The sequence below is a fragment of the Ctenopharyngodon idella genome, chromosome 1 (genome assembly GCF_019924925.1).
Source record: "Ctenopharyngodon idella isolate HZGC_01 chromosome 1, HZGC01, whole genome shotgun sequence".
Taxonomy (NCBI): Eukaryota; Metazoa; Chordata; class Actinopteri; order Cypriniformes; family Xenocyprididae; genus Ctenopharyngodon; species Ctenopharyngodon idella.
Window position 1 is genome coordinate 25095074 of NC_067220.1, and position 576716 is coordinate 25671789.

Here is a 576716-nt window from a genome sequence, read left to right on the forward strand (position 1 = left end):
ACATGACATTTTTCTTATGTGACTGATCATTCTTTTTCTATGAAACCTGTAAATTGCATTCCTCGGTTATTGACTCAAACACTGCAATTATTTCCCATTCACTAGAATAGGGGTTCTCAGCTCTGGCCCTTGAGGTCCACTTTCCTGCAGAGTTTAGCTCCAACCCTAATCAAACACACCTGAGTAAGCTAATCAATGTCACAATTATTAGAAAGTTACAGGCAGTTTTTTCTGCTGAGAGGGAACAGTGATTCTAGCCAAACCCATTATAATAAATATCTCACTTAGGGTGTACTCACACTAGGCACGGTTGCCTTAAACCAAGCCCACAGGCGATTGCTCCCCCCACCCGCCCTTGCTACAATGTAAGAAGTGAGTGTACAGCTTGTATAACAGTGTAAATTTGCTGTCCCAAAATAATCAAAATAACTCAACACACAGCCATTAATGTCTAAACCGCTGGCCACAAAAGTGAGTACACCCCTAAAAAGAAAAATGTCCAAATTGGGCCCAAAGTGTCAATATTTTGTGTGGCCACCGTTATTTTCCAGCACTGCCTTAACCCACTTGGGCATGGAGTTCACCAGAGCTTCACAGGTTGCCACTGGAGTCCTCTTCCACTCCTCCATGATGACATCACGGAGCTGGTGGATGTTAGAGACCTTGTGCTCCTCCACCTTCCGTTTAAGGATGCCCCACAGATGCTCAGTAGGGTTTAGGTCTGGAGACATTCTTTAGCAAGGCAGTGGTCATCTTGGAGGTGTGTTTGGGGTCGTTATCATGTTGGAATACTGCCCTGCGGCCAAGTCTCTGAAAGGAGGGGATCATGCTCTGCTTCAGTCTGTCACAGTACATGTTGGCATTCATGGTTCCCTCAATGAACTGTAGCTCCTCAGTGCCGGCAGCACTCATGCAGCCCCAGACCATGACACTCCCACCACCATGCTTGACTGTAGGCAAGACACACTTGTCTTTGTACTCCTCACCTGGTTGCCACCACACACGCTTGACACCATCTGAACCAAATAAGTTTATCTTGGTCTCATCAGACCACAGGACATGGTTCCTTGGTCTGCTTGTCTTCAGCAAACTGTTTGCGGGCTTCCTTGTGCATCATCTTTAGAAGAGGCTTCCTTCTGGGACTACAGCCATGCAGACCAATTTGATGCAGTGTGCGGTGTATGGTCTGAGCACTGACAGGTTGACCCCCCACCTCTTCAACCTCTGCAGCAATGCTGGCAGCACTCATACGTCTATTTCCCAAACACAACCTCTGGATATGACGCTGAGCATGTGCACTAAACTTGTTTGGTCGACCATGGCGAGGCCTGTTCTCAGTGGAACCTGTCCTGTTAAAACGCTGTATGGTCTTGGCCACCGTGCTGCAGCTCAGTTTCAGGGTCTTGGCAATCTTCTTATAGTCTACGCCATCTTTATGTAGAGCAACAAATCATTTTTTCAGATCCTCAGAGAGTTCTTTGCCATGAGGTGCCATGTTGAACTTCCAGTGACCAGTATGAGAGAGTGAGAGCGATAACACCAAATTTAACACACCTACTTCCCATTCACACCTAAGACCTTGTAACACTAATGAGTCACATGACACCGGGGAGAGAAAATGGCTAATTGGGCCCAATTTGGACATTTTCACTTAGGAGTGTACTCACTTTTGTGGCCAGTGGTTTAGACATTAATGGCTATGTGTTGAGTTATTTTGAGGGGACAGCAAATGTACACTTTTATACAAGCTGTACACTCACTACTTTACATTGTAGCAAAGTGTCATTTCTTCAGTGTTGTCACATGAAAAGATATAATAAAATATTTACAAAAATGTGAGGGGTGTACTCACTTCTGTGAGATACTGTGCAACTTTTTAAATGGAAGAAAACAGGAAGAAATGCACTTTCGCAGGGCTATTTATAATTTATGCCGCGAATTACACAACGATTTTCAATAGCATTTATCAGAGGATTATTACGAAAGCAGCTGACATTAATGGAGGAATTTGCAGCTTTACTCGCAAACTACAATTCATCTATGTTCATCAATAGGGTGAGAATCAGACCCATTATAAACCCAAAAACACAGAATTAATTACATGAATTGTGTACTATCAAAGTAGTAATAAAGATGTTTACTGTCATAATGATGACAGTAGTGCACACAAAAGTAGTAACTGTTCCATGCTCTGGCACAGTTAGCGCTCACACTGAATGTGAATCTTCCAAGTGGGACAGGGCCGGCTAAACGAACCGCGCCCGGGCACAGAACGGAGCGATCACACTTGTCAAACGAACCGGGCATTGGGGGTCAAACGCGCTCGGGTACAGTTCAGAGCACCTAGTGTGAGTACACCCTTAGTTGTGCCTTTAATACAATGTGTTTGATATCTCTGTCAATATTCTATTTTTATTCAAAAAGAGATAGAGGATGGACCGCTATCTCTTTTTGAAAAAAAATACTAGTTAAAACATTTGCTATCAGTCATTTTATGTATCAGTCTTCTTTATACAATGTCAGCATTACAAATATTTATACTTATATTTTGCACTTACACCTGTGTGTCTAATCACTGAGACAAGAACGTTACTGATAGGATCAAAAAATAGCCAGAGGTAGCTTGCACTGCTTGAGCGTCCTAAACTTGGGTATTGTACATTGTGCCCATCGGGTCTCCGAAGATTAGGATGCCCAGAAGAGTACAGCTGGGTACGCAGACCATCAGTCAGCTGCTCTCTTTGTGGAGCTATTAATCCTGTACTCTGTTAGCCAAAGTATATGGGAAAGAAAAATTAGCATATCTACTTCAGGAATTGGAAAAATATATTAATCACAGAAATTAACACAGCCTTTTAAATTGACAGCCTTAATTTATAAGTAGAAGTGTGTGTTATTTTACAAAGTGCTTAAATAACTAAAACACAAAACATGTTTACTTCTTAGGAAAAAAGTGCACCTACGGTCACAAGTGTAAGTTCTACCATCCAGAGCGTGGTACACAGCCACAGCGAACTGTGGCAGATGAGCTTCGTGCCAGTGCCAAGAGCTCCACAGTTAAAAATCTGGGAGAGACATGTCTTTTGAAGAGTCACAGTGTGCCTGGAGGTTCCTGTAATGACAAAGCCGGTGACGGTAGACAATCTCAGCCAAAGAGGCAATCTGACCCCAATATCCGTGCCCTCTCTTACAGTGATGTGGAGGATAAGCTGTGTTCAAAAACCAAAGCAGACCTGTATAAGAGCAACCTAGCTCTGCCTCCAGCTCAAGGAGGTCCTATTTTCTCTAATGAGTATAGCCAGGACATGGAGGATCACAATATTTGTTTGTTGAAGAATCAGGAAGGTCCATCATTGTCTCATGCAGAGCCCCACAAAACCTGTGAGTCTCCAGATCTTTATTACTCTATGGTTAGGGCATATTCTGGCCTATGCCTGCCCTCTCAGAGGAGTCCAGAGCGTCATGTCCTGTTCAATGCTGACCAACGGATCAACTCAGTGACATCAGACTGCAGCAGTGATGGCAGCATAAGCTCAGATTCTTATGGCATGGCAACCCACATGGATGAAGGTATGAAGTGTCATCACCACTGTCACCATCGTAGAAATTACCAGTTACTCCCTGTTATTCCTCGAGGGTGCATTCTCTCCCCTGCTACATCTAACAACCCAGGATTCCACCACAGCATACTTAGTGTTCACAGTTTTGCTTTAGAAGACCAGCAAGACCCCCACTTCCAGCACTCCATCTCCTACATGTCTCCACATCTCCAGCATCAAGTGGTAGGCACTCATTCAAGCTGTCCCCAAGACTACCCTCCTCTCTGCCAGGGGAACACTCACTCCCAGAACTCTCCACTGGGTCACAGCCTTTCCACAACATGTGTGGAAAGCATGTCAGACTCTAGACTTTATGAGCACTCTCCATTACTGCCTAGAAAACCCTACTTATACCAAGAGCAAAAGACCAGTTGGGATCCATATTACAGACAGCACCCACAACCATGCTATGAGCCCTTGAGCTTACAGGACCTTTCAAAGAACCGTGAACAGATGTGGCGGATGCCATGGGACTGTCGCTCCTCTCTGCCCCACCTGCCCCACATTTCATCACATCAGCACCAGGAGCCACTCGCCATGAGTCATTACCAGGAAGTACGAGAGAAAGTGTTTACCAACCTGTGCAACATTTTCCCCACTGAGCTAGTACAATTGGTCATGGGGTGGTACCCTCATGTGACTGATGCCCAGCAATTGGCAGCAGCCATCTTGGCAGAAAAGACTCACATTGAATACAAAGCTTTGAGGTGTTAAAAGGATACTCCATCCAAACATGAAAATTCTCTTTTACAGTGAGTTTAATAGGAGTAAATTATGTGAGAATTTTCATTCTTGGGAGGAGTATCCTTTTTTAACAGTGGCCTCCTCTCTGTAAACTTTGACTTTCTCTGCCAGCTTCTTGCACCCTAATGAAATTGAGGTAGCTGAAGTGAATGATCATCTATTTATGTAAAGCATTGCATTAAAAGTACCATGTTACAGATTTACTTTTGATGGGCTGACCTATGAGGAGAATACAACCATAAAAGTAATTTGTCTACCAGAGGTTCTGAATGTTGTAATGCAAGTGATATTTATTTTCTTCTATTTATTTTCAGAAATGTTTTTCTTTATATTAATGATTATGTTCAGTCGAGCATGTAACGAATCAAAAGGCACTTTTTATTGCTGTTCATCAAAATACATTTAGGTTACAGCAATCAAATAAGAGGAGATGGAATGTCAGAGTATTTGTAGGTGTAGGTAGTGTACAATGGAATCTAATAGGACATTTTTTTTAAAAGGACATTTTTTTATTGTTAAAAGCGCTATACAAATAAATTTAACTTGACATAATAGGTGTTTGAAGCATTGCATTGCATTGAACAGATCAAGGCATCAGTTAAATGCATATAAGGGATGGGACCCTCTTTGTTTTTCTAGAATGTTCAAGACAAGAATATCTTTGGTAAGACAAAATATTTTCAAGGAATATTTTTATATATTTATTCATATTGTTTCTGGAAGATAATCACCTTCAAATTCAGAGGTGATACAATGAAAATAGCTTTTTATTTTCTTTGCAGGTGAGGGGTTCAGAATTGTAGCCATAATCCTGCAGCTCTTTGCCTTTTCCTCTTCTTTCTGATGAAATCCCAACTTTCACTTGAATTTGTGTTTGCCCTCTTCTTTTCTTCGTTACTTTTTAATAACGTTCTCCATAATCTAGGTATATTTAAATTTGGAATGTTTTTTTATATGCAAAAGTGGCTTGTCCAGCAAAGTAACTTTGTATTGCCATTTTAATTATGATTTATTAATTGCATTTTGATGTTTTATTCTTTTACATTCTTTTACAGAAAAGCTTAATCATGAATGTGTGAGGGTGTGCTTGCTTGTAATTTGGGAAGTGGACTTGGGTATTCTGTAGATCTATCAGTGTTAAAATAGGATAAATGGTCTGAATATAGCCATAGTTGTAGTAAAGGCAGGTGCCATCAGCTCTGTCTGTGTACCTTAATTTTAATAAGGAACATTTCTGGCTTAGCTTATGGGTGCATGCTACTGTAAGCCAGTTTTATCCTGTTCTTGTTGAAAGAAACTGAGGTTGGGACCTGATTGGGTGAAGATTCCTTTTTTAAATTCTGTTTTCATGTTTTCATGCTTATCAAGCCTGAATTATTTAGTTGTTTACATTTTTATGTGACCCATGATAGCCAGAGAATACCTGTCCTTGCTGATACAAATTGTATCCGTTTAACTTAAAATAAGAGATGTTTATGTACATATGATTTATGGAAAAGTATTTTCACACACAAAGTTATGTACAATAGGTAATACATGTATAAAATAAGAAATATTTTAGGCAACATTTTATCATAAGGAGAACTTGTTCTTTTTTTTCTCTTTTTTTTTTTGAGGGAGAGGAAGAGAGGTAAATTCTTCTAAAATGGACATTACTATAGTAATTAAGGAGTTTATTTATTTTATTTTAAAGCAAAAGTATTTAAGAAATAAGATTGTACAGTAAATACTTTAAAAGTATTTACTGTACAATCTTATTTCTTAAATTCAAAATGTTGCAGATGAAATATAACAGATTTGGGCAGGATTTGAGAAACTTAAACATTGAGAAACAAACACATCTTGACAAATAAACAGCTTTCAACCACCTAAGAATTCCAAGGCCAGTCTGTACAAAGGCTAATTATTGCAGTCTGTGAGCTTGTGACACCAAATAATAGACAGCACTATTTTCAGCTGATCAGTGCTGCATCCTAATTTGCCTATTATACTATGCCCTAAAAATATGTACTTTTTTTTTTTTTTTTTTTTTTTTTGAGAAGAAAAAGTAGATATTTGTGTAGTGGAAGAGTAGTAAAGCTTTGGGACTTAGTACAATGTCACAAAATTGTGATCTGTCACATAGTTATGTGCATACTGTCACCATAAACCATCCTGTCAATCATCCTGTCACAGTTAATGTCCTCATATATACATTTCACATATTTAATACATACCATATTGGAGCGAAAACAAGTAGCATGTTGATCTGCTAGTTGTGGGTCTTTCGTGCTCAGAAGTGAACTCATGTGTTTTGAATAATAATGAATTTACAGTTTTTCTCGGTTGTTAACACACTATAACTGATTCATTTGACACAATTTCCCAAACCATTTATTAAATTCTCAAAACAAAGACACATTTCTCAAAACTATAAACATATTTCACTTGTTTTCACATACATTCCAATTTTCTTAATGATTTCTGCAAAACTCTACACAAAAATGCCCTTATTTTGCAGTGGTTTAACCATGTTCTCATTCAGAAAACACAAACACATAGTATAATTATCTCAAGTGTCACTATGTAAACTCAAATAGCACACATTTATCCATCAGTAAACAGTCAGCAGCAAAAATTATGAAACACCAATCAGAATCTCAGGATATCGGGATAATATAAACAGGAGCACAGGTGATTGTGCTTTAGAAATTGCATCCTAGAATCATCAACAGGGTTTTATACTACTTGCACATACAGTATAATTACAGTACACAGTAACAGTACTTTATATGAGAGAAATGTCACTATTCTGTGTCCAGTAAACTGTAGTACATGTACACTCTCAAATTTGTGATTGTCAAATAGTATTGTATACTGTAATGAAATTTGGCTGAAGGTGCAGAGGATGGCAAATGTATTTCTTTATTTATGAATTACTGTAATTGACAGTATACTGTACTGTTGCATACATTTCATATTCAGTTATATGGTTTTTGAACTTTTTATAAGAAGAAGAAATCAACTACTTCATCTACTTTCATCTCCTGTAAGATCACTTTACAGTAGTAAAATGAAAATAATTTTTCCTAAAGCTCATTGTTGCATTTTGTCTGCACTCTTCATTTATGTTGTATACTGTAATAGACACTGAGCTGCCAAATTATTCTTGAATACCAATAAGAGGTATTTTTGTTACAGTGTTATGAATTGATCTCACTAGTGTTCACTGGGCAGGAAAGTAATCTGTGTATTTGCAGGTTTTGTGTGTCATCTGAGCCCAAAGTTTGATTTTGACAGAAATGAATAAGTTTTTGACTGAAATATTTGATATTGACATGGAAGTTTGATGTTTGTACAAGTTGGTGTGTAGTTATGAGATTGTGTTTATAGTTGTGAGAAAATGGTGAATTGTTTCATGAATCGTGTGTTAGCAATTGAGAAAAACTGTAATAGTGGCCAAACTTATCTGTTATGCTATTGTGCTATTTGTACAATATATTTATAAAAGTTTGCAATGTTGTTGCAGATGAAATATAACACAAATAACATTAAATACATTTTTCATAAGGTTAGATATTGATTATTAATCTCTCAGACAACTTTCAGGGCATCTTTACTTCAGTCAGTCTCACATACTTCACCATACTTGTAGTTTTTTTTTTTTGTTTTTTTTTTTTTTTTTATGTTTATATTCTGCACCTAATCATTCTCCAAAGTGCAATGGGTTGTGGGCAGTATTAGCAATTAGAGTGTGCATGGATCCACACTTCAAATCTACCAGGAATAGTATAACAGTATATAAATACTGTTATATTTTAGGTGTTTTTAACATAAATCTCTCAAAAAAGAAATTTGATACCCCTACTGCAGATTTTCCTCTTATTATTATCTTCTTATTATTTTCCTCTTATTCATAAACCTATAAGAGTTAAATAAAACTCAGCAACATTGATTGATAACATTTTAACAAATTCTCTAAGTGGAGGAATTAAATCTGGTGTTTTATATTCAGACTTGTCTGATCATTTTCCCATATTTCACTATTCTGAAATTAGGGTTAACAGAGTTAAACTTTCAAAAGAAATACAGCAAAAGAGGATTATGAGTAAGTTAAATGTTTCTAAATTTAAAGATTTGATTGCTAGCACCTTTTGGGATTATCTGTATGAGGAATATGATGCTGATAGAGCATATCAACAATTTATGACCATTATTAGCTCTAGTTTTAATAAATGCTTTCCAGTTAGTAGCTCTGTTAAGAAATTCAATCAGGACTTCAATAAGCCTTGGTACACAGCTAGCTTACAAAAGATGTTGAGGACTAAGAACAAACTCTATAGAAAATATGTTCTAAATCCTACCCCTCTCACCTATGGGGTTTATAAATCTTACAGAAGAAAATATAATCATTTTATTAGATCTGCAAAAAAGCAATACTTTAGTGAAAAATTTAAGAGGTGTTCAAATGATATTAAAACCACATGGAAAGTAATAAATCAGTTGCTGCAAAAAGAGAAGATTACTTCAGAGCTACCTTCAGACTTTGTGGATGGCGACAATTCTTTTAATAATCCATTCAACATAGCTCAAAAATGTAATGAATTTTTTGCTAACGTTCGTCATACATTAGCTAATAGTATTCCTATTGGTAGTGGTGAACCCTTGGATTATATATCAGGAAATTTTCCTATTATCTCTATTTTTAAGCCACTTGAGATTGAAGAAATAAATGAAATTATTGATAAATTAAAATCTTCAGCTGGTCATGATAATATTTTTTGTGTTTCTTGTCAAACAGGCGAAATGTTCAATATTGCAGCCACTTGCTCATATTTTTTCTCTTTCTTTGAAAACAGGCATTGTACTAGAAGATTTAAAAAAAAAATAGCTAAAGTTATTCCTCTGTTTAAAGCAGATGATCCTCAATGTTTTAACAACCATAGACCTATATCTATTTTGCCATGTTTTTCAAAAAGTTTAGAAAAAAATGTATATAAATGGATTCTTTTTCATACAGATTCTAATTCTATTCTAAAAGTTGAAATGTTTCTATAAATGGTTGAAAAATTACATCTCTAATAGAAGACAGTTTGTTTGTTTTAAGGGTTGCTATTCTAGCACAGCAAGACTACTCTGTGGGGTTCCTCAGGGGTCCATTCTTGGACCCTTACTATTTCTTATTTATACAAATGATTTATCGAATGTTTCAAATATTCTTAATCCAATAATGTTTGCAGATGTTGCCAAATTTTAATTTATTGATTAAGAATGTAAATGATGGTCTAATCACTTATGCTAACTGGTTAAATTTAAATAAATTATCTTTAAATTTAAAAAAATCTTTTTAAAACTTTATTATTTTTAGTGGTAAAAAATTATACCCTAAGGATTTATGAAAAATTACAACTGAGTCTATTGAGGTGCCTCAAATGTCAACTGCAAAATTCTTGGGAGTTTTTGTTGACGAGAATCTGAGTTGGAGGGAACAAGCTGACTACGTGAGCAGAAAAATACATAAATCTACCATTATAATTTATCTTGTTACTACAGAGTGTCTTCTTACTCTTTACTATTGTTTAATTTATCCATATCTTTCATATTGTAATATAGTTTGGGCGAGCACTTTTCCTAGTACTCTTCAAAAAAATCTTTATCCTTCAGAAACGTTTTGTTAGGACTGCAACCCGATCAAATGCATATACTTCATCTGCTTCTCTATTTCAGAAACTTCAGGTTCTTACCATTTATGATGTTTCTCAAATTTGTTTTTTAATTTATAAGATGTATTCAGGAGAAGGTAACATTCCAGAGCAATTTAAGATGTACTTTAAAGTAAATTCACAGGTTCACTGTCACTTAACTTGTCAATTTTCAAATTTTCATCTTCCTTAAATTCTCAATTGTAGAGGTCAATACTCTGTAAGATTTAGGGGTATTAAATTATGGAACGGTTTATCCCATCTAGCAGAAAAATGTTCTTCTTTAATATGTTATAAAAGATGTATAAAGAATCATTTTATTTCTGCTTTGTAACTGTTTTGTTTGTTTGTTTATCGATGTTTTAAGTATTTTATGCACCCTATATGGTTTGTTTTTTGGAGTGTGTATATATATATATATGTATATATATATATATATATATATATATATATATATATATTCACATGTTGTAATTAACTTGTTGCAGTTGTATACATTTATATATTTATAATTTAGTTTTTTTCCCCTTTAATTTCACATTTAGTTTATTTTTGTTGTTGTCTAGGTGGAGGCTTTAAATAAGCCTTTTGGGTTTTCTGCCTCTCCCTGCACAGTATATGGATTGCATTTTTTAAATTTATTTATTTTATTTTTTTTTTATTATATTTATATTTGTGCAAATAAACTAAACCAAAAACTCTGGGACAGGCATAGTCTTTTCAGCATAATAAACTTAATTTAACTGAGACGGTTAATTTAATCTCACATTTTATTTACGATTGATAGTATGCACATTGAAAAGCAGGGTCAGACTCTTATCGGTCTTGCGCATTGAGGTCAGTTGGCTTTATGCTTAAGGACCAAAAGAAGCAGTGAGTTAGGTAACATTATCATTTTTTGCCACTGCCAATGATGCTTTAGTTTTTCAAAGCATAGTTTATTATAAAGAGTTATGCTGGTGGTAAATATTTGACTTGTTCAATAATGCTACAAATTTTGTGTTTGTCTCCAAATATGCATATTTTTTAGCAAAAAAAAAAAAAAAAGCTACAAAGAAAAACTTAATTTGCCCATTTCTTATGAACCTTATTGTCCTTTTATTTGACTTAGGGTTATCATTATTGTGTTTAAATCTGCTTAATATCAGGAAACACCTTTAAAATAATCTTAACCGGATTTGCATCTTTTTCACTCACTATGCCATTACTGAGGATCTATATGAGTCAGTCTTTTAACAGACCCTAGGACACATTATGCAATGTATGCATCAAAACTCAATTGCTCCATGTGCTTCTACAAATATGCAAAATTTTATTCACACATTCCCTTTAGGTCTTTCCTTTTTTGAATACAAAAATATAAATTGTACAATGATTATTTTGGTAGAAATACTGTATTTAATGATGTTTAGTCCAGACTGGAATTACCTAAACAGGAAAAACAAAAGATAAATGGCACAAAAATAAGCGGAAAATAAATATTTAATCTTTATTTTCAACCAAATATTTAGGTAATAGGCATTGTTCCAATGTGTTATTTCTATGTAACAGAAAGCTATATGAACAAAGCAAGCAAAAAAAAAAAAAAAAAAAAAAAAACCTAACAAATATGCATTGTGACCTTAAAGTGGTGTTTTATCCCCTTTTTAATAAATACAAATGCTGGTGGTTCAGTTTCAAAAAGCTTAAAGAAAAAAAAAAAAATGGAAGCACATTATTTATCTTGCTATGGCCATGGACACCTGCCTTGCGAAACAGCAGAACTTCGCCTCCACTTCATTAAAGGGTTAGTTCACCCAGAAATGAAAATTCTGTCATTAATTACTCACCCTCATGTTGTTCCACACCCGTAAGACCTTCGTTCATCTTCGGAACACAAATTAAGATATTTTTGATGAAATCCGAGAGGTATATGACTTGTCCATAGACAGCAATATAATCAACACTTTCAAGGTCCAGAGAGGTATTAAAGACATTGTTAAAAAAGTCGACATGACTGCAGTGGTTCAACCTTAATTTTATGAAGCAATGAACGTACCGTCCTTTTCTCTCGCACGCTCCTTTTTCGACTCAAGTCCATCAAACAACTGTGGTAAGTCGGATCACTCTACAAACATGGTGAGTCATGTCATCCTCTCCTTTTGTTGTTACTTGCACTGCCTGTCACATGCATAGTATAGCTCTCTCTGTCAGCGATGAGTTTTACACGTGATAAATTCAGGGAGATAGTCAGGCTGACAGAGAGAATCTCAGAATTAGAGACACGCATCCAAACTTTCATTGAGGATAGTAAGAATGCAAGGGCTTTAGATACTGTGTTGGATGTGACTAGCTTAGTAAACTCTGTACATTGTTCGGTTCCAGCTGTAGAGCCCGTTCAGCAGGGCAACTGGGTGACTGTGAGGCGGCCTAGTCGTGGGAAAAAACACCACTCTTCCGTTCCGATTAGAACATCAAACTCCCCACTCAGTGACCTACCCACTGAGAATCCTGTTGAAAGTGTCCTAGTTATTGGCGATTCTATTACACGGAACGTGAAAATAGAGACACCAGCCACCATAGTCACATGTTTGCCGGGAGCCAGAGCACCTGATATCAAAGCAAATTTAAAAGTGCTGGCTAATGCTAATCGTAAATTCTCTAAGATTATTATTCATGTTGGCACAAATGATGTTCGACTTCGCCAGTAGCTGTCTCACGTCACAGAAGTCTGATAATTCCCAACACATAGAAACTCTTTCACCTAGATATTATCACATAGAGACACTGTATCTGTACCCCAAATTAGTGAATACAAAAAACTTCCAAACCCATTTAAGGGTAAAAATTTTATTGATGTTCAAGAAATAAAAAACAGAAATAATACTGATAAACAAATGATAAAGCTTGGGTTGCTGAATATTAGATCCTTTTCTTCAAAAGCACTTATTGTAAATGATATTATCACAGACAATAATCTAGATTTGCTGTGTTTGACAGAAACCTGGCTAAAACCAGATGATTACATTACTTTAAATGAGTCTAGCCCTCAAGGTTACGATCATAGACACCATACTTATCAAATAATTTGCTGATTTTCTATAGGAGCTAGTACTAGCTGCGGATAAAGTCCTTGTTGTTGGTGATTTTAATATCCATGTAGATAATGAAAAAGATGCATTGGGAATGGCATTTATAGACATTCTAAACTCTATTGGAGTTAGACAACACGTGTCAGGACCCACTCATTGTCGTAATCATGCTTTAGATCTAATATTGTCACATGGAATCGATATTGATGCCGTTGAAATTCTGCAGCAGATCATTATTTAGTCTTGTGTATACTACATTTAGCCAAGGCTGCAAAAACGCCACCCTGCCACAAATATGGTAGAACCATCACTTCTACCACTAAAGATTGCTTTATAAATAATCTTCCTGATCAGTTTCATTGCCTTAGAATACCAGATAGCTTAGAAGACCTCGATGTTGCAACAGAAACTACTGATTATGTCTTTTCCAGCACATTAGACTCAGTTGCTCCTCTGCGCTTAAAGAAGATTAACGAAACTAATCCAACGCCATGGTACAACGAGCACAATCAGGCCCTTAAGAGAGCTGCCAGAAAAATGGAGAGCAGCTGGAAGAAAACAAAACTATAAGTTTTTCGCAATTCGTGGAGAGATAGAATGATTGAGTACAGAAAGGCCTTAAAAACTGCTAGATCTGCTTATTTCTCATATCTTTTAGAAGAAAATAAACACAAACCTAGGTATTTATTTGATACAATGGCTAAATTTACAAGAACTAGATCTTCAACTTCTGATGTCTCCAAACAGCACAGCAGTAATGACTTTATGAACTTCTTTACTTGCAAGATTGACAATATTAGAGAGAAAATTATAACCATGCAACCATCTACTACAGTATCGCATCAGACAGTGCACTGTAGTGTCCCTGAGGAAAAATTTCATTCATTCGTTGCTTAAGGACAGGAAGAATTGTTAAATCATCAAAATCAACAACATGTATGTTAGACCCTATACCGACTAAGCTATTGAAAGAGATGCTTCCAGAGGCCATAGATCCTCTTCTTAATATTGTTAATTCATCTTTATCACTAGAACCAAAAACTTTTAAGCTGGATATTATTAAACCTCTTGTTAAAAAACCACAACTTGATCCTAGAGAATTAGTTAATTACAGGCTGATCTCGAATCTACCTTTTCTGTAAAAAAATACTAGAAAAGGCAGTATCATCACAACTACGTTCCTTCTTGGAAAGAAATGGTATCTGTGAGGATTTCCAGTCAGGATAGAGTTACAAATGATTTGCTCTTATCAGATCATGGTTGTATCTCTCTATTAGTGTTACTAGTATCTCAGTGCTGCTTTTCGACTACAATATTCTTTTGAACTTGAAAATTATGTTGGCATTAGTGGAATTGCATTGGCATGGTTCAAATCTTACTTAATTGACTGCAAGGCTCAGTACTAGGACCGTTGCTTTTCACTCTGTACATGCTACTCTTGGGAGATATCATTAGGAAGCATGACACTAATTTTCACTGTTATGCTGATGATACTCAGCTCTATATTTCTTCGAGCCCTGACGAAACTTACCAATTCACAAAATTAACGGAATGCATAGCTGATATAAAAAATTGGATGACCAGTAATTTCTTACTACTAAATTCAGAAAAAAACAGAGATTCTAATTTTTGGACCAAAAACTTCACGTAATAACCTAGAATACTATCTAACACTTGATGGCTGCTCTGATAAGTCTTCGTCGTCAACTAGGAACCTGGGTGTGCTCTTTGATACCAATCTTTCATTTGAAAGCCATGTTTCTAGCATCTGTAAAACCGTGTTCTTCCATCTTAAAAATATATCTAAACTACGACATATGCTCTCAATGACAAATGCGGAACAGTTAGTTCATGCGTTCATGACCTCAAGGCTAGATGACTGTAACGCTCTACTGGGTGTTTGTGTCGCTCGCCTGTTAAACAAACTACAGCTGGTCCAAAACGCAGCAGCTAGAGTTCTTACTAGAACCAGGAAGTATGACCATATTAGCTCTGTTCTGTCAACACTGCATTGGCTCCCTATTAAACATCGTATAGATTTTAAAATCTTGCTACTTACTTACAAAGCACTAAATGGTTTAACTCCCCAGTACCTGAGCGAGCTCTTAATGTGTTATAGTCCTTCACGTCTATTGCGATCTCAGAATTCAGGCCAGTTGATAATACCTAGAATATCAAAATCAACTGCAGGTGGCAGATCCTTTTCCTATTTAGTACCTAAACTTTGGAACAGTCTTCCTATCACTGTTCGGGAAGCAGACACACTCTGTCAGTTTAAATCTAGACTAAAAACACATCTGTTTAAACTTGCATACACATAACACTTTATCTACTTCTATAATTCAAATCATGTAAATTGTTAGGCTGCATAGATTAGGTCAGCTGGAACCGGGAACACTTCCCATAACACCTGATGTACTCGCTATCATAAGAAGAATGGCGTCTACGCTAATATTAGTCTCTCTCTGTTTATCCCGAGGTTTGCCGCAGCCTGCCAGATCCAGGCCGTATCCAGATGAGATGAAGGACCTGCGCCTAGACATGACGATAACGCAGCCCTGACACTTAAACTAAATTATCCTCTGCAAAGGCCTCCTTCCCTTTCCTTTCCCCATGTATAGATAAAATGTTATCAAAATTATTCCAGTTTGCATAGATCTGTGGACACAACTAATTTTTCGGTATTATGTGGACCAGACATAATATCACTTTTTTTTTTTTTTAAAAAGACCAAGCTTCTGCGCACATACACACTCAAACACGCAAACCTATAGACTAAACACGTAAATGAATGGCAAGAATGCATTAAAGGTATTTGGTTTTCAGTAGGAAAGGTGTTATTTAAGCGGCCCCTAAAGTGATAATTAACAATTTTTACAACGGAAGTGATTCAATCAAAAACCAACTTTAGCTCGATAATTTTCCTATTGTCACTGTGAAGCTGCTTTGAAACAATATGTATTGTGGAAAGCACTATATAAATGAAGATAACTTGACTTATCGATGTCTCTAGTACCTTTCTGGACCTTGAAAGCGTTGATTATATCGCTGTCTATGGACAAGTCATATACCTCTCGGATTTCATGAAAAAAATCTTAGTTTGTGTTCAGAAGATGAATGAAGGTCTTACGGGTGTGGAACGACATGAGGGTGAGTAATTTTTGGGTGAACTAACCCTTTAAGCTCCCAAACAACTGCTTTTAAATTTCCTGAACATTCAGGTATGAAGATATGATTCAAACATTCACCTATTTTTATTAGCATAAAAACATCAAAAAATAAACAGTGAGGACTTTGGAAATTAAAATCCCAGGTATTAACCAAAATAGTCCTGTGAATAACTTTTAATAAGGTAAGCCTTTCAAAGGCATTGCATAAAAAGGGGGAAAAAATAAAATTAAAAAAGGAAATTTTTTTGGCCTGCTTTCACAACTACATTTTTTTTTAACAGATATGCTAAAGATATTTTATCATGCACAATGTGGAAGAAAAGGAGTGCAGGTCTAGAGGGGAGTATTAGAGGGGTTCTACTGCAATATAGCACACATACGCTAGCAGATAAAATATGGTTTGGTAAAAGACTAGAGGAGTCAACAGAACCAAGACCAAGAATTTTGAAAAGGTGGAAGAAAAGGAGTTCAGGTCCTGAGTACTGAGTATTAGAGGGGTTCTACTGCAATACAGCACACATACGCTAGCAGATAAAATATGGTGTGGTAAAAGACTAGAGGAGTCAACAGAACCAAGACCAAGAATTTTGAAAAGGTGGACGTAAAAAAAAAAAGTTCTGGGTACAGAACAAATTGAATGAAGTCTCATCAAGAAAAAGAATGGGGAAAAAAGTTAAACATGGGATGTTCTAGACAAATATGCTTCATTATGAGACACGATTAACACATTGGAGTTGGATCAGACAATGACAATTTTTGTCATGTTGTCATGTTGTGTTGTCTTTTGTTGTGTTTTGTAGACTCAAGTTGTATGTATCATACACATATCTTGGGCTGCTTAATACAACACAATTTCATATCACCCCCAACCAGCCAAAGCATCATTGAAGGATGACATCTACCTACAATAAAATTTCCAAGAGGAGTTCAAAACCAACTGACTCGCTCATAACAACAGTGCCTTGTCGCCACCTACTGGTGTAACAAAAGGATTACTGAAAAATACCCACTACAAATGCACAGACTGATAGCCTATCTAGGATGTGTAAACACAGACAAGCGGAATGATGCAAACAGTGAAAAATCCCAGTGCTGTTGGACCAGAGATTTTCTTAAAGTATCAGATGGCAACGTCCACATATATATCATTGCCAAAAGCCAGTGACTTGATTACCTTTCAGAGTTTTACGATGGCCAGCCTCAGTCACGTTTGCAGATTCCAAAGAAGTGAATCCATAGTGCCTTAAATTATATCCAACCTGTAGCAAAATTACTGCACTTCTCTATTTTTGCACTTTTTTTTTTTTTTTTTTTTTTGAAAACTCCCAATACAATTCTCCATGAACATGATTGGGCAATCCCTGGCCAATCAATGGTCAGATTCCTTATCAGTGCTGGGTAGTAACTGATTACATGTTCATCTGGATTACATAATCAGATTCCAAGAATTAAGCAGTGTTGGGGAAAGTTACTTTTAAAAGTAATGCATTACAATATTGCGTTACTCCCTAAAAAAAGTAACTAATTGTGTTGCTTAGTTACTTTTTATGAAAAGTATGATTTGGGTGATAACTCAAAAGGAAGAAAATTACAACACTTGCCTCTCTCTGCCATACAGTACACCAAGTGTTTGACTAACCAGTCACCATGTTTTACAGTAATGAGGTAGCGAGCCATCCCGAAACAGGACTGATGTTATCATATGTTAATATCCTTAGGCTGTTTCCCCACAATAACACAAATTACATTACAATCACAAATCTACTAAAACAAACTATTATCTGTCGGTCTTTTCACCTGTCAGCCCTGGCCTTTGTAAGCCTGTAGGCAGGGAAAACTATCGATATGGCGCCTGGACAAGAAACATTGGGTGTTCCCCTGTAGAGATCAAATGACTCATCCTGACACAATGAAAGAGTTCTTGCATTGTGTCACAGGGCCTCCATCAAATTGTCAGCTCGAAGCTACAGATTTTTAACCTGAATCAAATGTCTTGCACTGAATAAATAAAACTATAGCAACGAAGGACTTGTCTAAATCCACAGTAATTATGGATAAATGCACTTGGCTATCAAGAGTGATAGCCTTCCTTTGGTATGGTTCACATTCATTCACAAGACAGGTGCCTTTGTTCCTAAATTCGTCACTTGACATCTGAGCTGCTGTGTGGAAGGTGCTGTGTGTGCTCTTTAGGTATGTGGATGTGACACTGCTGACTCCCAAGTTGACATGACCCTTGCCCAACTGTTGCCAAAAAAAAAAAAAAAAAGACAAAAGCAAACAAACAAACAAAAATGGCTATTTCATAAAAACACTCATACACTTTACTTCAACTAATTTCAGGCTCTTCTAAAATACATATTTTCAAACATTTTAGTAAATCATCATTTAAGAGCTCATAAGGATACACCACTTGTTCCTAACTGGACGATATTGAAGTAAGGCTATGAGGAGCACAATATGTGTACACAGCCTGACAAGGCTGATCACAGGCGGAGAGCGCTTTGGCAAAGCTTGAAGAAGTGGCAGCCATGTCCTTCAAACCTCTCTGAAGGGGTCAAAGGTAAAGGATTACTGGTCTACAGGAGATGGGTGGGTAAGTAGAAGCTGTGCTTGTAAGCCACCCATCAAGGCATTAGGGCTACAGGGTAGAGAGTGGGGTGATTAAGGGGGATGGTATAGACCTCACATGGACTCAAACTCATCAATACGCTGCTTGGTGTTGCCCTGGCGGATCTGGCGTAGGGTCTTGTATTTATCCCGGCCGGCCTTCACATTCTCTGCATGCAAAACATCATTTTGGGTCTTCTTGGAATCGTCGCGGGCCTGGGCCAATTCTGAGCTCAAGGCCTGTAATGAAGACAACGTGTAAACTGCAGGTATATAATCTTTTTAATTTGTACTCATTCATTAGGGATGCACAATATTCTATATATCGATATCCAATATGCCAATATTTTTCAACTCATTTTGCCAATGGCCGATGCAATATACATTTCCCTTGTTACAAATAACATTGTTAGAACTAAATAAACAGTAATATTTGTATAATGTTTTGTAATATCTTTTTATAATGAGAGTACAATGAAAGCTTTGTAATAACAACAACAATAATAAAATCAATCATTGCTGCTTTTTTTCCAGACAGATGCAGTTGATACCTAAACTTTTTTTTTTTTTTTTTGAAGATTTAACATTTGTAGGTGGTCAACACATGAAGCCTTTAGCCTTAGTTAAAAGTTCTAAAATTCTTTTAGAGCTTATCTGATTAAAGTTATTTTCATCATCTTTTTGAATAAATTATATTATACATTAATATACAGTATATATAAAATTATTTTATTTTAATTTGTCATGTTTGTGATTATATTTATTCTGTTGACAGGTATTGCAAATCAGGTATTGCATTCACGTTCAAGGCCAAAATCTAATCACCATACATGCAAAAGTTGACTTCAAGAATGACCACACTGCTGATGTGATCTTATCACTAGCGCTCCTTGCACACGTGAGTTATTGCAGGGGCATATTTAACTCATCTTAATTGGCAATTCATATCAGTATAATCAAGCTGATGCCAACATTCAGTGCAGTACACAAATCAAAAACTTGAGTAAAATTACAGATACACTAAAAAAAAAAAAAAAAAAAATTGTCCAGTAGAAGTATTAAGTTGTCTTTTTCAATTTTACTTGAGTAAAAGTACAAAAGTACTTGATATTTAATGTACTTAAGTATTCAATGTAAAAAGTACTGATCGATGAATGTTTATTATTTTGCAGTTTTATATACTCCATTGTACTGATCAAAATATATGTGTGTGTGTGTGTGGAGGGGTGGCGGTTATAATGTTCTAGACCAGGGTTGGCAAACATCGGTCCTGGAGAGCTACAGTCCTGCAGAGTTTTACTCCAACCCTAATCAAACACATCTGAAAAAGCTAATCAAGGTCAGAGGGGTTACTAGAAAGCTACAGGCAGGTGAGTTTTTATCAGGGTTGGAGCAAAACTCTGCAGGACTGTGGATATTCAGAACCGACGTTTGCTACCCCTGTTCTAGATGCACAGATAGAGCTCAGTCTGACATCATTATGAATTATTATGAATTTTTCAAGTAGCCAGCACTAGAGGTCTTCATAGAGGACCTGAGGGTCGGGTCCCAAACAATTACTTCGGGTCTGTTTAACATTAAGTGTTATACCCGAGTTGATCGGAGAACACCCGGCCATGGTCAGAGTAAATCAGCACTGTGGGTATGTTTTGTAACTTGCAAACTGTAAAATTAGGATGATAAAAGTGTGAGCCGGGAAATAAGGTGAAAAAAAAAAAAAAACACGAGTAACCCCAGCCTTCTGAAGCAGAGCGGGCGGAGTTAATGCAAGTGCATGGTGATCATGAGTTCCCTTTCGAAAGGGAACTAGCACTGCGTCAAAAGCGTAGGAGAATGCCTCTACATGAACCGGTGTCTGAAACACTTATCAAATCTCAGCAATATCATATTGACCAGTGACAGCCCATGACATCATAACGGTGCGACCCGGCAGTATATAAGGGGCGGCTAGATAATATGTCATCGTCTTATCTTCTTCTGGGACTGTCATGTTTGAAGCACTTTCACTGGCAAAATGAAATGCACAGAGAAAACCAGACTGACTAGGAGGTTTGTTAAGCGTGTGGATCGTGTCCTCATTATCTGACACCAGATGACACACGTGACCTGTGTGTTCTCTGTCTGGGGGAAGAGCACGCACAGGAAGTTTTCGAGGGAACTACCTGTGTGAATTGCAAGCATTTTCCATTGAGAGCGCTCCGTTCTTGTCTGGCACTCTTTTCAAGGGGAGAGAGTTCAGCGTCTGGATCTGGTGGTTCTGGTCCCGCTTGCGGAGACTCAGATCATGGGATTCCCAGATGGAGCTCGACGAACAGTTTGAGAGGGGCGTGGACCTCTCCAGCGGTTCGACGTCTCACGAGGCAGAGCTGGTAGGAGAGGATGTGCAATCATCTGCATCCTCAGGTCAGTGGCCAGTGCTCTTCTAGCCGAGCAGGAGATGGCTGAAGTGGATAGAGAGGGTGAGTTTGAGTTTACTGAATCCTCTCAGCCACCCTGCCCCACGTATGCTGAGTTACTGGAGGTTATGGAACTGCACTGCCGGCAGTTCACAGTTGCCATGGCAGTGCGTTAGGAGAGAGATTGCATACAGTCGGCTTGATGATCGGTTTCTTTCTGGCCATAAACCTCCAACTCTAGTGAGCCTTCCATTCCTTCCTGACCTGCATACTGAGGTTGAGAAGGCATGGAAAAACCCGTATTCAGCATGAATCCTTCTAAATCAGCGGGCTAATGTTGAGGGATTGGCAGAGTATGGGTACGTGTTGATGCCACTGATTGACGAGACATTTGCAAACTATCTCGTATTGGGCCGGATATCGACACTGAAGCCTCGAACCCTGTCATCTAGACCTCTTAAGGTGACAACACATCTAAATTGCAGGGCATACATGGCAGCAGGCAAGGCTGGTGTTGCTCTGCACACAATGGCTGTGTAGCAGGTGTACCAGGCTGACCTGCCGAGGGACTTAGACCAGGGGCAGGGTCTCTCCCCTGAAGCGGTCGTGGAGCTGCGCCGCACCACAGATCTTGCGCTCTGGGCCACCAAACAGACCGATGCCACGATCGGACAATCGATATTGGCAATGGTGGACACAGAGCGCCATTTGTGGTTGAACTTGGCTGACATCAGGGAGAAGGAGAAGGCCTTTCTCCTCAATGCCTTGGTTTCGCCCTCTGAGCTTTTTGGAACCTCCGTTGAGGCGGTGATCGAAAAGTTCATAGAAGCGAAGGCGTGCTCTGCTGCATTTATGTCCGGTATATCACCAAGGTCTGAGTCCTCACACAGGCAGTCTGCTGGCCCGTCTAGGCCCAAGGGCCACAGACAGGGCCAGAAAAAGAGTGTCGCATCTCATGCTCCCCCTCCATGGAGGAGTAGGTCGCAGAAGAGGCGAGACTCTAGAAGATCTAAGGGAGGTGATCCATCAGAAACATGGTCAGCATCGCTGATGGATCTCCTCTCTCTGAGGGTTAAAAAGATCTAAACCCTCTCCATTCTTCTTTAGCTTCTTACATCAGGCCTGTGGCTGGGCCGATGGTGAGTATAATCATGATTCTGATGGTCTGCCGTTGGCAGTGAGAAGACCCTTTCAGGCTTGTAAGGGTGGTAGAGCCCACGTTTTTCCATGGTGGTAGGTCGCCACGCTGTGGCCGCAGGTGGAACTGTTCTCAGGTCTTTTAAGCTATTGGAATACTAATGTATTTCTTTGTAGACCGCGGTTCCCTGTGTAGGATTTTCGTGGGCATTCATCTAAAATTTTAATTTTTTTTATTTCATCTAAAAAAAAAAAAAAAAAAAAAGTGTAACTAGGGCCCTGAAGTTCCCTGTAGGTTGGCTAGAATGATTTTAGAGAGAAGTACCATTAAAATGGGTCTTCTTAGGTGAGTGTGCTGGTCTTGCTTATTATATGTTCTCTGGTGAGACCACCGCTCTTTTGTGTGTTCTCTTTATTAGTTGAGAGTGGTTTCGAGACCACTGCTCAGATGCAGGCTGGCCCTCTTCAGGCCACTTTGATAGCCACCTCAGGATAGAGTAGTTTGTCTCCTGAGGAGCGCCAGGTAGGTCTATGCTTTGTGGACTGGTCCTCACCGGGGTCACCCTGACAGCTGGCCTAGGCTAAGCACTAGGGATAGTGAAGGCGGTCTGCTAAGCATTTCTGCCTCTCACCCTTCATTATGTGAGGGTAGGTTTCCATTGGCATCCCTAGTGCTGGCCTCATCTCAATAGAGAGTCATCTGGCCAAGGCCTGCCCCCTTCTGCATTGGGGCGTAATGCAGGTTGGTGTAGAGGCAGATTAGGTAGCGACTAAGGTCGTAGGCCACTGGATAAGCCTCCCCGGTGCAGTTGTCTAATGGTGCAGTTGGCTCACTTTGTGAATAGTATGCTCTTTGCTGTGGCCCTGCATTTTAGAAGCTAGTTCCTGTTAGGCCCTCGCTAGGCTCTCTCTTAAGCCCACTGAACTAACGTTCAAGCGTAGGGTTGATTGTGGGTGGCTTTTCCATGAAACACCCCCTTTTCCCCTAGGGCTGATTACAGATATAATTTCTGTCATGACAAGGTCTTTGTGGTAGGCCTTCACCCTGTAACTTTCTCAGGGTCAGGTGGATAGCACTCCCTTGTAAAACAAGGTATTATTTGAGTGTTTCGCTTATAGCTCTGTTTTTATCTGCCCTGCACCATCGTGGCTCAGGTCGAGTGGTATTTGACCTTCACTGCAGGCTGGTCATTCAGTACACTCCCTTGTAGCCAGAGCAGTGCCACGAACTGATGCCCGTGTTTGTCTGGAGAAGTAGGGTGGGCCTCCTCCAAGGCATGTTGGCGTAAGTTTGTACTCCCCTTGCTTAAAGGGTAAAAAGTGCTTTTACTGAGTAGGGGGCAAATGTGTTAACTATGCTGTTCTCAGCTTTAGTTTCGCAATTTAGCGACCCCTAGTGGTGACATGCCTATATTTAAGCAGAGCATGTGCTGTTCAGCCATTTTGTGTGAGATGTTTGAGCATGCACACAGACGATACCAATCTCCATCTCTTGGAAAAGGCATTGTCTGTAAGTGTTTTTTAAATGAATGTTTTTTGGTGTTTTGTTAGATCATGGTGTTGTATTTGGAAATGTTAGATGAGTGTACATGTATATACAAGACTATCAAGAACTCTTTAGCTTGTTGGATTCATGTTGTAATCTGGGTATTTATTGCCAAGAATCTTTCAGTTATGTATTTTGAAGCTTGTGTGAACATTTGCATACTAAGGGAAATGTAAGCTGTGTGCCCTGTAATGTTTACGCTATTGCTATGCATGCTGTGCTATTTATTATTCGAAGTTGCTTATACTTATACTTCTACTATTGTCTTTTGCAGTTTTACACTGCTTCCATTAAATTGCTCTTGGATTCAGTTCTGTCTCAAGTCTTTTTTGGAGGAGTGTTAAGCTTGCTGCATAGCTATGTCTGCCTACACATAGTGAGGGCAGTAAATTAACATTTTAAGAAGAACGCTATGCAAAATACTAGTTTTACATCATTTGAAACTGCTACAGCAGTGGAGAAGAAGCATGGGCATTCATTTGCTTCTGTCAGTCACATTCAACATTGTGTCGAACTGACACTAGGGGTTGCTCTTGAGAGCCCCAATCACATCTGTCATATTCAGAAAAGGCCAATGAAATTGGCAAGCAAAATATGCATAGCTGGCCACACCCCGGACATATGGGTATTAAAGAGGCCATCATGGCATTGCTCATTAAAGGCACCTTTTTCTTCCAGGACATGATGAACCAATTTCTCTGTCCTCAGCACACTCGATAATGAGGAGGCGGTGGCGCGGGGGTACTCTGAGGTTCCCCAGGAGGGGAGAGCAACTGCGGTGCATTTCTGCCCGCAAAATACTGCCACTTGGTGGAATCGTCCGAGATTTCTGTCTAAGGCCTGTAAGTTTATCTCATCCCTGGTGGTGAGGGCTTACAGTGCCGCTGGCCAGGCCACCCTGTATACCATGACAATCCTGCAAGTCCACCAAGCTACGATAGCGGTCCTGATCCAGATGATCCTGATGGTGGCACAGGCTCTGGGTCGGGCGGCGTCCATATTAGTGGTCCAGGAGCACCAATTATGGCTGAACCTGACAGGGATGCAAGACAGAGAGAGAGTGTCCTTTCTCTGCACTCGTCTCCCAAGGTGTCCTTTTCGGCCGACACTGTAGTAGAAATTGCCCAGCAGTTCTCAACAGTAAAAAAACAGACAGAGGCCATCAAACACATCCTGCATCGGCTCAGATCAACTTCTACATCTGGACCCCCGAGGCAACAAGCCCCGCCTGCTTGTCACCAAGGGTGGCCCCTGCGAAGGTTACTCTGACCACGTCACAAGCGCCTAGACTGCCAACCAGCTCACCCCAGGACTGGGGCCGAGCCTCATCCCCGCTAGAGGGATGGGGCAATTTTTTTTCCATTGGCCAAATGCCATCAGGCAGATGGCTACCTCACAGTCAGTAAAAGAGCATTTTCCTCTTTCCCTGGGTCACACACACAAACATGGTTCATTGGCTCTCATTACCACAATGGCCAGGCATTGTTCAATGGCAACAGAGCCTGGATCGATGTGAACTTACACACCTCCTCACGTTCTCCTCCCTGTTCGCCTTAGCATACCAGATATCTCAGAAGAACTCAATGTTACAACAGAAACTATTGACTCTCTTTTTTCCAGCACATTAGATACAGTTGCTCCTTTGCGCTTAGAGAAGATTAAGGAAAATAGTCCAACACTGTGGTACAATGAGCACACTTGGGCCCTTAAAAAGAAACTGGAGCGCAGCTGGAAGAAAAGAAAACTAGAGGTTTTTCACATTTCGTGGAAAGAAAGCATTTTTGTCTACAGAAAAGCCTTAAAAACTGCTCGATCTGCTTATTTTTCTAATCTCTTAGAAGAAAATACCCTAGGTATTTATTTAATACAGTGGCTAAATTAACGAAAAATAAAGCTTCAACTTCTGACATTTTCAATTAGTACAGCAGTAATGACTTTATGTATTTCTTTACTTGCGAGATTGATAATATTAGAGAGAAAATTAAAACCATGCAACTGTCTACTACAGTATCCCATCAGACAGTGCACTGTAGTATCCCTGAGGGAAAATTCCATTCATTCGTTGCTATAGGAGAGGAAGAACTGTCTAAACTCTTTAAATCATCAAAATCAACAACATGTATGTTAGACCCTATACCGACTAAGCTATTGAAAGAGATGCTTCCAGAGGTCATAGATCCTCTTCTTAATTTAATTAATTCACCTTTGTCACTAGGATATGTACCGAAAACTTTTAAGCTTATTAAACCTCTTATTAAAAAAACACAACTTGATCCTAGAGAATTAGTCGATTACAGGCCGATCTCAAATCTACACTTTCTGTCAAAAATACTAGAAAAGGCAGTATCATCACAATTATGTTCCTTTTTAGAAAGAAGTGGTATCTGTGAGGATTTCCAGTCAGGATTTAGACTGTACCATAGTACTGAGACTGCTCTCATTAGAGTTACAAATGATTTGCTCTTATCAGATCATGGTTGTATCTCTCTGTTAGTGTTACTGGATCTTAGTGCTGCTTTTGACACTATCGACCACAACATTCTTTTGAATGGACTCGAAAAATATGTTGGCTTTAGTGGAATTGCACTGGCATGGTTCAAATCATACTTATCTGACTGTTATCAGTAAACGAAGTGGTCATATCGATCACATCCTTAGCTGCAGCAACACCACTCGGATTAATGCATATGAGACCGCTTCACCACTTGCTTCACGCCCAAGTCCCGAGATGGACATGGCACCATGACACACACGTGTGGCCATCACACGTGGTGTGTTGTCGCACAGTCAGCCCTTGGACAGAGTTTGCTTTTCTATGGACATGAGTTTCCTTAGAACAAGTGTCCAGGCATATTGTTGTGACAACAAATGCTTTCAAGACAGGCTGGGGTACTGTATGCAACAGGCATGCAGTTTCAGGGTCCTGGACAGGTCCTTGACTACATTGGCACTGTGCAATGGCTGTGCTTCTGGACCTGAGGAGGTTTGACCTTTGATTCAGGGCAAGCATGTGTTGATCCGGACAGAAAACACAGCGACAGTGGCTTACATCAACCACCATGGTGGTATTTGCTCTTGCTGCATGTCACAACTTGCCTGCCATGTCCTGAACTGAAGTCTCTGAGGGTCACTCACATCCCCTAAAAGAGCCGACTGTATGCTTTGGTGCCTTTTTGTCGCTTGATGCTCTTCCCGAGGAGAAGACCTATGGAGATGTGGTATTGGGTCAGTGCTATCCTTCCTCCAAGAGGGTCTGGAGAGACACCTACCTGCCTCCACCTTGAAGATGTTACGTGGCTGTAATAGCAGCCAGTCACAACACTGTGGATGGCTGATCAGTGGGAAAGCACAACCTAATTATTAGTTTCCTAAGAGGTGCTTGGAGGTTGAATCCTCCAAGAGCGACCCCTAGTGTCAGTTCGACGCAATGCTGAATGTTCCCTCCATCAGGGAACAAGGGTTACAACAGTAACCGAAATGTTTTCTACCCCGTTCAGATGGGAATACACAATTATGGACATGTCCACACATCCAAGCATTTCATAGAATGGGCTTAAACAGTTTTCCCTTTTACAGCAGATTTAGCTCAAAAACTGACAGCCGTGACCTAATTATGATTTTCATTTACAATAATAAATCCAAAATAATATACAATAATAATTCATTTACAATGATACATCCTACTGCATTAGTAAAAACAATTTGCGGCATCAGTTGCATACACACTCAACCGCCGAGGATCTCCCATGCTCTCTCATTTTGAGTCAGACTTGTGAATTCAGTCAATTGTTAACTGGAGACTCGCTCTTACCAGATCATTTGAATCAGTGAGTTGTTAGGTGTGTTCGACTTCAAGCAGTGCTGCACAGACAGATCGGTTTATGGCATCAAAGTACCTCGAAAGCAAATGGAGCCGTATGCTCTATAATCACTCTCTCGCGGTACTTTGATGTCATACACCAATCTGTCTGTGCAGCTCTGCTTTAACACTCTGGAGTCGGGAATTTTGCAGGATTTTTTTTCCACATTGCAGCAAAACAGACTTAAAATACTTTGTCATTTTTTGTCATAGAGAGAGAAGTAATATATCAATTGAATCTATAGAATGTTTTCTTTTATTTGTGTACACTCAGAGTAAAAACAAAATGGTGTGCTTTTTGCAAAATAAAGAAAACTAACATGATGCGTGATCTGTCGTCTCCCTCTGAACGAAGTCCAATCTGATAGTTCTCAGAAAATGAACTGTAACTTAGTGAATACTAATCACATAAAAATAAGACATATGTCTAAAGAATTGAAAACACAGTACATCGGAGTATCCAGCGCTCATAGTTATGACAATAAATATTGAATAAATATTACTCCTCTGTATAGAAAATTGACATAAACATATGAGAATCCATCAATATTTCTCCAAATGTGCATGCTTTTAAGCTAAAAGCCTATATGAAATGCCATAGAGGTAACATGAATGTTCAGACGCTTTGCATCACAGAAATACGTTATATTTTAACCCTCTGGGGTCTGTGGATTTTTGGGGCCCTGAAGAAGTTTTGACATGCCCTGACATTTGTGCTTCTTTCAGTTGTTCATAAACATATTAATGGAAAAGGTGTCATTACATTGTATTCAGCACGAACTAGGCTACCACAATATGTGAGGAACATGTATGTACATGTTTGTATCTATTAAGGAATAACGTTTATGCGTGGTTATTGAAAAAAAAACAAAAAAACTTAAGTCACTGAAATAAGGCCAAAAAATAAATACAAAATTTGTAGACTTCTGGGTATTGGAGGTTGTAGACTAGAGTTTTTGCTTCAAAAATTATGTAAAAATTATCCTGCCTACTCGTTCATATAAAACAATATATTCATTTAAATTTTGTAAGACACTTTTTGTCAAGAAACACAGTATGCATGGAGGCATGAATCTTTATGAATAATGCTGTGATTCACACCTGAGAAGACAAAGACCGGCATAATGAGCCCTTTCAGTCAGGTAGACTATGTGAAAAAAACCTTCTGTAATCATGCTGATAACAGTATTAATGTCCACTCTTGACCAAAAAAAACATGATTTTTGTGATCTCATGCATGCACGTATTATTGCACATCATGTGAAGAAAATTTTGTATAGGCCTAGTTTAAATTACAGTACCAGTCAAAAGATTGGACACATTACTATTATAATGTTTTTAAAAGAAGTCTCAAGTCTCAAACCAAATAATGGTTTTCTATTTTAATATACGTTGAAATATAATGTATTTCTGTGATGCAAAGTGTCTGAACATTCATGTTACCTCTATGGCATTTCATATAGGCTATTACATTCATTATATTATATAGCCTAAATGTTAATGTGCAGTTGACAAACTATACATCATTAAAAAGATCTAAGACTCAAGCTTCACATTTTGACCTCTGTTTTACTCTTATAGTGACCATAATTTGTTAATAGCCTATGCGTCAGGAGTTATGAATATGAAAAACGGAGTCGTTATCTTTGACAAAACAACATCCATCAGGGCTTTTAGCTTAAAAGCATGCACATTTGGAGAAATATTGATGGATTCTCATATGTTTATGTCAATTTTCTATACAGAGAAGTAATATTTATTCAATATTTATTGTCATCACTATGAGCGCTGGATACTGTGTTTTCAATTCATACTTGCAGCCTAACGTTAATACAGCCGATATGATCCTGTTATCAGCATGCTCACAGAGGGTTTTTTCACATAGCCTATCTGATTGTTAGGTTAGGCTCATTATGCGGGTCATTATGCGGCTCATTATGTGGGTCTTTGTCTTCTCAGGTGTGAATCACAGCATTATTCATGAAGATTCACACCTCCATGCATTCTGTGTCTTGACAAAAAGTGTCTTACAAAATTTAAATCAATATATTGTTTTATATGAACGAGTAGGCAGGATAATTTTTACATAATTTTGAAGCAAAAATTCTAGTCTACAACCTCCAATACCCAGAAGTCTTGTGAACACATATTTAATATTTGTTTATTGGCCTTATTTCAGTTTTTTGTTTTTTCAATAACCACGCATAAACGTTATTCCTTCAAAAATACAAACATGTACATACATGTTCCTCACATATTATGGTAGCCTAGTTCGTGCTGAATACAGTGTAATGACACCTTTTCCATTAATATGTTTATGAACAACTGAAAAAGCACAAATGTCAGGGCATGTCAAAACTTCTCCAGGGCCCCAAATCAGCCTCAGACTCCAGAGGGTTAAGTCGTACATACCTGTTGACTTGAGAACAGATGCAATCGGATTGGCCCAATTCACAAATTAATCGTTCAGTTGGATTTGAAACCGATTTAGCAGGTTCATTGAAAAAAATTCAGCTTGTTCATGAATCGTACACTGCCATTGTGTCTCGGAGTGGGTGACAATTTCTTCAGTTAAAAATAACGAGAAAACGATATGTTTTATGAAATGTAATGGTTAAAACTATGATATTATGCTTTAGAATTTAATGAAGTAAAATTAAAAATTTCCTAAAATAAAAATACTCCGATAAAGTACAGATACTTGAAATACTTAAGTACAGTAACAAAGTGAAAATACTTTGTTGCTGTCCACCACTGTCGATATTACATTTGAAGACTTTATCAGTCAATAATATAGACATTTCAATATATCGTACACCCCTATTTTTCATACCACAAAAAAAAAAAAAAAAAATGTTAGCACATTGTCTCACCTGTAGCTGCTTTTTGACACGTTCATTTTTGTGGGTTTCTGTGAGCCGTTCCTCCTCACTTCGCTGATGAGCAACTCCATCATTAGACAGCTCAGCACTAGCTTCTGCACTGTTCTCATCATGCTCGTCATGTTCGTTTTCCGCCGCACCACACACTGGAGCAGACATCACAGACTTCAGCTCCTCTTTGGTTTTTTCCAAATCTTCCAGAGCAGACAGTGCCTATGAGAAGAAGTGAAAAATGCATCAACAAGCAAACATACAGTTTTAACCGCACACAGTGGTAAGCGGTAAACTTGACCGGGAATCAGAGGGGAGAGTGCAACAGTTGGGTTCCGGAAGTAAAAACTTTTCTCCATAGGAAAATTGATTTTTAATGACAACTTATAAGCCTTTAAAAACACAGCCATACTGTGAGCTATGAGGTTGTTACACAGCAACTACTGTGAGCTATGAGGTTGTTAATCTATGGTATTTGCTTCTGTTGAAGCCATCAGCCCGCAAGGACAAAGAGATAGCCAAAAATTATTTTAAAAAAAAAACAAGAAAATCCCGCACACTATCTGTACTTACAAAAATATCAAAATGTTTTATTAAGAACAGCATTTCAGTCCCATGACCTTCATCAGGCATACACAAACAGAAAATTACAAAGCGATCCAATTTAAAATCTAACACCAATCATTGCGTTTCTTGACCACATTGTGACACATTAAACACGTGGACATGCACAAGTAATAACAGTTTTTTTTTTACCAGTTCTCAGATGACAAAAAAAAAAAAATAATGTTTTGAAGTACACTGCACACAATTCTCACATCGGTAATTTCCATTCTGTATTGGGCTAAGTAGTCTCTGAGATTGATGAGGAACTTTAATCTGGAATTGGGCATGAACTAAAATCTCTTAAGTATCTTAAGTTTCTCAACTGTTTGTACACAATCATCAACTGAGGGTACTGAAACAAAGAACTTAATTCAGTGTAGAGTTGTCAAAAGTACCAACTTCGGTACCAATCGGTACTGAAATTTAAAAAATGTGATGCTTTGAGTGCTATTGAGTGGATTCGTAAACACCTCTCTTTGGCCATTGTGTTTACGCGCTCCTCGGATATGTCTGTGATTAGCTACAATGATCAATGCATGGCAGTGTTTGAAAGCATACAGAAGTGTTTGAATTTGAAAGCGTTTTGAAAGCGGGAGTGGGAGCGTTTGAAAGCAGGCGTCTATCAGTGGACTGGTCTGCAATAGATGCCTGCTTTCAAACACTCTTGTGTCATTGATGATTATTTACAATGTTTTTACAGCACTGATCATTACAGCCAATCACAGACATATCCGATGAGCCGTGAACACAATGGTCAGTCAGAGGTGTTCATGAATATGCTCAATAGCACTCAAAGCGTCACGTTTTTAAAATTTTAGTACCGACGTCGGTACTTTTGACAACTCTAATTCAGTGTAGTGATTTTGGATTAGCCTCACACGAGGGCACCACAAATGTAGTGATTTATGGTCTTAAATATTAATATTAATATTTAGTATTAATATTAATATTGAGTTTTTGGTCACACATCACCTAAGGTGAGTGTGAGAGTGTTAAGATGATTCCTTCCTATGTTTTGGGGCACCAGGCAAGGAATCTCACCTTGACAATAAAGAACAATCATGGAAGATTGTTGACTGAATTAGAAATTTATAAATTGGAGGAAGTTTGTCATCTGACCAATCTAAAGGATTTAGTGAGATTCGGGCGAGCTTGTAAAGCCTCTGATTATCAACACAAGAATGACACAATTTGCAATAAAAATGAATTTATGGTAACACTTTATTTTAGGGTCTTTTAACTAGTTGTTTATTAAAGGATTAGTCCACTTTTAAATTAAAATTTCCTGATAATTTATTCACCCCCATGTCATCTAAGATGTCCATGTCCATGTCCTGGCACCACGTTCGTTCCGTAAGTTAAATAGGGAAGGTGTAGGACATACAGCGTAAGCTTTTAGAAGAATACGCAAGTGAGGTTTTGGCGGAACTACTTGAAGGCGATCATTTGTTTATATAAAGCATATACATTTAAAACATTTTTAGAAAATGACCGATCATTTCACTAGATAAGACCCTTATTCCTCATCTGGTATGGTTTAAAGCCCTTTGAAGCTCCACCAAAACTGTAATTTTACCTTCAACCGTTTGGAGACCATTGAAGTCCACTATATGGAGAAAAATCCTCTAATGTTTTCCTCAAAAACCTTAATTTCTTTTCGACTAAGGAAAGAAATACATAAACATCTTAGATGACACGGGGGTGACTAAATTATAATGAAATTTTAATTGGAAAGTGAACATGCATATTAATAGAATATTGGCTATTTACTTATTAAGCGCATATTAATGTCTTATTCTGCATGACCTTATTCTACCTTCTTAATCCTACAGAATTCCTAAACTTAACAACTACCTTACTATCTATTAATAAGCAATAAATTAGGAGTTTATTGATGGAAAAGTTGTAGTGAATAGTTTATATGTGTTCCCTATACTAAAGTGTTACCGAATTTATTAACAAAAAGATATACAAGAGTAAAATATCACACTCACTAAATACCACTAAGGAAAATGACTAAACAACTAAGGAAAATGACTAAACTACTAAGAAAACTGAATCAATAATCAAACAGAAACAACAAACTACTACACAAATGGACGTTAACAAAATGAATGCCAAGTAGATGAGCAATGGATTGGACGAAGCAATGAATGGATAATTAGCAGTCTATGGGGGAGTCAGTTGTGGTCTTTCTGGATGCTGGTATGAAATAGTTAATAAGCATTTACTATGAATACAGATAATGTGTCTGATGTATCTATATGTATTCCTCTGCAGAAGCAGTTGGGCTGCTTGAAGGTCCATGTGGTGAAAGGTTTCCTTGTTCTTGTTCAAGTATAACCTTGTTCATGCTGTTCTTCCCTCATTAGGTCAGAAACTCAGAACAAGGGTTTTTTTACTTGGGAAAGCTTTTATTCCTTCCTGTTGGGGAGGGGATTACTAATCCCCGCCTTTCCTGATGTGGTGATGTGATTGGGTCATAGCATTCCAGGTGTCCGACCATCATGTTCCACCTTTCCATCCTGTGGAACTTGTTGCTTTGTCCCAAAATACACAGTTAAATAAGTCTTTAGGACCTTGAAAATGCTTTATTTCTTTTCCAAACCTTTCTAAAAGTCCTTGTGGCAGTGTTCTGAACTCAGAGTCTAAACTTGATGTGAATTGGTTGAGGCATCACATTTCTTTCTCAGTGGGTGCGATTGCATTGGCTTTTATTCCGGGTGCAGTTTCCATGGTGTGTGCACAGTTTCCTGGATGAGTAAAAAGATGTATAGGACATGTTCCTTACAGTATTCCTGTCCATTTTTGGTGGTTTCAAGCCAATACGTTTAGAAAGTGTCTTTCTCTTGAGGCCTTTCTTTGTTCTTGCTGTGCTCTAGCCAGAACTGCTAGGGTGGCCCTGAGAGTCCATGATCGTTCACACATTAGTCTCAGGTATGGAGGGCTAAGATCAAGTCAAGTCAAGTCAAATTTTATTTATATAGCACAAATTTAACACAACTGTAGTTGATCCAAACTGCTTTACAGTAAATCAGAAATTAAGTCAATCAAACAAATTGTATATACATAAATAACATGGAACAACAACTATATAAAAAATAATATATATATATATATACACATGCACAGCATCACTCGAATGCTAAAGAGTAAAAATAAGTAACTATATAAATAACTGGTTTTAAAAACATCCAGTGATGGAGAGGCCCTGATACACAAAGGTAGACTGTTCCAGAGCTTTGGGGCGGCTACAGAGAAAGCTTGATCACCTTTTGATTTGCAACGAGAACGAGGGACAGATAAAAGTAACTGATCACAAGATCTTAATGACCTAAAAGCTGTGTATGGCTTAATAAGATCAGAAATATAATCTGGGGCCAAGTTGTGTAATGTAGGAACCGTGGACGAACCAGACAAATGAATCATTCAGATGATTCTTTCAAAACATAATTCCAGAAACCCAAACTCAGAGAATCTAATTTTCGGCTCCAGTCCGTCTACAGAAAAACCCTGCTAGGTACTTTTATGACACCCATGCTTCTTGACAGAAGGAAAGGTGACAAACTTAAGCTATTTGTGACAAACCAAATGGTCACCAAGAAGATAAAGAGTCTTTGATCTCCAGATCAAAAGAGACAGAGACAATGCAGATTTGTTTCTCTGAGTGACCTAACTTTACAGAAAAACCAACAAAGACTGTTCTACAACTAAAACTGCATCAAATTGCTCCAAACAATTTGAAATGGACTTATCAAACATCTTTTAACTGCATAAATTTTATATCATGTCTACACCTGCTACATGTGACCAGTTATGTTTTAGAACACCCACAACACATGTAACTGTGTAACTATTGAAACTTTTAAGCTGGCTATTATTAAACCTCTTATTAAAAAAACACAATTTGATCCTAGAGAATTAGTCAATTACAGGCGATCTCAAATCTCACTTTTCTGTCAAAAATACTAGAAAAGGCAGTATCATCACAACTATGTTCCTTTTTAGAAAGAAATGGTATCTGTGAGGATTTCCAGTCAGGATTTAGAACAGACCATAGTACTGAGACTGCTCTCATTAGAGTCACTAATGATTTGCTCTTATCAGATCGTGGATGTATCTCTCTTATTAGTGTTACTGGATCTTAGTGCTGCATTTGACACTATCAATCACAACATTCTTTTAAATAGACTCGAAAATTGTGTTGGCATTAGTGGAATTGCATTGTCATGGTTCAAATCATACTTATCTGACCGTTATCAGTTTGTAGTAGTAAACGAAGACATGTTCAATATGGAGTACCGCAAGGCTCAGTACTAGGACCGTTGCTTTTCACTCTGTACATGCTACCCTTGGGAGATATCATTAGGAAGCATGGCGTTAGTTTTCACTGTTACGCTGATGATACTCAGCTCTATATTTCTTCGTGCCCTGACGAAACTTACCAATTCACAAAATTAACGGAATGCATAGCTGATATAAAAAATTGGATGACCAGTAATTTCCTACTACTAAATTCAGAAAAAACAGAGATTCTAATTTTTGGACCAAAAACTTCTTCACGTAATAACCTAGAATACTGTCTAACACTTGATGGCTGCTCTGTTAAGTCTTCGTCGTCAGTTAGGAACCTGGGTGTGCTCTTTGATACCAACCTTTCATTTGAAGGCCATGTTTCTAGCATCTGTAAAACCGCATTCTTCCATCGTAAAAATATATCTAAACTACGACATATGCTCTCAAAGAAAAATGCAGAACAGTTAGTTCATGCGTTCATGACCTCAAGACTAGATTACTGTAACGCTCTACTGGGTGGTTGTTCTGCTCGCTTGATAAATAAACTACAGCTCGAACAAAATGCAGCAGCTAGAGTTCTTACTAGAACTAGGAAGTATGACCATATTAGCCCAGTTCTGTCAACACTGCATTGGCTTCCTGTTAAACATCGTATAGATTTTAAAATCTTGCTAATTACTTACAAAGCACTAAATGGTTTAGCTCCCCAGTACCTGAGCGAACTCTTAATGCATTTTAGTCCTTCACGTCTATTGCGATCTCAGAATTCAGGCCAGTTGATAATACCTAGAATATCGAAATCAACCGCAGGCGGTAGATCCTTCTCCTATTTGGCACCTAAACTCTCGAACAATCTTTCTAACATTGTTCGGGAAGCAGACACACTCTGTCAGTTTAAATCTAGACTAAAAACGCATCTCTTTAACTTGGCATACACATACAACATTATCAATTTATATTCTCAAATCCATTAAAGGATTGTTAGGCTGCATAAATTAGGTCAGCCGGAACCAGGAACACTTCCTATAACACCAGATGTACTCATCACATCAGAAGAAGAATGGCATCTACGCTAATATTAGTCTCTCTGTTTATCCCGAGGTTTACCGTAGTCAGCCGGATCCGGGCCGCATCCAGGTGAGATCGAGGACCTGCGCCTTGACACGACCACAACGCAGCCCTGAAGTGTCAGCAGAGATTGAGTCCTCTAGATCATCCACTGTGAAGACCTCATCGACACGACAGCCAGTGGCACAGTTCCTCAACAAACCATCTGTACCGCCGTGATAAATACGATCCTCAACTGGATGGAACTTGAATAAATACTTTGATTGTTGCGATCCCATCGGACTTGTGATAGCTGCCTGAATCATAACAAAGCACTGTTCGCCAGAGGAGAACTGGCCCCCCGACTAAGCCTGGTTTCTCCCAAGGTTTTTTTCTCCATTTTAACACCTGTTTGCCACCTGATGTCACCTGTTGGAGTTTGGGTTCCTTGCTGCTGTTGCCTTTGGCTTGCTTAGTTGGGGACACTTGACATTTGATATTCAACAGTGTTTTGATCTGCTTGCATTGACACCATTGTATGCGAACTGAACTGAGCTAGATGATGACATCACTGTTATTCCAGTACTGAATTTACTTAAGATGGTTACTGACACCATTTTCTTTAAGAGCTGCTGTGCAGCCAAAATTATATAAAAGTTATCACTGTAAAGCTGCTTTGACACAATCAATCAGACTCAATCAGAAAGATATGCTCTTCTAAAAATGTTTTCATTTAATTGCTGAATTCTCAATAAAATCAGAGTGACCAATCCTAAAAAATTATAAAGTTTTATTTAAAGTAATGTTATAAATGAATGGATAACATTTTAGTTTAGGGTCCAATTCTCACTATTAACTAGTTGCTTATTAGCATGCATATTAATAGGATATTGGCTGTTTATTAGTACTTATAAAGCACATAATAATGCCTTATTCTGCATGAACATATTCTACATCCCTTAATCCTACCCAATTTCTAACCAACACCTAAACTTAAAACTGATGTAAACTACATATATCCATTTCATACTTATTCAGAGAAATAAGTATTCTCAGTGACAGCTATTTGTAATGCAACATCTTATACAAATTCAGCTGTTGATGGACAAATGAGTGAATGCACAACAGTTCAATCTTTTGCCATCATGTTTGGTCTCTATTTGTTTAGAAAATTGCCAAATGTATTCTGGTGGTGGTTTGGAAAGTGAGAAATGCATTGTTAAACTTTAAAGACACTTTAAAGACTTCCATCTTTGTGCAAATGAGTTTCACAGGGGAAAGAAGGGTGGGCCACACTGTGTATGTCCCCTCTGATGCCAGCAGCCAATCACAGCACTGGAATGGAGAAGTGCCAAACTGCAATCTCCTCATCGGAAAGGGATAAAGGTACCCTTTCAACGGACACTCCTTGTTCTGTGTCTCCGGTTTATCCAGTGAGACAAAACAGATATGCTGTTATGAGTTTCCCATCGGATGAGACATAACAGATACACCATTCTGAGTCTCTGGCCTGTGAAGGTGAGACAAAAACAGATCAACAAGTTCTGAGACCCGGCTTGCGAAGCTTAGAGACTAACAGATATGCCGTTCTGGGTCTCAACTCCCATCGAGTGAGACATTAATAGATACATCGTAGCAATTCTGACCCTCTGGTTCATCCAGAGAAACAACAACAGATCCCATGATCTGAGTCCACAGCTTGCAAGGCAGCAACCGATACGACCACGTTCTGAGCCTCCAGCCTGTGAGGAAAGAGACATTAACAAACACTACGTTCAGAGTTTTCGTCCAGCGAGACAGTAACGACTACAGGGAGACAAAAGCGGATTGACCAAGTTCTGAGTGTCTGGCCCAGAGAGGCAGAAGACACACACATATATTTGCAACAAGGTTAAGCTCAGGAGAGAAAACCTTCCCTTCAATGTACCTTCGTCTGTGTGTTCCAGATTGTTAAGGATGTTGTGCAACTACGCTAGGGCCTCATCTGCGTGTTCCAGATTTTAGGGCCCTTTGGTGCTCCAGGAGATCAGCATCCCACAGAGCTTCGTGTTCAAGGCTGTTGAAACAGATTCCGGCTCCTCTCCCCACTGCATTGTCACCCAGCACAACCAGTGTAAGACGTCACCGTCATCTGACTCAACCACGTGGAACGTAAATATCACATTTTTTTTTTTTTTTTTCAGAGATTGGCATTGTTGTATATTATCAGTATATAATTTCCTAATTCCCATTAGATGTAATATTGCTGATGTTAGCTAATAACAAATAATCTATCGTTTATTTGTTTGGTGCATAATAAGGTTCTCCACCTTATTATTTTCAGAGAAACAGTTTATCTTTGAATAAGATAAAGTAACTCCTCCATAGCCACACCCAACTTAATCACTTGTATTTTATGTATCTTATGCACTTTATTCCTTTATCATTCACGGTATTCATTTAGTAGTTGTGTTAGTTATTCTTGTTTATCTTTTTGTTAATAAAATGTATTTTATTACACTTGTGTCTTCCTTGCACTGATAATACAGAAGAGGCTCTACAAGTTAGCAATCTCACCAATCTTTCAAATAAATCAGCTGACCTCTTTACATTAATTCAAAATGAATGAAAAGCCTCTGTTGAGAGTGTTCTCATACTGCCAAGGTAAAAGACCTTGACTGGTGCCCTGAACTAGGAAAAGGGTGGAAGTGGTCATCTGATGTACTCATAACCACACCATAAGAGACGTGTGATCCAAAAATCACTACATTAGATTTTAAACTGGATCATTTTTTAGGGTGTTTTCACATATCATTCGTTTTAAAAGAACCAAACCAAACCAAACCAAAACTTAAAGTGAACCAGAAAAAGAACTAGCCAAAAGTGACCTCAGTCCTTTTGATGTTCACAATAGTGGACTCAAAAGAAAACCCAGTTCTTTTTTTGGTCCTCTTCAGCACCGAAGTGATCTCAGACCCTTTCTTGTTCACACCATAACTTCATAAGAACACAGACCTCACCTTTCTGTGTTTTCAGTAACAATGCTGCACCTCTCCAATTGTGTGTGTGTGTGTGTGTATATATATATATATATATATATATATATATTTTTTTTTTTTTAAGTTATATTAATTTTAAATATATATAATTTTTTTTTTTTTTTTTAATATCTGTTTAAGCCGATAGCCTTGTATAGGCAGAGCTTCAGTTGTGCTTTAGTCCGAGCTTGAGTCTTGGCTCGAGGACATTTCTCGAACCTGATAAATATATATTTAAACATTTTCTAATTAAAGCAAACATAGTAAATATTTAATATCAGAAAATAAAGTTTTTTTTTTTTTTTTTTTTCCCCACAAGAGGAACTTTGTGTAGGGTATCCAGGAAACATGATGCATTAATAGACGTGAAATGAAAACATTTGGAATTTGAAGATCAAGGTAAACTGTATTTAATTTGTCTTCCGGGAAACATGAAAGTATCTTCTGTTGCTTCCGAAGGGCAGCACTAAATGAAAAAAAAAATGTATATTTAAACAAAATAAGAAAAATTTGGACATCTTCATCCTGTTCAAAAGTTTTCACCCCCCGAATCTCAATGCATTGTGTTTTCTTCTGGAGCATCAGTGAATGTTTGAACCTTTTTTAATAGTTGTGTTTGAGTCCCTCAATTGTGCTCAGTGTGAAAAGACGGATCTCAAAATCATTCAGTCACTGCTGTAAAGGGTTCAAATATGCAAAAGATGGTGGAAAACTGAAGAATCTGCAGGACCTGGAGAATTTTTCTGAAGAACAGAGCTCAGTTTAACTGTTCAGAACAAACAAAAGACTCATGAAGAACCATCACAAAACAAACAAACAGTCGAAGATCATCCAGGTTACCACACACAGTATTAAGAATCAGTGGTTCACATACTTATGATGGGGTTATTTTAATAAATTCAGCTATTTTTTTTGTCTTGTGGATTATATGTAAACATCTTTTATGTAAAATATCTTACTCAGGAGAGTACTAAATAAAAAATAACATGCAGTTTGTATTATCTCCTTTATTTTGTTAAAATTATTCACATTTTCAAGATTCTGCAAGTGGTTCACATACATTTTTGTTACGTACAGAAGGGGACGGAGACACAGATACGGGTTAACAGGTTTATTGAAGGTAATGCAGAGCGTGAACAGGATGCAGGTAAGTGAATGCAGATGAACAGAACAGAATGTTGAAGAGCTGGCACTGATACTTGACTGGATGATTCTTTCAGGGAGCGTGGATACCAGGAGACGTGGGAACGAAGACACACTGGAAAAACACTGGAGACGAGGAGACACAGGGAATCACAGAGAACGCTGGAGACAGGTAATTCGAGAGCTAGGGAGTCCAGGAGGTAAGTGAACACAGGTAAGTGTCAACGAGACCGGACAGTGACTGTGTGAACTGGTGTGTCTTTTATGTGGCTGTAGTGATGAGTGTGGATTGGCGTCAGGTGAGGCTTGTTAGTATTCAGGAGAGGGAGTGCGATGTGATTGGGTGACTGTGGAGCCTGGCGTGTCTGTGACATTACCCCCCCCTCCACGGTCCGCTCCTGAGGACCGTGGACCCCGACGTCGTGGTGGCCGACCTCTACCTCGGGGGGCAGGCTTACTGGGATGTCTGGCGTGGAAGTCGTCAAGGAGGCTGGGGTCTAGAACATCATTTCTCGGGACCCATGAGCGTTCTTCGGGACCATACCCTTCCCAGTCGACTAAGTACTCCAGGGAACCACCACGACGCCGGGAGTCCAAGATGTCTTTCACTTGATAGGCCACTCCGTCTTCTGCGATGAGTGGAGGAGGGGGATCTTCGGAATAGCCAGGCTCTGTGGAGGGAAGGACAGAGGGATGGTGAGGCTTTAAAAGTGACACGTGGAAAACTGGGTGAATGCGATACTCAGGAGGGAGTTGCAGGTGATAGGTGACGGGGTTGATCTGCCGGATGACGGTGAAGGGGCCAACGAACCTAGGACTCAGTTTCCTACAGGGCAGGCGCATCCTGATGTCCCTGGTTGACAGCCAGACCTTCTGCCCTGGTTGGTAGTTGGGTGCGTGGGAGCGTCGAAGGTCGGCTGTCAACCGGCGCCTGCGTAGGGCTCGCTGGAGTTGCAGATGTGCTGAGTCCCAGACCCTCTCGCTCTCCCGGAACCAGTAGTCCACTGCCGGAACGTCTGAGGGTTCCCCATCCCAGGGGAAGAGTGGGGGCTGGTAGCCGAGCACGCATTGGAAAGGTGTAAGGCCAGTAGTGGGTTGACGGAGGGAGTTCTGGGCGTACTCGGCCCAGCCCAGGAACTGGTTCCAGGAGTCCTGGTGGCCGTGACAGAAGGTACGTAGGAAACGGCCAATCTCCTGTATCTTCCTCTCCGTCTGCCCGTTTGTTTGGGGATGGTAACCAGAGGAGAGGCTTACGGTCACACCTAGGAGCTTGAAGAAGGCCTTCCAGACTCGGGATGTGAACTGGGTACCACGGTCCGAAACAATGTCCTCAGGTAATCCATAATAACGAAAGACGTGGTTAAATAATAGTTCTGCTGTTTCCATGGCAGTGGGGAGTCCAGGCAGGGGAATTAAGCGACAGGACTTGGAAAAGCGGTCGACAATGACCAGTACACAGGTGCAACCATCGGAGACAGGGAGGTCGGTGATGAAGTCCACTCCTAGGTGTGACCATGGACGAGTGGGAACGGGCAGAGGTAGGAGTTTTCCGGAGGGAAGATGGCGTGGGCTTTTGGAGATGGCACATTCCCTGCACCCTTGTACGTACCTTCTGACGTTGGATAGCATGCTGGGCCACCAGAAGCGCTGTTTCAACAGCGAGAGGGTTTCGTTGACCCCGGGGTGGCCAGTGCCCAGTGAAGTATGCGTAGAGTGGATGAGGGGTGTGCGTCGTGACCGGGGTACATACTTCAATCCGGGGGGGGCAACCCGGCGGAACGTTGGTGGAGGCATTGGTCTTGGGGAGCGTTTCTTCCAACCAGGAGATGGGGCTCACGATGAGTCGTTCGGGGATGATGGGCTCTGGATCTTCGTTGTTCTCTTCGACGCAATTGATACGGGAAAGAGCATCAGCTTTCACGTTCTTAGAACCGGGGCGGTAGGAAATGGTAAAATTGAACCTGGTGAAGAAGAGAGCCCATCTGGCCTGGCGGGGGTTGAGTCTCTTGGCATCACGTAGGTATCCTAGGTTTTTATGGTCTGTCAAGACCGTAAAGGGGTGTTTAGCTCCCTCAAGCCAGTGCCTCCACTCCTCTAGGGCGAGCTTGATGGCAAGGAGCTCGCGGTTGCCGATGTCATAGTTCATTTCCGCTGGGTTGAGTTTCCTGGAGAAGAAAGCACATGGATGGAGTTTGCTGGGATTCCCCTGCTGCTGGGATAACACCGCTCCCACTCCGGTGGTTGAAGCGTCTACTTCGACAATGAAGGGGAGTTCTGGGTCAGGGTGAACCAGGAGGGGAGCGGTCGTGAAGGCGATCTTGAGGGTCTCAAAGGCTTGGGTGGCGGCTGGGGTCCAGGACAGAGACTTTGGCTTGCCACGGAGGAGGTTGGTGAGTGGACTGGTGATGGAGCTATAGTGCTGGATGAAACGACGGTAGAAGTTGGCAAATCCTAGGAATCTCTGAAGTTCTTTAATCGTGGAGGGAATGGGCCATTCTTTGACTGCGGTGACCTTCCTCTCATCCATGCGGACGCCACTGTGGTCGATGATGTAGCCGAGAAAGTGCACGGAAGGCTGATGGAAGGTGCACTTCTCGGCTTTCAGGAAGAGGTGGTGGCTTTGTAGGCGTTGGAGGACCTCCGCAACGTGTCGGCGATGTTCGGCCAGGCTCCGGGAGTAGATCAGAATATCATCAATGTAGACCAGGACAGACCGGTGCAGGAACTCCCGGAGCACCTCATGCATGAAGTCTTGGAATACGGAGGGGGCGTTGACCAGTCCATACGGCATGACGAGGTACTCATAATGGCCAGTAGGGGTCACGAAAGCTGTTTTCCACTCGTCCCCCTCACGTATTCTGATGAGGTTGTACGCGCTGCGGAGGTCCAGCTTGGTGAACACAGTGGCACCGCGCAGATGTTCCAGGGCCGCTGGGACGAGAGGAAGGGGGTAACGGAACTTGATAGTAATTTGGTTGAGTGCTCGATAATCTATGCAGGGCCGCAAGCCTCCGTCCTTTTTAGCCACGAAGAAGAAGCTGGAAGCAGCAGGGGAAGTGGACGGACGGATGTAGCCTTGCTTGAGAGCCTCGTCGATGTATTCCTCCATGGCTTTCTCCTCCGGAATGGATAGGGAATAGATTTTCCCTCTGGGCACTGGCTCACCTGGGATGAGGTCAATGGCACAGTCCCATGGCCGATGGGGAGGCAGCTTGGAGGCTTGTTTGGGACAGAAGACATCTCTGAAGTGGGAGTAACAGGCGGGGATATCCGTGGAACAGTTCTCGAGAGGGCTTTCCACAGTAGTAGCCCCAACTTGGATTTTCGGGAACTCAGGATAACTGGACGTGGGGAGTTCAGGGAAACAGTCTTGGAAACAATGGTTACCCCACTTCAGGATCTCTCCTGTCCTCCAGGAGATGGTGGGGTTGTGCTGCTCAAGCCATGGGCGCCCTAAGATCACGTCAGTTGTAGACTCCTCCAGAACCAGCAGCTGAATTTCTTCTATGTGAAGCACTCCCACCTGGAGACGGAGGGGTCCCACGCTGTAACGCACTTTCCGTAGTGGTTTTCCTGTTATCGCGTGGACTTGGTAGATCTTCGGCGTGGGAGTGGTTTTGAGATGCGGCTGGCGACAGAGGGCTCCGGAGATGAAATTTCCAGCTGACCCAGAATCGAGGAGCGCACAGGCTGAAAAACAAAGTTCGGCGGCAGTAAGTGTTACTTCAATTGTGAGTGGTTTCATTCTATTCAGAGCAGGCAGAATGGCACTCACCATGGGCCGAGCAGGACGTAGGGGGCATTCGGCGATGTAATGCCCGGCACCACCACAATACAGGCAGAGATTCTGGGTCAGCCTCCTCTGTCGCTCAGCCGCTGAAAGACGTGAGTGCTCTACTTGCATGTTGTCATTAGCTGGTTCTGGAGGGCTGACGGACTCTGGCTGGCGGGAAAAAGAGGGGAATAATGGCTGGCCCTGGTGCTCTTCTAAGCACAGCTGCATACGAGTGGCGAATCTGATGGATAGTTGAATGAATTTCTCGAGCCCGATGGAATCCTCGTATGCAGCGAGATGCAACCGCACACGTGGATCGAGGCCCTGACGATACGTCGTGATGAGGGCCTGCTCATTCCAGCCACTTGCAGCAGCGAGGGTACGAAACTGGAGGGCATAATCAGACACAGTTAGTGCACCTTGTTTTAAATTGCATAATCTCTCACCAATCGACGAGTCCCAGGCGGGTTTGCCAAAAACTTCCTTGAAATGAGTTGTGAAACTTGACAAGGATGATACTACGGGGTTATTCAAATTCCAAAGAGGTTCAGCCCATCGCAGTGCTTTTCCGTGGAGTTGAGAGATTATGAAAGCCACCTTAGAACGATCGTCAGGGTACAAGTGCGGTTGCATCTCCAGGACCAGCGAACATTGCAGGAGAAAACCGTTGCAATCCTCCGCCAGACCAGAGAAGGGCGCCGGTTTGGCCATGGGACTGGCGACCACGGGAGGTGAAGGAACTGCGGCGGTGGATGCGGAAGTGTTCGCTGGTGTTGTTGCCGTGGAGGTGCTGGCGAAAGTGCGACGAAGAGCAGTGACCAACTCTTGAATGGGATCCGGGGTGCTCATGCTGTCGGTGTAGGTCCGGTCTTCTGTTACGTACAGAAGGGGACGGAGACACAGATACGGGTTAACAGGTTTATTGAAGGTAATGCAGAGCGTGAACAGGATGCAGGTAAGTGAATGCAGATGAACAGAACAGAATGTTGAAGAGCTGGCACTGATACTTGACTGGATGATTCTTTCAGGGAGCGTGGATACCAGGAGACGTGGGAACGAAGACACACTGGAGAAACACTGGAGACGAGGAGACACAGGGAATCACGGAGAACGCTGGAGACAGGTAATTCGAGAGCTAGGGAGTCCAGGAGGTAAGTGAACACAGGTAAGTGTCAACGAGACCGGACAGTGACTGTGTGAACTGGTGTGTCTTTTATGTGGCTGTAGTGATGAGTGTGGATTGGCGTCAGGTGAGGCTTGTTAGTATTCAGGAGAGGGAGTGCGATGTGATTGGGTGACTGTGGAGCCTGGCGTGTCTGTGACATATATAAATATAATATATAATATATATATATATATATATATATTTTCACAGATATCTGGAGACTGTAGTGAACCGATATTCCTCTGCTGACCAGCTTCTTTTAGTGGTCCCCAGATCTAAACTAAAACTACGAGGAGATCGGGCTCTCTCAGTAGCTGCTCCGAAGTTATGAAACTCACTGGCCCTTTCTATTAGATCTGCTCAGACAATTTCTAGTTTTAAATTGTTGCTAAAAGCTCATCTACTTACTATGGCTTTTAAATCTTCGGGTGATTAAGTCCTAGATGTGTATGTGCTTTATGTTTTGCATGTTTTGTATTAATTGGGCCTTTGTACTTTGTCTATTTTAATGTACAACACTTTGGACAACTTCGGTTGTATTGAAATGTGCTTTATAAATAGTAAATACAATACAATGCAATACAATATATATATATATATATATATATATATAAAAATGAAAATATAAATATTAGCTTTGTATTTTTGAAGTGTACTATAAAATAATTGTATTTTTATTTAATACTCATTTTTTATTTAAAATAAATAATAGTATATATATATATATATATATATATACGCGTTCTGATGACGGAAGTGATGTCTCGCGCCTATACTTCAATGAGTGCGAGACATCACTTCCGTTGTCAGAGCGCGTTCAGACCTCACCAACCGGATGTGCAAGGCAGTTGGACATAGTGGTGTTTTAGAGGTGAAAAATGATTTAAAAAAATTCTGTTCGGTTTCTCGCACAAACAGATCGTTCGTGTCTTAGGACATTAATGTGTCGTCACGAGCCGCAGGGTTTAATTTGGATTTGTCTGTGCATGTTTTTTTTACTCTTATAGATGGAGTAACCATTGACAAGCATTATACAACTGACAGACCGCAACGGTTGGAGTTAAAAATCATCATTTGTGTTCTACTGAAGAAACAAAGTCACCTACATCTTGGATGCCCTGGGGGTAAGCAGATACACATCTGATAAACAAGAAACAAATTTTCATTTTTGGGTGAACTATCCCTTTAAAGTGACACTAGTCTAATAAACCAGTTGATGTAATATCTGTCATTAATGTTAATCAAAAACAAAGGTAACAGAAAAAATTGTGGATAAGGATTAATCTATATTTAATTTATAATTTATGCAGTGAAGACTGTAAAGTGTTTTATAAATTGAATAAATTCCTGTGTATTTCCTACCTGACAGGAAGGAATGCCACAGGTAAACATGACATTTATTTTAATGGATTATATATGTGTGTCACAGTCTCCGTCTGTCCTGGACTTCATTTCCCATCGTCCTCCCTGGCCCTCACCTGCACTCACTTCACCATCAGCTAATCTCACACACCTGTTCCCCATCAGCACTCAATCACATGACTATTTAAGCACACCACTCACCTCCACTCAGTTGTCCGGTCTCATTTATGCGTTTATACTAAGGACTATTCATGTTGATCTCCAAGACTTCTAAGATACTTACCTGTTCCACTCCAGCGTGTTTCCCCAGTCTCCGTGTTTTGTCGTCTGTGTGAGTTTACCCACCTTCAACGTGTGTTCATCCTGTCTACTGTCATCCATCCATCCACGATCTGCAAACCTGTAAGACAAAGGACTGTATCAGTGTTCAGCTAGCACTTTACTAAGATTCCATCTCCTACCCACTCACCTGCATTTACTGTGTTTATCCTGCTGTTTGTGAAATAAACATCCCTCTCCGTTCACCTCTGTGTCTCCGTCCCATCTGTCCGTAACAATGTGTTTATGTGAAGATTAAGTTCACTTAAATTAAAAGTTATCTTTTTAAAAAGCCTAATAAATGTTGAAATTGGTAGCTTTCATTTATACTGTAATGTTGAATGTCTAAAATTAATGTTTTTTTTTTTTTAAATCAATTTCATAGAGACATCAGTAGCCTACCAGTATTAATATCAGTGATACTGACCTTCATTCATAAAAAGATGCCATTTAACAAATATTTAAAATATATCGTCTTGTTGTTTCTAAAGTTTGAACTAAATTGTCATATACAATATGCTAGTGCAAGTATATAAGAATTAGTTCAAACTTTGACCTGTGGAGGGCAGTAATACACTTAGCAGCATCTACACTGCCAGAATTCTACAAGAAGAAGAGGAAGAAGAGAACTAGTGCAAGACGAGCGTTTGGGGTTAAAACGTATATCATTTTTTTTTTTAGAAAATGACCAATCGTTTCACTAGATAAGACCCCTATTCCTCGTCTGTGATCGCGAAGAGCCCTTTGAAACTGCAATTTAGACCTTCAAACCAGTGAACCCCACTGAAGTCCACTAGACAGAGAAAAACCCTGGAATTTTTTCCTCAAAAACCTTAATTTCTTTTTGACTGAAGAAAGAAACACATGAACATCTTGGATTACATAGGGGTGAGTAAATTATCATGAAATTTGAATTCAGAAGTGAACTAATCCTTTTAAAAAATTATAATGTATTGTAAAATCTCATGAATAATCGTAACAGCTAATAATACTTACATTACATATTTGCAGTGGTAACTATTAAGAATATGATGATTTATAATACAAAATTAACATAATTTTATCGACTTAAGTTACAATGGATTATATATCCAATAGTTTAATATTTTAATTTCCCAAGTCTCATTTTTTGACATTGTTTACTAAAGATCTGCATAAAACCATAATTCATAAATCTTATGAGTGGAATTTGGTGACAAAAACAAAGTCTTCTTATAAACATCTAAAAAGCTTTATAATGTAGTTACAATATTTATAAGTGGTCTTTGTCTGCTTTAAGTAAAGTAACAAAAGTTAGGTATTCTTATAAACATCCAAGATATCATGAATGCTTTGAACTTTTTTTATTGTGATACTTAGAAAATAATGTTATGTAAGATCAACAAAACAATACCGCACATACACTTGAGTTATAACACTTCTACATATCAATTGTTTTTTTAATATAAAGTGTTCTTCTACCACATGTACATTTACTTTCACTAATTACTTACATATTAACAGCTTTAAAATGTACACTTCTTACGAATGAACAACTTTACAGATGTACAAATGCGTAGACATTTTTATTTACAAGTATTAAAATTGTGGCAGTAATGTTTTGATTCTACTGAAGGCATACACGTATTTTCAGTCGCATTTATTAAATGCAGTTTACTCATAGTACTAATATGAAATAGCATTCACTCTGTTCGTGACTTGTGCTGCACTTGTTTTGAAGGATTACATAATGTTAAATAAGCCTAAAACCTTAACATTTATGTAATTGCTTTAACATTATTATGTAACTAAATATTTATTTTGTTTGTACAACCATAAAATACACCAAAACGTAACATTAATTCACAAAAGACATACATTTGTTAGCTGTAATCCAAATCTTTAGAATCTGTAAGATTGCAAGAACAAATCCAATTTCAAGCCTTTTTTCCGGCGATTCTTATCTCCATCCTAAACAGCGTCATAAACATCAAAAATTCCGCGCTTGCTTTGAATTTAAATTGCCGTGTCAAGAACATAGACTGTAAAAAAAAAAAAAAAAATATGGACATAGTGTCCGTGACATCACCAGTAGGTTACTGAAGAGCATTTTTGAAGCCTAAAATGGGCCATCGCCATCTTGGCAGCGAGTCACCACATGCCACTCCCGGATAACTGAAAATGGGCAAAGAGGCGGGACGTGGTTAGAACTGAGGTGTCTGGTTGCTGAAACCACGCCTGCCTAGCTCGACGTGACCAAGTAAGCTGAGGCTAAGGAGCTAAAATGTTAATAAAGATAACAAGCTATATCATTTGAAATTTGCTATTATACTTTTCTTTATAACTGTACATATTTTTAAGAAATGGTTATAGGTAGGTTTAGAGGTAGTAATGTGATTAGTGGCTCAAAATATCTTTTTAATGCTATATTGTTTCTAAAATTGTCATTTTGCTACACATTTCTGTCCATTACATTGTATTCTTATATTCTAGAAAAATTATTTAGGTTTGGGTAGAGTTCAGGGATCTAAAATTATGTCTATAAATGGTAAAAGGGAAAATTATTCAGCTGACTTTATGATATGAAAAATTCATAAATATTTTTCCCTGGACTGGGCAAATGTCTACTGTCCACTTGATTGTGATACGACTGTTTTTGTTCATGTGAATCAACTGTCTATTATGCTAATGTTTTTGTAAACATTGAGCTCGTTTTTTATAAAAATGCACCACGTTATATTTAGTCATTTTAGCTTAGATCATTCTCAGAAACAGTCAATTTTTACAAAATAACCAATTAGCATGATAAGCTAACTAGCATAAGACAACAAACACAGGCAAGGTCACATTCATAGACAAATATCTCAGGAACGGTAGCGAATATCAAAAATCTGTTCAGTCATTTCTGTGCGGCTCGGTCCAAAGATCATCTGAGCTGAATTTGGACAAAATTTGACAAAAATTGTAGGAGGAGTAGGGAAAAAAAACTGTTTTTCATTTACTTTAATATGGCAGACAGGTACATTTAAGGAAAATGACAAATAACACATCGTTGGAATCGGCACAAAACAACACAAGAGAATACAAAATTTGGACAAGTTATAAGCGTTTTTGCAAAAATCGTTTTGCACACTAGTGGTGCTGTGTTCAAACTTCTCAGGTACCTTCAGGACATTCCGATGATGATACATACCAATTTTTGGGCTGATATGTCAAATTGTTTAAAAGATATTGTAATTTATGACAAAATTCAAAATGGCGGACACGTGGTACATTCGATATTGACAAAATCGGTATTGTCAGATTCAGCATGACCCAAGGAATCCATAGACACAAACATTATGATTTTCTGACAAACTGTTTGACTCCGTTAAATTTGTGACATCATAACTTTTGAACAAAGATAAATTAAAAAAACGGTTGAGTCATTTCTGAGCGGCTCAGTCCAAAGATCATCTGAACAAAGTTTGGACAAAATTGGACAAAATTTGAAGGAGGAGTAGTGAAAAAATTGAATACTGTACTTTGGAAAATGGCCACTATTGTATGTAAGATGTCATGATATAAGATGTTGACTGGCATCAGCATGAAGAAACGAATCAGATGTACTAAATTACATTTTTCTAGAGCAAATGGTTCAAATGGTATAACCTTTAGAAAATTTAATTTTTTAACTGGTGGTGGAGCTATAGAGTTGGTTCTAGAGACTCCAAATTTGGTCCAATGACTATTCATGACCATCTCTACAATTGTGCCAAATTTGACCATTTTCTCATGTTCCATTCATAGGGCTGCCATTGACTCCCACTGAATTAATCATGAAATACAATATGAATGTGTCAATAAAGCATTTATTAATACACTGAGTAACTATTATTATAAGTCTAAATGATAAGACGTATAAATGTACATTTAAATAGTTTATTAATCATTTACTTACACCTTCTAAATGACCTTCTGAACCACTGACAACCCTTAAAAAATTGGTTTGTAAAGAATGTAATAATTTAGAAATGATAAATTGATCATTAATAAAGTATGAAAATACAATATTAAACACATTATATATATGCTTATAAATCAAGAACAAAGCATTTATAGCTGTATTTATAAACTGCTGACTAAAATCTATTAATGTAGGGGATAATGCTTTATAAATTATAAATTAACTATTTATTAATGCTTAACTAATGATTCATAGCATGAGTTTTACCAATATCTTATGTTTACGTCACATTTCTGAGCAATTCTATTAATCTTCCTCGAAATTATATGATGATTACAATCTGAGGAGATTTGAGTGATCACTCCATCTCTCTGTACTGTTATCCTTTCAGCCACAAAGGGAGCTCATGAGAATAAAACAGGAGTTATGAGTTATACGAGTTAACCGGAGTGTGTGAAATATATGCAGATGCATTAGTCCGGTATCAACACAGGCACAGGGAAGAAACAGATAAAATATTAAACCAAATAAATACACGATTACAATCATATATGCTTTGTCTATGTTCCTCAAGCAGTTTCTGGTATTTTCCATAAAGTCTGTATTTATTATTGCAATGATTAGCATAAGTAGATTTTAGCATAGCATATAAATATATTTCTGCCTCATACGGTGATCAGAATCCCCATCGGATCACAAGGAAGTTATTTCAAACAGTCTGAAAGTGAGTTTTGAGCTGAAAATTGTTTAAAATGTCTTAAATGTTGAAGTTAGCTAGTAGCCTGATAACATGGGAAATGAGCAGCGGTGTTGACCGTCTCCTGACTCAGGTAAACTCCGGCCTTTGTTCATGACCACTCCTCAAGCCCCAGTTGGCCCGCTTTGGACCAAGGTATTCAGTGGGAAAGCTTAAAGCGAAGCAATGTGTTTGCGTAAAAATAAATAAATCCATATTTAACAAGTTATGAAGTACAATATGTAGCTTCCGCCAGACCTCCTTCCATATTCAAATTACGGAAAAAGCGGAACTGGCATTGCGTCAGTTCCGTAAGTTAAATAGGAAAGGCGTAGGACGTACAGCGTAAGCTTTTTGAAGAATACAGAAGGCGGTCTGGCGGAAGCTACATATTGTACTTCATAACTTGTTAAATATGGATATTTTTTACACACAAACGCATTGCTTCGCTTCAGAAGGCCTTTATTAACCCTCCGGAGCCATGTGGAATATGTTTATGATGGATGGATGTGGATGGAGACACTTTCTTCAGCTCATACTCATTTGGTAGCGCATTATTGCCATTATAAAGCTCGGATGCATCAGGATATTTATTAATATTTCTCAGATTGTCTTCATCAGAAACAAGAAAGTCAAACACACCTAGGATGGCTTCAGGGTGAGTAAAGCTTGGGGTAATTTTCATTTGAAAGTGAACTAATCCTTTAAAGAGGCCACAGCCACCAGGGAATACTGTTTCCATGAAAGGGTGTACATGGTCTGCAACAATGCATTGCCAGTCTTCGCTCCCCACGTGCATCAGCGAGCCTTGGCGGCCCATGACCCTGTCGCCAGTTCACCATTGTTCCTTCTTTGGACCACTTTTGATAGATACTGACCACTGCAGACCGGGAACACCCCACAAGAGCTGCAGTTTTGGAGATGCGTTGACCCAGTCGTCTAGCTATCACAATTTGGCCCTTGTCAAATTCTTACGCTTGCCCATTTTTCCTGCTTCTAACATAACTTTGAGGTATATATATATACACACACACACACAATTTGTAAAAAGTTTTTTTCTCTTGAAAATAAATCACAAACCACAGTGAAGCTATGCTATGCTTGCAGTTGCACGATCAACGCAGCTGATCACACCAAACTCCATCACCATATTGACGCAGTCCAACAAGATATGCTATGGCATGGAGTGCACTGTATGGACATTCACCGACCAGACATTCAGATGCTCGTTCTCCTTCACCCGACAGCTACAGAAGATCTCCCAGACTTTGCAGAGACCTTTGCAGACGGCGGGACGACACATATCAGCATAATGACAGAGTGGTTTTTTCGCCTCACCGTAGGGAGAGATTCCAGGATTGCTATTCTCCAAAATACTCCACTGCAGTCTGCACTGACTACTATGCGGATGACAGGCGGGGACAACAGAATGACACCATGTCTTACAACAGCTTGTCACTTCAACGACGCAGTCCAAGCACTCATCACAAGCGTGTCACCTTTGAGTAGTATAAAGGTCATCATTACAGATCTCAGCAGCACAGCCTGGATCTTCAGAGTGGTCCACATGGCATCTACCCAGATCATCACAGCCGTCATCAGGGAAACTTCCACTATTGTTTCACCTGTTTCACCACCAGCCCCAAACGAAATCATACAGATGACAAACACAGACACCAGCCGTCCAGAGACTAGACACTGTCCTGCTACAGACATGAAGGACACACATCAATGGCATTGTTGAAGGTACTGACATGCACATCATGATATACACTGGTTCTAGCATTTCATTCATTAATGAAACTACCCGTATGGCAATTCCTTCATTGTGCAAAAGACCACAAAAGACTAATTTCGTTCTGTCAAAGTCTGTAACTGGTCAGAATGTAGATACTCTGGGAACTGTGACTTTTAACCTGAGATTAGCCTAAGCTTGCTTGAGCCATATCCATCTAAGTTGGATGGTATTGCAGTTGCACGCACCCTTACATTAGCTGAAAATGGTCAAACTGTAGTGCGGGTCCTGAATCCAACAAACAGCCCTTTTGTACTGCAATCAGGTATGCATCTTGGTTTACTGGAGTGAACTCCCCCAGTTAATGTTGTTCAGCACTCAGATTCTGTATGCAATGATTCCACCCCTTCTACACAGGTGCTGCCTCTTCCATTTGAGATTCAAAGTGGAAATCTGTCTGACACTCAGGTGAACGAACTGTTGCATGAGTATTGTGACGTGTTTAGAAAGAGCCCTACAGATTTTGGAAGAGCGTATATAGTTACACACAAAATCAATACTGACAATGCAATTCCCATTAAAAAATGAGCCTATCATATTTCTCCTCAGATACAAGAGGTGATTCAGTCACAGGTGGGTGACATGTTGGTGAAAGGTACTGTGGATGTCAGTCATAGCCCTTGGGCTGCACCTGTCATTATGGTGCGGAAAAAAAGATGGCACCTGGTGCTTTTGCGATTATAGGGGCCTTAATTCTGTCACCATTAAGGGCGCCCATCCTTTACCCACAACAGAAGGCACCTTGGATGCACTTGGAGGTTCTTCTACATTCAGTACCGTGGATCTTTCATCCGGATATTGGCAAGTGCAGCTTTATGAGGCTGACAAACCAAAAACAGCCTTTACTACTGGTCGTTCTTTATATCAGTTTACAGTGATGCCAATGGGTCTTGTCAATGCTCCGCCCACTTTTCAACATTTGATGCAGCTAGTGTTGCAGGGTCTCTCCTGGAAAGCATGTCTTGTGTATTTAGATGATATCATCATCTACAGCAAGAATTTTTCAGAGCACATTCAACACCTGAGGGAGGTCTTCAGCAGCAAACTTGAAGCTAAAACCAGCTAAATGTTCATTTGCCCAACAGCAAGTGACATTTCTGGGCCATGTTGTATCTTCTACTGGTCTTCAGCCTGATGAGAAAAACATTGAGAAGGTTAAGGAATGGCCAACTCCTGGAAATCCTACAGAAGTTCGAGCCTTCTTAGGCCTGTGTTCATATTACAGGCATTTCATTTACTGCTTTGCTCAAATTTCACTCAGAAAGGGAAGTTGTTTGTTTGGACTGAGGCAGAACAGGAAGCTTTCAATTCTTTACGACATGCAATTACCAATGCTCCAATTCTTTGCTACCCATACTTTTCAAAGGAGATTTTGTTCTTCAGTGACGCTTCCAGCACAGCTATCGGATGTGTTCTGTCCCAGATAAATGTTGACGACAAAGAAAGTGTCATCACTTATGGCAGTCACATTCTGACATCTACTGAAAAACGATGGTCCACATATGACAGGGAGTTGTGGGCTATTGTTTGGTCCATTTGTCATTTTCGTCAATATCTCATGGGTGATTCTTTTCGAATCATCACTGATCACAAGCCTTTGCTTAGTCTGAGATGAATGGTTTTGGATGGTGATCCAACGGGTCACAGAGCAAGGCAGGCTCTGGAGATTGACCTATATGACTGGACCATTGAGTACCGACATGGTCACAAACATGCTAATGCTGATGCCATGTCTCATCGACCTGACAGCGAGAACAACATTTCCAATGACTTGGAGATCAAGCCTGTCCATTTTGTTACTGATTCGATGCAGACTGAGGTAGCCGAATCAAATCCTACTTCTGCAAAGCCTGTTTCTTCTGGTGCAGGCTCTGGGTTTGAGCCTTTAACCCCCTCGAGCCGGCGGTTGCGCCGGCAATACCACCTTGCTTTTTTTCTTATCAGTATGAAAGAGACTCAAAATACTCCATCAATTTTGCACATACAATTAAGAGTTATACTCTATTTTAATCTGTGAAATATCTTCTTTTATTTGTGTACAGTCAGAGTAAAAACAAAATGTGCTTTTTGGAAAATAAAGAAAACTAACATGATGTGTGATCTGTCGTCTCCCTCTGAACGAAGTCCAATCTGATAGTTCTCAGAAAATGAACTGTACCTTGAGGTTTATGTCTAAAGAAACGTTGAAATGTCAGGTTTTAAATCATGTAAGTCAAATCGAGAACAAATATTCTCTGTTTATGTAATCTGAATGAAAAGGGAGACATGTCAGACATCTGTGAGTCAGCTCATTATCCACCATTCGGCCACGCCCACGGAGCGAATGCTATTCAGACACAAATTCTGAGGCAATACATGTATACATCGTCGCAATCGTGTATTTATTATTTTCAAAAGTGTCTATCTGCATGTTATAGCCATGGTTAGCGATGTCTGGAAGCCTCTGTTAGTTCCTGGAATGCCACATGGTATGTCTGTTCTTCTAACGAGTCATTTGTGGACTAAATGTGCACAGAAAGCCCTCCGGCTGCAAGTATGAATTGAAAACACAGTATCCAGCGCTCATAGTGGTGATAATAAATATTGAATAAATATTACTCCTCTGTATAGAAAATTGACATAAACATATGAGAATCCATCAATATTTCTCGAAATGTGCATGCTTTTAAGCTAAAAGCCCTGATGGATGTTGTTTTGTCAAAGGTAATGACTCCGTTTTTCATATTCATAACTCCTGACGCATAGGCTATTAACAAATTACGGTTGCTATGAGAGTAAAACAGAGGTCAAAATGTGAAGCTTGAGTCTTAGATCTTTTTAATGATGTATAGTTTGTCAACTGCACATTAACATTTAGTCTATATAACAAATATAATAGCCTATATGAAATGTCATAGAGGTAACATGAATGTTCAGACGCTTTGCATCACAGAAATACATTATATTTTAAAGTATATTAAAATAGAAATGATTTGGTTTGAGACTTGAGACTCCTTTTAAAAACATTATAATAGTAATGCACCCAATCTTTTGACTGGTACTGTAATTTAACATAGGCCTATACAAAATTTTCTTCACATGATGTGCAATAATACGTGCATGCATGAGATCACAAAAATCATGTTTTTTTTTGTCAAGAGTGGACATTATATTAACGTGTTCCTGTTATCAGCATGATCACAGAGGGTTTTTTCACATAGCCTACCTGACTGAAAGGGCTCATTATGCGGGTCTTTGTCTTCTCAGGTGTGAATCACAGCATTATTCATGAAGATTCACGCCTCCATGCATACTGTGTTTCTTGACAAAAAGTGTCTTACAAAATTTAAATCTCTATATTGTTTTATATGAACAAGTAGGCAGGATAATTTTTACATCATTTTGAAGCAAAAACTCTAGTCTACAACCTCCAATACCCAGAAGTCTTGTGAACACATATTTTGTATTTATTTTGTGGCCTTATTTCAGTGACTTAAGTTTTTTGTTTTTTCAATAACCACGCATAAACGTTATTCCTTAAAAAATACAAACATGTACATACATGTTCCTCACATATTATGGTAGCCTAGTTCATGCTGAATACAGTGTAATGACACCTTTTCTATTAATATGTTTATGAACAACTGAAAAAAGCACAAATGTCAGTGCATGTCAAAACTTCTCCAGGGCCCCAAAAATCCTCAGACCCCAGAGGGTTAAATTCTGCTCCCTCTACCTTTTCCAGCATCAAATGCCTGGATAGTGGAGATGTATTACATGCTCAGAAAGCTGACCCTGTTTTGAGTGTTGTCTCCGAATGGGTGTTAACTAAGAAGAGACCCCCATATGCACCGCTCAAAGGTACTGCTAACGGATTCAGACATTTCTGGAAAGAGTTCCCAAAGCTTACCTTTGTGGATTCTGTCCTTTGTTGTAGAGTCTGACCTCCACCAGATGAACAGATTCTGCAGATTGTAGTTCCACCTGCACTACAGCGTAACGTGTTTGAGACTTCACATGGTAATTCACTCTCTGGACATTTCAGTGCACAAAAGACATTGCAAAATGCTCTGGTGAGATGCTACTGGCCCAAAGGTGTAAGTGTAAGACTTGATTTTCATGCTAAGTAACAATAACTGAGATAAAGCACCCTGCAATAAAGCAATAAAACTCATCTGGAGAGAAGATCTCAAAGAAATAGCATAGGACAACGCCTTGCCCTAAACTGGTCTCACACATCTACAGTATGCAACCCCCCCTCCCGTACACACACACACAAACAAACTCTCCTTCCCCCTGACTTAAGTCACTGAAAGTTTATATTCTATGTATAATGTAACTTGTATATCTATTGTTTTTTTCCTTTCGTGTTCCTTTCAGTGCGATTGGTAAAATGGTCTCAATTTCACAGCAGTCACTGGTATTATGAAGAAGACTGAAAACTAAACTAATGGTGTCTCTTCAAGACATCTGAAAAACCCACTCCTCTCCCCCCAAAACAGGTGTTTGTGTAATAAAAATTTACAATCCTTTTGTTCTGGTCTTGGTATATAAGGTAAAGTGCAAGGCAGTCATGTGGGATCTTCTGTAGCCAGAAACCCCCATGCAGTGATGGGCAAGTGTCTTAAAAAACACTAATCCACCACTGTGTGCATGTGCATTTCAATTGATGTTCAATTGAATCTTTATTTCTGAATTGGCTTCTAATTGTCCAACTATGTAATTGGCATGATACATTTTTACTTGACAAATAAAATGTTATATTTGATTTACTCGGGATTCTTCTGAAATCATTATGACTAGTAGATTATTGGAGTCCATTATTTCCATAAATCTGCGTCAGGACAGGTCCAACTAGAGAGCCTCATGAAAGGAGCATGTTAGCACATCATGGGACTTTTGAGTTTGTCTGTTGTTGAATTTGCAAGTTGAATTTGCAAGTTGCAGATTTGGAGAAAAAATCTAATTGCGATTTTTCTGGTTAAAATTGCAATATGCGATTTAAAATGCGATTTTATAAAACAAAAGAAATAAAATTACAAACAATACCAGGCTTGTATTGCTTGTTTGTAGGGTCGCACAATTTGGCCCGAAACTCTGCTAATATATTATTTTGACTAATTATTTTTATTATTATTATCATTATTGCTAAATAAAAATATTAAACCAAATAAGAAATATTACTGTTGTAATAACTTTCATTATTAAAGTATTTAGCATTAGTATATAATTATTAATATAACTATAATAATTAGAAAATAATATTTAAAACTTGTATGACAAAATGTGGAGTTACCTGTTAACAAGCAGTATGTCTATAAGTCATTAGAAAGGTCTAAGGATTTATTATCAAATATTATATTATTATGATAAAAATCTGTTTCAATAATTTCTTTATTTTTGTCAGGAGGTATGCAAAATCAAAAATGGAGTCCATGTATTTAGTATGAACTACGTGCCTCTTATGCATCCACTGTGGAAAAAAAAAACCGTACGTACACTTATGTACGCTGGAGAAAAACATATTGTTTATATGTTCCCCTCAAAGTTCTTTAGAGAGAGGAATTATTTTTCCTATTTTTACCCTGAATAGGATTGAGTGAGCTTTACTTGGCGCTAAACATGTCTGTTTCATACTGGACGCCAGAGGGCACCCTTGAGCAGATACTCCAAATACTCCAAATATTCGCAATATAACAAACGCTGTTCCAGGAAATCCCCAATGGGCATCATGCTATCGCTGTGACTGAATAAAAAGAAGGTAGAAACACTTTGATTGATTAAACATGAATAAAATAAACAGACGACTACAACAATACATGGTTTATATGTTTTCTTCAAGTCTTCTTGGTTATTTCCGTAATAATAAAGTATATTTATAATCCAGTGCTAATCAAAATGCTATTTCAAACACTCAACTGACATTATGAAGTGAGTTTGAAGTAAAAACACATTAAATGTTGTCTTTTGTTAGAAAAGAAGTTCATAAAGGCTTCTCATGTTTGGAAAGTTTGTATATTTGACGTGTGCTGCTTTTTCTAATGCAGTGATTTCAGATAGAGCGTCATTTACTACTGATCACAGAGCAGCTCTTCACTAACACGCTGTGTACATATTTATATAAATAAAAATCACAGCCTTTGCAATGTCATAATCGCACTAAGCCAAATCGCGATTGATTCGATTACGATTAATTGTGCAGCCCTAGTATCGTGACTAAGAAAACTGTATTTTTGTATGAACAAGCATGTGGCAGTTTGACTCAAATGCATTAGTAAACTCTGCACCCTCTGACTAAGAATCATAAACTGGCGAATTTATGTCCGTGACCATGCAGACGGCCGATGTGAATTCTCTGAGCGATGATGGGTCCGTAATGAACGAATAATTTAAAGTATGGGATACCTAGAATAATCAAATATCTAAATTAATACATAACCAATGATTAATTTCTAATTGGAAACACAACCTAAGACTAATAATCATTTGAAATTGGAGTCAGATTAAACGAGTGAAATTAAGTGAACTTCAGACCTCACCAACCGGATGCGCAAGGCAGTTGGACATAGTGGTGTTTTAGAGGTGAAAAATGATATAAATACTGTTCGGTTTCTTGCACAAACCGATCATTTCGTGTCTTAGGACATCAATGTGTAGTCACGAGCCGCAGGGTTTAATTTGGATTTGTCTGTGCATGTTTTTTTGACTCTTATAGATGGAGTTACCATTGACAAGCATTATACGACTGACAGACCGCAACGGTTGGAGTTAAAAATCATCATTTGTGTTCTACTGAAGAAACAAAGTCACCTACATCTTGGATGCCCTGGGGGTAAGTAGATAAACATCAAATTTTCATTTTTGGGTGAACTATCCCTTTAACCTAATGATCTTGTGTATGGGTTGATCTTTCAGCTATGTCAAGACACAAACTCTCTCCGAAATGGACTGGTCCATACAAGGTCTTGAGTAGACTGGATTCAGTGGCAGATGACATTGGAGTAACATTGGAGTTAAAGTGAAAGATTTGCTTGATTCTAGGTCAAAGCCTAAAGTGATTCACTATAATAGGCTGAAACCTTACCGCTCTGTGTGATCACCTGATTCACGCCCAGTTCTGACATCAGTTCTGGAGTATTTTATTTTTAATCCCCCAAACCGTACCCTGTATGTGTGTGTCACAATCACCAGCTCAGTCACCTTCTCTGCACTGCAGCTCCCAGCATTCTCCCAGCACCCTCGTTACCACTCATCAGCACTCCCTATATCTGCAGTCACCTTCCTCACTAGAGTTCTGGTCTCGTCGACGTGTACATTTAAGTGTACCTCTACGTCTATGACAAGATCCACCACCTACCTGTTATGCTCACCTGAGAAACCTACCTATTGTTCCTGACCCGTCTTCTGTCATCTGTCTTCTGTTCCTCGTGTCTTGTCCCTGGATCCTCCACTCAGCCTGCATCACCATCTTCCCCGTCAAAATAGCATCTGCAATACATGGACTGTTACCCTCCAGTTAAGCCATCCATAGACTCACTCTATCTGTTATACTCACCATTGCTGCATATTCAGATCCTGTCATTCATTCCAACCTGTTCAATAAACTCTGTTTATATTTCTACTCACCTGTCTGTTGCCTTCTGTTCCGTGACTGTGTGTGTGTGTGTGTGTATATATATATATATATATATATATATATATATACACACAGTGGGTACGGAAAGTATTCAGACCCCCATTAAATTTTTCACTCTTTGTTATATTGCGGCCATTTGCTAAAATCATTTAAGTTCATTTTTTTCCTCATTAATGTACACACAGCACCCCATATTGACAGAAAAACACAGAATTGTTGACATTTTTGCAGATTTATTAAAAAAGAAAAACTGAAATATCACATGGTCCTAAGTATTCAGACCCTTTGCTCAGTATTTAGTAGAAGCACCCTTTTGATCTGGACAGCCATTTTTAGGTCTCTCCAGATGCTCAATTGGGTTTAAGTCAGGGCTCTGGCTGGGCCATTCAAGAACAGTCACAGAGTTGTTGTGATGCCACTCCTTCATTATTTTAGCTGTGTGCTTAGGGTCATTGTCTTGTTGGAAGGTAAACCTTCGGCCCAGTCTGAGGTCCTGAGCACTCTGGAGAAGATTTTCGTCCAGGATATCCCTGTACTTGGCCGCATTCATCTTTCCCTCGATTGCAACCAGTCGTCCTGTCCCTGCAGCTGAAAAACACCCCCACAGCATGATGTTGCCACCACCATGCTTCACTGTTGGGACTGTATTGGACAGGTGATGAGCAGTGCCTGGTTTTCTCCACACATACCGCTTAGATTTAAGGCCAAAAAGTTCTATCTTGGTCTCATCAGACCAGAGAATCTTATTTCTCACCATCTTTAGCAAACTCCATGCGGGCTTTCATGTGTCTTGCACTGAGGAGAGGCTTCCGTCGGGCCACTCTGCCATAAAGCCCCGACTGGTGGAGGGCTGCAGTGATGGTTGACTTCCTACAACTTTCTCCCATCTCCCGACTGCATCTCTGGAGCTCAGCCACAGTGATCTTTGGGTTCTTCTTTACCTCTCTCACCAAGGCTCTTCTCCCCCGATAGCTCAGTTTGGCCAGACGGCCAGCTCTAGGAAGGGCTCTGGTCGTCCCAAACGTCTTCCATTTAAGGATTATGGAGGCCACTGTGCTCTTAGGAACCTTAAGTGCAGCAGAAATTTTTTTGTAACCTTGGCCAGATCTGTGCCTTGCCACAATTCTGTCTCTGAGCTCTTCAGGCAGTTCCTTTGACCTCATGATTCTCATTTGCTCTGACATGCACTGTGAGCTGTAAGGTCTTATATAGACAGGTGTGTGGCTTTCCTAATCAAGTCCAATCAGTATAATCAAACACAGCTGGACTCAAATGAAGGTGTAGAACCATCTCAAGGATGATCAGAAGAAATGGACAGCACCTGAGTTAAATATATGAGTGTCACAGCAAAGGGTCTGAATACTTAGGACCATGTGATATTTCATTTTTCTTTTTTAATAAATCTGCAAAAATGTCAACAATTCTGTGTTTTTCTGTCAATATGGGGTGCTGTGTGTACATTAATGAGGAAAAAAATGAACTTAAATGATTTTAGCAAATGGCTGCAATATAACAAAGAGTGAAAAATTTAAGGGGGTCTGAATACTTTCCGTACCCACTGTATATACAGGTGCTGGTCATATAATTAGAATATCATCAAAAAGTTCATTTTTTTATTATAAATTATTTTTAAAAATGAAACTTTCATATATTCTAGATTCCCTACATGTAAAGTAAAACATTTCAAAAGTTATTTTTTTTAAATTTTGATGATTAGAGCGTACAGCTCATGAAAGTCCAAAATCCAGTATTTCAAAATATTAGAATATTTCCTAAGATCAATCAAAAAATTGATTTGCAAAACAGAAAAGTTCAAGTTCTTTAAAGTATGTTCTTTTGTGCACTCAATACTTGATCGGCAGGACATATTACAGCAAATGACTTGCTCCTAGCACAAATTACTGCATCAGTGAAGTGTGGCATGGAAGTGATCAGCCTGTGGCACTGCTGAGGCACTATTGAGCCTTCAGATCATCTGTATATTGTTGGATCGACTGTTTCTCATCTTTCTCTTGAAAATATCCCATAGATTCAGGTCAGGCATATTGGCTGGCCAATAAAGCACAGTAATATCATGGTCAGCAAACCACTTGGAAGTGGTTTTTGCACTGTGGGCAGATGCTAAAGTCCTGCTGGAAAAGGAAATCAGCATCTCCATAAAGCTTGTCAGCAGATGGAAGCATAAAGTGCTCCAAAATCTCCTGGAAGATGGCTGCATTGACTTTGCACTTGATAAAACACAATGGACCAATACCAGCAGACGTCACGGCCCCCCCAAATCATTATTGACTTCAGAAACTTCACACTAGACTTCAAGCAGCTTGGATTCTGTGCCTCTCCAGTCTTCCTTCAGACTCTGGGACCATGATTTCAACATGAAATGCAAAATTTACTTTCATCTGAAAAGAGGACTTTCGACCACTATCCAGTTCTTTTTCTCCTTAGCCCAGGTAAGATGCTTCTGACGTTGTCTCTGGTTCAGAAGTGGCTTGGTAGTCCTTTTCCTGAAGATGTCTGAGTGTGGTGACTCTTGATGCGCTGACTCCGGCTTCATTCTACTCATTGTGAAGCTCTCCCAAGTGTTTGAATCGGCTTTACTTGACAGTATTCTCAAGCTTGCGGTCATCCCTGTTGCTTGTGCACCTTTGCCTACCCAATTTCTTCCTTCCAGTCAACTTTGCATTTAATATGCTTTGATACATCACTCTGTAAACAGCCACCCCATTCAGTAATGACCTTCTGTGACTTACTCTCTTTGTGGAGGGTGTCAATGATTGTCTCCTGGACCATTGCCAAGTCAGCAGTCTTCCCCATTAGTGTGGTTTCAAAGAACAAGAGATACCCGGAATTTATACTGTAGGGATGGTCATTTAATCAAACTCAAATGTAAATATTCTAATATTTTGAGATACTGGATTTTGGACTTTCATTAGCTGTACGCTCTAATCAACAAATTAAAAAAAAAAAACTTTTGAAATGCTTTACTTTACATGTAGGGAATCTAGAATATATGAACGTTTCATTTTTTAAAATAATTTACAATAAAAAAATGAACTTTTTCACGATATTCTAATTATATGACCAGCACCTGTATATATAAAATCAACAATTTTACATTTACCTGTATGTTTTTGATTCAGTTATACTTTTTGCAATGTAGTTCTTTCCCTCACTAAAGCGGTTAAGTACACAGTCTTGTACCTTTGTTTTTTTTGTCTGATTTACAAAAAAGTATTTGCTTCAAATAAAAATTTGTAATGATATGATTCATATCATAGCCGAATGACTTGTTTCATCGCTCATAACTCTTTAACAAATAGTTTTTTTTAAAATCCCTATGTGAAAAATGAATGGAAAAATACTTGCATGTCTAAAAAAGTGTACGAACACTAGTGCATTCTATTGTCATGTTCCTTGCTTTCAGTGCATAATTTATTCAAATTTGAATAGCAAAGTTTTTATTTTTCATGCTGCTATGAGGACCTGAAGACAAGAGGATATGAAGACAACAAACAACTGTATGTCAGGGTATATATTCATATTAGAAATGGGGCACTGTAATGCTTGTTAATTCAGAAATAATGGAAAATACAAACCAAGTGCAGTACACTGAGTTAATTAACAAAAATAAAAAGTAAATCCAAGCACAGAGAAACATAGGCAAAATAAAGTAAATCCAAACATGGGGAGAAAATGGAACCGAAAGCAACACAACACCAAAGACAACACCAGACATTCAACAAGGGACACACTGGGGTATAAATACACAGAGGGCTAATTGGTTAGTAGGGAGCCAGGGCAGAGTTGGCAGAGCTGGAGGACACCAAGGTGGAGCAAATGGGGCAAAGGGACAAGGGCGAAGCCGATGGAGTAAGGAACCAAGATGGCAGTTTAGGGAGCCAGGGCGGAGCCGGCAGAGCTGGTTAGTTTAGAGACGGCCTCCTTGGCAGTGTTGGAGCAGACAGAGAGCTCAGGTATGACCTCCATAGCCGTGATAGGGAGTGCAGATGTCTCAGAGGAAGCTGCAGCAGACACTGTCTCCTCAGGAGGAGCATGTACAACCCACACACACAAGATGGCGGTAGCCATCACAGGCAGTACAGATGACAGTGGTAGGACCTCCGGGACCACCAGACTTGGAAGCTCTTGGACCACTGGAATTGGAAACACTTGATTTGGAAGCGCTAAGACCCCTTGGCTTGGGTGCAGTGAGACCACTGAGCTTGGGAGCGCTGAGACCATTGGGCTTGGCCTGTGGGCCGCACAAACTGACATCAGAGCTGACATCACACTAGATGCCAGACTTATCTGCCCTGAGACAGATACAATAGCCAGGCTGATACTGGCAGATGATGTCTGTGGCGGCCCAAACTCTGTGGACGCCGAAGCTTGAGGTGGATGGCACCCCAAAAAATCATTAGGGGCTCCTCCGCCACTCCCACAGTGATGGGAGATCCAAAAGTCCACAAAGATTCCTTAAGGATCGTAACTAAACAGTTGTTATTTTAATGGTTCATTGAGTCCAGACTGATAGAAAACAATGAGAGACCTATCTGGAATGTCAGTTTGGTGGGCAATTCCTGGGTATGATCCTTGAGGGAGCGGTCGCCTTGACAAATAAGGGGGAGACGTACTCCCGCAGATACTGCTGGACCCATAGTGATTGTCTGGTGTTCTATAATGCTGGTTGATTCAGAAATAACGAAAAATAGGATCCAAGTACAGTACACTGAGTTTATTAACAAAAATAATAAAAATCCAAGCACAGGAATGAAAAGCAACACATGCGATACAGCCATCAAGGACAACACCAGAAGTATGTGAAGTATGCATAAAAGAAATATGTCTTTCTTACTTTATGCTGCCATTCTGTTGCCTCCTCTTCCTTTTTCCTCTTGGCATCCTCCAGCAGGGCAATTTTGGCAGTAAATTCCCCCAACTCAGCTGCCTGCAAAGACCAAGAAGAGCACTGTTACAGCCCCTATACACATACTACACAAATGATGTAGACACACTCATATACACAAAAACACATTTATGCCAACACAACTATTTCAGTACAAGCTCATTGTTATGTCCCTTGTAGTTAGGGCTGTGACGGTCGGCATGACAACCGCACCACCGTGGTCGTGGATTGTCACCGGCGGTAATGTGACGTATATATATATATATATATATATATATATATATATATATATATATATATATATAAAATCTCAAAGGTTGCGTTAAACGAAAATTTTCCGTCATTGACGGAATTTTTTTTAGCAGTGACGGAAAAACTCTGCAGCCCGTCCGTCATTTTGACAGATTACTGAGGCTGATGTTGCTTGTAACTGTAATTCCCACCCCTGTCCAGTTGGTGGTGAGTGCGCTCCAGTGTGGCAGCAGAGTGCGAGTTCAGTCTCCAGAATGAAATGAAATCGATGCGTTTGATTACACGCACCCAGTTTGTCCATTTTATTATATATTATAATACTTATACTTACATAATTAAGTTTCTAATCCAGTTCGTTTTGTTTTAAATAGTTTGTTTTTTTATTTTTCTTGCTGCTGACTAAGTTTATGGTCAACAAATGGCTTTTCTGAGGTATATATATGTGACATTGTTTGCAACACTGATTGAACTGACCTGATACAGATTTCGGTAAGCTACTGTATCTTTCAACATATTTTTTTGATTTTCATTCATGTTTATTTCATTCTGTAATGTAGTAAAGAGGAAAGGATGATCGTGTTCACTCACGATCCTCGACAAGTGTTCAAGATGAATATAAATAAATGCATCGCCAAGGCCTATTTGCTTATCCCATAAGTTCGTGAATAAAAATGAAAATGTGGACGAAATCAGAAGCTGTTAAATGTCTTATCATTAAGCCTCCTTCATCACTTCTTTCATTAGCCTTGTGCTCAATTGCTGTGCTTTCCTTGCCTGACTTTGCTAGTTAGTTCCAGAATGTATTAGTAAGCCTGTTGAGAGTGTTTATCTTTGGGTGTTCATTTAAGTGTTTGGCACACACATTGGAATCTGCGGGACCCAGGCGTAGCACAGGGGCTCTACGGCGTCCTCTAGAATGGGGTCCGAAAACTTGGTCCATATATCAAACACACTTCCATGTATTAGTATGAAACTCAGTACACATATAGACCTCATCGAGCCGAGCAACTTTCGTGCTTTAAGTTATACACCAGCCCAACAGGAAGTCAGCTATTATGAGTTGTTTGAAAAACGCATGCTCAGGAATTTGATATACTCCTCCTAGGCATTTAATCCAATCATCACCAAACTCGGTCAGCATGAAGCCAAGACATTGATGATGTTAAATTGCAAGCAGATTTTTGATATCTCAAACGGTTTGGCTGTGGTGAGGCAATGAATTTATGGCGAGAAAAGGGAAACAGGAAGTGTGTTGTAACTTTTGCATACATTGATTGATTTTGATGAAACTTTAGCTGTGTGTTCGTCGTAGTCTGATCACATGGATGTGACTATTGTGAGTCAAAGTTATAGCACCACCAACTGGCAGCAGGAAGTGTGTTACTTTCAAAATGCTTTAAGATCACCCTCTTATTTTTACCCGATTTGCTTTAAACTTCATCAGAATACTGACAAGACATGGCAAATGTACACCTGTGAAACGATTCTTGATATCTCAAACACTGGCAACACATCAAACTTTAATATTCGTTTTGGATGCTTTTGAGACTCTTAGCATGCTTCAAATAGTATGAAACTCGGTACGTACATCAGAGATGTCAACCAGTAGACATGGGCAAAACCTTAGAAATGGGTGGGTAGAAGGGCCTCTATAGCGCCACCTTTTGACAAAGGAGTCAAAAGGTGGGTAGTTTTACCTACAGTCACCAAACTCGGTACATATATTGTTCTCATTAAGCCAGACAACTTTCTAATTTACAGTCATTAGCTCCGACCAACAGGAAGTCAGATATTTTGCTTTGAATGTGGATTTTTTGAATAATCAAGCTCTGAGTTTTTATGTACTCCTCCTAGGGAATTCATGCAAACGTCACCAAACATTCTGAACATGATGACAGGACACTGAAGAAGCTAAACTGTAAAAGATTCTAGGATATCTCGAATTGTGTTGCCGAGGGATTAAAGTAAGGACAAAAAAAGGAAACAGGAAAGGTCTCATCTTGTAAAATCATTGTTTGATTTAAATTAAATTAAGATTGTATGTTTGGTAATTGAACCTGAATGAATTAAAATTTTTTTACTATATTTCAGATTAATATATTTGTTTTCTTTAAAAGTTAGCATTTTGAGATTAATTAATTACACTAAACAATATTCTCCTATTTATTTCTAAATAAAACGATACTAACATTGAAAAAGAAACACAAATGTGTTTTTTTTTTTCTAATCAATGTAGTATGTGTAACAAAAATAGGCAGATTAGTGATCTGTTTGAGGACAACAAATGAAAAGAAATGTATTATAGTATAACAAAAAGATGGCACTACAGGGTTATTTTTAAACAAGGTTGGAAATAATCCTGAGCAGTTTTAAAGTACAATTATTTGTTTTTATTCCCGTACCTCATTTGCATGTATAGTCATTATCAAAGACTACTTTCTGTTAGGGGTGTAACGGTACATGTATTCGCCCCGAACTGTCACGGTTCGGTTACTGCAGTTAGTGTCAGGACGGCGGTTTGATCTACCTTGTGTTTGTGTTTGTACCGCTGTTCGTCTGGAACGCATGGCTGTCTTGTTTGTCCGGTCATGCGCTTCGGCGTGTGGTGTTTGTGTTCGTTCGCCATGTGCTTTGGCACGTGTTGTTGTGGTGTTTGCGTCATGCGTTCAACTGTCTATTATTGCCCCGCCTTCTTGTTACCCTGTTAATTCATTATTAATCTCACGTTACTCCTCATTAGCTTCCCTTTATATTCCCTTTGTGTTTTTTGTTCCTTGCCAGATCGTGTTAATGCGTCTTGTTGTTCACGTCTTGTTTTTTGTGCTGTTCCTAGTTTTCTAGTCAAGCTTTATTTTCTTCAGTTTGAATTTTTTTTTGTGCCTCAGGTTATTTCTATGTTGTTTTTTGCTGTGACTAGAGTTCTGTTTGATTTCTAGTTTTATTTAGATTTTTAGTTTTAACCAACTTGATTTAATTTCTTTTTCTTTTCTTTTTTCCCCTTGGTATAAGTTTTTTCTGGTTACTTATTTTTATTTTATTTATTTATTTTTTTTCTCGTGGTTTTTGCCTTCAGATCAGTCAGTTTAGTTTTTCTTTTACTTTTTCTTTTTTTTTTATTTTTCTCTCCAGTCTCCCTGTTTCCCTGGCTGCTGGATTGTGCTCATCTTCCCGCTTCTTCTGGCTTCCTCGCTCAACCTGCCATCTCTGCCCATTGCTCCCCCCGTCTCATTTGCCATCATCCTTGACCTCCTGAACTGCAGACTGTTCTTGGTTGGGCATTTAAGTTCCATGGACTGTGTCTTGCTACCGGCCGTCATTGACTGTGCACATTATCCAGTCTAGCCCTTGCTGCTATTTTGTTACTCCTTGATCTGTTTCCCTAATAAACTGTGAATTACCCTGCAAATTGAATCCTCTTTTTTTCTGAACCCTAACAGTTAGACGACGAATACAGTCAGTCACAGGCGATCCACACTACAATCCAAAAGGGGGAGCGCACAGTAATGCTTTTTAGCCTAACCACTTTTAACCAGCATTAACCACCAATAATCGCAATAAGCTGTTTTTTTTTTTTTTTTTTTTTACTTTCGATTAGAAACAAAGTGCCATCTTCCAAATTCTGTCAATTTTATCAAAAAATTCAAACAATAAATGCCATTTTGCCACTTTTTGATGTGGCATGACAGATTGCTGTACAGGCGCCTCAGTTCAAATGGCAGCACGGAGCACAAGTGAACGCGATCATCCCTTCCTCTTCACTACTACACAATGAACATGAATGAACATCTGATGGTATGTTGAAAGATACAGTACAACTTAATGAAACGTATCATATCTCTTGTAATCGCTCAATAAGTGTTTCAACTGCGGAAAGATGTCAGTAAATCAGTTTGTAAACAATGTCATGTAGTATTACATTTACCTCAGAAATGCCATTCAGTGTCAACAGCTTGTTAGTACGCTAGAGAAATGCACTAAATATCACTAAATATATGCACTATATTAACCTATATATTAATTATATTTTACTTAACCTGTTAGTTAATGTAAGGCCTAAATAATTCCATCATGAAAACAGGTTATGACAGCCACTGTGCAAATGATAATATTTCAACAACGAATTGGAGAAACAGAAGTTAATGCAAAAACTGCCTTATGTGTAATTTACATGTTTACATACATTTTTTATTATTATTTGAGTGTTGATGATTATATTTAAAAAATAAATAGCAACTGAATTTAATTGTGCTGTCCTCAGTATATGTTCTGTATATAACCTGACAGCCAGGTAAACTCTTCCATAACATCAAGACTCTGAAGACAGTTCACTCCTTGTCCACAGGTTTATTGACGTTGCAATGGAAAGGTGAAACTGAAACATACATGAGCATAATCAGCACTATGTACAGATATCAACTCAAATCATGTGAATTAAATCCTTAGGTTTTTACTGTTACAGTACTTTAGTGGGTTTTTTTTTTTACTGTTTATGTATTTTAATAGACATTTCTGAATGTAATATATGGCATTATATTTTACCTGTAGTCAATCACTTATTTATATGTAATATGAACTTTCAAAGTCTAGGAACAGTACAACCATCAGCATATAATATTACTCTAGCACAATAGTAGTGTAGATAGTAAATAACAGACTTCTAACAATAAAATTTGCAAAATGAAAACGCACCAAATAATGATGTGCAATCGTAGATGTTGATAAAAACAATCAATACATACCCACGATGCTACAAAGGGCATAAGATGTAAGCAGATGTCACAGGATTAGCTCAGATACAATAAACATACTGCTCTCGTGCCATGCTTGACTACTTCCTGATTAATGGTCACATGACTCCTTACTGAAACCCAGGATTCTTAAAGGGACCATGGCCAAATAAAACAAAGGATCAATTAAAGAATAAAAACAAGACTAACATATTATGTGATAACGGAACATTAATAATTTGGGCTCTGCTGTTAATTGTAACCTTTATTATAGTAACGTGCAAGTAAGGGCTCCCAAATAGTTTGCAGTATTAGCAGAGATCGATTTTTTACCCTTAAGAAAATTTATTATAATTGAATAAATTTAAAGACAGAGACACAGTTTGTTCAGTAAAACATTGTTTAACAAAAAAAACAAAAAAACAATTGTTTTGTTTTCTCACCCTACAAATGATAACTTCACACTCATTTGAAATTGAACTATGAGAATTTATCACTATTCAGACAGGACTAGTTTTCTAAACAACGTTTTTCTTAATTCTTATCACCCAACATATGTGATTTCATTTGCTTATTCAGATAGGACTAACATCTGTGTGTTTTTTTTTTTTTTTTTTAACAGAGGAAAGAGTGTGTGTTTTCTAGACATGGGTGTTACACAAGTTTGTGCTGTGTTTGCAAGCATCACATATGACGCATATTATTTATTGATGTAATTTAAATTTATCAAAACAGAGAAAATTTAATATGATTTTATAGAAGTGGCTGTTTATCATAAACTTCCATAAGTGAGCAGAAAAATCTAGCCACGTATCTTACTCTTACCTGACACTGAAATTAACCCTCTGGGGTCTGAGGATTTTTGGGGCCCAGGAGAAGTTTTGACATGCCCTGACATTTGTGCTTTTTTCAGTTGTTCATAAACATATTAATGGAAAAAGTGTCATTACACTGTATTCAGCACAAACTTGGCTACCATAATATGTGAACAACATGTATGTACATGTTTGTATTTTTGAAGGAATAACGTTTATGCGTGGTTATTGAAAAAACAAAAAACTTAAGTCACTGAAATAAGGCCACAAAACTAATATTATATATGTGTTCACAAGACTTCTGGGTATTGGAGGTTGTAGACTAGAGTTTTTGCTTCAAAATGATGTGAAAATTATCCTGCCTACTCGTTCATATAAAACAATATATTGACTTAAATTTTGTAAGACACTTTTTGTCAAGAAACACAGTATGCGTGGAGGCGTGAATCTTCATGAATAATGCTGTGATTCACACCTGAGAAGACAAAGACCTGCATAATGACCTGCATAATGACCCGCATAATGAGCCCTTTAAGTCAGGTAGGCTATGTGAAAAAAACTCTCTGATAACAGGATCATATCAGCTGTACTAACGTAAATAAAATGTCCACTCTTGACAAAAATACAAGATTTTTGTGATCTCACGCATGCACGTATTATTGCACATGTGAAGAAAATTTTGTTTAGGCCTATTAGAATTTAAATTACAGTACCAGTCAAAAGATTGGACACATTACTATTATAATGTTTTTAAAAGAAGTCTCTAACCAAATAATGGCTTTCTATTTTAATATACTTTAAAATATAATTATTTCTGTAAAACAAAGCATCTGAACATTCATGTTACCTCTATGGCATTCCATATAGGCTATTATATTTGTTATATTATATAGCCTAAATGTTAATGTGCAGTTGACAAACTATACATCATTAACAAGATCTCAAGCTTCACATTTTGACCTCTGTTTTACTCTTATAGTGACCGTAATTTGTTAATAGCCTATGCATCAGGAGTTATGAATATGAAAAACGGAGTCGTTACCTTTGACAAAACAACATCCATCAGGGCTTTTAGCTTAAAAGCATGCACATTTGGAGATGATGGATTCTCATATGTTTTTGTCAATTTTCTATACAGAGAAGTAATATTTGTTCAATATTTAATGTCTCTAATGTCACTATGAGCACTGGATACTGTGTTTTCAATTCATACTTGCAGCCGGAGGGTGCTCTGTGCACATTTAGTTCACAAATGACTCCTAATGAAGAACAGGCATACCATGTGACATTCCAGGAACTAACAGAGGCTTCCAGAGATCGCTACAACCATGGCTATAATATGCAGATAGACACGTTTGAAGATAATAAATACACGATTGCGACGATGTATACATGTATTGCCTCAGAATTTGCGTCTGAATAGCGCTTGCTCCGAGGGCGTGGCCGCATTAGCGAACAATGAGCTGACTCACAGACGTCTGACATGTCTCTCTTTTCATTCAGATTACATAAACAGAGAATTTTTGTTTTCGATTTGACTTACATGATTTAAACCCTGACATTTCAACGTTTCTTTAGACATAAGTCTCTTTTGTGATTAGTATTCACTAAGTTACAGTTCATTTTCTGAGAACTATCAGATTGGACTTAGTTCAGAGGGAGACGAAAGATCACCCATCATGTTAGTTTTCTTTATTTTGCAAAAAGCACAACATTTTGTTTTTACTCTGAGTGTACACAAATAAAAGAAGATATTTCACAGATTAATATGGTGTATAACTCTTAATTGTATGTGCAAAATTGACGGAGTATTTTGAGTCTCTTTCATATTGATAAGAAAAAAAGCAAGGTGGTATCGCCGGCGCGACCAGCCGACCTCTGAGTGTTAAAATCATCTTTGCAGTTTCCGTGATGTGGCTCCATTTATTAATTTTATAATTAAATTTTTTCATTGGATACCACCCATATTGAAATTAAATGAAAGCATGCGTTTGATGCATAAGATTGGTGTGCAAATAGTAGCTCAGGTAGGTCAAAAAACATGCAGAGAAGTGTTGAGATAATATAACATCAGCATTTGGACAGCATTCTGCACTCATTTGAATGTGACCTATGACATCTTATGACATAAAATGAAGTTAAATTTAAATGATCTCACAGATGTGGCTGTTGTGGTTTGTGGTCATAGCGACACCAACTGCTGCTATAAATGTGGTGAATTGAAATGACTTTGACATAGTCCTTTTATGTTTTCCCGTTTTAAATGCCTATTGCCCCCCATGCACAGTTGCCCTGAAGCCACCGGGGTGGCGGTGGCTCCAGGGCTTGGGCCTATCATTGCTGCTTGCAGCTATATTTACTATTGGCATATTCAGCTATTGGAATTGCTCTGTTTTGTTATGTGTTAGGGAGGTCTTCTGCCTCAATTTATAGACAAACTGTTCTATAAATGAACATGCACCCCAGGACATTGTGTGTATTATTATAATTGTCTTGAAAGTGTCATTTGTATGGTATTTTGTTTTATGCATGTCTTATGAGCGAACTACTAGTTCACGTAACCTCACATATATCGTGTCTCCTATTAAATTAATGCTCATTTCAAAACTTACATTTTCATGTATGTGACTTCCTCGTCGGATGCAGTGTGTGTTTGTTGTATTAATTTGAGTATAAATGGACACAAACCCACAAGGCTCGGTTTAATCATGCTCAAAAACAAGAGCCATAAACTCCCCCACAAAGGAAGTTTCCGCTCAAAAATTCCACTTTCCTCATTGGTCAGGTCCACCCTGGGAGGCGTAACAAGGCCTGTAGGCCTAAACCTGCACCTCAGCCATGTGCTTATCTAGAAGAGAGAAAGAACTCTTTCCTACTACAAGAGTCAACTATCCACACAAGTTTGTCATCGTTTCTTCAATTCAACGCAGGAGAAATCGGTTGCAACTTTGACACCATCGGATTGAACTCTCAGGACTTTCTACTGCAACAGTATATTCGGACGCTCTTCAAACAGCTGAGGCAAGTATCGTACAATATACTAAATTGCTGCTAGTTAGTTAAAGTTGTGAACCTTTGCTAACAAAGGAGCTTTGTAATGATAAGCTGATGATTCTTTCCGGGTTAAGGACTCTTTCCATAGTTTCATTTTCTGTTCCCACTTCCGTTTTCACTCTTTCATTTCTCAGTTTACCTATGTACGTGTGCCGTGTGTGTATGTATGTGTATGTATGTGTCTGTTAGTTATGTGTTTGTGCTTTAAATAATAAAACTTATGCACAATACATATTTGGTTCTGACTCCCTGTCTGTGAATAAATTGTCACTTAAATGATCGATCTTATTACACGCTCTAAGCGTTGTAAATGCTAAGAAAGAATTATTTTTTTTTTTGTGGCCATGAAAAATACCCTTCTCTTAGAATTAATTAATAATCAATACTGAGTGTTCACAGGTGTCAGACACAGATGGGAACAAGAGGGTAAGTATTCAACAGGTGGTTTATTCAGAAACAGAGGCACGAACACAGGGACAACACAGGTGAGTAGTTTGCAGATATGAGCACGTTGAGTATAGTCACTTAGCTGAGCAATAACAGAGTCCTTTCTCTTTTGCAGAAGTATCAACGAGGGAAGACAAGACTTGACGAAGGAGTGGGAGCACGGAGACATCGGAGGAGAGGTAAGAAGTCCAGGTAGGTATAAACAAGACCAGACACTGAAGTGTGGGAAGTGAGTGTTCTTATAGTGCTGGTGTGATGAGGTGCAGGTGCCGCTGATCAGTACTCTGGTGATTGTGATTGTGAACGAGTGGACGGAGCGTGGAGGTCCGGTGACGATATGTGCTGAGTGATGGTGGTGGGAACTGACTTCGTGACAGTGAATCTTCCTCTCAGTCTGGCCGTTGATCTGCGGGTGGTATCCAGAGAACAGGCTGACTGACACTCCTAGGAGCTTGAAGAACGCCCGCCAGACACGAGATATGAACTGAGGGCCACGATCCAAGACGATATCTTCAGGGATTCCAAAATGACTAAACATGATTGAATAGGGCCTCCGCGGCCTCTAGTGCTGTGGGCAAACCCTTGAGAGGAATGAGTTTGCATGATTTGGAGAATCAGTCCACAATCACGAAGACGCAGGTGAAATTGTTGAAGGTGGAAGGTCCGTCATGAAATCTACTCCCAGATAAGTCCAGGGTCTTTGTGGTATGGGTAGCGGACCCTCTGGGAGCTTCCTAGGAGTGTCAGCAATGGCACAGACTGAACATGCCTTAAGAGGAGTGAGCTAAGTCCATGAGGGGCTGACGATGTGCCGGGGGAACGTAGAGAAGCCCCTCAGGACCTCCCGGTGGAGTTAGCCTCGGAGATCTGCTGGTTGATGGTCCATTGGATGGGGCTTATGATCATCGCTGGAGGGAGGATGGTTTCAGGGTCCATGTTCTCAGGATCACACTGGAACAGACGGGAGAGAGCATCAGCTTTACCATTTTTGCTTCCTGGACGGTAGTTAACTGTGAAGTTGAACCTTGTGAAGAATAAGGCCCAGCGGGCTTGGCGATGATTGAGTCTTCGTGCTTCTCTGAGGTACTCTGAGGTTCTCTGCGGTGGTCAGTGATGACTTCAAACGGGTGAAGTGCTCCCTCCAGCCAATGTCTCCATTCCTCCATGGCTAACTTTATGGCAAGCAGTCCTCTGTTACCAATGTCATAGTTCTGCTCCGCCGGGGATAGCTTGTTTGAGAAAAAGGTACATGGATGGAGTCGTGGTGGTTCACCCTGCCGCTGTGACAACACCACTCCGACCCCGGTGGATGAGGCGTCCACCTCCATGACGAAAGGGAGTTCCGGGTTCGGATGGACCAGGATCGGAGCGGTGAGGAAAGCTTCTTGGAGCTGATGGAAGGCTTCTCGGGCAGATGGATTCCAGGACAGAGACTTGGGCCGGCCCTTGAGGAGAGAAGTGAGGGGTTCACTGAAAAGGCTGTAGTTGTGAATGAAACGTCTGTAGAAGTTTGCAAATCCTAGGAAACGTTGTAACTCTTTGACGGTTGACTGAAGGGGCCAGTTGCGGATGGTCCACCTTCCACTGGTCCATCTAAATGCTGTGTTGATAGATGATGTAGCCGAGGAAGTGAACGGAGGTGGTATGGAAGTCGCACTTCTCCAGCTTGAGGTACAGATGGTGTTCACGTAGCTTCTCTAGGACCTGGGAGACGTGTTGGCAATGTTCGGCCTTGTTCCGGGAGTAGATGAGGATGTCATCGATGTACACTATGACAAACTGGTGGAGGAACTCCCGGAACACCTCATTCATATAGTTCTGGAACATGGAGGGAGAGTTGGACAGGCCATACGGCATAACCCTGTATTCATAGTGGCCAGATGGTGTAACGAAGGCAGTCTTCCACTTCGGCGGATACGAATGAGGTTGTATGCTCTCCTCAGGTCCATTGTACTTGAGGTTGATGTTGAGTTAACTCCCTCGGGTCGGCGGTCACGCCGGCGATACCACCTCGGTTTTTTTCTTACCAGTGTGAAAGAGACTCAAAATACTCTGTCAATGTTGCACATATAATTAAGAGTTATACACCATTAAAATTTGTGGAATATCTTTTATTTGTGTACACTCAGAGTAAAAACAAAATGATGTGCTTTTTGCAAAATAAAGAAAACTAACATGATGCGTGATCTCTCGTCTCCCTCTGAATGAAGTTTAATCTGATAGTTCTCAGAAAATGAACTGTAACTTAGTGAATACTAATGACACAAAAATGAGACTTATGTCCAAAAAAACGTTGAAATGTCAGGTTTTAAATCGTGTAAGTCAAATCGAAAACAAATATTCTGTGTTTATGTAATCTGTATGAAAAGAGACACATGTCAGACGCCCGTGATTCAGCTCATTATCCGCTAATGCGGCCACACCCACGGAGGGAGCGCTATTCAGACGCAAATTTTGAGGCAATACATGTATACATCATCTCAATTGTGTATTTATTGTCTTGAAAAGTGTTTTTCTGGATGTTAAAGCCATGGTTAGCGATCTCTGGAAGACATGCCGTTACTTCCTGAATGTCCTGTTCTTCTTTAGAGTAATTTGTGGACTAAAGGTGTACAGAGCGCCCTCCGGCTGCAAGTATGAATTGAAAACACAGTATCCAGCGCTCACAGTGATGACTGAAAGGCCTCATTAATATGCAGCTCATTAGAGGTTCTTTATGCTATTCTTTTGTCTTCTCAGGTGTAAATCACCCATTATTCATGATGATTCACGCCTCCATGCATACTGTGTTTCTTGACAAAAAGTGTCTTACAAAAACTAAATCAATATATTGATATAAATGAACGAGTATGCAGGATAATTTTTACATCATTTTTAAGCAAAAACTCTAGTCTACAACCTCCAATACCCAGAAGTCTTGTGAACACAGATTTAATATATATTTTTTGGCTTTATTTCTGTGACTTAAGTTTTTTGTTTTTTCAATAACCACGCATAAACATTATTCCTTCAAAAACACAAACATGTACATACATGTTCCTCACATATTATGGTAGCCTAGTTTGTGCTGAATACAGTGTAATGACACTTTTTCCATTAATATGTTTATGAACAACTGAAAAAAGCACAAATGTCAGGGCATGTCAAAACTTCTCCAGGGCCCCGAAAATTCTCAGACCCCAGAGGGTTAACTAGGGGCGTCCCAGGATGATGTCAGCTGTGGATCCTTCCAGCACCATGAACGTAATTTCCTCCGAATGCAGGCAGCCAATGCGGAGCGTCAGGGTGGGAGAGAAGTGTGTGATGCGACCACGACCCAGCGGTTTTCCTTGGATAGTTTGGACCAGTAGATCTTGTTGACATCGTTTTCGGCGTACGTTTAGTTTCTGAAGAACTTGGGCGCTGATGAAGTTTCCCGCTGATCCAGAGTCTAAGAGGGCTTGCGCTGAAACACAGACGCGAGAGTTTAACAGTTGGACTTTAGTTCTTGTAAGAGGTGCAATACGAGCTGGAACTTGAATAGTACTCACCGCTGGGCGTGGTGGTCGAATGGGACACACGGTGATGACATGTCCTTCTCCCCCACATTAGAGACACAGTCGTTGGAGAATTCTTCTCTGACGCTCTGCTCAGGTGAGGCGGAAGGAATCTACCTGCATTTGTTCAGGTGCTGGAGGGGTGACAGATGGTGAGGCAGGTGGAGAACTGGCAGCGGGTGGAGAACTGGCAGTGGGTGGAGGTACAGAACATGCTGAGATGCGTTGAGCCACATGTATAGACTTTTGTATCAGGCCTTCGAGACCCATAGTGTCATCGTACATGACCATTAACTTCTTTACTTTAGAAGTGAGCCCTTGGCGGAAGGCTGTAATCAGCGCGGTTTCATTCCATCCGCTGGCAGCTGCCAATACACCGTGCATACATACTCACGGTTTCTTCACCTTGGCGTAAATTGAATAGTTGGTCATGTACGGACAGGTCAGCTGTGCTTTGTCTGAAAACCTCCCGAAAATGGCTGAAGAAATCCCGAATAGTGGCTGTTACTGGAGCGTTAGATTCCCAGAGGGGTTGTGACCATTGCAATGCTCATCCAGACAGCAGAGAGATGATAAACGCCACCCTGGCACGTTCCATTGTGAAGAGATGGGACTGTGCTTCCAGATACAGCAAGCATTGGAGTAGAAACCCGTGGGTGCTGGGAGGAGGAGTGCTTGGCGAACAGCGTGCATGAGGTTGGGAGTGACTGCAGGTGACGTGCTCGTGGATGGTGCTGTGAGGGAGGATCGCACCGCGTTCACCAGGGAGGCAAACGGATCCGGGGTGCGATCCTCACCTGTGTTCGTGGAGCTCTGCATAAGGTCTGGTCTTCTGTCAGACACAGACGGGAACAAGAGGGCATTCAACAGGTGGTTTATTCAGAAACAGAGGCACGAACACAGGGACAACACAGGTGAGTAGTTTGCAGATATGAGCACATTGAGTATAGTCACTTAGCTGAGCAATAACAGAGTCCTTTCTCTTTTGCAGAAGTATCAACGAGGGAAGACAAGACTTGACGAAGAAGTGGGAGCACGGAGACATCGGAAGAGAGGTAAGGAGTCCAGGTTTGTATAAACAAGACCAGACACTGAAGTGTGGGAAGTGAGTGTTCTTATAGTGCTGGTGTGATGAGGTGCAGGTGCCTCTGATCAGTACTCTGGTGATTGTGAACGAGTGGGCGGAGCGTGGAGATCCGGTGACGATGTGTGCTGAGTGTTGGTGGTGGGAACTGACTCCGTGACAACAGGATGAACTGATTTGTTTATTGTAATGTTAATGTAGCTATATCAAGTTAATCTGATTAACTGTTCCAAATATTCATAATTAATCATAATGAATATTAATATTTCCCCTTTTGAGCTAATTTGTTAAAGCTCGAAGTTCAATTTCACCTATAAATGTGTAGTATTGTATGTATAGTATTTTTCTATTCTACTGTAAAATTTATGCAATTTAGATTTGGTACATTATTATGGTCAAAACGACATTGTACTTTAAAAATACTTTACAGCTCCGTTTATCAGTCCATTCAAATGTTTAACACTCAGGGGTCGGCTGGTCGCGCTGGCGATACCACCGTGCTTTTTTCTTATCAATATGAAAGAGACTCAAAATGCTCCGTCAATTTTGCACATACAATTAAGAGTTATACACCATTTTAATCTGTGAAATATCTTCTTTTATTTGTGTACACTCAGAGCAAAAACAAAATGTGCTTTTTGCAAAATAAATAAAACTAACATGATACGCGATCTTTCGTCTCCCTCTGAACGAAGTCCAATCTGATAGTTCTCAGAAAATTAAGTGTAACTTAGTGAATACTAAAACACAAAAATGGACACAAAAATGAGACTTGTGTCTAAAGAAACGCTGAAATGTCAGGTTTTAAATCGTGTAAGTCAAATCGAAAACAAAAATTCTCTGTTTATGTAATCTGAATGAAAAGAGGGTAATACTTTATTTTAAGGGTCCAGAATAATGCATTAGTTAAGCATTAATTAATGATGAACTTGTTCACAATTAAGCATTAGTTAAGAATGAACACACTAGTAATTAATGATTAACTTTACATTGTAAGGGTCAGAATTATGCATTAGTTAAGCATAAATAAACTAGTAATTAATGATTTACTTGTTCATAATTATGCATTAGTTAAGCATGGGCACAATAGTAATTAATGATTAACTTAACATATAGTAGGGCATATTAGCCATTATTTACAAATTATTAAACATTTGAAAGTTTATTGAGCCGAATAAACCCATAATTAAGGCTAAACTGCCATTAATACAGTACTAATAAAGGCAATTTGACCCCCTATTCTAAAGTGAAAGCTAAATCCTCATTAATTATGGCACTTATTGAGTGATATTCAAGTTTATTGACCAAAATAAGCCAATAATTAAGGCTAAACTGCCACTAATACAGTACTAATAAAGGCAATTTGACCCCCTATTCTAAAGTGAAAGTTAATCCTCATTAATTATGGCACTTATTGAGTGATATAAGTTTATTGATGAGAATAAGCCAGTAATTAAGGCTAAACGGCCCTTACTAAGACAATTTTACCCCATATTGTAAAGTAAAAGTTATATCCTCAATTAAGGCACTTATTGAATGATCTCATTGTTATATAAGTATTAATACATAACTTTTACAGACACAAAACATACTTTTTTTGTACGTTTGGATAAATGCTAAAAGATACAACATAGACGTATTGGCAACATTTGAACGTAAACATTGCACTTTTACAGCAGAAATACTTCGAATATTTACAAATCTTTTATATCAAAGATATCTGTACAATTTCCCTTTCACCGTTTTATGGATGAATGTTATATCCCTAAACCCAAACATAACCATTTTATAGAGAATATAAAATGAACGTAATGGACATTAATATTTAGGAAAATTACAATTTTAGTAACACTATATTGCATTAAAAGCCACTAAATCCACTCAAACCTCTAAACCTACTCATAACCATTTCTTAAAAATATGTAGTTATAAAGAAAAACATAAGACAGAAAAGTTTAACTTAATCACAATAATTTCTTTATTAAGAAAATGTCAAAAGCGATACCAATAGCAGTCCTCTCTGGTGATATATAATAGTTTTGTATCAGGTACAAGCAGAATTAAGTTGTTAATCCACGAAAATTCCACGAACTTCACATCATTCACGGCATGTCGCAATCTGTGACGAAGCAGGCGAGAGCCAATGAGCGTTGACATCACTGCCGTAAAACGTGTCGTGTAAAGCTTTTTGAGGCGGCAATTTTTGAATTCAAAACGATCGCTGGATGAGTTTACGATCACTGTTGAGGTGGATGGAGATGAAGATCGGTGGATAAAGAATTCAATTTGGATCTGTTGCTCGCAGTCGTATGGATTATAAAGATGTGGATTAAAGCGGATTAAATTGACGTTTTTTTGTGAATTTATGTTGCGTTTTGGTGTATTTTCTATTCCTGTGTCTGAGAAAATGCCTTTTGTGTCCCATGGCGAACAAAATAAGTATTACATGACAAATAATGGTTAGATGATTACAGAAATGTTATTCATTTTAAGGTTTTAAAGTGTAGTTTTGTTTAACGTAATGCTTTGAAACGAGTTTGCAGTGAAAGTCATGAACAGAACAAAATGGTTTCACATTTAATCATTTTTAGTGCTGTCAATATTGTACGTTTCAGTGTATAAAACGTAAGTAAATGTACGTGTTGTAGAACCACACTTTGCGTAAAAAACATACATTCTCATGCGATCACGTTGCAGAATAACTAAAACCAATAGTTTAAATAAGAACCTATATCTAGAATAAGGGATCAAATTGCCTTTATTAGTACTGTATTAGTGGCAGTTTAGCCATAATTATTGGCATATTCTGCTCAATAAACTTGAATATCACTCAATAAGTGCCATAATTAATGAGGATTTAGCTTTCACTTCAGAATAGGAGGTCAAATTGCCTTTATTAGTACTGTATTAATGGCAATTTATCCATAATCATTGGTATATTCTGGTCAATAAACTTGAATATCACTCAATAAGTGCCATAATTGATGAGGATTTAGCTTTCACTTTAGAATAGGGGGTCAAATTGCCTTTATTAGTACTGTATTAGTGGCAGTTTAGCCTTATTTATGGGCTTATTCGGCTCAATAAAGTTGAATATCACTCAATAAGTGCCATAATTAATCTGGATATACCTTTCACTTTGAGGGTCAAATTGTCTTTATTATACTATTTTAGCAATTTCTAACTGCAAAACCATCAGTAATTAAACATAACTACTAGTTTATTGTTCAGTTAACTTAATAGAATGGCACAGAAATATAATTACATCACTACACAAAAATAATATATGGCTTATTAAGTTGTAGATAATGACTAAAAGGTGTTTACTGTACATTCAGTTAATCATTAATTAGTAGGTTATTTTTGTTTATAGCTTAAATGTGTATCTTTCAAATGTTTAATAATTTGTAAATAATGGCTAATATGCCCTACTATATGTTATGTTAATCATTAATTACTACTGTGTCCATGCTTAACTAATGCATAATTGTGAACAAGTAAATTATTAATTACTAGTTTATTTATGCTTAACTAATGCATAATTCTGACCCTTACAATGTTAAGTTAATCATTAATTACTAGTGTGTTCATTCTTAACTAGTGCTTAATTGTGAACAAGTTCATCATTAATTAATGCTTAACTAATGCATTATTCTGGACCCTTAAAATAAAGTGTTACCGAAAAGAGACACGTTAGGCGTCCGTGAGTCAGCTCATTATCCGCTAATGCGGCCACGCCCACGGAGCGAGCGCTCTATTCAGATGCAAATTCTGAGGCAATACATGTATACATCGTCGCAATCGTGTATTTATTATCTTCAAATGTGTTTATCTGCATGTTATAGCCATGGTTATCGATCTCTGGAAACACAGTATCCAGCGCTCATAGTGATGACAATAAATATTGAATAAATATTACTCCTCTGTATAGAAAATTGACATAAACATATGAGAATCTATCAGTATTTCTCCAAATGTGCATGCTTTTAAGCTAAAAGCCCTGATGGATGTTGTTTTGTCAAAGGTAACGTTTTTCATATTCATAACTCCTGATGCATAGGCTATTAACAAATTACGGTCACTATAAGAATAAAACAGAGGTCAAAATGTGAAGCTTGAGTCTTAGATCTTTTTAATGATGTATAGTTTGTCAACTGCACATTAACAAAGTATATTAAAATAGAAAACCATTATTTGGTTAGAGACTTGAGACTTATTTTAAAAACATTATAACAGTAATGCGTCCAATCTTTTGACTGGTACTGTAATTTAATCTATAATAGGCCTATACAAAATTTTCTTCACGTGCAATAATACGTGCATGCATGTGATCACAAAAATCATTTTATTTTTGTCAAGAGTGGACATTACATTAACTTTAATACAATAGCTGATGTGATCCTGTTATCAGAGGGTTTTTTTCACATAGCCTACCTGACTGAAAGGGCTCATTATGGGGGTCATTATGCGGGTCTTTGTCTTCTCAGGTGTAAATCACAGCATTATTCATGAAGATTCACGCCTCCACGCATACTGTGTTTCTTGACAAAAAGTGTCTTACAAAATTTAAATTAATATATTGTTTTTGTCACGGAGACGAACTCCGCTATTCCCTCCTCTGACCATCGGAGGGAGCCCTCTCCCGAATACTAACACACACACACCCCACCACACACTACATTTCCCAGAAGCCCGTACATTGGACCAATCACCTCTCAGCTGTTGCCAATCACCCGGACTATAAAGGACTCTCTTGCACTTCTCGTTGCGAAGTCTTGTATTGCCATGGTGTACATCTCTGAGCGTTTTCTTGTATTATCTGCCTGCCTGTTATTGATCTTGTTTTGCCTCTCATTTACGATTCTCTGCTGCCTGCCCTTGTAACCCTTTGACTGTTATCTGGACTGAGTGTTATCTGCCTGCCCCGACCATTTGCCTGTACCCTGACTACGATTCTGTCTGTCCCTTGCCATTCCTGTTTGCCCCTGTCCGACCTTGCCTGTTGTACCACGCTTTCCTTTAATAAAAGCCTGCAAATGGATCCCAGCCTGAGTGACGAATCATTACAGAAGACTTCGCCTCTACAAGATCCAGCGGCTTTCACCCATCTGTGTTCGACCATGTCAGCCCAAGCCAGCCAGCTCACGGCTCACCAACATCAACTCAACCGCCTCACATCGGAGGAGCTGGTGAAGGCGCTACAAGGTCTCTAGGCACCTGCTCCAGCGGCCTCGCTACCACCCGCCGCGGCCGCCATTACCTACACGGTTGGAACGCCATCACAGGGGAATCCGCGCCTCTCTCTCCCAGAAAAATTCGACGGCGATCCCACCAAGTGTAAGGGGTTTGTTCTACAATGCTCCCTCTTCATTAATCAACAACCCACCATGTACACCACGGATGCTGGTAAGATCGCCTTCGTATGTTCACTGTTTACTGGTAAAGCTTTAGAGTGGATTACTGCTGTCTGGGGAGATGATGGGGCTGCTTTCCCTTCGTTTGAGTATTTCATGCAGAGATTCCGAGAGGTCTTCGACCACCCCAGTGACGGTAAAGGGGCTGGTGATCGGTTAATGGAATTAACCCAGGGGCTTAGAACAGCGGCTGAATATGCTCTTGCCTTCCGTACACTTGCAGCACAAACGAACTGGGTGAGTGATACACTTAAAGTATGTTTCCGAAGAGGATTATCTCATGAATTACAAGCGGAGCTTGCCTGCCGTGATGAAGGTAAAAGTCTGGATCAATTTATTGAACTCACCATTTGCATTGATAACTCCCGCAAAGCCCCGGACACCTGAGAAACAACTGCCCAGTGCGATCCCGTCCTGAGAATCCATGGTCGGTGAGTGACAGTAAACCCCATTACAACTCTGACTTGTGTGTATCTGTACCCATTACGCTGCTGTTTGATACCCAACGCTTGACCACCTCTGCGTTACTGGACTCAGGGGCAGCGGGAAACTTCATGTCCCAGAACTTTGCTCAAGAAAATAACATACCTTTAATTGAGTGCTCTTCTTCTCTCGCAGTGGAAGCAATAGATGGCCGGCCGCTGGGGTCCGGACGAGTCAATGCCATTTCACAACAGCTTACCATGATAACCGGTCTATTCCATACTGAGACGATTCAGTTCCATATCCTACCCACTTCCACTTCTTCCATCATCCTAGGTCTGCCCTGGTTGCGCACTCATAACCCCCAAATCAGCAACTGGAATGAACTCTGTCAAACTAAATGTTTATCTCACTCACCTCCCCTATCTGTCAGAATAATCCAGGCTGCTAATCCCAACGTCCTCACCGATCCTGCACCACTCCCCAACTTACCCAACCAGTACCAGGACCTGGCGGTAGCATTCAGCAAGGTGCGGGCCTCCCAATTACCCCACATCGAACCTATGATTGTGCCATAGACTTCATTCCAGGAACCACACCACCCAAGGGTCATATATTTCCCTTGTCACAACCTGAAACGGAAGCCATGAAGAAGTATATTGAGGAGGAACTAGCTAAGGGCTTCATTCGTCCCTCTACCTCTCCCACCTCCGCTGGATTCTTCTTTGTGAGTAAAAAGGATGGCGGGCTCCACCCTCCACCATTGCTCCTGTCTGCCTCGCTGCTCAGATTGGTTTGCGTCTGTAACTCCGTATATACTTTTATTCATTGTTGCTTATTTTTTTATTTTATTTTTTTATTACCTTATATGTAATATTGCCTACCACACTAATCTGACGTCGCTAGCTTGTAATCTTTGAATCTAAATCGCTGTTACAACGCATTTGCATTTGCAGCGCTAGCTTGTTAACTTGTTAACAGTCTCTCACGCGCTCCTTTTTCAACGCGTTCTTCAAACAGCTGTGGTAAGTCGGATCAGTCTACAAACACGGTGAGTCATGTCATCCTCTCCCAGCATTGCTACCTGTTCCATTTGCCACATGTTCACCATAGCTCTCTCTGTCAGCGACGAGGGATTTACATGTCATAAATGTAGGGAAATAGTCAGGCTGACAGAGAGAATCTCAGAATTAGAGACACGCATACAAACTTTAATCGAGGATAGTAAGAATGCAAGGGCTTCAGATACTGTTTTGGGTGCGACTAGCTTAGTGAACTCTGTACATTGTTCGGTTCCGGCTGTAGAGCCCGCGCAGCAGGGCACTTGGGTAACGGTGAGGCGGCCTAGCCGCGGAAAACACCACTCTTCCGTTCCAATAAGAACATCAAACAGGTTCTCCCCACTCAGTGATACACCCACTGAGAATCCTGTTGAAAGTGCCCTAGTTATTGGGGATTCTATTACACGGAACGTGAAAATAGAGACACCAGCCACCATAGTCACATGTTTGCCGGGAGCCAGAGCACCTGACATCAAAGCAAATTTAAAAGTGCTGGCTAATGCTAATCGTAAATACTCTAAGATTATTATTCACGTCGGCACTAATGATGTTCGACTTCGCCAGTCGGAGATCACTAAAATTAACATTAAAGAGGTGTGTGAACTCGCAAGTACAATGTCAGGAGAAGTAATTTGCTCTGGCCCCCTTCCTGTTCGTCGGAGTGATGAGATAGTTAGCAGATTATCATCACTCAATGGCTGGTTGTCTAAGTGGTGTCCGCAAAATAATATAGGTTTCATAGACAATTGGAAAAGCTTTTGGGGCAGACCTGACCTGTTGAAAAGAGATGGTATTCATCCCTCCCGGGATGGTGCTGCTCTTCTCTCTAGTAATATGGCACATAGTCTTAGAACTGAAACATGACAAACTGGGGCCCAAGTCAGGAAGCAGACAGACTGGCTAAACCGACCGTCTGCTAGCTGCCTCACGTTACAGAAGTCAGAAAATTCAGATAACTCCCAACACATAGAAACTCTTACACCTAGATATTTTCAAATAGAGACTGTGTCTGTACCCTGAATTTAGTAAAAACAAAAAACTTCCAAACCCATTTAATGGTAAAAATTTAATTGATGTTAAATCTTGAATAATCTAGATGTGCTGTGTTTGACAGAAACTTGGCTAAAACCGGACGATTACATTACTTTAAATGAGTCTAGTCCTCAAGGTTATGATTATCGACACAATGCCCGTCAGAAAGGCAAAGGGGGAGGTGTTGCTGTAATCTATAGTAATATTTACAGTATTAGTCAAAAGTCTTTCAAATATAATTCCTTCGAAGTGATGGTACTTTACGTAACATTATGTAGGTTGACATTTGTGCTGGCTACTGTATACAGGCCACCAGGACACGATACAGACTTTATCAAAGAATTTGCTGATTTTCTGTCGGAGTTAGTATTGGCTGCAGATAAAGTCCTTGTTGTTGGTGATTTTAATATCCATGTAGATAATAAAAAAGACACATTAGGATTGGCATTTGCAGATATTCTAAACTCTATTGGTATTAGACAACATGTGTCAGGACCCACTCATTGTCGTAATCATACTTTAGATCTAATATTGTCACATGGAATCGATATTGATGCTGTTGAAATTCTGCAGCAGAGTGAAGACATCTCAGATCATTATCTAGTCTCGTGTATACTACATTTAGTCAAGGCGGCTAAACTGCCTCCATGCCATAAATATGGTAGAACCATCACTTCTACCACTAAAGATCACTTTATAAATAATCTTCCTGATCAGTTTCATTGCCTTAGCATACCAGAAAGCTTAGAAGACCTTGATGTTGTAACAGAAACTATTGCCTCTGTCTTTTCATGCACATTAGACCTCAATTCATTTACTGCTTTAGGAGAGGAAGAATTGTCTAAACTTGTTAAATCATCAAAATCAACAACATGTATGTTAGACCCTATACCGACTAAGCTATTGAAAGAAATGCTTCCAGAGGTTATAGATCCTCTTCTTAATATCGTCAATTCATCTTTATCACTAGGACACGTACCAAAAACTTTTAAGCTGGCTATTATTAAACCTCTTATTAAAAAAACACAACTTGATCCTAGAGAATTAGTCAATTACAGGCCGATCTCAAATCTCACTTTTCTGTCAAAAATACTAGAAAAGGTAGTATCATCACAACTATGTTCCTTTTTAGAAAGAAATAGTATCTTTGAGGATTTCCAGTCAGGATTTAGACCGTACCATAGTACTGAGACTGCTCTCATTAGAGTTACTAATGATTTGCTCTTATCATCAGATTGTGGTTGTATCTCTCTATTAGTGTTACTGGATCTTAGTGCTGCATTTGACACTATTGATCACAATATTCTTTTAAATAGACTCGAAAATTATGTTGGCATTACTGGAATTGCATTGTCATGGTTCAAATCATACTTATCTGACCGTTATCAGTTTGTAGTAGTAAACGAAGAGATGTCATATCGATCACAAGTTCAATATGGAGTACCGCAAGGCTCAGTACTAGGACCGTTGCTGTTCACTCTGTACATGCTACCCTTGGGAGATATCATTAGGAAGCATGGCGTTAGTTTTCACTGTTACGCTGATGATACTCAGCTCTATATTTCTTCGCGCCCTGACGAAACTTACCAATTCACAAAATTAACAGAATGCATAGCTGATATAAAAAATTGGATGACCAGTAATTTCCTACTACTAAATTCAGAAAAAACAGAGATTCTAATTTTCGGACCAAAAACTTCTTCACGTAATAACCTAGAATACTGTCTAACACTTGATGGCTGCTCTGTTAAGTCTTCGTCGTCACTTAGGAACCTGGGTGTGCTCTTTGATACCAATCTTTCATTTGAAGGCCATGTTACTAGCATCTGTAAAAACGGATTCTTCCATCTTAAAAATATATCTAAACTACGACATATGCTCTCAATGGAAAATGCAGAACAGTTAGTTCATGCGTTCATGACCTCAAGGCTAGATTACTGTAACGCTCTACTGGGTGGTTGTTCTGCTCGCCTGATAAATAAACTACAGCTCGTACAAAATGCAGCAGCTAGAGTTCTTACTAGAACTAGGAAGTATGACCATATTAGCCCAGTTCTGTCAACACTGCATTGGCTTCCTGTTAAACATCGTATAGATTTTAAAATCTTGCTAATTACTTACAAAGCACTAAATGGTTTAGCTCCCCAGTACCTGAGCGAGCTCCTAATTCATTATAGTCCTTCACGTCTATTGCGATCTCAGAATTCAGGCCAGCTGATAATACCTAGAATATCAAAATCAACCGCAGGCGATAGATCCTTCTCCTATTTGGCACCTAAACTCTGGAACAATCTTCCTAGCATTGTTCGGGAAGCAGACACACTCTGTCAGTTTAAATCTAGACTAAAAACGCATTTCTTTAACCTGGCATACACATAACACATTACCAATTTATATTTTCAAATCTGTTAAAGGATTATTAGGCTGCATAAATTAGGTCAGCCGGAACCGGGAACACTTCCTATAACGCCTGATGTACTCGTTACATCAGAAGAAGAATGGCATCTACGCTAATATTAGTCTTTCTGGTTATCCCGAGGTTCACCGTAGTCAACCGGATCCGGGCCGTATCCAGGTGAGACCAAGGACCTGCACCTTGACATGACCACAACGCAGCCCTGAAGTATCAGCAGAGATTGAGTCAACTAGATCATCCACTGTGAGGGCCTCATCGACACGACAGCCATGACACAGTTCCTCAACAACCGTCCATACCGCCATGATGAATACGATCCTCAATTGGATGGAACTGGAATAAATACTTTGAATGTTGCGATCCTGTCGGACTTATGATAGCTACCTGAATCGTAACAAAGCACTGTTGGCCAGAGGAGAACTGGCCCCCCGACTAAGCCTGGTTTCTCCCAAGGTTTTTTTCTCCATTTAAACACCTATTTGCCACTTGTCTGCCACCTGATGTCACCTGATGGAGTTTGGGTTCCTTGCCGCTGTCGCCTTTGGCTTGCTTAGTTGGGGACACTTGACATTTGACTTGACATTTGATATTCAACAGTGCTTTGATCTGCCTGCATTGACACTATTCTTTTAAGAGCTGCTGTGCAGCCAAATAATGTACCAGTTATCAATGTAAAGCTGCTTTGACACAATCTACATTGTAAAAAGCGCTATATAAATAAAGGTGACTTGACTTGCATTGATTACCGAGGTCTAAACGACATAACTGTAAAGTTCAGATACCCCTTAGCTCTGGTCCCAGCAGCACTGGAGCAGTTACGCTCCGCCAAGTACTTCACCAAGTTAGATCTCCGCAGTGCCTATAATCTGATCCGTATCAAGGAAGGGGATGAATGGAAGACGGCTTTCTCTACAATCACCAGTCACTACGAATATCTTGTTATGCCCTTTGGGCTTGTCAATAGTCCTTCTGTCTTTCAGGCCTTCATCAATGACGTCTTCAGAGACATGCTGAACAGATTCGTGATTGTTTACATTGACGACATCCTGATCTACTCAGACTCCATGGAGGAACACATCCAACATGTCAGAATGGTTCTCACACACCTTATCCAACACCAACTGTATGCCAAAGCTGAAAAATGTGAATTTTATACAACTTCTACTTCATTCCTGGGATACATAATCAGTCCAGACGGAGTGGTGATGGATGAGAGAAAGGTTTCCACCATCCTTAACTGGCCTCAACCCTCTACTCTCAAGGAACTACAACGCTTCCTGGGGTTCTCTAACTTCTACCGCCGGTTCATCCGCAACTTCAGCACCATAGCATGCCCACTCACAAGTATGGTGAAAAAGGGACATAATCACCTTCACTGGACTCCTGCCGCAATCCAAGCCTTCCAGCTTCTCAAGAGCCGTTTCACTACAGCCCCTATCTTACACCATCCTGATCCATCTCTACCATTCACTGTGGAGGTTGACGCCTCCAATTCCGGTCTCGGCACAGTGCAAGGTCTATGTTCCTGAGGACTTCCGTGGTCGCGTGCTTGAAATGGTCCACAACCTGCCGGCGTCTGGTCACCCGGGAATCACTGCCACCATTCACCTACTGCAGAATCGCTTCTGGTGGTCCACATTGAACACTGATGCCACCCAATTTGTCAAGCAGTGCCCCATCTGTAACAGAAACAAACCTTCGCACCAGCTACCTGCCGGTCTCCTGCAACCCTTACCTCTGCCTCAGCGCCCCTGGTCCCATATCGCCATCGACTTTGTGACTGACTTACCCATCTCCAACAATCATACCACCATACTCATTCACTCATCGCTTCTCCAAGGCGTGTCGTCTCATTCCTCTGTCCAAGCTACCCACAGCCATGCAGACAGCAGAACAGCTCTGTAACTGGGTTTTCCGCATCTACGGCCTACCAGAAGATATAGTGTCCGACCGTGGCCCTCAGTTTACCTCACGTCTGTGGTCAGCCTTCTGCCAAACCCTCAACATAAACGTCAGTCTAACCTCCGGTTACCACCCACAATCCAACGGCCAAATCGAACGTCTGAATCAAGAACTGACCCGATTCCTCCGTTCATACTGCAACCACCACCAAAACGATTGGTCCAGATACCTTCTATGGGACGAGTATGCTCAGAACTCCATCCGCAAGCCAGCTACCGGAATTACCCCGTTTCAGTGCATCCTGGGCTTCCAACCTCCACTATTTCCCTGGTCCGGTGAGCCCACTAACGTACCCGCTGTAAATGACTGGATGAACCGGAGCAAAGCCACCTGGAATAGAGCACACACTCACCTGCAGCACGCAGTCCGCCGTTTGAGGGAACAGGCTGATCGACACTGCCGCCCTGGTCCTGAGTATCGTCCTGGTCAGTGGGTTTGGCTCTCCACCCGAGACTTACGTCTCAAGCTCCCCTGCAGAAAGTTAAGTCCAAGGTACGCTGGCCCATTTCAAATTGCCTGTCAAATCACATCTGTTTCATTCCATTTAGCACTCCCTAACCATTTACGCATATCTCCCACATTCCATGTGTCTCTGCTCAAGCCCGCCGATGGTCTCTGCAAGGAGGGGGAGGAGGTGTCCGGTGACCAGGGTCCCCCACCCATCATGATTGAGGGCGAGGAGGCCTATCGGGTCCGTGAACTGCTGGACTCCAGACGCCGAGGAAGAGTTCTCCAGTACCTAGTCGACTGGGAGGGCTACGGTCCAGAGGAACGCTCATGGGTCGACGCGGATGATATCCTAGACCCCAACTTAGTGGAAGAATTCCACCAAAATCACCCAGAGAGACCAGCCCCTCGACCTCGTGGGAGACCTCGGCGTCGGCTGCCTCCTCGCGCCAGGAGGCGCTCGCAGGGGGGGGAGGGGGCTCTGTCACGGAGACGAACTCCGCTATTCCCTCCTCTGACCATCGGAGGGAGCCCTTGCCACGGTGTACATCTCTGAGCGTTTTCTTGTATTATCTGCCTGCCTGTTATTGATCTCGTTTTGCCTCTCGGTTACGATTCTCTGCTGCCTGCCCTTGTAACCCTTTGACTGTTATCTGGACTGTGAGTGTTATCTGCCTGCCCCGACCATTTGCCTGTACCCTGACTACGATTCTGTCTGTCCCTTGCCATTCCTGTTTGCCCCTGTCCGACCTTGCCTGTTGTACCACGCTTTCCTTTAATAAAAGCCTGCAAATGGATCCCAGCCTGAGTGACGAATCATTACAGTTTTATATGAACGAGTAGGCAGGATAATTTTTAAAAAATATCATTTTGAAGCAAAAACTCTAGTCTACAACCTCCAATACCCAGAACTCTTGTGAACACATATATAATATTAGTTTTGTGGCCTTATTTCAGTGACTTAAGTTTTTTGTTTTTTCAATAACCACACATAAACGTTATTACTTTAAAAATACAAACATGTTCCTCACATATTATGGTAGCCAAGTTTGTGCTGAATACAGTGTAATGACACTTTTTCCATTAATATGTTTATGAACAACTGAAAAATGCACAAATGTCAGGGCATGTCAAAACTTCTCCAGGGCCCCAAAAATCCTCAGACCCCAGAGGGTTAAAATACATAGACACCACAATATGGTGCGATAAATAAACTAACGTTAGACAAAAGGTGCAGCTTGCCTACTCATCGTTCAGAGCATTTTTTGGGGGTGTAACCAGCGTACAAAATGTGCGACGAAGGCGCCTCCTTGATTGTCTCGTTAAGATGATGCAGATTGAATGATGAAAGATGAAAGATTTTTTTTGACACCTACACCCTTCATTCCTTCGAAGCTTCGGGGTGGGTGTCAGTGACACTTAATGGTTTTGAGTTTAACCCTTTCATTGCTGTGTGCTTTGGCCTGCATTAAATTATAAGAAATATATTAGGCCTTGTCTAAAAAATGCATAGAACCAGTTCATTTGTAGGGAATTGACAATATAATTGTATATAATTTGTTTGATAGTTAAAATATATATATATATATATATATATATATATATATATATATTATTAGACATGTGCCGATATTCGGTAATACGATATATCACGATAATGAATATGCACAATATTGTTATCATGGGCACTTCAAAATACCGTGAATAATTATTTATTACAAAATATTCAGATTTAAATAATACATTATAAGAACACTTTCCACAAAATGCACAACACTGCTGTATGCTGCTTCAAAGGAACACGCCACTCAAGCCCAACGTGCATGAGAAGCACATGGCGGAACAAGTGAAGGAGAAGCGCTGAATGAAAGTGCACATTCACTCTCTGACAGCAGAGGGCACTGATGGCACAGCAGAAATGCAGTGGTTACCCCAGAAACCCTGTAAACAAAGCAGCTGTGCTACTGAACACTATTTAAAATGCTTCAAACTGACAATCAGTTTTTTGTATTCGCAATGTTGTTTATCACAGCACCAAATACTTAATGCTTAAAGACTTAATAGACTATTTATTTTCAAACTTAAACATTTTTATATTTTAAGCTGGACTACAACATGCCCTGTAATGATTGAAAATGTTGTGATTATTTGTTATTGTTCAGTAACACTTACTGACATAAGGCTTTATTAGGTAACGTGTTAATTCATTATTACCAAACTGACAAATGAAAAATACTAATAAAGAATTTATTCATCTTAGTTAATGTTAATTTCTTAGTTAATGTTTAATAATATTACTAAAATCAAAAGTTGTAACTTATTCAATGGACTTGAGATAAAACCAACAATGATCAGTTATATCTTAACTAACCTTAAGAAAAAATAATATCTTCTGTAACAAATGTAGCTATTGCTCATTCTTAATCTTAGTTAATTGTAGCATCTGAATAGATCAAACACACAATTGCTCAACAAAACAGTTACTCCTCCAACCCTTCACACATGCAGGCCCTGTAATGTCTGGCTTCCCCACTAAGCGCTATCACCCTTCTGCTTCAGTCACCATTTGCTCTCCACATACACTTCAAAGACACTTAGAAGACAGGCCACTAGAATCATACATTGTCTATTTTGTGTATTATATCTGTTGGTATATTGTTCTTTTGTATATTGTAATGTTTTATAAATGCATGTGATGATACTTCTTGATATTGTAGTCCATCTAGGTGGTGTTTAATATCGAATTACTCCTTGTTTAATGACTTACATTTTGGTGGACATCACAGTATCATAGAATGCATTGTATGTTTGTTATATTTATCAGAGTATAAATGGACACAAACTTACTAGTTAACTCCCCCCATGCAAATGAACTCACTTTCAAACAAAGGAATCCCCCGCCAGAGAATTGCACCTTTCTCATTGGTCAAGCCAAGACTCGAAGGTGGTGACTTTCTGTAGAGTTCAAAAGGCTCCCATGCAGATCATTTTTTTGGTACTCTTCTGGTTCTTCTCTTTGTTCCTGCTGATACTACGGATTGCTGTCAAGTGAGAGCCCACCCGGCCCCCGAGCCAGGCTGGTAGGCCTCACACCATGCGTAACCTCCTCGACCTCTGAGAGTCAAATTAACAGTGCAAGTTTGTATGATTTTCTTCATTCAACGCAAAAGATATTGATTAAGACTTCAGCACCATCAGACCAAACCATCAAGGTTTTCTCCTGAACCTGCAGATCTGGACGCTCAACAGCCAAGGCATTTGCAAGTATCGTTTGAACACTAAACGGCGATTTAGTATTAAGATTGTGAACCCCTTTTGTTAACAAAGGTGCTTTATAGTATTGAAACTGATGGTTCGTCCAGCTCGTTATTTTTGACCCTTTCCATTGATTCATTCCCCCGCTATGATACGGTTCAAATTCATTTCCACTCTCTCATTTCCTATGTATGCATGAATTGTATGTTTGTGTTTGTTTAGTCTAGCTATGTGTTCATGATTTAGTTAAATAAAACTTATGTGCACATTCTTGCAAGTCGATTCTGATTTGCTTATAAACCAGTGTCACTGATAACGATTCGATCACAGCTACGTAAGAAAGAGTTATTTTCTCTGTGGCCACGGGTAAATATTCTTTCTGAAGAAGTTGATAGACGATCAATACTGAGTGTTCGCTGGCCGAACCAATTAACTGATTGTAATGTTAATTCAGCTATATCAAGTTAATTTGATTAACTTTATAGTTAATTAAAATGAGTTATGATAAATTATTCATATTTCTTTGAGCTAATTTGTTACTGTGATGAGCAGGGTGGGCGAGAGCCATGAGGGAACGGCGCAAGGCCGGTGACGCGAGTGATAATGAGCGCCAGCTGCGCGTTGCATCGGTCTCGAGTCTCTCACGGAGGAGCTCCGGAAGTATAAAAGGGGAGCAACGACAGTGAAGGATGAGAGAGGACCAGGCCTGGACTTTATGTTTTATTATGTTTGTGTGGCTGTCAGACGTCCGTGAGGGTCTGCCAGCATTACTTTCGTTTTGTATTTGTTTATTTTATATATTAAAGTTGTGTTTACCGTTTGCTGGTTCCCGCCTCCTTCTTCCCGTATCTATGTAATGTTACATTGGTGCCGGAACCCGGAAAGAAGGAGGCGGGAACCGGCGAACACAAACATAATAAAACATAAAGTAAAGTCCAGGCCTGGTCCTCTCTACAGTGTTGCCATGGCAAGCGATGAAAATAATGACAAAAAGGGAAACAGGAAGAGTCTCATATCTTGACATAGGTCTTTTACATTTACCCAGTTTAAATGCATATTGCACAGTTGCACTGAAGCCACCGGGGTGGAGGTGCCACTGGGGCTTGGTTATGATTTCTCATGATTTTTAGGGCCCAAGCCCTAAAAGGGTGAAGGTCCTACTGTTCTCCTAAGGTTTTTTTTTTTTTTTTTCAGGGATTTAGGCTCTTTTGGGGCACTTAACGTGCTAAAAACTTGCACACGGGTCAGAATCCGCAGCCATTAGGGTCGGGCCAAAGCTGGTACATGGGGCTCTACAGCGCCCCCTAGAACGGCATCTGAAATGTTGGATACATACGAGCATGTATGTATGCATTGTATGAATCTCAGTATACATATAGATCTTATTGGGCCGAACAACTTTCGCACTCTATGTCATTAGCTCCACCCAACAACAAGTCGGCTATAAAAGGTTGTTTGAAAAACACATGCTCTGGAATTTGATATACTCCTCCTAGAGGATTCATCCGATCATCACCAAACTCGGTCAGCATGAAGACAAGACATAGACATGCTAAACTGATTTTTTATATCTTGAACAGATTGGCTGTGGCGTTGAAACGAATTCATGGTGAGAAAAGGGAAACAGAAAGTGATTTATAACTTTTGCATACATTGGTTTTGATGAAACTTCAGCTGTGTGTTCATTGTAGGAGGCCGATCACATGGATGTGGCTATTGTGAGTCAAAGTCATAGCGCCACCAACTGGCAGCAGGAAGTGTGTCACTTTCAAAAATGCTTTGAAATCACCCTCTTATTTTTACCCGATATGCTTCAGAGTTCATCAGAATAATGGCAAGACACGCCAAATGTAGCCCATTAAAAGGAAAACTTGATATCATAAATGCTGTTGCCATGGCATAATTTTTTGGGGTGTTTTTGAGGGTCTTAGCATGCTTCAAATTACATGAAACATGAAACATGTTACTTTTACCTACAGTCGCCAAACTCGGTACATATATTGTTCTCATCAAGTCGGACAACTTTCTAATTTATAGTCGTTAACGAACTATTTTGGTTTGAATGTGGATTTCTTGAAAAATCAGGCTCAGTTTTTTTAAACTTTCACCCCCTGACTCTTAATGCACCGTGTTTCCTTCTGGAGCATCAGTGAATGTTTGAACCTTTTTTAATAGTTGTGTTTGAGTCCCTCAGTTGTCTTCAGTATGAAAAGATGGATCTCAAAATCATTCAGTCACTGCTGTAAAGGGTTCAAATATGCAAAGAATCCTCGAAAACTGAAGAATCTGCAGGACCTGGAGGATTTTTCTGAAGAACAGAGCTCAGTTTAACTGCTCAAAACAAACAAGCGACTCATGAACAACCATCACAAAACAAAAAAACAGTCGTAGATCACCCAGGTAACCACACACAGTATTAAGAATCAATGGTTCACAAACTTTTGAACTGGGCCATTTTAATAAATTCAGCTATTTTTTTGTCTTATGGATTATATGTAAACATCTTTTATGTAAAGTATCTTACTCGGGACAGTACTAAATGAAAAATAACATGCATTTTGTATGATCTCTCGTATTTTGTAAAATTTTTCACAAATTCTGCAAGTGGTTCACATACTTTTTCTTGCAACTCTATTTCATCAGGGTTTTTGTGGCTTTTGGGGCCCTTAACATGGTCAAAACTCTTAAGGCTGGGCCAAAGCTGGTACACGGGCATGGCAGGGGGGTTCTACGGCGCCCCTTTTAAATTACTACTCCTTGGCGGTTTATACGATTCACACCAAACTTTTTTCAACATGATGCCAAGACAGGGAAAATATAAAATATCTCAAACGGTGTTGCCATGGTGAGGGATTAAATTAAGGACAAAAAAAGGGAAACAGAAAGTGTTTCATATTTTGTAAAATCATTGTTTGATTTAAATTAAAGATTGAGTGTTTGGTAATTAAACCTGGATGAATTTAAACTGAATGTACTATATGTCAGATCAATACATTTGTTTTCATTAAACTTTTCCCCTCCCCTCACTCTCTCAGTCTCTCTCAGTCTCTCTCTCTCTCTCTCTCTCTCTCTCTCTCTCTCTCTCTCTGTGTGTTTTACAATCTTGATCAGATTTCTTGGAGACCCACTGTCCTACAGAGTTTAGCTCCAACCCTAATCAAACACACCTGAAGCAGCTAACCAAGCCAGTTCATTTGTTGGCCACTGACAACATAGTATTATATAATTAGTTTGATAATAAGATTAATTTAAAAAAAAATAAATAAATAAAAATAAAAATAAAAATGATAAATACTGATGTACTTATAAAAATTTTGAACTGCAAATGGTAAATTCACACTCATTTGAAATTGAGTTCTATGACACTATATCACTATCTGGACAGGACATCTGTGATTTCATGAACTGATTCAGACAGGACTAACATCTCTGTGTTTTTTTTTTTTTTTTACAGAGAGATTGTGTGTTTCTTAGTGTTTCTTAGGTCATGTGTGGTGTTTGCGAGCATCACGTATGACGCATATGTCTTTAAATGAATTATTTATTGACAATTGAAATTTATTAAAAACAGTAAATTTTTTATAATTTTATTTTTTGTGTGGCGCTGGGGCTTGGGCCTGTCATCACTGATTGCAGCTATATTTGACTAATTGTTTTCATGTCATTGTCAACTATTTTTATTAACTATTTAACAAAAATTATGATTTTATTAATTACTTGTTGCAGCTCAAAGATCTACACAAACCTTTCTTGATTGTTCATGTAACCATGCCCAAGTAGAAATACATACCAGTTGTTCCTGGTTCTTCATCTGGTCAGCTGCCTGTTTGGTCAGTACTGCTTTGGCCTCCTCAGCTGCCTGTTTCTCTTTCTCCAGCCTCTCTGCCTCCTCCTTTGCTTTCTTTCGCTCTTGTTCAAGCTCTAGAGCTCTGCGTGTTTGCTCCTCCAGCTCTAGACAAACACAGACACACATAGAGTATAACACATATTTTCACACCTCTCTTTATTCTCCAAAATTATTAACATAATCTTGAGATCAATAAATCTACATTAGTACACTGAGCGGGAAATCTGTGAGGACAACATTAATAGACAACATGAAAAATCTTAAACACTGGCATGGTACTACAAAATGCCTACAAAAGTGGTATTTTCTGGTTTAAAAAAATTACCTTCCTCAGAAGACAACCCTACGAGAGGCAAGAGATGTAGGTTTAGTTAGTATCACCTTCCACTCATGTGGAGAAAGTCATTTAGCCTCTGACATGTGTGCATAAGGTTCGAAAATACAGATGCTCTCAGCTTGGAATATAACACATTTCTACGAAAGTTAAAAATAATAACATAGGAGAGGAAAATAAATGGGATTATGAGCTTTTAAAATGCAGAATTATTGCTACTGCTATGTAGTTTATTGTTATAAAAAATAAATAAATAATAAAAAAAAAACATATTTATTATTGTGCGATAAACAATTTTGGTACTTTGTTAGTCGTCAAATTTAAAATTTGAGCCCTGAAGCAAAACCATTTGAGATCCACTAAAAGTAAGGTATTCTACTTCCTGGCATTAGAGGGAAAGAGAAGGCGGGATCAACTATGAGTGAAGTCCAGATACGTTTGTACCTTTTTGTGCCTTTATCGTCTGTTCCTCAATCTGTCTCAGTCTCTCGATTAACTCATCCTTCTCTCGCTCTATTCTCTCCTTCTCCTTTTCTGCATGCTCTCGTTTCTTCTTCTCGTTCTCAAGCTGAGCTCTGATGGGGACAGAGAAGGATGCAGTCAAATTTGATTTATACAACAAAGCCTGAAAATGACTGTCTGATGACTTAAGTCATTGCTTTAGAGAAAATGTAACTAGAAAAAAAGTTGCATAACATTGAAAGTCTATGTAACAAAAATGATTATGCTTCAAAAAGTTCAAGGAAACTAAGATTTAAACCGCTCAATTCATATGGATTTATGAACTTTTTGAAGCTTGAATGTTAAGAGAATAATGAAAATATGTTCATTAGTTTTCTGAAATAAGAACAGACTCTTATCGGTTTGAAATGACATGAGGTTGAGTAAAGGACAATTTTCATTTTTAGTTGAACTATCTATTTTAATACCAGAGGCACACAGAGGCATAGTAATTTTCAGAAATTTTTGAGTTCATACAACTTTTTGGCCAATAATAATTTTGAGAACATCTTCATCTGTCCTCAAGGTAAACATCTGAAACATTTGATTTTTCTAACCAGCAAGCTCCAGTGGGCAAAAATAAAACTGTATTATGCAAACTAACTTGTATAAACAATGATTAAACACCATTTAGTAATTAAACAATTTGTTTATTTAGATTTCTGTTCTGTTGGAGGACATTTAGCTCAGTGACATTCACTTTGCTACAATGTAAAGTAGTGAGTGTACAGCTTGTATAACAGTGTAAATTTGCTGTCCCCTCAAAATAACTCGACACACAGCCATTAATGTCTAAGCCGCTGGCCACAAAAGTGAGTACACTCCTAAGTGAAAATGTCCAAATTGCGCCCAATTAGCCATTTTCTCTCCCCGGTGTCATGTGACTCGTTAGTGTTACAAGGTCTCAGGTGTGAATGGGGAGCAGGTTTGTTAAATTTGGTGTTATCGCTCTCACACTCTCATACTGGTCACTGGAAGTTCGACATGGCACCTCATGGCAAAGAACTCTCTGAGGATCTGAAAAAAAGAATTGTTGCTCTACATAAAGATGGCGTAGGCTATAAGAAGATTGCCAAGACCCTGAAGCTGAGCTGCAGCACAGTGGCCAAGACCATACAGCGTTTTAACAGGACAGGTTCCACTCAGAACAGGCCTCGCCATGGTCGACCAAAGAAGTTGAGTGCACATGCTCAGCGCCATATCCAGAGGTTGTTTTTGGGAAATAGACGTATGAGTGCTGCCAGCATTGCTGCAGAGGTTGAAGGGGTGGGGGGTCAGCCTGTCAGTGCTCAGACCATACGCCGCACACTGCATCAAATTGGTCTGCATGGCTGTCGTCCCAGAAGGAAGCCTCTTCTAAAGATGATGCACAAGAAAGCCCGCAAACAGTTTGTTGAAGACAAGCAGACTAAGGACATGGATTACTGGAACCATGTCTTGTGGTCTGATGAGACCAAGATAAACTTATTTGGTTCAGATGGTGTCATCCTCAAATGGAAGGTGGAGGAGTGCAAGGTCTCTAACAGCCACCAGCTCTGTGATGTCGTCATGGAGGAGTGGAAGAGGACTCCAGTGGCAACCTGTGAAGCTCTGGTGAACTCCATGCCCAAGAGGGTTAAGGCAGTGCTGGAAAATAATGGTGGCCACACAAAATATTGACACTTTGGGCCCAATTTGGACATTTTCACTTAGGGGTGTACTTACTTTTGTGGCCAGCGGTTTAGTTGAGTTATTTTGAGGGGACAGCAAATTTACACTGTTATACAAGCTGTACATTCACTACTTTACATTGTAGCAAAGTGTCATTTCTTCAGTGTTGTCACATGAAAAGGTATAATAAAATATGTGCAAAAATTGTGAGGGGTGTACTCACTTTTGTGAGATACTGTGTATATATATATATATATATATATATATATATATATATAAAAATCATATACAGTGCATGTCAGAGCACAAACCAAAGCCATGAAGTCCAAGGAATTGCCTGTAGACCTCTGAGACAGGATTGTATCGTGGCAGAGATCTGGGGTAGGGTACAGAAACATTTCTGCAGCACTGAAGGTCCCAATGAGCACAGTGGCCTCCATCATCCCTAAATGGAAGAAGTTTGGAACCACCAGGACTCTTCCTAGAGCGGGCCGCCTGGCCAAACTGAGCAATTAGGGGAGACGGGCCTTAGTCAGGGAGGTGACCAAGAACCCAATGGTCACTCTGACAGAGCTCCAGCATTTCTCTGTGAAGAGAGGAGAACCTTCCAGAAGAACAACTATCTCTGCAGCACTCCACCAATCAGGCCTGTATGGTAGAGTGGGAAGACAGAAGCCACTCCTCAGTAAAAGGCACATGACAGCCCGTCTGGAGTTTGCCAAAAGGCACCCGAAGGACTCTCAGACCATGAGAAACAAAATTCTCTGGTCTGATGAAACAAAGATTGAACTCTTTGGCCTGAATAGAAAGCGTCATGTCTGGAGGAAACCAGGCACCGTTCATTACCTGGAAAATACCATCCCTACAGTGAAGCATGGTGCTGGGAGCATCATGCTGTGGGGATGTTTTTCAGCGGCAGGAACTGGGAGACTAGTCAGGATTGAAGGAAAGATTAATGCATCAATGTAAAGAGACATCCTTGAAGAAAACCTTAAGCACACAGCCAAGATAACAAAGGAGTGGCCATGGAACAACACTGTGAATGTCCTTGAGTGGCCCGGCCAGAGCCCAGACTTGAACCCAATTGAACATCTCTGGAGAGATCTGAAAATGGCTGTGCACCAACGCTCCCACGATCCAACCTGATGGAGCTTGAGAGGTCCTGAAAAGAATGGGAGAAACTGCCCAAAAATAAGTGTGCCAAGCTTGTAGCATCATACTCAGAAAGACTTGAGGCTGTAATTGGTGCCAAAGGTGCTTCAACAAAGTATTGAGCAAAGGCTGTGAATACTTATGTACATGTGATTTTTTTCGTTTTTTATTTTTAATAAATTTGCAAAGATTTCAAACAAACTTCTTTCGCATCGTCATTATGGAGTATTGTTTGTAGAATTTTGAGAAAAATAATTAATTTAATCCATTTTGGAATAAGGCTGTAACATAAAATGTGGAAAAAGTGAAGCGCTTTTTCCGGATGCATTTTACAGTTTATGAAACCCCATTATAAGGAAATACAATTGTATTTGCACATTTGATTTATTATTTAAGAATTGGACTATCATTTTAATTTTTTTTAAGAAAAAAATATTTATACTATGTAAATTAAATATAAATGTGTAAAAGTATGAAGAACAAAAAAGTAAAAAAAAAAAAAAAAAGAAAGTTTATGTAAATGATGGAATATAAAGTGTTAACTGTCACCTCTCTATCTGTTTCTGGTGTTTTTCTTCTCTGGCCTGAGCCTTCATCTGCTGCACCTCAATGGTGTCAGGCTTCCTCCTCCTCATGTACAGCTCATGGTTGCCCATACACAGAGCCAGGATGCGCTTGTTGATTCGCAGTCGTGGTGCATAGAACACAAAGTCCTGATGTCACAATCGAAAAGATTCAGTCAACATATATTTGCTATATACACAACTCATATTATATATATAAATATAAATGTGTAAAAAAAAAAAAAAAAAAAATATATATATATATATATATATATATATATATATATATAGAAGAAATATTCCAAAAGCTCGGCCAGTTACTTTCATTTTCTCAGGGTTTCTACAGGTTTCATCAAATCTAATTTAATGCTTTTTAATGCCAATTTTTTAATTTTTAATATATATAGCGATAAATGTCGATAAATGACATAATACCGCAATTAGAATATTCATCATGTTATTGTTGCATTCGTATTCTGCCAAGAGTCAGCCCTTTACTTTTCTGCTGCTACCCTTTTTGCTCACATAATACATTTTAATACAGCCAATTGTTTCATCTATAGCCTATATTTTTCTGTTTTTGTTGTCAGACAATATGAAATGGTGACTGAAACGCGACCTATTAAGACTACATGCAGGCCTCGACATAGCCTTGTCATGTGCTTGTCCTTCGGACAAGTAAATCAGTCATTCACTTGTACGAGTAAAACAGTTGCTTGGTTTAAATATAAATTTATTCTGAAGCAATATCCTTTCAGAATATTGCAGCTTTGACATATTTAAATCTGCTGTATGGGGGGGGGGGGGGAATGATACTTTTAAAAATGAAACTAAACCACCAGTAGGTGGCGGCAAGTGACCGTCTTAATAAGTGAGTCATTGAGTCATTCGTTCAAACGATTCGTTACAATGGCTGATTCATTCAAGAATGAGGCAATTGTTTATGAATAGGTCATTGAATCTTTAAACCGATTCGTTCAAAACGCTGAATCATTCAGTAATGAAATCAGTGTCACGTTTTTAATCGTGATTGTATTTAGGAAAACAGCATTGGTCGTGTGATTTTGCTTAACTCTAAGTTATAAAAACTCCATTTTGAATCAGGCTCCTTGTCAAGCCGGGGAAGTCAAATTCTCTTTCACTTGCCCCTTGAAAAAATCCATTTAACTATGCGTGACTATTTGACAAGCGTTAATGTCGAGCCCTGACATGTTAAACCAGCGCTAAAATCCTGATTTATAATAGAGACGTTGTCTGACAAAATAAATCACCATACACATAATATAAAGACATTTAATGTGATTTTGGCTATATACACGTAAAATGATCACTCAAGTTAGACGCAATAGTATCTATTTTATTTGTTCTCTGACAGAGCGCACACTCGCACAGCCTCAACTGAATGTGCTGCTCCTCTCAGCCACTCACTGAATAGCAGACGCAGAGAGAGGTGCGCCTGCGGCAGGAAAGCAAGATCTCGCGCTTGTGAGGCAGTACCGGGGGTCTCGAAAGCTAGATCAGGTTAACAAGTCGCTGTATTCGTCACAATGCACTTTCTTGGGGAAAAAAAAAAAAGTCCCAAAAGGGGTCTGAAAAGTCGATAAGTTGGCAACACAGATACAGCCTTCCGTCTCCAGGCCCCAGGCCACCGCCAAAGCCACTGGAAGGCAAGCCTGCAACCTTTAGCCAAAAAAAGCGTAACGGCTAATGCTAACTGGCAGTATGCAGGGAGGAGTTTTGAACGGCCACACGATAGGCTGAGAGGGGTCGCACGTGATTAAGTTAGCCGCTACGCTTTCTCCAATGGTAAGACATACAGACCCTCTTATCTCCCTATAATAATAGACCCTTTTCACATGACGTCACACAGCTTCCGTTTGGACTCGAAGCAGTGCATCCTCACTTCCGTCAGCATAGTGGAACACTAGCGCCGCTCGAATGAAGTGCACCCAATAGTTGTACATATGCTACAAATGTGGTTAGAGGATGACTGCAGTCGCCTAATTTCATGTCAATTCAAGACGAGGTGTTTGGCAGATCTCAAACGAACTTACCGATCGGCGAGATTTGCTGCTTGAAGTCAGAGGAGGAGTTGAATACGGAGCACTGAAGCCGTACACTTTCTGCTGCCCGTAGTAACGTGCAAACTTTGCTGTCTTTACTGCAGATGAAGCTGTTTATATGTATTTGTCAGTATTTGTGAAATAAACGCACGTTTCCGACGTTTACGTGCAGAAAAAAAAAACTTTTCATTCAATGTTTAATGTACTACGTATTTCAGTGCCTGTATGTACAATGAAGATCAACATAAGCTTATTCTTTTTAAATATCAAAAAGTCTATTTTTTCAGTTTTATTTCGGTAAATATGACATACATAATGATAAAAATTGTGTTTAATATCATACTATTTCTACATGAAGACTGTCAATGTTGTAAAAACTAACTCCTGTACATGGTATTTTTATTAGTAAAAAAAACATAGTCATCATTCATCTCTTTATTGCAGAACAAGACTTTTTGTATACGACATATAAAAATATACAGAGGATTTACAACAGTACTCATTGTTATAGTAGCATTAAATGAATTAAATAAAATTATTTCTCCAGGGAATAACATTAAATTAACACATACTTCCGTTTTGTATTTTCAATATACTTTTTACAAATTATACAATCTTAATATATTGCACCAGTTCAGTTTAAACTGGTATGATGTAAAATGATCTAAAATCTTCCCACCATTAATTCTTCGGAGTATTATATGTGGATGTGCTTTCAGGTGTCCATTACTCATGAATAAATCTCACAAGAAACAATACCGTTATCATAGCCTACCAATTTTGAAAAATATACACTGATTTGGCAGTGAAATTCGCCAATTTTGGGTGCGTAAGATGTGAAGGATTCTATGGTCCCGTTAGTATTTTCACCCCATAATGGCGGCCGCGCTACCGGAGCGCCATCTAGTGGCTGTTACCCAAAAAGTATCAGTGTCGCCCCTTGGGTTCTAAACTCTTTGATCACACCAATGTACATATTTTGCGACAGCAAATCAAAGTTATTAATTATTAAGGCTATATTCAAAATAAACTGGTAGTATTATTTTTCTTAAAAACTATCTAAAAATGTAATGCCTGTAGGAATAAAATTTAATGCTTTTTAATGCCCCGCGGATACCCTGTTTTCTGTAGTGAACAATTGACTGGCGTTTGAGACTTCTTCACCCGCATAACTCTCACACAAAGTTTGCACATTGTTTGTGTGATATCCACTAGCTCGCCTTCATTGTTTAAAATGAAAATATTTTCAATATTGCAACGTGGCATTTTTCTTTATCACCAGTTGCTTGCAAAATGATGGACAATGATTCGCAAATCGTGCTCGTCATATCCTGTGATAATAAAATTAAGTAAATTAGTAAATAAATGAGTAAATAAACAAGTAAAATGCAAACTTAAACTTGCTTGCGTAAAATTCCTGCGAATAATTTGCAGATGCAGGTACAAAAAGACTTTTTTTTCTCTTGCCCCTCCTAACTCGAGAGTCATGTCGCCCATATATATATATATATATATATATATATATATATATATATACACACACACACACACAGTGCTGCTTGAAAGTTTGTGAACCCCTTGCAGAATCTGTGAAAATGTGAATAATTTTAACAAAATAAGAGGGATCATAACAATATGCATGTTATTTTTTATTTAGTACTGTCCTGAGTAATATACTTTACATAAAAAATCTTTACATCTGGTTCACAAGACAAAAAAAATAGCTGAATTTATAAAAATGACCCACTCAAAAGTTTGGGAACCCTTGATTCTTAATACTGTGTGTGGTTACCTGGATGATCTATGACTGTTTTTTGTTTTGTGATGGTTGTTCATGAGTCCCTTGTTTGTCCTGAGCAGTTAAACTGCCCAATATTCTTCAAAAAAATCCTCCAGGTCCCAAAAATTCTTCAGTTTTCCAGCATCTTTTGCGTACTTGAACCCTTTCTAGCAGTGACTGTATGACTTTGAGATCCATCTTTTCACACTGAGGACAATTGAGGGACTCAAACACAACTATTAAAAAAGGTTCAAACATTCACTGATGCTGCAGAAGGAAACACGATGCATTAAGAGCCGGGGGGTTGTGACGTCACAACGAAACATTAGCATATTGCCCGCCCACTTATGGCACACGCAGAAGCCAGGGAAAATTCATTTTTTCAACAATACTACAGCAGTACACGAACAAAATGATGAGTTTTGCCATTCATTTAATTCTACTCCACCTTAAAATAACATTAAAACTGAGCATGTATTTCGAGCAGGTAAAATGCCCTAAATATATGACATTCAGTCAAATTACCTCATCTTTTGCAGTCAAACTGGATTGCAAATGTAGCAAAATGCGCTACATTAGTGCTGTTCTTGACAATATACCTTTGTAAAAGTGGGGATTTAGCACTTACTAGCATGAAGAACAAATATAGACACAGACTGCATAGAGATTTAAGATTAAAACTCTCTTCGATACAAAAACATACCCTTCTGTGAGTTATTGTTTTTAATGTTGATCATATTATACCAGCAAGAAAGCAATGTTTCCCAAATATCCACACAATTTCATACAACAGTTCAACAAACAAAAGGGTAATATTAAGTGAAGTACATTTTAAACAGTATTGTCAGTATTTTTGCTCTATTTTGCAATGAAAGCCACAGCAGAACTGCAGCACACAAGCTGTGTTTCGTGAACAAATCTGTGGCTTTGAACGAATCGTCAATGATTTAATAACCCATTCATAAATACAGCCGCTTGCTTTGATACTAAATGAATGAATGACTCGATGATTCACTCAAAAAAACAGTGACTTACCGCCACCTACTGCCAGTTTTAATGTAATATTTAAAAGTATCACTTTGTTTTTATCATGATTGTATTTATTGATTTTTTTTATTTTTTTTATTTAAAGCATTATTTATTTTATAAAGGTATTTATAAAGGTAAAAAAAAAAAATGCACTGGAAAAATCGATTTAAGAGAGCAAATATTGTCCCTTAATGGAAAATGTGTAACTGCAGTCTAAGTGGAAAAGAGAGGGTACGCAGAAGGATGTTAAATCCCTCAAGGGGTACGACACTCTAAAAAGTTTGACAACCACTGAAAAAGGATATGCAGAATTGTACAAGTGCTACTGCTAAGAGTGTGATGTCAATACAGCCTGTTACCTTGATTCAAATTTTTCATAAGCTTAAATGAATTAGACAAAATAGTCATTTTTCTCTTTAGACCAAAGACTACATATAAAATAATGTTGGTAACTGTAGTTTGACTAAAAGTAATGACTTAAACTTGACAAAAATGCAATGACTTTTCGTCGACTAAAACTAGACTAAAATATGAAGGACATTTTCAGAGCATTTTCGTCTGAAGATAAAGACTAAGCCTAAATCAAAAATGGCTGCCAAAATTAACACTGCTAGCCACCAGGGTGGTTCCTGAGAACTAAATGTTCCACTAGGGCCATTTTTTGACATTGTGATACATTGTGATGGTGACATTGTGATGGTGCTGAGAAAGCCAGAGCCCGAGCACATAGAGCTCCCATTCTCCGTCTTCATTAGTTTACAATCTGTTTAACAGTCCTGTCTAATACGTTATTAGATAGAACTGTTATACAAAGTAAACAGCATATGAAAGTATTAGCATTTGCCATGTTGTTGATGCCTAATGTCGCTAGCTGAGCAAAAATACATAATCATGTGTTGCTTGGTCCCCTCAAAGTCCCCCTTTTTAAAAATGCATGCGTTTGGCCAATCAGCGTACACGTATGTCACTGGTAGTTCCTATTGTGCTGGGTTAGACCCTACTCTGAGGTAGGAGCTAATTTAGTTCCCCCAAAAGGCGTTCCTAGAACTAAAACCGTTCCCAGTTCCTGCAGTGCGAACAAGCCAAAATGTGGATACTTCCGCCATTAGTTCTAGGAACTACGAAAGGGTTCCTCCAGTGCGGAAGCCCCAATTGTGATTGTCCCACTCAGGTACTGAGGGATGGTGGTTCTCAGGAGGCTGAATCACTCCACTGTTGCCACTGTGCTGTTCATTATGGTAAGTGGGGAGAGTGCTGAATGCTGATGACTGGTGTCGTCTGCAAACTTCAGAAGCTTGAAGTCTTTTGAGAGAGGTGTTTTGCAGTGCAGTTATTTGTGTATAGGGAGAAGAGCAGTGCAACCCTGAGGAGCACCAGTGCTGAAAGTAATAATCCAGATAGTCCTGTATGTGAGTTTCCCCAGTTTAACTGGCTGCCGCCTATCTGTCAGAAAGCTGGTGATCCATTGACAGATTGGGGTGGGCATGGAGAGCTGGGTCAGTTTGGAAGATAGAAGATCTGAACTGAAGTCCATCTCCTGTGGAGATATTGCAGGATATAATGCAGTCGTCCCATGTTGACTGCATCATCCATAGACCTGTTTGGTCTACAGGCAAACTGAAAGGGATCCAGCAGGGGTCCAGTGATGTCCTTCAGGTGGGCCAACACCAGTCTTTCAACGAATTTATGACCACAAATTTGAGAGCGGCAGGTCTGTAGTCATTAAGTACAGTGATTTTTTTTTAATTTTTTTTTTTTTTTTTAGGGGGAATCAGAATCGTAGGGAAGTGTTTGAAACAGCAGGGAACTTCACACTACTCCAGTGATCTGTTCAAGATCCATGTGAAAATAGGGGCCAGTTAGTCAGTGCAGACTTTTAAACAGGCAGGTGAAACACCATCTGGGCCTGAAGCTTTCCTAGTCTTCTGTTTTTTGAAGACCCGGCACACGTCCTCCACACAGACCATAAACACAGGTTGAATAGCAGAAGGGGGTTGCAGGTGGTGTTGGTGTATGTGTGAAGTGCAGATCAGAGTGGGTGTGGGGTGTGAGGCTGGGTTTTTCAAACCTGCAGTAAAACACATTCAGGTCCTCAGCCAGTACTTGATGTTACGCAGACACGTCCAGATGCCGGATCGTGCTGTCTGTATTCTGGCAGTTCACGGGAGAGATTTGCTTTGTTAAAATCTCCAAGAATGATTATCAAAGAATCTGGGTATCATTGCTCTATTTCAGTTATATTATCAGCCAGCTGTTGCAGCGTTGCGCTCACAAAGGAAAAGTCCCGCGGCAAGCAGAAAGGTTTACAGTTTATGAGAAGCGCCTTTGAATCTTCTTCAGCATTGTTACTTTGAAAACCAACTTTTATGTAAAAACAAAATCCACCGCCTTTAAATTTCACCATTAACTCTGCAATGCGATCCGCTCTGAACAGCTGGAAGCATAACAGATGTAGCGCGTTGTCCGGAATAGCTTCAACTCAGCCAGGTTTGTCCTTTTGTTAGGAAGGGATCAGAGATTCGCTAGATCAGGGGTGTCCAAAGTCCGGCCCATAGCTTGTCTATTAGTATATTTCTGTACATGTGGCCCGCCAAGCAAAATTTACAAATCATGCAGTTTCACAGTGTCAACACAAGATGACAACACTAGATTTAGATATGCCAGGTGTTGCTGTAATCCGGAAGTGAAACAAAATTTGTTAACTGACAAGTGCTGCCATTTCTGTTGCTTATGAGAAACATTCAACGTGTGGAACGAAACAGAGCTAATTGTGGAGTCATTTGAACCGTGCCAGACAAGAACCATTTATTAGCTCTGCCCAAAAGACAGCCCAGCACTGTCAAATGCGTTTACCTAATGACCGCTGTCCATCACGAGACCACTAAACAGCACAGTGAGATCCACTGTGAAGTGTTTAAATTTTGGCGCAGAGGTCTCTGATACAAACCACAAAAGTCTTGGTTTTTTAAACTAGTATAAAGCTAGATGAAACCAGTGTTGACATTCTCAATGACTCGGACACAAAAAACAGGAGAAACATTGTGCGACAACAATCCAGTTAGAATACTTTTCAATCTACAAATCCATTTACCATTGATTTACTGTAGTAACTGTAAACATGGTATTGTGGCAGAAATGTGGGATATTCATATCAAATTTTATTATATTATTAATATAGACATGTATTAAATATTAAAGGAGTAATGAAATATAGGGCAAATTACAAAAAACAATGGTTAATTTTACAGTAGAGTTCTAAATCATTAAGAATATTTAAATTTGATCCTTTAGAAATGAGGTTGATAGAAATGAGGTTGTTTTACTGTTACTGTTTCTTACTACCACTGTCAACTCAAGCTACTGTCAAATGTGCACTTCCAAGATAATATATATATATATATATATATATATATATATATACACACACACACACACACACACACAATGGGTACGGAAAGTATTCAGACCCCCTTAAATTTTTCACTCTTTATTATATTGCAGCCATTTGCTAAAATCATTTAAGTTCATTTTTTTTTCCTCATTAATGTACACACAGCACCCCATATTGACAGAAAAACACAGAATTGTTGACATTTTTGCAGATTTATTAAAAAAGAAAAACTGAAATATCACATGGTCCTAAGTATTCAGACCCTTTGCTCAGTATTTAGTAGAAGCACCCTTTTGATCTAATACAGCCATGAGTCTTTTTGGGAAAGATGCAACAAGTTTTTCACACCTGGATTTGGGGATCCTCTGCCATTCCTCCTTGCAGATCCTCTCCAGTTCTGTCAAGCTGGATGGTAAACGTTGGTGGACAGCCATTTTTAGGTCTCTCCAGAGATCCTCAATTGGGTTTAAGAGTTGTTGTGTAGCCACTCCTTCGTTATTTTAGCTGTGTGCTTAGGGTCATTGTCTTGTTGGAAGGTAAACCTTCGGCCCAGTCTGAGGTCCTGAGCACTCTGGAGAAGGTTTTCGTCCAGGATATCCCTGTACTTGGCCGCATTCATCTTTCCCTCGATTGCAACCAGTTGTCCTGTCCCTGCAGCTGAAAAACACCCCCACAGCATGATGCTGCCACCACCATGCTGCACTGTTGGGACTGTATTGGACAGGTGATGAGCAGTGCCTGGTTTTCTCCACACATACCGCTTAGAATTAAGGCCAAAAAGTTCTATCTTGGTCTCATCAGACTAGAGAATCTTATTTCTCACCATCTTGGAGTCCTTCAGGTGTTTTTTAGCAAACTCCATGCGGGCTTTCATGTGTCTTGCACTGAGGAGAGGCTTCCGTTGGGCCACTCTGCCATAAAGCCCCGACTGGTGGAGGGCTGCAGTGATGGTTGACTTTCTACAACTTTCTCCCATCTCCCTACTGCAACTCTGGAGCTCAGCCACAGTGATCTTGGGTTCTTCTTTACCTCTCTCACCAAGGCTCTTCTCCCCTGATAGCTCAGTTTGGCCGGACGGCCAGCTCTAGGAAGGGTTCTGGTCCTCCCAAACGTCTTCCATTTAAGGATTATGGAGGCCACTGTGCTCTTAGGAACCTTAAGTGCAGCAGAAATTTTTTGTAACCTTGGCCAGATCTGTGCCTTGCCACAATTCTGTCTCTGAGCTCTTCAGGCAGTTCCTTTGACCTCATGATTCTCATTTGCTCTGACATGCACTGTGAGCTGTAAGGTCTTATATAGACAGGTGTGTGGCTTTCCTAATCAAGTCCGATCAGTATAATCAAACACAGCTGGACTCAAATGAAGGTGTAGAACCATCTCAAGGATGATCAGAAGAAATGGACAGCCCCTGAGTTAAATATATGAGTGTCACAGCAAAGGGTCTGAATACTTAGGACCATGTGATATTTCAGTTTTTCTTTTTTAATAAATCCGCAAAAATGTCAACAATTCTGTGTTTTTCTGTCAATATAGGGTGCTGTGTGTACATTAATGAGGAAAAAAATGAACTTAAATGATTTTAGCAAATGGCTGCAATATAACAAAGAGTGAAAAATTTAAGGGGGTCTGAATACTTTCCATACCCACTGTATATGTATGTATGTATATATATATATATATATATATATATATATATATATATATATATATATATATATATATATATATATACACACACACACACATACATACACACACATAAAAAAATGGTAATAAAATATGACAAGATCTCAGAGTTAAACTGTGTCAGAAAAAAATGAATCTTAATTATGTCAGATAACACTTAAGCAAAACATGGTCAGGTCAAAGTGTCTGAATAATTTTTGTCCCAAATCTTTATAAATTTTACTGGTAGTCCACTGTATGAAGAATTTTTGGGTATAATATATCACAGTTTACTTTATTTTGCTATCCTCACCATAAATTAACTATATGTCCTGCACCCACTAGTAAAAAAGTGTAAAAAATTATATTTAGTGTCTGAATAATTTTTGGTTTGACTGGAGAGGTATCCGGCCCCCAGGTGTGTCCACAACATCAATTTTCAAGACTTCATTTTACATTTGTATCTCAAGTAAATGTATCTTGATTTAAAGATATTTAGATATTTGTATTTGAAAACAGGACTAAATACTAAGGACAGTACAGTAGATATAGAAATGAAACAAGGCCGTGTCTGGCGCGCTGTGTGTATTAGTGACTGGCCGATTCCGGCTTGACTGCGGCAGCATCGGCAAGGTAATGGCTGCCACATCTGGCACGATTGATCTGAGTGCGGCAGATGGAAGTGGGCTAATAGGTAAGTCTCTGGCAGGAGAGAATCTAACCAGAACTGGCCCAAGTGTATTTTGCTATCTGGGTATTGTTATAGATTTTCTGTTGTAGCGCCCCTAATATGTGCAATTTTGAGACAACCTGACGTATCCTCAGAATGTCCTGTAGTCTATGTATTTCAAGGTTTTTTTTTTTTTTTTTTTAAATTCAGAAAAAAGAAGAAAAAGAAGAAAATCAGTACAAACACAATAGGGTTGTGGGTTGGACCCCTAATAACAAGAACATCTTAATAAGGTGCTAGAACTTTGTGTTTGGACCCCTAAAAAGTGAGCATCTCCAGTATTTTCACAAGAGAACAGCAGCAAAATACTGTGCATTTAAAGTATATGCATACATGACTTGGACATTCCAATATTCCAATAGTATTATCATAATATTCCAGTAGCTGTGAAGCATATAAACATCTTTTTTTGCAATTCAGCCTGAATATAGACCTTATCACAAAATGATGTGCATGTAAATGTGGTCCAAATTTTGTATAACTGCTGTAGTATAAAAACGGAGAGAATAATCCTGAAAATACTTACTGGTGCTTTTTTATCAATGGGCTTGATGACAAACTTCTTATCGTTGAAAGAAATGTTTCGAATCTCACTCCATGGGAAACCAATCTTTGGTGTAAGCCTTAAAGAATAACAAGAGAGGGATGAACAAGCTTGAAAATGTATACATTTACTCAACAATATGCAAAGAAATCATGTTAAAATCAGCCAGCAGAAGAAAATAGTTCGGGTGGGCGATATGACCAAAATCTTATTTCACGAATTGAGAATTTTTATTTCACGATAACGATATACGTATATCACAATGCAGTTATTTTTATTATTTTATTTTTGTTAATAAAAATAAAAACAAAAGGTAACACTTTAGTTTAGGGTCCAATTCTCACTATGAAATAGTTGCTTATTAGCATGCATATTATTAGGATATTGGCTGTCTATTAGTACTATTTTTTATTAATGCATCCCTTACATCCCTACATCTCTTAATCCTCCCTGAATACATAAACTTAACAACTACCTTACTAACTACTAATAAGCAGTAATTAGTAGTTTATTGAGGCAAAGTCGTAGTTAATAGTTAGGTAATAGTGAGAATTTGACCCTAAACTAAAGCGTGACCAAACAACGAAGCAAATTACAAACAATAGGACAAATTCAATATAACAAAAATAATAAATATTAAACTAATTAAGTTTTTTTCAGGTACTTAATGTCAATTTGAATTTATTTAACTACATGTTAAATTAATTAAAGTGCAATTTTTTAACATGTAGTTAGAAATAGAACAGAAACAGAACTATCAAATGTAAAAATAATTCACTGTATGAATTAAATATACATTTATTCTTATTAAAGCAACAAAAGATATTCAGTCAAGAGCAGTAAAATATTTTCTCTTTTGTTTAATTAGACAGACAGGTCAAATCAGATTTTTTAGGCTGCTGTCACGTTAAGAGCAAATGCATGGATCCATCATGCTGATACCTAGCTTACACCCAACTGTTTACTTTCACTTGAGGTATAACCGACTGTGTTTACATGTTTACATGTAAGACTTGGGTCTTACAGCAATTGAAGAGCTAGACTTATTGTGGCTTGGCAAAGAAACTTCAGAATATGTAAAATGTTTCAGTTTGTGGTCCAGCTTAGTGGTGAGACTTCTTACACAGGACTACTTACTGCTCTTAAGGTTTACTATTTATTGCATTTATACTGCCACATTTTATCTTTTCGTAGTTTCTAACTTTTTTTTTTTTTTTCACACATTAATTCTAAAACTTTGAAAATAAAGCTACACAACTATGCTCCAAACGGTTAAGGAAAGACAACCATTTGAGTTCAAGCATGTCATTTTCCTGTTTGGGGCTCAAAACGGGGTGCGCTTCAAGAGTAACCAAAGAAGGGTTCAGAACTTTCCAGACGCCTATATCTAAGATAACTTCTTTAAATAGTTTAAATAGTTTGTTATAGATGACATCTTCACAGATGTTCACAGATATCCAGTCTTTATTTAAATGGAGTTTGGCTTGTTGCTAAATTGTGTTCACACATATGGAAACACACAACATTGTTTTGAAACTCCAATGTCTACGGTAACATCCTAAACCAGCGAGCCATGCATCTCTCACCCTTTACCAACAAATGATCTATAAAAAAACTAGACAGATCACTAGAGATCAGCTTTCTGCAGAAAAAGCAGCAAACTACAATACCTTTGTTGTACAGCCTACCAAAGCTAATGAAAAGTTTAGAATAATAATATATTTGAAGTTGTACCAGCCAAAGTGCATTTTCAGTGCTGTTTGCGAGTGTCATGACAGCAATCAACGGCAAACCACTTATGTTTATGGTAACCTAGAGCTCCTGCACTCAGATTCAAGCAGCTGTTTGTGGTAATTGCGATTTTTAGAATGGCAGGAGAAAAAAAAAAAAAAAAAAAAAAAAAAAGCGACTGGACAAACATACTTTTATTGAAACATTTCAAAACAATTTATCAGGTACTTTTGCCGCAGAGACCTTTTTATGTCCTATAATAGATTAAAGCATTCCTTGGGGCAATAAAGCTGTATTAGAGTTGAATAAGTTACATAAAATTAATTAATTGTGATTGTAATGGTTTTGTTTATGTAGTATGGTTTTGTATTTGTGAATGAACTTACTGTAACACAGGCAAATTTCAGACTTTGTCTGACAATAAAGTTATATTACCATCATCATCATCATCATAAATGTGTTGTATTTATTTCCATATGATAATCCGTGCAGCTTTCAGTGGACGGGACTGTTTTAAGTTATTAATAAAGTAACATGCATGAATGAGTAATTAAAGAGCAGGATGTGCTTGATATTTAAAATAAATATTAAAAGTGCAATAAGCCGCAAAAGAGAACTGAATCTGATACTGACAGGATGCTTTCTGAGCTCCGAGCAGAACACAGGAAAGTATAGTAGCCTTTGTCTTCACCTATATGGTCAAATATTTTATAAAGTAGTAGGCTATATATAAATGTGACATAACTTGATTGGATAGTGCCAAATTGCAGAGCTCAAACTATTTTTATCCATTAAAAAAAAAAAAAAAAAAAAGAAAAAAAAAGAATGACAAAAGTATTTCAAACTTATTTTTATCCATTAAAAAAAAAAAAAAAAAAACTTTGCTGTTAATATATCACAAATGTTAAAAAGAGGTGCTCTACCAACAGAAGAGGAGGTGCAAACAAAACATTAAAATGCATATGAACTGAACAAAGGTGCAACAGTCACTCTTACAGCGCTCTAACTTTATTAATTAAAAAACATGACGTTTCGGCTGTCCAAGGCCTTCATCAGATAACAAGAGTAACAATCTCACACATGCTGTGTTCGAAATCGCCCCCTATACCCTCATTCACTATTCCCTACATTAGTCCGCTAATATAGTCCACTTGAAGGAGCGAATGAAACGAGTGAGTGAATTCGGACACTGAGTGCTCCGGAAGGGCTGCCGATTTCGCATAGTTTGTGCTTGCTGTTTAATAATCATTTAAAATGTAACAAACTGGCAGCTCCAGTAGTAATGAATATTTATGTTAAACCCTGCCATGAAAACTAGCATGTACAAACCTTAATTAAACGATTTAATGATCAATTAAAAAGGAAATTATACCTGTATGATATTATACTGGACCAGCGCGGTTTGGAAAATGAATGGATGATTGATTCAGCTGCGGGTGCCATCGCCTGGCGAGACGCGGGAATTCATTCAGCACGCGACTCTCACAGTGCATTATGGGTATTCTCTAGCTGTTGAGTGTGTATCGGTTGTACACTCGTTATTGCAATGCATTGTGGGATTGAATGAGTGCACTCAATATCGTCCACTATGGTTTCGGACACCACTACAAATGGCTGTCCCCTCAAATAGTGCCCTATTTAAGGGTATAGGGGGCGATTTCGGACACAGCCACAGCTTTGTGCACTCTGATAATCAACAACAGGTGTGCAGTTCCACTAATTGTAATGATTGAGGGGTAGTTTCCTAATAAGATTAGGGGAGAAAGAGGAAAGGTAGAAGTTCAATGAATCAAACTTTAAAGAAAACATCAAAGCTCAATGAATCAAGCTTTAAATCAGTTTTCAGATCAAGAAAAGTATATCACAAAATTAATCTTTGCTAACTGTCTCTACACTCCCTTTCAATTTCTTACCCTTCTTCATTCTTAAGTTTAATGTTTACTGTGCATTTAGGCAATGCATAAGGTTCTTTGGGCTATCTATAAGGAATCTTCAGAAAGGCACTCTCCGCTCTGGAGGAAATATTACCATTCTGCTCCCGTTAAATGCTCTGCTCTGTGTTAAGCCCAAAGTATACTTTGGTCATCCGCATTTTGCGACAGTCTGTACACTACCCGTGTGATGTAATTTTCATTATTAGGAAGGTCCATGCATGTCAGCATACACGTCTGCATGCAGCGCAATTTTTGTGTCCGCGTGGACTGTGCACTTACATCAGTGCATGCGCAAGGTTAATGGCGAGACAGACGAGTCCACTAGGTGGTAATATTGCACAGTTGTGATGTACTGTGCAGTAGTCGAAGAGGAGTCCAGAAAAAGCAATACAACACAGTAAACACAGCAGCATATTCTTCTCCATCTTTGTTTTGGCTCTTGTTCTAAACTTTGTATGCAATGGCAGATCAGCTTTTCTTCTTCTATCCTTCTGAGCTAATGTCCTGTAAATTTGTGTTAATTTTGTCAGCTATTCTTTTATTTAGTAATAATAATAATTTTTATAGCACCTTACCAAAGCCCAAGGTTGCTTTACAAAGTTTCGTTAGAAAAATACAGACATCCATAGTACAATAAACAGACCAAGAGCTGAAGAGTAATATACAGAGGTCACTTTATAAAGTTAGATTAGAGGAATACAGACAAAAAAACAAACATCCATAACAGACCAAGAGCTGAAGAGTAATATTGAGAGAAAGGAAAAAAAAGTTTTGTTTTTTTTTGTTTGTTTTTTTGTTGAAAGAAACAAAGAAGGGAGGATGCTTGACAGATGTCTTGATGAAGAGCATTCCACAACCTGGGAGACACAACACTAAAAGACCTGGCACCCATAGTGATCAAACTACATTTAGGAGACACTAACAATTCCGCACTAGTCTTAGTCTGGTGTGAAATGTATTTTTTTAGTTAGCATCATATTTAGGCAACCTTGTCCTGTTTTTGTTTAGCCAAGTTTTAGTCAACAATGTCTGGCCAGTTTATTCTAGTTTTAGTCAATGAAAACATTTTCATCATGCTGCATAATAGTTAAATTGACAATCATGATCATTTTTCCCAAAATTATAATTGTAGCAATTGTTGTCATTTGAGAAAATGTATTTTTACTCTTCATTAAAATGATTGCACTATCACCTATAAGCACAAATCAAGAGAATGTCAACACATACACATTTATTTTACCTCTAGTTTCCTAATTTATTTTATCAATTAATTTATAAAATGTATATCATATAAATTATCATATAAGTATTTATCTTATGAATTAACACGCTCTACATTATGAAAACTAGTAAAAAATAAATAAATAAATACACTTCTTTCAAAAATTTAAACAGTGAAATTCCTTAATAGTAATTACAAATGACATAAATGTTTTTTTATCAAAACAGCAAAAAAAAAAAAAAAAAAAAAAAAAACTTTGTATTGTCACATTTATTCAGACACCTCAATTACAAACAATATAGTCTAGACCAGTGTTTCCCAACCTGGGGGTCGTGACCCCCACTAGGGGTCGCTAAAGATTTACAAGGGGTCGCCACTGTAGTTTAAGGGTTAGTGAGGAAACAGTTATCAGTTTGACAATAAAGCACGATGCAATTTCCGACGGTTAGCATTACAGTTTAATAATTTAATCATCATTAAAACCGTATCTGATTGCCAGGATTTGGAAAAACTCTGCGAAAAAATGGCGAAAGAAGTGAGAGGTTTTACAACAGAGTTCTGAGGGAAATTATATGAATAAAAGTATGAATGAATTCTATGAATGTATCTCTGAAAGGAACTGATTGCCTTTAGAAAAGTTTTGATGGCATTTTCTTTTCATCGTCCCTCTGTGTAAGGCGTAGTGTTTATAAGCGCAGCTCTGTTTTGTTTATGGGGTTACTGGGGAAACAGCTCTATTTCTGCTGTTACAAAAGCACCACCTACTGACAGAGAATAGATTTACATTTTCATTTAGTCTGTCTGTGGTTTTTGTTTGTGAAACTCAGACCACATTTTTATGCACTGTTGTAAATTTAGAAGTTAAGTAAAGTTAATGGAAAATAAGCTAATGTGCATTCTAAAACAATTCTCATTCTAATTCAGATAATAAAGGTATCTAGAATTATTAATTGAGGTGATTAAATAATAATTTTGAGTCATTTTTTCATTAAGGATTTTGAATGTTAAAATAGGGGTCTCCTGGAAAAAAAGGTTGGGAACCACTGGTCTAAATCCACATTTTTGATTCATTACAGTTCATCACTAAGCAGATTTAGTCACAATGGCTTATGAAATAACAGACAGATCATCTGCTCTTTCGCAGTGTGGAGAGAGTGTGTGTGCATGGTTGCCACACTGTAAAAAAAAAAAAAAAAATCCTAATTTTATGGAAAATATTTTTTTTACAGTATTTTTCTGTAATTTTAAATTGTTTAAAACTATGTAAAATTACAAACAATATCTGTAAATTAACAACTTTATTATTTTAAGGATTATATCAATGACAAATTACAGTAATTCTCATTTTTTATACAGGAAAATTACTGTATTTATAAAATATTTTTTCGGTTTTCTTAAATTGTATACAAATTCATGTAAAATTACAAACGATATCTGTAAATTAACAACTTGACTATTATTTTAAGTGTTATATCATTAATGACAAATTACAGTAATTCTCATGTTTTTATACAGGAAAATTACTGTATTTATAAAATATTTTTTCAGTTTTCTTAAATTGTATACAAATTCATGTACAATTACATAAATAATAATAATCTGTAATTAAACATGTAGCTCATTATATTAAAGGGTGATATCCATACTAACAATTTAACATTCTTCTTTGTAATTTTAAAGTAAATCTTATTGGTTTTATATTTAGCTGTATTTTTAAAATCTGTAATTCTGGATACAAAGCAAACTATGTATAGCAAACTAAAGTGTAGTAAACTAAACTTTTTAAAGTTTACAAAGCTGCTGTGTTCTCCAGGTTTAAATTTTCAGGCCTTTGCCCACACACCAGTTGATCCAAATTGTGAATAGAGATGAGGAAAGCGTGCATATTCTTTACAAGCTCAAACTCCCCAAAACCACCCATCAACTTTCACAAACATACTCATGGAATACAGCATTTTAAAGAATTGGTTATATGTTATCTGATCAGAATATGCATTTGTTATTTGGAGTGTGTGAGAGAAACCCTATACTGAGACATTTGAAACTAGAAAAAGCAGAACATGGAGACAATGGTCTGAAAGTACTGGAATGCATCCCAGCATGCAATGTGTGGAAAATACACATTCAATGGAAAATTTATAATCCTCAATTTGTCAGATGTGCATGTCTGTATTATGGAAACACCTTGCTGTGAGGTGACAGTATTAACCACTGACTCGTCATGCTGCTGCAAACACTACAGTGTTGAAATGAATGACAAAACGTTTATAATTGAAGTTCTCAATTATTGTTGAATTAGTTAGACAGCATTTCAACATTTTCAGTTTATATGGTCCCATACCAAAAATACCACAGTGGAATAACCCTAGACCAACAGGTTGTGTAGCACTGTGCAATGTAAAGGGGCAAATACAGAAAATGTCACAGTTGTGCACAGCTGCATTTAGGCATAAGAGTGGTTCTAAAGCAGGGATTGTTAAAATGCCAGCCCTCGCACCCAGGCTCACTGCCATCCATTGGCATCAGGAAAACAGTGAACAGTGGGCTACATGCATGTAAACGAGTGAATACAGGAGAATTATGGCCAAGTCATTTCAAAGTGCCACACTTCCTGCTGCCAACAGGTGGCGCTTTGACCATAACTGAATATTGCCATGTAGATGTCTTCAGGCCAGGACTATTATCAAACGTGAAGTCTGGAGCAGATCGGACATTACGTGGCATATTGAAATGTGTTTCTGGGAGTAAATTAAAGTGCAAAGCATACCATTTCCTGTTGCCAGTAGGTGGCGCTATGACTAACTGAATATTGGCATATAGATGTCTTTAGGCCAGGACTCTTATCGCTCATGTGAAGTTTGGGGCAGATTGGACATTGTATGCCTGAGTTACAACAGCTTCCTCTTTCATGGCGAAGCATTAGACTTTGTCAGGCCACCACGAACAAGCCCTTCAACGAAAACTCAAGATTTTTGCAATTTCACATGGCTAAAGCCTTAAGATTAGACTGACGATATATGATGTGGTTCTGTTTGAATCTCTATGAGGACTTAATCACAGTGTAAAACATGTCATTTCCTGTTACCCACAGGTGGCGCTACGACTGTAACTGAATATTGGCATGTAGATGTCTTCAGGCCAGGACTCTAATAAAACGTGTGAAGTTTGGGGGTGATCCAACATTGTATGGGGGAGATCCAACATTGTATCCAACATTTCATGGCGAAACATCGAAATTTGTCAGGCCGCCACGAACACGCCCTTCAGCGAAAACTCTAGATCTTCGCAATTTAATGTGACAAAGGCCTTTAGATTAGGCTGACCAAATATGATGTTGATCTGATTAAAGCTGTAGGAGGAGTTCGTTAAAGTACAACGTCTGGAAATGGCAAAAACTGCACACATTTTGCAAAGAAAATTCAAAATATCTGACTTCCTGTTGGTTTTCAGATTTCGCTCCAAGAGACTTTTTTTTTGTAGGTATTATGTTGTTAGATGCGTGTACCAAATTCCATACCTGTAAGTGAAACAGTGTCAGGGGCACTTTGTTGAAATTTTGTAGGTGGTGCTATCGAGTCATTTTGCCACACCTAATTCTGAAACCCATATCAGACGTAAACTTTCACCACTTCTGACACATCTGAAAAGTTTAATGAGTTTTTGAGCATGTTTAGGTCCTCAAAAATGTGATTCCCCTTTCATGGCGAAACATCAGACTTTGTCAGTCGCCACGAACACACCCTTCAACAAAAACTCAAGATCTTCGCAATTTAACGTCTCAAAGGCCTTTAGAGTCGACTGACCAAATATGATGTTGATCTGATTAAAGCTCTAGGAGGAGTTTGTTAAAGTACAACAAAAACTGCCACAATTTTGCAGAGAAAATTCAAAATATCTCACTTCCTGTTGGGTTTTCAGATTTTGCACCCATGGGCTTTTTTGTAGGTACTGGGCTGTTACATCTGTCTACCGAATTTCATACCTGTACGTGAAACATAGCATGAAGGGCGCTTAATTTAAATTTTGTAGGTGGCGCTATTGAGCCATTTTGCCACACCTAATTCTGAAACCCATATCAGATGTCAATTTTCACCACTTCTGACGCATGTGCAAAGTTTCATGAGTTTGAGCACGTTTAGGCCCTCAAAAATGTGATTCATTTTGGAGAAGAAGAATAATTGGCTGAGCAATTACAATAGGGTCCTCACACCATTGGTGCTCAGGCCCTAATTGATCAAGAATTAAAAAAACAAAAACAAAAAAACATTCAACTATATTCAACTGAATCAGCAAACTCTTGGATGACTTCTTTGATAATTTAGATATCCCTTCTATTAATTAAAGAGAAGTTATTAGAGGAAACTATTACTCTGGAAGAGGTTAGGATTGCAATACAGAGTTTACAATCCTCAAAGGCACCTGGTCCAGATGGGTATACACCAGAATTTTACAAAATGTTCCTTGCTGACATCGCTGACATCGATGTTTTTAATGAATCATTAGAGAGGGGTCTTCTTCCAAAAGAAAAGGACCCCCTTAATCCAGCATCATATAGGCCAGTGAGTCAACTAAATGTTGACAACAAAATATTAGCTAAAATAATGGCCATTAGGTTAGAAAATATACTCCCAACAATAATTCATGAAGATCAGAAAGGTTTCATCAAAAATAGACAAATGGCTCACAACATTCGCAGATTATTTGGTATAATACACTCTTCTCACTCAAGATCTTATTCGGAAATCCTTATTTCATTGGATGCTGAAAACGCCTTTGACAGGGTCGAGTGGGATTATCTCTTCTCGGCCCTGTCAAGGTTTCGTTTTGGGTCTGCATTTATTTTGTGGATAAGGCTCCTTTATGCATCCCCAATGTCATCAGTACAGACAAATAAGTTAAGGTCTGATTACTTTATGTTAGCACGTTCTACTTGACAAGGCTGCCCATTATCTCTGATGCTTTTGGCGTTAGCAAATGAACCTCTGGCAATCTCTTTACAAAACTTAACTGTCTACAGTGGGGTCCATCGAGGGGTGGGGAATCATAAAGTATCATTATATGTAGATGATTTATTATGATACATTTCCAATCCATCTAAATCTATTCCTGCAATAATTTCCACTTTAAAGAAATTTGGACAAATTTCAGGGTATAAACTTAATATGGGGAAAAATTACCATTTCCAATTAACAACTTAGCTGATCAACAACCTTTTAAAACAGTGCCCTTTAAAATTTTAACCCAGTTTAAATAATTAGGAATCAGTGTAACTAAGATATTTGTAGATCTATCTAAAGAGAATTTTTCAAAATTACTTGATCAAAAAAACGCAGGATCTACAGAGGTGGTATCATATATCTCATTAGCATATATGATATCTTATTAATATAATAAAAATGAACATTCTTCCAAAAATTTTATTTTTATTACAGTGTACCAATATATTTTAAGAAGAGTTTTTTTTTTTTTTTTTTTCTCCCCATAGTCATGATAAAATTATTTCAGAATTTATTTGGGATAGAAAGATACCTAGAATAAGGAAAGCATTTTTACAGAGACCCAAATCAAATGATGGGACTTCCAAACTTTCAGATTTATTACTGGGCGAGTAATATAAGAATGATGGCCTACTGGTTACAAAAACAACCCCAATTATAGGTAAGCATAGAAAGTGCATGCTGTTATCTTTCCTCACTTTCTGCTCTACTGTTTTCACCTTTACTATACACCCTTGTCCATTAGACAATCCAGTAGTTTTACATACACTCAAGATCTGGTCCCAGGTCCGAAAATTTTTTGGTTGGCAAGCTGATTCCCTTCAAAGCCCCATCATTAAAAAAAAAAAAAAAACCAAACAAAAAAAAAACACTCATTTGCTCCCTCATTTAAAGCTGCAGTCCATAAGTTTTGCCTCTTTGTCGCCATCTCTGTTTAAAACCTGCAATTGCAGTTATTTGGGTAATTATCATTTTTACGTGGGTTGTGCTTCGGCACGGCTCCTCAGCGCGGATGAATCTAATGTTTGCTGTCGGTCACCACATCGGTGTGGATATTGTACTTCGGAATTACAGATTCTATGTCTTAGAAGTATGACCAAAATAAGAATTTTCACCAGAAAATGTCATCTGAACAAGTAAGTAACATGTCTGCCACTTTTGTTCTGACCAACAGAAAAAAAAAAGCATAACAATAAATTGCACTGCCAATGGTGATTAAATCTAACGATCGCTTAGCTCGGATCACGTCAAACCATGCAAATTATTATTATTGTTATAATTTGTTCTTAAACTGTTAATGTTAACAACATCAGCATTGACTATGTGTATTTAGTTTGTATTAACGTTACCTGTAGATTTCAATTTCTGTAGCCACTCTGCAGTCCGAAGGCTTTTGCTTTTGACTACGGGTGAATTTCCAGTTGTCACTGATTGTCATTTGGACCTTTCTGGATTACAATCTAATAAGTTTAATTATTGCAGCTGCTGTGAGAAAAGGCTATAAATGATCCGCCACCTGTAGCATCCTCACATACCATATACATGCCTACACATGCCTACAAGCTGGGACTCCTTCTCTATGTAAACAGACGTGATGTAATGACGCAAAGACAAACGGCTGCATACTCGAATTTCCAGCGGAAACTCACCAGTACCATCCGAATTAGGAAACATTATTACAAGCTTACCGTTGTGAATCAGGCTAAGGTAAGGAGATAGTTTTGAACACTGGCTGGTTACGTACTTGCTTAAAAATTGATTTTGGATCATTTTTAACAAAAAAAGGTTATGGACTGCAGCTTTTAAAAATACAACATTTGATGATTGGGTTGGAAAAGGAATTTATAGCTTTATAGACATATTTATTGATAAGGTGTTTCCATCATTTGCACAGCTACAAAAAAAATCTCATTATGAAATAAATGTTTTTCTCTAATACACATTGTTCACAATTAATCATACCCTTTTATTCAATACTTTTTGCAACCTCCTTTTGCCAAGATAACAGCTCTGAGTCATCTTCTATAATGCCTGATGAGTTTGGAGAACACCTGACAAGAGATCAGAGACCATTCCTTCATGCAGAATCTCTCCAGATCCTTCAGATTCCCAGCTCCATGTTCGTGGTGCTTCTCTTCAGTTTACTCCACTCATTTTCTTTAGGGTTCAGGTCAGGGAACTGGGACGACCATAGCAGAAGCTTCATTTTGTGCTCAGGGACAAATTTTTTTGTTAGTTTTGATGTTTGTTTTGTATCATTGTCCTGATGGAAGATCCAACCACAGCCCATTATATGACTTCTAGCAGGGACAGTCAGGTTTTGATTTTTTATCTGTTGGTATTTGATAGAATCCATGATGCCATGTATCTGAACAAGATGTCCAGGACCTCCAGCAGAAAAATAGGCCCACAACTTTATACAGCAGTATAGATACAGCAGTATATTTCATTGTACACATGAGGCACTTTTTACCCCTGTGTGCACCAAACCCATTGAGTGTTTGCTGTTAAAAAGCTATTTTTTTTTTTGTTTCATCTGACATTGCTCATTAATTGTGAGCAATGTGTATTAGAGAAAAACATTTCTTTTATAATGAGATTTCCTCCCCCCATTTCAAATTCTTATTCTCCAATGAAAGGTTGGATTTTTGTAGATTTTTAAAATAAAAGATCAAGAGGATTAACAATGCAGATTTACCAAGGGTATGAATAATTTTGAGCACAACTGTATATATATATATATATATTCCAAATGGAAGTGATCATCCCTATGTGAGCAGGGCAGCCGTTTGTATCCCTATGTAGCAGTTTGGAATGCCCTTGTCAAAGGGAGCGGCGTAATTTACTCATCTTCAACTGGGATGTTCCCGTGACAATGCAGCACAGTGTCCGTAATAAATAAATAATTCTTTTTTCTTTTTTTTCAGACTGTTGCAAATAAAAACATACATTTTATATTTTTCACGCGTCATAATCTGAAAACCACCCCCACGGGGGGGAAAACAATCCAACCGTCTCCAATGACTTTGTATTGCGTGAGGCTGCTTCCTTGTCATTTCTGACTTATAACAAAAAACAGAACAATATCTAAAAGCTGCTATGTAACAAGGTGTACAGAAAACAAGCTAAAAAAAAAAAAAAAACAGAACCAAAAACCCAGAAGTTTTTATAAGCTGTCGACCCCAAAAATGAGTGTTAAGGACTAAAAAGTGCATACAGGTGATTGAGACAGAGCACGACATGTCATATTACTATGAGAACTACGCCCACTGGAGGATAACCTAATCAGCGACAAGGAATATAATATATAAAACTGACATTTGGATATTTGACATAACAGTGATAAAATGTTTACTGCACACTGAGGCATACTGAGTGTCAGGATCCCAAAATTTACCCATTCTTCCTGTTGATGCTTCACGTCTTATTGCCTGTATCCACTTTTGTCTCCTTAAAGGCTGGCTTTTACGGTTCGGTAGCTTATAAAAACTTAGTTCTGGGTTTTTTAGCTTGTTTGCTGTACACCTTGTCATACAGCAGCTTTAAGGCATTGTTCTGTTTTTTGTTAACACAATACAAAGTCAATGGAGATGGTTGGAGATGGCGCCCCTAGGTGAATCAATCATCCATTTATTTTCCAAACCGCGCTGGTCCAGCATTATCATACAGGTATAAATTCCTTTTTAATTGATCATTAAATCGTTTAAAAGGTTTGAACATGCTAGTACAACATAAATATCCATTACTCTGTCAGTAAGTAACATCCCAGCTGAAGATAATGAGGAAATTACGCGTGCTCCCTTTGCCAAGTCCATTCCAAACGGCTACATACAGCACGCGCATGCCCTGCTCATATATGAATGATCACATAGGGCATAGGGATGATCACTTCCATTTGGAATTTGCCCCGTGAACCATTCGGTACAAATACGCGTACCGTTACACCCCTATATATATATATATATATATATATATATATATATACATACATACATACACACACACATATATTATTATATCATTTCATGTGACAACACTGAAGAAGTGACACTTTGCTACAATGTAAAGTAGTGAGTGTACAGCTTGTATAACAGTGTAAATTTGCTGTCCTCTCAAAATAACTCAACACACAGCCATTAATGTCTAAACCGCTGGCCACAAAAGTGAGTACACCCCTAAGTGAAAACGTCCAAATTGGGCCCAAAGTGTCAATATTTTGTGTGGCCACCATTATTTTCCAGCACTGCCTTAACCCTCTTGGGCATGGAGTTCACCAGAGCTTCACAGGTTGCCACTGGAGTCCTCTTCCACTCCTCCATGACGACATCACGGAGCTGGTGGATGTTAGAGACCTTGCGCTCCTCCACCTTCTGTTTGAGAATGCCCCACAGATGCTCAATAGGGTTTAGGTACCCTCAGCTTTTTTAGCAAGGCAGTGGTCGTCTTGGAGGTGTGTTTGGGGTTGTTATGTTGGAATACTGCCCTGCGGCCCAGTCTCTGAAGGGAGGGGATCATGCTCTGCTTCAGTATGTCACAGTACATGTTGGCATTCATGGTTCCCTCAGTGAACTGTAGCTCCCCAGTGCCGGCAGCACTCATGCAGCCCCAGACCATGACACTCCCACCACCATGCTTGACTGTAGGCAAGACACACTTGTCTTTGTACTCCTCACCTGGTTGCCGCCACACACGCTTGACACCATTTGAACCAAATAAGTTTATCTTGGTCTCATCAGACCACAGGACATGGTTCCAGTAATCCATGTCCTTAGTCTGCTTGTCTTCAGCAAACTGTTTGCGGGCTTTCTTGTGCATCATCTTTAGAAGAGGCTTCCTTCTGGGACGACAGCCATGTAGACCAATTTGATGCAGTGTGCGGCGTATGGTCTGAGCACTGACAGGCTGACCCCCCACCCCTTCAACCTCTGCAGCAATGCTGGCAGCACTCATATGTCTATTACCCAAACACAACCTCTGGATATGACGCTGAGCACGTGCACCCAACTTCTTTGGTCGACCATGGCGAGGCTTGTTCTGAGTGTAACCTGTCCTGTTAAACCGCTGTATGGTCTTGGCCACCGTGCTGAAGCTCAGTTTCAGGGTCTTGGCAATCTTCTTATAGCCTACGCCATCTTTATGTAGAGCAACAATTCTTTTTTTCAGATCCTCAGAGAGTTCTTTGCCATGAGGTGTCATGTTAAACTTCCAGTGACCAATATGAGAGAGTGAGAGCGATAGCACCAAATTTAATATAGACCTTGTAACACTAATGAGTCACATGACACCGGGGAGAGAAAATGGCTAATTGGGCCCAATTTGGACATTTTTACTTAGGGGTGTACTCACTTTTGTGGCCAGCGGTTTAGACATTAATGGCTGTGTGTTGAGTTATTTTGAGAGGACAGCAAAATACTGTTATACAAGCTGTACACTAACTACTTTACATTGTAGCAAAGTGTCATTTCTTCAGTGTTGTGCAAGTTACTTGCAAACTGTAATACATTATAGATTACTTGTTACTGTTATTTAAAAGTAATTCTTTACCTTACAATATTACTGTCTCAGAATTGTAATGTGTTACATTACTCCTGTATTACTTTTGAGTTACTTTCACCAAAATAACTACAAAAGTATAACTTACATTTTAAAATGACAAAATGTACTGCAGAGCATTTTACATCCAGTAGAGGGCGATATGATGTAGCATAATGACTGTGGGCTATCCAGGCTACTATCAATATAGCTTATAATTGGCAAAGTGAAGGCTCAAGACAATGCAAGAAAGGATGACAGACAGAATCGCAAACTATCCAAGTCTGTTAAAAGTATGGTAGAGGTAAAGTGATTATCTGACAAACTTGAAGTAATGCGCATACGTCCATCTCGCGAATGTACAGTCTTCTTCTGCCATCTTCACCCATTACACTTTCCACTGTTGGGCCAGTAGCCTCGCAACACTCCTGTAAAACCACGCCTTCACTGGACTACGTCACACAATGCAAAGTTACACACCAGCGAGAGGGAGATGAATGAAATAAATCGCTAAACAAATATATCAAAAGCTGTCATTTAGTCTTTATTTACAAACTTGGACACCACACACAGCTATTGACTGACCACGAACAGGTAATAGAACTTGCAGCATTTTCTATTCGTTAAGTCCACTTTCTAATAAAAATTTCCTGATAATTTACTCACCCCCATGTCATCCAAGATGTCCATGTCCTTAGTGGACTTCAATTGGCCCCAAACGGTTGAATGTCAAAATTACAGATTCAGTGCAGCTTCAGGGGGCTTTATCTAGCGAAACGATCAGTCGGATTCTTCAAAAAGTTTACGCTGAATGTCCTACACCTTCCCTATTCAACTTACGTAACGAACGCGGCGCCAGTTCTGTTTTATTCGTAAGTTTAATAGGGAAGGTGTATGACATTCAGCATAAGCTTTTTGAAGAATACGGAATCGCAGTCTGGTGGAAGCACTTGTGATGCGATCATTTGTGTCTTTAAAGCATATACATTTTCATTTTTTAAAGAAAACGACCGATCGTTTCGTTAGATAAGACCCTTATTCCTTGTCTGGGATCATGCAAAGCCCTTTGAAGCTGCACTGAAACTAATTTTGACCTTCAACCGTTTGGGTCCAATTGAAATCCACTATAAGGAGAATAGTCCTGGAATGTTTTCATCAAAAACCTTAATTTCTTTTCGACTGAAGAACGAAAGACATGGACATCTTGGATGACATGGGGGTGAGTAAATTATCAGGACATTTTTATTAGAAAGTGGACTAATCCTTTAATGTCTTGCAGTCTTGCTGTTTTTTTTTTTTTTGAACAATTAAATTTTGGGCTAAAAGTGTGTTGTAACGCAAGCATTACTGAACATGTACCAAGTAAAATATTACTGAAAATTGATTAGTAATGCCTTACACTACTGCATTACCAGTCACCATAGTTTGCCAGGAGCCAGAGCGCCTGACATCAAAGCGAATTTAAAAGTGCTGGCTAATGCTAATCATAAATACTCTAAGATTATTATTCACGTCGGCACTGATGTTTAACTTCGGCAGTCGGAGATCACTAAAATCAACATTAAAGAGGTGTGTGAACTCGCAAGTATAATGTCAGACACTAGACTCCTACCTGTTCATCGGAATGATGAGATACTTAGCAGACTATCGTTACTCAATGGCTGGCTGTCTAAGTGGTGTCCACAGAATAATATAGGGTTCACAGACAATTGGAAAAGTTTTTGGGGCAGACCTGACCTGTTGAAAAGAGATGGTATCCATCCCGCCTGGGGTGGTGCTGCTGTTCTCTCTAGTAATATGGCACATAGTCTTGGAGCTGAAACATGACAAACTGGGGCCTAAGTCAGGAAGCAGACAGACTGGCTAAACCGACCGTCTGCTAGCTGTCTCACGTCACAGAAGTCAGAAAAATCCCAACACATAGAGACTCTTTCACCTAGATGTAATCACATAGAGACTGTGTCTGTACCCTGAATTAGTAAATACAAAAAACTCCCAAACCCATATAAGGGTAAAAATGTAATTGATGTCCCCAAATAAAAAAAATAAAAAAACATATAATACTGATGAACAAATGAAAAAGCTTGGGTTGTTAAATATTAGATCCCTTTCTTCAAAAGCACTTATTGTAAATGATATTATCACAGATAATAAACTAGATGTGTAACGTTAGTATTTCCCAGATCCCCTACTGTACCTTTAATCTAAATGTGGAAATGTTCAAATGGAAAACAGTTTAAATCATTCTGTTTACTTCATTACTTCACTCACTCCAGTAAAAAAGTGCATACGCACAGTCTATAGTGTTCGTACGGTGCGCACATATTTACACCAAGTTTATTTTTTATAAATCCCGATATGTGCATGGAAAATTGTGTACGCACATTTCAATGCCTTTTTTGTGAGTACACAGCATTTATACATCAGGCCCCAGACGTTGTGCTATAGACCCCCTGAGGAACAATTCTATTCATTCTAGTGTTGTCACGATACTGGAATTTTTAACTTTGATACGATACCTTGAAAAATAGAAAATTTGATACCATTTTCGATACCACGGGGAAAACTACCATACCGTCATACAGATAATTTGTTATTGTCTCATAATTTTTTGATCATTTGGGTAATTTTGTTTGTTTGAACTACATTTACAAAAAAAAAAAAAAAAGACAAGTAAACAGTCTGGATGTGGAGGTCCTGGGCTGGTGTGGTTACACGTGGTCTGCAGTTGTGAGGCCAGTTGGATATACTGCCAAATTCTCTGAAACGCCTTTGGAAACGGCTTATGGTAGAGAAATGAACATTCAATTCACGGGCAACAGCTCTGGTGGACATTCCTGCAGTCAGCATGCCAATTGCACGCTCCCTCAAAACTTACGACATCTGTGGCATTGTGCTGTGTGAATAAACTGCACATTTTAGAGTGGCCAGCCTAAGGCACACCTGTGCAATAATCATGCTGTCTAATCAGCATCTTGATATGCCACACCTGTGAGGTGGATGGATTATCTCGGCAAAGGAGAAGTGCTCACTAACACAGATTTAGACAGATTTGTGAACAATATTTGAGAGAAATAGGCCTTTTGTGTACATAGAAAAAGTCTTAGATCTTTGAGTTCAGCTCATGAAAAATGGGGGCAAAAACAAAAGTGTTGCGTTTATAATTTTGTTCAGTGTAAGTTAAATGATTGTTAGGCTGCATAAATTAGGTCAACCGGAACTGGGAACACTTCCTATAACACCCGATGTACTTGTTACATCGTAAAAAGGATCACATCTATGCTAATATTAGTCTGTCTGTCTCATCCTTATCCCAAGGTTGTGGTAGTCAGCTGGATCCGGTTCATATCCAGATCAGATGGTGGACCTGCGGCTAGACAACCACAATGCAGCCTTGAATGTCAGCAGAGACCGTGTCCACTAGACAATCCTCTATGAAGGCCTTGTCGACATGACAGCCATCCACACAGATCCTCAGCAAAGACCACAAGAACCAGACAGGTCCTCTGCACAGATCTATGACCAGCTTTGTCTCCATACTAGCGTGATGAATCCGATCTTTAAGCAAAAGAAACTGGATGAATATTTGAATGCTACCGATCACAATCTGAATTCTGATATGTGATGCAACCTGAATCATAATCACACCATGTTCATTCGTTGGCCAGAGGAGAACTGGCCCCCCGACTGAGCCTGGTTTCTCCCAAGGTCCCCCCCCGCATTCTGTCACCCGATGGGTTTGGGTACTTTGCCACCGTCGCCTCTGGCTTGCTTAGTTGGGGAACACTTACTATTCAACAATATTATTGCTCTGACTGTACAGATGCTGTTGTATGAGAACTGAACTAAGCTAGATGATGACAACTTTTTGCAGAACTGCTTTATAGATGAAATGAACTAATTTAATAATTTATTTTCTTTACAGCGGAACTGAATCAACACTGAATTGACTTCAGCTGAACAACAGCCTTGTATAATTTAATAATTTATTTTCTTTACAGCGGAACTGAATCAACACTGAATTGACTTCAGCTGAACGACAGCCTTGTATAAAGCGCTACATAAATAAAGGTGTCTTGACTTGACAGCCAAAATGCCTCATTTCCCTGTTATTACTGTAAAGCTGCTTTGAAACAATCTGTATTGTATAAAGTGATATATAAATAATGGTGACTTGACTACTTTATTAGGCATTATGGATGTAAAATGAAAAGAAAATATCACTGAAAATAACCACTTGTTTACTTGATGGCTACAATAACTTTCCATATAGCAGGAACTGCTTCATTTTGAAGAAATACATTATTTCATTTTAAGACATACTTGTCTTCATGTTCGTAAATGTTGAGACCAAGAGCATCCACTCCCAGCCAGAGCTCTGTTCCCTTCTTATTTTTGATCTCGAAGTAGTTCACTCCATACATCTCCAGATCCTGAGCAATCTTCAGATACTCCATCATAGAATCCTCTCTGTAAACACACATTCAGATGGACAAATAAACTGTGACATGCTGTGTATAGAAATACTGCTATTAGCCATGGTGAAGTATTTGAGGATTGAAAATATAAGTGACCTGAGTGTGCTCTTTGTGTTATGAGCTATTGTTATGTGTACTCTGTATTGTTTGTGCATGTGTTTGTGTCGAGCCAGAAAACGGTAATTACCTGAGCATACCCCTGTGTTCCTCGTGCCACGTCTGAATCCTGTCCTCCCACTGTTCTTTAGTCAGTTTATGTTGTTCCAATACTCTACATAATAATAACATTCACAACACACACAATGAATCATTCTATCATCACTGTAGGGGTTCAGATAAATATGCTAAATAATCATAAATATTGTGCCACAATTTATTATACAAACTGTCATGGTACACTCATTGTTACTTCATGTTAGTTAATACATTAACTAATGTTAAAGGGTTAGTTCACCCAAAAAATGAAAATTCTGTCATTTATTAGTCACCCTCATGCTGTTCCACACCCGTAAGACCTTCGTTAATCTTTGGAACACAAATTAAAATATTTTTGTTGAAATCCGATGGCTCAGTGAGGCCTCCATAGCCAGCAATGACATTTCCTCTCTCAAGATCCATTAATGTACTAAAAACATATTTAAATCAGTTCATGTGAGTACAGTGTTTCAATATTAATGTTATAAACGAACGAGAATATTTTTGGTGCGCCAAAAAAACAAAATAACGACTTATATAGTGATGGCCGATTTCAAAACACTGCTTCAGGAAGCTTCAGAGCGTTATGAATCAGCGTGTCGAATCATGATTCGGATCGCGTGTCAAACCACCAAACAGCTGAAATCAAATGACTTTGTCACTCCGAATTGCTGATTCGACACGCTGATTCATAATGCTCCGAATCGGATTTCAACAAAAATATCTTAATTTGTGTTCCGAAGATTAACGAAGGTCTTTCGGGTGTGGAATGGGATGAGGTTGAGTAATAAATGATAGAATTTTCATTTTTGGGTTAACTAACCCTTTAACTAATGAAACCTTATTGTAAAGTGTTACCAAACAATTAAGGAGGCAATGGCTCCTACAAGAAAAAAAAAAAGTTACCAAATTATTTTTTTTAAGTGCCACATAAGAATAAACATGTATTATTATTTTTTCTAAACACTTAATTTCAGTCATCCTGTAATGTGTTTATCTTCATTCATCTTGTGGATGTCCTGGAAGTGGGAACTAAGATTCACTTAAAGTGTGAAGTGAATGTTTTTTCCAACTTCAGAAATATATAGTCACAAAGAATTGTTCTTTACATAGAATCTGGGCCAGTGTCACGGATCATAATTATGTCAGCATAACTTGGCCATTGAGTGTAGTTTGTTCTCCTCCTCAATGCATCCTATAAATATTGTCATATGAAGGGCCGTCGTTAGGGGTGCTCTTGCGATTTCAACCAAGGGGGACCCAAACCTTTCATATGAGCTATTTTCATATTTTTGACTGGATTGATATCTACAATATTTGAAGACTTCAGATGCAAAAAATGCAGTCTGTCTGAAATTTTTCTTTTAAATTAGCTTTTTTTTTTTTTTAGCTTTTTTTTTTTAGCTTTTTTTTTAACATTTAGCTGATTTTTAAAAAAAAAATCAGGCTCATATGCTTAGGTTCAGTAATTTCACTTTAATGGCAATGAAAAGGTTATTAGTCAGTTATTGAAATGCCTTATTTTCAAAAATGTCACTTTAGTCAATTCATTGGTATTTAACAAACTGTGTTTGTTGATTTTTTTTTTTTTTTTTTTTTGCAAAAACCTATGGGCCAGATTTACTAACAGCTTGTGCCAGCACAAACCCTCTTTTGGCGTTAAAAAACTACTATTGGGATTTACTAAAGACATGCAGTGCAAAATTTGGGAGAATCTGTACTTTACTTGAGTTTTTATATTTCTGTCAACTTTTACTTTTACTCCACTACATTTTCTAAATAAAATGTATACTTTTACTCCGATACATTTTCCAAAAGCATTTTCTACAAAATAAAGTTGGAAGAACACAGAGTGCAAGCAAGCATGTGCAAACAAGTGCTTGCACAACCGCGGTTCATTTCATTTTCCGGGTTGCGTCCGTTGCTAGAGTGGCTGAGAAGAGTGCGCTGTCATTATACAGTATGAGAGCGGCCTCTAGAGGCGAAATAAAAACTATCACTGATGCCTCGTAGAGTTTGTTTTGACACGTGACTTGAGGCTGCACGCTGCACAGAGCGGGACACTTCAAAAACGGATTTAAAACATAGACAACAAAACGGTATGTTAAACAGTGTACACTACAGTAGCCTATATGTTTTCATATAATTAAAGTAATTAGTTTGTTGACTAGATGCTGCATTAGTGGAGAACAGTAGTATGTTTGCCGTCGAGGCTGAGAGGATGCTAACATTAGTAGTAGGCTACCTCAAGCGGTTAAAACAATGTGACAAAAACACCAACTGTTTAATATCGCAATTGTTACCATTCATATTTTACATTTACTTGTACTTTTACTTTCAATACTTAAGTACGTTTAATATCAAAAAAATACTTTTCATACTTAAGTACAAAAAATATCACATACTTCATAACTTTTACTCAAGTAACATTCTAAACAGTGACTTTAACTTCTACCAAAGTCATTTTCTGGTAAGATATCTATACTTTTACTCAAGTATGGTTTTTGAGTACTTTATACACCACTGTTAATCTATTACTTGTTCCAGAGCAAGTCGAATTGTGCTATGTTAAATTTATGTTAACGTTATATAGCATAGCATATTGGCTACAGCTAGACAGTAAATATCAGACGAAGACTGTTCTCCGCTCTTCAAATACACAAAACATTAGAATTTATATAGACATGGTGTTTCTTAAGCAAAGAAAACGCTTTACTTTTTTTTTTTTTTTTTAACATCAGATCTTTATTTACCTTTGCATTGCAAAGAAGCAGAGATCTCCAAACCGCATACGGCACTTCATAGAGGTGGGGCGGATTTATGAGGTTTGACTGACAGTTTGAGGATCCAATGGAGTTACGAGGTTTTGGCAGAAGCTTGGCACACTTGATAACCTGTCATGGGCACACTGGTGCTTTTGTACGGTTGAATGAACTGTACAATTGTTTATTTCCTACTGTCATTTTTAATGGCTATTGTTATTAATTTGTTTTTCAATAAATATTTTATGTAAATATGTTGTATTTGGTATTGAGAAAGGGTCCATTAGTGCATGATATGGATTGAGTGAAAGTTACATTAATATAATAATACATTAACATTAATCTCTCTCTCTTTCTCTCTCTCACACTCTCACCATAATACTGTACAAAATACAATGAGTTTCAATGGAGGGACTCAACGTGACCCAACTCAACTTGAGATCTGAATCTGTGGCGGAAGGAAGTAGTGCTACACAAAAGAGGTTTTTAAAGACACTCTGTTGTTATTTCTTATTTATTTACACACTCGTGCCGTCAAACTGTTGTATAAACACAATATCGCTGTGGCTGTATATCAGCACGCTGTGATTACCTGCGGCCTCGTGCCTATGGACGAATCACAGCCGTGCTGATATACAGCCATACCGCACGGCTACTCGTGTGATATTAGTCATATATATATATATATATATATATATATATATATATATATACATACACACACACACACACACACATGTTTGTCAGACTACATGTAACAAGTTGCACCTGTGTCGACCTGCACCTGATGAGCATCAGCTCTGCTTATTTGCGACCCTACGCTAAACTGCACTGCACTTGGTAGATTGTGTTGATCATCATGTAGATGATTTGACTTGCCACTCCGATTGGCGCATTTGTGGAATTGTGCTCTCACGCTATTTTGCTCGTTTAGTAAATCTGGCCCTTTAAGTCCACCTATTTGGTCAAGACACAGTTGCAAAATCACTACTGCCATGTCCGCAGGTTCGACTGTGACCCGCGGTCATTGCCCGATTCCACCCTATCTCTCTAGGTAAAATAATAAACAAATAAAGGTAAAACACTAAAAAATATAGTAAAAATAAATAAATAAATAAATAAATAAATAAAATAAAATATAGCTGCAAGCAGCGATGACGGGCTCAACCCCGGTGGCACCGCCACCCTGGTGGCTTCAGGGCAACTGTGCACGGCAGGCAATTGGCGTTTAAAACGGTTAAACATAAAAGGACTATGTCAAATTCACACCACATTTACTGCAGCAGCTGATGCCCCTATGATCACAAACCACAACAGCCACATTCATCAAGTCATTTGAATTTAGATTAATATGTCATAGGTCACTTTGAAATGAGTGCAAAGTTATCTTTTGCAGCTCAAAATTTTGTAAGTCTAAATCCAGTATAAATATAAGTCCAGTGTTTATCTTAAGTTTTTAATATATTTTTTTCTAAACCATTAAAACACCCCCTCCCCCCCACACACACTCTTAACGTGACATCACACAAACAAGCACACAGAGAGAGAGAGAGAGAGAGAGAGAGACTTTTGACTTTTAACATCTCTTTAATTACAATCCATTAGCACAAAATACATACACCATTAAAAGAACACATTACTTCATAAATACATATTCTTACAGATAAATATATTTAAAAATAAAATAAGCTTTTTACAACAATATCACAACCTCCCTCTTCATTGGGTTGACATAAAATATTTCCAACATCCCATAAAAAGAAGAAAGCTTCAGTATCATTCACCAATTCATAATGCTTATACTCCATTACCAGCCTACTTTTTACCATTGCTCTGAGCATGTTCAAAGGATCAGTATCACTGTTAAACAGTAATTAAACAGTAATTCTTTTTCTTGTCAGCCAAACTGCCATTTTTGCCATACCAAATAAAAAATTAATTAAAACAATTTTGCTTTTGTTTGAGGCACTATATTTTGGTCCAAAAAAAAAAAAAAAAATTGTAAAAATAAAACCAAAATTATGACTCAAGTCTCTTAACAGAGCAAGAATTCCAAATAGCCTTGAACATTCAATAATCATATGAAATACTGTTTCTGTAAGACCACAAAACAAACACTCTTCTCCTTGCAAAGGATTTAGATGAACTTTATAACGGTTTGTTGCTAAAATCCAATGAGAAATCCGCCATTGCAAATCCCCACTTCTTTTTTCAATTGGTTTCTTATACAGTGCCTCTCCAACATCCTTTTGGAGAGGCACCTGATTCAACAAAATTAGTCCATTTGGTCTCTGGAATGCTCTTAAATTTTGATATTTGACATAAACTAGATAAAGTGACTTCTTAGATATAGTGTCAAAAAGACAAAGTTCAAGTGTTATAAACGAAATTAATCTTCCATCAACCTCCTGCCAATCTCCTACATTTACATCCACGCTGATGCTGGGGAATACATTCTTAACTATCTCTGTTTGCAATGGTATTGCAATAAAAGACTCCTGAATCTCAGATAACTTTTCAACAGTCCGAACAGAATGGATACCAATCTTCATGGCCAGATTTTCTGCAGAAATCCATCGGTCTATTGACCTAAGATGACAGATTTTACATATTCCTGCTCTCACCTTGCTTGTGCAGACACCTCTAGATTTTAAAATCACACTAGATAGAAGAGGATTAAAAAGTAAAGGTTCTTTAAGAACCCACTCATGGGTTATCTCAGACTGCTCTCGTTTAACAATAAATATTTGCCATGCATTTAATACTGATGCATAAAAAGAAGAGAGTCCATTAAAATCCACTTCCTTCAAATTCATCAAAAAGAGGGGTCTATCCAAGTTCATCCGCCCCACTCTATTTAATAAAGCACAAGCTATTTCTGTCCAATTCTGAGACTGATGATACAGGAGTCTTTGTGCAGTCTGCAGTCTAAAAGCAGCTACTTTGGACTTAATATCCATAAGGCCTTGGCCTCCTTCACTTAAAGGCAGATACAATAGTGACTCTCTTAGCCAATGTTGTCCATCCCAGAAAAAATTAACAAACAATGAATTTCCCTAATAAAATCATCTGGTGGGTTCAACACAAATAATTTATGCCATAGGACAGAAGCGGCAAGATTATTTATGACCAGCACTCTTTATAAGATAGTTGAGGTAAAATCCAGTTCCATTATGATAATCTATTGCAAATTTTATCTTTAACATTTTCCCAGTTTTTCCTTTGATACACTTCTGAACCTAAAATGCCTAAAAACTTAAAACCATCTTTTTCCCACTTTATATTTCCAGATATAACAGGTAAAGGCATTTTTCTTTTATCATTGCACCAAAATGCTTTCTGTTTTACTCCAGTTCAGTTTTGCAGATGATGCTCTCTCATATGAAGAAATACTGTAATTAACAATATCAATATCTCTTTGATCTTTCACAATTACAGTAATATCATCTGCATATGCTGTTAACTTAAACACATTGCAATTACTATCAACCTTTATACCAGACAGATCTTTTCTTAATAAACACTGGAGTGGCTCCACTGCTAAAGCATATAACTGACCAGACAGTGGGCATCCTTGTCGTATACCTTTAAGTAATCTTATTGGTTTGCTTAACCCACCAACTTTTTTTTAAAATACAAGAGGCATTCATGTATAAGAGTTTGATCCAAGAAATAAAAATATCTCCAAACCCAAAAGCACTCATTGTTTCAAACAGGAAACCATGGTCAACTCTATCAAATGCTTTTTCCTGATCCAGGAACAGAAAGCCAAAATTCACTTCATATAGTTTAGAGTAATCCACAATGTCTCTAATCATAAAAATGTTATCATATAATGTTCTTTCTTGAATGCAGTAGGATTGATCTTGATGTATTAAGTCTCCCAGCTATTAGCTTATAATCAGTTGTTAAAATTGACACAGGCCTCCAGTTTTTAAGAACACTCAAGTCACCTTCTTTTGGTAATAGTGTTAATACTGCCCTTTGGCAACTTGTGGGAAGGCGTTTTTCTTTAAAACACTCTTGGACCACCTCATAAAAGTCTTTTCCAACGTATTTCCACACAGCTTTATAAGATTCCACCGATAGTCCATCAATTCCAGGTGCTCTACCCGGCTTCATCTGTTTAACGGCATCAGTTAACTCCTCAAAACGAAAATGAACTGTCCAAATGCTGTGTTTTAGTAAGAGTAGGCAGCTGTTGCAACAGCTGTGAAGCACATTCAGTATCAGTTTCTTCTTTCTATACAAGTCTGAATAAAAGTCCACTGCAATCTTTCTCATTTGTCTTACATCAGAAGTCTTTTGTCCATCAGGTGTTGTCAAACAATACATTTCATTTTGTTGTTTTGACACTTTTTCTAAATTAAAAAAATAAGCAGTGGGAGCATCCATCTCATGTACAGACATAAAACGAGATCTTATCAGAGCACCTTTAGCCCACGCTTGCAACAAATATTCTAGGTCTTGTTTCTTTTCACATAAAATGCCAGCTGAAGATGAATTAGAATTCTGAATCATACCAGATGTAATGTGTAAAACACTCTTGTTCTATTTCAGAATTTTTTTGTTTTATTTTTCTTGTTGCAAAACACGTATACTGTTGACAAAAAAAATTGTATTTGTGTCTTTCCTATTTCCCACCACTGTATCAAATTATCAAATTCATTTTTCTTAGAACCCCATTCATTCCAAAACAATTCAAATTTCTCATAAAAATCTTCTTTCAACAATGCAATATTAAATTTTTAAGGACTTTTATATTTAGATTGTGTCAAAATAATATTGACTGTAATAAAATGTTGATCTGATAGACAACATGGAAAAATATTACACCCCATTATTCTATTATTTTCAGTACGTTTGACATAAAACCTGTCAAGTCTCGCTACACTTATTCCCTGTGAAACTTTTTTTGTCCATGTATATTGTTTCATCTCTTTATTCCTATCTCTCCATACATCTACCAAATCATTCTGAATTGTAATGCTTTTTAAGAAAGAAGCTGATACAGGAATGTGGTTCCTCATTATTCCTGTCTAAAAGAAAATTAAGAGTACAATTCCAATCCCCTCCAATGATCAATACACCATCCAAATTATAACTTTTTAAAAATTCTCCTAATTTTCTAAATATAATGATTCTATCTGACCCTTTGTTTGGAGCATGAATATTTATGAAAACAAATAACTGATTTTTAACCTTAGCTTTCACCATCATAATATGTCCTTTCTCTATTTCCATTTCTGATAAAATTTTAACATCAAGGTGAGTTGAAAATAAAATCACTACACCTGCACTGACATTTGTGCCATGGCTAAAACATTTTTTTCCTCCCCACCACAGATTTAACTCAGATTCATTTTTTATATCACTGTGAGTTTCTTGTAAAAGTATTACTTCAGCATCTTTAAGCCGAAGAAATTCATTAAGTAAAGATCTTTTTCCCCCATCCCTCAAACCATTCACATTTAAAGATCCTAATAGGGCTGTGTATTGCCAAGAATCTGGCGATACGATACGCATCACGATACAGGGGTTACAATACGATATATTGTGATATATTGCGATACTGTAAGAAAGGTGATATATTGCAATATTTCTTGTTTAGAAAGAGGATCTAATTTTAGAAAAAAAAACATCATAAAGAACACACCATCATAGGCATAAAACCTTACAAACAACCTTATTTTACTTAATCAATACAGTATCATTTACAGTATCAAATCACCATTTTGTGCAATCTAAGGGAAGATAGTAAAGTGACTGCAGGATTCTTTAGGTGTATATGTTTTAAAGGTTCACAGTATAGCAGTTTTAAAATTCTAGACTATTTAATAACTAGTGCATAGCCCATTTCATGACTGAATGTCTGTTTGTTTTATATTTAATACTGTAAAGCTGCTTGCTTTAAAGCAGTCTAATGTATAAAGTGCTATTTAAATAAACGTGCCTTCACTGAAGTGCTGAACTGCAGAGCTGGTGCAACCATGTCCACATCGCTATGATCAGATGCTTTCTTTCTGCTGTCACCGCTGTCATTTTTGTTGTGTGTATATTTTGTTACTTAGAGGAAAACGTTAAGTACATATTACATATTCTATCGAAGGCCTCTCTCAGCAGCACGGATGGCATTGGGATATTAAGTGAGCTCTCAGATTCAATGCGTTTCCCGAGTTTTGGATTATAGCATGGCCTATTTTGCAAACAACTGACTCTTGTCGATCTCCTTAGTGGTTTCTTTATAGTTGAAGCCAAAATGAGTCCACACACTTCAGCTCTCTATACCGCAGGAGCGGAATAATTCTATCGTCTTGTGAGCTGGGTTTGCTAATGCTAACGCTAACGACCTTGCGCTTTCCGGCTACGCGTCAGTTTACGTTCTGAGATAACACTGACATCTAGCGGTTGGTTTTTATAGTCTGTGGTTTAAACCGAACACAAAGCCACGAATCTTGGATGTAAAAAATAAATAAATAATTAAATAAAAAAATATCGATACAGTGTTTTTGAGAATCGATACAGTATCGCCAAACATAATATCGCGATATTCACGTGTATTTTCTTACACCCCTAGATCCTAATCTAAGAATCTGCATTACAGGGTAGAGAGAAAAGAAAACCAAAACATGACAGAAAAGCAAAGCAAAAATAAAGATAGATCCCACACCCATGTGCTTTATTTTTTTCCTTTTTGACAATTTCACATTATCTTTGAGCTTTACATACAGTTGCTAGAAACTTTTTCAGCCGAAATCTTTTTTGTTTTGAAATAACAGCATAGCCAACCATCTTCTGAGTTTTCACCACTGATTTAATAAACTTATTAACATCGGGGAAATATTTTACGACACACTGTAAAAAATGATTCTGGGTTTTAGTCAGGTGGACAAATCAAATCATGTCCTGTCAACTTGCAGTGTCTCACTACACAATAGGATGAGTTATACCAACCTCAACTTGAAGGGAAATGGAAAACTTTAAATAACATGTTCATATAACAACAAAACATTAGTTATGTCAATTTTCTTTCAAATGTGCATGTGCCAGAAACTCTACGTCATGATGACGTACTATTTTACCGAAGTTGAGACAGACGCGCCATCCGCCATTTTCTGCTCGAGAAGTTGCTGAACGTGCAAGAAAAGATGATGAAGGAGCCCGCGTTTGAACGAGTACAGATGGACTTTATGGACTGCAAATAATGAAATGAGTAAGTATACCCTGATTTGTGCTTTATTTAATGTTAATTTAGGCTTGTTTCGTTAGCGCTCACCAACCGCGTTTTGATTTCAGGCAATCACATTTTGCGAACTAAGACAATTTGATATACCGAGCTGCTGTCGAGACATGAGCAGAACGAGAAGTCGTCTATGACTATTGTAAGTTAATACTGATAAATAGATAAAACAGTGTACGTATAAGTGACATTTTAGCGTGTTCTTAATCGGATCTCATTATCGTTAGCTTTTATCATAAGCTGTGTCCCAATTCAGGGACAGCGTCCTCCAGAGGTCGCATTTGAAGGCTGCATTCGTCATCGAGTCGGTCTCATTTAAGAAAAATAACCGTAATAAAATTGACTGTTAATCCTCGTGAAGTATAAAATACTTTATTTTTTTATTACTTTGCAATCTAACGTTAAATGAGACCGACTGGACGACGTATGCAGCCTTCAAATGCGACCTCTGCAAACGCAGCCCCTGAATTGGGACACGGATATAGAAACCGAATGACCAGTAATATCTTAAGCAGCGCCGCCAGTCCATATTTGTGTTTAATATGAGAAATATGCATTTTTATTACACATGGTTGCAACATTTACTTCTAATTTGTTGTTATATTATAAAAATGCTTGATTGACTTCTGTTTCTTAAACTCTCAGTTGTTATTCTTTCAAATTACATAACGTTACCATCTGAATGTTTTTTAGCATGTGCAAACGGTGTCTTCTATAGCTAACTTGCGTGCTGATCTTGTATTAATGTAATGTCACAACTTTTTGCAGCTTAATAATCACGATTAAACTTTTATGTATTTTGTGTTAACTGTGAAGCCCCAAAGAATTATTTGTAGAAAAAAAAAATTCACCTAATAAAAGCTAAATTTACAGCGTTGCTCAATTTTATATTGCCAGCAACATCATCGCTATAATATTAAATGTATCACCCAGCCATAAAAATAAAAAGTGTTGATATTTTTTTCCTCATTGTATTTGGGATGTAAGATGTTCAGTGAATACTTCTGTATGTAAAATGTGTATGTGTACTTGGCTGGAGTTTGATTTTTTTTGTTTTTTTATTTGCAGGATCAGTACAGTGCAAGCAGAGTGGAAGCACAACTCCATATCGATGAGGTGGTGTTGCAAGATTTGTAGATTTTCCTCGCCCAACCAGCGTACCCTAATCACACACTACAAGCTTAAACTCTGCCATCAGGCAAGTCACTGTCCACTCCCATGCATCTATAAAGATTGTGTATGCACATTTAGGAGTGAACTGTCTCTGAAGAAGCATTTAACTTGCGACCATAGTCAGTGTGTTCAAGCCTCCTCAAAATTTCTTAAAGCAACATCAAATGTGAGCTGTGACCTGTGTAATTTTTCAGAGGCTTGCAGTGTTTCACAGTATTTTGCACATCTTAAAACACACATTAAAAAGAAAGAGTCAGTGAGGTGCCCCTTTCAAGACTGTAGTTTCCAGACCAGTGTGTACAGCACTTTTCGTGCTCATAAAAGTAGGAAACATCACCACAGCACTTTGAAAGATTTTCAAACAGACTTGTATCAAACTTGCATTCCTGGTGATTCAAACCCTGAAAGTGCAGACTCTGAAATTCATTCATTCACCCTGGATTGCTCAACAGTAGATAGTGACATAGATGTCCAAGACCTACAGGATTTGATTAAACACAAAGTAGCATCACTGTTACTTCGCATGCAAACAACTCTACATGTCTCAAAAGCCACCGCACAGGAAATTGTAAATGAGCTTTGCAGTGTTTATTCAATTGTGCAAGAGTTCACTCCAAGAATAATTGAAAGTGTATTGGTTAAGCACAATTGTGTATTAACCCATGAAGTGACTGCTGCCTTAGCTGAGATAGTCGAAAAAACAAATCCCCTAACTTCCCTTTCAAAGAGTGGCCCTTTTGCAACCGAATACAAAAGAACCACTTATTACAAGGACAACTTCAAAGTAATTGAGCCAGTTGAATATTTTTTAGAATCGTCCTCCCAAAAAAAGTTTTTTTATATTCCAATTTTGAAAGTTTTGACAGAATTGTTAAACCATGATGACATTTTGGATAAAATCCTGCAGGAAACTGCTGACCAGTCCGGTCAGATTAAAACATACAGAGATGGACTGTACTGCAAAGGGAATCCTTTGCTCTCCTCAAAGAGTTTAAGCATTGCACTTGGGATGTATATAGATGACTATGAGGTATGTAACCCACTGGGAACATCAAAAAAAAAACAAGGTCTGTGCAGTGTATTGGGTAATATCAAACTTGCCAGCACAGTATAGGTCTTCAGTACAATCAATTTTTCTGGCTTGTCTGTGTAATAGCAATGATGTAAAGAATTATGGCTATGATGCCATTTTTCAGCCACTGATTAGGGACATTCAAGTCCTTGAAGAGGAAGGATTGTATGTTCAAAAATTGGGAACAAGTGTCAAGGGTTCTGTGTTATATGTGTCAGCGGACAACTTGGGGGCCCACTCACTAGCTGGCTTCCAAGAAAGTTTCAATGTTGATAAATTCTGCAGATTTTGCCTAGCTAGTCGCAAGGATATTAACTTGCATGAAGTCAGAGAGGGGGTGTTTCCACTCAGGACGATTGAAACTCACAAACAGACCCTTGAGGAATTGAAGATGAATTCACTGGTTTCCCTGGATGGAGTAAAGAGAGACTGTATTCTTGATAAACTTAATTATTTCCAGACAGTTCAAGGGTTTCCTCCAGATTTTATGCATGACCTGTTTGAAAGTATAGTACCAACAGAGTTAAGTCTTTGCATAAAGTCCCTTATTTCCAAAAGGTACTTCACATTAGATGACCTCAATGACGTCATCAAGTCTTTTCCTTTCAAGTTTACTGATAAAACTAACAAACCACAACAAATTTCAAAGACATTTGTGTCAAAACATTCAATTGGTGGAAACTGCCATGAAAACTGGACTCTGTTAAGGCTACTGCCATTGATGATGGGTCACAGAGTACCAGGAGACACAACTTGGCAAATCATACTAGATCTGAAAGATATTGTTGAGCTCCTAGCTACTGGACAATTTTCTGATGAGACACTGTGCTACTGGGAGTCCAAAATCTCAGAGCACAGGTGCTTGCTGAAAGAGTGTTTCCCAGATTTCCACATTCTCCCCAAGCATCACTTTTTAGAACATTATCCTGAAATGATTAGTCGATTTGGGCCTCTGACTGATTTTTGGATTATTCGCTTTGAGGCGAAACACAACTTCTTTAAGAGAGTTGTACATGACGGTAAAAACTTCAAGAATGTCTTGCTCACTCAGGTGTTGTGAACAACAGTTAAGATGGCATTCCAGGGACCAGTTTACGACAGGGCCCCTCTCTAACTGCTGGTGTGTAAGAAGATGTGCCACACTGTGATTGGATCTTTGGTGAATGAACATAAACAAATGTTCAGCAACATCAGATAAGATGTTAGGACAACTACCAGACACCTCTTCCAGAGCAGGAAGGGGAACCTTCTGCACCCACCAAAACCAAGGAGAGGACTTCTCATTGGACGACACATTGACTCTAACCACCAAACCCATTCCTAAGATTTAGGCAAGGACTGCCATATAAATTCCTTCAGGACCCCCTGGATGGAGCAGCAGTGACTGAAATAAAGAGAGGCCACAGAGATCTATCTAAATCCATTCATACCTATGTTTGGAGGCCTTAATTTGATTGAAACTGCATCACATCCACTCCGTCTTCACGCAAAGCACAGTTTATGTTAATGGTCACTGACTGTTAAAACAACAGGTCATGGGACAGACCTGTTAACAGATAAACAAATGCATGGACGATGATTTAATCATTTCATATTGTGTTTGGTGTCTATGTGTTCCCTACGATGCCTTTAATAATTTGAAAGAGGTTTGGTAAAGAAATAATGCATGGGTAAAATGTTAAAGACACTATTTTAACACTGTACTTTATGCTATGCAAATGAGTTCCACACTAGGGTGGGCAACACCGGGGTTGCTTCAGATAACAGTGGCCAATCACACTCCAGGATCGGCAAGGCGCCACATTTCAATCTCCTCCTCATTAGAAAGGGATAAATATGTCCCCCGGGTAGACACACCCTTGTTCTGCGTTTCCAGCTCGACGGGGAAGGAGACATTAACAGACACCCCACGTCCTGAGTTTCTGACCTGACGAGGAAAGAGACTACAAGACGGTTAAGGTGAAGCTTTCGCGAGCAAAACCTTTTACGTTGCTTTCAGCTGCACTCTAGCTGCAAAAGGGCCCCAGCATTGAGGGACTTCATCTGACCCTTACGGCTCCTACAGCAGCGCAGCCCAGTCCGTAAAGGACCTCTGCATCGGCAGACATTGCCAGTACCACACGACTCCTCAGCGACGCAGCCAGCCTGCAAAGGAACCTGTGAAGAGTCATCTGACCCAGCTGCCCAGTCCATCCTAAAGGACCCTCTTGGCGCAACCGAAGTTCAGCATCCTCCAGCCCAGCGTGGCACGACTACTGGATCGCAACTCCGCGCCCTCCCACTGCACGCAGCCTGCATCATCAGTGGAAGACGTCTCTGCTACCGGATTGATCACCCGACTGTGTGGAACGTAAATATAAACTTACCAAACCTCTTTCTAGAGACCTTGGCATTAGTTTATACATGCAGCATATGTTTTTCTAACCTGTTTAGATAACAGTTACTTGAGGTCAGCTTGTTACAAATAATAGGGATATTATTTGTTGAATGATAAATAAGCAATTATTTATCACCATTTTACCAGAGCCATTAGGTGGCTTCCATAAGAAGCATTCCCATACAGTTCTCTTCCATTCTACATTCAGTTCAACAGCATTGCATTTCTCCATTCTGTGTTCACTTCATTTATTTGTCTCTTTGATTTAATTCAGTATTTTCCTTTGATTATTATTTTACTATCTTTTAGAAGTGCATATTCATTATTTCATTATTAATCGTTGTGGTATTTACTCTTGCATGTCTATTGTTAATAAATTTCATTGATTTTATTATAACTGTGTCTTCCTTGTGTTGATGATCAAAGACTCTACTAGTTGACCAGACTCTCACAAATCCTTCAGATAAATCAGTTGACCAACTCCCTCCAGTTTATATTAATTCTGAATTATTGAACAGCTCTTTTGGAGTGTTCTTAAATTGTTAAGATTAAATTCTTAACTGGTGCCCCGTATTACAAAAGGGGGGAGGGGTCATCTGATACACTCATAACCACACCTTTTAAGGTGTGGCACGTGATCAAAAATCACCACGTCACCGGTGAATGGAGTAAAAATCACTACATTTTGGTGCCCCGTGTGAGGCCAGCTAAGATTGAAATGAGTCTTTGGTTCATCAACACAACAAATTCACTGAAAAGGTTGCAAGAGTAATTACTTTAACGGGAAGCTAAAATTCTCAGTTTGGTCAGTTACCGTTTGCTTAGCAGGTGGTCCCTCCCAAGCCTGATTCATAGTTTCCTCACTCAGCTCTGTGGTGCTGTTTATGAATAGGATTTGTTGCAGTTGAATTGTTTGCAGTAAATAGAATTGTTGTTTGAGCTTTAGACCATTGTACAGTGGCATAGTTCTGGTAAAGCGTTTCCTCATTCAGGAAACTATAGTGTTAGCAGAGGTTGTAATCATTAATTATAACTAATTGCTACTACTAAGCATAGCAAAGGGCCCATATACCTTGTAAGTCTATCAAAAAGTTCTGGGTGAACTTAGATAAGTGTCAGATAAGGGCAGTTCCCTCTGACCACTCATAGCCAAGGGCTAAAATCCTCATCACTAGTCAGTGTGAGACTCACAGTGTCCCAGTGACACCAAACTATCAACACTTTTGTGTTAAGTACTGAGATTAGCTAGTTGCTAGGTGCAGTACAGTATCGGTCAAAAATGGCAGAGTTAACCCTACCTGAACAGCTGGTCGTAGACCTGACCAGTGCTGTGAATCCAGGTTACATAGAGACGATTATGGGTTTAAATTATGATGAAATCAGCCTCAAAACAACACAGCTAACAGCTGAAGCAGCAGGCCAGGCCTTAAAGGGTGCCTCGCTAATCAAACTCCTCTCTAGCTTAGCACTAAATTGGGCTGCTCAGTTAACCCAAGCAATAGACAGAGTGTCCCTTGCTAATGAACAGATAAAAGATAGGGATATGACGATCCAACAGCTAAAGAGTGAGCTGGCTGATCTGCGTCATGCAAATGACCATTCGAAGGTTGAAGCCAATAGGTTGTCTGCAGAGAAAGAAGACTTGCAGTATATTACAGACAGCCAAGGAGCAGAAATCAATAGGCTAAAAGATGAAAATCTAGACCTAGAAACTGAGCTTAAACAGCTCAGGAATGAACACTCAAGTTCAGTCACTGTACTTAGAAGCCAGGATACAGCCGCTCTGCAAACAGAGCTGGCTCAGGCTCAAAATGATTTGTCAGCACAGGCAGACAGATTAAGGATAGTGAGTATCAGTGAGAAACAGGCCAAAGATGACTTAAGGTCAGCCTTGTCTGAAATTTCTAGTTTGAAAATGGACTTAGAAATGGAACACAAACTGTGTATTGATGCCCGTGAGCAGTCGGAGTTGTTTAAGCGACAACTGTACGATTCAAAACAGGCTCAGGTTCAACTCAGGGAGGACTTGGCTAGGGCAGACAATAAATTATTGGAAGTACAAAACAGTCATGACAAAATTGCTTCCAGAGCCCGACAGTGGGCAGATAAAGCTGATATGGCAGAGCAAAGGCTAGAGGAAATAGGGAAGAGAATGGAGCAGTTAGACATAAATATGGACACACCCCATGAACCTGAACCACCAAGTGTGCGCTTCAGCTCATTTGGCCCACAGGTAAAAGACTCCCTACTTGATAGCCCCTCACAGAGACAGCGCTATCAGACCCATGGTGATGTTGTAGCTGCCAGTGGCCCAACCCCCACTGCTAGCCCCAGTCATCCTTATGGAGTAGATTCTGATTCACCTATGTGGGGAAAAACTAGTCGCTCCATCCCGGATTTCCCTAGTATAGCGCAGTCCAGAGACAGTAGGCTGCGTCAGCTTAGGGAATTAGCACGTGATATTGAAGTGTTTAATCCTGACACCCCTGGAAGCAACATAGAGTTGTACCTTAAGGATGTAAACTATGCATTGTCATACATCCCTGAGGCCACTATGGCAGATAAGCTACTCCTTCTGAGGAAAACAACCGTGCGAACTGTCCATGGTTTCATGGAGAGACAAAGTCCTGCCATTGCTGGTAATTACAATGAACTGTGTAGGGCCCTGAGAGCAGAATACACAATATATCAAAACCCGTCTGTCTCCAGGCTTTCTGCCTTGCAGACCAAGCAAAATCGCTACGAATCACCCAGAGAATATTATGAACGATTACGCAGAGTGTATTTTGCTGGTGCTGATTCTCCTAGGGCAGAAGAGGATGTGATGTTTAAAAGTCTGTTTGTGAGTAATTTGCATCCAACAATTAGGAAGTCTCTTTCACTGCTGGTAGATGTTGATCACATGACTGCAGCAGAGTTAAGACAGCTGGCAATGCGAGCCTGGGAGAGTGAGAAGTTACACACAGACAAGAAGGACAGGGACCCAGGCACGCATGTGTTTGAACTCCGACATGACAGGGAGCCTCCTCTTGAACTAGAAGGTTCAGAGCTTCCCCAAAGTGGACCAGCTCGTCCTAGTCGCCCCTCGCAGCCAAAGTCTGGTGAGTTCCAACAGGACACGCAGGGCCATAAATCCTCAAGAAATGGAGGATACAAGAGTGGCAGACATACACACAGAGAGGAAAGGCACAGGAGGCTCAGAGATAGATCAAATGACAGTCACAAACAGAGCAGTCAGAAGAAAAGGGAGTCCAAAGGGACTGAAGGAAGGGATCATGATAATTTGAAGCAAATTCAGAAAATACTTGCGAAAGCTCTCAAAGACCTTAAGTCAGAGGAGCACATATCCCCAAAAGAGAAAGACCCTCCTTCAAAGCAATGACTAGGCCGGCACCCCTCCCCTCCCCCACCTAAAGTGTATTTGATAGGGTGGGGGGAAGAGCCGGGGGAAGGGGGGACCATGCAACAGATTGTAAGGCCTAACCAGTCAGATGTCCATAGACCAAATCCCAGTCTCTGTCAGTTCCTTGGTGACTTGACACAGAGAGGTAGGGCCAGAAGGATTTACATTTCTGTGTCCATTGAAGGCGTATTAACATGTGACGCACTGCTAGACACTGGCTCAGAAATTTCTTTGGTGTCACCTGGGTTGTTTAAAAAACTCACCCAGGTAACCAACTCACTCGGTAAGTGGCTCAAGATTGAGAGCTGTCAGATCAAGATAACTAGCTACACACAGGATCAGGCCCCGATTAACCAGCGGGTGTGGGTGCAGTTAACCTTTGGTGAGATGAAGATAATTCACCCTCTCTATGTTGTTGGTTTTGACACAGAACAACTTCTTATTGGCCAGGATTTGTTGAATAGGCTCACACCATTAATTGACTATCACAGCTATCAATTGTGGGCACAAGCTAGAATCCCACGACCCATTGAGGAGACTAGTTCTGGTCAGAAGCTATGCAAGGCAATGGAGGTAGAGAGGACATGTGACTCTAGACAGCTGACAGTGAAGGATGCCCACCTTAATGAAGAGGCACCCGCTGTGAAGGAAATGCAAATCATCAGCCCCCAGTCAGCAGACATGGCTCATGAGAACAAGATCCCCCTAGAGCTGTTAGAGAAGAAACATGCATTTCTGTGTGCCCTGGAACCTCTTAACACCCAGGTGTATAATCCGCAGGTGGTGGGGGGCATACATGTTAATGAAGTACTTGTTGAGGATGCTGTGGTTGCACTCTGGTCAGAGAAGTCAGCCATAAGTCAGGAACTGTATCAACTGACAGTCCTTTAATTTACAATTCCTTCCTAAAGATCACACAATTACATAAAAAAAAAATACAAAAACATACCATCATTACATCGCAAATCAACAACTTGAATACATATCAATTCCAACCAATAAATAAATAAATAAATACATACATAAAAACTCAGATATGAATTTGTAGAGAGCCATCACTGTCGATTCCACATAAACATTCATTTACTCCCCAAATACAATTAAAAGTCTCCATATCTTTGACCAGTTGATAATAAGCATATTCTACCTTTAACCTTGATTTTATTAGACCCTTTAAAATTAACACTGCATCATTTGATCCCATACCATTTTGTTTACTTTTGCGTGATAGCCAAATTGCCATTTTGGCCTGCCCAAACAAGAAATTAAGCATCACATGGATCTGCTTCCTGTTTTTGTTATACTTCGGCCCATAAATAAAAAGTATAGGTGAGAACACTTCTCCTAAAATTCTACACCATTCTTTTAATTGAGATAGCAAAGCTTCAAGTCTACCACAGTAAAAAAATAAATGAAAAACAGTTTCTATTTGCCCACAAAAAAGACACCCCTCCTCTAGCTGTGGATCAAGGTGCGCTCTGTGTCTGTTTGTAGCTATTAAACCATGCACAATTCTCCACTGAAGGTCCCCGGACCTTTTCTCAATGGGCGCCTTGTACAAGGTCCTCCAGCTACCTTTAGAGGAAACTCCTGATCCAAAATCCTCTTGCCATTTAGATTCTTTTAGTCCCTCTAAAGAGTTCATATGTAAAACTTTGACACAGGTGACATACAGTGCTTTTTTCCCGGTTTCACTGAAAAATTCTAGTTCAGAAGTCCTGAAGGTAAGCAAAGTCCCTTCCCTTTCTTGAAAATCATCAAAGGCAGGTACAATTTTTTACTCCGGGAAAATGATTTCCGTATCTTCATTAGTTGTTTCCAGAACATGTTTAGAATCCATGGATAAATACCCAAGAAGCTCACTCAACAGTTTCTGTGCCAAGCGAACCAACCTCACACCAAGCCCAGCAGCCAGCACCTCAGCAGACATCCATCCACCTGTTGTCATTAAATGTCCAATCTTTGTAATTCCAGCATTCCTTAAAGCAGTCCTCATTGATGCTGACTTCAAAATTTCTACATCCACAATAGGATTGTGCAATAGGGGTTCTTCTCTCATCCACAAACCTTTCACATCCTTAAGATTCCTTGACGTTCTTAGAATTTTCCAGGCTTTCAACATGGACTGATAGAAATGTGTCAATGCAGACAAATCAACTCCATAAGAAAAATCCCATACTTCCTCCTTTTCTTAGGAGGGCACAAGCTATTCCAGCCCAGCTCACACCTTTTCCATAAAGTAATCTTTTTGCTGTCTGAAGTCTAAAAGTCTTTATTCTACTTTTAATGTCCACCAATCCTTGGCCTCCTTCTTGTCTAGGTAGATATAACACAGGTGCTCTTAGCCAATGCTGTCCAGACCAAAAAAAAGTCACTAGAAGTTTTTGAATACTTTCCACCAATTCCTCAGGGGGTTCTAAGACAGTCATTTTGTGCCATAAGGATGAGGCTACAAGGTTGTTGCAGACCAAAACTCTTCCCCTGTATGATAGCTGGGGGAGCATATCCCCAAGTACTTTAACCCAGACCTTCCCCACTGTAAGCTACCTGGAAGTGTTGGACTATTATAATCCAAACCACACCACAGGGCATCACTTTTATCCCAATTTACTTTGGCAGATGAAGCTTTCCCATAACTCTCTAAATTATCTGTTAAAACCTGAACATCATTTTCATTTCTTAAAACAACAGTGATATCATCAGCATATGCTGAGACTTTTATACAATCATAACAATTTAAGACATTTGTCTGTAATCCAGTTAGCTTTTCTCTTATTTTACAGAGAAGAGGTTCAATGACTAAACTATACAGTTGACCTGAGAGTGGGCATCCCTGTCTTATGCCCCTCTGTACTTTAACAGGAACACTCAGTCCACCCACCATTTTTATCATACATGTGGCATTATTGTACAACAATTTTATCATTGCAACAAATTTATCTCCAAAACCAAAACCTTTTAAAACTCTGAAAAGAAACTGGTGATCAACTCGATCAAATGCCTTTTCCTGGTCTAGTGATAAAATTCCTATATCATCATTATTTTTCAAAGCATAATCAATAACATCACGTACTAAATGCAAATTATCAGTGATACATTATCTTTTATACAATAGGATTGATCTTTGTGTATAATTTTATGCAATATTTTGTTTAACCTGTTAGCCAAACACTTTGATATTAGTTTATATTCAGAACATAGAACTGCAACTGGTCTCCAATTCTTTGTTAAGGTAAGATCACCTTTCTTGGGAAGTAGTGTTAAAACTGCTCGTTGACAACTTTTAGGCATCAAACCAATACGAAAAACTTCTTGTAGTACTTCATAGAAATCAGCTCCAATTAAAGTCCAAAAGTGCTTGTAAAACGCGCCAGGAAGTCCATCTATACCTGGGGTGCGACCTGAAGCAAGTCCTAGTACTGCAGCGCTTAATTCCCCAAAGGAAAGTTCCGTATCCAAAATGTGTTTATCTTCAGCTGTTAAACAGGGAAGATTTTGCAAAAGTTCATTTTGGCTCCTCTCATCTGTGTTCTCAGCAGAATATAACTTAGAATAAAAGTCCACTGCCTTCGCATCTTCGCATTTCTACAGGATTGCTTGTATTGCGACCATGACTGTTTTTCAAACTATACATTTTTCTTTCTTGTACACTTTTATGTTCCAAGTTTAAAAAAAAAAAAAAAGTAGGACCATCCATATCTTTCATTGATAAAAACCTGCTCCTCACAAGAGCACCTTTCACTCTCTCATTTAGAATAGAACTCAACTTTAATTTCTTATCAGACCACTCTTGTATATTAGCAGTAGGATCTCTCATCATTTTTTCTTCAATGACTAAAATTTCTTTCTCAATCCACTCCAAAGTCCGTTTCAAACTCAAAGTTGAATAAGATGTATATTGTTGACAAAATTCCCTTATATGTGCTTTACCAATTTCCCACCAAAGAATTACATTCTCATATCTGCTTTTTTCACTTTTCCAAGTTTCCCAAAAATACTTAAAAGATTCACAAAAACTTTTGTCTTGCAGTAACTTGACATTAAAATGCCAATAGGAACTCTTATTTCTTCTAGATATCAATGTGCAGTCAACCGTAATAAGCTTGTGATCAGTAAAATGAGCGGGGACAATATCTGTATGTACAACTCTATTTTTCATATTGTTTGATAAATACAATCTGTCTAAACGTGCAGCTGAAATTATACTCTCATTTACCTTTACCCAAGTATATTGTTTTACCAAGGGATTATTTTCTCTCCAAATATCTGTAAAATTAAAAGTTTCAATAATATTAGCTAAAACAGTAGGTGATTGAAAATTAGGTTCTTCTCCATTTCTATCAAAAGAAGGATCAAGTGTACAGTTCCAATCTCCTCCTAAAATTTCAAATCATTAACCTGCTGTTGTTTTAAAAATACATTCAACTTATTAAACATATTTATCCTATCAGATGCATTATTAGGTGCATAGATATTAACAAATACAAAAATCAGACCATTAATATCAGCTCTAACTGCCAATAACCGTCCTGGCTCAATTTCTTTTTTATACAAGATTTTAACTTTAGTGGTTGGAGAGAAAAGAATTGCAACTCCTGCACTCAAGTTAGTACCATGAGTAAGAGCACACTCATTGCCCCACCACAGCCTCCAGTCAACCTCATTACTTAAATCACTACGAGTTTCTTGTAAGAAAATCACATTTAAATTTTTCAACTTGATAAATTCTATGACCGTTTCTGCCTTCCCCCTATCCCTCATCCCATTAACATTCAAGGATCCCACCCGTAAAGTCTCCATGAGAAGAAGAGAGATAAAAAAGAAAGCAGACAAGAAGAGAATCATATTAATCATATTGATTAGTTGGATTTTTCCCCCCTCTTTGGCCTAACTTTTCCTGTTTTACTTTAGTCTAAAACGCTTCTGCTGTGAGAGCTCTTCATGACTACTATGTCTCCTTGCCCACATAACAGATGCTATAAACTTGTCCAAGTCTGGAAAGAAATCACTCACTTCAACTTTTCTACCCTTCGTTTCATCAAGAAATTCACTGATTTGAGCCACAGTATACAAGTCTTCTTTCATCACTTTTGGCATCTCTGCTCCTTCAAACCATTGTTCATCATCTTTCATGCTATCATCAGTACATTGAGACATTCCATCCAACTCATCAACTGAGCCTTCCTCTACTGCTTGTACATCTGTCTGAGTCACATTCTCATTATTAACCACATTTTCAACTTCCTTACTTCAATGTCTGACAACTGCATAACTACATCCAGCTTGCTCACCCTCAGCATCAGCATCGCTTTCACTCACCTCATTGTGCCCGATGACTCCCTCAGAAGGCCTTTTCTTCTCTGTCGCTTGATTTTGTCGAATCGTCATTTCCACATTGTCAGTATCGTTGTCTTTGGACGAGCCGTTTTGCGTTATATCGACAGGCAAACGCTGTTCATCATCCACTTTCTTATTCGGGCAAGAGAAATGTTTGTGGCCTAAATTTCCACATTCAAAGCACTTAAGATTGTCGGTACTTGCATACAGCATATATGAATTTTCTCCATGACTCACGCGAAATGAGATCTCTAACGTGTGCTCAGGGGAAGTGAGAAACATCAAAACTTGCCGTCTGAAAGAAAGAACGTGTTTCAATGCCGTGTTTTTACATCCTAACGGAATCATTCTGACTGGGCTTGCAATTTTTCCATATCGCGCCAACTCTTTGGTAATCACGTCATTTGAAATAAATGGTGGTACATTTGAAATTGTTACTTTAGTAGCCGGAGCCGCTAAAGGAGTCACGGGCACAAACATTTCTTTAATCCAAATTCCGCTCTCTGTCAGCTGGTTTACTAATTGCTCCGTTTTCAAAAACACTACAATAGCCTTGTTCATTCGTGATGCTGAGAGAATATTCTCAAAACCAGCCAATTCTCCCACCACCACGAGTACATCCTCCACACTGACGCCGGTCTCGGGCACACACCTGCACCCGTTTCGCATTGTTAGATGAGGGTTTACCTGCACAGAGCGGCTTAAAGTACAAAAGTCCTTCCTAGATTATAAATAAGTTTGCCAAAAAAAGGGGGAAAAAAGAAGAAAAAGCTGAAAAAGAACAGTTTTTCATGCTCACTCTAACCAACGCTCCACTCTTCCCACCACACTCGCACATGCGCACAGAGAAAGAGAGAGAGAGAGAGAGAGAGTGACAGAGGCAGAACAGTTGGAGCCCAACCAGTTAGTTGAGTCAGATGATTCAGTATTTTAAACAATAAGAATAAAATATATACTGTAACAGAAATTAGTCTTTGATCATCTCTAAATATATACATTAAAATATAATACTAACTATAGCCTTTTATAACTAAAAACAGTGTACTTGTCTTCTCAACCCTGTTTAAAAATAGATATTTGCTGCCCTCTAGTGCTTATTCTATATATGACATTTGAAAATTATTTTAATTATTTTAACCAAAGGGCAGTTATCTGCCTAATTTAAACTTACACATACTTCTTATAATTAAAAATGATTTAAAATGTGTTTATTTATAATATTATATAATACTGAAATAAAGGGTGTATATTTATAAAATAAGGGTGTATATTCCCTTCTTTGTCCTTAATTTAATCCCTCACCATGGCAACACCGTTCGAGATATCTAACATCTCTTTGCAATTTAACAACTTCAATGTCTTAGCAACAAGTTAAAAAAGTTTGGTGTAAATTGTATAAACCCTGTAGGAGTAGTTGTATAAAATTGATAGCCTGTTTTTTTTTTTTTTTTTTTTTCAAAAAATCCAGATTCAAACCAAAATAGCTGACTTCCTGTTGGTCGGAGCTAATGAGTGTAAATTAGAAAATTGTCCAGCTTGATGAGAAAAATACATGTACCGAGTTTGGTGACTGTAGGTAAAACTAACCCCCCCACTTTTGTCAAAAGGTGGCACTATAGAGGCCCTTCTCACTGCCCGTTTATACGGTATTGCCCATGTCTACTAGACGACACCGCTGGTGTGTGTGTCGAGTTACATGCAATTTAAAGCATGCTAAGAGTCTTAAAAGCATCCAAAATGAATATTAAAGTTTGATGCATTGCCATGGCAACAGTGTTTAAAATATCAAAAATCCTGTCACAGGTCTACATCTGCTGTGTATTGACATTACACTGAAGTTTGAAGCAAATCAGGTAAAAATAACAGAGTGATCTCAAAGCATTTTGAAAGTGACACACTTCTTGCTGCCAGTTGGTGGCGCTATAACTTTGACTCACAATAGTCACATCCATGTGATCAGTCTCCTATAACGAACACACAGCTGAAGTTTCATAAAAATCAATCAATGTATGCAGACATTATAACACATTTCCTGTTTCCCTTTTCTCGCCATAAATTCGTTGCCTCGCCATGGCCAAACCGTTCGAGATATCAAAAATCTGCTCGCAATTTAGCATCATCACTGTCTTGACTTCGTGCTGACTGAGTTTGGTGGTGATTGGATTAATTGCCTAGGAGGAGCATATCAAATTCCAGAGCATGCGTTTTCCAAACAACCCATAATAGCTGACTTCCTGTTGAGCTGACGTATAACTGAGAGCATGAAAGTTGTGAGGCCCGATGAGGTCTATATGTGTACCGAGTTTTATACTAATACGTGCAAGCGTGTTTGATATATGGCCAAGTTTTCGGATCCCATTCAAGGGGACGCTGTCGAGTCCCCCTGCCACGCCTGGGTACCAGCGTCGGCAGCGTCCTAATGGCCGCAGATTCCGATGTTGATAGATAGATTCCAGCTATGACGGGCCCAAGCCAGTGGCTTCAGGGCAACTGTGCACAGCGGGCAATGGCAATTTAAAACGGTTAAACAGAAAAGGTCTATGTCAAATTCAGACCACATTTACTGCAGCAGCTGGTGCCAATATGATCACAAACCACAACAGCCACATCCATGAGATCGTTTAAATTTAGATTTTAATTTCATGTCATAGAATATCATAGGTCAGTTTCAAATGAGTGCAGAATATCATCCTAATCTTCCATGTCCGTGTTTTTCTCAGACAACCTCTATAAAATTCCAGAGCAAATTACATACTGTTATTTGCGCAAATTCAACAGTAGTCTGAGAAATGTAATCCAGTCTTAATTATCATGACATTGTATTATCCTAACACTTCTCTTCATGTGTTTGACCTCCCTGAGCTATCGTTTGTGCACCAATCTTATGCACCAAAAGCATGCTTTCATTTAATTTCAATATGTGTGGTATAAAAAATAAAATGATAAAATTAATAAATAGAACCAAATCATAGAACCTGCAAAGATGATTTTAATATCAGTCTCAGGTAATAGTAAGGTACATGTTTAGATTTTTCTGCTCACTTATGCAAGTTTATTTTAAACAGCCACTTTTATAATCATGTGAAATTTACTTAAAGAGGTTTTTTTTTAATTTTTTAATTTTTTTATTAATACATTTGAATTATATCAATAAATAATTAATTTAAAAATAATTTTATTTGTAAAATTAATAATTGTAACTAAAAACAACATTTAGAAAACTAGTCCTGTCCGAATAGAGATATAGTGTCATGGCTCAATTTCAAATGCGTGTGAAGTTATCATTTGCAGTTCTTCTGTTCACTTCTCTATACCCACAATTCTCTCTGATTTCGAGTGTACATTCGATGTACACTTGCTGAAGCACTATTTCCCAAAATCCAATGCGGAGAGGACTAAGCGCACGTGTGAAAGAGCGGAATTGCGAGCGAGTGTAATCCAGAGATTACTTTACAGCTTTCTTATTTAAGCTTTAAAATTTATTTCATTTCATTTCTATTTTTTTTTTTTTTTTTACCTTATTTTTAAATGAATCATTACTTGAATAAAACCTACTAGACATTATTAGATGAATTTTAAAAATGAAATTATATAAGGTAAAAAGGCTATTATTTTTCTTATTAAAATTATATTAGGTTTTACTAACAGCAAGGTGTTTTAATAATTTGTGGCACAGTTGTTAACTCATTAAACTTTAAGAGATGATAATTTAGTGGATGATTTAAAAAAAAAAAATTCGTTAATCATCAGTAGGTAGCGTATTCAAACCATAACGGTCGCCTGGGGGCACTCAACGACCACGTAATCTGTGAGCGTGAGAGTTTCTAACAGACTAAACAACTTTATTAAAAAGAATAAATACATGATATAATGTACACTTGTTAATGTGTTTATTTTTGTTTGCAGTATTTAATGTTATTTAATGATTATGAACACATATTAAGCATGACAAACCAATTATACAATCGATGAAACTACAAAGCTGGCATGGAGGCAAGTATGATTACAAAATAAAGTCATTATGATTGTTATTGTTATTAACATTATTTTATAATATAAGTAACATGTAGGATAAAATAGTTTTATCGCGTGTTGAGCTGTTTCTGCGACAGCTCCAGCTCTCCGACGCACAGTGTAAATATCAGCGTCCGAATTCACTCACTTCATTTCGTTCAATAAATGCGGATATAGTGCACTCAAATGCCATACACTATATAGGAATTAGTGAATGAGTGAACGAGTGAACGAGTGAGCGGTTTCGGACACAGCTTATGTCAGTGTGTGTATATGTGTGTGAAAAATCCACATTCAAACCAAAATATCTGACTTCCTGTTGGTCGGAGGAAATGACTGTAAATTAGAAAGTTGTCCGGCTTAATGAGAACAATATGTGTACTGAGTTTGGTGACTGTAGTTTAAACTAACCCCCCACTTTTGTCAAAAGATGGCGCTATAGAGGCCCTCCTCCCCGCCTGTTTCTACGGTTTTGCCTATGTCTACTGGTTGACATCTCTGACGTTTGTATCGGGTTTCATGCAATTTGAAGCATGCTAAGCATCCCAAAAGCATCCAAAACGAATATTAAAGTTTTATGCGTTGCCATGGCAACAGTGTTTGAGATATCACGATTCTTTTCACAGGTCTATATCTGCTGTGTATTGACATCACACTGATGAAGTTTGAAACAAATCAGGTAAAAAAAAAAAAGAGGGTGATCTCAAAGCATTTTGAAAGTGACACACTTCCTTCTGACAATTGGTGGCGCTATAACTTTGACTCACAAGTCACATCCATGTGATCAGCCTCCTATAATGTACACACAGGTGAAGTTTCATAAAAAGCAATGTGTGCAGACGTTATAACACATTTCCTATTTCCCTTTTCTCGCCTTAAATTCATTGCCTCGCCACGGCCAAACTGTTCGAGATATCAAAAATCCGCTCGCAATTTAGCATCCTCATTGTCTTGACTTCAAGCTGTCCGAGTTTGGTGGTGATCGGATTAATCGCCTAGGAGGAGTATATCAAAATCCAGAGCATGCGTTTTCCAAACAACCCCTAATAGCTGACTTCCTGTTGAGCTGACATGTAACTTAGAGCACGAAAGTTGTTAGGCCCAATGAGGTCTATATGTGTACCGAGTTTCATACAAATACGTGCAAGCGGGTTTGATATATGGACCAAGTTTTTAGACACCGTTCAAGGGGGGCGCTGTCGAGCCCCCCGCCACGCCCGGGTACCAGCTTCTGCCCGGCCCTGATGGCCGACGATTCCAATGTGTGTGCAAAGTTTCAAGAGTTTTTGAGCATGTTAATCATTTTTAGTGCTGTCAATATTGAACGTTTCAGTGTATGAAAACTTAAGTAAATGTATGTTGTAGAACCACACTTTCCGTAAAAATACACATTCTCGTGATATCACGTTGCAGAATAACTAAAACCAATAGTGTGAATAAGAACCTATCTCTAGAATAAGGGGTCAAATTGTCTTTATTAGTGCTGTATTAGTGGCAGTTTAGCCATAATTATTGCCTTATTCTGGTCAATAAACTTTGAATATCACTCAATAAGTGCCATAATTAATGAGGATTTAACTTTCACTTTAGGGGGTCAAATTGCCTTTATTAGTACTGTATTAATGGCAGTTTAGCCTTAATTATTGGCAGATTATTGGTAATTACTGGTCAATAAACTTGAATATCACTCAATAAATGTCATACTTAATGAGGATTTAACTATTTAACTATTATAGTATTTTAGCAATTTATGACAAAAAACCAGCAGTAATTAAATATAACTACTAGCTTATTGTTCAGTTAACTTAAAAGAATGGCACAGAAATATAATCACATCACTACACAAAAATAATATATGGCTTATTAAGTTGTAGATAATGACTAAAAGGTGTTTACTGTACATACAGTTAATCATTAATTACTTTTGTTATTTTTGTTTATTTATAGCATAAATGTGTATCTTTTAAATGTTTACTAATTTGTAAATAATGGCTAATGTGCCCTACTACAGTGCCACTTGAAAGTTTGTGAACCCCTTGCAGAATCTGTGAAAATGTGAAAGATTTAAACAAAATAAAAGAGATAATACAAAATGCATGTTATTTTTTATTTAGTACTGTCCTGATTAAGATATTTTACATAAAAGATGTTTACATATAATTCACAAAAAAAAAAAAAAAAAAAAAAAATAGCTGAATTTATTAAAATGACCCCATTCAAAAGTTTGTGAACCATTGATTTCTAATACGGTGTGTGGTTACCTGGATGATCTACAACTGTTTTTTTTGTTTTGTGACGGTTGTTCTGAGCAGTTAAATTGACTCAAACACAACTATTAAAAAAAAGTTCAAACATTCACTGATGCTCCAGAAGGAAACACGATGCATTAAGAGCCGGGGAGTGAAAACTTTTTGAATTTGAATATCAAGGTAAATTGTACTTAATTTGTCTCCAGGAAACATGTAGGTATCTTCTGTCGCTTCCAAAGGGCAGTACTAAATGAAGAAAATTTATATTTAAACAAAATAAGAAAAATTTGGACATCTTCATCCTGTTCAAAAGTTTTCACCCCTGACTCTTAATGCATCGTGCTTCCTTCTGGAGCATCAGTGAATGTTTGAACATTTTTTAATAGTTGTGTTTGATAGTTGTTAGTGTGAAAGTGTGAAAAAAATGGATCTCAAAATCATACAGTCTGTCACAATCGAGTCTCCTGCACCAGATCTCCTGAACCGCCAGAGGGAGCCATCACCTGAGTATTAGCTTGTATTGGACTTCATTTCCCATGAACCCACATACCTGGGACTGATTACTCATGCACCTGCCACCAATCATTCACCCACTCTTCCGCTATAAAAGATACTCTCACTTCCAGCTCTGTGTAAAGTCTTGATTAGCCACGGTTGTCAACTCTGAGCATTTATTCTGTATTGCTGTTTTGTTACTGACTTGGATTGTTTATCTGGACTCTGATTTTTGCTGCTTACCTCGACCCTCGCCTGTTTACTGTTTATCCCTGTCTGCCACCTGCCTTGACCTACTGCCTGTTCATGTTTATGCTGCTAGCTGCCTGCCTCGACCTTCTGCCTTTTTACTGGTTTGTGTTTCCTGTACTACCCTTGTTGTCAATAAACTGCAAATGGATCAATTGAACGGGGTCATTGCTAGCGTTTGTACTCTTCTCACTCACAATATTATTGTTCATCTATACTAATGGCAGGCGTACCGAATGTGTCTCTATCTTTGAGTGCAGGTGAGGACACGTTCGAGCTGCATGCGTTGCAGTTGGAACTGGAGGCCGTGGAACGACAGATCCGGACCCTTCTGGAGAAGCAGGCCGAGCTACGGGAGCGGCGAACAGCGCTGGAAACATCCCGTGCTGACGCTCACCAATCCTCAGTAAGTTTGCAGCGCGATATTAACATTCCTGCTTCCTCTACGCCGTGTGCTTCTCTGCACAGGGCCCGAGAACCCAGAACGCGTTCATCCCAGCCCTCGTTCACTCCGGCGCCATCACACCAGGGACCTTGGGTTCTTCAGCAACGGAAGGCACGAGCCAGGCCTCGGACCAGGACCTCTCCCCCTCCGCCGCCCCCGGTCTTCGAGGTCTCGACGAGGAACCGCTTCTCCCCTCTTCGCGAGGCAGAACGAGACGCCGTGGTCATCGGAGACTCCATCGTCCGTCACGTCCACGCTACCACAACCAAAGGTAAGGTGCGCAGTCACTGTTTTCCTGGTGCTCGTGTTCTCGATGTCTCTGCGCAGGTTCCCGCGATCCTGAATGGCGCTGAGAGCATCGGAGCTGTTGTTCTGCACGTGGGGGTGAACGACACCAGGCTGCGGCAGACGGAGGTGCTGAAGCAGGACTTCAGGAGCCTGATCGAGACGGTACGAGCCACATCGCCCGCGACGAGGATCATCGTGTCCGGACCGCTTCCGACGTACCGACGTGGACACGAAAGGTTCAGTAGATTATTTGCTTTAAATGAATGGTTAATGTCTTGGTGTACTGAACAGAAGCTGCTCTTTATAAATAATTGGAATCTTTTCTGGGAGCGACCTAGGCTCTTCCGTGCTGATGGCCTGCACCCCAGCAGAATCGGAGCTGATCTTCTGTCGGAGAACATCTCCAAGACGCTTCGCACCGTATGACTAGTAAGTCAAACCTCAAATCACAGTCTGTGTTCTACCCACTTAATTGATAGAAATATGAGTGTAATACAGTCTATAGAAACTGTGTCTATTCCCCGAATAGTGAGGTTCAACAATAAAAATAAAGGATCTAGAAAAAATCTGATCGTGATCAAACCAGAAATTCGCAAAATTACCGAACAAAAACAATTTCTAAAGCTAGGGCTACTAAACATTAGATCGCTGACACCTAAGGCGGTTATTATAAATGAAATGATCACAGATAATAGTCTTGATGTAATTTGCCTTACTGAAACATGGCTTAAACCAAATGATTATTTCGGTCTTAATGAGTCTTGTCCACCTGGCTACTGTTATAAAAATAAATGCCGTCCGGTTGGCTGTGGCGGTGGTGTTGCAACAATCTATAGAGAGATTCTTAACGTTACCCAGAAAACAAACTACAGGTTTAATTCATTTGAAATTCTCGTGCTAACCGTTACACTCTCAGATATAAATAAAAAGTCGCTACTATCTCTTGCTTTGGCTACTGTTTATAGACCTCCAGGGCCTTATGTTGATTTCCTAAAAGAGTTTGCAGACTTTCTCTCAGACCTATTGGTCAACGTTGATAAAGCGCTGATTGTTGGAGATTTTAATATTCATGTAGATAATACAAATGATGCGCTAGGGGCTGCGTTTACAGATTTACTAAACTCGTTTGGGGTCAAACAAAACGTCACTGGACCCACTCACCGTCTTAATCATACACTAGATTTAATTATATCACATGGAATCAATCCTACTGATATAGAAATTCTACCGCAAAGTGATGATATCACTGATCATTACCTTGTAACATGCGTACTGCATACAGCTGATATTTGTCAAATTGCACCGCAATATCGACTAGGTAGAACAATTCTCCCGACAACTAAAGATAAATTCACAAATAAACTGCCTGATCTGTCTCACCTGCTCATTGTACCCAAACACACAAATGATCTTGAGAAAATTACTAGCAGTATGTGCACCACTTTCACTAGTACATTAGATACTGTTGCACCGATGAGATTAAAAAAGGTTAGAGAGAAAAATACTGTACCATGGTACAACAATATTACTCACGCTATCAAAAGAGAAACTCGTGATCTAGAACGCAAATGGAGACAAACTCGTTTAGAGGTCTTTAGAATCGCGTGGAAAGACAGCTCGTCCCGTTATAGAAAGACTCTAAAAGCAGCCAGGGCCGAGCATCTCTGCAAACTCATAGAAAATAACCAAAACAAGGTTCTTATTTAGTACAGTGGCTAGATTAACAAATAAACAGACATCACCAGAACAAAACATTTCATTACAGTTTAGTAGCGATGACTTTATGAATTTCTTTACTGAAAAAATCGAAAGCATCAGAAATACGGTTGTAAATGTACAACCCTTGACAGAGTTTTATGATTCAGCCTCAATTATCGTCCCTCAAGAACAGTTGCAGTGCTTTACAACTATAGGACAGGAAGAGCTAAATAAACTTATCACAGCGTCTAAACCAACAACATGTTTATTAGATCCAATACCCACTAAACTACTGAAAGAATTGTTACCTGTAGCAGAAGAGCCTCTTCTCAATATTATTAACTCGTCTTTATCTCTAGGTCATGTTCCAAGACCGTTCAAGTTAGCAGTTATTAAGCCTCTCATTAAGAAACCACAATTAGATCCAAATGTATTGGCAAATTACAGACCCATTTCAAATCTTCCATTTATATCTAAAATACTAGAAAAAGTGGTGTCGGTCCAATTGTGCTCTTTCTTGCAAAAAAATGCTATCTATGAAAAATTTCAGTCAGGATTCAGGCCTCATCATAGCACAGAAACGGCGCTCGTTAAAATTACAAATGACTTACTTCTAGCTTCTGACCAAGGCTGTATCTCAATACTAGTGTTACTTGATCTCAGTGCTGCGTTCGACACTATAGATCATAAAATACTCCTAGATCGACTACAGAATTACATTGGTATCCAGGGACAGGCATTACGGTGGTTTAGGTCGTATCTATCAGACCGTCACAATTTTGTTTATTTAAACGGGGAAAAATCTAAGATAACGATGGAAATTATGGAGTGCCTCAAGGATCTGTGTTAGGCCCTCTGCTATTTTCAATATACATGCTGCCACTTGGTAATATTATAAGAAGACATGGAATTAGTTTCCACTGCTATGCCGATGATACTCAATAATATATTTCAACACAACCAGATGAAAACTATAAATTATCCAATCTGACAGAGTGTGTTAAAGAAGTAAAACATTGGATGACTAGTAATTTTCTTCTATTAAATTCAGATAAGACTGAAGTATTACTTATTGGGCCAAAAACCTGTACACAGAATCTCTCAGACTACAATTTGCATTTAGAAGGATGTACTGTTACTCCATCCTCGACAGTTAAAGACCTGGGTGTTATATTAGACAGCAACTTGTCCTTTGAAAATCATATTTCATATGTTACAAAAACAGCCTTCTTCCACCTCAGAAACATTGCTAAGATACGGAATATGTTATCTGTTTCTGATGCAGAAAAGTTAGTTCATGCTTTCATGACGTCTAGACTAGATTACTGTAATGCATTACTAGCTGGTTGCCCTGCTTCCTCAATAAACAAGCTACAATTGGTACAAAATGCAGCTGCTAGAGTTCTTACCAGGTCAAGAAAATATGATCATATAACACCAATTTTATCATCTCTTCACTGGTTACCTATTAAGTTCCGTATCGATTATAAAGTACTGCTAATGACCTATAAGGCTCTAAATGGTTTAGCTCCTGTGTACTTAACCGATCTTTTATCGCCCTACAATCCTTCACGCTCTTTAAGATCACAAAACTCTGGACTTCTGGTTGTACCTAGGATAGCTAAGTCCTCTAAAGGAGGGAGAGCGTTTTCACATTTGGCTCCTAAACTCTGGAATAGCCTTCCTGATAATGTTCGGGGCTCAGACTCGCTCACCCAGTTTAAATCTAGATTAAAGACACATCTCTTCAGCCAAGCATTCACATAATCCATCTCATATCAGATCAATTGCACATGACTATCTTTGCTTAATGTTATGAACAGCAGCTATGCTAATTATTCTCCATTTGCTTTTCTGTTTTACCTCGGGACGCCCGTCCCGAGGTGACTAGAGAGTACATCAGTTTCAGTTTGGATCCAGCCTCTTAAGAAGACCTCAGATGACTAAAACTTTGGAAGAGACGGCGCCAACTCCTGCGATGACTTCAGAAGATGCAACATCTGGATCAACACGCACATTCACATTCTATATATCCTAATTATTGTTAATATGTAATTCATTTTTCCAGGAGCTCTTTGCTTCTACCTCCAATTAAATTGCTAACAGTGATCGTATGTTAATCGCCTAAATTATTACATTATTAGCTAACTGCAGTCTCCAAATTTTAATGTTGACATGCATTCTCTGTAAAGCTGCTTTGAAATGATATGTATCGTGAAAAGTGCTATACAAATAAATGTGAAGTGAATTGAATTTTAATAAATTCAGCAATTTTTTGTCTTGTGAATTATATGTAAACATCTTTTATGTAAAATATCTTAATCAGGACAGTACTAAATACAAAAATAACATGTATTTTGTATTATCTCTTATTTTGTTAAAAATTTTCACATTTTCACAGATTCTGCAAGGGGTTCACAAACTTTCAAGTGGCACTGTATATGTTAAGTTATCGATTACTATTGTGTCCATACTTAACTAATGCAAAATTGTGAACAAGTAAATCATTAATTACTAGTTTATTTATGCTTAACTAATGCATAATTCAGGACCCTTAAAATGTAAAGTTAATAATTAATTACTAGTGTGTTCATTATTAACTAATGCTTAATTGTGAACAAGTTAATCATTAATTAATGCTTAACTAATGCATTATTCTGGACCCTTAAAATAAAGTGTTACCCAAAAACGAATAAAAAAGAATAAATAGATAACTACAAACAAGTGTAATGTTAAGTTGTGCATTAAGTGCATTAAGTCAGTAAATATTAATATTATTAATATTAGTGGACATTATATTAACGTTAATACAGCTGACAGAGGGTTTTTTCCACATAGCCTACCTGACTGAAAGGGCTTACTATGCAGTTCATTATGCGGGTCTTTGTCTTCTCAGGTGTGAATCACAGCATTATTCATGAAGATTCACACCTTCATGCATACTGTGTTTCTTGACAAAAAGTCTTACAAAATTTAAATCTCTACATTGTTTTATATGAATGAGTAGGCAGGATCATTTTTACATCATTTTGAAGCAAAAATTCTAGTCTACAACCTCCAATACCCAGAAGTCTTGTGAACACATATTTAATATTTGTTTTTTGGCCTTATTTCGGTGACTTATGTTTTTTGTTTTTTCAATAACCACGCATAAACATTATTCCTTCAAAAATACAAACATGTACATACATGTTGCTCACCTATTATGGTAGCCTAGTTCGTGCTGAATACAGTGTAATGACACATTTTCCATTAATATGTTTATGAGCAACTGAAAAAAGCACAAATGTCAGGGCATGTCAAAACTCCTCCAGGGCCCCAAATCAGCCTCAGACTCCAGAGGGTTAAGCAACAAGAAGATAAAGAGTCTTTGATCTCCAGATCAAAAGAGACAGAGAGACACTGCAGGCCTGTTTTCTCTGAATGACCTCAGAATGACACAGAAAACCCCACAGAGACAGAAATAAACTATATCAAAGTGTCCCAAAACAATTCTAAATGGACTTATCAAACACAATTCAACAGCATAATTCTATATCATGTCTATAGCTTATACATGTGACCATCTATGCTTAGAAACACTCATAATTCATGTAACTGTATAACTCTTGATTTGTTGAATGAAAGTATTTCTTGTTTGGAATGTATTTAAATCTCTATTTTCTGTTCAAATAATGGCTTGAATGAAATCTGTGTAAAATGTATCATATTCCATTTAATAGAAATCATGTCTAAACTGTACTCTCTATTCTCTGCCGAGAGCAGGAATTCAAGAGACCCTTAGATAACACTAGAGTATGATCATGGGGGAAGGAAATCACCTTTAAAACAAAGATGCTACCTGATTGGTCAGAACTCCTTAAAGAGGCGGGATAAACACCTAAGGCTAAATAGTCACATCACTAAGACAATAGATATGAGACTAAAAAAAAAAGGCTCATTCAAGCCATCCAATTTCTTACTCACTTTCCTTTTCTTTTACTTTAACTTACTTTTCCATTGAGAGTCTTGTGTTCTAAGTTAAGTTTTGCTGCAAAGTTTAACCAATGACTTTTGCCGCCTCAACTTTAAACTCCAGCCATAACAAGAGACTTCATTCAGTTGCCAGCATGCCCAAACGTGATTGGTTTTTATCTGACATCAATCCGGACCTGAAAAGATCCTGCAACAAATCATCGATTCGGAAATCCATTTGCTCCAAGCCAAGGGATCCCCATTCAAAGACAAATGACAAGCAAGTACCTCCAGATTCTAAAGCTGAACTGGTGCATTAAATTACTGTGATTCATGGTTCGTTCAGGTCAGGTCTTACGAAATGCATATTTTGCTAGAAATGCTCATCATTTCACTCTCCCTTAAAACTCTTTCTAATTTCCTTTCTGTTTGCTCCGTGTATGAATGTGTGTTTGTGTGTGCGTGTTTGAGTTAGAGATTAGTTTGTGTTAGAATAATCAATAAAGTCTCCTGTAGATTTTTAAAAGAAGTGTCTTGTGTTATGTGCTTTAAATTTACTGTCTTAAACTGCTGATCTAAAGTTACCGTGCTACTAAATAGTGTTTTCACGATAGTTGGATATTCAAGAGCTTATTACGGCCCAAGCAAATGAACGCTGGATGATTCAGTTGCTCGGTCTAAGTGACTCTTTATAATTGACTCTTGACTCTAAACTAAGTGACTCTTTATAATTCCCTGTAAGTTAATTAATTATTTCATTTTGAGCTGATTTGAGCTGACGCGTACACACCTCACGCACCGGATGCCGTGCAAGCGCTCAAGGCAGTTGGACATAGTGGTGTATTAGAGGTAAAAAATTATATAAATATTGTTCAGTTTCTCGCACAAACCGATTGTTTCGTGTCTTAGGACATCAATGTGTCATCACGAGCCGCAGGGTTTAATTTGGATTTGTCTGTGCATGCTTTTTTTTTTTTTTTTACTCTCATAGATTGTGTTCCCATTGACATGCATTATACGACTGACAGACTGCAATGGTTGGAGTTTAAAAATCATCATTTGTGTTCTACTGAAGAAACAAAGTCACCTACATCTTGGATGCCCTGGGGGTAAGCAGATAAACATCAAATTTTCATTTTTGGGTGAACTATCCCTTTAAAAGTGTCCGTAGTTGCAAAACCACCTGTAAGGCTGGTACAAAGATGGCTGAACCTGGAGAGCGCCATTCTCTGAGGAAGCAAATAATTCTCACGAGAATTAACATTTGACCACTTTTTCAGGAAGTTGACATCCACATCCAAGACAGCACACCCCACTGGGTGAAGACAGAAGAGTCACACCTCACTATTAAGTGTTTACAGTTAATAGTGAGATTAACTATTAACCCCATTCCCTTAATCATAAGAAAAATCACCTTTAAGATCTAGAATCTGGAACAAACACTGTATGCTAATGAGTTCAAACTCCACCCAGATCTCTCACACACAATTACCTCCTGTATGTAAATGAATTGCATCTTCCCACAGAAATCAAAGAAAAATTCTCACCACTAACTTACATCCCCCAAAGAGAAGTCCCCAAATGATTATAATAATAAACAACACCATTTGGTAAATTCATAAGATATCTGGATATTTAAAAGAGGGTGGCAAAGGGTTCAGGGAATCTGTAAACAGGTCTTCCGCACGATCACTGTGTGTAGTTCTCATTGCCAGGTAAATACTTTCAAAGTCTTTATTTGTATTATTGAATGTTTTATTTATTATTATTCAAACTTTATTTGAATCTGTATTATTTCATTTACCTGGTTAATAAATTGTTATGTTTGAATTTATTCTGTCTTACTCTGAAATTATTTTCTCAAGTAGATTAAGTGAAGGTTTATGTTACCGCAAATCTGGGTCAGGTTAGTAACAGACTAAAGTCCAGTTTTGGGTGGAGCATTGGGCACACCACCTGAGATTTTAGAGTTCCGACTAACATCTGGTACTAGTTCAAGTGTACTTAGACTGTAAAGGCTAAAATGGGAATTTCCGTTTAGGACAACAAAATGTTGATCGACCAACCTAAATAGGGTGGGCCTTACCTCTGTTTAATGTAATGTTACTCTAGCTAAGTATACATGGGAAACCATAGCATGACTAAATCAAAACTACTATCAGAGGAAGTAATATTGGTCGGCTTATATCTATAGTAGTGGTCATGACCTCTGTCTAGAACTAATATTGCTTTAATTCAAGTGTATACAGATCTATGGGGACTAAACAAAATACTTTCAGAGAAAGCAAGCATGAGAGAGGCGCTCTAATAGTATAGTCAATTACCTCGGTCTAGTGACCAAAAACTGGCCAGTTTGTGATCGTGAGGCCTGCATTAAACGGCCATTGCGAGGTTCTCAATGCGACAGATTCCTAATGAACGAGTAAAATATAAAGTAAAGAGTTAAATAGAATAATCAAACATTTATGCAAATTATGAGTGGTCTTAAGATTAGACTGACAACATATGATGTTGATCTGGTTAAATATCTACGAGTAGTTAATCACATTGTAAAACATGTCATTTCCTGTTGCCCACAGGTGGCGCTATGACTGTAAATGAATATTGGCATGTAGATGTCTTCAGGCCAGGAATCTAATAAAACATGTGAAGTTTGGGGCAGGTTGGACATTGTATACCCGAGTTACAACAGCTTCCTGTTTCATGTGAAATATCAAAAAAAACTTTGTCAGGCCACCACGGACACGCCCTTCAGCGAAAACTCTAGATCTTCGCAATTTAACGTTGCAAAGGCCTTAAGATTAGACTGACCAAATATTATGTTGATCTGATTAAAGCGCTAGGAGGAGTTCGTTAAAGTACGACGTGTGGAAATGGCAAAAACTGCACAAATTTTGCAGAGAAAATTCAAAATATCTGATCTTCTGCTGGTTTTCAGATTTCATACCAGGAGACATTTTTGTAGGTATTGGGCTGGTACATGTGTGTACCGAATTTCATACCTGTACGTGAAATGTAGCGCGAGGGGCACTTCGTTGAAATTTTGAAGGCGGCGCTATCGAGCCATTTTGCCACGCCTAATTCTGAGACCCATATCAGATGTAAATTTTCACCACTTCTGATGTGTGTGCAAAGTTTCATGAGTTTTCAAGCATGTTTAGGCCCTCAAAAGCGATTCATTTGGGAGAAGAAGCGGAAGAATTAAAGCTGCAAGCAGCGATGAAAGGGCCCTCGCACCCGGGCTCACCGCCACCTGTTGGCTTTAGAAAAACAGTGAACAGTGGCGAGAAAATACAAGAGAATTATGGCAAAGTCATTTCAAAGTGGCACACTTCCTGCTGCCAGCAGGTGGCGCTTTGACCGTAACTGAATATTGCCATGTAGATGACTTCAGGCCAGGACTATTATCAAACATGTGAAGTTTGGATTAAACTAATAAGCGACCTGGCTCTATCTCATGTTCAGATAAAATTTTAACCTTGCAATTTGGACTAAAACATATAGCGACACCCGAACTAACATTGGAGCCATGACTAAGGATGTACTTGCTCTCCCACCATAAGCCCCATTCCACTTCATTAATTTTATCACTATGGGTCTCTTGAAGAAAAATTACTCCAATATTTTTTAATTTTAAACATTCTGAAAGCAAGGCTTGTTTTCTCCTATCTGTAAGGCCATTTACGTTCAAAGATGCTACTCGCAATGGCTCCATGAGACAGAAAAGGAAGGAAAAACAGAGAAAAAAGGAAAAACAAAGAGGCAGACAAACAACCATTGTAATTATTTAAAAAACTCGCCCCTCATTTCCTTTCCTACTCTTTTCTTTTGCCTTATCGTAGCTATATGTTTTTTCAACTGAAAGCATTTCTGCTGTGATAACACAGAAAAAATATACGTTTTACGTGCCCACACAACTGAAGCAACGAATTTGTCAGTATCTGGGAAATAATCAGCAACATTTACCTTTCTACCTTTTGTTTCATCCAAAAACTCATTAATCTGTTCCACAGTGTATAAATTATCACCTACTTTTGGACAATCAGATATATCAGAGCAACAATCATCATCCTTTACTCCATCATCCTGACTCACTGATAAGGCCTCATCAAAAATCATATCCTCAACAGCAGTCACCACCTTTACATCCTGACTCACTGGTAAGGCCTCATCAGGAACCACATCTTCAACAACTGTCACCACCTTTACATCCTGACTCACTGACAAGACCTCATCAGAAACCACATCTTTAGCAGCAGTCACTGCTTTTAAGCCTATTTTGCTACTATAACAAGGCTGCTCTTCTTGCAAAAAACCAGCAGATTCACTAGAAATTGCACTCACCTCATTCTCTTCACCAGTATCCACACTTTGGCCTTCTGAAACTTTCCCTAGTTCCCGATTCTGGCCACCCTGACTCCCCATTCCCTGATAGCACACGTACATCTCGGAGACGTCTATTTGATGTGTGTGTTTACGTCTGGAAGACATATTTTTTAGAGTGTTTGCTCATCTGCAATACGTCTATAGGACGTTTCCTGTCAGATGTCAAATAGACGTTTAGAAGATGTCTTTAAGATGTTTATGATTTAGAATGTATGTAAAACTGACATCTTCAAGACGTCTATCAGATGTTTGTAAACAGCAGATGCTTTCCAGATTAAGTGATCTTTAACAGACGTCTTGCAGAGGTATGTGTGCTATCTGGGTTGTAGCTTAATTTTCCACCTCTTGTTCTTCTCTTATCCGAGGCTCCTCTGGTCTATTTTTATGCGGACACGAGAATCTTTTGTGGCCAATATCACCACACTCAAAGCACCGTAAGCTTTAAGCGCTTGCATATAACACATAGGAACTATCTACGTCATTCACTCTAAAAGACACGTCTAGAATTTTATCCTGAGAATTTAAAAACATGTGAACTTGTCTTCTGAATGACAGTACATGTTTTAGCGTTGGATTTTTACATCCTAAAGGTACCATCTTAACCGGACTGACTACTTTCCCGAAACGAGACAATTCTTTAACAATCACTTCACTTTTAATAAACGGAGGAACGTTTGAAATAGTTACTTTTGTAGCCGGTGCAAACAGCGGGGTTGCCGGCAAAAACATTCCTTTCACCCAAAGCCTGTTTTCGATTACTTGATTGACAAGTTGTTCATTCTTCAAAAAAACCACAACGGCTTTGTTACATTCGCGAAGCTGAATTTATATTTTCGTGACCAACCTGATCACCAACTGCAACCATCACATCCTCAATCGAAGCGGTCGGCTCCGGTACGCATCTAAACCCATTCCGGAGGGAAAACGGCATTGTTCCCCCCGTAGGAGACGCCATGCGGACGCCACTAAAGGTGGCACGGGAAAAAACTCCCTAAACTAACCTAAACTTATCAAACAACAACAAAAAACAAATAAAAAAAGATGAAACACACTCTCAGTATGTTTCAGAAATAAAGAAAGAGTAGAAAAGCATACAACAATTAGAAACGCTCTCACACACATCCGCTCACACACCTCACTCCATGAGAGAGAGAGAGAGAGAGAGAGAGAGTGAAAAATCCACATTTAAACCAAAATATCTGACTTCTTGTTGGTCGGAGCTAATGACTGTAAATTAAAAAGTTGTCTGGCTTAATGAGAACAATATGTTTACCAAGTTTGGTGACTGTAGGTTAAATGAACCCCCCCACTTTTGTGAAAAGGTGGCGTTGTAGAGCCCCTGCTCCCCGCGCATTTCTAAGGCTTTGCCCATGTCTACTGGATGATAATATTGATGTGTGTGTCGAGTTTCATGCAATTTGAAGCATGTTAAAAGGCTCAAAATGGCCAAGAATATTATTAAAGTTTGACGTGTTGCCATGGCAACAATATTTAAGATATCACAAATACATTCACAGGTCTACATCTGCCATGTTTTGACATTATTGTGATGAAGATTGAAGCAATTTGGGTAAAATAAGAGGGTGATCTCAAAGCATTTTGAAAGTGATACACTTCCTGCTGCCAATTGGTGGTGCTATAACTTTGACTCACAATAGTCATATCCATGTGATCGATCTCCTATAACAAACACACAGCTGAAGTTTCATAAAAATCAATCAATATATGCAGAGGTTATAACACACTTCCTGATTCCCTTTTTTGCCATAAATTCTTTGCCTCGCCACGGCCAAATCGTTCGAGATATCAAAAATCTGCTGGCAATTTTTCATCATCACTGTCTTGACTTCATGCTGACCGAGTTTGGTGGTGATCGGACTAATCGCCTAGGAGAAGTATATCAAATACCAGAGCATGCGTTTTTCAAACAACCCATAATAGCTGACTTCCTGTTTAGCCAGCGTATAACTTAGAGCACGAAAGTTGTTAGGCCCGATGAGGTCTATATGTGTAGCGAGTTTCATACTAATGCCTACAAGCATGTTTGATATATGGACCAAGTTTTCGAAGCCCATTCAAGGGGGCGCTGTCGAGCCCCCCTGCCACGCCCGGGTACCAGCTTCTGCTCGGCCCTGATGGCCGCAGGTTCCGATGTATGTGCAAAGTTTCATGAGTTTTTGAGCATTGTAAGGGCCCCAAAAGTGCCTGAATAGTAGGAAAAATAATAATAATAATAATAATAATAATAATAATAATAATAATTAAAGCTGTAAGCAGCGATGAAAGGGCCCTTGAACCCGGGCTCACCGCCAACCGTTGGCCTTAGAACAGTGGGCGACATGCACGTAAGCGAGAAAATACAGGAGAATTACGGCAAAGTAATTTAAAAGTGGCACACTTCCTGCTGCCAACAGGTGCCGCTTTAACCGTAACTGAATATTGCCATGTAGATGTCTTCAGGTCAAGACTATTATCGAACATGAAGTTTGCAGCAGATCGGACATCGTATGCCTGAGTTACAACAACTTCCTCTTTTGTGGCGTTAATCGCATACATTAGCACTTAGCCGAGTGTTGCATGATTTAACGTGTTTCTAGTATGTTTGGTACTTCGTGGCATATTGAAATGTGTTCCTGGGAGTGAATTACAGTGTGAAGCATGCCATTTCCTGTTGCCAGCAGGTGGCATATGCAGGATGAAAGTCCTGGCCTGAAGACATCTATATGCCAATTTCCACTTAGTCATAGCGCCACCTGCTGGCAACAGGAAATGGCATGCTTCACACTGTAATTCAATCCCACGAACACATTTCAGTAACACTCTGCTAAGTGCTAATGTATGCAATTAACGCCACGAAACAGGAAGTTGTTGTAACTCAGGCATACAATGTTTGATATATGGACCAATTTTTTAGGCACCATTCAAAAGGGCGCTGTCGAGCCCCCCTGCCACGCCCGGGTACCAGCTTCTGCCCGGCCCTGATGGCCAACGATTCCGATGCCTCTCTTGAATTTTCAAGAGTTTTTGAGCATGTTAAGGGCCCCAAAAACTTAGAAAAAAAAAAAATTTCCTAAGGAAAACAACAGGGCCTTCAGCCATTGGCTTTGGCCCTAATAAACCTTAGGGGATCAAGAGGGCCCTGCGCCATTAGTGGCTTGGGCCCTAATAAATGGAGCAATTCCAATACGGTCCTCACACCATCAGTGCTCGGACCCTAATAATAATAAACGGAGCAATTCCAGTAGGGTCCTCACACCATCGGTGTCCGGGCCCTAACTAATCATCCACTCCTAGTTTCAGGTGTTTTTATTTACCTGGATGTTCTTGATATTAAGTTTGAGGTTGATGTAACTATTAATACAACAGTTTGATCTGGTTCTCGAATCTGATTGGCTGAGAGCCCTCTCCAGCCGTGCAATATTTTAGTGATAACAGAACTCCAACCGTCTCACAGTTTTTATCACTCCGCCACAGCTAATTACAAAGTAGCTATCTATTTATAAACAGATATGGCAAATTATACTTTTTTTCATGAATGTATCATTTGATATTAGCTATGAAAGCTCATCAGATGAAGAAGAGGGTGGAAAGAAGCCATCAACAGGATAAACAGCAAGAAGTATAGCCATTACATCTGCAGATTTGGACGATTTAGAAAAAAGCAGACACAAAAATAACACTGTGCGGCAAACAGTCTGGGCGTGAATTGTTTTAAGACATGGTTACCTGAAAAACAGCTCAGTATCAACCTCAAACACATCAAGAAATCACAAATTAACTCATTGTTACGGGACTTTTATGGCTCCATTTGGACAAGTAAGGGAGAACTGTATGGTATCAGCAGTTACCTGAGTCTTTGGGCGGCGCTGAATCACCACATCAATGAACCTCTTCTTAGCCGTTCATGGACTTTAATACAAGACTCTGAGTTCACTTCTGCCAACAATGTTTTTAAAGGAGTTGTTAAACAAATCCGACAATCCGGTAGGGATAGAACAGCACACTACCCACCGATTTCATCTGAAGACCAGCAAATACTGAAACGATCTGCTGCACTAGATCCTGGCAACTCAAAAGGTTTATTAAATAAAGTGTGGTATGAGGAAAGAGGGTAGGAAGGAGGGAAGGAGGGTAATCGGCAGCTGAAGCCAGACTCGTTTGAACTATGACATTCAATGAGAAAACAAAAAAACCACAAAAACCCATTGGAGGTGGACAGGGAGAATCAGAGAGGTGCTATGTATGAAGAGCCTGGTAACCTCCTGTGTCCAGTTTCTTCCCTGGAGAAATATCTTAGCAAGATCCCACCTGATGCAAAAACACTTTACCTGCAGCCCAAGAGGAGGTTTGCTGCTAACGACAATATCTGGTCCACCAGTGTTCCTCTGAGTGTAAATCAGCTGTCCAACATTCTCCCAAGATTGTGTAAAGAAGCCAGAACACTATTATGCTACACGAACCATAGTATCAGCGCCACTACAATTCAAAAACTCTCGGATGCAGGATTGCAAGTGAGAGATCATAGCTTTCAGTGGGCACAGGAATGTTTCTGATTTGTTTAGGCTATAGCCCACAATAAAAAGAAAACAATGCAAAATGCGTGTTCTGTTTTAATACACTTTTTTTTTTCTTTTTTTGTAGGTCAGAAGGCAGACTAAAATTATACTGGAGACCATCCCAAGAGAGTAGAAAATGGAGTGCAGTACTAGCAGCAGATGAAAAGGAAACCATACCAGAAAAGCAACAAAAAGCACCACAGACTTTATCACCAAATAAATGGGATGTACGATAAATGGCAGTGTACAAATAAACGTGAACAATTGTCTGAACCATCACTCGCAGTAGATCAGCTATGTATTAAATTTACATCTTATACGATATTTTATATTGATGTATTAAATACTTATTTTAATTGTTGAACAAAAAACAAACAAAAAATATATAGGTAAATAATATATTATTTGATGTTATTTATGATATGCTGATGACTTTTTATTTTCTTATTTTATGATTAAAAAATAAACCAGACCTTGAGTGGAAAAACAAAGAAAAAAACTAGGCTACAGGCTATATAAAAATATAATAATAATAATAATAATAATATATATATATATATATATATATATATATATATAACTTTTTTTTAAATTCACTTTATTATTAAAAAAAAAAAAAAAAAAAAAAAAAAAAAACTGATCTTAAGCGGAAAATGTCAGTTATTTAACTTCTTGACTAGCCTATTAAAATGTATATGTTACAGCAGATGTAGGTAATTTACAGTTCTCGTCTTGATTTAATTGCATGCATTAATTGCCTACGGCCGAATCACAGCCGTGCTGATATACAGCCATATCGCACGGCTACTCGTGTGATATTGCTCATATATTGCCAAGTTGAGCAAAGAGTTTTTGGTATTTAAATATTGGCATTATTTTTTTTTATTGTATTATATTATTTATTTTTTTTTTACATTAATGATACATTTGTGACATTACTTTTTATGTAATGCCAAAACACAGCTGGTCACTTTCAGAAGTTGTAGTGATGTTTTTACCATGCTGCGGATATTAATATCCGCTGCAGAGTTACAGTGGGTACGGAAAGTATTCAGACCCCCTTAAATTTTTCACTCTTTGTTATATTGCAGCCATTTGCTAAAATCATTTAAGTTCATTTTTTTTCCTTATTAATGTACACACAGCACCCCATATTGACAGAAAAACACAGAATTGTTGACATTTTTGCAGATTTATTAAAAAAGAAAAACTGAAATATCACATGGTCCTAAGTATTCAGACCCTTTGCTCAGTATTTAGTAGAAGCACCCTTTTGATCTAATACAGCCATGAGTCTTTTTGGGAAAGATGCAACAAGTTTTTCACACCTGGATTTGGGGATCCTCTGCCATTCCTCCTTGCAGATCCTCTCCAGTTCTGTCAGGTTGGATGGTAAACGTTGGTGGACAGCCATTTTTAGGTCTCTCCAGAGATGCTCAATTGGGTTTAAGTCAGGGCTCTGGCTGGGCCATTCAAGAACAGTCACGGAGTTGTTGTGAAGCCACTCCTTCGTTATTTTAGCTGTGTGCTTAGGGTCATTGTCTTGTTGGAAGGTAAACCTTCGGCCCAGTCTGAGGTCCTGAGCACTCTGGAGAAGGTTTTCGTCCAGGATATCCCTGTACTTGGCCGCATTCATCTTTCCCTCGATTGCAACCAGTCGTCCTGTCCCTGCAGCTGAAAAACACCCCCACAGCATGATGCTGCCACCACCATGCTTCACTGTTGGGACTGTATTGGACAGGTGATGAGCAGTGCCTGGTTTTCTCCACACATACCGCTTAGAATTAAGGCCAAAAAGTTCTATCTTGGTCTCATCAGACCAGAGAATCTTATTTCTCACCATCTTGGAGTCCTTCCATGCGGGCTTTCATGTGTCTTGCACTGAGGAGAGGCTTCCGTCGGGCCACTCTGCCATAAAGCCCCGACTGGTGGAGGGCTGCAGTGATGGTTGACTTTCTACAACTTTCTCCCATCTCCCGACTGCATCTCTGGAGCTCAGCCACAGTGATCTTTGGGTTCTTCTTTACCTCTCTCACCAAGGCTCTTCTCCTCCGATAGCTCAGTTTGGCGGGACAGCCAGCTCTAGGAAGGGTTCTGGTCGTCCCAAACGTCTTCCATTTAAGGATTATGGAGGCCACTGTGCTCTTAGGAACCTTAAGTGCAGCAGAAATGTTTTTGTAACCTTGGCCAGATCTGTGCCTTGCCACAATTCTGTCTCTGAGCTCTTCAGGCAGTTCCTTTGACCTCATGATTCTCATTTGCTCTGACATGCACTGTGAGCTGTAAGGTCTTATATAGACAGGTGTGTGGCTTTCCTAATCAAGTCCAGTCAGTATAATCAAACACAGCTGGACTCAAATGAAGGTGTAGAACCATCTCAAGGATGATCAGAAGAAATGGACAGCACCTGAGTTAAATATATGAGTGTCACAGCAAAGGGTCTGAATACTTAGGACCATGTGATATTTCAGTTTTTCTTTTTTAATAAATCTGCAAAAATGTCAACAATTCTGTGTTTTTCTGTCAATATGGGGTGCTGTGTGTACATTAATGAGGAAAAAAAATGAGCTTAAATGATTTTAGCAAATGGCTGCAATATAACAAAGAGTGAAAAATTTAAGGGGGTCTGAATACTTTCCGTACCCACTGTATAGTTACACTGGATGATTCTTTTGTTTTGCCGTAAAATAAGTGATTGTCAAAATTCCCAATGAATAAATATAATTATTAATTCCCTTTGAGCTAAATTTACCTGTTTCCTCTATATCTATTTATCTAGAAATAAGACACAAATCTAACCCCATACACATTGGTAGTGATTCAAAAGTAAAGAATATAGATTCTGCTTCTTGGAAAGAGAATGCTAAGAGTCTTCGAGGAGCCTCTTTAAAGCACCTTTGCTTAAAATATTAAAGCAAAAACAAATTAGAAAAAAAAAGTTGCAGAAACTAGTCAACCTCACTAATGAAGTAGTCGAGTATCTTGACCAGTCCTTATCATATTCCACTTTCTCAGCTGTCTGTAAGCACAAGAGTACCAGAGTACACCTCTATAGTAGCTTATGTATCATTTTTGAACTACAAATTCATAATCAATCATAGCAGAGAGAGAGAGAGAGAGAGAGAGAGAGAGAGAGAGAGAGAGAGAACAATTCCATATCATCCCATTACATCCCATCGGGCAACTTGCAGGTGGAAGAGATTCAACTTATGTTGAGAAGGCTTTCAGAAAGATCTCCAAAGTTTACATGGCTCACCTCTGTGGTAGCAGCTTGTCATTGGTGAGATAACCGGGCTTGTGGAGGTCTCTGTTGTAGTCAGTGTACTTGGCCTGAACAGAGTAAGATGCCAGGAGGACTGCTGTTTCCGGAGGGCAGTAAATCTCATCATTCAAAATGGCTTCCTTTACCTATGCAGCACAAATTGCTTAATTAACCAAAAACAAGTCATCATGTTTGATCTGGGCCTAATTCTTCAAATGTGGTTTTGAGTTATCTGAATGGAATTGATAATTTAACATGATCCTGGACTGTTCCATTCTTTGACATTCATCTCGGAACTGTTGTCATAGCAACAGCTCAAACTCAAACATGCTCAGGAGCATGTATTTAATGTAAACAGGATTAGATCAGCAATGGGGCAGATAACAAAAGTCTGTGTCCTCCCACTGCTCCATACTTGCTACTTGTTTGTCGTGTTAAGAATTATGTTCATTCTTTCAATCTAAAAATCAAGGGTTTTCATTTTAATGGCTTTGGTTTATATTAATTTACATAATATAAATATATTATATAAAGGCATGTAAATACATTATATATGCACACAATCATCTATAGCTTAAAATAGTTTAATAATAATAATATATAGAATAGAAGCATCATGAGATATATTTTTAAGAAAATATGAGATTTGAAATTGAGGTAATAACATTCATCTGGAACTGTTCTGTGTGAAAACAACAACAAAGGATTTATGATTTACTCTCAATATAAAGACTGTCTAAACTTCAAATCAGATATTCATCTAAATTTCAGAGGTAGTATTCTTGTCTCAACATTAAAAATTATGACAACATTGTTGTTTAGCCATCACAACACAAGATATTAGTGATTTTCTAAATCTAATACAGTCCTGGTTAACCTTAGTAAGCAAAGAAGGCTGTGAAAATAAATTGCTATTGTTTATCCTTTTGATTTGTCATTAAAAAAAAACTAAAAAACTAAAAAATCTAACTTTTCATTGAAGCAAAATTTAAAATGGGGGGGAAAATCTCATTAAGAAATAAATGTTTTTCTCCAATACACATTGGCCACAATTATTGGCCCACTTTTTTGTGCTCAGTGACCAATGTTTCTGTTTATTTTGATGTTTGTTTTGGATCATTGTCCTGATGGAAGATCCAACCATGGCCCAGATTTATAGCAGAGTCAAGTTTTGATTTTTAGGGCCCAAGCCCAAGGGGAAACACACCTCCTTGAATGCGGTCCAAAAACTTGACCCATATATCATACACACTTGCACATATATGTATGAAACTTGCAAGTTGGCTATTTTGGTTTAAATATGGATTTTTGGAAAAATCAGGCTCTGAATCCAGGGGGATTCAGGTGATTGCCAACAAGCTTTCTAAAAAGATGCTAAATTGTGAACAGGTATTGGATATATCAAATAGTGTTGCCTTGGTGAGGGATTAGGTAGGCTAGGCAATTCTGGAAAGGCTAGCAATAGCAAGCTAGCTTTGAAAGCATGAGATCCCTCCTTTCAGAGCGTTCTCCATAGCCATGCCTCCTCCAAAAGACATGAACACATACAGCAGAGTTTGCAAAGTGTCACAAGACGAGAGATGGTGTTAAATTACCTCATGTCTCAAACACATTAGTCTCGAGAAACCAGACCTTCAGACTGATGGCAGAAGGTCTGGACTCTATCGCAGCTTTCATTGGCCAAGGACCACTCAAGAGGACACTTGACTGACATGTAACGCAACCAATTACAATTTGTTTTGTTCTGCGTCATGTTTAGGGGTGTGAAAGTGTAATGTCAATGTCCCTGCAATAACAGACCAGCGTGCATTTATAAATTATTAATTCAAGAATGTTACTGCAACAATGGAGCCGCAAACTTCACATACTTTTGAAAATCCAGCGTTTAGTTGATCCTGGTAAGTGCTTGTAAACACGACCGCGTTCTTCTTCCACGAGGGGGATTAGCGTCAGGGCATTTGTTTCCAGATGGACCATTAAAGAACGCGACACACGTGTCTCCCGGACATCCTGTATAACTCAACCAACCAGATGACGACTTCGAAACTACTGAACTGTTTCCAGATAAGAGTGCCATATGCATCAGACGTTCAGCCAACGGTCCATGGGCATGACGTCTGAGGCTGAGACTACAAACACACAACATTATAATAATAATGAACGTAAACAACTTACACAACTAGAGATCCTTCTTGTACCACCTGACTGCTGCAGATTCATTTCGGCATTGATAGTGTTGACAAAGAAATGCATAAATCTGAGTCTGAGTACATGAACAGCTCTGGGTAGAACGTTACGGGTTTCCATCTCGTAATTACGGTTATGACATCGAATGAATGCCGTATAAGCTCGTTGTTTTGGTTCAGAAGGATCTGTAAAAGGTGGCTGCTGTTTGTTTGTGGTGCTTGGTGACTGTAGCTGTGTCCCAATTCAGAGGTTGCATCCTTCAAAGGATGTGAACTTCAAAGGCCACGCCTTCGAAGGCCATGAATGTCAGAATGAGCATTGTTAAATGGGACTGTCTAGCCTACGCAGGATTGATCTTATCGCCTAGCAACTGTAACAGCTGCCGTTGATGGGTAGCAGTAACGTTTGTACCGGACTTTTTTTTAAGTTATATTAACCTGCCTGAAAACAAAATATGTTCACCGTGGTCTATTTCTGCATATAATAAAGACAATAAATTATATATAATAGCATCTTAGTAAGATATGACAGTTTTTTTTTGTTTTTTTTTTTACATTTGCATCATTAGATATTTGAGTAAGTTGAAACCCAATATTTAAGCTTTAAAGTGTAATTCTGCAATTATTAATAAATGCAGCATATGTAAGTTAAAATAGACAGATTAGTGCTGTGGTTGAAAGAAATAAAATCAAATGTAATACCATAGTATAACCACTAGTTATAAGTATAGGCTTATTTTTAAACAGGGTTGTGTACTCCCTTGTTGCTGAGAACATTGCACATTAGAGTTTAGGCCACACATAAATAAATAAATAAATAAATAAATAAATAAATAAATAAATAAAAAGATGAATACCTCTGGATTTCTAAATTTTGAGCTGCAAATGATAACTTCACACATCTGAAACTGACCCATGACATTCTATAACATGAAATTCATCTAAATTCAAATGATCTCATGGATGTGGCTACTGTGGTTTGTGGTCATAGTGGCACCATCTGGCTGCAGTAAATGTAGCATATTCAAATGACTTTGACATAGTCCTTTTATATTTACCTTCTTTAAATGCATGATGTTATGCACTATATTATATTATATATATATATATATATATATATATATATATATATATATAGTGCTTGTTGCAGTATGTATGTGATGCAGGAGCAGCATGTGCTATTGTGCTTTCACATATGCTGTGTTGCAGTGTGCAACTGATCCGTGGCTGTATATTACAAGCACAACATTTACTTCTTTTTATTTCAAATCCAAAAGTTGTTAATGAATATGGCTTGATAGCATTGCGATTCTCTTATACACTCTTTCATAGACTACACTACATTAAAACGTTTTATTCCATTCATTACTTAATATGTATATAAAGTAATAGGTTACTTTAGATTTATATATTACGTTGTTCCCTTTCAAAGGCTACACTCAAAGCTGCACTTAGTGCTATGGAAACGTCTTTAGTCGTGACCAGCTGTGAATATGTGTAAAATAACGTCAATGAAATTGACCTGTATTTATAGACTGTGTGACGTCATTGGAATGCGTCGTAGGCGAGGCTATAATTAGATGAACCGCAGGTGCATCTGCAGGTCTTTTGTCTTCAGAGGCCATACTGTGAAGTGTGTGTGAAGCAGCTCTGCTCAAACTCTTTCCTTCCTTCATCACTTTGTTAGGAGTTAGATTTGACAGGCAGTGCACAGAACTTTCTCTCCCCTTGTTCCTTTTTCAACTCTGTCTGACAAGTGAAAAGTGAACACGCATATATTATATATTTGAGAGAAAGTCATGGCTGAACAAAGCAAACGGTGTGTCCCTCCGTGTTCGTGTTCCATCTCCGAATCAGACACACACCAGTATTTTTTTGTTTGTTGGGGGAAGAGTGCGAGCATTGTGAATGTTCACAGTTTAAGTGCTTCGCGTTCGCTTTGCTTATTTCAAAGGGGTAGCACCCACAATGTGATCGTGGGGCTTGCGTGGTGATCTGGCAGTGGAGCGAGAGACGGGTCCATACCTATTGCTCTCTCGCTCTCTCTCCGGATCGTGATGTCCTTTTACAGAGACTGAAGTGTGCCTCTGCGCTTCTTCGGCTCGGGCAGAGGACACTGAAGTGTTTTCCGTTGGAATGGAAGGGAATGTGAGTTTGTCCATCTCTGAGCATTCCTCCCGTGATGATAAAGCAAAAGGGAACTGCTCTGGGCAGTCATTCATGCAGTGAAACACAAGCAGACCCCAAAACATTTTTAATATAAATGTGTTTTGTACCTGTGACGTCGGCCCACTCGACTATCGTGGGTGTGAAGGCACGCGTTTATATGATGCTGCCTCAGATCGGAGAGACGCTCGCATGCTATCTCTCCCCTGGGAGCGCATCATCAGAGGCGTTTCACAGCGAGTCAGGCTGGTACTGCGCTGTACACAATGGCTGTGTTACAGGCATATCAGACTGATCTATGAAAGATTAGCACAGCCATTCATTCAGATCATGTTTACTTGTCTGGTAATTGGCTGCATTTAATTCTTTAATTCTGAGGAATTGAATAATTGAAATGACCTTATAATATATATATATATATAATATTTTATAGAAGTGATATATAAAATGTATATATAAGCAAAATAAATAGGTCCTCCTCCATGACGTTAACTCGTTCATAGGGAAAACGTTATTTTTCGTGGGCTTTTGTGTCCTCAATGTCTACTTATTCGACTATCGTGGGTGCAAGGGCGTGTGATTATACGATGATGCTCCAGTTCGATGAGACGCTTGCAAGCTATCTCTTCTCTGGAGCTCATCATCACTTACAGAGACACGTCACTCCCCACCGAGCTATGCATAATAACATCCATACTGGTGGGAAGGCGTTTCAATCAGTGTGTCAGACTGGTACTGCTCTGCACACTATGGCAGTGTTGCAGGTGGACCAGGCTGACCTGCTGAAGAAAGGCTCAAAAGCAGACTGTGGTGAGTTGCGCTTCCCCTCGGAAAAACTGGGGACCGGTTCGTCACCCTCAGCAGCCTCATAATATCTAACACCCGCCCCTTCTCAATATCTTCACATAAACCCTCCTTCCCCGCCACCTCTGGTGCTTTGGGGGGCAGCGGTTTTCAGTGAAATGTTAGGTGTTCCGTTGATTCCTGTAACACATCAGGATGCAGAACATCTAACATCCCCTCAAAAGGAAGTATCAAAATTAGTGCCCATTTCAGAGAACTTGGCAGCGTGGAAACTACTGTCAGGGATTTCTGCTTGGGTTCTAAAGACAGTAGAAAAAGGATACAGAATCCAATTTATTCATCATCCTCCGCGTTTCAACGGCGTGGTCTTCACTACCGTGAAGCTGGGGCAAGTGACTTTACTGTCACAAGAGCTGCAATCTCTTCTGAAGAAAGGGGCCATAGAGCATGTTTCCCCCTCTAGAGAGATTCAGGTTACTACAGCCGATACTTCTTAGTTCCCAAAAGGACGAGGGGCTGCGTCCAATCTTAGATCTCCGAGGCTTAAACCATTCAGTCAAAGCTCTCAAGTTCAAGATGTTAACCGTAAAGATGATCATGTTGCAATCCAACATCACGACTGGTTCATCACGATCGATGTCAAGGATGCATATTTTCACATAGAAATATTGTCACAACACAGGAGGTTCCTGAGGTTCGCTTTCGGGGGTGAAGCTTAGCAATATCGGGTTCTTCCACTCAGCCTAGCCCTATCACCCCGCACATACACAAAATGCATGGATGCAGCACTGGCTCCGTTGTGACTCCAGGGAATTCGCACTTTGAATTACATAGATGACTGGCTGATACTAGCACAGTCACAAAAGATGGCATTACAACACAGATGTCATACTAGCTCATCTAGTTTCTCTAGGGTTGAGACTAAACGAGGAGAAAAGTGTTCTCTGTCCTACCCAGAGAACAACATATTTAGGTGTCGTATGGGATTCGACCACAATGCGGGCACAATAGAGAAAAAGACAAAAGCTCAGGGACTCTCAGAGGAGAGTGAGTTGTGTCAAAATAGAAACCGGTTTCTGAATAAGAAAAGGGTATTATGTCCGTTCAAATGATAACCATTGATCTAGTTCCTGAAGATACGGGTGGAAAACTAGAACGGGTTAGTTCCACGCAATGTAGGTGTGGGTCTGGTCATATACCCTGGGAAGAGATCAGGACGATCGCTTCAGTAGTGAATTTTAGACTGAGGGAAGGAACAGAGGTTCCGACCCTCATCTACTCCAATCATGGAGGCAAAGATGAATCTCCTAAAGTTAGGGTCTTTGATGTGAATGGGGTCAGGTAAAAAGTTGGATTGATCTTGCCCAAATAGATTTAGGAGACGAGTCAGAGAGGGACTCAATAGCCCTTAGCTTTGTACCCTAAAGGGACGGGAACGAGTGTGCTCTTGACCCAAGTGCTCCGACATTTGATAACCTCAATAGCCCAAGTGAGGGATCCTCGTCAGAGGACGAGGAGCCACTTAGGATATATTTCGGTATGGGACCGAATTTAATTATCCTTAAGGAGGGGCGTTTGGAACAGGAGGAAAAGTGAATTATTGATTAACCCATCCAATAAGTACCTTAACCATGAAACTGGTCACTGCCGCCCTCAAAGGAAGGGCAGGACGAGTATTTCAGGATGAGTCAAACAGGCTACTGCAGTGCAGACAGAATCCCCTATTTACAGGAGATGTAGTTTTGCAGAAGCAAGGTGGACCAAACGGTAAGCCGGTGTTACACATTATTGGGCAGGAAAAGGGTGACGGCCTTGAGTTAGAGAAAGAATTGTGATTATTGATATTTTATACAAGATAAGTGCCTTGGCTAGAGAGAATAAATACCACTCTGTGGCCATGCCCATAATCCTAGGTGAGGAATTTGGATTTGATGAAACCAAAATAGGGGCCTCCCAAGTATCTGAATTATTAAGAAAAACACACCAGACTGATTGGCCTAAAACGTGGATGATCGGTCATCCAGACGCCACAGTGTTAAAAAATATAACGCAAATAGTGAACCAAAGCATAAGAACTAGTGTTGTCAAAAGTACCGGTACTTCGGTACCAAGTCGGTACTGAAATTTTGAAAATGTGACGATACCCGCATTTCTGTAGTACCGAGAATCCGGGTATATTCAGTACCCACTGATAGGGCTGTGCCAGCATTTACGTGAATATGAGACGAGTGAAGCACAAAGCTTTGTTTACAAAAGAAATAATAGGTTAGCAATTAAATGTGACATCGCAGCCATGGAAACATTTTGGTTCATACTGAATGAGAGAGGTACGTGAGTCCATAAATTTAAGCTTTGTATTCTGTTTTGCGAATCGCGATCTGGTCACCCAATTAGCAGAGAATTTAACAATATTCCATTAGTTATTCCACTGAACATGGAATCTCTGTTTCTTTCAACAAACCTTCACTCGCGCAGGGGATTATAAACGTTTCTTTCTTTCGTTCGCATTTAGGCCTATTATAGGCTATTCGCATTCTTTACTGTGGTAAAGTAGAAAAAACACAATTAACACAGTTTGTGCTTGTTATTAGACTTGATAAGGCGCGTCAAGTTTATTTGTATAGCGCGTTTCATACACGCTGGTGATTTTTACTTTCGCTTTTTTTCTGGCAGCGCAAAATCAAACATAGCCTGAATGTCTTGCCCCTGCGGAGGATAAAACTCGCTCTTCAGAACTTTTACAACAAGTGTCAGTTGCTTGTAACATCAGGAGATAACATGAAGATATTATTAAAGAGAAATGGTCTCTTTCCTGCTCGTGTCCCACATCTCTCTCAAAGCGCAGAGCGGTAGGCTATATGATGCATCTTTGTGTGGAAATAAAAAAACAAATGTTTTTAAATAATATTTAACTTTCTTATTATTTAGGTTACCATTATTTACCGATATTTATTTCATAGTTTTACAGGCTGTAGTGTGTTGTTTCACTGACGGAATAGCTAAAATAAACACGCACGTCTGTTACCCCTGTTGAAAAAAACAGCATGTGCTGGTAAGCTGGGCTTTGAAGCTGGTATGCTGTTTTGAGCTGGTCCATGCTGGTCCAGGACCAGCTTAGGACCAGCATGGACCTGCATAGGACCAGCACAGGACCAGCACTTGACCAGCATAAACCAGCTCAAACCAGCTCAAACCGAGAACCGTAAAATTTTCATGGTATTGGTACTGACTACTGGAATTTTGGTACCGTGACAACACTAATAAGAACTGGAGAAGGAGAGTCGGATCGGGGGGTCAGACCAAAAGTAAAATTAACCGACCTTAGAGCAGAAGCCCTAGCATACGAACCCGATCTGCACTGGCCAGTATTAAAGCGGGTAAAAACTTCTCGAGGGAAAAAAGAACAGATAGAGAACCCCTTCCCGAAACTAAAGCTTGGCGAGAGTTACGAGACATTTAGAATTGGGAAGGGATCATATCGGCCCACACATGCAAAGAGTAGGAAAAAGGAGACCCTTTTAGATAAGGAAGATTTGTGGAATGAACAGTATGTTCCGGGAATAACATGTGGTCAGGTGTGGTGTTTGCTTAATGGAGGGAATGCAGTAGAGATTCTTGCTGACACCACATTAATGCAGAAAGCAAAAAGGGCGATATTAGCACAGAAAGACCGCTTTTACGTATCAGGGTGACCAATATGTATACACCAGACTTCCACAAGGTTACAAAAATTCACTGAATGTTTTTCAAAGCATGATGATTGAAACCCTAGCTGGGTTAACCGTAACAGTTTACATTGATGACATTTTAATAGCTACAGAGACGGAGGAGGAGCACCTTAAATTGCTAGATGAGACGCTAGACAGAATAGCAAAAAGCAGGTTTGAAACCCAGCTTAAAGAAAATGGAAATAGATTTCTTATGATTTAAACTAGGTCTATGATTTAAAGGACACAAAAGCCCTAACAACCAACACAAGAAATAAGTTGAAAGAAATGGAAAAGTCAGGCCTGCCTAAATCGTGAAAGCAGTTACAATCCTTGCTAGGAACACTAAATTTTTTCAGAGAGTTGATTCCCAGGTATTCCCGGGAAGCTAAAATATTATATCAGGGTACTAGAGAAGGAAAGTGGCAATGGACAGAAGCAATGGAGGCAGCCAGACTGAAGTTATTCAGGATAGCTTTGAATAGTGGACAGCTAGAAAGGCGAGACAAAAAGATACCATTAGAGGTTAATGTGCATGAAGGAGATGAAGTGACACTCACACTTTTTTAATAGGGACGGCCTTCTTAACTCATATGCAAGAAACCGCTATGAGTAAATATGACCCAAATGGCCCTGAGCGAGTACTAGCTTCGGTATCTAAGAGACTATTACAGCTTAAGGCCGTTGCAAAAGAGCAGCCCATAATCGTATACTCAATGGCTGGAGAGCTTGCGAGGTTGAAAAAGAATCTAGTCATGAATCAAGCTAGAATTCATTCTCATAGATGGGATCAATGGAATTTAATTTTAGGTGATAACCAATTAGACTGGCGAATGCCTAGAATGAAACGGAAAGAGAAGATGACTAAATACCATGATAAACATCAGCACCTGCCGAAATATTTTACCGATGAGAGTGAGAAAGCAGGAAAGGTGAAGTGGGGTTATTTAGTCAGAAAGTATGAACAGCTGGTCACCTCTCAGAGTCAAGAAACTGTAGGAACGGCACAGTTAGCAGAAGTGACTAACCAAAGTCAGCCAAGTCAGCCTTTGACTAGCCAAAGACTAACGGGATCGCGGAATGGCTATCCAGGAAGTTAAAGAGTGGTTCTGTAAAAATGAGGAATTAGGAGAATGGGATACTATTATTGACAAGTGTCTCTCGAATCTCAACAGGTGCGTTAAGGTGGAATCGGAAAAGAGGGATATAAAGGAGAATCCGAAGTTCTGACCAGGGGATGACATTATTTTGACTAGACGGAAGAAGGTAGGAAGATTCCATGCAGGATTAGGAATTATAGATAAAGTTAAAGCTATTACAGGATCAAACACAGTAGAATTGGAAAACAATGGTCGGCAATCCAATTGTGACCTTATTAAGAAATAAGGAATGGATGGGATAATTAAGGTTAGTAATAGGAGGGGTTTGATCAGGGTCGAGCATGGGAAACATGGGTCAAGAGCAATGTTGTGGTTGAAACCAGAGCTGGAGAGGGTGATGGGCCTTAAGGGAGGTAAGGCCCTGCCTGTAGAAACTGTAGTTCGTCCATACCAATGTGTGATCTGCAACAAACATTGTGCCATACCAGTTATCTCACCTATTGAGAAAAAGGATATGGGTAAAGAGTGGATGGTCCAAGAGCAGTCACAGACTGAGATAGGAGGGGTCCTCCTATGCACAGGATGTAGGCCAGCACACCCTAAAGTACGGACTGACTCATACAGAGTATCCGGAAATGTTGGGGAGAAGTGCAGTTGTACCTGGGATGGTACTTAGTTATGGCTATGCGTGGTATGTGAGGCAAAAGACCGGACGGAGTCATCTAGGTTGATGTGGGAATCCGTAAGGGTAATGAAACCTATAGGATTATTCCAGGATGGAATAGTGACTCGGTTCTCTCGACATCCATACATAGGGATGAGAGAACTGGAAAAGAGGGTATTCTTGGATACAAGATACCCGGTCTTCCCTAGCAATAGGGAAGGACTCAAGAATAGGATTCTCTGGGAGAGGGAGGAATTTATCAGGGACATTATGTGGAAAGATCAGCATCATGATCTGATCTTAGCAGATGGTGAGTCCATGAGATGGAATCTCACTCTGTGATTTGAGCCCATCGCAAATTTTTTTCCAGAATTAGACATGAAGGCAGGGTCTATGGGAAGTTTAGCATGGGTATATGTGAAGAGAGGTGAACTGTGGCAAGTACATAGCTGGAGCTCACTGGCCATAGAAATAGCCCAAGAAGGGGGCTGGGTAGACACCCCAGATTATAACAAAGATTATAAGGGCAACCAGGATAGGACAAATGTAACGAAAGAGAAGCGTGAGTCAAAAAGAAAGGAGAAATTTGTGGAGCTTGAGGTAGCCCCGGTCAAAGAGATAAAAGATCACAAAGTGTGGGGCCCGGTGAGTCAGAGCATGTAGTTGGACTCCCTTATGTAGACACACAGGTGACAGAGGAGCCACAGGAAAAGTTTTAAATTGTAATGCATTTTTTAAATAAATGTGTTAACCTGTGGACATCCTGATTTTAATTGGATCGGCGGAATAGAAGTTGAACTTCATGAGAAAAGACCTGAAATTACTGTAGTGAAATGAGGCTCACTTTTCAGGAGAGCCCGACGGCTCATAGAGGAGCCTAAGAACTAACCTCTGCTTACAGAAACATGAAAAGGACCTCCTCCTTGGAAAGCATGGCGGGAGAGCTGGAAGAAGCCAAGGAGAACGTTAGGAAACTGAAGAAGCAGCGACGATGCTGGAAGTTGATAAGTATATCTTTATGGTATTTATTATTGTTATATATACCAGTATACGAAAAATGATTATAATGATTTTTCGTATTCAAGCTTATGTGATAAATCCAAAGATGTAATGGATTGTACTGATCTTGTTAATGGCACAGACTCGGAAACGGGAAACCAAACGAGTGAGACTCTGAGTGTAAAAAGAAAGCTTTATCTAAAAAGAGTGGGGTTAAAAAATAAAAAAAGATAAAGACGGTATTTATAAATTGAGTGATTTTTTTTTATTTTTTTTATTATTATGCAAACAGACAATTACAATATTTACAGAAAAGAAATTAAATGCAAAATACAAAGACCAACAAAACATACATAACAGCCAGTATGATTTGGGTATGTGTGTGTGTGTGTGTGTGTGTGTGTGTGTGTGTGTGTGTGTGTGTGTGTGTGTGTGTGTAACTAAGTGTAACTGGGTGTGGGAGTGGAAATATATGAATAAAGGAGCATGTAGGAAAGTACAACAGACATAACCAGACTTAAGAAAAAATATATATCAAAGAGGAGGAAACAATGATGAAGATAATAATAGTATCACACGCAAAAAATGAGGAAGGTGACAATAGCAATATTAATAATAAATAATAATAATAATAATAATAACAATAATAATAATAATAATGATAAATCCAATTAATAAGAAATGACAAATAGTAATAATAGTATTAGCAGTAGTAGTAATGATAAATATTAAGAAATATACTCATTTCATCCGGAATGAGGGGGAGGTTAAAGGATCAGGAAGAGAAAAAATAAAGATAACAGTAATAGCAATAATGATAATAATATTAATAATGGTAATATTGATACAGCCATTAATAGTAATGATAATAGTAGTAGTTGCAATGGCAGTGATAATAATAATAATAATAATAATAATAATAATAATAGTATTAATAATGGTAATATTGATACAGCTATTAATAATAAGATATTATAAAGCTGCCTCTATTCCCCTCATGGCCATGGCATAGGATAGACCCCCGTCAGTGTCATGTTGCAACGAGCTATCAAGGTGCGGTGCTGCGGGGCCGAGGGTCCCAAAATCCATCCCCATCCGTCCCACACATGCCACGCTTACCCTGTCTGTGTTTTTTTTTTTTTTTTTTTTTTTAATAAATATGGCTGCTTTCATTGTTATACTCATAATATGTTTGTCAACTATTGTATAATGCATTGAAAAAGCATGGCGTGCAGCATGGAACCAGCCCAGTGCAAAGCCCAGGCCGCCACGCCCACGCCACTTACCCTATGTGTGTGCATTTTTTTTTTTTTTTTTTTTTTTTTGCTTTAAACTTATTTTATGTTCCAAATGAATGTGTGTGTGCACCTCATCTAATATGTGAAGCATTAAAACAGCGAGACAAGTGCTGAGCCAGCCAGAGACAAGAAATCCCAGGTGAAAGTACAAGCTGGAGGGCGAAAGCCCAAGGCCCCCGGTCCCACATCACACCCACCCACACCTAATCAAAACTGCACATGTCAGGGACTAGTATGCCACAGCCAACCAGGGTCCAGAAACAGCAAAAAAAAAAAAAAAAGAGAGAGAGGAGAGAGAGAGAGATTTAAATGTAATCTTATAAGTATTTTATTTATATTTGATATTAGTCGGTGTTGCTACCTCTTCCTGACCCCCCTCCCCCCAATCATGTGTGAATATTGATGGTGTACCATTGAGGATGGCTTCAGATAAAGAAGGTCAGTGGATTCATGACTGTAGGAAGTTAAAGAGAGATGACCAAGAAGGGTGTAATTCTGATGTATTATTTTGAGTGGAGGTAGACAAGTTTTCCATGGAGATGTACTCTATTAGTAAATTTTTCCAAGTTGTAATGTGTATGGTGTTCCTTGATTTCCAGTTCATGAGGATAGTTTTCTTGGCGATAGTTAGAGCCACTAGGAGTAATTGACTGTTTGTACTGTTTAAATTGATTATGGATATGTCACCTAATATACAGAGGGAGGGAGACAGCGGGATGTGACATCCCATAAGGTTGGATAGTGAGTCAGTAACGTTTTCCCAGAATTTTTTAACTGAGGTGCAATCCCAAATAGCGTGTAAATAGGTGTCTGGAGTGTTTTGTGTGCAATGTGAGCATGTTTCTGAAGAAAAACCCATTTTAAATAATTTCCGTCCAGTTAGGTGAAATCTATGAAGTACTTTATACTGTATAAGTTGTAAGTTGGAGTTTTTTGTCATGAAGTAGATATTTTTACAGATTTGTGTCCAGAAAGCGGCATTGGGAGCAATGGATAAGTCTGATTCCCATTTTGCATTGGGTAGGCTTAATGTATTGTCTGATTTGGATATTATTTTATATATTTTGGAGAGTAGTTTTTTTGGGGAGGTTATATTAATTAGCTCTGAGATTGGAGGGGGAAGATCTAGATTAATTGTCTGAGTGTCGATTTTTGATTGAATAGATGATTTGATTTGTAAATATTCCAAAAAACAATTACTCCCAATGCCGTATTTCTGGACCAAGTGGGAAAATGGTGCCAATTGTTATTAAGCAGGATGTGTTGAAGTTGTGTGATGCCCTTATCTACCCATGTGCGTAAGTTGAGTGGCTTCTTGTTAACCATAAAATCTGGGTTATTCCAGATTGGGGTGTATTTAGATGGTGCAAGAGGGGTGTTCGTGATTTGATGAAATTTCCACCAGGCTGTCAGAGCTGCGGCTATTGTCGGTGTTTTAAAACAGTGATGCTTTTTGATTGTCTGATTATAGAAAGGTAATTCTGAAATGTTAATGTCTTTACAAATTGACTGTTCAACATCTTGCCATGTGCTTTCTGATGGGTTTGGGTGAATCCATTTGTATATATTTTGGAGCTGATTGGCCAAAAAGTAGTGGTAGAAATGTGGTGCTTCCAGTCCTCCTTGTGTTTTTGGTTTCTGTAGTGTAGTTAATTTAATTCTTGGGGTCTTATTTTTCCAATAGAATTTAGTGACGATTGAATCTAGTGATTTAAACCAGGTGAGGGTGGGTAGTGCTGGAGTCATTGTAAATAAATAGTTTAATTTAGGGAGTATAGTCATTTTAATTACTGATATTCTGCCCATAATGGATAGTGGTAAATTCATCCAGCGATGAAGGTCATCATTTATTGTTTTAAGTAATGGAGTAAAGTTGAGTCCAAATAGCTCTGACAGCCTGGGGGAAACATTAATACCTAAGTATGTGATATAGTTGGTGCACAAAGGAATAGGTGGTGTCTGGGATGTCACATCCAAGCTGTTGGAATGTAATGAGAGTATGGCAGATTTACTCCAGTTGATCGAGTATTCAGAGATATTAGAGAATGAATCAATGAGTTTAATAGTTTCTTGTAATGATGATGGTGGGTCTTGTAAATATAGTAATATATCGTCAGCGTAAAGACTAATTTTGTGGTGCATGTTTAGTGTTTGAATTCCTTTAATGTAGCTGTTTTGACGGATAGCTGCTGCTAATGGCTCAATGAAAATGGTGAATAATGAAGGGGAGAGTGGGCATCCTTGTCTAGTCCCCCGTTGCAGTGTGAAGATATGTGATGTTAGTCCATTGGTGATGACAGTGGCTGAAGGTGATGTATACAGAATTTTGATCCAATTAATGAATGACTCCCCAAAACCAAACCTCTCTAATGTGGAAAACAGGAATTTCCAATTGACCCTATCAAAAGCTTTTTCTGCATCGAGAGTAACTATGATGGTTTTGGTTTTCTGAGTTGATGAATAATGCATTAAGTTAAAAAGTCTGCGTGTGTTGTTGGATGAAAGTCTACCTTTGATGAAACCGGTTTGATCTGGATGGATTATAAATGGTGTGACTTTTTCTATTCTATGTGCTAGTGCTTTGGCTATGATTTTAATGTCTACATTGATTAGGGAAATCGGACGAAAAAAAAATAAAAATAAATAAATAAATAAATAAATAAATAAATTGAGTGATTTATGGTCTGCCAGGTCAAGAATGTGGAGAACTAATAAAGCGTTGCTCAGACGGACAAGATTCTATAACTATTAATCAGATGTCCACAGTTTTGTGTTACTGGATGTATGGTATATTACCATTACCCTGGACATTTTCTAAAGATAGAGAAACAAATAGGTTCAAGATGACCTTTGGCACGGGTGGTGTGATAAGAGAATTAGACAGAAGTAGAGATTGGGAAGTTTTTCATGCGCCAGCTAGAATTGCCGAAAATAGCCTAATTAGATATAATGTGGTCTATAGTAAATATAAGGCCATATTAACAAATCTAGATGCACTAGCTTTGGATGATGTAAGTGACTTGACTGGGAGGAGAGATTGGAAAGAGGATTGGTGCAAAGCAATGGATAGAAATTATTATTTAGGGTTAGATTGGATGAGAAATACTACCTGTAGCACCAGCAGACAAATAGAAGGACTTTATATCGGCAGGCCGCGATATTGGTACCAAGAACCAGGAGAATTTATTAAGACAGGTATAGATGGAGTAAAAACAGCTACTAATGCCGTGGTCAACTTCGAGACTAACGATTTATTTGGTGGAATAATAAACTTTTTTTTTATTAATATGGGCTGGCATGCATTGTATGGATGTTTAATAATAGCTGGGATAGCTTTATTATTTGTTATGATTAAATGCTTGTGTGCGTCCGCAGGTCACCGGATATGTTCTAAACCGACTAAAACAGCAAATGAATTAAAAGTTTTGGAACAACTTTTAGATTTTCAGAGCAGAGGGCAAAAATGCCTTAAAAGGAAGAAAAGCATCGCCTTTGTTGTAAAACCACAACTCGTATACGTTAAGAGAATAGGAGGAGCAGCTTAGATATAGGTTAAAGTGAGAATCTAGGTTAGCCACAAACCAATCTTGCTTATACAAGAACAACAGGGGGTAACTGAGAGGCAACATTTGACTCCAGAGCTGATATTGTAATTGTTCCTGGTAAGACCAACAGAGATCCAAATTGAAAGCAATAGAATGGCATCCAACTGGAATTTTAACTCAACTAATGTTGAGTTTACTTTTTATGGATGCTTCTTAATACATTTAACAAAAATCTCTGGTGGCACTGCGCAATAAGCACGCTCCAAATTGTTAAAATTTTACTGATGGGAAAATTAAGTAAAATGATTTTTGTTTGTGGACGTATGGTTTGTTCTGAGGGCTGGGGAAAGATATTTGAAACTAGAGGAATTATAGCCCTATTTATAACCAGTTTATGTAAATTGTTCACTGATGTAATACTGAAGCTGATTAATATGAATAAGTTTACTATTATGTGTGAAATTTCAATAATCATATGTACAACCATGTATTTAACAATCTTACTGATAATTAGGCATGGCAAATATGCCAGGTTATGGTTAATCATTGGAACACTGAGTTTAAGTGTTTTCACTTTGGGAATTTTCCTAGAGGATGAAAACATTTTATTAATGGGGATCATAATACTAATGCATAGATGGGACAAAGTGAAAAAGACCGTTAAGTGTTGCAGAGATTGTTGGAACAACCTAGCTATAGCGAGTTCTGACTCCATCTCTGCCTAAATTTCAGATGCTGCTATCCAAGATTGCCGAACTGGAAAATGAACAGAATTGACAATCTTGTACAACTGATGGGAGTGTTGAGAGTATTAACAGTGAAGAATGCGTTGGGCGTGTATAGGATGTGCGAGAGAAGAATGAGTGTAGCACCAAAGATTTAAGACCAGATACTTATGTTTTGGGTGCGAAGAATCTGTAAAGAGGGTTTATTTTGAATTGGCTGATGGACAAAGGTGATGTGGACAATGTATGAATAACCCAAATAATGTTATAAGAAATATGTTTAATAAGGATGTATCTTTATGGAATTTTGCATTATTAATGAGTACCAGAAGTAGTGTAGACTGCCTAGAAGAATTACGGGTGGCTGGGTTCACAGAAAGAGCCCTTGAACTGAACAACGGAGCTTACCAAATACCGTGGTTTATAAAACAATGTATAGCAGGCAGATCATTTATAAGACCAGATCCATGTACTAGGACGAAAACTTGTGTGTTCCAAATAATTGAACTATTAATTGAATGACAATATGATGTTTGGAATGGTGTGCAGTTAATATGAACTAAAATGATGGATAATACTGGGATTTTTGGATTAGCAATTTTTCATGACTCTTTTGTCTACTACAGATGGCTCCAGTAGTGATCCAGCAGCCAAGTGGCAAAATTGACCCTGGGACAGTTCCTGCATATAGCTAACGCTTCGCCGGGAACAATCGAACGGGTCTGGTTCTCGCTTGGCATCCTGGAGCACTATGTGGAAGAGGGATGGGACAGAAGATTGCTTTTTACACAAAATTCCTAGAAATTCAGATCCAAATTATTGGGGAATGAGACAATATTATGAAGTAACTTTGATGAGAAACAATCACAATGTATTTGATGTTTATGTTGAATGGAGATATAAGAGTGATAAAAAGGGTACAATGATCATTGACTGCTGGGAGGATAGATTACCTGTCACAGAATTATACACAAGGGGGTCAGCCAACAGTAGCACAGGAGAGGGTGTTGTGTATCTGGATCAAAATCCTGATAGCCCAAATTCAAATAAAGTGTGCTCTGCTGACAGACCACCAAACAGACCAAAAGACCTTAGATTAAATTTAGTTTCACAAGTGTGTTCTGCTGACAGTTCCATAAGCAGACCTAAAGAGCTTAGAATTGATGAGTGCTTTGATTCAACAAGGGATACAATGACAGCAGACCAAGATCTTCAGGAAGGCCGAGAAGAAAGCGGTGAGGTCGGCGAAGAGCTCTGGGACAACAAAAGGTAGATCCAAGGGCCAAAGAAATTATTCGTCTGCTTAGAAAACAACAGAGAATTAATTTGAAAATGACTTTGCTTATAAAACAATCTTTTGCTTTGAAATCTTTTGCTTCTGTAGTAGACCAGCTCACAGAGGAAGTTGAATGACTGACTGACTTTCTGTTGAGTTCTGGAAAAACTGGGTCAGCAGATGTGTTTGTTAAATGTAGATCAAAAGTCAGAAGTTTACTAGTTTAAAGGTTATCTGTTTTCAGCAATCTTGCGCGTTGCACCGGCAGTGCCACATATATATTATTTGCTTCGCAAATGAAGAGGTATAAAAACCGCAAACGGTTATTGCCAACCGAAAGATATATCTTACGCTTCACAGCTTGAACTTGCTACATAGTTTAAAGGTTATCAGGAAACCCAAAAGGGGGCATTATATGTGTGTGTTTACTATAGTTTAAGTTTTAACATGAACCTTTTGTTGTTATGTACCAAATAAGGACATGCCTACATGAAGGAAGTACAAAGTAATCTCTGCTTGATATATAATGAACAGCTTGTAACAGAAGGGGGCCAAAACCTGGTGAAGACTCCTCCTTATGTTTGTTAAGATTTTTTATTCTGAATTTAGTTATTAAACAGATACCATTATACTTGGTAATTTTTATCTCTTTAACATGTCTCAGAGTTAATTATTTTTCATAAACCTATTATCTGAAACCTGAATATATATTATATATATATATATATATATATATATATATATATATATATATATATATATATATATATATACACACACACACACACACAGGTGCTGGTCATATAATTAGAATATCATGAAAAAGTTCATTTTTTTATTGTAATTTATTTTAAAAAATGAAACTTTCATATATTCTAGATTCCCTACATGTAAAGTAAAACATTTCAAAAGTTTTTTTTTTTTTTTTAAATTTGTTGATTAGAGCGTACAGCTAATGAAAGTCCAAAATCCAGTATCTCAAAATATTAGAATATTTACATTTGAGTTTCATTAAATGACCATCCCTACAGTATAAATTCCGGGTATCTCTTGTTCTTTGAAACCACACTAATGGGGAAGACTGCTGAATTGGCAATGGTCCAGGAGACAATCATTGACACCCTCCACAAAGAGAATAAGTCACAGAAGGTCATTACTGAATGGGGTGGCTGTTTACAGAGTGAAATATCAAAGCATATTAAATGCAAAGTTGACTGGAAGGAAGAAATTGGGTAGGCAAAGGTGCACAAGCAACAGGTATGACTGCAAGCTTGAGAATACTGTCAAGTAAAGCCGATTCAAACACTTGGGAGAGCTTCACAATGAGTAGAATGAAGCCGGAGTCAACGCATCAAGAGTCACCACACTCAGACATCTTCAGGAAAAGGACTACCAAGCCACTTCTGAAACAGAAACAATGTCAGAAGCATCTTACCTGGGCTAAGGAGAAAAAGAACTGGACAGTGAACAGTGGTCGAAAGTCCTCTTTTCAGATAAAAGTAAATTTTGCATTTCATGTTGAAATCATGGTCCCCGAGTCTGAAGGAAGACTGGAGAGGCACAGAATCCAAGCTGCTTGAAGTCTAGTGTGAAGTTTCTGAAGTCAGTAATGATTTGGGGGGGCCGTGATGTCTGCTGGTGTTGGTCCATTGTGTTTTATCAAGTGCAAAGTCAATGCAGCCATCTTCCAGGAGATTTTGGAGCACTTTATACTTCCATCTGCTGACAAGCTTTATGGAGATGCTGATTTCCTTTTCCAGCAGGACTTTAGCACCTGCCCACAGTGCAAAAACCACTTCCAAGTGGTTTGCTGACCATGATATTACTGTGCTTTATTGGCCAGCCAACATGCCTGACCTGAATCTATGGGATATTTTCAAGAGAAAGATGAGAAACAGTCGATCCAACAATATACAGATGATCTGAAGGCTCAATAGTGCCTCAGCAGTGCCACAGGCTGATCACTTCCATGCCACACTTCACTGATGCAGTAATTTGTGCTAGGAGCAAGTCATTTGCTGTAATATGTGCTGCCGACCAAGTATTGAGTGCACAAATGAACATACTTTAAAGAACTTGAACTTTTCTGTTTAGCAAATCCATTTTTTGATTGATCTTAGGAAATATTCTAATATTTTGAGATACTGGATTTTGGACTTTCATGAGCTGTACGCTCTAATCATCAAAATTAAAAAAAAAAACTTTTGAAATGTTTTACTTTACATGTAGGGAATCTAGAATATATGAAAGTTTCATTTTTAAAAATAATTTACAATAAAAAAATGAACTTTTTCATGATATTCTAATTATATGACCAGCACCTGTATGTATATATATATATATATATATATATATAAAATTGTTAATTCCTTCGAGCTTCAAGTTCATTCGAATCCAAGCTGAGTGTGGTCGGTCCTCCCTTAGGAATTATTAATCAACTGGTATTTACATCCATCCCGTCCATCTGAAGGTAAGAGCTGTTTTATTGATCAGAGTTAGTTGGGGATGAGTTTATACAGAATCGGTTAGTAACTGAAGGGAGTAATAAATACGACAGTACTCGTTTTGAAATATGTTTCAAAACGAGTACATAAACCATACGGCGTAGGGACCACATGAACATTACACACACACACACACATTATTATATATATATATATATATTTATTCTGATTTAAGACAGAACTATTAAGATCAGGGTTAGATCATTATTCGGGGTGAATAACTGTATATTCACTGTAATAGAGGAGAGTGCCATTAAATATATCTAATATAAAGTGGGTTTTTTAATGAAGAAAAAATAAATTAATAAAAATAAATCAATAAATAAAATCAGAACTGGAAATAAATGCTGGATAAAAACACTCCCAATGAATGTCCAAACAGCGATTAGTGCATCTTGTGCATATCAGGTTCATCGGTTCAAAGGTTCATACTTTTGAGGTCTGGTACAAATATGACATGCAAAAATTATTATTAAATAATTACCTATTTGTATGCACAATTAATCATTACAAGATTGCGATCTCAATTCAAACTCATATGCAATCTAATTCCTAAATTACAGTGATTCCACTCTGCCTTAGGTTAGGCAAAGTGGAATCACTGTAATTTAGGAATGAGATTGTTATTTATGATAATTTATGATCAAACAGGAATATTTAAACTTTTGCGCTGCCTCTGATCCAGAGAGCGCAGCAGGCTATGTCTGAAACAGCTTAAAACCCAATGTTTTCAACCTCACAGTATTGTTATTTCTGTGTTGCAAAAATCAAATAGTAACGAAAGTATTGGGATAAAATTTTATAGTTCGGATACAACCACAGATGTTGTGGCAGCCGCAAATGACCTTTGAAACTAATGCACGCTTCAAATAAAGATTGTATCTATTACATTATTACACCAGTAGGTGGGGATCAGAAACTGTTAAAATGTATTTGATTCATTAATTTCAACAATTCATTTCTTTAACATAAATTAATTTAAATGAATATTCTTTTTTAAAATATATACTTATAACATTTTAGATATTCATAAAAAGACTAATTTATAACATTAAATAGAACATTTTGACAGAACCTCAAGTAAGTTACATGTTATTTTGTTTTGTTGTCTAATGTTTTGTTTTCAGAATTTTGGAAGAAAAGTGATTACTATTTACAAAAGCATTTCTTATTTAAGTCCATTCCATTGTGAACGTGAGCTGTCTGAACGACTGTCAGTGGGGAGTTAAACAGTAAGGGCCCTATCATACACTCAGCACAATGCGGCAGCAGGTGCGATGCAAGTGTTTTTTGCTAGTTTCAGCTTAACGCAATTATCATTTTCACATCCTGCGCCACGTTGTTGAGATAGCAAATGCACTCGCGCCCATTTGTGCGCCCATGGATGTGCTGGTCTGAAAACGAGGTGTGTTCAGGCGTATTGTAGACGTATTGTAAACTGAAATAGACTGCGCCATTTACCAACTGAAATCTGGTCTAAAGTCGATGGCACAATATTGTTTTTGTTATTTGAAGAGCGCGTTAGTAATATGCGGGTGCACAACGTGCGTACACTTTGCTTATTACACACAGGAATGCACAGTAGCATACAAACATGCCAAATACTAAAAATAAAAGGATTAAAATGTAAAAGATTATTATTATGTGCATAAAGATAAAAATGCTTTGCTGGAATCTGGCTTTTCCCGTCGATGGTCTGCTCAAACGCTTTAACCTCGCGCACAAGCAGATCCGTTTCCTCACTAGACAGTTTTTCCACTTGCAAATTCCGCCATGTAAATAGCGAATCCGCCATGGTGCGAGCGCAATTGGCTTTTAAAGGGAATGGGAGATGAGACTCTGATTGGTTTATTGCACGTTACGCCCAAAACACACCTGTCATTTTTCCCGTCCTTAAACTAGCAAAAGTGGATTTGGACACACCCTAAGGGCACTTGCGCCGTGTGCTTTGGACCATATGTTTAGATCATTAAAATAGGGCCCTAAGTGTTTGTCAGATCTCATAACCAGTTTTGCGTGAGAACGCAAAATAGCTTTGGGAGAGAACACAAAAGTTTTGCAAGGGAACGCAAAGTTTCTCAGGGGAAGGCAAAAGCTTTGAAAAATATTTGATCCTCCAATCCCAAATTTTTTCCACCACCATGTCCCTTTAGGGGTTCCGTAGAAATAGAATCTTTTGTAACATTATGAATGTCTTTACTGTCACTTTTGATTAATTTAATGCATCCTTGAAATTTTAATGAAAATAAAGGTCCATGTTTAATAAAAATATTTAATAAAAATTTCACTGGTATCTAAAATTTTGGTGCCATAACCTTATTTATTACAATATAAGGATGCATGGGTCAAAAACAAAAACAATAACTATTTTATTCATTTATTATTATTATTATTATTTTTATTTTTTTGTGGTGGGGCCAATGGAAATTGAATCATTTAATTTATTGAATCGAATCTCGAATCGACTCAAATTGAGATCTTGTGAATCGGAATCGAATGGAATCGGGACATCTTTATCGATACTCAGCCCTAGTTGTCACAAGAGTAGTTTCGTTGTGCTACACAATAACAATAAAGTGCTTGAAACTGAACTTGTACTAGAACTATATTCATTGGTTTTACCCATTGTGATGTATTATTAAGGGAATTTGGCCTTTGTGTTGCCTCATATTTATACTCAGGAAATCATGGCTGGACATTTTCAAAAAACAATGCAGATTTATTTTCACATCCTTCTTTTCTCATGTTTACCAAGGGTCCCAATAATTCTGACCAGGGGGCATATTACAGAAACTTTCTATTTTAAGTCTTAAATTAAGATCTGACAGATTAAAATGGAGAAACAAAACATTTGTGCTTTTAATTAAGTGCTGCAGAAAGAGAAGTTTTGATAAGGTTGGTAAGCCTATCACTATATTTCATGGGAGTCTGTAATTATTTATCAGTGTTTTATCGTCAAAGTTCAGCACATCATTTGGGTGTTCAAAAAGACTTTCCACCACTAAACATCACTGTTCTTCATCTTGCATCATTAATAAATGTGACGCCATTCTCAGACGGCTATTGTTATGTGATTTTTACAGTTGGCTTTCAAATAATTTTGAAGTTAGGACACCAGTGGGGTTGTCTTGAAGTTAAGACAGTTTTTTAGGATTTTTTGTCGAGTTAGGATGCGTCTGTAATACCCCTTTCCTATCCGTAGTTAAGATAAGATAGTGCACTTAAGAAAAGTCACTCTGTAATAGCTTTTGTCCTAAATAAGTGTTCTAACTGAAACTGCCATGGTTACCAAAAATATAAGATAAAATTCTAAAGTCTTTCTGTAATATGCCCCCAGGACTCTAAATGCAATTGATGGCAATACCTTGCATGCAGACCATCTTAGACTAAGTTCCCCAGTACCTGTAGGAAAAAGAGACGTTGTGTGATCTCTTGGATTAGCTCTTCAGAAACATCTTCTGGAAAAAACTTTGCCCGGAACTTGAACTGCAGAGGGTTTTCCTTTCTAACATCCTGTTGAGTTACCTGCCAACAGTTTTCACAGAAACACATTAACCCTTTAACTTTCAACCCTAAAAGAGCCAATTAAAAAAATACATTTTTTTTCTTAAAATTCTTATTATTGGACACATAAAAAATGACGTCAAGCAATTTTTGGTGAAAATTTCTTTTTATCTAAAAAGATATAAAACTCTACCATACGGTTGAGGTCTCTGTTTATGGTAAATCTTGCTTTGCATGAGAAGTACTATTTTATGGCCTTTTTTGAATAATAAACATACACTACCGGTCAAAAGTTTTTGAACGTTAAGATTTTTTAATGTTTTTAAAAGAAGTCTCTTCTGCTCACCAAGGCTTCATTTATTTGATCCAAAATCAAGGTCAAGGTACCATTTATTGTCTCCCTTAGGAGAAATTTGTCTTGGACGAGAGAACTGCTGCACATCAGCCCACCCAAACATACATTTCGTACATATATCCATTCCACATAAAACACTCTACCCTACAAAAAAAAAAAAAAAAAAAAAACACTATACTAATAATACTAATAAAATACCTATAAAAAGAATACACTTTTAATTAAATAATTTTAATTTAACACATAAATTAAGCATGCAGCATCTTTATTACCTTACACTGCCAACAGTACATGCAGTTGTGTAACCACCTTACTGGAGTTGCTCATTAAGCAATTTTATTGACAATGGGACAAATGAATGTTTATAGCGATTATGCTTACATAATATTACTGTTTTTGCTGTATTTTTTTACATAAAAATACAGCAAAAACTGTAATATTGTGTAATTTTTTTTTAACAATTTATAATAACTTTTGAACAAAGTTAAATAAACTGCATTTTAAAATATATTCAAATAGAAAGTTATTTTAAATTGTAAAAAAATATTTCACAATATTACTGTTTTTTGCTGTATTTTGGATCAAATAAATGAAGCCTTGGGGAGCAGAAGAGACATTAAAAAATCTTACCGTTCAAAAACTTTTGACCAGTAGTGTACCTGCAAGTAGTTCTTAAGATACCCTTCCATAATTTTCAGGATCCACATGAAATTAAATTTATTTAAAAGATGTGTTTAGAAATAAATAATACACACAGTGCCCTCTGTAAGTATTGGGACAGTTAAGACAAAATTACTCTGTTAGCTATGGTGTCAAGACATCTATAAATATATAAAAAATACCATTGAAATTAAATGTTTGTTTATTGCTAATGAATTTGCAAGATTGTTTATATCAGGAGTTTTAAAAAGTTTTAATGGCAAGGAGCAATTAAACAATCCCCTTGTGAAATCAATTATTGATTTATTAGGCTTACAATACAATATATAATATAATACAATATAATATAATATAATATAAAAAAAAAAATCATTTAAGTATTTAAACTGATATATCAGTTTAAATGCCTCAATTTGTTTTAATATTATATTAAATTATTATAAAATGATTACAAACTGAAGCATTTAAACAGATCTAGCTATTTTCAAAAAAAGTGAGCATGTGAATTATTTTATAATCTACTTAAACTGACATATGGAACTGAGGTATTTTGAGTTTGCACCCTACACCTTTGGTGGGTGTGTCATCATAAATGTCTCTGAGTTTTGTTACCGTGCTGTGCCGATCGCCCGCGTTATTTCCACCACCTAATCAAGCCACTATTCTTTAAAACATGATGACGTTTTATTTTACATGTTTTTACGTTTAGTGTCGCCTCTCGTATTGAACTATTTGGTCCGCAAATATTAAAGTATTACTAGAGCGACGGACTTGGCTTACTGCCGCTCACACACGCTTATATCTTTCTCTCTCTATGAAACCTGTAAACCGCATTCACTGGTTCTAACTCTATAGCAAAACTAACTCTATAGTGGGTGACCAGACCACTGCAATTATTTTTAATGTAGATTACAGTCAAATGGATTTCCCACACATTTTGCATCTGTCCTGTGCGCGGCATTTTATTCTTTCTGCACAGCTTAGAGGAATAACTGGTTACTGTATAAACTCTCTCTTAGACCTAAATCATACATATAGGTATGTGAACACAAATACTAGCTACACAAGTTCAAATTTACATGTTGTAAAATGTGTCTGAATTCCCAAAGTTTCCAAAAGGGATAGCAGTTACCATAATAGTCTTCATCCACGTCGGTTGTCTTATTACTTGCAAAGTACTACATTTGAAGAACTTGGTCTGCGACCAATAAAAAAAAAAAAGTATACGTTCTATATCAAGGATGGGCAATTCCAGTCCTGGAGGGCAACTGTCCTGCAGAATTTAGCTCCATCCCTAATCAAATACACCTGTCTGTAATTTTCAAGCAATCCTTTAGACCAAGGGTCTTCAACCAGGGGTCCGCAGCAGTACTGTGGGGGGTCCGCCCATTAAATAATTTTTTTGTTAAAGTAAAATATGGGTAAAAAAAACATCAAACAGTCAAATATAATAATAAATATGATCACAAATTTAAATATAATCAGCCATAAATGAAAGCAAGAGCACCCTCAGTTGATGCTGTAATATCATACTGGCAAAAGAGATTTGGCAAACCCTCCAGTGCATTTTTGTGTTTGCGCTCTGGAGAACTTCAAATGTTTCTATTTACAAAGTTTCCCTTTCGAGATCGGTCTCTCGACATTAAGTCCATAGCTGACTCATTAACACCCTTTCTCCAAAATGTTGAAGTCCAATTGAATCACGCTATTGCAATAGCCAATGGCGCTCAAGCGCGGGAAGGCCGGCTGCTATATTGTCTTGAAATCTTTCTACTTCACTCAAGCCTGTTGTCTTCACCGTGGATATCCGTGCTTAGCAGACAATGCCAGAAGATAATGTCTCTACGAGGATGCCTCATATGCGGGGCCCATTGAGTTGCCATAACGAGTGTGTGCTGTGTCTGGGCCATGGGATTAAACATCAGGATTAAACACTGTTGGCTTGACATCTGCAGTCACAAACATCTTAATTCATGTTGTTTCTTTATACTTTTATACTTTATGTATTAATGTCTTAATATATCCAATATTCATTTAATTAATTATGTGCTGTATTGTCATCTCATCTTAATGTCACAGGATAATGTTGTGAAGCATTAAAGGGATAGTTCACCCAAAAATGAAAATTCTGTCATCATTTACTCACCCTCAAGTTGTTCCAAACCTGTATGTGTTTCTTTCTTCTGCTGAACATAAAGGAAGATATTTTGAAGAACGTTTGTAACCAGGCTGCTTTGGGGCACCAAAGGAAAAAAAAAATACTATGGAAGTCAGTGGTGCCCCAGAATTGTTCAGTTTCCCATATTCTTCAAAATATCTTCCTTTATGTTCAGCAGAAGAAAAAAAATGTATACAGGTTTGGAACAACTTGAGGGTGAGTAAATGATGACAGAATTTTCATTTTTGGGTGAACTATCCCTTTAATTGGTAACACTTTACAATAAGGTTTCATTTGTAAACTTTTTTTTTTTTTTTTTTTTTTTTTTATGTATTAACTAACATTAACTATGAGCAATACATTTGTTACAGTATTATTTATTAATCTTTGTTAATGTTAGTTAATAAAAATACAGCTGTTCATTGTTCATTTACATTCCATTAACTAATGTTAACAAATACAACTTTTGATTTTAATAATGTATTAGTAAATGTTGGAATCAACATTAACAAAGTTTAATAAATGCTGTAGAAGTACAGTTCATTATTAGTTCATGTTAACTAATGAAACCTAATTGTAAAGTGTTACCTGTTAATTTTACTCTGCATGGTAAAAAAAACAAAACAACAACAACAACAACAACAACAACAGTTCCCTTTCGAAGGGAACTCAACTCTGCATTGACCGCATATGGGGAACGTCACACGTGAACCGATGTCTGAAAGCCAAGGAATCAAACCACTCCAATCCTATTGGCTGGCGACACCCTATGACATCATCACAGCGCAACCTGGAAGTATAAAATGAGTGCCTAGAGAATCAGTCAGTATCTTTTCGTCTTTCGGGACTGTTGTGTCTTTGCCATTGTTTTCAAATCCGGTAAGGAATTTTTCTAATATATCTGACAAGCGTTTTATGAAGTGTGCTGACCCGTGTCTGAGGTTTCTGACACCGGAAGATACACACAACCTATGCATTTTCTGTCTGGGCGAGAAGCATGCACGGACAGTGCTTGAGAGCGCTGTCTGTGTTAATTGTGAGCATTTTCCCAAAAAAAACGCTCCGTTCTCGTCTGGCCCTCTTCTCGAGGGGAGAGGCGTCAACATCTGTGCCCGGTGGTTCTGGCCCCGCTCGTGCTGAGGCTGAGCGGCGGCTGAAATTATGGGGCTTTCAGGTGGAGCTCGCTGCGGAGTTTGAGAGAGATGTAAATCTTTCTCAGCCCTCGGCAGCTGACGAGGATGAGCTTCTGGATGACGATGACGTCCTGTCTTTGACGTCATCGGATCCGGGAGCGAGTGCTCTTCTGGCGGCCAGCCCCAGAGAGCAGGAGATGGCGGTGGATGAAGAAGCAGGCCAGCCTGCGACTTCCTCTAGGCCTCCCTGCCCAGCGTATGCTGAGTTACTGGAGGTTATGGAACGCGCTTCTGGCAGGCTGCAGCTGCCTTGGGAGTGTGTTAGGAAAGAAATCGCACGCGGATGACTTGACGAGCGGTACCTTTCCGGCCATAACCCAGTAACTCCAGTGAGCCTTCCATTCCTTCCTGATCTACACGTTGAGATCAAGAAGGCATGGAAGAACCCATACTCGGCTCGCATTCATCTTCATCAGCGGGCGAACTTCGCTGATGTTGAAGGGTTGAGCCAGCATGGGTATGTGTTGATGCCCCCTATTGACGAGACGTTTGCGAACTATCTAGCGCACCGACACTAAGAGCTCCGCTCCTGCCGTCTAAGCCCCTTAAAGTTACATCACGCTTGAACGGCAGGGCATACGCGCCAACAGGTCAGGCTGGTGCAGCATTGCATACGATGGCAGTGCTGCAAGCGTACCAGGCTGATTTGCTGAAGGATCTGGATCAGGGGCAAGGTTTGTCCCCTGAAGCGGTGGATGAGCTGCGCCGCACCACAGATCTCACTCTCCGGGCCACTAAAAAAACTGCCGCTTTGATCGGTAGATCGATGGCGGCAATGGTGGCCACGGAGAGACATCTGTGGCTGAACCTGGTGGACATCGGGGAGAAAGAGAAGGGCTTTCTCCTCGATGCCCCGGTTTCGCCCGCTGAACTTTTCGTTACCTCCGTCGAGGCGGTGGTTGGAAAGTTCAGGGAGGCGAAGGCGGGCTCAGCAGCGTTTAGAACCTGCATCCCGCTCAGATCCGAATCTGGGCCCAGACAGCCGGGAGGTCCTGGCTCATCTCGAGCCGAGGCTCAGAGGCAGGGCCAGAGGTCCAGCGTCGCCGCTCGAGCACCTACTCCTCCTAGGAGCAAGACGCAGAAGCGGTTTTTGGATACTGTTAACATGCTCAGGCGCTGATAGTTGGGCCCATGATGAATTTTTCTGAAGGCCCGCCTTCTGGCTTGATGGTGAAGAAGTTATTTTAGGCTTTAAAGAACCTTAGATTCCATCCTTCTTTATGGAAAGAGTGAGGAGTCGTCGTCTTCGGTCTTCGAGCCGCAGGAAAGGTAAGCTGGGTCAATATTTATGTTCTAAATATGTTGACCTTGTTTTTCCTGTATAGTTTTTTTGAGCATGTAGCCGTAAAAATTTAGGGGTTTTTTTTGGGCAGACTGAAGTTGTTAGGCTGGCTAGAACGATTTCTGTGCAGGCCACAAAATGGCCGCCATTTAGCCACCTTAGCACTCGTCACTTCAGTTATTTATGTCCAGGACGGCCCTAATCGGCCGCCTGTCATTATTTGCTTGTTGAGCTTCACTTTATTTCCTCTTTCTGTGAAGATTTAGAGTGAAGCCCAGGCTTTGCTAAGTGTGTGGCTCTGTAGGCCCACAGCTTAGCGGCCCAGGCTAGAGCTAGGTTAGGTGTTTATTGTTATAAATCACCCTCTGTAATTTCTATCCCTTATTAGGTTGTATAGTTCCTAGTTCTGGCCTCCTCCTGAGGGAGTTGTTAGGCCATATGCCCATTTCCCCTTACTTTATGTAGGTGCAATTACTGAGGTTAACAGCTAAGGTAGCAGGCTGTTACTAGCCTCCCTGGTGCTGTTTCTCAGGTGGTAGGCCCTTATCTTTGCGTAGATAAGTTTATGCAGTGTATGCTAGGCCCCACTCTCTAGAACTTAATTCATGCTATGATTTGTCTTTCCCTTGAGCCCCTTGAAGTAACATTCAAGTTTGAGTTACGGTGCTAGCTTTTTAGTTTCCGTCCTCTAGGGTTCAGTACAGATCTGTAGTTGTTTGGTGAGAGCATTTATCCTCTTTAGGATGGCATGCATTTGCAAAGCTTTTGTCTGCTTTGAGTTCTAGTTTTGCCCTACATGTATGTGAGCTTTACTCTAGTGCTGCCACAGGTTAGCACCAGTTCTCAGAATAGTAGGCTTGTGTTAGCCTCTATTTAAGAGCATGGTGACTTTTGCACTCCCCGGTTAAGGTTTGGTGCCTCACTGAGTGCATCACCTGTTGGATTGCACACTCAGGTTGAGTGTAGAGAGCCTTTTTTTTCAGTTTTCTGTTAGCTTCCGCTAGGTGATCATTGCCACAACAGCTATATTGCATATAACTGTAGGAGTTGTAGGCTCTAATGTATTTAGCCTCCTTCTAGTTTGCAGCTTGTGTTTACAAGTGTTGTTGGTATATGGTCATGAGTTTTGCTCACTTAGTTTAGCACTGCCACATGTTTATGCTTGTGTCTGTTTGAGGTAGTAGGCCTTGTAGGCCTCCCTTAGACCATGACAGCATTTCATTGTACCCCTATTATGGTACATTGCCTGTTGGAATGTGTAGACTTAGCTTTAACCACTGGCTGGCGCCACGTGTGGCTGGAGTTGTAGGCACTGTTTAGGCCTCCTTTCAGATTACATGTTGGCACAGTTCTGCTTGGGTTTTGGATGACCCATCACCACTGATGTGGTCATGATTGCCACTAGCTGATGCCACATGTTTACAAGTTGTAGGCCTTCTAGGCCTCCTGTGTAGCATGTTGGAGTTCGGTTGTGTACTCCTCTCACTCTGAGAGCAAAAAGTGTTTTTACTGAGTACGTTTCTGAGTGGCTGACCTCTCAGGGTGTGTTTTTGTAATTAACCTTACTGTGGTTCGGTTTTCTACATTTACTTCCTTGAGCATGGTTTATGTTTATCCTTTAGCTCTAGTTGAGCTAAGTAGCTACCTCGTAAATACGTTGGTTCTATTTTGCTCCTAGAACTTTAGTGGCCACTAGACTAACGCTGCGTGTTTACAAGTAGTAGGCCCTTGGGACCTCCTTTTTAGAACATGCTGGTGTATGTAATAGTGTACTCCTCTCGCTGAGAGAGTTAGAAGTGTTTTGCTGAGTACATTGCTGGTTGGACAGAGCCCCAGGTGACTTATTAACCTCCTTGTAGTTCGGTTGTTTGTCCTTCCTGGAGCTTCAAACACTGCCACGAGCTGAGGCAACGTGACTGACTGAAGTTGTAGGCCCGGTTTTTGGGCTTCCTTTAGTTTATGATGGCGTATGCTGTATTCCTCTTGCTTTAAAGAGTAAAAAGGTTCTTTTACCGAGTACACTGCTTGTTGGATTGTGTTAGGTGGACTGTTATGTGGGCACTTTACAGTCTTATCTGCTAATTGTGTAGTTTCTACTTCACGTAGAACTTTGTCATGTTGTAGGCCCCTCTTTGGCCTCCATGATTATGTGCCTACAGTATGGTCTATCTGCTAGGTTGAGCTTTGTACTCCCCTGTTAGGGTTGTTTGTAATAGTGCTTAGCTCCCTAAGCTGATCATTGGTAAGGCTTCCATGAGGCCTCCCGTTGAGGATCAGCCCCAGGCTGGTTTGTGCTCCCCTTTTCAGGGTCTCTTAGCGCACAGCCTCCTCAGTGCAATTTTAGGCGCTGAGTAGATCCTAGGATTGAGCGGATTTTATGCGTGGGTTTGAGTTGCTTACTGCCTTTCTCGCAGTTGCTCTTACTTGCTGTCTTCACTGAAGAATGCGTTGTTGTGACTCTGTATTTAGACAGGGTTGGCCAGGACTGAGTTTGTCCTATGTCAGTTTAGGTCGGCCTCCCTGGTGGCATTGGGGTGACTATGTCCCCCTTTCAAGTGACTGGCCGGGGTTCCCTTCGGTTCCTTGGCCACATTCCCTTAAAGGGACCTGCTTTCTGCGGAAGTTTTGGTCCAGCCTTTGTGTGACCCGAGGGTGAGTTGCTTTCTGGCATTTCTCCCGAAACTGCTGGATGTTTGTCTAGCCATTTTGGCATGCACTCTCCTGGCGGCGTGGCGGCGTGGGTATATCGTTCCCCATATGCGGTCAACGCAGAGTTGAGTTCTCAGGTTACTCATGTAACCATGGTTCCCTGAGAACATGCTTCGGGGCTGCCTGCTGAACAGTCCCTCAAGATGATAAGATACTGACTGATTCTCTAGGCGCTCCTTTTATACTTCCGGGTTGCGCTATGATGATGTCATAGGCTGTCGCCGGCCAATAGGATTGGAGTGGTTTGATTCCTTGGCTTTCAGACATCGGTTCACGTGTGACGTTCCCCATATGCGGTCAACGCAGAGTCTCGTTCCCTGTTCTCAGGGAACCATGGTTACATGAGTAACCTGAGACGTTTTTATGCAGTTAAAACCAAGGCATGCTGATCATAGATGCACAATTAACATCATGCAACTAAGACTACTCAGTAAACTCTATTAAATTATTTTACCATCACTTAATCTCCTCCTTCCTGCTCTTCCTCTGTCTGCACCTCTCGTACTGGGTGCTGACTGCTTTAAATATCAGACCAAAATCTGATGTGTCCTGACAGAGAGATGACTGGCTTGAACATATTTGTTAACTTTTCACCTGATGTATTGCACTTATATTTATCATTTGGTCATAAACATTTATCTACTTTAAAAGAAAAGAAGACTCTGACTGGAACACTATCATCATCCCTGACCAGCCATGCAGTGGAATTGTGGTTGAAGTTTTAAACATGAAACATTGAAAATGAAAAACTGCACTATTTGTGTGATATTTATTAACTATATTAAAATGATTTATCGCATACCCCTAGCTGTGACTGCTCTTTCCTATCCTCAATAAATAAATAAACATTTTTATAATCCTCTATTTATATACAACATCTATCATCAGTCAAACCATTGTTATGCTTTCTATGGAGTTTAATCTAAAATCCAAACGTTGAATGGTATGCACATGAATAATTCTTTATGAAGTAAACATAAGAATCCATCAATATTTAAAATAAATGTTTATGTTCACACTCGGACTAAACAGAAGTTAATAAACTAAAGTTTCAACTGAGTTTACTTCAGTAAACACAGATGAACCGATCAACTGCACATACCTCTCTGCATCATGACTTGAACTGGTCGACAGCTGATGATGTAACACCCAGGTAGGCACGCCCTCACGTGATAATGATTGGTCAATTGATAAGCTTCAATCTGATTGGCTAAAGAGTACAAATGACCCAGGTGGGAGGAGGAGCACAGCCAGGGAAGTCTCAGAAATACACACACAAATCCAAGGTGATTCACACGCCAATGTGAGAATAAACTCGTAAGTTTTAAACATTCTAAACTTTTTTGTGCACAGTTGTATATCTATGAATTGTGTTTTGCATTTGTGAAATGTATTTTCTGAATATCTAATTTTATTTTGCACACGTGAATTGCTTTTTGTGAATATATATATATATATATATATATATATATATTTTTTTTTTTTTTTGCGCACGTGAATTGTTTTTTGTGCATGTGAATTAGGTTTCATGCATGTGAAATTGGCTACGCATGTGTTCATCATGTTTTTTGCATGATTTATAGGTCTATTCTGGCTCCATAGAAATCCACTCCATCCCTCCCCTCTAAGCCATGTCGCACTACAGCCCACACGGCGGAGAACACTTACATGGCGGCAGGACATGCTGCGTTGGCCCTGCACACCCTTAGCATCCTGCACACCCTCACCATCCTGTGTTCTAGACCAGGTTGCTGAAGTCCCTAGACGAAGAGGGCCCAGACTCGGAGTCCTTGCGTAAATGTGTATGGTGGCGGACCTCACCATTTGCACTGCTAAAAGGTCACTCAAGGATTTGGGGACAACATAGGCAGTCTGGTCGTGCTACAGAGTCATCTATGGCTCACCTTGACAGACATGTGTGACGCTGACAAGTAGCCGCTGCTCATCACCCCCGTAAGCCCCAAAGGCCCTTTTGGAGATGCTCTTGCGGCCTTTTGGACGGCCAGAAGCTGAGGAGGAGTATTGTTTGTTCTGCGGAACAAGTCGCTTCTAAAAAGAGTTTGAGTTCTTTCACCAGCCCCCCTGTCTGTTGCAGTGGGCAGAAAGAAATGTTTGTGTTGTGTTGCCACATAAGAATGTTGTAATAAATGCAAAATCAAACATAACTCAATATCAGAGCTCTTTTCCTCAATTTCTATTGCGCGCCATAAGCAAAACCCCTCCCACGGGATGATTTTGGACTGCCGTTCAATGATCGTGTGGCTATCAGTAGAATGGGTTCAGACAATTTTCAATGTCCTGACCACGTTTCGGAGGGCAGAGCCATTCCCCTGAAATCTTTCCAGAGATTGTTGGGACTTATGGTGGCTGCAGCCTCAGTTTGCCGCTTGGGATTGCTGTATATGAGGCCAATGCAGCTCTATCAGAAAGATCACATTCCACGGAAAGCGTGGAAGGCAGGGAGAATGCACATGCTGTCACCCTGGTTCGACAGAACCATGTACGATAAGGGGATCAGCATGGGCAGGGTGGTCAAATAAAAAGTGATCACCACAGATGGGTCGCTGAGTGGTTGGGGAGCTTTATTTGATGGCAGACTGGCTTTAATATATATAAAATATAAATATAAATATAATATATTTAAATATATAAACTGCCTGGAGATACAGGCTGTTCATTTGGCCCTGCAGGAATTCTCATTCGCACGGACAGCACAGCAGTGGTGGCATTCATCAATCACAAGGGAGGTGTGCGCTCACATGCACCGCAGAGGCTGGTGGAAAGCATATTCTTATGAGCAGATTAGCGGCTGCTCTTGATGAAAGCAGTTTATATACAGAGTAGGTTGAACTGCAGGGAGGACATGCATTCCACAGGAGGTGTTGTCAATGGACCATTCCGCTGAGGAGAGACCTCCTGTCTCAGGCGAGGGGCACCATGTGGCATCCCAGGCCAGAGCTATGGGTTTGCATGTGTGGCAGGTAGGGTTGGCTTGATACCACAATTTTGGCTTCGGTACAATACCAGAATCTAATACCTCAGTATTGATACTAAAGCTGGGGACACACTTAATGACTAGCTGAAACATTCTAAGACTGAACTCCTCACTTTCCATCGAATGGATTTTAGTCTTTGACAGTCAGAGAGGAGCACAAACCTAATGACTGAGTCAGTCCACTACTCAACACATTTAACGATTGGTGAGTCACGATGTGACATTCTTCCAAAATCAACTGCAAGATCTTGTACAGAAACAAACATGGATGTCAACAGAGAGCTGCCACTACTTATTTGCAGTGCAATTTTTTCAGAAAAAAAGAAAACCCCTGCCGACAACACTGGTGTTATTTTAAAAATGAGAGAAATCACTGCTTATTCTAATTTTAACAGAATGCAGTTTCACTTTTTTCCGTCTGCAAAATTAATAGCTTAAAAACAATTAACTTGCAATGTTAACGTATGAGATAATACAAAAGAAACATCAAAAAGATGTATTTGACAAAATTACAAAAAGAAGGACGAATAATATCTGACAGGGAATGCATCTCCACAGCATAGGCGCCAGTGCCAGTCGCACATATTAAACATGTTTAATAAAATCTTTGTGAGGACGACTGGCAACAGCTGGTTCTAAAATTAAAGACTAGAATCTTTAGACATCGCACACTACATGACTTAAAACACTGACTATAAACACCGACTGAGCGCAGCTGGAACAAACTCTGTTTGAGCATGATAAGCATCATAAGCATCGTAATAACCAACTCCAGTAAATCGAACTCCAGTGTGTTCACCTGTGTTAAGTGGGTTCAGAGCAACTTAAACACATCTGATTGGCCATTAACTTCACATGTGACACTGTATGTCTGTGATTGGCTACAATGCTCATCATTGCAAAAACACATTGTAAATAGAAACCTTTGACACTCTTCACAGAGCACACTTACACAAATACACATAGTATCATTAACATTATATCGTTATTAACGATGATCTCATATTTTATATAGTCAGCACTCAGCATAATTATCATGTAGAGTGAGTTTTATGTGTTTGATCCATCTTGTTCCTCTGTAGTAACATTTGCCGGTTTTGCATGTTCTCTGCTTGGTGTGCAGCCAAGCAGGAGAGCCCTGTCACCTGTCCCATATCAGCAAGCCTGCAACCTTTAGCCAAAAAAGCGTAACGGCTAATGCTAACGCTCCGGCTCTGGCGGTACGCAGGGAAGGAGTTTTGAACGGGTACTGATGTCACTGCCATTACACAATAGGCTGAGAGGTGCCGCACGTGAATAAGTTAGCCGTTATGCTTTCTCCAATGGTAAGAGATACAGACCCTCTCATCTCCCTATAATATACAATCTCTGTTTAGACCCCTGCTTTTTTTGTTAGGTTTTTCAGGTGTGTTTGATTGGGGAACAAGCTAAACTCTGCAGGGCTGGAGTTGCCCATCCCTGTTTTCTAGCATAGATACAATCCAGACTAGGGCTGCATGATTTGGAAAAGAAAAGAAAAGAAATCGGTAACACCTTATAATATTTCAATTCAAGGCTCTAATTCAAGGATCTAATGTTTGCCTATAGAACAACCACTGGCTCTGCACCACTAAACCTAAACTCACTACTTCAGACTTATGGCGCCTCCAGAAGCTTGCGTTCTGCAAGTAAACGGTGCCTTGTGGTGCCATCCCAAAGAGGCACAAAACCACTCTCACGGACCTTCTCCTGGTCTGTTCCTGGCAGGTGGAATGACCTACCACGCCCTATCCGAGCAGCTGAGTCTTTAGCCATTTTCAAAAAACTGCTAAAGACATATCTTTTTCGTCAACACTTGACCCAGTAATATTAGCACTTACTTTTTATTTATATTTTACTTTTCTTTTTTTGATTTCTATTCTCTTTCTCCATCTATTTGTGTATAATAATAAAAAATGAGCACTTTACTGATGAAACTGTGACTTGACACGGCACTTACATACTGTTGTACTCATGTTGATTTGATTGCTTCTACTATTCTCATTTGTAAGTCACTTTGGAGAAAAGCGTCTGCTAAATGACTAAATGTAAATGTAAATAACTCACACTACAAATCATTAGTTAAGCATTAGTAAATAGTAAAAAAAATTGTAAAATATCCAGTGTGTTAATAAATGCTTTATTAACACGTATTCCTTCTGTATTTCATGATTAATTCAGGTAGTTCTGAAACATTTAGTAGTTAACTATTGTCAGTTAACTATTTTCATGAGTTCATCTAAAGTAAGGACTATTTATGCCTCGTAAAGCTTTTACAAAAGAAATTTAAAGGCTCAGTTATCTTCTAAACACAACAGAGTGATACAAAACATAGAAATATTTATTTCAAGATGAAAAAAATGAAACTGTAAATCTTATTTTGTAAAAGCTTTACTAGGAACCACGACAACTCCTAAATAACTGGTTTGTAAATAATTTAATAATTTAGAAATAATAAACTGATCATTAATAAAGTATGAAAATGCAATTAATAAACACATTATAGATATGATTATAAATCAAGAACAAAGAATTTATAGCTGTATTTATAAACTGCTTACTAATGTCTATTAAAGCTTTACAAATAATGAATTGACTATTTACTAATGCTTAACTAATAATTCATAGCGTGCAGTTATTATAAAGTGTTACCAAAAAGGGTGATTGTGATTTTTCTGGTCAAAATTGTGATTTGCGATTTCAAATGTGATTTATAAAACAAATGGGAAAAAAATATATATAAACAATACCAGGTTTGTTTTGCTTGTTTGTAGGGCTGCATAATTTGGCCCAGAATTTTGTGGTAATACATTAATCTGACTAATAATAATAATAATAATAATAATAATTATTATAATTATAATTATTATTATTATTATTGCTAAATAAAAATATTACAATTACTACTTACCAAATAAGAAATATTACTATTGTAATAACTTTCATTATTAAAAATAAAAATAAGAGTATTTAAGGATAAATATAACTATAATAATTTGAAAATAATCATATTTTTATTTTACAGAAAACTTGTATGGGAAGCTGCGGGGTTACCTGTTAACATGTAAGCAGCTGTGTACTTTAGGAAGCCTCCGGAGCTCAACTATGGTAACGGGCGTTTCGTTTCCGACAGGCGCTGTAAGCACTGAAAAACGTACTCTGTTACAAACGTAACCTCGGTTCCCTGAGATAAAACTCCTTTTTTCCTCGAATTGAAGCCTTTTTCAATAATGCAGTGTAACTGCATGGCCATTGGTTCAAACTGGAAAACTTTCTGAACCAATGATGGCGCGGCGGAGCTGCGCGAGCCTATGGCGATGCAGTGTGCTAAAGCCCGCCAAAATGGGCAGGGCGTCTGGCTATATAAGTGAGCATTTCACCATAGGATTTCAGGTCATTCAACTGAAGCGACGACACTGAGTCGTGCAGCCCCGTGGCACGGCAACTAAGGCAGTACTCGTATCTCAAGGGAACCCCGCGGCTGAACCACAGAGAGCGGCGACAGCCCGAAGGGAAGGACTGTATATTGGTAAGCCACTCCCTCGAATGCGAATCTCAAGAATCGTCTGTGACGGGGGGCTATCTTGATGTGAAAGTACGCGTTTTTCAGGTCCAGTGAGAAGAACCAGTCCCCGGGGCAAATCTGCGCGAGGATCTGTTTCAACGTTAACATCCTGAACTTCCGTTTCATGAGGGAGCGGTTCAGGAGTCTGAGGTCTAGGATGGGTCTGAGACCGTCATCCTTCTTGGGGACGAGGAAATATCGGCTGTAAAAACTCGATTCGCTCTCTGAGGGGGGGAACTATTTCTATGACTCCCTTTCCTAAGAGAGTCATCACTTCAGCGCGAAGGACATGAGCGTCGTCCGGTTTCACTAAAGTGGGAACTACTGCGCTGAAGTGCAGGGGTCTTCGGGCGAACTGCAGCGAGTAACCTCTATTTATTATCCCCAACACCCAGCTTTACACTCTGGGGATGGCCTGCCAAGCCTCGGCCCGCGTGACAAGGGATTGGATTAGGTTGGTTGACAGAGCGCTGTGTAGGGGCCTAAGCACCGATGAGTGTGGAAGAGGAAATATGCTCTCTTTTTGAAAATGTATGTTTTTTTACTTTGTTCGCCAGGAGAGCGGCGTTTGGCACAGGCGCAACAACAGTGGGCACAGGGCGCAAAACAAACATTTTGTCCCCAACACCTGAACGGGGTGGCGGGGGAATTAGACGAGGCAGCTTTGGGGGTGGTCCGGCCGCAGCAAGACTTTGCCCCCTCCTTTTCCTTACTGTTATATCAGGAAGACTTTGGAGGCGTCGGGTCCAGCGTAATCCTAGGCCAGGGTCCCCGACGTCTCGCTTAGAGGAGCTAGATCACTGACGTTGCTCCTTAGGGGGCACTGCCTGGGAGGTAGAGGGTGCAGGTTTGCTCTGCTGCTGAGTCGGCGCAGGCCTGGGGCGCTTGGGCAGGAATTGTCGCATGGCTTGGGACGACTTCTGTGCAGCGGTGAAGCCCTTTACGGCTGGTCCAAAGAGACCGGCGGGAGAGACAGGGGCGTTGAGAAAGGCCACTTTGTCGCTCTCCTTGATCTCCGTCAGATTAAGCCAGAGATAGCGCTCTAATACGACCAGGCTGGCCATTGACCGCCCGATGGTCTGGGCTGTAGCTTTCGTGGCATGCAGGGCCAAATCCGTGGCGCTGCAGAGGTCGCGAAAGGCAGGTGCATCAGTTCTAGACTCGTCCAGGGAACGGAGAAGTTTTGCTTGGAACACCTGGAGAATGGCCATGGTGTGGAGCGCAGAGGCAGTTTGGCCTGCAGACGAGTAGGCTCTGCCAGCCAGAGCAGAGGTCGTCCTGCAGGGCTTGGTGGGAAGGGCCCATTTATTCTTCCATCCCACAGCTGCGGGAAAGCAGAGATGAGCAGCCACGGCCTCGTCCAGGGGTGACATCTGCTCGTATCCCTTCTGATGAGAGCGATCCACGGTGGTGAGAGCTGCAGAAGTGGTGGTGCGTAAGCGGGCCGAGTAGGGGGCCCGCCACGACTTAGTCAGCTCGTCGTGCACCTCAAGGAAGAACGGTGCAGAGCGCTGGCGAAGGGTCTGCCGGTGTCCCGGCAGGAACCATTCGTCCAGTCTGCTGCGCGTTGGCTCTTCAGGGGGAGCCCACTCGAGGTCGAGTTCCTCAATGGTCTTGGAGAGGACGTGGAACAACTCAGCGTCCATACCTGCCCTGGCGTCGATGTGCTCCAGAGACGGCAGGTGGGCGGGGTCTTCGGAGTCGCTGGCCCATTCTTCCGTTTCAGAAGCCGCTAATGACACGCTGTCATCAAGCGGCTCGTCCTCAGAACCGCCAAACGAAACGAGGTCGCTCGCTTCCACCGAGGGACGCTGTTCGGGGTGGGAGAACAGGACGGGAGAAGTCTCTCTGGGTGGAGAGAGTGAGGCACGCGGGAGCTGAGCCAGTGTGAGCTCACTCGTCTCCGAGCGCTGAGCCCCTCTACCCCGCTGTTTCTTCCTCGCATGCTCGTGGAAGGAAGAGAACGGGAGGAAGAGAACGGGAGGGCGCGAGGGGCCACAGTTGTGGCGCGTCATTTGCAACAATGTTGCAGCGCCGTGAAAACGGTGGTTAAATAGCTCTTTTAGAGCGGTGAAAAACGCTGGAAATAGCTCTTTTGTGAGCAGTAAAAACCCGCTGTAAATTGCTCTTTTAAGCGCACCGAATGGCGGCAGGGGAAGCGCTGAGAAACCGGAAGCGCTCAAAGGCGGCGCTCAAGGGCGGGCAGTCTGCGAGGGTGCTGGTGCTGCAGGCGGTCGGCGAGTCTCCGCTGGTCCGCTGCGTTGCCTCTTCAATGGCGAGAAGCGAGCTGTTCCAGCAGGCGAGAGAAGGCGAAGGCGTTCAGTCTCAAAGAGAAGCGTCGTCGTCGCTGAAGGAGAAAGTTCTGAAATCCTATGGTGAGATGCTCGCTTATATAGCCAGACGCCCCGCCCATTTTGGCGGGCTTTGGCGCGCTGCCTCGCCATAGGCCTGTGCAGCTCCGCCGCGCCGTCATTGTTTCCAGTTTGAACCAATGGCCGTGCAGTTACACTACGTTATTGAAAAAGGCTTCAGTTCGAGGAAAAAAGGAGTTTTTCCCACACGCAGTATGAGTGAAGTATCGAAAGGGAACTTAAAGCACTGTTTATTTCATTTGTATCCTTGTTTTACTGTATTTGTCCTATTGTTTGTAATTTCCATCTTTGTTCTTATTTTTAATAAAGATAAAATACAATAACAAAAATAATCATCCACCCTAGTTTGGGGTGTTTTTGTTTACCTGGATGTTCTTGATGTTTTTAGTTTGATATAACTATATATTACCAAGCTGGGAAAAGAGTTGGTAATTGAATTGTTTTTGTTTGTTTGATTGTTAACATCAGAGGCTTTCCAACTGTTGCTGGAGCATCCACATTTTTTGCTGCTGTTGTGAAATTGTGTCCTAACAAAAACAGCAGTACTAGTGGGGGAAAAGTGGGATGGAAAGCCTCACCTTTTTATTCAGTTTCAGCCACGTTGTATAGCCTTTACTGTCCACATACTGCAGGCCAAAAAACCAGACCTCACGCAGACCCACCGTCTTCACCACCTGCAGGATGACCACAAACAAGTGAATCTTATTCAACAACATAAATCTGAAAGAGCTTTGCAAATGAAGTGCACAATGTAAGCAGCATTTTTTATATACTAGTATTAGTTTTATGTGATATTAAATTGGTAATGTAAATTATGAAATTTCATTGGTATCAACAATTTTGATATCATAAAAACCTTAATTAAAGCAAAAATAACTATATTGTGATATACACCGATCAGGCATAGCATTATGACCACCTTCCTAATATTGTGTTGGTCACCCTTTTGCTGCCAAAACAGCCCTGACCCATCGAGGCATGGATTCCACTAGACCCCTGAAGGTGTGCTGTGGTATCTGGCACCAAGATGTTAGCAGCATATCCTTGAAGTCCTGTAAGTTGCAAGGTGGGGCTTCCATGGATCGGACTTGTTTGTTCAGCACATCCCACAGATGCTCGATTGGATTGAGATCTGGGGAATTTGGAGGCCAATTCAACACCTCAAACTCGTTGTTGTGCTCCTCAAACCATTCCTGAACGCATTATACAGTTTATAAATAAGTGTTTGGCACACCTGAACGAGTGGCGCTACACATTGTTCTAAAATCAGGTTTTATTCTGGCATGTTAAAACCTGGCTCGTTCCTGGCACGTTCACCCCAATAGTGATTTTTTTTTTTTTTCTTCATAACAGTGGAAAGAACTTAAAAAACCTGTCATGATAACAAATATATCTGTAGAAAGCTTGAAATGTGACATTTAAATCAACCAATTCAAATCGAAAACAAAAATTCTCTGATTATGTAATCCATATGAAACCAAGGAGAGATATCTGCTCAAACGTAGATGACTATAATGTGTATAAGCGTTCGCCTATGAGGAAAGGACAAGGCTTAAGAGTAAAAATCTCACTCTAATTAAATGTAAATCACTCTGAATTAAAATGTAAAAATGGATTTCAATATTCCTTTGTCAAAATGTTCTGATATTGTTTCATTAAAGTGCATAATTGTTCTATAAATGTTACTTTAACAGCTGCACCAAATACCCACTGTGGTTCGTGATTTATTTTCATGAATAAAAAAACAACAAAAAAAAAAAAAAACAATCACCAATCGCACCCTGCTTATAGTTATTATTATTATTATTCTGAGACTAAAATTTCTGACTCTAACTCCTCCTAGAGCTTTAAAGCCAGAACCACCAAACTCAGACTAGACTTCAGACTGTTCTGATTTAGGCTAAGAATTAAGGTGAAGAATTAAGTGTGAAACCATCAGGAACCCTTTAGTCTCCAGCACCACCATTTTCCAGAACTGCAACCTACCTGGAGTCTCCAGAAGTGCAAGGTGTCAGGATCTTAGAGACTTAGGTAAAGAATCCTAAAAAATGACTCCCACTTAATATGAATCACAAGCTGAAGTGTTGTGAAATACATGAAGACTGTTTTTGTATAGGCTTTATAGACAGACAAATTCAGACAGACTCTTGAAAGACCAGGACCACATCCTCTTGAACCACTGTTTGAAGAATTTATCTTTCAGAATCTGGCAGTAAGTTTTGGGAGTTCATTTTTAGTCCATCTCCTACCCTGAAGTCTGTTTTGCAGAGATGGACTAAAAATATTGAACTAAAAACTCCCAAAACCTCCTAAGCTTATACAAAAATAAACTCCTAAGTCTTTGAGATCCTGACACCTTGCACTTCTGGAGACTCCAGGTAGGTTGCAGTTCTGGAAAATGGTGGCGCTGGAGGCTAAAGGGTTCCTGATGGTTTCACACTTAATTCTTCACCTTAATTCTTAATTCTTTTGCAGTTAACATGTGTCTTTTCTTTTCCACCTGTTTTTGTCTGACCCTGCTGACCCAATGAGCATTTCACTGTCCATCGGTCATGCCTTAACCGCAATTTCTAGTATTGCATTAGTATTGCATCTTTTTTGACTTTTCAGTCTGAGTTAAATGTCTTTTTTGGCTCATTATATCTGTAAAAGAAAATGTACCTAATAATTATGCACACCTGATTAAATACAAAATTAATAGTAGTTATTAAGAAAAATGTGGTTTGGAATTGGTAAGATGTGCTTGGAAAAAAAATATGATCAGAAAATCAACGTACCTAATAATTCTGCACGCACTGTGAACAGGGAACTTCAGATCATTCTGATGAAACATAAGACTACAAATAGACTTATTCATGTGAGGAAGAATGATATTCGGAAAGAGCAGTTAGAACTACATGAAAGGGATTTCAATGAACTTTTTAAAACACTTAGAAGACTGAAAGTTCAGCCGTTCATCAGTGGATCACTCCCAGCAAGAGGAACAAGTAGGTTTTCATGGTTGCTTGGGCTTAATACATGGCTGTAAAAAAAACCCTGCAACAAAAAAGACATTTAACTCAGAAGCCTGGTTTCTCCCAAGGTTTTTTTCTCCATTTAAACACCTATTTGCCACTTGTCTGCCACCTGATGTCACCTGATGGAGTTTGGGTTCCTTGCCGCTGTCGCCTTTGGCTTGCTTAGTTGGGGACACTTGACATTTGACTTGACATTTGATATTCAACAGTGCTTTGATCTGCCTGCATTGACACTATTCTTTTAAGAGCTGCTGTGCAGCCAAATAATGTACCAGTTATCAATGTAAAGCTGCTTTGACACAATCTACATTGTAAAAAGCGCTATATAAATAAAGGTGACTTGACTTGAACTTCATTGACAATCTTTTCTAGAGTCAGAGAAAACTGTTTAAACAGTTCAAAAATCGATGCGTACGGCTGTCTGCCAGAAGCTAGTTATTATACTTAAAGGCACAATATGTAACATTTTTGGATTAAAATATCCAAAAACCACTAGAACAATGTTATATATTTTGTTGACTTGTGTACATACATTATACCAAGTGTTTCCAAGAATGTTTAGAACCAGAGAAATAAGCAATTTTAACCAGGACTCGGGACATGTCCGTGCGTCACTTATAAATGACATCATACCCGCGTTACGCTTGGTTTCTGTTTTATTTTGTAGAAACCATGGAATGCTTTAATATATTATGTATAATATATAATAGCAACTGTTTGGATGGATACATTCATTGACAGAAAACTAATAATGTTACATAGCTAAACACAGTAAGTCTTATTGTTTAAATCTTGTTTTCTTGATTTAAAGCTAGTACCATGTTTTATAATGCCTAATATTGATCTAGCTTACTGCAGTGTGCAACGAGTGTCTCATAGCAGCTGCTGGGCGAACGCAGAGTAGCACTATAACAACTTTCAACACACAAATATATCTAATATGATAAAAACAGTGCTGCTTTACCCCACATACGAATGACCGGAAGAAACTGAAGCAGCAACTGCGGCATAATAAAAGCTCCACTGCTCTCGAGACGTGTGTCGCGCTCGTCTCTCATCATCAATCGCTCCAGCGGCCTCGTTTCTGCTCTCACAGCACTTGGTCCTGCTTTGCTTCATACTACAGTAACGTTAATAATCTCATCCATGAACATGATTTCTGCCCGAGTCCCGTCCTGATTCTTTTCCACCAGCTGTAGACGTGAAGACAACACATCCCATGGTTCCGTGAAATCAAGATCTCATTAAGCTACGCCTTTGTTTTGAATGAGATACCTCTATTGGCAAAAAATGTACATATTGTAGCTTTAATAAAGTTTAATAAACTCTTTAATAAAGTTTAATAAAGCGACGAGAATATTTTTGGTGTGCCAAAAAAACAAAATAATGACTTACATAGTGATGGCCGATTTCAAAACACTGCTTCCTGAAGCTTCGGAGCATTATGAATCAGCGTGTCGAATCAGCAGTTCAGAGCGCCAAAGTCACGTGATTTCAGCAATTTGGCGGTCTGGCATGCGATCCGAATCATGATTCGACACGCTGATTCATAACGCTCCAAAGCTTCCTGAAGCAGTGTTTTTTGAAATCGGCCATATAAGTCGTTATTTTGCTTTTTTGGCACACCACAAATATTCTCATTGCTTTATAATATTAATATTGAACCACTGTACTCACATGAACGGATTTAAATATGTTTTTAGTACATTAATGGATCTTGAGAGAGGAAATGTCATTGCTGTCTATGCAGGCCTCACTGAGCCATCGAATTTCAACAAAAATATCTTAATTTGTGTTCTGAAGATGAATGAAGGTCTTACAGGTGTGGAACGGCATGAGGGTGAGTAATTAATGATAGAATTTTCATTTTTGGGTGAACTAACCCTTTAAAAATGCTCTGATTTACACCTTTAAATGCTCATGCTCCCCGCCCCCAAGCTTGCGACTCCATTAAACATTGCATAAACAATACTGAAGTTCACAATATAACTCTTAAAATAGATCATTACAAACTGTTGGTGATGCAGCATATCAGATCACGTACAGTAAGTATGGCATGTATTTTGTGGATGTTTGCTAGCATTTGATTCTGAATGAGTTTGATAGTGCTGCACAGCTAACGGGGCTAATAAATCATGGGATAATTTTAATTTTTGGGTCAACTATCCCTTTAAATACTGATACAGGCAAAATATCAGTGCAAAATATCAGAACTCCGTGTTGACAGGAATAAAACACGGCAAATAGGATTTTACACATGTAAACACCATATCAGATTAGATAACGTCTCATAAACAGTCCACCGAATCTTTCAATCGGAATGATTTTAATCAGAATGACAAAAAAAGTGTACAAGTAAACATGGCTAATGATAGTTCTGAAAAATTAAAAATAAAGACACTTTTGAAATCAAAACATTTGTATGAGAAACATAAAGTCCTGGCTGATAAATCCGTATTATACTCAAAACAGTGGAATTTATATTTAGACACCTAACGTTACCTGATCAAACAGCTGTTTGCCAGTAGTGTTGGGTTGGATGGCAAATTCCAGCTCAGCATCCATAGTAGTCACACGCACATTAATCTGTAAAATAGAAATTTATATTAGATTGGCTGAGAGCCATGCAATATTTTAGTGCTAACAGCACTCCTACCTTTTCACTGTGTGTATCACTCTGCTTGACGCGACTGTCATGGCGGCCACACAAATTCACCATAATTTTTGCAAATACTACACGTTGTACGAACTGTAGTTTTAAGATTTTTTTTTTTTTTTTTTTTTTTTAGGTGAGAATGTAGTTGTTTAGACCTGAAATATGTGACTTTTCATATGTGATTTCAAAAGTGTGGTTCCAAAACGCTATAAATCCATTTTGATTAATTTGAGTAAAAATGTGTTTTCTTTACCAAGAAAGTGGCAAGATGAAAACCACTATTTTCTGTTTCAAACTTTCACATAGCATATTTAGGTTATAATAACATTAAAAATTCAAACCCAGATTTTGATTTTCAAAGATTTATTATAAAAACTGATTATTTTCCCCCCAAAATGCAATAAACCATGACACATTTTTTTTTTTTTTTTCTTCAATGCAATTAATCCATGGAATCAATATAAAAGTAATTTTTCATATTGAAACTGTTGAAAATACACAACAAAGTAAGTTGACCCACATATGACAGCCTCTGAACTTGGTCAATACTAATCTTATATACAGGCACTGGACTAAAAATACATTCAGTCATCGCTCACAAAATGAATTCAACAGATCATCTTGTTAAGGCTATAAATTAATTATGTCTCCGTTTGTCATTACCGATTAAAGAGTATCTGGCACCACCGCACGGTTAAAATAAAAACAACACATTTGCTGAGTACATTGGAATTGACTGCAACTACCCAGGGGTGTTGCTATACTGCAAACATGCAAATAGCAATTATGTTGTTTTTTTGTTTTTTTTATATCAGATGTTTCCTAATCTCCTCACGTAAATGCTTAGATTTCGACGTCTTACGTTTCTTATCCACCGCAGAAACCACCACATGTTCATCAATGCCGTCAAAATGATTCATTTTTCTGTTTTTGTTGATCACAATGTACAAAGTAGATAAGGAAAACTAGGATGCCGGGTGTATTCAAAACGCTGTGATTGGTTGAGCGGCTGTATCGCATTCTGCAGAGCAGGGCGTTTGTCGCGGTTTGGAAAGACAGGGAGAAAACATGAAAGAATAACACGGCAGATATCGCATTTTGAGTAAAATTAAGTTCCCTTTCGATACTACACTTCGTACTGCGTCATCTGCCGTTTAGGCAAGATGCAACGGGGAAACTCCTGTTTTCACAGATTCTGAAGCCTTTTTTAATCACGCAGTGAAACTGCACGACCATTGGTTCGTGAAGTTTAAGTAAACGAACCAATGACGGCGCGGCAGAGCCACGTGAGCCCGCCAAAATGGGCAGGGTCTCGAGCTATAAAGCACATTCTCTCTGGTGTTTGTTTCGAAATGCCGAGCCTCTGAGCGCGTCTTTTGCCGGCCCTGCCCCGCAAGTCGCATTCACTGAGGACGAGCGCTCTCTCACTTCTGACAGTGCTCAGTTGAATATGACAAGACGTTCTTCTCTGACTCAGGTCATGGTGACTCATGGTGTACTATTCACTCTGAAAGAGCATATTTCTCCGGCGTTTGTTGCAAAATGCCGAATCTCTGAGCGTGTCGCTTGCCGGTCCTGCCCCCGCAAGTCGCGTTCATTGAGAAAGAGCACTCTCACTACAAAGGGCGCGAGAACGAGCTCAATGCTGACAGCACTCAGCTGAATATGACATGACGTTCTTCCCTGACTCAGGCGAGACTCATGGTGTCTTATTTACTCTGAAAGAGCATATTTCTCCGGTGTTTGTTGCAAAATGCCGAATCTGAGCGTGTCACTTGCCGGTCCCGCCCCCGCAAGCCGCGTTCATTGAGAGCACTCTCACTACAAAGAGAGGCGAGAGCTAGCTCAATGGTGACAGCGTTCAGCTGAATATGACATGACATTCTCCCCTGACTCAGGTGAGACTCATTATATATATTCAGTCTGAAAGAACATATTTCTCCAACGTTTGTTGTAAAATGCCCAATCTCTTAGCGTGTCGCTTGTCGGCCACATCCCCGCAAGCCGCGTTCATTAAGGGCGTGCGTTCTCACTACAAGAGCGCAAGAACGGGCTCAGTGCTTACAGCGCTCAGTTGAATATGACATGATGCTCTCCCCTGTCTCAGGTGAGACTCATGGAATATATATTAACTCTGAAAACATATTCCTCTGGTGTTTGTTGTTAAATGCCAAACCTCTGAACGTTTCACTTGCCGGCCCCACCCCCGCAAGCTGCGTTCACAGACTGCTTTTTCTAAAAAGCAGCTCCTTCCCTCATTTTCCACTGTTCTCTTCTCTCAAGCTAAGATGAGAAACAAAGGGTTACAGGGCCAGTGAACGGGACTAAGTGAGTTCTCACTGGTCTAGATCCCACGTGTCTCCCTCTTCCTGCAGCAGGGGATTTCCCGGTGCCGCGCACGCTGTTTAGGGTTCAGCTGAGTGCAGCAGTAACAGCTTTATGTCATGACAATCTCCCCTATAACTATCTGGTGAGACTTATGTAATATACGTCTTCAATTTAATTGGTGTTTGTGGTAAAATGCCGAATTTCTGAGTGCGTCACTTGCCGGCCACACCCCCACAAGCCGCCTCCATTGAAGATGGACTCTCTCACCGCGTGGCGTGCACAGACCGTTTCTCTGAAGACGGCTCTTTCCCTTGACCTCTACTGTTCTTTTTATCTCTGGCTTGAGACAAAAGATCAATGAGCAATAAGAGCAGCACATGTTCAGGGCGTGCTGAACAAAGGGGCGGACATGTTGTCCCGGAGCAACCTTCCCTCGGAGGAATGGTCGCTCCACCCCCTCGTGGTCCTAGAAAATTTGGGATGTCTTTGGGAGGGCAGAGGTCGACCTCTTCGCCTCACAAGACAGCTTTCGTTGCCCAATTTACTTTTCAAAGACCAAGGATGCGCTGGCCCATGACTGGCCCAGCCTCCTCCTGTACGCTTTTCCCCCAGTCGCTCTGATTCCCCGGGTTATCAGACGAATCAGGGAAGGTGCCCACAGGGTCCTCCTGGTGACTCCTCTATGGAGGAGCCAACCATGGTTCTCGGACCCGTCTCATCCATTGTCTATGGGCCATGGTCGATCCCTCTGAGATGGGACATCCTCTCCCAAGCGGGAGGGACAATTTGGCACCCCAAACCCGAGCTGTGGGATCTCCATGTATGGCTTCTAGACTGGAGCCTTCAAACCTCCCTGAAGATGTCCTGAACATCTCACAGAGCTCCGTCAATGAGACGTCTCTACTCCCTAAAATGGTCAGTCTTTGCTGCCTGGTGTACAGCCCGGGGCGAAGACCCATTTACTTGTGACATATCTCTGATATTGTCTTTCCTTCAAGACGTAATGGATAAGGGCCGTACTCCCTCTACCCTTAAAGTCTATGCCACAGCTATAGCAGCCTCACCGCCCCCCGCACGGTCTCCTAATGGGACCTGTCTTTGATTCTCACAGGCCTTAAGGGCCCTCCCTTTGAACCACTCCAGACTGTCGACTTATGTCCTCTAACGCTAAAAACTGCCTTATTGCTAGCCTTAGCATCGGTAAAGCGAGTGGGAAATTTACAGGCACTCTCTGTGAGCCCCTCCTGTCTTGAGTTCGGGCCTAACGACACAAAAGTTGTCCTGAAACCAAGACATGGATATGCCCCGAAGGTCCTACAGATGGTCATTCTCTCTGCACTTCCTCCTTCCCAGGATGATCAGGAGTTGAACCTACTCTGTCCAGTCAGAGCCCTGAGGACTTACATTGATCGTACCACCTCTTTTCGTCAGTCGGAACAACACTTTGTCTGCTTCGGTGGCCGTACAAAAGGTCTTCCGGTCATGAAGCCCAAATTATTCGGACGGATAGTCAATGCTATAGCGCTCGCTTACTCCTCCTTGGGCCTACAATGCCCCATAGGTGTTAGAGCACACTCCACGAGGGGCATAGCCTCTTCTTGGGCATGGTCCACTGGCGTGTCCATCGCGGAAATTTGTGAGGCGGCCGGCTGGGCCTCACCATCCACCTTTGTCAGATTTTATAATCTGGACGTCCCTGCATTACAAACACAGGTTCTCTCTACATAAGTCTCACCAATGTGATCAGCTTATGAGCACTCATTTATGGCCCTGACCAAAGTCTGGGTAATAACGTATTTTTCCCATTCCCTATATATATGCTCTAGGCCCCAAGGGGCTCCTAGAATATGTAGAAATGGGAGGACAACTACAGTGTCCTCAAGTCCCCGATCTTCCGGGATACATTATGCTATGTGCATCCGTGCAAGCCCTCCTCAGTGCTCTGCTCGGATGCTCTGTCGTCCCCCCTTCATAGCACGGCGTGAGTGTATATTCCCCGCTGCATCTTGCCTAAACGGCAGACGACGCAGTACGAAGTGTAGTATCGAAAGGGAACGTACTTGGTTACTAACATAACCTCGGTTCCCTTAGATACGGAACGGAGTACTGCGTAATTTGCCGTGCTATTCGTAGGACGCCTCATGCTGTCGCTTCAGTCGAATTAAATCAGTTTGCCAAGGCGAGACAGCCACTGATATGGCCCGAGACCCCACCCATTTTGGCGGGCTGGTGGCTCACACCGGTCTATTCCCGCGTTAGTGTCATTGGTTCGTTTACTTAAACTCCACGAACCAATGGCCGTGCAGTTTCACTGCATGAGTAAAAAAGGCTTCAGAATCGGTGAAAACAGGAGGTTCCCCATTGCGTCTTGCCTAAACAGCAGACAACGCAGTACTCTGTTCCGTATCTAAGGGAACCGAGGTTACGTTAGTAACCGAGTACAAATTGACTTTTCAATACAGACCACATACAATACTGATTTTGGCAAGAACTCCATTTTTTTTTTTTTTTTTTTAAATGGCTTTTATCGTGTTTTGGAACCAAACTCTTCATTTAATCATAGCGCCTATTTTACAATTTGTTTAGATGTTTTCGGAGATGCAAGCTCCAGGCCATCAGCGGCCGTTCAGTGCTCGTGTACCCGTTGAGATCAGCTTCATCTTGGCCAGTGCATCGGGATTTGCTGCTGTGTATTACAGTGGTTAAACGTGACATATAATTCATTTTGGGTACATAAAACGGGCAATCTTTGGTTTTATTAATCTATTACTTGTCCCAGAGCAAATCGAATTATGCTATGTTAAATTTGATAATGTAATATTAAGTCTATATTTAACTTACATCCTCTATAGCAGGGGTTCTCAACCTTTTGCAAGCTGGGCCCCCCCAAAGCTGGTTCATTGCAGTTGGGGCCCCAGTGCCGCCGCTGCCGCGATTTTATACGTTTGCAGCCTCTGAAACTTCCGTCCGTCATAAAAATTTATTTGGATGGTTCGATTTTCTGCATTTTTCGCATCCGTAGCAAATATTTCGAGGGGTGTTTTTGACAATTGAGAGCCACCAAATGACGAATATGAAAAACGAATACGACAGTTTCGGACTCAGTCAGGGTGCAAGGACCTTAAACTTTTGAGGCTTGCGCAGCTTCTCGAGGAGAAATCAAACAAATGAGCGCCTCAACTAAATTGATAAACTAAATTGACATACTGCAGTTAAATTTCAAAATGTGGTGTTTTTATATTTATAACATTTGAATACAGTTCAGCAACATACATCACACGACCTGACGACCAAGAGAGCTGACAATTGACCATCACTTAATTTACCATCACCTCGCGATTGAAAATGTGACACTGATATGACAGTTCAACAAACAAGTTAATAATATTAAGTCACTTACATTTTAGACAAAATAATGACTGTTTTGGTCTATTTTAGCAGCGAAAATAGATCCGATGAATCCAAACAAAGATCACAACATAGCGCATCTCACAGCAACACTCAGTCATGTTTTGAATGATTCAGTATTTTGAACAAATCGTTTGAGTCAAAGATTCAATGACCCATTCACAAACATCTGTCTCATTCTTGATGAATCGGCCATTTGAACAAATCGTGAATGAACGACTCAATGACTCGCTTAATAAAACTTCTTATCACCTGCATTTGCGCTCACTATCGACAAACCAATCAAATTTGTTTAAAACTTTTTTTTTTTTTAAATCAGTCCAAACACATTTTAATTTTATTCAGGAGTTATGTATATACAAAACTATAACTTTTTATGACAGTAGATTAGTGATAAAAAAAAAAAAAAAATTGCACTTTTTTTTTTTTCAGGTTTTTTTTCCTCCCATCTTGTAGCCTACTCGCGCCCCACCGGTTGAGAACCACTGCTCTATAGCATAGCATATTGGCTACAACTAGACGGGAAATATCAGACGAAGATTCTTTTCCGCTCATCAAATACATAAAGCATTAGCCTTTATAGACATCATGTTTCTTGAGCAAAGAAAACGCTGTACATTTTTTTTTTTATTCATCAGATCTTTATTTCCCTTTGCATTGCAAAGAAGCAAAGATCTCCAAACTGCTTGTGGCATTCACGGAGTGATTCAAAGGGTGAAACAGTTACCGTGCGATACTGGAAGAATTTTGCATGGCTGAAAAGACCTCTCAGCCAATCAGTTTCAAGAACCAGAAAGAACTGTTGTATAAACAGCCATATCGCACGGCTACTCGGCTGCTCATATATACACATTTGCTAAATTCTCCTGATTGTCCATTTTCAGTCGAGTTGAAACTGATTACCAACTCCTTTTCTTCTCAATCAAATTTTCACTGATTGACAACACATTCTCACTCCCAAACTTGCTGACACTTGGTCAGGACCCCTCAGCGTCACTTTTTAATGCACAGGGTTCCCTTTAGTGTCATTTTTCAACATGCACCCTGACGTGATGGGCACAGACGTGATGGGCATGGGAATTTTATCGCCATGGTGAAATAATATATTGGGTTATAATTTTGTCATTATGCTGGGATGTGATTTTCAATCAGCCAGCATAATTTTATTTAATATATATTAAATATATTAAATATTATATATATTATATCAACACACACAGTGCACAAGCCCCGAAGTGAGATCACTTTCGCTCGCGTCCTCACGAAAGTTTGTCAATTGTATGTTTAAAGGCTTGCCATTTTGAACATTCAAGTGATTTTATACCATTCAAGAACAAAAACACCTCACTTCAGTGCTCACGAGCTGTTTTCTGTGAGACAGTCGCGTCAAATTACACCACTGAATATGTGTATTATTTGTGTATTTTTAGCCGTATAGCCCGTAGTTTCATATATTAAATACATTATATTCATGCTCGAATGTTTCTGCTGCTCATTCAGAAAACCAAGTCACTTCTACATTCCGATTTTGCAAACTGCTTTACGCTTTAACGCTAGAATAGGAAATTATTCTTCATGGCCAGAGGAATAACTTCCTTTTATAATAGTCAATAAGGAAGCTGATAGTTTGCTGGACGAGCTAGACCAGTCTTTCTAAATTTAACTATTAAACTAGAACTAATCCTGAACCATATATGTAATTAATTATAATCCGTAGTAATTAATTCACAATATATGTGCATAATTCCCTTTTTGGTCAATTTATATTATAATTAATCATAACGCGTTATGATTTAATTATATATATATTTTACCCATAATTTGAGCTAATTAATTAAATACCTGTAAATTCGCTACACAGATGTGTGTGCTGTTTAATGTGCGATACGTTTCCTCAGCGCAAAACTTTTATTTTACAGTTATATCCTTATCTGTAAATGTTACAAATTCACGCGAGTATTTCCATTTTGTATGAAGGCTCGTCCTGACAGTCTGAAACAGACGGGATGCATTAAGCCCAAAGTATAGTTCACTTTTTACGCATATGCGAGGGTCAGTGTACAGTGCGCGTGATGCGAATTTTGTCATCAGAAAAGTACGCACATACTGTACAGGCAACGCTGGATTTTTGTAACTGCGCGTTCTTGTACATGCAACTTGCACATGCACGTTTAATTTTTTTGCAGTAATTAGTTTATCCACAAAGTGGCAACCATGCCCTCATTGATTCACAAGCTAGTCAAAGAAAAATTGCATAAACAGAACAGACCGGAACACATGCAAGCTACAGTGACAATGGAAGCCTACATAGACGAGAGATTGTCTGAAGAGGTTAGAAAGTACCCTCATTAGTACATGAAAGTATACAAAGATGTTTACATGGGTTGTAACTCGTGGCGAGAGATTGCTCAGAACTGCACATGGTCGAATGTCTGTGTATGCATACGAGTCAAATTAAGTATACTTTCCAAAGCTGTGCGTTCGACTGTGCACATACATTAGTATACGCTTAAACAAACGAAGTATACCCAGGCCTTTAGAGGGAGATGATGAAAATTCAGTGCACAAATATTAAAAGTGGAATATAGTGTGTTTTGTCAATAAAATAAAAAAAAGAAAATTGGTCAATTTATCTGATTAATTGAAGAAAAAAAATCAGCCAACTAATTGATTATCAAAATAATCCTTAATTGCAGCCATATATATATATATATATATATATATACATATATATATATATATATATATATATATATATATATATATATATATATATATATATATATATATACATATATACACAGTGGGTACGGAAAGTATTCAGACCCCCTTAAATTTTTCACTCTTTGTTATATTGCAGCCATTTGCAAAAATCATTTAAGTTCATTTTTTTTTCCTCATTAATGTACACACAGCACCCCATATTGACAGAAAAACACAGAATTGTTGACATTTTTGCAGATTTTTTAAAAAAAGAAAAACTGAAATATCACATGGTCCTAAGTATTCAGACCCTTTGCTCAGTATTTAGTAGAAGCACCCTTTTGATCTAATACAGCCATGAGTCTTTTTGGGAAAGATGCAACAAGTTTTTCACACCTGGATTTGGGGATCCTCTGCCATTCCTCCTTGCAGATCCTCTCCAGTTCTGTCAAGCTGGATGGTAAACGTTGGTGGACAGCCATTTTTAGGTCTCTCCAGAGATACTCAATTGGGTTTAAGAGTTGTTGTGTAGCCACTCCTTCGTTATTTTAGCTGTGTGCTTAGGGTCATTGTCTTGTTGGAAGGTAAACCTTCGGCCCAGTCTGAGGTCCTGAGCACTCTGGAGAAGGTTTTCGTCCAGGATATCCCTGTACTTGGCCGCATTCATCTTTCCCTCGATTGCAACCAGTCGTCCTGTCCCTGCAGCTGAAAAACACCCCCACAGCATGATGCTGCCACCACCATGCTTCACTGTTGGGACTGTATTGGACAGGTGATGAGCAGTGCCTGGTTTTCTCCACACATACCGCTTAGAATTAAGGCCAAAAAGTTCTATCTTGGTCTCATCAGACCAGAGAATCTTATTTCTCACCATCTTGGAGTCCTTCAGGTGTTTTTTAGCAAACTCCATGCGGGCTTTCATGTGTCTTGCACTGAGGAGAGGCTTCCGTTGGGCCACTCTGCTATAAAGCCCCGACTGGTGGAGGGCTGCAGTGATGGTTGACTTTCTACAACTTTCTCCCATCTCCCAACTGCATCTCTGGAGCTCAGCCACAGTGATCTTTGGGTTCTTCTTTACCTCTCTCACCAAAGCTCTTCTCCCCCGATAGCTCAGTTTGGCCAGACGGCCAGCTCTAGGAAGGGTTCTGGTCATCCCAAACATCTTCCATTTAAGGATTATGGAGGCCACTGTGCTCTTAGGAACCTTAAGTGCAGCAGAAATTTTTTTTGTAACCTTGGCCAGATCTGTGCCTTGCCACAATTCTGTCTCTGAGCTCTTCAGGCAGTTCCTTTGACCTCATGATTCTCATTTGCTCTGACATGCACTGTGAGCTGTAAGGTCTTGTATAGACAGGTGTGTGGCTTTACTAATCAAGTCCAATCAGTATAATCAAACACAGCTGGACTCAAATGAAGGTGTAGAATCATCTCAAGGATGATCAGAAGAAATGGACAGCACCTGAGTTAAATATATGAGTGTCACAGCAAAGGGTCTGAATACTTAGGACCATGTGATATTTCAGTTTGTCTTTTTTAATAAATCTGCAAAAATGTCAACAATTCTGTGTTTTTCTGTCAATATGGGGTGCTGTGTGTACATTAATGAGGAAAAAAATGAACTTAAATGATTATAGCAAATGGCTGCAATATAATAAAGAGTGAAAAATTTAAGGGGGTCTGAATACTTTCCGTACCCACTGTATATATATATATATATATCAGTGGGTTCCCTGGTCCCCGTTCCCTGGTCCCCGCTGATGGTCACAATCGCTGTGTCACATGCCTGGGCGTTCAGCATGCTGAGGCAGCTTTTGTGGATAGTTCATGTTCTCACTGCGGGAACATATCTATCTATGTTCACTATCTCAGTGTTGAGGTCTGTTGAGGTCTAGACTCTCGTTCCTTGGTTCTCAGGGGGCGGGGGTCCCCTCCCCTATGCCCTGTAAGGCCGTTTTCTCTGGCTCCGGCTGTAGGCAGGGTGACCTGAGGATCATGGTTAGGGCTTCCCCGCCGAGCTCCGCGGGCCCCTTTGCCCTCTGCAACACTGCAGCCTGTGGTGTTGCCGGAGGAGCGTGCTGGTCCCTCCATGGAGCGACCATCCGTTTCCTTCGGTGCACCTGCGGACGAACAGATGTCGATCGCGGCATCGGAAGGTGAGCTAGAGTCCTCGGGAGTTGAAGACTCAGCTGCGCTGCCTCCTTCCGGGACCGTAGCATTGCCCGAGCCTGATCCCGAGTTGATGGCTATGCTTTCCCAAGCCGCTGAGAAGATCGGGCTCGTCTGGAATCCTCCACCGCGTCCCGAACCTTCTCGGTTGGATCATTGGTTTCTCGGGGTGGCCAGCGCTGGTCCTCAGCGCCCCGCCCCGGTACCATTCTTCCCGGAGGTGCATGAGGAGGTGACCAGGTCTTGGAGAACGCGTCGTCCTCCGCCCCTGCTAAGTCGGCCAAGCAGCAGCCTACACCCGCTGGAGGAGAGGAATTCAGCTCTTTGGGAGATGATGCCCACATCTCTCTCTCCCCCGGGGGAGGGCCGGGTGGAATTTGTGTCTTGTCTCGTCCCACCGCTGGCTCTCTGGAGTCCCATGTGCCGCCTCCCATGTGCCGTCTCCCATACACACTGCCACCTCGCAGAGTACGACCCCACTTCGGGCCGCTATGCCTTGCTGCCCTACGTCGGGTACGTTTGTGGTGCCTTTGGTCCTGCTGGCTCGGAGTCTGGGAGCGTGGTTAGCGCTTCCCAGCCCGTCCCGCTGGCTCATTCATACCATCAGACTCGGCTATGCGATTCAGTTCGCCCGGCATCCCCCGGTGTTCAGGGGTGTCCATTACACTCGCGTGTCCCTGGACAATGCACCTGTTCTCCGCGCAGAGATTGCTGTCCTCCTGGCAAAGGATGCAATCAAGCAGGTCCCTCCAGCCGATATGAAGTCAGGGTTTTACAGCCCCTACTTCATTGTACCCAAGAAAGGCGGTGGGTTACGGCCAATCCTGGATCTGCGTGTCCTGAATCGGTCTCTTCACAGGCTGCCGTTCAAGATGCTTACGCAGAAACACATTTTCAAATACATCCGTCCAGGATTGGTTCGCAGCGTTCGACCTGAAGGACGCGTACTTTCATGTCTCGATTTTTGCCTCGACACAGACCCTTCCTACGGTTTGTGTTCGAGGGTCGGGCATATCAGTACATAGTCCTACCCTTCGGGCTAGCCCTGGCGCTCCACGTCTTTACGAAGGTTGCGGAGGCGGCCATTGTTCCGATCAAGGAACAGGGCGTTCGCATCCTCAACTACCTTGATGACTGGCTCATTCTGGCCAGCTCGCGAGAGCAGTTGTGCGAACACAGGGACATGGATCTCTTATCTCGGTATGGAACTGGACTCGGTCGCCCAGACAGCGCGCCTCACCGAGGAGCGCGTCCAGTCAGTGTTGAACTGCCTGAGTATGCTCAAGTGCAGGACAGCGGCCCCACTGAACATTTTTCAGAGGCTCCTGGGGCATATGGCATCCGCAGTTGCAGTCACGCCACTCGGATTGCTTTATATGAGGCCGCTTCAGCACTGGCTCCACGGCCGGGTCCCGAGATGGGCGTGGCAGCGCGGTACATTCTGTGTCCCCGTGACACTGAACTGCCGTCGCACCCTCACTCAGTGGTCGGACCCTTCATTCCTGCGGGCAGGAGTTCCCCTCGAACAAGTGTCCAGGCATGCTGTGGTATACACAGATGCTTCTGCCACCGGGTGGGGAGCCACGTACAACGGGCATGCAGTATCAGGTCTGTGGATGGGGCCTCAACTGCATTGGCATATCAATTGCCTCGAGTTGCTAGCAGTACGTCTTGCACTGGGCCGCTTCAAGGAGCTGTTGACAGACAAGCACATGCTGGTCCGCTCGGACAGCACTGCGGCCGTTGCGTACATCAACCATCAGGGTGGTCTACGCTCCCGTCGCATGTCGCAACTCGCCTGCCATCTCTTGCTATGGAGTCAGAAGCATCTGAGGTGGCTTCATGCCATTCACGTCCCAGGCATGCTCAACCGTGCAGCCAACAAGCTTCCGGGCGAATGGAGACTCCATCCCCAGGTGGTCCAGCTGATTTGGCAGCGCTTCGGGGCTGCACAGGTAGATCTGTTTGCCTCCCCGGACACTGCCCACTGCCAGTTGTTCTATTCCCTGACCGAGGGCACGCTCGGCACGGATGCTCTGGCACACAGCTGGCCCCGGGGCCTATGCAAATATGCGTTTCCCCCAGTGAGCCTTCTCGCACAGCTCCTGTGCAAAGTCAGGGAGGACGAGGAGCAGGACTTGCTAGTGGCTCCGTATTGGCCCACTCGGACCTGGTTTTCGGATCTGATGCTCCTCGCGACAGCACATTCTTGGCCCATTCCTCTGAGGAAGGACCTTCTGACTCAGAGACGGGGCACCCTCTGGCACCCACGTCCCGACCTGTGGAAACTCCATATGTGGTCCCTGGATGGTTCTAAGTGATCTCCCCCAGTCGGTTGTAGACACTATCACTTCCGCTAGAGCTCCTTCCACTAGGAACCTCTATGCGTTGAAGTGGAACCTGTTCATCGAATGGTGTTCCTCTCACCGAGAGGACCCCCGATCATGTTCGGTCAGGTCTGTGCTTTCCTTCCTGCAAGAGGGCTTGGAGCGAAGGCTGTCTCCCTCCACCCTTAAGGTGTATGTTGCCGCTATTGCTGCACATCACGATGCAGTTGAAAGTAAGTTGTTGGGGAAGCACGACCTGATCGTCAGGTTCCTGAGGGGGGCGAGGAGACTGAATCCGCCTCGCCCTTCCTCTATACCTTCTTGGGATCTCTCCCTGGTACTTACATCTCTCCGGGGTCATCCATTCGAGCATTTGCAATCAGCTGAGTTAAAAGTACTGTCCCTTAAGACTGTCCTCCTGGTTGCATTGGCCTCGGTGAAGAGGGTAGGGGACCTGCACACATTTTCAGTCAACGAATCATGCCTGGAATTCGGGCCCGGTGACTCTCACGTTATCCTGAGACCTCAGCCAGGATATGTGCCCAAGGTTCCTACCACTCCCTTCAGAGATCAGGGAGACCTGGCTTTGCTCTGTCCCGTCCGCGCTCTGCGCCTGTACGTGGATAGAACGCAAAGCTTTAGGACCTCAGATCAGCTCTTTGTCTGTTACGGAGGCCAGCAGAAGGGAAAGGCTGTCTCCAAGCAGAGGATGGCCCACTGGATAGTGGATGCCATCACCTTGGCTTATCAGTCCCAAGGCGTGCCTTGCCCGCTCGGGTTAAGAGCTCACTCCACCAGAGGAGTTGCCTCTTCCTGGGCGCTGGCGCATGGCGCCTCGCTGACAGATATCTGTAGAGCTGCGGGCTGGGCGACACCCAACATGTTCGCTAGATTCTATAGCCTTCGTGTTGAACCAGTATCTTCCCGTGTACTCGCTTCCAGTAGCCGGTAAACGCGAAGAACTGGTTCTAGTGTCGGCTTGCAATGCCATTCCCGCCCCCTGGGCCGGATACGTGCATCCATTTACTCCAGTAGAGTTCCCCGCTTGGCGAACCCTGTCGAGTTCCTCTGCCTTCCCTTGCGGCTCGGACATTGTGGAATGTCTGATGCCAGGCCAAACGTCCGTCACCGATGTTGATGTTTGGCTGGGTGCCATATGTCGTGACCCCTCCACGTGAGTGGTCCCATGTGTGTATTGTCCATGGTCAAACTCCCCACGGTGAGCCCGTGTCTTTCCCTTAGCAGAGCCAGCTCTGCTGTCACCTGTCAGACGAGTCTCCCCTTATCTCTAGGCTGGAATCATCCCAGGGACTCCATATGCGTACTGCCCACGGCCAGTCCATATGTGTATTCCACGTAAATTCCTCCCCTGCGGGTAGATTGTGGCCTTCCGCAGCGTCCCCTACGGGTTCGCTTCCCCAGTGTGGTCTAAGTCTTACTTTAGTGGGTCTTGCAGAACGGTAGTAGACTCTCTCAGTGTAAGCTCACCCCCTTCTTCCCCCCCCCCAGTGAAAAACAGAGTGCGATTGCATACGCTTCCGTATTTATACCCACCTGGTGGGGGCGGTGCGCATTATGCAAATATCGCACGCCAATTCCATTGGCTTGTTTTAGTTCACTCTAAGCTGATAGGGCTCTCTGGCGATATCCCGATTCGTCGGTCACTACTGACGTACGTCTCCGTTCCCTCCTTCAGGGAACGAGGGTTACATACGTAACCGAGACGTTATCTCAAACAGTTATCTCCAAGCTGTCTGTCTCCAGGCTGTCTGTCATTCTGACTACGAGTAATGTTAAAGGATGGAGTAAGGATGTAGCAAGATTTGTTTAACAAACTTTAATGTTACATCAGTCATTCATGTTAGTGCTCGGCTAATGTGCGAACCCTGAAGAAAAAGGCGTAAGTGACTATGCATAGAGTCCATTCAGAGAGAATTAAAACACACAGGAATTTAAGCACAAAACCGAAAAGCGCGTATTGAACCGTGGATCTCGTACCGAATGGTTCAATATTATATTGATAATTGTGGCATCCCTAATATATACAGATCAGTTTCTTGATGGACATACACTTGTTAATGCTGATAGATGCATCTCAATGTATGAAAACAAAGCAAAAACTTATCACTGAGAAATGTCCTGCTCAAGTCATCCTTGTGATGGAGGTTCGGGTTGAATGAATAGTTCTTGTTTCATCATTGGACTTGCGCTTGAATTGATAATCGACACCATCATCACTGTCCTTACAGTGTGTACAATCACTAGGATTGAGGAAGCTTCCGGAGCTATGGTAATGGTTGTTTTGTTTCCGACACGCGCTGTAAGCAGTAGACCAATCACAACAGAATGGGTCATCTGACCAACCAGAGGAGAGCAGGCTCACGGAAAGGAGGGGTTTAGAGAGTCTGACTCTTTGGATGAGTTGTTTTTGAGTCTTTGAGAAATGAGGTGATATTTAGTATATTTTGAGAATTTTTTGTTTGTTTGTTTGTTTTTACATTTGATGCATGTAAACCTGTTGTAGGAGACATCCAATGCAAAATTAGGAACCTTAAAAATAGCATAATAGGGGCACTTTAAGACTACCATGGACAACTGAATCCCAAAACTTTTGATATTCTTCATATTCTATATGGTGGTTAGTTCGCAACAGCAACCCTCTACAATGCAAGTAAATCACTCGCTTATGTGACCAAATTTCATGCTAGGTGACTGAAAAATGTCTTTAATTAGCCAATGGCTAGTAAAATGTATGATTTTGAGCTTTACTCACAATCGCTCGGCTGAGAGTGCCCTCTGTCGCTTTCTCTCACACACGCGCACTCAACGTGAGAGAGAGGCTTAAGCCATGTAAAGAGAACTGACATGCAAGATCTAAATGCAGGGCTTGATAATAAGGACTGTACAATGGCCAAGAGTTGACATAACTGTCACTGTCCTGATAAGGCCAGTGCTACATCATTGTGAATGTTTATTATTTAGTATATGTAAATCTCTGGTGTCCCCAGAATGTGTCCGTGAAGTTTCAGCTCAAAATACCCCACAGATTATTTATTATAGCATGTCCAATTTGCCACTGTTTGGGTGTAAGCAAAAACACACAGTTTTCATGTACACTACCAGTCAAAAGTTTGAAAACATTACTATTTTTAATGTTTTTGAATGAAGTCTCTTACGCTCATTAAGGCTGCATTTATTTCATAATAAATACAGAAAAAACAATAACATTGTGAAATATTATTACAATTTAAAATTATGGTTTTCTATTTTAATATACTTTAAAATATAATTTATTTCTGTGATGCAAAGCTGAATTTTCAGCATCATTACTCCAGTCTTCAGTGTCACATGATCCTTCAGCAATCATTTTATTATGCTGATTTGATACTCAGTTATTATCAATGTTGAAAACAGTTGTGTTGCTTAATATTTTTTTGGAACCTGTAATACTTTTTTCAGGATTCATTGATGAACAAAAGGTTAAAAAGAACAGCATTTATTCAAAATATAAATCTTTTCTAACAATATAAATCTTTACTATCACTTTTTATCAATTTAACACATCCTTGCTGAATAAAAGTATTAATTTCTTTCAAAAAAAAAAAAAAATTACTGATCCCAAATTTTTGAACGGTAGTGTATATTTTTTACAAAAGATTTCTATTTTAAATAAATGCTGATGTTTTTTAACTTTTTATTCATCAAAGAATCCTGAAAATGTATCACAGGTTATACAATAATATTAAGCAGCACAATTGTTTACAACATTGATAATAAATCAGCATATTACAATGATTTCTGAAGGATCATGTGACACTGAAGACTGGAGTAATGATGCTGACAATTCAGCTTTGCATCACAGAAATAAATTATATTTTAAAGTATATTAAAATAGAAAACTATAATTTTAAATTGTAATAATATTTCACATTATTATTTTTTCTGTATTTATTATGAAATAAATGCAGCCTTAATGAGCATAAGAGACTTCGTTCAAAAACATTAAAAATAGTAATGTTTCCAAACTTTTGACTGGTAGTGTATGTAACTCATTTGCAAAGCAAATTATGATTTCCACAAACATATAAGACTTTACCTAATTTATTTGGCACATTTACTTAATAAATTAAATTCATCCACTGTGTCCTCGGTGGCTCAGATGCCGGGAGTCTATGGAGACTCTTATGTTCATTGGTACATCAAAAACAGAACATTTATAATGTTTATGTGTATTATATCAATAGGTGCTATAGTGAGAATATAATATTGCTCAGGGCGAGATCCATGCTAATGACGTCACAGTAGGGGGAAATCTGGAACAGTGTATTTTCGGACACTGCTTTTTTTTAAATTTATAATCCCCATAAATCAGACGTTGGTGGATTTTTACCATTATAGGCTGGTTGTTTACACACACTGTGGACACACATCAGTGTTCAAACACCATGTAAAAGTAAATTTTGCACAATAGGTCCCCTTTAAGTAAACAGTCGAGAAAGATAATGCATGTGTAACAGTATCTGTACATTGTCTTAAAGTGACAACAGCTGCTAATGTTCCTGCTGCTTTGTTTTTAATGTTAATCAAACAACAAAAGACTCACTGCAAAAAAAAAAACAAAAAAAAAAAAACACTGCTCGACTGAACAACTTTTCTAACTTTAACAAGGATTCTTCAAGGGTAACTTCTGGTTTGAGTGAATGCTGTGCATGTATGTTTGCCGCTGCTCTCCGGCTTTTATATATTTTACATATTTAAATACTTTTTTACCTCGTTATAAATTTATTAAATTTTATCATTTGGGTCGAGTTTTGGATCTTCTGTTTGATTGCTTGTTTAAGTATTTCTGTAAAAAAAAAAAAAAAAAAAAAAAAAAACAGCGTTTCAAGATCACTACGGCATTTTGATACATTGAGGATCGGCAGTTTGGATCTTCATTTTGGGCCGTTTTTATGGACTACGCATGGATTAATATTGTGGTTTCAGATCTTCGGAGTCTTTTTGCTGTCGATTATCATTGGAGTGGTTTATGCATGGCACCTGCTTGAGTGGATTATCACCGCATCTTGTTATACTGTGGAGCTGCAAATTGGAAAAGCTCTTGGTCTCCTCTCTAAAATATTTTTATGGACTATGCAAGGATTATTATTATCGACCATCTTTGGATTCGTATTGGATTCAGCACTTGGTGAGTGTTGCTTCGCGGGGAAATTGTATTATGACCGTGTTGTTGTTTGGCGGCTGGACTTTATTGACTGTGTTGGGGGTGTTCGTCATTTGGAGTAGTGTACATTACCCCTTTGATATGTCTTCACCATCGGCTTGTAGCGGTGTGTTAGTCAACTACACTGCACTAGAACTCAAGCATTTGAACTGTCGACCTGGGTCTCACCTGATATCAAGCACTTATCTTCGGTGCGCTGAGCTGGGTATCCTTCGTCGTTCGAGATATGTTCACCGGGGTTCCCGGTCAAGTTTTCCAGCTTCCACTGTAAATCCTGGGACGATACCTGTTATATGGTCTACAAAGTGGTATGCCCCGCGTCAGAAACAACCACAGTGTGGTGTAAATTTGGATTCTCTCAGTTTTATATCAGAGACTTCCTTTTATGACTCCTCTTTACTGGGAAATAACATGATGCCACTAAAAATGGCTTTGATAAATGCCAGATCTGTTATAAACAAAACTTTCTTATTGAATGACTTTTTCCTCATCAATAACATGGATTTTTTGTTCATCACTGAAACATGGCTTACACCAGATGATTGCAGTTATTTATCTGAACTCTGCCCTTTGAACTGTAAATATTTCAGTTGCCCTAGAACTTTTAGTTGGGGTGGCGGGGTTGCTGTGATTTTCAAGAACTCGTTTTCATGTAGGCCTCTTTCTACAGATGCTTATTCCAGTTGAGGCTTTGGTCTGTAAAGTTGATCTACCGAATCCTTTGCTTTGTGCACTGATTTACAGAGCGCCAAAATCCAATAAGGATTTTTTTAACAGAGTTCTCTGATTTTTTTTTTTTTTTTTATCAAACTTGGCCACAAAGGCTGATGATTTTCTTATTCTAGGCGATTTCAATGTACATGTTTGCTGCCCACAAAAGCGACTTGTAAGAGAGTTTACTTTTGGACTCTTTTAACTTGACACAAGTTATTTCTGGTCCTACACATATGCAGGGCCATACACTTGACCTTGTTATGTCTTCAGGTTTTCCAATAACAAACATTGATATTCGTGATGCTGGTCTGTCCGATCACCTGCCAATAATTTTTCATTGTTCCATTCCTGTTTTAAAATCTGAAGGCAGACCCTCTACTTACCTGTCTAAGGTTATAGACTCTTCTACGGCTATTCAGTTTAAAAAGGTTAATACTGAACTTCAAGTAGGTATCTTGTCACAGAATTTTAGTGTTGATGATTTGGTTGATAGTTTTAATACCTCATGTACTGAGACTTTAAATGAAATTGCTCCCCTCAAAGTTAGGAAATTAAAATCTAGAAAACAGCCTTGGATTAATAGAGAAGTTTGTGCTCTAAGAAAGGAATGTAGAAGAGCAGAAAGAAAATGGAGAAAGGACAAATTACAAGTCTCCTATCAATTATTGCAAAATTCTTTGGTCAAATTTCAAGAGACGGTTGCCTTGCAAAGGTCTAAATATTTTTCAAATTTGATTTCTCAAAATTCTCACTCTCCAAAGTATTTGTTTTCTACTATCAATTCTGTATTAAATCCTCCTACTGAGATTGGTGTTAGCCATAGCCCAGAGTTGTGTGAGAAGTTTTGCAGCTTCTTCATAAACAAAATCATTTGCATTAAATCTCAGATTGTAATGAATTCATCCCAAAAGGTTTGGTATTTACACTGTAAAAAATGAATGTGATTTTAACGGTAAAATATTGTAAAAACGCTACGGAAAAAAATTGTAAATGGGTTAACAGTAAGTTCCAGTACTATATACAGGGAAAAACTGTAAAAGCTATTACCAGACATTTTATGTAATTTTCACAGTAAAATGCTGTAAATTTTACAATTTTTAGAAGTAAAAAAGAACAAATCAATGTATAATTTACAGTCAAAAACTGTAAACTGATATTCCCACAATTCCCTGTGTGACACTCCACATTTGAAAGTATTTTGTTTAAATAATCATGTTTCTTAATAGTTTTTGTTATCAGTTATGTACATTAGAGTTTTATGTTACTTCTTCTGTTGTTTAATGAATGTTTATTGCATTGTGTAAGTGTTGTGGGTTACCATGATGGTGTTTTGCATTTGCGTGAATCACTCTGTGCACCTTCTTTATATAAGTATATACTTCAGCTCGTGTAAAAGCTATTTGTGATGAACTCTGATTCTTCATGTGGCTTTGTCGTTTACCACCTGCATTATAATGGTGGTTGTCAGTATATTTTAAAGTTACAAAACAGATTTTAATAGTAGTGTGCATTGTTGAATTTATTGGTTTACATTCAAATTTTCTTGTTTGTAAATTACAGTTTTATACTGTAAAATTTACAGTTTGTTCTGTAAATGTGTTTACAGTTTTTTTTTGTATTTTTTACAAAATTATTCTGGCAACCGCAGCTGCCAAAATTATTTTGTAAAAACTACGGATTTTTTTTTATAGTGTACCTTCAAATCGAGCTAAATTCTCACTTTTCCACCCTATCTCGCATTCTGAATTGTTGAATATTGTGTCCAGTTTAAGATCGACCACTTGCTCTCTTGACATTATACCAACTACATTATTAAAGGAAGTGTTGGACTCAGTTGCACCAAATATTATTTCTATTATCAACAGTTCCTTACAGTCAGGTTCTGTTCCATCTTGTTTTAAACATGCAGTGGTTCATCCGCTGCTTAAAAAAGTAAATCTGGATCAATCTGATCTCGAAACTGCCATTCTTATCAAAAGTACTGGAGAAAGCTGTTTTAAATCAGTTATCCCTTACTTAATTGAGAATAATATATTGGATCCTTTTCAGTCCGGTTTTAGATCTAAGCATAGCACTGAATTGGCCTTGTTAAGAGTGGTTAATGACTTGTTATTATTTGTAGATTCTGGAAACTGTGCAGTTTTGGCATTATTGGATTTAAGTGCAACGTTTGATACAGTGGATCACTGCATTCTTTTAAACCGGTTAAAAACTGAGGTTGGTATTTGTGACTCAGCCTTAGAGTGGTTTGAGTCCTATTTTACTGAGAGGAGTTTCTCCGTGGAGATAGGTCAGTTTCATTTATCGCCTGCTTCTGTTACGTGCGGGGTGCCGCAGGGCTCCATTTTAGGCCTGATTTTATTTTCCTTATATATGCTTCCTCTACGTTACATCTTTGAATTTTATAAGGTTCCATATCACATTTATGCGGATGATACCCAGTTGTACATGTCAATAAAACTTGGGTCAAAGTCTTTATCTGATTTGTTAGCCTGCATAAATGACATCAAAAGTTGGATGGGTGAAAACTTTCTTTAGTTAAATGAAAACAAATCTGAAGTCATTTTATTTGGTTCCCCCCATTTGCTACATGGTCTGACTCCCAGTTTAGGTCCTCTGCAAGCAAATATCCACACATATGTAAAGAACCTGGGTGTTGTTGTTGACTCAGAGTTAAAATTCGACAAGCAAATAAACTCTGTTGTTAGAGCTAGTTTTTCTCCAGCTCAGGGGTTTACAGAAATTGAAATCTTTTCTATCTTTTGGTGACCTAGAGACAGTTATTCATGCTTTCATTTCAACAAGGCTAGATTACTGTAATGCTTTATATGCGGGTATCAACCAGTTTTCCCTATCACGTTTGCAATTAGTTCAAAATGCTGCAGCTCGCTTTTTGACGGGAAAGAAAAAACGTGAGCACATCACCCCATCTTGGCGCATTTACATTGATTACCGGTCAAATTTATAATTGATTACAAGGTTTTAGTTTTTGTATTTAAAGCCTTGCACGGTCTGGCTCCAGTTTATATCTCAGACCTTATTTGTCCATAATCTACTCAAAGAACTCTCAGATCATCCTCTGACAAATTATTAGCCGTTCCATTGTCTCGCTTGAAATCTAAAGGTGATAGAGCCTTTTCCGTATTTGCCCCTAAGCTGTGGAATTTGCTACCTCAGTCAATTAGGTTTTCCTCCTCCTTATCTGTATTTAAGTCATCTCTGAAAACATATCTTTTTTCTCAGGCCTATTTATAATTTTTAGATCTGTTAGTCTTAGTGAGTTAAATCTTAGTCTTGATTTTATTTGGTTTTATGGTTTATGTTGTCGATTTACATACTTACTACTTCTTGTATGACTGCTTTTTATGATCTTTTTATTGTGTTATTGTGAAGCACCTTGGTCAGCAGAAATGTTGTTTAAAGGTGCTATATAAATAATAAAAGTGACCTTGACCTTGACCTCTTCTACATTTAATAACTAAAAGTTATACAGTGATGCAGTGTTATTTTACATTTGATTACTTCATTCAATTTCTGTACCTAATCTACCTAAACTGTATTTAACTGCTGTTAGATCTAACTGAAAAACCTGAAAAGCAACTGTTTATTTCATTTGTATCCTTGTTCTATTGTGTTTATTTGTGTTATTGCTTGTAGTTTGATTATGAAATTTATATTTTATATTTTAGATTATATTTATATTGATTTTCTTTCATTTGTTCTTGCATTCCATGTAAAACTTCTGGCGAGTAAAATAAAAAAAAAATTTACTAGCTAATGGTGACTCGAGCTTTAGTGTGTCTGTAGAGGGTTAAATAGTGACAGAAATTAACTTTTTATTTAAAGTTTAATTTAATCAATAAATTCAATAATAGAAATAAAACACTATAGGTTACTGTTACCAATCAAATTAAATCAGTATCAACAAAATCCATTTCTGCAATGCAGAGGTGACAAGCTGCATCTGAAGTGACATTTAGCTCAGACGGGACATAAATGTATTTAATCTGCGGTTACAGTTGCATAAATAATGTTTTGAGATTAATGTTATAAAAATAAAATGGGGAATATTGAAATATGATTATTTAAAAATTAATTATTTTAAAAAATAAATAAATAAATAAATAAATAATATATTTTTAAAGGGTTAGTTCACCCAAAAATGAAAATAATGTCATTTATTACTCACCCTCATGTTGTTCTACACCCGTAAGGTCTTTGTTCATCTTCGGAACACAAATTAAGTTATTTTTGATGAAACCCAATGGCTCAGTGAGGCCTCTATAGATAGCAATGCCACTGAACTTCTTAAGATCCAGAAAGGTATTCAAAACATATTTAAAACAGTTCATGTGAGTTCAGTGGTTCAATCTTAATATTATAAAGCGATGAGAAAACTTTTTGTATGCCAAAAAAAAAACAAAATAACGACTTTAGCGATATCTAATGATATAATATATAATATTATATTATATAATATTAAGATTGAACCACTGAACTCACATGAACAGTTTTAAATATGTTTTGAGTACCTTTCTGGATCTTGAGAAGTTCAGTGGCATTGCTGTCTATAGAGGCCTCACTGAGCCATCAGATTTTATCACAAATAACTTAATTTGTGTTCCGAAAATGAACGAAGGTCTTACGGGTGTAGAACGACATGAGGGTGAGTAATAAATGACATTATTTTTCATTTTTGGGTGAACTAACCCTTCAAATATGAAACTAAAACCGCCAGTAGGTAGCGGCAAGTCACTCTTAATGAGCAAGTCATTGAGTTATTCATTCAACCGATGTGATGAGAGAGTCACAGAATCATTCATTCAACAGATTTGTTCAAAAGGACTGATTCATTAAAGGTGAAGTATATAAGATCTTTTTGTTAAAATACATTCTCTTAACCATAGGTCTTCAACTCTGCTCCTGGAGGCCCACTGCCCTGCAGAGTTTATATCCATTATGCTTCAGCTTGTGATTTTCTAACAATCCTGAAGAGCTTGATTAGCTGCATTAAGTGTGTTTGATTAGCGTTAGAACTCTGCAGGACAGTGGGCCTCCAAGAGCAGGGTTGAAGACCTCTGCAAGTCTTAACACAGTTTGTTGTCCATTGACTACTATTAGTATGCCATTCATGTGTTTGTCTTCCCCTAAATTTTAAATATTGAGCCACCCAGCCATGAGATCCCACGATATTAAAATATGACAATATTTCTTGTCGAAGTGAAAAGCTATTTCGTGGTATCAGTTTTACAGTGCTTGCATTATACTGTTCTGTCTTTTTCTGCGTATAATTCATACTCAGAAAGAACTGAATTGACATTACAATATGGCAGCCACGATTCTTTGATTAAATTTGAGTGTTCAATTAAAAAAAGTCTTGTGTCTTGTGACTTTATGTGGTCTTCTGCTTCTATTGCTGTTGTACCTAAAAGCGTCAACTTTCCAATACCACCAACAGTTGACCTTAGAATATCTAGCAGGGATGAAATTTCACAAACTGGCTTCCTGTCACAGTACCACGCTTGAATTCACTGAGCTCTTCAGAACAACCATTTTTTCCCCCCAAAAAATATTTGTAAATGCAAACTGCATGGCTAGGTGCATGATTTTATACACCTGTGGCAATGGGTCAGATTGACACCTGAATTCAATAATTAAGAGGTGTCTCCCAAAACGTTTGTCCATATAATGTATATTTGTGTCTTTATTCACCATTTTATTGCTAAATTCTGAACTGATGATAATGATCCATCTGCCATTCTCTCCACCTCATACAAACAGGCACATAAGAGAAAGGTGATCCAGTGAGCCGTCCTGCTGGGATTGAGTTACAGCATAGTATTCAGTGGCTCTGTGTGCTATATACCACAGTCTGGCTTTCCTTTCTCCCCTCTCTTCCTCACTATCATTAATTTCTAATGAAAGCTCTCAGATGCATCACATACTATCCCACGAAAACAGACACAGTTCCTCAACTGCCTCTGTCCTACACTCTAATCAACCACAGAACAGCAAAAGTCCATATTTTTATCCCCCTGCTGGCTTCCAAGCTTGCTCAAATTTTCTCTGTTCATTCTCTCTCTGATGCTTCAACCATAGACTTCTACACGTTATCAGGCGAAAAAAAAAAAACGCATTTTCATGACTAGCAGCCAACCTTGCTTTACCAATGGGCTAGATTAAATGTATAATCTTTTGGCAGATATAGGCCTTTTTATGTATACCAAACACTGTTTTTCCTAATAATCTCACATCAAACATGAAGTAGGGCTGGGCGATATGACGATATATATAACATTGCCACAGTATAAAAGGTCTATCATTAGAAATTTTGCTATATCATGCATATTGCGGTATGTAAAAATGTAGCACTATTGACATGAATTGACATGAATGAGAATATAAAGAGTGGTACGTGATTGATGTTAAAAGTAATTATAAGCACAATATAATGGAACTTGGTGTGGTGCTCTTGCTGACTGTCACACTGCCAAAGTGTGTGCACAAAAAGCTGCTTCTCTCGGAAGGAGATCGTGAATTTGGGACATGCTCGATGTTAAAAAATGTTAAAGGGTAAGTTCACCCCAAAAAGAAAATTCTGTCATTAATTACTCACCCTCATGTCGTTACACACCCGTAAGACTTATAGTTCTATAGATGCCGCGTCGTTCGTTAAATTGAATAGGGAAGGTGTAGGACATACAGCGTAAGCTTTTTGAAGAATACGTAATGGCGGTCTGGTGGAAGCACTTGTGATGCGATCATTTGTGTCTATAAAGCATATACATTTTTATTTTTTTTTTAAGAAAATGACCGATCGTTTTGCTAGATAAGACCCTTATTCCTCGTCTGGTATCGTTTAAAGCCCTTTGAAGCAGCACTGAAACTGTAATTTTGACCTTCAACCGTTTGGGGCCAATTGAAGTCCACTATAAGGAGAATAATCCTGGAATGTTTTCATCAAAAACCTTAATTTCTTTTCAACTGAAGAAAGAAGGACATGGACATCTTGGATGACATGGGGGTGAGTCAATTATCAGGAAATTTTTATTTGAAAGTGGACTAATCCTTTAAGGGTCCAGAATAGTAAAATTAGTTAAGCATTAATTAATGATTAACTTGTTCACAATTAAGCATTAGTTAAGAAAGAATACATAAAGTAAATAAATCCATGTGTTAGAAAACTAGACTCACTGTTCCCATTTAGAGTAATCATCCTTTTCTATCATTTTATTTATTTTATGGCATAATGCACACCTCATGTGTAATAATCTAAAATACTGGCTAGTACTATACAGTAAAAAGTAAGCCCCTTTTTATGCACTGCCGTCATTGTAGCATTTCACTGTAACCAAATTCAAACAGCTGGAACATTAAGCATTTATATGATAATAATACAGCATTATAACATTTAATCTCAGCTAATTATTTGTTTTCATTATGACATATGGTTGTTGGATCCATACTATTTTTTTTTTTTTTTTTTTCCAGAGCAATCATGCTGTTTTAAGAGAAAATAATTTTTACAATAACAACAAAGCATGTGAACATTTACCTACTCATTAGAAGAAAAACAAGCATGAAAGTGAAATCAATGTGCATCATAAAACTCTGAACTCATTTTTTCCTTGATATAACACTAAATAAAAATAAATAACACTAAATAAAACTAAAAAACTGAAACAAAGGACCAAATTCAGAATGGATTTGAGCAACCTTCTATCTACTGCTCAACACTTTTGAAAATGCCATAGAAGTACTCAGAATTCTTAAAAGCAATCTAATGCCCGTTTTAGACCGGATGCGCAAGCAGTGGTGGCAGCACAGAAGCTGTGCGTATGCAGAGTGGGAGCAGTATGCACCGATTGTGCTTTCACACTGGCAGCGTTTGTTGCGCACAGCTGAACCGCAGCTTGTATACTGCAAATACAGACAAGTATCGTCCATTCTGTCACTGGTGTTCTCCTCCAGCCACTGTCTGTCATGTACTTTGATTTATGATGGACAGCATACTCTGCTGTGAAGCGAACCGTGTTCCCCTCTGTCCCACACACATATGCATATAACATGCTGTATATAGGTAGTTTACATGATAAAAGTAATCTTAAAGTTAAGGTATGCCTCTAGTTTTAATCATTTAAACAGGCCTTTGAAGTTTGGGCAAAAACATCTGGCAGTGGTTTGTTTTCGTGTAGGTTTTTTCTTTTTCTTTTCACAGCACTGAATGTCATATGGTGATTGTGAAACACCTCACATGATTTTATGGTTAAATTTGTTATTTTTCATGTTAATCAGGTAAATTTTGATCAAGAACTGCGATGATTTTATGCGCAGCTTGTTAGTGCTGTACGGCTCTGTGATCAGTAGTAAATGCTGCTCCATCTGAAGGCCAGAGGGCGCTCTCGCGCAGAAACTCCAAATATGCCCTGCCGCAGAAGTAGATAACACACCTCATTCCAGGAAATCCCTATGGGCATCACACTAGTGCTGTAGCTGAATAAACAGAAGATTGAAATGCTTTGATTGATTAAACATGACTAATAAACACACAACTGCCTTATTGTGTGTAAGAAGCCACATCTCACTGAAGGATGCTCAACTGTTGTTATGAAGTGAGTTGAGTAAAAACATGTTTTGAAATGTTGTCTTTTGTTGGACAATAATGTTGAATGTTAATAAATGCTTCTCATGTCTGGAAAGATGTTTGACACGTGTTGCTTTTTCAAATGCACATTATAAGCGACTCAAACTCGCAGTACTTTCAGATGGATTAGCATTTGGAGACATAGTTCATTGATAAGCTGCGCATTAAAAATAAATAAATAAATAATCGCAGCTTTGCGATTTCATAACCGCACTAAGCCAATTCATTTAAGCACAATTTCAATGTTATTTTTTTAATCGTGCGATTAATCGTGCAGCCCTAGTAAGCAGTGCAACAAAAATCGTGGCACTGATGCTTCTGCTCGGCGACATGCTGCCACTCCACCTCTGTGTGTGGTGTGAATGTTCTAATCTGTTAACATGGGCACCGAAAAAAAATATGTGCTGCTTACGCTGTTTATGTGTGCTTTGTGAAACCACCCTAATAGCCTATTATGGCTTAAGTAACAAAAAAATGCTTCTTGTCTAATACTTACAGGTTTCGGCATCTTGTCTCCTCTCCTCCCTTCCCACGTAACCAAGAAAAGAAGAAAAACTTGTCCTCTATCACAGGATTGTAGACCCTTAAAAAGGAAGGGGATACAAGAATAAAAAAATCATAATCACGATTATTTTTGGTCAGTATTGAAATCATGATTATTTAAAGGGTTAGTTCACCCAACAATGCAAATTCTTTCATTAATTACCCACACTTTCGTTAATCTTCAGAATGCAAATGAAGATCTTTTTGATGAAATCTGAGAGCTTTCTGTCTATCCATAGACAGCCTACACAATTGAAACTTTGACGCTTCAAAAAGTTCATAGAGATTGTAAAACGAATCCATATGTACTGAGCGGTTTAGTCCAAATTTTCTGAAGAGACGATTGCTTTATATGATGAAAAGATTGAATTTAGGCTTATATTCACATAAGCATTCATCAACTCACACATGAGATGTGGTAAACGGAAGCTCAAGCATGTTTGCTTGAACTGTGCGAGAACCAATGAGGTTCATTCTTGCAGGGCCGTGCACAGACATTTTAAGGGGCAGTGGCCCAAACCAAAAAAAAGGGGCACTAAAGGGACAGGAGGATATTGGGGGGTGGGGTGCTTGTTAATACAAAATATTCATTTGTTACAAATATCCAATTAAAAGAGAAGACAGCACCTTCACTTTGACTCTTTTTAGTTGACTCTTAGGCAATATCATCTTAATATATAAAATGAATAACAAAACTTTTACAATCATATTTTAAATATAATTAAGATTAGTGCTCATTCTATTTATTTCTAATTGATTTTAAGTTGTTGTAATTATTCTTTCATTCACATAATTTATTGTCTGTCTTTAGCATATTTCTGTGACTGTCTGATTTGGCTGATTTGCCTGTCTCAGCTTCATCTTGAATGGAAGTATAATACATTTAATTTGATATTATAAAGCATAAATCTATACATGTGTTCCAAATTATTATCCAAATGACATATCAGTAGGATTTCAGTAAAATAAAAATTATTTCTCATATCTTTTTGGATAACTGTATCAGTCTCAATGGTTTGCCAGGTCTTCTTAGGTAAATGGAAAACCTACATAAATAAGTTGTTCCACATTATTAAGCAAGTCACAGTTCTTGTGCAATATGGAGAATAAGAAAGATCTTTTTGAAGATGAAAATCATGAAACAGTGCAATGCCTTGAAAAGTCATGAAAACAACTTATATTCTGCAAAAACTGAATAGAGATTATTAAACTGTTAAAGGATTTGTGTGATTCAAAGCACAGAAGAATTCAGTTAGATAAAGGCTTATTAAAGAAAAGTTTCTGTCAAATGAATTGTATTAAAAAAGAGGGCAGAAAAAAGCCAGTGTTGAGCAGCAAACAGGTATTAAAAGCTACTGGAGTCTCAAGAAACTCTCCATACAAGCTGGGTTGATTTTCCATTTACCTAAGAAGACTTGGCAAACTATTGAACAAACCTGTCTGAGAAGAAAGATATGAGTAATAAAACAAACACTTTCATTGAAAAAGTAAAACCTGAATTTGTATTTTACTGAAATCCCACTGATATGTCATTTGTATAATGATCTGGAACTCATCTAGAACATGTATATCATAATATATAATATTATAAATATATTGTTATAAATTACTAAGAATAGATTGTAATGGTAAATATTCTTTACAGGAGTTAAAGTGTGACTGCTGAATGTTCCACGTGATGATTTAGCTTACCTCCCTTACGAAAATTAACCATGTTTTATTATAGTAAAACCATGGTTTCTGGCGTATTGATTACCATTTAAACTTTGTAGTAGAATTATGGTTAATTTGTGGTTACCATGGTATAACTGCAATGACCATGTTTTTTGTTTGTTTGTTTGTTTTATTCGTAGTAAAACCATGGTTAATTGTCGTAAGGGCTGTTGGCGTGCTGGAGTTTTGAATTAATGTTTGCAATGATGAATGGCCTTTAGCAGCCTTCCTTCGCTATGTCTTGGTCTTCTTTTTTTGTGAAGGCATTGTTTTTTGTCTACCAAGTATGCCAACAACAGCAAATTTGGTGTTATTTATGTTATATAAGATCGGGTAAAATAATTTGATTAGACACGAATTCTCTTCCAAGAACGTGGATGTTCTGTACAAGTTGTTAGCAATATAGGACCAGGAGTAAAACATTACCGACAGAAATACAAAAACAAACTACCAAATTACTAATTCTGCGGCTCAATTACTGTCTGTATGTGGATTATAAAGCATCTACCTGAATGGGACGAACTTCTGGAACTGTTATGTGCACACACTCGCCTGAGCACGGACACAGACTCTGAGTGATACTAGGGAGTGAAGGGGAAAACACGGAGCAGATTAGCGGAAGTAGTGGATCTTTAGCGGAGTGATAACACAACGCTTTTATGGGAATTTTGTCAAAGGGAGAGGAGGGGGCGAGAGGGGCACCTCAGCCGATGGGGGCAGAGGGGCAGTGGCTCTAGCCACCGGGCCACCCCCCTGTGCACGGCCCTGCATTCTTGTGTTATGCAGCACGTGTGAGCTTCCGCAAGAGGTTTGTTCTTCTCACGTGTCATTCTGGTTTGGTTAAGCTTCTGTTTATGTTTCCTGATCAATGTATATGTGAGTAGAAGCCTAAATTAAATCTGTTCATCATAAAAAGCAATCAAGTTTCATCAGAAAATTTGGACTAAACCACTCAATTCATATGGATTAGTTTTCCAATCTCTTTATTAACTTTTTGAAGCGTCAAAGTTTGAATTATGTAGCTGTCTATGGAAGGACAGAAATCTCTCAGATTCAATCAAAAAAGATCTTCATTTGCGTTACAAAGATAAATGAAAGTCTTACGGGTTTGGAACGATATGAGGGTGAGTAATTAAGGACAGAATATTCATTTTTGGGTGAACTAACCCTTTAACACTTATTGGTGGGCGATATGATCAAAGTCTTATTTCATGGTATGAGTAATTTTAAATATCAGTGAAATGTCACAATTTTCAATATTTCTGCAAAACTAATACTAGGTTAAATAATTTAAGAAAAGGGTCCTCAAAATAATTAGTAACAAGTAAACAGTCGGCAATACAATTACAAACAAACAAAAACTAATTACAACAAAACAGACAAATAAATACAATGATTAATACAATGAAATATAAATTAAATAGTGTTTTAAGTTTTTCAGGAAAATGGACTAATAGTGGTATTTAGATAAGTAATAGCCTACATCAAAAAATTGAATCAAATGTAAAAAAAAAAACACTGTACAGTAAGACTATGCAGTGTTATATTCACATTAAATATAGATTAATCCTTATTAAAGCTACTTGGGTTATTCAGTCAAGATCAGTGAGTGATTTTCCTTTGTCATTTGTTGTTTGATTATCATTAATGACAGACTGCAGCAGGTTTATTAGGCTGCTGTCAATTTAAGAGCTAATGCACGGATCCAATATACTGTTACACAAGCATTTTCTTTCCCAACTGTGGACGTTTACTTGAAACATAACCCGCTGTGTTTACATGAATACTCTCCAAAAAGGCATTTTGACATTTTTGTGTGTACGATTTTAGGCCCGTATCCGAAGCCCATTTGGTTGTCCACGTTCGGCATAGAAAGTGTCCTGGGGAACAATGTTTCTTTTGCGGCTTAAGCCCTATTCGGACGGAACTAGTTTTACAAATGTAAGTTTGGTAGGTAATTTGCTCTGGAATTTTTACAGAGGTCGTAAGAGAAAAACACAAACATGGCAGATTTGAATGGGATTAAAATCTCAAAGTACGTCTTTGAAACACAAATTTCTCTAACATCCCCCTGTAAAACTAGTCCTGTCTGAATAGGGCTTTTATGCACTTTTAATAACACTGTTTAATTGCAAACATGCCTTGCAGTTTAGCAACAGTGGACTGCATTTTACAACACTCACTAATTTGGCTGATTTGGATGTTGGAAGGGATAGTTCACCCATGTAGGAATTGAGGGCGAACCAGACAAATGAATCTTCCAGATGATTCATTCAAACACAATTCCATACAAAACTCATCTCAACACTCCAGATCTCAAATCAACACGCAGAACCCAAAATCAGAGAATCTGTCATTTGCGGCTCCATTCAGTCTACAAAACCCCCAGCTAAGTACTTTATGGCCTTGCAAGCTTGTAAAAGTTGAGCCTAGCTGAGGAAGAAGATGTCAACCTTAAGCAGTTTGTAAAAGATGGATTGGTTTGAAGAGGGCAGAGCACGAGCCCCACCAAGATAACGGCAGAGGTTGTTTGATCCCCAAAACATGGATACAAAACAGGATTTCTTCTTCTGAGTGACCTCTGAGTGACACAGAGTTGAAATCCACAGAAAACCCCACAGAGACTCTTTTATATATAAACTGCAGCAAACTGTTCCAAAAACAATTCTAAACAAATCTGTGTAAAATGTATCGTATTTTCTTTATAGAAATCATGTCTAAACTGTACTTTCCATACTCTCTGCAGGAAAGTTAAGAGACCACAGATAACATTTGATTTATGATGAGGGGAGGAGGAAAGCCACCTCTGAAAGATGATACCTAATTGGTCAGAACTCTTCAAAGAGGTTGGACAAACACCTCAGTTTAAAAATTCAGTACACAAAGACAATATAGAATCAGAAAGACGAGACAGAGAAGATCAAGAAGACCTAGCAGGCGATGAAGACAAGACAAAGGCAGATCAATATCAGATGTAAATAAGAACAAGCAGCTTCATTCAAGCCATCCAACTACTCTCGTCTCACTCACTCACTCACTTCCCTTTCTTTTACGTTGAGAGTCTTGCATTCTAAGTTAAGTTTTGCTGCAAAGATTAATCAATGACTCTACAGTCTGTGCCCGCTTCAAAACTTCAAACTTCAGCCACGAGGGCACTCCTCCGCCAGCACACCAGAACGTGACTGGCTTGCCACGACATCAATCCGGACATGAAAAGACCTGCAGCAAATCAAAAGAACCTGGGAAACACCTTTCTCCAAGCCAAGGACGCTGACGAAGGAATCCCCATTTAAAGACACAAACAACAAACGCAAGTACCTCCAGATTCTAGCTGAACTGGTGCATTGATAAAGTCTAATAACCCCACCTAAGAGCGATAGAAGGATTAAATTAATGATTGATGGTTCGTTCAGATCAGGTCTTATGAAGTTGCTAGGAACTTGATTTCATCATTTCACTCTCTTAAAACTCATTCTGTCCTCACTTCCTTTCTTTCTGCAACTTGTGTGAATGTGTGTGTGCATGTGTTTGTGTTAGATATTAGTTTGTTAGAATAATCAATAAAGTCTCAATTATATTTTTAAAGAGAAGTGTTGTGTTTTGTGCATACGAATTTAATGTCTTAAACTGACAATCTATGTTACCTTGCTAATAAATAGTGTTTTCACGATAGTTGGATATTCATATCCTCTACAGAACTTATAGTTACGGCCCGTGCAAACTCTGGACGATTCAGTTGCTTGGTCGTAAAATAAGTGACTATTTTAAAATTCCCTATAAATTAATTAATAATTTCTTTTGAGCTAATTTGCTACACCCAAAAATGAAAATTCTGTCATCATTTACTCACCCTCATGTTGTTCCAAACCTGTATGAGTTTCTTTCTTCTGTTGAACACAAAAGAAGCTATTCTAAAGAATGCTGATAACCAGACAGTTGACTGTAGCCATAGTATTTTTTTTTTTCCTACTATAGAAGTCAATGGTTACCGTCAACTGTTTGATTACCAACATTCTTTAAAATATGTTCTTTTGTGTTCAGCAGAAGAAAGAAACTCATACAGGTTTGGAATAACTTTATAACTTTAAGCAATGACAAAATTTTTATTTAAATTGTCACATCTGTCCTGTTTAACTCCTGGATGATGAGCTCCTTAAATGCCCTGATCTTTAATGGGGAGTGTTGCTCAACTCATCTCTACAGAAACCCCCACAGGTGCTCAAGAGTGTTATGAGTGCAATACATGTCCACAGAAGATTTTTCACCTTGGGAGAATGCATATCTTCATTGTCATGTTGAAAAAATGCCCAACAATGCAGGGAATGAGGAAAGGGTAACATCTTCTGTTTCAAGTTTGTGTATTAAATTACACAGTGGTGTGGGAATTCATGACTTCATTGATAAAGCACAACTCCCTCACACCTTCAGCACTCATACATCCCTATATAACAGCTTTACTACCACTGAACTTTACTGTGGGAACCAGGCACTTCTCACTGTACTCCTCCTCTAGCAACACCATAACATTTTGAATGCTGTTAGATCCAAAATGATTCATTTGGTCTCAGAATCTATATTTTGTAAATATGGGCTTTGGAAATGGCTAACTGACTTTATTGTGCAATGAAGTGAGAATAACAACCATGCATGCCATTTCTGCAGGCTGCATCTTACTCTGAGATAAACAGTCACTCTTTTCACAGCTTTTGCTGGCTCTGAGACACTCGCTTGGTATTTCTCCTGCTTTTTGTCTAGCACAAAAATCCCTCATCACTAAATGAAGGCTTAAGGCTTATTTTTACAGTGATTTGGTAATCCTCTTGTACCACTGTCCTCTTTTGTGCTAAGAAATAAGTCTCCTGACAGTTCTCTCCCAAGTGGTTCCATTGTTGTCAACATTAAGTCTGAAAATGATTCAGTGGGCTATATAACACTTTTAATTGTCAAGAAATTACTTCTCTTTAAATGTTTTGGTTCAATATACTTACCTGTTGATCAAACATTGCCTTAAACTTACACCAGAATTTTTTTTTTTATTTCATTTTATTTAGTAACTTTTAGGAGGGTGTACTCAATTTTGCTACACAACATTTTATCACCTTGATAAGAAAATCTTATTTTCCTGAATAATTTTGACATGCTCCTTTGGTAATTGATTAAGCAGACTTGCTGGAACATTATATCTCTAAAGAACCCTAACATGTCTTCTAAGTAATTGAGTAATTGCTGACTTTCAGAAGTTTCAGAGGGGGTGTACTCATTTATGCTGTGCAATGTAAATCAGATAAGAATTAAAACAAAGTTTTCATTGAAACATTTGTAAACCGTTCTTAATCTCAAAAGTGAGCATGCAATATAAGTTTAATTATTTGTCTATGGTACATAATGTGAGAGAGAGACATAATACGTGGAATACTGAGAACACAGAGTGGGTGTAATATATAAGAGCAAGTTGGCAGGCTATTACCCTTTTTATAACATACATTTTTAAAAAAATCATTAAGTCAAGTCATTAGGCAAACTTTTTGATGTTCAAAACCCCCAAATATGACGGTCCCCTTGCGAGGGACCCCCATAAAAGGTAGACATATTTTCAAGTATAAAGATAATATTTTACTAGTGAAACACAAAAACATTATAAATTAGTAAAATATTACCTGGAGAATACTTTTTATTATTGTTGTCACGATAATGGCATTTCTAACTTATACGATACCTTGAAAAAAATATCTTAATCGATTCCACGGGGAAAACTGCCATATGGATATTTTTATCATCTCATCATTTTTTGATAATTTGGGTAATTTTGTTGCAATAGCTTACACAGCATAAGGAGGCTTTATTTGAAGCTTTGAACTAAAGTAACTGTAAGTAATAAAATGATACAAATGATAGCAGAAATTAATACAATAAAGAGACAAATAGTATCCATGTAAGAAATACTTGGCCTACAGAAATTAAATAAACTAATTAAATGTAAAATTACACTGGATAGTCTTCACTGTAAAAATTAAATACAGATTAATGCTTACAACTAAAGTTACAAAAGTTATTCAGTGAAGAGCAGTGAGTAATTTTCTCTTTGTCTTTCGTTCTTTGATTAACAAGACAGACAGCAACTAGTTTCTTTAGGCTGCTGTCACTTTAAGAGCTTACGCAGAGATCTAATATACTGTTACACAACATGTGATTTATTTTTTAACTATTTACGTTCCAAAACTGACTGTGTTCACCTGAATACTCGCCAAGACAGGCATTTTGACATAATTGTGTGTATTTGACCATTTAAGCGCAATAAGCTGCGAAAAAGAGCTCAATTTGGCTCAACTCGCGAGCTGTTATATAGATCAGTAGTGTGCAACCACTTTTGGTGTTGGCGCGAAACCTGCAGAGAATGAGTACATTTATGTGCAATACCCGCAACCCCGCCCTGAAATTCAGGAGCTAACACTCAACACTATTCAACTGAAGCGAATGAGACTAGTGAGAGGAGGCGAATGTCTTAAACAGTCAGTTTGCCATTGAAGAGAGAATGAAAACGTGAAAACGCTCGTTATGAACGTGTAAACAGGTAAATCAAAAAGCCAGTGCAAATGTGTGTTTGAAGTGTCCAACAGGCGAAGAGAACGTGCTCTTTCCTTAGTGTTCTCAAAATTGCCCGTCGAAAGCGTGTGCTCACTTTTTAGGGCTTGAGTCTGTCATGTTTTTGTCTGCTGTAGGTTTAGGACTCTTGTATTATCATTAAATCCAATCAAAACAACATGGAATTATCGAGGATAAATTTGCCAGAGGATTGTAATTGTTATTATAATCCAGTATAATTAAGTTAAAAAAAAAAAAAAAAAAAAAAACAGAACCTTGAAAAACATACAACTTTTCTTTAAAATAGATGTTTTAAAAAGATGATAACCTTTTTACCTTTAATAAAGTGCATTTTTTAATCATTAATTAAATGTATGCTTCATCTTTTATTTCAAATTCTTAAATTTGATCAACAAATTCAATTAGAATAAGAAGACACTATGGCACTATAACCAATCAAATTAAATCTATGAGGGCTAAACTGTGGATCATTTATCATTGCTTTGGCACAAAATGCATTCAAAAATGCATTCAATAATGACATCTTTCAAATTACATTAATTATTTTCTCACTTCGACACAACAAACGCCAAAACTCATGTACCTACAATAACATAACACAAAACTGAAAAAAAAAAACAGAAATATGCTGCATTTCCACAGTAATCTTGTAATGAAATATATTCTGAATCTAAAAAAATGAAATACTATCAAAGCAATAAGATGAAACTGAACACTTACACAAGTGTTAGTCTTTCAATTTAATTATAATCCATTCAAAGGGGAAAACAATAATTTTGAACTGTAATGTAAACATGGTTCATGTAAAACTGCAGTGAATTATAAAACAGAGTGTTAATCTTGTTTTGTTAAGAACTTTTACAAAACATTGTATAATGCTACCTGATGTTAGTGTATTTTAGGTCTGTGTTTTATGACTGATAAAGTATGTTTGTTGGGTGGAAACCTTAGAGTTCTGGAAGAATGAGCTGATTTGGGACATGAATGAAGTGTTTTGGTAGATTTAGTGCATTTTGAATGTGAAATTAACTGCTGTGCCAAGATGAAAGTTGGTTGGGGGAACTGTGTGAAGAGTTCTGAAAAAGTAAGTTTTAATGTGTATTGATGTGTCCTTGAGATTGTAAAAAACTGAAATAAATGTTCATTTCCAGCATACTGTATTTTGGGTTTATTTTAAACAAGCAATAAAGTAATTTTTACACAATAGTTGAGTTAAATAAAACTACCCAGCAGGCTAGGCAAACATTTAACCCAACCACTGGGTTAAAACAACACAATCGCTGGGTTTGTTCATTTTCAACCCAACTTGGGTTGTTTTTAACCCAGCATTTTTTAGAGTGCAATATTGACTGATTTGTTTTAGTTCCAAACAAAGATTACAGCAGTAGCATCATCTCACAGCAACACTCAACTGTTTCATTACTAAATGATTCAGCATTTTAAACGAATCGGTTGAGTCGAAGATTCAATGGCCCATTATAAACATCTTCTTCTTGAATGAATCAGCCGTTTGAACGAATCGTTTGAATGAATGACTCAATGACTCACTCATTAAGACGGTCACTTGCCGCCACCCACTGGCGGTTTAGTTTCATGTTCAAAAGTCAAATCAATTTTTATCCAATATTTCTTATTTGTATATTCAAAAAAATAAATAAATAAATAAATATATATATATATATATATATATATATATATATATATATATATATATATATATTTAAAACAATATCATAACTATTTAAAGGAGTGGTACATTTTCTGTGTGATTTAATTTAATTGGTTATAGTGCCATAGTGTCTTATTATTCTATTATTTTTTTACTTAATTATATTATAATAACTCAACAATTAGTCCTTTGGCAAATTTATCCTCGATAATTCCATGTTGTTTGGTTGGGTTTAATGATCATACAAGAGTCCTAAACCTATAGCAGACAAAAAACATGACAGACCCAAGCCCTAAAAAGTGAGCACACGCTTTTGACGGGCAATTTTGAGAACACTAAGGAAAAAGCACGCCTGTTGGACACTTCAAACACGCATTTGCACTGGCTGTTTGATTTACCTGTTTACACGTTCTTAACGAGCGTTTTGTCCGACTCAAAACGCACGTATTCGACGCCCATTTTTGTTATGATAAACGCACGTCAAAAACGTGCGTTTTCGGTGACTCCAAAACGCACGTCGAGAACGCGCGTTTTTAATAACAAATCACACATCGAGGACGCGCGTTTTCCATGATACCAAAGCGCGCGTTAAAGGGTTAGTTCACCCAAAAATGAAAATTCTGTCATTTATTACTTACCCTCATGTCGTTCCACACCCGTAAGAACTTCGTTAATCTTCGGAACACAAATTAAGATATTTTTGTTTAAATCCGATGGCTCCGTGAGGCCTTCATAGGGAGCAATGACATTTCCTCTCTCAAGATCCATAAAGGTACTAAAAACATATTTAAATCGGTTCATGTTAGTACAGTGGCTCAATATTAATATTATAAAGCGACGAGAATATTTTTGGAGCGCCAAAAAACAAACAAAATAACGACTTATATAGTGATGGCCGATTTCAAAACACTGCCTCAGGAAGCACGGGGCACAATGAACCAGTATCGAATTTGCTGTTCGGAGCACCAAAGTCACGTGATTTCAGCCGTTGGCTGTTTGACACGCGATCTGAATCATGATTCGATACACTGATTCATTGTGCTCCGATGCTTCCTGAAGCAGTGTTTTGAAATCGGCCATCACTATATAAGTCATTATTTTGTTTTGTTTTTGGCGCTCCAAAAATATTCTTGTCGCTTTATAATATTAATATTGAACCACTGTACTCACCTGAACTGATTTAAATGTTTTTAGTACCTTTATGGATCTTGAGAGAGGAAATGTCATTGCTCCCTATGAGGCCTCACGGAGCCATCGGATTTAAACAAAAATATCTTAATTTGTGTTCCGAAGATTAACGAAGGTCTTATGGGTGTGGAACGGCATGAGGGTAAGTAATAAATGACAGGTTTCAAAATGATTTTTGGGTGAACTAACCCTTTAAGAACGCGCGTTTTTATGGCAAATCACACGTTGAGGACGCGCGTTTTGCTGTCAAAACGCACGCTTTTGACGCGTCCGTGTGCAATCAGACGTCCGACCAGGTGTATGTGAATACTTTGGCTTGCCATAGGCTCGAGCGCGGTTCGCATGCAGTGTGAGCGCTAACCGTGCCTGAGCACGGAGCAGCTACTTTTGTCCCTTGTGAAAAAGTAGTGCACTTAATTGTATTGAAAGTGTACTTTTTGTGTACTTCAAATCTTAAAAGTATACTTTTTAAAAAGTGCACTTGCAGATAATATAATTAAAATTAAAGGCCACTTAAGTGTACTTAAAAAGAATATACTTTAATGACAATATTTATTAACACACTTAAGTGCACTTTTTAAAAATGCAATTTGTAATAATGTCTAATTAAGTTGTACTTAAAGAAAGTACACTTTAATGACAATATTTCTAACCATGCTTAAGTGCACTTTTTAAAAATGCACTTTGTAATTATCTCTAATTAAGATTTACTTAAAGAAAGTACACTTTCATGACAATATTTCTAAACATGCTTAAGAGCACTTTTTAAAATGCACGTAATTTTTACTTAATTATGACTTTATAGTGTTTTAAATAAGGACACTTATTTTGATGTTTTGACTAATATACTAAAGCACATGAAAAATAATTTATTTTAATTTCAATTTAAGTGTGTTGTCCAAAATGACATTTGTTAATGTATTTTAAATGTGCTTAGTCTTTAATATATACTGTGTGCATTAACACACTTGAAATGTATTTTTCTTTTGAATTTCAATACACTTGCTTATACAGTATAATCCAGTTATTATTTAATAAATTTATTATTTATTAATAAATACATTTATTATTAAATAAATGTATACTTATTGTTTACATTTTTATCACCAGCTCCTGCTCTAAACTCAACTAGTGTCAGTTTTCTACATAATATTTGACATAAAATGTAATTTATGGAGCGCTGAATTTGTGATACTTAATGCAATACTGCTGTACTTTATATATGTGTATAATACTTTTAATATCATTGTTGTTCTAAGTCGATTAAACATATTTAATTGCATTAATTGCAAGCAAAAGTTTAACAAATCTAAACAAAATTAATTTGAATTCATATTCAGTTAAAATACATTTAATCAGACTAAACTGTAAAAATGATTGACTTTTAGTTAGGTGAATGAATCAAGTTCTGTAAACTTACAGTCTAACTACAACAATGAATTAGAAAAACTTAAACTTGAACAGAAATTAAATTATGCACGCATTATAGCCTGTAAACTTTTTGTTTAATGCACATGCGCCAAAATACTACGTCATGACGGCGCACTACTTCACCAGAGTTTGAAAAATGCACTTTCAGCCATCTTTCTGTAATCACGATGCGTGAGGCAACTTTGCTGATCAAAGAAGAAGAAAACAAAGGAGCGCACGTTTGGATGACTACAGATGAGACGTTATGTACTACAAATAAAGAGGCAAGTAAGTATCTTGATATATGCTTTCTTTATTTTTATTTTTTCACCGTAACATAGCAGTTCTTATTGCCATTAAGAGTGAACCTTATTTAGTTTCATCGCAATATGGAGGTGAATTAATCATGTTTCCTGTAATTTATTTATGATTGCATTATAATAATTTCTTATATATGAATGTGATCGCGTGTGTGGGCGTGTTCAAAGAATTTGGCTGCTGAAAATATAATATTTTAATTGAACTGTGACTTTTAAATAATTTTAAATGACTTAAAGTTAAATTTGCAGAACTAAATTCAAAGATCTGATCTTGTAACATTCAAAGACATTTATAAACATTTAATCCATCTAATCGCTATTATAACCACCAGAAATGTTCAATATCACCCCCTCTAGAAATACTGCTTATAATCTATTTTTCTTTTTGCATTTGAAAAGTGAGGTGTTCAATTAATGTTTGCGTTTGTAATATGTAATATTTTTGTGCTTATCTGGAGTTATATATTCATTTTGTAGGATCAGTACAGATTTGTTATTGGAGATACAGTGCAAGCTGTGTGGAATCAAAGACCCGTATTGATGAGGTGATGTTACAAGTTTTGCCACACACTGTTCACACACTACAAGCTAAAACACTGCCAACAACTATCCTTATAGCTTTTAAATGCTTTGAATCTTTTCTATTTGCAAGTAATAAATTCTCACCTGTGCACTTACAAATCCTCATCTAATCATTATATATTTATATATAATGGTATTATATCATTATTTTCAAAGCAAAAACGCATTCTGTGTGAACGACCCCTCAATTTGCTTGGGTTATTTATCTATATTTGTGTAATTGATAAAGTTATGTTTAATTCCCTGTAAAGTAGGAATACAAACGTTTATAAAATGTTCTCTATGTTTAAAGGCCAGTGTCAGTGAAGATGGTGTGGTCACTGGAATCCTGGTGTTTTTGGGAAATGTGAAGGAGCCTCTCCCAGGATTCTACTACAGTGTTGTCCTGATGACTGAGGTAATTCATCTTAGGGTGATGCAGTTGCAGTCAAAAGTTTACTTTTGTGTGCAGGTGCCAAGTCCTGTTGGAAAATGAAATCTGCTTCTCCATAAAGTTGGTCAGCAGCAGGAAGCATGAAGTGCTCTAAAACTTCCTGGTATACGGCTGCGTTGACCTTGGACCTCAGAAAACACAGTGGACCAACACCAGCAGATGACATGGCACCCCAAACCATCACTGACTGTAGAAACTTTACACTGGACCTCAAGCAATGTGGATTGTGTGCCTCTCCTCTCTTCCTCCAGACTCTGGGACCCTGATTTCCAAAGGAAATGCAAAATTTACTTTCATCAGAGAACATAACTTTGGATCACTCAGCAGCAGTCCAGTCCTTTTTGTCTTTAGCCCAGGTGAGACGCTTCTGACGCTGTCTGTTGTTCAAGAGTGGCTTGACACAAGGAATGCGACAGCTGAAACCCATGTCTTGCATACGTCTGTGCGTAGTGGTTCTTGAAGCACTGACTCCAGCTGCAGTCCACTCTTTGTGAATCTCCCCCACATTTTTGAATGGGTTTTGTTTCACAATCCTCTCCAGGGTGCGGTTATCCCTATTGCTTGTACACTTTTTTCTACCACATCTTTTTCTTCCCTTCGCCTCTCTATTAATGTGCTTGGACACAGAGCTCTGTGAACAGCCAGCCTCTTTTGCAATGACCTTTTGTGTCTTGCCCTCCTTGTGCTAGGTGTCAATGGTTGTCTTTTGGACAACTGTCAAGTCAGCAGTCTTCCCCATGATTGTGTAGCCTACAGAACTAGACTGAGAGACCATTTAAAGGCCTTTGCAGGTGTTTTGAGTTAATTAGCTGATTAGAGTTTGGCACCAGGTGTCTTCAATATTGAACCTTTTCACAATATTCTAATTTTCTGAGATATTGAATTTGGGATTTTCCTTAGTTGTCAGTTATAATCATCAAAATTAAAAGAAATAAACATTTGAAATATATCAGTCTGTGTGTAATGAATGAATATAATATACAAGTTTCACTTTTTGAATGGAATTAGTGAAATAAATCAACTTTTTGATGATATTCTAATTATATGACCAGCACCTGTATATCTATATCTATTGCTTCCATTCAATTGAGCCAATTATAATAATGGACTGACTCTGTTTACAAACAATTGTTTTCCTTCTGTTTATCTTTTTCCTCAAGGTATTTTGTTTTACTTTCCTGCCTCTTTGGAACATGTCCATTTACGCATACTGTGTAGAGATGGTGCGCAGCTTCATGGACATTTGAGGTTTTCTGCCAATGAGAGCTTCTGGGACATTGACGTAAACAGCACTTTTTCCTACAAGTTCAAAAAAGTTGGTGACAGACAATTTTGGTTTCTTGTTTTTGTGCCTTTGGAATTCGTCAATTTTTTTTTTTTTTTTTTTTTTTCAAAATTACATTCACTGTAATGCTGGAGTAAGATTTTAGAAGAAACCTTTTGGTCCTGTTTAATGTTTGTGCTAGTAAAGGTTTCAGAGCTTATAAGTAACAAGGTTCGATAACACTTTACAATAAGGTCTCATTTGTTATTGGGCTCATCAATTAATATATTAGACAACATGATCTAACTACGTGCATTAACTTTTTTTACAGTATTTATTAATCTTTGTTAACATTATGTAATAAATGTATTAATGTATTAAAAATGTATAAAAAACTATGTAATAACAAATGTATTAAATTATAATAGTGTACATGTAAATGACATTAAAGTATATTTTAGTTATCATTAATTGCTTGTCAGTACATTCAGAAGTATACTTTTACCATATTTCAAAGTACATAAAAATTTTTTTTATTAAAGTCCCACTTAAGTGGTTTAAAAAAAAAAATCACTCAGAAGTTCAACTAATTGCATTTAATATGAACTTAATCTGTGATATATTTAAAATTAATTACAAATAGAATGCACTTAAGCGGCTGAAAACATTACATTTAATTCACACTTAAGTGTATTGATAACTGATATTAAAATATATTTTAGTTCACATTAATTGCTTGTCAGTACATTGAGCAGTGCACTTCAACTATATTTTAAAGATACTAGAAGCAATTACGAAGGTTATCATTAAGTTGTATTAAAGTCCCACTTAAGTTGTTCAAAAAAAAAAATCACTCAAAAGTTCAACTTATTGCATTTATTATGAACTTAATCTGTGATACATTTGAAATTAATTACAAATAGAATGCACTTAAGCGATGAAAACATTACATTTAATTCACACTTAAGTGTGTTCTTTTAAAGTATATTTGTGCAATAAGTACACTTTATAAAAGTATACTAAAGTGCACTTTTTTCACAAGGGGTGTGCGCTACTGTCATCATAACGATGGCAAACATCGTTATTACTACTCTGATAGTACCAATTCACGTAATTAATTCGAATGTATTTGGGTTTATAACGGGTCTGCTTCTCACCTTTGATGAACAGGAATTGTAGTTTGCGACTAAAGCTGCAAAGTCCTCCATTAACGTCAGCTGCTGTAATTATCCTCTGATTCGTGCAAGTGAAAATCGCTGCTTGGCATAAATGATAAATATATTAGGCAGTATCTTAGCGAAAGCGCATTTCTTGTTTTCTTCTTCAATTCAAAAAGTTGCATCGTATATGACGTAAGCGTGCTCCGGCCTGGAACGTTAAGTGCAATATGAGTGCAGGCCAGCGGGGGAGTGGGGAGGGGAGACAATTGGCGCGCTCCGTCTCGGTTCAAGGCAACCGTGCCTATACACCCTTAAAGTGTTTCACTCTCAATAGAATTGAAATGGATTGCACATTTTATCATCAGTGTCACGATAGGAATGGCTCGTGGAAATGTTATCACTTCTGGATCGTGATAAGATTCATATTCAGAGTATGCTTATGATTCGCGCGCCACTGATGCATTAAATAAACCGGCACCTATTGTCAAATATTTGAATGCGTTTTGTCGTTTAAATCATGTCAATTGATCTATAACATGCGATGGCTGCTTGCCACCACAGTTCAGAGAATCAGATCTGTCGAATTAAAGCCTAAACTCACCAATTTCTCCCAAAATACATAAAAGTAAGGGACCACGGTGAACTGGGAAAAGAACAGAGTAAACTTTATAGTTAACTGCACAATGTGTATCTGATATAAAATACATCACCACATTTTAATTGAAGAAAGGATTAAAGGGTTAGTTCACCCAAAAATGAAAATAATGTCATTTATTACTCACCCTCATGCCAATCCACACCCGTAAGACCTTTGTTCATCTTCGGAACACAAATTAAGATATTTTTGTTGAAATCGATGGCTCAGTGAGGCCTGCATAGCCAGCAATGACATTTCCTCTCTCAAGATCCATTAATGAACCGCTGATTTGACACAAAAGATTCATAACGCTACGAAGCTTCATGAAGCAGTGTTTTGAAATCGGCCATCACTATATAAGTCGTTATTTTGTTTTTTTGGCGCACCAAAAATATTCTCGTCACTTTGTAATATTAATATTGAACCACTGTACTCACATGAACTGATTTAATATGTTTTTAGTACATTAATGGATCTTGAGAGAGGAAATGTCATTGCTGGCTATGCAGGCCTCACTGAGCCATCAGATTTCAACAAAAATATCTTAATTTACGTTAGATTACGAAGATTAACGAAGGTCTTACGGGTGTGGAACGGCATGAGGGTGAGTAATAAATTACATTATTTTTATGTTTGGGTGAACTAACCCTTTAAGTCTATTATTATCACTTTCCATAAACGTCAGTGTGTATTTAACAAAATGTATTTTTGGCTAGTAGCCAATTTAATGTCTATTTAAATGTCTGAAACTTAAAATAATCTTTATGTGGTTGAAAACACTGAATAGTTGTGATATGAAAAGCACCATCTCTGGCTCAGCACCAGCCAAAGTGTGAAAGCACATTTGAATGTAGCAGTGAAGGTTTCCGAGCTTATCAGTGTTGTTTTACGTTTCAATGGGTTCAAATCGATCGCCTTTCATATCTTGAATTTGATGGACATTCTAACTGCATTCTGTAGGCTATATCACACAGTGAGTTGTTGCCCTGCATCATATTCATCATCAGTCAACTGTATGAAATGTCAGATGACCAAAGTAGGTCTGGGGGCGGGACAAGTGCTTTAAATGCGTTATTTTTTTTTTTTTTCTGTAATTAATTAATCTAATTAACACGTTAAATCCCCAGCCCTAAAAAATACATAATGTGTTGTAAACAATGTAACCAATGTATTTTATTGTTTATTATATTATAACAAATTCCTGCAGAGGGCGCCAGTGGACTGACGATTGTTTTTACACTTTAAAATGCGATCTAATCATTGTTTAATATCCTTGTTATATATTACAACATTTATTTCAATTGTCCACTTAATCTTTAATATTTGGCAATTTCTTTACTATGACTGTAATTTCTTGAACAAGAACATGTGGACTTAAACAAGGGCTTAAACTTTTGTTTTGAAATCGCAATGAGCAGTTACACGTTTAGAAACATACTGATGTGTTCTCCAGTGTTTGTGTAGGTTTATACATGATTTACCTTACAAATCTGATGAAATGCCACACATTGCATTTCCAGATGAACGTTAAATGCAATCCAAACTCACAGCATATACAGAGATGGAGTTTGAGACACTCCACTCATGTAAATGATAAGAGTTTGTGTGGAGCTGCGTTTACTGTGAATGGAGCCGCTCTGAGACGCACGTAGATAACCTACAAGCATGTAAATAATTACAACACATATTAAACCTGCAGCACAAACATTTATTTAATTGAATCACAGCTTTTGTAAATTCACAATAGCATTATGCTTTATAATGATTTTTAAACGGTTTTATTGTGCAGCCATAGAAAACGGTACGTTTCATGAATTCTCGTCCGTGAAAAGCGCCACTTCCGGTATTTTGCCGGTTACTCGACAGGGCAAATTGCAATCGAGGATTTTTTTAAATCAAGTATTCTGATTTAATCAAGGAATCGTGACAGCCCTATACTCAGCGCTTGTCGCATCACAACTATTCAGTGTTTTCAACCACATAATGTTTATTTTTTTGTTTCAGACATTTAAATAGGCCTACACATAAGTACTAGCGAAAAAATAAATTTAAAGTTTGTTAAATACACACTGATGTCTATGGAAGCGGCAATAATAGTTCTTTCAATTAATAATAAGCAGTGTTTTCAATAATTTGACTATGTGTTTTATTCATATCAGATACACATTGTATAACTACATACTCTATTGTTCTCCCAGTTCACCGGTCACTAATTTTCATGTATTTTTATGTGATGCAACCCACAATGCGTGTAAAACACTTGCATATGCGACTAAATCTTCACTTTGGGCGACTAAATAATTAGCCACTGGCTAAAAAATTCTTATATTTTACTCGCCAGTGTGTGTTAGATGCAAAGTATACGTTTAGCATAGATATATTTTCACTCGTTGAAAACTCTGGCGCTTGAGAGTTTCGCTCTCCATCAAGCGATCTGTACTATTTCAGGTCAGCTCAATGGATGTGCAGCATACCTGTATTTGACATACCGCAAACTCTAGCGTGAAGGCACATGATTCGCCATCGCTTTGCTGAGAGCGCTGTTTCTCACACACACGCAAAGAGAGAGACAGAGAGAGAGAGAGAGATTTGATTTTGAAAAAACTATTTACAAATAACCAAAATACATTATTTTACAAAATCACATCACAATTTGTTTTGTTTTTTTTTTTGTTTTTTGTTGTTTGTTTTAATCACAAAATTAAAAACAAAAAATAATTCATCAACAATTGTACACAACACATCACAATTACACCATTTCAGATTAAAAGTAGAAAGATCAAACATAGCTTTGTAAAATCTAAACTTTAGTTAATCAAAATTCTTGCTTTAAGTAAAGACCTAAAAACAACAATAACATCATCATTGCTTCTTTGTTCTATTTTGCTCTTTCTACTCTTGTAGATTGCCCAAGAATAAAGTTCAATAATTGAACCTTAACATGCTTTTTTTCATATTTAAAACCAAAAATAAAAGTTTCAGGATAAAAACATTCATTAAACTTATTACACAATTCTTTCACCATTACAAACAAAGGTTTAAGTCTGAGGCATTGCATAAAAGCATGAAACAGTCTCTTTTTGAGAACAAAAAGGACAACAAAAGAATTCACCGCAATAGCTCCATGAAGGATTCTCCACTGCAAATCCCCTATTATTTTTGATAATGGTGGCTTCTACAATACTATCCATTCAGGTCTTACCTCATCACCTACTTTTAAAACAGAACGCCAAGGGGTATCAACTCTCTTATCAAGTGTATTTTTGTTGAGAATGAGTACACACGTTTTATATAAATTTTTTGTTGTTGTTGTTAAAAGAAACAACCTGAACACTCTTCAAAATTTGGTTGAATTAACACAAGGACAAGGATCTTCACTGTCAGGGACATTAGTCCCTAGAAAGAAGTCTCTAACATTTATTCTTTACCTGTAAAAACTTCTTTTAACTTAGTCAGAAAACGAGTAACTGAACGAACAGATCTGATTCCCAGTTTTTCAGTAACAGCTTCTACATTCTTAAAATGAGGCCCAGTTAAGCACAGTAATTGATTTAAAACAAAAACTCATGAGTTTTGTAATGTCTTACTGAATCCTGATTAAAAAAAATATATATATATATAAATAAATAAATAAATAAACGAATATAAATATGAAAAAAAACCCTCCAAATCGTCAAAAGATGCTGATAAAAAGATGACAACTTCGAAAAATCCAAGCACTTAGGGTCCATTAAAAAAAAAAAAAAAAAAAAAAAAAAAAGATTTATCCATCCCAAGATTTCCAACAGTCCTTAGTAAAACACAACTGATCGCCCTCCAACTTACATTCATAGGTTCATCAAGAAGTCTTTGTAAAAAATGCAGCCAGAAAGCTGCAATCCTGCTCTGGAGATGAACCAATCCTTGGCCTCCTTCTTCCTTGGGCAAAAATAAAATACTCTGCGGAATCCAATGAAGTTTGTCCCAAAAAAATTCAACAAAAAACGCTTGAATCTCAGCCATCAATTTCACAGGAGGATCAATACAAACCAGTCTGTGCCATAACAGTGAAGTGACCAAAGTGTTCACCTTTGGTCTTATAGGGGAAGACCTTTGGTCTTCCCCTATAAGACAGGTTGCCCTCCAGGATCAACGTTCCCCACCCCTGGTCTAGATAAAACATGTATGTCACTTTGTTTATCAATCATTATTATAAGGTCATCCGCATAAGCTGATAAACAAAAATTAACATCACAAAGTGGTACCCTAAAACCATCTAAATTCTTCCTGATTGTTTGTAGAAGTGTTCAATAACAAGAGAATATAACATTTCTGATAATAAACATCATTGTCTAATACCTCTACTGACCTTGAATGGAGCACATAAGCCACCATCTTAATAACACTCTCAGTATCACTATAAAGAATTTTAATCATGTTTAAAAACTTCTCATTAAAACCAAAAGCTTCTAAAACATTCCATAAATAGGCATGCTCAACTCGATTAAAAGCTTTCTCTTGGTCTAGAGACAACAAACCACAATTGATATTAAATAATTTGGAAACCTGTATAATATCTCTAATTAAAGAAATATTGTCAAAGATTGACCTACTAGGTACGCAATAAGATTGATCTGGATGAGTCACCTGTCCCATTACTTTAATCAATCTATTAGATTACGTTTTAAAAAGTAATTTATAATCACTGCACAAAAGTGATACCAGCCTCCAGTTCTTAATCTCAGTGAAATGTTTTTTCGGAAGAAGAGTAACCACTGCCCTTCGGCAGCTCAACGGCAACCCACCTTTCAGCAAGCTGTCACTGAACACCTCCAGCAGGTCAACTCCTATTTCCGACCAGAAAGTTTTCAGAAAATCCACTGGAAGCCCGTCCACACCCGGAGCTTTTCCAGACTCTATATCTTGGAGTTAGGCCACATTCCAGTTCTTCATTGGACTCTTCTGAGATCTTTGGTAGATCATCTAGGAAAGGATATTTTCCCCATTTTTTTTGGCTTAAGTTCACTTCTGTACAGGGACTGATAAAACCACATTGCTACCTCACGAATCTGTCTGAGATTAGATAAAGCACCATCCTCAGAATGCAGAGCATGAATTAAATGTTTTGTTCTTCTTCTTCTCATGACCAAATAAATACTTGGAAGGTGCATCCATCTGATCAATATTTAAAAAATGAGCACGAACTAATGCTCCTTGTGTTTTATGCTCTAACAGCTCTTTAAGTTCAGCTTTTTTCTTAAAAAGGGTTTCCATAAAATTACTTTAACTTGAGGTTTGAGAAAACTTTTGTAAATCCATCAATTGTTGAAGCATTTCTAAAGAACGATTAAATTCTTTTGTGACATTTCGAGTATACTGTTGCGTAAATTGTATTATCTGCACCTTGCCATAATCCCACCACTGTTGTATAGGTTTAAAGGAAGATTTTTTTTTTCTCCTTAAAAACCTTCCAAAAAAATGTAAACGATCCAATAAATAATTCATCATTTAAAAGACTTTTATTAAAATGCCAATATGCACTTTTAGGTTTCACTGAATTTAAAATAAATTTACAACTGACCATATTATGATCAGTAAAAGACAAAGGTGTGATAAAACATGTTAAACACATTCAAATGATGTTTAAAAACATCAAATCTGTCTAATCTAGTCAATGATATATAATTATCACGTACATGAGCCCATGTAAATTACTTTTCATTACCATTCATAACTCTCCAAATGTCACATAAATCATAATTCTCAATCAAATGAATTAAACATTTGCATGAAGCCATATGAGGTTCAACATGATTCCTGTCTATATCCAGTTCAGTGCAATTAAAATCACCATCCACAAATAAAAAAAATCTTCAGTACAACAATTTTTTAGCATTGAACAGTATCTAAAAACAGTAACCTTTCTATGGATGCAGTTGGAGTGTAAACACAAATAAAAAAAACACAATTTTCATAAACAGCTCTGACTTTTAACATTCTACCTTTCACAATTTCATCAATATCATACGAGATAAGTTTAAAATTCTTACTAAATAGCACAGCAACTCCACCACTCCTCCACTCACCTCTAAATTCCTTCATCCAGTCAACCACATTATTCATACTACGAGTTTCTTGTAAAAAGGCTGTCTATGTTTTTCTGTTCCATTTCTTCAAAAATATTTTATACACTATACACTTCTTTGTTGGTAAAGGAATTACTAGCCATCCAACTTTTTGCTCGATCAACAAATTGTTTCAAGTCAGAAAAATATTCTTGCACTCTTACACCCCTTTTATTTTTTGTTGATCTGAGGAACAATTTTATGTATTAAAGACCATAACCGCGAGTAGTAGTTTCACCTTGCGAAAAACTCGCACTGCATTCAGACGAGTCACTGTCACGTTCCGTATCTTGCATTTCCTCAATTTGTAAATCAACTGTCTTGCTTATTTTACCATCTAGCAACTTATTTTTCTTTTTTCTTTTTGAAGAGTCTTGAAAAAAAGTTGCTCTTGTTCTGATGTTAGCTGTGCATCTTCACTCGCTACACTAAATTGATTATTTTCAAAGGTTCCTTTTTACCTTATGAAGATGAAGCCACCATGTCAGAGACACTCGAACCATTAACTGTAGGTAGAACATTAGAATTTTAATCCACTTGCTCAACCTGAGAAGAAACTGATTCATCCTCAACTTCTACCGGACGATCCACAACATTTTGCCAAAACCAAGCCTGCTTCCTGAGCTTCCACCTCAGACTCCTTCCCATCTTTTTCATCATTACCTTGTTCAACTGTTCCATTTACATTTCCTTCCTCTACCTCAGTATTTTAACTTGGACAATTCCAAACTAAATGCCCTGTATTACCACATCCAAAGCATTTGACTTTTCCAGTAGTGACGAAAATAGCTTAGCTAAAATCGTCAATTCGAAAATTCAGTGTCAGATCTAGATCAGCATCATCCGGAATAATCATGTACACAAACCGCCTAAAAGAAACAATATGTTTCAATAAAGGCAACTCGCTACTTATTGTAATCTTTTTTTATTGGGGACACCAACTTTCTATATCGCTGTCAAAGCTTGTGTTAAAATTGTCACTAACAAAAGGTGGCACATTAGAGAGAATAACCTTTTTCGCTGGTACTGAAATAAAGAACTGAAAGAAAATTCCCCATCATTAACAATTCCCCGCTCTACCAACTCATTCACCTTGTCTACACTATCCAGAAAAACCACTGATGCATTGTTCATTCTAGAAGCGGACAAAACACTAGCGGAAACAGCACGGAAAGTCTACAAAAACAAAAGACTGACTGACAACCCAGAAACACTTTTTGCAGACCTACATAAAGATGGCAGCATAAGTAACCTGATATTCTACACCAACAAGCCCTATGCATGGCACAAGGCCATCATTACGCACTACCCCTCTGCTGAAAGAAAAGGCATCTGTGGGGGCTTCCAGCTAAAAATAAGAAACGAGGAAGACACAACTACCACCAACGTTAATATCTACAAAACAACGGGTATAGTGGTGGTAAAGAGCATCAATGGGCTCTTCGAACAAGACTTCCTCTGCATCAAAGACAGCACAGAAAGAGACCATTACCAGCAACCAACTAATCACTCCTGAGGAGTCAGTCTCCCACACCATCCACACAGATGAGGATCAGACAGAACAGAGAGACCCTGCGAACATAAACCAGACCAAAGACCCCCATTCACACTGCTATTGCACTGACATGAGGGAGAGGTTCACAGAGCTAGAGGGAGAAATGGTACAGCTCAAGGAGATGATCTTTTCCTTGAAAAAGTTCAGACAACAGACCAGACCAGCAACAGCCTCACAGCCAAGCACAGAGAAAAGGACAGCCTTAGGAGAGAGCTGTCTACACTGCAGAATGAAGTGAAGGAACTCCAGCAGGAGAGAGAGGGGCTAAGGGCCCAGCTGGAGACACTGGAAACACTGTTCTTACAACAGACTGAGATGCACAGGGCACAACTAACAGCAATGAGGATGGAAATAAGAGAACTGAGGCAGGACAGAGGAGCACAGCACAGTGAGTTCAGCTAATCAGAGGAACCGGTGGAGCAGGACACCCCTCACCCTGAACACAGCTCCCAAACAACAGAGATTCAGCACAGCCAGAATCCTCCTCTCCCATCAAAAGACTTCCACCCTGACACTATCCAGCGGGTGAATGCCAACCTCTCCCGTGCCTGTGCACTTAAACCCAATGTGCACCTGGCACACCACCCCACCCTGGACTTCACATGCCTCTACGACCATGTCCATCTGTACAAAACAGCTGTTCCTGTCTTCGCCAAGACCCTAAAAGATGTGGCCCTGAATCGGAACCGCAACAACACCCCCAGGAGCAACAGAGTCCAATAACCTCCACCCAGACCTGTAAGAAAGCACAGTGTACCCCCAGAGAGAACATCCAGAAGACTTCCGTCACGACAACAGCATTCTCACATGCTGAGACCATCCCAGCCAGCACCTGAGCACCTTCTCCCAGCCCTCACATCCTCACATTCAGTGAATCAGGCCAGACCAAAGCCTCTCCTGCCTACCCCCTACCCCCCTCATACACAGCAGGCTCCTGGCAGCCACAGCTATGCTCAGATAGTGAGCAGAAAATCAACTACAGGACTAGTGCAAGCCACAACAACAGAGCTAAGAGACATCCGTCAGATGTTTAACCTCATCTGCTCACACCTACTGTCATAGGTCAAAACTTATCAACAAAACTAAGACGCTATGGACAACAAAGCATTTATAATATCATGTTGGAATATTCAAGGCCTGAGATCATCTACCTTTGGCCTCAAAAGCAGAAACAGAGATACTTCTATAAATTATAAGATTGAACATTTTTATTGCATTTTTTTTTTATTGATTTTTTTTCTTCTTTATTATTATTTTATTGTACAGTGTTATTAATGCTTTGGCAATGTAAAGATTTCTTTCACCATGCCAATAAAGCTATTTGAATCTTGAGAGAGAGAGAGAGAGAGAGAGAGAGAGAGAGAGAGAGAAAGAACCATGCAGAATGGACAAGCTACATGTTGTTGTATTTTAGTTCAATAATTATTCAGCATTTAAGAACAAGAAGAAGATATGCTGGTGTTACAAGATTTTCGGTTTCTGAGATTTTCGGTTTATACACATTTATCAGTTGTTATATTGCAAGGTACAAAGGAAGAGCACAAGCTGAACTCCTTGTAGATGATAGCTGAAGGTTGCTCCGCTTTTGCACTAAGTGCATGTCATTCAGTTACAGACTACTGCACAAAACGTGCATACTAATGAAAACATTATAAACTGTTACTTAGAAGTAAACAACTGTAGTTTAGGCATAAGTCAGTCATGACGCTGAGAATATAGTTATGGACTAATGTTCGGATCCACTAATGTGCTGAAATACAAAGAGTGTGTACTATTCCTTTAATGTTAATCAAACAACAAAACACAAAGAGAAAATCACCTACTGCTCTTGACTGATTAACTTGTGTAACTTTAATTGATTAATCTCTATTTAATTTTTACAATGAAGATTATCCAGTGTTATTTTAAATTTGATTAATTTGTTTCTTTATTCAGTTTCTTACCTGAATACTACTGTTAGACCTACCTGAAAAATATAAAGCAGTCTATTTCATTTCTATATTTATTCTATAGTATTTATTTATGCTATTGTTAGTAATTTGTTTATTTGATATTATTTTATTACTGTTTACTTGTCTTTTTTAAATTCATTTTACCATTTGAAATCAAGCTTCATTGTGCTGTGGATAAGCTATTGCAACAAAATTACCCCATTGTAAAAACAAATACATTGAGTTAGCAAATATTTGTGAGAATTTTAATGGCAATTGATCGACATTTATCAATCATCATATAAAGTTATTTCTTCAGAAGAAATTATTGATTGCCTAGACTTTCAATGGATGGACAAAAAAAAAAAGAAATAACATTAAAAATATATGACAGTATATGCAGCATTTTTTCCCTGTGGTATCGGAAATGGTATCGAATATCGATACTTTTCAAGGTATCGTATCGAAGTGAGAAATTCCATTATCGTGACAACACTAATATATACAGTATTAGCCCACAATTAGATGTTGTTTTAGCAATGATATAATGTCCATATATAATTATTCCTCAGTCTCTTCATTAGAATATAATCAGAAAATACAGTAAATTTGAATGCAGTATTAAAAAACAGAAAAATATCAGGAAAAAAAAAAAAAAAAAAAGCTTTTATAGGCTGTGGCATGTATTTAGTGACCTCCCCTTACACTTGAGCAATTGCAAGAAATGGAAAAGGACTGGAAGGCCAAGAAAACTTTCAAAATCTGATGAGTTTCTTCTTTGAGAAAACTGGAAGAAGTCCAGGAAGTCACACTAAATACAGATTTTTTTTACTTCCTGAATTTTCTGTTTGTATCGTAATAAAGAGACTGAAAAATAAATGTAAAACATTAATTTTTTTTAACATAAAAAATAAATTAAAACATTGCCATGTGTTTCCCTTGTTTATGTCATGTGATTCCCTTCCCCTAATGTGACCTTGTCATGTGCTTCCCTAGTCTCATGTACAGACCGATCGGCGGCTGACTTGAAGCAGTGCATTGGTTGGTTGGTTTGATTGTGCAAAGGTGTCTCTTGTCAAGTCATTAGTCTGTGTATTTAAGCCCTCATGTTTGCCATGTGTTTTTTGTCAAGTATTGTAGCACTGTTGCTGACTGTCTTGTTTAATTGTTATTATCAATTATAATCAATTTTAATGAAACAAGGCCTACCGTATAAACCTCAGAAGAGTATGTATGTAATTTATACGGTTGCCCCCAACTAAAGATTTTTCTAGTCGACTAGTAGTCGTCAATTTAAGCTAGTAGTTAACTAATTACACATTTATATTAATTTAATTACGTAAATATAAAGAGCCTTTAATATATATATATATATATAGGCGTAATATGTAGCCTATTCCGCGCTCAAACACACTCATAAAGCTTGCCGCAGAGCACCGGCAAAAGCAATGATTATGAATGTGTCTGAGAAAATAGCAAGGAGACATTTTAATTGTTTATTAATAAACTAGTGTTTTCTGAGTCAGTGTCGGCTGCAAAGATGAAGTTGATGATGCTTACTTGCCATCGCCGTATTCCAGTGGCCGCGCCTTTAGAGAGAAATGCACCTTTCATAAGGATTACATAATCAGAGTATTTGTGATGTGATCTACGAAAACCCATACCATGGTGAAATTTTACCTATCACAGGTTTCGATACCATACACAAGTTTTTGATATGAAAGCTGGATTTGAGCCCTTTCCAAATCTGTTTTTGTCTTTTATAGCTTCTCTGTAACAAAAGTTATGGTTATCTGAAGTCGGCTGATCTCTATGATTTTCAGGAAAGGAATTTTGAGGAAAAACAGGTTTAAATAACTCACCCCCTTTTTTCACATAGACATAAAAATGCACTATATAAACTTAAATGGTTGTAATTCAAGAATGCTTTAAGGTTGGTCTTGTTTTAAAGAAGACACTTGGCAGATTATTGTAGAAGTGAAATAAATTATGAAAGTGAAATAAAAAAAAGTTACAGAAGTTTAAGTTTATGAAAATGTAAAAATATAATTGTTTATATTTTATAATAATATATTACAAAACATGTTTTACTCTTAAATTACAAAAAAAATCAAAGCCAAAAATAGCAACATTCCAAATTTTAGGTTGATATCTCAAAAAATAAGCTTTCGGTAAGATTGTGTTTGGGCACAGTACCAAACTTTTTCACTAGATGACATCCAAGCTCCATTACTGACCATTTGAGTGATCTGAACCACATATTTCCATAGTAGACATCCTATTCAGAAGTAGTATGGGCAGTTTGGCAGTATTTGATTTGAATTCAACCTTTAATAAACATAATTAGAACATGTATGTGCATTATAGCTCGCTGCCGCATCACAAATGGTGAATCGATCATTTTTTACTTTATATTTAAAACATTTTCAGTCCTTTTTTTCCTCAAAATAAAAATTGATTGGGATATTATATTTTGAATTATAGGCATGAAAACAAATTGGTTTTCAAATTTGGTGACTGATTTTCAAAATAAAGTACAGAGAAGCAGTAATTTATTAATTTGCAACAAGAATATTTTCACTGCAAAAAAAAAAAAAAAAAATTCTTAAGACAAAAAATACTATTTCCAGTCCAAATATCTAAAAATTCTTAAATCAAGAAGAATTTACTAGATATGTAAAATGACAGGATATTATATATATATATATATATATATATATATATATATATATATATATATATATATATATATATATATATTTTTTTTTTTTTTTTTTTTTTTTTATGAAAAAAAAATAAAAAAAAATCAAGTGAGTTTTTTTCTTAAAACAAGCAAAAGACTCTGGGGTAAGAAAAATAATCTTATTCAAATGGAAAACAACATTTTACCAGATTGACGGATAATTTTTCAATAACTCAAATTTTTCTTTCAGAAAACAAGACATAATATCTTCTCTAGTAAATGCTTCTTGATTTAAGAATTTGTAGATATTTTGTGGAAACGAGACAAAAAATATTAAGAAAAGCATTTTTGCAGTGATACTGATAAGGCGTGTTCAGACATTTATTTTGAAATAGCGATGAAAACGAAAAATCATGAGGCTAGCAAACAATACCATGAAGAGGACAGTAACTCAGTAAGTAGTGAAGTAAGTTTTCCATTGTTTATCATGGGCATAGTCTCTGAACTTTTGATCACCCCTTGTACGTTTAGATAGCTCCTAGTGTACCTTGTAGCTTACATTTAGAATAGCACAGCGCACCTTAATTAATACACCTTCATTCTACATGTTATGTGCTTTATTTTGATAGGTGAACTGTCTTTGTGTTAAGACAGTGAAAGCTATGGGTGATTTTTTGCACCTCCGCTGGGTGTGTTCTTATGCTGCCTTCACGTGCTCTCGGAATTATCGTAAATACGAGTTTCCTAGGTAAAAATTGCACATGAACGCCCTCCCATTTTTTCCCAGATCGCATCACATTTGTTTTCGATTTTAATTGGCACGTTAAATGTTGACATTTCAAACTTTCTATAGATACATTTGATGTTTGTGAGGCCAGTAGCCGAGAGTTTTGGTTCATTTTTGTGACACGCTCCAGTTCACAGAGACAGAGATGGCAGAAAGCACACCCTGTTTGTTTTCTTTATTTTACAAAAGCACAACATTTTGGAGTTATTGTGAGTTTACACAAATAAAAGTAGACCCTTTACAGCAGTGGCCACAGCCCTGCAGAATTTAGCTCTAACCCTAATTTAACACACCTGATCCAGCTAATCAAGGTCTTCAGGGTTACTAGAAACAAAGCCACTGGTAGGCAAGCCTGCAACCTTAGCTGAAAAAAGCGTAACGGCTAATGCTAATGCTGGTATGCAGGGAAGAAGACCAGAGGCCCTTTTTTTTTTTTTTTTTTTGATTGGATGTCAATGGAGGAGAGGCTTCACTACGTGGAATAAAACGCTTTTGTGAGGAAATAGTATGGGGGTAGAATTTTTGCAGTTTTCCAAATAAATAGATTATGATCCACAAATAAATTCACAAAGAAAAGAAATAAAAAAAATAATAATAATCGTATGCACAAATGAATAGAATGAGATCCACAAATATATGTTAGGAGTTTCACAAAAATGTATAAACTCACAAATAAATAAAATGAGATTTGCTAATGAAAAACATTCACAAATATATTTTTATGTCACAAGCACAATTTTGCCTGCATTCATTTGTGAATCGCTTTCTGTACGTTTGTGAATTGCTTTCTGTGCATTTGTGGATCGCTACACACATCTGTGAATCTCTTCCTGCGCATTTGTGAACCACTTCATGGATTTTTGGATTCTGAAACATTTCTAGCATCATGACTGCAGACAAATCCACAAATAGGTCGACTCCACCCACCGACTACTCAAGTCATTCAGATAACTGCCACATTGCGCTGACCAATCCAGGCATGAAAACGGGTCAGGGGTGAAAAAGGTGAGAAGGATATTACCCCTCTAGGGGGGTCCGGGGGGAAAATTTAAATATTCCATATTTTAAAGCATCAACCTGATGCATTTTGAGATGCTTTTTTTGCCAACCTGGGAAGAGCTGGAGAAACTTAACTTCAGCCATGAGTCAAAAAATTATTATGGCCTCCTAACTAAGTATTATGAAGGGGGACCGAGTGGGAATCTTTATTGGTGTCGATTTTCAGTCTCTTTTTAATGATAGGCTTTACGCATTTGTCAATCATCCCCACTTGCTATTTGAGGGAAGAACATAGCGCTATGATTGGTCGAACTCTTCTTCTTTTGCTGTTGCTTGATTTGAGGACTGCGCCTGCACAGAGGCGTCACCAGGTTTTTGCGTAGTTTAGAGTGACAAACCGTACCAGCGTACTATGAAGTCAAAACGCGTATCCGCTACGCAAATTGCGTACAGGTTGGCAGGTCTGCTTATTGATAGAACGATGGACCACTTTACCTTCCGCCTTGTCAGTCCCCTCACCTCAAAATCTACCTCCTCAAAAACGGTAGCGTTAACTAATAATTTTCCACCGGAGCTTTAGCTAGCTGGCTAGCGTTCTCTCCTGCTGTGTTCAATGACTCAATTCATCAAGCTGTAGCTAACGTTAGCTAAGTCTATGTCAACAGAGCTCCTGGGTAACTTAACTTAGATATACCAGAAAATATTAAAATTATTGAAACCATCACTCACCAAATTCAGTCAGGTAAATCGCCGAGGCCAGGCATGCTTTCAGCTTCTGATGGTGGTCTGCACTGGTGATGCAAGGCCCTTCGCGTTAATATTTCCATGCACTCGCGCTCCCTTCTAGCACGCGCACCTGTTCGCAGTTCACCCCTAGATTTTGTTAGCCCATTATTGTGTGTCAAGTCAAGCCAAACTATTATATTTTATGCTCCATTTAAAAATGCCAGAGAAACAGTGCTCTCTGTTATGGGGACAACGGTAGCCTATACTGGATACAGATGCATTATGGAAGCATCACGTTATTTAAGAAAGCCTCAATAATTAGCTATGAACTTAACTAACTGGATTTAACCTTGTGATAAACATGTGAGTTTGCAAAATAGATGAAACTGTCATCACACAACAAAAGCCAACAGCATTTCACAGTTTATCAATCAAACATTGACGGATATGAGCAGCAAACCAGCTATTAAACATTAGGCCCTATATAATATTTTAAACATTAGTTAAATGTTTTAACGTTACCATTGTTTATATAGAAGATATAGCCTTTTTTAAATGTGTGACAGGTTGTTGAATTCCATATAGATTATGCATAAATGTAACATGTCCAGCAGTCAAACACTTGATCATACAAATAATATTTCAAATGAATTAGACTAAATAGTTTTTGATTATAAAGGTTATTTACAGCTTCCAAAATAAATACAAAAATGTATTTTTCAGCATTGCAACCTCTTTATTTGCATTATCCAAAACCATAGTACATGCAGTGATGCTGATGCTCGTACTGTTACATCACCGATGGTCATTCAGTCTCATATTTGGTATTATACATGGCATTGTGCAAGTGTGGTATTATAGCTACTGTAGAACGGTACATCCGTTTACTGCCGCTGACTCATCGTGTCGCACCACACCTTTTTTTTTTTGACAGTATCACTAGTTGCATGTACATGTACCCTAATAATGTAATCCGTTTGTTTATAATGATTATAATGCCTTACAAACTGGTAAACTTTCTATCCATAAGAAAACTCTGATGAATAACGTGCACGACACGTTCCGTAGACTATAATACCCCTCAAAATAAGAGCCCCCCTTTTGTAAGACAGATAATGCAGACCTTGTATATATTTACACCCACAAAAATACACTATATTGCCAAAAGTATTGGGACACCCCTCCAAATCATTGAATTCAGGTGTTCCAATCACTTCCATGGCCACAGGTGTATAAAATCAAGCACTGCAGACTGCTTCTACAAACATTTGTGAAAGAATGGGTTGCTCTCAGTAGCTCAGTGAATTCAAGTGTGGTACAGTGATAGGTTGCCACCTGTGCAATAAGTATATTTGTGAAATTTCCTCACTACTAAATATTCCACGGTCAACTGTTAGTGGTATCATAAAGTGGAAGCAATTGGGAACAACATCAACTCAGCCACGAAGTGGTAGGCCACGTAAAATTACAGAGCGGGGTCAGCACATGCTGAGGCGCACAGTGCGCAGAAGTCGCCAACTATCTGCAGAGTCAATAGGTACAGACCTCCAAACTTTGTGTGGCCTTCAGATTAGCTCAAGAACAGTGCGTAGAGAGCATGGGTTTCCATGGCCGAGCAGCTACATCCAAGCCTTACATCACCAAGTGCAATGCAAAGCGTTGTATGCAGTGGTGTAAAGCACGCCGCCACTGGATTCTAGAGCAGTGGAGACGTGTTCTCTGGAGTGACAAATCACGCTTCTCTGTCTGGAAATCTGATGGGCGAGTCTGGGTTTGCCGGTTGCCAGGAGAACGGTACTTACCTGACTGCATTGTGCCAAGTGTAATGTTTGGTGGAGGGGGATTATGGTGTGGGGTTGTTTTTCAGGGGTTGGTCTTGGCCCCTTAATTCCAGTGAAAGGAACTCTTAATGCTTCAGCATACCAAGACATTTTGGACAATTTCATGCTCCCAACTTTGTGGGAACAGTTTGGGGATGGCACCTTACTGTTCCAACATGACTGCGCATCAGTGCACAAAGCAAGGTCCATAAAGACATGGATGAGCGAGTTTGGTGTGGAGGAACTTGACTGGCCTGCACAGAGTCCTGACCTCAACCCAATAGAACACCTTTGGAATGAATTAGGGCGGAGACTGCGAGCCAGGCCTTCTCGCCAACATCACTGCCTGACCTCACAAATGCGCTTCTAAAAGAAATGGTCAAAAATTCCCATAAACACACTCCTAAACCTTGTGGAAAGCCTTCCCAGAAGAGTCGAGGCTGTAATAGCTGCAAAGGGTGGGCCAACTCCATATTAAACTAGCTGCAACGACGTGTCACACTGTTTACATTCATCTCGCGTAATGGCGGCTTCTGCTCCTGGGAATGGATAAAGTTCCATTCTATCACAAAAACCTAGACCACGATTATCAAAAGTATGGGAATACTTTAAACAGAGGCCAAATAAAATGGTCCTTTGTTCTCTTTGCAAAACCGAAATGGCGTACCACGGCAGCACAACTGCGATGCACGAGCACCTCAGAAGAAAGCATCCTGGCGCTCTCCGACCTCAAAAGGACGAGCCATCTGTGTAAGTATTTATTATTACAATTAGTTTTGGGAGTAATTGTTGCGTTCTTACCTGCTGTGTTTTGGTCAAGAATTAGTTCATATATGCTAGGTAATAATGGTAATGCTAATCGCTAACGGTATAAACTGTAAACATATATTACTGTATAGGTTACTTTGGCGAAAATAAAGCAAACTTTAACTTTTAATTAACATTTACTGATTGTTAGAAGTTGTTTATGCACATGTAGACTTAAAATTAACTACTAGATTTACATAAACAGTACGCTGTAATCTAGTAGTGTACGTGAACATATAGATAAATAGGCTACTAGTGCATTTTTGTTTACTTTTGGTACAAGCCAATTAAATAAAACATAATCATAAGTACGTGATTAATAACAAATTATCTCATTAGCTAAAAGAGTTTAAAATGCTTTCTGTATTTCATAATAAAATGACAAATTCACTACACTCTGAAATAAAATTAATATTGTAATCAAAGTAATCATATTAAACATTGTAATTAATCACATTCAGTTCATTTAAAAATCTGCAGATTTACTACCCTCTTTGAAATACAGTACAGTTTATATATTGTTAGCATTCATAGATTTGATGTTTAAATTTGTTCCTAATGTTAATTATTGTGTTTGTTTTTTCTCAGAAAGAGGCAAAGCTGTGTACAAGATTTCTTTCATAAAAAGCATGTCACTGTTTGCACGCCCCAGATGGCCGTTACACTTACCGATAGCATACTCAACATGATTGTAAAAGATATGAGACCTCTTTCTATTGTAGACGGTCAAGGATTTCGTGAGATGATCAACACGTTTTACCCAGGATACACACTTCCCTCCAGGTCCCATTTCACTAAGCTGATGGAGAAGAAATATGAGGAGAATTTTGAAAGATTGAAAGCGTCACTCAAAGATGTGAAATCAAAAATAGCTCTCACCACAGACGCATGGACCAGCATTGCCACAGGGGCATACTTGGGTGTCACATGCCACTTCATTCATGAAGACTGGGAGCTTACATCGTACAATCTGACCACCATGCCACTTGAAGATCGGCACACAGCTGAAAACATTGCCAACTGGGTGGAAAAAGCAGCTGAGAAGTTTGAGATATCCATGGCCAATGTAATTGTAGTTGTCCATGATAATGCTGCAAATGTTGTCGCTGCTCTGCGTATTTTGGAAGAAAAGCATGGCATCTCTTCTCTCAGGTGTGCTGGTCATACATTGCATTTAGTTGTCAACCATGCCCTGAGGGATCCCCAGATCAGCAAGACACTGAGGGCTGCAAAGTGCCTTGTGGAACATTTTAAAAAAAAGTGAGCTGGCCACCACAAACCTTAAAGCAACGCAGCAACAAATGGGTACCCCTGAGCATGCATTAATTAATGATGTATCCGTAAGATGGAACAGTACTTTACACATGATCAGCCGCCTGCTTGAACAGAGGTGGCCTGTGACTGCAACACTTTTCGATCCTGATGTCACACCACGAGGGAAGCGCTTCCTGGATTTAAAACATGATCAGTGGAGCTTACTTGAGGAAGTGGAACAAGTCCTGAGGCCTTTCGAGTGTGCTACTGTTTTCTTGAGTGGAGAGTCCTATGTGACTGGTTCCGCTCTACCTCCTCTGGTAAAGGGCCTCCAGAAATCCATACAGAGCACAATTTTTGAGACCGCAGCAGTCAAGGCTTTCCAAAGTGTTGCTGCACAGGAGATGACATCAAGATGGGAGCGGGAAACTAAATTCAGAGATGATGGAGAAAATATATGTCTTATTGCAGCAGCCCTGGACCCCAGATTCCGCAAACTAAAATTCCTGCCAGCAGAGGACAGTATAAAAGTTCACCTCAAGGTTCAAGCTCTTGCTCTTGAAGAGAAAAGAAGATATGAGGAGCAAACACATCAACATCAATGTGAGGAACAGGTTCAGTCAGCCAGTGCAGACATGACATTTTCAGAGAAGAGGCAAGTGTCTCTGTTGGACACTTTGCTCGGTTCGGATTCAGATGACCACAGTAATGGTGAGGATGACACTGGTCACATCCAAGATCAAGAAACTCACAGTGAAGTTGTGAGGAATGAGATACACATGTACTTTAGTGAGCAGGCTATTCCAAAGGAAGAAAATCCGCTGAAATGGTGGAAGGAAAATGAAGTGAGGTTTCCCATCTTGGCCATGCTGGCAAAGAGTTACTTGTCTGTGCCTGCAACATCAACCCCATCTGAAAGGCTTTTCTCAGTTGCTGGCAACATTGTGACTAAAAAAAGAGCAAGCCTAACTTCAGAGCATGTCGATATGCTAACCTTCCTCCATTGCAATGCTATATAATTAGTAACACAGGCCCCCAACCTTTTGCACTGTTTATGTTGGGCTGTATTTATGTTGGACTTCTTTAAACTACAAGATGCCTTCAGGTAATCTTTGCACTGTATTGGCCATTAATTTTGCACAGTGTTGAGCAGTGCTTTTGTTGGACTTGGCTCCTTTAAAACTGTTACCTTTCAGGTATGTTTTACATAGTGTTGTTGACCAGTATTTTTGTGGTGTGTTACTACTTTAAACCACATAATGCCTTCAGAATGCATCTTTTGCAAAATGTTAGGCAGAATTTATATGGCATTATTCATGCCTGATGCCCTAAAGTGTTGTTTACATTTTACTTTTTTGGCACTTTATTTTTGTATATGTATTTCATGTATTTTTGCACAGTGTTGAGCAGTGCTTTTGTTGGACTTGGCTCCTTTAAAACTGTTACCTTTCAGGTATGTTTTACATAGTGTTGTTGACCAGTATTTTTGTGATGTGTTACTACTTTAAACCACATAATGCCTTCAGAATGCATCTTTTGCAAAATGTAAGGCAGAATTTATATGGCATTATTCATGCCTGATGCCCTAAAGTGTTGTTTACATTTTATTTTTTGGCACTTTATTTTTGTATATGTATTTCATGTATTTTTGCACAGTGTTGAGCAGTGCATTTGTTTAATTTATATGGCATTTTGAATGCTTTTGAATTAATATGGCATTATTTGTGCCTGATGCTAAAGTGTTGTTTACATTTTATTTTTGCCACTTTACTTTTGTATACAGTAAAAACTTCAACCACATTGAAGTATTTTTTGGAAAAAATTTAATAAAAGTTGAAATATTATATTAGAAGTTGTACTTATAATTTTTTGTAAAGTTATCCAAAGGATTCATTAGCTAATAAAAAGAACACTAGATTAATTAAAAAAAAGGTAATAAAAATAATCGTTAGAGTAGTCGACTAATCGGAAAAATAATCGTTAGATTAGTCGACAGAAAAAATAATCGTTAGTTGCAGCTCTATATTAAACCCTACAGATTAAGAATGGGATGTCATTAATGTTCATGTGCACATAAAGGCAGGCGTCCCAAAACCTTTGGCAATATAGTGTATGTCCAAAAAAAAATTAGACGATTAATCACAATGAAGTCTGTTACATTTTGTAAACTGGGTGTTTTAATCACACAAACAGCACTTCAGTTCAATTCAAATGAAGCACCTGTTGTGGAATAGTAAGGAGCTGAGAGAGCTCCTTTCAGAATGTCAGTTCCTGCCCTGATTGTAAAGCGAAACATGATTGGTTGTAGCGAGAGTGTGCTGCGATTGGTCAGCACAATGTGGCCTTTATCTGATTGGCTTGAGTAGTCGGTGGGTGGAGTCAACCTATTTGTGGATTTGTCTTCAGTCATGACACTAGAAATGTTTCAAAATCCACAAATGCATAAGGCAATTCACAAATGTGCAGGAAGAGATCCACAAATGCGTGCAGCGATTCACAAATGCACAGAAAGCAATTTACAAATGTATAGAAAGCGATTCACAAATGAATGCAGGCAGAGTTGTGCTTTTGACATAAAAACATATTTGTGAATGTTTTTTATTAGCAAATCTCATTTTATTTATTTGTTAATTTAATTATTTTTTTGTGAAACTCTCATTCTACTCATTTGTGCATACGATTATTATTTTTTTTGTGAATCTCTTTACATTTATTTGTGGATCATAATCTATTTATTTGGCATTAAACTGCAACAATTCTACCCCCATAAAATAGCTTATCATATAATGAATCGACTGCCTGTCCGCTAATCCCTAACATGTTTTACGCTAAAAACAATACTTTTGTTGGGAACTATATAGGCATGTGGCGGTATCAAATTTTCATGTTGCGATTAATTGCTGAAACTTTTATCACGGTATACGGTATTATCACGATATTGAAATAAGTTGCAAAAAAAAAAGTGTTGTCATAGTATAACAGGTTTAAGAACTCTTTTTGTAATAACAAAAAGAACTACAGAAATACACAAAAAAATATATAAAGTAACATTTTCAAACAGATTAAAGTGCAGAAGAATTAGGCTATAAAGAACAACAGGTAACACTTTACAATAAGGTCTCATTATTTAACTAAGATTGAGTAATAGCTACATTTGTTACAGAAAGTATTATTTTTTGTTAATGTTAGTTAAGAAATACAACTGATCATTGTTAGTCATCGCAAGTTCTTTTGATTTTAGTAATGTTATTAAACAGTAACTAAGAAATTAACATTAACTAAGAATAATTAATGCGTTATAAGGATTTTTTCTTTGTTAGTTTGGTAATAATGAATTAACATGTTAACTAATGAAGCCGTACGTCTCAAAGTTTTACTGAACAATAACAAATAATCAGAACATTTCTAATCATTAGGGCATGTTGTAGTCTAGATTAAAATATAAAAATGTTTAAGTTTGAAAATAAATAGCCTATTAAGTCTTTAAGTATTAAGTATTTGGTGCTGTGATGAACAACATTGAGATTACAAAAAAATGAATGGCAGTTTGAAGCATTTTAAAAACTTTGGTAACACTTTATTTTAGGGTCTTTTAACTAGTTGCTTATTAGCATGCATATTAATAGAATATTGACTATTTATTAGTACTTATTAAGCACATATTAATGCCTTATTCTGCATGACCTTATTCTACATTCTTAATCCTACCCAATGCCTAATCTTAACAACTACCTTACTAACTATTAATAAGCAGTAAATTAGGAGTTTATTGAGGGAAAAGTCATAGTTAATGGTTTATATGTGTTCCCTATACTAAAGTGTTACCAAAACTTCACTAGTACAGTTGCTTTGTTTGCGGGGTTTCCGGGATAACCACTGCATTCTGCTGTTCCATCAGTGCCCCCTGCTGAGAGAGATTGAACGGGCACTTTCATTCAGCGCGTCTCCTTCACTCGTTCCGCCATGTGCTTCTCATGCACGTTGGGCTTGTTTACATCTGAGCGTGTGTCCCTTTGACGCAGAATACAGCAGTGTTGTGCATTTTATATCGTTGATGGGTAAAGTATTCTTAAATGCATGATACAAATTTTAATAATTGGTAATAAATTATTATTTATGGTATTTTGTGCCCACGATAACAATATCGTGCATAATGATTATCGTGATATATTGCATTACCGAATATCGGCACATGTCTAGAACTATACTATATGTAGATTTTACTATGAGAAAGATGTTATTTTATAAGATAAGGCAGAGTAGGGAATAGGGATGCAACGATTCACTCAACTCACAATGCGATACGATTCACAATACTGGTTTCATTAAACGATTTTCTCACGAAATTATATTTAAGACAAATTATAAATTAGAAAGTGTCTTTTTATTATTTCTCAGACAAAATGCTGCACATTTCTTTGTAAAAATATCTTTATAACAATCCTAAATCAAAATAAATTAATAATCCAAATAAAAGAAATCTCTTCATATGAGTACATGAACAATAAGTTTATTTGCTCTATTACAGGCTGAACTATCTGTAGCCATTTAAAATTAGAGGCAACCACTGCATTTAATCACAATCCCAACAAAGATGCTGCATACAATCACCATTTTGATTTAAAGGTGCTGTAAGTATTATTTGAACAATGCTGTTGGACATTGTTGATATTTGAAATCAACCCAAACAACCCCACCCCTCTCTTGATTGCTCCGCCTCCAAAACTCACACTCCAATCCTAACCACCCTGCTCCAAGTCGGTCTCGAACCCCAGCCTGATCACCGCTGGCATGCGAGGCGAATGCACTACCAATGACGCTAAACACCACATTCTCTAGTGGTTGTCAGTGTGCAGTAGTTTAACAGCAAAACTCTCACTATCTGGCCACTGTTACACACGCAATGCGAGTGGATGTGTTTATCACAGCTGACGCGCAACAAAATGCTTCATGAAAAATAAAGCGCAGTTGATGAACGAACGACAAGGAAGCACAAAAATTAATGTACAGTATACAAGACTAAATACAAAGTGTTCGCTGTTAGTCGCAAACAGCACAGCAGCTCCAGACAATCAAAACCCAGTGTACTCACATGAGTAGAGGGATCAAAGCAGCCTCCGCATCTGTTTTCAGGCCTTCCCGCTTAGCTCTTAGCTTTTTTTTTTTCTTCTTATTTTCAAATCTCCCTCTTGCTAGTTCTCTCTCCTTGACCATCATACAGCCCTTAATGCTGATTGGCTAAGACATTTGTTGTTGGTATCGGCCCTTCTGAAATACTACCGAGTCCCTCTTTAAATTAGATTGTATAATTTTTAACATTTGAAGCTAAAACAGAATGTTCTGACTTAAGCTTTGTGAAATTATGCTACATACAACTTCAATGCAAATTCACTGTCTGACAGCAGGTGGCGCTTATGGAACAGCGGCAATACAGCGCTTCCTTGGTTACCGCTGTAAACAAAGCAGCACTGCGCGCTTATAAACTCTACTTTAAAATGCATTGTACGGAAGTAAGATGAAAAAAAATACCATCTAAACTTTTCTGAACACAGCCAGTTCCCCTCAGCTATACATTCATATAAACCCCCCGCTCCCAAATGTATCACGATCAATTTAGCATCTCAATTGTCTTGAATCGTCACATATTTGAATCGATTTTCAAACATTTCCGGGTGCATCGTTACATCCCTAGTAGGGAATGTCACGTCAGGTAGGACTCATTTACGGCATTACCACCACCAGCAAATGTGTACCAGTATTTAATAATAGGCATTGTGTAATATTGTGAATTTTAATTCAGCAAATAAATTAGACTTGAATTGTAATGATTTATGACTGCTGTGTATGCCTAATAATGATATTTTAATGAAGGTAAACAAAATATAAAGATTTTAACAAATAAAAAAAAAAATTCTTTCTATGGCTTCTAGATTTCAACAATCAAACTACAATTACATTTTAGTGACTAGTATCACTGCTGTGTATGTCCAATAAAGCTGTTTTTTTTTGATAGATAGATTCAAATCTATTCTTAAATGTGGTTTTATGTGCACTGTAGTGACCACTGACTAGCAGCTAATAGAGCAATTTGCGCTCTTTTTTTTCTGCTCAGTAAAGCACATTCCACAAACATTGCAGTCCTACTGTATGATTACAGTCATATAACACCAAAAATAGAACATTTATTCGCAAAGCGAATGCACTAATCCACAAGAAGTGCACCGAACACTGAACTCTGGGCACTGACGTCACTGCCTTTACATGATAGGCTGAGGTGCCTCACGTGATCCAAGTTAGCCGTTACACTTTCTCCCATGTTAAAACCCCAGACCCTCTCATATCCCCAATAATAAGACAATCTCTGCTAGAAACTTCCAAGCAGGTGAGTTGGAGCTGAACTCTGCAGGGCTGTGGTTCTCCAGGAGCTGAGTTTAAGACCACTGCTTTACAGTTTTGAATGACGTATTACTCTTATTAGTGTGACCAAAAATGACATTTTAAGCAGGGCTGTTGATTTAACGCATTAATTTAATTAGTTATGGAAAAATAGCATGATTAAAATGACTTAATGCAATTAATGCACCCCCCCACACCCCAGACCTACATAGGTCATCTTACATTTCATACAGTTGACTGGTGACAAACATGAAGCAGGGCAATAACTCACTGCGTGATGTAGCCTATAGAATGCAGTCAGAATTAGGGATGGGCATTTTTCAAAAATATTGTATTTGAATATTTGTTTTTTTTGCCCTCATAGTTCACTGACAAGGTTTGTACTGTACATATGCTTGACTATTAAATTTGGGCTATTTTTTTCCCAAATAAAAGAGTGCTCTGACATAACAGCTCACTTTCAGCAGGTATTTTATCTATCGTAACATTTCTTACAGATTTCTGCTTGTTGTAAATCAGATACAGATAAATTAGCACAGTACCAGTAAATTTATTTAAATACATTAATGAGGGTTGTAAGTAGTTACTTCAAAAGTAGAAAAATATATGCTATAACTTTTGAGTTTCTATGCTACTTTAGTGATACATCACAGAACAGCGTTATCAATGAGTTCCTGCGCTCCTCTCTGCGCGAGCAATCTTCACGTGATGTGCAAGTTACTGTCTGTATGAGTGTTCGCCTGCCACAATGCATCAGCGTAGTAGCTCAATATGATACACATCCGATGGTCTAAAATCGCTTGAATGTCCAAACTGGCAAGCCTTTAAACACATACAATTGACAAACTTCAGGGATCACGCGCTGTCCGTGTGTGTCGACTCTGTGTTTGAGTTCGCCTCTGTATCGCTTTCATGCCGCTGACTGGACAGGGCAGATTCACGTGACTAAACACGCAGTTGTATGTTTTTAAGGGGAAAGTATTAACAGGATTAAAAAAAACAAAATAACCGACATGGGAAAAGTCTCGTCGGTTAGAGGTTCTGAATTTCGGTTTCGATTACTTTTCAATTAATCGTCCAGACCTAACATACATATACAATTGAGACTCGGCATATGGTTATCATGTTTATGTTGTTTCTAGGGTTGCCCCCTAGTAGTCAACGAAAAGAGGCTTAGTCGACCAAAATTGGTATTAGTCAGTTAGTGTCAAAGTCACGCAGTCTGTGAAGGACAGATTGTTAACGACAGGAAATCCAAACATTCGCCCATCATTCATCAACCTCAAATATGGCTTATCACTTGAAACATGTAAGCAGTAGCAACTTTACAAGTCAGCTCGATCTAACGTTAACTTGGATAAATGTGTGCTATTATTTGGCGCATATCCAAGTGTTTGTGTTGAGATCACACTTACTGCATGACATGGAGGTGCCGGTGCGTTCACTTGCATTTAAAGTCCCCCTGTAATCAATAATTTTATCCCTTAAAACTCATCTTTGATCACTAAAATGACATAATTAAACATTTTTTTCCTGTGAAAAAAAAAATTCCTACCTTGCTTCATTTAGTATACATGGATCTAAGAATATGCTATTTAGCCCCACCTCCACCCATTCACACCAGCTCAGAGATCCACTCGGTCAACTTACTGAGGGAAACGCTGCACAATGGTATCGCTCTTTATAATGTCGGACACATAACGGTAATTAATAATGTTAGCTTGACTACGTTATCAAACAGCTAATAATGTGTTGCTAATGCTACACAAACCATATTCCCATTGTTCATAGAGTCAGACAACTGCCTTCTAAAAATCAATATCCTTAGAAACACTTTGAACAACTTTGAATGTCAGTGGAGAAAGACATATAGTTCATCATAACTTCGTAACACACCTGGCCTAAATCTACCCTATTTTTCATATCAACAGAAAAATATACCAGGATAACCTGGCTTCTTTTGAGACTCCCTTGCGCAGACAGTTAATAATATGTTAAAGCCCGCCGGCACATTGACAAGAGATGACAAGTCGTCTCGCGCTTGAATGGCTTAAAATCGCTTTTTTATGTGAGCGCCCTTTGGATCTGTGTGCACGGAAAACAGTGCATGAGTCGTCTCGCCCTTGAATGGACCCGTGCAGCTCTTAAAGTGACAGTAGCCTAACATTCCTGCTGCCATCTCTATAATAACACTAATCAAACAACAAAAGACAAAGAGAAAATTCACTCATTCTTGATTGAATAACTTTTGTAACTATAAATAAAATTTGCATTACAAATATAAAGTGCAGTGCTATTTTACATTTGATTAGTTTCTGAACCTGAATACCTGAAAATCTTAAAACACTTTATTTCAATCTTATATTTGTTAAATTTTATTTATTTGTTGCGATTGCTAATTTTTTATTTGTTCTTTTTCAAATACTGAGTGTTTACTTTTCTTTAATAATGCTTGAAATTTATGTTAGTTAGACTTATATATTTATATTAGTTAGATGTTTTGCTATGGTATTTTTAAATCATAGGCAAAAGTTCCTTGTGTAAGTGTTTGTCTATTGATTTTTGTTCATGATACTCAGCTACAATGAAATGTTTTGCAATAAAACAAAATAAATGTGAATGATATCTGTTTTGTTTTTTTGTTTTATTGTTGTTGTTTTTTTTACCTTATTTTACCTTATCGAAAGTAGGAATCGATAAGCAGAATCGGAATCGTTAAAATTCAAACGATACCCAACCCTATTCCTTACCACTATTTTTTTTTATTAGTTGTTTAATAATTTTATTAGAAATGGAATTGGAACCGGAATCATTAGGCGGAACCAGAACCAAAAAATTTCTTACAATTCCCAACCCTAAGGCCTCATTTACACTAGTGTTTTAAAATGAGAATGATCCTCATCTACACTGGCTTTTCCACAGCATTTCAGAAACGATCTCCGTCTACACTACTCGGCCGAAAACGCATGTCACATGACCGTTCATGCACACTGGGTATGCGTGTACAAGTGTAAACAGTTGCCTCTTGCACATGTAGGCAGCTGCAGTATTAAAAAAAAATGCTGAGTTTAACTGAGTTTAACACAGAATGACCAACAAAGTCTTAAAGTCCCTGTAAAGTCAATTCTGAGAATTGTTTCTAAACACGTTATAAATGTTTCAAATTTATTGCTGAAACACATTACAAAGACTGTGAATTGTGTAGTGCTAAATTGTGAAGTTAGAGTGTTAAACAGTTTTTCAACAATTCTCTGTTCAGGATTTTTTAGGCGGAGCTAAAACGGGGGTCCGATGACGCACTGGAGCCCCCGAGCATGGCCCCGCCCCTAACACTATATAACTGTCGATGACGAACCGAGCGTGGCGCCGCCTCTAACGCTACAGCAGCTCACAAGCTCAATCTCGAGTGTCATTACAGTTATACAGCCTTTTGCACATTTAGCTAGTAATGCCTTCGTCACGCAAATGCATATTACATAGTTGTTATAATATACAATACAGGTCGGTCTCCTTATTTAAATTTCCTAAAACGATGATATGAAGGGGTGGATTAATTTTGTCTCTAAAGTGATCGTACACCGGATAGTTTTACAAACTTTCATCAGGCAGCTGGGATTCACTGATAATCCGCTGTTTTTGGTGAATGGGACTGAACAGACCTCGGCCCCCCTCCCCCCTCGGCCTTCCTACCGTCCCACCGACAACTGATGATATGGTATGGAGCCGGACAGAGTCTCTCCCGTCCCGGCCTTCATCCTCCCGTCTCGCGGCACCGTCATTTGTTGACTCGACAGCAGTCGGCAGTACGTGCCCACAAGTGAGTGCAAGTTGCCTTGTGTGCTTATGTTATAATAAGTAGGTAGTCCACAGTAACTCTACTAAAATTTGCAACCTGCTAACGTGATTCTTTTTATATGCATCAGTATGTTTGACTCATTAGACAAGTCAGTTGAGACGACAGCTCTTACGAGTAGGTGTGGTTTCAGCGCCGACAGCGGACACACCCCCAGCGTTTGAGAGCAGAGAGCGCTGCTTATTTTTTCGAGATTTTGATAACTTATTTAATTTACTTGCAGATTTTTCAAATTTGAATGGTTAATAGCACATTTTTCTGCGGTGTGACAAACTCAGAACACATACATTAAAATGACTTTACAGGTACTTTAAGCACCACCACCAGTCCCAAGTTCAGTTAAAATTACAAATATGCATTTATACATTTTCATTCATTCACGGTTACCAAGTTTTAGTCTAATTACAGTGGGGAAAATAATTATTGGATTCCTTGCTGATTTTGTAAGTTTGACCACTTACAAAGAAATGAAGGGTCTATAATTTTTGTGGTAGGTTTATTTTAACGGATAGAGACAGAATATCAACAAAAAAATCCAGAAAAAAACATTATATAAATGTTATAAATTAATTTGCATTTCAGTGAGTGAAATAAGTATTTGATGCCCTACCAACCAGCAAGAATTCTGGCTCCCACAGATTGGTTATGTGCCCAAGTGGAACACAGGTTAGTCCTGTCACTTTAAGAAAGTACTCCTATTGCTATCTTGTTATGAGTATAAGAAACCAGTCCACAGAATCTGTATCTTCCATTCCAACCTCTCCACCACCATGGGCAAGACCAAAGAGCTGTTAAAGGATGTCAGGGACAAGACTGTAGACTTTCACAAGGCTGGAATGGGCTACAAGACCATCAGCAAGAAGCTTGCTGAGGAGGAGACAACTGTTGGTGCGATTATTCGGAAATGGAAGAAATATATATAGAAATAACCATCAGTCGCCCTCTGTCTGGTGCTCCATGCAATATTTCGCCTTATGAGGAAAGGATGGTCATGAGAAAGGTGAGGGATCAGCCCAGAACTTCACAGGAGGAGCTAGTTAATGATTTCAAGGCAGTTGGGACCACAGTCATCAAGCAAACCATTGGTAACACACTACGTCGCAATGGATTGAAATCCTGCAGTGAAATCCTGATCCTTTTCAAGAAGGCACATGTACAGGCCCGTCTGAACATCTAAATGATTCAGAGAAGGCTTGGGAGTAAGTGTATTTGGAGGGAGAGAAATGCTGATTATGACCCCAAAAACATCATCCCTACAGTCAAGCATGGAGGTGGAAACAATATGCTTTGGGGCTGTTTCTCTGCTATGGGTACAGGATGACTTCAACGCATTGAGGGGCTGATGGACGGGGCCATGTACTGTAAAATTCTGGATGAGAACCTCGTTCCCTCTGCCAGAACACTGAAGATGGGTCATGGATGGGTCTTTCAGCATGACAATGACCCAAAATATACCGCCAAGGCAACAAATGAGTGGCTCAAAAAGAAGCACATTAAGGTCATGGAGTGGCCTAGCCAGTCCCCAGACCTTAATTCTATAGAAAATCTGTGGAGTGAGCTGAAACTTTGAGTTGCCAAGTGACAGCCAAGAAACCTTAAGGATTTAGAGAGGATCTGTAAAGAGGAGTGGACCAAAATCCCTCATGTGTGCAAACCTGGTGACAAACTGCAAGAAACGTCTTACCTCTGTGCTTGCCAACAAGAGTTTTTCCACCAAGTTTTGCTTGGGGATCAAATACTTATTTGACTCACTGAAATGCAAACCAATTTATAACCTTTGTACAGTTTTATGGATTTTTTGCTTGATATTGTCTCTATCCGTTAAAATAAACCTACCATAAAAATTATAGACCCTTCATTTCTTTCTAAGCGGTCAAACTTACAAAATCAGCAGGGGATCAAATTTTTTTTTTTTTTTTTTCAAGGGGATTATTTGCATTCTCTTGTAATTTTGTAATCTGAAGACATGGTTAGGATTGTTACTTTTGCTGTTTGCACTATTTTTGCCACTGTTTGCACCATGAGAGTATAAATAAATACAGAATATGTGTTAACATTTCAAACTTGTAATTGATTTTAATTATTATTGTGTGTAATTATTGTGTGATGTTTTTCAGCACAGATGCACAATTTAAACATTATCTGCACTTTTACAGAAGAAAAGTATATCTGCAACTTTTCCATTTCTGCAAGGGCTGGTGTTTGGATTTTTACTGTTTTTTTGTTTTGTTTCGTTTTGTTTTGTTTTATGTAATTGGTAGCCTATATTATAGGAGCATATTTGATGATGGGTATGCTTTACTTAAGATCAATGTTTGTGTTTCTAAGGCTCTCAAGACTGCATGCAGCTATCACTTGTTGTCAAAACAGTGGTGAAAGGTACTATAATTTATTTTGTCATTGATATCATAATTGCAATAAATACCAGAAAATATCATGATAAATTTAAATCACCTTTATTTATAAAGCGCTTTTTGCAATGAAGATTGTGTCAAAGCGGCTTTACAGTGATAACTGGCAAATAATTTGGCTGTCCATCTTAAGTAAATTCAGTATTGATTCATTCCATTGTAAAAATCAATAGTTATTAATTTAGCTAATTCATCTATACATCGGCTCTGGAGAAAACAGTGATGTCATCGTCCAGCTCAGTTCAGTTCGCATACAATGGTGTCAATACAGGCAGAACAAAATTTGATCTGTTGAATATCAAGTGTCCCTAACTAAGCAAGCCAAAAGGCGACAGCGGCAAGAAACCCAAACTCCAACAGGTGACAAAATGGAGAAAAAAATCCTTGGGAGAAATCAGGCTCAGTCGGGGGGCCAGTTCTCCTCTGGCCAACAACGAACAGTGCATGATTATGATTCAGGCAGCATTACAGGTCATAAATCAGATTGGGATCGCAACAGTCAAAATATTTAATCCAGTTCCATCTAGTTGAAGATCGGATTCATCACGCCGGTATGTAAACGGTTTGTTGGGGATCTGTGCCGCTGGCTGTCGTGTCGATGAGGCCTTCACAGGGGATGGTCTAGTTGATACAATCTCTGCTGACACTTCAGGGATGCGTTGTGGTCATGTCTAGACACAGGTCCTCCATCTGATCTGGATACGGCCCAGATCCGACTGACTACGGTGGACCTTGGCATAAACAGAGAGAATAATATTAGCGTAGATGCCATTCTTCTTCTGATGTAACGAGTACATCGGGGTATAGGAAGTGTTCCCAGTTCCGGCTGACCTAATTTATGCAGCCTAATAATCCTTTAACGGATTTGAAAATATAAATTGATAATGTGTTATGTGTATGCCAGGTTAAAGAGATGCGTTTTTAGTCTAGATTTAAACTGACAGAGTGTGTCTGCTTCCCGAACAATGCTAGGAAGATTGTTCCAAATTTAGGTGCCAAACAGGAGAAGGATCTACTGCCTGCGGTTGATTTTGATATTCTAGGTATTATCAACTGGCCAGAATTCTGAGATCTAATAGATGTGAAGGACTATAATGGGTTAAGAGCTCGCTCAGGTACCGGGGAGCTTAACCATTTAGTGCTTTGTAAGTAATTAGTAAGATTTTAAAATCTATACGATGTTTAATAGGGAGCCAATGCAGTGTTGACAGAACCGGGCTAATATGATCATACTTCCTGGTTCTAGTAAGAACTCTAGATGCTGCATTTTGTACCAGCTATAGTTTGTTTATCAAGCGAGCAGGGCAACCACCCAGTAGAGCATTACAGTACTCTAGCCTTGAGGTCATGAACGCATGAAATAACTGTTTCGCATTTGTCATTAAGAGCATATGTCGTAGTTTAGATATATTTTTAAGATGGAAGAATTCGGTTTTACAAATGCTAGAAATGTGGCTTTCAAATCAAAGATTGGTGTCAAAGAGCACACCCAGGTTCCTAACTGACAGCAAAGACTTAACAGAGCAGCCATCAAGTGTTAGACAGTATTCTAGGTTATTATGTGCAGAGGTTTTTGGTCCAATAATTAGAATCTTTTTTTTTTTTTTTTTTCTAAAATTAATAGTAGGAAATTACTAGTCATCCAACTTTTTTTATATCAGCTATGCATTCCGTTAATTTTGTGAATTGGTAAGTTTCGTCAGGGCGCGAAGAAATATAGAGCTGAGAATCATCAGCGTAACAGTGAAAACTAACGCCATGCTTCCTAATGATATCTCCCAAGGGTAGCATGTACAGAGTGAAAAGCAACGGTCCTAGTACTAAACCTTGCAGTAGTCCACACTGAACTTGTGATCGGTGTTACATCTCTTCGTTTACTACTACAAACTGATAACGGTCAGATAAGTATGATTTGAACTATGCCAATACAATTCTAATAATGCCAACATAATTTGAGTATATTCAAAAGAATGTTGTGGTCGATAGTGTCAAATGCAGCACTAAGTTCCAGTAACACTAATAGAGAGATACAACCATGATCTGATGATAAGAGCAAATCATTTGTAACTCTAATGAGAGCAGTCTCAGTACTGTGGTACAGTCTAAATCCTGACTGGAAATCCTCCCAGATACCATTTCATTCTAAAAAGGAACATGGTTCGATGATACTGCCTTTTCTAGTATTTTTGACAGAAAAGGCAGATTCGAAATCGGCCTGTAATTGACATTCTCTAGGATAAAGTTGTGGTTTTTTAGTAAGAGGTTTAATAATAACCAGCTTAAAAGTTTTCAGTACATATCCTAGTGACAAAGATGAATTAATGATTTTAAGAAGAGGAGCTATGACCTCTGAAAGCATCTGTTTCAATAGCTTAGTCGGTATAAGGTCAAACATACAGGTTGATTTTGATGATTTAACGAGTTTAGACAATTCTTCCTCTCCTATAGCAGCGAATGAATGGAATTTTTCCTCAGGGAAACTACAATGCACTGTCTGAAGCGATACTGTAGTAGACGGTTGCATGGTTATAATTTTCTATCTAATATTATGAATCTTGCAAGTAAAGAAGTTCATAAAGTCATTACTGCTTTGCTGTTTGGAAACATCAGAAGTTGAAGCTTTATTTTTCGTTAATTTAGCTACAGTATCAAATAAATACCTAGGGTTGTGTTTGTTTTCTTCTAAGAGATTTGAAAAATAAGTAGATCTAGCTGTTTTTAAGGCCTTTCTGTATGCAACAATGCTTTCTTTAAACAAAATCAAAACGAAAAACCTCTTTTTGTTTTCTTCCAGCTGCTCTCCATATTTCTGGTTGCTCTCTTAATGGCCCGAGTGTGCTAATTGTACTACGACGTTGGACTAACTTCCTTATTCTTCTTTAAGCGCAAAGGAGCAACTGAGTCTAATGTGCTGGAAAAAAGAGAGTCAATAGTTTGTTGTAACATCGAGTTCTTTTAGGTTATCTGGTATGCTAAGGAGATGAAACTGATCAGGGAGATTATTGATAAAGCAATCTTTAGTGGTAGAAGTGATAGTTGTACCCTATTTATTGCAGGGAGGCGGTTTTGCAGCCTTGGCTAAATGTAGCATACACAAGACTAGATAATGATCTGAGATGTCATCACTCTGCTGCAGAATTTCAACGGCATCAATACTGATTCCATGTGACAATATTAGATCTAAAGTATGGTTACGACAATGAGTGGGTCCTGACATGTGTTGTCTAATTCCAAGAGTTTAGAATGTCTATAAATGCCAATCCAAATGCGTCTTTTTCTTTATCTACATGGATATTAAAATCACCAACAATTAGGACTTTATCCACAGCCAGTACTAACTCCGATAGAAAATCAGCAAATTCTTTGATAAAGTCTGTATGATGCCCTGGTGGAATGTATACAGTAGCCAGCACAAATGTCAAATGGGATTTGTCGTTTACATTACATAACGTTACATAAGGCACTATCATTTCAAAAGGAATTATATTTGAAAGACTTGAGTAATACTGAAGATATTACTATGAATTACAGCAACACCTCCCCCTTTGCCTTTCAGACAAGGCTTGTGTTTATAACAGTAACCTTGAGAGCTGGACTCATTTAAAGTAATGTAATCGTCTAGTTTTAGCCAGGTTTTGGTCAAACACAGCACATCTAGTTTATTATCTGTGATAATATCATTTACAATAAGTGCTTTTGAAGAAAAGGATCTAATATTCAGCAACCCAAACTTTATCATTTGTTCATCAGTATTATATCAACATCAATTAAATGTTTACCCTTAAATGGGTTTGGGACTTTTTTTGTATTTACTAATTCAGGGTACAGTCACAGTCTCTATGTGATGATATCTAGGTGAAAGAGTCTCTATGTGTTGGGATTTATCTGACTTCTGTGACATGAGACAGCTAGCTAACGGTCTGTTTAGCCAGTCTGTCTGCTTCCTGACCTGGGCCCCAGTTTGTCATGTTTCAGCTCTAAGACTATGTCCCATATTACTAGAGAGAAGAGCAGCACCACCCCAGGAGGGATGGATACCCTACTCTTTTCAACAGGTCAGGTCTGCCCCAAAAACTTTCCCAATTGTCTATGAACCCTATATTATTCTGTGGACACCACTTAGACAGCCAGCCATTGAGTGATGACAGTCTGCTAAATATCTCATCACTCTGACGAACAGGTAGGAGTCTAGTGTCTGACATTATACTTGTGAGTTCACACACCTCTTTAATTTTAGTGATCTCCGACTTGCGAAGTCAGACATCATTAGTGCCGACGTGAATAATGATTTTAGAGTATTTACGATTAGCATTAGCCAGCACTTTTAAATTTGCTTTGATGTCAGGCGCTCTGGCTCCCGGCAAACATGTGACTATGGTGGCTGGTGTTTCTATTTTCACGTTCCATGTAATAGAATCGCCAATAACTAGGGCACTTTCAACAGGATTCTCAGTGGGTGCATCACTGAGTGGGGAGAACCTGTCTGAAGTTCTAATCGGAACGGAACGGCGGTGTTTTGCCCCGCGACTATGCCGTCTCACAGTCACCCAGTTGCCCTGCTGCATGGGCTCTACAGCCGGAACCGAACAATGTACGGGGTTTGATAAGCTAGTCACATCCAAAACAGTATCTAAATAATTCTGAAATTTTCTCTGTCAGCCTGACTATTTCCCTGCATTTATGACCTGTGAATCCCTCATCGCTGACAGAGAAAGCTATAATAAACATATGACAGGCAGTGCAAGTAACAATAATAAGGGAAGATGACATGACTCACCGTGTTTGTACGCTGATCCGACTCACCAGTTATTTGATGGACTCGTAAAAAAGGAGTGCGCGAGAGAAAAAGACGGTAGGCACGGATGACAAGTTAACAGGCTAACAAAATGCTAATGCGTTGTGATAGCAATTTAGATTAAAAGCTAGCGACGTTAATGTGATAGGCAATATTAGACAATATCAAATATATGGTGATGATAATATAAACAACAAGAAATTACAGTAAATAGAGATTCAAAACAAAGCTATAAGGAGCTACAGATGCAAACCACTCAGCAGCGAGGCAGACAGGAGCAATCGATTGCAGAGCAGAAAGCAGAGTCCATATCGCCCACCTCTAACAGCTGCGCTTACCTGCAGTCGTGAATGCAGTGATGGACAGCTGTCTTTCCTCATTCGACTGGTGTTTGGATTTCATGTGATTTCTCATTGTGGTGGTGATATTATGATAAGTTTCACTGGCTACATTTACATGCACCCAAATAATCCATTTGTAATCGGATTGACGGCTCAGTCGGATTGAAAAACGTTCAAGTAAACACCTTAATCAATCCGATTGAGCTCGATCCGAATTAAATTTTGATCGGATTGGAAGGGGTGGTTTATTCCTTTTCTAATCTGATCTAACAGCAAAAAATTACCATGTAAACGCTTGAATCCGACTACATTCTCAATCGTATTCAAAGGTCTCTGGGGCATATGCGCAGTGCAATGTTGACACGCATTACGCAGTGCGCAAGTTCACGTTCACGTCTTTAATTGTAAGATGTATGCCAACAGGCAGTGGCGTAGCTGTATCCCTTCGTCATAATATTGAAAATCTTTCCATTTTAAAACAAGAAGGGGAGCCAATGGATATCACACAAGAAGCAACGTGCAAACTTTGCGCAAGAGTTATGCCGGTGAAAAAGTCTCAACCTCGGTCAGTATTCACTACAGAAATTGAAAAAATACTAAGCTGTCTGACACTGCATTAATGGAGCATATTCTCTCAGAGACGAATTTCAACATAATATGCTGATAACGGTATATAACTGTCTTAATTTATTCCATTATTTCTCTTGTGGCCGTATAGGCTAGTGAAACAAATGAGAATAATAGTATTTCGTGTTAAACAGGTTGTTTTCTTAAAGTCTGTGCTTGAAGTAAAGCTGTGCTTAATTTTCATTGATGACTGCGGTGTTAGGAAATATTATAGCCTACACTCTTAATAATTTTAATTATAGGCCTATAATTCATTGTATAATAGACCTAAAAAAAATGTTTAAAACATTTTCAAAGATAGCTAATAGCCTAATCTTTTATTATCCTCACAGCATAGTATAATATTAATTTAATAATAAAAGAAGCTGAACCTAATAGTTATAATAATAAACTAGAAGAATGTAACAGGCCTACATTAATTGGAAATACCAAATCCTCTTAATATTGCCAAGATTTGATGCTTTTGACAATATCTCTGGCTATCGTCGATACATGATCATCGTCTGTTGACGCAACCGCAAGCGTGATTGATATGACGTCATACACGCAGAGCGCATGTGCAAAAGTTTTGATCGGAATGTATATAAAACACATATAAATGGATATTTGAATCAGATTACAATGTTTAGAGTACATGTAAACAGATCTGCATTCGGATTCAATTCATTCGGATTGATGAAAATTGGTGCATGTAATCGTAGCCATTGATTAATTTAATCAAAAGTAATTCCATTTTGTAAGATCATTTTGATCTCCAAAGTTCGCGAGGCAGACAGCAACATTCTGTGATCAAATACAATTAACTTGTTAACACGCTCCACAGCACCACCCAGTGCATTTAGTTATAACTTTGAGTTTTGGTTTGCATGCTTGGGATTTATCATGGATTCAATGCATTTACAGCCAGCAAAGCAACATGTAGTAAAATTCGAATAGTATTTTTATTTTTTGAATAATAATTAGATTGGATATTCCAATATTCACTATTCGTGCACACCCCTAGTCAGAATGGCCCTAAAATTCAAGATATTGGGGCAAACATGCCCCAACAGGAGCATATTTATATCATATGTTATAGTTAAGCAATATCAAACAAGCAATGACTGCAATATCACACGAGTGCTGTTTTTGTTCAGAATAGCACAAGTGCACATGTGATAGTGATTTACAAATGTTCAATAAATAAGTTAATATTGTGGTATATTTTAGACAATATTGTCTGTTTTTGCTAAATATTTCCAATGAAAATGTTAGCCTACCTATAAAGCCACAGCAGAACTGTTGTGAGTCTCCGAGCAACACAGTAGGTACTGCAAAAGCGTTTTAGAGCAGACGGCTCCGTATGCTTTCAAATCGCTTTTGTGGTACACGTTGATGTCATAAGCCGCATTTCCATCACCGTAAACCGCACCAGCTGCCCCCGATCAGCACGTAATGGAACGGTTACACAGTGAGAACCAATGGCCCATTCATAAAGAGCCATTTACTTCATTCCTGAATGAATCAGCCATTTAATAAATCGAATTGGTTAATTACTCAATCGCTTACTCATTTTTAGTTTCGTATTTAGAGTATCACATTAACATTAACCCTAAAAACACCTAAAAAAAAGCACACCCAAAGTAAATTGCATGCAGTTCTTGAACCATTTGAAGTATATGCATGGTTTTGGTCTCTTTTGTAAGGTACAGTGGAATGCTAACAGGTTTAAAAAAAAAAAAAAAAAAATCATTTTCCCTAAAAATGAAAATTGTTTTATTTACATTTACTCACCCTCATGTCATTTCAAACCTGTATGACTGTCTAATCAAACTCTTTTGGTCTGTAAATATAGTAGTCAACATTTGAAGTGGACAAAAACCTTGTTGTCCTAAAACCTTCTTCTTAAGACAGCTTAGTTACTTAACTTAGATCCACTTCAAAATGTTAACTACTGTACATCTAAATACAAATTCAGATGCAGCTTGGCCCTTGTAGCCTAAAAGTGTACGTGTAATAAATTCAATGCTGAAACAAATATGTTTTTCTAAAGCTATATTTTGTAATGTCTATTTAGCGCATTTCTCATTTTATACAATGACTTTAAATTATCTTTTGGGGGTAATTTCTCAGCCAAATTTGATGTGCGATTAATTAATTAATCGGCACATCATGTAATTAATTACATTAAAAATTTTAGTTGCTTGACCCCTAATTTTAAGCTGTTTTCTGGAAAAAATAAATACAAGTCATTTTGCCGGCACCTCCATGTCATGCAGTAAGCGAGGTAATACTTTAGCTTCCACACTCCGCACAAACATTTGGATATGCACCTAGTAATCTAGGCGCATATACATTTATCTAGGTTAGCGTTAGAGCGAGCAGCCAAGTTGCTACTACTTACAAGTTTCAAATTATAAGCCATATTTGAGGTCAATGGATGATAGACGAACATTTGATTTCCTGCCCAAGTTAACATACTGTAATTACCACAAGGACCTGTCGTTAACAATCTGTCAGTCTGTCAATATTATACAAAAAAAAAAAAAAAAAATGAACAAATGATACACAGATTCATCATGAACATGGGTGTTTAATTGTGGTCTCTCCTGTGAGTAATTTTTAGCATGAAATGTTCATCAAAGAGAGTACCACAAAAATACTAAAATAAAATATTAGAATGAGCCCCAGTTTCCGCCTGACATATAAATTGTTAACCTGAATTTTCTTCTATACACTCAAACTATTTGAATTTATGTATTGTTATTTAAAAATATCAGGCGTGTAATTTAGACACATAGATGGCAAGGGGATACAAATGTTCATTTCACAGTTCATTTCCTAATAAGTAAATTTAAGTGGATAACTTAATTTACATACAGTCAAATTGTCTGAAACATTGTCTCCAAACAAATAGCACATGTACAGTCTATTTTGAAATTAAGTGATAGTAACACTTCAACGTCTGTGAAATTTACAGTGGATTAAATACACCTTACACCTTAATTACATCTCTGTATCTTCTGTGGTTATAAATCAATGTTTACAATACTTTACAGACTCTGTGTAATGCATTCAATGGTTAAACCCATTTTGAAAAAAAGAAGGTATTATTCAGCATCTGGCACTACAGCATAAACTGTAGCCTAGAAGGGTTAGCTCTGAAATGTAATTCATATTGAAATGCAAATAAGTAGAGGAGGCAACAGAACAGAGTTTTAAGATCTTCCATAATTTGACCATCGTATAACAAGCTTAATTGCATCATTTTACTACTGCTGCATACACTCCTCTTCTCACTTTCTAGGATGAAATGGGCTACGTCTGCAGTCCCCTAAAATCTGCAATGTGTGAACGAATTTACACAATGTTACTAACCACACGCTACCATTCGCTTAATATGCTGAGGGATTATAATCATTATAAGGCATTATAATCATTATAAACAAACAGATTACATTAGGGTCCATGTACATGCAGCTACTGATACTGTATACAAGCGGCGCAGTGCAACACGATGAGTCAGTGGCAGTAAATGGATGTCCCGTTCTACAGTAGCTATAATACCACACTTGCACAATACCATGTATAATACCAAATATGAGCCTGAATGACCATCAGTGATGTAACAGTACAAGCCTCGGCATCACTGCATGTACTATGTTTTTGGATAATGCAAATAAAGAGGTTGCAACGCTGAAAAATACATTTTATTTATTTTGGATGCTGTAAATAACTTTTACAATCAAAAACTATTAAGTCTGATTCATTTGAAATATTATTTGTATGATCAAGTGTTTAACTGCTGGACATACTTTTATGCATAATCTATTGAATTCAACAATGCATAATGTTTAATAGCTGGTTTGCTGCTCATATCCGTCAATGTTTGATTGATAAACTGGGAAATGCTGTTGGTTGTTGTTGTGTGACAACAGTTTAATCTATTTTGCAAACTCGCATGTTTATCACAAGGTTAAATCCAGTTAGTTAAGTTAATAGTTAATTATTGAGGCTTTCTGTTCTATCTTGAATAATGTGACGCTTCCATAATATGGAGGACCAAATTACTCAAAATGAAATAATTAAATAAATAATGAATTCAATAAAACAACAATTTAATGTTGTACAGTTTATTCTGAAATAATTAATTAATTTATTTAATTATTAATTCAATTATTAAATAAATCAATAAATAAATGTATCTATTTATTTTGTAAAATTCCATGAAAACACAACATTTATTGTTCAATATATTTCACAATATCCTCTTTCACACACTATTATTGTGTTTAAATATATATTTTTTCATAATTAAATGTTCTTTTTCAAAAAGCTGTTTTTCGTAATTATATGCTGAATTTACAAATGACACCTATTTGACAAATCATGTATTTCCAAAGCACGATTTTCCCAAAGATTCTTTTTTATAATAATAGAGGACATTTCACAAATGCCAATCAACAGGCAGTGGGCGGTGCATGGCGCTAATTGGTTTAAAGTTGGAGAGCGGACAGACATGACAAATCGATCTTCATGTGGTTGGTGACATTAGTCATGGAACGCCATGTTCCACCCTCATAAAGTTTTTTTCTCCTCATTAAAATCAAATGATCAGTAATGGTTGTATATCAAAAGCGGGGACACATTTGTGTGCATTTTGTTTTGTGATTACACCGGAAAGAATAGACCCTCCGCAGCGGCATTAGCGATAGATTGACGCACGCGCTCGTCTGTGTGAAGACTGTGCACGAACCAAAATAGAACGTTCCGCCAATGATAACAGCGGCAACGAACACTCAGCATGATTTCAAAATCAACACATCCCTGCGCCAGATCGCCTCTTTTTAACACAAATTAATATCAACTGGATATGTTTCATTTGCATTAGGTATATATACGTACAGTGAGATTTAAAAAAAAAAAAAAAAAAAAAAAGTGGTAAGGACAATATCGACCCTGGCAAAATGTGGTGGGGACATCACATGTCCTACCTGCAAATTACGCCTGTCACACAACTACTCATCTACTCTGCGTTCAGTGCTGGTAAAGTGTTTCATATGTAGGCTAGTCATCAATTTCTAGATCCTCTGATGCACTTATTGCGACTAGCAGATCCCTTATGTCGTCTAATCCAGATAACAGAGAATCACCAAACAAAACATTCCCTTCTACTTCATCTGCAAATGAAAGCAGTATGTTTTTAACTTGATCAAGTCCTACAGCCATATTCATTCCCAAGGCTTGTTCGAGATGCATCGGCGCTGTGCAGGCCAATCGCATTATGTGTTTGGAGAGCATGTGACTCGTTATGCTTTTGAATTGCTCTCGCGGTACGTTTATGTCATACGCCGATCGGCCTGCACAGTGCCGATGCATATTGAACGTTCAGTTCACCTCACCAGACCTAAGCAAACCCACTGGAAGGCAAGCCTGCAACGTTTAGCCAAAAAAGCGTAACGGCTAATGCTAATGCCCCATCCCCGGCGGTACGCAGAGAAGGAGACCAGAGGCCGTTTTTTGAATGGATGTCAATGGATGAGAGGCTTCACTATGATGATTAAACATCTTTTGTGGGAAAATAGCCAATCATTTAATTAATGGACAGCCTGTTTGCTAATCTTCAGCATGTTTTACACTAAACAATACTTTCGTTGGGAACTATATGTAGATTTTAGCTTGATAAAAATGTATTTTTTCAAGAGAAGGCAGACTAGGGAATGTTGCGACTGATGTCACTGCCATTACACAATAGGCTGAGAGGTGCCACACGTGATTAAGTTAGCCGTTACGCTTTCTCCAATGGTAAGAGATACAGACCCTCTTATCTCCCTATAATAATACGATCTCAGACCTAGGTAATTCATCTGAAAAGATTAGCCAATTAGCGGCAGGCACCGCTCACTGCCTGTTGATTGGCATTTGTGAAATGTCCTCTATTATGAAAAGAATCTTTGGAAATACATGATTCGTCAAATAGGGGTCATTCGTAAATTCAGCATATAATTATGAAAAATGGCTTTTTGAAAAAGCACATTCAATTATGAAAAAATCATTTAAACAATAATAGTGAAAGAGGATTTTGTGAAATATATTAAACAATAAATGTTGTGTTTTCATGGAATTTTACAAAATAAATAGATACATTTATTTATTGATTTATTTAATTGATAATTAAATTAATTTAATAATTATTAAATTATTTCAGAATAAACTGGTACATTTAATTGTTGTTTTATTGAATTCATGATTTATTTAATTATTTCATTTTGAGTAATTTGGTCCTCCATACCATAACGCATCTGTAGCCTATCCAATATAGGCTACCGTTGTCCCCATAACAGAGAGCACTGTTTCTCTAGCATTTTTAAATGGTGCATAAAATATAATAGTTTGGCTTTGCTTGACACAGTAATGGTCTACCGAAATCTAAATATTAAACATCTTTTTACTGTACAATTGTTTAAGAAAGGAAGTGGAGGGTTCTAAGCCAATGCAGGACAAGACCGCCCCGATTGTAAAGCAAAACGTGATTGGTTGTAGCGAGAGTGTACTGCGATTGGTCAGCGCAATGTGGCCGTTATCTGATTGGCTTGAGTAGTCAGTGGGTGGAGTTGACCTATATGTGGATTTTCCCTGAGGCTAGAAATGTTTCAAAATCCACAAATGCGCGAGGTGATTCACAAATGCGCAGGAAGCGATCCACAAATGCGTGCAGCGATCTACAAATGCACAGAAAACAATTCACAAATGTACAGGTGGTGATTCACAAATGAATGCAGGCAGAGTTGTGCTTGTGACATAAAAACATATTTGTGAATGTTTTTATTAGCAAATCTCATTTTATTTATTTGTGAATTTATTAATTTTTGTCAAACTCCTAACATATATAGGCTATTTGTGGATCTCATTCTATTCATTTGTGCATATTTGAGATGGTCCTCACTGCAGAACACGAGATCCAGGGGGCGGGGTTGGACCTAGATCCAACTCCCCCCACTTTACATATCCCTAAACCTAGCCGTCTTCGCCCCCTGGATCTAAACCTACCCATCTCCACCCCCTGGATCGCGTGTGTTCTGCAGCGAGGGGCTACAGGGCTGTTGGCAATAGCAGGAGTTAATAAACAGACGGCGAGGCTTTTACAATGTCTCAAAATTGTAAATCGTGGGGTCTCCTGTATCCACATTAGACATGATGCATTCATTGTTAGTCGAGTCAAACAAGTCACAAACACTGTCTCAATCCGTTTTCTAAGCCTTAATTTATTGCCACAGACAGATAACCCCGTGACATGATAAGCTCTATCTAAATTAGCTGGTAGTATTTCGCAGCGTTCTACTGAAACGATATTGTCAGCGCCTTTCTTAACGTTAGGACCTTTAAATATCGCGTTAAAATTAGCAACTTGCTTGAAATGTTACCCTTATCAGAGACCGGGCAGTGAGGGGGAAAGTTCAGATGAGACAAGTAGCCCGATACCCAGCAAACTGTCTTGTAACTCCAAAACTGTCAATAGCCCGTTATATTCAATGCGCCCTGTCTGTACCAATTATGAATTAAAACACTTAATATATATTACTATAAAACATTGAAATTACGTTGCGACAATATGTGTCCAGGACATGTGGGACCAAACGATGCGGCCGCGATAAGATTTGAAAAAAGGTCACATACAATTTCATTATAGTTGGTTTCCAAGGCTGTCAAGCGCAATGTAGGCCATTAGTATTAAGAGCTTAATTTACACAATCCTTTGAAATGTAATTGGTAGGCTACCTATTGGATTTATGCACACAAAGCTGTTTTTTTTTTTTTAGATGGCTTGGAGGACACTCCATACAAACCAGCTAAATCTGTTAAGCTTTCTGCATCAATCAGACGGCTTAAAGGCATGAGAGACCTTAGAAGAAAACGTACCTTGGCAGAATATGCTCAAGACAAAACACACAAAAATAATCCGAAAAACTCACCTCAGAAAAGCACTGCGTTTTCTAAAATAATGAAATTTCCCCCAAGATGTAGCCACCAGAGATAAACGTGAACGGTTATTTCCACGTCGCGATCACCATATCCAGTAGCACGCTGTTATAACGGTTATGATTACAGAACCGGAGCTCTATAGCCTACCGAAAGGAGATTAGGTAAAATAGTCAATATGGCCGGCGTTAGGAAGGGAGCACGAGGCGTGGTTGGATGATAGATGAGAAGGGGGAGACGTGCGCCTCTCCATGTTAGTTTGAATAAAAGTGTCAAACCCACCACTAATATTTAGCTACTACAGTATTTGCCAACATATGTAACGTTCTTTGATTTTTTCCCAAATATTTTCCCCCGGATATCTACTCTGTGAAGTTCGTGTCCACATTTGCATATAAAATAATTTGTTGTTTATATTATTATTATTATTATTATTATTATTAAACGTATCTGCCTGTCAACCTCGGAGTAAACGCACGAAAATAACAGCAAGCCATTGACGGCTGTAAATCATAAGTTATAGTTTGAGAGCTTATAAAACAATACTTTTAGCCCATGTCCAAATCAGGTTCACACAAATCACTTTCCATCATTTATGTAGCCTAGTTCAGTAGTTGTGTGGTTTTTGTTTGTTTGTTTTTGGGACCTGGGTCTCAAGAGGGCTGTTTCATAAAACAAGATTAGAATACAAGCCAGTTTCATAAAGCAAACTTAAAATAGTTCAAACTCAGTTACTCTGGCAACTTATGCTGGGAAACCTGAGGGCTGTTTCATAAAACACGATTAGAGTACAAGCCAGGCTTATTTTAGTTAGTCAGACTTATTGTCAGTAAATTCTGTTACATAAAGCAAACTTAAAATAATTCAAACTCAGTTACTCTGGCAACATATGCTGGGAAACTAACCTGGTCCAGGGCAGGCTAACTGTCAGACTAAGCTGAGCTCCTCTAACACTGACCAATAGGAACTCTAGGTGACTCTCTCACATATAATTACTTGACTAAAATAATAAATAAATAAATGATAATAAATGAGTACACCCTCTCTGAAGCTTAAATTCAGCAATTACTCTTTACTTAGAAGCAAAGTTAGGGTTCTATGAGATATAATGTTGTAAATGGTGTAAATTTTTGATTAAAAGGTAAGTATGATGAACCAAAACATTTAAAGAGAAGTAATTTCTTAAAAATTAAGTGTTATATAGCCCACTGAATCATTCTCTGACAAAAATGGAACCACTTGGAAGAGAACTGTCTGGAGACTTATTTCTTAGCACAAAAGAGGACAGTGGTAAAAGAGGATTACCAAATCATTGTTTTAAATGTGAAAATATATCAAAAGTAACACGGAATTTCAAAATCAATGGACCTGTGACAAGGCCCCTGAAACAACCAGGCCTTCATTTTAAGCTTTCATTTAGTGATGAGTGATTTTTATGCTAGACAAATAGCAGGAAAAATAGCAAGCAAGTGCAAGAGCCAGCAAAAGCTATAAAAAGAGTGACAGAGTAATATGCAGCCTGCAGAAGTGACATGCATGGTTGTTGTCCACACTAGAACTACTGTAGTCAAAGCGCAATAAAATCAGCTAGCATTTTACTAAAATATAGACCTCTGGGAATCTATACTCTGGTTTCATATATATATATATATATGTGTGTGTGTGTGTCCTACAGGTTTTCTTTTCTTACTGGCTAAATGTTTTGTGCCCAAGATTTAATTAGATTGTTTTAAAATATATGAATACATTTTTCTCTGGTTTTGTTTGGCAGCTGTAGTACCTTTTATGGTTTTTAGAAGAACATTAGAACATTACAATCTAAAAAAAAAAAAAAAGCTTTTTAAAGCAGAAGTTAAAAATCACAAAATTAAAAATTAAAATAAATATGCACAGACTAAATTTTAATTGGTAAGATGAATCTAAACTCAGTAATTGGCCTACAGTATATTAGCCTTGATTTACCCCATTACAATAGTCCATGTACAGTTACTGCTATCATAAAAATACACTTACTTCCGTGTGTTTGACACGCATGCGCGCAGCAGCACTCATTCACTGTGAAGTTTAGCAGCAAAATGGAAATATTTGCATGACTTTCTAACATTTACAGATGGAGAATAAACCTGTGAAATGTAAGTTATGCACTGAGGAAAACACCATGTCTCAAATGCATAAAATAGCACAAACTGTATGCTGTTTCCTATGGTGGATCGATTTGATCCATGATCGACCTCTTTGGCTGCTTAAGAAAAGTGTGCACGCACAATTATCTTGACTGGATCCTCCTGGATCAAATTAGCAGGATTACGTGAACTTCAATTACTCTGGTCCGGAGGACTGTTTCATAAAAGACGCTAGACTCATCTTAAAAATTAAAATTTAGTGTGTGCTTTTAATATTTATTTTAATTTTTAATTTTGTGATTTTAACTTTTGCTTTAAAAAGCATTTTCTTTAGATTGTAATGTTCTAATGTTCTTCTAAAAGAAGAACATTAGAAAAGTAAAAAGGTACTACAGCTGCCAGACAAAACCAGATCCATATATTTTAAAACAATCTAATTAAATCTTGGGCACATTCAGCCAGTAAGAAAAGAAAACCTGTAGGTTATACACACACACAGACATATAGAGGGAGAGAGAGAGAGAGAGAGAGAGAGGGGTGTTTCTGCAACTACGGGCACTTTTAAGTCCCAGTAGTGAAATTTAAGGTTTATTTTCAAATTTGTCATCTGATGCTTCATAAATATAAACACAGTGTCATTACACACCTTGATATAAAAAATAATGAATGAATAATATGATTTAATAAAAAATTATGAAGCATTTATAGCTCCAAACACCATTTTTGCTCATGTCTCAATGCCGAGATACGTAAAATTAGCCAATTCTTTTACAATATGACATTATTTCAAATAAATTAGCTTCATATAAATGTTTTTTTTTTTGTTTACTAATCATTTATATGACTTTTTTCATCTACATACACCCGTCCCACACTTTTGAGTCCTTACCGCAACACTGAAAAAAGACTCTTAATATGACATTTGTTCAAAGCCAAAGAAATCAAGTTTCTATGGAAACAGAAATTAGCATGTGAGCACATATGGAATGCCAAACCTGCCAAAATTAAAAATACATAAATAAATATACAAAGAAATGCAAAAAAGCAAAAATAAATTAATAATTATATGAATAAATATACAAAGAAATGCAAAAAAACAAACAAAAAAAAACAAATAATTATTCATACATTTATTTCCTTATTTATGTATATTTTTTTCAACATTTATATATTTTTTCTTTTATTTATTTATACATTTATACATTTCGACTTTTATTTATTTCCACATTTATTTATTTATTTATGAATTTATTTCCATATTTGTTCATTTCTACATTTATTCATTTCTACATTTTCTTATTTTCACATTTATGTATTTTTACATTTCTTTGTCTGTAGGGTAACGAGGAGGGCGTGGTTTACCTCAGACATACCAATCGAGCTCAGAGTAGGCGAGGGCGAAGCGTTGAGGTGTGCCCGAAATACAAGAAGTGAGTCACAGCATCACTGATTATATTGGATTCTCTTGGTGCGGTCTTATTATTAATCACACGTCTTAAGTTATCAACTGGAAATATCCAGAATTAGATAAATTAAAATGTGCCTATGGAAACAGAGCTAGTGAAACACACACGCCATGCATTAAACATACACAGATGCATCATGCTCTTTCAAACAGCACACGTGCCCTTATATTTTTGAGCTAACTGCATTTTAATGGCAACTGCTCTGCATCACTAAGAAACAGGGTGGTATCATTTGCAAGTTGAGTTTTGATTAGCTGACTTCCTAAAACATTCAACTGATATCTTTACTATTTTTCACATAAATTGCTAAGAATTTAGCTATTAAAATAAATAAATACAGACTTGTCGGAACCCCTTGTCTAATACCTCTATTAATACTTAGCTATTTATGTCTTTGTACAATATCTCTATTAATTTAACAATTTTATGACAAAAACTAAAAAACTTCAATGCATGTAAAATGAATTTATGTTCTACAGTATCGAATGCTTTATAGAAATCAAGAAACAAAACAAACCCATCATTCTTAATTAAATCTCCATAATCAATTAAGTCTAAGACAAGTTTAATATTGTTGTGTATTAACCTTCCTTTAACAAAACCAGATTAGGTTTCACTTATAACTTGACTCAACCTAAATTTTAATCTATTAGCAAATGCAGATGTAAGACCATTTTTTTTTTACTTTATTTGACTTTGGAATGAGAATAATTAACACCTGTTACATAGTAGGAAGTAAAAAGTTAGATTCACAACATTCTTTTAAAGCCTTAAATAACAAATCTTTTATATCCTCCCAGAAGAATTTGTAAAAATTAGTAGTCAAACCATCCTGACCAGGAGATTTACCAAATGGCTTTTTTTTTTAAATAACAGAATCAAGTTCCTCTAACCTCAGGTCTCCATCACAGAGTTCTTTAAATTCAATATCAATCTGTGGGATAAAATCTTTTATCTTTCCAAGAAAATTCCTTACCATTATTTTCAGAGTATGATGAAGAGTAAATATTACTATAAAATAAATATATTTCCTCAGATATTAATTTAGGATCTGTAATTACCTCATCATTAATAAATAAACTATGAATTGCATTACTTTCCTTTCTCCTCTTTTTTAACGGACAAAAATAAGCTGTAATCTTCTCTGCTTCTTCCATCCATTTTGCACGAGACCTAACAAAAGCTCCTTCTGCTTTCATTAAATACATATTGTCTAATTTAGCTTGAAGAGAAAGTAACTTTTTAACATCTTGAGAATCATTTCTTGTGTATTACAACAGGCTGTGATTTCTTGAATTAACCTCGACTCCCTTTGCTTCAGTTCTCTGCTTTTTTGTTTACCAAACCAAATTGAAATTTCCCTTGTTTTAGATTTAAAATACTCCCATTTAATCCCATTAGAAGTTAAAGTAAAGTCATCTTTAATCTCACTAATCAAATTTCTTATTTGACTAAAATAATCGTTATCCTTTAAAAGTTCTGCATTAAACTTCCAATAGTCTTTCCTAACTGTATGTTTTATTGCTGGTGTCAGAGTTAATGAAATCAGACAATGGTCTGTCAATGGTGCAGCAGAAATTGAAACATTAGTAGCAAGCTCAGAATTTTCCTCAGTGATAAGCCAAAAGTCGATACGTGACTTAGAGGATCCATTAGGTCTGACCCAGGAAAACTGACTAGGATTCTTAACCCTCCATATATCTGTAAGAGAATTTGATTGGCAAAACTTCTGAACAATGTTATTGAAATGGTGGCTTGTATAACTAGAAGGAGATCTGTCCAGCCACTTATCGGGTGCCAAATTAAAATCACCTCCAATTAGTATCAAATTTGTATGAAACTTCGATTTTAGCTGTGTAACAACATCCGTCATATAAGAAAATAAAATCTTGTTCTGCCCACTACTGTTATAACCATAAAAATTAAATAAAATAAGAAAAACACCTTCACAGTTAACCACAGCAGCAAGCCAATGTCCATGAAAAAGTCACAACCTTCCCAGGGCAATTGTTAAGGCATATGGCGACACCTGCTGATCAACTGGAGCCATGACTAAACAAAATTGTATCTCCCCACTGCATTCTCCAAAAAGCAGCATCTTCTTCCGTAAAGTGAGTTTCTTGTAGAAAAACAAAATGTGACATCTGTCCCGTAGAAAACAAAAATATACCTTTACATTTTACTTTGTCCTTTAGTCCCCTTGCATTTAATGAACAAAAAGATAAATGAGATTTTAGTGAGAACATATGCCCACTTGAACTCACAGTGAACAAACAGAAAAAGTCACTGAAGAGTCAGTTATGAGAACCGCCAAATAAAATTGCAACACAAAAGAGCCTCTCAGAAATCAACATTTCCTTGTTTAATGCATGGCCAAAGCACTTCTCTTGCCTCTCTATCCTCTTTGTTTAAGTCCTCAGTGAAATGACAGCCTGCCTCCTTGCACACGGTTGATCCCTTTGACAGTGCCCAGATTTGGTCTCTGTAGATTCGCTTTGAAAACTGCATGATGACCTGACACGTACGATTTCCTTCTTTTCTGCCAATTCTATGGACCGTGTCAACCGCTTCTTCCATTTCCCAAGGCACACCAGGAGCAATCTTGGAAAGCAAGGTAATCACATCCGCTCTAATGTTCCCTTTCGATACTACACTCGTACTGCATCTTACTAGATGCGGTGGGGAAACTCATTTTTCTCTGATACTGAAGCCTTTTTTAATCACAGCAGTGATACTGCATGGCCATTGGTTCGTGAAGTTGTAATAAAACGAACCAATGACGGCGCAGCTGAGCTGCGCGAGCCTATGGTGACGAAGCCTGCCAGAGCCCACCAAAATGGGTGGGTCAACTGGCTATTTAAGCGGGCATTTCGCCTAGGATCTCTGATTCATTCTCCTTCAGCGACGACGGTCACTTCTCTTCGCTGAATCTACCAGACTTGAAGCCACCTCGCCAACTACGAGCAGCAGGATCAAGCTGATGCAGCAACCTCTCTCTCACCGCTTACAGCAAGCTGATCAGTGCGCTGCTTTCAGCAGCCAGATCAGCTCGCCGCTCTCAAGCAGCCCGATCAGCGCTTCAATCACGAGCCGCCTCTGCCACTGCCTGGCGAATATAACAGCGCCTGCTTCAGTTGATCGGCGCACAAAACGCTTTCAGCGTCCGAGAGCACCTGTTTCAGCTCATCCCCTGCCGCCTTCCATCAGGTGAGCATACAGAGCTTATTTTTCTAAAAGAGCATGTTCTCACTGTCGTTTGTTTCAAAATGCCGAGCCTCTGAGTGCATCGCTTGCCTGCTTCCCCCCGCAAGCTGCGTTCATTGAGGATGAGCGCTCTCAATGCTGACACGCTCAGATGAATATGACATGACACTCTCCACTGACACAGGTGAGACTCATGGAATATATTCAATCTGAAAGAGCATATTTCTCCAGCATTTGTTGCAAAATGCCGAACCTCTGAGTGCGTCGCTTGCCGGCCCCACCCCTGCAAGCCGCGTTCATTGAGGATAATCGCTTTCACTACAAGAGTGTGAGAGTGTGCTCAACCCGCGGCGAAGACCCATCCACATGCGATGTATCTTCGATACTGTCTTTCCTTCAAGAGTTGTTGGACAGGGGTCGTACCCCCTCACTCTTAAGGTCTATGTGACAGCTATAGCAGCTTTCATGCTCCCGTAGCTGGACAATCAGTCGGCAGGAACAACTTTGTTGTCCATTTTCTAAAAGGATCTAGGCGTCTAAATCCTCCTAGCCCTTTTACTGTCCCTACATGGTATAGTGATTTTGGATTAGCCTCACATGAGGGCACCACAAATGTAGTGATTTTTGGTCTTAAATATTAATATTTTGTATTAATATTGAGTCAGATGATTCCAATGTTTCGGGGCACCAGTCAGGAATCTCACCTTGACAATAAAGAACAATCATGAAAGATTGTTGACTGAATTAGAATTTTATAAATTGGAGGAAGTTTATCATCTGACCAATCTGAAGGATTTAGTGAGATTCGTGCGAGCTTGTAGAGCCTCTGATTATCAACACAAGAATGACACAGTTTGCAATAAAATGAATTTATTAACAAAAAGATATACATGAGTAAAATATCACACTCACTAAATACTATGAAGGAAAATGATTAAATTACTAAGGAAAAATGACTAAACTACTAAGAAAATTGAATCAATAATCAAACAGAAGCTACAAACTACAACACAAATGGATGTTAACAAAACTGAATGCCAAGTAGATGAGCAACGGATTGCACAAAGCAATGAATGGGTAATTAGCAGTCTATGAGGGAGTCAATTGTGGATGCTGGTATTAAAAATAGTAAATAAGCATTTACTATGAATACAGATAACGTGTCTAATGTATCTATCTGTGTACGCTGACCCTAGATAAACAGTCTCTACACAAATGGCAATCTCATTTAGCAACCACCTAATGCCAAGGCCTTTGGGAAAAGGTTTGGTTAGCTTATATTCACATTTCACTTGGTCAGGTGATCAGTCCGGGAATGGGAAACGTTGTCCACTGGTATCCTTCCGTGTGCAGTGGGAGACTGGATTGCTTTCCAACAGCTGCAGAGCTGCACTGAGTGCTGGTGGTCTTTGTGTAATCCAGAGAACTGTAGGTCAGATGGTGGTCGGTCCGTAGGATCTTCTGTAGGTTGGAGGTACTTGAGTTATGGAGGTCGTGAGTCAAAGTCCTCTGCAGAAGCACTTGGGCTGCTTGAAGATCCGTGCGGTGAAAGGTTTACTCGCAAGAGTCTCACCTTGGTCGTGCTGTTGTTCTTCCCTCGTCAGGTCAGAAACTCAGAACCAGGGTTTGTTCAATTGGGGAAGCTTTTATTCCTTCCTGTTGGGGAGGGGAGTATTCCTGTCCATTTTTGGTGACTTCAAGCCAATATGTTGAGAAAATGTCTTCCTTTCTGAGCATTTCTTTGTTCTTGCTGTGCTCTAGCCGGAACCAGTTTGGCAGCCCTAAGGGTCCATGGTCATTCACACCTTGAACTCAGGCATGGATGGCTGTGGTGAACAAATGCAGCTTGTGATGAGATTAGCCTATCATCAATGGGCCGTTGATGTCATCTTTCCTGTCCTCCACCTTTGGCAGTTCTGATTACAATAGTCATTTAGTTGAGGGCGTTGAGGGTCCTATCAGACTCTTTTGTATTAATCAAAGTGGGACAAAAGAATGTCTGTTGTGAAGCTCTGGTGCCATCACGTCTGTTGTTCACTACAGTGGGACCTGTCTACAGTTCTGAGAGCTCTTAAGAGCCTCCTTCTGAACCGTTACAGTCCGCCGAAGTCCGTGCCCTATCGCTCAAAACCACTCTGCTATTGGCTTTAGCATTGGTCAAGAGAGTTAGGGACCTACGGGCGCTCTCGGTGAGCCCTACCTGCCTCGAATTCGGGCTAAACAACTCCAAGGTCATCCTGAGGTCAAGGCATTGTTACATACCCAAAGTACTCTCCACTCCATACATAGCACAAGTTATCACACTCTCTGTGCTCCCTCCTTCACAGGAGGACCAGGATTCAAATTTACTCTGCCCCGTCAGGGCATTGAGAGCCTACATTGACCGTTCCACCTTATTCAGACAGTTGGAACAGCTCTTTGTATGCGCCGCACCAAAGGGCATCCAGTCACGAAGCAAAGGCTATCCAGATGGATAGTTGACGCCATAGTGCTTGCATACTCCTCTTGGGCCTACAGTGCCCCATTGGAGTAAGAGCACACTCCACGAGAGGCATGGCCTCATCCTGGGCATGGTCCAATGGTGTGTCCATTGCAGAGATCTGTGCGACAGCTGGCTGGGCCTCGCCGTCCACCTTTGTCAGGTTCTACAACCTAGACGTGCCTGCTTTGCAGGCCTAGGTCCTTTCTGCATAATCGCCTCTCAGAGCTCGGCTCCCTGGGAACCATGTCCCTACATAAGTGATGGGACCTATCCTATCCTGAGTTTTACCTTAACTTTAACTCGCTAGATTATTCAAAGGCTCCGGCCATCCCAAGTTGTTGGTTTAAACTTCCCGCATGCTCTCAGCCCTCCCTGAGTGCCTAGGCTGGGTTTGCCTAGGCTCTGTGAGTTTAACCCGCTTTTGCCTGTCTAGGCCCCGTCTAAAGTCTGGGTCCCGGGCTAGTGGCCTTGTTTCATTGTACTTGGTCACTTGGGCCCTTCAAGTGCTTAGGACTAGTTACTTTGAGTCGTTCCCCTTACCATAGCACGGTGTGATTGTACTGGTTCCCCACCACATCTAGCAAGATGCAGTACGAGTGTAGTATTGAAAGGGAACATACTCGGTTACTAACGTAACCTCGGTTCCCTGAGATACGGGAATGAGTGTTGCTAGCCGTGCTATGACGCTGCACGACTCTGGTCGTCGCTTCAGTTGAATTAAACCAGAGATCCTAGGCGAAACGCCCGCTTAAATAGCCATTTGCCCAGCCCATTTTGGTGGGCTTCGTCACCATAGGCTCACGCAGCTCCGCCGTGCCATCATTGGTTCGTTTTATTTCAACTTCATGAACCAATGGGCGTGCAGTATCACAGCTGTGATTAAAAAAGGCTGCAGTATCAGAGAAAAAAAGAGTTTCCCCACCGCGTCTAGCAAGAAGCAGTAACCGAGGTTACGTTAGTAACCGAGTACGTTTTCATTCTGTTTCTCTGGCAGACCTTTGATGCGTAAATTCTGTCTTTTTTTTTTTTTTTTTTTTTTTTTAACCTTTATTTATATAGCGCTTTTTACAATGCAGATTGTGTCAAAGCAGCTTTACAGTGATAACTGGTACATAATTTTGGCTGCACAGCAGCTTTTACAGAAAATGGTCTTATTATCCATCTTAAGTAAATTCAGTATTGATTCATTCCAATGTAATCAATAGTTATTAATTTAGTTAATTTATCTATATCAGCACTGGCGTAAACAGTGATGTCATCATCCAGCTCAGTTCAGTTTGCATACAATGGTGTCAATGCAGGCAGATCAAAACACTGTTGAATATCAAATGTCAAGAGTCCCCAACTAAGCAAGCCAAAGGTGACAGCGGCAAGGAACCCAAACTCCAACAGGTGACATCAGGTGGCAAACAGGTATTAAAAATGGAGAAAAAAACCTTGGGAGAAACCAGGCTTAGTCGGGGGGCCAGTTCTCCTCTGGTGAACAGTGCTTTATTATGATTCAGGCAGCTATCATAAGTCCGATGGGATCGCAACAGTCAAAGTATTTATTCCAGTTCCATCAGGCTGAGGATCGCATTCATCACGGCGGTACAGATGGTTTGTTGAGGAACTGTGCCACTGGCTGTTGTGTCGATGAGGCCTGCACAGTGAATGATCTAGTTGACTCAATCTCTGCTGACACTTCAGGGCTGCGTTGTGGTCGTGTCAAGGCGCAGGTCCTCAATCTCACCTGGATACGGCCCGGATCCAGCTGACTAAGGTAAACCTTGGGATAAACAGAGAGACTAATATTAGCGTAGATGCCATTCTTCTTTTGATGTAACGAGTACATCTGGTGTTATAGGAAGTGTTCCCGGTTCCGGCTGACCTGATTTATGCAGCCTAACAATCCTTTAACGGATTTGAGAATATAAATTGATAATGTGTTATGTGTATGCCAGGTTAAAGAAATGCGTTTTTAGTCTAGATTTAAACTGACAGAGTGTGTCTGCTTCCCAAACAATGTTAGGAAGATTGTTCCAGAGTTTAGGTGCCAAATAGTAGAAGGATCTACCGCTTGCGGTTGATTTCGATATTCTAGGTATTATCAACTTGCCTGAATTCTGAGATCGCAATAGACGTGAAGGACTATAATGCATTAAGAGCTCACTCAGGTACTGGGGAGCTAAACCATTCAGCTCTTTGTAAGTAATTAGCAAGATTTTAAAATCTATACAATGTTTAACAGGAAGCCAATGCAGTGTTGACAGAACTGGGCTAATATGGTCATACTTCCTAGTTCTAGTAAGAACTCTAGCTGCTGCATTTTGTACGAGCTGTAGTTTATTTATCAAGCGAGCGGAACAACCACCCAGTAGAGCGTTATAGTAATCTAGCCTTGAGGTCATGAACGCATGAACTAACTGTTCTGCATTTGTCATTGAGAGCATATGTCGTAGTTTAGAGCTGAGTTTAAAGCTCAGTATCATCAGCGTAACAGTCCTAGTACTGAGCCTTGCGGTACTCCATATTGAGCTTGTGATCAATATGACATCTCTTCGTTTACTACTACAAACTGAAAACGGTCAGATAAGTATGATTTGAATCATGACAATGCAATTCCACTAATGCCAACATAATTTTTGAGTCTATTTAAAAGAATGTTGTGATCGATAGTGTCACATGCAGCACTAAGATCCAGTAACACTAATAGAGAGATACAACCACGATCGGATGATAAGAGCAAATCATTAGTAACTCTAATGAGAGCAGTCTCAGTACCATGGTACCGTCTAAATCCTGACTGGAAATCCTCACAGATACCATTTCTTTCTAAAAAGGAACATAGTTGTGATGATACTGCCTTTTCTAGTATTTTTGACAGAAAAGGAATGTAGGAACCGTGGACGAACCAGACAAATGAATCATTCAGATGATTCTTTCAAAACATAATTCCAGAAACCCAAGCTCAGAGAACCTAATTTTCGGCTCCAATCCGTCTAAAGAACCACCCCTGCTAGGTACTTTTATGGCACCCATGCTTCCTGACTGAAGGAGAGGTGACAAACTAAGCTATTTGTAGCAACCAAATGGTCACCAGAAGATAAAGAGTCTTTGATCTCCAGATCAAAAGAGACAGAGAGACAATGCAGGCCTGTTTCTCTGAGTGACCTAACTTTACAGAAAAACCAACAAAGACTGGAAAAAAAACTGTTTCTACAACTAAAACTACATCTAATTGTTCCAAACAATTTGAAATGGACTTATAAAACATCTTTCAACTGCATAAATTTTAGATCATGTCCACACATACTACCTGTAACCAGTTATGTTTTAGAACATCCACAACTCATGTAACTGTATAACTATTGAATGGTTGAATGAAAGTATTTCGTGTTTGATATATATTTAATCTCTTCTTCTCATTTAAATCATGGCTTGAATGAAATCTGCGTAAAATGTATCATATTCCATTTAATAGAAATTATGTCTAAACGGTACTCTCTGCCGAAGCCGGCAATTCCAGAGACCGGAGATAACGCTTATTTTATGATTGAAGGCGGAGAAAAGCCACCTTTTGAAACACAAAAACACCTAAGTTTAACAACTAAGTTTAAATAGTCACATCACAAGACAAAGAACTAGTAACAAAAAACTTTTACTCACTTTTAATTTATTTTACTTAACTTTCTTTTCCGTTGAGAGTCTTGTGTTCTAAGTTTTGCCGCCTCAACTTCGACAAGAGACTTCATTTTATTTGCCAGCATGCTCAAACGTGATTGGTTTTTACCTAACCACAATCCGGACCTGATAAGATCCTGCAACAAATCATCGACTCGGAAAAACCCCTCTCCAAGCCAAGAACGCCGACAAGGAGATTCCCATTTAAAGTCGACAAGCAAGTACCTCCAGATTCTAAAGCTGAACTGGTGCATTAAATTAATGATTCATGGTTCGTTTAGGTCAGGTCTTTTGAAGTGCATATTTTGCTGGAAATCATGCTCATCATTTCATTCAACTCTTTCTCTCTCATTTCCTTTCTTTCTGCAATGTGTATGAATGTTTGTGTTAGAATAATCAAAGCCTCCTGTAGATTTTAAAAGAAAGTGTCTTGTAATATGTGTTTGTAAAATTTAATGTCTTAAACTGTCGATCTTAAAATTACCGGGCTCTAATCAGTGTTTTCATGATAGTTGGATAACCATATCCGCTACAAGAGCTTATTACGGCCCGAGCGAATGAACGCTGGGCGATTCAGTTGCTCGGCCGTAAACTAAATGACACTTTATAATTCCCTATAAATTAATTATTTCATTTTAGCTGATTTGGTCCTACAGGAAGATTTGAGATTGGCTTGTAATTGACTAATTCTCTGGGATCAAGTTGTGTTTTTTTAATAAGAGGTTTAATAAAGTTTTTGGTACGTATCCTAGTGATAAAGATCAATTAGCGATATTAAGAAGAGGATCTATGACCTCTGGAAGCATTTCTCTTTCAATAGCTTAGTCAGTATAGGGTCTAACATACATGTTGTTGATTTTGATTATTAGACAATTCTTCCTCTCCTAAAGCAGCGAATGAATTGAATTTTTCCTTAGGGACACTACAATGCATTGTCTGACGCGATACTGTAGTAGATGGTTGCATGGTTATAATTTTCTCTCTAATATTGTCAATCTTGCAAGTAAAGAAGTTCATAAAGTCATTACTGCTGTGCTGTTTGGAAACATCAGAAGTTGAAGCTTTATTTCTTGTTAATTTAGCCACTGTATCAAATAAATACCTAGGGTTGTGTTTATTTTTTTCTAAAAGATTTGAAAAATAAGCAGATCTAGCTGTTTTTAAGGCCTTTCTGTACCCAATCATTCTCTCTCTCTCCACAAAATGCGAAAAACTTCTAGTTTTGTTTTCTTCCAGCTGCGCTCCATTTTTCTGGCTGCTCCCTTAAGGGCCCGAGTGTGCTCATACCACGGCGATGGACTAATTTCTTTAATCTTTTTTAAGCGCAAAGGAGCAACTGAGTCTAATGTGCTGGAAAAGACAGAGTTAATAGTTCCCTTTCAGTCGGTCACGTTCGACGTACGTCAGTAGTGACCGACGAATTGGGATATCGCTAGAGAGCCCTATCAGCTTCGAGTGAACTACAACAGGCCAATGGAGTTGGCGTGCGATATTTGCATAATGCGCACCGCCCCCGCCAGGTGGTATAAATAGGGGAGCAGATGCAATCGCACTCTGTCTTTCGCTTCGGAGCCATCTAGTGTGTTTCCAGCTTCAGACTTCAGTGAATTCTTCAAGCTAAAGAAAAGAAAGGAAAATTTCTTCTTCTTGTGTTGGTGTAACGGCACTTCAGCGAGGTCGCGAGCTTCCCGAGGAGCCTGAGCTTAAAGCTCTCAACTGCTGTTTTTACAGCACACAATTTCCAATTCCCAGCATTGTGTCTGTTGCGATTTGGGCCGGTTCCTCCGTTGTGTTCGGGGAGTGGTGTACCCGAACACATCGTGACACTCCCTGTGCGCTTCAGCACAAGAGAGCTGAATTTTTCCCCTCCTAAAAGAGCTTCACAGACGAACCCTGCGTCTTTTTCAAGATGTCATTTCGTCTGTGCGTTACTGGATGCGGTCGTTCATTGGTCCCCGCTGACGGCCACAATCGCTGCATCACGTGCCTGGGCGTTCAGCACGCTGAAGCAGCTTTTGTGGATAGTTCATGTTCTCACTGTGGGAACATGACTATTGCAGTGTTGAGATCGAGACTCTCGTTCCTTGGTTCTCAGGGAGCGGGGGTCCCCTCCCCTATGCCCCGTGCCGCCGTTTTCTCTGGCTTCGGCCGGGGTGACGGTGCGCCGGCGTGTAGGCAGGGTGATCTGAGGATCACGGTAAGGGCTTCCCCGCCGAGCGCCGCTCCGCGGGCCCCTGTCCCCTCTACCTCACTGCAACCGGTGGTGTTGCCGACTGAGCGTGCTGGTCCCTCTACGGAGCGACCAGCCGTTTCTTTCGGAGCACCGGCAGATGACTGCATGTCGATCGCGGCATCGGAAGGTGAGCAAGAGTCCTCGGGAGATGAGGACTCGGCTGCGTTACCTCCCTCTGGGACCGTAGCGTTGGCCGAGCCTGATCCTGAGTTGACGGCTATGCTTTCCCGGGCTGCCGAGAAGGTCGGGCTCGTCTGGAACCTTCCACCGTGTCCCGAACCTTCTCGGCTCGATGATTGGTACCTCGGGGCGGCCCGCGCTGGTCCCCAGCGCCCCGCCCCGATGCCATTCTTCCCGGAGGTGCATGATGAGGTGACCAGGTCCTGGCGGACGCCCTATAGCGTTCGTGCGAGACCTGGTCCCTCGTCCGCCTTCACCAACCTGGATGGCGGGGAGGCTAGGGGATATACGCGGATTCCCCCAGTTGAGAGGTCTGTTGCGATGCAACTGTGTCCAACGGCCTCTGGCTGGCGCAGTGAGCCGCGTCTCCCATCCCGGGCCTGTAAATTCTCGTCAGGCTTGACAGAGAAAGCTTACAGAGCCTGCGGACAGGCTGCCTCCGCCTTGCATGCCATGGCCCTTTTGCAAGTTCATCAGGCAAAAGCGTTGATGGAAATGCCCCAGGGAGGTCTTGACCAGCAGCTGCTTGGGGAGCTGCGTGCCGCCACGGACCTCGCCCTCCGGGCGACTAAGGTGACGGCACGTTCTGTTGGTCAGGCGATGGCCACGCTTGTGGTCCAGCAACGCCACCTCTGGCTGACCCTTGCTGATATGAGGGATACCGACAAATATCGGTTCCTGGACTCCCCCATATCACAGGTCGGCCTTTTCGGCGACGCGGTAGAGAGCTTCGCCCAGCAGTTCTCTGCCGCCCAGAAGCAGGCTGAGGCTATCAAACACGTCCTGCCCCGGCGGTCCGCTGCTGCCTCCACCCCGCCGCCGGCAGCACAGCCTCAGCCCGCTCGTCGCCGAGGGCGCCCGCCTGCGTCGTCCTCCGCCCCTGCTAAGTTGGCAAAGCAGCAGCCTACACCAGCCAAACAGCAGGGTGCCGGTCGCGGACGCGGCGCCCAGCCCGCTCAGGCCAAGCCAGGTGGCAAGAGGTCGAGGAAGACGCGACCCTGAGACGGGCGACCTGGAGGGGAAGGTTCCTGCTCTTCGGGAGAGGACTCCATCGTCTCTCCCACCCCCGGAGGAGGGCCGGGGGGAATTTGTGAAATTGTCTGGCCTGCCGCTGGCTCTCCGGAGTCCAGCGGTACCCACTTCATCACAAAAAGAGCAGTTTCCCAATCCTCCAGGTCACAAGAGACTGTGGCTGTCAGCGCGCGAGGCTCCGCCTTGCCACTCGCAGCCCACTCTCACTTCGCCAGCAGGTCCCAGTGTGATGGTCGAGGCCGCCCCCCAGCCGTCTCCCATTCACACTGTCACCTCGCAGAGTCTGACCCCACTTCGGGCCGCTGCGCCGTCCGAGTCGGGTTCCAGCACTCTGCTTCGCTGCCCCACCCCCGGTGCGTCTGTGGTGCCTTTGGTCCCGCTGGCTCGGTGTCTGGAAGCCTGGATAGCGCTCCCCAGCCCGTCCCGCTGGCTCATTCGCACTATCAGACTCGGCTATGCGATTCAGTTCGCCCGGCGTCCCCCGGTCTTCAGGGGTGTCCACTACACTCAGGTGTCCCTGGACAATGCACCTGTTCTCCGGGCGGAGATTGCTGTCCTCCTGGCGAAGGATGCAATCGAGCCGGTCCCTCCAGCCGATATGAAGTCAGGGTTCTACAGCCCCTACTTCATTGTACCAAAGAAGGGCGGTGGGCTACGGCCAATCCTGGATCTGCGTGTCCTGAACCGGTCCCTTCACAGGCTGCCGTTCAAGATGCTTACGCAGAAGCGCATTTTCGAATGCGTCCGTCCCCAGGATTGGTTTGCAGCGATCGACCTGAAGGACGCGTACTTTCATGTCTCGATTCTGCCTCGTCACAGACCCTTCCTACGGTTTGCGTTCGAGGGTCGGGCATATCAGTACAAAGTCCTACCCTTCGGGCTGGCCCTGTCGCCCCGCGTCTTGACGAAGGTTGCGGAGGCGGCCATTGTTCCGCTCAAGGAACAGGGCATTCGCATCCTCAACTACCTCGACGACTGGCTCATCCTGGCCAGCTCGCGGGAGCAGTTGTGCGAACACAGGGACATGGTGTTAGTTCACCTCAGTCGGTTGGGTCTTCGGGTCAACTGGGACAAGAGCAAACTCTCCCCCGGGCAGAGGATCTCTTATCTCGGTATGGAATTGGATTCGGTCGCCCGGACTGCGCGCCTCACCGAGGAGCGCGTCCAGTCAGTGTTGACCTGCCTGAGTACGCTCAAGCGCAGGACAGCGGCCCCACTGAAACTCTTTCAGAGGCTCCTGGGGCATATGGCATCCGCAGCCGCAGTCACGCCGCTCGGATTGCTTCATATGAGGCCGCTTCAACACTGGCTCCACGGCCGGATCCCGAGATGGGCGTGGCAGCGCGGTACGTTCCGTGTCCCCGTGACACCGAACTGCCGTCGCACCCTCACCAAGTGGTCGGACCCTTCGTTCCTGCGGGCTGGAGTTCCCCTCAAACAAGTGTCCAGGCATGCTGTGGTCCACACAGATGCCTCTGCCACAGGGTGGGGGGCCACGTACAACGGGCATGCAGCGTCGGGTCTGTGGACGGGGCCCCAACTGCATTGGCATATCAATTGCCTCGAGTTGCTAGCAGTACGTCTTACACTGGGCCGCTTCCAGGAGCTGTTGACAGACAAGCACGTACTGGTCCGCTCGGACAGCACTGCGGCCGTTGCGTACATCAACCATCAGGGTGGTCTACGCTCCCGCCGTATGTCGCAACTCGCCCGCCATCTCTTGCTATGGAGTCAGAAGCATCTGAGGTCGCTTCGGGCCATTCACGTCCCAGGCGTGCTCAACCGTGCAGCCGACGAGCTCTCACGGCAGCCTCCGCTTCCGGGCGAATGGCAGCTCCATCCCCAGGTGGTCCAGCTGATCTGGCAGCGCTTCGGCGAGGCACAGATAGATCTGTTCGCCTCCCCGGAGACTGCCCACTGCCAGTTGTTCTATTCCCTGTCCGGCGGCACGCTCGGCACGGATGCCCTGGCAATCAGCTGGCCCCGGGGCCTACGCAAATATGCGTTTCCCCCAGTGAGCCTTCTCGCACAGCTCCTGTGCAAAGTCAGGGAGGACGAGGAGCAGGTCTTGTTAGTGGCTCCATATTGGCCCACTCGGACCTGGTTCTCGGACCTCACGCTCCTCGCGACAGCACCTCCCTGGCCCATTCCTCTGAGGAAGGACCTCCTGACTCAGAGACGGGGCACCCTCTGGCACCCGCGTCCCGACCTGTGGAAACTCCATGTGTGGTCCCTGGACAGGACGCGGAGGTTCTGAGTGATCTCCCGCAAGCGGTCGCAGACACCATCACTTCCGCTAGAGCTCCTTCTACGAGGAACCTCTATGCGCTGAAGTGGAACCTATTCGTCGAATGGTGTTCCTCTCAACCAGAGCGAGAGGACCCCCGATCATGTTCGGTCAGAACCGTGCTTTCCTTTCTGCAAGAGGGCCTGGAGCGAAGGCTGTCTCCCTCCACCCTCAAGGTGTATGTTGCCACTATCGCCGCACATCACTATGCAGTTGATGGTAAATCGCTAGGGAAGCACGATCTGATCGTCAGGTTCTTGAGGGGGGCGAGGAGACTGAATCCTCCCCGGCCCCCCTCTGTACCCTCTTGGGATCTGACCCTGGTTCTTACATCTCTCCGGGGTCGTCCCTTCGAGCCTTTGCAATCAGTCGAGTTAAAAGTACTGTCCCTAAAGACCGTCCTCCTGGTTGCATTGGCCTCGCTCAAGAGGGTAGGGGACCTGCACGCATTTTCGGTTGACGAATCGTGCCTGGAATTCGGGCCCGGTGACTCTCATGTTATCCTGAGACCCCGGCCTGGATATGTGCCCAAGGTTCCTACCACTCCCTTTCGAGATCAGGTACTGAACCTGCAAGCGCTGCCATCGGAGGAGGCAGACCCAGCCCTAGCTTTGCTCTGTCCCGTCCGCGCTCTGCGCCTGTACGTGGACAGAACGCGAAGCTTCAGGACCTCAGATCAGCTCTTTGTCTGTTACGGAGGCCAGCAGAAGGGAAAGGCTGTCTCCAAGCAGAGGATGGCCCACTGGATAGTGGACGCCATCGCCCTGGCGTATGAGTCCCAGGGCGTGCCTTGCCCGCTCAGGTTGAGAGCCCACTCCACCAGAGGAGTGGCCTCTTCCTGGGCGCTGGCGCACGGTGCCTCGCTGACAGATATCTGTAGAGCTGCGGGCTGGGCGACACCTAACACGTTCGCTAGATTCTATAGCCTTCGTGTAGAACCGGTATCTTCCCGTGTACTCGCTTCCACCAGCCGGTAGACGCGAAGAGCCCGTTCTAGTGTCGGCTTGCAATGCCACTCCCGCCCCCTGGGCCGGATACGTGCATCCTTTTTACTCCAGTCGAGTTCCCCGCTTGGCGAACCCTGTCGAGTTCCTCCGCCTCCCCCTTCGGCTCGGACATTGCGGAGTGTCTGATGCCAGGCCAAACCTCCGTCACCGACGTTGACGTTTGGCTGGGTTCCACATGTCGTGACCCCTCCACGTGAGTGGTCCCATGTGTGTATTTGTCCACGGTCAACTCCCTACGGCGAGCCCGTGTCTTTCCCTAGCAGAGCCAGCTCTGCTGTCACCTGTCAGATGAGTCTCCCCCTACCCAGGTGGAGCCATCCCAGGGACTCCATATGCGTACTGCCCACGGCCAGTCCATATGTGTACTCTCCACGTAAATTCCTCCCCTACGGGTGGGTAGTGGTCTCCGCAGCGTCCCCTACGGGTTCGCTTCCCCAGTGTAGTCTAGTTTACTTAGTGGGTATGTCGGAACAGCAGTAGACTCTCTCGGCGTAAGCTCGCCCCCTTCCCCGTCCCACTGGTGCGCCGGGTGGCTAGAGCTTGCGCTGGGCACTGGAAGGGGTTCATACTGTGGCGCTTTATTTGGGATCCCAATTCGTCGGTCACTACTGACGTACGTCGAACGTGACCGACTGAAAGGGAACGTCTCGGTTACGTATGTAACCCTCGTTCCCTGAAGGAGGGAACGGAGACGTACGTCCCGTCGCCACAGTTGCTGTACCCTCGCTGTAGTGCGGACTAGATTGTCTCCTCAGCGAAAAACAGAGTGCGATTGCATCTGCTCCCCTATTTATACCACCTGGCGGGGGCGGTGCGCATTATGCAAATATCGCACGCCAACTCCATTGGCCTGTTGTAGTTCACTCGAAGCTGATAGGGCTCTCTAGCGATATCCCAATTCGTCGGTCACTACTGACGTACGTCTCCGTTCCCTCCTTCAGGGAACGAGGGTTACATACGTAACCGAGACGTTTCTGTTGCTACATCGAGGTCTTCTAAGCTGTCTGGTATGCTAAGGCGATGAAACTTAGTAATTCGTAATTTTAGTAATTAAATCTATTTTTAGTAATTAAATCTATTTTAGTAATTAAATCTATTGCACACAACATAATTTTCAGATCAGGGCTGGCAAACAGGCAAAGGGTGGTCCTGTTGTTAGGGGGCTGCTTCTCTTAAACATCTACATTGCATATGTGTCACGTTCCCTGTCATTCCCAGACTACATTTCTCACAATCCTCTCTGGCAATCACCTGCACTCTCTCCACTGATCACCAATTGCCACATACTGCTGCAGCACATTATCTGGACTATTTAAACCACACACAACCTCACACACTTTGCGAGGTCTTGTTTACTCTGTAGCAATTCTAAGCGTTAATTACCCTGTCTGTCTGTCTGTCTGCCTGCCTGCCTGTTACTGATCCTGTCTGTTCCCCGTGTTACGATTCCTGCTGCCTGCCCTTTGGACCTTTTGGATTGTTTATTGTTTCCTGGTTTTGTGAATGCTTTCTGCCTGCCCTGATTCATTGCCTGTTCCTCGACTACGATTCTGCCTGCTCTCTGCCATACCTGTTGCCACTGTTTGACCACTGCCTATGAACTCTGTTTAATAAAAGCCTGCAGATGGATCTAACCCTGAGTCCCGCTTCGTTACAGAAGACCTTGCCAACACAAGGATCCAGCAGCTTCTCTGGAGAACACTGGTCTGGTAGGAACGTTGCACTGTTGCTGTTATGGCTGAAGCAGGACCCAAGATCGTTGGAGGATTATATCAAGGATTATTTAGACATTGCGTATTATTCAGATCTGCCTGACTGTGCACTGATAGACTTTTTTGTGATGGCGTTAACCAACCTCTTCAGAACAAACTTAGACAAGAGGGACCGCGTTCATCACTTAGTTGCTTTCTGGATTATGCTTTGTTGTCTGTTGGCTCTCTATTTACTGTGGGTGTCGCGGAGAAATGCGACACCTCGCTTAATCATGTAATGGCCGCCGCACCAAAGGACACTCACAAAATGGCGGCCACCATCACAACACCACCAGTCCATGTCTCCGCTGATCTTCATGAGCCAAGTCAAGTCACGGTTGATCTTCGTGAGCCCAGTCAAGTCACAGCTGATCTTCATGAGCAAAGTCAAGTCACAGTTGGTCTTCATGAGCCAAGTCAAGTCACAGTTGATCTTCATGAGCCAAGTCAAGTCACAGTTGGTCTTCATGAGCCAAGTCAAGTCACAGATGATCTTCATGAGCAAAGTCAAGTCACAGTTGATCTTCATGAGCCCAGTCAAGTCACAGTTGATCTTCATGAGCCAAGTCAAGCTACCGTTGATCTTCCAGAGCCCGCTCCAGCCCGTGAGTCTGCTCCAGCCCTGCATGCTCTTCCTGTCAGTCCTATCATGGCCAAGAGGGCTGTCTTCACATTCTATGTTTTGGCTGTCCTGCGTGCCTGGAAGATGCATTCAAGCTCTTTTGGCCATGGACCAGTCTGCCAGCCTGAACCCGCTGATCGCCCAGAGTCACGTCACATCTTCGTTGATCGCTCAGAGTCACGTCACGTCTCCGTTGATCGCCCAGAGTCACGTCACGTCTCCGCTGATCGCCCAGAGTCACGTCACGTCTCCGCTGATCGCCCAGAGTCACGTCACGTCTCCGCTGATCGCCCAGAGTCACGTCACGTCTCCGCTGATCGCCCAGAGTCACGTAACTTCTCCGCTGATCGCCCAGAGTCACGTCAAGTCTCCGCTGATCGCCCAGAGTCACGTCAAGTCTCCGCTGATCGCCCAGAGTCACATCACGTCTCGAGACCCGTCCGAGAGCGGAGGAGATTGTTGTCCAGTGTGAACACACCCCCCCTCCCCGATTGTACCATCCACGCCGCGAGGACGCGCCTTCTGGGAGGGGGACATTCCGTCACGTTCCCTGTCATTCTCAGACTACATTTCCCACAATCCTCCCTGGCAATCACCTGCACTCTCTCCACCAATCACCAATTGCCACATACTGCTGCAGCACATTATCTGGACTATTTAAGCCACACACACCCTCACACACTTTGCGAGGTCTTGTTTACTCTGTAGCAATTCTAAGCGTTAATTACCCTGTCTGTCTGTCTGTCTGCCTGCCTGTTACTGATCCCGTCTGTTCCCCGTGTTACGATTCCTGCTGCCTGCCCTTTGGATCTTTTGGATTGTTTGTTTCCTGGTTTTGTGAATGCTTTCTGCCTGCCCTGATTCATTGCCTGTTCCTCGACTACGATTCTGCTTGCTCTCTGCCATACCTGTTGCCACTGTTTGACCACTGCCTGTCTTACTACGAACTCTGTTTAATAAAAGCCTGCAGATGGATCTTACTGAGTCCCGCCTCGTTACAATATGTGTGTAATGTACTATACTTAAATGTAATTATTAAGGTATATGTCAGATATTGTATATAAATACATTGCTCTTTATATTAGTAACCATTCATTAGGATGAATAGGGGGTGGGGTTAAATAAGTTCGTCTTCTTCCCACTCCTTTTCGAGCTATAATAATATACAAACTGTGAACATGTCTGAAATATATTTATAGATACTGTTATTCCGATTGTTTCTTTTGTTTGTTTTTTCTACCCAGTGTGGGTATAATGTATAATATTGTATAATATATTTTTCTGTGTACAATACTTTTATTTTTTTATGGCTCGAAATAAAGTAATCAAATCAAATCAAACTGATCAGGAAGATTATTTATAAAGCAATCTTTAGTGGTAGAAGTGATGGTTCTACTATATTTGTGGCAGGAAGGCAGTTTAGCAGCCTTGACTAAATGTAGAATACACAAGACTAGATAATGATCTGAGATGTTGTCACTTTGCTGCAGAATTTCAACGGCATCAATATCGATTCCATGTGACAATATTAGATCTAAAGTATGATTATGACAATGAGTGGGTCCTGACAAGTGTTGTCTAACTCCAATAGAGTTTAGAATGTCTGTAAATGCCAATCCCAATGCGTCTTTTTCATTATCTACATGGATATTAAAATCACCAACAACAAGGACTTTATCCGCAGTACTAGTACTAACTCCGATAGAAAATCAGCAAATTCTTTGATAAAGTCTGTATGGTGTCCTGGTGGCCTGTATACAGTAGCCAGCACAAATGTCAACTTACATAACGTTACATAAAGCACCATCACTTCGAAGGAATTATATTTGAAAGACTTTTGAGTAATACTGTAAATATTACTATAAATTACAGCAACACCATTGTGTTGATAATCGTAACCTTGAGGGCTAGACTCATTTAAAGTAAAGTAATCGTCTGGTTTTAACCAGGTTTCTGTCAAATACAGCACATCTAGATTACTGTCTGTGATAATATCATTTACAATAAGTGCTTTTGAAGAAAGGGATCTATTATTCAACAACCCAAGCTTTATCATTTGTTTATCAGTATTATCTCTGTTTCTTATTTGTTGAACATCAATTAAATTTTTACCCTTAAATGGGTTTGGAAGTTTGTTGTATTTACTAATTCGGGGTACAGACACAGTCTCTATGTGATAATATCTAGGTGAAAGAGTTTCTATGTGTTGGGATTTATCTGACTTCTGTGACGTGAGACAGCTAGCAGACAGTCGGTTTAGCCAGTATGTCTGCTTCCTGACCTCGGTCCCAGTTTGTCATGTTTCAGCTCTAAGACTATGTGCCATATTACTAGAGAGAAGAGCAGCACCATCCCAGGAGGGATGAAAACCATCTCTTTTCAACAGGTCAGGTCTGCCCCAAAAACTTTTCCAATTGTCTATGAAACCTATATTATTCTGCGGACACCACTTAGACAGCCAGCCATTGAGTGATGATAATCTGTTAACTATGTCATCACTCCAACGAACAGGAAGGGGACCAGAGCAAATTACTGTTTCTGATATTGTTCTGATATTCACACACCTCTTTAGTGTTAATTTTAGTGATCTCCGACTGCCGAAGTCGAACATCATTAGTGCTGATGTGAATAATAATTTTAGTATTTACGATTTACAATTAATATTTTTAGTATTTATGATTAGCATTAGCCAGCACTTTTAAATTTGCTTTGATGTCAGGTGCTCTGGCTCCCAGCAAACCTGTGACTATGGTGGCTGGTGTCTCTATTTTCACCTTCCGTGTAATAGAATCGCCAAAAACTAGGGCACTTTCAACAGGATTCTCAGTGGGTGCAAGTAACAATACAAGGAGAGGATGACATGACTCACCGTGTTTGTAGACTGATCTTTGGGAGGGTCTGACCCCCTAATGAAGGCTTGATCCCCCCTGAAGGACAACAAAATAAGATGGGGGGGGGGGGGTAATATGAAGCATTACCTATAACTATGAAAAGTGCGGTATTACATTTACAGTATATTTGTTCATGTTACATTATAGTCATTTTCCTTTACGCATGTAGTTTGCAGTGTTGAGCATTATAACCAATCACACATGTTTTCGCAATCAGAGGCATTGTGATTAGTCATCACGCAAATGCGGGTGTCATGAGGGTTCCTCGCACTCACTGACTGAATTCTGATTCTGAACTCACGCAAATTCTCTTTTATCATCATAAACAACTAAATACAGAAATGAAAAACTTTGTCGACTTAATAATCATTACAATTTTAAGAGCAATAATCAACCATAATGATTTTGTCATGACAGCTTCACCTCTAGGCTAATGACTTCAAGTTTATAGGCCTTTTACCTTATGCAATGTAATGAGCAGCATTAAACAGTAGGCCTATGTGTAAATAAACAAATGCCATGTCAGATGCAGCTTCTGTTCCACCTTTGCAGTGTAATGGCTTTAGTTGATGGTTGAAAAAAATTGGTAACAGTCTGTAGAATTGTGATTGATTGGTTACTGGTTAAATTTAAGTATTTGAACAACAGATACCCAGATTCAAGTAGATTTTAATAAGGTAATTATAAAAAAGGTTAAAAAAAAAAAGGTGTATATGTAAAGACCTATATATATATATATGTGTGTGTGTGTGTATATATATATATATATATATATATATATATATATATATATATATATATATTTGTGTGTACAGTTGCAAGAAAAAGTATGTGAACCACTTGCAGAGTCTGTGAAAATGTTTAATTAATAATTTTTTTAATAATTAATTAATTTTAACAAAATAAGGGAGATAATACAAAATGCATGTTATTTTTTATTTAGTACTGTCCTGAGTAAGATATTTTACATAAAAGATGTTTACATATAATCCACAAGATTATGTATTTTTTTGTTTTGTGATGGTTGTTCATGAGTCTCTTGTCTGTCCTGAGCGGTTAAACTGAGCTCTGTTCTTCAGAAAAAATCTCCAGGTCCTGCAGATTCTTCAGTTTTCCAGCATTTTTTTTCTATGATTTATCGCGATAAATTGCAGTTAAAAACACTTAAGTTTTTATACGTTTTTATATTTTATAATGTAATAATTTCACAGTTAAACTCCAAATTAAAACAACATAAAGAAACAACATGAAGACAGTATATTTTAAATACTTGTTTAATGGCATCTTTTTATGAATGAAGGCCAGTATCACTGATACAAATACTGCTACTGATGTCTCGATGAAATTGATTTTTTCCCCAGTTTTAAACATGAATTAGCCATTCAACATTATAGTGTAATTGAATTATTTTTTTTTTTTTACACTTATTAGGCTTCTGGTAACTTTATTCAATTTCTGTATTTTTATCTGTTAGACAGGTAGGAAAGGCGCAGGTAAATATGACATTTATTATGGGTTTATGTGAGGATTGTTCCAAGTTCACTTAAATTAAAAGTTGTTATATTTTTAACAGTCTGCACTGCATAATTTATAGCCTAAATTAAATATAGATTAATCATTATTAAAGCTACAAAAGTTCTTTAGTCAAGAGCAGTGAGTAATTTTCTGTTACCTTTGTTCGTTCATTATCTTCAATGACAGACGGCGTTAGTTGGTGCTGTCACTTTAAGAGCTGCCGCTGCTGCACATGACGCAGATCTCACACGCGTCCCACTTTCTTACAGCTCTTTACTTTCATTTTAAGACTTTATTTATCTCATTCAAGGCTGCTCTTATGAGGATACTCGACAAAATGTATATTTTTGGCATTATTGTGCGTGTTATTGTTCGTTCAAGCATGACAGAGAACTCGATTCTGGCGCGTCGTCCATGCGCACGATGGCGCAGGTCTTTCTGTGCGTCGTGTGTGACAGGACATTCACAGACAGCATGAAAATGGTTTAAAAGCATTTGCATGAATAAGAGCATGATAATATATTGTAACGCTACCCAAAGGATGACAGAAAAAAACGGATGCTGCGTTAATTGCATTAATATTTTTAATGCGTTAAACTGAAAAAAAAAAAAAAAAATTGCATGTGTTAACGCATTAACGTATATATATTGTGTTTTCTCCAGATATAGATTTTCTCCAGCTTTCTCTGCCCATGAACATGCACTGTAAAGAGTTAGAAGAATCATGGTTATTTTCAGATAACAGATTACACACAATCTCCGGTGTCTGCTCCAGCACTTCCTACAGAAACAGAGACTTTTTTCATTAGTTTTGTCAGCACAAACAGAAATTCAAACCACATCACCTCAAAAATCATCTACCACCCCGAAACAATAACGGGAGTCTGTGTAGATAGTCACAATTTTTTCAGTCATCAGTTTACCCGCTCTAGTGAGGGTCACAAACTCATCTGCTTATGCCAAATAATTAGAGGACAGTGGCCCTGAAACTAACACTTCAAATTCCATAGTCACAACTTATCCTTCGCAATTCAGGCCTGTTGTTTTGTCTCTGAAGTCAGAGCCATCTACAAACAATACGTTCTCACAGTTATCAAGTGGTTTGTCTAGCAGGTCAGGTCATGGTGTACAGACCTGATCAAGGATAGTCAAACAACAGTGATGTTCCTTCCCATCCTCCTTTGTTCTCCCACCAGTCCTTCATACTGTGAATGCTACTGGGCTCTCTGGATAATTTTGATTGCCAGTGTGTCACTGTTTCTCTGCCGTCAAATCTACAACATTTTACGTTTAGCATTCTGATCACACATAGGTGACAGTGTTTAAATTTAGACCCTCAGTTGAATTTAGACAAGGGATTTTAACCCATGGACGGCAATCTTCAATTTCACAAATACTTAAACATACTAATCCAGAGAGTAGTTCAAATCAACATCATAAATGACAAATGTAGTCATAATTACCACTAGTAGACAGAGCTGGATAATCAATCCACTTAAAGCTCATCCCATGTTCTGTATCATCGTTTCATCAGATTAAATCAGAATTAACGGCTTGTCAAAATTTTGTCGTTTCACTTAACCCATCTGTAATGATAAAACACTAATTTCAGAGGTTAATGACATATACACACAATGGGGACAGAATAGTTCCCCAAACTAACACATACAAAACAAAGTACAGTCACCATCACACACAGTCACACCGGACACATGAATATGAACCGCTCATTGTCAAGGTTTGCTTTTGGTGTTAAATCTAAAAAACATATTTAAACTTCACATTTTTTCTTTACTTAGTTTTTACATGATCTCTCATCCAGTCTCAAAACATGTCTGTTTATTATAATTCTTTTTTTATAAAAGTCAGCTGGGTTTTTTTGGTTCTAATCTCATTGCTTTGTTTTGTTTAAGCTTTAGCAGGCTGATAACAGACAGACGAGTATCCTTGCCTCTACCCCAGCAGTCTCTCTCTCTTACTGCAAAAATAATCTTTTCAACAGTCTCACAAGACTGTACCTTAGACAAAATATCATATTAAATTCATTACTATATAGATCCCTTAATCATTCACAAGATCAAAATGTAAATGTTTATTTTTCAAATAAAAACTTCACCAAAGTCTAAAAATGTTATCCTAAGAGCATTTTTTAAGTTATCTTTAGGTTAAATGCTGAATTTACTTAACTTTCTCTTGAAACTGCAAAAGTGGTCTTTATCTTTAACCACCACCATGCTTTGGAATTATCCTCTGCCTTGTCTAGTGACCTGCAGGAGTGAAACTATGATAGAGACATATTAGTTCAAAATCAACACAGCCTCATGAATCCAGGGATTCATCATAATGCTGAATCCTAAACTTCTATACTGGTTTTTGCCCATAAGACAAATCAACATCATGTTAATAAATTTTGCTATGGTCTCCCCAGAAATTACAGACAATCACCTCATGGTCTCAGTCAGCTCTTGAAAGCTCATTCCCGTCAACTCTTTATCAATAATCTTTTTTCCTCAGGGTGTCCCCTGGCAAAGTTGTGGACTTGTCACAATGAAAAACAAGTCATCCTAAGAATGCGGTTTCTGGTGAGTGGTATAGAGGAACATTTTTGGGTCAGACTGCTGTACCTTCTCATAGGTCATCCCCCCTTTTGATGCTGCTAGCCTCACAGACATCCGCTCAACTCTCATACCCATCTCACATAAAACACCTCCCTTCAGGGTAGATGCCCAGTGGCGGCGTGACCCCCTGCCTTAGGTTGTCCCCTGTCTGGCCAAAGAGGATCTTACCCGTCATTGAGAAATCACCTCGTGCACACTGGTAACCGCTTTTTCCCATCATGAAATCTTTGAAATCTTTTCTTTGTAGTGAACAACAGACGTGATGGCACCAGAGCTTCACAACAGACATTCTTTTGTCCCACTTTGATTAATACAAATGAGTCTGATAGGACCCTCAACGCCCTCAACTAAATGACTATTGTAATCAGAACTGCCAACGGTGGAGGACAGGAAAGATGACATCAACGGCCCATTGATGATAGGCTAATCTCATCACGAGCTGCCTTTGTTCACCTCAGCCGTCCATGCCTGAGTTCAAGGTGTGAATGACCATGGACTCCTAGGGCTGCCAAACTGGTTCTGGCTAGAGCACAGCAAGAACAAAGAAATGCTCAGAAAGAAAGACATTTTCTAAACATGTTGGCTTGAAGTCACCAAAAATGGACAGGAATACTGTAAGGAACATGTCCTATACAACCTTTTACTCATCCAGGAAGCTGTGCATACACAGTGGAAACCACACCTGGAATAAAAGCCAATGCAACAGCACCCACTGAGACAGAAGTGTGATACCTCAACCAATTCACATCAAGTTTGGACTCTACGAGTTCAGAACACTGCTATAAGGACTTTCAGAAAGGTTTGAAAAAGAAATAAAGCATTTCCAAGGTCCTAAAGACATTGTTTTATTTAACTGTGTATTTTGGGACAATACAACAAGTTTCACAGGATGAAAGGTGAGCGTGTTAAGGGACGGACACCTGGAATGCTGTGACCCAATCACATCACCACATCAGGAAAGGTGGGGATTTGTAATCCCCTCCCCAACAGGAAGGAATAAAAGCTTCCCCAATTGAACAAACCCTTGTTCTGAGTTTCTGACCTGACGAGGGAAGAACAACAGCACAACCAAGGTGAGACTCTTGCGAGTAAACCTTTCACCGCACGGATCTTCAAGCAGCCCAAGTGCTTCTGCAGAGGACTTTGACTCCCGACCTCCATAACTCAAGTACCTCAGACCTACAGAAGATCCTATGGACCCAACCACCATCTGACCTACAGTTCTCTGGATTACACAAAGACCTCCAGCACTCAGTGCAGCTCTGCAGCTGTTGGAAGGCAATCCAGTCTCCTACTGCACACGGAAGTATACCAGTGGACAACGTTTCCCATCCATCTTCATCAGAAGTTTTCTGGAGCTTAGGAAAGGTGCCTTCAAAGAGCCACCAGAGCCATTGGACTGCATAATAGTGTAAAAACATGGAGACAGGTTAATGACAGCAGTATTTAATCACTAAAATCCATTAAACATTCTCTTAGCAGCAACATATCCTTGCTGAGATTATACTCAGTGAATTTAGTTCTCACAACTGTCCATTCAGTGTAATGTTCTGCTACATCTCTAACCGGAGCCATTGGCCCTGCACATGGTGGTGACAAAAATCAGACAAAAAGTTGAGTTGAGTTATATCATTGAGTTATGCTTTGACATTTAACAACTAATTGCCCTTTTCGTGGCAAACCTTTTTTTTTTTTTTTTTTTTTTTTTTTTTTTTTACACATCTCTGTGTCCATGATTTTTTTTTTTTTTAACTGAAACACTGTGCTTCACTATAAATAGCTTGTTATCACTTATGACACAGGCTCAGATACCACTTTTTAGCTGACTTTGAATGAGAGAGACTCTTAGGAATTCAGGACTAGTACACTGCCTTTTTATAGCTTTTAACATTAAACTTTATCACTATCTTTTGACCCTGGCCCAGCTTAAGACTTTGCCAGAAATTACATATGTTTTCAAATAACAACTGTGTTTATATTTGTCTTTTACGAACAATCAGAGAATTTAGAAATTACAAATTTCCAATCAGGTCAAGTCTCTGTTACAACTGTCAGTCTCATTTTTGCCATTTAAACCCATTTTGACCATCAAAAACCAAACATTTAGAAATTAAAGGTCCTAAATCATTTTAGTTATTTTACACTATGATAGCGATGCGCTCATCACATATAAAACGTAGTTGAGACTGTTCAAATATTTTTCCATAAAGTGAAACATTCTTTCAGAATTTTTATTTTCATTTTCATAACATTAATTTTTGCTGCTATATTTCTCTTCATTATAGCCACTTATCCTGTATTCCTCTATCAAATAGTTAGTCTGCAGATGCAAAACATCAGTATGGTTTCTACTGTTTTGCAGAACCACAATATTATTTTACCCATATCTCAATTACAGCCTTATAGCTGCTTTCTCCCTGCTTTCACCATTATTATCTAAATTGTAGTTCTTTAGACATCTAATGTCATGCATCCATTTATTGGATGAAAAACGTCTCAGTTTACGTATGTAACCATGGTTCCCTGAGAACAGGGAACGAGACACTGCGTTGAAATGCACATGGGGAACGGCATCATATGAACCGGTGTCGGAAAGCAACTGTCAAATCCTACCAATCCTATTTGCCGGCGACAGCCTATGACGTCATCATAGCGTGACCCGGAAATATATAAGGGGCGCCTAGAGAACCAGTCAGTGCCTTATCGTCTGAAAGGACTGTTCAGAGGGAACCCTAGCCAGTCACTTGTCAGGGGAACATACTCGACCCTGATTGCCATCAGGGAGGCCTGACCTGGTCTACTTTACAGAAACCTAGTCTTGGCCAACAACCTGTCTGATCACAGAGTCTCCAATCACATTTCTTCAGAGAATATATCCAGTAAGAGTGACTGCAAAAGAGGCAGAAACTAACTCAGTCCAGAGCGTAGAGATGGGCATCCCGGAGAGCAAGACTCAGCTTAGCGCTTTTTAACCCTTACTAATGAGGGGAGTAATACTCTGCTCAATCCTAGGATCTACTCAGCGCGTGATTATTTGCACTGAGGAGGCCAAGCACTCCAAGGGAACCGAACAAGGGGAGTACATTAAACAGCCTGGGGGCTGATCCTCAATAGAGAGGCCTTCCACCACTGACCAGCTTAGGGAGCTAAGTACTATGCAGGACAACCCTCAAACGAGGGGAGTACAGAGCTTGACCTAACAGATAAACTGTACTGTAGGCTCAAATTCATGGAGGCCCAAGAGGGGGCCTGCCACATGACAAATTCTACACATGTAGAAATACATTACAGCAGCCTTGTTAAAGGCCAGCATGCGCTCAGTCTGCTTAGAGAACACCCAGAAACGGGACGAGGAAGCTTAAAGGGTGGCCTGTGAAGGCCACACACCTGAACAGCTACTTGCTGATAAGCAAATCCAGCAGACTAGACTGAGGGTGCCCACATAACAGTCTACCTAACACAATCCAACGAGCAGTGCACTCAGTAAAAACACTTTTTACTCTTTAAAGCAAGAGGAGTACAACATACGCCAACACGCCCTGCAGGAGGCCCAAAAAAGGGCCTATGACTTCCAGACACGTGGCATCAGCTCACGGCAGTGTTCAAAGCTCTAAGGGAGCCAAATAGAAACCAAACTTCTCAAGTGAGGTGAACTAGCTTAATCCAACCTGAGCCAACATACCACCAGGTCATGTACTCGGTAAAAACACCTTTCTACTCTTATAGCAAGAAGAGTACAAACCTACGCCATCATGCTCTGAAGGAGGCCCAAACGGGGCCTACAACTCAGAATGACACGTGGCGTCACTTCTAGTGGCAATTACTAAGCTCTCAGGGAGCCAATATAGACCCAAACTAATCAGTGAGGTTAACTAATAGCTCAGCCTGAGCTTAATATCAAACAACACATTCCAACAGACAATGTACTCAGTAAAGCACTTAACACTCTTAAAGCAAGAGGAGTACAAAAAACTCCACCAACATGCTCCAAAAGGAGGCCCAGATCGGGCCTGCTACTCCAGGAGACACGGGCGTCAACCAGTGGCAGTGTCAACACCCACAACAAGCCTGTGCCATCATGTTCTTAGAGGAGGCCCAAACCAGGGCCTGCAACTCCAGAAGACACGTGGCGTCAGCTGGTGGCATCTGTCTAAGCTCTAAGGGAGCCTAATCTGAGAACCAAACAGTAAAGTGAGGTTACCTAGCTGAACTCAACCTGAGCTTAAATCTACACATTACAACAGGAAATGTACTCAGTAACAACACTGTAAACCCTGAAGTAGGGGAGTACAAAGAAATATGTTATCGTGCTCTGAAGGAGGCCCAAAACCGGCCTACCACCTCAACAGACACGGACATAAACCTGTGGCAGTGTCTAAATTCTAAGTGAGCGCAACTCTGACCAAAAACATCCACCAACAAGAGCTTGTGACACTTACAAGCTACAGTGCTTAGAAAGAGGCTTATCTGACGAAAGCCTTCAAATCCAAATAATGCAACAAAATTCTTGTGGCAGTGTTTTCATTCCAGCAGGCCATGTACTCAGTAAACACCTTTACTCTTAATGCAAGGGGAGTACAAAATAATCACCATGCTCTGAAGGAGGCCTTAAACAAGCCTACTACTACAGAAACAGGTGTTAACCTGTGGCAGCAATAGAGTATAGCTCACAATGTGTAGGGCAAAAACTAGAACTTAAGCATAAAGGTGATGCTTTATTTTCATTCATGCCATCCTGAACACAAGGATGGATGCCTTTTACCAACCAGAATTTTATATATCTGTACTGAACCCTAGGGAACAGGAGCTGGATAAAGCTGACACCGTTACACTCAACCTTGAATGTTAATTCAAGGGGTTCAAGGGAAAGGCAAACACAGTATGAATGAAAATTCTAGACAAGTGGGGCCTACGAATTCTCTTATCCACCTAAAGGGGCCTACCACCTGAGACAACGACACCAGGGCGGCTAATGATAGCCTGCTACCTTAGCTGTTATCTATCTTGCACCTATACTACAAGGTGTAAAGGGCTTTTTGGTCTGACAACTCAGAAAGAGGAGTCCAGAACTAGGAAACTATACAACCTAACAAGGGAAGTAAAGATACAAGGGGGAATGCAAAGCAAACACCTAACCCTAGTTCTTGGCCTAGGCCAGCTAAGCTGTGGGCCCATAGGGCCACAAATAAGCATAGATCTGCCTGGGGCTAAAAACTCGGCCTACAAACTCATGAGAAAAGAGGCTACCCTAAACTCTAAAATAAGAGCTCAAAGGAGAAAAGCTCAACCCAAGCCAGCAATGTCAGGCAGCCCAGGAAGCTGACCCTAGACATAGATCTATCTGAAGTAACGAGTGTTAACCTCAAAACAACTCTAGCTATAACCAGAGGAGAAGCTACTCTACCAATGGTGGCTGTAAAGGCGGCCATTTTGTTTGCCAAGCCAAACACAATCGTTCAAGCCAACCTAATGGTTTTTAAACTTCAGAGCCCTTAAAAACCCCTTATTCTAATTTTCCTCTCTACACGCCCAGGAAAAACCCAAACAGGAAACTTAAGGTCAGATATACTATAATGTAAATATAGACCCAGCTTACCTTCCTGCGTCTCGAAGACCGAAGACTCCTATCATGTAAGGGATGGAATCTAGGGTCCTTTAAGCCTAAAGGAGCCTTTTTACAATCAAGCCAGAAGGTGGGCCATCAGAATCATATTCATCATGGGCCCTGTCCTCAGCCTGTCCTCAGATCCTGCTTCTTCTTCCTAGAGTCCCGCCTTCTCTGGGACTTACTCCGAGGAGGAGGAGGTGCCCAAGAGGCAACACTGGACCTCTGGCCCTGTCTCCGATCCTCGAATCGGGACAGGCCAGGACTGTCCCGATTCGAGGGACAGTCTGTCTGGGCCCAGGATTGTATCTGAGCGGTATGCAGTTCTTAAACGCAGCTGAGCGCGCCTTCGCCTCTCTGAACTTTCCCACCACCGTCTCGACGGAGGTACCAAAAAGTTCAGAGGACGAAACCGGTGCATCGAGGAGAAAGCCGTTTTCTTTCTTCCCGATGTCAGCCAGGTTTAACCACAGGTGTCTCTCCATGGCCACCATCGCTGCCATCGATCTTCCAATTGAAGCAGCTGTTTGCTTAGTGGCCCGGAGAGCCAGATCCGTGGTGCGGCGCAGCTCTTCTACCGCCTCAGGGGACAGACCAAGTCAGCTTGGTAGGGCTGTAACACCGCCATGGTGTGTAAGGCCGCACCAGCCTGACCCGCTGCTGCGTATGCCCTGCCATTCAAGCGAGAGGTCACTTTAAGGGGCTTAGAAGGCAGGACTGGAGCTTTCCGTGTCGGGGCCTGCCCAGTGACGAGATAGTTCGCGAAGGTCTTGTCAATAGGGGGCATCGACACATACCCATGCTGGCTCAATCCATCCACATCAGTGAAATTTGCCCGCTGATGCAGATGAATACGAGCCGAATATGGGTTCTTCCATGCCTTCTCGATCTCCACATGAAGATCAGGAAGGAATGGAAGGCTCACGGGGGCTGCTTTTTTATGGCCAGAAAGGAACCACTCATCAAGCCATCTGCGTGCGGCCCCTCTCTTAACGTGCTCCCATGGCAACTGCAGTCTGCCAGAAGCGCTCCACCACAGACCTGGCCCACCATCCCTCCCCCTTATCCTCCTCCGTTCCACCTCCCTCCCTGGAATTTTTCTTGTTTTCATTGTTGCTTAGTTGGAGCGTCTGGAATCCGCTCCGTAGAGAGGAGGTAATGTCATGATCACCAGTTGCCCTGGTTAGCCATCAGAGGGCACTCCACCCCAGACTATTGCCTCACCATATCGGACTTCATCTCCCATAATCCTTTGTCCCGGACTCGTTACTCTTCATTTATGTCACGTCAAAATCAAACTTGAAATGGACTGAAAGCATGATGACTGTGGGATTTTTAGTGCAGCTTGGTGAAATTAAAAATACATCTTTGTGTCTGTGACAGACGGTGTTTATGGAGCATGACTGAAGATCCAAAATAGCCTAAGTTGACAATTAAAAAGAAAAACATCAATACACAAATAAAATATATTGTTTAAATTATTATTGCCTTTAGTTATTATTTTGGAATGAATGTAGAAATGCTTAAAACACTAACTTGATGAGATTGACTTGGTTTTGATAAATAGAACATTTATTACAATACATTGTTAATGTAAAATTACAAAATAGAATTGTATTTGGTTTCTTTTTTGATGTAATGTTCATTTAACAAGGAAGATTTTGTCAACGTTAAGAGTAATGCACATGAATTTACATTGATTTATAAATAAATAAAAAAATGTGCCTCCTCATTTCAGAACACCACTGCACGCCACTGACTTAGATCTTACCCTAAGTCTCAGAGCAACCGTGACAGCTATCTGAAAGCCAAAGCGCACGATTTATGTGCTCACACTATGCGGTCCGATGGTCGAGCTGTGACTTCACTGCTCACACTATGCATTTGAAATATGCACGATAAACCCCTGTACTGGGTTGCGCTGATTGACCATATGTTTCCAGAGATATCGTCAAAAGCATCAGCTATGTATAACAAGAGGATTTAGCATTTCCATTTTATATATTAAATAATTAGTAGTAGTAGTAGTAGTATAGAGTAGGCCTACTTTTATTATTAAATTATAGGCTAATAGGCTAATTTCATAGCGCATCACCGCATAACCGTCATACTGTGAGGATAATAAAAGATTTGATAGATTAGCTTACTCCTCATTGAAAATGATTTAAAGACATTTGTACAATAAGTTATAGGCCTATAATTAAAATTAACAGTATAATGTGTCCGAACACTGCAATAATCAGTCAATGAAAAGCAGCTTCACTTCAAAAACAACTTGTTTAACATGAAATACTTATCTTTTCATTTTTTTTCCCCACTACCTACAGTATATGGGCCACAACAGAAATAGTAAGAAAATAAATTAAGCCTACCATTAACAGCATGTTGAAGCAGGATTTAGCCTATTCTCTTGTTGTCTCGGAGGCGATATGCACCGAAATCTCATCGGTTTTACTTTTATTTTCTGTAAAGTCTAGTGAATAATTGACTGGGGATGGAGACGTCTTCATCGGCATAACACTCGCGCAAAGTGTGCACATTGCTTGTGTGATACACAGTACACTGACTCGCCTTCATGGTTTAAAATGGAAAAAATGGATCTCCCACTTTTCATTTTCTTTCTTGCTGCATTGAAGATGAAACGGTTTAATTTCTATTTTCGCGCAGGGGCAGTGAGGGAAAACACACAGAGTTTAGGGCAATCAGTTTGTATCTCTGCTTCAACTGTGCGATATCCTCACAAGGGGTGACCAAAATTTCTGATATGCCAGAAATTCATTTGACCATCCGATTGCCAGTCAGGAAATGTTCGTCGCCTCTCATTTCCCCATGTACACTGCACGATAAACGACACACAACAAAGATGAAAAATGGCCCGACTCAAAAAAAAAAAAAAAAAAAAAAAAAAAAAAAGTCCAGCGAGTCAGAATTCGGCTCAAAATTGGCTCACACCGTGACATCCACAGAGTTATACTTTAACCGGTTGTAGAGATCTTTGATGGAATCACATCCTCATGTTCTGATATCAAAGACACATATGGGCCCTCATTTATCAAACGAACGTAGAAACCAGCGTACATCCGAACAAAAAAAAAACCAGCTTACGACAACGCTCATGTGTGATTCATTAAACCTTTGTTTGCGGCCAATTCCGTTGCACGAATGAACGGGTGTTGATAAATGTGGCAGCTGAAAACAATCGTCATTTAAATATCACGCCCCAAATTTTAGAAGCCTCGCCCTATAGTTTACGACACAGAGAAACGTAACCTGGCCATGAACAGGAAATAATCGCATGAAAAAGAAATTGATACTCTAAAAACACCCCTCAACCTCGTAATTGCAAACAATAAAAGTAATTTAAATAAAAATACTGGTTAATAAAACTAAATACTTACAAACATTATTAATATACAAACTTGGTTATTTTAGTACCTCACTCCACAGAAAATCCTTTAAATGTATTTTATTCAGAACAGAACAAGAACGAAATATATATTATAAATTAAAACAAATTAGGCTATAGTGGCATTCATTATAAAGCAAATGAATTTATTTAAAGCAAAGCTGAATTGGGCTCACATAGCCTACCTCTCTGTAATATAAGTCCACTGAAGGCAAGTCGTGGAGGACCCAAGTGCAGTTTATTTAATTTCAACATGAATCAAACATCAACCAAAGACTTCACATGGCATGGCTACATGGCTTAGCTTGGCAAAACATAAAACTCACCAACCGTGGTTACAGGGAACAATGCATGACCAAGACTGAGGCAAACATGAGGGTTTAAATGCACAAGGACTAATGACATAAGGGACACTTGAACAATCAACCAATAAACCAATGAAAACATGGGACACATGACAAGGGAGCACATGGCAGGATCACATGACACAAACAAGGGAAACACATGGCAAAACAAACAGCAACGAGACATGAGCATGAAACTACAAAATAAGACATGAAAATATAAACATGAAACAAAACCCAACACCATCTGTGACATATTCCCCCCTCTATGGGCGGCTCCAGACGCCCAAATGAAACAAAGCCTGAGCCGTGGAGCATGGGTGGACCTGGGCCGTGGAGCATGGATGGACTTGGACCTTGGAGCATGGGTGGACCTGGGCGAGGATCATTGGCGGACTTAGACTTTGGAGCAGTGGTGGGCCTGGATCATGGTGCAGTGACAGACATGGGTCGTGGTGCAGTGGTAGGCTGTGGAGCATTGGCGGACCTGGACCATGGAGCAGTGGTGGGCCAAGTTCCGCATCCGCTGGAGCTTGGTACCCATAGTCCCCCCAAAAAAGTCTTTAGGGGAAACTTGGGCAGACATGACCTGAGGGGGCTCTGGCGAGGTGGCCATAATGGCTAGGGACTCTGATGTGGCAGACATGACGTGAAGAGGCTCTGGTGTGGCGACCGTGACTTGGAGAGGCTGTGGCATGGATGCGTGTGTGGCCCATACACACAGGATAGCTGTGGCCACAATTGTAAGGGGCTCAGGCGTGGCAGCCGTCTCGGCTGAGGGCTCAGGCGTGGCAGCCGTCTCGGCTGAGGGCTCAGGCGTGGCAGCCGTCTCGGCTGAGGGCTCAGGCGTGGCAGCCGTCTCGGCTGAGGGCTCAGGCGTGGCAGCCGTCTCGGCTGAGGGCTCAGGCGTGGCAGCCGTCTCGGCTGAGGGCTCAGGCGTGGCAGCCGTCTCGGCTGAGGGCTCAGGCGTGGCAGGCATGATGTGAACAGCCTCTGGCTGGGCAGGCGTGGCAGGCATGATGTGAACAGCCTCTGGCTGGGCAGGCGTGGCAGGCATGATGTGAACAGCCTCTGGCTGGGCAGGCGTGGCACGCATGATGTGAACAGCCTCTGGCTGGGCAGGCGTGGCAGGCATGATGTGAACAGCCTCTGGCTGGGCAGGCGTGGCAGGCATGATGTGAACAGCCTCTGGCTGGGCAGGCGTGGCATGCATGATGTGAACAGCCTCTGGCTGGGCAGGCGTGGCATGAACAGCCTCTGGCTGGGCAGGCGTGGCATGAACAGTCTCTGGCTGGGCAGGCGTGGCATGAACAGTCTCTGGCTGGGCAGGCATGATGTGAAAAGTCTCTAGACTGGCAGGCATGATGTCAAAGAACTCTGGCATAGCGGCCATCTTGTCTGAAGACACAGGCAGGATTTTGGTAGGTTGTGTATTCTGTAACGATTAGTCCAACTGAAGGCAAGTTGATGAACCCATGTGCAGTTTATTGTATTCCAAAAGTGAGAAAACAAAGCAACCAGACTTGAACATGAGCAGACTTGACTTGGCAAAGAGCAGACATGACAACAACACTCACCAGCAGCAGGGTACATAATCAATACACGACCAAGTAATATGGAGAACAAGAGGCTTAAATACATGAACTTAGTGAACACATGACTAAGACAACCAATGGGCAAGTGACACAAGGGACAATGACATAACACATAGACTTAAGGGAGCACATGAGGAGCAAGGGAAGTATGACACAAACAAGCAACATGAATCAAGCTACAAAATAAAAGATATGAAATCATAATCATGAACAAAACTATACATTACACTCTCTCATTCGGGAGGAATCCAAACGTTTCCATATTCACGATGTAACATTTATTGCTTGCTGAACTACTGTTCCCTATGTAAACAAGACTTTCTATTTCACTCATTTCAATATCCACGTGTAGCACACGTAACCTACAATATACATAAACCACTTTCTAATGTTTCTAAGCCAGCGTTGCAGCAAGACAAGGGAAATAATGACAGAAGACAGAATTATAATTGAAAAGGTAAGTATTTTTTTCTTTTGTATTTCTTGTATTAAATTGTTTTGTTGGGGGAAAAAAAAACCAACAACTGGAAAAAACCCAAAATGACAGCAAAAAAAATAAAACAGAAAAAACAACAATACAATTCACAAAAGAACCCTTTTTGTTTAACTCTTCAAATAAAGCTTTTTACTCCTATAATGACTCTTTGTTTGTTATTTAATTCTGTACTTATTTATATAATAATATTTATATATATTATTATATTATATTATTTTATTTTTCATTATATTATAGTAGTTTAGTTATTTAATTAATCTGTTATTCTTTAATTAGCTTTAGTATTCTTAATTTACTCAGTCTAATTTCTAATTGGTTTGGTTAGCTTTATACCTTTAAACAACCTTTTTTTCCCCATATAAAATGGTAACCAATTCAATAACCCTTGTGTTTTCTTTTCAGAACAATTTCAAATAAAAAAAATGAAAAAAACAAAAATAACAGCAAATGGGACAATGTTCAAGAAAAATGTCCGATGACACAGAATCAGAGTCCTTTTCAATTAATTGTCTTTGAAGGAAATGACTCAAGCAAATTAAACAGGAGTTTAGCTCAGTTCAGTGTCCTGTTTCAGTGTTCAGTTGAAGAACACAGATACGCAACTCCAAGATGAAAAAAATGGAAAAAAGAGGGAAAAGGAAAAAATAGTTCTTGTTCACAGAATACGTGTGATCCTACCACTTCGAAGAAACAATGAAATGTTGTCCAAAGTCGGGAAAACCAGGTTGGCCCGCCAGTTTCCACCAATGTTGAGCACTCCTCGTTGATGGCAGAAACGGTTGTAACTCAGAACTCCAAGAAACTCCTCGTTCAATTTCAGATCATCAAGATAGAGAAAAGGGAAGAAGGACAAAAAAACCAAAAAAAAAAAAAAAACCCAACCTTGCAAAGACAAGGCAGAAAAATCACAATTCCCATTTAACGGCATTACAACATTCAAATGATCATTTTCAGCACAATAAATGCTCTAAAATGCATCAATACACATTTCAACACTTATTTCTTTCTTTTATCACATTTCTTAACATAAATATGACTATATTAATGAAGAATAACATCTTAAGAGTGACGTATGTGCACTCAATTAGCTTGTAGCTCGTAGCACATGGCCCGCACGGTTAGCAAAAACTCCATGTGAGCTACGTTACTCATCACACTCATAAAGTTAGAAACGGACATAAACACTTTTAAACCGCAAATAAACAGCTAATTTAGGTGATAAATTCACATATGAACTCATTTCTCAACATATTTCACAAAAAACATACATCAGTATCATTTAAGAACACTTGACTTACAAAAGACTGGAAAAATGCAGAAATCATAACTAAATATGGTGATTTATGAGCTCACTTACCAAGGATTAATCGACAAAGATCAGAAATAATATCGATGTATCAAGGAAATCTGCTCTATGCAGTTTTCGTCGGACGAATCAGCTCAACTTCTCACTTAATCCTTAAAGTCAATACAAACGCAATTAGAACCACTTAAATAACATTTTCCTGTTAACGATGTTTCAAACTATGCATTTCTGACTTACTTTGTGGACTTTAGAACCACGATTAACATGCATTACTGCTCAAGCGGCCATTTCACTTCACTCCGTGACGAGAGACTGTTTACCTCTACTCAACGCAAGAGATGACGCAACACACTAAGGGCGGAGCTATTCTTAATTGTTTAATTTAATTATTTTTTCAATTTGTGACATTTTCTATATTTCTTCAACAATATTTAATTCTTTAAACATTAAAATAAATAAATAAAATTGTTTACGTGTGCATTTTAAATTTCTTTCTCCTTTTTTATAGGTTTGACATGGGCTATAGTAACCTAGGTTACACCCGTAAAACATCATCCTTCAGATGTGCAGAAATGCGTTTGGTTGGGCGTTGCGCGCGCCGACTGGTACAGATGGATAGCGGACCATTTAAACTGAGCAGTGTTAACTTTGCATTTTAGTTTGCTGATAAATGACTAAAATGTAAAGTTAGCAACACTAGAACTGATATGTTGGGTCTGCGTGTGAGTGAGGCGCCCGCGCGATCAATTGGATTTAATAAAATAAAGAAAACGAATACAACGCAAGCGTAGACTGTACGAGCTCTACTTGATGCACAGTTTTTCTCTTTTGTTTTGTTAATCTGTTAATTATTTCAGTGAAATTTCGTGTAGTCCTATTTTTTTATTCCTTGTAGGCTATATTATTCTGTTTTTCTCTGTGTTGCAGGTGCATGATGTGTGAATCCTAATGTTCTGTTGATGCAGCCATTTGCGCATACAAAGCGAAATCCCTGGCAAGAAAATAAAAACATTTGTGGTATTTTAAGACACGCCTCTATTTTAATTTAATTTTAATTTGACATTTAATCGTGTCATTTAATGGTTAATTATCTGTTAGTGAGCGATTGTCGGTCAGGAAAATAATCTAAATGTTCTCATAACAGTTCTCCACCAGATTTACTATGCTGCACATGCAAGTTCCCGCTGACTCAAAAACTTTCGTACACGAGCTGAGACCTGACGTGAGATTTGATCGTAGCCACCGCTCACGCCCATATTGATAAATGCCAAATTTTGCGTGGAAACGAGCGTACGCACAGTTTTCTGGCGTACGATCGTTTGATAAATAAGGGCCATGAAGTTCAACTTGTAGGAAGTTCTTTGTCTACCGGTTGAACGGGAACAAACTTAATTGCATTTGCAATATTTTGCGTTCATATTTTTTGTATATATTTTATAGTTTTCACATGATAGTTTTTTTTTTTTTACATGATTTTATATAATTTTAATCATTGGTTTGTTAAATACACACAATATTGCTGTTATTACTGTATTATGTTTAATAAAGTATCTCTTCAGTTAAAACCAAAAACGCATACTGTCCACTTAAGTGGAAAATATCTTTGAAAAATATGTGTAAATAAATACATTTCATATGTTGTTTATCATGCGCTAAGAGCAAATCCTGACTGAGGTTGTCATAATTCATGCATGAGAGGGTTCATTTTCCTTTTGTGCTGTTTTTGGCCATGCTAACACCCTGAGTGGACAATGAAGATTCAAAGATATGCAAGACAAGTATCATTTTTATTAGTACAATAATAGATGCAGCAAAATCATTAGCTTATAAAATGACTTGTCATCAGAAGCTGTTGCCTTGCCTAGTCTTAGGCTTCACAGCCAAATTTTTCTGGAGAGATCTTATGAGGTTCAGGTCTGATTCTGCTTAGAGCTAGAATCATTGGGGTTTCATATGAATAGTATTCTGGACCAATAAACACCTTCACACCATCAGTATCACAGAGGCCAGCATCAATTTTAGAGAAGGGAATAGGTCTCTCCTTTTTAACGACTCGGGGTGTGGCCGCAAGATCAACTTCATACATCTTTTGACCTGAGGAGGAAAATCAGGCAATTATCATGTTGGAAACTCAGAGCTACAAGAGAGCAGGATCTTTAGGTTACTTACGTAACCCCAGTTCTCTGATAACAGAAGTGAGGTATCTCACTATAGGAAACGCCTCAGGCGTGACCAATCCTGAAAGCACGAATTACACCACTTCTGTCAGTTGACAGACCAATCATGACAGTGATGTGGGAGTCCCCCCTCCCTAATATATATAGCTGCTAGCGGTCCCCAGTTCATTCTCAGCATATCTCTTTTCTGTGCAGCTGCAAGGAGGGAAATGTGGTGAGATGCCTCACTTCTGTTATCAGAGAAATGGGGTTATGTAAGTAACCTAAAGTTCTCTTTCAAACATTTGTTCGGTATCTCACTATGGGATATAAACAACTCCTGTATTGCAGATATGCTGTCTGAAGCAGACATGTCAACCAACTCAGTGATGTATGTAACATAAACACAAAGTCCGTAACTATTTTCTGAATAGAAGGGGAACCTATGTGAACAGAAACAAAAAACACCTCACAAACGAGTTTTTTTTTTTTTTTTTTTTTTTTTTTACACACTTGAGTACATGAGACAGTGATGGCTCTGTGACAATCAGTCTAGAAAATTGAAGAAATGTGAGGTGAATCCCAACTTGGTGCCACACATATGTCCTGAACTGACACGTCCCTAAATATTTCTAATACAACGGCTGAGGAAGTGGTGACAAGTTTCACATCCTCTCTTCTGACTACTGTAATCAATCTCTCTATATTTTTCCTTCTTTTGGAAAGTCATGGACATGCTGTCATGGATTTTATCTTTTGACCTTCTTTGAGTTCACTGCATTACCTGCCTATATTGTCATTGCCAGGAGTGCCATCTCTGACTTTCCCAAGATCCCTGTCATGACTAAAGTATCAAGGCCTGTCAGAGCCACTCCGACATGCATCATGGTTGTGCTTTGGGGGACCTGGCTTGTGGACCTTTCCCGATTCAGTTCCCTTCTCTTTCCCACTTTGCTTCCTGTCTACTCTATACTATCCCATCCCAATAATGGAAAAAAACCACTAAAAATAAATATAAAAAAAGAGTCATGGCCTTTTCAAGCTCTGTCAGCCTTGGCATGGACTTCAGCCTTGCCGGCACCCACATGTTCCCCTGTTTTGACTGCACCCCCATGTTTCCCTGTTCCCCTGTGACTCTCTGGTCCCTTGCTTCGCCACATCCACACGTCATGTTCTGCCTGTCTTTACTGTTGTTTTAAGACTTTTAGTTTGTTTCTTGTTCCTATTTCCCCCTTTTTAGTCCTTGATTGTTTCCAGGTGAGTCTTGTTAGTCTATTACCCTTTGTGTATCCACCTTATTTTTCAAGTAAGAGCACACACCGCCATTTGTAAATTGAATGTATCTGGCTTCCGGTGTCATTCGCTTCCAGTTATTTTTTAGTTTTACAAAACAGTTCTTTATGCTGTTTGATATTGCAAACTGGTATTTCTTACTGTGGCAAGCAGGATGAGGCTGAGGGCCATGAGAATGGAGCGAGGCTGGTGTCGTGATTGATAATGAGCTTCACCTGCGCGCCACATCGGTCTCGTATCACACGGAGGAGCTTCGGCCAATGCAACGTGGTTTGTGTTCTTTATGCTTCTGAAGCTCCTCTGTGAGATACAAGACTGGTGTGGCGTGCAGGTGACAGTCATTATCAATCACGCCACCGGCCTCGCACCGTTCTCACAGCCCTCTGCCTCGTCCTGCTTGCCACATACCCTATCACCTCTTGCAGGCTGGGTCAAGCTCGATGGCACCATGGATTCCCTACAGTGGCGAGGGCTTTTTGACAGTGCATTTCTCCTTCCTCCCATGTTTTGGCACCAATGTAAGAAGGTATGTTGATAAGAATGAAGGAAGCGGGAACTGTCTAACGTTCAAACACTTTAATATCAGAATAAACAGCCCCTCACAGACGACTGCCGCACAAACATAACCAAAAAGTAAAGTCCAGGCATGGTCCTCTCTCATCCTTCACTGTCGTCGCTCCTCCTTTCCTCCAGTGTGGAGTGCAGGTGAAGCTCATTATCAATCACCTCATCCTGCTTGCCACACTTACCATATTATTTTAATGTATTGTCTTAATTATAAACATGCTGGTTTGTACCGCATACAGTTTTACAGTTTACTGCATTTTAATATTCTGCTCGTTATTTCCCTATAGCTGCTAATAAATTGGAAGTCTCACAAATTCACAGAAAACACCTTACTTCCATGTTGAAAAATAAGGTGGATATAAGCCATTGTGTTTCCTGTGTTCATTGTCTGGTCTTGTCCATTTCATAATTGTTTAGAGGTACTCTGTTCTGTTTATGTGGTGTCCTTGTTTCCTGATTACTGTAGTTTTGTTATTTGATCATTAAAGTCCATTCCTGCATTTGGATCCTCTCTCTCGTCTCTGAGAATGTTACAGCATTATTGCATGACACAGTAAAGATCTAGTTAGAAATCACTCTAGGAAGTGAAGGGGACATTAACTTTAAATGCTTATTAGTATTTACATCCTTCGCTCATCTTGTCTTCACAACATCTATGTACTGTAAATGCTGATGAATGATCTGAGGAAAATCACATATTGTTCCTACCTTGTATAAATTGTACAGTGTGCTGTTTTGGACACAAAAAAGCTGCATCCACAGGACCATCGATGCCTAATTCTTCTTTCAAAGGTTTAGGGTAGCCCTCTATGAGAGTATAATGGGCTGCTGACTTGTAGATATAGACTTGACCACCCTATTCACGTAAAACAAAAACAAAAAAAATCTGTCACCACATGCTGAACACTGCCTCTTTGAAATTGTAAAAATGAGAGAAAAGACTTTGAAATGTCAGGCTAAAATAATAGCAATGGAAATCTATTTAATCCTTAGATTCTTTTGTGCATTGATTTTACCTGGATGATGTACATATTATCACCATAAGAAAAAACAGCATCCACTCCACCAGAAATTTCCTTCCATAACCTTGAAATAGGGAAATGGTGACTGCCATCTCGATGTGTGTCCAAACGCAAGTACATTGCATCTGTAAGTATAGTATAGTTGAAGTTCTAAAGTGTAAGTTTTGCATATTAATAAGAAAAAAAAATAATTGCAATGATACTGTATTTAATAAAAGCTGAATTACCGTGGAATGCATATGATCTCCCTTTATCATCTGTGGTGACAGCATTCAGCTTGACCTCACTGCAGCGTAGTCTTCTTGCACCACCTCCATGACCTAAGGAACAATTTAACCTAGACATTGAGTCAAAAATTCAAGATAAAATGTAATTTTTAAAAGCAGAACATATAATAGAGATATACTTTGTGAGTAAGAGGAAAGCTCAGAATGGACATATCAGAGCTAAGTGGCTCACCAAATCCTTCACACCGCATGAAGTAGTTTCGAACATCCTTAGGATATGTTCCTGTCACCTCCCCAGAAACAGGATGGAATCTAGTGAAGTTGTAACCATGGAAACAGTAATAGTGCTCTAGCCAGCGAAAGGCAGAAGTGCAGTTTGGCAAGTGTGTCCAAATCTTCTTCTTAACTGTCTTTGTCTTGATGTCAAAGCTGTAAGTTTCATTTCCTGAAGATGTTTATTGTGTTATATATTAATGGGCAAATCACATATAAGCAAAGTAACAAATTCTGAGCACACAATGCTAAGGTATACACATAATTATATACTAATTATTTAATATATTTATAAAGCCACCCAATCTTTAAAGAATTCAATTGTCATTGTTGATGTGAATGTAGAGCATATATGATTCAATAACCTTTGAAGAACAGCACTGAATCAGTAATGCACTCTCCTTTGGGACACTCAACAGCAGCATCTAAGTGGCTGGGGATACCAGGAAACTCCTGCTGTATCTCTACAGGGTAGCCATTCTCAAGGGTGTAGTTGTAAAAGCTAAAGACTTTGTCATCCTTAATAGAAAATTGAAAATACTCATCAGCATTGAACTGCGTGTCTGTGGTTGTTATATTATAAACTGTAGGCTTGGGTTTGCACTGTGTAAACAAATATTTGTAAAGTTCTTAGCTGTGCAAAGAAAAAAATAAAGTTGATTTCAAATTGTTTTGATAAAGGTACTTTCTGTACAGAAACAGTCGTGAGACAGCTATTGAGGTACTAGATGTAACTCATAAAAAGTACCAGAAAAAAGTAGATGTGGTCATGAACATTGGCATCATCTTGATGGTGCATGCGGAAGGCTGCATCAACATGACCCAGGTGATGATAGTCATCCAGTTCTTTGAATATGCTGCTTGAGATCTCAGCTGATCCCGAGAAACCTTTCCATAAATGGTCACCTGAATTTGAAAAATCAGAATCAAGAATGCAGAAAAGAAAAACTTGACCTGGAATGGTCATGTAAGGACATTTCTAAAATGGTGAAGGATAATAAAATATGTATTATCAAAGTAGACCTTTGAAAAAGAAAGTGTTTCCTTTTTCATCGGGAGTGATGGCATCAAACTCAATGCCTTTACACCGGTCAAGTTTTGCATCATGGTGGTCCTCTCCTTTAGGATCTAAATGTCTCTCAGGGGCATCTATGATGATATGATTACATGATTTTATCATTCATGACATCTAGAGCATGCAGTAGATCAAGAGTAATTATACTGCTGTTGTGCATCAATTTATAGTCAAACATAACACATTTAACCCTTAACATACCATCAGCATAATAATATGGTGATAGTAAAGCCTCCAGTGTGGCGAGAAGAATTTAGCAATTTTTCAAAACATCACCAATGTCAGAAAATCTGAAAAAATGCAGTGATAGATTTTCATGCTTACCTTTTATCATGGCATCATGGTGGCTGAAATAAATAAAACAATTGCAATGCTTTAAACTTTTAAGCTAAAACTATAGGTTATATGACATTACCCATAAAACAAGCATGACTTAAGCAAGGACAAGCTAAATTGTATGCTTTTGCAAATTGCTGCCTACTGATCAAATATTAAAGGATTAGTTCACTTTCAAATGAAAACTAACCCAAGCTTTCCTCACCCTCAAGCCATTCTAGGTGTATATGATTTTCTTCTTTCAGAGTTATAGCCTATTAATAAATATCCTGACGCATCTAAGGTTTATATTGGTAGTGAACAATGAGTATAAAGCTCAAGAAAGTGCGTTCATCCAAAGCAAAACGTATGGTCTATCGTTGTTTGTGTTGTTACAGAACACTACAAAGAACAATCAATAACACAGATGCTGACTGATTGAAGTCCACATCAGCATTTTTATTTATGTTGCTGCCTTCAGTTCACAGCCCAGTGCACAAATAGCTTAAAGGATTAAAGCAAAACGTACACAGCTCCGGGGGTTTAATAAAGGCCTTCTGAAGCAAAGCGATTCATTTGTGTAAGAAAAATATCCATATTTAACAAGTTATAAAGTAAAATATTTCTTTGTAAGTTGAATATGGAAGGCGTAGGACGTAGCGTAAGCATTTGAACTGTGAGAGGCATTACACTTTCTTTGCAAGTTGAATACGGAAGGTGGTCTGGCAGAAGCTATATATTTTACTTCATAACTTGCTAAATATGGATATTTTTCTTACACAAACGCATTGCTTCACTTCAGAAGGCCTTAATTAACCCCCCGGAGCTGTGTGGAGTACGTTTTGCTTTAATCCTTTAAGGTATTTGTGCACTGGGCTGTGAACTGAAGGCAGCAACATAAATAAAAATGCTGATGTGGACTTTAATCAGTCAGTATCTGTGTTATTGATTGTTCTTTTTAGTGTTCTGTAACAACACAAACAACGATAGACCAAATTTAAACTTGTAAGCAAACAGAGGTTCATGGAAATATAGTGGTCATATATGAACTAAAATAGTTTTTCATAATCAGATTTATACATCACAAACAACGATAGGCCAAATTTTAAACTTACAAGCAAACAGAGGTTTATGGAAATATACTGGTCAAATATGAACTAAAATAGTTTTTCATAATCAGATTTATACCACAGAAAACTAAGTATATGCAAGTGTTGTACTGTATGTAAGAGCATGGATAAAATGTTTTCTAAAGGCTATAAATAACGCATAAACAAGTTTTGAGAAAGATATAAAACCCTAAGGATACAGTACAAGAGTGCTGTGATTAAACTAATACTTGTTATATTTGTACCAACGCATTTGAGGATCTTTAGAAAACTATTTGCAATCTTTTCTAGATAGAATGTGATACTGTATCAGATACTCACGCTGGAGCTGCGTTGCTCAAAGCTAGAGCCAAGCATACATACAGAGAAAGAAACACCACTGTCATAATGAGCTGTTCACTTTATCCAGGCTAGCTGAAAAGGCACTGAAGTCAAAGGCACTGAAGCAGGGACTGCAGCAGGCCTTTATAGTGATGCTCTCAGTGGGTGGATGCAATGAATGTTGGAGCGTGAGCTGTAAACCTTTGGTAAACATGATGAAATTTACTGACAGAGATGGCCAGAACAGGGGAGAAGATTCCATTATTACAAAATCCCCATTTTAGATAATCAATCATTAACCCTATTAAGTAATAAAATAAATACAAACATGGCATGTGTCCCCCAAGACAAAGCAGCTTAAATGCAGTCTTTGCAGCAGCCCAAATTATTATCCAATATAATCTGAAAATCAGGCTTTTGAATAAGAAACTTGACCCTTGTCTGACAATAGACAGTTCTTTGGAAACCTCTGTCCCATATAAACATTTTTTTTTTTTCCTTTTATGTCTTTGATTTTTGTATTTCTTTAGAATTAAACTCACACAAGTGCACACACACACACACACACACACACACACACACACACACACACACACACACACACACACACACACTCAGGTTTGTTTTGCTATCTTAGTGAGGATATTGCATAGACTTCCATTGATTTTATATCAGGTCAATTATATTTTCTATCACCTAACCCAACCCCTACTCCTAAACCTACCTATCACAGAAACATGTGCAAAACACTAGATTTGAATAAAAACATCTTTTGGTTGATTTTAAACTAGCGAGGACCAGTCAATGTCCTCACTAATGGGTTGTGAAAGTATTTCACAATATAAGTAAGGACATTTGGTCCTCACAAGCATAGCCAAAACAAGTACACACTTATTCTTTGGAACTTTTTGGATCTTCTTTGAAACTTCGCTATCATGTCACTATCAACTACTAAAAATAATTGTCATTTTACAGGTAATGGTCTGTATTTTTTTTTTTTTTTTTTACAGAATATTCCCATATTGTCATTATACAATGAAATAGGCTACATGTTATTTTACAATGTGCTGTATTTGCTGTAATTTAAATTTCCACTATTAAATTTACAGGGGATTGCTTGTATTTTGTTATTACACCAAATTTGTGTTTTTTAAATGGAAATATTCTGTATTCTTACAGAATAATGTGTAATTTTACATAAAATGTTGATTCATATTTTACAGATTTTTTTTTCTGTAAAAATAGAAAAAAGGAAACAAATGTATACTGACAGAAATCAGCATTCATTCAGCATGTTTTTCTTACCATTTAAGATAGTGTGTTGGCTAAAGTAAGTTTTTTTTTTTTTTAACGTTAAATAATAGTATTTGTACATACAGTAGGCCTGAATGTATAGGCCTACTATAAATTATGCATTGTTAATTTTACTAATCTTTTAACCTTAACTTGCAAATAGATGCTCATTTTTATCATTATTTGGCATTGACTTATTCTTCCTCTAAATTTTCTAACCACATCTATTATTCATGGACAATTTATGTTTCTCCAAATCGAGTGCACAGCTTTGTGTGTGTGCATGCGCACACACAACGCAGATTCAAATTACTTTTCCGTTAGTCCTGTGGGGAACAGTGATGGAAGGGCGAGCGAGTGATTTTAATTTATTTCAGACTACACACGTGGATCGTGAGATTAAAGGGTTAGTTCACCCAAAAATGAAAATTATGTCATTTATAACTCACCCTCAGAAGGGTACTAAAAACATATTTAAAACAGTTAATGTGAGTACAGTGGTTCTACCTTAATATTATAAAGCGATGAGAATACTTTTTTTGCACCAAAAAAACTAAATATCAATGTTATAATTACTATTATTATCATTATTGTTGTCAATAGTATTTGATGTCCCTACTGTTTTATTGTTACACTGGTTATATCTGTTATATGTCTGTTAGATACTTTACTTTCTGATTTATATTTGATTCAAATGTCCTCACCTTAACACCCAGATACACTCACACACACACACACACACACACACACACACACACACACACACACACACACACACACACACACACACACACACACACACACACGTGTGTGTGCATACACATGCACACATATACACGTACAGGAGTTATTGTTCTAGACTTGTACTTATTGTTGACTGTTAGTATATGTGTTTGTAATGTAAATATTTTCACATTCACGCTTGCATAATAAAATAAATAAATAAATAAAAATAACGACTTTTCAACAATATCTAGTGATGGCCGATTTCAAAACACTGCTTTAAATCTTTTGTTTTGAATCAGCGGTGGGATCCCTGCCAAAAAAAAAAAAAAAAAAAAAAACCCCTAGAACGTGATTTTTGATCGGGGGACATTTTGGTTCCTGCCGCAGCGCTTTTAGGTCAGTTGTTTCCCACTAAGGTACGCTTAGTTATTTATCTATTGTGGTAATTTGCAGGTCATGTCAAAAAGTCTAGATAAATAGCTGTATTCCGTACAATTGACTCGTCAACTTATCTATATAGCACTTTTTACAATGCAGATTGTGTCAAAGTATTTACAGAGATAGAGGGAACACAATTTTCGCTGTACAGCAGCTAAAATAGTGTGATTGTCCAGCTTACAGTTTTTGCCTATTGCTTACACACTTTTTGCAGAATTTGGCTCATTATGTCAAAACTCTACACACAAGCCAGTCAGACATAGCACTTGGAGATTAACAACTCACATCTATGCCAAAATGAAACACTGCTATCAAAACTTAACACTCCTTTCTAAAAATGAAATTCTTGCAACAAAACCATACACACAAGCACCATTTGAATTACTCTTTCATATCACCAGCAACACACTGATGGGCTTTATATAAAACACTGCAGTCTTTGTGTTTCTATTTTTATTGTCAATTTCTCAGACTCAGTCTTCTGTAAAACTCAAAAGTAGAATTTCTGCAATAATCAAACAAGAGTTTTTACAAAAAACAAACATTCTTACAGAAATAAAGAAAAATAGAATCACAAATCATCAAATTTAGCAAAAAACAAAAGTAAAAAAACAAAACAAAATTACTGGATAAATTGCATATATATATATATAAAAACATACTTGTTTTGTGTGTGCGTGTGTGTGTGTGTGTGTGTGTGTGTGTGTGTGTGTGTGTGGTGGTGGGGGGGGGATCGAGTCGTTGCTTCACCATCGACTCGATCATAAGAACCTTTAGGGAGGAAAACAGGTAGGTGTACCTCAGTGTACTCTACTGTAACTCTACTGTAACTTTTGAGTGTTGCAACACATGCATCAAAGTGCCTTACATATATGCCTACATATGGATCAGGCATGCAAGAGGATTTGCACATGCTTACATACTGTTTTCAAAACTGTTAAACTTAAGTTCAAAACAATAACATAATACAAAACTGAATAAGACAGAAATTTGCTACATTTCTACAGTAATATAGTTATGAAATATATTCTGAATCTAAAAAATCAAATACTATCAAAACAATTAGATGAAACTGAACACCTACACAAGCATTGGTCTTTTAATTGCATTACCATCAATTCAAAAGGGGAAACTTAGGAATAATTTTGTTCTGTAATGTAAACATGGACCATGTAATATAAACTGCAGTGAATAAGCAGTAGAGAGTGTCATTCTTGTTTTGTAAAGTAATTTAAAAAAAGAAAACATTGTATAATGCTAACTGATGTTAGTGTTTTTAGGTCGATGTTTTATGAGTGACAAAGTGTGTTTGCTCAGTGAAAACCTTTGCTAGTGTTCTGGAAGAATGAGTTGATTTGAGACATGTATGAAGTGTTTTGGTAGATTTAGTGCATTTTGAATGTGAAGTTAACCTCTGTGCCAAGATGAAAGTTGGTTAGGAGAACTGTGTGAAGAGTTTTGAAAAAGTGACCTAAGTATTGAGAAATGTGTCCTAGTGATTGTAAAAAACTGTAGGAATAATTTTGTTCTGTAATGTAAACATGGACCATGTAACATAAACTGCAGTGAATTATAAGCAGTATAGAGTGTCATTCTTGTTTCGTAAAGAAATTTAAAAAAAGAAAACATTGTATAATGCTAACTGATGTTAGTGTTTTTAGGTCGATGTTTTATGAGTGACAAAGTGTGTTTGCTCAGTGAAAACCTTTGCTAGTGTTCTGGAAGAATGAGTTGATTTGAGACATGTATGAAGTATTTTGGTAGATTTGGTGCATTTTGAATGTGAAGTTAACCTCTGTGCCAAGATGAAAGTTGGTTAGGAGAACTGTGTGAAGAGTTTTGAAAAAGTGACCTAAGTATTGAGAAATGTGTCCTAGCAATTGTAAAAAAAAAACTGTATTACTGGTTTTTGTTTTTGTTTTTTGTAGTATTGTTTTGAATTTATCTCACCAGTGTGTAAGACTATGTTGTAGTGTGTGTGTTTTTGAGGGCTTGTGTGTCATGTCTGAGGGCAAAGTTTGATTTTTCAGCAAGAGTGAATGGTTTTGAGTGTAGAGCTTCATTTTGACCTGAAAATAGGATGTTTGGGGAATTGGGTGAGACGTTATGGATTTGTGTTTACTATTTTGAGAATATGAGGCATAGTTTCAAGAAATGTGTTTAAGCAATCGAGAAAAACTGTAATAATGCCTCGAAATAGCAAAAGTACGAAATAATAATAATACAGTTTTTTACAATCGCTAGGACACATTTCTCAATACTTAGGTCACTTTTTCAAAACTCTTCACACAGTTCTCCTAACAAACTTTCATCTTGGCACAGAGGTTAACTTCACATTCAAAATGCACTAAATCTACCAAAACACTTCATACATGTCTCAAATCAACTCATTCTTCCATAACACTAGCAAAGGTTTTCACAGAGCAAACACACTTTGTCACTCATAAAACATCGACCTAAAAACACTAACATCAGTTAGCATTATACAATGTTTTCTTTTTTTAAATTTCTTTACAAAACAAGAATGACACTCTCTACTGCTTATAATTCACTGCAGTTTATGTTACTTGGTCCATGTTTACATTACAGAACAAAATTATACTGAAAAAGTTTGCCCTTTTGAATTGATGGTAATGAAATTGGAAGACTAATGCTTGTGTAGTTGTTCAGTTTCATCTAATTGTTTTGATAGTATTTGATTTTTTAGATTCAGAATATATTTCTTAACTATATTACTGTAGAAATGTAGCAAATTTCTGTCTTATTCAGTTTTGTATTATGTTATTGTTTTGAACTTAAGTTTAACAGTTTTGAAAACAGTATGTAAGCATGTGCAAATTGGCCTGTACGTACAAAGAGTTTTGGCAGTTGTTGTGTCTGAGTGAGAAAAGAATTCATGAAATTTGAGAGATGTAGTCATTGAATGCATTTTGTGCCAAAGCAATGATAATTGATCCTCAGTTTAGCCCACATAGACTTCTGTTGTGCTCACTGTGTGAAGAGTTTTGCAAAAGTGACCTAAGTATTTAGAAGTGTGTCCTAGCGTCTGTAAAAACCTGTAATAATAATAAAATATATAATTTAAAAAAATCTCTTGGTGGGACGGGGGCGCTATTTGCGCCCTAGGCGATCGTCTAGTTTGCCTATGCCTAGAAATGGCACTGGTCTCCGCACTGGTCCTCGTCTTTGTCCTTGTCCTCTTCCACGTCCGACTCCTCTCTCTCCTTTTCCTCCTCTTACTCTGACTCTCATTGCATCCATGCTTGCAAAGTTCTCAAAATGGCTTACCTGAGGCCTATTTGTAGTGCTGAGGCTCAGACTGATTGGTGTTCTGTTTTCTGGGCAAGTGTTTTCAGGTGTGTATGTAAGTGCCTACAATTGCCAGATGAGTTTTGCATTTTGATAACAGGTGATTTCATTTTTGAACAAAGTGTCTAATGTAAGAAAACGTGTGTAGTGTTTCGCAATAAGTGTGTTACAGAATTGCAAACAAAGTGCAAAGTTCACAATGTGTTTAAGCTATGGTTACACTGTGTTTAAGGTATGCTACAAGAAGTTTAGGTATTGAGGCTTTGGTCTAAGCATTCGGTTTTAGTGTGTAAGCAATGGGCAAAAACTGTAATTAAGTTCAGTATTGATTCATTCTGTTGTAAAAATCATTAGTTATTAATTTAGTTCATTTACCTATACTAAAAACTTGTGGGCGACAATTTTCTTCCAAATAGGATAATTCTGAGCTTCTGGTACGATACTTGGACATTTCCAATCTGGCAAAACTGCGCAGAGTGGTGGCAGAAAAATAGCGGTAACAAGTAGAGGAAAATGTACAAAATCCACAGAATAAGAGGAATGTTTTGTTGTGCCTTTGAATGTCAGAATTGGAATGCAAAAAATAGTCTTCATTTTTATAGAATACTGTTGTTGAAGACGCCATTTGAAGCTAATCGGAGACGTTTATGTTGCAAGTCACAGACTGGACTGATGAAACCTGCAATGATTAGTGTACTATTTAAGTTTTTTAGCTTTTAGTATGAATATGTTAGCCTTAAGGTTATCAATAAGCTGGTGTGTTCCAAAACAATGACAAAATTCGCATTTAGGAGATATAAGCATTCAAACTTACAGTCTCTCACTTCCGCTATCATGGATCATGGATTTTCATGACATCACTGCAGACTTCAGCTTCTCATCAAATCTTTTGTCCAATCAAATGCAATCAAGTCCAATCATCTCTAGAATCTGAAGTCCCACCCCCTCCTACACTATAAACAGACGCTGAAGCTGCAGCTGAAATCGATCACTTGTTCACACATTTACTAGTTTCTATATGGTGAATGGCACATAATGCACTATATAGAGGATAGCAGTGGTGTAGTCTAGTTTTTTGTAGTGAGTATACTGTGATTTTTCCCTCCCAGCCTCATACTTTCCCGTCCCAGAGCGACACCCCATAAGCACCGGCACACTCACTAATGCATATAGTAGGCCTATGCAACTGATCTAAGCTACATGTAATTGAGAGCATTCTGAAAGAATGCTTATGTGTATGTTATAAACATGTCAATTTATTATAAGCAATTGTTGACTTTAACAGCCAATGACATTTACACCTAGAGAGACAGGACTGATTTTCTACTGTTTAGTGTCAATCACCATCTAACTCAGCCAGTTAAGATCTACATTTAGAATTAGATGTTATATGAATATTGTCCTTGGATCATAGGTTTTATCAGCTGACAATTTTCAATGCACATTTAAGAGTGCAAGTTGCAACTATTCTTACGAATAATGGAAAGATTAGCATGTCACAATATCACCCTGTTTGGACTTTGTTTTCTGTTTTGCACCATTTCCTGCCAATCTGTCATCATATTATGCATTTTGATTCACAAGCTTGCAATTCAATTCAGTATCAATTATTTTGAATATACTGTATATCAGGTACAGTACATGGCAAATTTTCTCAAGAAAAAAAATCTCTCAACTAATGCTGTAAAATATACATGGGAATCAGTAGGTACTACATTCATATTAAAGGTTAAAATGAACTGATTTGTATACAAACTTAAATTACACTTAAGGAAATTTAGGAAATTTTTATAATAATAAAGTTATAATAGCCCTGTCACACTGTCACCTTCAAGTTCTGTTTGTTTTGTTTTTCATTTGTCACATATGCTCCTTTGTTCTTGTTCCCACCACTCATCAGTCACCATGGACACTAACTCACCATCACAGCTGTGCATCCTTAGTTAATTAACTCTTGTGTATATCAGTTCCTGGTTGTGTTCAGTTCGGAGTTCGGTCTCGTTTCAGTTATGTGTGTGTGTACTTCTACCAGATGGGATTATATTAAACCTTGTATTGGAACTTTATTCGTCTTTGTCTTCATCTGCCTGCCTGCCTACGCACTAGGGGTGGAACGGTTCAGATTACTCACGGTTCAGTTTGTATCACGATTTGAGGGTCACGGTTTCAGTACAGTTCGGTATGTGCTATGTTCAGTAAAAAATAGGACAGTTATCAAATAAAGATAAAGAAAATAAAAACAAATTACCTAGCCACAAGAAACAGCACAAATAAATACATGAGAGCTAAGATACAAAAAATAAACAATGCTTTACAGGTTGTTTTTTAGCTATCTATCAGCTTTCAGGAAAATTTAATAAAGTAATCAAATATAAAATAACACCGCATATAAACTTCTTTGAATAATTAAAGATGAAACATTATTGAAGTTACAAAAGCTATTCAGTCAAGAGGGATTTCTTCATCTTTTGTCTTTTGATTAACATTAAAAACACAGATCAGGAATATAGACTGCTGTCCCTTAAAGACATAATTCAAAGATCCAGTACACTAATACTGATACACATGCGTTGTCTGTCTCGTTTTTCTCTTAAGACATAACCTACTACGTTTGATAGGATACTCGCTAAGATAGGAATGTTGACCATTTTTGTGTGAATTTGTCCGTTTAGGTGCAAGACTTCGAAGAGAATTTGCGCAAGAGTATTTGCACGCTGTGATGCAGCTCTCCATGTACGCGCTTCGGATGAGTACGCACACAAATCTCTTCACAGTGCGCGCAAATTCTCTTTTGCATCTTACAGTTGAATGTTTAAATTGGCAAGGTTTAAATGAGTTTAGTTTAAACACAGATTGCAACGTGAGATGTTCATGTCTCACCTGCGCTCGTGCGCTATCAACATCCGGGTGATGACGGCATAGATGACGGCGTAAATGACTGGTCATAGATCATCCGGCACGTCATCGAACCTTTGTTTACAAAGAGTGACTGTTTTGTCCATGTTCTTTTGATCATCGCTGTTGTAACGTATTGGGAAACCAGAATGCATATCCATCGACCGAAACATACATTAGCCGAATTTGGGATTTGGGATGAATCACGGTGCAACCGTATGCTGAGAGAGTGGATCCTGTGGCTCTGCCTCCGGCCTCTGATCGCCTCGCTCCGTCTCGGCCCCGTTGAATAACAGGAAACATTGGATTGTTAGTTATGAAAATTGCGTTGATCCAGATGAATGGACAGTTACACCCCTAGATGGTAATATGATGTAGCAAAGTCAAAGTAATTAATATAATTTTATTTAATACAAATTTAGCTAAATCAGATGGCAGCCAAAAACAAATGTTAGCCTTTCCTGCTCAACTTCCAGATCATAGTAGGTTGAAGTTTTGCACTGTCTCAGTAAAACATTTTGGAGATAAGCATTGCAGTTCAGGTGTGGAACGAGTGCTCTGTTCTTCTCATACAACAAATTCTTTGTTTACATCTTTTCATGCAGCTGTTCCCTTTCAAAGGCTACACTCAAAGCTACGCTTAGCATTATGGAAACATCTTTAGTCATGACCAGCTGTGAATATGTGTAAAATAACGTCAATGAAATTGACCTATATTCATAGCCTGCGTGACGTCATTGGAATGCGTTGTAGGCGAGGCTATAATTAGATGAACCGCAGGTGCATTTGCAGGTCTTTTGTCTTCAGAAGCCATACTGTGAAGTGTGTGTGAAGCAGCTCAAACTCTTTCCTTCCTTCATCACTTTGTTAGGAGTTAGATTTGACAGGCAGTGCGCAGAACTTTCTCTCCCCTTGTTCCTTTTTCAACTGTCTGACAAGTGAAAAGTGAACACACATACAGTGGGTACGGAAAGTATTCAGACCCCCTTAAATTTTTCACTCTTTGTTATATTGCAGCCATTTGCTAAAATCATTTAAGTTCATTTTTTTTTCCTCATTAATGTACACACAGCACCCCATATTGACAGAAAAACACATAATTGTTGACATTTTTGCAGATTTATTAAAAAAGAAAAACTGAAATATCACATGGTCCTAAGTATTCAGACCCTTTGCTCAGTATTTAGTAGAAGCACCCTTTTGATCTAATACAGCCATGAGTCTTTTTGGGAAAGATGCAACAAGTTTTTCATACCTGTATTTGGGGATCCTCTGCCATTCCTCCTTGAAGATCCTCTCCAGTTCTGTCAGGTTGGATGGTAAACATTGGTGGACAGCCATTTCTAGGTCTCTCCAGAGATGCTCAATTGGGTTTAAGTCAGGGCTCTGGCTGGGCCATTCAAGAACAGTCACGGAGTTGTTGTGAAGCCACTCCTTCGTTATTTTAGCTGTGTGCTTAGGGTCATTGTCTTGTTGGAAGGTAAACCTTCGGCCCAGTCTGAGGTCCTGAGCACTCTGGAGAAGGTTTTCGTCCAGGATATCCCTGTACTTGGCCGCATTCATCTTTTCCTCGATTGCAACCAGTCGTCCTGTCCCTGCAGCTGAAAAACACCCCCACAGCATGATGCTGCCACCACCATGCTTCACTGTTGGGACTGTATTGGACAGGTGATGAGCATTGCCTAGTTTTCTCCACACATACCGCTTAGAATTAAGGCCAAAACGTTCTATCTTGGTCTCATCAGACCAGAGAATCTTATTTCTCACCATCTTGGAGTCCTCCATGCGGGCTTTCATGTGTCTTGCACTGAGGAGAGGCTTCCGTCGGGCCACTCTGCCATAAAGCCCCGACTGGTGGAGGGCTGCAGTGATGGTTGACTTTCTACAACTTTCTCCCATCTCCCGACTGCATCTCTGGAGCTCAGCCACAGTGATCTTTGGGTTCTTCTTTACCTCTCTCACCAAGGCTCTTCTCCCCCAATAGCTCAGTATGGCCAGACGGCCAGCTCTAGGAAGGGTTCTGGTCATCCCAAACGTCTTCCATTTAAGGATTATGGAGGCCACTGTGCTCTTAGGAACCTTAAGTGCAGCAGAAATTGTTTTGTAACCTTGGCCAGATCTGTGCCTTGCCACAATTCTGTCTCTGAGCTCTTCAGGCAGTTCCTTTGACCTCATGATTCTCATTTGCTCTGACATGCACTGTGAGCTGTAAGGTCTTATATAGACAGGTGTGTGGCTTTCCTAATCAAGTCCAATCAGTATAATCAAACACAGCTGGACTCAAATGAAGGTGTAGAACCATCTCAAGGATGATCAGAAGAAATGGACAGCACCTGAGTTAAATATATGAGTGTCACAGCAAAGGGTCTGAATACTTAGGACCATGTGATATTTCAGTTTTTCTTTTTTAATAAATCTGCAAAAATGTCAACAATTCTGTGTTTTTCTGTCAATATGGGGTGCTGTGTGTACATTAATGAGGAAAAAAATGAACTTAAATGATTTTAGCAAATGGCTGCAATATAACAAAGAGTGAAAAATTTAAGGGGGTCTGAATACTTTCCGTACCCACTGTATATTATATTTGAGAGAAAGTCATGGCTGAACAAAGCAAACGGTGTGTGTCTCTGTGTTCACGTTCCATCTCCGAATCGGACACACACCAGTATTGTTTTGTTTGTTTGGGGAAGAGCATGCTGCCCTTGTGTTGTAACAGGGCGAGTGTCAGCATTGTGAATATTCACAGTTTAATTGCTTCGCGTCTGCTTTGCTTATTTCAAAGGGGTAGCACCCACAATGTGATTGTGAGGCTCGCGTGGCGATCTGCCTGAGGAGCGAGAGACGGGTCCATCCCTATTGCTCTCTTTCTCTCCGGATCGCGATGTCCTTTTACCAAGACCGAAGCGTGCCTCGGCGCTTCTTTGGCTCAGGCAGAGGACACTGAAGTGTTTTCCATTGGAATGGAATGGAATGTGAGTTTGTCCATCTCTGAGCGTTCCTCCCATGATGATATAGGGAACGGGAACTGCTCTGGGCGGTCATTCATGCAGTGAAACACAAGCAGACCCCAAAACATTTATATATAAATGTGTTTTGTACCCGTGACGTCGGCCCGCTTGACTATTGCGGGTGCGAAGGCACGCGTTTATACGATTCTGCCTCAGATCGGAGAGGCGCTCACATACTATCTCTCCCCTGGGAGCGCATCATCAGAGGCGTTTCACAGCGAGTCAGGCTGGTACTGCGCTGTACACAATGGCTGTGTTACAGGCATATCAGACTGATCTATGAAAGATTTAAGCACAGCCTTTCATTCAGACCGTGTTTACTTGTCTGGTAAATGGCCTTATAATATACATATATATATATATAATATAAATATATGTAAATTATAGAAATGATATATAATATGTATATATAAGCAAAATAAATAGGTCCTCCATGACGATAACTCGTTCATGGGGAAAACCTTATTTTTCGTGTGCCTTTGTGCCCTCAATGTCAACTTATTCGACTATCGTGGGTGCAAGGGCGTGTGATTATATGATGATGCTCCAGTTCGAAGAGACGCTTTTTGCAAGCTATCTCTTCTCTGGAGCTCATAGTCACTTAAAGAGACAGCACTCCCCACCAAACAATGCATAATAACATCTATACTGGTGGGAAGGCGTTTCGATCAGTGTGTCAGACTGGTACTGCTCTGCACACTATGGCAGTGTTGCAGGTGGTCCAGGCTGACCTGCTAAGAAAGGCTCAAAAGCAGTCTGTGGCGAGTTGCACGTCCCCTCGTAAAACTGGGGACCGGCTCGTCACGCTCAGCAGCCTCATAATATCTGACACCTGCCCCTTCTCAATATCTCCACATAAACCCTCCTTCCCCGCCACCTCTGGTGCTTCGGGGGGCAGCAGTTCTCAGTGAAATGTTAGGTGTTCCGTTGATTCCTGTAACACATCAGGATGCGGAACATCTAACATCCCCTCAAAAGGAAGTATCAAAATTAGTGCCCATTTCAGAGAACTTGGCAGCGTGGAACTATTGCCAGGGATTTCTGTATGGGTTCTAAAGACAATAGAAAAAGGATACAGAATTCAATTTATTCATCGTCCTCCGTGTTTCAACGGTGTGGTCTCCACTAACGTGAAGCCGGGGCAAGTGACTTTACTGTCACAAGAGTTGCAATCTCTTCTGTAGAAGGGGCCATAGAGCCCCCTCTAGAGAGAGAGTCAGGTTACTACAGCAGTTACTTCTTAGTTCCCAAAAAGGACGAGGGGCAGCATCCAAATTTAGATCTTCGAGGCTTAAACCATTCAGTCAAAGCTCTCAAGTTCAAGAGGTTAACCATGAAGATGATCATGTCGCAATCCAACATCACGATTGGTTCGTCACGATCAATCTCATGGTCGGGAATATTTTCACGTAGAAATATTGCCACAACACAGAAGGTTCCTGAGGGGCGAAGCTTACCAATATCAGGTTATTTAATTCGGCCTAGCCCTATCACCCCGCACATTCACAAAATGCATGGATGCAGCACTGGCTCCATTGTGACTCCAGGGCATTCGCATTTTGAATTACATAGATGACTGGCTAATACTAGCACAGTCACAAGAGATGGCGTAACAACACAGATGTCGTACTAGCTCATCTAGTTTCTCTAGGGTTGAAACTAAATGAGAAGAAAAGTGTTCTCTGTCCTACCCAGAGAACGACATTTAGGGGTCATATGGGATTTGATCATGATGTGGGCACAATTGTCTCCCGCTCGAGTCGAGACCATTCTAACCACCCTGAACAATGTCAGGCTAGGCCAAGATTGCACTGTTCTGCAGTATCAAGAAATGTTAGGTCTCATGGCATCAGCATCCTCGGTAATTCCTATGGGCCTCTTGCATATGAGACCGTTTCAGTTGTGGCTCAGAGCCGGGAGATTTTGTCCAAGCAATTCCCCACGGCAAATAAGGGCAAGGGCATACGCTGAGTGCTTCGTGCCCTTTCTAAAATCCATGTTTATGGTAAGTCATGCGCTAATGCTTTGTGTACTTTCAAAAATCCATGTTTATGGTAAGGGTTACGCGCTGCGGCTTCGTTCCCTTTCTATGTGGCTCAGACCCCGGTTCTTCACCTTGGGTCCCACTCTATATGCGTTGATGTTGCAAGATGCCAACAACAGACGCTTCCCATATGGGCTGGGGAGCGGCCTTAGGTGGCCGTCCAGGCCAAAAGGATATGGTGAGGTCATCATCTTGATTGGCACATCAATTGCCTCGAATTGATGGCTGTATTTCTGGCCCTGAAGTACTTCCTCCACCAGTTAAGGGCTTACCCTGTCCTAATGCGGGAGGACATTACTGCGGTAGCCTCTAATGCGAATCGCCAGGTTGGACTGCGTTTGCGACGTCTAGACAGGCTAGTGCAGTGCATTCTGCTCTGGGCTTAGGACAAGTTCCTGTCCCTCAGGGCGATTTATATCCCCAGATATCTGTCCAGACAGAGCATACAGACGGCGGAGTAGAAACTCCACCTGAGGTAGTGAAACAAATCTGGCAAAGATTTTATGAAACAGAAATGGACCTCCTCGTCCCAACAGGCAGCACAATGTCCACTGTCCAAGTCACCCAGCTCCCCCTGGGTGTGGATGTGATACGCATACATGGCCCAGAGTGCACCTGTATGCGTTTCCTCCGGTTTCTATGCTCCCAGGAGTTCTAACCAAAGTTCGCCAACAAGGGACTTGCCTCTTACTGATAGCGCCGCGTTGGCTGAACGGAATATGGTTCTCGGCGTTAATATCTCTCCTCGACGACTCGCCATTGGCGATACCGAAGAGGAGGGACCTTCTGTCTCAGGTGCAGGGGACAATATTTCATCCCCTACCGGAGATGTGGAACCTTCATGTTTGGCCCCTGAGTGGAACCAACTGAGGGACACAGGGATTTCACCTGATGTTATTGGGACCATTTTAAATGCTAGGGCTCCGTCCACTAGCCAACACATGGGGTGTCTTTGAAATATAATGTACTGCACACAATGCAGAGCCAGTAAACTGCCAAGTTGCTACAGTTCTGGATTTTATGCAGGAAAAGTTATCAACAGGCACATGCCCCGCCACTCTCAGGGTTTATGTGGCCGCTCTTTCGGCTTGCCACAAAACAGACTATGTCGCATTGGGTGAGAGATGCTATTGCCCTTGCCTATGAGGTGCGTGGTCACACTTCGCCAACAGGCATCAGGGCTCATTTCACCAGGGGGGTTGCCTCTTCTAGAGCTTTGGCGGGGAGTGCCCCCTTACAAAATGTTTGTGATGCGGCAGGTTGGTCCTCTCAGCACACATTCATAAGGTTTTATAGTTTGGATGTTCATGTTACTCCGAGCTCTTGCGTCCTTGAGTCAACATCGCAAGCTAGTGTCTGAGACTCTCTGCGCTTTGTGACACACTTCACAGCCTGGGGGTCCAGACACACAGTGCGGCGGCGTGGGTATTCTCGTTCCCATAGCGCTAAGTGCAGCTTTGAGTGTAGCCTTTAAAAGGGAACGCTGCAATCTGTAACCCTGTTCCCTGAAAAGGCGAGAACGAGAAGCTGCGCTTCTTTGCCGCACTGGGATGTCCCAGGACTGCTCTTTAGACAAAATATCTGCAAATGCACCTGTGGTTCATCTAATTATAGCCTCGCCTATGACACATTCCAATGACGTCACACAGGCTATAAATATAGGTCAATTTCATTGACGTTGTTTTACACATATTCACAGCTGGTCACGACTAAAGACGTTCCCATAGCGCTAAGCACAGCTTCTCGTTCCCGCCTTTTCAGGGAACAGGGTTACAGTGAAGTAACCCGGGGCGTTTTGTACACTATTTTTTTTTTTATTATTATTGTAATTGTAACTACAATCATTCAGAAACAAGCTTATCCTATCACTGACACACATCTCTACCTTTCATTCCAGCTGGATGATCAGCCAGTAGCTGCTCGCATCTCAGCCTGCTTGATGGAAATTTCCGAGCTTCACCTGGATGACTTTTACCCAGGGCTGGAAATGGCTGAGATTCACTGGGGGGACTCTAGATGGGAAGATTTGTTTGTCACCTGTTTGTCACCAGATGTCACCTGTTGGAGTTTGGGTTCCTTGCCGCTGTCGCCTCTGGCTTGCTTAGTTGGGGACACTTGATATTCAACAATGTTTTTGATCTGCCTGCATTGACACCATTGTATGCAAACTACATTAAAAACTATTGATTTTTACAACGGAATGAATCAATACTGAATTTACTTAAGCTGGACAATAACACCATTTTCTTTAAGAGCTGCTGTGCAGCCAAAATTATTTACCTGTTATCACTGTAAAGCTGCTTTAACACAATGTGCATTGTAAAAAGCGCTATATAAATAAAGGTGACTTGACTTGAAGTTAATCAAGTTACTTTCAAAAGGTGTTTTACTCTATTTTGTTCACTTCCGTTTGGGATGGGGGGACTGGTTGTCTCCCTCGGTTGCTCCCTCCTCCCTCGTGAGGTTTATTTATTTGTTTGTTGCTTTATTTTTGCAAAATGTCCCACACATGCAAAGTTGGTTGATAACACAACTGCAATAAAGTAACAGCCTATAGTTAACAATTACTTGTTTACAAAGTGCCATGGGAAGTTAAACTATGTTCTTATACTGAACGTTAATTCAGAATTAAGATGTTAATTCTTGGAATACAGACAGGTTTTTCCTAATGGGCATATCTGTCATATTAGCAAACACATTTTACACATGGGGAAAACCAATATTTAGTCAATAATTCAAGAAGGTTAAGCTCTTGATTCTAACTTGTACTTGGCCAATGAAAAAGTAGTTCTTGTAATTGTTTAACCATAGAATTTGTTATAATAAGGATATAATTACAGCTAGATCATTGATGACTCCTCATTGCATGCTAAGGGCAATGTTAACTTTCTCTCTCTCTTTTTTTAAAAAATCTATTCCCTTAATAGATTATATATTATAAATTCTTCAACAAGTTAGTTAAAATGTAACACAATAAATACAACAGAATATGATAAACTCTAGTAAAGGTGGTCATGAGAAGTTTAAAAAGCTTGCAGGATCATCATCATGTTTTCCCCTCTTTTCTTCAGTCTTTTTAGTGGCTGTTTTTAGATCATGTTTGACTTTCTCCATAGCGTTTTACTACATTCTCAATAGAATTCAAATGGGTTTCACATTTTATCATAGGAAAGGCTCGCGCAAATCTTATACTTTTGGAGTGCGCGGTGCATCACTCATGCTTATAAAAGCTCCGAACGTGCGATGTATACAATTAATTAATTGCCTGATTCTATGTTTCGGTGTGGGGGTTAGAGTACCGGCAATATGTGAGAAGTGCCGGTACGCAAGACAAAGCGAGGCTACGGTACAGAATTAAAATAGAGAAGTGCCGGTGCGTACCGGCCCACTTCGAGCAGTATGATCGCGTAGGTGTTTGAATCCAGATCGCGATCTTTTTGTGATTAATCATGCAATTTTATTGCGCTATGTTTTTGTGCTGAATTCGTTTAGTTTTCGTAGGCTATTGAGTGAATAAATACAGAAATCCATTCATTTCGCTAAAAAAAAAAAAAAAAAAAAAATTAGAACCAATTTGAACATGAATGCCGTCCCCCCTCTAAATTCACTCCCCAGACGCCGTCCCCCCGCGTTACCCCCCATTTCTAGCCCTGCTTTTACCTTCAACTCAACCTTGCCAAGACAGAAGTGGTTTCAGCCAGCCCCTCCTTTGTGTTATAATTGATAAGTTAAACTTTACAGACCACATTGCTAGAACTGCCCGATCTTGCAGATTTGCCTTGTACAACATTGGGAAGATCAGGGCATTTCTATTAGAACATGCTACTCAACTTGTCATCCAAGCTCTTGTTCAATCCAGACAGGAATATGCTCTCTTGGCCACTTGCATCAAAGTCAAGTCACTGATGTATGCATATAGAACAATAGCTGGCTCTGCACCCCTGTACCTAAACTCACTACTTCAGACTTATAAACCCTTCAGAAGCTTGCGTTCTGAAAGGCACCTTGTGTTGCCATCCCAAAGAGGCACAAAATCACTTTCACTGACCTTTACCTGGACTGTTGCATGCAGGTAGAATAACCTGACTAACTAAAAACCATTTTCAAGAGACTGCTAAAGATGTTTTTTTTTTTTTTTTTTTTGAACACTTGACCTATTATTTCTGTTTAACTAAAAAAACAAACAAACAAAAAACCTTTCTACGTGTACTGTGCTAGACTAGCTGGAAATTGTCACTGCACTTATTGTTGCTTCCACTGAACTCGTAATTTAGTCACTTTGGATAAAAGGTAATTGTATATGTATAAAATAATAACAGAAATATTACAGTATAAAGGTATACAGCAATTGTCTTTTAATGTAGATACATTTGCATGTTCTAAATGATATACTAAGCTTGTATTTCCTATAATTCAAGTAACTTGACATACAATGTGTTATGTACAATAACTAATACAGTAAATGTGCAGGCTCCTTTGATTAAATGTATTCTGTACTATATTTTTTTGTTAATTTAGCAGAAATTGGCTTTAAAGGTTGATATTTTTAATGTATTTCTAAGTAATTAAGATTGGAGTTGTGATTGGTTCTGTAAAAATAAAGATTAATACTGTAAATATGCAAACATTTGTTTTTGAATTTGTGCTTATTGCATTTTTATAAATGTCACGATCCCTGTGCTGTGTCTTGTTTTGTAGGACTTTTATGTTGAAGTGTAATCTTAGTTCTCTTTGTTTCTGTCTTCACTTCCTGTGTTTGGCTCCTGTTTTGCCTTGTACCTTGTGTGTTGCTATAGTTACCCTCATTAGTTACCATGACTTCTAATCACCAACAACTGTCCCTCATCAGCCCATTGTTAACATGTCTATTTAAACCTCTGTGCTTCAGTAGTTGTTTGTTGCTCCTGTGTGTGTGTGTGTTCCTGCCGTTGCTCTCGCCTGCAATCTGTGAATTACTCTTGTTTATGGATTACCTGTTTGTTTTTGTTATTAAATGTTTGTGCTTGCATTTGGATTCTCACCTGCGCACACATTACAATAAATAATTTCTTAGTTATTGTACATAGAAAATCTATGTTTTAAAAGTAAATTACTGTAGATGGACAAAGCAGCTTTATAAAATAATTCATAAAAACCTTACATTTTCAGAGATTAACCTGAAAGTTTGTCATTTATGTAATTGACAGACTCTATCAGTTTTCCCATGCTTTAATAAATGATTATCAACAGTAATATACTGTGATTTAATCAATTTTGACTGTAAAGTCTGCTCTGTTTTTGCATGTAATTTTTTTGAAATGGTTATTTGCTGTAATTTAACAGAATTAATCTAGAAACTTCCAGACTTTTTACAGGTTTTTTTTTTTTGTTTAACACTAATACAACACTAATATGTTGTTCAGAACACCTTTGTAAAAGTTTAAAACTGATATAAGTGAAGTCAGCATGACCTAACAACAAATGAGGATTAATCACAATGGTTTTGAACTGTTTATTTAAACCTAACAGATTAATTCACTACTAAGCACAAGCAAATCAAGAAAAAGACAAAAATAAAACCTAAATGTAACTAAATAGAGATATAGATAAAAGTTATGTACAATATTCTGAATAATCATTTGTGATTATTCTTAAACATCTAGTATAATCCCATGATAATGGAGATTGCACATCCATCTCTTTACATCTTTAAAATAATCAAACGTGTAGCCTTTGTTGGAAAAATATGTTTTTACTCAATTCAAAAAGCAAACAAATAGATCTAAATCTAGAAACCCATACCTTTTTCAAACCAGATGAAAACTTAACAATAACAGAGATTATAGAGATAAAACAACAATAAGATTGTAATTTAAAACAAATTGGTTTAAAATATTTTAAATGATCCTTACATCAGATCTATACTAGATAAAATAAATTATTTTTGAATAGCTTGACATCTCTGAATGAGTGATTTTCTATATAGGATTTAACATTCTTACTACTTAGGTCTTTAAATGTATTAAATACAATATAATAATCAAGCAGATGTCAAACAAACCTAATGTATTTCATTTTATAAGGAACTGATATTTGAAGGTTACTGACAACATGTAAACCTCATTTGTAGCGATAAATCTTAATGCAGTGGTTCATGCTGTCTGATACTACAAGGTGGCCATCAGGCAGCACAGTAAGGCCTCTAGGGCTGCTCAGACCTTGACTCACAATAGACTGACCAACGCCTACTGCAGGATAAAGTACAATACAATGCTGCTTTCCCCAGTCTGCAACCAGGACATCTCCATCTGCATCAATACATATGCCCCAAGGACACGAAAGGACAGGACCCATGCCAGAGCAGATACCCAAGATACGAATGGTGTTCCACCCAGGTTCTAGCACCTTTATACAAGGTGCCCGTCCAGTTTCATTGCCCCTCTCAGAGACGGCCATCAAACCAGATGCCAAGCAAGTTGCCACCAGGTAAGGTCTATGGAATCCTGTAACAACTGTGCGCTCCATCTTAGCTCCTGTCTTAGGATCCAGCTTTAAGGCTGTTAAGGTACCACGACGGATATCTGCCACCAAAAACTCATCTTGCTGTGTCACAGTGACCCCTCTTGGAGCTTCCAGATCTTGCTGAGAACCTGCTGATCCTGATCCTCCAAAGGTCTGCAAAAGGCGGCCATGACGGCTAAACACTAGGAGTACACGTTCAGCAGCACAAGTAAGGGCTATTAAGCCCTTACTATTACCAGCGACATCAAAGAAGTTGCGGCAATGTCTGGAGGTGCCCTCACATGCTGGAGGAGAGATTTGTTGCACAACATTTCTCTGTAGATCAGTTATCTGCACACGGACATTTCCACAGTCCACCACAAACAGTTGTCCTTGAGGAGTAGCATGAAGTCCACTGGGTAAGGTGAAGTCAGTGCGTCCTGATCCTTGCTTGCCAATTTTTTTGACCAGATGTCCAACTTTTAAAGTACTCCTCTCCTCCTCAACCATAAATAGCCCAATGTTTGATCTCTCTCCACTTCTTTTATCATTCTTCTGTTCACATCTGTTTTGCTGCATAGCTTTCCCCTCTATAGCAGACATAGAAAAAGATCTGGATATTCCACCGGAAACCTCAGAGCAGCCTGGTGTTGAATGGTCTTTTGATTCCCAGGTCTCAGAAACTTTATGGCCTTGTTCTGAATTAGTACAGGGAGGACCCTCTGACAGGCAACGGTTTATCTTCCTCTTTAGATTCTCCCCTTTTCTGTTAATCAAAGGAAGACCCCTGGCAGAAAGGTCAGCCGTAGAGATAGATCGTCTTTTTTCTCGATTCATTGAATCACAATGGCTGCTTGCTGACCTGACAATGAATGTGTAACTGGAATCAGTGCTATCTGCTGGAGAGGACAGTTGTCTTAGTTCACCTGGGCATTTACCTAACTGTGCTTGTTCCTTAAAATCAAAGTAACTGTGATAGCTTAATTTAGCACCTCTGAAATCAGACTTAGGTGGCATATTATCATTAGCATAATGCAATATTCCTCCTTGGAATCCTTGACTTCCTTCATAGTGTTTGGGTCCATTCTCTTCAGGGGGACAAGAAAGTTCACTACTAGAAACTGGGAGCAGAGTCTTTTGATTTCCTTTGGAGAGAGGCTGTTTTCTGTCTCCATTTTGTCCAGTTACTGGCCATTTGTCCTCTGACTCTCCTCGGTTTGACACTGGATGAATAGCCAAAAACAAGTCATCTCCACGGATGTCAGAACCAGGCGATTCCAAGTCCTCATCCTGAGATGACTCAGAATTATCCCGTTTGTAAGGCAAAAGCTTTTGTGCTTTTGGGCTTGGCAATTTTACATGTTCCCCCAATGCATTCTCCTCACTTGTTGATAAACGAATCTTCCTGACAATACGAGAGCTTCCAGTATTTGTCCTGGATGACTCTTTGTCCATTCCACCCACAGCTCCATTACATGGAGTATGCAGTTGTTCAGACACAACCACATGGTTCTCATGTGCCAACTCTCCAGAATGGATAGCACACTTGTGGCCCTGTGGTCCACACACACTAACTGGAAAACTCAGGTTGTTCTCTTGCACAACAACCTCTCCAAAAGGTATGATACTCGGCTGTGGGCAAAGCTGGAAATGTACGTTTTTTAGAGAGAGGGAGATCTCCCATGGTTGTATCAGCTCCCGAACACCCCTCAGTAACTGACTTTTGTTGGGACCATTGGGGCATCTACCCCACATGTGGATCTGTTCTCTCAGTTGGACCACCTTTCTCAGCTGCCTGTCTACCAGGGACTGTCCTACCCGAGCTGCAGCTGAATTCTCTCTTTTTATCTGTTGTATATGTTGCTGGATATCCCTATGTATTTGCTCCACTCTCTCCAGCAAGTAGCGTTCTTCTTTCTGAGCTCCAAGCATAGCAGAATCCAAACATTGGTTAACTTTGTCCACTTCTGCAGTTTGCCATTCCCTTAGCTGTTGGAGTTCCTGCTCACTCTGCGATAGGTCAAATAGTGCTTGTGTTATCCAGCTAGGAAAGGAGCTGAGAGACTTGGAGGAGACCTCATGTTTTTCAAAGATTGAACTGGTAAACTGTACAGGGGTACTGGGCACTGGTTTAGATACAGTTGCTGGAAAGGGTCTCCTGTGTAAGTGTGAACCAAGCAGCATCATTCTAAAGCAGGAGGCTGTGTACACTTCAGCTTCACTGAAAATACCTGTTGGAAAATGAACAAAAAACATTGCAAGTGCAATGTTAAACTCTTGTGACAAAATACCACACACATACCAGATACCAGAGCTGATACATAACTGGGGCCGTATTCACAAAACATCTTAAGGCTAAAAGTAGCTCCTAACTTGCCGATTTAGGAGAAACTCTTAAAAATAATGGGTGTGTCAGTCCTAATTTTAGGACTCCTAAACTACTAAATTTTTGTTCTAAGAGTATTTCACAAAGCATTTTAGCACTAAAACTAGCTCCTAAATCTGTGAAATGTTAGGAGTAGTCAAGGCTACTCCTAAGTCACTAAGACCAGTCCTAATCCACCCAAAGACACTGTACACCATTAGGCAATAGCGATAGAGCCTTAGGTGCTGAACCTTTTCTTCATAAATGCAATACATATTTTGATTTATAAATTTGAATTTATGATCATACACCAAAATAAATATTTAATAATAATTTTAAAAAAATTATTACCTGTGGCAGTTGTTTTCATCAATTCATACTTACAAATGATTGAATAGAGTAAAAAGATATAATAAGCATATTTGGCGTGCTGTTCAAGGGGGTGGAGGGCTCCGAGCTTGGAATTTAGCCCAAACCAAGAGTTCTGCCTCATATCGCAGCCGAGAGTGAGGAAGGAACGGGGTTGCGGAGGGATGCAGAAAACTGTCGAGGTAACTATAGGTGAGTCGGCTCTCATCTGTGTATATATACCTCCACTCGAGCTGATTAGATAGACCATTTGAATGTGCTCCTCCCAAACTTTGTTTATAAAACATAATTTGTCGCTTGAATTCTGAATCTCTCGAGACGCAGACATGTAAGAGGCTGACAATTAACTGAACATATACTGGTTTAATTAGTGACACTTAGCCTACATTTTAAAACCTTTATTTGAATATAGCAACATTTTTATTAAACAAAAATCTTTTTGAATAGGGCAACATTTGTATTTTAAAACCTTTATTTTAATATGGAAACGATACTTCATTCTACAATATTTCTATGATTAAATCGCTGACAGAGACTCCTCCCCCATCAGCCAATCACTCTGGGCATAGTTAGTTAGCGTGTTGACATCATCCATAGCAACAAGGTCAACCCCGCCCTTACTCTTAGCTTAAGACTTCTGTCTATTCCTTAGTAAAAGTTTGTCTCAGCAGCCTTGTGAATAGGTTTTAAGAGAAAACTCTTAGCTAAGAACTTTTACTGCTATTTCACAAGTTCGCCTGCCCATTCAGTCTGAATGGTTAATGGTAAACAAACTTGGCTTGCTGTCCTCGGAGGAGGCTCGAACCCGAGGCTCGGCTCGAGCTCCGAGTTAAACCCCCCTATAACAGTACTACATAGAGGGAGAACTACAGTACTGCATGCTGGAAGAATTGTCGCTGTGATGACGCAGTGACTGCTGATTATATACGCTTGTAATGATGATTGACAGGACTGAATGTTTAGGCTCCTCCCGAACCTACGTTTGGAACTACATTTAGGAGAACTCTTAGTGGTAAGATAAAATGTTTTGTGAATATGGCCCCTGATTTATTTATTTATTTTTTTGAATTTATTTATTTAATCCTCTGATAACAATACAAATAAATGCTAGTGATTGTATGCCTTGAATGCTTCGTTCTCTGCTGGAGAGGTCATCACTTTGTAATACAGTCCTCTGTAGTTTCTTTTTAGAAGAACACTAGCCTTCTGTTGAGTCACACACATTTCACTGATAACCACTGGGGGTAACTGAGAACTAGGGCAGTTTCACAAAAGCCTTTAGTCTCCTGAGTTTGACAACTGATACCACAGACATGGTAACACTCTGTGTGTTTATGGTTTCTTTAGTGTCTGTGCAATATATGACATGCAGATGTAATTTACATATATTTACATACATATATTTATCTAAATGGTTATGGAATCTCACGCATCATCAACCTGGCGCATTTACCCTGTCTGGCAAAAAGTACTCTTTCTGCAATGAAAGGTGAACAGTATCAGTTTACAGAGGCATTTTGGCAAAAAAACACTCCTGGAAACATTTGATCCCAGTGATTAAATGAATGATAATATCAGCTAATTCATTCACTGAACTAAATACAATTTTATGTTTTATCTTGTTTTATTCATGTAGAATAAATATATTATATAAACAAGAAAAACAATCATAGTGACATACTCTGAATCAGGTCACATCATCAATCAGCAACTACAAAAAGACACAAAACACTTAGGAACACATTTGCTTGACTATTGACCAGTGCAATTCAGGGACAAAAGAGACCTAAAAATCGAAATCCTTCATGTGTGTGGTCACTTGGGTCCTATCATATTCATTCGCATTAAAGATGAATGAGAGCTCATGTTGCTAACCTACTAAAGCTCTTGCATAGCATTAGTGAACAGAAATGTAAAATAAACATTTGTTTTGATAATATAAATGAAAATAAATCACATTTTGATAAGGGACTAGTTGCTTTAAATTAAACAATAGTTTGGAAAAAATACAATATAGACTATATTTGCAAATAAGATGCTAACTATTGTAAATTCTGTACTTTTGCTTGTCTGTTTAGCTTTGTCTGTTATTTTGAAAAGGCTTTAAATCGCGTACCTTTAAATATTCTTAATCCAAAATAGAAAAACCCCTTGAATTAATAAAATATTCAGTATATATAATTTCATTAATAAACAGGCTAAATAGTACTACAAAATAAAGAGATGTTTAACATATCATTAATGTAACTTATTAGAAACTGCAAAAATTGTTTTTTATCGAAATTATTATTATTTTAAATGAAAGACAGAAAGAAAGTGGGATAACTATCTTACCTGAGTACAGATGTCTAGAGTTCTGTGTTTACACAAAGAGCCCCTCCTTCATGCACTCTCCACCCACATTCCTATGAAGAATTCTCATCATGTATTCTTGACAGGGGCGTTTCTTTCAAGGAGGGGCATGGGCATAGAATATGTGGGGGACGGGTTGTGGACCCCGCACTTTTTTCAGGCAAGTGTATTCACATAGAGGCCAATGTGAATAAATCTTTATTTAAATTCAAAGAGACAATATAGTCTATGCATGACCTGTCGTTTTGTTCTTAACTAAAATGAGGCGATCTAAAAAATTATGGAGCGCTCACACTGGACTTGTGTAATATATGTTTCATTCATACTGGAAGCCAGAGGGCACTCTCTTGCCAAAACTGTTTTGTAGAAGTAATTCAGCTGAGGGAGAAACCAACAACCCCAACCCCTGTGTGGGACGGCTGTCAGAGAAGATGAGGTGACATTCTTTTTAGCACTATTCACACCCAGCGGTTATTCAAGAAAAATTTTCCGAATGTGCCACGTGAAATATGGTCTTCCGAACTTTTAGCATCGTGTCAGTTAATTTAGATTATTATGTGCGAGGTAGAGAGAGAGCAAAGACAGTGCTTACTTTGAAGACAGAGAGAGTTTCCGTGCACGTGGGAGAAGCTCTGCTCGTTCTGTCCGTCAGCGCAGCAATCATCTGCATCACTAATAAACAACTCTCAATAACTGATCAAATAAGGCTTTGGCGGAACAAAAATTTGTTTTGGCACCTGCCAAAAAAATTTCAATGTAGGAAAAACCCTGGAATAGAAAGTAAATTTAACAGCATTTATTTGCATTTGTCACTGTCACTTTTGATAAATTTAATGCATCCTTGATTAATAAAAGTATTAATTTCTCTCTTTTTTTTAATCTTACCACAAATGTTTCAATGGTATCATGGTTCCCTTTCGATACTTGACTCATACTGCGTATGGGGAAAAACTCCTTTTTTCCTTGATACTGAAGCCTTTTTCAATAACGCAGTGTAACTGCATGGCCATTGGTTCAAACCGGAAAACTTTTTGAGCCTATGGCAATGCAGCGCGCCAAAGCCCGCCAGAATGGGCGGGGCGTCTGGCTATACAGGCGAGCATTTCGCCATAGGATTTCAGATCCATCTCCTTCAGCGACGACGCTGCTTCTCTTCGCTGGACAACGAGACTGAACGCCTTCGCCTTCTCTCGCCTGCTCGCCGTGGATCAAGCTCACTTCTTGCCGTTGATGAGGCAACGCAGCGGACCAGCTGAGACTCACTGACCGCCTGCAGCGCCAGCGCTCTCGCAGACTGCCCGCTTCGCCGCTTCCGGTTTCTCAGTGCTTCCCCTGCTGCCGTCCGGCGAGCGATTTAAAGAGCTATTTCCAGCGGTTTTAGCCGCTTAAAAGAGCAGTTTCTCCGCCGTTTTCACGGCAATCGCGGCGTTGTTACAAATGTCGCGCAACTATGTGGCTGCGGACCTAGTGTCTCAGCGCCTGCTCCGCTTGGCGGATCGTCGCTCTTTAGCAGCTGTTCACCGTGCCGCTCACGAGCTGCCTTCAGCATCCGAGAGCATCTGTTTCAGCTCATCCCCTGCCGCCTTCCGTCAGGTGAGCATACAGAGCTTATTTTTCTAAATGTATTCTCGCTGGCGTTTGTTTCAAAATGCTGTGCCACCGAATACGTCATTTGCCGGGTCTGCCCCGCAAACTGCGTTCGTCGAGGACGAGTGCTCTCATTACGAGAGCGAGCTTATTCTGACTCTCAGCTGAATTTGACATGATGCTCTCCCCTGACTTAGGTGAGACTCATGATACATATTCAATCTGAAAGAGCACATTTCTCTGCCGTTTGTTGTAAATGCCGAGTCTCTCAGCACTTCGCTTGCTGGTCCCGCCCCCGCAAGCCACGTTCATTGAGGGATATGACAATATGATGCTCTCCCTTGACTCAGGTGGGACTCATGATATATATTCAATCTGAAAAATATATATATATTTCTGCTGTGTTTGCTGAGTTTCTCAGTGTGTTGCTTGCCAGTTTCGCCCCCCGCAAGCCGTGTTCATTGAGAATGAGCGTTCTCACTATGAGGGCGCAAAAGCATATTTTTCCGGCATTTGTTTTAAAAGGCCGAGCCTCTCAGGGCATCACTTGCCGGCCCCGCCCCTGCAAGCCACGTTCATTGAGGACGAATCCTCTCACTGAAAGAGCGAGCTCAATGCTCATTTATGCTCAGCTGAACATGACATATGCTCTCTAATGTTTATTATGCTGGACCTCTGTGCGTGTCGCTTGCTGGTCCCGCCCCCGCAAGCCGCGTTCATTGAGGAAGAGCGGTCTCTCTTCTGACACCGCTCAGCTGAATATGACATGACGCTCTCCCCAGACTCATGATATATATTCAACCTGAAAGAGCATATTTCTGTGGTGTTTGCCGAGTTTCTCAGCGCGTCGCTTGCCGGTTTTGCCCCACAAGCCGTGTTTATTGAAAGTGAGTGCTCTCACTATGAGGGCGCGAGAGCATATCTCTCCAGCGTTTATTGTAATACGCAGAGTCTCCCGGCGTGTCGCTTGCCGGCCCCGCCCCTGCAAGCCGCGTTCATTGAGGACGAACGCTCTCAGTGAGAGAGTGAGCTCAATGCTCATTTATGCTCAGCTGAACATGACAAATGCTCTCTAATGTTTGTGATTATGCTAGACCTCTGTGCGTGTCGCTTGCTGGCTCCGCCCCTGCAAGCCGCGTTCATTGAGGGCTTGACTCATCTTGCTGCGTTTATGGAACGCTTTTTCTAAGAAAGCGGCTCCTTCCCTTGTTTTCCTCTGTTTTTCCCACTCTACTGAGATGGAAAACAAAAGGTTACAGGGCCAACTGAACAGGACTAAGTAAGCACTTCCGGTCCGTTTCCGCGTGTCTCACTTTTCCTGCACCAAGGTATTTTCTGGTGTTACCACACTGACAGTGCTCAGCCAGAATGCTCCACTGACAGCTCTATGCCATGACTAGCTCCCCTATGACTATCAGGTGAGACTCATGGAATATATTTCTTCTAATAACATTGTTTCATTGTTTGTGGTAAATGCTGAATTCCAAGTGCGTTGCTTGCTGGCACCGCCCCGCAAGCCGCCTCCATGGAAGATGGATGCTTTCACACGAGTGGCTTACCAATATACAGTCCTTCTCCTCGGGCTGTCCCTAGCTCTGCGCACTTTTACAAAGTGTATGTATGCGGCTCTTTCCACTCTGAGGCAGATGGGAATCCGTGTTTTGAATTACCTCGACGACTGGCTCATATTGGCCCAGTCTCAGGACGAGCTAGCATACCACTGATCCGTGCTCCTCAGCCACTTGGAGTGCCTGGGACTCGGCCAATTTCGCCAAGAGCTCACTGCTCCCCAGCCAATGTATATCATTCCAGGGAGCTGTTTTCGACTCAGCCCAACTGAGGGAGACAGTCTCGCCAGAGCGCGCTCTGGCCATTCAGCAGTTTGTGGCTTCTATCGGGACCAGAGCCCGTTTCCTCTGAAGCGTTTCCAGAGAATGCTAGGGATGCTGATGGCTTCTACAGTTCTACAGCTTGGCCCCCTACGAATGCGCCCTCTGCAGCACTGGCTAAACCTTCAGGTCCCACCTCACGCTTGGCGGCGCGGCCGCTTTCATGTCAGGTTGAATCAGGCCTGTTTAACAGCTCTGAACCCCTGGAAGGACCCTCAGTGGTTCAGCCGTGGGGTTTCCCTAGGGGCGGTATCCAGGATGATGGTGGTCTCGACAGATGCGTCCAACATGGGTTGGGGCGCTCTGTGCGAGGGCAGACCAGCCTTCGGCTCATGTTAGAGCGAGGAGAGCCAAAGCACAAAGCAAAGCGGTCACAAAGCAAAGACTCTTGCGTTGGATTGTCGATGCTATCGCTCTTTGTTACTCCTCTATGGGTCTAGATTGCCCCATAGGAGTACGCTCCACTGGAGGTATGGCCTCCCCGTGGGCCTGGTCTAGTGGTGTCTCTCTTAAAGACATCAGTGAGGCAGCTGGCTGGTCCTCACCGTCCACATTTGTCAGGTTCTATAAATTGGATGTTCCTGCTTTGCACGCTCGGGCCCTTTCAGCGTGATTTGACGGCCTCTATGTAGCCTGTCGGTCGTGCTGTCATCTCATGGGAGCCAGCTCCCTTTTAGCATGTGTAACCATGAGGGTACGGTGGCTTTTGCCTCCCTACTTATCCCCTGGGCCCCTCCGGTCCCCAAGATAGGTTCAGTCGTTCCCTCCCATGGCACGGCATGAATGTATTCATTCCCCATACACAGTACTCGTTCTGTATCGAAAGGGAACGTACTTGGTTACGTACGTAACCTCGGTTCCCTGAGATACAGAACGAGTACTGCGTTTGCTGCCGTGTCGTGCCGTGTCGTCGCTTCAGTTGATTGACCTGAAATCCTATGTCAAAATGCTCACTTGTATAGCCAGACGCCCATTCTGGCGGGCTTTGGCACATTGCATCGCCATAGGCTCGCACAGCTCCGCTGCACCACGCCATCATTGGTTCAAAAAGTTTCCCAGTTTGAACCAATGGCCGTGCAGTTACGCTGCATTATTGAAAAAGGCTTCAGTATCAAGGAAAAAAGGAATTTTTCCCCATACGCAGTACATGTTCCGTATCTCAGGGAACCGAGGTTACGTACGTAACCGAGTATGTTTCCACAAAAAATATGAAGCAGCACAACTGTTTTCAACATTAATAATAATCAGAAATGTTTCTTGAGCAGCAAATCAGCATATTAGAATAATTTTTGAAGGATCATGTGACACTGAAGACTGGAGTAATGATGCTGAAAATTCAGCTTTGATCACATATATTGTACATTTTACAATATATTCACATAGAAAACAGCTATTTTAAATTGTAATACTATTTCACTATATTACTGTTTTTACTGCATTTTTTGATTGAATAAATCCAGCCTTGGTGAGCAGAAGAGACATTTCAATTGTACAATTACAGTTGTAATGTTTCCAAACTTTTGATAGGTACTGTATTTTCTGCTTTATTCTGTGATCTTTTTTTTTTTTTTTTTACATTGCATAAATTCCATGAGGACTTAATGCACAAGTGTTTGTGGTACATAAACCAATCATAAAATTATCATAAAATATAGGGAAAAAAATATTAGATATTGGTTATTGTTCAGCAGTGTATGTGATTTCCTATTAAAAGCAAATTGATTTCAAATTAAAAGCCAGAGATGAGATTAAAAAAAATAAAATAAAAATAAATAAATAAATAATTATTAGGGTAAAATTAAAAGGGTTAGTTTACCCAAAAATGAAAATTGTCCCAAAATGTACTCACCCTAAAGCCACCCTTGGTGTATATGACTTTCTTCTTTCAGCCAAACACATTCGGAGTTATATTAAAAAATATCCTGGCTCTTTTCAGCTTTATTTTGGTAGTGAATAGATTTTGAAGCCCAAAAAAGCGCATCTATTCATCATAAAAGTAATCCATATGACTCCAGGGGGTTTATAAAGGCCTTCTGAAGCGAAGCGATACTTCTTTTGTAGCATTTTCTTATTCTGTAAGAAAAATATCCATAATTATTACTTTATAACTGTAATCCCCAGCTTCCGGTAACATCCGTTGACGTGCTCATGAAAGAGTCAAGTTCCGACGTATGACGTAGGATGTAGGAGTAGCGTAAGCTTAGGTGAGAGTAGACGAAAGCTGTAGATGAAATGTCCCAATTCAAAAGCTTATTCATATGCGACTCCAAATGTGCCCTTCGTTTCTCGGGCAAATGAAGGATACAACAACGGACACTTCAGCTGCGTTTGCACTGGCACAAAAAATCAGATTTTTTGTTCACATCTGACATAGATCGGAATTTGTTGCACACGTGTAAACACGAAAATCTGCACAAGAGCCAATTTTTTCGCATCCGATCTGAGCCACTTCCGAATGTGGTTTTAAATCAGATACAAATCTGGACATGCGACCTACGTCTAAACACGCATATCTGATTCCTCTTGGAATTCCAAGCCACCACAAGGTAGCTTTTATGTTATATTATAAAGCAGATGTGCCTGTATGCACTTGCACTAAAAAATTTGCAGCTTTATTATTGAGGTGGGAACTTCTATTCTATTTCCTTGAAAGAAATTGCACGCACACACACGCACACACACACACACACACACACACATTCAGCAACTGAATTTCAACCTCTGCTCAGTTATTTTAAAAGAGACTGCCATGTTTTTTTTTTTTTTTTTTTTTAATAAACCAAACCCAGATAGCATGTAATCATTGAAACAATGTTGAGTCAGTGTTGATGCATCAACACTAATTGCATTGAATTAACATTACAAAGTGATGTTGCTTCAGTATCACTCTTGCACCCTCAGTTAATGTTGAAGCAATGTTGAGATTTCAACCTCAAATCAATGGTAATATTATTGATTCAACATTAAGAAGTGATATTTTTTTAACATCACTTTTGCACCCTCAGTTAATGTTGAAGCAATATTGAGATTTCAACAAAAAATCAATGATAATATCATTGAATCTACATTATGAGGTGATGTTGGTTTAATGTCACGTTTGCACCCGCATTTAATGTTGAAACAATGGTGAACAAAAAATCCATGGTAATGCTATTGAATCACTGTTACACTATGAGGGGCCGTATAGGCCATAATTATTGAAAAGCCTAAACATTAGTGAAATGAAAAACAATGATCAACCTTGGTGAAATTCATTCATATGCATAACTGAAAAGCCTCTTACAAACACTAGTGAAACAAAAAACACTGATCAACATTAGTGAAGTTCATTCATGCGCATTACTGAAAAGACTCTTAAAAACACTAGTGAAAACATTCATCAACCTTGGTGAAATTCATTCATATGCGTTACTGAAAAGACTCTTACAAACACTAGTGAAAACATTCATCAACCTTAGTGAAATTCATTCATGCGCATTACTGAAATGAGAAAAGATTTCAGTAGATGATGAGAGCTAATTTCACTAGAAAAGGAAGCTGTGGCTGCACTTCCGTTTAATTTGGCGCGTCTCACAAACTCATTTAGGCAATGGCGGATAGTCGTAACGAGTTGTATAGGAAGCCATTCACACTGAAACTGGGACGAAAAGGCATGCTGTTACAGAGCTCGGTCGTGCGGCCCAGTCCACAGAGCTCACGCTGCACTGACATGTCATAGGCGCGGCTCAATGGACCGGGCCGCGCAACCGACTCAACATCGCAGGGAAAACGTGTTTACTAGTGCAGAGCGCCACCGAACGGACAGCATGGCGCGAGCTCTGTAACAGCACGCTGTTTCGACCCATTTTCGGTGTGAATGGCTTCCCATAGTAATGGTCATACACACTGAAGTGGGACGAAACAGCATGCTGTTGCAGAGCTCGGTCGTGCGGCCTGGTCCATTGAGCCGCGCTGATGTTGACATAGCACGGCTCAATGGACCGGGCCACGTGACCGACTCGACATCGCAGGGAAAACGTGTTTACTATCTCGTAGCGCCACCAAACGGACAGCGCGGCGCAAGCTCTATAACAGTGCACTGTTTCGGCCCACTTTCAGTGTGAATGGATTTACAACTGTAACGATAATCCGCCATTGCCTAAAAGAGTTTGTGAGACAAGCCAAATTTAACAAGTGAATCAGTGGCAAACAATGGCAGATTTAATGAAGCAGCTGGGTAGTGAAATAGGAAACCAAATTGCTGCAAACCTGAGATCTGCAGGGCAAAATGCTCAAAGAGATTATGTAGATGCCCAACAGCCTTCACTCCAGAGTCCTGATTTGTCCAAATTTAACCTGATTATTAGGCATCAAAATATTAAAGAACCGCCTACCTTTAGAGGTGATAAGACAGATCGATGCACCATTGGTGAATGTCCAGAACTGATGCAAGCTTACTTTAACAAGAAGGGCTTCAGTGCATCTGAACAGGACCAAGAGATTCTCGACAAGCTAATGGGCCATGCCAAAGACGTTGTGAGAACATGTATTTGCAAAAATCCCCTGATTGATGTGGCTAGAGACCCGCATGTCATCTTTTCTATTCTGAGACAACATTTTGGAGATGCAATTTCCTCCACAACACCTTTGAGAGACTTTTTGAGACCTTGCTAAAGCAGTCAGACAGTGGCTTAGATCACTAGATCAGACTAGATCAGGCCGTGGACCTAGCCGATGAATGCCTAGTCACGAAGTGACAATGAGGTTCGTAAGGCATTGCCCTGAGCCTGGTATGTACACAGCCCTTCGAAGTAAACCAGAGTTGGAGAGTTGGAATGCACATGAAATTTAAGCATTAATTGACAGCCATCATAGAGACAAGCAATTTATACGAGAAGATAGAGAGAGAAGGGTTGAGGAAACATCCCCTAATACCTGGTGCTTGACACAACAGCAGCTCACTGCCTGTAGTCAGGCAAGTGGTTCAGACTCAGCTCTCCTCGGGTGAGTAGTTTCTCTTCCAGAGCAGTTCCTTATCCAGCAGAAGGGGCAAGAACAGAAATCTGAACAGGGCAAGCTCATGTCTGTAAACTCTGCAGTCCCCTTTAAAATATGAAGAGCTCAAGATCATACAACAAAGGGTCACTGTTTTAAGGAGGGGCTGTGTTTTAGGTGTTTCAAGATGGGGCACAGAGGTTTTGAATGCCCTGACACAGAAAACCTGCACTGCGAGGGGAGCAGTTCGGGTGTCAGACACACAAAGTCCCATTGGCTGTTCATGCTAATAGTGACCACCTAAGTCAAAACAGTGCAAGTGAAGTAATTGCAGTTCAGCAAAAGACTCCCTGTGAAGTTCCAGAAGATACCTACCAGCGAGTTAATGATGAAGATGATCTGTTCTATGCTCCAGTATTGGTTGAGGGGAAAGTTAAACTATTAGCCCTTGTCGATAGTGGATCTGTTACCTGTACATTGAGTGAAGCAGTTGAATGCACACTTAATGATTGGAACTTGATCTGTGCAGATTCGAGCAAGCCCACCAGAAAAATACTTACTGGCTGTGGAGGGAATGAAACAAAACCAAAGTGTACATATAAGTTGAGTGTGGATATGTTTGAATGCAAAATGACAATCAACTTTCTAGTTGTTCCAGGTCAAAAAGATGATATGATAGTTGGATCAAATGTCATCAGGCATGTGACTCGGCAGATGAAGAAAACAGGGTGGAAAAGCCTATCTCAACCAGTTCAAGATAATAGCCAAGAACCCCTGCTGAATGTGCTTTCTAATGTTGACCGCTGGCATGGAGATAAGATACCACAGAAAGTTGGCACAGTAGTGTTGACATAATGTGTTACACTAGAGCCACAACATGAACATTTGGTTTGGGGAAGGTTAAAGGAAGAAGTTCCCTTCTCTGTTGGAAGCACTGTAATGCTCGAACCCTCCACTTCCTGTTCTACACCGAGAAATATCATGGTAGCTCGGAGTGTTTGCCCACTCTGGGGGCCTCACCCTAAGTCTTAATCTGGAAACTCTCTGGAGAACTAAGGATCTGCACAGACTTCAGGTGGCTCAACCAAAGGACGGAAAAGGATGCATATCCTTTACCCCATCAAGCAGATGCACTTGCATCATTAGTAGGAAACTGTTATTTTAACACCATGGATCTAACATTGTGCTTCTATAACATTCCAATCCATGAGGATGATCGTGGCATGCACAACTCCAGTAGGGCTTTATGAATATAACCTTATGGCTCAGGGTAACAGCCCAGCAACATTCTCACGCATGATGACATCGATCTTTGGAGACCAGAACTACTTTTCACTTCTCTGCTACTTAGATGATATACTCATCTTTGGCAAAACTGAAAGGGAAGCACTCGGTCGCCTTGAGATGGTGTTTTCTCGGCTTAGAGAGCATAACCTGAAACTGGCACAAAAGAAGTGCTATTTCTTGAGAAAAGTTTTTGGGACATATTGTAACTGAAAGTAGCATAGCAACTGATCCAGCAAAAGTGTCCACAATCAGTGGCATTAAATCCACAGATCTCAAGCCTGTGGAAATAAAATCTGTTGTTTATCTGTTGATAAAAAAAAAAAAAGTGACTATTGTGTTCTGATCTAGCCCTTCACATTTCCCTTCTTTTGTGAAATTCAAAATTCACCTCTGCAATTCATCAATTCAGAACACATTTACAAAAAAAAATAAAAATAAAAATCCATTAGAAATGTATAGAAAATATGCTTTACAGTTTATGACAAATAGTTCAACCATTCTGCATTTAATGACTTATGCAAGGAACTAATGCCTAGATGTTTTGAGGGGTAAGACTATTCAACAGGGAACCATATCATATTTTGATTAACATGACATAAGCAATTGATAAAGTAGGAAACAGCAGACACTTGCATAATCAATTGCATGAGTGTACCAACGCATTTTCAATTTGCATTTACACAAGACTAGATGATGTGGAGTTTGAACAAGTAGTTTTGAGAATTTCAGTTGTCAAATGCACCAAAGCGACTGAGGAAAAACTGTAAAACTGCACACCTAAAATTGTATGTATACATAGCAACCCTTTGATTGGTGATTGTTTCTGTAAAGTATGTATTTTTTGAGGTCATGTCTGATAATAAAATAAAAACACAGCAACACACTTCTACAGAATGTAAAGTATTTACAAGTTATATAGATAATATATTTTCTAAAAGGCATGCCTCAATATTGACTTTTAAGAGGTATATACCTTCAAAACAACCAAATCAATTCCATTTTTTATTTGTGTGTGTGTAGACAGATAATTTTACAAATGTCACAAAATCTTTTTCAACAGAGATGAAGGGAACAATGTTGTTTTAATGAAGGAAACGGACCCCAAAGACCATATGAGGGTAAGAACAACTGTCCACTAAAGAAATTGTAATGTTAAATATTCATTAAAAAACATTTAAAGGCTCTCCTGAGGCTTCACATGACATTACCTGGATATTCTGTTGATTTCCTGTGAAGAAGGATAAAGAGACTGGTCTGATGGTATTGGCATTTGGCAATAACAATAATTAATAATTTAATCATTTGGAGTGTTTTGTATGGACTGTGAACATTGTACAGCAGGCAATAAAATTAACAATAAAAACAAGTTAAAATGATAATATAACCTAGGTCAAATTAAGATTATGGAATGTCTGTAAGGACAGTATAAAAAAGTGCTCTTTGAAAGTAAAACACTCACAAGCACATGGATTCAGGAAAAAATATTTTAGTGTTGTTTTAGGTGTGTATGCCTGTAATGTTCATTTATAGTCTTTACACATCAGCTTGGCTCCTTACGTGGTTAAAAACCAGTTAATTTCTAGACGCTGACATCACGTCAAGTCGTCACGTGGGTCACCCGCTCAGTTAGACGCTCAAAGTACAAGACGTTCAGATAGACGTTCGGTTTGACGTTCGATCGGTCATTCAGACACTTGATTTTGGCACGGAGTACGCGCCATAATAAAGGTACCCTTTCAACGACACTCCTTGTTCTGAGTCTCCCCACGAGTAAGACAGAAACAGGTCAACCAAGTTCTGGGTCTCAACTTTGTAAGGAGTGAGACATTAACAGATATACCCTTCTGAGTCCCGGCCTGCGAAGCTGAGACACTAACAGATATGCCGTAGCATTCTAAGCCTATGGTTCGTCCAGAGAGACAACAACAGACCCCATGATCTGAGTCTACAGCTTGTGAGGCAGCAACAGATACGACCACATTCTAAGCCTCAAGCCTGTGAGGAAAGAGACATTAACAAACACTGCATTGTTTTCGTCCAGCGAGACAGTAACGACTACAGAGAGAGGTGGATTGACCAAGTTCTGAGTGTCTGGCCCAGAGAGGCAGAAGACACACATATACATTTGCTACAAGGTTAAGCTCAGGAGAGCAAACCTTCTCTTCAAGGTACCTTCGTCTGCGTGTTCCAGATTGTTTAGGACCTTCTGCACCTACACCAGGGCCTTATCTGAGTGTTCCAGATTTTAGGACCCTTTGGTGCTCCAGGAAATCAGCATCTCACAGAGCTTCGTGTTCAAGGCTTTTGAAACAGATTCCGTCTCCAGTGGAAGATGTCACCATCATCGGACTCAACCATGTGGAACGTAAATATAACTTAACCAAACCTCTTTCCAGAGACTTTGGCATTGTTGTATATTATCAGTATATGATTTTCTAATTCACATTAGACGTAATATAACTAATCTTTCTTTTATTTGTTTGGCGCATAATAAGGTTCTCCACCTTATTATTTTCAAAGGAGCAGTTATCTTTCCATAAAATCACGTAACTCTTCCATAGCCACATCCAACTTAATCACTTGCATTTTATGTATCTTATGCACTTTATTCCTTTATCATTCATGGTATTCATTTAGTAGTTGTGTTGGTTATTCTGGTTTATCTTTTGTTAATACAATTTATTACACTTGTGTCTTCCTTGTGCTAATAATACAGAAGAGGCTCTACAAGTTAGCAATCTCACCAATCTTTCAGATAAATCAGCTTACCACTTTACATTAATTCTAAATGAATGAAAAGCCCCTGTTGGGAGTGTTCTCATACTACTAAGGTAAAAGACCTTGACTGGTGCCCTGTACTAGGAGAGGGGGGAAGTGGTCATCTGATGTACTCATAACCACACCTTAAGTGACGTGTGATCCAAAAATCACAGTGTCAGTGGTGACTTGAGTACCAATCCCTATTTTACTTAGCGTCCTTGGATGGGCGAAAGTACAATCACTACACAACTCTGCACTTACTTAAGCTGGACAATGACACCATTTCCTTCTAGAGCTGCTGTACAGCCAAAACAAACTTTGTTGCATTATTTTCCTGTTATCACTGTAAAGCTGCTTTGAAAGAATCTGTATTGTAAAAAGCGCTATATAAATAAAGGTGACTTGACTTGACTTTGGCTGAAAAAAGAAAGTCAAGTACACCTAGGATGGTGAGTAAATTATGGGATAATTTTTGGGTAACCCTTTAATAAATATGACATTACAAAGTGTATTAATTTTTTTCTAAAGTCACTTACTATGTGACACTGTCCAACAGCGACAGCAGGTTAAAGTTACATTGGTGGCAGCATCTCACTTGGCTTCCCTTGGGTTTTTGTACATGCTCCACATCTGCAAATACAGCCATGGCCAAAAGCATTGGCAGTGACATAAATTTTGTGTTTCGCAAAATTTGCTGCTTCAGTATTTGTGGAATTTTTTCACATGTACATATGGTATATTGGAAAACAATGATAAACATAAGTTTGAAAGACTTTTATGGGTAAAAACATTTAAAATATGCAATGAGTCAATAAGTGATGGCGATCCATTCTTGCCTTAGTGCTCAGAGGTGATCATAATTTGTGGACTTGTCTACACGCCTTTTGAGGATTGACTACAGGATTTCTATGGGATTAAGATCCAGGGAGTTGCCTGGCCACTGATCCAAAGTTTCAATGTAATGATCACTCTTGCCTTGTGACATGGTGCACCATCATTCTGGAAAATGCATGGATCATCACTAAATTGCTCCACCTTTAAGGAGCTGCGTCGCGAGTCCTTGACTCGCCGATTTCGTCCCAGGCCATGCGACACTTTTTGCCAAAATGCAAAGACAAGCCACCAGCCTCTAAGCCCGCGCCACGGTCTGAGCACAGAGGACGCTCGCACTCTGCTAGGCACCACCCTCCTCCGGTGCGACAGGGACCCCGGCCCAAGATAGCGTTGGACCCTGCGCCTCAGAAGTCGGCCTGATGTCCGAGAAAGTAAGAGGAGGAGGCTAAGTCCCACCGTGGCCGGACCACCCTCCAAAATGCCTCGCCCAGTTTTTCTGTCACCCCGTTCAGTTCCGGGTGCTCAAGAAAAAATGTTTGTTGCCTGCACAGAGCCTGTTCAAATGCCCTGGCAGTGCACCGCTGTTATAGCGACAAAAATAAAAAACAAACATACTCAAAAAGAGCATATTTCCTCTTCCACCCTACACATACACCACAATCCCTCACAGCGACTTAGTGCCAGAACTAATTCAGCCCCTCGCCACACGGGCCGAGGCCTGGCAGGCCATCCCCGGAGTGTCAGCTTGGGTTTTGAACATAATAAAAGGTTATGTACTCCAATTCGCTCAAAGAGCCACGTTTTTTTTTCAACGGTGTGGTCCAAACCTCTGTGGAAAGCAAGGATGCGCATGTCCTGCATTCCGAGGTAAACACCATGCTGGCGAAAGGGGCCATAGAAGTGGTCCCTCCACCACTGAGCGAGTCGGGGTTCTACAGCAGGTACTTCCTCGTCCCCAAAAAGGATGGCAGCCTCCAGCCCATCCTCGATCTCAGACAGCTGAACAGGGCCCTAATAAAGCGCTCATTCAGAATGATCACTTTGAAGCAGATCTTCCCACAAATACGCCATCACAGGCAGTTCTTGAGATTTGCCTTTGAAGGGATGGCATATCAATACACGGTCCTCCTGTTCGGGCTGTCTCTGGCTCCCCGCACTTTTACAAAGTGCATGGATGCGGCTCTCTCCCCTCTGAGACGAAGGGGCGTACGCATACTGAACTACCTCGATGACTGGTTCAACCTGGCTCAGTCGGAGGCGGAGCTACTATCCTACAGATCCGTCATCCTCAACCACTTAGAGTGCTTGGGGCTCAGGGTCAATTTTACAAAGAGCTTGTTATCCCCCAGCCAACGTGTTTCGTTCCTGGGAATAATTTTAGACTCGATCCACATGAGGGCCACAGTCACTCAAGAGCGCTCTCTGGCCATTCAGCAGCTCGTGCAGGCCTTTACGCCCGGGGCTTCTCTGCCGCTTAGAATGTTTCAGAGGAATGCTAGGTCTTATGAGCTCAGCATCTCCAGCTCTGCAGCTGGGATTACTTCGCAAGCACCCTCTGCAGTTCTGGCTGAAACCACGGGTCCTGCTCCTAGCCTGGCAACATGATCGTTGCTCGCTCAGGGTGAACCAGACGTATGTCCCAACCCTGGCTCCCTGGATGGACCCCTGCTGGTTCCAGCAGGGCGTGGCAATCGGGGCGGTGGACAAGAGGAAGGTCGTCTTTATGGATGCCTCCATGATGGGTTGGGGAGCTCTGTGCGACAACCGTCCGGCCTTTGGTGCGTGGACAGACCTGGAAAGCAAGCTACATATCAACCGCCTAGAAATGGTGGCGGTATATCAAGCTCTCCAGATTTTCCTTCCTCTCCTGGTGGGTCACCACATCTTGGTCAGGTCAGACAACATGACGGTGGTGTCCTTCATAAATCACCAGGGCGGCCTCTCTTCGAAGCCCCTCTTCACTCTAGCAAAAACCATCCTGGAGTGGGCCCAATGCAACCTGCTCTCGCTGAGAGCAGCACACATACAGGGTGTGCTGAACATAGGGGCGGACATGTTGTCCCGGAGCAACCTTCCCTCAGAGGAATGGTCGCTCCACCCCAGCTCTGTCCAGAGGATTTGGGATGTCTTTGGGAAGGCAGAGGTCGACCTCTTTGCCTCAGAAGACAATCATCACTGCCCAACATATTTCTCAAAAGCCAGGGATGCACTGGCCCATGACTGGCCCAGCCTCCTCCTTTACGCTTTTCCTCCAATCGCGCTGATCCCCCAGGTGATCAGACGAGTCAGGGAGGGTACTCACAAGGTCCTCCTGGTGGCTCCTCTCCCAACCATGGTTCTCAGAGCTATCTCAGTTATTGCCGCTGGAGCCATGGCCGATCCCCCTGAGACGGGACCTCCTCTCCCAGGCGAGAGGAACAATTTGGCACCCCAGACCCGAGCTGTGGGATCTCCATGTGTGGTTTCTCAACGGGAGCCTGCTAGCCTCCCAGAGAACGTCTTAAACACTATCTCTCAGGCCAGAGCTCCATCTACAAGATGTCTCTACTCCCTGAAATGGGCTGTCTTTGCCGCCTGGTGTACAGCACGGGGGGAGGACCCATTAACTTATGACATATCCCAGATATTGTCCTTCCTTCAAGACTTAATAGATAGAGGCCGTACTTCCTCTACCCTTAAAGTCTACGTTGCAGCTATAGCAGCTTCTCATGTTCCTATAGCGGGGCAGTCGATAGGGAGAAATGACCTTGTTGTTCGCTTCCTTAAGGGATCCAGGAGGTTGAATCCCCCTCGTCCCCTAACGGTTCCTACCTGGGATCTTTCAGTGGTTCTCAGAGGCCTTAAAGGCCCTCCCTTTGAACCAATCCAGACTGCCGACCTACGGCCCCTCTCACTAAAAACTGCCTTGCTGCTAGCCTTAACATCAGTTAAGTGTGTAGGAGATTTGCAGGCGCTCTCTGTGAGCCCCTCGTGTCTAGAGTTCAGGCCTAACGACTCCAAGGTCGTCCTGAAACCAAGACATGGATATGTTACGAAAGTCTTATCTATCCCCTTTAGGGCGCAGATGGTTGTTCTTTTCGCTCTTCCTCCTTCTCAGGATGAACAGGAGCTGAACCTGCTCTGTCCTGTCAGAGCCCTGAGGTTTTACATTAACCGTTACGCCTCCTTTCGTCAGGCAGAACAGCTTTTTGTATGCTTCAGGGGCCATTCATAAGGTTTTCCGGTCTCGAAGCCCAGACTTTCCAGATGGATAGTCGACGCTATAGCACTCGCTTACTCCTCCTTAGGCCTTCAATGCCCCTTGGGTGTGAAAGCACATTCCACGAGAGGTATGGCCTCCTCATGGGCGTGGTCTTGTGGTGTTTCCATTGCCGACATCTGTGCAGTGGCCGGCTGGGCCTCTCCGTCCACATTTGTCAGGTTTTATAATCTGGAGGTCCCTGTGCTTCAGTCGCAGGTCCTTTCTGCATAAGCTTTCCTGCAGTATCTAACTTATGGTTCTGCATTACGACTCCGACCGAGTCTGGGCGTAATTTAATTTGCTCAAGTGCTCTGCTCTGATGCTCAGTCGTCCCCCTGCATAGCGCGGCGTGATTGTACTGTCCCCACAGCGTCTTGTCTTATTAATAAACTATATTGATTAATAAGATGAACGACACAGTACTCGTGTAGTATCGCAAGGGAACGTACTCGGTTACTAACGTAACCTCGGTTCCCAACGTAACCTCGGTTCCCAACGTAACCTCGGTTCCCTTAGATACGGAACGAGTACTGCGTTTCTTGCTGTGCTATGTGCGTGAGACGCCTCATGCCATCGCTTCAGTCGAATATAATCGATTTGTCACGGTGAGACGGCCGCTTATATAGCCCGAGACCCTGGCCCTTTTGGCGGGCTCGCTCACCATTGGCTCGCGCGTTCCACGCCATCATTGATTCGTTTTCTTAAACTTTACAAACCAATGCACGAGCAGTTCACACTGTGTGATTGTATAAAGGCTTCAGAATCAGAGAAAAATTAGTTTTCCCCATAACGTCTTGTCTTATTAATAAACTATATTGATTAATAAGACGAACGATGCAGTACTCGTTCCGTATCTAAGGGAACTGAGGTTACATTAGTAACCTAGTACGTTTTGTGATAAACTTCTCACTTTCAACTCTTAACTTCAAAATTGATGGCAGCTGTAAATAATGAAATTAAGTTGTTTACTTTTTTAATTAAAAAGTAATTAAACAGGTTGTCCCCTTACATATCACCACTTTGTCACGTTAAAATTAAACCTGAAAGGAAACTTGCTTTGTGAGGGTTTTTTTATAGTGAGCAGTGTCGTGAAATTAAAGGTAAACTCTGTGTCTGTAGCTATCATGACACCTGCAGTGTTTACCAAGTTATGATGACTGATGATCTGAAAGCAGACTATTAAAAAGAACAACTGAACATCAATTCACAATGGGCTATATGCACGGTTACTTCCTGGTTGTCATTAAGCCAGCTCGGGCATTTCCGGTGAACTGTTAGCTGTTCATTCTGTAGTCGCTGTACATTGACACAAAACCATCAATGATTGACTTTTTAATGTTGTATTCATTTTTAAAAGCACTTATCACATTTATCTAATTTTCCAATAAAACAGTTTTATTGATTGCAATAAAGACGAAGTTATTGGGACCATTTAAAAACGCTGTGTCTGTAATTAGACACGCACACGCATTTTTTCCCCGCACTTCAAATGTTATTTTTAATGTGATGACCACAAACATTATTTGTTCATCCTTCTGAGATTGTCCCTATCGTAAAACCGAACATTTCAAAATGTAGGAAATTCAAAATTGGATAGAAAACACTTAAAAAAAGACAATAATTACCACTTTAACCAGCAGGTGGAGGCAAAGTAGCATTTATTTGCGCATATATCAGCCATTTCCTTTAATCGTTTTTCACTTCGTTTTTGACTAAATATTAAACATTATAAAATAACTAGGTTTAAAAATACATTTTGTCAATGTGAAGTATGAAATACTCCAAAAATCTTAAGAAAAACAATAACTTTTCTTGTGATTTATGACAGAAAGCGAGCACCGCGCTTTCCCTTTGTAATTACAGCAGCTGTCAGTCAGTGCAGCGCAAGATCAATGATTTCAGCACACTTGTAAAAACACACATTTTATTCAATTAATCTATAGTTCTAAAGAATGCTCCGTGCATATAGCCCTATAGGATCAATAGCAAAAATAAATGATCCAGAACAAGTGGTGTTCTGATATTTTTAAAATGTTGGCTGAATGAAGATTCATTGCTTACACAATGGCAAGAAAACAACCACAATTTTTTTTTTTTTTTTTTTTTTTTACATTAACAATGTTGGCCTAATTCATGTTAAAACAAAGTATATTTCTCATCATAGTTTTTATCAAGTGCATTTTTAAATTTACTTTAAAATAGGTAAACATATTTCACGTGTATTTCAGTGGACTATATGCACGGTTACTTCCTGGTTGTCGTTAAGCCAGCTCGGGGATTTCTGGTCAACTGTTGTTCATTCTTGCTGTACATCGACACAAAACCATCAATGGTTGACTTTTTAATGTTGTATTCATATTTAAATGCAGTTATCACGTTTACTTAATTTGCCAATAAATTGATTGTAATAAAGACAAAGCTATTGGGACCGTTTAAAAACGCAGTGTCTGTAATTAGACACGCACACGCAATCCCCCCCTCTAAAAATGTTATTTTTAATGTGTTGACTACAAAAATTATTTGTTCATCCTTCTGAGATTGTCCCCATTGTAAAACCGAACGTTTAAAAATGTAGGAAATTCAAAATTGGATAAAAAACACTTATTTAAAAATAAAAAAAGGACAATAATTACCACTTTAACCAGCAGGTAGTGTTGTGGTCTTTGTTAGACTTTAGTTAACATTAAGACACGTACGCACAGGAGTTATAATGCTGAACTTCTTTACTAGCATGCCATGAACTTAACTCGCCAAGTTGGCCACAAGCCATACACCAGTGGGTCATACCAACTACACAAACTGTGTGGGGGTGTCCTAGACAGAACCATTCACTGCATATACTACATCCCCCTTCTTAAGCTTTGAACAAAGTATTAATCAGACATACAGCAAGGACAGTATGCTGTAAATATCACCAGTGTATAAAATAAACATTTGCTATGAACAAACAATATTAACACTAGTCTAGCATACTTAAGTAAGCACATAATCTTTAAACCGTGCCGGTTGTCTGACGATACGTCCGGCTCTTGTGCATTCCGGACCTCGCACACTCCTTTCCACATCTTGAGGTAGCTCAGTTGGAGCAGCTTTTGGAACAGTATCGTTGCACAAGTCATTGTCAGTGTACATGGAACAGTCATGTTGTGAGTCATGTTTGATTGACCTGTCAGGCCTGAGGTGGCGTCTGTTCCTGCGGTAGATTGTTCCCGATGATGTGACAACATTGTATGAGCGGGGCTCATCTCGGATACTGACAACTGTAGCTGGTTTCCATGTGCTTTTGATTCTCATATATACTCTCTGTCCCCCCTTTAAGGCTGGAAGTGGAGCTGCTGTTCTATCATACCATCTCTTTTGCTGTGATTGAAGATGCTGCAGCGCTTCCTGGATGTGTTTAGGTATAGAAGGTTGCAGAACAGCTTTGCTGACTGGTAAAGTGGAATGTAAGACTCTGCCCATAAGGATCTGGGCTGGAGAGTATTTGAGACCAGTGACAGGAGTGTTGCGGAGAGTCAATAAAGCTAGGTGAGGGTCAGTGCCAGACTGAGCAGCAGCTTTCAGCATAGTTTTGACGGTCTTTATGGCTCTCTCGGCCATGCCGTTGGACTGGGGGAAGTTTGGACTGGAGTGTGTGATGTTGAAACCCCAGTCATGAGCAAATCGAGCCATTTCAGCACTGGCAAAGGGTATATGATCTGCAATCAGGATCTCAGGCACACCATGTCTTGCAAACACTGCTTTGAATTGTGCTATCAGTGAGCCTGACGTTTTGTCTGACAGCTGTAGGACTTCTGGATATTTAGAGAAATAGTCCACAATCAGAAGAAATGAACGTCTTTGAAAGTCAAAAATGTCAGCAGCTATTTTCTGCCAGGGTCCCTCTGGAACTGGATGTGAGATAAGTGGCTCCTTTTGATTTTCAGGACAACTCTCTTGACAGCAACTACAGGCTTCCACCATGTGACGCACGGCTTCAGTGAGTCCTGGCCAGTAGAAGCATGATCTGGCGTGTGCTAGAGACCGCTGTATACCCTGATGTGCCACATGAAGTCGTTTCAGCACTTCTGGTCGCAGTGCACGAGGGATGATAATGCGATCGTCTTTCATGAGTAGCTCATCATCTATGCTAATAGTGTGTCTGACTGGCCAGTAAGCTTGAGCAACCAGTGGGACATTTTTCCTTCTGTCCGGCCATCCTTGCTCATGTAGCTGCCGTATCAGGTGAAGCTCAGGATCTGACTGTGTGGCTTGTTGGATCATGTGCATGATGTTACCACAGAGCGATTCTCCATTCACTGCGTAGATGACTTTCTCTTCACTCAGGTCTAGACTCTCTGTTGCATCAGACTGAATGTACGCTCTGGACAGCGTGTCTGCGATGAGCATTTGGAGTGTAAACAATGTGAATGTCATACCTTTGTAGCTGGAGCAGCATTCTTTGAAGGCGTGCTGGTGCAGCGCCTATGGGTTTGGAGAATATCGCCTCAAGTGGTTTGTGATCTGACTGAACTCTAATGGGCACACCGTAAACATACTGGTGGAACTTTTTCAGAGCGAAAACTATGGCCAGTAGTTCTTTTTCTATCTGGGCATAGTTCTTTTCAGCCGCAGATAGCGCTCTCGAAGCATATGCAATTGGTTGCTGTTTCTGCATTAGAGCAGCCCCCAAGCCATCTTTTGAGGCATCTGCCTGCACTTCTATAGGCTCCTTTGGGTCAAAATGCCCTAGAACAGGTGCAGTTGCTATAGCTGTTCTGAGTTTTTCAAGTGCTGACTGCTGTTCAGGATGCCACTGCCAGTCTATATCTTTCCTTAGCAACAGCCTGAGCGGTGCAGTGAGGGTGGCTTCGTTGGGAATGTATTGTGCCAGGTAGCGTGTCATACCTAGCAGACGTTGAAGGGCTTTTCTGTCAATAGGAGGGGGAAATTGCAATATTGCTGAAACCTTGCACTCATCAGGCTTCACTCCCTCTGCGGTGATCACATGGCCAAGGTAAGTCACCTCGTTGACCATATACTGCAGCTTGTCTTTGTTGAATTTCACGTTTAGACTCACCGCTCTGTTCATCACTTTCTCTAGGATGGCATCATGCTCTGCTTTGGTGGATGCCGCTATGATCATATCATCGGCCACCATGAAAACACCTTCAATGTCTCCAAAGCTCTCTGAGTTCAAACGTTGAAACACCTCGCTCGCTGACTTTATGCCAAAAGGCATGCGATGAAAACGATACCTGCCCCAAGGCGTATTGAAAGCACAGAGATCTGCTGACTCCTCATCTAGTTGAATCTGCCAATAGCCGTCCTTCTCATCCAGGATGGTGAACAACTTTTTGCCAGCTAACTTACTCCGTATGTCCTCCAGGGTGGGAATGTTGTAGTGCTGGCGGAGTATGGCCCTGTTGAGGTCTCTGGGGTCCAGGCAGACTCTCAGTGCGCCGTTTTTCTTTTCTGTGATGCACAGACTGCTAACCCATGCAGTAGGTTTAGAAACTTTGCTTATGACACCCCGTTTCTCCAATTCATCCAGTGTCTCTCGGAGTCGGTCATGGACTGCATACGGGATCTTCCTGCAGCCGTGTATTACAGGAGGAATGGAAGGGTCAGTGTGAATATGGTGCAATCCTGGAAACTGGCCCAAACCTTGAAACACTGATGCATAGCGGCTGAGGAGCTCAGTTTTTGTGGTGGGCGATGATGGTGTGAGGGCGTCTACTTTTCTTATGAGGTCCAACTGCACACATGCCTGTCTCCCAAGTAGGGCTATATCTGATGCTGTAGTCACAAAGAACATCATGTCAGTTGTTTTATTTTTAGCCTGCACATGGAGTTTAACAAGACCTTCTGGTTTGATGCGGGTGCCTTCATACGACACAAGCACAGTATTTGTCTTTTGGATGTTCACAGGAACCTGAAGCTGATCAATGATTTTCTTTGGAATGACGTTTGCTTCAGCGCCCGTGTCGAGCTTGAAGTTGACAATTGTGCCTGCCATGCGCAGATTTGTGTGCCAGCCTGTGTCTGATGTGTTTGAGTGAGCTACAGTATCGACAAACAATGTGTCTATCCCAGATATCTCAGTATCTATGTCAAGCGTGTCCATTTTGGCTTTTGATTTGCACACAAGTGCAAAGTGGTTCTTTTTGCCACATTTTTTACACACTTCATTATAGGCAGGGCACTGTCTTGGCATGTGAATGCGTCCGCATTTGCCGCAATTTTTTGAATGTCCTCTAGTTGGCGCTGTCATTTGTTTGTGCACTGCTGGTTTGTTTGATCTCCATTTAGGCTGCTGCCCCTTTTTTGTAATGGCATGCACAAATTGTGTTTCTGATGATGCTGCCATAGCTGTAACTTGTGCCCTCGTGACTTCTTTAGCTCTGCACATGGCACAATGGCTTTTGAAAGTGTCAAATCAGATATGGACAGCAATCGTTCACGAAGCCCAGAGTCAGTTATGCTGAATACTATTTTATCTCGTATCATGAGATCTTCAGTTTCTCCAAATTCGCATGTGCGTGCTTTGTTTCTTAGCTCCGTGACGAATCTGCCTATGCCTGCTTGCTCAGAGAATGTGTGGGCCCAGAACTGATGTCGTTCAAAGACGGTATTCTTTCGGGGAGCACAGTATTTCCGCAGTGCTGCGAGGACCTCTGATAATTTTTTACGTTGTGGATCCTCGTATTCGATCTCGAGCGAGTTATAAATGTCTAGCGCCTCTTCTCCTATGCAATGCAGCAGCACAGCGATCTGTCTCGTCTCAGATTTATCCACTAGCGCTGAGGCAGTAAGATACAAATTAAATCTTTGTTCCCACTTACGCCAATTTTCAGCCAAGTTCCCCGTCAGAGACAAAGGTGGCGGCGGATGAAGCATTTCCATTTTGTCAATCTCGTTAGCACGTAGGGCTCGCTAGAATAATCTGGCAGTGCTGCTTTTCGTCACTGTTTGCCCGCGCCGCGGTGATCTTCAGTCACTACTTGATGTGTGCGGTGTTATTCAGTGGATACAGTGGCTTCTGACACCATGTTGTGGTCTTTGTTAGACTTTAGTTAACATTAAGACACGTATGCACAGGAGTTATAATGCTGAACTTCTTTACTAGCATGCCATGAACTTAACTCGCCAAGTTGGCCACAAGCCATACACCAGTGGGTCATACCAACTACACAAACTGTGTGGGGGTGTCCTAGACAGAACCATTCACTGCATATACTACAGGTAGCGTTAGACTCGTAGCATTTATTTTAAAGTAACATTTATTTGCGCATATATCAGCCATTTCCTCTAATCGTTTTCACTTCGTTTTTGAGTAAATATTAAACATTCTAAAATAACTAGGTTTAAAAATACATTTTGTCAATGTGAAGTATGAAGTACTCACAAAATCTTAAGAAAAACACTAACTTTTATTGTGAATTACACAGAAAGCGAGCACCGCGCTTTCCCTTTGTAATTGCAGCAGCTGTCAGTCAGTGCAGCGCAAGATCAATGATTTCAGCACACTTGTAAAAATACACATTTTAGGCTATTCAATTAATCTAACCAAAGTGCACAATAAATATTTTGAAGCTTTTTTTTTTTTTTTTTTACATGAAAGTGTGAAAACTGATGGTCGAATTGAAGTTAGCAGAGGAGGAACACTGAGGTACGTCTTTATTTATTTTTTTATGCTGTCTTACGTTTGAATAATTAAATTAATGCTATGCCTGACTATTTAAGTGACTATATTCTGATTATAAACTAAATATTACACTACTGATGCTCAACACACCAGCAAATGACATCTCACCGGCAGTTTTCGAGCTGGCTTATATTAATGCGTAAGTTCTAAAGAACGCTCCGTGCATATAGTCCATTTCATCAGTTAAAGGTAGTATAACCTAGAATGAACTTGAAGCAGCCATTCATCTTGTGATCCTCTGTGGAAAGCATTGTCTGTAAGTTTTATGATTAATTTGTATTCAGTTTGATACATTTACTTTATAAAGCTGTGTAATGTAGACTTTCAGACATTTAAGAACTATATACACTATACATTCATATTATGTTATGTTGTTAGAGATAAGTAGTTCCATTATATTTCCATCTCCTTTCTGTAGTTTCATCATATTCATCGTGGTGTGGAATAAAGCAGCATTCTCCCATAAACCCACATGTTGGAAAGAGTTTATCTATCTGTCTAACTTTGGGAAGAGAGACACCATACTGAAGGCCGAATACCACTGATTTCAGCCACTGAATCACCAGTTGGATCTTTTTCTTTTTTCTTTTTTTTTTTTTTTTTTTTTTTTTTTTTTACAGCAGATACATATTTTGCCATTTTACATATTTACCACTAGATGTCATTATAAGGCAAGTTAAATAGTTTCAGCAACTAATCTATACTTTCATTTAGGAATTATTAATTCCGTAATTTAGAGGAAGGAGGAGGAAATTTTAAGTCTTCAACCACGTCCTTTCTAAATTCATTAAAACATTTCTGCATTCTGCAAACACACAATGGGCTATGTTTAAACAGTTCATATTAAATACACAACAGGTACACTTGGTTAACTGGATTATTGACTGATCATGAAAAAACTGCTGTGCAAAACATTTGGCAAGAACGTTTTGGTAACACTTTCTATGAAGCCTGTATTTATAATGCATGCATAATGCCTTATAAACAACATTATAACATGTTGTATCATCTGATAAATAATCATAACAATAGTAACAATATGATATAATACTTTGCTATTTGTGGTTATAACTTTCAAGATTATGATGCATTATAACACCAGATGAAGCCTGCGTTCATAATGCATCATAATGGTATTCTTGATTCATCATAAGGCACACATAATGCCTTATAAAAAAGCATATGATGTGTTGTATCACCTAATGACAATCCATAACACCAGTAATAATACTTACCTCTCTGTGGTTATAACTATGAAGAGTATGATGATTTATAACACACAATGAACATAATTTTATCCGCTCAAGTTATAGAGTAATATATATCCCATAGTTTCATATTTTACTTTCCCAAGTTTCATCTTGACATTGTTTACTAAAGATCTTCACAGTATAATAATACATCTTATGAGTGGTCTGTAGCAACTCATAATGTAAAAACTGCACATAATGTAATAAGTATTACATTATTATTGTAAAACAATGCAGTAAATTTTAAAAATCTAAATCCAGTCTTAACCTGCCTACAAAATCCACCAGATTATTGATACTACTACTATTATTATTATTATTATTATTATTATAACTACTATTACTACTACTACTACTACTACTACTGCTTCTTGTAGACATACAGTATTAAATGACAGTGTTAAATACCAAAACACTGCAAAATGTTGTAACCCCCCACCCCACAGTATCAATATAGCAATGGAGGTTTTATAAATAATATATATAATATATATATATATACATATATATATATATATATATATGTTAAAAGCTTTTACAATTATGAAAATACGACATGTTTTTGGTGAGTTTATAATGTAATAAATTTCTCATAATTTAATTTTTTTATTACATTGAGCTCAAGCTTTTATTACATTTTGAGAAAATTATTACATTATGAACATTTTATTACAATAATAATAATGTAATACTTATTACATTATGTGCAGTTATTACCTTATGAGCTGCTACATGTTTTTCGTGAGTTCATAATGTAATAAATTTCTCATAATGTAAAAATTGTTGTTACATTATGAGCTCAAGATTTTATTACATTTTGAGAAAATTATTACATTATGAATACTAAATTACAATAATAATTTAATACTTATTACATTATGTGCAGTTTTTACATATGAGTTGCTACACACATCCATTTTTTTAACCCAATACACTCTCCCCTATTTTTTTTAGACATCTGACATCTGAATAACCTTTGAAATTCTGTTATTTGTTTTTCTCTCTTGTTTTAAACAGTACACATTTTGACACCAGTGATAAGGGTGAGTGGGCAAATACTGAAAGTAATGTGTCCCATTTCGAGATATATAGGGCTGTGTGAGTTGAAGTGACTTTAGCTCTGCTCTCCAGGGTTGATAAGATGGACTACCCAGAGTGTCGTAAGTGAACATTTCCTTGGGTCTTCCAGTTCTTTGAGATCGTCTTACTTCTCCATCTCTTGTCTTGTCTATCTCTCTCTCTTTTCCATGTTCAACCACATGTTCTTCCACTCCCACTTGCCCACCATTCATATCTCTTTGGTCTCCATTCGGCACCTGCAACTTTGAGTCTGGGCTGGGTAACTGATCCTCTGGACCTGACTCATGTGCAGTTGGACAAAGATTAGACTGGTGTTGAGGTAACACCAGTACAGTTTCAGTGTCCCTTTGTGGAAGTTTTACCAGTTTGTAAGATGGAATTCTCCGCAAAACATATTGATGCTCTTAAAAAATAAAATTAACTTTCAGACAAACAACACTTACTCATCTGATTTGCTGATCTGAGAGACCTAGATGGTTTATGAATATGAAGGAGTTGTACTAAATATGGTGGGGCCAAGTTATTCAATGCTTTATATACAATAATCAATAATTTAATAAAGCAATAAGCCCCAAGAAGCCGTGGTTTAAAGTGAATTTATAACAGCTAAGGGGCGTTGTTAGGCACGGCATGGAGCGGAGTGCCTAAAACCCCCTTAGCTGTTATAAATTTACAGATAAACAGGTATTAGTTTTTCCTCACTATTGTCACAGCTCGTGCATGGTTCACCCTCTACTGTACCGTCTTGACAGTTCCCTTGCCTTTCTTGGGTTTTACTCGGTAGACAGGTAAGTTTGGCATCTTACTGACGACCACATATGGTAAGGAACTCCATTTGTCCCAGTTTGTTCTTTCCTGAGATGCCTAGATTTCTCATAAAAACTTGATCTCCTTCTTCCAGTATTTGATCTCAAACCCTCTTATCATGAAGTCGTTTGTTCTTCTGGTGGCTCTTATCTGCAGCCTCTGAAGCTACTTGATAGGCCTTTTTTAGGTCTGCTCTCAGCTTAGACACATGTTGCTGGTAAGTTTCAGCTTCGCCTTCAGGTGAAACAGAAAAACAGATCAATTGGGAGTCTTGCTTCTCGTCCAAACATGAGGACATAGGGGGAATATCCAGTCGCGTCGTTTCTTGTACAATTATAAGCATGTACTAGTTGACTGACATACTGACTCCCCTTTTGCTTCTGGGACTTGTCAAGAGTCCCAAGCATCTGACTGCGCATCCCCCTGGGGATGCTATGGAGTCGTTCTTGACTTTTGAATCCCCAACATCTTCAGCAACTCATGGATTAGCTTGCTTTCAAAGTCTCATCCCTGGTCCGAGTGTATACGTTCTGGTAATCCGTAATGAACAAAGTACTTTTCACATAACACTTTGGCTACTGTGAGAGCTTTTTGGTCTTTCGTTGGGAAAGCTTGAGCGTACCTAGTGTAGTGTGACTACAAGGATGCTGAACACTCCTTTTGAATCAGGCTCCAGGGACAAGAAATCAATACAAACAAGATCCATAGGACCATTGCTGGTAATCTGCTTCAGTGGTGCAGCTCGTTGGGGTTGTGCTTTACAAAGAATATATTTCCCGCAGTTCTTCACCTACTGTTCAATTTCATTTGACATCTTTAGCCAATAGAAACAATCTCTTATTAACGCAGTGGTCTTATCTGCTCCTAGATGTCCAGTGTCATCATGCAGGGACTGCAAGACCATGGGCCAATATTTCTGTGGTAAAACAAGCTGAAGACACTCTTCGTGTTGTTGTCGCTGTACCACCCGGAATAATAGTCCTCTCCTTACTATGAGTTTGGATCCCTCTTTCTGTAGTATGTGTACTTCAGGATCTTTGTCTCTGGACAATGATGACAACTGCCCTTTTGACACAGCATGTCTCACTTGAGAGATAGCAGGGTCTTCTCCCTGAGCTTTTATTAAGTCATGAGAACTCAAATGCTCAAGAGAACCAACGTCTAGTCTAGTGGGAAATGCATAACATTCAGGTATGACTTCCGGAGACACTCCCAACTGCTCTACACACTTTTCGGTATTCATTATTTTGCACAGGACCTTGATACCAGAAGGTGATATTTCCTGCCAGTCTTGTTTTTCTGTAGTGGAAGACAAATTGCACGACAGAGCATCAGCATCAATGTTGTTTTTTCCAGGTTTATACTGTATGTTGAAGTTGAATGTGGACAGCGCAGCTAACCACCTGTGACCAGCTGCATTGAGTTTTGTAGTGGTAAGTATGCAAGTAAGTTGGTTGTTGTCGGTTCTTACGGTAAATCGTGCACCATACAAGTAGTCATGAAACTTGTCTACCACTGCCCACTTGAGTGCTAAAAACTCAAGTTGGTGGACAGGGTAATGCTATTCAGGTGCTTTCAGCTTGCGGCTGGCAAATGCTATGGGCCTTAAGACTTCTGGGTACTCCTGGTTTAAAACTGCTCCCAACCCATTCTGGCTGGCGTCTACATGCAGAAAGTAGGGCTTGGTTGGATCAGCAAATGCCAACACATATGCGTTAGTAAGACACTGGATGATTTTCTAAAATGTCTCTGTACATTCTTTCGTCCACCTATCCCCAAAAGCTTCAGACTCCTTGAAGTGCATCCCTTTGTTCTTTACAGCTTTCTTACCATGCTGGGTAGGTAAATAACCCTTGGTAATTTCAGTAAGGGGTCTGACTATAGCAGAGTAATTAACTATGAAGCGCCTGTATTACCCGCAGAATCCCAAGAATGATCTGAGTGATTTCAAGTCAGTGGGTTGCTTCCAATTGGTCACAGCTTCGACCTTAGCTGGATCGGTGGCAATACCCTTCTCAGAGATTATATGGCCCACATATTTTACCTGAGGTTGACAGAACTGGCACTTGTCGAGTGAGACTTTTAATCCACTTTCTTCAAGTCTATTCGAGGACTTTTAACAGACGTTCCTCATGTCCTTCCAGTGTAGTAGCCACTTCAGTGGTGTATCCATGCGTTACCACTGAACCTACAGGAATACAGACTTCCTTCTGTGATACATTCCTTAATATTACAGGAAATCGGTTTACTTGGATGTCGGACAAGGGAATAATAGTAGACTTTACTAGAACCTCTGCAGGACTACTTGAAGCTGACGGCTGATCAACAACTAAAATACTTTTGTCAATGGATTGCATCACCTTGACTTTGCAGGTAGCTTGACACTCACTTCTTGGTGGAATACTGAGTGGACCTGGACCTGGCCATTGAATTTCAGCCACCGCATCTTCTTGGTCTTCTTTTTCTTTGGTTTCCATTTCGGATGTCTTTGACTTCTGAAGCTTTACTGGCATTGTGTGAACAATGTCTACTCCAGCAGACTCTTTACAAAGCTGGGCTAACCTCTGGAACATACTGGCATTGGTACCAATGAGTAATGGGACCTGTTTGGGTCCATGAGGCTCTGTGCACACTAAGGCCAATACACTGATGGACTGCTGCAATCCTGTCAACTTCTCTGGAAATTGCAGCTCTACTTCCACATAGCCACGATAAGGGAAACTGGAATCACTCAAACCCCAGACAGCTAGTCCAGAAATGGGTTGAATCGGAGTATCTGTCAGGTATTTGTTATACCATTCCTCAAAGATAATGGTTGCTACAGATCCACTGTCCAGCAAAGCTTGACAAGGCATTCTATTTACCTTCACTGGAATAACTGAAGATGGTCCCAATAGTCCTTTAGGGATACATATGCTTGGTTTGACTGCGCTTCTCTTCACAGAACAGTTATGTTCCTCTACAGGAGCCTCCTCATTCTTCTGTTTTCCTCTAGCTTTTCACAGAGATTGAATGAGTTTCTGAATCACTTTCTTCTCATTTACAGGAGCTCTGCATTTTGAAACAATGTGTCCGTCACCCCCACACCTGTAGCAGAAGAAATCTTCTGAGCTTTTAGATTATTCAGATACTTTTGACCGGGTGAACTTCACTGGACATGCTTTGTTTCCCTTTGAAACCATTTCTTTCTCTGCTTTAGGTGTTGGTTGTACAGCCAGCACTTTCACTTGCTGTCTGAGTTTTTTCACTTCTTTCTTCAGAGCTTGTACTTCATAACTTTCATCAGTGAACTCTGATGCTGGCTGGGTTTTCTGTTTTTTTTTTGTTTTTTTTTCCAGAAGTCGCATCATCCTTTGACTTAACTGTTAACTCTGCCACCATAGTTTGTAAGTCCTTGATCTCAGTTGCAAGCTCTTGAAAGAATGGGTCTTTAATAGTAAGTTTTATTTATATAGCGCCTTTCCAGGGCTCAAGGATGCTTTACAATTATCAAGGAAGAGATAATACAAGTAGACAATGATGAAAACAATAATGGACAGGGAAGCATACAGAAGAATAGAGTCAAATACAAAAATACAAAACAGGACTTAAGAGACATAACATTCAGAGAAATATTAGTAATAATGCAGAGCAATCAATTCATCAAATCAGAGGAATAACATTCAGAAAACAGGTGAGTTTTGAGTAACGATTTAAATTCAGAGATATTATTAACACAACAGAGTGAGCGGGGGAGAGTTTGGGTGCGATAGTACTGAATGATCTGCCCCCCATTGAAGAGAGGCGATGCCGAGGGACAACGAGAAGGCCAGAGTCAGAGGAACATAGTGAGCGAGTCGGGGTGTAGGGGATGAGCATATTACAAAGAGGGAGCCAAGCCATGCAAAGATTTAAAAGTGAGCAAGAGAATTTTGAATTTAATACGGTAGGCAACTGGAAGCCAGTGGAGATCATATAAAATTGGGGTGATGTGAGCAGAATGCTTGGTATGGGTGAGTATTCTAGCAGCAGAGTTTTGAATGTATTGTAATTTGGAAATGGAGCTGGCAGGTAGACCAATGAAAAGGGCATTACAGTAATCAAGGCGTGATGAGACAAATGCATGGATGACAGTTTCAGCGTCTTTGTTACTGATGAAGGGACGGAGTTGGGCAATGCGACGTAGATGAAAGAATGCAGATTTGGTAATAGAGGTAATATGAGACTGAAAGGAAAGGGTGGAGTCAATGATTACACCTACATTTTTAACAGAATTTAATGTTTTGATGTGAGAACCAACAGTTTCACAGGTGAAATTGGTAGAAATATTGCTGGTAAGTGAGGGAGTTCCAATGAAAATAATCTCAGTTTTGTCCATATTGAGTTTCAGAAAATTTGAATTAAGCCAATCTTTTATGTCTCTCACACAAGCAGAGATTTTGTCAGTTTGGGGAGGTAGAGTAGGTGTGCAGAGTGAGTATAATTGAATGTCATCAGCGTAAAAGTGATAGTTAAGACCATGATGTTGTAAAATCTGACCTAGTGGTATGATGTAAATTATGAATAATAAAGGCCCGAGAACGGATCCCTGGGGAACACCTCACTTCAGGGGGACAGTAGGTGATCGAAAATCCTTAACTGAGATGTAGAACTGTCTGTCAGAGAGATAAGAAGAGAACCAAGAAAGAGCAGTACCAGAAATACCCAAATCAGAGAGACGAGAAACAAGTAATTCATGGGAGATGGTATCGAAGGCAGAGCTGAGGTCAAGTAGCAGAAGTATAGACAGAGAACCAGAGTCACCAGAAAGCAGTAGATCATTCACTACTTTTACAAGTGCAGTTTCAGTACTATGGAGAGGGCGAAAACCAGATTGAAAGGGATCAAAGAGATTATTTTCAACTAGAAAAGACTGGAGTTGGGAGGCAACAGTGCTTTCCAGTAATTTAGCTATGAAGGGTAAATTTGAAATAGGATGATAATTAGATAGAACTGAGGGGTCGAGGTTGGGTTTCTTGACAACAGGGGTAACTGCAGCAGTTTTGAGAGGTAGAGGAAATGAAGCAGAGGTAAGAGATGTATTGATGAAGTGAGAGATAGGTGCAGAGATGGAAGAATGGCAAAGTTTCAGGAGAGAAGTAGGAGCAGGATCAAGTTGACAGGAAGAAGAGTTGGATTTCAAGATTAACAGAGACAGAAGATGGGGCAGTCGAAGAAAAACAAGACAGAGTTTGACTGGATAGATTTGGTGGATAGTAGAGCTTTGTTTCAGTAGAGAAGCATTGGTGGACGGCATCGGTCTTTTCAAGCAAATAATCCAGAAAAGAACAGCAAAGCTCATTAGAAGCTATGGCGTCTTGGGGTGGAGGTTTAGTAAGCTTATTTATTGTATTGAATAATGCTTTTGGCCTGTTACTTGATTTATTAATTGTGGCGAGCAGAGATGAGAGCAGATTTGTATATTTTGAGATGATCAAGAAAAGCTAAATAATGTACAGTAAGACCGTTTTTTCTGTAGAGACACTCAAGCCGTCTACCAGTAGCCTTAAGAATACAGAGCTCAGGGGTATACCAAGGAGAAGAGTGGGAAGAAGGAACACTTCTGGTCTTAATAGGAGCATGCTGCCGTAAGATTTCAGAAATTATGGAGTGATATTTAAATAATATCATGGAGGGAGAAGTTATATCAAAGACATCAGAGAGGTTCGAAGAAACAATAGAGGTATAGAATGATGCAGTATCAATAGCTTTCAGATTGCGGTATGAAATAACAGTTTTAAGGCATTTCTTACGCATAGGCAGATTTAAGCTAAAATCAAGAAGTGCGATCAGAGATACCAGTGTCAGAGGAAGAGATGGAACAGATATCAACCCTTGATGTACAGATTAGATCAAGGATATGACCACGAGTATGGGTAGGAAAATGAACATGCTGAGTCAGATTAAAACATTCAAAAACAGACAGTAATTGATTAGTGTTAGAGCAAACAGTATCGACATGAATATTGAAGTCACCAAGCAGGAGAATGGGAAATGTCAATGAACAGGCAAGGGTTAACAGTTCACTGAGTTCAGAAAAAAAGTTGGAAAGGGCTTTAGGAGGACGATAGAGCAAGATAATTATAAGAGAGTCAGCCTTCAATACCATATATTCAAATGAATTGGTATCATGAAAATTAAGTTGCGTGAGTCGGAGATTGTCTCGATAAATGACAGCGAGACCACCCCCTTTACCATGCAGTCAAGGTCTGGACAGATACTTATATCCTTCAGGTGCGAGAAGATTCAACTGCAGAAAATCATCCGGAACTTGCCAAGTTTCAGTGAGAAGAAAAATGTCAAGCTTATTGTTAGTGATAATTTCATTGAGATAAGGGGCTTTGTCCGATATTGATCGACAGTTCAGAAGCGCAAAGTGACGATGCAGGGAATTCAAGTTAGCGGTATGTTGCTGGGCATCAGTGAGATAAATTAAAGATCGATGTATAGTATTGCCGGCGGGTAACTGTCTGGTCATGGACGACAATCTATGGTTAGTCCAGATGCACGGAAGGGAATCAGGCTTAGAGCAAAAGGTACTCCTGAAGACACGCCGTGAGCGGTGAATGTATTGTGGGCGCTGGAGAATCCCTAGACTCCGGCAGCATTCATACGTCACAGAATCGAGACGCGGGTGGCAGTTCAAGGCCCTTAGCTGTGATGGTAAATATCCAATATCCATTATGGAAGTGAGATAGAAAATGAGGCAGATAAAAGAAGAAAAAAGAAAAAACTTTTGCCCGAGGCATGTTAGTACTGAGCAAATGCGAGCCGATCACAGGCAAAAACCACGTTAGCCAGGACCTGAATGCCACTTCACCAAAAACAGCAGACTAAATAGGAGACAACACACCCAGATAGCAAGCTATTAAGCTATTAAACGAACAGTGCAACTGACTGAGAGAGCGGTAACTCACCCATCAGAAGAGCCGAACGTGGTGGAGGCGTTAACAGGTAGAGGGCTCGCAGCAGCCCGGTGGCAAGCTCAACAGGAGTTAGATAATGATAATAGTCCAGTTCAAAGATCAGCAGTGAGAAATGGAGTAATCCAGACAGAATACTGGAAATCAGTTGGGTTATTTTTTCGTTCCCTTAAACGTAACTGAAGCAGCGTGATGTCAGACTGGGTTGCTCCTCTGATGAGTTGCTCCAGACGTGCTTTTCCAGCCAAATGGGCAGGTAGGCCTCCTCTTTGTACAACTTTGATCAAGATTTTCTCAAGTCTCCTCAGGAAATCCGACAAGCATTCTGCATGACGTTGCCGTAATGCTCTGAACTTGAAATACAGATCTTCACCAGACTCTGAGCTTCCAAAAGCACTTTCAATAGCTGCAAGATACTCTTTTGGAGATGCTTCTGACTTCGTAAACCTTACCGCTTGGATAATCCCCAAGGCTGGTCCTCGCAAACTCTCCACTATCCTTAACTTCTTTTCTTTTTTGGAATGATCACTTTCCTCAACCATGAGCATTGCTTGTTCCATCCAATTCTCTAAATTATCCTCTCCAGCCAGAATGGGAGTGATACCTGAAAAGGTCCTTAAACGTCTAAAGGAACTGCTATCACTTGAGATTTTGGTGGTTTTTGCCAGCAAATCACCTACCGCTTTGATGATAGACTCAGGTGTAGAAGCATTCAGCAAGTTAGGTGAACTTGATTCTGGATGTTCTTCTCTTTGCCCAGATTCATCAGGCAAGACAAAACTTTCCCCTCCACCATCTAAAGCAGTACCCTCCATTCTATTACCACTCAGGATCCATGGGTCCGATCCATCAGCAGGTAATACATCGAGAGAGTCTCTCTGCATGCACATTCTCATGACATTCACAGAGCACTATTAGGGACTGTGACTCTTGGCTATATATCCGTCCTCTTACCCTGACTCTTCCAAGGGCTTTGATAGACTCCATAGTTTCTTCAATTTTAGAAGCATCTGTTTCTTCTGGAATTCCACTCGCAATGATAGCGTAATCTGGGTCAATGCCTTCACCTCGGCACCAACTTTTCAAGTTAAGGACTGAGAAAAGGGTCTGTAAGTGAGCCATAGCTAGAGCTGAGCCACTTAAACTGTTGCTTTGTACTAGAAAATGTCAAATGTGTGTTATTATTTATTTTTTTTTATTTTTTTTATTTTTCTCTCAGTTACTAATGCTGCTGCTGAATAATAAGGGAAATAAAGCCCAGCGGTGCCTCCAATTTATGTAACCCTAGTAACGATACCCGCTACGTTAAAGCTGGGGCCTGGGTAAGTATTTATTTCACTGTTATGATTAACTGTAATAGTATAATCTTATTCAAATAGAATCTTTCTCTTCCTTTCAGCAGCAATAAGGACTATAAAATCCAATACGGGTTGTATGTGTTACATATATATATATATATAAAATTCAATAAAGCAATATAAAAATAATAAAAATGTGTAAAAGTTTTACAATGTCAAATTAAATTCAATCCTTTTAAAGGAGTGACAATATAAAATAAACCAAATGTATGTTTTCACAAGTGTTAACACACACTTCAGGGAATTAAATTGGTAAACGTATAAATTTACAACTCAAAAACACAATCTTACAATTTTAGATTAAACCCAATGAAATGCACACTACTTTCAGTAACAAAACTCACTTAAGTGGGCCCACATTCACGCTCTCACTCACACATCCACCCTACGTTGCAGGCCTGATGTTTTCCCGAACGCGACGGGTCCCGCGGTATGATGAAACGTCGTGGCTTCGGCTCGTGCGAGCGGCTGTCTGCCCTCCCACGCAGCAACAGAGAAACTATGGGCTTTTCCGGTCACCCAGAGCGCTATCTGTTGTGACGATATGTTGCCTCGTTGCCAGAGTAACTCCTGGCTTTTCCGGTCACCCGGAGTGCTATCTGGTTCGCCTCCTAACCGCTTAATGTCGATCCGGTTCGTGCTAGTCACCACACGAGCACATGGGGTGAACGTGCTCGGTGTAATCAGTGCTAAATATCACCAATACTTGCTAAATAAAGTTCTTCTTAGCAAAATACAAATCACTGGTGATGGATTCAATCTAGATATTCAGGATTTTCGTGTAAAATACCTTTTTATTAAGACTAACGTCATGCGCAATCTTCCTCCTCTCGTCTCTCCATTCTCCTTCCCTCTTCTAGCCACGCCCCTCCCATCCTCAACCGCGTGATACGTGAGCACGTGAATAAGACATTAAACATTAAATAATATTATAGATAAGTATATAACTATATACATACACATGGAAACACTGTAATGGAGCAGAATAAAAATAAAATAAAAATAAAATACATTCAAATGTAAATTAGATAAACTTCTTAGTCTCACTGGGCTACATGTATGAATGACACAGTTTCGTTTACTACACATACATATTGGCTATACACATATTGGCTATTCCTAAACTATTGCTATACTGAGATGAGTGCAGTCAATTAAAATACGTAATAAATATTGAAATAAAATGTGTTAGCAACGTATTAAACTGCACATTAACATTTATGCTCTATAATATAACAAATATAATACATAAAATGTCATAGAGGTAATATGAATGTTTAGATGATTTCTTTGGCCTGTTTTGAACAGATTGTGAAGTGTTTACTGTGAAATAGTCTAGTGCCATATCAATTAAGCTTTTGTTCACAATGAATAATGAAAATTCAGCTTTGCACATTATATTTTAAAGTATATTCAAATAAAAATACATTATTTTAAATGATAATAATATTTCACAGTATTGCTGTTTTCTTCTGTATTTTTGATCAAATAAATGCAGGCTTGATGAGCATGAGACTTCTTTCAAAAACATTAAAAATAGTAATATGTGTCCAATCTTTTGACCGGTACTGTAATTTAAAATATTATAGACCTATACAAAATGTTCTTCACATGATGTGCAATAATACGTGCATGCATAAGATCACAAAAATAATGTTTTCTGTTAAGAGAGGACATTATATTAACGTTAATACAATAGCTGATATGATCTTTTTATCAGCATGCTCACAGATGGTTCTTTCGTTTATCTCACAGATTTGAAAATCATAGTGACCAGATATTTGCCCACATTGGACTGCATGCATATGATACTGAGATCACTGACTGGAAGCAGGAAAGTTTTTTTTTTTTTTCCAGTGCAGAAACACCAAATGCCAGGTATGTGATGTTCACTTATGTAGTTGAACAGGATTTATTTCCAGGTATAACTGTGTACTCAAAATGTGTCTTTGACTCTCATTTATATAGTTAACTATATTCTAAATAAACTACAAACAAACAAATTATAAATTTCTTTTGTCATTGCATTCTTTCTTAGTTCACTCAGTCACATTCCTGACTGAATGGCTCATTATGCGGCTCATTAGGGGCAGGGTCTTAATCTCCTCAGGTGTGAATCGCAGCATTATTCATGAAGATTCACGCCTCTTCGCATATGGGCTTCCTAAACAAAAAGGTTCTCTCTTTGGGCAGCTCCTGACGCCCAACAAAACCAAAACTAGACGAAGTCCAGGAGGGTGGTGGAGCAAATGCAGTGCGAGCATCACTACGGGAAGCAGAAAGTGTCTGACTTCACGTCTCCGTTTTCAGCTCCTCCCCGCCTGCACGCGGCTACTCTCGCTGATTGGTTGCATCCAGCCGCAGCCGATGTTGAACACACCTGGTAACAGGGAGCACATGGCAAACAATAGGTGTGTTCGACATTGGCTGTGGCTGGATGCAATCGATCAGTGAAAGTAGCAACTTGTAGTTGGGGAGGAGCTGAAAACGGAGACGTGAAGTCGGACACTGATTCCCGTGGTGATGCTCGCGCTGCGTTTGCATACTTTATCACAGCTGAAGTTAAATAAATGCAATATTTGACTAATACACAGATGTTTCAGAAACATTTACTTTCAATACTTTATGTACTGCTTACAGTGTCTGTTTTTACAAGAAGAAAGTTCAAAATAAGCATAAATTATTTAAATACCAATGTAGTAGGGTCTGCGTTTTTTATCAGTTTTATTTTGATAAACGTGACACAATATAACATCGCGACTACATGAAAAGAGCTTTAACTGTTATAAAAATATAGATTTTTGAGCATTAGTGGAACTGAAGGTTTCAGAATAAAAACGAAACGCACTTGATCATTGTCATGCGGTGAATCCGGTCAATCATGGAACAGCTGTGTTGTCATCAGAGCTCATGCAGCTGCTCTTGAGAAACTGCGCCGACTGCTCTTGAATCGCTCTCGCGGTACTTTGAAGCGATACGTCAAAGTCACATGGCATCGGCGATATTTCAAGTCGGACAAAATTTCTTACCGGCATGCACTGCTTCAAGCCACCGATCGGTCTGTGCAGCGCTGCATGAAGTTGAACAAGCCTAATAGCAAACACAGCAATGAAACATGACTAAACTTCAAAACATGAACATGAAACAAAAACAAAACTAGACCTGACACCCAAACTACTTCTGAATAGGATGTCTACTTCATAAATATTATGAAAATTATGGAAATATATGGTTCAGATCACTCAAACCATATACTGTATGTAAATTGAAGAGTCCTTATATGTTCACCAGTGGAGCATGGATGTCATCTAGTAAAAAAGTTTGGTACTGCACCAAAAAAAAAAAAAAAAAAAACTAAAATTTGGCAAAGAACTAGTTCAGATATCAAATGTTTTGATTTTCTTAAAATTTTAGAGTGGAACATGTTTTGTAAAATTCATATTTTATAAAAAAATAAAAAAAAAATAAAAAAAATTATAAACGTAAACTTCTATAACTTTTTTTTTTTTCATTAATTTATATTTTCACAAACTTTGAAAATAAAAGTGGTTAAACTCAGCAAGACACTGGCACTTCAGGACTAGAGTTGAAGAGCTCTGACATACAGCACAGAAGTATTTTTGTATTTTGGGTCTGTACAGTTGCTTTTCAATAGCTGCCTATGGGTTAAATAGATCACGAACAGTAAGATCGTATAAAAGTTCCTTTATCTGGAATGCAGAATCCCTGGCAATATTCAAAAGACAACTGAAACTCATCTCTTTCAAGAGCACTTAACCTCATCAAAAAAAACAAACAAACAAACAAACAAACAAACAAAGAAAAACTATGCTTTCACTTCCTTTATTCCCTCCTTATTCTAGCTTATGCTACTCTAAGCAATATCTGAAACTTATATTGTGAACACTTCTTGTGTCTATTTGCCTCTTCACGATAAATCGTTTGTTGTATTCCTCACTTGTAAGTCGCTTTGGATAAAAGCATCTGCAAAATGAATAAATGTAAATGTATATTTATGATGTAATGCTAATCAACTTAGCATTAATTACAGTATAGAATACTTCAAAATAATATACTGTCTGTCTCATTCTGTGATAGAAAGCCACTTCAGATCCCAAATGGAATTTATTTCAAAAACTTTACTGACATTATGAAGTGAGTTTGGAGTAATAACATTTAATGTTTTGTGTGTTTTGCTTTTCAAATGCACATCACAAGTGACTTAAACCAACAGCGTTTGCAGAGATGAAGCAGCATGTACTGAACTGATAAAGCCCCTCCTCACTTTGAAACATTATTGTTTAGCACATTATAAACATCTACATTTGAGCAGATATCCACGAACATGGTATTTCACAGTAACCACTGGTCTAAACATTCTAACATAATTTTGTTGCAGTGTAAACACTCATATTACTTTTATACCATACTTTTATATTATAGGGCATAAAAGCATCCTTGTGTCATACATTTATATTTATTTAGGATTGGAAGGTTGCCAACCTGCCTATATTTTATATTTCAACATGTTTTAACAAAGACTGCTGGGGCTCATGGCAGCTGCGTCCAACATAATACTATTTGGCCTTCTGCATATGAGGCCCCTACAGTGGTGGTTGAAAACCAAGGGGTTCTCCCCGAGGGAAAACCCGTTCCGTATGATCAGGGTTACGTGCAGGTGCCTTCATTCTCTGTCCATATGGAAAAAAAATGGTTTTTGTCCCAAGGCCCAGTGTTGGGAGCGCCGTGTCACCGGGAAATCATCTCGACAGACGCATCCCTCACGGGCTGGGGTGCATGGACAGATGCTTTGCAGCACATACATTGCTTAGAAATGCTGGCGGTCTTCAAAGTTCTGAGGAGCTTCCTCCCAGACAACGTAAGGACAACGTTTTGGTGGTCTCCTATCTGAATCATCAGGGGGGTCTGAGGTCGTGCCCTCTATGCAGACTGGCGCACCAGATCCTCCTGTGATCCCAGGGGAAACTGTTGTCTCTCAGAGCAATGTATGTCCCCGGGGACCAGAATCAGGGAGCAGACATCCTGTCGAGGCAGTGGCTGTGGCCCGGGGAATGGAGGCTTCACCCCAAGGTGGTGAGGTTGATATGGGAGAGGTTTGGCAAGTGGAAGTGGATTTGTTCGCGTCTCGAGAGACGTCTCACTGCCCACTGTGGTTTTCTTTCACACATCCAGCCCCACTAGGGTTGGATGCCATGGTGCAGACATGGCCGAGGAAATTCCTGTACGCTTTCCCCCCAGTCGCTCTGCTCCCGGTAGTTCTGGAGAGGGTCCGGAGTGAAGGGGCCGATTTGTTGTTAGTAGCCCCATTCTGGCCGGCCTGAGTATGGTTTGCGGACATCATAACACTCCTAGCAGGCCCCCCTTGGCAGGTCCCTCTGAGGAAGGACCTGCTGTCTCAGGCAGGATGCACAATATTTCACCCTCGGCCAGAGCTCTGAAACTGTGGGTCTGGACCCTGAGGGGGCCCAGTACCTAGAGGCTGGCCTGTCGGTTGAGGTAGTCAAGTCAAGACACTTTTATTTATATAGCGCTTTTAACAATGCAGATTGTGTCAAAGCAGCTTTACAGTGATAACTGGTATATAATTTTGGCTGCACAGCAACTCTTAAAGAAAATGGTGTCATTATCCATCTTAAGTAAATTCAGTATTGATTCATTCCGATGTAAGAATCAATAGTTATTAATTTAGTTAATTTATCTATATCAGCACTGGAGTAAACAGTGATGTCATCATCCAGCTCAGTTCAGTTTGCATACAATGGTGTCAATGCAGGCAGATCAAAACACTGTTGAATATCAAATGTCAAGTGTCCCCAACTAAGCAAGCCAAAGGCGACACTGGCAAGGAACCCAAACTCCAACAGGTGACATCAGGTGGCAAACAGGGGTTAAAATGGAGAAAGAAACCTTGGGAGAAACCAGGCTCAGTCGGGGGCCCAGTTCTCCTCTGGCCAACAGCGAACAGTGCTTTATGATAGCTGCCTGAATCATAAAAAGTCCGATGGGATCGCAACAGTCAAAGTATTTATTCCAATTCCATCCATTTGAGGATCGTATTCATTACGCCGGTATGGTATTGTTGAGGAACTGTGCCACTGGCTGTCGTGTCGATGAGGCCTTCACAGTGGATGATCTAGTTGACTCAATCTCTGCTGACACTTCAGGGCTGCGTTGTGGTCATGTCAAGGTGCAGGTCCTCGATCTCACCTGGATACGGCCCGGATCCGGCTGACTATGGTAAACCTCGGGATAAACAGAGAGACTAATATTAGCGTAGATGCCATTCTTCTTCTGATGTAACGAGTACATCTGGTGTTATAGGAAGTGTTCCCAGTTCCGGCTGACCTAATTTATGCAGCCTAACAATTATTAAACGGATTTGAAAACATAAATTGATAATGTGTTATGCGTACGCCAGGTTAAAGAGATGCGTTTTTAAGTCTAGATTTAAACTGACAGAGTGTGTTTGCTTCCCGAACAATGCTAGGAAGATTGTTCCAGAGTTTAGGTGCCAAATAGAAGAAGGATCTACCGCCTGCGGTTGATTTTGATATTCTAGGTATTATCAACTTGCCTGAATTCTGAGATCGCAATAGACGTGAAGGACTATAATGCATTAAGAGCTTGCTCAGGTACTGGGGAGCTAAACCATTTAGTGCTTTGTAAGTAATTAGCAAGATTTTAAAATCTATAAGATGTTTAACAGGAAGCCAATGCAATGTTAACAGAACTGGGCTAATATGGTCATACTTCCTAGTTCCAATAAGAACTCTAGCTGCTGCATTTTGTACGAGCTGTAGTTTATTTATCAAGCGAGCAGGGCAACCACCCAGTAGAGCGTTACAGTAATCTAGCCTTGAGGTCATGAACGCATGAACTAACTGTTCTGCATTTGTCATTGAGAGCATATGTCGTAGTTTAGATATATTTTTAAGATGGAAGAATGCGGTTTTACACATGCTAGAAACATGGCTTTCAAATAATAGACTGGTATCAAAGAGCACACCCAGGTTCCTAAGTGACGACGAAGACTTAACAGAGCAGCCATCAAGTGTTAGACAGTATTCTAGGTTATTACGTGAAGAAGTTTTTGGTCCAAAAATTAGAATCTCTGTTTTTTTCTGAATTTAGTAATAGGAAATTACTAGTAATCCAATTTTTTATATCAGCTATGCATTCCGTTAATTTTGTGAATTGGTAAGTTTCGTCAGGGCACGAAGAAATATAGAGCTGAGTATAATCAGCGTAACAGTGAAAACTAACGCCATGCTTCCTAATGATATCTCTCAAGGGTAGCATGTACAGAGTGAAAAGCAACGGTCCTAGTACTGAGCCTTGCGGTACTCCATATTGAACTTGTGATCGATATGACATCTCTTCGTTTACTACTACAAACTGATAATGGTCAGATAAGTATGATTTAAACCATGACAGTGCAATTCCACTAATGCAAACATAATTTTCGAGTCTATTTAAAAAAATGTTGTGATCGATAGTGTCAAATGCAGCACTAAGATCCAGTAACACTAATAGAGAGATACAACCACGATTTGATGATAAGAGCAAATCATTAGTAACTCTCATGAGAGCAGTCTCACTACTATGGTACGGTCTAAATCCTGACTGGAAATCCTCACAGATACCATTTCTTTCTAAAAAGGAACATAGTTGTGATGATACTGCCTTTTCTAGTATTTTTGATAGAAAAGGAAGATTTGAGATCGGCCTGTAATTGGCTAATTCTCTAGGATTGTAACGAAGCAAGACTCAGGCTGAGATCCATTTGCAAGCTTTATTAAATAAGAGCGTGGTCGTACAGGCAGGGTCAGACAGGAGCAAACAGGAACAGCAAGGGACAGGCAGAATCGTGGTCAGGATACAGGCAGTAGATCAGGGCAGGCAGAAAACGTTCACAGTCCAGATAACAATAAACAGTCCAAAGGCAGGCAGCAGGGAATCATAAACAGGTAACCAGACAGGATCGATAACAGGCAGACAATAACACAGGAAACCGCTCAGAATTGAACACAGGGTGAATCAAGACTTCGCAATGAGGTGGTGTGTGAGTGAGTCTTAAATAGTCCAGATAATGTGCTAAGCTGTATGTGGCAACAGGTGATTGGTGTGGCGTGTGCATGTGATTGGCAGGGAGGATTATGGGAAATGGAGTCCAGGAACTGACAGGAACAGACGGTGATCGTGACAAGGATCAAGTTGTGTTTTTTTTTAATAAGAGGTTTAATAATAGCCAGCTTAAACCTCTTATTAAAAAACCACAACTTGATCCTAGAGAATTATATATTCTTATATAATTTTAAGAATATATAATTATATATTCTTATAATTGTCTCTCTAATATGGAATTTATAATTATATATTAGAGAGAAATAATTATATATTATAATTATAATTATAAATTATAATTATAATTATAATTTTCTCTCTAATATTGTCAATCTTACAAGTAAAAAAGTTCATAAAGTCATTACTGCTGTGCTGTCAGAAGTTGAAGCTTTATTTCTTGTTAATTTAGCCATTGTGTCAAATAAATACCTAGGGTTGTGTTTATTTTCTTCTAAAAGATTTGAAAAATAGGTAGTTGAAACCATACTCAGTTCCAGAGCTCCATCCACAGGGAGATTGTACAGCCTAAAGTGGAATGTTTTTGTCACTTGGTCAGAAATGGGAAGTAATGAAGTACAAATACTTCCTTACTGTACTTAAGTAGATTTTTCTGGTATCAGTATTTTACTTCACTATTTATTTATTTATTTATCACTATTTATTTAGTACTTTTTACTTTCACTCCTTACATTTTTTTGTCAAATATCTGTACTTTCTACATTTTCAAACCAGGCTCGTTACTTTCGTTTTAATCTGTATTTGGCGGTTCACCATTCGATAACAAATGTCTAATAAATCATGATTCGGTTAGTCTTGACTGGAATTGCGATTCGGCTTGTGCGCGAGTAATCAATGCGAGAGACTTGAGAATGGAGTGGAAGCCGCAACACCGGTTACGTCATTTGCCCACCGCTGCACCACCCCCACCATCGTTTTGATTTTTTTATAGTAATAAAATTAATTTAGTTCAGTTAGAAAACAGACACAGCAATTACAAACTGAAGGCGTCTGCTCAATTCAGCATGAGCCGAATGAGAGTTGCTGAACAGATCAGCAGTAGGAGTCAGTTTTCATTTATCACGAGAGTGAGGAGCTGATTGACAAGATGATTGCAGAAGATTTTTGCAATATTTTGGGTTTAAACCCAGTGCTAATATGGAACCTGCAAACGATTAGCTGTGTTTTTCATTAAGAATAATAACCCACCATTCAAGCAATTGCTGCCACCGAATTGGAGCAAATTTGAAAGCGAAAGTAAAATACGCACGGCCGCATGGACATTCATAATGGCGCGTCTACTGGCGCGGACCGTTTTCAGTTGATTCCTATGGAAGCTCAACTTCAGTAGGAATTAACTGAAAATGCTCAGTCTGCTCTGCACCATTATGAATGCCCGTGCGGCTGTGCACATTTTACTTTCGCTTTCAAATTAGCGATTTAAAAGCGAGGTGCGAGAGAGGGAATCCCCCCAATCCCAGTGATACCGGTATTATCACACGTTGATTAACCGATGGGAAAATTTTCTTACCGTCACAACCCTAACACACAAAAGAGTGACAGAAGGAAAATGGAAGTGAAAGCGCAGTTCAAGAGAGAACTCTTAATTATTTTGCATGGCCCCAGCCTAAGGATTTAAACCTTTTTTAAGTGATGGCCATAAAAAGATAGGGTTGTCCGTGGTTTCAGAATTTGTTGTGGATGTATGTGATGCCGTGGATGACTGTGAGATTTCCCGGCCTGAAATTTTGTCCCAGTCCAGCCCTGTTCTACATAGTGGTTTTTCAGCCTGGATACATTCATTAGTTAACAAAATTTGAATTGTAAGTTCTTTTGTATTAATGTATTAATATGATGTGAGGTCCAGTTACCTGCGTGACACAAAAACAGGTAGTAGTAATGGCTACTTTTTACTTAAAGGATTAGTTCACTTCTGAATGAAAATTTCCTGATAATTTACTCACCCCCATGTCATCCAAGATGTTCATGTCTTTCTTTCTTCAGTCGAAAAGAAATTAAGTTTTTTCAGGAAAACATTCCAGGATTCTTCTCCATATAGTAGACTTCAGTGGGGTTCACCGGGTGGAAGGTCCAAATTGCAGTTTCAATGCAACTTCAAAGGGCTCTAAGCGATCCCAGACAATAAATAAGGGTCTTATTTAGCAAAACAATCGGTCATTTTCTAAAAAAAGAATAACATTTTATATACTTTTTAACCACAAATGCTTGTCTTGCACTAGCTCTGCGATCCACACACATGACGTAATCACGTTACAAAGGTCATGCATGACGTTGGCGGAAGTACAAACACCAAACGCCCTTTACGAAAAAAGGCAAAACAATGATATCGGACGATTTTGAAGTTGGAGGAGAAAATTACATGAAGTATTTCAACATAATGCGTGGCACATCACAGAGCAGTGCAAGTGCAGTGAACAGCAGACATGATGGTACCAGAGCTTCACAACAGAAGTTCACACATCAAAACAAGAATCCTTTTGTCCCACTGTGCTTAAGACAAAAGGGTGTGATAGGACCCTCAACAACAGCTAAAGGACTATTGTAATTAGGACTGCCAAAGGTGGAGGGCAGGAAAGATGACGTCAACGCCCCATTGATCACAAGCTAATCTCATCACGAGTTGCCTTTGTTCACCTCAGCCCTTCATGCCTCAGACCAATGTATGAACGATCATGGACTCTCAGGGCCACCAAACCGGTTCTGGCTAGAGCACAGCAAGAACAAAGAAATGCTCAAAAAGAAAGACAATTTCTATACATATTGGCTTGAAATCGCAAAAATGGACAGGAAAACTATAAGAAAATGTCCTATACATCTCCTTATTCATCCAGGGAACTGTGCACACAGCCGCACCTGGAATAACAGCCAATATAATCTCACCCACTGACACAGAAGTGGATATCTGGGTGATACCTTAACAACTTTGCATAAAGTTTGGACTCTACAAGTTCAGAACACTACCACAAGGACTTTGAGAAAGGTTTGGAAGAGAAATAAAGCATTTCCAAGGTCCTAAAGGCATTGTTTTATTTAACTGTCTATTTTGGGACAATGCAACAAGTTCCACAGGATGGAAGGGTGGGATGTGATTGGCGGACACCTGAAATGCTACGACCCAATCACATCACCACAGCAGGAAAGGTGGGGATTAGTAATACCCTCACCAGCGGGAAGGAATAAAGGCTTTCCCAAGTGAACAAACCCTTGTTCTGAGTTTCTGACCTGACGAGGGAAGAACAACAGCACGACCAAGGTTATACTCTTGCGAGTAAACCTTTCACCGCACAGACCTTCAAGTAGCCCAACTGCTTCTGCAGAGGATTTTGGCTCCTGACCTGCATAACTCAAGTACCTCCAACCTACAGAAGATTGACCACTGTCTGACCTACAGTTCTCTGGATTACACAAAAGCCCCCAACACTCAGTGCAGCTCTGCAACTGTTGGAAAGCAAACCAGTCTCTCCCACGGCAAACAGAAGGATACCAGTATTGTTGTCACGGTACTAAAATTCCAGTAGTCGGTACCAATACCATGAAAATTTTACGGTTCTCGGTACCAATTTCTGTACCACAGCAAAATCTGCTGGAACTATTTTACTATTTTATATAGCCTATTTTAAAAACATATTAAATATGATTTGGAGCATGTGTGTATGTTTGTGTGTGTAAGGTAGGTTTTGAAGCTGGTATGCTGGTTTGAGCTGGTTTATGCTGGTCAAGTGCTGGCCCTATGCTGGTGCTGGTCCTAAGCTGGTCCTGGACCAGCATGGACCAGCTCAAACCAGCATACCAGCTTCCAAACCTACCTTACCAGCATATGCTGGTTTTTTCAACAGGGGTAACAGACGTGCGTGTTTATTTTAGCTATTCCATCAGTGAAAGAACAAACTACAGCCTGTAAAACTATGAAATAAATATTGGTAAATAATGGTAAACTAAATAATAAGAAAGTTAAATATTATTTAAAAATATTCGTTTTTTTATTTCTACACAAAGATGCGTCATATAGCCTACCGCTCTGCTCTTTGAGAGGGATGTGGGACACGAGCAGGAAAGAGACCATTTCTCTTTAATAATATCTTCATGTTATCTCCTGATGTTACAAGCAACTGACACTTGTTGTAAAAGGTCTGAAGAGCGAGTTTTATTCTCCGCAGGGGCAAGACATTCAGGCTATGTTTTATTTTGTGCTGCCAGAAAAAAGCGAAAGTGAAAATCACCAGCGTGTGTGAAACGCGCTATACAAATAAACTTGACGCGCCTTATAAAGTCTAATAACAAGCACAAACTGTGTTAAATAGAAATTGACGCGCAAACAAAAAGGTTTCTGTCCTACAGTGTTTTTTCTACTACCACAGTAAAGAATGCGAATAGCCTATAATAGGCCTAAATGCGAACGAAAGAAAGAAGTATCAACTCAAGCTTTTTACTGAAGTAAAAGTGCAAAAGTACTGGTTTCAAAACTACTTAAAGTATAAAAGTAAAAGTAATGTAAGAAAAAAATGCTATTAAGGACAAAAGCTTAGGCCGCGCCACAGGGGCCTATTGTGCACTACCCCACCATCTCAAAAAAACATCTTTCTAAAGGCCATAATGACTATAATGTTATATTAAAATGTTAATGTTGAAAAATTTGGGATGCACTAGGCTACCTGTTTCTACCAACCTCCTCGCTGGTGCTTGGTTGGGACATTTCGCTCAAGTTCTCTTCTTGAGTCTCGGACATCTTTGTACTTGGCTACATACGTCTGCTATGTCCAGTGTTGGGGGTAACGAGTTACAAAGTTAGTATAGCCTACTTATCACAACATTGTCAATGACGTTGTCAATCGCAAATGCTAATTTATTCAAACGTCTCTCTACCGAACTACCTACTGTAGCTTAATTTGCGGAGGACGAAGAGAAAGCACCCGTTTGATAAATGAGCCAGTAGTGGAGAAATAATAACTTTTAAGAAATAATCTTTTTTGAGTATTGACCCCAAAATGTCTACTTAAGTAAGGTAACGAAGTATTTGTACTTCGTTACTTGACACCTCTGCAGATCGCGATTCGCAAAACAGAATACAAAGCTTAAATGTATGGACTCATGTAGGCCTACCTCTCTCATTCAGCATGAACCAAAATGTTTCCATGGCTGCGATGTCACATTTAATTTCTAACCTATTATTTCTTTTGTAAGCAAAGCTTTGTGCTTCACTCGTGTCATATTCGTGTAAATACTGCCACAGCCCTATCAGTGGGTAGGCTACCAAATATACCCGGATTCTCGGTACTACCGGTACTACAGAAATGTGGGTATTGTCACATTTTCAAAATTTCAGTACCGACTTGGTACCGAAGTACCGGTGCTTTTGACAACACTAGATACCAGTGGAAGACGTTTCCTGTCGCTGGACTGATCACCCGACCAAGTGAAATGTAAATATAAGCTAACCAAACCATTAGGTTGTTGCTATATGAGATTGCTATTTGGGTTGAGACTGTTTATATAGGGTCAGCATATACAGATAAATACATCAGACACGTTATCTGTATTCATAGTAAATGCTTATTTAGTATTTCGTACGAGCATCCAGAAAGACCACAATTGACTCCCCCATAGACTGCTAATTACCGTTTCATTGCTTCATCCAATCCGTTGCTCATCTACTTGGCATTCGTTTTGTTAACGTCCATTTGTGTAGTAGTTTGATTATTGATTCAATTTTCTTAGTAGTTTAGTCATTTTCCTTAGTTGTTTAGTCATTTTCCTTAGTAGTATTTAGTGAGTGTGATATTTTACTCTTGCATATCTTTTTGTTAATAAATTAATTTTTATTGCAAACTGTGTCATTCTTGTGTTGATAATCAGAGGCCCTACAAGTTCGCCCAAATCTCACTAAAGCCTTCAGATTGGTCAGATGACAAACTTCCTCTAATTTATATAATTCTAAATCAGTCAATAATCTTCCATGATTGTTCTTTATTGTCAGGGTGAGATTCCTTGGCTGGTGCCCTGAAATATTGGAAGAAATCATCTGACACTCTCACACTTACCCTATGTGATGTGTGACCAAAAACTCAATATTAATATTAATGTAAAATATTAATATTAATATTTAAGACCATAAATCCCTACATTTGTGGTGCCCTCGTGTGAGGCTAATCCAAAATCACTATACAAGACAAGCATTTGTGGTTAAAAAGTACATACATTTTTGGTAAAACTTTACAATAAGGTTAATTTGTTAACATTTGTTAATGTATTAACTAACATGAACTAACCAATACATTTGTCACTGTATTTGTTAATCTTTGTTAACGTTAGTTAATAAAAATACAGCTGTTCATAATTTGTTCATGTTACTTCACAGTGCATTAACAAATGTTAACAAATACAACTATTGATTTGATAATGTATTAGTAAATGCTGAAATTAATATTACAAAGATTAATAAATGCTGTGGAAGTGCAGTTCATTATTAGTTCATGTTAACTAATGTTGTTAACTAATGTTAACTAATGAACCTTATTGTAAAGTGTTACCAAATTTTTATTTAAAAAAAAAAAAAAAGACCTATCATTTCGCTAGACAAGACCCTTATTCCTCGCCTGGGATCGCGTAGAGCCCTTTGAGCCCACTGAAACTGCAATTTGGACCTTCAACCCGGTGAACCCCACTGAAGTCCACTATATGGAGAAGAATCCTGGAATGTTTTCCTCAAAGACCTTAATTTCTTAAGACATGAACATCTTGGATGACTTGGGGGTGAGTAAATTATCAGGAAATTTTTATTCAGAAGTGAACTAACCCTTTAAGTACATATCAGAGCCCATACTTCTTTACTTTAACTTGAGTATAAAAGTGTAGTCAATACTTCAACTTTTACCAGAGTCTTTTTAAGTATCTGTACTTCTACTTGAGTGAAGGATGTGTGTACTTTTGCCATCTCTGTACCCCGTCCACACTTAAGGTGTATGTGGCTGCCATTGCGGCTTTTCACTCTCCTATAAGTGATGGGCCTCTGGGGAGGCACCTGCTGGTCGTATGTTTCCTCCGTGGTGCATGGAGGATGAGACCTGTGACTCGAACCAGAGTCCCAACCTGGGATCTGGCAGTAGTGCTCAAAGGGTTGTTGCTGCCCCCCTTCGAACCTCTTGAGTCAACATCAGCAAAGAACCTGACACTTAAGATGGCTTTTCTCCTGCCTATTACATCTCTTAAGAGAGTGGGACATCTCCAGGCCCTGTCTATATCTCCCTCGTGCCTGAAGTTTGCCCCTAGGGGGGGTTAAAGCCATCCTGCATCCTAGGCCGGGATGCCAATTTAGCACGGTCTACGGTTCTGCAGGCCTTCCATCCTCCACAACATGTGTCGGCAGAAGCAGAGAGATTTAATCTGCTCTGTCCTGTCAGAGCATTGAAAGTGTATATACAGAGGTCTTCTCAATGAAGGAAATCAGATCAGTTGTTGGTGTGGTTTGGGTCACCTAAGAAGGGCTGCTTCTAAGCAAATGATCGTTGGATCGTTCAGGCTATTGCCTTGGCCTAACAGGTGCGCAACCTCCCTTAACTTTTTGGCCTTGAGGGCTCATTCTACTAGGGGCATGGCTGGGCCACTCCGCACACCTTTATCAGATTTTATAGTCTGCACCTCCCTTCAATACCAGGCGCTTTTATCCTAAGTTGTGCCCGGTCTTGGCTTCACACTAGGACAGACGTGTTTCAGTGTGGCATAGTGGGTATTCGTTGCCCTCGAAAGGGAACATCTCAGGTTATGTATGTAACCCTTGTTAACTGAGAAGAGAATGAGACACTGTGTCCTTTTGCCGCACCTCCTCATGTCTGGGAGGGACTTGCTTCATCGCAACTCTGTTGTGTGCCGGCATCTCTTTGTAGCTTCCGTGTATGCCATCACATGTTACGTCACGATGCAACACAAATCAGGATTGGAATTGTTTCATTCATGCTTCAGACGCGCTACGCTACAGGGCGTTCCCCATAGTGTCGTTACCAACACAGTGTCTTGTTCCCTTCTCAGGGAACAAGGGTTACATACTTAACCCAGGACGTTTTCCCCAGCTGCGTCCACCCTGAAAGCAGGTGCACGGTAGACTGCCTGTGTTCTATTATTAATAAACTGTTTCTGTTACCTGCCATCACTCTTGGGTCCTCTGTCTCTCCTGACAGAGAAGGTTTATCCTCTGTGTAGTCAGAGATTCATCCTCTGTTCAACCAAGGAAGGTTAACAACAGTTACAGTGTGTTAACAGTAGTTTATCCTCTGCTTTGCCAGGGAAGGTGGTTTATCCTCTGCTTTGCCAGAGAAGTGGTTCATCCTCGGTCTAATCAGGGAAGGTTGTTTAACAGAATAGTTATCCTCTACGTTGCTAGAGAAGGTTTATTCCCTGTAAATTTAGGGAAGATTTAATCTTTGCTTTACCAGGGAAGGTGATTTATCCTCTGTATAGTCAGAGAAGATTCATCCTCTGTTCTTCATTTGCTCGGGCCGTAATAAGCTCTTGTAGCGGATATAAATATCCAACTATCGTGAAAACACTATTTAGTAGCAAAGTAACATTAAGATTGGCAGTTTAAGACAGTAAATTTATAAGCACATAACACAAGACACTTCTTTTAAAAATCTACAGGAGACTTTATTGATTATTCTAACACATCAACTAGTATCTAACACAAACACACACACACAAACACACATTCATACATGGAGAAAACAGAAAGGAAATTAGAATGAAAGAGTTTTAAGAGAGAGTGAAATGATGAGCATGATTAGCAAAATATGCATTTCATAAGACCTGACCTGAACGAACCATGTATCACAGTAATTTAATGCACCAGTTCAGCTTTAGGATCTGGAAGTACTTGCTTGTCGTTGAATGTGGATCCCCTTTTCGGCGTCCTTGGCTTAGAGAAAAGGGTTTTTCCGAGTTGATGATTTGTTGCAGGATCTTTTCAGGTCTAGATTGATGTCAGGTGAAAACCAATCACGTTTGGGCATGCTGACAAATGAATGAAGTCTCTTGTCGTGGCTGGAGTTTAAAGTTGAGGCGGCAAAAGTTGTTGGTTAAAATTTGCGGCAAAACTTAACTTAGAACACGAGACTCTCAACGGAAAAGAAAGCTAAAGTAAAAGAGAAGGAAAGTGAGTAAGAAATTGGATGGCTTGAATGAGCTGCTTGTCTGTCCTTCATAGTCTATTCTTTTCCTAAGCCATATTATTCTGTTGTCTTCTTCTTTGTTCTTACTTCAAGTTTTAGTTTCTTGGTCTTAGTCTCTTGTCTCTATTGTTTTAGTGATGTGACTATTTAACCTAGGTGTTTGGTCCAACCTCTTTGAGGAGTTCTGGCCAATCAGGTATCGTCTTGTTTCAAAGGTGGATTTTTCTCCTCCCCGATCATAAACTAAGTGTTATCTCTAAGTGTTCCCACTCTCGGCAGAGAATACAGAGAGTACTGTTTAGATATGATTTCTATTAAACGGAATATGATAAATTTTACACAGATTTCATTCAAGCCATGAACTAAATTGAAAATAGAGATTTGCGTTCATACCAGACAAGACATACTTTCAATCAACCGTTCAAAAGTTATACAATTACATGACTTCTGAGTGTTTCTAAGCATACATGGTCACATGTATAAGTTGTAGACATGATATAGAATTATGCTGTTGAATGATGTTTGATAAGTCCATTTAGAATTGTTTTGGAACAATTTGATATAGTTTATTTCTGTCTCTGTGGGTTTTTCTGTGTCATTCAGAGGTCACTCAGAGAAACAGGCCTGCATTGTCTCTCTGTTTTTTTTTTTTTGATCTGGAAATCAAAGACTCTTTATCTTCTTGTGGCTTAAATTGTGTTGTGTTTTTCAACCATTTGGTTTCTACAAATAGCAGCATCCTTTAAGGCCAACACAGAGAATCGACAGAAACCTAAATGTCCTAAGAGAGAGGGCAGTTGTCATTACTGTGGTAAGCCTGGACATTTGTTGAATGACTGTAGGAAAAAAAAAAAAAAAAAAGAGAGAAATTAACAATGTAACTTAGCTCCTACTCTGTCTTTTGGCAACTCTGAAGCAGCCCCTCCCCTCGTCATTAAACTCATGGGGCAGCTTGCTGAGATGTTAACCATTTGGGCTGTGAGTGCTTAATTTCCCCAGTAATTTACAAGAAAGCTGAAAGATTCATTCTGAACAAAAGAAAGTGACTGTCACTTCCACCATTTGGGGAAACACTGGTTAAGTACACTCACAGCCATAAAAGCCATACTACAGCACACTCCCCTATCCTGTGTTATGATGTCTGCTATGACTGATGTTTCATTAAAGGATGGAGATGTCTCACACTGTAAAGTTTGCAAAGTAACTACAGGGACAGACTAGGACACACAGACCATTGAGGAGCCCAGGGAAGAACCGGGCAACAGGCCTTGGGGGCCAACCCTTTGGTGAAGACTTCCTCATAGGTTTCCCCCTCTCAGTAGTTTATCCCCACCTTACTGGTCTATAGGTGTCAAAACTGATTAAGACTACAGGTTAAGAGAAAAAAAACACTATACGATCATCAGAAGTTTACTGTGTTAAGTTAGATGTAAAACTACTATACTATCAACAGACGTATAAAAGAATGAAGTCTATGGATGAATACTGCTGATCTGCTGTTTCTTTGTTTTCTTGGGTTGCAGGTTTGTGTATATGCCATGACGGCTCATAAGCAGCACCTGGTGTAAGCATAAGCATCACCTCAGATATCCATAAACAACCTTCATGACAACGGAGTCATCTGAGCAACTTGGAGTTGCACATCGACAAAGAATCATCTGAGCAACTTGGAACAGACATGGAAATGCGTAGGGGGTTCCTATACCTGAATACTTCATTTGCATGCTTTGTTTAAGGTCATCTCCCAGGTGCTTTGTCTCTATCCATAAGCACTGCCCCCTAAAATGTATATAACTACAATGTACACTACCTTAGTTGGACTTGATGACTGCAGCTACCAACAGCACGTGTTCTCAATAAAGAATCCTGCTGTAGATACAACCAAGTCTCTTGGTCTTCACTTCTGAGATTTCCAGCACTACTATAAACGTGCTGAATTGCACAGCTGGTCAAACACATCCACATCGCTATGATCATACTTTCTGAACTGCTGTTATTTTTGTTGTGTGCACATATTTATAGAAACGCCACTCTCAGTAGCGTGGATGGCGTTGGGATGTCTGATGCCTTTATGTCTGATGCCTTTTTGTCTGAGTCCATTTTGACTGATGCCTTTTAGTCTGAGGCTGTTTTCGTCTGATTCCTAATTGTACGAGACCTGACACATTACGTCATTTCTTCTTGAGACCCGAAGCCTTTCAGTCTGAGGCACTATGCCATTTTGTCCAATGACTGAAGCCTTTTTTAGTCTGAGGCATGACGCCTTTTTATTGTTTGACTGAGGGTATCCTTAAATGCACACCATAGAGGAGGGACTAATACAAACCAGGGTCAGTGGGATATTTCAATTTGCGCCACTTCCTTTCCACAGCTCTGAGTTTAGAACGATGTTCATGGAGAACATCAGATAGCTGGTGGCAGAGGGGGTGGCGCGGGCTGGTCTGGATGAAAGGGGGCAAAATTTGTCTAAACAAGATGTTAGAGTGGACAAAAAAGGGCACCAGTAGCACTGTTCTCATCTAGTGATGAGAGCTGATTAGGGGGTGGAAGTGTGGATGAGACCACAAAGGACAGGCAGGAGGGTGAGTGTAGGTTATGCCGAAAAGTGATCTGTGGAGGAGTGTGTGTTTGTCATGAGCCACGTTAAGGTTAAGAGTAAGGAGGAAGTGATCTGAGGTGTGCAGTGGAGTAACCAGCATATGGTCAGTGGAGCAGTAGAGTGTGTAAATAAGGTCCAATTGGTTACCTGATTTTTGAGTAGCCGCAGTAGAGGTCAAACGAGGCAAGCAGAGTGTGGAAGTCAGCAGACAGCAGTCAGGTTTTTCTAGGTGGAGGTTGAAGTCTCCAAGAACTACCAGAGGAATACCATCCTCAGGGAAGGATGAGAGTAACATATCAAACTCCTCCAAGAAGTTACCTAGCTGACCTGGGGGACAATAAATAACTACAAAATGGATTTTAATGGGGATGGTTAATATAGTTGCATGCGATTCAAAGGCACTATTGTCTCACAGAGATGGTAAAGGATTAAATTTCCATTTATTGGAGATGAGCAGACAAGTACCCCCACCTCTCCCAGTCAGGCGAGGAGTATGTAAAAAAAAAAAAAAAAGTGAAATTTGTGGAGAGGGCTGCAGGTATGGCAGTGTCCTCCATTCTGTTCTAGGTCTCAGTCAGGGCCATGAGTGTCACGTATTGTAACGAGGCGGGACTCAGGCAGAGATCCATTTGCAAGCTTTATTAAATATGAGCATGATCGTACAGGCAGGGTCAAAGCAGGGGCAAACAGGAACAGCAAGGGATAGGCAGAATCGAGGTCAGGATACAGGCAATGGTCAGGACAGGCAGATATCACTCACAGGTCAGGATACAATAAACAGTCCAAAGGCAGGCGGCAGAGAATCGTAAACGGGTAACAGACAGGATCTGTAACAGACAGGCAGACAGGATATGAATGCTCAGAATTGCAACACAGGTTAAACAAGACTTCGCAATGAGGTAGTGTGTGAGTGAGTCTTAAATAGTCCAGATAATAGGCTACAGGTGTATGTGGCAAATGATGATAGGTGTGGAGTGTGCATGTGACAGGCAGGGAGGATTATGGGAAGTGTAGTCCAGGAACTGACAGCAATCGTGACACGTATAGTTTTGTGTTCATGGTTCATGTCTGTTATTTTGTAGTTTGATCCATGTTGCATGTTTGTGCCATGTTTCCCTTGCTCCTCTTGTTCTCCCTTAGTCTATGTGTCATGTTCTGATTGGTTGTTTATGGTCATGTGGTTTTCTGTTCTATTCTGTCATTGGCAGTGTTGGGCACCTTACTTTAAAAAAGTAATTTGTTATAGTTACTAGTTACTTCTCACAAATAGTGAGATAGTAACTGAGTTACATCATTATAAAAGTAACTAATTACCAGGGAAAAAAAAAAAAAAAAAAAAAAAAAATCAAATATGTCAAATAACTTGGATGCCCCCAGTATTACATATAAGTCTAAAAATAAATAATTCTTGATCCGACTTGTGACTCATGATCAGCTCTTGCTCATGACGTGAAATTTCTCTGTACTGTACTACGTGTTGGTAGCCATTAAAGAAAACGTAGTTTCATATTTATGTTTAAATAGGCCTATGTTATGTTTTAATTTCATCTATTTGATTATGAAAAGTGAACAGCATGAGTAAGATAGAATACATCATAAGATGTGCAATATATCGGGAGACATGGAGTGGGTCAGACATGATTTTGACCACTTCATTAAGTTTTGTTTTGTTGAAAGCCTTTCTTTAAAGTGAAATTCGTTTTGTAAAAATTGTATCTTAATTTTAATCAATGTTTCATCAACCAATTGCCTGGATTTAATAAATAAGAAGCAAATATAGCAGACAATATAATCATGACATGGAGGCATCGGCGCGATCACTTTCACGTGAACTGGAGCGCGTCTTACAGGCTAAATGAACCGAAACTCAGCGGCTGCTTGCCTCACAGACATGAGAAATATATCTATAGAAAGCTTGAAATGTCTACTTTTAAACGAAATAATTCAAAACGAAAAGAAATAGCTACTCTCTCATTATGTAATCCATTAGTGCATTCTCTCTTTAGGCGCGTCCACATGCGGAGATGATGAGAGTCAGCAATGTCAACTTCATCTTTGCAGCCGACACTGATTCAGAAAACATTAGTTCATTAATAAGCAATTAAAATGTCTCCTCGCTGTTTTTGTCACATTCATAATCATTACTTTTGCCGGTTCGTTATGGCAAGCTTTATGTGTGCGCTTGAGTGCTATAGCCTATATTACGTAAACGCTCATTATTATGGTTTATTCTCTCCAGTATTTAAGAAATTAAATTAATATAAATGTGATTAGTCAACTAATGGCTTAAATGAACAACTACTAGTCGATTAGAAAAAACTTATTTCACATATTTTCAATCTAGCATGTCACAAAGGGTATTCTGGTTTGAGCTTGCGCTCCGCTCGCATGACACACACACACACACACACACACACACACACACACACACACACACACACACACACACAGAGAGAGAGCATCGTACATTATTATCAGTTTAAAATTATATATGTGTATGACTAACCTGTACTATTTAATTACAACAAAACACTTTGCAGGTCTATCATCTCTAGTCACACACCAATCATCATTAGTCAGCCTATGTGTCCCGCCCCAACACACACCAGAGAAAAAAAACTTTGCAGGTCTTATGGCTGAGAGAGAGCCTATTCGGATGAAAACCGCTTCAGTGAGCTCAATTAACGCCGCATTTTATTGTCAGTAACTGTAAGGTGTTGTAATGGGGAAAAAGTAATTCGTTTGATTACTCCTTACTGAAAAAAGTAACACCATTAGTAACGGCGTTTATTTATAACGCCATTATTCCCATCACTGGTCATTGGTTCCCTTGTTCCTTGTGTCACTTGCTCATTGGTTGTCTTAGTCATATGTTCACTTAGTTCTTGTATTTAAAGCCATTGTCTTCCCTATGTTACTTTGTCATGTATTGTTAATGTAACCCTACTGTTGGTGAGTGTCATGTCAAGTCTGTTCATAGTCAAGTCTGTTCATAGTCAAGTCTGCTCATTGCCAAGTCTGCTCATGTTCAAGTCTGCTCATCGTCAAGTCTGCTTATGTTCATGTTCAAGTTGGTTGCTTTCTTTGGTTTGTTCACTTATTGGATAATTCAATAAACTGCACTTGGGTTCATCAAGCTCGCCTTCAGAGGACTGATCATTACAGAATAGACGACCAATCATAAACCCAGCAGTTGCTCTACTTCATCTCTGTCAAGAATAATCTACCTAGTTGGATCTAGCAGATTGCCTCGTAAGCAGGGCGTTCTATTGAGAACTATGTTAAGGATTTTCTTTGTTTCATGGATCATGTACACTGGGACGAGACTTATTTAAAATCTTGCTTTCAATTTGGTTTGGACGATGAATTCACGATGAATTAGGCATACGCTAAATCTGGGCCTGTTCAGGCCATGCCTGCCACGCCAAGGCCTGTTCACGCCATGCCTGCCATACCAAGGCCTGTTCACGCCATGCCTGCCACGCCAGGACGTGTTCATGCTATGCCTGCCATGCCAGGGCCTGTTCACACCATGCCTGCCACGCCAGGTCCTGTTCACAACATGGCCTCCACATCAGAGACTCTTCACAAGATGCCTGCTATTCCAGAGCCTCATCCCAAGATGGCCGCCATACCAGAGCCTTGTCCCAAGATGGCCGCCATACCAGAGTCTCCAGAGGATGCAGTGCTGACCATTATGGCCACGGCCATTTTATGTGTGTGGGCTGCACACACATCCGCTCCAGCCCCTGACCAGCATCCAGAGGGGACTCCAGCCCCTGACCAGTGTCCAGAGAGGACTCCAGCCCCTGACCAGTGTCCAGAGATGGCTGCCACGCCTGAGCCCTCAGCCAAGATGGCTGCCATGCCTGAGCCTTGTCACGGCACGGCTGCCACGCCTGAGCCTCGTCACACCACGGCTACCATGCCAGACCCCCATCATGTCATGTCTGCCCAAGTTTCCCCTGGAGATATTTTTTTGGGGGGGGGGCTATAGGTACCAAGCTCCTGCGGACCAAGCTTGACCCACCACTGCTCCATGGTCCAGGCCTGCCAATGCTCCACAGCCTGTCACTGCATCATGATCTAGGCCCACCATTGCTCCATGATCCAGGTCCACCCATGCTCCAATGTCCAAGTCTGCTCATGCTCCATGGACCAGGTCCACCCACGCTCTATGACCCAGGTCCGCCCACACTCCAAGGCCCAGGTCTGCCCACGCTCCACGGACCTGGTCCGCCTCTGCTCCATAACCCAGGCCCGCCATTGTCATGCCATGGTCCTTGTCCTGTTTCCCTGCACGGGCCTGGCCCACCATCGATCCACCAAGACCGTCTCTGCTCCACCACCCTCCTAGACTTTTTGTATAATTTTGTTTTTTTTGGGCGTTGGGAGCCGCCCTTAGAGGGGGAGTGTTCATGGTTTATGTCTTTTATTTTGTAGTTTGATTCATGTTGCTTGTTTGTGCCATGCTTCTCTTGCTCCTCATGTTCTCTATGTATCATGTTCTGATTGGTTGTTTATGGTCATGTGGTTTTCTGCTCTGTTCTGTCATGGGTTCCCTTGCTCCTTGTGTCACTTGCTCATTGGTTGTCTTAGTCATGTGTTCACTTAGTTCTTGTATTTAAAGCCATTGTCTTCCCCATGTTACTTTGTTGTGTATTGTTAATGTAACCCTACTGTTGGTGAGTGTCATGTCAAGTCTGTTCATAGTCAAGTCTGCTCATTGCCAAGTCTGCTCATGTTCAAGTCTGCTCATCGTCAAGTCTGCTTATGTTCATGTTCAAGTTGGTTGCTTTCTTTGGTTTGTTCACTTTGGATAATTCAATAAACTGCACTTGGGTTCATCAAGCTCGCCTTCAGTTTGGACTGGACCGTTACAATGAGGTTGAGACCTGAATGACTAGTAATAAATGTAATGAAGTCTGCTTTGTTTACAATTCAAGAGACCAATGGGAAAAGAAAATAATGTACTAGAGGGCATGGGGAATATGCAGGTTGTTAGGATTGCGCTGCCTCCAACTTGTGACGTGATTTATGAGAGTTAGTACTAATATTAACTGAAACAGAACAGGTGTGTACTTATTTAGAAACCATGGAAACAAACTAGGGGTATGATCAGTAACAAGGAAACTAACAATGAATGAGAACACAAGCAAACAGGAACAGGAAAAACAAACTAAAACACAAAAAAACTAAAGACATAGAAATAACTTACAGTCTTCACTGTATAAATTAAATAAAGATTAATCCTTGTCAAAGTTACAAAAGTTATTCAGTCATAAGCAGTGGGTGATTTTCTTTTTGTCTTTTGTTGTTAAATGAACATTAAAGACACAGACAGCTGTAGGTGTAATGATGGGTTGGCAGAGCGGGGATCCATTTGCAGCTTTATTAAGAATAGTAGATACACAGGTAGACAGGGGCAAAGGCAAAAACATAAACAGGGACAGGCAAGGGTCGAGGCAGGCGGCAGACAAACAGTATCGGGTCACAGGCAGAGATCAGGGCAGGTGGCAAACAAACACAGTCCAGTACACAGGCAAGGTTCAGGGCAGGCAGCAGAGAATCACAAAGAATAAACAATCCGACAGAAACCAGGAAACAGTCCACAAGAAAACGCTCAGAGTTGATCACCGGGGCAAATCAAGACTTCGCAATCAGGTGGTGTGTGTGTGAGTCTTTTATAGTCCAGGTAGTGTGCTAAACTGTATGTGGCAACAGGTGATTGGTGTGGAGTGTGCATGTGATTGGCAGGGAGGATTATGGGAAATGGAGTCCAGGAACTGACAGGAACAGACGGTGATCGTGACATAACGCCCCCTTCCGGAAGGCGCGTCCTCGCAGCGTAAATGGTACAGATAGGGAGGGGGGGTGGGTGCATTGGAGACGTAGACAGGAACAGGGTCTCCAATGCAGATCCAGGAACTCAGGCAGCCATGGTGGGTCATGTGCCACGGATAGCCATGGTGGGTCAGGTTCCAAGGGCAGCCATGGCGGGTCAGGTGCCACGGGCAGCCAAGGCGGGTCAGGAGCCACGGGCAGCCATGGCGGGTCAGGAGCCACGGGCAGCCATGGCGGGTCAGGTGGCTTAGGCGGCCACGGCGGGTCAGGTGGCTTGGGCAACCACGGCGGGTCAGGTGGTTTGGGCGCCCACGGCAGGTCAGGTGGCTTAGGCGGCCACGGCAGGTCAGGTGGCTTAGGCGGCCACGGTAGGTCAGGTGGCTTGGGCAACCACGGCGGGTCAGGTGGTTTGGGCGCCCACGGCAGGTCAGGTGGCTTGGGCGCCCACGGCAGGTCAGGTGGCTTGGGCGACCACGGCAGGTCAGGATCCGTAGCCGGCCACGGCAGTTCACAGGCAGTTGAAGGCCGTGGTCGTGTAAGGTCCCCACCCGCAAGCTCAAGCAGTTCGGAGGCCGCTGATGATCGCGGCCGTGCAGGGTCCCCACCCGCAAGCTCCCCACCCACAAGCTCCCCACCCTCAGGTATATGGCCCCCCCCAAAAAAGTTCTTGGGGAATTCAACGGAAGCCGTGGCGGTTTCGTGGGTAAGGAGCTCGGGTGGCGCCGGCAGGGCAAGGAGCTCGGGTGGCGCCGGCAGGGCAAGGAGCTCGGCGACGGCCTCCGTGGCCGTATCAGGAAGAGCGGACTGCTCTGGGACGGCAGCGGGCTGCTCTGGGACTGACTCACGGACTGGAGCGGGCTCTGGGACGGCCTCCGGGCCTACAGCGGGCTCTGGGAAGGCCTCCGGGCCTACAGCGGGCTCTGGGAAGGCCTCCGGGCCTTGAGGGATGGAGGAAGCCTTCTTTCTCAATCTGACAGAAACCAGGAAACAGTCCACAAGAAAACGCTCAGAGTTGATCACCGGGGCAAATCAAGACTTCGCAATCAGGTGGTGTGTGTGTGAGTCTTTTATAGTCCAGGTAGTGTGCTAAACTGTATGTGGCAACAGGTGATTGGTGTGGAGTGTGCATGTGATTGGCAGGGAGGATTATGGGAAATGGAGTCCAGGAACTGACAGGAACAGACGGTGATCGTGACAGTAGGGTTATTAGGCTTATGTCAATAGCAAAGAAAATAGACTTTTACTTTCTTTGCTATTGACATATCTGACCAAACTACAAGTTTCCAGCGATGTCTCTAAAAAAGGAATGCTTTCGAAAAGTCTTTTATGGAATCCCAAGCCTGCCAAAAGTAAAAAATAAATAAATAAATATATAAATAAATATACATAGAAAAACAAATATATATATATATATATATATATATAAATATATATAAATAAATAAATAATTTTTTTCTACATTTATTTCGTTATTTAAGTATATATTTATTTTTTTCTACATTTATTTTTTTTTCTTTTATGTATTTATACATTTATTCATAAAGTTAACAAACAACGGACTCATAAACAACCATCACAAAACAAAAAAAACAGTCGTAGATCATCCAGGTAACCACACACAGTATTAAGAATCAAGGGTTCCCAAACTTTTGAACAGGGTTATTTTCATAAATTCATTTTTTTTTTGTCTTGTGGACTATATGTAAATATCTTTTATGTAAAATATCTTACTCAGGACAGTACTAAATAAAAAATAACATGCATTTTGTATGATCTCTCTTATTTTGTTAAAATTATTCACATTTTCACAGATTCTGCAAGGGGTTCCCAAACTTTCGCATACCACTGTATGTTTGCAATTCTTTGTCTGTAGGGTAATGAGGAGGGCGTGGTTTACCTCAGACATAGCAATCAAGCTCAGAGTAGGTGAGAGCGAAGCGTAGAGGCCACAGTGACACCTTGTGGTGTGCACGAAATAGTAGCCTACTGACGTTGATACCTGGATGAATAATTTGGATGGGTAGTATGGCCAAAATATTATCTCACGGGTTAAGTAATATCATCCTAACTGTACTGTGTGACATGGATAGGCTGCACTTTATTCCGGACATGACTGTAGAACATCGTCTGGTCCGGATTTGTAAAATGTCCTGCGCTGGCAAACATGAACAGCAACATCTTCAGCAGTTCTGATAACAGAGACTCTAAAATGGAAGCGCTTGTTATTTCCCATTATTAATCATTTGAATGAATGGGCTTGCGTTTGATTGAGATTTGGACACTGCCAGCTGGCGCAGGCATCCAGCAGCCCTTGGGGCTGGCGTCCAAACAAGAGCTCGAAAGGGGTGAAGCCGGTCGAAGCCTGAGGTACCTCCTGTATCCCGAACAGTACATATGGCAGCATGAGGTCCCAGTCTCGCTTGTCTTCGGCTACCACTCGTCGCAGCATTTGTTTGAGGGTTTGGTTGAACCATTCAACTAGGCCGTCCGTCTGGCGGTGGTATACGGAGGTCCTCAACTGCTTTACCTTCGAGGAGGGTGCACAGGTCAGCCATTAGCCGGGACATGAAGGGGGTCTTCTGGTCGGTCAGTATCTCGGCGGGGATGCCTACCCGGCTACAGAGCAGGAAAAGCTCGCGGGCGATGGACTTGGCGGTGGACTTTCGTAGGGGCACCCCACACAGCAAAAGGAATCTGCCGATCCGCTGCGGAGGTATCGCAGTTTCCGGAACGTATCCGCGAAACGGACCCGTATTGGCGTCCACTTGCACGCAGTGATGGATCTGCAACGAAGGCGGATCACGGACACGCCGTGGCTCTGCGCTGCATTCACTCCGCATCCGCGATTAAAACCTTACCTCCGCGGTGGGTCCGTTTGGGACCCGCAAATTGATACATACATCCGCCGCGGACCCGCAACGGATTCATAAAAATCCTGGCTCATCGGGCCCGGGTCCGTTTTGGACCCGTTTATCTCATTTTCAAAATCCCTTCTGTTCTTGCTGTAGGATAAAATAGGATAAAACTAAAACTATCACTAGGCCTAGGCTACTACAGCAATATAGGCCTAAGCTTAAATCTGCATTGCCTTGTATTTTTAACCTAACAATATTGTAAATAGGCCTAACAGAAAAGGTTCAAGTCAAGACATCAATTTACTGTACAAAAGTAATCACTACTCAATGGAAATATAAAATTGATATTTATATTTATGTTAATTTATAGGTTATAGCCTATTCTGTTTTTGTTAAGTAGCCTACGTTGACGAGGCTACTCTACATTCATTTTGTGGTCAAAACCTAATTTTGTGCTTTATAGGCCTAGGTCGGTGTAAACATAAAATATTTTATCTATTAGGCTACACCTTCAATGAAAAGCTGCGCTATGCACAGCTAAAATATCAGAAAATGAATAACTGGCAAACGACAAGAAGTTCAATAAAAAGGTTATTTATTGCTTATTTTTTCGTTTGTGTGGATGGAGGCGGGACACGTCTCCTCGCTGCCCAATCCGCTGCCAGGTTGAACCACCTGATTGCGTGCTTGGTGACCTCTGCGTCCGTGGCTGACTGTGTCACCGTGTTTTTCCTCACAGCACCTGTAATCAAACAGATATGTTTATAGTATGTAGCATCCAAAGCCAAGTATGCTTACACAATACAATATATGAGGCATTAAGGAGATTAAATTAAAAAAGAAACATGACTTACAAAGTCATAAACAGGGTTGTGGTGGTTAAAATAAGAGGTGGGTAAACTATGAATTCGTGGCTGCGCCTTTTGCTATCGGATGTTTAAAAAAAGACATCCAAAATGTTCAAACAATATCAGTGGTATTAAATGGTTCCTTGATCAGAGCACATATTGTATGTGGATAAATCAGTGTGGTTTTGTAATGTTTTAAGTTTGTTAGGGTCCTACATACATTCTATTTGGAGGTAAACTCTTAACATTACATTACATAAACTCTTAACTAGTGCTGGGTGGTATGACCAAAAATTTATATCATGGTATTTTTCAAAATTATATCAGTTTCACGGTATATGACGGTATTTTTTTTCCCCTATGCATGACCGGGCGTTAACCACATTTTCTACTGATTGAGAGAGGAAAAACTGCAGTAGATTGACTAGAATGCCCTGTTTTACTGTCATGATGAGTGAATATCCACACTAGAGTTAATACAGGTTTACAAAGCCCCACAAAATGATGCTGTGGGGAGACAACAACCAATAAAACACAGACCCGCAACACACTCATTACAGACACATGAATATTAAAATATGACCAAAAAAAAAAAAAAAAGAGTTGAGGGCACCTTAAGCATTTTAAAAATCTAACCCTATATAACAACAAACTGCCAAAACGAGGGAGAAACATTTAAACTGTCTAAGGATATTTTCAGTACATTTAAGAGCACTACAGTCTCTGAACAAATGACACACGTAAGTTTAACACAGAAAGAATAAAGCAGTTAAATTTTTGCCCATTCTTCTTTGAATTGTCACTGTATTTATTAATGTATTTATTAGTGATGGGCTGCGCCGCGTTCCAAATGTTGGTTAAGCAACACATACCGGTATTGCGGTATCATCAAAATTCATATCATAACAAAAATAAATACCGGTATTCGGTATGAACCGGTATACCGCCCAGCACTACATATATACCTATCAAAATAGACTAATACAGATTGAAGTTGTGTTCAATCTCTTGATCTGGGTAGTGGCAGCTGTTGGGGAAACTCACCATCTTCATGGCATCAAGGCCTTGTCCTGAAGAATCTCAGCGCCAAACGCTGGGGATCACATCTCATCTGGTAACAAGAGCACAGCCATAATTGTAAGAACTCTAATGACATCTTTACCCCCTGATATTGTATTGGTGATTCAATTCATACATTTTAGAGGCTAAGAGTATGAGCAGTGTGTAAGCTGACCAGATTTATGTGAAAAATAACTTAAATGCCTAAAGTTGTCGACCCCCTGAACCAGTCAGCATTTAAAGTATTTAAGTATTTGGTAACACTTTACAATAAGGTTCATTAGTTAACATTAGATACTAATACATTATTAAAATCTTGTTAACATTAGTTAATGCACTGTGAACTAACATGAACAAATAATGAACAACTGTATTTTCATTAACTAACGTTAACGAAGATTAGTAAATACAGCAACAAATGTATTGCTCATGGTTAGTTCATGTTAGTTAATACATTAACTAATGTTTAACTAATGAAACTTCTTGTAAAGTGTTACCAAATATTTAGTAAAACATATTTAAGAATGTATCAGTAAAAAATACATACACATAAATAACTCAAAAAAGACCTAGAGAAAATATATTAATGACCATAACATCCTGTTATCATAATAGTTTATCATAAATACAAACAATATAACATTATTTGTCACCTCATCTGATTTCGCTGATTATTTTACCCTAAAGGCTTTTCACAGACACTCTCACTGAAACAACCAGGGGCTAAAGGGTTAGTTCACCCAAAAATGAAAATTCTGTCATTTATTACTCACCCTCATGCTGTTCCACACCCTTAAGACCTTCGTTAACCTTCGGAACACAAATTAAGATATTTTTATTGAAATCCGATGGCTCAGTGAGGCCTGCATAGGGAGCAATGACATTTCCTCTGTCAAGATCCATTAATGTACAAAAAACATATTTAAATCAGTTCATGTGAGTACAGTGGTTCAATATTAATATTATAAAGCAGCGAGAATATTTTTGGTGCACCAAAAAAATAAAAAATAACGACTTATTTAGTGATGGTCGATTTCAAAACACTGCTTCAGGAAGCTTCGGAGCATAATGAATCAGCGTGTCGAATCAGCTGTTCGGAGTGCCAAAGTCACATGATTTCAGCAGTTTGGCAGTTTGACACGCGATCCGAATCATGATTCGACACGCTGATTCATAACGCTCTGAAGCTTCCTGAAGCAGTGTTTTAAAATCGGCCATCACTATATAAGTCATTATTTTGTTTTTTTGGCGCACCAAAAATATTCTCGTCGCTTTATAATATTAATATTGAACCACTGTACTCACATGAACTGATTTAAATATGTTTTTAGTACATTAATGGATCTTGAGAGAGGAAATGTCATTGCTGGCTATGGAGGCCTCACTGAGTCATCGGATTTGCTATTAACTTTTGCCTCAAACTCTTAATATACTGCTTATTAATAGACAGTAAGGTAGTTATAGCATTTAAGGGTGGATATCAGGTAGGATTTAGGGATGTTGTAGAATAAGGTTATGCAGAATAAGGCATTAATATCTGCATTATAAGTAATAATAAACAGCTAATAAGCAACTAGTTTAAAGTGAGAATTGTTCCCCATACTAAAGTGTTACCCTTTGTGGAAAAAATGCATATGAAGTTATTTAAGGAGCTTTCTCAGTTCACCTGAGTTTCCTAAAGTTTCTCCTCTGACAGCAGCTCTTCCCCCTCCGGTGTTGTAGAATTATTTTTTCACTCCTGAAATCACAGAACATTTTTTCTTCAATGTGATTGGTATTAAATTATTAAACATTAAATGTAATCAAGGTAATTTTTTTTACCATGAAAGATCATTTCATTTCGTTTCATTTGATTTTCGCAATTCCTGTAAATGATGTCAGTACAGCAGTTTAAATAAATTAGCTCACTTCCAATTACCCATTGACAGATTACCAACAAAACCTTAACAAAACTATCAAAGCCTCTCTTCTGAACATAAAAATGTGATTAAAAACGCAAACTTTCATAAGAGCTCAGTATATTAGCCAAACAGTTCTGAAAACGGTTATGCTAACAGACTTTTTCGAAGAAAATAAACTATTTCAATAAAGTAAATATTCGACAGAAGCGTGTCAATTACAGGTAAGAAACGTATCCAGAACAGTTTTATATTATTTATGTACTAAACTCACCCGAAAGCAGAGAAAACAACAGGGAGAGACGGAGATTTTGCAGCTTGTCCGTTACTGCCGTGCCGCGTTACCATGGTAACTTCTCCAGTGTTTGAATTTTCAAAGCAAGCGCCCATTAGAACATGTCAAAGTTACGCAGCATTTACATAAATAAACATCTACCATTACCAGTTTATGACCTGATCCGTTTATTTTGCAGAGGACGAGATATATTCAGATAATTTGGATACAAATTCAGATAAATTGTGATTACAAACTGCCTGTAGTAAACCGAGTGCCTTAGTAAGTTTTAAGTGTCACAGAATTAGCAAAAGATTTTTCTAATTTACTTAGAGTAAAAACTTACCTGAAAACCACAGATGTCGCCGGAGTCGCCATTTCTCTCGTGGGTTGCAGAGATGAATGGTCACGCGCAAACAGATAAGCGCGGCATCGGCCTGCAATCGTGAGCCGACCCAAAGCCGATGAGCTGGAAATAGAGCACTGACTGAAGACACACACCTATGCCTGGCCGATCCTTATTAGATGTTACAGATGTGAGGCCGACGTTCCGCTCTGGGGCCGACGTCGGCCACATGTATGTGTGCTATCTGGGATTAATATACATGATGATATCAATAAACGTACTCAAGAGGGTTCAGCGCAACCGTGTCCCAGCAAAGAAAGTCTCCACTGATACGACTCTCGTCTCGGCTCTTGGTGTACTGTGGTTCAACCTTTACAGTAAAGGCGCGTGCTCGTCCGCAGATCCGACATGGGTCCGCTCAGGATCCGACAGTAAAATTTACGGCCTCGCCCGGAGGCGGAGCTGATCCTCTGGGCGGTGCCAAAACGAATGTGACAGTCACGCGGATTTGGCGACTTGAATGCGGATCCGCCTAGGAGTCTCTTGCTGTGTGGGACTGCTTCTGGGTACCGGGTGGCGTGATCGACGATTACCAGGATGTGTTCGTGACCCCGGGCAGACTTAGGCAATGGCCCCACTAGGTCCATCCCGATGCGCTCGAAGGGCACCTCGATGATGGGCAGCGGAATCAGCAGGCTAGGGGGTGGCGTCCTCTGAGATGTTTTCTGGCAGGTTGGGCAGGATTGACAGAAACGTTTGACTTCGGCTTCCAGTCCCGGCCAGTGGAAGCGGTCACGGACCCGCTGGATGGTGTTAGCCACTCCAAGGTGGCTGGCAAGCGGGTGCGAGTGTACCAACTCCAGCACCATCTCTGTCTTCGTCCGCGGCACCACCAGAAGAACTTTTTCCTCCCCCCTTCGCTGCGCGACACAGTAGAGCAGGCCGTTTTGGACGATGAAATGCAGAAGAGGATGGGGCTCCGGTTGTGTCTCATTTCCCTCTACAACACACACTTGAGCCCAGCAGTGCTTTAGACGGTCGTCTTCACGCTGTTCTTTGGCAAATGAATCGCCTCTGGTCACCTGCTGATATAGGTCAAAGAAGAGGTTAGGATTATGTTGAGAGGACTCACCATCTCTCCCGCTGTCCGAGGCCAGTAAGGTGGGGCGTTGACGGGCTTCTCTTGCTGGCCTTTTCCAACGGCGGCTCCCTCTGGTGCTGACAGGCTGTATGGCAGCGGCAAGCAGGCGGTCAAACCCTGGCCAATCTCTCCCAAGAAGGACGGGGACTGGTAGATCATTCACTACCCCCACTTCCACCGGCCAAGCGCCGGGGGCAGCCGAGATGGTCACTCTCCGGGCCGGTACGTGTCGTGTGTCTCTGTGCGTGCAAGTGATTGGAAGGGAAGCCTTGGTTTCCCCACGGAGGACGAGGATGCGGGAGTGCATCAGGCTGACTGCACTGCCGGAGTCCAGTAGAGCCGAGAACGGGTGGCCGTTAATCTTTACCTCCACTTCTGGAGCCCCCGTGGGCAGGTCACAGTGCACAATACAGCCTGCCAGCCACGTTCGTGCGGGAGACGTGGGAACCTCTGTTGGTATGGGTTCGTCCCTCGGAGCGGGAGCCGGTGGCCTGACTACCAGTTGCAGCGTGCCCTCCGGCGCGTGTCGTTCCTGGTTCACCCTCCGGGGAAACGGCGACGCTCGCTCCCCAGCATCCCGATGTTGGGCAGCATCCGCCAGCTCCACTGCCTCTACGAGTTCGGCAACGGTGGCGGGATTCCGCATCCCGACGGCTTGGCGGTGAGTCCTCGGGAGAGCACGGAGGAATCGGTCGACGATGACGTGCTCCACTATCTGGGCAGCTGTGGGTTCCTCATCCAATAACGAGTGAGACGGGATAAATCGGCGGCTTGGGCTCGGGCTGGGAGGCAGGGTTTATACTCCCAATCGTGGAAGTATTGGGCCGCACAGACCGAAGAAAGCCCCATGCGGGCCAGAATTTCCTTCTTGAGCTCGCTATAGTTGTCTGAGACGGAGGACGGCAGGGCGAAGGGCAGGCGTTGAGCTTCCCCAGTAAGGAGGGGCGCCAGCAAACGTGCCCAATCTTCCCTCTCCCAGCCCTCCTGGGTCGCTGTGTTTTCAAACATCTGCAGAAAAGCTTCAACATCATCATAAGCAGTCATTTTCGGCAACAGTTGCGTTACTTGTACCCGGGGGTCTGGTAGTAGAACGCGTCGTGTGGCTGCTGTGTGCAGCGCGTCGAGCCCCTGCTCGGTCTGTTCCTGTCGGGTAGCAAGATGTTCAGCAATCTGCTGCTGGCGGATGCTGACCTCCGTTAGCCGCTGGAGGATTTCATCCATGATGGGGAGGAGCAGTCGCCTGGCAGAGGGGAGACAGAAAAAAACACAAAAAAAACAAAACAAAAGAAAGGTGAGTTGTAGGGAGATCGCTCGTCTGTGTTCCTTCCACTAATCTGCCCGCATTCTCCACCAGTGTGGCGGGGTGGAAGGATCACACGACAAGGAGAGCTCAGTTTAAGGCCCCGGAGGGTGGATTTGCTTGCAGGAGTGCCCTCGGCCGTGTCCAGGTGCGGGTGAATCCGTGCGGTGCTCGTGGCGGTGATGATCGGTCACACACTGCTTTCTGGAACTGGATAGAGAGAGAACGTTAGTCTGCTGTCTCATGGAGAGGCTTCTCCCCCTTTGTCTGTGAGCATGCTGCTTATATGCAGGCAGGTTGATCAGCAACAGGTGTGGCCAATCAGCCTGTGACGACCTGTGAGCAGGTGCTCCTCATGAGTTTCCAGGGCAACGCTAATGTGGACTCAGGACGCTCGTCACAATAATAACCTAGAATACTGTCTAACACTTGATGGCTTCTCTGTTAAGTCTTCGTCATTAATTAGGAACCGAGGTGTGCTCTTTGATACCAATCTTTCATTTGAAAGCCACAATTGTAAAACGCATTCTTCCATCTTAAAAATATATCTAAACTATGACATATGCTCTCAATGACAAATATGAAACAGTTCATGCGTTCATGTCCTCAAGGCTAGATTACTGTAACGCTCTACTGGGTGGTTGCCCTGCTCGCTTGATAAACAAACTACAGCTGGTCCAAAACGCAGCAGCTAGAGCTCTTACTAGAACCAGGAAGTATGACCATATTAGCCTGGTTCTGTCAACACTGCATTGGCTCCCTATTAAACACTGTATAGATCTTAAAATCTTGCTAATTACTTACAAAACACTAAGGCCCGGTTTCACAGACAGGGCTTAGGCTAAACCAGGATTAGGCCTTAGTTCAATTAGGACATTTAAATAGCTTTTATAAACATACCCTAGAATAAAGCATTACTGGTGTGCATCTTGAGACAAAACAATGGCACTGACATATTTTAAGATATGTCAGTACAAGTTACTTTCAGTTAAAACAGCTCAAACATGCATTTTAGTCTAGGACTAGCTTAAGCCTTGTCTGTGAAACCGGGGGTAAATGGTTTAGCTCCTCAGTACCTGAGCAAGCTCTTAACGCATTATAGTCCTTCACATCTATTACGATCTCAGAATTCTGGCCAATTGATAACACCTAGTATATCAAAATCAACCCCAGACGGTAGATCCTTCTTCTATTTGGCACCTAAACTCTGGAACAATGTAACTGACAGAGAAGTCAGTTTATATTTCATGCTTATTTAATTATTTTATAAATGTTTTGTTAAAGATCTTTTAATTTGAAGCTGCTTAGTAAAGAGCTGTTTGAATGGAGACTTATTATGAAAAGCACAGAGTGAATCAGGAAGAAAGATGTCTGCACCGCATGGAAAGTTGAAGCGTTTTTTCACATTTCTAAATGTTTATATTCTACTCATCTGGAGTTAAAAAGGACCTCAGATGCAAGATTAAGTTCTCCTTTGCTAATAAGCAGCCAATGAAGTAAGTTTTTCATATATATTGTATGTGATTGATGTGGATTATGTTGATATGTGGAAAAGAGCAATATCTGTGCGAAGACTACAGTTATGCTGTTAAATTGAATTTAACTCTGTTTAAAAGGTTTACAAAGACAATGTTTATTTATTTTATTTATGTATGTTCTTTATATTCTTTATTTTAACTTTATTTTTGTGTATTTAGTTCTCACGGCATTTTGAGTTGGAAGCAGTCAATAAATCGCCAGTCATCAGAGAATCCTTGTGCTCGTGAAATTACTGGGGGGAGCTACAAACAATCTTCCTAGCATTGTTCAAGAAGCAGGCACACTCTGTCAGTTTTAAATCTAAAAACGCATGTGTTTAACCTGGTATACACATAACTTATTTTTAATTTGTTTTCAAATCTGTTAAAGGATTGTTAGGCTGTATAAATTAGGTCAGCCGGAACCGGGAACACTTCCTATCCAGATGTACTCATTACATCAGAAGATGTAACGAGTACATATTAGTCTCTCTGTTTATCCCGAGGTTTACCGTAGTCCACCGGATCCGGGCCGTATCCAGGTCAGATTGAGGACCTGTGCCTAGACACGATGACAACGCAGCCCTGAAGTGTCAGCAGAGATTGTGTCAACTAGATCATCCCCTGTGAAGGCTTCACCGACACGACAGCCAATGGCACAGATTCCCAACAAACCATCCCATACTGGTGTGATGAATACGATCTTCAACTAGATGGAACTGGATTAAATATTTTGATTGTTGCAATCCCAATCGGACTTATGAAAGCTGCCTGAATCATAATCAAGCACTGTTCACTGTGGGCCAGAGGAGAACTGGCCTCCCGACTGAGCCTGGTTTAACCCAAGGTTTTTTTTCTCCATTTTGACACCTGTTTGTCACATGATGTCAACTGTTGTTTGGGGTTTGGGTTCCTTGCTGCCGTTGCCTTTGGCTTGCTTAGTTGGGGACACTTGACACTTTATATTCAACAATGTTTTTTGATCTGCCTGCATTGACACCATTGTATGTGAACTGAACTGAGCTGGACAATGACATCACTGTTTTATCCAGTGCTTATATATAGATAAATTAACTAAACTAATAACTATTGATTTTTACAATGGAATGAATCAATACTGAATTTATTTAAAGGGATAGTTCACCCAAAAATGAAAATCTGATTTTTATCTGCTTAGCCCCAGGGCATCCAAGATGTAGGTGACTTTGTTTCTTCAGTAGAACACAAATGATGATTTTTAACTCCAACTGTTGCAGTCTGTCAGTCATATAAAGTATGTCAATGGGCATGTCAATGGGAAAAAAAAACATGCACAGACAAATCCAAATTAAATCCTGCGGCTTGTGATGACACATTGATGTCCTAAGACACGAAATGATCGGTTTGTGCGAGAAACCGAACAGTATTTATATAATTTTTTACCTCTAATACACCATGTCCAACTGCCTTGAGGGCACGCACGGTATCCGGTGTGTGAGGTCTGAATGCACTCTGATGCCGGAAGTGATCGCTCGCACTTATTGACATATACATGCGAGAGATCACTTCCGTCATCAGAGCGCGTTTTTAGACCTCACCAACCGGATGCTCAAGGCAGTTGGACATAGTGGTGTATTAGAGGTAAAAAAATTATATAAATACTGTTCGGTTTCTCGCACAAACCGATCGTTTTGTGTCTTAGGCATGTCTGTGCATGTTTTTTTGACTCTTATAGATGGAGTTCCCATTGACAATTGACAACTAAATTGGAACATCTTCAAGTATGCTTCAAGTACACTTTAAGTATATGCCTGTGTAGGGACTAATTACATGCTCGATTAGTAACATTAAAGTGTACTTTATTTGTGTTATAAATATACTTTGTGTTATAAGTACACTTTATTTGTGTTTAAGTATACTTTATTTGTGATTAAGTATAATCACAAATATTCCTAACTTAAACTTTATTTAGTGAGAGGTTGTGCGATGTCTGTGCTCCGACTTTTTTTCTTAATTATTACTTATCGCAGCTGTCTTTTCTTGTAATTTGCATGGGATACAGTGTCTTTGGAGTTTAGGGAGCAGAGCTAATACAGAAATGGGCAAAAATACTAAGCCTGGCAGTGCTAAAAACCAAGAAATTTTAAGTAAAGACGATGACGCATCTCACATGGCGGCGGCACCTGTTCATTTAACGGTAGAAGTGCTTGTGTCAGAGCTCGAGAAGTCGAGACGAAGTTTGTCGGACGAATTCACAGCTTTGCTGAACTCTTCTTTATCTCCTTTACAAACATCTTTGGAGAGCATCCACAGCCCTTTGGCCTCACACACCACCACTATTTCGGAGATGGAGACTGCTCTCACTGACCATAGCGGTAGGATTACTGAGTTGGAAAACGAAGTCACTTCGTTGAAGGCCAAATTAACGGCGGCTTCGGACTTAAATGCAACGCTTGGTTCTGCGGTGGACGATCTGGTCTCCCGATTGAAACGACAGAATTTGCGGGTGGTAGGTTTCCCTGAGGGGATTGAGGGCAGAAACCCAAGAGAATTCATCACCGACTTTTTCTTTAAAACTATGAAAGACGTTCTGTCAGTCCCCCCTGAAACTGATCACGGCCATCGAAGTCTGGCGCCCAAGCCCCGTCAAGGTGATAGACCACAGCCCATCATAGTCAGATTCCACAGGTTTTTGGATAAAGACACTGTACTGCATTGGGCCAAGGAACACATATCTTATCATCTTATTAACTTCAGCGTGGGAGTCGCCAGGAAGCGTGCAGCCTTCAACAGAGTGAAATCAAGTCTGTACAAGAAGGGTATAGGCCTATGCTTCGGTGAGCATGTCTTTGGTGAGCATGTCTTTGACACCCCAGAGGCAGCTGAACGTTATTTCCAGGAACACATTCAAGACGGATAATGTGCAGTTGCGTTGCCCTTTTACAATATTAGACAGCGATAATAGACTATTTCATAAACTGAGTTTCTATGCTGTCTTTATGTGCACCAGTCAACGTGGTTCATAATTTTTCATGTGCTCTCCCTTATTTGCAACGATCGCCTCTGCTGGACTGTTTTTGTGTTCCCTGACATACAAATGGACAGTCTTGGTAGTTTGTTTTATTATTAGTACTGTTATTATTATTCTAAATACTACTATTTGCCTATTATTGTTTTCTTTATTAGTATAATTCATTATCGGAGTGGACTTCACTGCATGGTTTTCCGGTTGTGCTACGGTTTGTTCCTGCAGCTCGTGATGGTTCCTATGGCGAGTTTAGGATATTTGTTTTTTTGTGTTCTATTTGTTGTAAGGTTGTTCACACTTGTGTGGAGGAGAATGCTTACTTAATTGTTTTTTATTTTATTTTCCTTTTCTCTGTAGATTGCAAGAGTTTCTTGTTTTTCTTTTTGCACCATAGAAATGGCTGAGGTACTGCTATTGTAATGCATAAACGTGTTAATTTCTCTCCCTCTCAGATTATTGTGGATCCTGAAGGACGTTATGTTATAGTCACTGGCAGTCTCTTTCATATTTCAGTTGTGTTTGTAAACATTTATGCCCCAAACTGGGATAATCCCACTTTTTTACTTCCCTTTTTTCCTCTGTTCCTAACTTAAACTCTCATTATCTTATATTGGAAGGCGATTTCAAATGTGTTATGGACCTAAGGTATGATCGGTCTAATCCTAAAACTTTAGAGCAAACATCTATGGCTAAGGCAGTGTCAGCATTCATGGATCAGATTGGTTGTGTTGATCCATGGCGCCATCTTAACCCATCAAAAAAGGAATTTTTTTTTTTTTTCTAGTGTTCACCATTCTTACTTGTGTATTGATTATTTTTTCTTAGAAAAAGCTCTCTTGCCATTAGTTAGTTCTTCTGAATATTCAGCTATAGTTATTTCTGATCATGCCCCACATTCTCTCAACCTGAATTTTACCCATATTAAAGGGAGGACAAACCAGTGGAGGTTTGATTCAGGATTATTATCAGATGAACAATTCTGTGAGTATATCAGTAATAATATTGATGTATTTATTGAGACTAATAAGTCAGAGTCTGTTTCTCCTTCTTTATTATGGGAAACATTCAGAGTGGTAATCCGAGGTCATATTATTTCATACACTGGTTATAAGTACAAGCAAAGAAAATAAGAATTACAAGACCTGGTTAATTCCATCATTGAAATTGACAGGCAGCTTCTTAATAATTCTACTCCTGAGCTGCATGCTAAGAAGGTGGAGTTAAAAACTGAATTTGATTTGCTCAGTACAAAGAATGCTGAATTTATGTTGCGAAGAACTAAGGCTACTTATTTTGAGTATGGAGACAAAGCTGGTCGGTTATTGGCATCCCAGCTTAAGGGGCTAGCTGCCTCTCATCTAATTACTCAGATCTATGATTCTTCTGGTTCTTTAACTAAAAATCCATCTGGTATCAATGTTTTTTTCTCTTACTATTCAAATCTTCAAAACCTCCTGGGGATGACTCCATCATGGGTAATTTTTTAGACAATCTAGACATTCCTCATATCGATGCAGCTGTAGCTGATGATCTTGATAGACCTCTAGAGTTAGATGAGATTTTGAAAGGTCTTCAGCTTATGCAAAGTGGTAAGGCAGCAGGTCTAGACAGCTTTCCAAGTGATTTCTACAAAAGGTTCGCCAAACAACTGGTAACTTTATTGTTAGACATGTACAATGATTCGTTAGTCAATGGCTCTCTTCCCTTAACACTCACTCAGGCTTCTATTTCGCTTATACTTAAGCGTGATAAGAACCCAGATGAATGTGGTAGTTGGAGGCCCATAAGTTTGTTAAATTCAGATGTTAAATTATTAGCTAAGGTGCTGGCTTCCCGTCTGGATCCCTGTCTTCCTAAAATAATCTCTGAAGACCAGACTGGTTTCATTAGGGGGCGACAATTATCTTCAAATATTCGATGACTCTTGAATATAATTTTCTCTCCATCCACCTCTACATCCAGTGAGATGATTATTTCATTGGATGCAGAAAAGGCTTTTGACCAGGTCGAGTGGAAGTATTTGTTTGCTATACTAGATAGATTTGGTTTTGGCCCTTTTTTTTACATCATGGATACGTTTTGTACACTGCACCTGTAGCCAGTGTGAGAAATAACTTTTTGAGTTCACAATATTTTCCTCTCACAAGAGGTCCCCGTCAAGGGTGTCCTCTTTCTCCACTATTATTCGCTTTAGCAACAGAACCTCTTTCCATAGCTTTGAAAAACTCCTTGCTTTTCTCAGGTATCACTAGGGGAGGGATAGAACATCGTGTCTCGCTCTATGCTGATGACCTTCTGCTCTATGTTTCAAACCCTGTCGGTTCAGTCTCTGATTTGTTGCATATTTTTAACACCTTTTGATCCTTTTCTAGATACAAACTTAATATAAATAAAAGTGAATGTTTTCCAGTAAACAGTTTGGCTAAACAAATTCCAGCTGGGGTATTCCAATTTTACTTATCCTCTACAAAGTTTTGTTACCTGGAGTAAATATTTCACATTCCCCTGATCTATTATATCAGTATAATTTTTCTAAATTGCTCAAGCAAGTTAAATTAGACTTGCAACATTGGGATAAGCTACCACTTACTTTATTTGGTAGAATTCAATCAATTAAAAGGTATTGATTGAAAGGTTTTGATCCACTTCAAATGTTGACTAGTGTATACGTAGCCAATCAAATTCGAACTGGCCAATCTAAGTGGGACTCGTCCGCATGGAAGGCGGGCGCTTTAATAAGGAGGCTAAAGATGTCTCTAACGTCAGTCGCTAGAGTGCCTCTTGAGTTTAGGGGAGTGAGGTTTACATGAACAGCTCTTATAAGTACATATAGACAGAAAAAAATATGCCAAAACTTAAAAATCCTTTGAAGATATCGCTGAACATTTATTTAGCCATAGCAAAAGTAAATTTCTGACTGAAGCTATTTTTTCATCTAAGTTTTTAGTGTTCATTTAAAACGAGACAAATCTGCTATTATTTTAATTTCCAGTCTGTTATTTAGCAGTTTAGATAGTTCTTTAATTCTCACCTAACTAGCAGAAGACACTAGCCAGGTTCAAATTCCAGTTGTGCAAATAGGGCACGTTGTAACACTGCGTTACAATGTTACGCTGTTCTATAACATTAGCATTGTTTTTCACATTAATAACTTTTATGAATTGTATTGAGAAACCACGAGAAACAGGTGAATAAAGACTGAGAGTCAATGTTCAGCATTGAGAAATTATTGTTTCAATAGATGTAAAGCATTCTGGCTTGTTTATTGTGTCCTGTTCGTCTTTGCGTCATTACGTCACATCTGTTTACATAAAGAACGAGTCCCAGCTAGTAGGTTATACTGCATGTGAGGATCTTATACAGTCTATGGTGAGGATGCTACAGGTGGCAGATCATTTATAGCCTGACAGTGTAAGACTTGATTTTCCTGCTAAGACAATAGCTGAGAACAAGCACCCTGTATAAAGCAATAAAACTCATTTGGAGAGAAGATCTCAAAGAAATAGGACACCGCCTTGCCCAAAGTCTCCTCACTCAGCCCCCACCCCCCTTCCTACCTTTCCCTTTAATTCAAGTCACTAAAAGTTCTCCAAGAATGCATATTCTATGTATGATGTATCTTGTGTATCTCACTTTCATGTTTGGTATCATTTTAAATGTCTCAGTGTGATTGGTAAAATAGTCTCAGTTTCACAGCAGTCATTTGAATTATGAGAAAGATTGAAAACTCAAGAAAATTCTGTTCTCCTTTTGGGTGGTGTCTCTTGAAGATATCTGATAACCTTCTTCTCTCCCCAGAATCATCTTGAGCAATTAATGTTATGTGTTTATTATTTGAATTGGCTTCTAATTGTCTAACTATGTAATTGGCATGATACATTTTTACCTGAGAAATAAAATGTTATGTTTGATTTACTCTGGATTCTTCTGAAATTATTATGACCAGTAGATTATTGGAGTCCATATTTCCGCAAATCTGCATCAGGATAGGTCAAACTAAAGGCTCAATGAAAGGAGCATGTTGCACATCATGTGAGACCTTTGGATTTCTGTCTATCACTGACTTAGCAAGTTGATAGTATCGTGATTAAGAAAACTGTGTTTTTGTATGAACAAGCATGTGGGGGTTCGACTCAAATGCATTAGTAAACTCTGCACCCTTACTAATAATCAGAAACTGAGGAATTTGCATCGTGAGATCCACGCAAACCCAGGGCGAGAGTCACACGTGACTCGGGTCCATAATGAACAAATAATTGAAAGTACGGGATACCCAGAATAATCAAATATCTAAATTAATACATGACCAATGATTAATTTCTATTTAGAAACATAATCTGAGAGTAATAATCATTTGAAATTGGAGTCAGATTAAATGAGCAGCTAAAGTAAAATTGAAACTAAATTCTAAAAATTGAGTGAACTTCACACGGGCGCTGAAAAGACATACACATATTATACCTTCACCCAGGCCGTCGGAATCCGTTTTTGGGTCGACGGGGGGTTCCTTACAACAGCCACACATTCTCATCAAAGCTCCGCGCTGACATAAAGATGATAATTCTGCAAATAACTGCAATTGCAGGTTTCGAACCGAGATGGTGACAAAGAGGAAAAACTTATGGAATGCAGCTTTAAACTATGCTGTAAAGCTGTGTTTTGTGTATTTGCTAATTGTCAAACTCCAAAATTAATTAATTTTTAATTATTAAAAAAAAACACATTTTTATATGAAAAAGTTAATAATTGTATTTATATTGCCAAAATATTTTACTTTGTCTTGCATATTTTTTTTCATTAGATCAGATAATATTTTAAAGGGGACCTATTATGCTCCTTTTCACAAGATGCAATATAAATCTCAGGTGTCCCCAGAATGTGTCCGTGAAGTTTCAGCTCAAAATACCCCACAGATAATTTATTATAGTTTGCCAAATTTGCCCCTATTTTGGTTCTAGCAAAAACATGCTGTTTTTGTGTGTCCCTTTAAATGCAAATGAGCTGGTGCTCCCAGCCCCCTTTCCAGAAGAGGGCAGAGTTTAAAAGCTCGTGCTTCAGTTGCTCAACAACAACAAAGCTGGAGAATCTCACACGCAGCCAAAATGACGATTGTCAGTAACAGTGTTCAGCCTTACATCGTTCAAAGCGGAGTTGGACACTGATGGAGAGACTCAGGAAGAAGTTACAACTTTTAGAATGTGAATGGACATTTCTGAATGGTTAGTTAGTGGTTAGTAAATTTATGTTGTTGCTGTGGAGTTGATTCAACCCACTGACTAGCATTTGCTGTCATGTTAACCTTTTGTGCAAATCCAGCGTTGAACTGACCCTCGTTTGTGAAGCAGTCTGGCGTAAAATGACGGCATGGCAACAACACTCTACTACAACAACTCTTCCTCTTCTCTAAAGCAGCCCAACATGGCCTCACCCCCTTTGTTGCATGTTCCCAGGAGCAGGGTTTAGTGGGTTAGCGATGTCACCAACCCGGCAAGAAGCTCACCAGCCATTTTTTGTAGCCCTTAAAACTGTACAAAAAGGAGGAGAAGGGGAGGAGGAGGGATGCCGAAAGAACTAACAACAGGAAGAGGTAAGATGCTGGTTTTATACCTTGGTATAAATTGGAAGATTAGATGGGCGTACTCCTCCCGAAATTACGTTTAATAACTTCACTTTGAGCATTGTAACTTTGCAGATGTTGTTTATGTTCAAACAGCAACATTACACACTAACTAAAGTTTAAAAAAAAAGTGAAATCATAATCAAGGACCCCTTTAAGCTGTCATATGGTCACGTTACAACATATCTCTCACATTACAATATGCCCCACCTATGAGACATGTCGTCACATTTCCCTTTTATTCTTTCGAGGTAAATAAAGAAAATAAAGTATATGCTGTAATAATGAAACAAAACCACATTTTTGTACTAGACCTGTGTGAAATTATTGTGGAAAAAAATTAATTCTCTGAATCCCAAGTGGATTTACACAAAATGAGAAAGCCAAAACGTGTTAGGTTGTGTCCCACTCTTCCCTAGTTTTCAAATAAGCCTGAATTGACCTGTTGAGCTGGATCAGGTGTGCTGAAATTAGGGTAGAAGCTAAACTGTCTTATTTGTCAGTATAACAGTTCAGATAACTTCAAATGGAGCCCATCAATGCTTGCAGAATATTGCTGGACAGTGACAATAGATGCTTCATTTAATAAATACAAGAGACAAGCCAAGAAGCACCAAGTAGACATTGAATAGGACTAAACTATGTACACAGAAGTTTTTTGCCTTTTGTTTCATGATGAATTTGATTTATACAACCCTTTTGCTTTTACATGACAGGTGACAGGTACTATCTACACAATATACAGACAAAAAAATGTAAAAACTTAATCTTGGATACAGTAGCCAGTCAGTTGTATTAATTGTCATATTTGAATTCAGCACATCAAAATACATAATAAAAAGCATATTTTATCTCTGAAGCAGATTGTAGCAGATTCTAAAAAATTGTAGACCAGTGTACCAAAGTGCATTCAATTGCTCCTATGAATACAATGTGCTGTGTGATGGACATCAACTATGATTGGCAGTGACCTCCACCTCTCTGTCCCTCCCTTTATCTGCAGGAGGGAGTGAGATTAATTCACAGCAGTAGAAAATCTGATGTTTTGCCTGAGGAGCCTAAGACACAGGCCCTGTCATTGTTCCACAGCTGCCACCCCTTCCTCTTGCCATCTTTTGTTCCCTCTCACTGTACCTGTGAGCTACACTTCTCTCCGCCCTCTAATGAAGAGTGACAGTCATTCAGCAGACGGTGGAGCTCTGAATAGAGTACCAGGTCCTCACTGTATTATTTCTTTCCTCTGTTTTTCTTATTCTGTTCCCTTATTAATTTTCTTGCTTTCCCTTCTGTCTCTTTCAAAGCCTTTCTCCACATCCAAGGGAACAAATGAAATGTACAGATGGCCATGGCCTCCATTGTAAATGGCTCAAAGAAGTTCCAGATATATGAATTATGAGCCGTATTGATTGTTTTAATGAGCTGTGAGGTTAGCTATGACAGAAGATGTAAACAGTAAACTTTGCCCTGGTGTAAGGCTTTTTAGCACTTTAGCATTGTACTGGCCATGGCATATATATTGTTGCGTTATAATGTTTATTTTTCATTGTGTCTCCATAATATTTGTGTATTCTTTTTGATGTTTTCTTTTTGAGCTCCCTTTCGAAAGAGAACTTGCACTGCGACCTACAAACCCGATTCCAAAAAAGTTGGGACACTGTACAAATTGTGAATAAAAAAGGAATGCAATAATTTACAAATCTCATAAACTTATTGGTTTTATTTATTCACAATAGAATATAGATAACATATCAAATGTTGAAAGTGAGACATTTTGAACTGTCATGCCAAATATTGGCTCAATTTGGATTTCATGAGAGCTACACATTCCAAAAAAGTTGGGTCAGGTAGCAATAAGAGGCCAGAAAAGTTAAATGTACATATAAGGAACAGCTGGAGGACCAATTTGCAACTTATTAGGTCAAGTGGCAGTGTCTCTCAGAAGTCAAGATGGGCAGAGGATCACCAATTCCCCCAATGCTGCGGCAAAAAATAGTGGAGCAATATCAGAAAGGAGTTTCTCAGAGAAAAAATGCAAAGAGTTTGAAGTTATCATCATCTACAGTGCATAATATCATCCAAAGATTCAGAGAATCTGGAACAATCTCTGTGCGTAAGGGTCAAGGCCGGAAGACCATACTGGATGCCCGTGATCTTCGGGCCCTTAGACGGCACTGCATCACATACAGGAATGCTACTGTAATGGAAATCACAACATGGGCTCAGGAATACTTCCAGAAAACATTGTCGGTGAACACAATCCACCGTGCCATTCGCCGTTGCCGGCTAAAACTATATAGGTCAAAAAAGAAGCCATATCTAAACATGATCCAGAAGTGCAGGCGTTTTCTCTGGGCCAAGGCTCATTTAAAATGGACTGTGGCAAAGTGGAAAACTGTTCTGTGGTCAGACGAATCAAAATTTGAAGTTCTTTTTGGAAAACTGGGACGCCATGTCATCCGGACTAAAGAGGACAAGGACAACCCAAGATGACCTAGAAGACCTAAGACAGTTGAGCAACTAGAAGCCTGTATGAGACAAGAATGGGACAACATTCCTATTCCTAAACTTGAGCAACTTGTCTCCTCAGTCCCCAGACGTTTGCAGACTGTTATAAAAAGAAGAGGGGATGCCACACAGTGGTAAACATGGCCTTGTCCCAACTTTTTTGAGATGTGTTGATGCCATGAAATTTAAAATCAAATTATTTTTCCCTTAAAATGACACATTTTCTCAGTTTAAACATTTGATATGTCATCTATGTTGTATTCTGAATAAAATATTGAAATTTGAAACTTCCACATCATTGCATTCCTTTTTTATTCACAATTTGTACAGTGTCCCAACTTTTTTGGAATCGGGTTTGTAGAACGCACATGGGGAACGTCCTCGCATGACAGGTGTCTGAAGCGATAGTTGAATCACTCCAATCCTATTGGCCGGCGACAGCCTATGACGTCATACTAGTGTGACCAGACAGTATATAAGGGGTGCCTAGAGAACATGTCGTCCTTTTTTCGTCTTCAGTGATTGTTTTTGCTTAATAGAAGCTTCTTGTGATTGTTGTTTCAAGAGAAGTTTTACTATGTCTGAGAAGTGTTTCAAGCGTTGTGCTGATCCGTGTCCGAGATATCAACCCCTTATATATTCTCTAGGCACCCCTTTTGCCATTTCTCTGGCATCCTCCGGTTCAGCAGATAGTGCTCTTTTGGCTCCTAGCCACACTGAAGAGCAGACGATGGTTGTTGAGGACAGTGAGAGTATTTCATCCGAGCCTGCACGACCATCCTGCCCCATGTATGTTGAGTTGCTGGATGTTATGGAACGTGCCTCGGGCAGATTAAAGCTGCCGTGGACACGCGCTTGGGAAGAGGCGGTTCAGGGGAGGCTAGACAAACGCTTTCTTTCCGGCCATACTCTTTCTACCCGTAAGCCTTCCATTCTTTCCTGATCTCCATTCTGAGATCGAGAAGGCATGGAAAAACCCTTATTCGTCCCGTATTCATCGGCATGGGTATGCGAAAAAACGCTTAAAAGAAACTTCGTGGTTGAATGGCAGGGCATACGCGGCTGAAGGTCAGGCTGGTGCTGCACTGCACACCATGGCAGTGCTTCAAGCATACCAGGCTGATCTGTTGAAAGATTTGGACCAGGGCCAGGGTCTTTCCCCTGATGCGGTGGCCAAGCTGCACCGCACCACAGACCTGGCTCTCTGCGCCACCAAACAAACTGCTGCCACGATCAGTCAATCGATGGTGGTGATGGTGGCAACGGAGAGACACCTGTGGGTGAACCTGGCTGACATCTGGGAGAAAGAGATGGGTTTTCTCCTCGATGCGCCGGTCTCACTTCTTGAACTTTTCGGGCCTTCCAATGGAGGCAGTGATTGGGAAGTTCAAGGAGGCAAGGGCGCGCTCAGCAGCATTTAAATCCTGTATACCGCACCGGTCCGAATCTGCACCCAGGCAGCCAGAGGGACCTGGCCCGTCATGGTCTGAGGATCATAGACAGGGCCAGAGGTCTTGCGTCACCTCTTGGGCCCCTCCTCCTCAGAGGAGTAGGTCCCAGAGAAGGCGTGACACTAGAAAGAAGCAGGATTTAAGAGAGGCAATACAAAGCTGGCGCGCTGAGTATTTCTTCTCTTTTTGAGGGTTTTCCAATTCCCTCTCCTCTTCTTCTTCTTTCCCCCTGTACCCTTCCTTGCCCTGCGCACGCTCTGACATCAGGCCTGAAGCCTGGGCCCAATGATGAGTTTGTTCCTTTCCTAGAACTCCTTCTGAGGGTCCGGCTTAGTGCCTAATTTTGAGCGCAGCCTTTTTCAGACTGCTTGAGTATGCCAGGCCACTTTTACATTCGGCCTCTACTCTTTTTGGTCTCAGGTGAGCTTAGCTGGTCACTTCCCCATTAGCTGGTCACTCTTTTAGGTTTATTTATTTTGCAGTGACCGTGGCTCCCTGATGAAGGCTTAAGGGGCTTTTTGGGGCTTTCTGGGCCCTGGAGCTCTTTATGGAAGGCTGATCCCTCACCCTTGCCATTTGCTTCCTCTCTGCTGAGAGTTTTATTTAGAAGTTTTTAGCGGGTTATTTTTCAGAACGATTTTTGCAGTAATATGGCAAGCCATTTTATCGCTAGCTGCCCTTCACTCCTGAAGCATCCTTGTTATTTGGGCTTCAGTTGAGTTCATGTTTCTAGTGTAGGCTGTCAGTGGCCTCTGGTTGGGGTCCCTTCCTTAGGTTGTAGTGATGCGGTTTGATCTGGACCTCCGCTCCCTTGAGCACAAGTTCTTCATGACCTTTGGTGATGGCTTGTCTGGCCGCCTGTTTTGGGTAGTGGTTTTGTAGCTTTCCGCCCTGTTGAGCTTTGGCGTTTGTCTTAGCGTCAGCCTTTTTATGGCCGCCTTGACATTCTCGAGTGTGTTGGCCCTCTTTTTGTTACATTGTAAGGCTTCCGCTCCCTAGAGCTCCAGGCTTTATTTCCAAAAAGCTTTTGCGTTGGCCTTCTTTCGGCCACCTTGGTTTCTCGTTGCTAGCCTCCTCTCATCAGAGAGTCATCAGATTCAAACCGCTACCCCACTGAGTGCTAGTGGTTTCTATTATAATGGTCGGTAGGCTTCCAGTTTTATTTGACTTAAACTGTCTGGGTATTAGCCTCCACTGAGCCTCAGTGAGGTCATGTTTATGGGGTCGGCCCTCCTCTTGGGCTGTCCCTTTCCCGGCCTAGGCAGACGTTGACAGTCCGTTCTGACTACCTCAACAGTAGGTGTTGGCTACTTCTGTTTCAGCCTCCCTTGCTAGTCGCTCGGCTCATGTTTGCCTCCCCTCTCGTCAGGGTTGCTTCTGGTCGGGGGGCCCGCCTTATGCATTAGGTAAGAGTGTGAGTAGCAGGCCCGGTGGCCTCCTCTCCTCTGTTCAGGGTGTATCTTTACTCCATTGCTACTAAGGTTTTTTGAGCAATGTTTGAGTATGTGGTTCCCTGGCGGTGTTTAGCATTAAGCATAGCCATTAGTATTAGGCTTTGTTAGTTAGTCTCTCTGTGGTCGCCTGAACATTGTAGGTTTCTTCTCACTTTGAGAGTGTGCTCTTTGCTGAAGCCTCCGCTCTCTGAGCTTGGTAGTCTCTTTGTGAGTGGCTCCTTGATTTGTTTCGAGTTTTGGGTTGAATTCTCGGCCTTCTTGGATCTCTCTCCGTTGAGGCCGCTATTTATCTGGAGCTAGCTCCTTTGAGTCTCTCTGAGATCCCCTGGTCTCTCTTAGTCTATACTTCCAAAGCTCTATGCCCCATGCATGATTTACACCTATACTGCTCGGGTTGAATGCGCTAATTCTCCTTTCTGTCGGTAATTGGAGTTTGCTCCCCTGTAGGTTACTCCCCTCATTCAGGGTCTAAAAGCAATATGCTGACTCGTTTCCTGTTCTCAGGGAACCAGGGTTACAGTTGTAACCCGAGACGTTTTAGGTCACTAAGATTTGCTAAGAGTGTTGCCGCCTACCAGCGGTAATTGGGTGATCAGCAGGCGGTCCTTTTAAAACGCCTTTTCCGCTCATTAGAAGTGAGCTGTGCGACTCGCACTAATCCAGACTTCCTGCCAGTTGCCAGACCAAAATGTCTACTCAGTGTTTTTGAGTGTTTCTTTTGATTGTTTGTTTTCTTTAAAATGTGGTAGAAATGTAGGAGAGACCTGCCCTTTTGTTTAAATCTCATTTATATTATGTTTTTGTTAAGAGTAGTTAGGTTAGGTTGATTGTATTTATTTTTCTTTTCTTTGTGACGGGTTATTTACGTTGTTGTTTTATTTTATTAAATTTTTTTATTACATAGGTTTTGTTTGTTATTTTGGGCCTTGGGTCTCTCTGATGAAAAATACCACTATTGTTTTATTTCATTATTTATTTTTTCCCCTTTTTCAAATGAATTATATTGCTTTATTGTTACTGTAACGAAGCGAGACTCAGGCAGAGATCCATTTGCAAGCTTTATTATAAAAGAGCGTGGTCGTACAGGCAGGGTCAAAGCAGGGGCAAACAGGAACAGCAGGGACAGGCAGAATCGTGGTCAGGACACCGACAGTAGTCAGGACAGGCAGAAATTACTCACAGGTCAGGAAACAATACACAGTCCAAAGGCAGGCAGCAGAGGGTCGTACACGAAAGGCAAACAGGATCAGAAACAGGCAGGCAATCAATAAAGGAAAACGCTCAGAATTGAACACAAGGGTGAATCAAGACTTCGCAATGAGGTGGTGTGTGTGTGTGTCTTTTATAGTCCAGGTAATGCATGGCAGCTGGGTGTGGTGATTAATGTTAGTGATTGGTGGAGTGAGTGCAGGTGATTGGCAGGGAGGATTATGGGAAGTGTAGTCCAGGAACTGACAGGAACTGACGGTGATCATGACAGTTACTTTGTCTGGACCGTGGGTCCCTTAATGAATTCTACTAATTTATGGTTGCCTTTTTCTTCTGTGATTTACAATAAATTTACCTTATAATTTATTTTGTTTTCTTTGGTCTTTTTTGGTCTGACGGCCTGCTGGAAGCCTTTCGTTCTTTTCTTTTATTTATTACATCTTATCCCCAATAAAATGAGGGGTTCATCCATTTCATCTAATTCTTTCGTAAGTATGATTTGCCTTGCTGGTGAGTATTTTTTGCTTTATTGTCTGATTGGTGGTTTTTACTTGTGAAATGGGGAATGTAATTATGGAGTTTAATATTGAGGCTTTTAAACAGTCTCCTACTGTAGAGGCTTTATATTCATGCAGTCAATCTGACTTAATTCTTGTTGCAAATTATTATGATATATCTATATCTAAAGTGGCTACCAAACAGGCAAAAAGAGATGTGGTGCAGGAGAATTTGGTGTCGGCGGGGGTTTTGAAAATCAAACCAGAGTTATAGGATGTCGATGGAGTAGGAGCAGAGGCTTCAGTTCATTTTCCGACGGCAGATCCAAATCCATTGATTGATTTAAAAACAGAAGACCTGAAATTGGCTTTTCGACTTAAAGAGCTTGATTTACAAGTTAAGCGGCAAGAACATGATACACAGCTTCTGCGCGTCAGGCAGTGTGAACTTGAGGCTCGCCGCGTTTCGACTATGCCGGTGAGTATATCACAAACCCATATAGCCTCTGTACCCAGTGTTCCTCCCAGTGTTCCTCCTGTTGCTTCGCCTGTTTCACATCCCCCAAGTATGGGTGAGTTTGATATCATTAGGCAGATTTGTTTAGTCCCTGCTTTTAGGGAAACTGAGATTGATTCTTACTTCAGTGCGTTTGAGCCATAGACTGTAAAAAAAAGATGGACAACGCGACGCCGCTTCATTCCATTGTAATGAACAGAATGTAAAACGTACGACAATGGGCATTGACATGTTATGCAAAAACGTCAGTTTGGAGCCTGGGCATGCGCAGAAGGAATTGTCAGTGGAGCCCGGAGGTGGAGTCGCAGTATCAAACTTCCGCCCAGACGACTGCGTCATCATTGATGTATTTTAAATATATAAATTATACACAAAATTATAAAATAATAGGATATTCTGTTTCTAGAGCAATAATGTTTTTGACACTCAAAAATTCAGTAGATAAACTCAATATAATATGCCACTAGAAACAACTCTAAAATGTCAGAAACGGTCCTGCCATTTTAAATAAAGTTGAACTAACGTTACAGGAGATCAATTGTTGTAGACAGTGCTCTACAATTAATTAGAGTAGGCTATCATTAGTTTTGTCCTGCTAATTATTATTTTATACCCATAAAAATAATTAGTAACTGCCAGATAATGATCACCTGGTTTTTCCGTCATGGCTAACGTTAGGCGTGTTATCTTAACTAATAACATTTATTAATTAGCTTATAAAGCCCACATTTAACTTTACCGAAAAAAGTTCAGTGATCTGTCAGACCCTGTAGGTCAGTTAGTACAGTTTACTGCTAAACAACACATTTTGTCGGTGTGAAATAACACAGAAATCGAAAATTAATAGTTAGTTATATATCTTCAATCTCCCCTCGAAGCTCCGACAGTCCTCAGAGAAGCTGTCAGTCACAACTGTCAATCATGACGACACGCCCCGTTTCTATAGCATCAAATTGCTAGCTAACTTATCACAAAGTTTGACGGGGGCGATCAAAGAGCCCACATCTTCACTTTTCAGGACACCCGGTTTGAGTGTGAGTGGCTCCTTCGCTGTCACTTCAGAGTTCAGAGTTCAGGGTAACTTTATTGTCTATCACCAATGATAGAAATGTTTCTTAGGTTAAAAGGCTCTCATACAATACGAGATAACAATACATACATAACAATCCACAACTCACAATTCATTTTTTTAAAAACAAACATCTTTAAGATTTAAAAAAAAAAAAAAGCAATTATGCATATTTCTACAACCCACACACAATCACTTAACCTTGTTTAAAATAGCTACTGCATTGGGCACAAAAGTATTCCTGTAAGCCTTCTTACAGGAGTTCTAAACCGGCAACCTGATGGAAATAGCTGAATAGCATCATAAAGTGGATGTGTACAATCTGTAATAATAGAAGCTGCTTTCCTCTTAACTGCCATATAATAAAGGTTTGAAAGGTGAAGTTGCGAGACCCCAGTAATCTTTGATGCCTGCTTAATAATTCTTGACATTTTTTTCTTATTTTCAGCTGAGAGTAAGCTATACCAAGAAACAATATTAAATGTCATGACTGATTCCACAAGTGACCGATACACTGTAGTCATAATGTCCTGTCTAACATTAAATCTTTTCAGCTGTCTCAGAAGAAATAAACGCTGATTAGCCTTCTTGTAGACACCATTTGCATGTTGTGCAAAGGACAGTTGGCTGTCAATCACAGTACCCAAATATGTAAAGGATTCAACCTGTTCCACTTCCTGCCCCCCTAACCTAAGTGGTTCATAAAGGGAATAAGAAATTTTGGATGGACTGCTTGTCTGTCATACAAGCCACCAAAGCCATGTCATCTGCGTATTTCAAAAGTGACATACCCTTAATTCCACACATGATTTCATTTGTATATATGGAAAATAGAATAGGTGACAAGACACAACCCTGTGTAACTCCTGTATTTATAATAATACTACTAGATTTGTGGTCATACATTCTAACATATTGGGGTCTATTTGTTAAAAAATCCTTAATCCATTGCACAAGAGTTAAATTAACTTGTAATCTTTGAAGACGGTCCAACAGTAGATTAATATTGACTGTGTTAAAAGCAGATGTAAGATCCATAAATAAAATCCTAACTAACGAGTTAGAAGCATCAAAAAGTCTAGTAACAGTATCTAAAAGAGTTAGACAAGCATCTTCAACTCCCCGTTTCGACTTGTAGGCAAACTAGAACGGGTCTAAACACTGACCTACATTGGCAGAGAGCTCCCCTACTACCACTCTCTCCATGCATTTATACAGAACCGAGGTAAGCGCCACAGGTCTGAAATTCTCCATCTCTTTAGCATTAGATTTTTTAGGAACAGGAATTATCATCGTCTCCTTCCATGCTTTCGGAACATATCCAGTGTTTAGTGACCACTGGAAGAGCTGAGCCACCATTCCACCTAATTGAGCCGAACACTCCTTCAGTATGTGGCTTTCAAGACCATCTGGGCCTGGAGCTTTCCCTGGCTTTAACTTAGAAAGAATGGAGATGACCCTTTGCTCATCCACACTGATAGGAGTGGGAGCATTACTGTCATTAATCAGGTCCCAGACCTTCACAGAGCTGATCACATTGAACCTTGCATAAAAAGTGTTCAGCTGCTCCACAAAGGAAGTAGGATCTGAACACTGCACTTGAGCTGACGCCTGTGCTTTTCCCATCATCATATTAAGATTCTGCCATGCAGTTTTTGTATTCCCTCTTGTAAATCTCTCCTCCATTCTATCTTTATATCAGAGCTTGGCTACCCTTGTTTTAATCTTCAGTTCCTTCCTCAGTTCATTTACACGTCTTGTCACCCTCAATAAATGCCTTTTTTTTTATTTGGAATTGATACAGTGTTTAATTTCTTTACCAACCCATGGCTTATTGTTTGGATAAAGTTTGACCTCCTTAGTCGGGATAACATTACCAGCACAAAAGGACATATATGAGCAAACTGAGTCATTAAGTAAGTCCAAATTTCCCTCGCTGCTCCGGGAAAAACATCTCCCAGTCAGTTGCTTCAAGACACCCCCTCAGAGTTTCCACAGAGTCATTATTCCAAACCTGAATGGTCTTTGTTTTAATCTTCTGTGATTTCAATCGTTTATCATTTAAGGCCATGCAAAGACCGCCTCCGATAGACTTCCCTGTTTTCACAGTGTCCCGGTCATATCATACAAAGGTAAATCCATCCAGACTTACTGTAACATCTTCAGACAACCACAATTCAGTGAAACAAAACAAACTTGTGTTCCAATAGCCAGAATCGGTCTTTATCAACACGGACAGTTCATCTATTTTGTTCCGTAATGAGCGCACATTTGATAGAATAAAAACAGGTAAAGGTAGCTTACTTCCATGTCTTCTCACCCGGGTTCTAATACCTCCTCTTGATCCTCTTTTCCGTCGAATTCTTTTCCTTAAATGCTCGGGAATTAAATCCAGAAGTGGTGAAATAGGTATTTTAGACGAAGTATGTCACAGGCTTAGAAATTCAAGCCGAGTGTATGTCATTAAGCCACAGGTAGTTAAATGTGAATCAGCTGGTAGGCTCCCACATGCCCAAACAGGTTGAGCGCACAAAAAATTCCACAATAGCAGTATCCATAATTTAAAAACAGCGCACATCGTATAAAGAAAATCTGCACATCAAGTGCACGCCAATTCAAACAAGACAAAACAGATAAAACAAACAATAAAAACACACAAAGCTTTAACCGCGAGTCGCTCAATCATAGGAGCGCCCCCATGCTCATTTAATATGATGGTATAATTCCTGGCTTTGCACTGGCCAGGAGATTTGGTCACTCTTGCTGCAATGCAAACTGACTGGTAAAGCTCAAGAAGTTTGTGCAGCTTTATCCATCAAGGAGAGTTTAGATTATGATATTTTGAAGGCCTCGGTTCTTAGGGTATACAAGCTTGTTCCCAAAGCTTATCGTCAAAAATGCCATGGCCATTTAAAAGCCGCCAACCAAACTTTTGTTGAGTTTGCCCGTGAAAAGGGAACTCTTTTTGATAATTGGTGCCAGTCCAGCAAGGTAAATGATTTTGAGCAACTTCGCGAGCTTGTGTTATTGGAAGATTTTAAAAACACGTTGCCGGACAAGATTGTTGTACATCTGAATGAGTAAAAAGTAAACACGCTTGCGTAAGCAGCTGTTTCAAATGATGAATTTTTATTGACTCATTTCGTCTGTGCACCGTGAATCTGCCCAATCTGGAGCTGAAAAGAAATAAAAAAATTGTAAAAACTACTATACCGAATCAAGGTGAATCACGTGAGTGTTTCTATTGTCATGAGGCTGGTCACCTCATTGCTGGTTGTCCAGCTTTGAAAAAGAAAAACCCGTCCCCGAAATGAAGTTTTATTCCCACGACAAGTTTCACAGCATTTGGCCCCGCCCACTTGCTGTCATGTCTGAGATAGAGCTCTTCCCTTCGGATGATGATTCATTCGTCACCGCTGAGTCTCCATCTCAACCCGCCGTTCCAAGGAATGATCCTTCTCCAACCGTTAACATCATGGAGCCCCCGTCCTCAAATAGGGGACGCCGGCTCACACGATCTAGTCCACGCACGCCAAGACGTCGAGGACTCCTCTCGCCCCCGCCGGTGAGACAACCACCATTTTTTTCTGCGTCTACCTCCACGCCGGTCCATTCAAACATCCCTGCCATAGGGAAATGGACTGTTAAAGGGTTGAGACAAGTCCTGATGAATTCAGATGTAAACTTCTCACGAAGATTAAATAAAGCAGAACTATACAATCTGTATGTCTCTCTGCAATCTACTCACCCTTCTCCTACAGCTTCCACTTCATCTGGTCGAGCGAGCAAGGCCCGCCGGGCCCCGACCTCGCGTCCAGCAGCTTCTCCACTTCCCTCCCACGCAGTGCCGGGTCCTCCCCCTGCGTCACGCCGTTGCAGGCCTTCAGCGAGCCTGGGCCGCGCCCCAGAGCCCGTCACAGACGGGCTACAAACACTCCCTGCTCAACTCTCCATATATATTTCCGTAACTTTAAAAAACAATACACAGACCTCCTTACGCATACTGTCTTTGGCGGAATTTTGTATTGCTTTCAGTCGCTATACCGAAATAATATGCTCTGCTTTTCCCCATAGACGGCGCGAGCTGAATGATCTCTCCATCATAGCGGAGCTCGCGCTGTCCTATGGGGGTAGCCATTTCTATACATACCATAAACTCTTTTCTGCTAAATGCGCTGTTCGCGTTTCACAATGGAATCAGTGTCCTTACTGGGGAGCATTGGACACCGATCTCCATAACAGAGTTTTCCTCGGATGCCGAAACATCTCATGCGCAATTTGCAGATCCGTTAACCATGCCACCACGACATGCCCTCAAATTAATCCCTCAATTCCACCCTGCCCGGAACAGAACCCGCGACCCACTAGGGAGGATCACGCTTTCAATAACAGAGTCACAAACGTAGCAGCAAACAGGCAAGTATGTAATAACTTCAACGAAGGGAAATGCCCAAGACAACGCTGCCGCTATCTTCATATCTGCAGGTACTGTGGCGGCGCCCACGCCCGCGCTGTATGTCCAGTACTGAAATCTGTAAATAAAAGTGCAAAAAACTATCTTTCGACTCCTGTGAATATTTCTTGCCTAGCTGATGAATTATCTCATCACCCTGATGTTAATTTTACAAATTATCTGTTGTCTGGTCTCAAACATGGTTTTAAACCTGGGGTAGAATGTCAGCCTACTCAAAATATCATCTGCGATAATCTTCAATCTGCTCTAGCAGAGCCTGAAGTAGTAGACGAACTAATCAAAAAGGTAATCGAATCAGATTTCATGATCGGTCCATTCGAAACGCCCCCGTTCGAGCATTTTTGTATCAGCCCCATTGGTGTGGCTACTAGGAAATTTTCAGGGAAAAAAACGCATGATAATCGATCTCTCAGCGCCTCACAACTCCCCGTTTCCAAGCATCAATAGTCTTATCCCACTCGAGGAATTTTCTCTTCATTACCATGATATCGTTGGCCGCGGCGCATGGTTGGCAAAAGTAGACATCACATCAGCTTTCAAAGTAATGCCAATTCACCCGGATTCATGGCATTTATTCGGCGTTCGCTAGCACAATAAATTTTACTTTGCCGTGCGTTTAACCTTCGGTTGCAAAAGCAGCCCCAAAATTTTCGACACACTATCTGAAGCCATATGTTGGATTCTATCCAATAATTATGCAATTCCTTATCTCCTTCATTTGCATGATGATTTCTTAATCATTTCACCTCATGACGCCATCCCTTCAGCACATCTCCTCACGGTGCAAAATGTTTTCGCAGAGCTAGGGATTCCGATAGCTCAGGAGAAAACAATGGGTCCAGCCACATCCATCGAGTTTCTGGGCATCAATTTAGATTCCGTAAAATTCCAGGCTTCACTGCCTAAGGAAAAAATCGATAGAATCATTTTGGTCGAGTCCAATCTTCTAGACAGCACGAACTGTTCCAAACACGAACTTCTCTCGCCACTTGGCCACCTAAACTTTGCTATGCGCATAATTCCGCAAGGTCGCCCCTTCATCGCGCATCTCCTCGCCCTCGCGTCTTCAGTTCACGCGCTGGAAGACCAAATTCTTTTATCCTGCGCGTGCAAAAACGAGTTAAGCTTATGGATAACTTTCCTTAACCAGTGGAATGGCTTAACTTTTTTCTATGACAACTGCATCTCTCTGCCCCTTGACATTAACCTGTTCACTGACGCAGCCCCCTCAATCGGTTTTGGGGGATTTTACCAAGGACGCTGGTTCGCGTCTCCCTGGCCCCCCCAGCTTCTAGACACACCTCAGTCCTCAGCCTCCTCGGCCCTTTTCGAGCTGTATCCGATCGTCGTCGCAGCTTCCCTATGGGGGAAAGAGTGGTCATCTAAAAGCATCCTGGTTCATTGCGACAACAAAGCCACTGTACATTGCATTAACAAAGGCCGTTCTCGCTCCCCCGCGTTAATGCCATTCATCAGACGCCTCATCTGGATTTCCGCCTGTGATCAGTTTATTATAATTGCCAAACACATTCCAGGCTCCAAAAATCAAATCGCTGACTCTCTTTCCCGTTTCTCTTTTCAGAAATTTAGGATGCTGGCGCCAGAAGCGGATCCACTTCCAACCCCAGTCCCTCATTATTCTCAGCTGATCTTCCCATAAATCACCCGTTAAAATCCCTTCTGGACATTTCTATTAATACCATCCTCCAAGCAGTTTCACCTAGAACCCTCCAAACGTATTACACAGCATGGAAATCTTTCAAAACTTTTCACCTTTCTCACAACCTGCCGTTTCCCGATTTTTCTCTTCTATCCATTACGTCATTCATATCTCACCTTAACAGTGTAAAAGGCCTCCAAGCCGGGTCCATAAAAGGCTATCTAAGCGGCATTCAGTTTTTCCATAAATTAGCTTTCGGTAAGCCCGCCTCCGTCATAAATAACTCTCAAACTTCTCTTCTCATCAAAGGAATTCAAAGAACCCATCCCACCCGCCCGGATACCAGACAGCCTATTACTATCGACATACTCACCAAATGCATTTCCACACTTCGCCTCGGCTACCATTCCATCAACACCGCCCACGCGTTAGAAGCAATGTTCATCCTGGCTTTCTTCGGTTTTCTTCGCTGCTCCGAATTAACAGTCACATCTAACTTCGACACTAATATCGACCCTTCAATTTCAGATTTACAGGTTGTAGATAACGAAACCATATCTTTTTTCATTAAACAAAGTAAAACTGATCGAGCAAAAAAGGGTCACTTCATTTACATTTTCAATCTGCCAACTCCCATTCAGCCGTACCATTCTCTCATAAATTACCTGCAGTACAGACGTTCCTTAATCAAATCCTCATTCGATCCACTCTTCGCAGACGACTCTAATCATCCAGCCACAAGATTTTGGTTCCAAAAGCATCTTAAAGCAGTTCTCATCCAGTCCGGTATCGCAGCAAATCATTTCTCAAGTCATTCTTTCCGTATCAGTGCAGCAACCACAGCCGCCCAAAAAGGTCTTTCACAACAACAAATTCAAACCCTGGGTTGTTGGTCATCAGAAGCTTTCAAAACCTACATCAGATCCAGCCGCTTCCACATCAGAAACGCGCAACAAGCCCTAACCAATTAAATCGTTAATTCCCATCATCTGTACACCAGCACGCATTTTTCAAATCAATTCTACTATCTTGCCGTATTCACGCCAGCTAAAACCAATCATCGTATTTCGTTTTAGACTTCGTTTATATATTTTACAACATTGCAGGCTCCCCCGTTCGCACTCAGTGTGGGCTCCCCATTTGTGAGCCGGGCTCAGTCCCCCTCCCGAAGCGCCGGTCGAGCCCTCCCATTCGAATAGCAGTGAGAGCCTGCCTGATTCAGACGTCGTCGGACGCTCACGTTCGTGTTGCAGTGTGGGTTCCCCGTTCATGGGCGGCAAAGGGTCTATTCCCGTGTCCCAGCCCCTTCGAAGCGCTGGTCGAACTCTCCCAACCGAATGCAGTGGGCGCCCTCCGTTCGACTGCAGGCGGGGCCTACCCGTCCGATGCCGCGAGCATTTTCATCCAAAGCTCCCGTTGGACGCTGCGAGGGCCCTCCTGGTCGAACGGCTAAACTCGATCCCGAATCACGCTCGTACAATCTCGTGCCGTAAGCAAGAGCTTACCATTCAACTGCTGGCGGGGCTTACCCGTCCAATGCCGTTGAGCATTAAGGATGCTGCGAGAGCCCTCCCGGTCGAACGGTCAGGCTCGATTTTTTGCAAATACCTTCTCGTGCCCTTCACTTTTTTGGGGGGTTAATTTCACTTCGTTTTAATCATTGCTGTCCTGCGCTTACTTGGCTTTTTTGGGGGAGTACTCTGGGTTCGGGCCAAATTCCGAGCTCAGAGCCCTCCCCCGGACAGCACGCCAAATACGCATAAATTACTATACGAATTACTTTATTTTGATTTCATGTACATGTAAACTCGTGAAATGAAGTTTTATTTAACAAAATTCGGGAGGCGCACGTTCAGGTAATCAACCAATCAGTGCAAGAGGAAGCCGGTATATAAAGCTGTCTCTCACTTCTATCCCGCGACAAGTTTCACAGCATCCCTCCACCACCCCATCACCTCACTCTTGGCTGGTTTCTATCCCAGTTAAGGAGGGGGAGTACTCTGGGTTCGGGCCAAATTCCGAGCTCGGAGCCCTCCCCCGGACAGCACGCCAAATACGCATAAATTTCTATACGAATTACTTTATTTTGATTTCATGTACGTGTAAACTCGTGAAACGTCAGGTGCCGAAGAGTGTTGGATTTGTCTGCCAGTTGATTTTGATGAGCAATTCTGGATATGACCTGTTTGTTTCTAGCTGTGTAGATTGTCTTACTGGACAAGAGAGAAATAAAGTTCCCATTCGCATTCTTCAAATACTGCTTGGCAGTATTTTATTGTTTACTAGGGATTCATACTGTGGTTCCGATGTGCTGGTTCAAGGAACTGAATTAGGAATAGTCAGAGTTCCTTTACATTATGTTTACATAATATTTACATTATATTTATATAATGTTTATAAACATTTAATCCAACCTCGTTTCCGGTCTTGTTAAGATCGCTGTTCGTTCACAACTGCCTATTAAAGGGGTTGATTTGATTCTCAGTAATGACCTTGCAGGGGGAAAGGCATTGCCGTTTCCTGAAGTAGTTAAGGATCCGCTTTCTGAACCACAAAATGTTGTAGACTTAGTTTCGAACCTGACTTCCGTATTTCCTGCTTGCGTGATTATGCGAGCGCAGTCACGTAAATATAGTGACGTGGTTCAACTTCCAGACAGCTTCTTGGCTTCCCTTGAAAGCGCTGACATTTGCCAGGAATTCCCTGTAGAGGTGGAACGTAAGCACTCTGAGTTGCTGTCCACCTTACCTGGTGGTGAAATTGATCTGTCTTCGACTATTGATAGGGTCACATTAGCGAATGCGCAAAAACGTGATAATTCATTGGCTCGCTGCAGAGCTGCCATTGTGAAAAAGGAAGATGTGTTTGAAAGACCTGTTGCTTATTTATGGGATGACTGGTTGCTGATGTGAAAAAGAATGCCTGGTTTAACCCTCTGGAGTCTGAGGCTGATTTGGGGGCCTGGAGTAGTTTTGACATGCCCTGACATTTTGACATACACTGTATTCAGCACAAACTAGGCTACAATAATATGTGAGCAACAAGTTTATACATGTTTGTATTTTTGAGAGTATTACGTATATGCATGGTTTTTGAAAAATAAATAAATAAATAAATAAGTCAATGAAATAAGGCCTCAAAATGCATACTAAATGTTTTTTCACAAGACTTTTGGGAATTGTATATTTTAGTCTAGAGTTTTTGCTTCAAAATGATGTGGAAATTATCCTGCCTACTCAGACACAAAAAACCATGTATTGATTTTAAATTTCTAAGACACTTTTTGTTTAGGGAGCCCGTATGCGAAGAGGCGTGAATCTTCATAAATAATGCTGTGACTCACACCTGAGGAGATTAAGACCCTGTCCCTAATGAGCCGCATAATGAGCCATTAGGTCAGGAATGTGACTGAGTCAACTAAGAAAAAAACTTTCCTGCTTCCAGTCAGTGATCTCAGTATCATATGCATGCAGTCCAGTGTGGACCAATATCTGGTCACTATGATTCTCAAATCTGGGAGATAAAAGAAAGAAAAAACCCTCTGTGAGCGTGCTGATAACAGGATCATATGAGCTATTGTATTAACATTAATATATTGTCCACTCTCAGAAAACATGATTTTTGTGATCTTATGCATGCATGTATTATTGCACATCATGTGAAGAAAATTTTGTATAGGCCTATATTTTAAATTACAGTACCAGTCAAAAGATTGGACGCATTACTATTTATAATGTTTTTGATAGAACTCTCATGCTCATCAAGCCTGCATTTATTTGATCAAAAATACAGAAAAAAAACAGCAATAATGTGAAATATTATGACAATTTATAATAATGGTTTTCTATTTTAATATACTTCAAAATATAATCTATTTCTGTGATGCAAAGCATCTAAACATTCATATTACCTCTATGGCATTTTGTATATTATATTTGTTATATTATAGAGCCTAAATGTTAATGCGCAGTTTAATAAATTGCTAACACATTTTATTTCAGTATTTATTACGTATTTCAGTCGATTTCACTCATCTCAGTATAGCAATATAGTTTGGGAATAGCCATGGCAATTTACTAATGTAAGTCGATCTGCCCAATTAATTCACACTGAGACACAAAACTTGCAGGATTCATATTTAAACAGTCTTTTTGCGGTTTAATATTCACAGACACTATATCGCAATTAGAATAAAGAACTAAAGAATAAAAAAAAACCTTACCATTCACAATCATTGGCATGATTGATCCTCGAAATGAAAGTGAAACCAGCTCTTCCACTGAGGTAAATCCTTTTGGAATTATTCTCCACCGCATCACAAAACGATGGAAAGTAGCCTACATGAAACTGACCAAGCTTGGTGAGTTTTTCCGAGCTGATGGGGGCGTTCACTCTGTTGAATGTATCGCCTCAGAATTTGCGTCTGAATAGCCTCGCGCTCCGTGGGTATGGCCGCATTAGCGGATAATGGGCTGACTCACAAACGTCTGACAACCTTCTCTTTTCATACAGATTACATAAACAGAGAATATTTGTTTTCGATTTGACTTACATAATTTAAAACCTGACATTTCAACATTTCTTTAGACATATGTCTAATTTTTTTTGTGATTAGTATTCACTAAGTTACGGTTCATTACTAGACAGGTGATACTAGACTGTGTCGGTCCTCTGCCACGGACTATGTCCGGACATAAATTCATATTAACTATGTGCTCTAACACCCGATTACCGGAAGCTGTGCCTTTACGCACTATAAAAACCAAGGGAATTCTGCGAGCTTTAACGAAATTCTTTTCTACCTGCAGACTGATCAGGGCACAAATTTTATGTCTCGGTTATTCAAACAAGTGTTATCACAGCTCAGTGTATAAAACACGAAGTCTCTAGTGCGTACCATCCAGAATCGCAGGGCGCATTAGAACGGTTTCACCAAACCATAAAGTCAATGTTGTGTACATTCTGTGCTCAGTCAGAAAAAGAATGGGATGAGGGTTTACCCCTATTATTGTTTGCTGTGCGCGAGACTCAGTGATGGGTTGTAAATCCAGCGATGCCACCAAAATCTTGGATTATGTTAGTTCATTTTGTGGACGTTTGCATAGTGTGTGTGAATTAGCTTGTGCCTCTGGTGTCTGTTCAAGCAAAAATTAAGACCCGATTTGACAAAAAAGCTGTTGCACGTTCTTTTAATCAGGGCGACATGGTCTTGGTTTTGCTCCCTGTCCCTGGATCAGCCTTGCAGGCGAAGTTTTCTGGCCCGTATGTATTTGATGCCAAACTTAGTGAAACGGATTATGTAATTTGTAAACCTGACTGTAAGAGGAATACTCACATCTGTCACATAAATATGTTGAAGTTATATGTTCCATGTGACAGCGAAGTGAAAAGTTCTGTCGTCCCCACTGTACCTGTATCTGTTATGTCTGTACCTGCTTCGGATTGCTCTGATACAGATGGGCTGACCATACAAAGTGTCTCTGTTACTGGTGCCTGTTTGAAAAACTCTGAGATTCTTAAAGATTTGAAGTCTTATTTGTTATATCTGTCTGAAGCCCCCCGAGCAGATATTTGTCAGTTAATCAAGTCATATTTAACTTTGTTCTCTGATGTACATCCAGAACGACTGCAGTGTGCTGTGACATTGATGTGGGAGACCATCCACCAATTAAGTAGCATGCTTATAGAGTGAACCCGAATAAGCGCCAGGTAATGCAGGATGAGGTAAAGTATCTGCTCGAAAACAGGTTGGCTGTTCCTAGCTCCAGCGCTTGGAGTCCCCTTGTCTTATCGGTTCGAAGAGTGATGGCAATGCCCGTTTTTACACTGATTATAGAAGCGTCAATGCAACTACAAAGCCGGATTCCTGTCCTTTGCCTCATATGGAGGATTGTGTAGACAGGGATGGGGTCAGCTACTTTTGTTTCGAAGATGGATTTACTCAAGGGCTACTGGCAGGTGCCCTTGACTCCTCACGCAGCCAAAGTTTCAGCTTTTGTTACGCCTGATAACCTGCTACAGTACACCATTATGGCGTTCGGATTGCAAAAGGCTCCAGCCACTATTCGGCGTCTGATGAATAAGGTGCTGGCAGGCATTCCTAATTGTGACGCGTATTTAGACGACATTGTGGTGTACTCTTCTGACTGGAATGAACATCTGTCATGATCACCAGTTGAAGTGCCCTGGTTAGCCACCAGAGGGCACTCCACCCCGGACTACTGTCTCACCATATTGGACTTCATCTCCCATAATCCTTGTCCCGGACTCATTACTCTTCATTGCACTCAGCTGTATTCATTCATGTCATGTCATGTTAGTTTCTGCTTATTTATACCCAGCTTGTTTCAGCGATTATTCATCAAGGTTTTACTTTTGTAACCTGCACTTCTGAGCACTGTCTCTAGTTTTGTTTTCTTGTTTTTTTGTTTGGACTGGTTACATATGTTTCCCTGGCATTACTACGATTCTGGATATTCCAAATAAAAGTTGCACTGGTATCTAATCAAAGTCTCAGATCTAAAAACCCTTCGTATGGTGTTTGACCATCTGCAAGCCTTCTCTTTGACTCTAAATCTTGCTAAATGCGAGTTTGGAAGGGCTACAGTGACGTATTTGGGCAAGCAGCTCAGCCAGGGTGAAGTGCGTCCTGTTGCTGATAAAGTGCAGGCTATTGTACAGTTTCCTGTCCCGAATTCTAAACGACAGCTGAGACGTTTCCTTGGTATGGCTGGATACTATCGGGGATTCTGTAAAAACTTTTCTGATGTGGTGTTACCTTTGACCAATTTGCTTTGTCAAAACAGAGATTATGTGTGGTCTGATGAATGTCAGATAGCCTTCGAGTCTGTCAAATCATTACTGTGCAGCACACCGGTACTCTCTGTCCCTAATTTCTTGATGTCATTAAAGCTGGACGTGGATGCTAGCGCTACTGGCGCTGGTGCTGATCTCCATGCAGGAGGATGCGCATGGAGAGAAAATTTTTGAAACATCAGTTGAATTATAGCGTAATCGAGAAGGAAGCTTTGGCATTATTTGCTTGCGTTACAGTATTTTGAGGTGTATGTGGGGTCAAGTTCATTACCTCTTGTGGTCTTTACAGATCATAACCCGTTGTTTTTTCTGTCCCGTATGCGTAGCTCTAACCAACATATTATGCGCTGGGCATTAACCTTTTGAGTGGTAGAGCAGAGTCCTGCACGGGTCCTGTTTGATGAACCCACACCCGCCCCGCACCCGCTTTATTAACAGCACACCCGACCCGATATCCGACAGAAACACTAATTTAATTCCGTACCCGACCCGAACCGCTTGACATGAAAACCACAACCTGTCAAGTCACCTTTATTTATATAGCGCTTTTTACAATGCAGATTGTGTCAATGCAGCTTTACAGTGATAACTGGTATATAATTTTGGCTGCACAGTAGCTCTTAAAGAAAATGCTGTCAATGTAGGCAGATGCAAAGCACTCTTGAATATCAAATGTCAAGTGTCCCCAACTAAGCAAGCCAAAGGCGACAGCGGCAAGGAACCCAAACTCCAACAGGTGACATCAGGTGGCAAACAGGTGGCAAATAGGTGTTAAAATGGAGAAAAAAACCTTGGGAGAAACCAGGCTTAGTCGGGGGGCCAGTTCTCCTTTGGCAAACAGTGCTTTGTTACGATTCAGGTAGCTATCATAAGCCCGATAGGATCGCAACATTCAAAGTATTTATTCCAGTTCAATCCAGTTGAGGATCGAATTCATCACGCCGGTATGGACGGTTTGTTGAGGAACTGTGCCACTGGCTGTCGTGTCGATGAGGCCTTCACAATGGATGATCTAGTTGACTCAATCTCTGTGCTGACATTTCAGGGGTGCGTTGTGGTCGTGTCAAGGCGTAGGTCCTCAATCTCACCTAGATACGGCCTGGATCTGGTTGACTACGGTAAACCTCGGGATAAACAGAAAGACTAATATTAGCGTAGATGCCATTCTTCTTCTGATGTAATGAGTACATCTGGTGTTATAGGAAGTGTTCCCGGTTCCGGCTGACCTAATTTATGCAGCCTAATAATCCTTTAACGGATTTGAAAAAATAAATTGATAATGTGTTATGTGTATGCCAGGTTAAAGAGATGCGTTTTTAGTCTAGATTTAAACTGACAGAGTGTGTCTGTTTCCCGAACAATGCTAGGAAGATTGTTCCAGAGTTTAGGTGCCAAATAGGAGAAGGATCTACCACCTGCAGTTGATTTTGATATTCTAGGTATTATCAGCTGGCCTGAATTCTGAGATCGCAATAGATGTGAAGGTCTATAATGCACTAAGAGCTTGTTCAGATACTGGGGAGCTAAACCATTTAGTGCTTTGTAAGTAATTAGCAAGACTTTAAAAGCTATACGATGTTTAACAGGAAGCCAATGCAGTGTTGACAGAACTGGGCTAATATGGTCATACTTCCTAGTTCTAGTAAGAACTCTAGCTGCTGCATTTTGTACGAGCTGTAGTTTGTTTAACAGGCGAGCGGAACAACCACCCAGTAGAGCGTTACAGTAATCTAGCCTTGAGGTCATGAACGCATGAACTAACTGTTCTGCATTTGTCATTGAGAGCATATGTCGTAGCTTAGATATATTTTTAAGATGGAAGAATGCAGTTTTACAGATGCTAGAAACATGGCCTTCAAATGAAAGATTGGTATCAAAGAGCACACCCAGGTTCCTAACTGACGACGAAGACTTAACAGAGCAGCCATCAAGTGTTAGATAGTATTCTAGGTTATTACGTGAAGAAGTTTTTGGTCCAAAAATTTGAATCTCTGTTTTTTCTGAATTTAGTAGTAGGAAATTACTGGTCATCCAATTTTTTATATCAGTTATGCATTCCGTTAATTTTGTGAATTGGTAAGTTTCGTCAGGGCGCGAAGAAATATAGAGCTGAGTATCATCAGCGTAACAGTAAAAACTAATGCCATGCTTCCTAATGATATCTCCCAAGGGTAGCATGTACAGAGTGAACAGCAACGGTCCTAATACCGAGCCTTGCGGTACTCCATATTGAACTTGTGATCGATATGACATCTCTTCGTTTACTACTACAAACTGATAACGGTCAGATAAGTATGATTTGAACCATGACAGTGCAATTCCACTAATGCCAACATAATTTTCAAGTCTATTTAAAAGAATATTGTGATCAATAGTGTCAAATGCAGCACTAAGATCCAGTAACACTAACAGAGAGATACAACCACGATCTGATGATGAGAGCAAATCATTAGTAACTCTAATGAGAGCAGTCTCAGTACTATGGTACGGTCTAGATCCTGACTGGAAATCCTCTCAGATACTATTTCTTTCTAAAAAGGAACATAGTTGTGATGATACTGCTTTTTCTAGTATTTTTCACAGAAAAGTGAGATTTGAAATCGGCCTGTAATTTAATAATTCTCTAGGATCAAGTTGTGTTTTTTTAATAAGAGGTTTAAAGATGAATTAACGATATTAAGAAGAGGATCTATGACCTCTGGAAGCATCTCTTTCAATAGCTTAGTCGGTATAGGGTCTAACATACATGTTGTTGATTTTGATGATTTAACAAGTTTAGACAATTCTTCCTCTCCTAAAGCAGTAAATGAATTGAATTTTTCCTTAGGGACACTACAATGCACTGTCTGACGCGATACTGTAGTAGACGGTTGCATTGTTATAATTTTCTCTATAATATTGTCAATCTTGCAAATAAAGAAGTTCATAAAGTCATTACTGCTGTGCTCTTTGGAAACATCAGAAGGTGAAGCTTTATTTCTTGTTAATTTAGCCACTGTATCAAATAAATACCTAGGGTTGTGCTTATTTTCTTCTAAAAGTTTTGAAAAATAGGCAGATCTAGCAGTTTTTAAGGCCTTTCTGTACTCAATCATTCTCTCTCTCCACGAAATGCAAAAAACTTCTAGTTTTGTTTTCTTCCAGCTGCGCTCCATTTTTCTGGCTGCTACCTTTAGGGCCTGAGTGTGCTCATTGTACCACGGCATTGGATTAATTTTCTTAATCTTTTTTAAATGCAAAGGAGCAACTGAGTCTAATGTGCTGGAAAAGACAGAGGCAATAGTTTCTGTTGCAACATCGCGGTCTTCTAAGCTATCTTGTATGCTAAGGTGATGAAACTGATCAGGAAGATTATTTATAAAGCGATCTTTAGTGGTAGAAGTGATGGTTCTACAATATTTATGGCAGGGAGGCAGTTTAGCAGCCTTGACTAAATGTAGTATACACGAGACTAGATAATGATCTGAGATGTCGTCACTCTGCTGCAGAATTTCAACGGCATCAATATCGATTCCATGTGACAATATTAGATCTAAAGTATGATTACGACAATGAGTGGGTCCTGACACGTGTTGTCTAACGCCAATAGAATTTAGAATGTCTCTAAATGCCAATCCTAATGCGTCTTTTTCATTATCTACATGGATATTAAAATCACCAACAACAAGGACTTTATCTGCAGCTAGTACTAACTCCGATAGAAAATCAGCAAATTCTTTGATAAAGTCTGTATGGTGTCCTGGTGGCCTGTATACAGTAGCCAGCACAAATGTCAACTTACATAATGTTACATAAAGTACCATCACTTCGAAGGAATTATATTTGAAAGACTTTTGACTAATACTGTAAATATTACTATAAATTACAGCAACACCTCCCCCTTTGCCTTTCTGACGAGGATTGTGTCGATAATAATAACCTTGAGGGCTAGACTCATTTAAAGTAATGTAATCGTCTGATTTTAGCCAAGTTTCTGTCAAACACAGCAAATCCAGATTATTGTCTGTGATAATATCATTTACAATAAGTGCTTTTGAAGAAAGGGATCTAATATTTAACAACCCAAGCTTTATCATTTGTTTATCAGTATTATCTCTATTTTTTATTTGTTGAACATCAATTAAATTTTTACCATTAAATGGGTTTGGAAGTTTTTTGTTTTTACTAATTCGGGGTACAGACACAGTCTCTATGTGATAATAGCTAGGTGTAAGAGTTTCTACGTGTTGGGAATTATCTGACTTCTGTAACGTGAGGCAGCTAGCAGACGATCGGTTTAGCCAGTATGTCTGCTTCCTGACCTGGGCCCCAGTTTGTGATGTTTCCGCTCTAAGACTATGTGCCATATTACTAGAGAGAAGAGCAGCACCATCCCGAGGGACGAATACCATCTCTTTTCAACAGGTCAGGTCTCCCCCAAAAACTTTTCCAATTGTCTATGAAACATATATTATTCTGCGGACACCACTTAGACAGCCAGCCATTGAGTGATGATAATCTGCTAACTATCTCATCACTCTGACGAACAGGAAGGGGACCAGAGCAGATTACTTTTCCTGACATTGTACTTGTGAGTTCACAGACCTCTTTAATGTTAATTTTAGTGATCTCTGACTGGCGGAGTCGAACATCATTAGTGCCGATGTGAATAATGATTTTAGAGTATTTACGATTAGCATTAGCCAGCACTTTTAAATTTGCTTTGATGTCAGGTGCTCTGGCTCCCGGCAAACATGTGACTATGGTGGCTGGTGTCTCTATTTTCACGTTCTGTGTAATAGAATCGCCAATAACTAGGGCACTTTCAACAGGATTCTCAGTGGGTGTATCACTGAGTGGGGAGAACCTGTTTGATGTTCTTATTGGAACGGAAGAGTGGTGTTTTCCGCGGCTAGGCCGCCTCATCGTTACCCAAGTGCCCTGCTGCGCGGGCTCTACAGCCGGAACCGAACAATGTACAGAGTTCACTAAGCTAGTCGCATCCAAAACAGTATCTGAAGCCCTTACATTCTTACTATCCTCAATTACAGTTTGGATGCGTGTCTCTAATTCTGAGATTTTCTCTGTCAGCCTGACTATTTCCCTACATTTATGACATGTAAATCCCTCGTCGCTGACAGAGAAAGCTATACTGAACATGTGGCAAACAGAACACGATATAACACTAGGAGAGGATGACATGACTCACCGTGTTTGTAGACTGATCCGACTTACCACAGCTGTTTGATTAACGCGTTGAAAAGAAAATGAGCGCGCGAGAGACTGATGAGAAGTTAACAAGCTAGCGAGATGCAAACGCGTTGTAATAGCAATTTAGATTCAAAGATTAAAAGCTAGTGACGTCAGATTAATGTGGTAGGCAATATTATATATATAAGGTAATGATAATATAAGCAACAATGAATGAAAGTAAGAGATTTAAAACAAAGCTATACGGAGTTACAGAGGCAAACCACTCTGAGCAGCGAGGCAGACAGGAGCAATCGATCTGAAGTGGGACCTGACCCGCACCCACATTAAATTTCCCACACGAAGTAGACAAAAAACATTTTTTTTTTTTCATGTAACGTAAGCAATGAACATTACACATTATGAGTTCATTCAAGAACAATTAATAGACATGCAGCCCATCATGTTAATGAAGAAGAAGAAGAAGAAGAAAGAGAGAGAGAGAGAGAGAGAGAGTGACATCTGTCGTGTAAACTATATGAAACTATACATCAAGTGAACAATCTACTTTGTACAAATTGTGCATAAATCACATCACTGGGTCATGCTATATGCTTAGAGGTCTAAAAGGCATAGATTAAAAAACATAGCCAAATGCTTTTACTGTCATAACCATAACCACCTTAAACTTTATTAGGCTAACGAAAAATACGTAGGCTTGGCAGCAGTGCTGAGGGAGAGCGAGCGAGAGGGAGAGAAATTAAACATGGTGCTTAAGGTTACTATGTAAGAACAGAATGTCATCAACTGTTGATGGTTTAAGCTGACTCCTCTGCTCCTGAATTACAAATCCAGCACAGGAGAAGTCTCTCTCACTTGCGGCGCTTGATGCTGGGATGGCTAGGACAGATCTTGCGATCTGAGCCAAGTTGGGGAATAAAGCTGCATGCTCCTTCCACCAAGACAGCACATCAAAAGAATCATCCTTTGTCGTCTTGATCTTGAAATCGATATACGCAGCTACTTCATCTTGGCACTGAGAGGGGCCGCCTCGTCACTCGAGTCTTCTACATCTGATAAAGTATCTGCCGATACTCCTCGAAGCCTCTTTTTAGGTGGTGGGGAGCACAAGCGTTGCTTAGGACTTCCGCGCTTCCCCTTCAATTCTAGACAAAAGAAAAATGTGTAAAAGAAAAGTTGAGAAAAACTGTCCAGTCCATGGTGAGAATGAGATTACATATTTTCAGCAGCTCATCAGCTCATCTTTTGCGCAAATACTGTTAGGCTGTTGAGCTTATTAATACTATGCGAATCACTTTGCCTTAACCTGTCCTAAACCTGTCCTACCTAAAATGTCCTTATACTGACTGCTAATAGACTCCAGCATCGTGTGAACAGAATTCCAGCGTGTCTCCATGGAGTGTTCTTTTGAGGCGATTCTGGAGGTTTGTCTGCTTGAAGTAGGTGACCAGCGATTTGGCCGAGTCAATGAGAGCGGTCACTTCTTCTCCAAACACGTCATCCTCAGACGTTTTTGATTGCGTTGTAGACAAGACAGTGTTGAAAATGTGTGCAGTGCAACTCAGCCGTGTAACAGTACGAAGGGCTGCAACTAAATTTGCCCTTCTGTCCATCACATACACCAATTTCGAGAAAAATTCATCAAGGCCGAATTTATTTAATGCATTGATAACGGCTGCCTTAACATTGTCTGCTGTTTTGCGTAGTTCGTTATTCCACTGAGACGTGCAGAGCACTCGCTCAATTAACTCCCACTTGTTGTTGATATAGTGATAGAGATAGCCAGATAGCCAGTTTTTCTGTAATCATCTGTCCACATATTGAGAGTGACTACTCCATTGCTTTCACCAAGCTGCATTCACAATTCTGGTATTATTCCTTGACGAACCTCCTCTGCATATTTGCTGATTCTGCGAGAGACAGTTGTTGGGTCCGGCAGGAGTTGAGTAGCATCGACACGGCCTGCCTGAGCACCAATGTCAATCAAGCCTTGTGCCAATTTAAAGAATCCATCACCATGCACAGTTTCAAATGATCTGATGTCACTGCACACAAAGTTAACAGCTAATTGGGTTACAGTATCCTTGTCTTCCCGTCGCGGCACATTTAGCTCAGTTTTCCTGGTAAGGTAACGATCGATTGTATCACTAGTTTTTAAAAATGCAACAGCTGTCGATGTGCTTCCTCAATGACGATGTCCCAGTCTTGCGGCTTTCATAAGCTAAGACTTTAAGACAAATTTTACATGCAGCGAAGCCCACTACAATGTTATTTTCACTATCAGTAATTACTCCAAATTTCTCCCAGACTTCGGACTTGATTTTCGACGACGAATTGTGTACTATTTTGAAATTTCCACTAGCAAGATTTTTTTTCACGTCTGCTAATTCCATCTTGACTATCACCGGATGTGATATCAAGGAGGGAGTTTTGGAGGGCTCCTGCGCGTGGTGGCTATCTTACAGGTCATTATCATAGACACAGAGGTGACATAAGTATTAATTTTCATATCACAGCAAAAACTATTGGAACACACCTCTAAATTTTGACAATTTGATTAAAAAAAAAAAAAAAAATATATATATATATATATATAGGCCTATATAATAAATTGTTAATTTTTAATTTTACTACTAATAATAATTATACATTAATAATGCACATTATGAAGCCTTTAAACTTTTTTCCCCAATGTATTAAACATTGATTGCATTAAACACATTGCAAGTAGCCTAAAGCTAACAGAACAGTGTTTTAGTAGGCCTATATAACTGTATGCTTATACTAAATATTTTAGCGGATATATTTTCACTCTGCATTTAAACGCCACTCTTCTGAAACTCTGCAGTGTATATGTGACCATTGGTCCTCTTTTTACCAGCATGAAAAATAGACTAAAACCTTTATTCATATTGTGAATAGATTCAATACAGAAAGCAAGCAAAGCATGCTCCCTTTAATATAATCACTATAGCTGTCAATCAGATGCAGCGCGACTGGCAATGCTTAAAGGGGCAGGCAATTCGCGCAGAAGCCTTTAACGGTCTGCAGACAGAGCGTGAACGCAATCACGGCACCGTTTGGAAGCATCTGCCTATCACTGTGTACCGGATTGAGTCGAAATAATCTTGGCTATAGACCTTATGTAGCTCCACCCCTTTTCAGCGTTGCGCTCGTTGTCTTTTGACTTCCGGTTTGTATTTCCACAGCGATCTTTCGTATTTATGAATGAACTGCTCATTTTAAAATCTTCCCGGTCTACTGACATTTGTTAAGACATCTGCTTTAAACAGAACAATGCTAATGATAACTTTCATTAACTCTACAACAGGTAAATCCACTTCACCAGCTAATTATTCTTCAACAGCGATGCCATAGAAATATACAGGGCTACCGCAAAACGGAAGTTCAAAGACAATATTCTAAAGATGGCGGCGCGCTTGTTTCTCTGGTAGATAAGGTCTATTGGACCCGCAGCCCACCCGTGCCTACCGCACGTCCGACGCACCCTACATGTAAATATTGTAGCGTTCTCAGACAATAATGAGATGTGCTATTGAAAAGGGGTGTTTATTTGGGCTGTTGTAGGCCACAACCCATGCTGTACACACCCCGACAACAGACAACCACACTTGAAACAGCGAGGCACTCTTCTGCCCCCTTCTCCCTGCTTTCCCTCACACACACACACCAGGGGTGGAGCCTCTTCGCATATTTAACCCGAACATCCAATAACAGGTAATGCATTTAATGATAACAGTTCCCAACACAAAAATGAATAGAATGCAACATAAGCATTAAACTCCTTGTCATCTGCAACACAATAACATTTAGAACATGCTACACTACCCCCCTCTTACTGAAGTCCTCGACCCCGAGGACAAAGTCTCTTAATTTTACTAGGGTTCCCCTCTTTCTCTTTGGACGCCCCCTGAGGAGCGTATGAGCTTGGCCTTCAGGTACCAATTCTTCTGATCCCTGCGAACGATTGCCCTGAGTGTTGTCAGGTAACAATGTCACTTGCTGGACACTACTGGCCATTTACGCTAATTCGCTTACCCCCTCTGACCCCCTTGGAGTCTCAGCATTTTGTGAAGGAAGCACTGTGAAGGAAGCACTGTGCTGGCCCACGGTGTTGCGGTGCCCCAGTAAGGGGCCAGCCTATCCCGATGCAGCACCACTTTGCACCCCCAAGGAGGCAACTGCACCCGATATACAACCTCCCCCAGCTTTTCCAATATTGAGCATGGTCCCACCCAGTGGCTGTCCAGTTTCGGGCACCTCCCTCTCTTCCTCACTGGGCTGTAAACCCAAACTAGTTCTCCCACCCCAAAGTCACGCCCCCGGGTCCTGGAGCTGTCTCGCATATTCGGGTCCCGCGTGAACAGGTGGAGCATCCGGGGGCTGACCAAAGGCCAACTCTGCAGGGGTCCTAATCTCTCTACCCAACATAAGCAGGGCCGGAGTGCATGAGGTAGAGTCCTGAATAGCAGAGCGACATGCCATCAAGACCAGCGGCAGATGGGTGTCCCAATCGTGTTGATGAGTAGATGTTAAGATGGACAACTGCTCAGCTAGTGTCCTGTTGAATCGCTCCACGAGCCCGTCGCTTTGAGGGTGGAGTGGGGTGGTGTGGGTCTTGTTGATTCCCAACAGCTCACACATGGAAGAGAATACCTTGGACTCGAAGTTTCTACCTTGGTCACTATGGATACTCTGGAGAACCCCAAACCTGCTAAACATGCCCTCCACCAAGGCATTGGCAACAGTCACAGCCTCCTGGTCAGGTAGTGCAAAGGCCTCAGGCCATTTCGTGAAATAATCCATTGCAATCAAAACAAAGCGATTCCCCTGCGTGGTGCGAGGAAATGGCCCCATGATGTCCACCCCCACCCGCTGCATTGGCTCCCCCACCGGAAACTGCTGTAGCTGGGCCCTAGACTGACCCTGTGGCCCTTTGCGTGCTGTACAAAGATCACAGCGCCTGCAAAAGTCCTCCACATCACGCCTCAGCCACGCCACTTGCCAATACCCACTTCTCAAGTCCAATGATGAAAACCAGCAAGAGCCAGCCACAAGATCCACGCATTCATCTACACGTGGAAGAGGGTACGAGTCTTTCCGTGTCACTACATTGAGCCTCCTGTAATCGACGCAAAAGCGCCACTCCCCCCCCTTCTTCGGGACCATGACTACTGGGGATGCCCAGGGGCTTTCAGAAGGTTCTATTATATTGGCACGCTGCATCGTCACCAACGCCTGCTCCGCAGCCTCCTGCTGTCCTAAGGGCATGCGTCTTGGTCGCTGACGTATGGGCGCTGCATCCCCTGTGTCGATATGGTGTTGTACCAGGGAAGTTTGACCCAGGTCCCCTTCATCACAGGCAAAACAGGCCTGGAACTCCATTAACAGCTCCCACAACTGTTCTTGTTACTGCATGTCCAAGCTGCCGGAGCTCTTCTGCATTATCTCCCGCAGCGCCCCCATCGTCTCCCCCTCTCTTCCCAGAGCAGACCCAGGCCATGTGCGCAGTAGCAGGGGCTCTTGCTGGGATGCACTGGGTGGAGCTGTGCAGCTTGAGTTGTCCCCGTCATCTAAATGACATGCCCAGGAACCAACCGCCAGCCCATCTGTGTGACAAGCTCCTGGAGGCCTCATCTTAACCACCTGACCATTGCCGAAACTCAACGTGGCCTTAGACAGGTCTAACTGACAGCCATGGTCCCTCAAAAAGTCCAAACCCAGGATACAACTGTCCTGCACATTAGCTATCCACACAGAATGCTGCACGTTCACGCCCCCCACAGTCAGTGTCAACAGCCCCTTCCCTTTCATTGGTGCCAGCTCCCCGGTCACTGTGTGGAGCTGAACTGCTGTGTCCTCTAGCTGTGCTCCCTCTGGCACCACCTCAGGACGAACCACAGTCACTGTAGACCCTGTGTCTACTAGGGCGTTGCACTCAACTCCCTCAATACAAATGGGAATATGACAAAAATCTGATATGGCTGTTCTTCCTACTACCACCACCCCAAGTTCATTCATCCCATTGTTCATGGTAGGCCTGTCTGCTTGCACTGGCGCTGAGCGGGACATGGGCTTGGGGGTCTGCAGCGTCCCGCCTACTGTGCCCCCTTCCTGCATTCCCTAACCAAGTGCCCCAGCTGACCACACCCCCAGCAAAGTCGGCCTGTGTCTGCCGTCTGGGAGGAGGCAACGCCAGCCCATGAATCATCTCTGTAATCTCGTCCAGCCTTTCAGGTTTTGGTGAAGCCTTTTCACCTCCTCCCGTTGCCCTGATGGTAGGGGAGGGGTCCAGCGCTGACACCCTTATTGCTGCTTCAACCGCCATTTCCCTCTCCAGCGCCAACTCTAAGGCTTCAGCCAAATCACGTGGGTGTGCCAGCTGTGTATGTATGCTAGAGATTCAATATCGTTGGCCAGAGCTCGCAGCAGTTCTCCTGGAATTCTTTGACGGCTGTGCAACTCAGACCGGAGAAGCTCAGATCGGAAACACTGTCCAAAGCGGTGTCTTAATGCACCGACCAATGCACCATAATCAGCTCTTTCACTAGTGTCAAGCAGCAACAAACATGAGAGCGCATCATCTGTTAAGCAAAGAGCGAGCTGAAGGGCCTTCTGTTCCTCTGACCAAGCATATGCATGAGCTAATAGCTCAAATTGGGCATGAAAAGCCTCTCAATCAGAGTATTTAGGTGTTTTTATTCCAACCGGCATATTCGATTCATGGGCGCCGCCATTATTGTTTACATTTTGACCCCTCGCTTCACGCGAGAACGACGTGCCGGCGTCTGACGTCATGATGTTCGGCAGTGGCGGGTAATGGCGGCTGATGCCGTTCGGCAGCGGCGGATAATGGCGGCTTGCTTTCTCACCAGCAGCAGCGGCTTCACGTGGCTCTTTCTTCACAGAACTCGCCTTAAAGTGACTGGTTACAGACGCGGTGTGCACACCAAACGTATTTGCTGCCCCAACATCTCTGTCATCTTCCTCCATCTTAATACGAACGGGATTATCCATTCTCACCAGCGGAAGATCAGATGCTTGTCTCATGCGCGCACAGTCAGGACTCAAATCAGCCACTTTACCCCCAGCTGTCTGCAAATCGTTTTTACTTCTGACACCAGTTGTAGCGTTCTCAGACAATAATGAGATGTGCTATTAAAAAGGGGTGTTTATTTGGGCTGTTGTAGGCCACAACCCACGCTGTACACACCCCGACTTGAACAGAGAACCGCACTTGAAACAGCGAGGCACTCTTCTGCCCCCTTCTCCCCGCTTTCCCTCACACACACACACACCAGGGGTGGAGCCTCTTCGCATATTTAACCCGAACATCCAATAACAGGTAATGCATTTAATGATAACAGTTCCCAACACAAAAATAAATAGAATGCAACATAAGCATTAAACTCTTTGTCATCTGCAACACAATAACATTTAGAACATGCTACAATATTATTCCACCCGTTACATCAAATATTAGCGGGTCACCCGTCTGATACCCGCCTGCGTGTAGTGCCTAAGAGTATAGTCCCACATATTTAGAACGGATTTAGAATGTTCAGTGACGTCACATAACTGCCAGATTCAAACCGTGCTTTCGCGCTTTGGCTGTGAGACGATCGCGCTCAGCGCTTTCCATATATCACAACTATGCAGTGTTTTCAGCCACATAATGTTTTTTTGTTTTTTTTTTGTTTGTTTTTTAAGGTTTCAGACATTTAAATACACATAAGCACTAGTAAAACAATACATTTAGAGTTTGTAAAATACACGATGTTAGACATCAGTGAAAGCAGCAATAACAATCTATTCAAATATAATTTACCGACGTTTATTCATATCAGACACACATAGTGGGCCTAACTATAAAGTTTACTCTATTATTCTTCCAATTCACCAGCTACTTACTTGCAGCGTTGGGAGTAACGCATTACAAAAGTAATTATCTTACAGTAATATATTACTTTTTGCTGTAATGCAGTAATATAATGCATAAAAATTGGGTAATATTATACTCATTACAATCTCAGTAATGCATGTTACAACAACTCGAAATTAAGTGGTGTTAGTTTTATTTTATTTTTTTTACCAACACCGCAAGACATTCCAGCACCAGAGAAAAAAAGAGTAGGCCTATGTCTATTTTCTGCAACTGGAATTCGATGGTTGAGATGACTGCAGAGACGGATTCTACATTTGTGAGATGGACGTAGCTAGTCCCGATATTTTCAGACAAAAGGACAAGAACGTAATAGTCAAGTGCAATATTGCAATCTATGTGCTGCACTGAGGGAACTTTCTAGAAATAGCACTTGAAAAAACACCTGGACCGGTGCCACGCTAACACTAAGATAACAGAGAGAGCTGTGAAAGAGAAAGACTGTGTATATATATATATATATATATATACACAGCTTCCATGTCAAACAAATATATTTAGGCTACTGAAAAAAAATACAATATCAGGTCGGCTTTGTCGAGTTCAGATGGCCTCCCTCCTCGACACGCCATTCATTTCCGCACCCATGCGCGCCACGCCCCACCTCGTGTTTGCTGCTGGCTGAAAACTTGTGGCAACTATGTCCGGGAAAATGCAACAGCTGTCTGGCGATGAGAAGCGAAAAAGAAAAAAGCCCTAGATGGATCCATCCCGTGCATTCTTTCAGGTAGCCTATGTATGTTCTCAAACGTGAATTATTTTAATGAACCGCATTATTCCAGTTAAAACTATTTAAAAATCATAATACCGCATTACATAATGCTATTCTTAAATCTACACTTACACAGGATAATACATCAATAAAAGTTTAAACCCTCGTTCTGTCTTTGCATGTTTGATGTCCACAAGAAATTACAGTGGCTGTAACATTTCTATAAAAAAAGTGTCCGGATATTATGATTTAACTAATAATATATTTTTAATTATGGTGGTTGGCTTTGATCGTGCTGTGCTGTGTAACAACAAAAATCAGCAGGCGTTTGGCGCCCTCTGCAGGCATTTGTTATAATATATAATGTATTTATAACATTTCAGGAAAAAAAAAAAAAAAACTCTTGACTTGTTTAAATATGCAGATTAGCTTGTTTTGGTTAATTTAGAAGAAATCTACAGATGCAAACAGATGGAGGGTAGTAGGCTTAAAACAAACACCATCTAAATGTGTAGGGTTAGGGTTAAGTTTTCTTTCCATTAGAGTAAAAGACATGGAAGCAAAAATGGACCACAATCTTAAAATTGTCCACTACATGAAAGAAGTATTCCAATAACACCAAAAGAATTAAAATGATTTATTGATTTGTGCAAAATAAACAAATTATTAGTGAAACTATGTCCCTCTCCTTGGTGCAGTCATTTATTCTAAATATATAGCTACTTGAAAATAGTTGCTGTTGCCTTCTCTTGTGATAAACCTAGTGAATACTAAAGAAGACCATGGTCTCTGTGTGAACTGATTATTTTGTAGAAACCTGTGGAGTATAGAACAATTGCGTGAGTGTAAGGGAATTAAAATAAATTGGTAAGGAAGTCAAAATTGTCTTAATATATTTAAGGGTTTATTATTTTTTTAAATAAATAATTATGAGAAGTGCCCTTTTTTCCACTTGAGCCCCTGCCCCCCAAAATGTCTGTGCACGTCCCTGCTGAGAGATGTAGTTTGCGTATCTGTAAAAAGTGATTCGTTGGCTCAACATCTATTACTTATCAAGATAAATAGAATAAACTCAAAAATATATATATTCATAACATAGCTCTACTTAACATTTACTAGTGTATGCAACACAAAAATGTAAAAGGTGAACATAAGTGTATTCATAAAGTAAATGAAAAAACGTAAGTAATATCAACTAGCATTAAAACTTGGTTAAAATTAAGTAAACCTAACATAAAATTTTACGTATTTGTGAGCTGCGTGATATGCAAATATTCTATCCAGCCAATGAGCGAAGCTGGAGCCATTTTGAAGCGTGATGTGGTGAAGACAGCGAGTACTCTGTCAGGTAAGCTGTCTTTAAAGAAAATTAATAAAATATTAGAGTTTGACTATTTAAACATTCATAAACACTCGTTTATTGTGTTAGTGGGGTGTATTCCTTAACCGGAAGCGCAACACAACATTTTCTGAAGTTCGATGTGGTGAAGACGGAGATAAGAGGTAAGCTAAAGCTTAGCTTTATATTAACAAAGTAAAACATTAGATTTTGACTTTTTTAACATTCATTAACACTCATTTATTGTGTTAGTGGGGTGTATTCGTAAACTGGAAGCACAACGCAACGTTTTCTGAAGCACAATGTGGTGACGATGGTGAAAGGAGGTAAGCTAAAGCTTCGCTTTATATTAACGGAATAAAATATAAGTGTGTCGTTTAATGTCCACTCGTTTATTGCATTTGTAGTCACTGGGGATTTGTTAAACTTGTATTTTTAATTGATAATTATTCAACAATCAGAAACATGTTACTTATGAATACTTTGCAACTATTTCTATATCGAGTTTTGCATGTGATTCAGGAAACCGGTTTGCACGCGATTATATAACGCTATATATATTTATAAATGTGCGTGCTTCCATCGAACGTATTGAGTGCTTATGCAGTGTTTGTATTCACGAAGACTGCTTAAGGTAAAAGTATCGAGTTTGCACTAACGCTACTAACACAATAAAGTTTTCACATAGCTCCAAAAATAGTACATAGTAAAAATTGAAAAAGCTAGCCCAATCATTTTTTTTTTTTTATGTTGTTTAATACTGTTGTTTTTCTCTATCTGTCTTTCCAGTGCGAAAATTTGTGGTGCAACAATAGAAGGATATGGTGCATCCTGTTTTTGGAGGTATACAATTTTGTTAATTTCACACTTGACTATTAATTGTTTTTGACAAATTGGCTTTGCCAAAATAAAAGGTGAACCTGGCATATTTTCTGCATTTTGGGTGATTTGTCTGCTTTTAAAGGCATCATATTTTTCTCAGTCAGTTAAGATACAGTATAAAAGCTTGTGTAAGGACTGTGAAAATCAACTTTTTTTGTTTCATGTACTTTTCAGTCCAATGCTGTCTGCAGAAATGCACAGAGAAGTTGATTCAGTGTTTAATGGTGTACATCTCTGACAATGCTGATAATCTCATCAGGCATTACCAGGTGAGTGTCTGGAATACATTGAACGCTATACATAAGGCAGTAGTATTTAAACCTGGTCTTGGGGACCCCCTGCTCTGCACATTTTTGCATGCCTCCCTTATTTAACACCCCTGATTCAGATCATCAGCTTGTTAGGAGAGAGCTTCATGAACTAAGAGAGACATAAGCCCTATACAGTAACTGTTATACACTTTTTTCCCCCCTAATTTTCCATATATTTGTATTATCCTATGCACATTTGAGAAGAAAAGAACACATTTAATAGCAAAACAACCTATTTGCAAATTAGCATAAATCACATTAATACATTTTACAGTCCTACTAGCCTGCTGTTGCCACAGTTATGTTCAGTTTTCACAAACTTTTTAGTTTGTTTTCATTCGTCACGTCTCCTTTGTCTTAGTTTCTCGCCACTTATCTGTTACCATGGACAATTCATCATTTAGTTCATCACCATTACATATTTAAGTTGCTCTTGTTCACTCAGTGTTTATCTGGTCACGTTTAAGGGTATATTTACACGACAACGATGTACTAAAAACATAAAGTTTTTTCTTTGTACAGATGACCGTGTTAATAAAACTATCCCCATTCACACGGGTTCGCAAAAAATGATGAAAAATACCACTTTATTGTTTTATTTCCCTAATAAAACAATTAATTAATTATTATATAATTATATCTTAATTATTTTTATTAAGCCTTTTGTCCTTTTCTTTTATTTGTTACGTCTTAGGCCGGGTTCACACCGCACGCGTCAGCAGAGCGTAAGCAGCGCGTATTTTTTTCGGCGCCCATGTTAACAGATATGAGAGCATTCACACCGCATGCAGAGGCTGGGCGGCAGCGCCTTGCAGGAGCAAAGCAGAAGCAGCAGTGCTGCGATCGTTTCGGCGCTGGGTCTATTTTTGCTGCGCTGCTAACGCCCAATTAAAGTGAAAGCACACCTTTGATGGACAAAATAAATGTGATTCCACACAAAAAGTGCTCAAAATGCACAGAATAAGCATATCTAGTGTGTTTTAACAAGAATTGAAGTATGTCAGGAAAGAAAATTAATATTAAAAAATATTTATAGAAGATTTACTCATTTAAACTAGTTTTTAATAATTCAGTTTGGGTTAAAGTATGGTGTATTATAAAAAACTAAACTAAACTAGCCAGAAAATATGATATATAAACATTATTTTAGTTATTACACAGACAGCAATATAGGCTCTTGCATACCCAAATCAAACCCGAGTTTGCTGGCTTTTCTCACTGAGTTTGCTGTGTTGTAAACAAGTTCACGCGTCAGATGATGTAAAACACAAAGCTTACCTCATTTGTGTGCAGCAATGGATAACACAAGGCTATTTATTTTTATTTAACGTTTATATGTGAGTGTTGTACACCTTGCATGTTAACAAACTTTCAAGACTGTCAAGTTTATAAATGACCAACTTATAAAAACAAATTTATAGCTGTCTTTGTAAAGTAATGCTCACTTTATATGCAGCTTGGAGCCGCTGCTGTGATGCTGTACAAACGCTTCCAGTGTGAATACTCGTGCGTCGCTGCAGTTCACGCTCACGCGCTGCTCACGCGCCGCTGACGCGTGCGGTGTGAACCCGGCCTTACCCCTAAAGGACGTAATATATATACCCACTGTAAAATGTGCTGGAGGATTGGTGATGATCTGGGATGTTCTTCAGTAAGACTGGAATTGGGCAGATCCATCTTTGTGAAGGACGCATGACTCAAGCCATGTACAAGGTTATCCTGGAAGAAAAATTGCTTCCTTCTGCTCTGACAATGTTCCCCAACATGAAGAATTGTTTTTTTCCTGCTGGACAGTGCTCCATGCCACACAGCCAGGCCAATCAAGGTGTGGATGAAGGACCCCCAGATCAAGATCCTGTCATGGCCAGCCCAATCTCCAGACATGACCCCATTGAAAACTTCTGGAATTTGGTCGAGAGGAAGGACACAAGGTCATAAGCCATCAAACATGGCCAAGCTGCTTGAATTTTTGTGCCAGGAGTGGCATAAAGTCACCCAACAGCAATTGGACATACTGGTGGTACTGTATTGTGTTAATATTAGTATTGTGTTGTTTAAAATATGAATATAAACTTTTCTTTGCATTATTCAAGGTCTGAAAACATGGCATAATTTTTGTTATTTTGACCAGTTGTCATTTTCTTTTCTTCTTTTTTTAAATGCTCTAAACAATATTTTTATTTGAAATTTGGAAGAAATGTTATCAGTAGTTTATAAAATAAAACAAAACAAAAAATGAACATTTTACACAAAGACATACCTATAAACAGTAAATTCAGAGAAATTTATACTTTTGCACTGGTCTCTAAGAGGAGCTGTATATGTCATGGGAAATAACAAAAGAATCAGTTGCAAATGCAATTGTCACAGACACGCCAGGCTCTACCATCACCCAACCACAGCGCACGTCATCACCCGAGTTCTAATCATGCACACCTGCACCCCATCAGCACAGTCATCAGCAGCAGCACAAAAGGCACACGCACTCACACAGTCACTGTCCGGTCTCGTTGGCATATAGACTTACCTAAATGCTCACCTCAAGGACTCCTTCCAAGATACTTACCTGTCTCCAGCGTGTTCCCAAGTCTCCTTCGTTGTTCCTCGTCTCGTGTGAGTTCCTCTGTGTCTTCTCAGCTCCAGTCCGTCACCAGCCTTCGATATCTGCAAGAGAAAAGGCAAGTATCACTCCAGTATCCATATCTGCCACCTGTTATATCTGCCTTCACTTACCTGCACTCCGTTACTGCTCCTGGTTGTTCAATAAACTCTATTACCTGCACTCCAGTGTCTCTGTCCCCTTCTGTATTGTAACAGCAATAACAGTTCATTGTAAATAAACAGCAGTAAGATAAGCAAGGCAGGATGGTCAGATACAGTGGCGCAGAGAATGTATCAGGCTTTGGGAGCAAGGAGACTGCAATGGGCTGGAATCCACTGATCCACAAGAGAAGATAATCCAGAGACAATCAGATGGGGAAATAAATCCAAACTTGAACAGGAATCAAACACACAGGAACTGGAGACAAGAGAATACTGCTGGGAACAACGGAGACAGGACGTGAACACCAGAACTATCTGACAATGAACACAGCAAACACAAGACTACATACAGGACAGATAACGAGCCGCACCTGCGGCTGATCAGCCAGCTTGTCAGCGCAGTTAGTCGATACGGCAACGCTAATAGGCGATCTGACACAGACAGCACAACAACAACAACCCTCCCAGTTACCAAATACTGGAATCCGCGTCCCCACCGCCTTGAGTCCATAATTCGACTGACCAAATAGACAGTTTCCCCATCTACGATTTGCGGCGGTGGGGGAACCGGGGCAGTCGGATGAATGTCAGAATGAAAAACGGGTTTTAATTTAGAAACATTGAAGACAGGATGGAATCTCCTGTATGCTGGAGGGACTTTGAGGTGGACTGTCACTGGACTAAGGATCTTAATGACAGTAAACGGGCCAATGAATTTAGGAGCATGTTTCTTATAAATGGAGCGGAGGGGAATATCAGAAGATGAAAGCCACACTTTTTGACCAATGACGTATATGTTAGGCTTTGACCGGTGGTGATCGGCCTGGGCCTTGGTGCACAAGCCCACTCGGAGGAGGGCCTGTCTGGCCTTCCTCCAGGTGTGTTGACACCTCTGGACAAGGGCGTGGGCAGAGGGAACCGCGACCTCGGATTCCAGAGTCAGAAAAATTGGTGGCTGGTAACCTAAACTACACTCAAACGGCTGACAGGCCCGTGGATGACACTGGTAATGAGTTATGCGCATACTCAACCCATGAGATATGTTGACTCTAAGAGGATGGATTCTGTGACACCAAACAACGTAACACCAATTCCAAATCTTGGTTGGCCCTCTCCATTTGACCATGACTCTGGGGATGGAACCAAGAGGAAAGACTAGCAGGCCCGTAACGAAATCCAGCACAATGTGGGACCAGGGTCTCAAAAGTAACTGACTGGCTGAAGGAGTCCCGCAGTGGGTCGACTGGAAGTCTTACACCTGGCACAAACCGAGCAGGCCAATACAAAACGACGTGTGTCACGGGCCATAGTTTGCCACCAGGACCGTTGCTTTGTAAGAAAAATGGTACGATTAACCCCCGGATGACAAGCCACCTTGGAACAATGACCCCATCGAATGACGTTGGACCTTAGACTCTCAGGCAGGAATAATTGATCCGGTGGGCACCCGGGCAGAGGCGTTACCCCATGTAAGGCTGTGCGGATCTTCGACTCGATCTCCCAAGTTATCATCGAAACAACACGTTTAAGTGGTAGGGCTCAGGAGAAAGCGGGCATTCAGATTGTTCAAAAACACGGGACAGCGCGTCAGGTTTGGTGTTCTTGGAACCCGGACGGTTGGAGATGGAAAAATTGAACCGACCGAAAAAAGTGCCCATCGAGCCTGCCTAGAGCTCACAATCATTTAGCAGATCTGATATACTCAAGATTCTTATGATCGGTCCAGACGATGAAAAGTACCCCCGAACCCTCCAACCAATGATGCCACTCCTTCAAAGCGAACTTGACTGCCAACAATTCTCTAGTACCAATGTCATAATTGCATTTGGCCGATGACAAACAATGAGAAAAATACAAGCATGGATGCATCTTGTCGTCCGCGGAATGGCGCTGGGTGAGAACCGCGCCAACCCCCACCTCTGATGCGTCGACTTCCACCACAAACTGACGAGAAGTATCGGGTGACAAGAATGGGAGCTGAAACAAAGCAGCTTTTGAGTTTGGAAAATGCAGTCTCAGCTGGACTGGACCACTTGAACGTCGTTTTGGTGGAGGTCAATTCAGTCAGAGGAGCGGCTAGCTGGCTGTCTTTCCATCTTTCTTTTCCACAAAGAAGAACCCTGCACCTGCAGGAGAAGAGGAAGTGCGAATGAGTTTGGCTGCTAGAGAATCAGAAATATATTTCTCCATGACCTCCCTCTCCGGAGTGGAAAGTGAGTATAATCTGCCCTTAGGCGGAGACGTACCTGGCAATAAGTCTATGGCACAGTCATAAGGACGATGCAGAGGAAGAGAAGCAGCTCGAGACTTACTGAACACTTCTTTCAGGTCAAGTTATCCAATGGGCATGTTAGACAGGTCCACCTGTTCATCCTGTAACACAGAACAAGACACAGAAGTACAAGCAGACACCAAACAAGACGCATGACACTTCTTGCTCCAAGCCATGTGTTCTGACGCCAGTTTATGTGAGGGTTATGGAGTGGGAGCCACAGATGACTCAGCACCACTGAAGCCAAGGCAGAGTCAATTTAATAAAATAGAATCGCTTCAGTGTGGTTGCCTGATGTGATGAGACTCACCGGCCCAGTGGAATGGATCATAGAAGACAGAGGTTGTCCGCCCAGAGCATTGATGGATATCGGATGAGTGAGTAGAACCACAGGTATCTTGAGTTTGTGAGCCAGGTTAATGTCCATAAAATTACCTTATGCTCCAGAGTCCTCTAGGGCTTCACACTGGTGATGCTTCGCAGCCCATTGCAGTCTGACCAGGAGGAGAGTTGCAGAAAGAGAGGATTTTTCCAAGGCAATGCCACCTGTCAGTAACCTCTTACCTACTGTCGAGGTTTGACTTTTACTGGACACTTGGCAGCAATGTGTCCAGCAGCTCCAAAATAGAGACAAAGTCCTTGTGTTCTGCGCTGCTCCTTCTCCTCCTGGGATAGGCAAGCTCTGCCCACCAGCATGGGCTCGGGATTGAAGGAGGGGCCGACCGTATCGATGGCGACACTGGAGGAAAGATCATCCACAACAGGAACCAGGCTTCTCTGAGCACGCTGATCTCGATGTTGCAGCTGCGCGTCCACTCGGATGGCCAGATCAATCAAGTCATCTAATGCTGTGCGTAATTCCAGCACGTAAATCTTGTTCTGGATACGGTCAGCCAACCCATGCAGAAACATGTCCCACTGCGCCTCAACATTCCAATTACACTCCGCTGCCAGCGTGCGGAACTTGATGGAATAATCTGTAACATTATCTGAATAATCATGTTACCTTGGCGAAGATCAGCCAAAACTCGCACTGCCTCTCTGACTGAGACTGCTTGATCAAACACCTCCTTGAGTTAGGGTTAGGACTGAAAATGTTAAAGGACTGAAATGACGAGCAACATGGATGACGACCTTGTTCCGAAACCGTCGTACCCTAAAGAGCTGCTCTACCAGCGCAGTAAGTCGCTACGGTAACGCTGATAGGCAATCTGACACTGACAGCACAACAATAAACAGTCAGCATGAACAGGCGAACCTGCGAACCGTGATAGTATATATATGGCCAGTACAATAATAAAATGGTACTTAGCCTTACACCAGGGCACAGGCTATATATATATATATATATATTATATTGTAACAAGTTCAATGTTTTTAGGAAGAAAGAGGACGGGGTCGGCTTAACTGAGACTCGTGCTTTATTTGATTCACTCCAAAAACAAACAGAAAGTCACGCTATCAGCACTCAGCAACATTCAACAAAAGTTGTGGCTTCTCCAGCACAGTTCCACCCACGCACACACGAGTCCTCAGTCTGTCCCTCTCCGTCAGTGTCTCACTTCCAGATGGCTTTATGCGGTCTCTCCATGCCAATTACTGAAACAAGACACAGGTGTTTGTCATTTGAACTTGACCCACTTACTCACTGCTTGTTTCCCAACTCTCTCTCCTGCTGCAGACCTCACGGAACCACGCCCCCCCTCGCCATATATATATATATATATATATATATATAATAGGCTATATATAAGCATGCGTACATCATCAAGATATCTGTTAAAGTTCACTTACTTTAGGCATGGCATTGCCTCCTCTCATGTGACTTTCCCCCATTTATTCTCAATTACCCCCTACTAAACCCACTGCACGCTTTATTGGGGTCTGTTGATTTTCTGTGAGCTGAGAGGAGTAACGAGAGATGCAGACTCTCGCTGTAACTTCACCTGCGGGTGACGCTGTTGGACAGTGTTCCTTTAGAAAAACGTGTGACATACACTTTTTATTTTAATTCCCAACCCAGATAGCAAACGGATGTGGGCCACTTCAGGCAATGATGCGGCACTGCAGGCCTTCTTATGGCCCGAACAAAATGTATGTGAGCCTTAAGTGGCCCACATGTAACATGGCAAATATGGCCCAAATATTTCAAATCACATGTGGGCCTTTTTAGGCAAAGATGCGGCACTTACGCCAATGTGTAATCTGAATGTGAGCCTGAAGTGGCCCATGTGATAAATAATGAATATGGCCCAAATATCACAAACCAAATGTGGGCCATCTTTGGCAAAAATGTGGCACAATCAACCATGGCTAATCTGGGTGTAAACCAAATATGGCCCACATATGCTGCAGCAAATTTGGCCCAGTTATCTTAAAACACAACTGGGCCAGTTTTGGCAAAGATGTGGGAAAGTAATCACTGGCGATTCTGAATGTGAACCTAAAGTGGCCCACACATGGCATAATAAATATGGCCCCAATACATGAATCCAACTTTGGACCACATTTGGCAAATGTACGGCACAGTCAGCACTGGCTAACCAGGGTGTGAGCCTAAACTGGCCCACATATAATGCAGCAAATGTGGCCCAGATATCTTAAAACATATCTGGGCCAGTTTTGGCAAAGATGAGGGACAGTAACGACTGGCAAGGGTTAGGGTTAGGGCTAACCCTAACCCTAACTGGCTATGGGGGGGGGTTCACAATAATTCACAATAAATGATGTTGGAAAACCGCACAAAGTAAAGTCAAGGTAAAATTTCATTAAAAATAATGAATTTAAACAATGTCTTTTTGTTGGCGATTGCATTTGATTGGAGTATTTATGTGATATTAAAGTGATAAATTAACAAATTGTTAGCAAGCAAACACATAGCTAAGACTATTTGAAGATAAGTTATTTAGTCATTTCAACTTTTGCTATCTCTGGATTTTCAGGAATTTTTTTTTAAATATGAATGTTTGTGTAGAGAAATAGGCTGAATGATGATTGTAAGTGACTGTGACATAGTAATTTGCTATATTCGCGCTGTTTACATTTTTCTTATGATACTTTGCCATGGCCAGTAGATCAAGACTGATTAGTTCATTGTTTTTAACTATTTTATTTAATATCTTGTGAATAACGTTGATTAGTTCACCACCGAGTCTCTTTCGTTCGTTTGTCATGTGACGTGACAGCATACATTAAGATAACGTTAGTTTGGTTTTATTCCTTTTACTCTTAAAGTGAGTGCATGACGCGTTCCTGATCTCATTTCTTGCACTTTGAATTTGTGAATATGTGATAGACAGTTTTTTTTTTTTTTTTTTTTTTTTTTTTTGTGATAATTAAATGATAATTCCTAAATAAATGCTGATGAAATAGTCATATCTGTCTGTTTCCTGCATTAGCCTATGCTGCTATCACGTGACAAAAGAATGAACGAGGCCTAACTGAAGACCCTAAATTAATAATTTATCTTTGTTATAATTTGTTATTGTGGCTGCAATAGCTTTTATCTATTAGTTGTTGTTTATCATTTAAATATGATCAAAGTTTGTGCAAGTAGATGTTTAGGGGAATCTGGGTATTGAAAATGTAACATTTAATGTAATTCAGTGCAAATGGATAAAATGACTTGAATAAATAGTCAGGAACATGATCTGATCTACAATTAAGTCCCATGGAGGCAGCATGTAGCCCAGTTAAAATGTAAATCCAGTGGTCAATAATACTGAAGTGATACATTGTCTGTCTCCTCAATGTAGATCCTCCTGCTGTAAAAAACCAGCATTGACCAGCATGAATTCCCTTTCACTCACTGTCTACCAACCTGCAGTCGGTTCAGCACGGTAGTGTAGACAAGTGTTTTTACTCATGTTTTATTATGGCATAACAGTAAAATAAAAATTAGACTATAAGACTATAATTCAATTGGACATTCATCTATGTATTCATTGTAAATTATACTGCACTAACTAGTTTTATTACTTTACTTGTCAGAAACATCAGGCTCACAGCAACAGATTAAGAAGAAGAATCCTGCATCAAAAGATGGCTTCAACTTGCATGTGAGACAGAGCGAGAAGAGAAAAAGAGGAATGAAGATGAACTGTCTAAGAAACCTGTAAGTCAGTTACACTGTCTATTTTGCTATATGTGTGTAATGCTTGAATTAGGGCTGTGACGATAACCGCAATACCTCAGTTATGAGATGCCTACCGCGATGTTGAGGCCATCACCGTCATCACCGCACCGTTTCTATGGTAACCAAGAGCTTGTTTGTGGTAACGGCGAAAAGAATGATTTGTTGAACATCCGCGAAAATGTTAAAGTATGTAAAATAGTGACTGAACTTAAACATATGCTTTTATTAAAACTGGTGCTCTGCTGTGCCAAGGGACATCTCGAAACATTTCACCGGTTACTTTCGTTTTACCGCATAGACCTTTATGTCCTATAAATGTATCATATTCGTATTTGTATGACAGTCCACGCAGCTTTCAGTGGGCGGGACTGTTGGCATTATTAATAAAGTAACATGAATGAATGAGAAAGTAAAGAGTAGGACATGCTTGATGATTAAAAATAAAACTCAATACTGGCAGGATGTTTCTGTGCTCGTGCTTCGAGTGTAACACGGACAAGCATTGAAGCCTCTGTTTTTGGTTGCGCGTCTAATTGGTCAAATACACAGTGTCAAAATGCCTGCACTGGTGAGTGTTCACGTAAACACAGTAGATGTAAGCACTGTCCGTGTGCGTTGTTCTTCACTCACTCACTCACTAACTCACTCACACACAGTGGTGTAGTGCAAATCTGCAGGGCCCTCTGCGAGCCAAAATGGTTACGTCGCAATATTGGGAAATCTTTCCGTTTTAAACCAAGAAGGCGAGCCAATGTATATCACACAAAAAGCAGCGTGCAAACTTTTCTCAAGATAATATGCTGATAACGGTAGGCTATCCTAACTGTCTTAATTTATTCCATTATTTCTCTTGTGGCCCATAAATATAGTAAAACAAATGAGAAGAATAGTATTTCGTGTTAAACAGGTTTTTTTTTAAATGCATCTAAGAGTCAAATTTTTCCCCCACCCCTAATGGACACACACTTGCACATAAACCTGTTGTCAGCATTGCTCTATTTTATCAGTAAAAACTTAACTAGCAACTTAAAAGCTACATGACATTTCTCACTAGTGAGGTAACGCCACTGTTCTTAAAGCAGATAAACTTACAGTTTTGCTATTAATGCACAGGTAGTTCCAGTTAGTTTAATTACCATTCTACATTAATGCGCTTGCCTTCATTAAGGCACACACAAATGTTGGGTTTCCATGACTTTCCATTAGGGGTGTGCCCGAAGCCAAATACCTGATTCGGAAAGACACAGATAATGGCTTCAAAATATATAACTAATAATTCTGCCAAATAATATTTTGCTGAGGCTGACACAGTTACTCCTCGTGTTTGCTGGATAACGGGTGAGCCAGAGGAAAGCATGATATTATACTTAAACCTCCAAAATCACTATGCAATAATGAGTGTGTGAAGTGAATGAGTGTAAACTCTATGAATTAAATGATTGCAAATCAAATAGCTGTATTGCTGTTGCCTCTCCATGTGTCAGAAATCAGAGCTTGAAAAGAGTAAATCAACTAAAATACTTAGTGCTGTCAATGTTAATGCATGCGATTCATTTTTCCAGTTTAACGCGTTAAAATATTTAACACAGTTAATGCAGCATCCGTTTTTTTTTTTTTTTTCATCCTTTGGCTAGCATTACAATATATGATTACGCTCTTATTTCTGCGAATGCTTTTAAACCATTTAAGCACGCCAAAAGAGAAAAAGAGAACGCACTGTCTGTGAATGTCCTGTCACACACACAGAAAGACGCGCGCCAGCATAGTGAGCATGGACGTCACACCAGTATCGAGTTCTCTGTCACGCTTGAACAAACAGTAACACACACAATAATCTCAAAAATGTCCATTTTGTTGAATATCACCATTGGAGCAGCCTTGAATGAGTTAAAGTCCCTGTCCCTTATTTTAATTCTGGCCCTGATCCAACACCTTGCTCTGGCCCACATACCGCATGGAATGATGGCACTTGGGCGGTCCACTCCTGTTTGCCAGATTTGGGCCACAAACAATCCATACCAATGCCGCATGTCAGCCATAAACAAAATGAATAAAGCATAACTGGCCCACATCTGGGCAACAGCAAGGTGTTGGATCTGGGCCAGAATTAAAATGAACTGTTGCCCAGATGTGGGCCAGTTCTGCTTCATTTGTTTTGTTCATGGCTGAAATGCGGCATTACTGTGGCTTGCTTGTGGCCCAAATCTGGAAAACAGGAGCGGACCGCCCAAGTGCCATCATTCCTGCCAAAAGTCGGCCAAAGGAAAGTGTCAAGTTTGCGCCAGATCTGGGCCACAAGCAATCCATACCAATGCCGCATGTCAGCCATAAACAAAACGAATAAAGCAGAACTGGCTTACATCTGGGCAACAGCAAGGTGTTGGATCTGGGCCAGAATTAAAATGAACTATTGCCCAGATGTGGGCCAGTTCTGCTTCGTTTGTTTTGTTCATGGCTGACATGAGGCATTACTATGGCTTGCTTGTGGTCCAAATCTGGAAAACAGGAGCGGACCGCCCAAGTGCTATCATTCCTGCCAAAAGTGGGCCAAAGGAAAGTGACAAGTTTGCGCCAGATCTGGGCCACATCAATTTTGCTATCTGGGAATCTGTTATTTAGTAGATTAGATAGTTCTTTAATGCTTCACTAACCAGCGGAAGATACTATTACAAATGAGGCTCCCGCACTTCCTTCCTCGCACCACCGGAGGGAGCCATCACCTGAATATTGACTCTTTTCAATTCGGACTTCATTTCCCATAAGCACTCATTCCTGGGACTGATTGCATGCACCTGCACCACATGACACACTCACACTTCATAAGCAGCGCACACACACACACACACACACACACACACACACACACACACACACACACACACACACACACACACACACACACACACACACACACACACACACACCGAAGTCTTGATTTGCCCCGGTGATCATTACTGAGCGTTTATTGTGGATTGTTATACCAGTGTTTGACTGGACTGTTCCTTGTGTTTGATTCTCTGCTGCCTGCCCTGACCTTTGCCTGTTCCTGGATTCTGTACGTTTGCTGCCTGCCCTGATCTCTGCCTGTCTCTGGACTTTGTTTGTTTGCCGCCTGCCCGGATCTCTGCCTGTCCCTGTTTACGCCTCAGCCTTGTCCCTGCTCTGTTGTGTTTGCTTTTAATAAAAGCTGCAAATGGATCCTCACTCTGTCGACCCATCATTACACTAACCAGGTTTAAATTCCAGTTTCGCAGATAGGGTATGTTGTCACACTGCGTTACAATGTGCCCCTCTATTAGAACTATGCTATGCCATACAGTTACCGATATAATTGGCATAATTAACATTTATAAGTTTCTGTTGAGAAACCATGGGGAAAAAAGGTGGATAAAGACTGAGAGGAAGAACCTGAACATTTAGAAAATATTATTTAAAAAAAATGTACAACATTTGTACTGGCTTATCTATTTATCTCATATATAACTGTGTGGAGGGAGGGGAGTGTTTTGTTCAGCTATGATGTTTTGACCTAGGCTGTATAGCTGTGTTTTGCAGAGTATTCATTGTCAAACTACAAAATAATTTAAATGTGAATTACTAAAAAAAAATGCTATTATTTTATATTAAATAAATAATAATTGTCTTTTATTGACAAAATATTTTAGTTTGTCGTGTGTGTGTGTATATATATATATATATATATATATATATATATTTTTTTTTTTTTTTTTTTTTTTTTTTTTTTTATTAAATCAGATAACATTTTAAGCACATGGTCATGTTATAACGTGCCCCATCACATATTACAATGTACAATATATATACATATATATATACAACAGTTTTTTCTGGTTCCCAAAGCTGTGTGATATTTTAGTGATAACAGCACTCCTAATTTTTCATGGTTTGTATCACTCCGCTTGAAGCCACTGTCATGGCGGCTGAGTAAATCAACCATATATATATATATTTTTTTTTTTACAAATACTAAACTTGTACCACAAACTGTAGTTTTAAGAGTTTTTTAGGTGAGAATGTAGTTGTTTAGACCTGAAATATGTGACTCACTTTTAATCATAGTGCTTATTTTACAATTTTTTTAGATGTTTTTGGAGGGGTAAGCTCCAGACTGCCAGCAGCCGTTCAGTGCTTGTGTACCCAATGAGAACAGCTTCATCTCGGCCAGTGCTTCGGGGATTTGCTCCTGGCTATTATAGTGGTTAAACATGAAATATAATTCATTTTGGGTACATAAAACGGGCAATATTTGGTCTTATTAATCTATTACTTTTTACTGAGCAAATCGAATTGGGTGATGTTAAACTTATTAATGTAAAATTAAGGCTATATTTAACTTACATCATGTAGAGCACTGCTTTTGTATGTTTGACTGAATTGTACACGTGTTTATTTCCTATTGTCATTTATAATGGCTATTGTTGTTAATTTAAATATTGTTGTCCAATTAATATTATATTTTATAAATAATATGTTGTATGTTGTATTATGATTCTGATTGGTCAATAGCTGTGTTTTATTCACGATAAAACACAGGTGTGACCACTTCACCCAGCGGTTCTGTGTATCACTACACAACACCCTTAGCAACCACTCTTAGCAAAGTAAACTGCATGTTCTCAATTGATATTGTTCATTAAAGCTTACTGTATTATGTAGAAGAGTATTGTGATAAAGAGATCGAGTGAGAGAGTTTATTACCTGCATTCAGATATAGCATTTTCCTTCAGATCAGTCCTATGTTCATAGTAAAAAATCTGTTTAAATGTTAATAAGGGGTTTTCCTGTGATTGACAGTGCTAGTCAAAGCATTTGTCAGTTGTGTCTTGTTCCGTGTTGACAATTCAGTCTTTTCAATGTAAAAGTCTTCGCTACTGACTGACACACTCATAAAGACAGTCTTTGCTGCCATTTAATGGCGTAATAATGTAACTTCTGTTGCTGTTCACGGTCAGGGACTTTTTTTTTTTTTTTTTTCTCGGCGGAAGGAAGGCTTTAGTGAAAGTTTACTTCATGAAAGTTGGATTGATACATATTTTTGCCTTTAATATTTGTATTGTGTGGTACCGTTTTATAAAAGCAATAAGGTACTTGAGGCTAGTGCTGTATCGTGAATAAGTCACGGCTGAAGGGGTTGCAGGAACTCCGCTTTGCATCGTGCTTAACAATGCCCTTCAGCCGTGACTTATTCACGATACAGCACAGCCTCTCGTACCTTATTGCTTATATATATATATATTAGGGCTGTCAATTTAATGCGTTAATTAGATTATGTAATTACAGTAAAAAAAACCACGTTAAAATTTTTAATGCATTTAATGCACTTTACCCGCTCCAGACCTATAATTCATCTTAGATTACATACAGTTGATTGATGACAAATATGATGCAGGGCAACAACTCACTGCGCAATGAAGCCTACAGTTGCATGAAAAAGTATGGGAACCACTTGCAGAATCTGTGAAAATGATTAATTTAAAACAAAAAAAGAGAGATAATACAAAATGCATGTTATTTTTTATTTAGTACTGTCCTGAGTAAGATATTTTACATAAAAGATGTTTACATATAGTCCACAAAAAAAAAAAAAAAAAAAAAAAAAAAAATTGAATTTTTTAAAATAACCCCGTTCAAAACTTTGGGAACTATTGGTTCTTAAAAAAAAAAAAAAAGATATTTCACCAAAATAAGAAAAAATTGGACATCTTCATTCTGTTCAAAAGTTTTCACCCCCCGGCTCTTAATTGCATCGTGTTTTCTTCTGGAGCATCGTGAATGTTTGAACCTTTTTTAATAGGTGTGTTTGAGTCCTCAGTGTGAAAAGATGGATCTCAAAATTATACAGTCACTGCTGGAAAGGGTTCAAATATGCAAAAAATCATTAAAAACTGAAGAATCTGCAGGACCTGGAGGATTTTTGTGAAGAACAGAGCTTAGTTTAACTGCTCATAACAAACAAGGGACTCATAAACAACCATCACAAAACAAAAAAACAGTCGTAGATCATCCAGTTAACTACACACAGTATTAAGAACCAGTGGTTCCCAAACTTTTGAATGAGGTTATTTTAATAAAATCCGATCTTTTTTTTTGTCTTGTGGACTATATGTAAACATCTTTTATGTAAAATATTTTACTCAGGACAGTACTAAAAAAAAAAAAAAAACGCATTTTGTATGATCTCTCTTATTTTGTTAAAATTATTCACATTTTCAGATTCTGCAAGTGGTTCCAATACTTTTTCACGCAACCGTATATAATGCAGTCAGAAAGTCCCTAAAATTAAAGATATGGGGGCAAAAATGTTTTTTTGTCTCATATTTAGATCATATGAATTAAGCAATATCACAGTAATGAGTAATGATGAGTGCAATATTACACAAGTCCTTTTTTTGTCCCATAGCCTATATAACGAGTGCAAATGCAATACTGACTTTATACAAATAAGAAGTTAATATTGTGCTATTTTAGGCAATGAAAATATAAAGACAAAACAGAACTGCAGTGCACAGCAGTGTTTCATTTATGAATCCGCGTTTTGAACAAACTGAGTGACACTAATGATTCAGTGGACAATTCTTAAAAGACTTGTTGGACTTGAAGCGGCACTACACAGACCAATTGGTGTATGATATCAAAGTACAGCCAGTACGATTCAAAAGCAAACAGAGCCGTCTGCTCTCTAATCGCTCTCGCGGTACTTTGATGTCATACATTGATCGGTCTATGTAGCAACAAACCTGAAGAGAACCGTTCAGGTATTTACCTCACTTCTGAATGAATTAGAGTCTAATTTTATTTTAAAATAAAATAATTACTGCAGCAATGCGGCGTGGCATGGAGTCGATCAGTCTGTGGCACTGCTCAGGTGTTATAAGAGCCCAGGTTGCTCTGATAGTGGCCTTCAGCTCTTCTGCATTGTTGGGTCTGGCATATCGCATCTTCCTCTTAAGGTCAGACGAGTTTGCTGGCCAATTAAGAACAGGGATACCATGGTCCTTAAACCAGGTACTGGTAGCTTTGGCACTGTGTGCAGGTGCCAAGTCCTGTTGGAAAATGAAATCTGCATCTCCATAAAGTTGGTCAGCAGCAGGAAGCATGAAGTGCTCTAAAACTTCCTGGTATACGGCTGCATTGACCTTGGACCTCAGAAAACACAGTGGACCAACACCAGCAGATGACATGGCACCCCAAACCATCACTGACTGTGGAAACTTTACATTGGACCTCAAGCAACGTGGATTGTGTGCCTCTCCTCTCTTCCTCCAGACTCTGGGACCCTGATTTCCAAAGGAAATGCAAAATTTACTTTCATCAGAGAACATAACTTTGGACCATTTAGCAGCAGTCCAGTCCTTTTTGTCTTTAGCCCAGGCGAGACGCTTCTGACGCTGTCTGTTGTTCAAGAGTGGCTTGACACAAGGAATACGACAGCTGAAACCCATGTCTTGCATACGTCTGTGCGTAGTGGTTCTTGAAGCACTGACTCCAGCTGCAGTCCACTCTTTGTGAATCTCCCCCACATTTTTGAATGGGTTTTGTTTCACAATCCTCTCCAGGGTGCGATTATCCCTATTGCTTGTACACTTTTTTCTACCACATCTTTTCTTTCCCTTCGCCTCTCTATTAATGTGCTTAGACACAGAGCTCTGTATACAGCCAGCCTCTTTTGCAATGACCTTTTGTGTCTTGCCTTCCTTGTGCAAGGTGTCAATGGTCGTCTTTTAGACAACTGTCAAGTCAGCAGTCTGGTCCATGTCCATGATTGTGTAGCCTACAGAACTACAGGTGCTGGTCATATAATTAGAATATCATCAAAAAGTTGATTTATTTCACTAATTCCATTCAAAAAGTGAAACTTGTATATTATATTCATTCATTACACACAGACTGATATATTTCAAATGTTTATTTCTTTTAATTTTGATGATTATAACTGACAACTAAGGAAAATCCCAAATTCAGTATCTCAGAAAATTAGAATATTGTGAAAAGGTTCAACTTTGAAGACACCTGGTGCCACACTCTAATCAGCTAATTAACTCAAAACACCTGCAAAGGCCTTTAAATGGTCTCTCAGTCTAGTTCTGTAGGCTACACAATCATGGGGAAGACTGCTGACTTGACAGTTGTCCAAAAGACGACCATTGACACCTTGCACAAGGAGGGCAAGACACAAAAGGTCATTTTGCATTTCCTTTGGAAATCAAGGTCCCAGAGTCTGGAGGAAGAGAGGAGAGGCACACAATCCACATTGCTTGAGGTCCAGTGTAAAGTTTCCACGGTCAGTGATGGTTTGGGGTGCCATGTCATCTGCTGGTGTTGGTCCACTGTGTTTTCTGAGGTCCAAGGTCAACGTAGCCGTATACCAGGAAGTTTTAGAGCACTTCATGCTTCCTGCTGCTGACCAACTTTATGGAGATGCAGATTTCATTTTCCAACAGGACTTGGCACCTGCACACAGTGCCAAAGCTACCAGTACCTGGTTTAAGGACCATGGTATCCCTGTTCTTAATTGGCCAGCAAACTCACCTGACCTTAACCCCATAGAAAATCTATGGGGTATTGTGAAGAGGAAGATGCGATATGCCAGACCCAACAATGCAGAAGAGCTGAAGGCCACTATCAGAGCAACCTGGGCTCTAATAACACCTGAGCAGTGCCACAGACTGATCGACTCCATGCCACGCCGCATTGCTGCAGTAATTCAGGCAAAAGGAGCCCCAACTAAGTAATGAGTGCTGTACATGCTCATACTTTTCATGTTCATACTTTTCAGTTGGCCAAGATTTCTAAAAATACTTTCTTTGTATTGGTCATTAGTAATATTCTAATTTTCTGAGATACTGAATTTGGGATTTTCCTTAGTTGTCAGTTATAATCATCAAAATTAAAAGAAATAAACATTTGAAATATATCAGTCTGTGTGTAATGAATGAATATAATATACAAGTTTCACTTTTTGAATGGAATTAGTGAAATAAATCAACTTTTTGATGATATTCTAATTATATGACCAGCACCTGTATTTTTAAGATGGAAGAATGCAGTTTTACAAATGCTAGCCCTTGTGCGGTCTTCGTTTGGGGGCTACACTCGTGGTCTTTGGGGTCTCTGGAGACCCCAGGCAACAAAATGTAATTTTGTAACAATATAATATATTTTTTAAAAACCAATGTAATTTTACTCTGTTTATTAATGTTTTTACTCAACATTTGTGCAGTTTTTTATGCAAAAGAAGCTTTTTATGTAAAATTCACTTTATAAAAGGCTCAGATTTCTAACTTTCATTTATGGGGATAACATGGATAATTTGACATGGTCTGGTGTAAAATTTTTGCCCATCTTTTGGAAAATGCAGTTATAAAAGTAAAAAAACTATCATTTTTACCAGTAGATGGCTGCAGAGCTCCACTATTTGCTATGTGCTATTTGAATGACTGAAAGACAAGTTTTTTTTTCAGTTGGATTCATATCTAAATGTTATGAAATCACAATTATGACAATAAAAATTACTTTTTGTCAAAGTTTAGCATTTTTTGTACTGAAAAAAAAAAATCAGTTTTTCAGTAATGTTATCAACAATGTAATCTCCAGAGACCCCGCTTAGAAATTGGACAAAATCCATCCTCAAAATCAGAAACAACGCACAACACACATAGACAGAAATGAAGTGGCACACTTCCAAAAATGCAAAAAACATCCTCAATACAAAATGGACATGCTCACACACACACACACACACAAATGCACACAAAAATAAAAATTATATAATATTTTATTATTTTATTACTTTTATTATAAAATTATTATTGAAAAACTGATTTTGTCCTGTACAAAAATGCTAAACTTTGACAAAGTAATTTTTATTGTTATAATTGTGATTTCATAACATTTAGATATGAATCCAACTGAAAAAAACTTGTGAAAAGATGTCTTTCAGTCATTCAAATAGCACATAGCAAATAGTGGAGCTCTGCCGCCATCTAGTGGTAAAAATGATAGTTTTTTTTTACTTTTATAACTGCATTTTCCAAAAGAATGGCAAAAATCTTACACTAAACCATGTCAAATTATCCATGTTATCCCCATGAATGAAAGTTAGAAATCTGGGCCTTTTATAAAGTGAATTTTACATAAAAAGCTGTTTATGCATAAAAACCTATTTAAAAAAATAGATATTTTTTTAATTATATAAATATTAAAAGATATCACGAATCCTCCAAAAACTACACAAATGTTGAGTAAAAACATTAATAAACAGAGTAAAATTACATTTGTTTTTTAAAAATATATTATATTGTTACAAAATTACATTTTGTTGCCTGGGGTCTCCAGAGACCCCGAAGACCACGAGTGTAACTTTTTTTTTTACATTAACATAAAAACAAGATATCATTCCAATTTTTTTTATTTATTTTTTTTTATTTGTAGATCTTAAAAGTGTTAACCACCGTACAAAGTCTCATGCCATTAGGACAAAGAGAACATTTTTTTTAATTTGAGCAAACATCATTTGCGGGTCAAAAAGACATCGAAGACCGCACAAGGGCTAGAAATGTGGCTTTCAAATGAAAGATTGGTATCAAAGAGCACACACAGGTTCCTAACTGACGATGAAGACTTCAAGCCATCAAGTGTTAGACAGTATTTTAGGGTATTATGTGCAGAAGTTTTTGGTTCAATATTTAGAATCTCTGCTTTAGGAAATAAATGGTCATCCAATTTTTTATATCAGACATGCATTTCGTTAATTTTGTGAATTGGTAATTTTTTTTTTTTTTTATCAGGGTGCGAAGAAATATAGAGCTGAGTATCATGAGCATAACAGTGAAAACTAATGCCATGCTTCCTAATGATATCTCCCAAGGATAGCATGCACAGAGTGAAAAGCAATGGTCCTAGTACTGAGCCATTGCGGTACTCCATATTGAACTTGTGATCGATATGACATCTCTTCGTTTACTACTACAAACTGATAACGGTCAGATAAGTATGAATTGAACCATACCAATGCAATTCCACTAATGCCAACATAATTTTCAAGTCTATTTAACAGAATGTTGTGATCGATACTGTCGAATGCAGCACTAAGATCCAGTAACACTAATAGAGAGATACAACCATGATCTGATGATAAGAGCAAATCATTTGTAACTCTAATGAGAGCAGTCTCAGTACTATGGTACGGTCTAAATCCTGACTGGAAATCCTCACAGATACTATTTCTTTCTAAAAAGAAACATAGTTGCGATGATACTGCCTTTTCTAGTATTTTTGACAGAAAAGGTAGATTTGAGATTGGTCTGTAATTAACTAATTCTCTAGGATCAAGTTGTGTTTTTTTTTTAATAAGAGGTTTAATAATAGCCAGCTTAAAAGTTTTCGGTACGTATCCTAGTGATAAAGATGAATTGATGATATTAAGAAGAGGATCTATGACCTCTGGAAGCCTCTCTTTTAATAGCCTAGTCAGTATAGGGTCTAACATACATGTTGATTTTGATGATTTAACAAGTTTAGACAATTCTTCTTCTCCTATAGCAGCGAATTAATGGAATTTTTCCTCAGGGATACTACAGTGCACTGTCTGACGTGATACTGTAGTAGACGGTTATATGGTTATAATTTTCTCTCTAATATTATCAATCTTGCAAGTAAAGAAGTTCATAAAGTCATTACTGCTGTGCTGTTTGGAATCATCAGAAGTTGAAGCTTTATTTCTCTTTAATTATCCAATTATTCAAATTATGTAATTATTATTCAATTATGTTTGTTTTCTTCTAAGAGATTTGAAAAATAAGTAAATCTAGCAGTTTTTTTCACTGCCTTTTTGTATGTAAAAATGTGTTCTTTCCACGAAATGTGAAAAAACTTCTAGTTTTGTTTTCTTCCAGCTGCGCTCCATTTTTCTGGCTGCTCTCTTATGCCAAGTTTACACTACAGGATTTTAAGCCCGATTTAAGCCCGATTTGCAAGTTAACGACCTCGCCGACAGGTCGGGCTGTGATTGTGGGAAAATCAGCGGGCGATTGGCGCTCGACAATCTTTATGTGTGAACTACCCAACGACGCATCAAAGAGGCTTGTTGATGTGTTGCGACACCTCACTGACGTCAGACAAATATCTAGCATGCTAAATATCTGGAGCTGTCAGCTGACTCAAGTGTCACGACGCAACAGTCAATGAAATATACACTGATGTCTATGGAAGAAGCAATAACTATCCATTCAAATAGCCTATAATTTGCCGACGTTTATTCATATCAGATACACATTGTGTAACTATAAAGCTCACTCTTTTCTTCTCCCAGTTCACAGGCCACATGTATTTTGGTACAAATGGATGAATTTACGTGCTGTATGTAGCCTAAAAATCCATCTGACAGGACTCTCTGAACTAAAGCGCAAGCAAACAAGGTGGCAAACCCATCTCGCTTTACAGATTAAGATCAACATCATGATGTAGGTTTTTAAATTACAAAACACTCACTTGCAAATATTTGAGAATCAGAATATCAGATAGTTGATGACATGGTGAGAAAAGCGATACATCTGTCATACAGTGTGGCCGCGGTGTGTTACATGACAATCATGACGCGTTGTCATGGAAACAATAAAGGAAACGTTCTAATCTCGCCTTAACTCTGGGAGGTCAGCCAGAATATTTTAAACTTATGTGTGAAAAGGTTCATTTAATTTTAATTAAATTTAATTTAATTCAAAATTTAATCTAATTTCTTCCCTATGTCCATTTTCAAATAAAGTTGTTGGGTGACAGAGTTGTTGTCAGCTCGTGTAGTGTGTAACCTCCTGTTGCAGATCATTTACATAGTGTCAGGTAGTGTGAACACAACAACGACTTAAAGACTCCACAGCAAGTCATGTAGTCCAAACAGCACAGCGATATGCCGACTTTTAAAGTCCTGTAGTGTAAACTTGGCTTAACTTACACTAGTACACTGATATTAGTATACTTACTACATAAAGTATACTTAAAATATACTTGAACATTACTTAAGTATACTTCATAAAATGAACTTGAAGTATACTTTTTTTTCAGAAGGGTAGTGCTGTCATGGGAAATCCTCTTAAATGTTAAAATGACCAAAACAAAGATTTTCCTCATCGGACATTCAAACTGATTTTGTGATTATGAATATAAGATTGACCTGAAGAATATCAGCTAGATGCAGGTAATACACTCACTTAGTCGATCTCTCTCTCATAATACTCTAGTTACTCTACATATTACAATGAGCTTCAATGAAGCGTTCCTTCACTGCTTAGCTCTAAAGTGATGTTTTAGAATTAGTAACGGAGGCTTGGACTCAACTGTTAAACTGTCAACTTGAGATTTGAATCTGTGGTGGAAGGAAGTAGTTCCTCACAAAAGAAGGTTTTTAAAGACAATCTGTTGTTTTTTTCTTATTTATTCACACACTTCAATCTGTTGTATAAATGCAATATCACACCTGTAGCTTTGCGATATGGCTTTATATCAGCACGGCTGTGATTACCTACGGCCAAATTCGATACGGCTACTCATGTGATATTGCTATATCAAATGTCAGATAATTTTTTTTTTTTTTTAAATTTACTATTTATTTATTTATTTTTTTGCCATTTTCTTCCCGAAACCCTGGTTAATTTCTGACAATGATATACACATCACTGGAAATACTTTAATAAATCAGTTGATATAAAATACATTCAAGTGGGAGAGGCCATACCAAGCCAAGTGTACTGCCTTGTATAGTGTGACTTTGCAGGCTTTTCCTTCTACCATTAGACTTGCTTCAATGTCAACAAATAAAAAGATGACTCCATGCAGCCAATTTTCAAACATTGTGGAGATATATTTTGTGTAATTTTTTGAGACATGAAACTTGCTGTGTGCAATGATGTCAAGGCAGTTTGTCATAATGATTCTCTCTTCAGCACATCTGACAGACTGTCCCTTATTCCCCATGTAATTCAGCCTATGAAACATAATTAAAACTCAAGTGGAAAAAAAGCCTAACGAGTTAGGTAAGCGTGAATGGGGTTCCGGCAAAGTAAATATCTGATAACATTAGGCTCCATGTCCCTAAAGAGCCAACAGACTTGTTTGTCAGCTGTGATCGCTGCACGCTTTATTAAAAACCCCATCCGTTTCAATTAACTGCGACTACCAAACACTTCAACTCCCTTCTAATCCTGTTAAGATGTTTAAACAAGCATCAGTGATTAGGACTTTTAACTGACTAGGCTAGTTGATGTAATCCAGGTTTTTATGAAGACTTTGGAGATCTTCACAGGACTTGATTCTTGGAATTTAAGATCTAAAGTTCACATGTATGTGCTGTTGTTTTTGTCATCCTCTAGACTGCTTCGTCCCAGTTGGTTCGTGGGGAGTTGGCAGTTGACATGGTGCTGTCGCCAAAGGGAATGCATTGGCCCTGACAGGAGAGGCAAAGGTGCAAATTGGGTGAGGCTGGACTCAACACGTGAGTGTTAGTTCAGTGAATTTTCTACATCAGCAACTTGTCTCACACACAGGGGAGAAACAACGTGCTTGTGTGTTTGTGTGAGAGATGGATAATTAAAAAAAATATCTTTAAAATGATATACACTCAAATGAGACATCAGTAGCCAATCATATCAGTAGCCTAATAAAATCTGTTCTGTTTATATATATATATGCAATGCGTAATAAAACAGTTAATACACCTGTGAAAAATCAATACAGAAAATACAGTCAGTCAGTAATGATTAATTTATCACATGAGCGAAAGTATCCAATGTGTGTGTTCAACTTCAGCTGCAGCTAGATTTAGACGATCGGCAAGATTTGCCGCTTGCACTATGGGGAGATATTGAATATAGAGACTTGAAGTGCTTCCTGTAGTGACGCTTACACAGTTTTGAGTAGGCTCCTTATCACAGATACCACAGAAGTGGATTAGATTCTATATTTGTCAAATAAACATACATTTCAGACATTTTTATGTAGCAACACAAACACTTCTCAATCAGTACTTAAAGGGATAGTTCACCCAAAAATGAAAATTACCCCATGATTTACTCACCCTCAAGCCATCCTAGGTGTATATGACTTTCTTCTTTCAGAAGAACACAATCGAAGTTATATTAAACAATGTCCAGGCTAATCCATGCTTCATAATGGGAGTGGATGGTGGCCTAAAATTTGAAGTCCAAAAAAACCCACACCCATCCATTATAAAAGAAGTCCACACGGCTCCGGGGGACTAATAAAGGCCTTCTGAAGCGAAGCAATGCGTTTGTGTAAGAAAAATATCCATATTTAAAACTTTATAAACTGTAATCTCTAGCTTCTGCTAACTATCATACGCATGTTCACGAGAGAGTGGCATCCCAGCTTATGACGTAGGACTCAGGCATAGTGTGAGCTCCAGTGATGAACACGGAAGTGCAGAGGAGAGAGCAAAACAAAACACCGGTCACGAATTGAAAGTAAAAAACTAGGATTTGTAAAGAAAAATGTCTGAGGATTTCGATATAAGCCAAGAGGAGACTGAGTTTTTTGCCCAGCCATATTTGTTTGAACCGGAGCATACCGACCAGGAATGCTGGGAGATGGAGTAGGCTGCAGCAGCAGCAGCACAAACAACAGAATTGAGTAGACAGAGAGCTCATGACAACTCATTTACCCCTTATTTACACTGCACGCATCTGCGGCGTCCATCAAAAATAGACTTGCCGCCTATCTTTAGCGAAGCAGCGCTGAAACGTGCAGCGGCTCGGCTGGTGTAAACACAAGCATTGACTAGAATGGCTGTGGATCATCTCCAGCAGCCGTAACGCACCGCCGTGGTGGTGCTCATGCGGAACATGCGCAGCTATACCAACAGAGGTTGAGAGTGTTTGCTGCCACTAATGGGAGATTGGAATGCCACCTTTAGAAGTTTTTGATGCTGCCGGTGAGAGGATTGAGCACTGCTGTGTAACACAATATGAAGGGTTTATGCCTTTGTTGAGCCAAAGTGTGCTCAAAGTAGTATTTGTATAAAACTGGAGGCGTCGACCAAGGCCTGAAGGACCTGGTGGTGCACTGTCTGTGGAGTAAGTATTTTTTTTTGTGTGTGTGTAAATATTATGGTGTTATAGGTGTAGGCTGTATTCACTCTATGCATTTGTTTTACAGTCAGCTTAGGTCAGCTCAGTCAGCTAGTTTTAAATGTTAAATTGCATCTAGAGATTAAAACAAAATAATAATAATTAAAAAAAAAACATTACAACAGTTACATGAGCGATTACTTAACTTCATATAGCAATCATATTACAGTGTTTGTTTAATATATACCTCATTTGGCTGAAACAAATGAGGCATACGCACAGCAGTCGTCTTGTACTTCTATTCTTTTCTGCATTGTAATCCTTGGACCTGAAATGTTGATTGCAGAGCACGCGTTTATATAATTTTTCCACAGGTGTATTTACATCCCAGCGAATAGTGAGCAGCCATAGCTTCAATCACTCAGGATCCTTTACAGGAATTTGTGAAATGTTAATGGTGCATCTCCCCTTGATGTCAGCGCATGTAATCTCAAAACTTTAGCTTTGTTGCAGCAACCCGGATATTCACAAGAAATCAGCATTTTAACACTAATAAAATGTAGAGTATAGCTCAAACAATTCACTTCTTCATGTGGATTTCCTTTGCTGTACACAACTTCTCTCTTGCGAGACTAGCATATTCTTACCGGAGCTCACGCTGTGCCTGCATTCTACGTCATAAACTAGGAACGCCACTCTCTCGTGAACACGCGTATGACAGTTAGCGGAAGCTAGAGATTACAGGTTATAAAGTTTTAAATATGGATATTTTTCTTACACAAACGCATCGGTTCGCTTCAGAAAGCCTTTATTAACCCCCCGGAGCCATGTGGACTTCTTTTATAATGGATGGGTGCATTTTTTTGGACTTTAGAATTTGGGCCACCAGTCACTCCCATTATAAAGCATGGATTAGCCTGGACATTATTTAATATAACTCTGATTTTATTCGTCTGAAAGAAGAAAGTCATATACACCTAGGATGGCTTGAGGGTGAGTAAATCATGGGGTAATTTTCATTTTTGGGTGAACTATCCCTTTAATGTAGGCTTCTACTTACCTAATGTCAAGTCACACACACCTAATGTAGGTAGTATCTGTTATGTGATCTTAACATGTCCCGCATGAGGCAACAGGCTCTGCACTCTATGAAAAATCTGTAAAAAAAAAAAAAAAAAAAAAAAAAGGCTCAGTGTAATGTGTGTATTTATTAATATTTACCTTAGCTTGTGTAAGCTGCCTGTAATGAATACTTGTAATGATTCATCATGTGGCTTTCTCTTAACTGCCTGTGTTTTTAAGATGGTTGTCAGTATTTTATAAAGGTAAAAGACAGATTTTAGTAATTTGGTAAATTAACATTATTTCAGTTGAAATTAAATATACAATTTTTTTTGTATCGTAAATTTTAGTTCAGTCTGTAAAACTTGTGATGTTGCTGGCATATTTTTTTAAGGTAAAGTTCTGACAAACACAGCTTCCTGGTTTTTTTTTACAGTAAATTTTACGAATGTTTTTTTAACAGTGTAAAGTATTTCGGTAAAGGCATGATGCCTTTATACAGTGTAAAGGCGTCAATAAATTAAAACTTTTGTGTGAAACAGCATACTGCACGGTGTCTGATATTGCATCCAGGATGAGTGCTATTTTTTGTCAGCGCTACATAACCAAAAATTACTTCCTTAAAAAATTACTTTTAAAAAAAAAACTTCAACAGGCTGATGAAAAGCTGATACAAGAAAAACCAGGAAAGGGAGGAGAAAGGAAATGGGGGGGGGGGTATGTTTGCTGATTTTAGACAACTTCAACCATAAATAAATAAGGTATTCCTTCCATAATTTGATATTAATTAATTTGCGAGGGTGAAATATGCAAGCTTCACCAACAGAAGCGTGATTTAACGGAGAGCAGGTGTGCATTGCCCTTCATCATCACAGTTCCCCATCCCCTAATTATGCTCGCTACGAAGCGTTGCCATCAGGAGGCCAGTTGCAGCTGATGTATTTTTAATCAGAGCTGTTAGCATCAGTGATGGATGCCCATTGACTAAAACTGGCCGTAGAGAGAAGGGGGGCTCTGTTATCATGGTTGCCAAAACACTTTATACAGATGTTCTTGTGTATGACCCAACACAGGATACACAGGTAACATTGTAGACCCTCACCCTTGGGCTTAGAATATTGCCTTTATAAGTGTAAAGCAAAACTGAAATGCTTTGTCCTGACTTTGCTCATCAGCCTAGAGACTAACAGCAAGAAGAAAGCATATAGGCTGTAGGCCCTGATTCATTTATACAAGTTGATTGCACATACATTTTTAGATTACACATTCACAAGTTCTACAGCCTGCATAGATTACAGTTCATAAAGTTCATTTAAACAAATAAGGTTTTATTGAATAAACTTAATGGATTTAAGTTCCTGTGTTAGATAATAACTAGCAATAGCATGCTAGCATGCTAAAGACAATTACATTTATTATTAATATATTTAACATGAGATGAGCAAGTAAGAAAAGATTGGTCTCAGTACTAGTATTAGCTCAAATATTGCTCACTGCACTCTAAAAAATGCTGGGTTAAAAACAACCCAAGTTGGGTTAAATATGGACAAGCCAAGCGACTGGGTTGTTTTAACCCAGCGGTTGGGTTAAATGTTTACCCAATGTGCTGGGTAGTTTTATTTAACCCAACTATTGTTTAAAAATTACTATATGGTTGGCTTAAAATGGGTTGGAAATTAAAAATCAGGCACATAATTAGTAGAGGCAACAATAATAGTCAAAAGTTGAACATTTATTAATAAGCAATTTAATAAATGTTTATTGTTTAATTATTATTCATTAAACTTACTAATAAATGTTCATTTATTAAACATATTAATAAATGTTACTTAATTTCCAACATATTTTGAGTTCATTTTAAGCAAATAATATAGTCCTTTCAGTGTGTTAAAAAAACCCATTCACTGGGTTAAAACAGCCCAATTGCTGGGTTTGTCCATTTTCAACCCAACTTGGGTTGTTTTTAACACAGCATTTTTTAGAGTGGAGTGAAGCAACACACATTGTGATCGTTGTGGTCTCCCACAATCTAAGCACAAGCTCCTCTCTTCAGCACAGTGGTAACAACAAAATTCAGAAATATGAAACTCCATCATTTCTGAACATTAAACACTAACCAATCTTTCTCATTGCTGAAAAACCCATAAAATTACACTTCCTTTTAACATTTGCTCTTCTAAAGCAGTCCCATGCTGGGAACTACAAATCTACTGACCAGTTAGTTGTCAACAAAAACGATATATGTAGTCGAAAAAAAAAAAAAAAAAATAAATAAATAAATAAATAAATAAATAAGTTAACTTAAATTTTTACAAAATTTTACAAATTTATGTTTTTTTTTTTGTTTTTGTTTTTTTTGTTGAGTGTTTAACAGACCCTAATGGTAATTTGTAACTTTTAAATTTTGGTGGCAAATTAGTACATTTTCGAAAAACATGCTTATGCCTCACTGAGGGTTAGCTTTAAGGTTTGAACTTCATGCTTAGTTTTTCTTTTCTAAAAGTTATTTCTAAAATGTTTTCATACGAATCAAATTGTACAAGTTCATACAAAATCGCCAATTAAAAAAAGATTATTTTCCCCACGAGATCAGGTTGTTCTCTTTTCCTAATAGGGAGAATACTACAGTCTGGTTTGAGGAGTTATAGATGAGATTCTTGTGAAAGTAATGCTTATCATGTGACGGGAAGCTGTTGTTGTCCTGTATGGTATATAACAGTCAGGCCTCAGGGCACAACACAATACCCATTTTCCCTGGTACATAAGCCTTTATCTATTATTACTGTTGGCTCCTCAACTCTTATGAGAGTCTGCTTGTGTTTACAAGTATATATCTCAACAATTTTCATCAAAATGTAATAGTAAAATAGACATGGTTCTTTGTGTGTCATAGGTTCTCTTGGTAATACTTGTCACAGTCATTTTAAGATTCTGTCTTTCTGATCTATCCTTTATCTGAACCCACACATACATCCACAGTAGAGAGTAAGAAGTCAAAGTACAGGTCATGAATACAGTACTTCACTACCCTGAGGCAGAAGAGGCTTCATTGTTTTGCTCATAGACACTGATGAGGCAAACTTCAGACTTACATGTTGTCAACAGTGGGCATCAAACTGGCCTCTATGTAGACAGTATTGTCTTTCATTGCCATAAGGCTATCCATTAGCATCCTGTTATCTTAGTCTCCCACTGCTGATGCTTATTTTCTATATACTGTACCTTAGCATTTGCATCTCGCAATGATGAGAAATAAATCATAGAACAGAAATATAGAGAAATTCTACACAGTGAATTGCACTGTTTTATATTGTCAATATTGCAGCTGAAATGTAGGTCTAGCTGCATGTTAAAACCTTAATAGTGTGTTAAAGTGTAAAAAGGATTTTTCTTTTTCAAACTGTGTGTTTTTCCCAACTGTGTGTGGCCTTACCTCAACCATGAGCTGAACTCACACAGCTGTGTAACTCCCCTGGGGGACAGAGCATTGGGCAACCGAGGCAGTGACTGAGTGCAGACCTATTGAAATAAGACAGTTTGATTTGTGGTTAAATACAAACGATAAACAAAAGATGCAAAATATCATTAAACGTTGATAAATATGACAATCCATCCAAAAATAAAAAATGGAAGACACCCTTATTGCTTTGGAATTATTGGTCTTAAAGGGGCTTTCAGTGGGGATTTAGTGCTTTGCTTAGAAGTGAAAAGAAGCTGGAAATACATTTGCAGTGATGTTCTGTTAACAAACATTCAGATACCATCCACAATGCTAAGAGAGGCTGCAATATATGCTGCATGCTTTCCTCTCAATAACAAAATAAACACAACAAAAATGACAGCGCTGAGAAAGCAGCAGTTAAGGAAGCATCTGGTCATAGCGATGTGGATGTGTTTGCACAAGCTCTGCAATTCATATGCATCATGTTGACAGATGAGGTAATTTTATATATATATATATATATATATATATGAGAGGTAATTTTATATATATATATATATATATATATATATATATATATATATATATATATAGTATGTATGTATGTATATATATGTGAACTTTCCCTTTACATCTTGACATCCGTGCATATTTGTTTTATATATTTTATTTATTTGGATTGAAGGGAGGATAAACATTTGTGAAAGATCAGACTGCTTTAAATATGCTGCCTGAATGTTTCTTTTCTTCAATCTGTCAAGAAAGCATCTAGAGGGATGTACACATGACTTCTCAATGTCCTCTTGTCATCATTGGGGTTATTGTTGCATTTGGTGGGAAAAGAGCAGAGAAATAGATAAGCATTTTGTAATTTTTATCAGTATTTTCATGCTAGTGGGGAACAGCAGGGGATGAAACATATCTCACAAGCATACTTTGCTTGCTGTATTAATACAATTTTGAAGAAGTAATGCAGGCACACCCAGAGCTGCCCTGTCAATCAAAGAAACGTTTCCTCTAAGTGCGTTTTCCATCTGTCAAGGGTCAGAGAGTGAAGATGCCCCTGTCTCTCCATCTCCTCATAGGTGAATCACTACCTTGTGCTTTTTATCTGGGCATGACCTGTTGCTAGGTAACCCTGGGTCACAGCTGTATGAGGAAAGTGGAGCCTCTTTTTTTATTTATTAGCGAGTTATAGAGGAGGCAGGATGTAATTTATTAGTTTGATATTGCCAGGCAGCTCAAGTTTGAGATTATAAAGGGGTAGTGGTCGGAACAAAGGATGCGGATTGTATTTTAGGAGCAGTTGTGATATACAATCGAAAGAGACTGTTAAAAGTAAAATCTTAAGCTATGTTGAATGCATTCATATGGCATAGTGCTAAGGGATCCGAACTCAATATGTCAGTTTTTGGATAAAAAAATACTCATTCGTTCATTATTGCTTATAGCTTATTAAGGACCCACAAGATTTCTTAGATAATACTGGATAATCATTTTTGTATATTTATGTATGTGTGATTTTTATTTATTTATTTATTTATTTATTTGCTTTACAATTTAAAATAAAATAAAATCAATGCTACTAAAATAAATATTATTAATTCACATATCTAGTGTTCTTTTAAATATACTTTAAAGTGCAAATTATTGTTGTTGTGCATTACACTGAGTAAATTTGAGGGATGACTTCTTCAAATGTGAAATTGTAACGACACAAGGGAAAATGTGCCATGCTTTTTTCCCCTATTGATGTGCTCCTGATTTATCTCTGCACGTTGATGCGGCTTTAATTTGTGCCGCATCTGTTGCAGTTTCACGCGCCTGTCATGAGCGAGCTTTCCCATGTTTACCTCTTTGGCCCCTAATGAAAGCGCCCTGCCTTATCATGGTCTTGCCGAAACGAAGCAATCTTGCTTTGTTAAATTCTGCACTAATGTGTGCATGATGCATATTTTTCAAATCACTCCTTTAGGCCATCTCAGATCAAAACAAATGCACCTGCACTTTTTGCATCTGCCACTCCCTCGAGACCAGTAAAAATTGACTCCCTGGCTTCTTCCACGAGGCAATTATGGGCCATCTGTTCTCATCTTGGTAGCTCCAACCCGTTTTGTTTCTATGATTGTTCCCATTATATTATGCACGCTGAATGAAAGAATTTGTGAGTTTGGAAAATTTTACGTGGAGGTGATGCATTTAGTCTGGATCTCATGACAAACCTTTCTGTTGCTGTACAGAAAGGAGAAATGACAATAAAAGTTGTCACCACTTAGATAATACAGGTTAGAATGTTAGTAAAATACTAAATATTTTTAGAAACAGCAAGAGCCTTTGATCAGCACTTGTACTATATTTTAAGACACTTCATCCCGTATAACCCCCCTTGGCATTTTTATGCAATATTTATTCTCCCTCTCACCTCATTGTTCATTGTCAAACAGACACGAGGCAATAAAACATGTTTATTAAATTGTTTGCAGTGCAGGTGCTTGGAAAAGATTATTTGAAACCAGTACCAACAAGACAATTCTCTAGAAAACAATACATGAAATTGGTCATGGCATGCAAATAATAACAACAGTTACTCATGTGAAAGAAACAACAGCTGATATCCACTAATGGCGCTAAGGTAGAACTTCTATTACAACTGTATTGAAATTTCAACAGAAAATGAACAAATTTATCAAGAGAAAAGACAGTCCCATAGACAGGATGGCTGAGCACAAAGATGAAAGGAGGGAAAAGCATGTGTTGTGTATGATGGACAGATGTGAAGGAGGGAAGGGTGCTGGGTAAAGGGGTGAAGACCACAAAAAGAGGTAAGAGGCTGCTCTGATAGGTTAGCAGCCTCACTGTGGCTTTATGCAGGGTGAATTGACTGTCATGTTTGTTCATCTCATATAGCCCTGTTTTAGGCAGAGGACTTTATCACACAAGGAGGCCGAATTTTTCAATTTAGAATCACCACCAATGTAATTTAGTGTAGGACACGGCTTAATATGTGTTTGAAAAGCCACTTTTCAGCATCAAAAAATCTGAAGCCTATTGCGTCTAAACCTGAAGCCTATTACGTAAAAAAGCACAGTCCACTGCAGAATCTGGATATCATGACGCTCAAAAATCACAACAGAATTCTTTACTTGGAAATTAGTGATGGTTTTTCAGTTTCACAGGATATGAGATTCAGTTTATTTAGAGAGTACAATGTGTCAATTTGTTGTTACATGATAAATTTACTCATTTACTCAATTACTGATAAATATAAACTAATACAAATATAACTATTGTTTGTTTAGCACTGATTACTGCTGTTGCAGAACTATAAATAATACAGTCTAGATGTGTATTTTTTTTTTTTTTCAAGACATTTAATTAAATAAAAATAAATAAATAAATAAAAAAAAAACTAAAAATTCACATAACTGGCTTTCTCAAAAATGGTAACAGTAGGTAGCATTTTAAAGATAAACAGATGCTATACCACAGAGTAAAATATCCTACGGAATTATGTTGGTGTCTTTTTTATTCAAACATAGGCTACCTGTGTTTGAGAGCAAAAATAAAAGATTGCAAATAAAAAGTCTTAAAGCTTTTTTTAATTACAAAAATGAAGTGACTGATAACAAAACTCTTTGCAGTGCAAAAAAAAAAAAAAAAAGTTTTCTTTGTACAGTTTTCATTACGCACACAAATTCTGTTATCATTGTTTGCGACTAAAACCTTTGCTTGCGAAAAGTTTTGAATTCAAGTGAAGCTGCACTTCAGTGGGCGATATCTCAGCGCCACCATGAAAGAACTGTTTCTATTAGCCACTCTCGTGTGGCACAGTCATTTGGCCACGGCCACTGCACAGTCCCGCCCTGAGTCAGTCAGTTCTGTAAGAAAATACTGAAGTGTATGTAGTCTCGCGTAGCCAGACCTTCAGACTGACGGCAGAAGGTCTGGACTCTATCGCAGCTTTCATTGGCCAAGGACCGCCCAAGAGGACATTTGACTGACATGTAAAGCAACCAGTCACAGTTCGTTTTTTTCCGCATCATGTTTAGGGGCATGAAAATGTAAAGTTGATGTCCCTACAATAACAGACCAGCGTGCATCTAATAAATTACTCATTCAAGAACGTTGTGCAAGTTTACTGCAACAATGGAGCCACGAACTTCACATACTTTCAAAAATCCAGCGTTTAGTTGATCCTGGTAAGCACTCATTGTCACAGTTATAAACATGACGGCGTTCTTCTTCCGTGAGGGGGTTTGGCGTCATGGCATTTGTTTCAAGGCAGACCGTTAAAGAATGCGACACACACATCTCCCGAACATCCTGTAGAATTCAACCAACCAGATGATGACTTTGAAAATCCTGAAGTGCCATAACAAAAAAAGTTTTGTTTTCCAGTAAGACATTTGATAATGTGGGTAAATGTACACATTAGGATCAAAGGGACATGGCCAAGAAACCCTGCGCCAAATGGGAAATTGCAATAAACCAGCTGATGTTATCCATCTCATATCAAAGCCTGCGCCCTCCGGAGGGCGCATTTGTCAGCCGCATGCGTCATTGAGGCTGCTTTGTTTCAGTAAAGTAACCACTACATTCTAAAATCATAAAGAAATTTCAACAATTTACGCTTGACTAGGAATAATGCCAAATGGCTGCCACAACAACCCTGCTCTCTCTGTCAGACTGGTGGGACTGTGCAGTGGGCGGGGCCAAATGATTGCACCATGCAAGAGTTTCCAAAAGAAATCGTTCTCTATGTATATTTATAAATATATATAAAAATAATGTATCTCATGAATATTTGTAACAGCAATAATAATACTTACCTATTTGTAGTTATAATAACTATTAAGAATATAATGATTTATAACACAAAATTAACATAAGTGTATCCACTTAAGTTAGAATGGATTATATATCCCATAGTTTAATTTTATTTTCCCAAGTCTCATATCTTGACTATGTTCACTCAAGATCTGCATAGTATCATACTACATCTTATGAGTGTAGTTTTACTGCTTATGATGACAAAACCAAAGTCTTCTTATAAAAATCTAAAAAGCTTTATATACAGTAATATTTATAAGTAATCTTTGTCTGATTTAAGTAACAAAAGTTATGGATGTTTATAAGAATATCTAAGATATTCATGCATTCATGAGGACAGAAGGCCTGCAGCATAATAGGGCCCGCCACATTAGTGGGGACCTGAGGAACATATCCTCAGAGGAAGAGGAAAGCTTTAACCATGCCTGACGCAAAGTCCAGGCAAGAGGGAGAGACAGAAAGGGCTTGGAGGTCTCCAATTCTCTTAAGAGACGAGATAGCGAGGAGGAAAAGAGTTTTGAGTGTGAGGAACTTTTCGTGAACCTCTTCAATGGGCTCGAACGGAGCTGTAGACAGGCCCTCCAACACTATGGCCAAGTCCCAAGTCGGAACTCTCTGGCGTAGTAAGCCGCAATGGCCGCCACGTAAACCTTTAGGGTAGAAGGGGATAACCCTGAAGAGAACTTATCTTGCAAGAATTCCAGAACTGTACCAACTGGGCAGTTTACAGAATCAAATGTATGCTCTCTACACCAAGAAGAGAAGAAGTTCCACTTCAGGGAATAAAGCCTCCTTGTGGAAGGAGCTCTGGACTGGAGTATGGTCTCCACTAGCTTGGTAGGGAGACCCGAACCGATGAGCTGTGCCCCCTCAGAGGCCACGCCCACAGCTTCCACAACTCTGGGCGGGGGTGAAGGAGAACGCCCCCGCCTATGAGAGTAGGTCCCTCCTGACCGGAATCTCGAGGGGAGAGCCGGCGAGGAGAGACATCAGGTCCGAAAACCATACTCGGCCCGGCCAAAACAGGTCTACTAGTAGCAACTCGACCCCGTCCTGGTGCACTCTCTCCAAAACTCCTGGAAGCAGAGCAGTTGGGGGAAAGGTGTACAGACGCAGCCTCGGCCACGTCTGGGGGGCTGGATGTGTGAGGGAGAAATACAGAGGGCAGTGAGTCGTTTCCAGAGACGCAGACAAGTCCACATCCGCTTTCCCGAAGCGCTCCCAAAGGAGCTCCACCACCTCGGGGTGAAGTCTCCACTCCCCAGGCCTCAGCCCCTGCCTCGACAGGATGTCTGCTTCCTGATTCAGACGCCCTGGAATGTATACTGCCCTGACTGACAGTAACTTCCCTTGGGCCCACAGGAGGATCTGGTGTGCCAGCTTGCATAAGGGGCATGACCGCAGACCCCCCTGATGGTTTATATAAGAGACCACTGCTGTGTTGTCCGTGCGGGCCAACACATGATGGCCCCTGAGATCTGGGAGGAAGTGTTTGAGTGCCAGGAACACAGCCATCATCTCCAACTGGTTTATGTGCCAGGAAAGTTAATGACCCCTCCACGGACCTTGAGCCGAGCGACCACTCATGACCGCCTCCCAGCCAGAGAGGGATGCATCTGTCGTAAGCTTTACGCGACGACAAGGAGCCCATCGAAACTGAATCCCAAACTACGCCTAGAAAAGAGGTTCTCTGAGCTGGAGAAAGCACACTCTTCTTTGCGTTTAGCCGTAACCCCAGATGCTTCATGTGGGCCGAGAACAGCATCTCGATGCTGAACCACCAATACTTCTGACTGCGCTAGAATCAACCAGTCGTGTAATTTAACACGCGGATGCCCTGGAGTCGCAGAGGCATCCACGCATTTTGTGAAGGTGCGGGGAGATAAAGCTAGGCCGAAGGGAAGAACCTGATATTGGTACACTTCGCCCCCGAAAGCGAACCTCAGGAACTTCCTGTGTTGAGGAAGGATGGATATATGAAAGTATGCGTCTTTCAGATCTATTGTGACAAACCAGTCCTCGGACTTGATTTGTGACACGATTTGCTTCAGAGTTAACATTCTGAACTTGAGCTTCTTCGATTTAATAAACGATTTAGGACGCAACCCTCCATCCTTCTTTGGAACTATGAAGTACTGGCTGTAAAACCCTGACTCCCTGCTGGGAGAAGGAACCCTTTCTATAGCTTCTTTTCGCAAGAGAGTCTGTACTTCCTGTTCCATAAACAGAGCCTGTTCGGGGCTCACCTCTGTGAATAGCACCCCGTTGAACCAGGGCGGTCGCAACCCGAACTGAATTCTGTACCCAAATTCTACTGTGCGCAGGACCCATTGAGATACGTTTGACAGAAGTTTCCACGCTGCCAAAGAATCTACTAAGGGAACCAGTCTCTCGAGACTGACCTCTGGTGTTTGATGTACGACCAGCTTGGTGTCCTGAAGCAGCGAACCGGCAGGAAGCAACCGAACTGGCCATTTTTGATCCCTCCTCGGAGGGAGCGAACATCCCAGTGCCACTACGTTGCCGGGTGGACACTGGGATATACGTTCGCTGAGAGCCGCTGCGCCCTGAAGCACACGGGGTGGCAGGGTTGGCAGAACGGCCCACTGAGGGCACCGAGGGGAGACGGGCACCGTATACTGAGGTAGACATCGACTCACCCCGGAGGGGACTGCCCTCAGAAGCCTGACACCTCTGGCGTCAGGACTTCTGTCCCGAAGCCTTCTGCTGGATAATGACGGTCCTCAGATCCGTCTTACCCTTGGCCGACTTCGGTTGTGAGCACTGACCCGTCCCCCACTCTTTCTGTGGGGGGGCACAGGAAGCAACACTCACTTTCTGTTGCGCCCTGTGGGAGGAGCTCATACTCGGTTGGGACTGCTCCCGCCCAGCAGTCCCTGGGACCTGAGAGCGGCAGGGAAGGAACTTCTGGAATGCCGCCGCCTGCTTCTTGGCTTCCTGAAACCTCTCGACGACCGTGTTAACTGAGTCGCCGAAGATGCCAGACGGCGTAAGCGGGGCATCTAGAAGAAAAGATCTATCACGGTCTTTCATGTCAGTGAGGTTGAGCCAGAGATTTCTCTCCGTGGCCACCAGGGCTGCCATAGACCGCCCAATAGATCTGGTGGTCTCCTTGGTAGCACGGAGAGATAGATTGGTAGCTTTTCTAAGCTCAAGGAACGCCTCGCGACTGACCTCCCCACCCTCATCTAGGTCTTTTAGCAGGTCAGCCTGATATGCTTGGAGGACGGCCATGGTGTGTAAACAAGCCGCCGCCTGACCTGCCGAGTATGCTTTACCCACTAAACCAGAAGATGTGCGTAGTGGTTTAGTGGGTAACTTTGGGGCTTTAAGAGAGGCTGCCGATTTGGGGGAGAGATAGCTCGCGAGCGTCTCTTCCACCCGAGGCATCTCCCCATAGCCATGTCTTTTTAGTCCCATGGTGTTGCTGTAATTCGATATCTGTGGACTATAGACCCGATAGGAGGTGGGTCTATTCCATGACCTCGACACCTCGGTGTGGAGGTCGGGGAAGAAAGGCAAGCCCCGGCGTGGAGGTTGTGCACGAGATGGAAGGAAGCACTTGTCTAACAGACTGGACTGACGGGCTTCCTGTTTCTCGGCTGGCCAGCTTATGTTCAATCTAGCAGCCGCTCTGGTTATAACCTCCACGAGCTCCTCATATGCTTGTGTGTGAGGTGGCGAATCCTCAAAATCACAAGGGTCGATGCTGATAACATTTAGTTCCTCAGAACTAGATCGCTGCAGCACCGGCGCTTCACCAGAGGCAGAAGAAACCGCAGAGCGTGCTTCTACCTCCTGAAATTAAGTGCTGGATCCTGCAGGTAAAGGCAGAGAAAGGGCGGGGCCCGTCTCTAACCCCTCTACAAGATCCATTTGCGAGCCCCACGACGCGAGCCTCCGCTGTACCTCGGCAGCAGCAGGACCCGAGCCACGGGGAACGCGAGCCGAACCGCTTTCCTCAAAAAACGCCCGGCGGGAGCGGAGCGTCTTCATAGATATCTGCTCACAGTGCACGCAGCCAGCCCCCTCGAGGGCTGACAGGGCATGCTCCACTCCCAGGCAAACAACACAAAGCTCCTTTGAATCCCCACCCATGATGTAACGGGGGCAGGGAGAAGCACACGGCTTGAATTGCTGCTTATTCGCCATAATATGTCTTATGTGTGCTTGAATTACGTGATAGACAAACAACAATAAATAAGACAGACAGTTTCACAGAGAGCGCTTACTGAAGACACAGAAGCTAACACTGTTTGGGTGTGCTTTATAGTTTCCTGGTCATGACGTCACCCGCCTATGACGTTCCGTCACGCCATTGGACAGATTTCACTTGTGCTTCACAACGCAATCACGCAGAGGTGTTCTCAAAGCCCTTGACGCAGCGCGAGTTCCCTTGAAAGGGAACAACAAAACAATACTGCACATTCACTAATAAGTTATAACACTTCTAAATATTAATTGTTTTTACATAAAGTGTTGTTCTACCACACCTAAATTTACTTTCACTAATTATTTACATATTGACAGCGTTAAAATGTACACTACTTACTAATGAACAAGATGTACAAATGTGTAGACATTTTTATTTATGAATATTAAAATCGTGGCAATAATATTTTGATTCTATTGAAGGCATATATGTATTTTCAGTTGCATTTATTAAATGCAGTTTACTCTTTCTGCTAATATGAAATAACATTCACTCTGTTTGTGACTTGTGCTGCACTTGTTTTGAAGGATTATGTTAAACGGGCCTACACTAAAACCTTAACTTGAATAAAATTTCTGTAATTGCTTAAAGGGGTGGTTCATTGCAATTTCACAAACGGCTGGTAGGGACTACAACGAGCTTCTTCCTGGGTTGGTGACATCACTAACCCTAAAATTTACATAAACCCTGCCACCGAGAACACGCAACAAAGGGGTGAGGCCATGTTATTGCAATACATTATGTAACACAAATGCAATAGCATGTCATAAAAGCAAGATGACAACATGACAAATTATAACTGTAATTAAACTAAACTATACCTGTTCTATCTTCATGCATCTTCAGATGCCTGGCTCTGTAGGCATCTTACAACAGTTCCCACACGAGCGATTTATAGATTATCATGACAGAATATGCAATCAATAACTTTAAGATAGTTAACTCCACATCAGCATTGTATTTTACATGTTGTCACTTCTTCTTGAGTCTCTCCATCATTGTCCGACTCTGTTTTGAACATAAAAACTGAGTAGTTTCTGACATTTTCAGTGAGTCTGAGGTAATCGGCGCTGCTAACATGAGCTCTTGAAACTCACTGATTTGAAACAAAAGATTTTTTTATTTTTTCATGAACGATGCCCCATTCACAAATTAATCAATCTTTTGAGTCGATTCTGTTCAAAGACTTGATAAAACAAGTTGGAAAAGCTCTCAAAATTGGTTCGCAAATCAGTTTGAATGAATTGTTCAGCTCCCTGCAAACGGACCAAGCGGTTTCTCACTCAGAGCGTTGGATGAAATGGCCGTGGACAAACAGCCAATTAAAAACAAATCTGCAAATGCATCCTATTGTTTGCCAGCGATGAAGATCTTTATTAGATGAACTGCGTATGCTGTCTGTGAACAATTCCACAGGTATCGATTTCATTTGATTTCAATTCATACAGCTAATAGCCTACGTTTTACAATCAAACAGATTATTATACCACGATAACACCACTACAAAGTATGTAGCATTTCTTTATGTTTTGTTTTGGTTTTTGGTTTTTTGGGGGGGGGTTTTTTGTGGACATATATCTCAATTTATATATTAAATAAGCTACCATTGTTCAGAGAGTATGAAATGAACACCCGCCGTCCCGCAGTAATTTGTGGGTAGCCTATTGCGCAGTGGCGGCGCCCGTGACCTGTTCAACTTGAAAATTAATACCTTTGTGTAAACACAGTTAACCACGCGTCTGCAGAAATATACCTTTGATTATATTTTGGAGAAGAGACGGAAGAAGATCAGTCAATGTGCATTTGATCATTTCTTGTGTTCAGATGTTCAGCGGTTATGAGCGAAAGCTCATGTAGAGTTTTCTCTATTTTTTTTTATTATTTTTTTTCAAATGTAGCTGTGTACATTATCATTATACAAAGTGAAGTCCAATGACTTCTGTGCCGGTCCCAAGCCCGGATAAATAGAGAGGGTTGCATCTGGAAGGGCATCCGGCATAAAACATTGCCAAATTCGATCATGCGAATCATCAGTACTCGGATCGGTCGAGGCCCGGGTTAACAACGACCGCCATCGGTGCCGTTGACCTACAGGATGCCAGTGGAAATTGGGCTACTGTTGGTCAAAGAAGTAGAGGAGGGAGGAGAGTGCGTAGTCAGAGAGAGAAGAGAAAATGTAAGAGTATAGGACTGAGAATAGGAACTCTGAATGTTGGTACTATGACAGGGAAAGGTAGAGAGCTAGCTGACATGATGGAGAGAAGGAAGGTGGATATACTGTGTGTACAGGAGACCAGGTGGAAGGGTAGCAAGGCTCGTAGTATAGGAGCAGGATTCAAGCTGTGTTATTATGGTGTGGATAGTAAGAGAAATGGGGTAGGTGTGGTCCTGAAGGAGGAGTTTGTGAGGAATGTTCTGTAGGTGAAGAGAGTGTCAGACAGGGTTATGAGTCTGAAGTTAGAGATTGAAGGGGTGATGTTGAATGTTGTTAGTGGGTATGCCCCACAGGTAGGTTGTGAGTTAGAGGAGAAAGAGAGATTCTGGAGTGAATTAGATGAGGTGGTAGAGAGTATTCCCATGGGTGAGAGAGTGGTGATAGGAGCAGATTTTAATGGACATGTTGGTGAGGGGAACACAGGTGATGAGGAGGTGATGGGCAAGTTTGGAGTTAAGGAAAGGAACCTTGAAGGACAGATGGTAGTAGACTTTGCTAAGAGGATGGACATGGCTGTGGTTAACACTTATTTTCAGAAGAGGGAGGAGCATAGAGTGACTTGCAAGAGTGGACGTAGGAGCACACAGGTGGACTACATCCTATGTAGAAGAGGCAATCTGAAAGAGATTAGTGACTGTAAAGTGGTAGTTGGAGAGAGTGTAGCCAGACAGCATAGGATGGTGGTGTGTAGGATGACTTTGATGGTCTGCAAGAAGAAGAGGTCAAAGATAGAGAAGAAAACCAAGTGGTGGAAGCTGAAAAAGGAGGAATGTTGTGAGGAATTTAGACAGAAGTTGAGGCAGGCTCTGGGTGGTCAGGTAGTGCTGCTGGGAAACTACAGCAGAAGTGATCAGGGAGACAGGAAGAATAGTGCTGGGTGTGTCATCTGGAAAGAGGAAAGAAGATAAGGAGACTTGGTGGTGGAATGAGGAAGTTCAAGATAGTATTCAGAGGAAGAGGTTAGCCAAGAAGAAGTGGGACATGGACAGGACTGAAGAGAATAGACAGGAATACAAGGAGTTACAGCGCAGAGTAAAGAGGGAGGTGTCTAAGGCCAAGCAGAAGGCGTATGACGAGTTGTACACTAGGTTAGACACTAGAGAAGGAGAGAAGGACTTGTACAGGTTAGCTAGGCAGAGGGATCGAGATAGGAAGGATGTGCAGCAAGTTAGAGTTATTAAGAATAGAGATGGAAAGGTGCTCACAAGTGAGGAGAGTGTACAGAGAAGATGGAAGGAGTACTTTGAAGAGCTGATGAATGAGGAAAATGAGAGGGGAAAAAAAAGAGTAGAAGGGGGGAACTCTGTGGAACAGAAAGTAGATAAGATTAGAAAGGATGAAGTCAGGAAGGCTTTGAAGAGGATGAAAAGTGGAAAGGCAGTGGGTCCTGACGACATCCCGGTGGAGGTCTGGAAGTGTCTAGGAGAGGCAGCAGTGGAATTTTTAACTAGTTTGTTTAATAGGGTGTTAGAGAGTGAGAAGATGCCTGAGGAATGGAGAAGAAGTGTGTTAGTGCCGATCTTTAAGAATAAGGGTGACGTGCAGAGTTGCAGCAACTATAGGGGGATAAAGTTGATGAGCCATACAATGAAGCTATGGGAAAGAGTAGTGGAAGCTAGGTTAAGGAAGGTAGTGGAAATTTGTGAGCAGCAGTATGGCTTCATGCCCAATTTTTGCTCTGAGAATTTTGATAGAGAAGTATAGGGATGGTCAGAGAGAGTTGCACTGTGTGTTTGTAGACTTGGAAAAAGCGTACGACAGGGTGCCAAGAGAAGAGCTGTGGTATTGTATGAGGAAGTCAGGAGTAGCAGAAAAGTATGTCAGAGTGGTGCAGGACATGTATGAGAGGAGCATGACATTGGTGAGGTGTGCTATAGATCAGACAGAGGAGTTCAAAGTGGAGGTGGGACTGCATCAGGGATCGGCTCTGAGCCCCTTCCTGTTTGCTATGGTGATGGACCAGCTGTCAGAGGAGGTCAGACAGGAGTCTCCTTGGACAATGATGTTTGCAGATGACATTGTGATCTGTAGTGAGAACAGGGAAAAGGTGGAGGAAAACCTGGAGAGGTGGAGGTTTGCGCTGGAGAGAAGAGGAATGAAAGTCAGTCGTAGTAAGACTGAGTACATGTGTGTGAATGAAAGGGAGGGAAATGGAACAGTAAGATTACAGGGTGAAGAGGTGAAGAAGGTACAGGACTTTAAGTACTTGGGCTCAACAGTCCAGAGTAATGGAGAGTGTGGGAAGGAGGTGAAGAAGCGAGTGCAGGCAGGTTGGAATGGGTGGAGAAAGGTGTCGGGAGTTCTGTGTGATAGGAAAATATCAGCAAGAATCAAGGGGAAGGTGTACAAGACCGTGATGAGACCTGCCATGCTGTATGGTTTAGAGACAGTGTCACTGAGGAAGAGACAGGAGTCAGAGTTGGAGGTAGCAGAGCTGAAGATGTTGAGGTTCTCTTTGGGAGTGACAAGGTTGGACAGAATTAGGAACGAGTACATCAGAGGGACAGCTCATGTTGGACGTTTGGGGGACAAAGTTAGAGAGGCCAGATTAAGATGGTTTGCACATGTTCAGAGGAGGGAGAGTGAGTATATTGGTAGGAGAATGTTGGACATGGAGATGCCAGGCAGGAGGCAAAGAGGAAGGCCAAAGAGGAGGTATATGGATGTAATAAATGAGGATATGAAGCTAGTGGATGCAAGTGTTGAAGATGCAGAAGATAGGTTTAGGTGGAGAGACATGATTCGCTGTGGCGACCCCTGAAGGGAGAAGCCAAAAGAAGAAGAAGAAGAAGTTACATTTTTATTACTTCATGCCAAAATATATAACAAACATTTATTTGAAAATTTCTCATCCTGCTCCCAGATTGGGACATCCACAAACAAAAAAATTGAAGTCAATCAGGATCAGTAATTTAATGACAGCTTAGGACATGACAACAGTCAAAGTATTTTAGGTTTCTGTGCTAAAAATGTGCAATGTCAAAAATACTGAAAAACAAGTAACTATAGGCTATTTATATATAAATAGATACTATAAAATTAAAAGACATTTATTTTAAATGTATAGCACAGCTTTTTAATGAGGCAACAACAAATGATAAATAGGACAGAGCATTAATATTCTTTCATTGCGCAAACAGGCTAGTCTATAAAAGGCTCCAATACAGAGCGTGCAAAACACTTATGCACATCCCATGCACAGAAAGATGCGCATGAAGCAACATGGAGTCACAGCAGGCAGTGCTGTGCTTCTCGTTGGAAAGTTCAAAACACAAAAGGAAAAGATATTGATGCGTGGTATATTAGATATGCAACAGTTTATTGAGCCTTTCCCTTTAACAGTTTTAAATTTCAGTTACTGAGTGCATGATTCATTGTGCTCTCTACTCCAGTATTGTGATCTAACAGACACCCGGTAGAAAGTAACATGATTTAGAAATAGTAATAAACTCTAGCAAGATGAAGTTCTTTTATGCAAAATCATAGACCTTTATCTGTTGAAGCACAAAGATAAGTAAAAGAAAACTCAATTCAGTGGTCTATTTGTGCGCTGTCTGCAATGGGGCATTCTGTGTGTGTGTGTGTGTGTGCGCTTCTCTTTCATGATATTTCTGCAAGGCTTTAAACACAGCAACTGATAAACTTTTGTGAGCAACTGTCCCGACTCCTGAGAGTGTTTTAACATTAGTTAACTACATTAGTTAACATTAGTTAACTACATTAGTTAACATGAACTAATAATGAACTGCACTTCTACAGCATTTATTAATCTTTGTTAATGTTAATTTCAACATTTACTAAAACATTATTAAAATGAAGAGTTGTATTTGTTAACATTAGTTAATGCACTGTGAACTAACATGAACAAACAATGTGTAACGAGGAGTCAGAAGCCATGGGATCCATGTGCAGCTTTATTGTTGACAATCGTAGTTTAACAGGCAAGGGTAAATCACCGGCAACAACAGTATCACAGATAGGGCAGAAACGTAACGAAGGGACAGGCACAGGGTCCAGACAGACCAAGCAGTATTCAGATAAACAGGCAGGTAGTCAGATGGGCAGGCAGCAAAACGTCGTAACAAAATAAACAATCCAAGGTCATACACGGGAAAACAATACACAAGGGAAAACGCTCAGAAATGTTAGCCGTGGCAAAACAAGACTTCGCGGTGGGTGTGTGTGAGTGCGCGTTTTATAGTCCACCGGAACGGGATCAGGTGAGCGCGTGATCAGCGCCAGGCAGTGGGTTATGGGAAATGAAGTCCAAACGAGCCCTCAGGTGGTGATCAGAGGGAGCCACAGAGGCCGCATTCGTGACACAATGAACTGCTGTATTTTTATTAACTAACATTATCAAAGATTAACAAATACAGTAACAAATGTATTGTTCATGGTTAGTTCATGTTAGTTAATACATTAACTAATGTTAACAAATGAACCTTATTGTAAAGTGTTACCGGTAGTTTAAACGAGAATGCACACGTTGGTGATAATGCATAAACTGACATTGAGTGAAAATGTGGAGAGTGTGAAAACAAAGGTGCCTCTTAAATTTATAAATGTTATCGATGTTTTACACGTTGCATCGATACATTGTATTGGTACACATTTAATCGATGTATCGATCTATATCGATGTATTGTTACACCCCTAAAACACATGCAGTAAACACATGCCTTGCTGCTTAAAAGCTTCAGTGATTCACTCGTGCAACCGTTGACATGATGCTAGTTAAAACATTTCTAACATGAAACTAGTTTAAAACTTGTAAGATTGCTCAATTTAGGAATTAATAACCGGACAATATGCGCAGAGATGTGTAATAAAAGTTCATTCACTTATCTTAGATGTTGATTCCAGATGCGTTCTGAAAGCATGCAGCATACTGCTAACAGCAACCCTACCGGTATTTGTTTGAATGTTGAGCCGCAGCTCATTGGCCACTGATGCAACAGCAACCAATCAGCTGTGCAATGTAGATAATGATGTGATCACTATCAAATGAGTTAAAGACCCATCAGCCTGAGCCATCTAGAGTTTCATGCCAGAACTAGGTAATTAGTTTTCAGTGTATTTTCAGTTCATACCATTCCTGTTCAGTAAAAACATGTATCTCCAAATGTAGTCATTTAATAAAATGAATGTTTGTAAAAAAAAAAAAAAAAAAAAACTGACTATTAACAGTGAACGAATGTTCCTTTATGGGCTGGGAAAATTCTCCTAATGATGATTCATCAACAAAGTTCAGGAGGAGTACGTTCAAATGATCTATCCAATCAATTCGTCATCAGCAATTATCACGTCTAATCCTATCAGCATGAGAGGAATTGCATTTAAAGCAGGTAAATATAAAAGGACTGTGTGGTGAACAGCACACTCCAGGGCCCAGTTTATGGCCTGGCCCCTCTCTGTCTGTTACAAAGGACAAAGGTTTGCTACATTTTGATTGGATCTTTGTGGACTAACATGAACAAACTTTCCAATGTTATCAGATAAAGATGCTTGGACAAGAAAAAGACTTCTGGTACCAGGCCCGGGAAGGACAGGACTTCTCATTGGTCCACATGCAGTTTCTGTGCTTCACCCATCTAGAGACTAATTCCTAAGGTTTCGGCCTGTGACCACCATAAATTCCTCAGGACCTCCGGATGCAGAAGCAGTGGGTGCAGTTTTTTTTTGACTGTACTAAAGCACAAAAATAACATAATATGTTTGCAGAGATTTAAGAAACATGCTAAGTTCAGATTTTTGTTTCTCCTAAAAACAATGGTACAGCCAGTTATTCTACTTTGAAATGTGCATTCCGTGTCAGAATATCTGTTTTTGTTTTGGTCTGTGTGATCCCGCCCACTGCCAATTTACCCAATAGTATTTCGTAATACAGGTTGCCATTTGGCAGAAAACACAGCATATTGTAGCCATGAAAGCCAGCAAACAAACTAGGCCAGTGATCGCAGATTCTACCTGACCTAAAAAGCCTCAGCTTCCATTCCAGAGGCAGTGATGCGACATTTGAACCAAGGCTTCGATGCTTGTTTTGGTAACTTAGATATCATGTGACCAATGACAAACGAAGCCTCACTTTCTGTGCAATCACGTGCGTGATTCACTTTGCGTGTCGGAAAGTTCGAACCCCTGAAATCTTACATTACCGAGTAGGTTTTCATTCAGACTTATTCAATTACATTTTTTAAATACCCAGTCATACTTTGAAGAATACAAATTATTTCAGGAAAATAAATTATTTGCCATATGCAATTCATATAGGCTATGTGTAGCCTACATTATTCTTCTATTACATCATATTGATATTCATACTGGCATTAAATGTCTAACGGGTAAATTAATTTATTACAGAGAGAAATTCAACACACACAATACACACACGCACTGTTAGGCTTTTTTTAGAGCACATAACATGAAACTATCTATGGAATGTGTGGCGGCTGCTTCGTCCGACGAAGCTTCTTTCACAGGGTTTTGGCTGCTTTATTTTTTACTAAACACCAGATGTTGCTGTTTTCAACACTCTCGAAGCTTTGAATCTTTTCCCGGAACAATGAGGGGAAAGCCTCAGTGCTTCATGAGGCTTCATTTGCCCATCACTATCCAGAGGCATATTAACATGCTGATAAATCAACTCATCAACTTACAGTGTAAGGCTTGTCGCCTTCCATTGTCCATTGCACTCATTCCTGTTGTGTGCTCTCAAACTGGCAACTAGTGTGAACATCGAATCTGAGGAGGAGGGGGCGGGAAAAACAGCCTTCTCCAATATTTTTAATTTGGACTGCAGTACCCATTTCAACCTCTAGCTGTCAATATTACATACAGCACCTTTAAAACTGATGCCAACTACAACATATCCATTTCATACTTATTCAGAGAAAAAAATAAGTATTCTCAGTGATAGCTTTGTGACTGCACTAGCGACATCTTACAAAAATTGAGCTGTAAATGTACAAATGAATGAATGCATGACAGTTGTAAGATTATCCATGAACAAGCCCATTGAATGAACACAACACCACATTCCAAAAATCACAGACATCCCCCACCGAACCATTAGTGGGTCATAAAATCAAACCCATGGTGCCTAAATTGCTGAAGGAGACCGCTCTCCCATACCTGCCTAATCTCAAACCAGGGTTTGTATTGAAAGAGCTGATCAATAAAGACCCTCCTTTGGTCCACAAACTTTAAGACCAAATGACTAAGTATCACCTTTGTGACCTTAATGCATAAATCCCCAGCCTTATGTTGTCAGTCGAGCCCTTTGTAAATTAATAAGAGTTAGATAACTTAGGCTATTTAGACCATTATGTTCATCTTTCTCATTTTTTGCATTCTCATCCCAAATTAACCACAGACAAAAGTGTCCCAAAATAAACAATAGTAATGATTTATGATATGCAACCAAGTGTATCCGTAGTAGTTCATTTGCACACGTTAAGCACATTTTTATGTTAACATTTTTCGGTAGGCCTATACATTTTTTGTCGCGCAAAATAAAATCTAATCAATTGATTTTAAGTGAAAAACAAGTTTTAATTTCACTAAATCAACTTGACTTTACACAAACACAGAATTTTTATGGGTTAGATCAAGACTTGATGAAGGCAGTCGAAAGGTAGGACATTTTCACTCAGATTTGCACATAAAAGAAAAACAGAACGGTTAGCACATTTATATGTAAGGTAACAACCTGGACAGCTGTGCTTAAAGGTGGAGTATGTATTTTTTCAACTACACTGTTTGGAAGTTAGTCGGGCCGACACCAACAACAAACGTCTAACCAATAAGCATTAGGGGGCGTATAACGTTCGAAGATAGAGAATGAGCTACGAGCAAGAGGGAGATTTGAAATTAAGAAAAAAAAAATCTGCAGAACGAGAGATGGGACACAATACAAAAGAGCTCAAAAGAATATCACTGGAATGAAGGTTTATGACTGGGCAAGTGCTTTAGGACCCACATTTATATTAGAGAAGCGTTGGAGAGAGTTAAGTGGGAAGGCCTGAAAACAGACACAGAGGCTGCTTTGATCCTGCTTCTCGTGAGTAACACGGTTTTTATTGTCTGGAGCTGCTGTGCTGTTGCAACTAACAACGAACACTTATTTACTCTTGTATACTGTACGTTCATTTTCCGTGCTTCCTTGTCATTTGTTCATCAACTGTGCTTTATTTTTCGTGAAGCATTTTGTTGTGCTTCAGCTGTGATAAACAGACATTCACTTGCATTGCATGTGTATCAGTGGCCAGATAGTGAGAGTTTTGCAGTTAAACCACTGCACACTGACGAGTGCTAGAGAATGAGGTGTTTAGCATCACTGGTAGTGCATTTGCCTCGCATGCCAACAGTAATCAGGCTGGGGTTCGAGACCTACTCGGAGCAGGGTGGTTAGTATTGGAGTGTGAGTTTTGGGGGCGGAGCAATGAAGTGTTGGTTTGTTTGGATTGATTTCAAATATCAACAATGTCCAACAGCGTTGTTCAAAATCTACTTACCGCACCTTTAATTAATGTTCAATATTTCTCATGTGACAACACTGTAGCATACTACTGTGAAACATTATTTGTTGCAAATTGTACACTATTTTACACACTATTCTAAAAAAAAAAAAAAAAAAAAAATACTAGGCAATATGCACTGTACTTGGCAGTAAGTTAGTTAGTGTGCCATTCCGAACACAGCCCAAGTCTTCTGAAGCCATTCGATAGCTTAATGTGAGGTACAGATCAATATTTAAGTCGTTAAATTAAAGTTCATGGCTATTTGTCATTCTCCATTCAGCATTCAAACTCTGTGTCGGTTACGACAGTCAGCACTCCAAGATTTATTCAATGTTCCTTTTATTAGACTTGATTTGATACTTTGATTTGTAGATAAAGGTCTATGGTTTTGCATAAAAGGATTTTATCTTGCTGGTGTTTATTGCTATTTCTAAATCATGTTACTTGCTACCGGGTGTCTGTTTGATCACAACACTGGAGTAGAGAGCACTATAAATTGTTTCATGTGCACAGTAACTGAAATTAAAAAAGAAAAAGCTCAATAAACTGTTGCATAGATTAGATATAATACACTACGTAGCAATATCTCTCCCCTTTGTGCTTTGAACATTTCAATGTGAAGCACTGTGTGCTGTCCATGTAGCTTCAAGTGCATCATTCTACACACAGGATATACAGGTGCTGGTCATATAATTAGAATATCATCAAAAAGTTGATTTATTTCACTAATTCCATTCAATAAGTGAAACTTGTATATTATATTCATTCATTACACACAGACCGATATATTTCAAATGTTTATTTATTTTCATTTTGATGATTATAACTGACAACTAAGGAAAATCCCAAATTCAGTATCTCAGAAAATTAGAATATTGTGAAAAGGTTCAGTATTGAAGACACCTGGTGCCACACTCTAATCAGCTGATTAAATCAAAACACCTGCAAAGGCCTTTAAATGGTCTCTCAGTCTAGTTCTGTAGGCTACACAATCATGGGGAAGACTGCTGACTTGACAGTTGTCCAAAAGACGACCATTGACACCTTGCACAAGGAGGGCAAGACACAAAAGTTCATTGCAAAAGAGGTTGGCTGTTCACAGAGCTCTGTGTCGAAGCACATTAATAGAGAGGCGAAGGGAAGGAAAAGATGTGGTAGAAAAAAGTGTACAAGCAATAGGGATAACCGCACCCTGGAGAGGATTGTGAAACAAAACCCATTCAAAAATGTTGGGGAGATTCACAAAGAGTGGACTGCAGCTGGAGTCAGTGCTTCAAGAACCACTACGCACAGACATATGCAAGACATGGGTTTCAGCTGTCGCATTCCTTGTGTCAAGCCACTCTTGAACAACAGACAGCGTCAGAAGCGTCTCGCCCGGGCTAAAGACAAAAAGGACTGGACTGCTGCTGAGTGGTCCAAAGTTATGTTCTCTAATGAAAGTAAATTTTGCATTTCCTTTGGAAATCAGGGTCCCAGAGTCTGGAGGAAGAGAGGAGAGGCACACAATCCACGTTGCTTGAGGTCCAGTGTAAAGTTACCACAGTCAGTGATGGTTTGGGGTGCCATGTCATCTGCTGGTGTTGGTCCACTGTGTTTTCTGAGGTCCAAGGTCAACGCAGCCGTATACCAGGAAGTTTTAGAGCACTTCATGCTTCCTGCTGCTGACCAACTTTATGGAGATGCAGATTTCATTTTCCAACTGGACTTGGCACCTGCACACAGTGCCAAAGCTACCAGTACCTGGTTTAAGGACCATAGTATCCCTGTTCTTAATTGGCCAGCAAACTCGCCTGACCTTAACCCCATAGAAAATCTATGGGGTACTGTGAAGAGGAAGATGCGATATGCCAGACCCAACAATGCAGAAGAGCTGAAGGCTTTCTTTGTATTGGTCTTAAGTAATATTCTAATTTTCTGAGATACTGAATTTGGGATTTTCCTTAGTTGTAAGTTATAATCATCAAAATTAAAAGAAATAAACATTTGAAATATATCAGTCTGTGTGTAATGAATGAATATAATATACAAGTTTCACTTTCTGAATGGAATTAGTGAAATAAATCAACTTTTTGATGATATTCTAATTATATGACCAGCACCTGTATATATATTAGGGCTGTCAATAGATTTTTTTTTTTTAAATTGCGATTAATCACACACTTATCATGAAATTAAGCATACACCATTTATCTTGTTTAACACGTCCATTTTGCCATCATTGCCTATATCCAGCAACTAAACCATCTGATTGAAGTGTGATTTTCACAAAACTGCATTTTTCAGCTTTTTTCAAGGTAAATTTAGATGTCTTTCCAAAAAAGGACACCAAAAAACCAAATGATATATATATTTTTTTTCATATAATTCATACATTTATGTCCACCAAAGCACCCATAAAAGAAAATCACAGCAAAAAAAGATTCAGAATTCACAGTGTATAGTATGTGCAACAGCAAAGACCTTGTTTACATTTTAGACAAGTCAAGTTGCAATACTCAACAGGACCACATGGAGATGCCAAAAAACCTAAACCAACCACCTTGACCTGCATATATACTAAAGTACACAGCAACGTACACAGGACAAATCTAAACATTATGCTGAATGTGTGTGAAAACAACGTGAATGTACTGAAATGTGTCTCTGCTTAAAGACAATGTGCGATCAGTGCGTCGAGAGCGCTCATACATGATTTGTTTGCCCATCAATATAACGGACTCACGCATGCTTAATGTACGACTCCTGTACGTGTTACATGTTCACTGTTATCTTCCTTTAGTTTGACCTAGTTTTCCCCATTCTGTTTGATTAGTCAATTCTTTCACCTGTGTCTAGTTAATTATCTTGTTTAGTTCGCTTTGTTTGTCACGTGTACCCTGTGTTTTCCTCCACTCCTTGTCCGTTCTCGTTAATGTTGCTGTGTTTCTTGTGATCCTGCCTGTTTTGTCATTAAATACTATTCAACGTATTCTCCTTCGTCCTTGTTCCTTGCTACACCGACGTAACGTAACAGAAGAACGGACCAATACAGTTTTGCTGTGTTTTCTTTTCTTTTTGTTTTTTTTCCCTTCCTGTCACTATGGACCCAGCAGTAACCCTCCTATGCCTGGAGCAGAGGGACCGCTCCCTGGAAGCACAAACAAGGGATTTTTTGGAGTTGGCGTGCCAAACACACTTTCCCGACCGCTCGCTCTGCGTGTTTTACCATTCCAGCCTAAGCGAGCGGTCTCGGGCACGTCTCCCAGAGAGCGGTCCTCGGAAGGATTTCGCCGCATTCATGGAGTGGGTGCTGGTAAATAACAACTCGCCATTCACCATTAGCCCTGCGGAGGAGGACTTCGCCACCAGCCCCACTCCGCTGCCAGAGACCAACCAACCACCATCAGCGAGTGACGCAACGGAGATGTTGTTAGAGCCCACCACAGACTGTGGAGACCAGCCACCTGTGAGAGACGAGCCCGTATCGAGGATAAGGACGGAGCCTTTCATTGCCTTGGAGCCCAGACCACTGACAGTGTCTGACCAGGTGCGCGAGCCGGCAACACCAGTCGTTGCTGAGGGAGTGATTGTGGAGCTCGAGGGCTGGGAGGAAAGCCCCGCCCACACCACCACCGCAGTAGATGTGAGTTTGTTGAGCTCTGGCCATTATTTAGAAGAACTGAAGGATTTGTTTGAGGCTGATCTAATAGACTTTTTTGGAGAGGTGTTTCCCAACTCCCCAGTATCTCCAGCGCCCCCTGTATCTCCAGAGTCTCCTGTTTCTCCAGCGCCTGTTTCTCCAGTGTCCCTTGTGTTTCCTGAGTCCCTGCCCAGCCTCCCTCTCCCACCTCCTCGTCCAACCAGTTCCTCAGCCCCACCATCGCTGCTGTCCTTCAGCCCTTCATCTTCATTATGCCAGATGCCTACGGTCTTCTGTCCACCAGCACCATCTCACACAGAGGGTCCCCTGTCTCCACCTCAAGCCTCTGTGCCCCCTGCTCCACCTCGGGCAGTTGACACTCCGGTTCCACCGTGGCTCCTCCCTCCCTCAGCTCCACCGGACACCATCGGCCATTCAGCTTCTCCGGGCTCCCTCATCTTTCCGGCTCCGCCTTGGTGAGTCGTCCACCTGCCTGCACCTACGGCTCCGTCTGGCTCCTCCTTCTCTCCAGCTCTGCCTATATCCTCGGCCCCACCGGCTCAACCTCTGTCCTCTGGACGTCCGTCTCCACCTCGGATGCTCGTCGCCATTGCTCCAACTCGGTCTCCTGTACCATCTCCGTTGGTCATCCCCAGGGTGTTGTCTGCCAATGCGTCGACACCACCACGGCTCCTCCCACCTGCGACTCCACCCTGGGGCCTCGTCATGGTTGTTCTCTGGACCAACATCTGGCTCCTCCTGTTGCGGGTTTCCCCTTGGCTCCTCCCACCCTCCACTCCCCCATGGACTATTTCTTTGGACTGTGTTTCATTTTGCCGCCCCTCTTCTCCTCACCCTCCTCCAGAATATGACAGAGAGTTCGTGTTTTAAAGCGAAACTGGAACGAATAATTCTCTCTGCCATCTCTGATCTAATCAGCATGGACTTTAAGATCATCTAACTGCGTGACGTAAATTACGTTATGACGCAATTTCACATGCTTCCGTAATTTTTTTGCATTAAATATGCGTTAAATTATTTTAACGCATTAAGGATTTTGAATTAATCACATGCGTTAACGCGTTAACATTGACAGCCCTAATATATATATAATTTGTTTTGTTTTTGTTTTATATATTTTTTGTTGTTGTTTTTCTTTATAGTGAAATAGTGAAGTAGTCTGTATTTAGTAAACTGTGTTTAACACATAAAAAAGTGGTTATCACTTCCACACACAGTGGTATAGAAATCCTAAACTGATAAAAAAACAAAACAAAAAAAACCCTGCGCTGGTATTGGATCAGTATTGGCCGATACTTTTGGTATCCGATCGGTTCTGAAAAAAATGGTATCATACATCCCTACTAATTATGGGTGGCAGCTGGCAGTGAGGGCTTACTTTAGGGGCTGGGTCCATGCACAAGCTGCGTATGTGTTCAAACACCATGGATAAAGTATAAATCTTGCTCTATTGTCTACTATGAGCTGTGTGACTGCCCCTAATTTAAAGACAGTTGAAGATGGAGATGCAGAGTTGTATTAATAAGGTGAATGTGGCATTAAATTAATGTGAACTCTCTCTCTCTCTCTCTCTGTGTGTGTGTGTGTGTGTGTGTGTGTGTGTGAGCGCATGCTTTTGTGATTTATGAGGACGCAAATTTGTATAATGACATGGGTATTACACTGGTATTACAACGTAAACATGAAATACGAGGACATTTCATGAGTCCTCATAAAACAAACTAAACAATGTTTTATTAAAAATGTAAAAATGCAGAATGTTTTCTGTGATGGGTAGGTTTAGGGGTAGGGGTAGTGTAGGGGGATAGAATGTACAGTATAAAAACAATTACGCCTATGGAATGTCCTCACTTTGATAGCAAAACAAACCTGTGTGTGTGTGTGTGTGTGTCAGGATGACATACACAAGGCTGAACCAGTGATGAAGTTGTGTGTGCTTACATGGTGTACCTGTGTTGATGGTTTGAACAAGTTATGATTCTAGTTTGAAATATGTTTCAAATAGTTTGTTTAGAAATTTCTCCACTATGAAGCCACTCTTGGTGTCAATTTATTTGATGGAAAATTCAATGACTTACAAAAAAGAGAATATTTCAGCCACACACTGGATGTTCTGTAAATTGGACAGCACAATGACAAAAAGTAATTTCCATGAAAATCAATATTAATATCTGTCTGTAAGGCAGGAACATAACATAGTCACCCTTAACCTACAGTTGGTGAAATATGAAAGGGGGGAATGTTTGGAGAAATAAAGGAAACATTTATCAGACACTAATTTTGCCAGTGAAGAGACTGCGAGCAAACAACATTCTTTTTATCCACTGAAAAATCAAAAGAAGGAGAAAATGAATTAAATATGGCAGGTCTAAATGGGATATATCCAACGAAAACTATTTTGCAAATAGCTGATACAACAATATGAGAAGTTCAGAGGTGTGAAGCTTGTGGAGGTAACATTTCTATTTTATAGTGTGCAGAAAAAGAAATGAAGGGGTGTTTAATGCAAGTGAAATATCACCCAGTTATTTCCAACATTGCGACTGAAGGGACAATTTGCTCATGTCAAATGTCTCTATGCCTAGCTTGAGCAATATGTCGTTTGAATGCAGCGATGACATATGCAAGCTAGTTTAAACGCATCTGATATGCTTGTTGGATTTATCGATCCACTTCATCCTTGCGGAATGAGATGCAAACAGCCTTGTCCCCATCTGTAGCAACTACAATCATGATATAATAGTCTTTTCCAACCTCAGTATCTGATTCGGATACATTGACATAATTCTGTAACGTCTTATTACACCAACTGTGGCTATTTTTTTATTTTATTTTTTATGTCTTGGTATTACATATTTGGTAAGACAAAAAAACGTGGGCATTTTTAACTGAGTTTAACTTTTTTCCTTACCAAGTTTAACTTTTTCAAATTTCACCCTGGACAGCACTCTTATTTGGCAGAAACGGATGTAGAGGTTTTATTGAGACCTATAGTCTACTACTACTGCATGTGTGCGCGTTTTATATTTGCAGTGTATTTTCTCTCCTTTCTACTGATTTAACAAATGATCCCACCCACAAGCCTTACCCGGTGTCCCCCAAGCCCATGTAACCATAGCAACAATGCTGATCGATGCCATCATTGCCATCTGAGGTCAAAACCTCTGAGTTACAAAAAAAAAAAAAAAAAAAAAAGAGAAGAGAAGGAAATTAATATGTTGATTAACAGGGTTCTGGTATTCTAGTTTAGAGTGAATACACCACCTATTTTAGCAAGATTAATTCATGAATTTTAGGTAAGTGAAAAATGGTTGATAGATAAGATGGATCTAGAATGAACAACAAAGTGATCTGCCCCAAAATAACCTATACAGTAGGAGAACAGGACAAGAACAACAAAATCATTTATCTGTATCATACTCAAGGATTTTATGAACTGGTGAACTGAAAAAAAAAAAAATCTAAACGATAATGTACAAAAACATCAAATTATTTTTAAATTAATTATTTCTAAATTTATATCAATTAAAACTTATGAAACAACTATGCCCAATTGGCCCTTTTCATATTTTTGGGGTTCTCAATAGCAGAAGTCGTCATAGTTGGGTAAACAATACTGGTGAACAGGAGACTACAGCTAATATGATGTTTGTGTGCCCATTTGCTTCTAAAGCAAAAGAAAAAAAATCTTAGATAGCATTTTCATGACTCTCCAAAAGAAAAAAAGAAAAAAGAAAAAAAAAAAAAATATATATATATATATATATATATATACATATACACACTGATATATATACACAGATATATATACACTATATATATATATCCTTTTTTTTTTTTTTTTTGAAAATGAAAAACTTTGCTAGTTTTTACAGTGTTAATGCTGTGGAAACATATCTTTGCAGTCTGAAGAGGTTCCAAAATGTACCCTGCCATGACCTGACATACAAAACAACCTTATTCTCAGAATACAGTTCAACATTTGGACTAAATCTACTTTACTTACAGTGTGGTTGTGTTGTTTAGCAAAACACATTGTGAGTGTGTGTGTCGGGGTGTGTGTGTGTGTGTGTGTGTGTGTGTGTGTGTGTGTGTGTGTGTGTGTGTGTGTGTGCGTGTTTTTATGACATATCAGGACACAAATTTGTATAATGACATGGGTATGACATAGGTATTACAAGTAAAGGGTGACTTATGAGGACATTACCCCATGTTCCCAATTTTTAAAAGGGTTATAAATCATACAGAATGAGTTTTTTTGAGAAAGTAAAAATGTGCAGTTTCCTGTGATGGGTAGGTTTAGGGGTAGGGGTAGTGTACGGGAATAGAAAATACGGTTTGTACAGTATAAAAACCATTATGCCTATGGAATGTCCCCACAAGTGTGTGTGTGTGTGTGTGTGTGTGTGTGTGTGTGTGTGTGTGTGTTGCACTCAAACACACACTGATCACTTCAATTACACTGGTGAGTACACACAAACCCAGATGAAAGACATTTTAATATGACTTTTAAAATGTCAGAGGGTGAACTAAAACTCTTCAGCAGTGACTGAGTCAGTCTGGTTGGTTGGTTGATTGGTTAGGAATGGTGGATGTGGGCCAGGTCACAGAGGCTCAATGGCGGTTTGCCTGCAGGACTCTACTCTCTGATGAGAGGGACATGTCACATGTTGTTTCTTCATCTGGCCGAAAGGCCACAAATTTTTTTGAACACAGACTGAGAGCCAGTCAGAGATGTTCCCAGCTGTCTTAATCAACAAGCCTGTACAAAGCAACACATCTGAGCCTATGTATTTATAGAAAAAAAACACTGATGGCACTTGTATATGAACTGTGCTTTAACAGATTCAGATTCTATATGCAGAATATCATATATATATATATATATATATATATATATATATGTGTGTGTGTGTGTGTGTAAGAAAACATGGGCATGTGCTGACCAAACCGTTTCCAAATGAGCTAATAACTGTTTTCTACAAAGCATATTACCATTCTTGGAATTTCGTGTTGTCTGTTTTTGTTTTTGTTTCTTCTGTGCAGTGTTGGGAACGTTACTTTAAAAAAGTAATTAGTTATAGTTACCACAAGTAGTAACTGAGTTAGTAACTGAGTTACATCATTATAAAAGTAACTAATTACCAAGGAAATTAACTATTGTGTTACTTTTTACTTTTTCTTCAACTATGTCAAATAACTTAGATGCCCCCAATATTGAATATGTTGAATGAAATGGACACTAAATAGAAAAAAAATATATTATTATAAAACTTTGTACACTAATCTACACTATTTTAATGTTGCTGTGGGACAATGTGAGAGACACCTATCAAATTCAATATATTATTGTAAATATTATCATTACTATAGTGGAACAATAAAACACAATAGATGGTTTAGAACTTGATCACTTGCACATGAACTGGAGCGCGTCTTATAGGCTAAATGAACCGAACACAACGTGGGCTGCTTGCCTCACAGACATGAGAAATATATCTATATAAAGCTTTAAATGTCTACTTTTAAATGAAATAATTCAAAATGAAAAGAAATAGGCTACTCTCTGATTATGTAATCCAAATGAAATGTGCATTCTCTCTATGCGCGTCCACCATGCGGAGAGTCAGCAATGTCAACTGATTCAGAAAACAATAGTTTATTAATAAACTATTAAAATGTCTTCTTACTTTTTTTTGTCACATTCATAATCATTACATTTGCCGGTTCTTTATGGCAAGCTTTATGCTTATGCTTAACGCTCATTATTATGGTTTATTCTCTCGAGTATTTAAATTAATAACATTCCTTTCAATCCAGCATGTCACAAAGGGTATTCTGGTTTGAGTTTGCACTCTGCTCGCATGCTCTGACACAGACACACACAAAGCATCGTACATTATTATCAGTTAAAAATTGTATTTGTGTATGACTAACCTGTACTATTTCTTTACAACAAAACGCTTTGCAGGTCTATCATCTCTAGTCACACACCAATCACCATCAGTTAGCATGTGTCCCACCCCATTACACACACCAGAGAAAAAACTTTGCAGCTCATATGGCTGAGAGAGAGCCTACTTGGATGAAAACTGCTTCAGTGAGCTCAATTATAGTAACACCGCATTTTATTGTCAGTAACGGTAACGGCGTTGTAATGGGGGAAACAGTAATTCGTTTGATTACTCTTTACTGAAAAAAGTAATGCCGTTAGTAATGCTGTTTATTTATAAGGCCGTTATTCCCATCACTGCTTCTGTGTGACAAAAAATCTACTGTTAAAAATCTACACCAAACAAGTAACAAATGTAAATGAAAAAGTAGTACGCTGAATATCCTAAATCTAAGTTAAAGCTGCAGTGGAAGATCTGGGAAATGCTAACGTTAGCCTGCTAGCATCGAAAACAGGAGATCCCACCTTCCCTGTAAATCGCTGTCCAAAGCCATGCCAAAACACATGAACTTGCACACACACAGCTGCTCTCTGCAAAGCGTCACAAGAGACAGCTTTAAA

General features: G+C 39.8%; 3 protein-coding genes and 2 long non-coding RNA genes across 9 annotated transcripts; 3 read left to right on the forward strand and 2 right to left on the reverse strand.

Annotated features, from left to right (window-relative positions):
* Positions 1-11488: 11488 nt before the first annotated feature.
* Positions 11489-322389, reverse strand: LOC127514079 (radixin). Of its 5 annotated transcripts, XM_051896467.1 has the most exons (15): positions 322151-322387; positions 260084-260170; positions 231920-232003; positions 226979-227074; positions 208992-209114; positions 184610-184761; positions 135648-135731; positions 135306-135452; positions 115549-115645; positions 104351-104514; positions 100943-101073; positions 100108-100268; positions 66342-66434; positions 30687-30908; positions 11489-19115 (listed from the first exon to the last, which is right to left on the reverse strand). In XM_051896467.1, the coding sequence occupies exons 2-15, from the start codon at positions 260093-260095 to the stop codon at positions 18951-18953; spliced, it is 1731 nt and encodes a 576-aa protein (XP_051752427.1). In that variant the 5' UTR covers positions 260096-260170; positions 322151-322387; the 3' UTR covers positions 11489-18950. The 5 variants fall into 5 exon arrangements, with proteins under 5 accessions (XP_051752427.1, XP_051752437.1, XP_051752446.1 ...); XM_051896477.1 differs by lacking the exon at positions 208992-209114 and having other exon boundaries at positions 322151-322389; XM_051896486.1 differs by lacking the exons at positions 135306-135452; positions 135648-135731 and having other exon boundaries at positions 322151-322388.
* On the forward strand, positions 167206-169289 carry LOC127514258 (uncharacterized). The gene has a single exon (XM_051896942.1). It carries the CDS (start codon positions 167243-167245, stop codon positions 168464-168466), a length of 1224 nt encoding a protein of 407 aa, XP_051752902.1. The 5' UTR covers positions 167206-167242; the 3' UTR covers positions 168467-169289.
* On the forward strand, positions 272813-274018 carry LOC127514400 (uncharacterized). Its single transcript, XR_007930626.1, has 3 exons — positions 272813-273001; positions 273492-273578; positions 273908-274018. It is a non-coding gene; the product is annotated as an uncharacterized LOC127514400 (long non-coding RNA).
* Positions 322390-369878: 47489 nt separating the features above from the next.
* LOC127511941 (hemopexin) lies at positions 369879-372515 on the reverse strand. Its single transcript, XM_051892499.1, has 5 exons — positions 372342-372515; positions 370921-370943; positions 370545-370670; positions 370270-370427; positions 369879-370040 (listed from the first exon to the last, which is right to left on the reverse strand). Exons 1-5 carry the CDS (start codon positions 372404-372406, stop codon positions 369879-369881), a joined length of 534 nt encoding a protein of 177 aa, XP_051748459.1. The 5' UTR covers positions 372407-372515.
* Positions 372516-515567: 143052 nt separating this feature from the next.
* On the forward strand, positions 515568-517104 carry LOC127514391 (uncharacterized). The gene is made up of 5 exons (XR_007930620.1): positions 515568-515806; positions 515888-515961; positions 516050-516123; positions 516587-516640; positions 516854-517104. It is a non-coding gene; the product is annotated as an uncharacterized LOC127514391 (long non-coding RNA).
* Positions 517105-576716: the final 59612 nt, after the last annotated feature.

Excerpts from the sequence above, each read along its gene's own strand:
- LOC127514258 (XM_051896942.1), top strand. The coding sequence starts at position 167,243 with ATGAGTGTAATACAGTCTATAGAAACTGTGTCTATTCCCCGAATAGTG.
- LOC127514079 (XM_051896467.1), bottom strand. Across the intron at positions 115,646-135,305 it reads ATTTACGAACATGAAGACAA|GCTTACACCAAAGATTGGTT; the intron begins GTATGTCTTAAA and ends TTATTCTTTAAG. Across the intron at positions 101,074-104,350 it reads CACCAGAAACAGATAGAGAG|AGCTCAGCTTGAGAACGAGA; the intron begins GTGACAGTTAAC and ends TGTCCCCATCAG.
- LOC127511941 (XM_051892499.1), bottom strand. The coding sequence starts at position 372,406 with ATGACAGTGGTGTTTCTTTCTCTGTATGTATGCTTGGCTCTAGCTTTG. Across the intron at positions 370,428-370,544 it reads AAACACTTTCTTTTTCAAAG|GTGACCATTTATGGAAAGGT; the intron begins GTCTACTTTGAT and ends TTTCAAATTCAG. Across the intron at positions 370,041-370,269 it reads ACCACATCTACTTTTTTCTG|GATGACAAAGTCTTTAGCTT; the intron begins GTACTTTTTATG and ends TTTTCTATTAAG.